Below are 484,307 nucleotides of genomic sequence, written 5' to 3' on the forward strand. Positions count from 1 at the left end.
TTGATTGCTCAAAATTATTTCTACTCTGATTTAAAATATTGCTACCCAAACTTCCAAGGTGGCTAACAAATTATGAATGAATTACCAGTAAGAAAAGAAAAAGAAAAACACAACCCTCTAAACCAACCAAAAACAACCTAGCATCGTGGATATAAGGATCAGAATGACCAGGGTCACACAGATGGCAGAATCCTTAATATGTTCACACAGAAATAAATTCTGAAGTATTTAATGGAACTTGCTTCCTAGGCTCCCTGCTAACTGAGCAAAGAGACACCTTTTAAAGTGGTGATTCTCTTATATTTAGCAGGGGGAGAGCAGCTGGTCTTATCCAAACCCAGCACAGCATCCCTCCATTGGCGGCTGCTGCTATCTGCCTCATGTTTCTTTTTATATTGTGAGTCCCCTTTGGGGACAGGGAGTCATCTTAGTTATGTATTATTTATTTTTCTGTGTAAACCGCTTTGTGAACTTTGGTTGAAGAGCGGTATATAAATATACATAGTAGTCAGTGAAGCAGTCCTCATGATAGCATGAGGAGGCTACCCTCTTTTGCAAGGAGGATGCCCAAAAGTGCTCACCTCCCTGCCATGTGGCGCTCCACCCCCCCTGGAGCCTCAGTAATGCACCACACAAGTGCATTCTGGGATCCCCCTCCAAGCAGCTGTGGCAGACATGCAATCCGTTAACCTGTTCTGGGGGGGCGCGCTCATGCCCCAAACCTGGGTTAAGCAGCGGGCTCTGTAAGTGGGCTTGCTGCCAAGCCACCACCGGGAGCCATGCGGCTCGCGTTGGTGCACATGAGCAGCAGGAACTGGGCTGGGCTCCCTTAGCCCGGTTTCTGCTGCTCGTGAGAATAGCTTCAGTGTGTATAGAACTGCAGCCCTGAATGTTTAAAGTACTGGGTTAGGGTAAATAAAGAGGGCTTTGCATGGCACCTGAAGTTACATGAAGTCCATTAAATCTGGCACAGAGTGAGCCTTCCTGAGGACCCGCTGCTAAAAACTGGGTGGCACTGCTGAAAATGCCTTTTCTGTGGTTGCCACCTGCCTGATTTCTGCTGGTGGAGACACCTAGGCGTTTTCTGGATTACGAAATTTGCAATGGTTAAAGTGTTGCAAAGTGCAGTGGAATTAGGCAGCGGTTTGAAACCTCAAGCGTAGTGGCTTTGATGCAGTTTTCTGTGTAACATGACAGGGTTTTGCCATCACCGCCACTGCAGTGAATTTTCTAGGCAGGTGACTGTATTCCACCTGGATCACATTCACTGCCCCCTCCTCCTCCTCCTGCATTTCCAGCCAATAGGGTTGCGGAGGGGGTGGGGAACCGCTGACACGACAACCTCTTTAAAAAAAAATATTTCTCAATGCTTTTCTGCAAAGGTGCAACAAGTTTCTCCTTTGCACAAGCAGAAGCACCAAACACATGGGGCATAAGACCAATGGGATCAAAAACCAAGGACGAAAGCAGAAATAAAACGGAGCAGAAATAGATTAGATATATTTTGAAAAAGAAAAAGAAAAAAACTGCTTTACATATCAAATTCCAGAGACAAATGCGACTGCAACCTAGGGCCGAAGGCAGAAATGAAAAACAGAAAGGTGACAATATATTAAGAAAAAAATATTGTGTGGCTTTACATATCAACATATCGTTGATCTGCCGAATGTGCCAGCAAATTCACCATGTTTATGTGTCCCCCCAAAATAAATCTTAATGAAAAACATGAGCAATGTAAATCAAAAGCCAAAAGCATATGAGAAACGAGTTGCACCCTTGCACCATTGTGGGTTGCACCCTTGCACAAGAACCCGTGTTGGGGATTTTTTTTTTTTTTTTAACATGAGCAGCAACATTATTTCTGGAATGGGCAGAAAAGGGATGTAAAAATTGGCAAATCCAAGTGAACCATCCAGACCACACTGTGCTGCAACACATCAAACATGGGTTTGTACAATGGAAAAACACAGCGCTTTCCTGCAATAGTTTTACAACATTATAGGGCCAAAACGCATCAATAAAACCCGAATCAAGGCACTAGAAATATGTACGGCACCCTGGTGACAGCACAGCGACTGAGATGTCACAACATAAGAAATGCGGAGGAGCACTTAATGAACACATTGCAAAACTGTTGCAGTGTGTAATCTGGAAAACGCCCTAGAGAAGTGCCTCAGCTGCTCATCTCAAATTATCAGATAGGCTGGCATGGGTGAGTGATCCTTTAGAAAGCTGGATCCCAAGCCATACAGTTTTTCCTTGCTATATCCATCGATTTTTAGCAGAAAAATGGCCAACGGGAAAGGGGGGGGGCTCTCATCCCTTGCCATCAGGGGAGCCAAAATGGCACCCCAAGGTTGCTTTTCATTACAAAGCCAAAACAAACAAACAACCCCTCCTCCCCCCACAGTCAGGGCTTTGTTACATGCAAATACTTAGAACATCTTTGTTCCTCACTGTACAGTACTTTTTAGTGTGCAAGTGTGTGTTCCTTTTCTAACCTGCCCTATTATTCTCATTATACAGATAGCATCAAGCAGATAGGATTTGGGCAGCCTGCATGTTTTTATTCATGTGTCTGCCCCATTCACAAACAAAAGCAGAGGATGGCTATCACTTTTTACATGAAAATGAGTGTGTGGGTGTGAGAAGCCAAACCTTTCCTCCTCCCTGCCTTACCTTGTATTACGCCATTGCTTCAAGCACTTTTCTCCCTTAGCTTGATTCACTTCTGGTATCAGAGCTTGGCTGGGATAAAAGTGCTTCAACTTCAAGCAATGGAGTGTAGTGAGGTGGGGAAGGGGAAGTGTTTAGCTGCCCTCACCCATGCATTCCCCCTCCACAACCAGAGGTGTACTTAGCCATAGACCTTGGGGATTTATTCCATGGCCTCCTGTCTCGGGGAGGGGGGAGCTCCCCAGTGCCCCGCGCCCACCCCACTGCCATCCCACTGTGCAAGTTAAATCTTTAAAAAAAACTTTTTTCCAAACGCCGCTGTGCAGTGGAGATGGTAGCAGAGGCAGGGAGGGAGAGGGGGATGCGGGCACTTGAGGAGAGACCAAGGTGGGGGAGGTGGAGGCGGCGGCAAGAACTCCTTCCCTGAGCCTGCCTGCCGCCCAAATGACAGGTTGCCCCAGTTTTGGCCCATTTCGGGCCTCTGCGCACACATGAAGTGAACATCTGGGAATCTCTCTTAGAGGGAACACTGGTACAGACAGATGCATGAATGTACACAGCGGCTTTGTCTTGTCTAGTTTAGCCCTGAGACCAAAACAGAAAGGCTTGTCCACTCCCACAAGGATATGGATATGGCAGGATTTGAACCTGGGTCAAATGGAACATATGGAGCTGCCTTGGATTGTGCCAAGTCATTGGTCCATCAGACTTAGTTTTGCCTACACTGGCCGGCAGCAGCTCTCCAGGATTTCAGAAAGGCATTTTTCCTGGCCCTTGTTGGAAATTCCAGGGACTGAATGGGAATCGGGGCTTCTTCTGCATGCAAAACATGTGCTCCTCTACCACTGGACTACGAACCCACCCCTGATTCTTGACTTGCTTCTCCATTCTGGGTTCAGTCTTTATCACAGCCATAGTTGCTCACCAAATCATGCTTAGCCTCTTATTTGTTCACTGAATCACAACGAAAATGCATAACTTCAACAGTTTCATCTGTGCAATGGGAGTCACCGTGGCACTCCTCACAAGGCTGTTATTGAGATGAACAAGCTAAGGATTTTCGTTTTTTTAAAAACTGCACAAATTCTATATCAACAGCAAATCTATGATGGGCAGTGGTAGTGTTGGGAAGGAAGATTTTCAGAGAGAAATGGGATGCTGAGGCTTTGAAACTGGCTTTAAAAATACCTCAGAAGTGAAAAGGAACACACAGTCTTGTGTTGCATGTCTGCATGTGCAGATTTTCACAACTCTCTATTCTATCAGCACCTCACCTGGAAGTTTTTCACATGGGGCTTTTAACTCACTCTGGAATGGAGGGTGTGTGTTCACATATTGGCTAGATTTACCCCAAAGTCCCTGTGAGTTATAAGGGAGTTATTCCAACAGGGGCCTAACTACCATTAGGCAAGGGGAGGCAGTCATCTTGGGGCCCCACTGCACCAAGGCCCCCCCCCAGAGGCACATCACATGACTCCCCACTCCCCCATGTTGCAACCCCTATGAATTATGTTGAGTCTCTTGGAGATCGGCAGGAGCAGAGAGTAAAAAAACTAGATTCAATGTGAACTAGATTTTCACCGTATTCTTAATGGGGATGTGAGTGTGAGTGCACGATATATTGTGAAGTGTGTTTGTGTGTGTGTATCAGCGAGGGGCCCATTTTAAAATCTTGTCTCTGGGCCCCCTCCAACCTTGCTACACCCCTGTATTCCAACATGGCTTCATGCCATGGGGTATCTGAAGAGTGAATCTGCTTCAGAGGAGATTCACAGATGTCTAATTTGGGGGATTAAATGGACAGTTCACATAGGGTCGGCTCTTCTCTTCAGTCCTTGCGGATCTTTTTCCTTGTGCGTTCCTACTGCTTGCTCTGGGGTTTTTCTCCAACCAATCACATTCAGCAGAGGAGGAGGCGAGAGAGCTTTTTTGTTGTTGTTAGTTTGACAGCTGGTTACGGAAGAACGGCATGACAAGTTGCAAAGCAGCTGGATCAAACAGCAGAATGCTTAACCCGAACCTGCTGGATCTGACCCAAATCTCTGCTGGTTTTTTATAATGAACTTGCCTTTGTGAGTGAATGCCTTCATCACCTCATGTACCCCCTCACCCCCACCCCCAGACCATTTAAGAGGCAGGGAAGTTTGAAGTAGAAATTGATTTCTCTGTGTCATGAAGAAAAATGCAGGCTCCTGGAATAAGCTCAGACAAAAAGGGCTCATGTTGCATAGAAGCTGTAGTCTCCATTCTGCATATCTAAAGACTATGTAAAGCATAGGAAGACCCACATTTTGCAGTTTGTGCTTGCATTTAACTCAGGAATTTCTCCCTCCCCCTCCCCTTCTGGACTCCCTCCACATAATTTCACCAATTTGCCACAACCTCTCCCCCCGCCCCCGCCCCCCACCACAGTGCTTGCAATTGCAAATCACTCAGAGCAGACCATACCCAACACAGCTGTCAAACTCCCTTTCACTGAGTTTTGAAACACGCCGAATTACTGACAATGGCCACTCCACACATCACGGAGAAACTTTGGGGCATAACATAAGCCTCGGAGTTTGTTTGTTTTTTTAAGCCGTTGAAAATAGAGGATTTTTTAAAACCTGGACATAATTCCAGCTTTAAGTCTGGGTTAAGCTAGATTGTGCAGCCTTGAATCGGGGGGAAACAGAGTCCTGTCTGTACTGGTCCCTGATAGCCTGCAGAGACATTGGGGTAAATGCAGCTAATATGTGGACTGGCACACTCCATTTCAGAGGAGATTCAAAGTAAAAGCCATGTGTGTAAAGCAGTTCACACACAATTCAGGTTTTTCACTGTGCATTAAGAGTGTAGCCCAATTTATATCCAGAGTTTAAAAATCTACTATTTGCGCCGGTTTTTGGGGACAACTTCGAGTTTGCAGTGAAGCTTCCCAGTTTTTGTTTTTATTTTATTTTATTTATTCAATTTCTATACCGCCCTTCCAAAAATGGCTCAGGGCAGTTTACACAGAGAAATAACAAATAAATAAGATGGATCCCTGTCCCCAAAAGGCTCACAATCTAAAACGAAACATAAGATAGGCACCAGCAGCCACAGTCACTGGAGGTGCTGTGCCGGGGGTGGAGAGGGCCAGTTACTCTCCCCCTGCTAAATCAAGAGAATCACCACGTTAAAAAGGTGCCTCTTTGCCAAGTTAGTAGTAAACCTGTGGGAAAGCCTGTTGTGGGTAAGAGTCCCTGGTTGCCTTAAGCCACTCCTCCTCAGTCTTCTCAGTCCCTATCTGCAAAATATAAGAGGGAGAATGCTTTACAGCGGCATTTCCCAACCTGTGTGCTGACACTGGCTGGTGTGTCCCGCTTGGCCCAACTCCAGAACAAAAACACCCCACTTTTGGGAGCTGGCTTGTTCCCTTATCAGGAGCAGAGGCACCTGCCTTTCCCGACCCATGAGAGTGTGTGCCGGCTTCGAAAGCGGGGCAATTAAGTTCCCGGTTTTTGGAGCCAACTCACCTCCATAATGTGCCAGGAAGGGCAAGCCCCTCCCAGTAGTCAGCTAGCTCCTAAATAAATTTAAAAATTTGTGCCGTGGGGGATGGGGACTGTTGGGGGGGTCAGTGTGCCACAATTGTGTGTGTGTGGTGGTGTGTGAAGTGTGCTGCCAGATTTAAAAGGTTGGAAAGCACTGCTTTGCAGGGTTGCTGTGAGGGTTAGTACAAGATTACGCAGGCAAGGAGCTTCTAACCCCTGCAAGCACATTATTCAAATATTTAGGTTGTTGTCAATCCATCCATGCACTTGTTTGATCCTTCTTTAAACGCAGTTAAATCTTGTGGCCTTTGCCACATCTTGAGGCAAATGAATCCCACCCCCAGTACCTTATGCATATTAATCCCTTGTTGTGTGGGGAAAGGAGAAGGATATTTCCTTTGGCTTGCTCTTGAGCCGGTTATTCCTTTTCATCATAAGCTTCTCAGGGCTGACATTGATGTGAGGTGGGAACCAGCACGTTTCCTGCTAGTGAGGCCGGGTCTCTAGGAACTGCCTTTGAGGCCTACTACGTGGCCCAGCACCAGGCAACCACTCTCCCCTGACTGCTGCTGTCCCAAGGCACAGTCGTGCTTTAAATGTGCATTATCTATGAAACAGCTTGACACACACACCCTCCCCGGTGTGTGCACCATTCTTCCCAGCAGGGAAAAAAAAAGTCCCTGCTTCCTTAGGTCCTTCTCTTAGCACAGCTTTTGATACCTGGGTTGGTGGCAGTGGAGGGGGGGGTGTACCGAAAGAAGGATGACGGGCCTGACAGTGTTTGCAGCTGTTCGGAAATGCCACCAGATACAGCTGCACAAGTTCAGGACTCGGTGAGCCTGGGAGACGCTTTAATTAGCTCTAATAGCACTTCCCTGCTGTGCTGACATCGAAAACCTACATAATTACCAGCAGCTACTGGGAGACAGGTACAGTAGTATGGTCCTAATTGAGTGTTTACTGAAGGTACACAGGCAAAAGGGGGGGGGGTAGAGAAATAAAGACTCAAAACACAGGAGAACGCTCCGCCCCTCCCTTTCGCCACGCCACTCGGCAGCAGCACAAAGCACGGAGCGTGTAAACCAGCATAATTGCAGGTTTGACATTTTGCAGTGTTGGGGAGGGCGGAGGGTGTGTGGAAAGGAGGGAATCAGAAATGTGTGGAACCATTTGAGTCAGGCATGGGCTAGGCCTCTGGGGACAGAAGAGGGAGCGACTGGATGTGTCGGTCTTTTTAATGTGGTGGTATTTGAGGGATGGTTCTGTTAACAAGCAGCAAAAAAAGATCTCCAAAAGAGATATCTGGAAATTAGAGCTGTGTACCAAATATTTGCAAATTAAGCATCATCATGCTTGGCCAGGTGACCACACCACTTGGGACCGCTAAATGGGATTTTTTTGGGCGTGGGGCCCAGGGGCTGTGGAGGCCCTGGACTTGGACCCCGAAGTCCAGGGGTAAGAGAGCCTTTGGTGGGCAGGGAGGCAGGCTCCTACCTGCCTCCCCGCAAATGACCAAAGTTTGTTGGAAGGCACTGCTGCTTGCGCGGCACACGAACTTCACCACAGCGAGTGGCAGAGCAGGGAGCCAGAAGGAGGAAGTCCTCTGGCATTCCACAGTGCACTGTCCAGAAGCGCAGTCGCTTGAGGGATTGCCCCAGATGCTCTTTCGCTCAGCTCTGTGTGCGCTCAGGCTGCTGTGAGAATAGCCGCCACATGTTGAAAAGAAACTAAGCAGACTGAAAGTGAGGCAAGGCTTCCTAGATGGGTCACATAGGCAATTCAGCCAATGTGGTTGCTCAGGCATGGGCAAAAGTGTTTCAGTGCAGTTCCTGAAACATTGGCGAGGTGGAAGGACCCTTTTGATCAGTGCTGAAACTCCTGGAGAAAAGCACTGCTGCTTTTGGCTCAGCTCTTGCTGAAATACCCTGCTCTTGGGTTAGTCCAACTCATCCTGCTGGTCCTACCCTTTTCTGTCCCCCTCTTTGTGTGCTTATTTAGAATGAGAACCCCTGGTCTGTGTATTTATCTGCCTCTCCTTTTATCAATATGGTTGCAACTGATTGGCCCAGCCTTACATGTATCCCATCTTCTCATCCCATTGCATCTGCTCTTATTGGTCCAGTTATTTCCTCATTGCTTCCTTGTCCTTGTATGAAAAAACCTTGGTGTTGCCTACTCACTTGTTGACATAGGACCACACCACCAAGCCATTTGATCCATTGCTTATCCATATCTCCTGAACATGCAGGTTCAGAACATCCCTTGGTTCTCTCCTCCCTCACAGACCAGGACTGCATCCTTATAGGACTGTCTCCAGAAACTCAAGGTTAGTTAGCATGGATCTGTCTTCTCTGAACAGGCAGGATCAGGCGCGTAACAACAATCGGGCAAGGGGAGACAGTTGTCTGGGGGCCCCACTGCCTGGAGGGGCCCCCCAGAGGCACCTCACGTGACTCCCCATTGCCCCCTGCCCAGCCCCAAGGCCCCTCAGCCACTTGCCCTGTTCGTGTCTCTCCTGCTTGTTCTCCTGGCCGGCAATCGAAGCAGCAGACAAGCTGCAAAGAGCTCCTTTTCTCCCGCCTCTCAGCTGATTGGCGGGTGGGCGGGGCTTCCACGGAGGCCTCCTGTAGGCCTCTGTGAAGCCTGAACTCGAGTAGGGCCCAAGCCAGCCAGGAAGGAGGAGGCAGCCAGAGTGGCCACCACTGTTCTCTGCAGCAGAAGACCCCTTGCTGCCAGGTAGAGTGTGAACTCCTTTTTGTGGTTACCTTCCCCCGCCCTCCCCGCCCCCCGGATATATAGGCATCTGCTTGCCATAGGGCTTTGATATGGGGGGGGGAGGGACTGAGAAGTCTCTGAATATTTATTTTTAAACAGCTTGGAAAATTTGCTGGCTTAAAAAAAACTATCTAAAAAGTCCTATAAGTGGCTTGTTTCATGGCAGAAAATTACAAAAACTTCTGGAAGAAACAGTATTATATTTATTTTATTTATTCATTCATTCATTCATTTATAAATGCACTTATGTTCAAGTTGTTTTGCAACCCAGAAGGTCTGAGTGAGAACTGTGAAGCATGTCTTGTGCTTTTATTTTATTTTATTTTTCTTGTGTGTGAACTGCTCCCCAATAACTTGCAGGGACTTCAGGGTAAATCTGGCCAACATGTGAATGCAGCACCTCCATTCCAGAGGAGATGTGTCTTAAAGGGCTTTAAAAGCCTCCTGTGAAAAACCTCCTGGAATCGAACTTGACTGAATTTGTTCAGAATTCTGAGAAAACAAACATAGGTTCACCCTGCATGGTTGAAAGTCTCCTTTGCTAATCTGCAGCGAGGGGCCCATTTTAATCATTCATCTTTCTAGTGTGTTCTAGGCATTAAAAGTAAAACAAGGGGTGTGCGGAGGCCCTGGACTTTGAGTGGGGGGGCCCCATTTTAAAATCTCGTCTCTGGGCCCACTCCAACCTTGCTACGCCCCTGGGCAGGATGCACTGCTAAACGTCTAGAGGAAATCCAACTTATGTAGGAGTGCTGAAACAAAGGTTTACTATGGCAGTAGACAGAGGTGCACCTAGGTAGTTTTGGAGCCTGGACCCAAAGGCCTTTTGACCCCTCACAAGTGAAGGGCACCCCTCGCAAGTTACGGGCACAAACCACACCACCCAGGATAGACTAAAGAGGATTTGGGGGGCCCTAGGGGGGGCCCTGAAGTCGAGGGGTATGAGCGCCTCTGGCAGTAGATGTGGATTCCAGCTTCCTGATCATCTGTGTGCTTGCTCTCTCCTAGCAAAAACAAGTTTCTAGCCTTTGGGGTTGAGAAACAATACTTGAAAGTGGGTGGGCAATGCCTGCTGAAATCTTGGAAGCTAGAAAGATAGGGGACTGACTCCTGCGTCCTTGCCGCTCCCATGACTAGAATAAATAATCCAAAACAAAAATGTGAAGATAACATGATAAATTACGCCTCTTTGTCTGATTTGCACAATTTAGAAGGTTGCAGAATTCATCTTTTCTAGGCACAGAATTTGAATTGCCTGGACTTGGAACTTTTTAAAATAGCAGAATATATGCCAGCTTGCCAGTAAATTTGGTTGACATGTTAGCAGTAAAATGGATAAAATTAATATAAGCAAGGACTAGCAGAGACTACTTTTGTGGCAGGACAAGCATTTGGCAGGGTTGTATGCCTGTGTGGGATGTTTCCTCCCCCCCCCCTTTTCCTTGGATGTAGCCTGCCTCTCCCCAACTCCTGAGAGTTCCACATCTGCTGTTCTGTCTTCAAGACAGAAGCACCACCATCTCCGCTGCCCTCCTGTATCCGCCCGCCCTGCCTACTCAGTGTCTCTCGTTTGACTTGCTAATGCCGATCTCCACAGCTGTTGTATCAAAGGTCCGGGTGCCTGTCAGCCAGGCTGAAATCCCCCCGCAGGCTTTCCTGGGGGTGGCTGTCATTTAGCAGTCCACCTCGCTCACCTTTCTGGTGGCTGTTGCATGTCCTTTCTCCTCCTGACAGGCAGGTGCAGCCAGGTTTAACGGAGATGCTATCACTGTCAAGGGGAAGGAAGGTTGGAGGCTTGCTCATTCCCACCCCTACCCTGCTCCTGCTTCTAAGGAGCGTCCTGCATGGCCCATTGCTTAAATAGGCCCAGTGACTCTGAGTCCTCCTGTTCCTGCTTCAAGAGCCAGCTCCTTGCAGAATAAACTGTGCCAAAGGACATTTCATACCTTCTCTGCCTCTACGGATGAAATGAATCAGCACTGGCCAATGTTTGAGGCAAATGTATACCAAAAGCCACATACAACTTTAGTAATGGGCACAGGTAAGGTCAACAATGTTATCTTAGGCAGATACAGAAGGACCTCGTTACTCGTGGATCCAGCATCCACGATTTTGCATATCCGTGGTCCGATAATCTGCGGTCAGAAAATTGACACTTGACCTTAGTATACAGGGCAAGGGGGAATGTGTGTGTGTGTGTTAAATCCATGTATCCATGGATCGGGGGTAATTTCTGATCACCATCAGAGGTCATTTTCAGTTGCCATTGTGAGCTCAGGAGCCATCTTGTGGCTCGTTTTAAAATAACGTGATTTTTTTTTAACCAGAAATGGCAGAATGGAGACTCTTGGGGGATATTGCTGGGGACCTGCAAAGCATGGTAGTTGGTAGGCCACCTCCCCCAGTTTTCCTAGGGCCATTTTCTGTTTTTTCCTCTCTTTTTTGTGACCTTTGGGAACCTAACCCCCGTGATCCCATAGACATAATGATTCAGTATTTGCGGTTTCGTTATCTACAGCAATTGCGGAGAATGGAACCCCCACAAATACTGAGGTCCTCCTCTATTTTTTGGAAGTGGCAGAGATGGTTGGATCCAACGTTCAAACTATTATTAAAACAAATTCAAAACAGCTTATGAATTAACTTTCTTAACTTATTAATTGCTAGTTACTTCTGGCATGTTCATTTCAAGTCCACTTACAACACACCCATTCTCTCTCCCACTTCCCTTCAACTGATTTCAACTGCCACAATGGAAATTGCAAGTTAAGATGCTCATCTTAACATCCGCACCATATAAGCTATAAAGACTTTGTACAGTCTGGTATATGATGATGGCTTTAGAAATGAGACTCCATGCACCCACACTTTGCCTTGATCAGAGATGTATCAGGCAGAAATTCATCAGGGGCATATCTAGGAAGTAATTGGAGAAGCTGTACCTGTTAAATGTCTTCCTGGATACATCCTTGCCCAGCTCAATGTACAACTGAAAGACCAAGGCAAAGTGTGGGTGCATGGAGCCTCACTTCTAAAGCCATCATCATATACTAGACTGTACAAAGTCTTCAAAGCTTATATGGCATGGAAGTTAAGATGAGCACCATAACTTGCAATTTTCATTCTTTTTAGAGCACGAGTGAAAAAGTAAAGCATCTTCACTCTTATCTTAAACTGAAGGTTTTTGGATTACTGAATGTATTACATTTATAGCATGCCTCGCTTCCATGACAAAACTCAAGACACTGTATATGGGGTTCCTAGGCGATCTCCCATCCAGGCAGTGACCAGACCCAGACCTGCTTAGCTTCATCAAGGTGGCTGCTGCATCATATGTCCTCAGATCATAGCCCTAGGCATTATGGACAATTATGCCCCCAGCATTATGGACAATGCAGACCCACAGGCTCTCCTGCTCTTCCTGTCCCCAAATCTCTATTCATGATAGCACTGCACCAGATTTTGTGGTGATTGGTTTTTAGTGCACAACCTACCATGTCAAATGGCACAAAAGGCCCCATGGAACCCCCCCCCCAAATCTAAAAACCTAACCCCCTACATTGCATTACCCCCACCACTTTTTCCTGTATCTTTCTGCAGCCATTGTTTCTAGAATATGCTGCTGCCTCAGTTTTAACTTGAAAGGACATTGCTCCCCCCATGTTCCCAGCCCCATTGCGAGCTGATGCACATGTTAATACACATTAAGATATTTTAATATTAAAAACTTCAAACCCTTGATGTGCACTGATGCCTATTAGGGCAGGCTCAAAGAACACAGCAGAACTGCCGTGCACTGATATACATACATGCCTAGGTTCAACAACAATTACGATAAATCCTCACTCCCCCCCACCCCACAAATATTTTTGTGATTTACACCCATTGAAAAGCATAGCTGAAATGAAGACACGAAGACACGAGACATGAAGATGTTTGTGAAACTCCTCCTCACCCTACCAAGTTTGGCTCAGCACTAGGGCTGAGTAGGTACAAGATGACGGGGCTAGAGCTCAGTATAAGAGAAGTACTTTGCATGGAGAGGGTCCCAGGTTTAACTCCTGTCATCTCCCGGGAGGACTGGATCTCTCCTTTGTCTGGAGAGCCACTGCCAGTCCATGTAGCCAATACTGAACTCGATGGACTGTACAAAGCAGCTAGCTACCCATGTCCTTTGAGAAGAGAGCACCTGCATTTTTCTAAAATGTATAGAAGAGGGAATTTCAGCATGGTCTTCATGTCTTCAATGTCTTCATGACAAGCAGCAACTGCCAACATTTCCTCCTCTACGTACCTATGAAAGGTACTGGACACATGTCCTCCTTTGTGTCTTGCATTAACAACATTCAGAAGTGGTACACTGGCAACAACCAGGCTTTATAGACATCATTCCTGGAATCTCCCACATCTGAGAGTCCTGGGTTCAAATGCATCCTTTCAATGGGTGGGCCGTGGGCACATCTTGATTTCTTTCAGCCTTAGTTCTCTATGCATACAATGAGAATTACAATTCCCCAAGCATTGCACAAAATGTTTGGGAAAGCTAAAAGATGTTGCACAGTAAATAAGCATGATGTAAACAGATAATGTCCCCTGGAGCATTCCCAGATGGGTCTTTTAGCTCACTTCTCCACCAGAATAGTGTGTGCATTCGCACATTGACCAGATTCATGCAAAAATCCATGTGACATATTGGGGAGCACTTCACACACGATTTGGATTTTTCATTGCATGTTAGAGCCTAGCCCGATTTACATCTGGGGTAAAAAAATCCACTTTTTGCATATTTTTTTCCTTCAGATTTGAACTCACAGTTAAGCCTCACAGTAAACCTGCAGTAACACCTGCTGTCTGGGAAAGCTCTGGGTGATGGGTAATTATAGGCTAGTCTCCAATCTCCCATGGTTGAGTAAAATGATTGAGAGGGTGATGGCTGACCAGCTCCAAGTAGTCTTGGAGGAAACTGATTATCTAGACTCATTTGAAGATCTATGCTCAGGTGATAAATGCAGAAAAGAAGCAATTCTTTTCTGCATAAATTGCATCTGCAAGCTCATGTCCAGTGGAGTTGTCCAGGGTTGTGAGAGGGCTAGTATGTGCCCCTCCTCCCCTGAATCAGAATTTGGAACCATCAATTACCCTCTGTGACATTTTTAATGAGTTCTTTGTGGACAAAATCTCTCATATTCAGGCCAACTTAGACTCAGACCCCACAATTACTGCAGTATCTGATACGGAAGTGTCCAGTGACTCCGTTAAGCTGGATCAGTTCCAGTTTGTGATTCCCAAGGATGTGGATAAACTGCTTGGAATGGTGCAGCCTACCACCTGTTCTATTGACCTTTGCCCGACATGGTATCTACTATCTGGCAGGGGGTTGTTGTAGAAGGCCTGTTAAATATTATAAATGCTTCTCTGAGGGAGTGCAGGATGCCTCTTTGCTTTAAGGAGGCAATTATTAGACCTCTTCTGTGTTGGATATTTCAAAGTTAAGCAACTATAGGCCTGTCTCCAACCTTTGGTGGTTGGGCAAGGTAATTGAGAGGGTGGTGGTCTCCCAGCTCCAGGCAGTCTTGGAGGTAACTGATTATCTAGCTCCATTTCAGACTGGCTTTTGGAAGGGCTATGGGGTGGCCTTGGTTGGCCTGATGGATGATCTCCAAATGGGAATTGACAGATGGAGTGTGACTCTGTTGGTCTGTTTTGACCTCTCGGTGACTTTCAATACTATCAACCATAGTATCCTTCTGGAGCGTCTGAGGGGATTGGGTTGGGAGGCACTGCATTACAGTGGTTCCATTCCTATCTCTCGGGCAGGTTCCAGATGGTGTCAATTGGAGAGTGTGGTTCTTCAAAATCTGAGCTTTTGCATGGTGTCCCTCAGGGCTCCATATTGTCTCCAACATTATTATTTATTTTTTCATTTCATTTCATTTCTAAACCGCCCAGAGGCGTATCTAGGGAAAATAGCGCCTAGGGCAAACACTAAAATTGTGCCCCCTGTCCAAGCATCTGACACTCATCTTTCAGATAACTTTACCATAATATCAGCTGAAAAATACAAGTCAAGCTCGTTAATCTTTTAATATTTCAAAAACTATTTAGCAGTGGACTTGGCCAGACCAAAAAATGCTGGAAAACTACAAATTTCAGTATGTGGGGGCTCATGAAATACCCAAATACTATGTGGAGATGTACTTGGAAAACTAAACAGAAATGCCTGTCTAATTCTCTACTATACATTGTAGCATCACCATTACATAAGTTTTAAAAATCAATGGAGAATTTGACTTTTCCCAGATACTCTGTAAATAATTAAAGGATATGCAGAGTAAACTGTGTCACTGCTTGGAATATATTCTAGTCTTTCAGAAAGACAGTTAAAATGAGAGAAAGAGAGCAAGAAACTCCCAGTGGGCCTTAATATTAAGGGTTTCACACTGATTCAAAGACAAACTCACCATTAATAGCCATATTAGCAAGACATCACATTTAACTCACTTATCACAAGAAGCAAAGTAAGAGCAAATGAATACAATCCTAGCTCTTAAGCATCAGCTCAGTATTCACAGGCCCTGATTCTCTGTACATAGTGCCAATCTGAATATGTGTACAGTGTCTTATATTATATTTTTATTATTATTATTTTTACCTGTAGCCCCTTTGGGGGGCTTCCTAAAGGCTGGGTTTTTTTGCAAAGATTCCCCCTCACCCCGTTGGCCTCTAGGGCCTCACAGGGACCATTTGAGCATGTGCAGTGGCCGTTTTTAAAAATAATCTTTTTTTTTTTAAATGCCACTGAAAACAAAATCGCCACCGCGCATGCTCAAATGGCCTCTGCAAAGCCTGGCATGACCTAGAGCCTCACAGAGGCCATTTGAGCATGCACGGTGGCCATTTTGTTTTTGGCAGCCTTTTAAAAAAAAAATTAATTTTACAAAATGGCACCCCCCTTCAAGTGGCGCCCGGGGCACGTGTCCTGCCTGCCCTACCCCGAGATATGCCCCTGAAACCGCCCCATCCAAAGGGTCTGAGGATGTTGTTTAACCTCTACATGAAACCGCTGGGAGCGATAATCAGGAGATTTGGTGCAGGGTGTTATCAGTGGGCTGGATGAGGGATAACAAACTAAAACTGAATCCCTATAAGACCGAGGTACTTATTTTGCAGGGTCAGAACTCATGAAATGGGTTTGATCTGCCTGTTCTGAATGGGGTCACACTTCCCCAGAAGGAACAGGTATGCAGCCTGGGGGTGCTTCTAGATCCAAACCTCTCCCTGGTGTCTCAGGTTGAGGCAGTGGCCAGAGCTTCAGCTGATATGCCATTTCTTGAAATAAGTGGCCTCAGATCAGTGGTACATATGCTGGTAACCTCCAGACTTGACTACAGCAATGCGCTCTATGTGGGACTGCCTTTGTATGTAGTCTGGAAATTGCAATTTGTACAGAATGTAGCAGTCAGGTTAGTCTCAGGGTCATCTTGGAGAGACTATATTACTCCAGTATTGAAAGAACTACACAGGCTGCCGATATGTTTCCGGGCAAAATACAAAGTGCTGGTTATAACCTATAAAGCCCTAAACAGCTTAGGCCTTGGATATTTAAGAGAATGTCTTCTTTGCCATGAACTACACTTCACTGCCCATTGAGATCATCAGGAAAGGTTTGTCTGCAGTTGCCACTGGCTTTTCTGGTGACTACTCAGTGATGGGCCTACTCTGTTGCTGCCCGATGGCTTTGGAGTGGGGTACAGGGTTTTGTTGTTTCTGATGTGTTCTGAGTGTAGATTCTCTGGTAGTGGATTCATGGTTTGTCATTGAAAATCTCATTTGTTACCAGAGAATCTGCACTCAAAATACCTCAGAAACAACAAAACCCTGTACCCCATGGGTTAGCAGCCCATGGGGGTGGTTGGCACCCTCTGTGCACTACACCACTACTTGATCTGGGCCACCCCAGCACCAATCGAGTGCAGTTATGGGGCTTCTGAAACCTCCATTCTTCCCTATGTAGAAAAACCTTAAAGACACGTAAACTTCAAAAATCACTTAAAAATCAGCCCTTTGCCCAATTTCTTTCAAATAATTCTGGTAGCTTCCTTGCCCTCTATGGGCACTACCACCCACCACACTCTGCTCTAGGCCACCCCTCCCCCCCCCGATGTGAAGCAATACATTTGCTGAAACCTCCATTCTTCCCTATGGAGAAAAACCTTAAAGGCGCATAAATTTAAAAAATCACTTAAAAATCAGCCCATTGCTCAATTCCTTTGAAATAATTCTGGTAGCTTCCTTGCCCCACTTGGGAACTACCACCCACCACATTCCGCTTTAGGCCACGCCTTTCCCCCGGCCGTGAAGTGATACATTTGCGGGAATCCTCATTATTCCCTATGATGAATTCAAAAATAATTTAAAAATTCACCAATAATCGGAGAAGTGTCCAATTGCCTTGGGGTTTGGTGGGTGGTAGGCACCCCTGGGTGCCTACCATTCGTCCCAAATTTGTGCTCCTAGGTGCTCCACAATAGGGGATAATGGGCTGGTTTGTGTCTCATTATACTCTATGAGAAAAATAATTAAAAATATTCCAAATATTCATTAAAAAATGTAGGAGTGTCTGATTGCTTTGGGTTTTGGGTTGTAGTTGGCACCCATGGGTGCTCCACAATAGGGAATAATGGGCTGGTTTGAGTACCATTATACCCTATGAAAAAAATATTTCCCCCCCCCAAAATTCATAAAAAATCGTACGAGTGTCCGATTGCTTTGGGGGGTTGGGGGGTAGGAACCCCACCCACTTTTGGAGGTTTGAACTGGTTCAAACCAGTTTGACGCAGTTTGAATTGACCCCCAGTTCAGTTCAAATTTGAACCTGCAGCTCAAACCTAATGGCTGGTTCAGTTTGAATTTGAACCATCAAAGCAAACCTGTTCGAATTCAAACTGGTTCGAATTCAAACCGGTTTGCACATCACTATTGTATACCACCGAGAGATGTAAGTTTTGGGTGGTATACAAATATGTCAAATAAACAAACAAACAAACAAAGCCCTGAATGGCTTAGGTCTGGGTTACCTGAGAGAGCACCTTTCTTTACAAGATCCCAACCACTCATTGAGATCATCAGGAGGGCTCTGTCTTTAGGTGCCACTGTCACCCAAAGACAATTATTTTCCATGGAGGTCTTCAGGAGAGCCTTAAAGACCCATCTTTTCAGCCTGGCTTTTAATAATATCTAGTTTTAATTTTAATTTTAATCTGGTTTAAATGTGTTTATTTTAATTGTTCTATGATGTGTTTTTGATTTAAATGTAAATTGCCTTGATCCACTTTAGGAAGGGTGGTATATAAATAAATAGTAGTAGTAGTAGCAGTATATAATATAATCCTTCTAATATAGAATCTAGACACTCATGAGGAAGATGGGCTTACCTGTTTTTAGTTTTCTAGTCTTCATGTGTGCAAAGAAAATCATTTATATATATTTGGATAGATCCTGTAGAAATCTTAGAAAAATAACTGTGTGTACAAGGGCATGCATGCACATTCCTAGTAATAACTGAGTGGTATAGCTCTACTGTTGTATTCTACTGTTGTATTCTATCCAGTATCTTTTATGTTTTTTTGTTTAGAAGTTTGTCCCAGAGTGTGGATCCTGTAGAGAATGTGGGGAGTGGAGTCAGAAAGGAAAAGGGAGGGAAAGGAGAAGGAAAAAATGGAGTTGTTTCTGAATAAACTCTTCATTAAATCTCTCTCTATAAGAATGCTTTGTGTCTGTGAGGTGAGCAGCTATAAAACACAGACTTATCACAGGCCTTGGTCTGTCTCACTGGCCATCAGTTGAGTCCCTCCATTGTTCTTCAGTGCTCTGTAAGTCACAACATTCTTTCTCTGCCACAGGCGAAGAAGGGGACTGTCAATCACAAACAGAAAAAACCCAGCTGGGCTAAAAATTTAATCATGCAAATTCTGCATTTTCAACGTCTACACCGTTTGGATACAGACATATGTAGGCCTGGTTTGTGTTCTGAATTCTAGATCTTCTTGCAGTGCAAGTCCACTGGGTTTTGTTGTCCTTCCCCTCATGATTACAGTTAAAGCATGCCCAGTTCCCTCAACCTCTCCTCCTAGACATTGTTCCTTTAAACCCTTGATTATCTTTGACACTCTCATCAGAACCCTCTCGAGTTTGTTTACTGCCATTTGAAAGAGCAGGCCTCCAGCACTGTCCTCACTCTGAGGTCTGACTGATGCTAGCATGCAATGCTTCCATATCTTATGCACCAAAATAACATAGTCCTTGTTGTTGGTATGATTTATTTGCAACAGTATCTTCATATTCAGCATACTTATCTTTATTGCCATCTCTTTTCAGCAGAAACAACAAAACGTCTTGTGGCACCTTAAAGATTAACACATCTATTGTAGCAAAAGCTTTTGTGGACTACAGCATGCAGGAAGAGAGTGTGTGTGCACCCGCTCGTGCGCAGAGAGGACGAAAGAAAAATTGTACATTGTGAGGTCAAATGACCATAAAATGCAAGAGGTTTAGCAGGCACATGGACATCTTGGTGTGTGAATGTCCATAAATGTATTCATTTTAAAACTGATCCTGGATATGCCCCCCGCCCCGCCCCCCCAATGTAGTCATTTGGTCACCATCTCACCCACATCTTTCATATTTATTGTGCTTGTCTGAAGTGGAGAACACCATAAGCGTGATTGCACCCATTTCTGTGCCCATAAGTGTGATTCTGCCTCAGCCTGCTGATCCCGGAAATGGACACAATCATACTTATGGTGTTCACCTCTTCAGGCAACTGCAGTAAACATGAAGGTCGCGTGAGAGAGGCTGACTGGTAGGCTGGAATAGGACAGTGATTTTTCACAACAGCAATAACCAATTATTAAAAAATGCTCCTAGTCTTGCTACAGGGACTAATTTATAATTGAGCAAGAGGGAAAATGGCCACGGGACCTTGAGTGAGGGGGCCCTCTGGCTGGGCAACAAGTTGCTCTTTCCTCTCCCCATCCTGCCTCTCTGAAGAAGAAGGTGTGTGTGTGTGTGTGTGTGTGTGTGTGTGTGTGTGTGTGTGCACATGTGTGTAGCCACCCTTGCTATGCCCCTGTCTTGCCAAGTTCATTGACAGCTCTAGTGTGACAGAAAACAGTTATCAAGATGCAAGCCTGCATAAATAGTATCAAACTTCTTGATAAATTCTAATTCAGCAGTCTCAACACTGAAGTTTCTACAAGAGGCACCTTTTAACGTGGTGATTCTCTTTATTTAGCAGGGGGAGAGTAACTGGCCCTATCCACCCCCAGCACAATACCCCTCCAGTGACTGTGGCTGGTGTCTATCTTGTGTTTCTTTTAAGATTGTGAGCCCTCTGGGGACAGGGATCCATCTTATTTATTTATTACTTCTCTGTGGAAACCACCCTGAGCCATTTTTTGGAAGGGCGGTATAGAAATCGAATAAATAATAAGAATAATAAAATTTTAAAATGGCGATTCTCCACTCAGCAGCAGAGTATCTTGGGAAATAGAAATGTTCACCCACTGGCTTTGGAATGTTGATATTTTTGGTGTCAGATTAGTGTCAGTTTCAAGAGCGGCACCATCATGAGGCCATGTGAGTTGACAGCCTTAGGAGGTTAGTGTGCCACAGGATGGCAAATGCAGGCGCTCTGCTGCAGGTATCACCCACCCTGCCTGTGGCCACTGCCCCACCTCATCTGCACTGCCGCCGCTGCCTTTGTCACTCAACTTTCCCCTGCCCGCTACACTCATTGGCCCTGCCTCCCTTGTCAGCCTGTGCCCTACCTCTCTACCTTGAACTTCATCCCTCTTCCCTCTCACTGCCAGCCTCAGCTTCTGCTTGCTGTTTCCACATCAGTGCGAGGTAGCGCAGAGTGTGTCTCCAGCAGTGGGCGCTGGCCTTGCCTCATTGCTGCTTTGTCACTCATTGCTGCTTTGTGATTTGGTAATGGAAGGGAGAGGCAGCAAGAGAAAGAAACCTGACCCCAGGTTAAGGAGCTATTATTGCCCTTGTTTGCAGAGCAGATTGCATGCATGCGGCTGAATGCAAGGATCTCCCTGTGCTCCCTTGCAAAGCAAAAGGCTGAAACTGGTTTGAAGGCTGCATACAGCAGAGTCATTTTAGAAAGGGGCACAAAGTGGCCACTGCCTCAACCTGAAATATCAGGGAGAGGTTTGGGTCCAGAAGTACTCACAAGCTACAAACCTGATCTTTCAGGGGGAGTGTAACCCCATTCAGAACAGGCAGTTCTAAACTACTTTGTAAGTTCTGGCCTCCCACAATGAGTATCCCCATCTTGTTTGGATTCAACTTCAATTTGTTCTCCCTCATCCAGCCCATTACCAATTCCAGGCAAGCATTTAGAGATATTAAGCCATCTCCTGATGAAGTTGATATGAAGAAATAGATCTGGGTGTTATCAGCATATTGATAGTGCCCTGCACCAAATCTCCTGATGATCTCCCCCAGCAGTTTCATGTAGATGTTTAAAAGCCTTGGAGATAGAATGGATCCCTGTGGGACTCCATACAGTAGCTCTCGCTTTGAAGTGCAACAATCTCCAAGTGACACCATCTGGAATCTGTCTGAGAGATAGGAACAGAAGCGCTGAAAATCACTGACTCCTGCCCACAACCCCCTCAGGCAGTCCAGAAGGATACCATGGTCAATGGTATTGAAAGCTGCCAAGAGATCCAAAAGGGCATTTTTTAGCCTACTTTCCAGTAGGCTTAGGAGATCACCTGGCATTCCGTGTGTCTGTCTGTATGTTTCCCCACCCCACCCCCACCCCACCATCAACCTGGCAACGTCTGGACCAATATGAACTAAATCGGTTACAGATGTAGGGACACATAGGGACACCTCAATGGTATAGTTTATGATGATGTCATTCCCCCCCCCAATTAAAGATGGCGGACATGTAAATTTTTGAGGTGCAAATGGGCTAACTTGTGAACTGCCTAACTGATTTGAACCAAATTTGATACAGCTGTACGGATACATAGAGTCTTCTCAATGGCATAGTATGTGATGATGTCATCCATCCCAATCCGATATGGCAGACATGTGAATGTTTGAGGCGCAAGTGGGCTAACTTGTTGACTGTCTAACCGATTTGAACCAAATTAGGTACATTTGTAGTGACTGACACACAGGGACACCTCAATGGCATAATTTGTGATGATGTCCTCCACCCCAATTCAAGATGGCAGACATGTAAAGCTTTGAGGTGCAAGAGGGCTATCTTGAGATCTGCTTAACCAATTTGAACCAAATTTTCTGTAGGGCACATAGGGATGCCCCAATGACATAGTTTCTGATTATGTAATCTACCCCAATCCAAGATAGTGGACACATGAACGTTTGAGGTGCAAGTGGGCTTTATGGACTGTCTAGCTGATTTGAACCAAATTTAGTCCAGTTGTAGGGATAGTGAAAGGAAAGTAGGCAGATTAGTTCTTACTAAAATTTTTCATCTGAATTTCTTCTCTGATTTTGGAATTCTGCATTCCCAGTTTTTACTAGTTTCTGAAGCGGAACTGTCACTGGTGCTCTAGGAATCCTCCACTTTTCTGAGTTTTGTTGCCAAAAGCAGCAGAGGTTCCACCTGGATCTGGGAGCACTGAGGCTGTATGTGACAACAAGCTGCTAGTCAGTGTCACATCTCTGCACAGCACATGTTGTTTTTTGAAAAGATAAAATGAGATACAACAGTGAAGGGCTAGTTTGCTTTCTTAACAACCCTCTGGCATTAAAGAACAACATTATTTCTTTTTGGAAAGTTTCCCTTAGGAGTGAAATTGATGAGAACAGAAGGGGTTTGTGATTCGGTCTAGTCAATTTTACCACTCCATTGACTTCTATGGGATTAAGGCAGGGATTCCCTAATTGTGTGTTGCGAGAGGGGTGGAAGTCTGCCTTGAAAAATTAAGCTACCACATTGGATGCATCCACCACTAGGCAGGCAGCGTGAAGCATTAACAACATGGGGCAGCCCAGAGGCACTGGGGTTCTCTAGTGCAGCCTCTGCTAGAACTGATAAGCACAGAGGAATCCCAGGAGGATCACCATTACCCAGAAAGCCTAGAAAACATACTCCCAACTCTGATCCATGACTGACCAGCAAGGGGATGCAAGGTCACTAGAAGGCCGTATTATTAAGTCAGCTATATCTTGCCGTTCCAGGAAGAATGCCTGCCTATCATTTACACACACACACACACACACACACACACACACACACACACACCTATAACAGAGCAGGCAGGTTCAAAGAATCCGAGCTGCCCAGCTCCTGGGAGCCATGTGACACGCCCCTCTCCACGAGCTCCAGCTGGTCCTCGTTTCTCAGCTGTGTTTATTGCTGGGTGTGCAAGCAAAACATGCACCCAGCAATGAACATGGTTGAGAAATGAGCTCCGGAGTGCTTGCACAGCCCTTCCAGGGCTCTGGCCATGCCCCCTTGCATGTGATGTTATGTGCAAGGGGTGTTGTGTGTGTGTGTGTGTGTGTGTGTGTGCTGTACACACACTTCCCAAAACCCAACAGGGCTGCCAGTACAGGAGCAAACAGGCCTGGTTCCCCTAGCTATAGCATTGTGTGCTATACACACACACACACACACACACACACACACCTGCTTCCGATTTTAATACAGAAATGATTGAAATACAGATGCCAAAAGTTCAGGGAACACTGAATTAGTAGATGCCATTGTAAACAGGAAAACAGAGTAAAGACTCTTATCCTCTTACATCTGGGCAAACCTTCCCCCACATTATAATTATGTTTTAAAATGCCTTTTTGGCATGGATGGGCAATTGTCGGGTGGGAGGCCACACCCAGTAGCCAAAGCAACCTTTGTCCTGTTCAGACATTATGTTGTGCGTGCACTCAGGTGTCTGTACACATGTAGGAGTTTTGGTGGGTGATCCGCTGCCCTCATTCTTCCCAGATCTTTTCCTCTAGAATACAAAATGGATTAAAATTTTCAAGATGCATTTCTTCAAGGAGGCTCAAGGCACATACATTAATACACAAACCAAATATTTGGGCTCAAGATTTCAAAGACTTGGCAGTTGGTACACTGGTCCCCAGTCCTTTCCCCACAGGGGCCCGCAAACTATCTATTGGCACACTTTGCTCCATATTCTTTCTATGAAAGGATAGAACATGGCTTCCTTTAAGCTCTTTTCCAGTCACAAACAGACCAAACTGCATCCAAAAATGGAACCCATATGTCACTTCGGCTAGGTGAAGTGAACTCAGCTGTGGGCACATTCATCTTGCCCCTGACCACTGCTAGGTGGGCTGTGAGCTCCTCCTCATAGGACGCTCAAACAACCGATGCTGGATTAGGGCAATAATCCCTGCCCTGACATAGCAGCAGGACAGGGAATGGTCTCTGGAAATGATTGTGCAGAGCCTGAGCAAAATGGTCACTTAATCAATGTGCTAGCACTCCTAGAATGAAGGCCACATCCTATGCACATAAGATCTAGTGAGGCTGTCATTGCATGGTGTTTGGCAAGAACCTGCCATAGCTTTGCACATTTTATGGCATTGCAATATCTTTTGGTGCAATTTTTACAGTCCATAGGAGCTGGAGCTGCTATGGACTGCTATAATTTGTTATATTTCCCATTTCTTCTTCATCACCATCATCATTTTTAAAAATATCTTGCATATTCACAGTACCAACTTGAGCTTATTCTTCTCTCCCTCGCCCCTGGCACTGCTTGCCCTTTGCTGCACCAGGAAAGTCCCACTCCCACCTCTATTGAGAATGGATTGCTTGGGGTCCTCATGTGCTCCACGTCCCTCCCCATCATATCCAAGATCAAAGTCACATCCCTTCCCCAGGCAGCGTGGCGGACTCCAGCAATCTCCATCCCCCCCCGCCCCCACTGGTTAATTTTTCATGAAGCATTATGATAATAAACAGCACTCGGCGGCTGCGTGCCTGCGTCCCATACAAATGAAGTGCTTAAAAAACCCACCAGGCACAGGGAAGGAGTTAATCATGGGAGTGCATATATTTCTGGCTGCCAAAAGGTCTCTGAAGAGGGCGCAACCCAGCCCCTACCTCCAGAATGAGAATACTTGGCAGCTACTTGGCATGCAGGGGTTGGCGTTGCTCTGCCGCGCTTCCCCCCTCTCCCCCTGACCTCCTGTTTGGAATGTGTAAAGGGGCTCTGCCTTTGGAATCTAGGTAAATTCACTCCGAGTGCCTCTCCTGATCTAATTTTCTAACTGTTGGAGGAAGGAGGAATTGAAAAGGCAAATAACGTCAAGAGGGGCTTGGCCAGCCTCTATCTAGACCTTCCCTATCCTGCTACGAGCCAGAAGTGTGAGGCTCTCACACGCTTTGGGGAGGGGGCCACAACTCAGGGCTAGAGGACATGCATGGCATGCAAAAGGTGAGCCAGGCTCTCCTCAGGTAGCAGGCCCAGGACGGCAACATTCCAGTTCGGAGTCTTTGGACAGCGGCTGCCAGTCAGAGGAGACAGTACTGGGCTGGATGGACCAATGTATCGTACCGTGTAGTAGAAGGCAGCTTCCTGTGTTCCTAGGAGCATACCATTTTTACCCAAATAGAAGGTGACTCTGAATTTAAGATAATGCCTTAAAAAAACAGAGGTTAGAAAAAGGACTCTGGATTCCAGATGACTCCCCCCCCCCCCCCCGCCCCGCCATATTTAACAGGAAAGAACTGTAGGGAAACCTTATCTTGGATTTGAGTAAATACAATAGTACTATGAACAGATTCTCATGTTCAGTGTTTCTAGCGACTATGGAGTAGTACTATGGTGACTAAGTCCTGGCTAGGGATAACACTGTCTGCCTCTGAAGCTGGCTGGTGGTGGAGAGAGAAGCTCTCTGCTTCTCATTTTGAAACAGCAGTAGACAACCTTGGCACTCCAGCAGCTGTTGAACTACAACTCCCATCACCCCCAGCCACAAACTGTGGCTGGCAATGTTCAGGGTTGCATGTCAACCATAGCTGGAGTGCCCAGGTTGCCTATCCCTGTCCTAAAGGAGCAATGTTTCTAGGCAGCTAGTCAGCTGGAGGGGTGGTGGAGCCTTCTTGAGGGGCAGGGGACAATGCTGTGATTCTTTTTGCCTTGGTCTTGAGTGGCTGTGAAAACACATCTATGACTCCTCTTTCACCCAGAGGGCCCCACTCCTTCATACTGGGAATGGCTATCCCACAATCCTTTGCAGGAAATGCAGGTAGTTAATCTGAATTCTAGAGCTGTCCACAAAGCCCTTTTAATGCTGGCTGCCATGGAGAAGCCAACTTTATCTGGCTTTATCTTTCTGTTATGCATTGTATTGTCTTCATTTGCTGTGCTAACCACTCTGGGAGGACTCGGTCCTGAAAAGCATGGAATCAATATTTTAAATAAATCTATTATATTAATTCTCCTGGGTGTGCCTGGGAATGTGCTTCCCAGAGCCCAGCTGATTGGCTGGACAGTAGATGCGCCTGATTGGCTGAGGCGCACCCAGGAGGATTGGTTGCCGCGGCGGCAGGCCTGAGCACGGAGGCCAGAGGTGGCGGCAGGCCTGGCCTGGACACGGAGGCAAGGTCCAGGAGGGGGGGAAAGAAAGCCGGGGGGGGAGAAATGGCAGTGGGGAGGAGAGGCGGCTGGGCCCGGAAGTGCAGACTGGGGCAGAAGGGTGGGGAGAGGTAACCGCTGGCCCTAAAGAGCGCAAAGATGCTCTGTGCGTGGTCGGCTAGTATGTATTTATTTATTGAAAAGACATCTACTCCGCCTTTCAAACCATACAAGGCTTCACAAGATGGTTAACAAAGGATCATAAAAACAAATGCAAAAACACAACTCAATGAAATAAATAAAAGCCCCAAACAGTAGCAAAACACTCCCATCAAAGGGAGAATAAAAATATCAGAAGCCCTATTCACCCATTATGTTGAATGCACATACAGCATAGTTCATAGGAACATAGCAAGCTGCCATACACCAAGTCAGACCATTGGTCCATCTAGCTCGGTATTGTCTACACAGACTGGCAGCAGCTTCTAGAAAGTTGCAGGCAGGAGTCTCTCTCAGCCCTATCTTGGAGATGCTGCCAGGGAGGGAACTTGGGACCTTCTGCACACAAGCAAGCAAGTGCTCTTCCTAGAGCAGCCCCATCCCCTAAGGGGAATATCTTGCAGTGCTCACACATGTAGTCTCCCATTCAAATGCAACCACGGTGGACCCTGCTTATCAAAGGGGACAATCCATGCCTGCTACCACAAGACCAGCTCTTCTTATCAGTACCATGCATTCAAGGTTGGTTCACCTTTAAAATGAATGCAGGTACAGTCATTCACACAAAAAACACGTACATGTGTACAGACACCTGAGTGCATGCACAACATAATGTCTGAATAGGACAAAGGTTGCTTTGGCTACTGGGTGTGGCCTCCCACCTGACAATTGCCCATCCATGCCAAAAAGGATCTTCCAGTAGCAGCAGTTTACTAAGGACAGACCATTTGGGAAAGGCAAATTTGGGGGGCAATGCCAACTGCACGTTTAGTAGTAAACAATACCTAAATGGTTAGTGGCTGACAAACAGCACAGAAGTACATTTACCCAGTAACATTGCATTAGCACAATCCGTGTAAGTTGTGTAAATGCAAAACTGATGCAAACTGTGTTACAGAAGAATAAGCCAACTGGAAATAATAGGCTTACTCTTGTACAACACAATCTGCACAAATTTTGCATTTGTGCAACTTAACACAAATTGCACAAATGCAATGTTACTGGACTGATGTACTCTTGTGCTGTATGTCAATCAGTGTGAGCAAATCCTCCCTTGTGTGTGTGCTCCAGCCCCTGATGTGTATGCATGAGAGTGAGCGAAAAATAGATGGCCTGAGCAGACGGAAGCTGGCTGCAGTTTATGAGCGAGCTGAAAGGGGGTTGAAAAAGGCTTTGCTTCCTATGGTGCACACAGACACACCTTTCTTTTGTCTTGTTGTCACGTCCGTTTTGAACCTTTTTTTTAAAAAAAGGCAAAGCCTTTTCTGGGGAGAGGAAGCGGGATGAATGTACACACCATAAGCGCCCCTTCTTTCAAACTGCTGTCAGCTCTCTGGGAAAAAACATTGTCTATCTGTAACCAGAGTGCTGAACACATCCTTCCAAACCGCTTTGTCATTTTATAACGACAAAGGACAGTGTCCATGTCCAATTGTGCCAGAAGGGAGCTAAGAAGGTCAGATCCACTCCAGACTAGATCATTGGCACAAGCTTGTAGAAATCAATGCATCCAGCTTAACAGACAATCCTCATTGACACCCAGTGGAAGCCTCCCTACTTCCCTGGAGAGCAAACAGGTAGTTCAAGTCAGCTATCTGGCATTATTTTATTATTACAGTTTTATCCTGCACTTCCTCCAAGGAGCTCAAGGTAGCACGCACTCTCCTCTCCCCATGTGATTTTCACGACAACGATGTGAGGCGGGTTGCACTGACAGATGGTGCCTGGCCCAGAGTCACCTGGTGAGCTTCTTGCCTGAGAGGGGCATTCAGCCCTTTCCCAAGCCAGGGCCGGCCCTAGGGTTTTTGATGCCCTGGGCAAAGATTGACTTTGGCACTGCACCTGCTGAGAAGTACAGAGCCCTGGCTTGAATCTGAGCCACACAGGCTGACCAGCTCCTATGGATGACCAGAAAATGAGACTGTTCACATGAGTAGCCCTGACTAGGACTGCTCATGTGAAGCACCGGGATTGTAGTCGATCCCGGTGCTGCCTCTCCGGGTAGCCCAGGGTTTTTACCCTGGTGTTTACCTGGGCAAAAGGGCATGAGCGTGCCCTTCCCCCCGGGTCCCCAATCGTGTGTCTGCTTGGGCTGCCTGCAGCCCAAGTAGACACAGAGCTGGGCGCCAAGAGCGCCCAGCTGAGGGAGAATCCTTCAGTGCACCATGCTGCTTGAGCGATGCATTGAAGGATTTCTGGAGGCCTGGCTGCATTTTCCTGGCATCCAGATGGCTCCCAGGAGAGCCACTCGTGTGGGCGCAAGCCGTGAGGCTAGAAAAGGACCAGAGATCATCAGGGGGAAGGTAGGTGCTATCCTGCCTTCCTCCCTTGCCCTCCCCGCATGATTTGAAGGCCGTGTGAATGACTTCAGTGATTAGCAAGCCCATGTTGGTTTGGGGATACAGTGGGAGAGAGTTCCCACTCTGTTATGGGGTAGGTGTCTACACTGCGCAAGAACTGGTGTTCCAGGCGACTGCCTAGGTCTGCCCGATGGACAGGCCAGACCTGCTCCAATTTCTATCCACCACATTACACTGGGCAACATCCAGACTAGGTTAGTCATGACTAAGTCGCATGGAAATTAATGGGACTTAAGATAATCATGACTAATTTGCCTCTTTGATTTCAGTGGTGCTTAATCATGGCTAACTAGTCTGGATTTTGCTGACCGGCTTAAAAAGAACTGCGAAGGGATGCTGACTTTGGAGGAAGGGGGGAATAAATGTAAAATGCCACATACACTTCAGAGTGTGCAACATGATTGCATACAATTTGCTTGGCTAGATCTGGGTTACTTCCAGAATCTCTGCTTCACCTATTTTCTCTACCATCACCTCCAAGAAGCCACTGCCTCCTCTTGGGGCAGATCTGTTTTCTCCTTCAGCATCTGTGTATAACTTGCTTCAGCCTGTCTCAGCTGCTTTCTGATGAACTGCTCGCTAGGGAAATGAACAAGGATTGATTTCTGAGGGATGCTGGTGCATACCCTGGAAACAGGGTGCCCATCACCCTGCCATGAAAACGTCTTCCCCTGCCCCCTACAGACACTTTTTTAAAAAGGAAAATCATATTGCTTTTGGCATGCCTGAGCAGAATCACTAAATGCCCAGAACTTAGGGTAGATTAATTTTCATCTCCCCATGCAAATCAGCCGTAATTAGGATGGATTTAGTTCACATGGCATGGGCTGGAATGACAGAAGCAAGGGAGGCAAGCTCTGTCTATCAGCCTTTCATTTTTTTTTTTAATCCTGAGATAATGATTTTGTGCAAACCAGGGATCCCACAGCCCAGGTTTCTGGCATGCGGAATTGGCTGTTTGAAACTGACAGTCAATGGCCTACAGAAGTGAAAAGCTGGGGCGGAGGCATCGTCTCCTGCCTTTCATTGCTTACCTGCAGTGTTTTAATTCAGCTCTTGGGATTTCCCCCATGGAGCTTCATATCCCCAGGTCTGTAATGTTCTTCTCCTCTGAACTTTTGCATAGATCTGCAGGTGACCCTCATCCTGGCTCAGGACTCTCCTCTTGAAACACTCACCTTTTCTCTTTCAGCTTTGCCAAAGCCCTGATTTTCCACAGCCTTGAGCCAATAACCTGCTATCCTGAACTTAATTTTGAAAAAAGAGGGGTACAGATTTAGGACACCCCTAATCTCTGGGAATCTTTGCCCTGATCCCAGATGTGTGGGGTTGCGGTTACTCTTGCGGCTCTCTCTACCATGATAACATAAAACTCTACTTTGATTATGATTATTATGATATTAGCAGTTTTATGATATCATAGTAGAGAGTTTTATAATATAAGTTTTATTATAAACTGATATTATAAAACTCTCTACTATGATATCATAAAACTGCTAATATCATAATGCCCTTAAACAAATCTATGGTGCGGCCATATGCGGAGTCCTTTGTACAGTTGTGATCATCATACCTCAAAAAGGACATTATAGAACTGGAGAAGGTGCAGAAGAGGGCAACCAAGATGATCAGGGGCCTAGAACATGAGAACAGCCCTGCTGGATCAGGCCCATCAAGTCCAGCATCCTGTTTCACACAGTGGCCCACCAGATGCCTCTGAAAAGCTCACAGGCAAAAGGTGAGGGCATACTCTCTCCCCTGCTGTTGCTTCCCTGCAACCGGTACTCAGAGGCATCTTGCTTCTGAAGCTGGAGGTGGCCTATAGCCGCCAGACTAGTAGCCATTGCGAGACCTGTCCTCCATGAATTTGTCTAAGCCCCTTTTAAAGCCATCCAAGCTAGTGGCCATTACCACATCCCATGGCAAAGAATTCCATAGATTAATTATGTGCGGTGTGAAAAAGTACTTCCTTTTGTTGATCCTTGAATTCCCAGCCTTCACTTTCATGGGATGGCCCCTGGTTCTAGTGTTGTGAGAGAGGGAGAAAAATTTATCTCTGTCCATTATCTCTGCTCCATGCATAATTTTATACACCTCTATCATGTCTCCCTGTAGTTGGCTCTTTTCCAAACTAAAAAGTCCCAGATGCTGTAGCCTTGCCTCATAAGGAAGGTGCTCCAGGCCCCCTGATCATCTTGCTTGCCCTCTTCTCCCCTTTTTCCAGTTCTACTATGTCCTTCTTAAGTTATGGTGACCAGAACTGCACACAGAACTCCTTATGTGGCAGCACTATAGATTTCTATAAGGGCATTATATTAGCATTTTTATTTTCAATCCCCTTCCTAATGATCCCTAGCATGGAATTGGCCTTTTTCACAGCTGCCACACACTGAGTTGAGACTTCCACCACGACCCCAAGCGCTCTCTCCTGGTCAGTCACCAACAGCTCAGATCCCATCAGCGTATATGTGAAGTTGGGGTTTTTTTTGCCCCAGTATGCATCACTTTACACTTGCTTACATTGAACCACATTTGCCATTTTGTCACCAACTCACCCAGTTTAGAGAGATCCTTTTGGAGCTCCTCACAATCTCTTTTGGATTTCACTGACCTAAATAGTTTAGTGTCATTCGCAAATCTGGCCACTTCACTGCTTACCCCAACCTCTAGATCATTTATGAACAAGTTAAAGAGCACTGATCCCAGTACAGATCCTTGGAGGACCCCACTTCTTACTTCCCTCCATTGTGAAAACTGTCCATTTATTCCTACCCTCTGTTTCCTGTCCTTCAACCAGTTATCAATCCACACATGAACCTGTCCCCTTATCCCATGACTGTTAAGTTTACTCAAAAGCCTTTGGTGGGGAACTTTGTCAAAAGTCCAAGCAATCTTCCCTCTAACAGGGATTCCCATATGTTGTTGAATACGATTCCCAGAACCCCCAGCTGCAATGGCTTTTGCTTGGGGATTCTGGGAGTTGTAGTCAACAACGTCTAGGAAACCCTGTTAGAGGGAATACTGAGTCTAAGTATACTTATGTCTACTGGATCACCTTTATCCACATGGCTGTTGACACTCTCAAAGAACTTCAAAAGGTTAGAGAGGCAGAACTTGTCCTTGCAGAAGCCATGCTGTTTTTCCTTCAGCAAGGCTGTTCTTCTATATTTTTAACAATTTTGTCCTTAAGTATGCTTTCCATCAATTTACCTAGCACAGAAGCTAAGATAACTGGCCTGTAATTTCCTGGATCCCCTCTGGATCCCTTTTTGAAAATCGGAGTTACAACAGCTACTTCCCAGTCCTCTGGTACAGAGCCTGATTGTAGGGACAAGTTACATATTTTTGCTAGGAGATCAGCAATTTCACATCTGAGTTCCTTCAGAATTCTTGGGTGGATGCCATCTGGCCCTGGTGATTTATTAATTTTTAGTTTTCCAAACAATTGAAAATATCCTCTCTTGTCATCTCAAATTTGCCCAGTTCTTCAGTCTTTAAGCCTGAAGATGCACCTTCCTTATGAGGTAAGCCTAACACCTGGGGCTTTTGAGTTTAGAAAAAAGATAACTGAGGTCTATAAAATTATGAATTGTGTGGAGAGAGAGGAATTTTTCTCCCTCTCGCGTAACACTAGAACCAGGAGTCATCCCATGAAACTGATTGCCAAGAAATTTAGGACCAACCAAAGGAAGTACTTTTTCACACAGCACATAGTTAATCTATGGAATTCTCTGCCACAAAATGTGGTGACAGCCACCAGCTTGGATGGCTTTAAGAAGTGCTTAGACAAATTCATGGAGGACAATTCTATCAAAGCCTACTAGTCTGAGGGCTATAGGCCACCTCCAGCCTAGGAAGGAAGATGCCTCTAAATACCAGTTGCAGGGGAGCAACAGCAGGAGAGAGGGCATGCACATACCTCTTGCCTGTGGGCTTCCTAGAGGCATCTGGCGGGCCATAGGATGCTGGACTTGATAGGCCTTGGGCCTGATCCAGCAGAGCTGTTCTTATGCTGTAGAACTGACTTTCTCAAACCCAAAAGCAAGCATTAACTTCACTGGGGCTGCCTGGATCTGAGCCACAAGGGGGCAGTTCCATGTCGGATAAAACCTGGGGGTTCATGTCCCATGGAAGGAAAATCAGCAGACAGCAAGGCCCTGTAAGTGTAGCATGTGCTGCAGGTGTGCTTTCATTGGGATATGCCCCTCAGCTGGCAGCTGATCTCTCTCTGCAGCTCCTCTGTTGCCCTACTGGCCCCGAATTAAGACCAAGGCCGGGGGGAAAGTGTTAAAAGCCCTTCCCCCACACCATGGTCCAGAACCATGTCAGCACGCCCCCCCCCCCAAGTTGCTGCTATTGGAAGAAAAATCAAGCATGCCAAGGCCAATCAATTTATGAGCGTCACATATAGTTTGGCACTCAGACTGAGCAAGTCATCGCTGGGAGAAATTGCTGGACAAGCTCCTTGCACTTTGCTTTGCCCCTCCCCATGTTACTTGCTCTGGAGCCTGGCTGGCCACCAGCCTGTCTTCTACCACATCATCTGCCTTTGGCCCTTGGGCCCCATCTTTGTCTGTGCTGAATCCAAACTCTCAGCTGGCCCCGGGGCCCACAGCTTGTCTCTAAATGTGGCTGAGGCCTGGCATCTCTTCACTTCAGAGGATGAATCCTCTTCTCACACCTTCACACCAGTCTGGGCTCCCTTTGCCTGGGCTGTGGGGCTCAGCTGCGCATTAGACAAAAAACTCAGTCCAGCCTACCTCCCTGCTTACAAGATATACCCAAGTATTTACCTTTAAGGTGTTCCTCTGTAAATTGTCCCTTTAAAAGTTTCCTGTTCATCCCTTATTTCTGTAGGGAGGAACGACCCTTGGGTGTTCTAGTGACAACAATATCATGATGGAGTGTCGAGCAGCTAAAGGTACAAACCGTGCTATTTGATTTTAATTAACATCGGATCCCTGGACGCCATTAACAAAACCAAGAAATAAGCAAACAGCTGAAAGCCCCGCCCGTTCCCCAGCGGCACTCGCAATCCTGGCAGAGTCTGTTTTAAGATTCCAAGGCGTCTTATCAACCCATCTCCAAATATTTAGCTAATTAACACTGCCTTGTACTTGTGCTCCTGTTTACGTATCTTGTTGTGGAAGCAGAAAGCAGATTGCAACAGGAGGTAGGAGAACCCCCAACAGGCAGAGTGAGCCCTTTCCAAGCGAAGAGATCTACTAAAGCCTTTTTCAAGGCGCAGCTCACCACTTTCAAAAATGGGGCCTCTACTGGGGGAGCAATCAACCAGTGGCAAGGATGTTCACTCCTTCTGCAGTGTTATGTGCAGCTTGATCCCTCCCACCTCTGGGTCCCAAACATTGCCAGACCAGGTGCCCCTGGTACAGAATCTTGCTTGGTGATTCTCCACCACTGGGGAAACAAGGTCCAGACGCAGGCTGCCCAACCTGACTTACCAAATACATTAGTTCCCTGCAGCAGCCCCTTTCAGGAAGGCAATCCACAGCATAGTATGTGCAACCTCATCCAATCCTTCCCCTTTCTTGTCAAGTAGATCGTGTTCCATGTATCCGTGGGAATCCCTTCCCTAGAGGTGGCTACAACAGCTGCTTTAACGGAGGTAATTCACAATACTCAATGGAGCCCCAAAGAAACTCCCCACTTTTCTTGGTAAATACTCCCATGACAAAAGGCAATTTCCCATCTAGGAGGAGCACTACCCTTTTGGAGAAAACTTTGCACTCCCCCCAAATGACACATTTTGCTCTGAAAAGCAATCTAGCTCAGGCCTAATCTTAAGGTTCAAAATTATGAAGAAATGGATGTCTTTAGACATGCCCTTAGAAATGTGGGCATCCCCTGATCACTCTCACTGCCCTCGCCCCAAGTCTTTGTCCAGAATCGGACAAATTTATCTAGAGATTTGCTCGATGTCCACTTTGGGAACTGCAAAAATAGTTCCCAAAAACAAAGATAGCAAAGCAGCCGCATGAAGGGAGCCAATCAGGGCAAAACAGCATCACAGATTATTGCATATTCTATCTTAATGGGAGGAAGATAGGGGGTGAAATCAAGGCTCTCCTGCTGTGGGGAATCAGGCTGGGTAACTCTCTCTCATGGGGAAGGGGAGGGAGGCCTAGGCCCAAGCCTACTTGCCTTGCACAATAATTCTCCACTCCAACCCCCACCCTGACTCTGATTACTGATGGACTGAAAGAGCAGATGTTTCCTCACTTCTGCAGAGGTGTCAATGCAATGTCTGAGCAAGTAAGAGACAAAGTAGGCAGGGTGGCAGCCTCAACACTCACAGATACGCCTCAGCCCGAGAGACCTGAACTCCACTGCAAAAAATCACTCCCCTGTTTCCATCCAGATGATCCCCATTCTTTGCTGTCCAAGTTCTGCTGATTCTTTTCACAACCTTCCTCTTGCAGAATAAACTAACCCAGTTCTTTTCATAAGCCTCACCCCCCACCCAAACATAGGCACAGACAGATGATGAACAGTGCTCCCCAATCCCAGGGGTGTAGCTATAATTGAGCTGATGGGTTCAAAGAACCTGGGCCTTCCAGCTCCTGAGGGCACCGCAGCTCCACCCCTCCCCTATTTTCTTCATTATCTCTCTCACTCTGAGGGGCCGCCAGGGAGAGTGGCGAACATGGGCCCCCTCTCCCCTAGCTACGCCCCTGCCCCATCCCCAACCTAGCTCTCTCCAGCCTGCCACATAAATCTTCTACAGGACAAAGGGTGTGCTGCCCAGTTACTAGCAGTTTCTTCATTTTTACTGGAGCTGGAAACAGGACTCTTGCCCCCCACCCAGTTAGGAGAAGATAACCACTCAGGTCTGAGTTACAGGACAAGTTTAAGATAAGAACCCATGAATCATAGCTGGGGGGAAATGCCTCTCCACCAGTCACAGAGGATAACTTCATCAAAGATGACTTTTTTGCATGTTTGTGTAGTAAATTGTGCATATTCCAACTGTAATTCATCGCCTGCACTAAATGCACCCATCCACATTGGCAAAACATATTCAGGCTCGCTTCTTACGAATGAACTTAAGGTGGGATTCATCATGCACAACTTCCAGGTATGAAATGTTGTCAGTAATCCCTCAGGAGTGTTGTCCTGAACTTCTTGGAGAAAGGATGACAGCAGGGATGTAGCTATAATTGAGCAGATGGGTTCAAAGAACCCAGGCCCCCAGCTCCACCCTTCCCTATTTTCTTCATTATTTCCCTCACTCCGAGGGGCCGCCGGAGAGATGAGTGAACACAGGTCCCTTCTCCCCTAGCTATGCCCCTGGATGACAGATGTGGAAGGAAGGAAGGAAGTAAGGAAGGAAAGAAGGAAGGAAGGAAATACATACATACAGTGAGGGAAATAAGTATTTGATCCCCTGCTGATTTTGTCCGTTTGCCCTCTGACACAGAAATGACCAGGCTATAATTGGAATGGTAGGTTTATTGTAGCTGTGAGAGACAGAATAACAACAAACAAACCCTCAAAAGCCCAGTGCCCAAAAGTCAGCGATGGATTAGCATTGTAGTGAGGGAAATAAGTATTCGATCCCCTATCAACCAGCAAGCTTTCAGGCTCCCAGGTGTCTTTTCACTATATGCAGGTAACGAGCTGAGATGAGGAACACCCTCTGTAAGGGAGTGCTCCTAATCCCAGCTTGTTACAGTACCTGTATAAAAGACACCTGTCCATAGAAGCAAGCAATCACTCAGCTTCCAAACTCACCACCATGCCCAAGACCAAAGAATTGTCGAAGGATGTCAGGGACAAAGTTGTAGACCTGCACAAGGCTGGACTGGGCTACAAGCCTATCGCCAAGCAGCTTGGTGAGAAGGTGACTACAGTTGGCACGATAACTTGCAAATGGAAGAAACACAAAATAACTGTCAATCTCCCTCGATCTGGGGCTCCATGCAAGATCTCACCTCGTGGAGTTGCAATGATCATGAGAACGGTGACAAAGCAGCCCAGAACTACACGGGGGGAACTTGTCAATGATCTCAGGGCAGCTGGAACCATAGTCACCAAGAAAACAATTGGTAACACACTACGCCGTGAAGGACTGAAATCTTTCAGTGCCCGCAAGGTCCCCCTGCTCAAGGCAGCACATGTACAGGCCCGTCTGCAGTTTGCCAATGCACATCTGAATGATCCAGAGGAGAACTGGGCGAAAGTGCTGTGGTCAGATGAGACCAAAATCGAGCTCTTTGGCATCAACTCAACTCGCCGTGTGTGGAGGAGGAGGAATGCTGCCTATGAGCCCAAGAACACCATCCCCACCGTCAAACATGGAGGTGGACACATTATGCTTTGGGGGTGTTTTTCTGCTAAGGGGACAGGACACCTTCACCGCATCGAAGGGATGATGGACAGGACCATGTACTGTCAGATCTTGGGTGAGAACCTCCTTCTCTCAGCCAGGGCATTGAGAATGGGTCGTGAATGGGTATTCCAGCATGACAATGACCCAAAACACACAGCCAAGGCAACAAAGGAGTGGCTCAAGAAGAAGCACATGAAGGTCCTGGAATGGCCCAGCCAGTCTCCAGACGTTAATCCCATAGAAAATCTGTGGAGGGAGCTGAAGGTTCGGGTTGCCAAACATCAGCCTCGAAACCTTTCTGACTTGGAGAGGATCTGCAAAGAGGAGTGGGACAACATCCCTCCTGGGTTGTGTGCAAACCTGGTGGCCAACTACAAGAAACGTCTGACCTCTGTGATTGCCAACAAGGGTTTTGCCACCAAGTACTAAGACATCTTTTGTGAAGGGATCGAATACTTATTTCCCTCACTACAATGCAAATTCATCGCTGACTTTTGGGCACTGGGCTTTTGAGGGTCTGTTTGTTGTTATTCTCTCTCTCACAGCTACAATAAACCTACCATTCCAATTATAGCCTGGTCATTTCTGTGTCAGAGGGCAAATGGACAAAATCAGCAGGGGATCAAATACTTATTTCCCTCACTGTACATACATACATACATACATACATAATGATGTTGGGCACAATGACACCTACGGACAAGCCCTGTCCCATCTTCCATTCAGTTGATCCTTTCTAACACCAGAAATTTGAGCTGTCAATAAATTCTAGGGATGGACAGAATCAAGTGATTCTGCTCCAAAAACTGTTGGTGGTGAAAGCCAGAGTAGTGTGGTGGTTAGAGTGTTGGATTAGGACTAGGGGGACCCAAGTTCAAACTCTTGTTCAGCCATGAAACATCTCTGGGTCACTCTGGGCCACTCACGTATCTTTCAGCTTCACCTACCTTAGCAGGCTCCATGGAGTGGAATATAACTATAAAAATAAATAAAATAATGTTTCCATTCCACTTGCCTACACTGCACACTAGATTCCCAAATCCTCTGTGAGTAAACACAAATTCTCAAAGAATCTCTGCAGCTTTCAGTAGTTTTCATCAACATCTTGCCACATTAGGGAGTGTGCAAGGTGTTGGTGATGGTGATGGTGGTGGCGGCTGCAGTAGTAGTAGTAGGGGGCCTGTAATTTATCATCATCAGCATCACCATCATCATTACCATCATCATCATCATCATCATCATCATCATCATCATCATCATTTCTTGTTTGCACAAACAGGTGTTATTGACTGGTTTGTTTTATCCAGACATCGAGTTCTTCTCTAGGACCTGGGATACCAGAATTTTGTTATCAATATTGTTGTTGTAGGTATCGCCACAAAATGTAGGCTGTTCCCAGAAAAGTTGTTTTTTGTAGTTGGCTGATCGTGACTTTTGTGGCCCCTATGGTGTTGAGGTGCTCTTCAAGATGTTTTGGGATTGCACCTAGGGCGCCAATTACCACTGGGATTATTTGGGTCTTCTTCTGCCACAGCCTTTCAATTTCTATTTGTAGATCTTTGTATTATTATTATTATTATTATTATTATTATTATTATTATTATTATTATTACCCAGAACCCACCACCAGGCATTGAATGCTGATTTCATTCTGAAAATGCTTCTGTCCCAGCTGGCACCTGGGGTTGCAGCCCAGATTCAGCTGCCAGCTGAGGTGGCATTCAGCAGCATCCCTAGCTAGTCCCCCTAGGGCACGTGCTCATCTGCCTAAGGCTAGAGTTCAGGGATCTATCAAATTGTGCTCCCCTTGCAAAAGGAGGATTGTTTGAGCGGGGAAAAGATTGCTCTAAATTAACAAACAATCTGAAGTGTGCACATGGGCCCTTTCCTGATGCGGCTTCCTCACTGTTCATATTAGGTGTATAAATTCTATTGTGGGGATGATTCCCAGGGCACTGTGCTTGGCAGCCAGATGGGAATTGTAGCGGGGGGGGGGGGAGAGAGAAAGGGAGGAAATAGAGAGGTTAATATTTATCCCTGCCATCTGTGCTATGCGAAAATGCTTTAGTCAATTTCCCACATGTGCTCCGGGCCCAGTAAGCACACACACGGCGGGGCGGGGCGGGGGGGGGGGGAGAGGCGGGAGCGGCTCTTGGACTTTTTTGGCGTCATGTTTATTTTCATCGCCTTTTCCTTCACCGACCTCCCCCTCCTCTCTCTTTCTGAGCCCGTTCAAAAAAACAAAAGGTTCTTTTGACGTAATTGGACCCGACACCACGGTTTTTGCAATAATAGAGGGAGATTATTGAGGCAACGAATATGCTGCTCTTAATGCATTGAAAACGGTGAGGAAAAATAACAACCCAAATAAAGCACACACGGTCACCTCAGATTCTTATTTTCACACCGTTCCCCTCTGGACAAAAAACAATTACATTTGTATTGCGGGGTGTGGGGAGAGGGGAAGAAAGAAAGCATCAGCCAACCCCCACTAGACTGGGCGGGTGAAATGCAATCGCAGGCTGCAGGAGCTTCCGATTATTCTATGATCTGGATAAGATAAAAAGGGATTCAGCATCCAACTTCCCAGCTGCTGAAGGTTGATCCTTCTGGTTTTCATTTTATTCAAGCTCCCTTTCAAATGAGACCAAAGATTGGCCTGAAGACAAATCTGGTGCTGGCATCTCAGTTGCCAGAAGACTTGTTATTTAAGGGCTGGGAGGTTGCCTTATATTTCAGAGCCACACAGACTAAATATCCCAAAGATTCCTCAAAAAGGCCTGCTACACACACACACACACACACACACACACACACACACACACACACACACTCTGAAAAAATCTCATAGGTAGGACAAAACCCCAAAGGTTACAAGGACCCAGAGAAACCACTGTACTCCAAAGAGCAGTTTGTGGGGGGAGACCTCTGACAATGGAACCAGTGTGGCCAAATGGACAGAACTGCACTGGGAGCTGGGAGATCTACTTTCAACTCCCAGCTCCACCACAGACCGCTTGCACGGCTGGGGACAAGATATTACCCATTGGCCTTTACAGGGGTGCAGAACCTACCTAAATCTTTGGAGCCCACCACCACACACAGACATTTTCCTGAACCCCTCTGCCAAACCTAATAACCCATGCCTTCCATTTTTCTCCCCTTCAAAAGTATATCCCCCTTGCCCCAGTACAAAAAGTGTGAGTAAGGAGTTGCTCCTCACACTTCCCCTCTGCCTGCACCCTGGGCTTTGTAAAATGAGAACAACATTCTTGCAAGCAGAAAAAGACAAAGCACCAGGAACCACCAGGGCTAGCACTAGGGACTGATGGCTTTGTGCACCTGTGGTGAGCCACCTGGGTGACGACGGGTGGCAGAAGAGGATTCCCAGGAGTGGCACCACCACCCAGGCTGGCCATTAGCTTTTCCCATCAGGGAAGACCTGTAAGGGGTTCCGAGTCCAGGTGCAGACTTTGCTGCTTCCTGACTCTTGCTCAGTGGCTGCCTATGGCTCAGCTCTGACACAAGGATCTTCAGAACACTGCAACAAGGCCCAAGGCAATGGCGTTGGTCATCCTCAGGAATATTAGCACCTGGTGTAGAAAGTCAAAATGCTACCCACCCACCCTTTTATCACGATGGATTAACAACCAGTGAGGAATTCTCCTGCATACATCTCATTTAAACAAATGAGAGGCATGCAAGAGCACTGACTCCTGGTGCCCCTGAGTCAAATTGTTCTGTCTCTCACTCTGTCCCTTTTGACCGCATCTAAATCCTGTGCCTAAGATGGTTGTCTTGCCTTGTAGAACCACCTGTGGCCAACTGGGATCCCTGTATCAGTTTGCTAGGGACTTGGGGCTCGCAGAAGTGCGGCCAAGCAGAGCTCTGTGAACTCAATATGCCTGCCATGCTTCCTCCACTGACATGCTCTCTGGCCACACATGCTCTCAGTGTCTGCACATTCAGCACTTGTCTGCAGAGGGCAGGGCCAAACGGTTCCATATTGTGTGGTGGAACCCTCCCCACATTTGGCGCTGCCCTCTGAGACCAGGGCTGAGACCAGCGAGCACAAAGGCAGGAGGGACATGGTTAGCCAACGTGTTTCTGCTTGCCCCCTTCAGGTGTTGGCATAGATGACAGGCATAACATCAGCATAGGGATGATGGATTCTGGGCAAGTAGTGGCTGTGGGGATCATTCTTTGCATCTGCACATCACTGTGAGGAGATGCCAGCTCTGGGAATAGTATTATGCAGCCACCAGGCTCTGCCCAGATTCCAGCTGGAGCTCTACTAGGAACATTACTGCCCAATCAAATGCAACAGTGTAGGGTCTAACCCTCATTCATTCATTCAATACAAACTGTCATGAGAACTTTTATTGAAAAGCGGTATATAAATATTTGCTGCTGCTGCTGCTAGGGGTATGCACAAAACCGGCCAGCCCAGTTTGGTTCGAGTCCAAACCAGGCTAGTTCAGTTTTGACCCCCTCGAATGCCACCCCCCCATTCAGTTTGGCTTGGGAGATTCGCAAACTTCCAAAAAAAAACCATTTATTTATTTATTTATTGACTCACTGACGCCACGGGGGGGGGTGTCCACAGAGTTTTCCTCTCCCCCTGCCGGCCTTCCTTATGTCAAAAAGTGCTTGGTTCAGGTGATCTTGGGCTCCTTCCGGGCTTTTCCCCCATCGTGGTGGCCATTTTGGAGGGCCCATTGCACATGCATGGCAACCTCCAAAACGGCCACCATGCCGGGCGAAAGGCCCAGAATGGGCAGAAGATCGCCCAAACTGGATGCTCTTTGACATAAGGAAGGCCGGGGTGGGGGGTGGGGAGTAAATATATATATATATATATATATATATATATATATATATATATATATATATATATATAAAATGGGCGAGATTCGCAGAAACTCCCCCCACCCCGGTTTGGATTCAAACCTGTTCGCACATTCCTAGCTGCTGCTGCTGCTGCTGCTGCTGCTGCTGCTGCTGCTGGTGCAGTAGTAGTAGTAATATCCAGCTTTTGTCAGAGATGGTTGGGATTTTGTGAGCAGGGAGGGCTGAATTATATTTCTGTGGACATAACACTGCCTGCCTGTCTGCTGGCTGCTGCACTGCCTTCCCCAATAATGTCAGCGCAACCTAGACATTTATAAATAACTACTTTATTACAAAGACACTATAAGCCTTCAAGAACACCAAGAGCCAAGGGGGCGGGGGGGCGGGGAGGATTGGCATAGGGCCGTGACATCCAGAGAGTCCCATGGGATGATAAGAGGATCCACCATCAGGCTAAGTGCATGGCCCAGGCAACACCGTGGAGAGGTCAGGGACTTCACAAGAGTCACTGCTGGACTCAAACTACAGACTCCAGGATTGTGTAGGCAAGAGAAGACCAGAGTGAGGCAAGTCTGCCTCGATTCATGGGCAGGGACTGGCCTGTGAGTGTGGTACTTATCAAATGTTGGTGATAAAACAGTGGCCTACCCAATGATTGGGATGACCAGCAAAATAAAACATTTCAGCAAACACTATAGGGAAATTTCAGTCAGACGTTACTGGCTGAGTCAGTGTGTGGAGTCTCTGGTCTTCACAGAGGTTTGCCTTATTGGACTTGTTTTTTTCATTTGTTGCTTGTTGGATGTTTTCTTCCCTGGCTGGCGATTTCTGTTTTTTAAAGCAGTGTGCCTGGCTACTGCCTGCTGCTGCTTTTAATTTTCATTTTTAAGGCACAGGTGTGCCTAGCTCCTGCTGCCTGCTGCCGGTGCCCAGCCACCAGCCAGCTAGGCTCTCTGGGTCCTGCTGGGCCCAGACTTGGCCCTTGGCCCCGCTGCTGCAGTCTGTGTGCATGTATGTCTTTGGACTGCAGCTGGGGGGCCTGATAAAGAGAGGCTTTATTATTTCTCTCTCTCTGATTTAATTCTTCTTGCATTTTCCTTTCTTTTCTTTTTTCCCTTTGGCCCTCTGGCGTTTTACTTTAATTTACAGTGGTTATTTTCTGTTGTTTGCTGGCCCCCGGCATCTGCCCTCCCCCTGGCTGTGAGCCAGGGGCAGGTGCTGCACGGCTGGGCCTGTAGTCCTTGGCTGGCCTCCTATCCAGCTGAAGACTTCTGGACAATGAAGGGTAAGTAGCATTTTTTAAAAACTCAATTCCCACCTAGTGTGCTGTTATACTGTAGTGGTGGTGTATTAGGTTGGCAGTCAGTGTAGGTGTGGGTGGGTTTAAAGCCCCAGGGGGGAGTCCGGGCGATGTCTGACATTCGCTGTGTCCCAGTCAAGGCCCTGCTGCTTCCACCATGCCCAACACAAGCAACCTGCACCACCTACAAAGGGAGGGGACTACTGTCTGGCTGAAGGTGGGCCTTGAGGGTATCCTATAGTTTGGGGTAGTTCCCGGAGTAGGCTGGTAGAAGCTGGCATTCTCCACTCTCTGAAATGGTTGGTTGTCCACAGCCACCATCTCACCCATGGTCTTGGCCAACTGTTTGACAGGGAGCATCCCTTGCTTCAGAGAAAGCGGTGCACCCCGCTTGTCAGTGCTACCCCCACCAGCATCAGGGCCACCCCTCCCTCTGACTGCCACTGGGCTCCAAGTAGCGGTCAGAGGGAGGGGTGGCCCTGATGCTAGTGGAGTTAGGGGCCGGGAGGCGAGGCTTCACCCCCCAGCGAGCAGATCACCTCTGGTGAGCGGATTGCTCTTCTGTCGGGAGTAGCCTGCTGGCCCTGCTGCATCTGCACCACCACGGCTGCCGCTCCCTGTGGCACCTGCTGGCAGTGCTGTGGGGGGGAGGTGCTCCTCTGCCAGGGAAGCTGATGTTTCCATGGTGGGGGTGCAGGGAGAAGGCTCAGTGGCTGCTATTTCAGCCAGACAGCCCCTCTCAATAGTCACCCCTGCCACTCATCTCGCCACTCAGTGAGACTCCAGCATGCATTTCACAACTGACCTATGGAACAGTGTCAGCGGAATGCACACTGATTTCCTGTCCCTCACTGCTCACTGATGGGGGCTGGAGAGAAGAGGGAAATCTACTGCTGCCAGAGGTGCTCTTCCCCCTGGACTTCAGGGCCGAAGTCCAGGGCCTTCACAGCCCCTGGAGGCCCCCAAATCCTCTTTAGTCTGTCCCAAGTGCTGTGGTCACCTGGCGGAGCATGATGATACTTAATTTGCAGTGGGGGGGGCGCTTCCAAAGGCCTTTAGGTCCAGGCTCCAAAATTACCTAGGTGCACCTCTGGCTGCTGCCGCTGCCATGGCCAGCCCCTCCCATGCAGTAGCATGGCACAGGTGGGCCACACTGCATGTGGAGGCGATCGATGTGGTGCACAGAGCGGAGGAACTGGCGGATGTGATCAGTCATCAGATTGAGGAATGGCTAACCGCAAAGCCAAACCTCAGGCGGGGCTTCATTGTTACTGACAATGGAGCCAACATGCTCAAGGTGCTAGAGCAGATGGAGTGTGTATGGCTCACTGTATGGCCCACACACTGCACCTGGCTGTGTCAGATGCCCTTGGCCTCAAGGAGGCCAAGGCATCCAGAGAGCAGGGTGACCGGCCTGTAGATCCTGCTGCAGTCACAGCTGTGCTTGTGGAGAAGTGCCACAAGATCGCAGCCTATTTTCATTGGATTGAAAAGGGCAGGCACATGCTCTGCAAGTATGAGCATGATCACCTTCAACACCTCATTCCAGGGGATGTCGAGAACTGATGGAACTCTACCTTTCTCTTGCTCCAGCACCCTGCATGACCTGGCAAGGAATTGTGGCTTGAACGTGTGCGACCTCTTCAGCTCAGAGTAGAAGCTCATGTCTGAGACAGTCTCAGCACTCAAGCCCTTCCTGTTTGCCATGAAGAGCTTGTGTGGCAAGGCAGTGACTCTGAGCCAGGCCTTGCCTGCCGTGCTTCTCCTTGAGAAGCTGATGGGTGAGCTCCAGACCTCATTGATCACTAGGGACAACAGAGCCCTGGCAGATCGGCTGAGGACTGGAGTAGTGGAAAGGCTCTGCAAGACGTTGGGTGACTCAGAAGACAGTGTTTTGGCCTGCCTGTGTGAACCAATTGTGAAGGGCAATTCTGTCTGCATGGATGACCTGCCTGGGTGGAGGGATCTCCTGGTTAAGTGAGTTAGAAAGGAAGAGCATAAGAGGCTCAGGAACCAGGAGGAGGTTGCTGGCACACCTACTAGTTCATGTTCCATGCCCAGCAGCGGTGCAGGCCCATCCTCTCTCCCCACCTTCCCAGTCCAGCAGTTCGGCATCCCTGGCAGTGCCAATGCAGCTAGCAGTTCCACCTGTTCGATGCACCCAGTGGTTCAAACGGGGGTGCCTTGGTTCCTTGCCAGGGTTGCAGGAGGCTCCTCCAACCAGACCCTGTAGTGGTGCTGCCCAGAGTGTGCTGCAGTACCCACAAGACCTGCTGGAGGAAGACCCAGAGATGGAAGACCCGGAGATGGACCACATCCAGTTCTGGGCAGCACATCGCCAAGTCTGGCCAGACTTGAAGGCAGTTGCCAGATGCCGCCTCTCGTGCCCACCAACCAGTGTCCAGAGTGAGAGTATGTTCTCCATGGTTGGGGACGTGGTGACACCCCATTGCTCAAGCCTGGACTCTGCCTTGGTGGAGCAACTCATCTTCCTCAAGGTGAACCTCCCCTTGCTGGGCTACCCCGAGCTGAAAGTGGAGGCTGAGTGAGTGACTCATGTCACATGGTCACCCTCACCCGCTTGCAACACCACTTCAGAGCTGCTCACGGCACCCTCACCCTGCTCAAAGTACATGCGTCACAGACTGCCAGTAGTGCTGGTGACACATGCAAACACATGCCGACACTCATACATGCACCCCACTGGCACTGCCTGTGATGCTGACCAACTGGTGCCCCTGCCCAGCAGCACTCAGGGGCCATGGCGGAGCACACACACTAGGAGCCTGATAGTATATATCGTAAATAGTTGATAATGTTTTTTAAATGTTGTATATAGTTGCTTGCTTGCTTTTTCCTTTCTAGTTACCTAACTAGGAAGGAAACCCTGGCAAGGCACTCGTATGCCCACAAGCACCGCCAGTGATGGATCCGTGGTCTGGTGCCACCATGTGTCTGAGAGCCTTGCAAGCTCTCAGAAATGCTGTGGTGGCCCTGCTAGTCTGGATCCCCATTTCTCCCTATGGCCGAACCTTTAGAACCGGCTTGAGCACGGTTGAAGCTCAAGCTGAGCTCAACCAAACCAGTACTCGAGCCGGGGCACTTGGTTCTAACTTGAACCAAACCAGGAAAACCTTTAGTTACATCTCTAGTGCACATTTCTAGATCCCTGAGAAACAGGGCAGGTGGGAGCAGGGACAGAAACAAGAGACAACACTGACTTGCATCACAATATGAGCAGGGCAAGAGGAACCTCATGCTGGCTAGTGATGTGCCAAAATTCATTTTGGGAGACATTCCTTCATGGAAGCATGCTTGTAGCGACACCATTGATGCTGGAAGAATGGAAAGTATACTTTTCAAACTTTCGGGCACCAGTGGAAATTGCTCTGCGTGCTCACAGCAGTGTCTAGGCCTCAAGCCTGAGGCCTATGTTTACCACTGGCCCTCCTTCCTTGTTGCTCCCCTCAGAGTCAGCTCCAGGTTTCAGGGGACCTTTAAGAATGTGCTGTCTGGTGTGTCCACCCTTCCAAAAACTGGTGGGGCAGTCTTGATTGAGCATTGTCAGAGAGGAGGGGTTTTCCTAGTGGTGCAGGCGGCTGCAGTAAAACTCCTCCCCCACCCCCCGCAGCATCAACAGGGTACACAAAGCGTGGAAGAGTGACATCCCATCATCACCACCACCACCTCCTCCTATTCTCTGCTCTCCCTTCCCAGAATGGGAGCCCCAGAGACATGCTGGATTGCCCCTGCAACCTCTGCCTCCTCTCTCCTCCCCTCTTGAAATGGGCGTCTGCCCAGAGGCCCCTGCAGTGATGATCCCAGATGGCAGGCTCACTTGCCTGGATGCAGCAACAGAGTGACTCTTTCAGCCAAGGGGGCACGCCTTTCATCTGAAAATGGGGGGTCTGCCTCAGAGGCCTCCAAATAAACAGAGGAGCCGCTGGGCATGCTCCCATGCCAGGAAGTCATGGATGGGAAGAAAGAAGGCAGAGGCCACCGAGGCAATGGGGCACAATTCTGGGGCTTCTATTTTGGGACAGAAGAGGAGGGGAGGGAGGTGGCAGGGGCAACAGAGACTAGGGCAGACAGAAGCGCTCATGGAGCTGCCTGAGGATGCCATGTGTCCTCAGGCAGTGCCGGGACTGTGTAAGATGCTCCTTGTCAAAATAAGAGCATCTCAATCTCTGAGTGCTTTTAGGAAGACCCTCCAGATGCACCTGTTTGTCAGGCTTTTAACTGAAATTGATTTTAAACTGTTTAATTGCGTTTATCCCCATGACATTGTTTTAACGTTCTATTCTGTGAAATTGTTTTAATTGTTTTTACTCAGTTTTATTCTTGTGTTTTAAAAAGAAATACACATATCAGGCGGTATATAAATATGAGAAACAAACAAGTGAACATCGGGCTTGGCTGCCCTTGTCTTAGGGAAATTTGGGAAGAGGTATGGCAGGAGGGCTTGCAAGAGGATTAGTGATGGGGATGATTCCAGGCCCAAAATCACCACGGGCCAAACTCAAAGTAATTATTTTAGAATGTCCATCAAGCATTCTTCAAACCCAGGCCCATTCTGAATCAAGCCATGGGGATTTCCTCCATCATTGATGTTTGCTCCGGAGGTCTCTAGAGCTTTACACCATCTAAATTGCTTTTGCCCATCACTTAAACTCCCTGTGCCACCCACTAGGGAGGGAAGTCTTTCTAGATATTTGAGCAGTTGTTTGTGAGGATAGAGCCAACATGTTTGTAGCAGCCACTATGGCTACTTACAGTGCCTTTCATGGCAGATGTTATCAAATGCACCTTGCCTTATTTCACTCTGGCTTCACATACATCTCATCCCACTGCAGTTGCTACCAATTTCCTCTGGTGGCCATACCCCCCACCCGCCACACACACACACACACACACACACGGAATTGCAGGAGCGGTGGGGGGTTTCCCCTTCCAGCAATTTGGAAATGGTTGTATCTGGCTTCTCTGCAACTTTTGCTCTGTATCGTGTCTTTCATTTTTTATTATCTTCAGCAATTCCCTTATCAAGTGGAGCAGCCTGTTGGGATTGCACAAGGACCAGTGCCCTCTATTAGCATATGCAGAATCCCTATCAGGTCTGATAATGCATGTAAATGCACCTGGTCTCCCAGGGCAATTGGGTTGTTAGGAACTGCCTTTCAGGTTATGCAGAGCCCCGACCTCCTAGCAAGGGCGCTGTTGGATAAGATTTCCCCGCAAAATTATGGCTAAGATCTCAAAAGAAGGGACGTTCTGCAAATACTTTTGGCACTGTGAGCATGAAATAACAAATCAGAATTATATGTGGGACAAGGAGTTTCTGTAAATTTGATTTGTTAAAACAACAAAGAGTCTTGTGGCACCTTAAAGACTAACCCATTTATTGGTGTATAAGCTTTTTGTAGACTTGAGCCCACTACATGAAATGGGCTCTAGTACACGAAAACATATGCTTCCAAAAAGAAAACAGGCAGTCTTTAAGGTGTCACATGATATTTTGATGGGTTTGTTTGTTTGTTTGTTTGTTTGTTTGTTTGTTTGTTTTGAGCTAGGACTTCTAGGCCAATGCACAGTTTGGCTGCGTACACTTAGTTTTTCTAATGTAAATAATAGCTCTGTGTGTGTAATCAGGAGTGGGATTGTAGAGTAGTTGGTGAGTGTGAACCCTTTCCTTTACTATGGTCCCAATCCAGATCACACACCCTGCCATGGCTGCGCTTTCCTTCATGAAGGAAGCTCCCATTGGCACTTCCCATTTTTAAAGGCAGGCACGGAAGGAGAGGGATATCCAGATGGGGGACCACGGCATGCGGAAAAGGTTAAAGTCTCCTTCATCCATACTATTGTCCCAATCCTGATTGCTCCCACCCTCGTGACTTTCTTTATATTAGAAAAAGCAAGTATGCAGACTGGCACGTAGAAATCACTGAGTGGGGTGGGGACAAATTCTATCTATCTATCTATCTATCTATCTATCTATCTATCTATCTATCTATCTATCTATCTATCAATCAAATGTCCTCCGGCCACCAGCATCTAGGGGAGCCCGAGGCCCCCCACCCTTGTGTTGTGGGTTCTTGCACCCTGGGGTGTTGCTGCAGTGGGTGCCCGATGTTGCTGTACCACATCTGTTTTTGTTCCAATGTGGCCCTAGCCTGCCACCTACCCTGGGCACTCACTGCTTGCTCAAGTCCAGTGCTGGTCAGGTTGCCAAGACTGCATGGAGCTGCCACATCCCAGTGGTAACAGGCAGCCCCTTTTAAGGCAGGCCTGTTCTTCTGCTGGCAGGGTGGAGCATGGTCACGCCAGTGTAGTGACATCATCGGATCACGTTGGTGCATCTAGCACAGGGTTGGGGCTGATCCTGATTTGATCCTCAATTCTCACTTCAGCCTTATATGCAGGGCTAAATGAGCTATGGATTTAACATTGTTTTTGTAGTTTGGTCCTCACAGTGAAAGAGTCTATCCCCTCTTACCCACATTTCACCCATTCCCAGTGGCAACACTGAAGACTGGTGCACACATTGCATTCACCATGGCATTCATTGTGCTACCTTCCACTCTCTTAAAAAAACAAAACAACAAAACTGTGGTTGTTTTCCTGCCTTCGTCATCTTGCCAAGCACTACAGCCTGGATCAGAGTCACAAGAAGACCTGTGAAAGGTCTAGCCCTCTTAGAGATACACTAAATTAAATCAAAGGAATATATAGATATAGGTATCAATACAGATATAGATAGAGAGTGGGGGAGAGGGAGCGAGGAGAGAGGGAGGCGGGAGGGACCCCTCTTATCATAACATTTCTGGCTATGGGTGAATCCAGTGTTCTTCACTGTAAGACTTGGGGCAAGTGTCATCTCCCATCCATCCTAAGTGCAGCACCCTGACTAATTGTTTATTAGGCCTATGTGAAGCTTCAGCCAAAGCAGAATAATCTGCACAGTCCCTTGGCACCATGTAGAGATGTTCACTCTCACTGTGTAGTGCTGTGTCTAGTCCCTTCACCACCTTGGAAGGCATGGACATACAGTAATTCTTTCCTTCTAGAGCTCTGAAGAGAGGGCTCAATCTCTCTTAAAAGGCCCTCCCAGCACTGAGAAAAGCACAGTACTGCGTGGAGGTCAGCACAATGAGAAATGGCTCTCACATTGAAAGTCCCCCCCCAAGTGACACCCCCCCCATGAAAAATAATGAAGCTCACTAACCTAGTCAGTGCACACACTATGACTGGAAAGGTAGGCCCTTTGTAAAATACACGAACCCCACCCCAATTCCCCCCTGCTCAATTTTTGCCAAATCATGGTCTCCCCTGAAGCCTTTTCAAAACAGTAGCTACGGTGCTTCTCTCTGCCCCCTTGTAACTTGAAAACTGCATCAGTCAGATATGACCATAGGGCTCATTGAGTTGGGTTGAACAATATGTTCAATAAGCCTTTTTAGGGATGTGTGAATCGATTCGTGGCTGAATCAATTCAACTCAAATCTGTGCAATTTGAGTGATTCGACCTAGAATCAAATCACCCTTCAGGATGTTTACCAGCTTCAGTGTCAAATCAAGTCACCCTTGATTCTAGCTTGAATAGATTTGGTAATTTGAAGTTCGATTTTGTCCCCAGTGATTTCTATTTTGTCCCCTCTGAGCTTCTGCCATCATTGCCAGGGGTGAATTTTTAGGAATTTTTATATGTGGATTCTCAGTTGTGAAATGACTTCTTCATAGGGAAGTCACTTCATAACCCTATGAAGAAGTTATTTCACAACCGAAAATCCACAACACATAAAAATTCCTAATAATGCAACCCTTTGCCCAATTCCTTTGGGAGTTGGGTGGCAGTTGGCACCCACGGGGCCCAGCCCCCCAAACCAGTTTGGTGCTTCCCTAGCTCTTAAAATTTTGGCTGAATTGAATAAAATTCAAATCGAATTGACCCAGATTAGAGGGCAGCAGATTCGAGCTCATTAATCAGAGGAGAGCTGGTCTTGTGGTAGCAAGCATGACTTGTCCCCTTAGCTAAGCAGGGTCTGCCCTGGTTGCATTTGAATGGGAGACTAGATGTGTGAGCACTGTAAGATATTCCCCCGAGGGGATGGAGCCGCTCTGGGAACAGCAGAAGGTTTCAGGTTCCTTCCCTGGCATCTCCAAGATAGGGCTGAGAAAGATTCCTGCTTGCAACCTTGGAGAAGCTGCTGCCAGTCTGTGTCGACAATACTGAGCTAGATGGACTAATGGTCTGACTCGGTATATGGCAGCTTCCTATGTTCCTATGAGCTCGAATTGAATCAGGCTGATTCGATTTGAACTTTAATCAAATCACAAAAACCATTCCATGCACATCCCTATACCTTTTCTCCTCCTGTCACCTTCTCCTAATTTTGAGGAAGGGTTTCACTGAAACACCCCCTCACACATGCTTTGAATACTACATTAATGTCATATTTAACCTGCCTTACATTATTACACTAATGTGCTATTTAAATCACACGTGAGGGAATGGTTTGGACAACCCCTCCCACATGCTTAGGAGAGGGAGCGAAATGTATTTGCAGATATCTGCCATTGTGCGGTGGGTGGAGCTGGCTCAGACGTATTGGATCAGGCTTATTGTTGATTTCAGTTATGGAGCAGATCTGCCCGGGCAGCATGGTGAGGTCATCAGCTGGCCGTCTCTGAGTAGCTATTTTGCTGGGGGCATGCAAAACAAAGGGAGAGATGTGACATTTAAAGGGTGGGATTGTATCCATCACTCACCACTTCTGTAAGCAATTTTACATTACTGAGTGAAATGATGGGTTTTACTACATCTTGATTTAAATGTCACAATTTTTCCTGAAGCTATATCAAAATTGCTTCATCAGATGTCATTTGGCCATCCCTGGGTTAAGAACTGTAAACAAGACACAAAACCTGCCTGCTGGGGGCATATTTACAAGGCAAACCTATATTGATTTAATATCCATGGAATTTTCATGGCTTTTCCCCAACAATCCAGGGAACTGTGTTTGGCAAGGCTGCTGAAAATTCTCCACCAGAATGCTAAGGGTGTGCATGGACCGGTTGCTTCAGTTTGGTCCACATTTGAACCAAATTTGGACCGAACCGCAGACTGGCTGGTCTGGTCAGGTTGACGAACCAGCTCAAATTAGTTCATGATCGAACCGGCTGGCGGTGGACCGGTTCATGACTGAACCATTTCTGTAGATTCCTACAGAGAGCTGCCCCACCCTACATAGAAGCAGGGATGTCTTTACGGGGACAAGCAGGACAGTTGCCTTCCCTATTCATAGCTGGATTAATGTGGAACCATGGGTGTATATATTTGTATATATACATTGGCCCTTGCCCTGGAAAAATTCCTGCAGATGCTCATGCACAGAAGTACAGTTCCCTGGGAGAAACGAATGATTGTTCAACTGGTTTAAGTTGGTAGCATATTGCCCAGACACTCTCCAAGGGGACATAAATAGCACACAAGTTCTATTTATTATGGCATTCTGCTCTTCCTTTGGAAAGTTCAGAGTGGCATATGCTAATCCCAACTCTGCCCCAAAGGAAGTAGGGACACTTAGAGCTTGGGACAGGATGGAGGGGGAAGAACCTTCCTCACCTGATGGGCCTCCAGGTTGAAGGCACTTGCTATTGCTAGTTTTTTTAGCAGTGGATGATCGTTGATGCAATCTGGCCACTATACCCAGAGATCTTTTCTGGCTGCCGCATCCAGAAGGTTCACTGTATTGTTAAGAAATCAGAGCAGGGAAGGAGGCGACAGGAGGTGCCGGGGTTGCGGTGGGTGGGGGTGGAGAAGAGTTTGCACAGCTCTGAGACCCAGTAAACAGGCACGTGAAGTTTGAGCGCATTTGAGCAAATAGCCAGGGGCTTTGCCAGCTTCCATCCTTCATTAACTTCTCTAACGAGCTCAGAGCTGGGCCCAGGAGCCTCGGGCAGGACTCTGTGCTGGTCATTACCAGCTGTGAAGGAGCTCTCCGAGCACAGCCTCCCCCCTTCCTAGGATGCCCCCATCTTCTGTTATCGATCCAAGAAGAACCAGAGTCTTTCCTGAGCCATGTGGAGAACTGTGTCAGTGGTGAAGGAATGGAGGGAAACCTTTAATAGTGATCCAATTAGAGGTGCTGAGGTTCCAGCCTGCCTGATAATCGAAGCTTTTGCAAGAGAAGCCCTTATCATCAGGGCATATTATTAGCAACGTTTCTATCCATCTCTTCCCTCAAGGAGCTCAGAATGGCATACATGATCCTGAACACCCACTTTTTATCCTCACAACCACCCTGTGAGATATGTGTGGTAGGTTAGGTCAGACTGGCCCAAGGTCACCCAGTGAGTTTTGTGGTTGAGTGGGCATTTGAACCTGGGTCTCCCCCATCTTTGGCAGACAAGCTATCGACTACGCTACACTGGCTTTCTACGTAGGCAGGAGGGGCCTTCCCACCTCTGCTGCCAAAGACTCTTTCAACTGTAGATGTGAGGGACTGAACTGCCATTGGCATGTTGTCTGCAGTGAGCTCTTCAGTCTCCCAGTTTAGAAATACTTTCCGTGTGGAACTTTACATGGAAACTTTCCCATTGAGAGTCTCCAGAAAGGAGACTCCCCAGAGAGTGAGGACACAGACCCCATTGTGGTGGTGCCCCTCGCCAGGAACGTTCTGATTGTAACTGGGATTATGGAAGGGCAGATAACTCATCACAGGGATGCTGAGTTCCGCACCACCACTGTCTTGATTGCAATGTGTGCTCTGGCCCTTCATTGGCTGGCCAGAGCTCTGCTTGACCTCCTAGCAGCTCAGATTTCACAAAGCTTATTAAATAGAGAATAAAGGGGTGAAAATGGGCACTGTGGTTATGGACACTAGCTGGCATAGGAAGTGATGCACATTTGGATTCAGGGGGTGGTCGGAGTCAGCTGAGCGAAGTATTTTTGTAACCACATGTTTTCTTCCCGACGCACATTTCTTCCCCTTCCCTGAGTCTAATAAAGACATTGCAAGAAGCGACGGGGGGTGGGGGAGAAAGAAAGAGACCATAAAACCCACAAACATGGTTACAAAAGCATGAAACAGCTTGAAAATCCAAGTGCTGCGTGCGATGAGCCCCATCCCTGGTGGAGGCTCCATCGCTCCTGCTTTCCTTGAGCCTTGTAATGGAAATTAAATTTGGACACAAGTGCTCGGGCATATTTATTATCCTGCTGCTATTGATCTGTCAGGGAGAACAGAAAACTGCTATTTCAGCTGATATAAGGCAGGGAAGCACTGTGATTAGACTAATAGGCCTTTCATGGATTGAGATTTAAGTGCCGGGGTGGTGAAATTTGTATTACCCCCCGGAGCTGCTCCGTCTCTCCCTCTCCAATCCTGTTAGCATAATGTGCTCACAAACCTATTGCAGGAGCATCACCAGCTTTCATGCACTTTTGTCTGTGATGCAAGGAAGTTGGAGAGGGGGAACAGAACATAAAGCAAAACAGGTTGGGAAACGAACTGTGGAACAATGTCCTGGAAATGTCCTTGAACTGTTTGCTGGGGCTAGGGTTGCTGACCAAATAGTATTTGATTAGGTCTACTAGTAAAACTGGGTTTGGGAGATCTTTACTGGAATCTGAAAGCCAGTAAACTCTTGAATGTTCGAAGCACCTTCCATAACATGCTTCCTACCTCTGCCCTGACCCTTATTTCTCCAGGCTTCAGGCTCCATCAACAGGCTCTGCCCTAGCTTGGCCTGCCCTGGCTCCATTTAGGGATCTCATATTTCTGAAATCGAAAGTGCACAGCTTTAGTGGGATAGAATCAATTGTCACAGAGAGTCACCTACAGAAATGGAGCAGCGAATGCATGCGCTAAGCTAATATATTCAGATGGAAGGTATGAGGCAGAAATGGGCAGTGGTGAGGATGAGAGGGGAGGCCAGACTGGGATCTGTGGGTGTTCAGTTCTATAATCTAGAATTTATATGCAGTGGCAAGAGGTGTAGAGAGAGGGTTTCAGATTTTGGGTCATGTTGAATTATCTCCATGTTGAATTAACAGTGCTCTGTTCCCTTAAGAATAGCTTCCCTTAAGAATAGCCCTCTGCCCCTTCCTCCCTTCCCTTGAATTAGGAGAAGCCCTGCTGCAGGCCTGTGTTTAGAATCCTGCAAGGGCTCAGGTTGCTGTGGCTAATGCTGTTTACTAAGCCTGCTACATTACCAACTACTGTGTGGAACCTGAATCAAGTTCCAACAGACAATACTCTTTGTCTATTTCAGCCTTTCCCCTATCCTCGCCCTCCATGACAATATGAAATAATAATTTTGAATGCCTCTTGAATGTGACTTCAAGTTGCCATTAGGTTTAGTACCTCCATCCCAGCTGGTTCACCAGTTTTTCTGAAGTGAGGCTGTTCCACATGCTTCTTCTCTAGTATGATCTATGCTTTGCCTGACTGCTACTGTGATAACAGGCACTTTGTGGGTAGACGATCTGGCCACCTCAGGATCCTAGTCACTCTTCATTTTCTTGCCCTCCAAGTTACTCTGGGGTTGAGGGGGATTGAGTAGGGGGTGCATTTAAAGAGATTAGTGGGGCAGGTCCCACACCTGTGTTTCAAACTATGGCCGAGTTCAGACAACATAGGAAACCGGAGGCCCCTTCACCTCTGGTTTCCAAAGCTGGTCATCCGAACCCGGAAAACCAGAGTTAAGGGTGAAAAGGGACCTGCGGTTTCCCTCACCAAACTCCACTCTGAATCTTCACACAGAGTGGAGTTTCACCACCCTTGACTCCGATTTTGTGGTGCCAACATTATGTACAAACGCTGGCACTGCAGTTAGGGGCCCACACAGCCAGAGTTGAGGAAGGAAACACCTCCCTCACTCCAGCCTGACTGGCTGAGTGGGCTGTCCTTCTGTCAAGAAGGGAGCCCACATAGCCAGCTACCCCACCTCTCTGAAGTCTTGCTTACTGCAGAGAGGCAGCTCTTCCTGTTGTCCAAACTCAGACAGGAGAGCGGGGCGGGGGAGGGGGGCATGGGACTACAGGTCCATTGGATCCATGGTTCTGCACTACGTCTGAACTGGGTGTCGGTATTATTGTGCCTCAGAAGCACCTCTGTCTCTGGCCAACTCACAGGTATACATCTTGAATGACTAAGGTAATACATTAAATGGGCCTATTAAATGTAGGTCAAAGGTACAAACAGTTCTATTTTTTAAAAAAAGAATTAATGAACAGAAAGGGCACCTGTTTTCTTGTGCAGATAACACTGTTGTCGTTATTACAAAGTAATGAAAAGCCTTTTTGAAAATAATAACTGCTCTTAAAATACAGTGTTCTTTCCTTCCACAATTTAACCTTTGAAACACCCCAAAACAGACCTTTGGACCTTGCTAATTTTTTCCACCCACCCACCACCCACCCACTGGACATCAATTACACTCCTGTGCTTTCTGTTGAACCTTTACTATTAGACTCCACACAGGTTTATTAATATACAGCTCTCTTGCAGATCTCTTAACATAGGTCAGCACAGGGTTTCTCCTAGTCCAAGGAAAGAAAGGGAGAGGAGAATCTGGAGGCCACATTGTACTTAAGGGGACAGTGCATAGTCCCCTTAACAGTTAATACAACAACATACCTTCTGAAATCTGAAATGGTGCTTCTGAGTGGTGACACTCAAGGAGGTACTGGGTAATTTGGGAGAGGGGGTTTACTGATAAAATTGTGAGAGAAAGAGTAGAGGAGACAGGGTTGGTCTAATTTTAAGGATCTGTGTGAGAAATTTAAAAAAAAACCTGCCCCCTTCCAATTATCAAATAAAATGTGGGCATTTAATAAATGTACTTACATGTTTTTATTGCACCCAGAGTACTATATATTTTATATATGTCAGAAGAAGACATAAACATTCATAAATGAGATTAAAGTTAAGATAACATATCTAATCACAACCTAATCATGTACTAAAACAGTATGTTTAAAGCATCAAAGTAATAACTGAAAAGAGTGGCAAGAGAATTAAGATATAATGATGATATTCATCTAAAGTTAAAGTATTTTGTTCAAAATAATGCTTCAACACAATGAAAATCAGGTATCTGAGGTGCTTCCAAAGAGAGGCTTTTATCTGCTATGTTAGGCCAGATTGGACAATATTCTAAATATTCTAAATATTCTAAAACAACAATATTCTAAAACAACATTAAAAACAATCAAAGCAGTATCAGTTAAAAGACACACAAATGTCCCCAGGAATGGCTGGCAAACTGTCCTCTCTGGGCTGAGCCCTCCTGCTTTCCTGACTCAGTGGTAAACTTCTGGCTCCTGATCGGAGTGTGTGATATTTGCACAAGAGCAAGAGAAAGGGCATGCTGAGAATGTTTTGTTTTTCACCAAGTCTCTCCATATAGTTCTTCTGCAGCAAAGACACCACAGAGCGCGGCGGGAAGAAGGCAGGGGGTCCAGGGGCCCATCTTTATTTCTTGTCCCGGGACCCACTTCAACCTTGCTATGCCCCTACTATTCACTGATCGCACAACTGGGCTTGCGTAACTTGGAGCTAAACAGCCCTGTTCTGCAACACCATCGACTGAGTTTACACACACAGACAGCAACGCGGGCAGTGCTCCAATCATCCACTTTTCACTGTACAGTCTATCAGGGGACATATTTATTTTTTAATTTCAGAGTCCCAGTTCTTATTTTGGTTTTTATTACAGAAACATGTTTTCTTCAGCTTGACACAGGCAGCCAGGCAAAGTTGCTTGCTGCTTGCGAGGTCTTACCTGCTCTGAATTGTTGGCCCGCAAAGGTCATTCACTGTTATTGCTGAATGACGCATCTTCAAAGTTTCTTCCTGGGCCAGTCTCTTTTGTCACATATGACAGCAGCTGTCAAATAGGTGCTACAATGTCACATTTTGGAAAGGGGACATGAAAACCTGCAATTATACGAATTTGCACAGGATGAGGGGAGAGTATATTTTTCAGGAAAACAAGGTTCTAAAGTGGGGCTTCACAGCCCTTTTGTTCCCTTTTCAACCCCCTCTTCCGATGAAGGAAGCTTTCACCACTACGGTACCAAATATTAAATTACATTAATTAATTATTAGTAGAAACCCCTTGCTGTCATGGATTGAGTCTTGGTCAAGAAAAACTTGACCTGGATTCAAATCCTGATCAGCCGTGAACTTAATCTAGTGGGGAACCTTGGACATAGGGACATAGGAACATAGGAAACTGCCATATACTGAGTCAGACTATTGGTCTAGCTAGCTCAGTATTGTCTTCACAGACTGGCAGCGGCTTCTTCAGGGTTGCAGGCAGGAATCTCTCTCAGCCCTATCTTGGAGAAGCCAGGGAGGGAACTCGAAACCTTCTGCTCTTCCCAGAGCGGCTCCATCCCCCGAGGGGAAGATCTTGCAGTGCTCACACATCAAGTCTCCCAGCCACTCTCTCAGCCTAGCTCACCTCACAGGGTTGTTGTGAGGATAATGTTTTGTGGAGAACTTTTGGGAGCAAATTCACTTTTGCTCTGGGGGCAACCCTGCCCCAATGCAAGCCAGGCTCTCAAGAAGATGACCTTTTTTTCTCTTTTTTGGGAAACCTAAAGCACACAGTGCTGCTTCTCCCAGGCACCTCCCCTTCACTGGAAACCCCATCTCTGAAAGTAAGCAGATATAGCAAGCCCTCATTCCTCCCCAAGGGGCATTTAATCTGAGAAGAGAGGATAGCTTTTGGATAAATATCATGAATATGCAAATTGCATTTATGCTGATTTATCTGAAAATCAGCTCCTAGGCTTGTGGTTATTCTTCACACTCCTTCACTGTACAGGAAAAGAGAGGGTTGCTGTAAAATTCCTCTCTGTTGGATGGGTGCTTGTCTCTTTTTTCCAGATAACCCATTGTGGAAGCCTTGGCATTCATTTCCATAGAGAAGGACACACAGGGTTATTTCAACAGGAAGTCAAGGAGGGCTGAAATTCAGGAATGTTGTGTTTCTATGGTCTCAAAGTCAGTCTGCCAATGAAAAGCAAAGCTCTGTGAATTCTGTATATTAAAAAATCTGCAGAAATAGACTTAACTCAAATGTTAGGATTTCTGTACTTGCAGTTGTACAGCTGCCAACTTGTGAAAGCATTTTATTTATTTATTTATTACATTTGCAACTTGCTGTTCTACCACATAGCCCTCAGTGAGGCAAAAAGCACTACCCAGCAATGTAATTTAAAAATGAAAGACTCTTTTTGAGAAAGGCATTATCCCAAAATCCCTCTTCCCAGTCTAATTGATAACTGGCTTGATGGTTCACATAATTTCACAGCGATCAACGAAAGCATCACAAGGATGTTGTGTATAGTCAGGGGTTGACGTGAAAGAAAGAACTACTGCACAGGCACCTAAAAAGCAGCTGGCTCTGTAGTCCATGCCGTTTCACAACAATCAACATGAGTTTCCGACTGGTTTCATGCAGAGCTGGCTGGCACTGGGATAGCAGCTCATGGCCCCAGGCTGTAGCTGTCCAGCATTCCAAATCCCATTGCTGGCCACCTGGCATTCCAAATAAGGGGAAGGAATCCTCCCTGGGTTCAACATTTGCCCTGCAGACAAGTGTGGAACCCATGAAGAGCAGGAGGTGTGGATATGAAGCATGTCAGCACTGGCGGGGGGGGGGGGATGGCTATCTTTGCCCCCATACCTGGGGGCAACATATTCATACAACATACTCAGTTTTTGAGTGCCCGGAGAAGGCTATAGTTTCATAGCCAGTAATGAGACTCATTGAGATTAAGCAGGGCTGGCTACAACTTTGAGAGGCCCCTCCTATTTGAGTGGGGCCCCCTCCCCTTACTGTGTTGTGAACACAGGTTTCTTTCATTCTTGGTGGACCAGCCACAGCAACTTTCTAGCGGGGGGCAGCCAGTGTTCCCTCCAACGGAGATTCCCAGATGATGTTCACTACAACGCCCAGCATCCCCAGATACAACGGCCTTTGGCTGGGGATTATGGGAATTGTAGTCAACAACATCTGGGAATCCCTGTTAGAGGGAACACTGGTGGCAGCCCACCTGCCATGCTTCCCCCCTCACCCACAATGCAAAGCAACATGACACGACATGGTTCACTGCGGAGGGAAAAACATGGTGGGCAGCAACTGCCAGCTAGAACACTGTGGTTGCTGCTGTCAGCCTGCTGAGAATGAAAGAACCCTGCACCTGCCACCACCATAAGGAGCGGGAGGGTCTACTCTTCTGGAAGATGGCAATTGCTTGCTGGGCCCAACCCTTTCCAGGTAGCTAGGGCAGGCATCAGTGGCAGCTGGCAGGACCCCTTAGGGGCGTTGGGCCTTTGGCAATGGGCCCAAGGAGGCCTTGTTCTGATTTTTGGGCTGACCCTGAGAGTAAGCAGTCTGCCCTGCCTGAATTTTGACTCAGGGGTACGGATAGAGAGAAAGCTTAAGGAAAAAGCCATCACTTAAAAGTTTTTGAGGGGATAGGAAAGACACTTTGTGGGGGAGAATAAAATATGTTTGGGGGAGTGCAGATATGGGTGAATAGGTTTGGACAAATAGGTTCAGTAAAATGAGGTGGGGACTTCTCAAATGCTTAGTGGTGGGGGGAGCTGCACCACTGTGCTGACTTCCCATATGCCGAACCTCATTTTCCATTCCACACCAGAGATTAACTTCTTGGGCGGGGCAGTGGGTGGGGCCGCTTGATCCTAACAACCTAGGTCTTTTTGTGTTTCAGATCTTGCACAGCCCAACTCCCTTGCACAGGCACAAGCTTTTAAAAACAGGCTATTGTGATTAGCTATTTGGTGGCCATGTGCATAACATATGCATTCCTTTGTTCCCACCCACTTCAAAACAGGGTGACTATAACTGGATTAATTTCATTGCATCTACTGCAATGAATTTCATTGGATTTCATTGCATCGATTGTTATGAGGGCTTTAAAACAAACAAAAACCAATCATAACACATTGGGTGGGATCCAGACTAAGTTAATCATGACCAAGCATCAATAAAATAAATAGGACAAGTTAGTCAAGATTAATTTAAGTCCCATTCATTACATGCCGGACTTGTTCACAACTAACCTACTTTGGATTCTTCTCATTGTCTTTAAACAGAATGGCTAACAGTAACATACTGTGCAGGGGGACATCAATGGCTGCAGCACCACCAGCACGTACGTGTGTGTGTGTGTGTGTGTGTGTGCGCGCATAAACACTGTCAATGGTACTGCACTTCAGGGCAGAGCTGCTCCATCATAAAGCCTAGTTCAGCAATGCCCATTGTTTCCTATTGGCTTTGCACTGCACAACTGTGTTTGTGCAACCTTTATGATGGGACGGGCGGTGCTGCCTTGAAGCGCAGCGCTGCCCACTGTATTTCCACACACAAAGGAGCGCTGGCATTGCTGCAGCTATCAGTGCTCCCCTGTGCAGCATGTCAGTGGCTGCTTTTTGCCATTTAACCTTGAGTGTATCAAATATACAGGCCAGATGTTTGGAATCTGCTGAAGCGTGCTTCCCTGCACCTGAAGGGATACGTCTGAAGCAGAGAGCAAGAGCACTGCAAAGGGAGAACCTGCAGACAGATAACTCGGAGAACTGCAAAATGTATGTGTTTCTACCATGATGAGAGCTTGCTCCAGCCTACTTCCTATTCTTGCTTAAAACTTTCTCTGCTTTTCTGCCCACTCAGTCACACTGTGGAGATCTTGTTCAAATGTAACCTTGCTTGCTGCCCATCAATCGTCATCATCATCCTTATATATCACTTAATGTTTTTAAAGTTCTCAAAGTGATTTACATAGCAAAAGGAATGAAAAGATGGGAACATAAGACCATTGGTCCATCTAGCTCAGTATGGTCTTCACAGACTGGCAGCGCCTTCTCCAAGATTGCAGGCAGGAATCTCTCTCTCTCAGCCCTCTCTGGAGATGCCGCCAGGGAGGGAACTTGGAACCTTCTGAATGCAAGCAAGGGATGGAGACAGGGCAGACACTGATGGGTCAATGGGGGACCATAAACATAAACTAGCATTTGATGAGATTACGGCTAGTACATGCTGAAGTCTGCTGGCTTTTCAGACCACAGTGACTGAAGACAGTTTTTGTCAGATTGGTGAAATACCAACTGGCTGGCTATTTCAACCCAAATAATACACAGGGTGTCTAACATGGCTGGGGTGACTGGGATGGGATGCAGAAGCTACTCTGGGTGTAGGAGTTGTTGCAAAGCATCTGGGAATTGGGACACCTCCCCCCCTCTTCCCAAATCTTACAACATTTGGACCCAGATTACTCAATTACACATTCATTGCCCTCGGTAAATTCTGGATGGATTGTTCGTTTACCTACAGGCTAAGACAACTCTTCCCTCTCTCTGAGCTACACCAGGCAGCTTTTAAACAGCAAACCGTTACAATTTTCCACCTCATTTCCCATCTCGTCTACAGTTAATTTTTACTAGTCCTGTCTATTTATTTACTTGCGCTGCCCTGGATGGGAGGGGGAGGGGAGGGGGAAAGTGCCAGCAACCCATTTGCTGCAGCTGGAGAGGGTGTGTGCGTGTCTGGAGCAAGGAGGGGGAGGGAGGGGAGAAGCCAGCACCTCCCCTCTTTAATTTAACAAACCAAAAAGAACAACTTAATTAGAGTCATCTGGAAAATAACAGCTACGTCAGGCTGCTTCTGAGGGATAGGAACGGCAAGGCCGGGCCGGGCTGTGAAGACTGAATGAGCCACTGGGGCCTACCCAGCCTGCCTTCTCTCCCTTCACAGTCTGCAGGCTGTTTGCCTTTCCCCGGGAAGGAAGAGAGCAGATGTCCCTAATTATAGGCAGGGCCTAATTGGATTTATCAGCAGTTAATAGGAAATTAAGCGCTAAAGCTTCAGAGTATATCCCTGTTGGGGAGGTGGTTATTGCAGGTGCCTCGGGAAGCCATGCCCCAGGGTTGTGCATATTTCATATTGCCATGATAGGGTTGCCAACCTTTTTTGCTGGGCCCCCTCTCCGGTACCTGTAACAGACTGGCAGGGGATCATGCTGTGAAAAGCCTCACCTGCTAATAATTCCTAGGTGTCAAGCGACCACAGGAGTTCATACACCTCTGCTCCCTCTTTGCTTTCAAAGCAGGTTTCGAGCCCATAGGGCTAAGAAGACAAGCTTGGAATGGTTGGGGGGATTTCTGAAGCCAGAGTGGGGTTCAGCGGGGACGTGGCTAGGGGAGAGGGGGCCTGTGTTGGCTCCTCTCTCTGGCAGCCCCTCAGAGTGAGGAAGATAATGAAGAAAATAGGGAAGGGTGGATCTGGGGGGGGGACGGGACCTCAGGAGCTGGGGGGGGTGGTTTTTTGAACACATCCACTCAATTATAGCTACACCCCTGGGGTGAAACTGGGCTCCCGGGGTCAGATGATGAGTTTTTATTTCTAGTTGTTGTAAATTGGTTGTTTGAATAATATATTCCAGTGGTCTTTTTTCCAAGTATTTTTCCAGTGGAGGGGGCACTTGGGCAAAAAATCTTCCACATGAAAGCCATTTCCCCTCCCACTGACCTCTGTGTAGAGTGCTGTGCTTTGCCAGCCCCAGAGGCGGCAGCCTTTAAGCAAAACAGAGACCTGTGAATCCCAAGCACCATCTTGCCAGGTGCACATTGAGTACTGGGAAGTGTAGCCACTTCCCAACACTTGCCCCATAAAGCTCTATGGGGAAAGCACTGGAAGGAGCTACACATCCCAGCACTCGGTGCTGGATGGTGCTGAGGCTCAAGAGGCTCACTTTCCCTTATAGGAGCCCCACAAAGAGCACTGGGCAACATGCAGCCCTGTGGAAAGAGTCACCTCCACATGCTACTAGAGGGGCTGTATGGAGTATTCAACTTTGACGAAGGTTTCACACTAGAGTTGCCATCTCTAAGCTTCCCAAATCTGGGTGGCCTAATTTGCATATTATGCAAATTATATAAATTATTTGCATATTATGCAAATTATGCTGCAACTAATTTGCATTTTGTTTGTTTATTTGACAGATTCGTATACTTTCTCCACCTATTCTGTCCTCCCATGTGATCAGTTCCAGAGTAAAATCTGGGCAATCTGGGCAGCACATTTGAAATCTGTGTAAATCTGGGTGGAATTTAACAGCCAGGCGGAGGACCCAAAATCCAGGGGCTACACTAAATTCCGGGGGACATGGCAACCCTATTTCACATAAGACTATAAGTAAGGGAGCCACACTTCAAGTCAATGGGAGCTGCCACTGGCTCCTTACTAGAAGAACACTGGTATATTCAGATTGTAAAATACTCAGGCTGGAATGAGCTCAGGAGTTTCCTGCTATGGCTGTGCTTAAAGAGTTACCATGTGGAACTAAGAACTATAGCTCCGCCTGGGAAAGGGGTGGAAATGTCATAGGCCAGGAAGCAGCAGGGGAGACAAGATGGCTATGAAACAAGTGTATTTATTAATACACGAGATGCAGCAGTTACCTAGCTAATATTAACAAGAGGCCTTAGCCAGACTCTGGCTTTACTACTGCGTTCCCACTCAGGTCACAGCCATGTAACTCATGTCTCCAAGGCCTTAAAGCAACAGTAACATATATACTACAGAGAGCAGTGCCTGAAGTAGGGTATACAGTGGGCTACTTTCAGGTACACCTAAACTATTCCACTTGGTTTTAATGGATGTAAGTCCTAATTTGAAGCAAAACTCATCCTTTTTTCTCCTGCTTTGAGCACTGGATGGGGGCAAGGATAGCAGAGCCTGTGTATATTCATACATCTGATACAGGTCAGGTCCAAACCTGGAATGGGGTAGTCCCACAACTCCTGACTCATGTTGCTCTGGGGTCAACAAATCCTTTGAGCAGACCAACATGGAAAAGGCTGCACAACTACTGAAAGTCCATGTGAATTTTCCAGGAAAGGGCCATGAGCAGGATAAGGCAGGCCTTGCTCATGGAACAGCTGCCAGTCTGCCAAAAATGACCCTGTTTCTCCAGCATATTTCCTTTTTCCTCAGGCGGAAGGGTGGGGCAAAGATTAATCTTCTCAGATCATCTGAAAACTACCGTTGGACTCTACCCTTTTACCGCTGGGCTCTGCCCCAGTACCAGATCCTACCCCTACACACACTGCCCCAGTTTTTCAGGGCTTGACAGTATTGTGTCACAGCAGGCCCCATCTCAGAAATCTCAGAGTTTTGGAAGCATTTTACCTGGCAACCTTACTCACAGGCTGAAGGCCTTTTCTGTACAATCCCAATGGATTTAAGATTATCAAGATTTTCAGGATTCATCCCATAAGAATTTTCACAGAAGAAAATATTTTGGTCACAGCTGCTTCTTAACATATCACAAAACCAGCTAAACAAGGCCCTGGATCAGATGACTGGATCTGACTTCATGGTGTGTGAAAATAGCCCAACGACATATCATTTTCCCCACTCCCACATCCACAGGCCCAAGCTTTTAAAGGAAGGGAGGTGGCTTACAATGACCCTCCTAGCCCATCTCCAAACCCAAACCCACTTGATTAATCACCCCTGTTTCTTTTGACATCTCCGCAAAAGGTCAGGAGACATTGCAGGTAATTGAAAATACCACACTGGAGGCCGATCTATACATCATTAAGGGGCACAATTAGCATCTGCACTTTGGAAAGGGGGGGAGTGTGTGTGTGAGGGGAGAGAGAGAGAGAGATATCAGCACAATGCCATATTTTCCAACCTCCCTTTGTAAATTATGCACAAGTCAAACCTAAAGCTAATGGGGCATTTCATATTTGCACATGAAATGTGAGTGCTTCCTTCCTCCCAATGACAGATACTTGAATTCATATTCACAGAATATTAATTCCAGGGAGAATTAATTGATTAATTGATGCGATTAGCTGATTGGCATCCTGATGTAGCAGATTAAAAGCAAAACTCCTGTTTAATTAGGGCTGGCCATCTGGGCTTTCCCTTTGATACAGCTGGGGCCTGAAACAGAAAAAGCAAATGGAGAGGCCAGCAATAAGAATGAAGGGCTTAGCCACATGGCGCTTGCTCCCACTCTCGCTCACTCTCTCTCTCACTCACACACACACATACTGCAGCCATTATTCAGATGTTGCAAAGTTCTTTCCTCCAAGTAGTACAGTGTCTCAACTGCTGAGAGGAATTCAGCATGGCCAGGAACAGAGGTCAACAAATGCAGGGGCCCAGAGGCAAGTTGTGGGTTCAGCCTGTTGCCATTTTAAAAGTATCATCTGGGCAATTCAAAGGGTAATGGAATCTGGCACCTTACCATTGTTTCAGTGACTGAAGCTATAAGAAAATTTTCAAGGTAATATTATATACACCCACTGGCAAGAGAACGAGGCTAGTCTCACATTGTGGCAGGCAGCTGAGTTGGGGGGAAGGCAGGGTTTCACCCACCTTCCCTCCAGATCATCTGTCATTCCAGTGATCTGCACTGCTCCATGCGGCATGGATCGCTGGAGGCTGGGACTTGTTTTCCCAGCCTCCAAGAATCCCACAAGGCACTGCCCAATGAATGCAGTGCCTTGGGGGGATTCCTCCATGAGTTCGAGGGGGGACCCCACTGCTGGTTTAGAAGGCGCGCTTGCACCCTCCAACTCAGGTAAAAGCCCAGGTACAAAGGTCAGGCTTGCCGCAGAGGCAGCACCAGGATCAGCCTCAATCCCGGCGGTGCACATAAGGAGCCCTACCCAGATAGGGCTGCTTGTGTGCACAGCCTCAAGATCTCCTAATATAAGGCCTTTTTTTTTTTTATTAACAAAACCCTTAAATATTATAGATAGTGTCTGGAACATGCAAAATGGTGGAAGGGTAATGGAATCAACAACTTTTGCATGTTTCAGACACTACAGTATTTAAGGATTCTGTAGAACAATGGCCTTATATTAAGAGGTGTTCTCTTGCCAGTGGGTATGTATAATATCAACCTGAAAATTCGTGTATGGTTACAGTAATTTAAAAACAGGAAACATGATTGATTCCATTATCCTTTGAATTGCCCCTCAGAATGGTAGGAGATTGTGGTAGGAGAGCTGGTCTTGTGGTAGCAAGCATGACTTGTCCCCTTAGTTAAGCAGGTTCTGCCCTGGTTGCATATGAAAGGGAGACTTGATGTGTGAGCACTGTGAGATATTCCCCTCAGGGGATGGAGCCGCTCTGGGAAGAGCAGAAGGTTTCAAGTTCCCTCCCTGGCAGCTTCTCCAAGATAGGGCTGAGAGAGGTTCCTATCTGCAACCTTGGAGAAGCCGCTGCCAGTCTGTGAAGACAATACTGAGCTAGATAGATCAATGGTCTGACTCAGTATATGGCAGCTTCCTATGTTAATCCTTCTCCTGCCTCTGTTGCAGTGCAGAAGATTTGGGAGAGGGAGCGAGATCTCTGATGTCCTGCTGGGCACCTGAAATTAGGACCAACTAAACAATGGTGGGGCGGGGGGAGAATCTACCTTATAGAGTTGCCAACTTTGACTAAAGCAGTTTCTGGAGAATTCCCCCCACCCCCAAACAGTACTTTCCATGATATTAAGCCATTAAAATCTCCAGATTTGCTTTAAGAGTCACCTGGAGATTGATGCAACCCACCCTAGCAGTTTATACTGAGTCACGCCTTTTGTCTTTCTTGCTGAGTCACACCTTTGGTCTTTCTTGCCCAGTCTGTTCTGGCTAGCAGCCGCGCTCCAAGTCCCCTGCCGAGGTCTTTCCTTTCCCAGCTCAGCTAACCTGAGATCTTTAGTTACTGAAGATACCAGGGACTGAACCTGGGGCCTTCTGCATGCAAAGCACATGCTCTTCCTCTGAGCTATGCCCCCACCCCTGAAAAGCAACAGAGTGCTTTAATATGCCCACCCCTGCTCCTGTATTCACTCAGCCCTTTCCCACCACATGTATTGAGATGCTGTACTTCCTTTTTAAACTAGTAATTACTCGACCTCCTAGCAAGACAGGCTGACTGAGGGCCAAGCTACTTGTTATGTTGGCGTTTTGTGACTGGAACTCCAAAATTTGCTTCTTGTAGAAGCAGCCCCCTCCCACATACCCCATTTTGATCAGGGCTGGAGCACAGAAAGAAAAGGAATGAACCCTTTCCCCCTGTGGCACTATCCTGATCCAAATCCCCCCCACCCCCGGCTATCAAATGTGGAGAGGGAAACATATGGACACAAAATTTAGGGGCAAATTATGAGGATCCTAAGAGTTTTGCATATTCATATGCATCCGCACACCCCTTCACGTTCACTTATGTTCATCTTTGCTTGCATACACATTGCTGGGGCCCTAAGTGGGTATGAAAACAAGACATAAAACTCATGTCTGAAGAAGAGCTATGTGCATCTCAACGAACTTGCACCCTTGCCAATAGATGCAAGTGGCTCAATCCTATCTTATGCTCTTTAAAAGTCTAATTCAGTGGTTCCCAACCTGTGGTCTGCTGACCACTGGTGGTCCATGAGGATACTACAAGTGGCCCATGTTCACTTTCCCAGTCTTGCCCAATTCTGACAGCAAGCAAAGGTGCTGGGATCCAATGTAAGCAGCTACTCCCTTGTTGTTGTATGTGTGTGTCTGTATTCTGACAATTCTTGTCATTACCCTACCAGTAGCAATCTGAACACTGACACTGAGGGAAAGGGGGCAGCTGGGTCAGGAAAGACAGTAGCATAGACTCCAGAAGTGCTGGATTAGACCCCTCACACTGAGCCACAGCTCACACCCAGAGACCTCCTCTCTAAACTGTGACCATCAGAGATGCAACCTCGAACCCAGAAAGAAGCAGCATCCTTACCTCCCAAGGCAATCTGTTCTACAGCTCCTGCTCCCTAACACAGGGAATGTGTCTGGAGAGAGATAGGCCTTGGAGTGCTAGGCTCCAGGCTAGTGCTCTGCCCCTTTAAAGGTCTTCTTCACTCATCAGCAAGAGCCTGGAAGAGGTAGTAAGGTCAAGGAGTATATAGAAATACTCAGTCAAAATGTAGCACTTGTTAAAAATTGGAGCATGTATTGTAGTCTACTCCCAGTTATCTGTCCATGGTACTGAAAGGCTGGTATTTGATGACCTTATTCCCTGGGATGCTGATCTTGAATTGGCTCTAGCTTTCAGCCAAGAGGAGAGCTGGTCTTGTGGTAGCAAGCATGACTTGTCCCCTTAGCTAAGCAGGGTCTGCCCTGGTTGCATTTGAATGGGAGACTAGAACTGTGAGCACTATAAGATATTCCCCTTAGGGGATGGTGCTGCTCTGGGAAGATCAGAAGGTTTCAAGTTCCCTCCCTGGCTTCTCCAAGATAGGGCTGAGAGAGATTCCTGCCTGCAGCCTTGGAGAACCCACTGCCAGTCTGTGAAGAAAGTACTGAGCTAGATAGACCAATGGTCTGACTCAGTATATGGTAGCTTCCTATGTTCCTGTGTTCCTGTGTGTCTCCTGCCTTCTTCTTTTGCCTTCAACTTGCCAGAACTGTTTCTTTTTTATTATTGTTCCAATTTATGTAGTCCATCTTATGGGTTTGTAAGCCTAAGTAGGGGTCCTGGTTTCTTCTTTTTGTCATGGGGTGGGAGGGGACAATATTTTCCTAGGCCCTGTCCATATAGAAAGGTTTTATAATTTCCCTAGCACTACACTTTATTTAACTGCCTTTAGAATAAAACATGTGCTACAGGTGCCTGGCATATAACTCACTTGAGCAATTGGACACAAACAAAAAAATAAATACATTTATATGTAATGTTATGATATCAGGAAAATAAGAAATATAGAACAATAATAAGGGGGAAATTGGCTGCTCTAGGATTGCAAAGGGCATAGCCTGAGCCCTGAGAATTCCAAAGAATTTTCATTTGTCAGAATCCAATTTGTGCCACCTGTACTGACCTTCAAAACCCACATTCATTTCTCTTTCTTGAATATTTATTCAAACCATTTTTATCCTGCCTTTTAACTTTATAAGTTTATGAAGCTGCTAACAATACATGTTTTAAAACACTAATTAACAAAAACTAAACAAACACAGTTAAACTACAATGAAAAAAGAAGCAGAAGGGCTACAAACAGAAACATCATGCGCAGGATTTCCAGTGAAACAACAGTAGAACATCAGTAAAAATGACCACAGTAATGCAATACAAGTCCTCTAATTAGACAGTTAGGATATTAAACTTTTGTATCCCATAAGAATTCTCTGCCATGAGATGTGGTGACAGCCAACAACCTTGATGGCTTTAAGAGGGGTTTGGATAACTTCATGGAGGAGAGGTCTATCAAGGGCTACTAGCTGGAGGGCTATAGGCCACCTCCAGCCTCACAGGCAGGATGCCTCTGAGTACCAGTTGCAGGGGAGTAACAGCAGGAGACATCTGCCTGGACACATCTCTCCCTAGCCCCATGGTTTGCTGAAAGGTCTAGGCAAGTGTGGGTGCATGAGGCCTAATTTGTGAAGCCAGCATAGAAAACAAGACCGTACAAAGCCTTTACTACTTACATAGCGCTGAAGTTACAATGACCACCTTAACTTACAATTTCCATGCTTTTTGGAGCATGAATGAAAATGATTATTGCTTTAACTGAAGACTTTTTGACATTTTAATATAAATTAGGAGAGAAGAGGGAAGTCATGTGGAAATTGCCCTGGATGCAGACACCTACTGTGACATCCCTGGGTTCTTTCCTCAGTATCCCAAGAGGGGCACTAGTAAAATGGGTAAGATGGGACCTAGCTACTTGAGTTTTACTGCTGGGACCAAATCCTAAAACAGCTGCCACCATGTACTGAGTGAATAATATGAATTCTTAATAGCATTTGAAGACTAACTACTTCACTTCAGAAGTCTACCTGACTTGCTGAATATGACTCTGCCTGCTTCTAATCTCTAACCACCCAATTATTTAAAAGGTTTCTGTACTATTTCTTAGTAATTTAGCTAAAAGGGCAAAACCATTCACAAGAGGTGAGATAAGCCGCTTAGAGTCAAATGACACATTACTTTAAATACATTGGTCGACATGATGTGCCAAGCTAAGGGCGACAGGAGGGAATTGCAGTACCACTGCTGCGGAGACAGAAGCAGCAGTGCCGCTTGGGAGGACATGGGTGACTCAACCAGAGGTACTGTAGTTTCTCCCATTCGTTGCAATGGGAGAAATTATGGTCGTGCTGGTTGTGCAACCAGCATCCTCTCCAGAGGTGCAACATGTGCCCACAATGTAGCAAAATGCACCCATTGCTCTTAATGTTGCTCATTGCATAAGACACTGTTTGATGCTGCATTTTTTCTTTTTCTCAAATAGCATGCACAGGGCACACAAGCCAGATCAGAACTACCACAGGAGGGAGTGGAGCTTTAATATGTTGCCACAGGCAGCAGCGCTATAAGAAGATACTGAAAGGCATGATCTCATACTGTGCGGGAGGAGGGTAAACCCCTCCTGTATTCTACCAAAGACAACCACAGGGCTCTGTGGTCGCCAGGAGTTGACACTGACTCGACGGCACACTTTACCTTTACCTCTACAGTCTCGATCCAGAATGAATAAATGAATGGACTTGATTACAGACAAACCAGCAACAGTATAATCAACATAAACTATGAGCAGCTTTAAAAAGAGGTAAAAATACATTTTAGAGGTCTTGATCCAGATCGTCCATGCCTGTGCATGCTATTTCCTTGGGGGGAAGCTTCCACTGGTGCCAAGTAGCCAGTGGTTAAAGGGAACAGTAGCTATGTGCTGCCTGGCTACTGAGCAATGAAGACATGCTGACCAATAGACCAACTTAAGGTCTAGAGGGGTAGCTGTGCTACACCCAGCAAAGAAAAGTCTTGCTGCACCTTCAACAGATGTATTGTGCCATACGTTTATGCTATACACAAAAACCCTGTTAGACTTATTGATTGATTGATTGATTGATTGTCATCTATATACCGCCTTTCATTAAAAACAATCCCAAGGCGGTTTACAAAAGTTAAAACACATATAATAAAAATGACAAAAGTGTTAAGCTTTTAATACTTTTAAAAGCTAAAATATAAAAAGCTAAAAATATAAAAAGAAATCTGATTTAAAATATATAATATACAAACACAAAAAACTATACATGGACTTAAAAAGTTCCACAAGATTCCTCTCTGTGTTTTTAGAAATTTTACAGAGGATTATACTTAACCAACCCAATTTAATATACTATATGCCTAACACTACTTGACACCCTTCCTATTTGTGTCCCCTTCCCAATCTGGCCCAGTAAGGTTAATTTAATTATCTTTTCCTCTGTCCTCCGTAACAGCCATGGATTACAGAGGGTTAGTCCATTGCAGCAACAGTGACAAAAGGTCTTGTGGCATCTTAAAGACTAATTGGTTTACTGAGGCATTTACTGAGACCTTTTTGACAAAGTATCATATTTTTCAGCCCAGCTCTGCTGATGGAGAAAAGCAGAAACTGCTACCACTACCACTCTGTTTCAGACAGACCACATGTGATTATACTGTGTAGCAGCAATTGATACCTCAAAAGAAGTAATATATCTCACCTCATAAGTTCTATACTCTAAGAAGTCAGAATGGTGGTATATCGGAATCACTGCAGCTTGTTACCTTGTTTGTGTTTAGAAGCTTGTCCCATTAGCGTTTCTGTGGTGTGGCGCAGTGGGGAAATGCTTGACTAACAAGCAGAAGGTTGCCGGTTCGAATCCCCATTGCTACTATATCGGACAGCAGTGATATAGGAAGATGCTGAAAGGCAACATCTCATACTGCGCAGGAGGAGGCAATGGTAACCCCTCCTGTATTCTACCAAAGAAAACCACAGGGCTCTGTGGGCACCAAGAGTCGAAATCGACTTGATGGCACACTTTACCTTAGTGTGGGCCTCAGGACTCAACTTCCCAAGGTGCTTGGTGGAGGTGGAGGGGAGAGATGGAGGAGAGGAATGGCAGAAAGTGAGGTTGCAGAGGAAAAATAACAGAAAACAAAGATAGTGAGCAACCTAAGGAAAAACAACAGACAACAAAGACAGTGAGCAGTCATCAGTTTCAAAAGGGAAGATCAAAAGTAGGCAGGGGAAAAACAAATCATATATGCAGCAGGCTAAAATCCCTTGATTATGTCCCCTGTTAACTGAGCAAAGAGGCACCTTTTTAAAGTGGTGGTTTTCTTTACTGAGCAAGGGGGGAGCAACTGGTTCTATTCATCCCCAGCACAGCATCCCTCCAGTGGCTGCTGCTGGTGTCTATCTTATGTTTCTTTTTTCTATTGTGAGCCCTCTGGGGACAGGGAGCCAGTTTATTTTATTTTATTTTATTGATGTTTGTTTGTATTTATCTTTCTTTCTGTCTGTCTATCTATCTTGATAAACCGCTTTGGGAACCTTTGTTGAAAAGCGCTGTATAAATATTGGTTGTATTGTTGTATTGTATTGGAGCAAAAGGGTCTTCAAGCAGTGATGGAAAAGAGGCCAGGCAGATTCCTGGGCAGAGAGTTCCAGAGGCTAGATGTGGCCACAGAGATTCCGCACCTACATTCCCACCTGCTGCTCCACAGATAGCAGGGTATGTAGGAGGGCCTCCTCAGCTGATCCTAGTGGATACACACACACACATGGAAGGATGTATCCTACTGTAGTTCTAAGCAAATCTGGAGTTTTAAAAAGAGTAACCACCAGTGCTTTGAACTGGGCCCAGGAGCCAATGAAGCTTGTACAAAAAGAGGAGGCATCTACTGCCAGAAACCTCTATAAGGTTAAGAGCAACTATATGTATGCTTAGAAACTTTATATACCACCTTTTTGTTCTATAGGAGCTTCCAAAGAGATTCACATTCATACAGGGGTGGATTAAGCTTTTTGCTTTTGCTACCCTTTTACCTTAAACAAAAAAGGTTTGCCTTTTTAAAATAAGGTAAAAGGGGAGGGCTTTCTCTTCTCCCACTCCACCCTTGCTGCAGCTGCCGCTGCCCACAGAGAGGGGCAGCAAAATTTGAGTAGGGGCAAAATTTGCTGCTCCTCAAATTTTGCCGCCATAGGCAAATGCCTACTCTGCCTCTCCATTAATCCACTGCTGCATATATAGCTATAGAATTATTAAAACTATTAAAACCAACAACAGCAACAAAAACAGAATAGCAAAGTCAAAATAATACTATTAAGAACAACCAGATCAAGCCCCTAATCTTCCCCTGGCTGTCTCCAAATTGCTTTAAGCACAAGGATTGTCAAGACTCTTTGGGGACAACTATGTTCTCCAACTGATCCAGAGCCCCAGAAGTCTCAAACAAACTGACTCCGTGATGTGTGGCTATGCATCGGGAATGTAGCTGTAGCTCAGTGGCACTGGCAGAGCATTTGTTTTGCCTGCAGAAGGTCCCTAGTTCAACCTCTGGAATTTCCAAGTAGGGCTGGCAAAGATCCATCTGGAAACCCTGGAACATTGCTGCCAGTCAGTGTCTGCAGGCCTGCTCAACTGAGGCCCCCCCCCAGCTATTTTTGAACTACAGCTCCCAGAATCCCCAGCCACAGTGGCCAATAGCCAGAGATTATGGGAGTTGTAGGCCAACATCTGCAGGAGGGCTGAAGTTGAGCAGCCCTGGAGACAACTACTGAGCTAGATGGACCAAAGGTCTGATTCAATGTAAGGTGAGTTCCTGTGTTCATAATAAAGTTGGCCCCATCTAGCAGTAAGCACTTGTGCTCAGAGCTAGTTTACAAAATCCATACACAAAATTCAAGAGAGATGCAGAGTATGGAGTCTCTCTCTTTCTTACAGCACAGAAACATTCCTTCTTATGAATGAAACTGTGCACACACTTCTAAACCACACTTTGGTTCAAATTTGACACAGCCACGTCAAATTGCTCTGGGCCTGTATCTGGCCTGTGGGCTGCCACTTGACAATCCTCACTCCCAACAGAATAAAAATGTCTTTACCACATGCCACATAGAGTTTGGAATCTACAGTCTTAGACTGCCTGAGATAAATTTAATCCTCTGGTAAATTGGTGTGTGCATGGGCCAGAGTGCCTCCATTATTTTGTGGCCAGATGACACACAGTTTCTGTCAGCTCCTAACGTCTAGTTTCTGACATCCCCAGGCACTAACAGATAAGGCTGAATGTGCACTTTTAGGCTGCTAAGAACCAGCCTAAACCTGCTTTGTCTTACATTCTTTAAGGGGATGGGGGAGGGAACAGACACTGCTTTTAGGAAATGATCTACTTTAGGATGAGATGTTTCTTTCTGGCCTTTGTTATGGTAATCTCTATATTAGAAGTGCCATCTCAGTGATTCTCACCCATCAATCACCCCATTGGTCCTCCTTTCTGGATCAATTAGCTTCCTGATGCTGGTTCCCAGATTCACCTTTCTATAAGAATACAGTCAAAGTTGTTGTAAAATGACTTTCATCTGAAGCGGGGGTGAGCTGGTGGGGGGAAGTGATGTTCTCTGAATTCCTCACTGAACCTCCTGCCCAGGAGGCAGAGAGGATCCTTGCTATGGATCTCTTGTAGCCAAGTACATTAAACACAACTGCCTATGTCATCCAAGGTATAAGTTAAGTTAGACGCAGTGGCCAACTTCCAGACTTACTGCTTGCTGGTGTGCCAGGATTTTCCATTGTGCGAGGGGTATGTGTGTGTGTGTGTGCATGATTTTTGGTGATCTCTGCTTCTCTCTGCTGCTTTCTCCTTCCAGAAAATCCCCTCTCCTCTCCCTTCACATGATGGGAAACTCTGGTATGTCGGTGGAGGGATAGTCTGGATGTTGGCCACTGTTTTACTTTTTATTTATTTGACTGCACCTTCACTTTGATTCTAAAGGGGTAGCCTTCTTAGTCTGCTACAGCAAAAACAAATCTTGTGGTACTTTGAATAGGAATGGTTCAGGACTGGGCTACCTCCTCCCACACCCACCTGCTCTCTCATCTATTATGTTTCACCCTTTCTGGTCTTCTTCCATCCTCTCCCCATTAGTTTCACCTCCCCCTACAGTTCCTGATCTCTTCTCCTGCACTTTCAGGAGATCTCTGGGGCCCTTAGGGTTGCCATATTCAATCTTCCCAAATCCAGGTGATCTAATTTGCATACTATGCAAATTGTGCCACAACTAATTTGCAATTTATGCATTCATTTGACAGATTTGTATACTTTCCCCTCCTTCTCTGCCCTCCCATGTGACTGGATCCAGAGTAAAATCCGGGCAGCACATTTGAAATCCATGTAAATCCGGTGGAATTTAAAAGCCTAGTGGAGGAGCCAAAATCCAGGGGCTACCCTAAATTCCAGGTGACATGGCAACCCTATCTCGGGGTTCCCTTCCTTGCTCTGGAGCCTGTCTCCATCAGAGATGCAGTTGGCAGTGACCTCGGATGAAGCCTTGTTGGTGGTGGTGCCTAGTTGTAGAAGTCCCTCCACCTGGAGGCCTAGCATGGCCCCCCTCTGGCTGTCTTCCATCATGCAGTTAGGAGTCCTCACTGTAAACTGTCATTTGCCTGCTATGATCCAACTCAATTACTAATGAGTCTCTCCTGCTGAGCAAAGATACATCTTTTAATGTGGTTATTCTCTTTATTTAGCAGGGGGAGAGCAAGTGGCCCTATCCAGCCCTAGCACAGCATCCCTCCTGTGGCGTTGCTGGTGTCTGCTTTATTTTATTTTTTTATATTTAGATTTTGAGCCCTTTGGGGACAGGGGACATTTTATGTATTATGTATTATCTATTTTTCTATGTAAAACACTTTGTGAACTTTGGTTGAAGAGCAGTATATAAAAATATTCATAGTATATAAATATTTGTCATAGTAGTAGTAATTTTATCCTCAAATAATCTGGTATTTGCTGATGTTTTGTTTTCTACAACTATTTTAAATTGTATGTTTAACCTTTTATTTGTTTCATATCTTTGGTTGCTTAACTTCATGAAGAGGTAAGTATTTGAGGTAAAAAGTGGGGTGGTGGTGGTGGTGGTATCGAAGTCTACCAAAGCATAAATAATTTTGTCGCACAAGCTTTTATGGGCCAGAACCTGCTACACTGGATGCATGAAGTATTATCCACTTGTTACTTGTGTGTGTTCAGTACAGTAAACCTGATCTGGGGAGACTCTAATTGACTTGTCTTCTTCCACATTCATCAATGCTTTTGTTGTTTGGACCAAATTTGTAAGAAAGAGTACAGTAACCCAAGGGTGGTTGGAAACTGGTTAAACTGCGTGGCTAGAGATTGGAAGCTCGCTGTGATAATTCTGCTGCCCGAGTAAATTTCTAAACTGTTGTAGCTACTCCTCATGGCTGTTGAGATTTTGTTTTAAATAGGTAGTAGCATCTGCCCTGATTTAAAGTCTGCTTTAATGTAGATTTGGTCTCAGCAGTAAAGCTAGAGTGATAATTAGGCACCCATTTAGTCCCTGCAGTGCCAGGTTAAGGACAGAGATTAAAACACACTGAGGATTTCTTCCTTTCTTTTCCTTTCTTTTCCTTTCCTTTTTTGGTAGCCCTTCTAAATTCTGAAGGGATCCAGGCTGATGAGGGAAGAGTTCTGCAGAATGGGAACTGGGATCAAAGAGGCCTCGCTTCTGGTAACTGCCATGGCTCAGAAAGCCTAGCTACTCAATGCAGGGCCTCAGCAGATGAAGATGAGACAATGGTGGAATGAAGTGTGACAAGCGACAAGGATCTGCTGTTGCTTTTTGATCCCTTCCCCCACTTGCCTTCCTATTAAAAGACATAAGTGACATTGTGTCATCATTCCGTGCATTGCACCATCCCTGTTCCAGACAGCCAGTCATATCAGGCAGGAGTGAGAAACGCTCAGACCAGAAGTAATGAACATGGAGAGGAGACTGGCACATCTGGCTTTTGGACACCTGACATGGTAGCACGTCAGTGAGCCCATTGCCTGTGATTACTAGAGAAAATTGACCTCTGGAAGCTCTCCAGCGGTGCCAGCTTGTGTGGGTGATAGAATGCCAGGCAGTTGTGTTTTCCTAGGATATGATTTATTTATAATAATAATTATTATTTATGTATTCGATTTCTAGTGAACAACATCTGGGAATCCCTGTTAGAGGGAACACTGGTACAGTCTTGAAAGTCCCTGTTTCAAATTGCCACTCATCTCACTCAAACCCATAGATTTCTATAATGTGCTGCAAAACTGACATACATGTAGCATCGACACTTCAATGCGTGCTTCCTAGGAAGAAGTGGGAGTGTCTCTGTATTGAAATGGACATTTCCAAAACTCCTTGATGGACAGTGTGAGCTATTGGACTCAGTGGAGGAAAATGGCTCGTGGTTTCTTTGCTCACTTCCCCCGGCTAAAGTTCTTGGCCCCAGGAGACACGATTTTGAATCCTTGCTCAGACCTAAACCTTCACTTGTTGAACTTGCATCAGTACTACCTTTGCCTACCTCACTAGTTGATTGCAAGAATAAAATGGAGTGAGGAGCCATATATGCCATCCTGAGGTCTTTGGAGGAAGGACATGTGTAGTGGATTAAAGCCTTTGTTTCACAGCAACTCACGTGAGTGGGGGGATGCTGAATCATCCCTGATGAGCTGCATGGGTGGGCGTCTCCTAAAATCTTTCTGTCTTTCTGGTAGATTTAAAATGCTGCCACTGAGCACCCTAAAACTTGCAGAAAACCAGACCAGTGGATTGGGTGCTTTAATCCAAGGTCACTCTGTAACTGGGTATTGGGCAAATTAAAAAAAAAAAACACCTTCCACATGTATGCCTTCATGGAATAAGAAAAACTGATAGCTGCTGAGCGCTTTTGTGGATGCTTTTGCACCAGAGAAATCCCCTTTTCTCTCCCCACCCCCTGTCTTTTCCTGAGTTAAAAACCAACTCTGAGAGGCTTGTAAGAGGAGAAGAACAAAAAATGGTTTTATTCAATTACTACAAAAATAGGTTGTCTTAAGTCTCAGTTTTAGGTTGTATTTAAGAATGCTTAAATGGTTACAGAGTCCTTTTAAATTACTACAGACTGGTTCTGTCTGAGGCTTTTGGTTGGTTAGATGAACAATAATATTTAGTTGGTTACAAGAATATTGCAACAGCACCCTGAATCATACTGGGGTGGCATATAGTAAAATCTTAGTTTTTTAGTTGCAAACCCCTGCTAACTTAGAAAAGAGGCACTTTTTAACGTGATGATTCTCTTTATTTAGCAGGGGGAGAGGAACTGGCCCTATCCACCCCCAGCACAGTACCTCCAGTGACTGCTGCTGGTGTCTATCTTATCTTTATTTTTAGATTGTGAGCCCTTTGGGGACAGGGATCCATCTCATTTATTATTTCTCTGTGTAAACCACTCTGAGCCATTTTTGGAAGGGTGGTATAGAATAAATAAATAAATAAATAAATAAATAAAAAATTAAATAACAGATATTTAGTAAATGCAAAGCACATACCAAAGAAACAGAAATTCTAATGCAAATTGTTACTAAACTACTTGCTTCTGCCCTAAACTTCCAAAGCCACTAGCCTTGGTTTCCTTTTTCCTCAACTCACCAAACTCCTGTAGAGAATCAAGCCCCTGCAGTTCTGTCTTCCAAGAGCTGCAGTCATCCTGTTGCAGCAAACTCCATCACCACATGTACCCTTGCTCCTCCAGCACCGAACTCCCCTTCTTGTTCCCAGAATGCCCAGCAACAGATCTCTAGGTCCCACCCACCTGGTGTACTGATTGGCTGCCCTGGAGTTCACCAGCCTGTCAGTCGAGATAAGGGTTCATTCTCTGTTAATTCTTTTGAGAGAGGGGAGGCTGATCACTACAACATGATTATATATAAATTCCTTACTTTTTACATTATGCATGACATTAAGACAATGTAATGTACACATTACATTATATGTTCCATAAAATAAACGCTCTGTGCAACGATGCATTTAAAAGCTTCAGTGTATATTTGCTAGTGGGTTGTTTTCATTTTTATGATATGCATTTTATGTTTTTAATATGTAAGGTGCTTTGGGATGCTGTTTGGGGGAAAGGTGGAATAAATTTTTTTTTAAATCAATACATCAGCCAAATTAGAGACCAGATCATGCTCAGAGCACATGCTTTGCAAGCCTGAGGTCAATCCCTGGTTCCAAGGTTACTATAGGAGAACCTTTTATGCTGAACCCCAGACAGCAAGGGTCAGCAAAAGGGGGAAAGGTAGCACTCTTATGCATACTTACATGTGAGTAATCCCATTGAAAATAATATGACTTGCTCTTGTGTAAACATGCATAGGATCAGTATGTTTCTTGCACTGGGTGTGCATTTGTGATTAGAGGGGAGGAGAAACAACTGAGCAGGGCACAGAGAGGCACCTCGATGTTGCACACAAGTGGGAGACTCAGAGACAGTCCACTCATGTGCCTCTATAGCCCGTGTGATGATGCTTGGCCCAGGAGATAAAAGGCTATTAGGTAACAGGACCTGCAAAAGATGCCTGCCTGAGACCTTGGAGAGCGGCTGCCAGTCGGAGAAAACCAGGGTTGCACAACTTTGGCCTTCCACCAGTTTTGAGTCTACAACTCCTGTCATCCACAGCCACAACAGCCAATTGTCAGGGATGATGGGAATTGTAGTCCAGCATTTGCAAGAGGGCCAAAACTGTTCAGGTCTGGAATAGACAATACTGAGCGAGGTAGACCGGTGGTCTGACTCAGTACAAGGCAAGCTTCGTGTATTCATGTCATGTATTCTAATCACTTTGCTTCTCGAATAAATTGCATCAAGTCACAGGAAAGATTTATTCTGCATAAAATAATACCCAGCATTATGATTGCAATACCGTGTGCTATGTTCAACAAATATGGGCAGTCACAGGCTATCATACTTATCCAAAATGTAATCAAAGTGTACTTAAGGAACAAATGGTGGAGGGTGTGCAAGACAGTCTATATGAATAGGCAACACACACACACACACACACACACACCATGGTAGCAATAACATACCCAGTTAAGCCAATTCAGAACTAAGTTGTTCTAGAGGGGGCATTATGGAAGCATTCCAGTGCATAATGCTCATTAACATCAGAGGCCTTTGACTGCTGGTTTAGGATTACAGTAGCATTAGCTACTTTAGGGCTTTGCCAGCTGTTCATATACAAAAATACTGGGGTAAAAGGTATGCTTTTTAGGGGGGCAAAATGTTCAGCAAAAACACCCTACTTTAATCATGTACATTTGGAGGTGCCCTGTTCTATCCTTAACAGCCCTATGAGGTAGGTCATGCTCAGAAGGAATGACCGGTCTAACATCACCCAGTAAGTTTTATGGTTCACTGTGGTTTAGAGGATGGGGCCGGAGCTCATCAGAAGGCCCCAGGTTCAGTCCCTGGCATCTCCTGAAAAATTGAGGGGGGGGGGTTTCTGGAGAAAAAATCTGAGAAAAATCCCTGCTGAAGCCCTGGGGAGCCACTGCCAGTCAGTGTAGACCATACTAAGCTAGGTGGACCAATGGTCTGACTCAGGAGGTGGCAACTTCCTGTGTATGTTCCTAGGGTTGGTTCTGGATCTGAACTTCCACTCTACCCACTACACCACACCACACTGCAGGCTGCTTGGACTGGCCCACGGGGCAACAGGGCATATTCCCGGTGCACCCCACCTGCAGGGCGCCCCAGTGCCCCACTGCACTCGGCATCAATGAATACTCCCACCCTTAAGGACCCCTTGTGCTCAAAACCCGGCGCCCTCCCCACATACATCCCTCTGCCCTCTCAGTGTCCCCGGTTCGGCCCTGCCACACTGGCTCTCAGGCCTGGCTATGCTGAGACTGTAGGGGCGAGAAACAGGAGGGCCACTCAGCTTCCACGGTGCAAAACCTGGTGTGTGCATCTCTCCCTTCCACAGCAAAGTGCCGCTTCCTGGCAACAGGATCCATTCCCAAGGCCGACAGCCTCGGAAGGGGTGGGTGGCTCATGCATCACTGTCAGCTTGTTTTATTGCAGGGCCAGGCCGGGGCGCGGCGTGCGATGCCATGATAGTGGCGCCATGTTCCTCGATCGAGAGCAAGTTGTTTAATAACCCTTTGACCGTTTCATTACAGTAATCAAGAAGAATCAGTAGAGGTGGCAGGATGACTTAGGAGCCCGGGCCTGGCTCATTAACTCTGAACCGAAGCAGAGAGAGCTGCTGGACAGATTGCAATTGCTTTTTCCCAGGGACTGCGGCGGGCGCAGGGAGGCTACTTTATTAGTGGCATGTCCATGGAGTCAGGATTGCTGCGTTCCCACCACTCGCCCACCTCGGCATCCCGCGGTGGGGAGGGGCGGGTGGAGGAGATGAGGGAAGCAGCCCAGGGGGCTCCCTCCTCATTCCCAGTCAAACCAGGGATCAGTTAACCTTTGCCTCAGATGGAAATGGAGCTGGGGATTAGGGAGTAAAATACAGGGCAGCATAAGCGTTTCTGCACAACTGGAGCACACACACACACACACACAACCCTAGCCCTGCAAGTCCAGATCTGCCTGCAGATACAGTTATCCATACATTATGTTGAACCCCGGTCCAGTAGCACGCCTCCTAACTGTACCCTTCATTTCAGGAGGCCTGTCCCCAGATTCCCAACTGAACACAGGGCGATTTCCAGATTAGACTCTGCAACAGGGTCACGGCGTATCTCTGACGTGTGCTTCCACACTTCCTGTGTTGTGACACCGCAGTCTCTACGCTGACAGCAGGGTTCCGTTCACATTTCCAATGCCTTGTTTCGGATTTAATTGCTGTGGTTTATTGATAAAATGTTGTATGTCTGGGGTGAAAATGTTGCTGTTTTTGTGGGTTGTTAGTTTGTGCGAGACTGCTCCCCCTGCTGGGCACTTTGCTATTTACATTTTGAATACGATTTACCTGAATGGAAACATTTTGCCACAGCTGAGTGGCTAAGCAGTTACGGTCATTCACCCCAAAACATGACCATGTGTACAGACATCTGAACACAGGTACAGTATAAGAGGGCTATGCTCACAACCGTCAACTAGGTAAGCATCCTACCCAGATCCAGGAGCTGTGCACACTCCAGATTTTCAGTCAAGTGTGAGTTAAAAGCTAGGCTGGAGGAGGGAAAAGTGATTGTGTAGCACGGGCTCTGACAGCATTTCCTCTGTTCTTGGTACTACGCTGGGTAAAAGTGCTGGGTAGGACGATGTGGAGAGTGTTAGCTTGTTCTGTGACATTCGGTGCATCAACAAGTGTGGCATCATTCTCTTGCCTCACATGCATCTTTTGACCCCAGAAACAGTCAAAGGGGAATCAATAGAAAAACACGTTGGTGATACTTCACTATGAATAAGCACTTTCCAAAAACCTTGACATAAGTGATTTCCTTACCAAATGGCGTGTTAAAACATGCAAACTTTTTTTTTAAAAAATGATGTTTCCATTTTTGGAAGTGTGTGCAGTCCTTTTTTGAACTTGTGCTCACTGCTTCCATGCTAGCTGAGAGCTAGGGGTGTGCACAAAACCTGAAAACCTGGTTCAGTTAGAGTTGCAGGATTCACACCAAACCAGGTCTCGTCCGGTTTTGTGTACACTAGAGGCAGATCCAGTCCGGCTCGAGTCTGAACCGGTTTGGGTCCGGCTTTGGGGTGGGATGATTTTTTTTTAATGGTGGACTTACCGCCATTGTAGGAACTCTGGGGGTGCTGCCATGGGGGAGTCTCCTGTGGTTCCACCTCCCCCTCCCTGCCTCCCCCTGGAATTAAATGGCCCATTTGGGGCCTCTCTGCACTGGCAGTGGCCATTTTGGAGGCCGCCCCGCATGCCCACTGGCCCAGCCATGCAGATGACAAGTGGACATGCATGGTGGCCTCCAAAATGGCCACTGCCAGTGCAGAGGCACAAAATGAGATGGAAACAGCCATTTGAGATGGGGGGGAGGCCAGCAGGGGGAGGGGGGACCACAGGAGACCACCCCATGGCTGTGGCAGCATCCCTGAAGCCCCAAAATGACATTCAGTCCACAATTTTTTCTTTACCGGCCCCGGCCTGGGGGGTTCAGCTCGACCTTGATCTTGAGCCCAGTCTGGCTCATGTGTGAGCCGGCTAGACCTCGATCCGGCTTGCACATCCCTACTGAGAGCCTGTCTGTGGTGCTTCTGAAGATGGAGGGACAGAGGCTGATCCATGCCTCTGAAGCTGTGCATCATCACTGCTGTGCAGCCATTATTATGTGCCGTCATTATTCCCAGGGGAAATAGCATCACAGCAGCGATGACACACAACTCTGGAGGCAAACTCTGTGGATGAGCTCTTGACTGGTGCAGAAGCAGTGAACCCACATTCCTCTTAGATGGACAGCTCCCTGCACAGTATGTCAGTCATTGTGTGAGTAACAGGGGAAATGCATTGGGCACAGTTTCTGCAGTTTGATAGTGGGATGAGGCTTCCATTTCTCAAAAGCTCTCCTTGGGAATTTCCACCTCCTTTACAGCCTTCAGGACAAAGTACTAGTCCAATATTGCAGCTATCTTTTCTTTTTGACTGGGGAGATCACTTCTGTCTTCCTCCTTCTCTATCTGGATGCTAAAAATGTATGGTGTTTGTTTTCCAGTGTTCTCCCTCAGAATTCCAGTTTGGCTTGTGTATTATCCCATCACTGTCTCCCTCCTGTGTAAAGCAAATTATCAAATCATTTATATAAATCAGGATGCCATGTGTTATTTAATTTAACACCAACGTTGGCACGATTTACTTGTGAGGAATGCACTTTTTGGCTGCTTGTATATTATTTCACTTGAAACCAACCTTGGCAATGTTTATTTATGAGGCACTTCTTTGCTGCTTGTATGTTATTATTTTTGGCAAGATTTATGTGTGAGGAGTGTACATCCTTTTGCTACATTTTTATTATTTCATTTGACATTAATGTTGGCAAGAGTTAGTTTTCAGGGGCACACCTTTTGGCTCTGAGTAACATGGAAATCATGTTGGACACACCTCCTTTTTAAATTTCTCAAATCACAACTATGATTTGTGTATATTTCATAAGTATATTTTTGTATTTTGTAGATTTATGTATTTTTAATAAAAATGAAAAAGGAAGACTTGTTTCAGAGTGTGATGCTAGCACAGTACCCCGAATGTTGAAGTTGCCATTGTGCCGCAGCAATTATAGTCTCCTATGTATTTCTTTATTTGTCAGGCCAGTGGCTTATACAATCAAGCAGTAATTTGCATCAGCATAGGAGGAGATGAATTATAAAAATGAATTAGTTTTGTTTATTTTAAAAATCTGGTACGATCTTTCACAAGGAACAGCTAGCTTCTTCATAGATGATGATGATGATGATGATGATGATTTATATAGCTATATACCACTTTCCAACATTTACACACCACTTTTCTTTTCCCACCAGGACCTGGACTGGGACTACAACTTCCAACATCCCTAGCAGGAAATTGATGCTCTACATACAATTTCAGTGGAGAATAAAGTCCCCACAACGCATAATTCTCTCACTAGGGGAGATATGGGGCACTCCACTGGGACTTGGAGCAGTTGCCAATGGAGGGGAGGAGGAAAAGATGGGTCATGGGATATCTAGAGGCCATAGCCTGCTTCTTGTCTCATTTCCACACTCCATCAGGCTTATTTATTTTTCATTGCCCCTTCCTGCAAGCGTGTAGTTTATCCCACTCATTGTATCCTCACAACAACCCGGGGAAGTAGTCTGAGAAAGAACAACCAGTCCAAAGCCACGTAGGGAGGATCATGCCTGAGTAGGGATTTAGACCCAGGTTTCCCTGGTCCTGATGCAACATTCCAGCCACTACCACACACAGACTGTCGCATTAAGTCAGGTTCCCAACGTGAATATAAAACTAACCTAATATTGTCCAGAATGTTTGCTTGCAGTGCACCTCACATGTCTCTCCACTTTCTTCTCTCTTAAAAACAAGAAGATTGCTTGTGGGATTTCAACGCCCATGCTAGAGATGTGCAAACAGGTTCAACATCAAACATATTTGACATCAAACCAGTTCGGTTTGACTGTTTGGGGTCGAACCGAAAGACCCTCTGTTCTGTCTGACCCCGGACTGAAAACCCCTGGGGGATCACAAGTTTTTTGTTTTTGTTCAATTGTAATTTTTTTTTACAATTACAATTCAACTCCCTCACTGGGGGAGTTGAGTCAGGAGTTGGGTCAGGCCATGCAGAGGCCCATTGCGCAGGAGCGGCGGCCTCCAAAATGGCCACTGCACTGAGGGGGAGAGGCCGAAAAGCAGCTGAAGAGCGGCTGATTTCTTAAAGAAGGGAGGGAGAACCTCCACGAACCACACACACACATATCTGCTGCCACCTCAGGCAACTCCCCCAGAGGGGGTAAGTGTAAAAATAAAAATAAAAATAATAAAACTTGTGAACCCTCCCGGATCAAACCAAACTGGGGGGTGGGGGTGGATGTTCGAGAGGGTGCCAGACCGAACTGGCTCGGTCCAGTTCAGGTCCAGTTCGGACTCAAACTGAACTGAACCAGCTGGTTCCGTGCACACACCTAATCCAGGCTGAGGCTCCCCTTGTAGAAGTGGCTCAGTATCTCATGGCCTCCATGGCAACCATGGGCCTATCTCAATTGGTATTGGGCCCTCCCCACATGGCAGGACATACTCTGGATCTGGGTTTTTTTTTTGACCAGGGAATAAATGACCTGGAGGTAGGGGAGTTTAAGATAACACTCTTGTCATGGACAGATCATCATTTGGTAGGGTTTAGTTTGACTGCTCCGTCTACCCTCTGCAGGGGTGGCGGACCATTACAATGGTCCACTACAGAGGCTTATTTTTATTTATTTATTTATTTATTCATTCATTCATTCATTCATTCATTCATTCGATTTTTATACTGCCCTTCTGAAAAGGCTCAGGGCGGTTTACAATTTAAAATGGAAACCATTAAAACCAATAACAATTAGAACAGATATAAATATTAACACCAATTAAAAACATCTTTAAAAAAATTAAACTATTATAACAGTTAAAACCCTGAAAATCAGGTTAGCGTTAAAACAATTAAAACTAATTAAAACCCTAAAAGGCCAGGCCAAACAGATGGGTTTTTAGGGCTCTCTTGAAGGTCAGTAGAGAATTAAGATTACGGATTTCTGCTGGGAGTGCATTCCACAGCCTGGGAGCAGCTACAGAGAAGGCCCGCCTCTGCGTCACCACCAAACGAGCTGGTGGTAACTGGAGACGGAACTCCTCAAATGACCTTAATGTGCGATGGGGATCATGTAAAAGAAGGTGCCCTCTAAGATATCTTGGACCAAAGCCATTCAGCGCTTTAAAGGTAATAACCAGCACTTTGTATTTTGCCCAGAAACATATTGGCAGCCAGTATAATTGTTTCAAGATAGGCATAATATGGTCTCTCAGGGTTGCCCCAGAGACCAAGCTGGCTGCTGCATTCTGAACTAACTGAAGTTTCCAGACTATGTACAAAGGCAGCCCCACGTAGAGCACATTGCAATAGTCAAACCTGGAGGTTACCAGCTGATGCACCACTGTTTTGAGGTCATCCTCTTCAAGGAATGGGCGCAGCTGTCGAATCAGCCAAAGCTGATAGAAAGCACTCCTGGCCATGGCCTCCACCTGAGATACCAGGGTGAGGCCAAGGTCCAGGAGTACTCCCAAGCTGCGCACCTGCTCCTTCTGGGGGAGTGTAACTCCATCCAGCACAGGGAGATCTAACTCACCCCTCAGATTCTGAGCCCCAACAACGAACACCTCCGTCTTGCTTGGATTCAGCTTCAATTTGTTATCCCTCATCAAGCCCATTACTGCCTGTAGGCAGGTATTTAGGGAGTGAAGGCCATTTCCTGAAGAAGAAGAAGAAGAAGAAGAAGAAGAAGAAGAAGAAGAAGAAGAAGAAGAAGAAGAAGAAGAAGATTTGGGTGTCATCAGCATACTGATAACACCCAGCACCAAACCTCCTGATGACCTCACCCAGCGGTTTCATGTAGATGTTAAAAAGCATTGGTGACAAAATGGAGCCCTGAGGGATTCCATATATCAGCTCCTGTTTTGAGGACCAACTGTCACCAAGCTCCACCATCTGGAATCTACCTGAGAGATAGGAACGGAACCACTGCCCCGTATCCCCAACTCCCCCAGGCAATCCAGAAGGATACCATGGTCAATGGTATTGAACGCTGCTGAGTGATCCAGAAGCATGAGCAGAGTCACACTCCCTCTGTCGATTCCCTGGTAAAGGTCATCTATCAGGCCGACCAAGGCTGTCTCAGCCCCATAGCCAGCTCTAAAGCCAGTTTGAAATGGGTCTAGATAATCAGTTTCCTCCAAGACTGCCTGGAGCTGATCGGCCACCACCCTCTCAATCACCTTGCCCAACCAAGGGAGATTGGAGACTGGCCTATATATATCCATCGCTAAGGGGTCCAGGGAAGGCTTCTTTAAGAGTGGTCTAATCATTGCCTCCTTCAGACAGGAGGGCACCCTACCCTCCCTCAGCGATGCATTTATGATGTTAACTAGGCCACCTCCAACAGTCTCCCTGCTAGATAGAAGCAGCCAGGTCGGGCAAGGATCCAGAGAACAGGTGGTAGGCCGCACCGCCCCAAGCAGCTTGTCCACATCCTCAGGAGTCACAGATTGAAACGGATCCAATCTAATACTGCAAGGGGGATCGCTGGACACCTCCTCCATAGACCTTGCAGAAATAGTGGAGTCCAAGTCAGCCCGAATACAGGAGATCTTATTTGCAAAGTACCCATTAAAGGCATCACAGCAGAGCAACTCCGGGTACTGGTTGGAAGTAGCAGGAGCAGAAACCAAACTCCTCACAACCCGGGAGAGCTCCGCCGATTGTGAACCTGCAGCCGCAATGCGCGCAGACCAAAATCTCTTTTTCGCTGCACGCACTGCCACCACATAAGCCTTCAAATTTGTCACATGCTGAATCCTGTCAGATTTGAACCGAGTTCTCCTCCACTTGCGCTCTAGTCGCCTACCCAACCGCTTCAGCCCCCGCAGCTCCTCAATATGCCAAGGGACCATTTTTGCAGCAGGTTGGAAGAGACGCTTAGGAGCAATCATGTCTACTGCCCTGCTGAGTTCCCTGTTCTAGGTTCCCACCAGGGCATCGACAGAATCACTGGCCACACCAGCGTCAAAATCCTCCAAGGCCTTTTGAAATCCCACTGGGTCCAGCAGCCTTTTTGGACGGACCATCCTAATAGGTCCACCACCCCTGTGGGGGTGTATTGCAGCTGTGAGACCAACCTTAACCAGGTAGTGGTCCGTCCATGACAATGGGGAACCCACTGGATCCCCCACCCACTGAACACCCTCCTGATCTGAACAAAAGACCAAATCGAGTGCATGGCCAGCAACATGAGTTGGTTCAGAAACTAATTGGGATAGGCCCATAGTTGTCATGGCCGCTATGAACTCCTGAGCCGCACCAGACAAGCCAGCCCCAAAGTGGATATTGAAGTCCCCCAGCACCAAAAGTCTAGGAGACTCCAACACCAACTCCGCAACCAGCTCCGTCAGCTCAGTTAGGGAGTCAGTTGGGCAGCGGGGTGGACAGTACACCAACAGAATCCCCAATCTATCCCTAGTTCCCAGCCTCAGAAATATGCACTCAGTATAAGTCAACTGTCTCACAGGGGCCCTGGTAAGGGAAATGGTATTCTTATGGACCACAGCCACTCCACCCCCACCCCCACCCCCCGCCCACTTCCCCTGGCCTTCTCCATGACAGAGTAACCTGGTGGGAGAAGCTGAGCCCACACTGGACCACTCGCCTCTCCCAACCAGGTCTCAGTTATACATGCCAGGTGAGCTCCCTCATCCATGATCAAGTCATGGACAATTTCGATCTTATTCTGAACTGACCTGGCATTGCAAAGGAGCAAGGCCAGATTCTGTGGGTCGTTGGAGCTGCTCCCCAAGGCCGAAGAGTTGACAGAGCAGTTGGAAGTGGAAACAGTTACTAAATTACTGATTTCCCTTCCCCTGTAATGGCCAGCTGCTCTGCCAGCGCTGATTCTTCTATTCCCCACCACTACAGTAATCGCTGCCCCCGAACTGCCAGGCACACCCCCAGCACCATCCCACTCAAGAGAGCCCAAACACATGTCTGCAAAAGGCCTGGCCCAACCCAACCCCCCAGCCCTCAGTCTCACCCCCGAAGGCCCGGTCCCAAAGACTGGCCCCCTTTGGCGGCCAGCTTTGGCGGCCGCCTACAGGCGGCTCGACGGCTACGCCTTTGGCAAGTCTCCTTGCCTTTAAGCTTGCAAGCCCCAGAAGCCACTCCTCACACAAGCAGCTCGCAGGACAGGCAGCAGGTGGAACGACTCAGCAGCATGGGAGGCTGGCAACCAGCCAGCAGGAACTTGGCAGCCGACAAGCAGGCTGTGCTCCATCTGTGCTGGAATGTGCACAGGAGGCAGAGGGGCTAGATGGTGAGTCCTAGCAGGTAGATGGAATGGCCCTGCTCCCCCTGTTTCCTTCCTGCTTGGATCCGCTTGTTTCCAGACAGCCCTCATGGAGTCTCCAGTGTCGGCTGGCCTGGTTTGGTTCGAGTCCGAACTGGATCCAAACTGAACTAGGCCAGTTTGGTCCGGCACCCCCTCGAACACCCTCCCAGGTTCGGTTTGGGGGGTTCACGAGCTTTTTTGGTTTTTTTTAAAAAGAGCTTCTCCAAGGCTGTAGTGGGGTGTCTCCAGAGGTCCCCCCTCCCCCCCTCGGCCTCCATTATGACTCAGTCACCCTGTTTGGGTGATCTTTGTCCCATTCCGAGCCTCACCACCATCACAGCATCCATTTTGAAGGCCACCGTGCATGCCCAATGGTCCTCTACATGGCTTGAGTCGTGACCCGGCCATGCAGAGGCCCATTGGACATGCATGGTAGCCTCCAAAATGGCCACCGTGTTGGGGGTGAGCCTGGGTCATGACCTGGCCATGCAGAGGCCCATTAGGCATGTGCAGCAGTCTCCAAAATGGCCACCACAACAGGAGGGAGGCCTGGAATGGGCCAAAGAAAGCCCAAACAGGGTGATTTGTGCTATCATGGAAGCCTGTGGGGGAGGGGAGCCTCTGGAGATAAACCCCTGCAGTCTTGGATAAGCCCCCTGGAGGGGATAAGTTATAAATTTTAACCAAAAAAGCTCACAACCCCCCTCCCCCGAATGACCGGGGTGGGTGGGTTGGTCCGATGTCAAGCCAAACCAGGGCAGGGGGGGGAGGGGGGTTGGCTCGACATCAACCCTTCAAACCGATCCGTTTCAACATCAAACGTGTTTGACATTGAACCAGTTTGCACATCCCTACCTATCAAGGCCCTGGTAAATCTCTAGAATGTGGTCTCTCTGGCTTGGCAGAGTCCATTATGCTCCTTGCTTTTCCTTGGATTATAGGGCAATGAAACAACTCGGGCAACATCTGGACCGATGCTGGAGGATGAATCCAACTAAACACAGGCTAGAGCACATTTTAGGGACTACTCATGGCAGTGGGGGCAAGATACCACCATGCCTCAAGGAGGTAATGGTAAAACCAGTATTTAAAAAGCCCCCACTTGATCCTCCCAACCTGGACAACTATAGACTTGTTTCTAACCATCCCTTTTTGGGCAAGGTGATAGAGAATGTGGTGGCATCTCAACTGCAGCGGGTCTTGGATGATACAGATTATCTAGACCCCTTTCAATCTGACTTCAGTCCTGAATATGGGCCTGAAACTGCCTTGGTCACTCTAGTGGATGACCTTGACTGGGTGAGTGTGTCCCTGTTGGTTCTGCTGGACCTCTCAGAGGTGATCAATACCATCGACCATGGTATCCTTCTGGACCGCCACTTGAGTATAGGGTTTAGAGGTACTGCTTTAGAGTGGCTTCAGTCCTTTCTCAGCAGGAATGTCCAGAAGGTGGTGCTGGGGGACTACTGCTCAGCAACTTGGCCATTGGCCTGTGGGGTCCCGCAGGGTTCGGTTTTGTCCCCTATGCTGTTTAACATCTATATGAAACAGCTGGGAGAGGTCATCTGAGGACTTGGACTGAGTTGTCAGGAATATGCAGATGACACAGTAATATCTCTTCTTATCACTAGGGAGGCAGTAGATAGCCTGAGTCGGGCGCTGGAGGCAGTAATGGGTTGGATGTGGGCTAATAAACGAGATTGGATGGAAGTGTTGTTGGTCAGTAGGAGAGCGAATTGGGATGAGGGGATTCAACCGGTTCTGGATGGGTTTGCACTCCCCTTGAAAGAGCAGGAGCACAGCTTGGGGGTATTGCTGGACCCAGCTCTGCTTTTGAAAGCTCAGGTGGAGGTGGTGGCTAGGGGTGCCTTTGCACAGCTTCAGTTAGTATGCCAGCTGCATCCCTTTCTCAAGAAGACAGATTTGGACACAGTTACCCATGCCTCAGTCACATCATGGAGGGATAACTGTAATGCGCTCTACATGGGGCTGCCCTTGAAGATATTCGGAAACTGCAGCTAGTGCAAAATGAGGCAGCTAGGATTTTATCTGGAGCTGCCTGCAGGGATCATATTATTTTATATTGTTTGTTTGTTTGTTGGATTGATTTCTATACCACCCTTCCAGAAATGGCTCAGGGCAGTTGACATTGAAATAACAATTAAAGTCAATTAACAGTTAAAATCAAAAACTATAAAAATAATATAAAGCCAATTAACAATTAAAACAGTTTTTAAAACCCTTGAAAACCAGGCCAAACATTTACAGTTTAAAAACCCTGGGAGGTCAGGCCAAACAGATAGATTTTAAGGGCTCTCCTGAAGGCCAATAATGAATTCAGATTGTGGATTTCTGCCAGGAATGCATTCCATAACCCAGGAGCAGCTACAGAGAAGGCCTGCCTCTGAGTCACCACCAGACGAACTGGTGGTAATTGGAGAGAGACCGCCTCAGATGACCTTAACGTGTGGTGGGGATCATGCAGAAGAAGGCGCTCTCTAAGATAACTCAGACCTAAGCCATTCAGGGCTTTAAAAGTAATAACCAACACTTTGTATTTTGCCCAGAAACATATTGGCAGCCAGTGCAGCTGTTCAAAACAGGCATAATATGGTCTCGCCGGCCTGCCCCAGAGACCAAACTGGCTGCTTCATTTTGAAATAACTGAAGTTTCCAAACTACATACAAAGGCAGCCGCACATAGAGTGCATTGCAATAGTCAAGCCTGGAGGTTACCAGCTGATGCACCACCATTTTGAGGTCATCTTCTTCAAGGAATGGATGCAGCTGTCAAATCAGCCAAAGCTGATAGAAAGCGCTCCTTGCCATAGCCTCCACCTGAGATACCATGGTGAGGCCTGGATCCAAGAGCACTCCCAAGCTGCATACCTGTTCCTTCTGTGGGAGTGTAACCCCATCCAGCACAGAAAGATCTAACTCATTGCTTAAATTCCAATCCCCACAATGAGCACCTCCGTCTTGCTTGGATTCAGCTTCAATTTGTTATCCCTCATCCAGCCCATCACTACCTGTAGGCAGGCATTTAGGGAGTGAATGCCATTTCCTGATGAAGAAGAAGAAGAAGAAGAAGAAGAAGAAGAAGAAGAAGAAGAAGAAGAAGAAGAAGAGGAGAAGTAGATTTGGGTGTCATCAGCATACTGATAACACCCAGCACCAAACCTCCTGATGACCTCACCTAGCAGTTTCATGTAGATATTAAAAAGCATTGGTGACAGAATGGAGCCCTGAGGGACTCCATATAACAGCTCCTGTTTTGAGGACCAACTGTCACCAAGCTTCACCATCTGGAATCTACCTGAGAGATAGGAGCAGCAGAACCAATGCAAAGCAATGCCCCTTATCCCCAACTTCCCCAGGGAATAAAGAAGGATACCATGGTCAATTGTATCGAATGCTGCCGAGAGATCCAGAAGAACCAGAAGAGTCACATTCCCTCTGTTGATTCCCTGGTAGAGGACATTCATCAGGTCGATCAGGGCTGTTTCAACCCCATAGCCAGCTCTAAAGCCAGTTTGAAATGGGTCTAGATAATCAGTTTCCTCCAAGACTGCTTGGAGCCGGTTGGCCACCACCCTCTCAATCACCTTGCCCAACCAAGGGAGATTGGAGACTGGCCTATAACTATCTATCGCTAAGGGATCCAGGGGAGGCTTCTTAAGAAGGTCTAACCATTGCCTCCTTCAAACTGGGAGGCACCCTGCCCTCCCTCAGAGATGCATTTGCGATATTAACTAGGCCACCTCCAACAACTTCCCTTGCTAGATAGAAGCAGCCAAGTCAGGCAAGGCTCCAGAGAACAAGTGGTAGGTCGCACCTCCCCCAAGCAGCTTGTCCAGATATTACACCCATTTTGAAAGAGCTACATTGGCTGCCAAGTTGTTTCTGGGTCCAATTCGTGCTGGTTTTTACCTTTAAAGCCATTAATGGATTGGACCGTGGATACCTGAGGGGCCGCCTGCTCCCAAGGGTTTCTGCCTGCTTGGCAAGGTAACTGGAGGGGTCTTATCGTGTATGTTTTTTAAACTTTTAATTAGATTTGTATTTTTATCTTTCAATTTAATATTTTTACTGAGTAACTAGAAAACTATTTATATAACTAGTTTATATAGCTTTAAATCTTTTGTAAACTGCCTTGAGGTTGTTTTAATGAAAGGTGGTATAAAAATCTAACAATAAATAAATAAAAATAAAATCCCATCCACACTGGCTTAAAGAACAAATGGATGAGCAAAAACACGTTCGGAAAGAATTCTCCAGGTTAAGTGGTGTGGAGCTTGTTTCCTAAGCATTGGCAGAGCTCCTGTTCCTATGCAGCCAGCCCTCTTTCCATTTCTAACACACAAATTCATTTTCTCCTCTGTCATCGGGGAGGGGAGGGGAGGGAAACCCAGCTGATGTCGAGCTGCTTATTTTAGTTAGAAAAACAAGAGCGTTTGTGCTTTGTTTGGTCGGGGTATATGTGCGTGGGGGTGTGTGTGCGGGTATGTGTATGTTAGCATCAGGTGAAAGATTACCAGCTATCCCTGGTTTTAAAAGCTTTCTCTTATTCTAGAACAGCTCTCGCGCGCGGACGCGCGCGCACACACACACACACAGCTTCAGCATGCCCATTATTTTTGGAATGTTCAGCTGGGAACTTGACGCAAGCTTCTTGCCTGGACTAGGCTCTTTTGCTCTTGGCATACCCTTTGCAGATGCTAGAAAACCAGCAGGAGGGAAGAGAATGGTGCGAGTCGGGAAGTGGGGGGAGGAGAGGAAAATATACATTATTTCTATTCTGACCCCGCTGCCCTCTTTAAACATCTCTCACCTCAAGAGCAAGCCTGTGTTTTATAGCTGCTTCCTTCACAAACGCAATCTTCTGTAGATTCAACTAAGAGTTTATTCAGAAACAACTCTGGTTTTCCCCCTCCTCCTTTCCCTCCCTTTCCCTTTCTGACTCCACCCCCACACTCTCTACAGGATCCCCATTGGGACAAACTTCTAAACAACATAACGTAAAACATTAGTTTCCAGTCTGCTGTATACTGTCTGGTAAAGTCAAGCATCATCATCTGGTTCTCTTGCTCCAGTGCTGATGGCTGATGCATTTATATCTCCTGATTATTTCCGCAAGAAGTAGAGAGAAGCAGGGGAAGAGCAACTGTCCTTTTTAAAGCCAACATAGCATCCCTCCAGGATGCTGTATTGTGTATGTGTGTGTTGTGTATGTGTGTAGATTGTATTTTCCATTTTATCAAGTTCATTTTAAAGTTTTAGAGTTTTATTGATAGTTATTTTAAATTGCTTTAAATGATCGAATGTTTTAATTGTTATTTATGTTTTTAATCTGTAAACCTCCCATTGATGGGCAGTATATAAATTGGGAAAACAAAGAAACAAACACACACACAGAAGCGCTTCACATGATTTGTGTGAAGTGCCTTAACTGGGTATGCAGGGAGAGCGGGCTTAGCCCACTCTCCTCGCAGACGTTGATGCCTGCAGCCCTGGGTGGGCAGATCGGCTGCCCACACGGCTACCAGCTCCGTCACAGAGCCAGTGGGGGCTGTGGGGACCGGGGGCCTTGTGGCCATGTGCTGCGGCAGCACACGAGCAAAAAAATGAAGTTAATGGAGTGCTTGCTCTGTTAACCTCGTTTGGGGAGAGGGGGAATTAGGCGGGTTAGCCACCTTGATTCCCACGATGAGTAGAAAGAGGGCTAGGCTCCCTTAGCCCACTTTCTACTGATTGTGGGAATAGCTTCATAAATTTTGAATTTTATTCCTGTCTCCTAATGTGCTACTCTCATTTTAATGTCATTTGCATATTTGATGAGGGTTCTTTCCACCCCTTTATCTAAGTCAGGGCTGCATAACTCCAGCCTTCCAGCTGTTGTTGGACTATAACTCCCGTCATCCCCAGCCACAGTGGCCAATAGTCAGGGATGATGAGAGTTACTGTCCCATAACAGCAGGAGGGCCAACGTTGTGCAGCCCTGACCTAGGTCATGGATAAAAATGTTTAAGAGTATTGGGCCTGCTCTCCAGGATGTGTTAAATATGATATAGACAGAAGTTCTGGTAGTACATCAGTAAGTTCTTTTAGTACTCTCGGATAAAATTAATTGGACCAAAATGACTTTATCTCACTTAAGGTAGACAGTTGATTCGTGACCAGTTCCTTAGCAAATCTGAACAGTAATCCTGACCTTATCTGCACTGCCTTTGTGAAGTGGCACAGAGATCTTTTGGAAGAAGACAGAGACAAAATAGGAGCTGAGCCATTTTTTCTCTGTGTTGCACCTGAGGCACTGCGGTGGCCTGCCTGCTGTCCTCCAAGCACCTTTTTCTGACTCCCCACAGTCCAGATCGCCCTGCCCCAGACCCACTTCCCAGGCTTTGAGTCATGCTAAGTGTGCAAGGCATCTACTCCCATGCCCCCTTGCCCAGATTGTTCCACACCCTTCCTCTTCCATCCAGTCCCATCCCCTTCTGGGCAGAAACCCTACTTGGCCTTCTCTGGAGGCAGCAGCAATTTCTCCCTTCCTCTTCTTCCACTTCCACTCTGGCTTTGAAAAGGAGCTGGAGGAAGGGTATTAAGGCCAAAAGAGTGATGGCCTAGAGTGTCTGCATGGAAACGCTCTAAGCCAGCACTCCATTGGGCTCAGTGGAGTGCTTCCTTCCACCCCTTTCCCCAGCCAACCAAAGTAGCAGTGGCGGAAGAGTGCGGAGGTGGCAGCTAGCACACGGTGGCTGTGAAATATTTTGGGCCAGCACTGGATTAGTTGTGGTACCCAATCTTCTTCCTCTATTAATTCGCTATCTGGGGTGGTTGCCTCAGTGCACCTCATTAGTAGGCCACCTGTGACTCACCTGTTAACATTTCACCACCCTTGCTGAGATGCAGATCTACCATTTTCTTCCTCTTTCTTTGAACGTACCTAAAAAAAACCCCTTTTTGTTGTTCTTAGCATCCCTCACCAACCTCATCGTATTCTGAGTTTTAGCTTTCTTGACAGCATCCTTACAAATCTGGACAGTTTGTCTGTATTCATTCTTGGTGACCTGTCCTTCCTTCCATTTCCCCCGCCTCTGCACATTCTTTTTTTATTATTATTTTCAGCTCATCACTAAGCTTTTTATGCAGCCACATTGGCTTTTTGGAGTATTTTCTATTCTTCTTTATCCTTGGAATGCTTTATGAGTGTGCCTTTAATTATCATCATCATCATCATCATCTACATTTTATATCCCGCTCTTCCTCCAATGAGCCCAGAACGGTGTACTACATACTTAAGTTTCTCCTCACAACAACCCTGTGAAGTAGGTTAGGCTGAGAGAGAAGTGACTGGCCCAGAGTCACCCAGCAAGTCTCATGGCTGAATGGGGATTTGAACTCAGGTCTCCCCAGTCCTAGTCCAGCACTCTAACCACTACACCACTTTTTAAAGGAACTTCCATCCATCTTGAGCTTCTTTCTCCCTTAGCTTATCTAGCCATAGCATCCTACCCAGTGCTACTACAGGGTGTTTCCCAGATTACACGCTGCAACAGTTTTGCAATGTGTCCGCAATGTGCCCCTCCGTATTGCCCGTATTTCGACATCGTGGTCGCTGCGCTGTCAGCAAGGTTCTGTTCATATTTCCAATGCCTTTTCTTGGATTTTATTGATGCATTGTAGCCCTTTAACACTGTATATGCATTGCAGGAAAGTAGCTGTATTCCGTTGTAGGAGGCTTGCCCCATTGTTTACGCATTTCAGTGTGGTGTGATGTGGACAGTTCAAATCACGGTGCAACGATTTGTTGATTTTTACAGCCCCTTTCCATCTGGTTCATGAAATATTTTTTCTGTGCCATTCATGAAAGGATTTTTTTTTAATTTACATTTCCCCATTTGAGTTCTTGTGCAAAAGTGCAACCTGATTCTCAACTGCTTTTGGCTTTTGATTTCGATCGCATTTGCTTTTGTTTTTCATCAGACTTATTTTTCGGATGCATTCATGTTTCCTCCTTTTTTGTGTGCTGTGGATTGGCTGGCTCATTTGGCAAACCTCTGTAGCCTGGGGTTTGTTTGTTTCTTTGGCTGGATTGCTTGTGCAAGGGTGCAACACTACAACTAAATTCTCGCTTTGGAGTGGCACTTTCCCTGCTATCTTGTTTTGTTTTGTTTTGTTTTGTTTTGATTTGTTTTGTTTTGTTTTGATGGATCGCTTGTGCAAGGGTGCAACACTGCAACTAAATTCTCACTTTGGAGCGGCGTTTCCCCCGCCATCACTTTTTGTTTTTCATCAGACTTATTTTTCAGATATGTTCATGTTTCCTCAGGAAAACATGTTTCCTCTGACAGGAAGCAGCCTTATACAGAATCAAACCATTGGTCCATCTGTCATCATGCCCCGTGTTTCCAGTAATCATCTGTCATCATGCCCCGCGTGTTCCCAGTGATCTTGCTAGCACAAAGCAGAGCAGACGGAGCTGTGCCCCTGTTGGCGGCTTTGCGCAAAGGCACCAATAATTTTTTTTTTTAATGAGCCGGGTCTCACAATTGGTGAGACACGGTTTAGCAGAGTGTGCAGGGAGAGTGGGCTAAGCCCGCTCTCCCCACACACGAGTGGGGAGGGAGCCCTGGGCAGCCGGATCGGCCGCCCACACAATTGCCGGCTCTGTGATGAATCCAGCGGGGGCTGGGGAGCTCAGGGCCTGTGCGTCCCCCAGAAGCTCCAGTATGCCCTGCGCGAATGCGCAGGGCATACTGGGGAGACCCCTGGAGCAGGGAGGCAGCTTTTCTCCTCCCCTCTGGGTGTCTACTCATGAGTAGTTGTGGCACAGAGACACGCTGCGGCTACTCACGATCAGATAGCCCGGGTTTGCGGAGCGCTTGCTCTGCAAACCTGGGCTAAGGGGAGGGCTACACAAGCGGGTGACCTGCTTGTAAACCACGGGACTTGCCTGCGAGCCTGGTGGTTTACACAATCAGCAAAAATCGGGCTAGGCTCTCCTAGCCCAACTTTTGCCGATGGTGAGAATAGCCCCAAAAAGTTCGCCATGGCAGCAGTCCCCACCCCCTCCGCAACACTTTTGGCCTGAAATGGAGCAGGAGGAGCAGGCAGTGAATGTGATTCAGGTGGAATATGGACACCCCCTGCCTGGAAAACCCACTACAGTGGTGGGCAAGATGAATGGCCAAAACCCTGTCACAATGATGCATTGAAAAACATTGCATTGTACTCACGGTTTCAAGCCGCTGCCTCATAATGTCACACTTTGCAATATTTTATCCAGCGCAAATCTCGTAGTCTAGAAAATGCCCAGGCTTTTACAAACTAACTTTTCTAAAATCCAAAGCAGATGTTTGACCACATTCACTTTAGCTTTCCATAAGATCAATAATTCTAGCACTAGATGGTCATTTCCCCCCCAAGTTTCCACTACTTCTACCTCAATGACCAACTTTTCCTTATTGGGTAGCATCAAGTCAAGGAGCGCTGATTCCCCTTTTTCTTTCCGCTACCTTCTGAGAGAGGAAGTTGTAAAGCAAGGTATATCTTCAATGTACTGGTTATTCACTGTTTAGCAGGGACTGAGCCCTTTCACACCCTCAGAAGGGGCTGGGCAGGGGCAGGGAGACAGGATTCTACTTGCCTCCCCCCAGATGATTGGAGCCTTCTCTGAGCTCTGTGGCACACCGACGTGATCGCTGGGGCAGTGAGCAGCGCAGCAAGTGAGAGGTGGGGGAAGCAAAGCCCAGCTGCCAGATATCCCACATGAGCAGCATGGTGTGCATTGGGGGAATTTCTGCTGCCAGGCCGCTCCTCCCCCCCCCCCGGCTCTACAATAAGTATGGCTGCCAACCGTCTGAAAGGAGCTGCCAACAGCCTGCTTACGCACATGAGCTGGGAGTAGGGTAGGAAGTGTGTGCACATCCTCCTACCTCACTTTTAGCCTGGTTTTAAAACCCAGGCTGCCCAGTGAAAGAGCACCGGGCTCACGAGCGACCCCAGCAGTTCTCACAACCACTCCTACACAGGCTAGCACTGTCCTACCCAGGTAGGGCTGGTCGTAAGAACAACCTCGTTGTCTCCCAACAGATAAAGGTCGTTGAAGTCCGCCATTAGTACTGATTCTTGCTTCCTTGAAACATCTGCAATTTGCTTCAGGAAAACATCACCCTCATCCTCTCCTTGGTGTTGTGGCCTATAGTAGACCCCAGCTACAAATGTTGCTTTTACTTCCTTCTCAATTTATATTTACCCAGATGCTCACAGCTGGGCTGTCATTTTATCTTCCAAAAACTGTTTCTCCAGCCTTGTTTCTCCCTAGCTGTAATTAAAAAAAAGAAAATGCCTAGGAAGAAGTAGCAGATATGTTAAACCCCCAAACTGAAGCCACTAGCCTCAGGACAGAAACAGTTTGATTATTCCTTCTCGTACATAGGAAGTTGCCTTATACTGAGTCAGACCATTGGTCCATTTAGTCCAGCATTGTCTACACTGACTGGCAACAGCTCTCCAGGCTTTTAGACAGGGAGGAGCCAAGCCTACCAGGAGACTCCAGGGACTGAACCTCAGTGTTTCTTTCCGCATGCAAAGCAGATGCTCCATCACAAAGCTATAGCTCCTCTGCAGTTTCGCTACTTACTCCCAACCAGCCCAGCCCAGCCCATGATTCCATAGTTTGCAAACATATACCTCTCTTGCCAATAGTGCTTCATGATGCACCCTGGACCGTTTAAGAGGCGTGAAGAAGAAACCCATGTGCACAAAGGAAGTGTTTGAAAATACAGCCAGCCTCACCCGGGCTAGTTAGACATGAGTAAGCACCACTGAAATCAAGGGACAAGTTAGCTGTGACTAACTTGAGTCTCATTAATTTCAATGGGGCTTCCTAATGAATAATTTAGTCTGCATGATGCCCAGTGCTATAGTTAATTACTAGTTATGTACTCCACGAGAGAGAATCATGTTAGTCTATTGCAACAAAAGCAACAAAGACTCTTGGGAAATATATGGATATATGAACTATAGCCATATAGTTATAAACCATATGGATATAGTCAGGGAGTGGGAGGTTAAACATTGGGCTAAAAGGTCACAAAATGCAAGATGTGCTGTCTGTGATACTGCATTTCATGGCCTTTTAGACACACTGCCTGCATTCTTTTCTGCATACCCATGTAAGTGTGTACATGCCAACCGAGAATAACGTTTAACAAATGCAAAGTGGCCTTCTACCCCTGAAAGCTCATGGCACAAAAATCCTTCAGTCTTTGAAAAGTCAGAAGACTCTTATTCCTATAAGCATACTATCTGGTTTCGGTTACTTGCTACTGCTTCTAACTAGTGATGCTCTTTGCAAAGCTCCATATCCCAAACTAACAACAAGAGGAACACAGAAATCCAATTCAGAAGCAGATTAATCTAGTTTATCTCATCATTCACGTCTGTGTTTTATTTAGACACTAGTGGCTTTGTAGCCCGTTGGATAACGGGCGCTAGGGGAGCTCTGCGCTCCAGACCACCGCCGCCATTACCCCTCCCGCCCGCGGCTCTGGCCAGGCCCTCCACCCACCGCCGCCCGCGGCTCCGGCCTGGTCCACCGCTGCCCGGGCCCACCGCCGCATTCTTCTCCGCCGCCTCGTCCAGCGACCATCCTGGGCGGCCAGAAGCGGCCGCCCCGAAGAAGCCAGGTAAGCGGCAGCATGGCCAGGCCTCAGCCATGGCTCTGCCGCCTCCTTGGCCGCGCCGTCTCCTCTGGCCGAGGCGGCGGCTTTGCCGCCGCCTCGGCCAGTGTCCCCCGCCGCCGCTTACCCGGCTTCTTCGGGGCGGCCGCTTCTGGCCACCCAAGATGGCCGCCGGGTGCTGGCGGTCCTGGCTCCCTGGCTCTGTTCTGGCCATGTGCTTCGCGCATGCCCAGAAGAGGCCAGGGAGGCACGGACACACGCTTGGTGTCCGTCCACGGACGGACACCAAGCGTTTTATAGATAAGGATAGGAAAAGACGAGGAAAATTACTCAATGTAGGCATTACCTAACAACCCTTTAATTTCAGTTGGACTACTTTGAGTAAGTTTCCTCATGTCCATCAGTGTTTTAACTTCAGGTTTCAATTTTTAAAAACTTTGTTCCAAACTCTAATACTAGACTTACCAGTCCTTAATTCCCTTCCCCACAGTGATTTTTAAATCTGAACCTGAGGGTGAGCCACATTCCTCACTTCTGAGAAGAAAACGTGAAGCCTCGTCGGAAACAGGGACTCATGAGTGTCCATGCACTGCTTCTTAGCTCCCAGAGGCCTCTTGGAATCTGAATACTGGATCAAAGGGACCTTGGTCTCCTCCTGCAAAGTTCATTCTACATGTTCTTCCTCACTAGGATGACTGAGAAGGATATTGCTGGAGTGGAAAGGAGTGGCTGCCAGGAGTGTAGTGGTCCAAGCTAGGTGTGACAGCTCTTGATGTGTATTGCATGTAAAGAGCCGGGTGGGGGTGCTGGTTCACCTGGGACTGGCTCCTGCTTCAGCTGGCACTGCTTAAGATGCAGCCGGCACTGTCTGCGTGCCTGTCCTTGTCACAGCCAATTAGGATCAGGGCAGGCGGCACCACAAGGCCCTGGACTGCGCGGGAGCTGGTATCCCTCCCTGCCATATGAATATTAAAGACCCTGAAAACCTGGGTCCAACAAAAGACTGGGGAGTGTGAGAAATGCAGGAGCCCAAAGTAAAAGGAATGAGATGCCAGTAGTATAATCTCACCTAGCTTTGATTCCTCACAATCCTCCTCACCTGGTTGTCCTGTGCTAGTCTCCTTTGATGTCTCATAGCCTCTCGACCCCACCTTGGATCCCGGCTCCTCCAACATCCCTCCATAGCTGCTTTCATGTTCCAGCTCTAAATGCTTTCAGCATCCTGATCTGTTCTGGCTCTACAGGGAAATTATTATTTTGGAAAGGGCAAGGTGTTCACCCCAATTCCTGGAGCAGCAGGAAATTCCAGGGATGGTTTCTAGGGATGGCCTCCAGGGATGCAGTTCCTCCCACAAGCAGTTGAGGAACTCCCCTCTCATTTACTGAATAATAATAATAATTATTATAATAATTATAATAAATTTGATTTCTATACCGCCCTTCCAAAAATGGCTCAGGGCGGTTTACAAAGAGAAATAACAAATAAGATGGCTCCCTGTCCCCAAAGGGCTCACATTCTAAAAAGAAACATAAGACTCACACCAGCAACAGTCACTGGAGGGATGCTGTGTTGGGGGTGAATAGGGCCAGTTACTCTCCCCCTGCTAAATAAAGAGAATCACCACAGTAAAAGGTGCCTCTTTGCCCAGTTAGCAGGGGAACCCTCTGCCACATCCAATGACCCATATCTTCTATCCCCAAAACATGGTGTTCTCCCCTCTAAAAGTGCCTTTCCTCTCCCGCCCAAAAAATATGAAGTGAGGAGTTGCTCCTCAAGCTTTCCCTCTGCCTGCACTCCTGATGACCTCTTTACAGGGTCTGCTTTCATTGTGATGAGGGCATGGGAGACTTATGGGTCTCCCCATAATATCTGTCTCATGGGTCTCCCCATAATATTTGCTCTCTTAATATAATATTTGTTTATTTACCAGGCTACCAACCAGACCAGTGGCTGTAAGGCAACATCAGTTTACTATAGCAAACAGTATGATTTGGGGCCCTTCCAATATAGATCCTACCTTCAAACCAAATGCAAAAACCAGTCCTCTCTCTTTTCATGGCTGCATGCCAACTAGGACTGCATTGAAAGGTTTTTATAAAAATCAACAGCAGCAAAAAAGCACCCTTCCCTTTTGGCAATGTTTCAGGGTTTGCTCTGAAGAGAGGAGAAAGCGTTTGACCATTCACAGTGAGGGAAACTGTCCTCACTCTCCGTTGACTTTATGATGCCATGATGTAGTCAGATCTCTGTCTATGTAGTGCCATTACACCCAACTGACTGTGATTTTAATGGCCCTCCCTGATGGCACTGAAGTAGCAATACAATGAACGAAGTGAATATACACATTATTTGGAAGGGAGCGATAGCCTAGGGCAATATTTAATAAATGCTTATTAATTATTATTAGTTAATAAAAGGACTACATTCACCCCAAAGAAGAACATGGACAAACATCCAACACATACAACTGCCAAACCACTATTTCCCCTCTGTTCCCTCCCACCACTACACCACACACACACACACACACACACACACACAACTAGTTTCAGACACTGTGAGTACATTACTCACTGCACATTAAGGAAGCATTCCTGTCCCTAGCTATTAAATGAAAACACTACTGGAGAAAAGTATTTATTTAGGGGGTAGGGGTAGGGGTGTGTGTGTGTGTGTACACAAACATTATTTCACCCTGCATTTCCATTCTAAAAAGAATACTCAAGGTGGCTTCTGTAAAGGTGAAGTGTGCTGTCGAGTCGGTGTCAACTCCTGGCGACCACAGAGCCCTGTGGTTGTCTTTGGTAGAGGCTTCTGTAGTGAACAGTACAGGAAAACAATCTAAAAAGCAATCCATTAGAAGGTTGTTTTTAAAAAAACCAAAAAAACAGCAGCAGCATAACACCATCCTGATCCATTAATGGGTAAACACTCCAACCTGCTATCCCACATAGTCAATGTCCTGCCGCTTACCCCTTCCGTCTCTTAGAGAGGAACAGAATTGCTGTTGTGAATGCCCTTAGGAGGTGCCTGCAAGAGTGACAAAGCCTGGCTGTGACAGGCTGGGAAAGCTAAGGTCAGAGTGCATGTTGTCAGAATGGAGTTACGGGCTCAGGATCAAATTTTCAGGGAACTGAAGTGGAGGTGGGTGGGGAGGGAGCATCAGAGGAGGAGAGAGGTTTCTTTCCTTCCTATTGTAGGTGCTTCGTCGGCCAGCTCACTTCCTCTCTTCCCAAGCCTGAGGCTGGGAGGGGGAGAGATCCAGGCAGACTGAGCTTGTCTACAGCAGGCCCTCTTTGCTCTGCTATTTTAATGCCAAAAAAAAAGAGGACTGGATTGGATTAAGCCCAGCCTTTCCCTTATAGCATGTCCTTCCAAGGATCCTGCAAGCTCCTGAAGGGCACTCGGGGGAGTTATAGCAAGACTGGCAGGCGTCAACACTGCTTAGCCACTGCGCCACTCAGTGCCAATGAGGCATTTCCGAGTCGGGGCTGGGAGAGTGAAGAACCCAGCAGGCTTCATGTCCACTTGTCCATTACTATTCGTCAGAGAGGCAGGCCTGATTGATGCCCTAGGAGAACTGTCACCACCAGCATCCTCTCCGCAGACCCGTCTGAGGTTGAGTGGTGGCAAGAGATATAGAAATAGGGATAGACTGGGAGGCCCTGTTCTCTCGACCCCTTCTAGGACGACAGGAAAATGTGGGAAGGGAAGGAATCGGCACAAGGTGGTCTATGGGTAGTAGGTAACTGCCCCCAGTCGCTTGTCTTCTCTCCCTGCTACCAGTGATAGCTGTACACACATCAGTAGTGCTAGTTGTGCTCCAGTACTACCTGAAGTGCTGTAAAGGTAAAGTTGTGCCGTCGAGTCAGTGTTGATTCCTGGTGCCCACAGAGCTCTGTGGTTTTCTTTTGGAAGAATACAGGAGGGCTTTGCCATTGCCTCCTCCCACACAGTATGAGACGATGCCTTTCAGTATCTTCCTATATCGCTGCTGCCTGATAGAGGTGTTTCCCATGGTCTGGGAAACATACCAGCGGGGATTCGAACTGGCAACTTCTAGCTTGCTAGTCTGTAGAAATCTGGAAAGCCTGGCTAGTAGAATGGAGACCATGGTGGGACAGAAAAAAGTGAATAAGAATACCAACTCCAAACCCCTGAAAGATTTAGAATACAACCCACCACTACCAGCAAATCTAGACCTTCCAATATTTTCTGAAGAAGACCAGTACAATGCACTGTTTGATACTGGGATGAAATTCTTGGCTTGTTTACATTATTATTTATTACATTTTTAATCTCCCACTTTTTCTAAATAGCGCATAACAGCATACACAGCCAGCTAGCCACTATTTATTCACATATAACCTTATATATATAATTCTCCTGGGTGTGCCAGGGAAAAATGTGTCCCGGCAGCCCAGCTGATTGGCTGGGCTGTGGAGGCGCCTGATTGGCTGGCGCACCCAGGAGGAGGAGGATTGGCCGCTGCGAGCCATGGCCGCTGGTGGGCCCGGCCTGGCGGCAACGGGTAGTGCGAGGGGCAAGGAGGCAAGGCAAGGCGAGGAGGAGGACCGGCCGACAGGCAAGGAGTCAGCAGTGGGGGCGGGGTGGGGGGGAAGAGGTGGCCAGCCACAAAGACTGGCAAGCGGCTCTCGGCAGGCCCGACAGGCGGCGGCCACAGCGGCGGCACTCGGCACTCGGCCCCGCCGGAGACTGGGCGGAGTGGGGGGGGGAGAGTGGTAGCCGGCCCCAAAGAGAGCGAGCCCGGCATGGCGGAAGTAGTGGGCCAGGCGGCAGGTCCGGCCCGGCTGCTGAGGCGAGGAGGCGGCGGCAGGCCTGGCTGCGGCGGCGGCACTCAGCCGGGCCGGAGACTGGGGCAGGGGGAGAGAGGCGGTGGATCTGGCCCAGCACGGAGGCAAGGCGAGGAGGCGGCGGTGGCCGGGCCAGAGACTGGGGCGGTGGGGGAGACAGGTTGCTGGCCCCCAAAAACGCACAGATGCTCTGTGCGGGGGTCGGCTTGTAACTATATTATATCGCACAGTCACCAGGGCCAGCCCCACTCTGATTGCACATGCGTACACACTGCCTTGATACTGCTTCTCAGAACAAAACTCATTCTGCACACAGATGAAAAAGGTTAGAGAGAACACTGCATCCGCCCTTACCGTGTTTTAGCAGCGGCAGCCATGGTGGTGAGGAAGGCAGGTGGACAATGAAGAACTGCTTGCCCACCCTTCTCACCGCCACCTCCACCACGGCTTCCATGGCCTTTTTTCAAGCACTATGTGGAGGCATCAGCAAGGAGGAGCAGGCGTGTGCTCACCATCACCTGCACACCTTCCTGCCCACCGCTGTGGTGAAGGCTGAGGCCAGGAGGGTGGGCAGGCAGGTGGGGGGTGCCCCAGAGGGCTACACCTGGGACACCCCTGGGCTTTGGGATGGCCCTGACAAAGACCTCGAGAAGTAGGTCCAAGATCACCCAATAATCCTCATGAATGAAGGAGGATTTGAACCCAGATCGTCCCAGCCCTAGACCCATATTAGGCCTGCTACATCACACTGGCTCTCATTGGTGGTTCCAGGGTGCAATGTAAAGGAGGCTTTATGTGTTATGTTTTTAGGCGTACACTCAGTGGCAAACACAGGTTTGCAGCCACATTCAATGCATGTACTGTACTACACTTCCAGACAGTACCCTGAACTTGTGGGGGCCTGTACATAGACTCACTTTTAAAATGAATGCATGTACAGTCATTCACATGTGCACAGACACTTGTAGGCATGTACGATATAGTAAGGTTGTTTTCATGATCATTGCAGCTCAGTGGGGAGGGAGGAGAGGAAAGGCAAAATGGATCTTACCTCCCGCTCCCAGATGATCCGGATCCTTGTGTGAGATGCGCAGCTTGCTAACCCACACAGTCTGCACTGCTTTGGGCAATGTGGATTTCTGGGTGCCAGGAAAACTCAACCTAGCCTCCAGAGATCCCTAAATGCATCATGCAAGGAGCACAGTGCATTGAGGGATTTCCCCCTCAAGCCGGGCACTCTAGGCACATGGCTGGGGACCGGGGTAAAAGGGCACACCCACTAGGGATGTGCATGCAACCAGCCAGGCTGGTTTGGTTCAAACCGACTTGGCCCATTATGGTTCCAGTTCCGGTCTAAAAGCCCAGGGAAAATTCTGGTCGAACCGGTTTGACTCGGTCCGGTTCAACTGCCAGAGTGGTTTGACCTGGTTGGCAGACCAGTTCAGGGGTCTACTTGTAAAGGGGAATCTGGTGAGGATTCCCCTTAAGGAGTAAAGGGGCATTTGGGCTTCCTAGAGCTAGAGGGTACAGGAGGGAGTCAGAGCTACTTACTTTAATTGCTGGTGTTGGTGGTGGTGGGTCTTTTGAGTAGCCTGGACTGGCTGCATCCCAGTTTGGGCCTTGTTTGGTCCAGTTCGGGCTTCCGTGCATGCATGGAGACCATTTTAGTAACCTAATATGCACAGAGGTCCCTAAAGTGGTCTCCGTGCATGCACAGAGGCCCAAACCGGGCCACAACCAGCCCAGGCTACTCTGGAGGAGGCCAGTGGGGTTGTGGGGACCCATCACTACCCCTGATGCTGATTAAAGTAAGTAGCCCTGACTCTCCTCCCAGATCCTATAGGTCTAGGAAGCTCCCCAAACCTTTTACTTGTAAAGGGAATCCTCATTATTCCCCCTTACAAATAGACCCCCGAACCGGTGTGGACCAGTTAGGTTTGAACTGGGGCTAGTCAGTTAAAACTTGGACCAGCACACTCTTCGGTGGGGGGAGGTATGGTTTGAACCCGGACCACTCAAACCACCCCAATTCAAGTCAAACCAGGGTTCAAACCAGACCAGTTCACATACCCCTAGCACCCACACTCTTTTAACCCAGGGAAAAGCCCAGGGAAAATTCCTTGGCTGGGTAAAAGCTCAGGGGAAATTCCACTATCCCAGCACTTCACATGAGCAGCTGTACCCAGGTAGGGTGGTCTAAGCTTGGGTAGGGTTGCTCATGTGAACAGCCTCAGTGGCTCAATAAGCTTTACTGAGGAATGACACTGAGAGTTGAAGCCCAAGATCCCTTCTGAGATTATAAATATACTAGGTATGGGTTTATCTAGCAGAGGTACAAAAAGTAGAACCATAGGATCATTGGTGGACATAAGAGTCTGAATAGCATAATCAAAATCGAAGTTCAGGTTCTTCCTGGGAACCTTTGGGCCTAGTGTACTTTTGATACTAAAACATATCCCTCCATTTGGCAGAATGCTTCCATTTCAGACTATTTTCAAGAAAGCCGAGAATTGCCATCCTCATTTTATTACTCCTCACAGTCTTTTAGTGCATTCTTTAAATTAAACGAATTATACAAAGTTACATTGTTGAGGGAGAGCGCTTATAATTAGCTAATCCATTTCTGTGGATGTAGCATGTAATTATGCAAAGTCAATGCCAAATCTGGCATTCAGAACTTACAAGTCATTTTGCATTGACTTGGTATTGCTTACATGCTTTGTAATTTGAACGTATTCCACCCAAATAGTCATTAGAACTCCTGCCCAGCTACAGTGACTAATACGTTTTGGGTTTTCAGACAAGTGCCATAAAATCCACACCAATAGTCAAGACTCCCATAATCTGGAATGTGGTACACAATAAAGTCATTCTCACAACTTGCCAAAGCAGGGTAGGAGTGGGGAAACCAGGGTAGAGAGGCTTATGTGGACCACTGGGCCCTATCCTGCTGCTCCAGATCAGGGCTACCCTATATTTTCACCTTGGTGTTAATGAATGGGGCAGGCCAGTGGGCATATGTAGTCTGAAGAGGCCAGTGGCAACAGCATGGCTCCTCCTCTTTGGACTGGGTCCGGCATTCCAGCACGACCCGATTCTGGCCTCTGCACATGCATCGCCACACAAATACAAATGCAAATTTGCTTCACCACACAAATGGCCCCCGCACATGTGCGGAGGCAAGAACTGGGCCACGCTGAAGCACCAGTCCCAATCCAGAGAGGAGGAGTCGCACTGCTGCCACCCTCCTCAGACGACAGGGGCCTTCTGGCCCATCCCATTAGGATTTAAGGTAGGCAGGGTTCCCCCCCTTGCTTGTAAAGGGGAATCCTCACCAGATTCCTCTTTACAGGCATGCCCCTTCGAACCTCTGCATCATTTCACCCAAGTTCGACACTTGAACCCAAATGAGGACTGGTTCGACTTGAACCAGCTTGCAGTCCAGTTTGAATTCAGCTCAGACTCAAACACCAGTATCAGCTCGTGCACACCCCTAGTGTGGCCACACGACATGGGGGAGAACAGGTGAGCCCTTCCGCATGTGGGGGAAGGTAGGTATAATCCTGCCTTCCCTCCAGCTCTCCTTAGCCCCAGGGATTTTGGTTGTGTGAATGACCTTAATAAATGGCATTTAAGTCATTTGCATTTTCTAAAGGCATGCACACTCTACTATCTACTTAAATAAAATCCCATTCAAGTCAATGGAAGGTTTCTAATGATCAGCAGGCTGAGAATTAATTATGAATTGAGAATTCATGAATTATGAGTTGTGCCATCAGAAACAGCAAGGTCACAACCTTGAAGTACAAATCTTGCAAACAGCAAATTAGTCAAATGATTTTAGTCAGAAAGGAGTCCTTGTAGGCATCTTTTTCATCCTCAGAGTAGGGTTTTCCAATCTCTTGATGTTGCAGGACAGCTGACAGCCATGATTCCTTTTTCCTGTTCCCCCACCCTCCGGTCTTGCTGTCCACTTCCCTCACCTAACAGAAGGTGAGAGAGGGCAGACTGCAGATTGACAGTGGGGATAATGTTAAGGACAAGCTATGGTACCATCTATGTGTCTAGTGGGCAGGGTGTGAAGGAATTCCCTACTTCTGAGGGACCAGAGCTGGTCCCATCCGGAGATGGAATGCTGGATGAAGCTGACTAGTACATTCATGCCTTTGGGGGCGGGGGGGTTGGAGCCAGAGGGTTGGAGACTTGGTTTCAAAGCCAATTGCCATGTTTTAGAATAGAAATGAATATTTATGTACAAAGTCCTAATATCTAAAATAGGTCAATCACAGTTGCACAATGCTGCATCCATTATTACCAATGAACTCAGTGTTGTGCAACTATGATTGCACAAGTTTAGGTATTTATTTGTTTATTATATTTGTACAGCACCCCAAATTTCCATCTCTGGGTGGTTTATTAGCCTCTGGCACAACACAGTGGGTGGTGCTTTACATGTCCCCAGTAGTGCAGGCAGTTGAGAAGCACCCACGTTACTCTGCATAGGATGCCAGCCAATACGATTATCAAGGGATTTGATGTATGGAAAATGCTGTCACCATACAAAGGCCAAAAAAGTAGATTTGGAAAGTGGAGGTTGTAGATTATTTCATCTCTGTCCAAGGCACATATGAATAATTTTATCCTGGGGTAGACAGAAGGTATGGGATCCTAAGTATGAACTTTTGCTCTGAAAATTCCACACACATTAAAAATCAGGGAGAGTCTAGTGAGTGGGGGAAAGTAGGCCATGCAAGACTGAAGTTCCCTCACTTCTGATAGAACTAATGTGCCTTAGGTACCCTTTGTCTCATTTTGTACCTTTGTAGTGCTTCTGCTCAGGGCAGCAAACAGGTTAGATTTGCCCATCCTTCCAATCCATTCTTATGTTTAAAGTATGATACTAAATAGATATTGTGCTTAGGAGTAAGGATCTCTCTATATATTTCTCTTAGGCATACCCATTGCTAATCCCATATGTGGCAGCTCTCGTGAGAGTTCGTGAGCAAGCTGCTGTCAGGGGAAGAGGAAAGCAGCAGTGGCGCCGGAGGCGAGGCGGGAAACAAAACGGGGGGAGGGACAAGACAGCGGGGGCAGCGGGGGCACAGGCAGGGGGAGAAAACTGCAAAGGCGGCAGCAGCGGGCGGGCGGGCGGTCTGGGAGAGAAATTGGCATTGGCAGCGGGCGGGTGGGGGAATCTAGAGGCGCAGATGCTCTGTGCCCAATCCAGCTAGTTATAATTATTCTTGTTTATTAAACCAGTTTTTAAAAAGTGCATTCACATATATGCATCAATAGAATTATTCGGAGAACCACACATGTATATGAACATAACATGCACATATGCTGCTTTCCGTCAAAAAGCAAATTTCAGTCCCAAACAAACCAGGGGAAGTGACTGGATGTAGAGCCTAATCCAGGGAGCTGTCATTGCAAGTCTCCCAGGAGCCCACAAGCTGGGTAGGTTAATGAGAACTGCACAAGCGAGGAGCCAGCCTTGAGTCAGCTACCAAATTGCCTCTGAGACCCAGGGAGGCCACGTACTACGTTCCATTATAGCCACACACACACACACACACACACACACCCCTGTCACCTCCAGAATCTAGTCTTGCTGCTGCTTGGCTGGAGAGGTATGGTTCCCAGAACATCACAGAGCTGGGCCTAGGCTACAGAAACAGCAAACGATTCCTAGTCTGTACCATTTCAGACTGCAGCAAGTGGTAGGGGTGGAAGGGTCACGTCTTGAATATCGGTACCTACACAAACACACATCACTATGTGTAGAGAAATAGCATCATGGGGAAAGGCTATATGGGACAGGTATGTGTGTGTTTTAATGGGGGGATATTTATTTACCACCTCATAGCGATGGACAAAAACGGAACTGAAATGAGATAAGATTAATGATTTGGAAACAGCCTTAAATTCAAAGTGTATTTTTCTCTTGTTAGCGGGAGAGCAGTTTGAGTGTGGGATTTTGAGCAAACAGCAAGCAAAAGGAAAGCATTCAGCAGACCCTCCTCTTCCTCTCCACACAAGCGCTTCTGCTAATATAGTGAGAGACTGGTTCACATGGGTCATCCTCACTCAGTGACTACAACATCCAGTGATGATTGGGATTTGTGAATGAGCTGTCACAAACTGAACCCCACAAAGAAGACTTTCATATCTCCTCACAATAACTTTCAATGGACCTCTTTGTTTACCTATTTTTTGTGAACAAAAAAATTGTTCACATATTTTTTGTGAACAAAAAAATTGTTCACATATTTTTTGTGAACAAAAAATTTGTTCACAAATTTTTGTGGCAAATGTCACAAACATTATGTACTCCACAAAAGCAGTACTTTTGCTCTGAGCCCCCAAATGGGTGAGCATCTGGTACAGCTGAGCCACTAAATGTTGAAAAATCCAGTGACATACATCCCTGCATGAACCAGCACTATGCTGAAGGGATGTTCCGTCATACTCAGAAATGGGCAGTGTCAGGCTACTCATCAGACAGTTATTTATTTATTTGAAATATTTATGCCCTGCCCCTCCAGTGCAATACTGCTCGGGGTGGTTCACAAAAGTAATAAAACAGATAAAACATTCAAATAATGTAAAATTAATACAAATAATAAAAATAATTTAAAAGGCAGGTCTTTTTTAAAAAACAAAACCTGAGAAGAAGCATGACAAAGCTCTTCCAGGAGGGCATTCCAAACCTGAGGGGCCACTACTAAAAAGGCCCAGTCTCTAGTAGCTTTCCTTTGCCCCTAATCCGCTCGCGGGGTGGCGGCGGAGGCGGCTGGGGCGGCTGGTTTCCAGCGCCCCAATTATACAATAGAATACGGGCGCTGGAGGGGGCAAAGAGGTGGGAGGGGTAAGCAAGCCCTCCCCGCCCTAAAAGGAAGGCCCCCCTTCGGTGCCGGTCCGGACTGCTCCGGACCATGCACATCCCTACTGGCTCGCACACCCCTAATACTCAGTCAAGATGTGGCTGAAAATGTTGTTGTAGTTGACTTGATATGCTTGCTGCTGCTAAGGGTGTGTGCAGCAGCTCCTGTCACCAGTGTGCACTTCACTATGGATCTGTGGACCAGCTGTAGTGGGATGCAAGCTGCTTTCTCTTCCCTCCTAGTGCACTGGTGGGGGCAGGAGCGCAAGGAGACATCTGCTTCTGCTGGCATGGCCAGCCCCTCCCATGCAGCAAAGCACCGGTGGGACTTGTTAAGATTTGGTCTGTGAGATGGTGTTGTGGTGAGAAATGGACAGTGGAGCTTGGCTCTCTCTAGTGTGTGTAATATTTTTATAGTGATTGGAGATGAGCTCCATGTCTGTCCTTGAGACTAACTAACTTGTGCTTCACTTACTGCTCTGGTGATCTGCTCTGTCTGCAATCTGCATTCAGCATTGCAAGGTGTACTCAGTCAAAACGTGTTTTTCTCGTTGAGCTCAGCTTATGGCTATGCTTGCAAAGGATGCTGCTGTCACAATCATAATTGTGAGTCAGTGTGAGGAGAACAACTTTTGCCAATGATGCAGCATGAGCACCTGGCACTGTGGCTGGCAGATCTGGGTCAGTGATAATTTTTTTTTTTACTGTATTTTGCACCATTTTTGCTGTGTTTTGGAAGGTTCCCCCCTTTTTATACTGTGTGTGTGTGTGTGTGTGTGTGTGTGTGTGTTTCACTTGTGTGGCAGACTTTATGCTGTTTTGCCCATAGGGAATAATGGGAACTTGATCCACTCCATTCTTCCCCATAGGTAGCACCTAGGGACACCAAAGCAGGTTGGGCAGTAGGGCATGATGGGTGTTACCTGCAACCCAGCCCGCAAAACAGTTGGGCAATCAGGCAATTTTTAATGAATTTTTAGGTTTTTTCTGGGTCAGTAGGTCAACCCCTAGGAAAGAGAAAACTTATGTCAGATGGATGTAGGAAGGAGAAGAAAACAATGGACAATGTCTTTGGGATCCTTCCAGACATCTTCCAAAGGGGGACAGCGAGTGCTGGAGAGAGCCTGGCACAAAGTTGCTGAGTAAAATTCTGTACAAGGAAATAGTTTTTTTGAGGAACCTGTCTAATGGCCCACTCTCTAGCACAAAAAGGTGACAGCATTTAAGAAAGGAAAAGTTCATGTTTGCTGCTGAGAAAGGAAAATAACATTTAATATTACAGCCACTAGACGTCTGTAATTAAGAAAGGAGTAACAGCAGGCCATTTGTTTCAGAGCCTGTAAATAGTTACATATGGATTTGGGGATTTACAAGAAACTCTTGTTCCTTAAAAGAAAATTAAACTCATAAATTTCACGGTTATTAAAATATCCTGCTTTGGTCTGTCCACTAATGGATGAAGCTATGGTCCTATCCTGCTTTGGTCCATCTTCTATGACATCTAACGCTACAAAATCTGACATGAATGCAATGTGATAAAGAACTGGTCAGTAGTCATAGCCGAACCCTAGAATGAAGGACTAAGAGACTGTGGGTAGATATAATTCCACACATTTTATCATACACCTGCAATTGATAAACAGGTTGCCATGGACAACAGAAATCAACCTAACGGAGTTTGGTCATTTGGGGATGTTCACCATTCCCCCTCATTACTAGCCAGTGTACAGTCCATTACCCAAGCTCCCAACCTGAGAGCACAGAAGCCAATAGAAATGGTCCCCACATTGCGACTTACCACCCCACTGTGCCAGGTTATGCCACCATGCAGGGCCAGATTGTGACATGCTGCTTAGGGTCTCAGCCACAATCTGGCCCTGATTTTTCTTCATCACAGAGAGAAAGCAAAGATTTCACAAAGGCAAGTTCATTATAAAAACCAGCAAAGATCTGGGTCAGATTGGGGTTAAGCGTGCTGTTGTTTTGACTTGTCATTTTTGTGGAAATCTGGCGGGCTGTCAAACTAAAAAAAAAGTAATAATGAAGGGAGGCATCTCGCAGCTCCTACTGGGATGTGATTGGTGGGAGGAAAAAACCGGAGCAAGCAGTGGGAATGCACACAGGAGAAAGATCGCAGGGAATGTGGGGAGGAGCCGACGGCTATGTGGATGGTCCATCTAATCCTCCGAATTAAATTGAAGCAGATTCGCTCTTTGGATATCCCATGGCATAAAGCCATATGTGAATAACTCCTAGGAGCCTCTAGGAAGGCAAACAAGCCTTCCCTGCTTGGCATTCGCAGCAACTGGTATTTACTGACAAAGTGCCTCTGCAGTTGGAGGTTCCATGTAACTCTCATGATGTTAGAGACCTATCTGCTGCTGAGAGATCTATCATCCAGGAATTTATCAAAGCCCTTTCCAGTGGCCATCACCACATCTTGTGGGAATGAATTCCATAAATAAAATGTGTTGTGCAAAGAAGTACTTTATCTTGTCAACTTACTCTGATTCTACTGCCATTCACTCTCATTGGATGACCCCAAGTATTATATGTGTGTGTGTGTGTGGGGGGGGAGAACATCTTCTTTGTATCCACTTCCTCCACATTATGCATAATTTTATAAGCCTCGATCATATCTTTCCTATCCCTTAGTCATCTTCTTTTTTCCTAAATTAAAAAGGTGCCTAAGGTGCACTCCAGCTCCAAGGGGTTCAGTATGAGAACTACACTCGATCATCCTAGTTCCATGACAAGCCACCGATCCTGAGGCAGAATATCCTAAATCTAATACACTCAACAGATATGTCCAAACTGTTGTGCTTTGGAAGTGGAGTACAAGAGTTTTGAATTAATAAACATTTTTTTAAACCTTCCAAGAATAAGCATTTCATTGTGTTAGTATATTAATGAGAGATTGTGAGGTGGAGAGGAGGTGAGCTAAAGCGTCCACTTTTTGAAACTAAGGGGGAAAAACCTCTCCTGGAGAAGCAATATAGCGTGTAAAACCCAATTAAGGTGGATCCGGCTTAATGAACTGACAGGCAAGCAATAACGTATCACCTCCCTTCTGTTCTGGACTCCAGTGGAAAAAGAGCCCCCACTTCACCCATTCCATTTTTGCCTGGCACTGTTTCTCCAGGTGCCTGTGATGAATTATTGAAGCTTCAAAGAAAAGGCGGTGACAGGGCAGCGCTAAGCACATGCCCGCGTGTCAACCTTTGATCAAGCCGAAGAGTGTACAGATCAATTCTTCAAGACGAAGCGCAGTTAAAAGGGAGGCAAGCCATGCCGAGAATAATGCAGCAGGGGGAAGAGACGCTTTCTGAAGTGCTTATCAGAATGAAGGTTAGAGGTGGGGGGAAACAGGCTAGGCTTCTACATGGCACCTGGGAATTGCTTAAGATTCACAGGCCTGCCTACTTCTACGGGCAGGTCTGCATGAGCATTTTTTAGGAATCCACCAAATATTTGCCCATTTTGGCCTCTGGGGCAAGAGTGGTGTTTTTGGGGAGTCTGGCAGTTCCTAAAAGACATCTTGCTATCAAGAATATTTGCAGCCACTGTTTCCTTAGTCTGCTGCTCTGGCATTATTTCCCACCCACCCCAGTTAACTTCTTTCTCCTTCACTACATAATCCCAGCCAATTAGGGATCACGTAGTAGAAACAATGATGTCACAATTAAGGATGTTTGAATCGATTTGGGTACAAAATGGTTTGTAACTGGATCTGGCTGATTTGGGCGATTTGTAGACACAACAAATCACCCTTGTGTTCAATTGTTCAGATTTGGGTACAAAACAAATCACTCAGATTCGGACCCAAAAAGATTCAGGGATTCAGACCTTCATTTTGTGGCCAAAGTGGATTGGGTGGTAGTGTCCAATGCGTGGAAGCTGCCACCCAGATTTCAAAGAAATTGGGCAAAGGGGTGATTTTTGATTTTTGATTTTGCACGTCTTTATGCTTTCCCCCATAGGGACTAATGGGGATATCAGCAGCCTTATAACTCCACGTGGGGGGCACCAGGGTGGCCCAGAATGGGTTGTTGTGGGTGGTAGTGCCCAATGGGTGCAAGGCAGGTACCACCCAGATTTCAAAGAAATTGGGCAAAGGGGTTATTTTTAACAATTTTTTGAAGTTGACATGTCTTTGTGGCACACTTGTGGCAGAAAAGGGGTTCTGGGGGCAGAAGAGTGGGTCAGGTGGTAGTGCCCCAATGGGTGCCTGCTACCACCCAGATGTCAAAGAAATTGGTGAGAGGGGTGATTTTAAAACAAAATTTTAAGTTGGAGCATCTTTAGGCTTTTCCCTGAATAGGGAATAATGGGGAATCCATCAGCCCCATAACACTACTTGAGGGGCAACAGGGTGGCCCAGAGCAGGTTGTGTGGGATAGTGCACACAGGGTTCCAACCACCCCCAAAACCACAACCCCATGGGCACTGGGTTTTGTTGTTTTCAATCACTGAGGTGTCAGAACACCTCAGTGATTGAAAACAACAAAACCCAGTGCCCATGGGGTTGTGGTTTCTGGGGGATGGTTGGAACCCTGTGTGCACTCATCCCACACAAACTGCTCTGAGGACACCCTAGTCTGCCCCTCCACTTAGTGTTATAGGGGCTGCTGGAATCCCCATTATTCCCTATGGGGGAAAACTATATATATATAAACCCCTTTGTCCAATTTTTTTGAAATTTTGGGTGATAGCTTCCACCCATTGGGCACTACCACCCACCCCACTCTTTTGCCCCCAGAACCCCCTTTTTTGCCATGAATCAATTCATATTTAGATTCAGAAAATTTGGGTACAAATAGAATCTGGGGTGATTGGAGGGGGCAGATTCAGACCCAAAACAAATCAGGGGTGATTTAGTTTGGGTACAAATCGAATAGAAAAAATCGATTCGTGCACATCCCTAGTCACAATACTATGTGATCTCCAAGGGCAAATGAAGCTAACTGAGAGCAAGGACATGCTTCCTCACCTGATTATGCAAGTCATTCTAGTTAACTGGGAATGTGAGGGCAAACTTATTGGAGACTACAGCTCCTGATGACATCAAATCTTAGCACCAGCAACCCTATTGAGCACCAGGGGCATAGAGTAGAAACAGCCAGTACAGGCATTCCCCCCTCTGACCATGCTTTCTCTACTCTGATTCCCCTTTGTCTGACTGATAGTCTCAAGGTTCCATTCTCTCACCTGAGAGAGAAATTTCCATCTTCTCCTCATCTCCTGCTTCCTCTGTGAAGCTAGCAACCAAGCATGTAGATCTTCTCTATCTTCCTGATAGATTTCCTAAATAAACTACTTTATTTGGAACTTTAACTCCGTGTCTCCAAACAGAATTAATTAGCAGTGCTCCCTTACCTGTGCACTTCTGCTGTAACTGGGGCCTGTAATCCTCCCCTCATGACCCCTCTAACAGCGTTATGGGTCCAGCAAACCCAGAGAAAGCAGACAAAAAGACACAGTAAGTAAGTGGAAAGCCTGCTTGATTGGAAAGGAGTTTCAGAGAAATGGCAGGGGACATTTTTGCCATGGAGATGGCAGCATGGGGACAGGCAGCGATCCTGAGGCTGGATGGATTTAATTTTGAAATGTAGTCATTCAGGATGGAGTCATGGCTCAGGGACTGGAAAGTGTCCTGGAAGAGGACAGTCCTGCAGCAGCTAGAGAACAGGCAGCATGAGATGCCAAAAACAGAAAAGTCTACACATTCATCTGCTTGCACATGAGCGGCTCAATTATTGTTCATTTGAGAAACACCAGGATAGCTAAAGATGATTGGGAGATTTTAAAATATCTGTATGCTAGAAAGAGACTGTGTAATATTAAACTCAGGGAGGGACAGAGTTTAACTGAGCATGTTAATCAAATTCTGGACATTTCAAGAAGGCGTGAAAGGGAAAATCTAAATATCCCAGATCAAGTAATTATTGGATTGATTTTGAACAGTCTGCCTGAAAAGTTTCATGTGATACGTTGGAGTTAAGAAAGGAGATTGATTTGGAATTTCTGATTTCAAGACTTTGAAATGAGAGATGCAGCCTCTGGTGAGCTCTCTGACCAAAGTGTCAGGCTACAGTGTTTCAAAGCAAATGAAAGAGCAAGGTGTGTTGGCTGTGTAGGAAGCCAGGGCATTTGCAAGGGAATTGTTATCAGAACAAAGGCCCTGACCACAGTAGACCTTCTGAAAGAAATTCTAAGAAGGATAACTCATCACCCAGAATCTCTTCAAACCAGAAACACAGCGCTAAAAGTAATTTTTTTTAATAAGCATAAAAAAGATATGATTAAAGATAAGGAACTGTTCAGTGAGATGGACTTCAATGATAAAACCTCAATAAGCCTAGCCAGAAAGAACACTGAAGAGGACGGAGGGAAGCAGGAAAGCAAAAATCAGACGCAAGCTGCCAAAGGGAAGGAGCATAAACTTGGGAATTGAGGAAGCTCTTTATGTCCCTGCACTTGAAAGCAGTTTAATTTCAGTCAGATATGACACGTGCAGAGGCTATTGAGTGGAGTTCAAAGGTGATTACTGTTACATCAAAGACAAACAGGAGTTGTTAATGAAAGGTTCTTTAAAGGAAGGTGGCTTGCATGAGATTGATTGCATTAATGAGAAAGTCAATGTTGCAAAGGGATCTGCATAAACAATGTACAAAATTATATCACTGAAGATTTGGATACAGAAGTAATTTCTCAACTTGAGAAGGGGGATTTAGCAAGAGCCTTGGAAATTCAGCCCTGCAAAGACAATGAAACACCATGTGTCTGTTTGAAAAGCAAGGGAACTAAATAGTTTTCACTAGAAAACAGAGAGAGAGAGAGAGAGAGAGAGAGAGTGTCACAGCGCCCCCTAGAGTTGACATCATATGTAGACATCATAGTGATGTCTGTGGACCAATGCAAATGGAATCATCAGAAGGAAGCAGATTTTTTCTAAAAACTTTAATTGATGATTACTCAAGATACACTTTTACTTTTGTACTAAAAGAGAAAAGTCAAGTTCTGGAGAAATTTATGGAGTATCTTCTAAGAGTGATATAGGAAGATCCCACTTTCAAAATGTCAATGCCCTTGCGACTCTGGGCATGCAGAAACAACACAGCATGCCCTCCTTCAGTGCTCGTATTACTGGATATCGCTCTATCTTCATTCTACCATTATTACATAAGTATCCAGATCATGCAGGCCAACTTTACACCTCTCTACTGCTTTCGAACAACAACCACTCCACTGTTGCCAGGTTCTGTGGCAGCAATTAAAATCCAGCGGATGATGACCTCTAGCTTGTGCTCAGCACCCAATTGTACGGCACAAGCCTCAGCGCGCCTTCAGGCTATTGCCACAGATTGCCTTATGGCAGCCCCACGCTCTTACAGTTTTGCAATTCTTCAGCTTCTCGGCTCCTCACTTTGCCTTAAATTGACAAAAGTCTTATTATGCTCATAGTTGCTCCAGCATGCTTTTATATGCCCTTTTACATATGGCTTTTATGCCCTTATGTCTTTTATGTCTTATATAAAACCCTTATAAACATTTGCAATCGCTTCTTACCATTATTAACTTTTGATACCTGCAGTTTTTAGATCTCGGCCACATAGTCTGAGATCTTGTCTTTTTTGTATTGGACAATTATAGTTTTAAATTCTACTATTACTACTGATCTTTATAGCCTCTTATAGGTTTTTTAAAAATAATTCCATGGCAATAGTTTCATTTTCTCTTACCATATGCTTAATCTTTTTATACCCATTTTATGCCCACATCTCTATTATGCCTTTTATGCACTTTTATGACTTTTATGCCCTCATGCTTCTTGTGTTCTTTCTATTATTTGTATTATTACTTATATTTTTAATATCATTGTGTACCTTATATAATATTATTAAGTACCATACCATATGTAATCACCCTGTGCACTTTTTGTTTTCTAATATGTAATCACCCCATATACTTTATGCTATATTATTTATGCTATATATTATCTATCTATCTATATATTTCTCCTGGGTGTGCCAGGGAAATTGGCTGGGCTGAGGAGGCACTTGATTGGCTGGCACACCCAGGAGGAGGAGAATTGGCTGGCTGCGAGCCATGGCCACTGGCAGGCCCGGCCTGGAGACGGGTGGTGGCTGCGGGCCCGGCCCAGCCACGGTGAAGCGGTGGTGGGCCCAGCCGAGGGCCGAGGCGGTGAGGCGGCCAGTGGGCCCCGATGCAGAAGGTGGGGGTGGGGGGAGAGGTAGCTGGCCTGCGGCCGGCCACAAAGACTGGCAAGCGGCAGCAGCGGGCATGACAGGCCATGGAGGTGGCACTTGGCGTAGTGGGCCCGCCGGCGGGACAGTTCAAGGAGGCAGCTATCAGCCAGGCAGTGCCAAGGAGCCCATGGGGGACTGGGGTGGGAGGGAACCGGGCAGCGGGACTTTCCTGTTCACCACCTGGGAGGAGGAGGAGCAGCAGCCCAGTAAGTAGAACTTTTTAAAATGCAAGGGGAGGGGGAAGGGAGGGCAAGAGGGAGGGGGAGGGGAGGGCAAGGGGAGGGGGGAGGGCAAGGGGAGGGGGAGGGGAGGGCAAGAGGGAGTGGGGCAGGGGAGGGGAGGGGGCAAGAGGGAGTGGGGCAGGGAAAGGGGGATGGCAAGAGGGAGTGAGGCAGGGGGAGGGCAAGAGGGAGTGGGGCAGGGGGAGGGGAGGGTAAGAGGGAGTGGGGCAGGGGGAGGGGAGGGCAAGAGGGAGTGGGGCAGTGGGGAGGGGGAGGGCAAGAGGGTGGGAGGAGGGGGAAGGCAGGAGAAAGGAGCAGGGGTGAGGGGGAGGACAGGAGAGAGGAGCAGGGGGAGGAGAAGGAGGGCAGGAGAGACTGGGCAGGAGGGTGAGAGGGAGGGGAGGGTGAGAGGGGGAGGGGGAGGGGGAGGGAGGGCAAGAGAGAGTGGGGTGGAAGGGAGGGGAAGAGAGGCAAGATTGTGGGGCAGAAGGGAGGAAGGGAGAGTGGGGCAGGAGGGAGAAGGGAACAGCCAGCCCCAAAGAGTGCACATTTGCTCTGTGCAGGTTGTCTAGTACTATATTATTTGCTATGAAAATAAACAAGACAGTCAAGAGATTGCGGAGCACCTGAACAAAGAAATGGAAGCAGAAGAACTAGGAGGCATTTCCTACTATTTTGACATTCAAATACGAAGAGAAGAGGGTGGAACTTACCTTAACCAGAAACAAAAAGATCTCCTAAAATGCCTGAGACTGAGAGAAGCCGAAGAGGTCAGTTCACCAATGGAGACAAATGTCCTGAAGCAAGATCAGGACAGTGAGCCATTGCCAGTCTATATACAGAAGAGCAATTGAGAAACTTCTGTACATAGCAACAGTCATGGGGCCAGACATAGCTCTGCAGCGGTGAGAATTCTGAGCAGAAGAGTAAGTGCGCCAACCAAGAATGACTGGACCGCAGTCAAAAGGCTGGGAAGGAAGGCTGCATGACTATCAGTCTGAGGGGCAGAAGTCCTGGGTGTGTGCTTGGTGCAAAGAGCTCCTGGCTCTCAGGGACAAAGTTTGTTCCCTTGAAGCCAAGGTGACTGACCTGGAGAAGCTCAGGGAGGCAGAGAGGTATGTGGATGAGACCCTCAGGGATGTGATAGAGGCATCCCACTCCCAGGCTGACAGCACTTCAGCTGTCAGAGAGACGGAAGATCTCAGGGAAGGAGGACATCAGTCTGAGGAAGAGGAAAACAGTCCATTAGCAGGGAACCCTTCCTTGGGTGATGCGCTCATGTCCTCTTGCACAGAGGATACTCATCCAGGGGGTGGGGGCCTCCTAGTAGTGGGTGAATTGATCATTCACCCACTAATTGGCATAGAGAGATGGCTCTGTGACCCATGTGTAGACTGCACGATGACTTACCTGCCTGGTGCAAAGGTTGCAGACATCACACAGTGTGTCTAGGGGTGTGCATGGAACCGGCTGGCCCGGTTTGGTTCGAGTTTGGTTCTACTGGGCCATTTCGTTCTGGCACCCCCTCGAACCCCACCCCAAGTTCAGTTTGGTCAGGGGGGGCGAGGAGGTTTTGCAAACATTTTTTAAAAAATAAAACAATTTTTTAAAACTTACTCCCTTCAGGGTAGTTGTTGGAGGCAGCAGGGGGGTCCACGAAAGTACCCCCTCCCCCTGCCAGCCTCCCTTGCAGCCCCAGCTGGCCTGTTTGGCCAGCTCTTTGGCACGTTCGGGCCTATCCCCTCTGGCGTGGTGGCCATTTTGGAGGCTGCCATGCCTACAATTGGCCTCTGCGTGACCCAGGCCACTCAGAGGCCAATTGCACAGGTGTGGCAGCCTCCAAAATGGCCACTGCACCAGAGGGGGAAGGCTCGAACGAGCCGAAGAGCCGGCCGAACAGGCCAGTTTGGGCTGCAAAGGAGGCCAGCGGGGGTGGGGGACCTCTGTGGACCCCCCTGCCGCCTCCAACAACTACCTCGAAGGGGGTAAGTTAATTTTTTTAAAAAAGTCCGCGAACCCCCCGAACAGTTGGGGGTGGGTTCGGTCCAGGGTCAGACCAAACAGGGTATGGTTTGGTTCAACCCCAAACCATCGAACCTGTTTGCACATCCCTAACTGCATCTAGGTAGGCTGTTAGGCAGTGCTGGGGAAGAGACAGCTGTCATGGTGCACATTGGTACCAATGAAGTTGGAAAATGCAGCCAGGAGGCCCTGGAAGCCAAATTTAGGCTGCTAGGTAGGATACTGAAGTCCAGGACCCCCAGGGTAGCATTCTCTGAAGTGCTACCTGTTCCATGTGCAAGGACAGTGAGACGGGGGGAGCTGAGGGGTCTCAATGTGTGGATGAGACAGTGGTGCCCAGAGGAGGGTTTGGATTTGTTAGGCACTGGGATATACTTCGGGGCAAGTGAAGCCTGTACAAAAAAAATGGGCTCCTCTTGAACCAAGATGGAATCAGACTGCTAGCACTTAAAATCAAAAAGGTCACAGAGCAGCTTTTAACATTGATGCCTGGGGGGTTGCTGGCAGGAACTGGGTGGTATCGGATTCAGCAAGCAAAATCCCCTAAGGTGTGAGGGTGCACATGTTTCAGATAAATCAGAAGGAGACAGGGTAGAGCCAGGAGTTGAGCAGAAAGAAATACATGACAGCTGGCCAAAAAGGTCAAATGATGGTAAGGGAGATTGCACACATCAACACCAGGTAAGAGACTCGGTGTATAGGTGTCTATATACCAATGCCAGAAGACTCCAAGCGAAGCTGGGTGAGCTGGAGTGCTTGGTTACTAATGAAAACAGATATTGTGGGCATAATGGAAATCTGGTGGAACAGTGAGAACCAGTGGGACACAGTTATTCCTGGATAAAACTCTACTGAAGGGACAGGGAGGGAGTAGAGGATTGGGGGAGGAGTAGCACTGCATATTAAAGAAGGGATAGATTCCAACAAGCTAGACAACCTAGGTGGACCGGAGTCCTCCACAGAATCATTATGGGTAAGAATATGAGGACTGAAAGGAAATGTGTTACTAGGGGCGCGCTGTTGCCCTCCGGATCAAAACACTGAGAGTGACCTGCAGTTGGAGAAGCAAATAAGAGGGGCATCAAAGAGAGACAGGGCGGTAACTTCAACTACCAATACACAGACTGAATAAATTCACATTCAGGTAATGAAAGAGAGGCCAAATTTCTAGACGTGCTAAATGACTGTGCCTTGGATCAATCAGTCTTGGAAGCAACCAGAGAGGTGGCAACCTTGGACAATCAGGCTCTGTACCAGAGGACTGGAAAGTAGCTAATGTAACTCCGATTTTCAAAAAGGGATGCAGGGGGGATCCGGGAAATTACAGGCCAGTTAGCTTAACTTCTGTGCCAGGTAATTTGATGAAAAGCATATATAAGGACAAAATTGTTAAACATATAGAAGAACAGGCCTTGCTGAAGGAGAAGCAGCATGGCTTCTGCAAGGGCAAATCTTGCCGCACTAACCTTTTGGAGTTCTTTGGGAGTGTCAACAGCCATATGAATAAACGTGATCCGGTTGACATAGTAGACTTGGCCTTCCAAAAAGCTTTTGACAAAGTTCCCCACCAAAGGCTTTTGAGTAAACTTAGCAGTCCTGGGACAAGGGGACAGTTCCATGTGTGGATTGGTAACTGGTTGAAGGACAGGAAACAGAGAGTAGGAATAAATGGATGGTTTTCACAATGGAGGTAGGTAGGAAGTAGCATTCCCCAGTACTGGGATCAGTGCTCTTTAACTTATTCATAAATGATCTTGAAGTTGGGGTAAGCAGCAAAGTGGCCAAATATGCAGATGACACTAAACGATTTAGAGTAGTTAAATCCACAAAACATTGTGAGGAGTAGCAAAAAGATCTCTATGAATTGGGAGAGTGGGTGACAAAATGGCAAATGCAGTTCAATGTAAGCAAGTGTAAAGTGATGCATATTGAGGCAACCCCCCACCCCCAACTTTACATATACACTGATGGGATCTGAGCTGTTGGGTGACTGACCAAGAAAGAGGTCTTGGGGTTGTGGTGGACAGCTCACTGAAAATGTCGACTCAGTGTGCGGCAGCTGTGAAAAAGGCCAATTCCGTGCTGGGGGTTATTAGGAAGGGGATTGAACATAAAAATGCTAATATTATAATGCCCTTATACAAATCTATGGTGGGGCCACATCTGGAGTACTGTGTACAGCTTTGGTCACCGTATCTTAAGAAGGATATTGTAGAACCAGAAAAGGTGCAGAATAGGGCAACCAAGATGATCAGGGGTCTGGAGCACCTTCCTTATGAGGCTAGGCTATAGCATCTGGTGCTCTTTTCTCTGCAAAAGAGGAGACTAAGGGTATGTGAAATTATGCATGGAGTGGAGAGAGTGGACAAATTTTTCTCCCTCTCTTACGACCCTAGAACCAGGGGTCATCCCATGAAACTGAAGGTCTGGAAACTTAGGACCAACAAAAGGGAGTACTTTTTCACAAAGGGTATAATTAATCTATGGAATTCTCTGCCATGGGATGTGGTGATGGCCACTAGCCTGGATGGCCTTAAAAGGGGTTTAGACAAATGCATGGAGGACAGGTCTATCAATGGCTACTAGTCTGAGGGCTACAGGCCACCTCCAGCCTCAGAGGCACAAAGCCTCTCAATACCAGTTGAAGGGGAGCAACAGCAGGAGAGAAGGCATTCCCTCACTTCATGCCTGTGGGCTCCCCAGAGGCATTTGGTGGGCCACTGTGTGAAAGAGGATGCTGAAGCAGATAGGCCTTGGGCCAGCAGGGCTGTTCTTATGTAAGATACGTACCGGGTACAAGACACTTCAAACTCTTGGAACCAGCAAGCAGCAACCCCCGACTAGTGGGATACATGGGCGCAGAATGGGCTGAGGACAGAATCAATCACAAGTCCACAAGTGGAAATCTGTTTTTCCATGGAGGCAAAGCCAACCCACCCCACCTCCCCACCCCCGAGCTCTCTAACAAAAATAAGTCTATTAAGGCAGTGCTCCCTGAACAGGTCGGTGAACACTTTTGTCTAAAACATTTTGTGAACACTTTTCACAGCGATACCTTAGTTGCCAAATCAGGGTGCTTTTCAATGCTGAAGAGAGCATTTGCAAAAATTGCCCTCCTTTCCACTGGTTCTATTCTAGAGTTTTTGGAGTTGATTCTCATTTGACACTTTCACAACAGACCCACATCTGATTAACATCCCAAATCATTTATAAAAATGCTGAACAGCACAGAACCCAGGATAGAACCCTGTGATACTCTATTCAATACCTCCCTCCAGGTTGATGAGGAGCCATTAATGAGCATTTACTGGGTATGATTGTGCAGTCATCTATTAATCCTTACAGTCATGTCATCTAGTCCACATTTTACCACCTTATCAACAAGGATATAATGGGACACTATGTCCATGACATTCCCTGATCTGCAAAACTAGAAACTACACACACACACACACACACACACAGAGTGGGGGGGGGAAGAGAAAATTAGTCTAGTATTATTTGTTGATGAGAGAAATCCATCCTATCTCTTACTAACCACTAAATTCTAAATAGCCACAGAAAAACTGCTAAATGATCTATTTGAGGATCTTGCCAGGTACCTACTTCAACTGACCAGTCTGTCTTTTCCTGATCCTTCTTCTTTCCCATTTGAAGATAGGGACAACAGTTGCTCATCTCTCATCTTCCAGCACCTCAGTCTTTCTCCAAGAGTTTTCAAAGACTACAGACAGCAACTTGAGATTATGTCTGCAAATTTATTTATTTATGTAACATATTTTTATACTGCCCAAAACTTACGTCTCTGGTTGGTTTACAACAAGATAAAAACAACATTAAAACATTAGTTAAAAACAAAAACAAGAAATTTAAAACACAACAATATAAAAATTTTTAAACAATATTCTAAAACAACATTAAAAACAATCAAAACAGTATCAGTTAAAAGCCTGGATGAACAGATGCATCTTTAAAGACTTTTTAAAAATTGTCAGAGATGGGGAGGCTCTTATTTCACTAGGAAGCGCATTCCAAAGTCTCGGGGCAGCAATGGAGAAGGCCAGCAGACGAGCCGGTGGCAAATGCAGACGGCCCTCTTCTGATGACCTCAGTGGGCGGTGGGGTTCGTCACAAAGAAGACGTTCTCTTAAATACCCAGGGCCCAAGCTGTTTAGGGCTTTATAGGTTATAACTAACACCTTGTATTTTGCCCAGAAACTTATCGGCAGCCAGTGTAGTTCCTTCAATACAGGAGTAATATGGTCTCTCCTAAATGATTCAGAGACCAGCTTGGCTGCTGCATTCTGAACCAACTGTAGTTTCCGGACTACGTACAAGGGCAGCCCCACATAGAGCGCATTACAGTAACCCAGTCTGGAGGTTATCAGGAGATGTACCACTGTTTTGAGGTCATCTATTTCAAGAAACAGACGCAGCTGGCGTATCAGCCGAAGCTGATAGAAGGCACCTCTGGCCACTGCCTCAACCTGGGACATCAGTGAGAGGTTTGGATCCAGAAGCACCCCCAGACTGCGAACCTGTTCCCTCAGAACCCTGGCATGTAATTTATCTGGCCCTGGAGACTTAATTTAAAATAGCAAGGAGATATAAACAGAGTACATAATCTGCAAGTATGCACACATACGACTCTAAATTTTGCATAAAGGTAACAAAAATTATGCACTAAGAACAGCTGAGTTCTGCTATCTGCATAAATTAAGCACGCTGACATAATTTCTACAACTTCTGCTAGTACTGGGGAAAGACTAAGCTATCTACAGCAAAGTTAGAGCCCATGGCCCCACCTCCCCTGCCCCATAATTCCTGGAATTCCTGCTCAGCTCCTTTAATTTAAAAAGAAAGCTGAGTCCATAATACTTAACACATTTTGGATAGAACAAAAGTATCACTTAGTGACAAATATTCCGATTGGAACTAGAAAGAGTGAGTTGGTAGTGCAATGTTAACACTGAATGAATTCAGGGCATCAGAGAGACTGAATGAACTTGGAAATAGTCTAGTCTCCCTCCACTTTATGGAATGGCAAAATCAGAGAGCAGATGCAAAGGGCATCATGCCAAAATTGCCAAAACAGCAAAACAAGATGATTCAAGCAAGTGAATCCTCCTATATCTGGGTGGTACAGCCTGCTTCACCAGCTGTTCTAGGCTAGGTGAGGAGAGAATTTATTTTTTACGTCAAATTATACAGAGATCTTCTCCACATTCCTGTAAGTGCCCCCTCCTCACATCTCAATGTTGTCCACATATTGCAGAATGTAAGCCCTCTGGGGTAGGAACCTTCTATCTTCTGCACAACACCTATCACACAATGGGTGCTAACAGATATTAACCAGTAATGGAAGCAGATGCTGCACATCAAAACAAGAGGAAATCTCTTTCACTGCTTAACACAGACCCCGCAATACTATATTCCATCACCAGCTGGTTCTGACATTTTAAAAAGGAAGAGGGGAGCGAAGGCCACAAAATCCTAGGAGGGAAATATGTCTTGATCTCCAACAGGCCTCTGCCAAGGCATCAGATTAAAAGTCTTCATACAAAACCCTCGTAAATTCAGCCAGATCACTTGTAAATCAAATAAGGTTCTTTGCTCCCACATCTGCTCTAGGGAGCAAATCTGCCCTCATACATCCAAATGCATGCCAACCTTTACTGCATTATTCAACCATCAGCAGGCAGGCCACATACCTTGTTCACTCAAAATCACTCCCTATAGGAAAACCTGCAAGTACTGATGTTATCCCAGGGGAATGGTCCGGGGCTCAAAGGATGATGCATGGAACTCTTCCCAGGCTCTGTCAATGAGTCTATGTAGCCACAGAGGAGTTGGGTAAAAGTGAGCTGGTTTTTACTATGTCTTCTGGATAAAAGGTTAATTTAGACACATCACCATGATGAATCTTTTCTGAATTCCCATGATTTCTTCATGAAATCGAATTCCCACGATTTCTTCATGTGTATCAAACATGCATTCTGATCACAACTCACACTCCTAACTCACACTTAGCTTGGGCCCAGGGTATTTAAGGAGGATGCCTTCTTCCTTATGAAGCCCGCTGCCTATTAAGATCTTCATGGGAGGTTCGTCTGAGGTTGCCGCCGGCTCGTCTGCTGGCAACTCAGAGGCAGGCCTTCTCTGTAGTTGCCCCAGGGCTGTGGAATGCACTTCCTGATGAGATTAGGGCTGCTCCATCCCTGATGGCTTTCAGGAAACAGCTAGAGAAATAACATCTCAACAACTAGAGAAACAACATCTCTTCAGCTAGGCTTTTTAGCTGCTTAGTAGTTTTAATAGGTTTTTTAATTTGATTTTTTAACATTGTAATTGTTAAAATTTCTTGGTTTTATTGCTCTAACCTGCCTAGAGACTTCAGTAGTGGGCAGCGCTGGACTAGGACTGGAGAGACCCGAGTTCAAATCCCCATTCAGCCATGAGACTTGCTGGGTGACTCTGGGCCAGTCACTTCTCTCTCAGCCTAACCTACTTCACAGGGTTGTTGTGAGGAGAAACTCAAGTATGTAGTACACCGCTCTGGGCTCCTTGGAGGAAGAGCGGGATATAAAATGTAACAACAGCAACAACAACAAGAACAACTAGCCAACCCACACAGAGCATCTGTGCTCTCTTTGGGGCCGGCTGCATCCCCCTCCCTCCCTTCTGCCCCACACTCTTGTCCCTCTTCCCCTCCCTCCCACCCCACTCTCTTGCCCCTCCCCTCCCTCATCGCTCTCTCTTGCTCCCTCTCCTCCCTCCCCACTCTCTCTTGCTCCTTCCCCTCCCTCCTTACTCTCTCTTGTCCCCTCCCCTCCCTCCCCACTCACCCTCTGTGATCCTCACCCTCCTGCCCCACCCTCTCTTGCCCTCCCTCCCCCTCTCTCCTGCCCTCCCCTACCCCCTCCTTCTTGCCCTCCCCTCCCCCACCCCCACCCCCACCCCACCCCACTCTTTCTTCCCCTCCCCCTCCCCCTGCTCTCTTGCCTTCCCCCTCCCCCTGCATTTTATTTTACAGTACTTACTGGGCGGAGGTGGTGGCAGTCGCTCCTCCTCCTGGGCAGTGAACACGGAAGTCCCACTGCCCGGTTCCCTCCCACCCCAGCCTCCCGTGGGCGTCTGGCCTCGGCAGCCAGTTCCGCCACAGCCTGGCCATGAGCCGCCTCTGCAGCCAGGCCAAGCACCTCCGTGGCCTGGCCCGCTGCCGGGCCGAGTGCCACCTTTGCGGCCGGGCCTGCCAGGCCCATTGCTGCCGCTTGCTAGCCTCTGCAGCTGGCCTTTTTGAGGCCGGTGACCTCTCCCCCACTCCCACCTTCTTGCCCAGGCTGCCGGGCTGAGTCCTGCTGCTGCGGCCAGGCCCGCCGCCGCCTCACCCGGGCCCGCCGCCTTGCCTCCGCAGCTGGGCCAGGCCTGCGGCCACTGATGCCACCCACAGCCTGGCCCGCCACTGGCCAAATTCTCCTGGGTGCACTGCGCCAGCCAATCAGGCGCCTCCGCAGCCCAGCCAATCAGCTGGGCTGCCGGGACGCATTTTCCCTGGTTACACCTAGGAGAAATATATAGAGAGATAATAATAAATAAATAAATAAATAACTTATGAAACATGGATCCAGCATTGGATGGTGCCACCACATATCTGAAGCACAAGTCCTCATGGATCTGGGGCATTTCTAAAGGAAGATTTCAAAATTTCACTGTCATCTCACAGTTTACCATCAATGTGCAATGATTTTACTGCAAAAAACCATGGATCCAGTACTATGTGGCATTACCGGGGCACAAACATATGGATAAGATTTTACTTGATTTCAAATTGTTTTTAACTGCTTGGTTTTAAATGTATGGATGTTTTAATTTGCTTGTGGATCACCTTGAGACACTCACTACCAGTGGCATATAAATATGTTAAATAAATAAAACGTGTGCAAATTCTAATGAAGTTTAAATACAGACTCTGAAATCCACTATATAATCACAGCCCAGCCCTTACACTCATGGCAGCATCATATACACACGGATGATATCCATATCCACATGCCCAGCTTGCTAATGCACTGCGGTGAGATGGCTGCCTCATGCAATGGATTGGTGGAGGTGACGGATTAGCTGCTTCTGTTGTCCTGGGCCCTTTCTAGATTACACCCTGCAACAAGGGTCACGGCAGATCTCGGAAGTGATCCCTACACCCTACACTGACAGCAGGGTGCTGTTCACATTCCCGATGCCTTGTTTCAAATTTAATCGCTGCAATATAGTGCTATGACATTGTGTATCTGGCATTAAAAAGTTGCTGTTTTTTCGGGTTGTTAGTTTCCGTGAGACTGCTTCCCCTGCTGTTTATGTTTTGAATGTGATTTGCCATAATGGAAGCATTTTGCTGCTGTTGAGCAGCCAATCTGGAAAGTGCCCTGGTCAGCTGCCTCACTGACTGTCCCATTAGTGGGTGGAAAGCTGTCCCACCTGCTGATGGTGATGGCAGTGTCCCTATTGCTGCTCTGCTTTTCCTCTTCCTGCTCATCTTCTGTCTGTGAAACAGACAGGGGCCCGGAATAGACAGAAGTATGGGCTCCTCCACACACATGGAGGAGAAGAGGGCAACCAAGAGGGAAACCAAGCTGATCAGGGGCCTAGAGCACCTTTCTTATGAGGCAAGGCTACAACACGACCTGGGGCTATTTAGTTTAGAAAAAAGATGACTGTGGGGAGACATGATAGAGGTCTATAAAATCATGCATGGTTTGGAGAAAGTAGATAGAGAGAAATTCTTCTCCCTCTCACATAACACTAGAACCAGGGGTCATCTCATGAAACTGACTGCCAGGAAATTTAGGACCAGCAAACGGAAGTACTTTTTCACACAACGCATAATCCACTTGTGGAATTCTCTGCCACAAGATGTGGTGACAGCCAACAACCTGGATGGCTTTAAGAGGGGCTTGGATAACTTCCTGGAGGAGAGGTCTATCAACGGCTATTAGTCGGAGGGCTATAGGCCACCTCCAGCCTCAAAGGCAGGATGCCTCTGAGTACCAGTTGCAGGAGAGTAACACCAGGAGAGAGAACAGGGTGCTGGACTAGATGGGCATCTTTGGGCCTGATCCAGTGGGGCTGTTCTTATGCTCTAAGGCAGGAGCTGGGATAAGCCAAAGAGGCATGGAAGGAGGATGAGTGGCAGTGGCGACCTTCACACTCACAGTGTGGCCATCACTGCCACTAGAGAGGGAAAGGAAAGGTAGAGGTGGGAGGAATGAGCTCATGGCACCAAGAGTGTGTTGTGCAGGTGGGGGTCAGCAGCTTGTCATGCTGCCTCAGGGGCCAGAGGAGCTTAAGACTCATGTGTCTATGGGCTGTATCTCAAAAATAATGAAGCCAGCCCTTCCTGGTACTGCTGCTCTGATGCAAACATGCTAGATCTGAGGCACAAATCCTCATGGCAGCCTCCTAGTTTTTACAGATGCCCTAAAGCCACTGCTGAATCATAGCTCACTTCTCTGCCCTTAGGCTTATACTCTAGGAAACACGGATCAAACACCTTGTGAGTTTGTATCATGGACAAGGACTCCTTACTGTTTGGGGGTGCGGGGAGATGTTGGAGGAGGATACAGAGGACAGCCGGATCAGGAATAAGCCCCAGAAAGGGCTTTAAAAAACAGTGACCCAGCAGAGACTTCCATGAGGAGAGAATCCCAGGAGCCAGTGATTCTTTCACTTGGAGGTGGTTGCCCTGCCCTCAGTGTGGTATTCCATTCAGTAATCTTTTGCAGTTTGCTTGTTTGGACATTTGTCCTAAGGGGGATCCTGTAGAGAGTATGGGGAAGGAGTCAATAGGAAAAGAGAGGGCAAAGAGAAGCAGAAAATGGAGTCGTGGCTGAATAAACTTTTAGTTAAGATTTCCTTATGTGAGGGAAGCAGATATAAAACATTTATAATGGGGCCTTTTGATAACCAACCCACAAAACAAAGATGTGTTATAGTGATGGTGGATTCAGGTAGCCAGAAGTTTCATTTGCTGACAACATTACTACCAACAAGGTGATCCAGTTCATGGTTGCAGTTTTTGTGAGGGAAAGTCTTCCTTAAAGAGCGAGTGACTGACAATGGGACGCAGGTTACCTCATTGAAATGGGGCAATATTTGCATTACCATGGGATAAAACACAAGGCCATTTCATTGTACTATCCTTGAGGGAATAGCTTAGTGGAAAGATTAGTGAAAGCAAGTTTACAACTAGCTACTAAGCAACAACAACCCTGGAAAGAAGCAATCCGTGACACTCTGCTTATCAAACTCCTCCTCATTCTACTACAGGAAAATCACTTTTTGAACTCCTGAAAGAACACAAAGCTTCCACCAAACTTACCAAGTGGCAATATCTGATAGCGTTTTCCATGCCATCTCACCTTGAAAATGCAGAGAATCGCAATCGGATAACAGAGAAGAAACAAAAATATAAATTGTACTTAGATCAGAAACGGAGTGCAAAAAAGCAAATATTTCAGGTGGGGGGATTTGTTTGAATACAGTATTCGAACAAATGTTTGCTGAAGGAAATGACTCGATTAGCAAGCCAGAGGTTGCCAGTTCAAATCCCCACTGGTATGTTTCCCAGACTTTGGGAAACACCTATATCAGGCAGCAGCGATATAGGAAGATGCTGAAAGGGATAATTTCATATTGCACGGGAGAAGGCAATGGTAAACCCTTCCTGTATTCTACCAAAGACAACCACAGGGCTCTGTGGTCACCAGGAGTCGACAGAGACTCAACGGCACACTTACAGCTGTCTTAGAAAGTGAGAAAGGGATGTTCCTAATATTCTGGCCCAAAACAAATAATCAAAATCCAAGGAGATTCTGTCATAATGGATGATGGAAATAAATGGAACAGTTAGAGACTTCCCAGTATGCATATTATGATACGAAAGAAGGAAGTCTAATCTCAAGAGAAGAACTGAGGAAGAATTTGATCTTGCCTTCAGTTTTGACCTCGCAGATGAGGCTGATGAAAGTGATGGACCATCTTTGGTACCAGAAGAAGAAATAGCTCCTGTGCCAGAGAACCAAAGACTTAGAAGTATGCTTGACAAGAGACCACCTAAAAGACTTCAAGACTTGGTCTCTAAATTTTAAATCAATTCAGTTTTTGGTTGTTATACTTTCTTTTGACTTAGAGGATTCCTCCTTGGAACCCTCAGCAATGCTGGAAAGCACCTCCTTGCAACCAGACCTCCTCCAGAAGCAGCAAGAGACTCTCTAAATCTGCCAGAGCCAATGACGTTGCAAAATAGAGCATAGTCCCTTTAAACTAGAGTTGTTGTGCCCCGCCCCCCAAATTCTGGGTTTCACCTGGATTTTAAGCATCTCACCCAGATTTGACCAGATTTCCGCTTTAATTTTTTTTAAGCTAAGCTAAGCTCTAGCCCTTGTAGAAGTGGAGTTGTGGAGCAAAACGTGCAGTCACTATTCTGCTCAAAAACTAGTTTCAAGCCAGTTTACATAATATGCAAATTAGGTACCCAGATTTGGAAAGCTGGAGTATGGCAACCCTAATTTAAGCACCTTATTTAAAGGGGGGAAATCAGCTAGAACCACCAAACTGACAGTAAGATGACTAAACATTCAGTTAGTTCTGGATCCCTGCTAGAGCAACATCTTAGCTTGCTCCACTTGGTGCCTATGTGACCCTAAACTGTGAGTTGTCACTGGTCCTGTTCCCCTGGCTGGATTTGCTAAAAAGCCAAAACATGAATTCACATGGATCCTAATGGTTTTTATACATGCCACAGCCCTCTTATTGTAGCTTGCAGAAATGTGGATTTGAATTTCTAACTCTGGATCATATATCCACATTAAAGACCTATACATAATCTCTTAACTTGGCTGGCCTACATTTGACCTAAGGCCAGAGGTGTTCAGTTTTGATTGCTGAAAGACTTACAGGATCGTCAACGTTTCTGCCAAACACACAAGATTTATGGTATATCATAATCAAAGTTTGCTTTAAGTTGTCAAAACTGTTAAAAAGGGATTGTCCTCTGGCTTCCAGGAACACTGTTATTCTAGCAATTGGTGATGGTTGAGAAACTGGGACATTTCCTGGGAAACCACTGAATTTAGACGTTAGACACGGGGCGTCACTAGCATTAGACAAGGGGAGACAGTTGTCTCGGAGCCCCACTGCCTCAAGGCCCCCCCCCGAGGCATGTCACATGACTCCCCACCCACCCCCTTTGCACCCCCTATTAATTAATATTGACTCTCTTGGAGATCAGCACTTCGGCAGTAGCAGAGAGTCAAGAAAGGGTTAACTTTTCTCCCAGCCCTATTGGTTCTGCTGGCGTCTGCTTGGAATTTGTATGGACCTGCAGAGCCCAGGAAGCTGGCTGTTGTCTTGTTGTTCTTCCTCCAGAACGAAAGTAAAAAGACATTTTGTAAAAATCAACCCTTTGCTGATTGTTTGTTTGGTTTGTGTGCGATTTGTTCCCCTTGGTAAAGCTACCATGCTGCTCGCTCTCCCCCCACCCCCATGAACTGTGTGTGTGTTGTACATGTGAGAGAAGTCCCATCGTGTGTGTGTGTGTGTGAGAGAGAGAGAATTCTTAAGCTTTTTAAAAAAAATGTTCAAAGTATGCCAAAACTATTTTAGTGCAAACTTGTAAGAAAAACCTTCCTCATCCTAACAGTATACCTTGTTGTGAGGAAATTAGTTAGTGCAAAAGTATTAAAAGCTTTGAGAAGAATGGCGTGGGGCGGGGGGGGAATGCTCTGACAAAATGGGTGTTTTTGTTCCGTTTTATTCCTGAAGTTACACTGCTTATTGCTCTAATCCGGTCTCTGTGTGTGTTGCTTTCTCTCCTCCCGCCCTTACTAAAAATATTTATATGTTGCTTTTTTAGCAACAGAGTTCCCACAATGGCTTAAATAGCAAAATATGAGAAAATGGTTTCCCCTTTTAAACATTACAGTTTTATTTTATTTTGCTTTGTGCTTGTAGCATGCTCCTTTACCAAAAGTCTTTTTTGTACTGTGTACACTTGCTTCAAAATAAGGCTTTGCAAATCAGTTCACAAGAAACTCATTTTTGAATTGCACATGAAATGATTGGTTGTCTTTAAATTCTGCAAAATTGGGGTAACTCCATATATGACATTCTGCTGTCCTATTTGAAATCAAAATGGTGGCTTTTCTTTCTGTAGCGTATAGACACGCTATACATTGTATATATACTGTAGTATATAGACATAAACTACAGTTGCATATGATTTTTTTGCATATGATTTTCTTGCTTAAATGAAATGTAATGCTTGCTTAAATGAAATGAAATGCTTCTTGCTTAAATGAAATGTACTACATAAAAGATCAAATTGAATTGCATGCTGCTGTAATTGGTGTAAAAACATTATTTGAATGTGCTTCTGAGTACATGCTTAGGATTGGAATGCATGTGGCTAAAAATCAGATAGATAGATAGATAGATAGATAGATAGATAGGAGCCACACAACCTGTTTTTTCTCCAAAGAGGTCAGGGTAATGTACATGTTCTTCCTCCCCACTTTTATCCTCACAACAATCCTGTGAGGCAGGTTTGGAGGGGGGAGAGAGAGTGTCTCAGCTAAAGTCCCACAATGAGTTTCATGACTGAACGGGGACACAAGTCCCCCAATCCTAGTCTTGACACTCTAATCACTACACCACACTGGTTCTCAGCTGTGTGCATGGGATACAGGAGGCGTAGGATGCAGGAGAAAAAGGAGATTCATTTTTAGCTGTGAAGCAAGCTAGTGGGGAGGAGAGTGTTGAACACCTTTAAAAGAGCATGAAAGGGTTTCATTATCAAAATGTGGGGAGGCTGTGGGCCCAAGCCCTGGATATATTCTTTTAAGTACCTAGCAACACCTTTGTAAGGGAGGGAGGATGAGTGATAGGATTTTTCATGCAAAAGCTAGTATTAGCAGGTATGTTACAAATGTCTTCTAACAATTAAAAAAATCAATCTTTTTCTGAGTGTATTTTAGTGTAAAAACTAGTGAATTCAGCTAATTGGCGGGGTGGAGAAAAGGAATGAGGAAAGAGCAGAGAGGAGGAGGAAGATAGGTGGTGTGAGGTGGGCGTAAGGCTATGTGTGGCTCACCAGAGGTGCGTCAGAATCTAATCTGGCCCACCACCAAATTTTAGTTTGACACCCCCTGGCATAGTGCATTTGCAAGAGAGAGAAAATCCTAGCCCCAATATTTATAGGGGGGGGGATCTTTTAGGGGGGGAATTCTTGTTGTACCCCCTGTAATTTCCTGCTGGATCCGCCCCTGTGAACTAGATTCAATGTGAACTAGATATTCACGGTATTCATAATGGAGATGTGAGTGTGAGCGCACTATATATTGTGAAGTGCGTTTGTGTGTGTATATCCGCGAGGGGCCCATTTTAAAATCTTGTCTGGGCCCATTCCAACCTTGCTACGTCCCTGGTTAGACAAACTCATGGAGGACAGGTCTGCCAGGGGCTACTAGTCACAATGGTTACAGGCCACCTCCCAGATTCAGAGACACTATGCCCCTGAGTAACAGCTGCTGGGGAACAAGGTGGGAGAGGGTTCTCTGCCTACATATTCCACTGCTGGACTTTCCAGAAACATCTGGTTGACTACAGTGGGAAGTGAGATGTTGGACTGGATAAGCCTTTGGCCTAGCAGGGCTCTTCTTATGTTCTACTGTTTGTGCCAAAAGGTTGCTGCTAATAGGACTAATTAGGACTGTGAGGAAAGATGCCTTTCACCTTTTGAACTGTGCTTTAATTTAAAGATTATTTGGTCAACATGGGATTTGTATGTTTCTGCCTCAGGAGTATGCTAATCAATCAAGAGTTTGTGATAATCATTGTTCTGAGTTGATTACTTCCTGCAGGCTCTGTATTTTGTTTTTAGTATGTAACCTGAAAGCTGACTCGAGTGATTATGTGATATCATGGGAAATAAATCTGTAAACTGTGGCTAATGCTTACCTCATCTTCATTCTCCAAGATGAAGCCCTCTGAATAAAGTAACATTTCAAGTGTATCTATACCCAAAGGCACTCTTATCTCTGGATTTCCCAGCCGAAGTCCAGGGCCTCCAGACCCCTGCCTCCCCACCCAAATCCTCTTTCGTCTGTCCTGGGTGGTGTCGTCACTGAGCTCCGCCACTGGCCAATGCTGCACTGGGCGGCCAAGTGTGGCCTCTGCTTTAGAGACAGAGGGGGAAGTGGGGGAAGATATATGTGGGATGGGAATATGTTGTTGTGTGTGTTGAAATGTTTCTGCTAACGCATATTTGTAAACATATACAGTACTTGTTTTATAGTCTTACATACTTGTGAGTTCAGTTGCTGTTTTTGCCCTCAAGAGCCCATGTGTTAAAAATACTCTGTGTGTGTGTGTGTGTGTGTGTGTGTGTGTAGGGGCATGATGCTTAACTTGCAGCTGGGGGGAGGGGTTCCAAAGGCCTTTAGGTCCAGGCTCCAAAATTACCTAGGTGCACCTCTGTTGGTACTCTATGAGCATTCGCAGCTGCCTTATCCTCATTCCAACCATTGGTCATTCTAGCCTAGTGTTGTCTGCACTGAATAGCATCTTCAAAGTATCAGGCAGAAGTTCTTCCTGTTTCCTGAGATGCTTTTACCTGGAGTTGTTGGGGATTGAACTTGGAACTTCCTGCATGCAAAATGTGTGCTCTGCCACCAAGCTACAGCCCCTCACCATACCTGTGTGTCCTTTCATACCTTTCTTAAGGCAGAAGCTCTGTAGATGAAAGTCAGGCAGCCTAAGGATATAAATCAAGCCGACTGAGGACCTTAGACAATAAGAATCTACCACTTAGCCTACATAGGTCACATTGATACACAAGGAATGCAACGAAAACCACAGGACCTTTCCCCCTAACACCTTGTTGTGCTGCCTTTCTTTCTTCTTCAAATAAATCATTATTTATGAATTATAAATAATCATTATTTATGCATTTTTAGGCAGATGCTCCAAATCTACCCTCTAACCTCAGTGCCTCACAGAGTGCACAGTAACATGTGGAGAATGTGAGGGCTTTAAGGTCCCATGGGGTTTTGGTGATGCAGACCTCCACATCTGAACGACAGATCCTCATGGATCTTCATGAGTTCCACATGCAGACACCCTAAATCTCCTGTCTTACATTCATACTCATGAACTCCTCTGCAAAATAATCAGACCCAGCTTCTAGTAGTGCTGCTGTGACACAAGAAGCTACATCTGTGGTGTGGGTAGTTTTGCATCTTCATGAGTTTTGATGCAGACCCATGTAAATTTAGAGTTTACATCTGGACATAGATCCAAGTGATGCATCCTCACAGATTCTGTGTTTTTACGCTGATTAGTAGCTTTTTAAATTTTGGTTTTCAAATTTGATTTCTAACTGATTTAAAAAGTTTTAAAATTGCTTTGTATTGTATTTTAGACCATCCCCCCTTTGGGTCTGTTATTATTTAATGTATTATGTATTTTTTTATTTCATGTTTTAATGCTGTGAGCCAGAGAACAATTTGTTATGGGGTGGCTAACAAATAAAGTTTATTATTATATTATTATTATTTACAGGGCAATCAGCATACATGGATGCAGGCTGTAATTGAATAGTGGATTGTTGAAGGCAACAGTAGAATCAATAAAAACTGGGATTTTTATCCATGGAGGTGCCACAAAGTACTGGCCTCTGGTGTTGAAGGGTAAAATTTGTTTTAAAACCGTGCATTGCATGCCCAAGGACATGAGTTGTGATTAGGCAATAGATTTTTGAAGTCTGAATTCATGAGGATCAACGTATCAGATTTATGTTTTTGCACTATGATGGTGCCCCAAAGTCCATGCATATGGTACAGACTGAGAGTTTGAATGTGAGCTGTAATTGACCCACAGATTTTAGTTATCTCTAAAGACCAGGAACTTTGCCTTACATCTACAGTGTTGTGCCATAATCGCACCTCAAGATGCTGAATCCATGTTTTTTTTGTTATGCTGAAGTCTGCAGGTATGGATGTGAGCTGTGGCTCTGTGGCTGGGTTCAAACACAACATCCAGAGTGTTAACCAATGTAACTATGCGGAGATCTATGCAACAATATCTTGTCCACACTTGGGTAGGAATGCAAGCTCCATTTCTTGGTGGAATTCATAGCACCCCCCGCTATCCTCAGTGAAGATTCATGTCTTGATTCTTAGTTTTTATTCTATAATGGCACCACAAAAAGCTGCTTTCTCGATTCTTCATCCACGGGTTGTTTTTTTTAACGTGAGTTCTAATTAGACAGTGAGTTTGGGCTGTCTCCATGTAAAAGTCAACAACAACAACAAATTCAACCAACAAAAAGTAAAATATGTGATTATGTGTGTTTCATGATCAGACACATTTTTAACATCCCATTTAACCGCCCTGAGCCATTTTGGAAGGGCGGTATATAAATCAAATAAATAAATAAAAGAAAATAACCTAAAAGCTGGTCTGTGACTTTGTGATATGATGGGGCATCACTCTGTAAGAAACAGCTAACAATACTTACCTTCTTTTTTTATATGTGTCAGGATGAGAATGATGTAACGAGTAAATAAGCAAGAGAAGAGTAAAATAGTAATGATTCTTTTTTGCTTAATATCATGCCTGATAGCTAGTTTTTGATGAGCTCAAAAGCTTCTTTGTGACCCCCCCCCCTTGATTTCAATAAATGCATTGTGCTCCTGTTGCATTGGATTCCAGCACAGTGGTCTGCAATTGCAGTGAGTAGATGGATGAAATGAGCAAGTGGACAAGTGTGTCCCTTCTTCTGTTGGCTCATCTTGTAGAGGTGAAAGCTTTTCTCTGTGCTCTTTGTTTTTATTTTTGGCCTCTCCTGCTGCCCTGGAAAGCCCTCAGCAGCCCCTTTGCCAACATGGTCAGAGGCTTCAGCCATGCTGGCTTCCTTGCTTTGTGCCTCTGGGCTTCTGGGGTAAAATCTTGTGGTCTGCCTGATAGGAAGCATGTAGTTGAATCTTAAAAAGAAAGGCAAACAACAACAAAGAGTCTAATGTCTAAAGCATAGAAGCTGGGTTTTTGAGGGAAAGATACGCTCCAGCTTTTTGCAAAAAGTATACCTGCTGATATCCAAACTAAGTTACGCCTGAGTATTCCTATAGAAATTAAGTAGGCCTTTCGATTAACTCTCGGATAACTCAGTCTGGGTGTCAGCCACCATGTTTTTTTGTTTGCCCCTACGCCAGATCTGAGAAGCCTTGAATGCCTCTGAAGATGCTGTTTGTAAACATTATACTCTGCGGAACTCCATGCTCAGCATAGTACAACTAATGATAACTCTCCAGCAGTGTTCTCGCTAAGGCGTGCGCATGCTCACAAGTTTTTTTAATGTCCACTCAGTTCATTTTAGATCCCACTCAGGTTGAATCAGGAAGGATCCATTCTGAATGCATGTGCACGCACACTGCCTTGATACTGCCACCCAGAACAAAACTCATTCCGCACACAGATGGAAAAAATTAGAGTGAACACTGCTCTCCAGTCAGTATATCCTCACACACACACACACACACACACACACACACACAATCACTTCCCCTCTATGGATACCTGTATTTTTTCCCTCATGGCAGGGAGCAACTGGGGGGCAACTTTGAACAGAAAAGGAGATGCTCTTGCCTTTCCCCTGCTTAAAACTTCCTGGCTATCTATCTATCGCTTCAGGGAAGATGCATGCAAATACTTTCAAAGCACAAAAATGGATGCATCAGTTTTCGTCCTCCTTTACAGAGGAGGAAAAACAGGCATGCGAGGATCAAATCATTGATGCTGGCATGCCTGTTTTTCCCTCCTCTGTAAAGAGCATGCACGGGGGATTCATACTAGGACCATGAAAAGGGGGATAGTGTAAAGTCTTACCTCTGCCCCCACTGTGGTCCCCTGATCCAGATCAGCCCCCACTCATGAATGATATTTACAGGGTGGGGGGAAGCAAGCACACTTTAAGCAGTGGCGTGATTAAAGTCACATCTAGTTTGACACACCTACTATCAACTGATAACCCAGTCTAACAGGGGGCTTACTCATATTGAAACATCTAATGGTATATTCCTGGCAGAATGGGAAATCTCCCTGTATAGTTAAGGTGAGGAGTAATACCACCATCCCACCATTATAAGCCCAGAATCTTTTAGTGTTCATTGCATCTATAGTATCCATCCAACCCCACTGAAAGTTTGCATACATCAACTAGGTGACAAGCATCACCAACCCTCCATATTTGGTATAAATCTGTTGAAAAATGACTGAGATACAGCAGTTTAATTATCAGCTCCAAATAAGAGGGGGTTTAAGAATTGGCAACCTTTTTCACCACAGCTAATGTACATTTTTGAAATGTTAGTGCCTCTTTAATTTTATCCAAACATTCAGGTTCACGCTGGACTTATGCCTTTTACTTGTCTGAAAAACATCCTGCTAGTATTTTTCAAGTAATTCGTCATCAAGGTCCACATAACAGCAGAGTAGAATCAGCTAAGGGCAATTGCATCTAGCAGCAGGGGTGTAGCTATAATTGAGTGAATGGGTTCAAAGAACCTGGGCCCTACAGTACCTGAGGGGCCCCCAGCTCCGCCTCTCCCTATTTTCTTCATTATCTCCCTCACTTGTAGAGGCCTCCAGGTAGAGGAGTGAAAATGGACCCCCTCTCCCCTAGCCATGCCCCTGTCTAGCAGTACTCTTCTGAACCCATCTTTTGATTTGCTAAACTGTTTTTGTTCTGGGGGAGGAATATATGAGGTAGGTTTTCGGTATGAATGAAGTAGAAGTGTGGGCTCTTTAGTGAGCAGCATTAGGCTTGTGCATTTCGATTCGGGTACAAAACGTTTTGTGCCTGAAAATGGCAATTCCGGAGGTTTTGTAACCAAAACAAAATCAAGAATTAAAAAACAGAGATTTTTGTTTCCAAATCGAAATGACTGTGTTTTGGACAGAATGCTTTGTTCTTTGGAAAAGCTTTGCAATTGAAATTGACTTCTCTGACTCTCTCCACTCCAGCTGAGGCACTGAGTGATTAGCAGAAGATAAGATATGCAAAAAGCTTTTGAGCTTGAATGGTTTAGTTAAGTATGTGTTGTATTCAGTGTGACTGAAATGCAAACTGACCTTGCAAAGGGATTTGGAAGACAGCATTTTGAGACAGAAATACCCAAATATCTTTGGGAGCTCAGTGCAATTCCAAAGCTCTTGCTAAAAGCCATGGTATAAATTGTGTGGAGAAGCTTTTCGAGAAGCTGGTTAGGAAAGTTATGAAATTACACAGGTTTTTCTTTCCAAAGGCTTAGAAAGAATCTCTTGACTTGTTCAGGGGTCTTTTGAAGAGCTATTTTTTCTTCTTCTGATTTTTATGAGTTATAGTGGTGTCTAGGTTTTGTTGCCCAAGTTGAGCAGTCTAATGTAATTTAGGCCACAATGTAATTTGGTGGGACATGATGTCTAAGCCAGTGGTTCACAACTTTTGCCATTGCAGGGACAGGTCATCCACATGGGACTACAGGAGACTAAAGGAGGGAGGTGGGGAATATCCCTGTCAATTTATTGACATCCCCAGGAATCTTTCTTATAATCATGATCCATGGTTTTGCGCTTTCTAAAATGCAATGATGATAAATCTCAACAATTCTGAACAGTAGGCTGATTTGTTTGGGCTACGGCTCACTCCACTTCAGTTAAATGAACATTTGAAGCTGTTCCATAGTACCAAGGCAGTTTTATTTTATTTTTATTTATTTATTTACATTTTATATCCCGCTCTTCTTCCAAGGAGCCCAGAGCGGTGTACTACATACTTAGGTTTCTCCTCACAACAACCCTGTAAAGTAGGTTAGGCTGAGAGAGAAGTGACTGGCCCAGAGTCACCCAGCTAGTTTCATGGCTGAATGGGGATTTGAACTCGGGTCTCCCCGGTCCTAGTCCAGCACTCTAACCAATACACCATGCTGGCTCATTGGTCTATCTTGCTATCTCAAATGACATGTGGTAACTGTTCAATGGGGAGGGAGTGTTTTTATTGAAAGATTGCTTGAATCCACAAATGGGTTGTGCTGCTGTGCTAGTGCCACAGGGGCAGGCTCACCCCGCTGCAAAATTCTCAAATAACTGTGCCAAAAAATTAAGTGTCGTTGTTGTTCATCATTCTCTTCACTCTTTCAACTTACTTATGTGAGGCTTCAGGGGCAAAACAGTGGGTTGGGTGGCAGTGCCCCTAGGGTGGTGCACCCAGATTCCAAATAGGGCAAAGGATTGATTTTCCAACTCACGTGGGTTGTTGGCCCCCTATGTGCACTACACCGCCACTTGCTCTGGGCCACCCCAGTGCCCCTCAAGTGGAGTTATGGGACTACAGAAACCTCCATTATACCCTACGAGGAAAATCTGAAAGATGCGTAACTTCATTAATTCTTTAAAAATCAGCCCTTTGCCAAATTCCTCTGGAAAAAAATTGTGGTAGCTTCCTTGTACCAACTGGGCACCACCAACAACCACACTCCACTCTGGGACACCCCTCCCCACACCATGTGAAACTATACTTTTCCTGAAACCTCCATCATACCCAATGGGGAAAATCTGAAAGATGCACAAACTTCAAAAATTCACCAAAAATCAGCAGTTTGCCCAATTCCTTTGAAATTTTTGTGGTAGCTTCCACTCATTGGGCACTATAACCCCCACCCACTCTTTTGACCATGTGACCCATTTTTAAATCTGAATTAATTCGGATTCAGATTTGGATTAATTCGGATACAAAACAAAACTGGGGTGATTTGGAAGGCTTAATTTTGGACAAAATACAAAATGGGGTTGATTCGGATTTGGTACAAATTGAAACAGAAAAAATACAAAACACGCAACCCTAAGCAGCATTGCAGGACTGTTGTAAAAGTTATTATACAAATCCCGGTAAAGTACTCTTCCCCTTCTGGCTGAGTCGGTATCATTTCTCACTTGATTTACAATGAACATTATTTTGGTGTACATTGCACAATTATTTTAATACTCTCTCCATTGTATGCTCTCAGCATCTAGTACAGAGAAGTATACTGCGTTTGCACATGGAGGTTCTATTTACTAACGTGACTAACAGCACTTGATGTTCCATGAATTGCAAAAGGGATTAGTCTCATTTTTTAAAAATAGATGATCAGAATTGGCTTACTTGGTTTAGTTATTGCTCAGTTCTGATAAACAAACGCCTGTTGAATTTGTATTAAACTGCAGAGCACAATACAGTGCATGTTTCACCCAATATAGGTTGAAGTGGTTTTCACATCCTAAAGTGCTTTAAATTAATTTAATTTAAATGCTTTGATTTAAATTAAAAGTAAATTTTAAGTAAAAGTATAGTAAATTTTTTACTATACCTACAGAGTGTTGTATATATAATTTAGCCCCTTTGAAAAAACACATGCGACATCAAGTTTTAAACCCGGCAATCTTTCTTCCGTCTTCCATTGAGGCTGAGGATCAAGAAAGTCACTGTCTTGCCTTTCATCTGAATGGAGATTTTTTTTCGGGGGGGAGGTTTATTAGAAACACTGTGCCTTGTATGGATGCAGACAGAACTCCATTGGGTGTATCTGTAGAATGATTGTGGATGGCTTGTGGGCCATCCACAATCATTTACTATATAGTAAATGTATACTATATACATTTACTAGAGTAGGTGGCATTTTAGGGAAGTACTATGCCTTGTAGGGGATATCATCAGGGCTATATGTAGGAAGTGACTGGCGAAGCTGCATCTGTTGAACTCCTGCCTAAAAACACCCCTCCCTACCCAAATGTAAAGCTAAAAGACCAAGGTAAAGTGTGGGTGCATTGAGCCCAATTTGTAAAGCCATCACAATATTCAGGACTGTATAAAGTATTTCGTGTTTACATGGTGGTACCTTAACTTGCAGTTTCCACACTTTGGGGAGCATGAATGAAAATTGTAAGCACCTTTACTCTAAACTTAAACCAAAGATGTTTTTAAAATATTTGTATAGTGATAATAGGTAGGTGCTGTTCTCTTTCTTGTTCATGTTCAGATGTAGGTGCTGTTGGTTTTCTGTTCATGTTCAGATGTAGGTGCTGTTGGTTTTCAGATCATGTTCAGCCTGTTCTGGGTGGGCTTGTTCTAAATGATTAGGTTCACAATCCAAGGGTGCTAATAGTGCTTTCTCTGTCACTGGATACTCAAATAGCCTTTCATGAGCTGAGATTGGTGTACCAGCTGGGGCCCCTTGTGAACAGAGAGAGCCTGGTCCAAGTTGTGCATGCATTGGTGACCTCCACATTAGCCTAATGCAACATGCTGTATGTGGGACTGCCTTTGAGGACTGTTTGGAAACTACCGTCAGTTCAGAATACAGCTACTGAGGCCAGCAATCTTGCTCATTTTGAAATATCTCCTTGGGCTCTCCTCCCAAGTCCAAGCTGTATTCAAAATGCTGGTGCTTGGGCGGTGAATCATTTGACTTTTGAGGTCAAGCATTATAAATGTCACACAACAGGCCATGTGTTTTTGTGACAAGTTATGGATATTTATGGCTATCAGCCACACAGGATGAACATTTAACACACAATCAAACTAAATTTAAGGAATTTTATGCCCCACTGACTTCAAAGGGAGAAAGTTACAACTGTACTGCATTCTTCCCTAAAATAGGGGTCCCCAACTCTGGGGGCCTGGAACTTGTTGGATGACAGTTCCCATAATCCCCCACATTCAGCTGAAGGCTAGCATGATGGGAGTTGTAGTATAACATAAGAAATATTCTGCTGGTTCAGCTTGCTTCCTGCCTCACACAATGAGCAACCAGCTGCAAGCAGGGGAAAGAGGGCAGCCACCCCGTTGGTGTGTCCCAGCATCTGGTGTTCAGGGGCATGCCACCTCCGAACCTGATGGAACAGGAAGCTGCCTTGTACTGAATCAGCCCATTGGCCCATCTAGTTCAGTATTGTCTACACCAGGGTTCCCAACCTGTGGTACTCCAGATGTTGTTGAACAATAACTCCCATTATCCCCAGCCACAACTTGGGATGTGGGAATTGTAGTTCAGCAAGCAGCTTGGGATGATGGGAATTGTAGCTCAGGAAGCAACATCTGGAGTGCCACGGGCTGGGAACCCTTGGTCTGCATTGACTAGCAGTGGCTCTCGAAGGGAGTGGTTCCCAACCTGGGTTCCTCCAGATGTTGATGAACTACAACTCCCACCCTCCCCAGCCACAATCAATTGTAGCAATGTCTGGAGGAACCCAGGTTGGAAACCACTGACTTAGAGAGCCTTGGGAACTACCAATTCCTCCTTCTGGGAAATTCTAGACATTTGGTCTCTGAATAAATGTTCTTGTTTCATGTCCTTGCATGTGTACAGAAAACGCTCAACAGAAATCCATTATTTTAATCATTGTCCACCTTGTCGCGAAGCAGATAATTCAGTAGTGCCAACAGGGCAGGTAAGCCAATCCACTCCAATCCTGATGCAGAGGAGAACATTAGATAGCAGCAAACCTAGCACATATTTCACTTTGTATCAGGAACTGCAGGTGTAAATCAGATGTGCATCCAAATTCAGATGTCATCTATCCACACGGGAGTATTTACATATAATATAATATAATAACCACGAGTAAATACCAATTATAGCTGGACTGGGGTGTATGTGTCCAATGGATTTGGATTATATTTCAAGGTTATGTAAAGGCTCTATTTAGTTGCAAGCCAGTATATTTTCAGGTTATAGCAACCAATTGGTATGTGTACTAATTAGACATAATGGGGAAATCAGCGATTTTAAGATCAATCCTTTTTTCTTCACAATTTAAATCTCTGCTTTTAAACTGCTTTGATTTAAATCAATCCACCTCAATGCAAAGGGCAACGGATATTTTTATCGGTTATGCAGAGCGCACCCCATCCTCCTTGGCATCTGGTCATCCTATTGGTGGCCAAGGGACCAGCAGGAGCTGAGGTGTGGGTGTGTCAGAGGTGTTGCTTATTCGATAAAGAGCTGATCAGTACTAAGGCTGCATTTTGTTTTCTCTCATTTCAAAATATAAAGGCAGGTTCATCAACCACCCACCCTTCTCCAGCCAGCTTGCCCCCCCTCTCCCCCCCGTCTCTTCCTCACAGAAGGCTGTTCAGGTGCTGCAAAATAGCCGTAATTACTTGAACTTCGAGAAGGTTTTATTGGCACTTCAGGATTTCTTACGTCCAGCCTTTTTCTTCTCATTAAAGAACGTTGATGGTGAAAAAGAGAAGAGAGAGAAAGCTGGAGCAGGGGGTGGGGAGCACAGGAGTTCAAAAGCACCCAGCACTAACGAGCTCCAGGGAATTGTTGGCAGGGCCCTTAACGGGCTTGGAAGCCAGACACAGAGAGAGCACACGTGTGCGCTGGATGGGGAAGGAACCCTTTGTTAAGGGACAATGAGACTCTGGGGGAGGTTTGTGTGGGAGTAAGAAGGACCCAGGCCCCAAAGCCCAGTGATGTCTCCATGCTACCTCCTGCTGGCCAAGGCCTGCTTAATTCTGGCTGCTGCTTCAGTACTAGGCGGCAGCAGAGACTCCTTCTACTCTGCACTTAGCTGAATCTAGAAGCAGAGACTTCGAGCAAGCAATGTTCAAGGCTTAACCACAGAAGCTATTTTTAACCCCCTTCACTCCACCCTAGAATATTCAAAGTAATAATAATAGCATCTCTGAGCATGTGGGAAGTGCCTTTCCCTCCACCCACTGAGCGGTTACTCCAGACGGCGACATGTTTGTTTCTCCTCTCAGTGTTGCACTACCAGTTTTACGGCAGTCCGTCCAGCAGACGGTGTCCAGAGTATTCTGCAAATCCCACTGAAACAGTCAGCAGGGCACATGGTATAGTCCCTCTCATGCAAGTGCTTCCGTTTCAAAACAGAGTATTTAGTTGGTCTGAAACTGAAAGCACTTCCAGATCAAGATCTCTGTGCCTGTGGGAAACACACACACTGGGGGGGAAAGGTTAATCCCTCCTTCAAACACTTGAAAGGTGCTGCTGAGAGTATGGTAAGGAGGAGGCCTGCAGATTTATCTTTAAGATAGTAAATAAGGATGTCCTTGAAATCTTGAGAAGCCTCTTAGAATACTGCTCCCACCCGGCAGGCAATACTCCAAGGTCATCACCAGGCACATTATCTGAAGCAAAAGCTCTGTGGGCTGTTGCGTGCAAGGGTAGCCATGTCAAGTGTGAGGCTGCCTGTGGCCCGGCCCATCCAGGATATTGTTTTAGTTTATCACATGAGTCCTAAAGAAGAAAGGAGGAATAACATCTTTAGTGGAAGTGGGCACAGAGGAGCGGTGTTGTCAAGGTCAAATGAACCCATACTCTTCCCCTTCTGTGCCTACTTCTTACCTGGCCGTCCCTTTCATGCGGACTTAGATTGCAATCGGTTTTTGTCATTGTTTGCAATGTGTGGTTTTGTTTTTTAAAAAGAAACTTGTTAAACAATAAGTGGGATTGGGGGGTGGTTTGGTGCAAGGGGGTTATAAAAATGGAGTGAAAAGACAGGATGCCCATTCCCATGGTGTTGAAACACTGGAGCAGGCCTGCTCAATTTAGGCCCCCTGCTCTTTTTGGACTACAACTCCCATAATCCCTAGCCCTAGTGGCAAATATCCAGGGATTATGGGAGTTGTAGGCCAACATCTACCTGAGAGCCGAATTTGAACAGCCCTGCACTAAAGTGATTCAGCTGTAATCCTAAACGGATTAGGTTAAGTAGAGAGAATAATGGCATTGGGAACTGGGAAACACAGATGCTATGGAATTGCTACCAGATACTGCTAAGGCAAAATTTGGGGTTGATTGGGTAAGGTTAAAAGGCCCATGAACAGAAGTTCAGATCTTGAGGGAGAGACTGATAGGCATCTGCTGTGGGTTCAGGCAGGTCTCCCCTCTGTGCCTGGGCAGACACCTCAGGAGCCAGCATTGACCATTGACTTGGTCAAGCCTTATGGCAGATACTGCCTCCGCCCAGGGCCCAGCATTGCTCTTGCCAGAAAGAAGGGGACTTGGCCATAGCAACAGTGATAGATGGCAGGCACAAGTATGCAGCTGTGTAATGCCATGGATGCCTTTGAACGGGTGCAATTCGCTCAGCAGAATGCACGCTGCTACCTTAGCCAACAGGTAGCAGAATGCATTCCACAACCGTAATAAAGCTACCCACTTCTTAGGTGTTCCATCGTCGGCCCTCCCGCCCAGTTGCACATTGGGTATTACTGTGTTTAAGCACACCCCTCTGGTTGCATGCAGATCTGTGGAAGTCCTCCACCACCTCACAAAATCCCACCCTTACCCGAGTGAATTGCACCTGTTCAAAGCTCAGGCCCTGGGACAGGTGAGCACCCCCTCCATTCTGAAAGTTACACATGGGATGAATGGGTTTCTGAAAAGGAACCATAGTTGTACCTTAGTTGGATCCTGATATTTCTTTTGTAATAAAGAATAATTGATCTGAATGGACCCTGTCCAGAACAGCCTTTCATTTATTACAAAATGAATGCATACGCCTACCTGTTAGCTTGCATAATAGATATGCAGTATGTTCACGATATGGCAGTTCCATGCTGCCTTTATTTGTGTCTGTTTCCAATATTCCATCATATGCTCTGTATGTCCTAGAATATACAAAGAACAGAATTCAGATTGTGGCCATGCAGAGGAAGTGGTGAGTTTAAAAAAACAGGAGTATGCTATTAAGAACCATTTTTTCCATAGGAACCATAGTGGTAGCTTATTTGGAACCAGATATTTCTTTTGTAATAAAGAATAATTGATCTGAATGGACCTTGTCAGATCAGCTTTTCATTTATTACAAAATGAATGCATACTCCTACCTGTTAGCTTGCATAATAGATATGCAGTATGTTCACGACATGGCAGTTCCATGCTGCCTTTATCTGTGTCTGTTTCCAAAATTCCATCATATGCTCTATATGTCCTACCATATACAAGGAACAGAATTCAGATTGTGGCCATGCAGAGGAAGGGGTGAGTTTAAAATAACAGGAGTATGCTATTAAGAACCATTTTTTCTTCCTTCTGTAAATGTGTTTTGGTTTTCTGTTTTATTGGAGTGGAAGGGGAGAGGATTAAAAAGCGTAACCCAATTAAAGCAAATTTGCAGATTCTTGATGTAAGGACCTAGTGTAAGCAATGTACCAGTAATAAGTGTGTTTCTCTACATGTAATGTTTTGTATTGTGTGATAATATGTAAGATATAGTTTTATCAATAAACTGAACCTGAAGTAGATCTGAGACAGAATCTGCACCAAACACTGTGGTCACTAGGGCAAAGAGAAGTCTTAGCATTTCCCCACAGTGCACTCCCTACCTTGAGAACATGTCCTTGGGGATAATTTGGCAGTGAATACACACCCATAAGGACAGCCCTGCTAGATTAGGCCCAAGGTCCATCCAGTCCAGCATCCTGTTTCACACAGTGGCCCACCAGGTACCACTGAGAAGCCCATGAGCAAGCGATGAAGGCAGGCCCCTTCTCCCACTGTTGCTCCCCTGCAACTATTATTATTTAGAAGCATCCTGCCTCTGAGCCGGGAGGCGGCCTATAGCCATCAAAACTAGTAGCCATTGATAAACCTGTTCTCCATGAATTTGTCTAAGCTCCTTTTTAAAGCTGTTGGCCATCAACACATCCCATGGCAGAAAATTCCATAGATTGATTATGGGCTGTGTACTTCCTTTTGTCGGTCCTAAATTTCCTGGCAATCAGTTTCATGGGAAGATACCTGGTCCTGGTGCTAAGCAAGAGGGAGAAAAGTTTCTCTCTCCACACCACACATAATTTGTATAGGCATCTATCATGTCTCCCCTTAGTCTTTTTTCTAAACTAGAGCCCCAGATGCTGTAGCCTTGCCTCATAAGGAAGGTGTTCCAGGGCACTTTCCAGATTAGCCACTCAACAGCGGCAAAATGCTTCTTCCATTCTGGCAAATCACTTTCAAAACATAAATAGCAAAGCACCCAGCAGGGGGAGCAGTCTCGTGAAGACTAACAACCTCTCAAAACAGCAACTTTCTTACGCCGGATATACGACATCATAGCACTATATCGCAGCGATTAAACTTGAAAAAAGGCATTGGAAATATGAATGGCATCCTGCTGTCCGCGTAGGGACTGTGGTGTCACAACACAGGAAGTGTGGAAGCACACTTCAGAGATACGTCCTGACCCCGTTGCAGGGTGTAATCTGGAAAACGCCCAGGCCCCTGATCATCCTGGTTGCTCTCTTCTGCACCTTTTCCAGTTCTACAATGTCTTTCCTAAGATACAGTGACCAGAACTATACACAGTACTCCAAATATGGCCACACCAGGGATTTGTATAAGGGCATTATGATATTAGCAGTTTTATTTTCAATCCCCTTCCGAATGACCCCGCACATGAAATTAGCCTCTTTCACAGCTGCTGCACATTGTGTGGATACTTTCAACGAGCTGTCCACCACAACCCCAAACTCCCTCTCCTGGTCAGTCACTGACAGGCTCTGACCCCCATTAGTGTATATGTGAAGTTGAGAGGTTTTGCCTCAATGTTCATCATCTTATACTTGCATTGAACCAAATTTACCATTTTGTCACCCACTTCCCCAGTTTGGAGAGATTCTTTTGGAGCTCCTCACAATCTGTTTTGGATTTCACTACCCTAAATAGTTTCGTGTCACCTGCAAATTTAGCCACTTTTCTCCTTACCCCAACTTCTAGACCATTTTTGAATAAGTTAAAAAGCACTGGTCCCAATACAGATCCCTGGGGGGGGGGCCCACTTCTTACTTTCCTCCATTGTGAAAACTGTCCATTTCTTCCTGCCCTCTGTTTCCTCTCCTTCACCTAGTCACCAATCCACACATGAACCTGTTGCCTTATCAGTGATGCTGTTGCAAATTCAGAAGTGCAGGTGCTCTCCATGACAGCCCCCATAGCCCCATGGCCATCCCAACAGCCAGAGAAGCCAAGAAGTACCAGCGCTCCATCCCTGCGTGTCCCCCACTCCACTACACCCCTGCCTTTATACTATGGCTGCTAGGTTTTCTGGAGAGCCTTTGATGAGGAACTTTGTCAAAAACATTTTGGAAGTCCAAGTATACTATGTCAACAGGATCATCTTTATCCACATGCCTGTTGATTCTCTCAAAGAACTCCAAAAGCTTAGTGAGGCAAGACTTGCCCTTGCAGAAGCCAGGCTGGATCTCCTTCAGCAAGGCCTGTTCTATATATTTAACCATTTTATCCTTCGGAATGCTTTCCATCATCACCTGGATCCAGGACCCCTCCAGCTGGGGAATGACACAGATAGTTTAAAGGAGGAGGCAGGATGGGAATATCCTACAGTCCCCCCGCCCCACTTCTGGAATCCCCAACCAAGGGATCCCCAACCAGCACCTCTGCCATAACCCTGACTCCTCCAACCCTGACTTGGAGGAGTTCCTTCAAGACCTTCCAGCCTCAGTAGAGCTCTCCCAGCACTAGAACATTGGGCAAGATCTCTGTAAGCAACAAGGCCTTCCTCATGGAAGGGGCAGACCAGTCACTCTGCTTGGGCAGCAGCCATGAAAAACCAGCAGTCTGCTCCTGTCTGGACAGTCACTGGAGCAACATCCTTCTTCTGTTGCCATACCCAGTTCTCCTAAATTCCTGCTTAGAGCAATCTGAGATCAGAGGCCCTCCCTGATTCCTCCCTCAGTGGTAGTCCTGCAACAGGATAGCACTCAACCTACCACACTGCCATCAACATCTAGTGGATGCATGGGTGCATGTCCTGGTGGCCACTGCAGCCCCATGAGGATGAGCATTTCAATGATCTATGGAGAGATGAATTTGTTTTTAGGGGATTAATAGGCAGCCTCCTCCTCCAGGTTAACCCGGCAACAGAGGCCACAGAAGCATCTTGGCTTCTCACCTCCCTGCAGACTGGCAGGCCACCCCACGAGGATGGCGGTCTGGCTCGGCAATGCAATCAGCGGTGGGCTGCAGCCAACAGGCCCCTCGGGGACCGCTCGGGGATTCTGTGAAGGCTGCAATTTGCCGGCAATAAGATTACAAGAAGGTATAACAAAGCTGGCTAATTTAATTAGGCTCCTGATCGCAGAAAGATTAAAGATGTGACAGACTGGCTGAGCGTGGAGAGAAGCGCTGGGATGGAGTGTATGCAAAGCCACTTTGGGTAGGAGGGAGGAATATATAATTCTGCTCACAGGCTGACAAGCAAGAGGCAAAGAGGGCTGTATGACTCAGGGCATAGCGGTGAAATGGGAGGGGGGGCCGTGCGGAGGGGGGAGAGCCTGGTTTGAATTTTAGATTCCAAACAACCTTGGAGCTTGCAGCTATAGGCCCACTTCCTCCATCAGAACAAGTCCCCAAACTGAGGGGGCGGGGAAGGGAAAGGCCACAATGTGGCTTCTCAAGCCTGAGGGTCCCAGATGTCAGTGGGAGGGGAGGTCTGCGGCTATTTTAATGGGAAGCTTTTAACTACTTCCCTCAAGCCAGGGCTTCTCAAACATGGGTCCCCAGATGTTGGACTACAACTCCCATCATCCCCCATTGTGGCTCAGGATGATAGGAGTTGTTCCAATGACATCTGGGGACCTATGTTTGAGAACCCCTGCCTTAGGCAAATAGGAAATCTGCCCTCCGTGCCAAACAATCCGCTGGGAAAGGCAAGGGGAAATATGATGGTTGCTAGGTCAGGGATGCTGGCAAGCCAAGAGCGCCACTTATCCAAGGATTTCAAAATACCTTGCCTGGAGGAAGTTGCCTTTCCTTCAGAGAACACACCAGTGGTCTTCATTGTAAGACTTGGGGTGCCAGCGGGAGCCCCCATCAACCCTAAGTGCGGCCCCCTGACGAACTGGTTATTGGGCCTGTGTGAAGCTTCAAGCATTGCTGAATGCTCTGCCCAGTCCCCCTGGTACCGTGCAGAGGCAACCATTCTCACCATGCTGTCCAGCACTGGGGTGGGGGCTCCTTGAAGGGAAATTGAGCCCTCTGGAGCCTCTGCACTCTCTTGGAAGGGGTGCACAGAGCCCCAGCACTGAACCTGAAGCACAGGACCACCAGCTGGAGGAGAGCGGGTCTTGTAGTAAGGTCAAGGTAATGTTGTGCCCTCAAGTCAGTGTCGACTCCTGGCACCCACAGAGCCCTGTCGTTGTCTTTGGAAGAATACAGGAGGGGTTGACCATTGCCTCCTCCCGCGCAGTATGAGATGATGCCTTACAGCATCTTTCCTGTATCGCTGCTGCCCGATATGGGTGTTTAGCAAGCATGAATTGTCCCCTTTGCTAAGCAGGGTCTGCCGTGCTTTGCATTTGAATGGGAGACAGCACTGCAAGATATCTCCCTTTAGGGAATGGAGCCGCTCTGGGAAGAGCAGAAGGTTCCAAGTTCCCTCCCTGGCATCTCCAAGATAGGGCTGAGAGAGAGACTCCTGCCTGCAACCTTGGAGAAGCTGCTGCCAGTCAGTGTAGACTAGACAATCCTGAGCTAGATGGACCAATGGTCTGAATCAGTGTATGGCAGCTTCCTATGTAAGAACTGTCCACAGGTCAGCACAGTGGAAAATGGCATAAAAACATTGAAGTTTTTATGTCAAAGTGGCCCCTGCTTGAAAAATAGTGAAGATCACTGACCCAAGCACTTCTGCCCAGGGGAAAAGCATGAGAAAGGACTATTGACGTTGCCTGTAGACGCTTCCATGCCAGGCATGAAAAGTCAGCATGACATGCATACCTCTCCGGACACTTTCAAATGACACACAACAATGAAGGTGTGTGTATTACTTACCATAGCTGCATCTCACATTTTCCTCCACGAAGCACAGGATGGCATGCCCAAGGGGCTCACCCAAGTTGTATCTTCTTCACAATGACCCTGCAAGGTAGGTTAGGCTAAGAGAGTGACTGGCTTGGGGTCTCCCAGTGAAAGGTTTATGGCTGAGCAGGGATTTGATATAAGAAAAAGGCTCTCCTCTGCCCCAAACAGGTGCATGGTGCTTAATTTTAAGTTGTGGGTTTTTTTTAAGGGCTGCTGAGGCTCAAGTCTGTCTAGAAATTGCCTACCAATCTAGACATCCTTTCCCCTACCGTGTGATGGCACGGTAATGACTCAGTGGTGAGAGTAATGAACTCTGTACCTGCTCAGGGGCACTTCTGGCTCTTTTTAATTCACATGTTTCATGACCGAAGCCCTGGCACTGGGTAGAGAAGCCAGGGCTGAGCCTCAGCACAAACTCACTTCTACCAAAGCAACTGAGCCGAATTCCTGGGATAAGATGCCGGGAGGAGCTGCAAAGTGATTCACCGGCCAGCTTCAGGCAAATCATTCTCCCTCAGCCTAAACCTACCTGAATAGGTTGTGGTGAGAATAAATGGCGATACGAATTGGAAGAGCACTTTCAACAGTGAAGCAGTGCTGTAGTCATTAAACCTAGCAGATGAAATGGATGGAACAGAGCAGTCTGCAGTTGGTGGACTGTGGCTAGCTTACCTTTGGACATGTCTCCATCATAGAGCTAGCGTGGTGTGGTGGTTAGAGTGCTGGACTACGACCGGGGAGACCCGGGTTCAAATCCCCATTCAGCCAGGATACTTGCTGGGTGACTCTGGGCCAGTCACGTCTCTCTCAGCCTAACCTACTTCACAGGGTTGTTGAGAAAGAGAAACTTAAGTATGTAGTACACCGCTCTGGGCTCCTTGGAGGAAGAGCGGAATATAAATATAAAATCATCATCATCATCGGCCAACTTTGTTGATAGTGGAGGGTCCTCCCCACCCCCTTGCACAGTGAGCCTCCCCCATGCTCAGAAATGCATCATTCAAGGGCCACCATTTCACACACTACACAGAGGCAAAGCTGGATTTGCTAAGAATACACTCAAGCAGCAGCTGCAGGCAGTGATGCCTCGTGATCTGCATATTTGCAAACACATGTCTGTCACATTCACACTTGGCGGGTTTAGGTGCTTGCTTAAAATGTCTCAGGCTTACACCTAAAAATACCTAGCATGTGAACTGTCCCTGAATGTGACTATGGGGTGGGGTGGGTGAAAAATGGGTAGATTGCAGTTGTGGCAGGACTAGAGCGAGGGAATTGGGCTTCGATGCAGCGGTGGTGGCTTCTCCTGTGCTATCAGCCACCTGCCTCTTCCACCTGGTGTTGCAAGCAGGATCCCAATTCTGCCCCACAGTGGGCTACAGAGGATGGTCAAGGGACTCAGAGAGGAAGGGGAGATAGGAGAAGCAGTGATTGTATGGCTCTCACTACCGTTATTACTTTTTATTTTTGTCTTACCATCATGGCTTGAAGGCAGCTTCAGAGAGAGGCAACGTATCCAGTTTGCAGTCTGCCGGTCTTACCCAGGACTAGGGTTAAGTCAGTCCTTGGAAACTCTATGGATTAAAAAGCCCTCAAGATCCAACCTCAGCTCTTCCAACAGCACTTGTGATATGGTGCCTCTGGAATCTACTCTGGACCAACCTAGAGTAAATGCTTAGGAGGATTTGGGGTGCCATCTTGTGGCCGGCAAGTGGAACACCTGACCGGTCCCTGATCCCAAACGGGCTGTTCAGGAGAACAGTCGCTCTGCTCTCTCTTCTCCATGATGTCGCTGCTCCCATGGCGGAATCTAGAGTTGCCAACTGTCCCTCATTATGCAGGGTGTCCCTCATTTCAGGGATGGAATGTTGGTCCTTATAGGGACAGCATTTGTCCCTCATTTATTCAATAACATATAATTCAGTTACATATACGTCAATGATACTCAGGCTCTTGACTACCACTGCTCCCAACCCCCCCCCGGGCAAACTGGTGCCCCTCATTCTGGAACTTGCACCCCTCATTCTGGCAATTAAATGGTGGCAACCCTCGCTGAGTCCCAAAAGACCCCTGCACTTGGTACGATATGATGTGGCAGTGCAACGTGTATAATCATAATCATAATGGCAAGCTCCAGAGGGCACCAAAAAGGTGGGGTAGATGCCAGGGCTCCCACAGGGAAGGTCCGTGGAAACCAGACAAAACCTCCAAGCCAAGCTATCAGACAGCCTTTACAGTCACCCCTTAGTCCTAACTAGCACAGTACAACTATAAGGCAGTTAGTCTGCTCTGGAGAGTCATGAAGCCAGCCTTAATTTATGCCACCAAAATTTTGAAAGGGATTCGTTAATTTTTTGAAAGGTATCTGTTATCTGGTTCCGCTTGCTGGCATGAGTTGCCTGGCAGACAACTCTGGGATGCACTCGGTTTTCACCCCCCAGTTCTGCCCACTAATGGTCTCTGAAATCCTTGAGTCACCATCGGGATGGTTAGAGATTCCGATACACATCCCCTGTACATCTGAATCCAAAAGAGCACGGACCATCTAGGTTTGTGGCACCCCATTCCCCCAGTCATTGGTGGCCTTTTTAACATAGGGCAAAATCCATCCTGCCACTGGTGTCTCCTTCTCTAGGTCAGAGAGCCCACTGGGCTTGGTATCCCAAGATATCCAAGGCAAAAAATGATAAGACATATTTAGCGTGCAATAGTATGATCATACTACCCTGGGCAATGTACACTGGATATGTTTGTTGATTTAGTGGTAAAGCGTTCCCCATCATGTAAGTGCAATGATGTGGGAAGCTTTACCATTTGAACTTCTGCCCAAACATGAAGCTGTTGAAAGTTCCAAGCGCCTTGTTCTGGAGCTCTGTGTGTTCATTCCTGGACCTCACAGGTCAAACAGGTTGCTGACCAATCGAAAGGATATGCATTGATGAATTATAAAAGTAATTGAGGATGGGAGATGAAGGACTAGAGCAGGTAATGTTTAACCCTAGAGAAAGAGAAGGGATATGATGATAGCACTGAAATATTGACAGAGGGATATCAGAGGGGAAAGAGGAAGCAGTTGTTTGCAGTATCTCCTGCAGATAGGGCAAAAAGTAGTCTGACTGACAAGATGAGAGACTTACAATCAATATTGGGGTGGGGGTGGGGAAATGTTAATGATAGACACAGCTCAGAAACGGGATACGGCTGCCTTGTGAGGACGTGGAAGCTCTTCCTCTAGAGATTTTTTTAGAAAAATCCAGGGATATAAAGTGTGGAGTGTAAGATATTATTCTGCCTAGGAGCAGAGGGGCTTGGGCAGGATGGGCCCTTGGTTCCCTTTCCATTCATTCTACACACACTTGCCTGCCCTCAGCTTGCAAAGCTCCCAATTGGGCAACAACTCCTCTGGCACCTAGAGAAACGGTAGGACAGCACTGCCTGTGGACAGTCGTGCAGGAAAGTAACTTCAGGGCACTAACCATGTTTGGGAGGAGTCCGCACCTCAGACCCTGCCCCACCACCTGCCCCAGGCAAGCTCTAGGGGGCGGGCGGCTTTCCCAGAGGCTGGGTTCTGTCCCGCCTCTCTCTTGGCTAGCTAGACCCCTCTGACTCGGTTGTCAACAGTAGCACAGGCCTTGTGACCCACCAAACATAACAGCTCACAACAGTTCACAACCATACACACCAGCGCTCCATCCAGCTCTTCCACTGTTGAATTTTGAACCCAGTGTTCCCCCTAACAGAGCCCCATGCACTGCTTCCTGTAAAGGGTGCCATATGAGGAGCGGGGGTGGGGGCAGTGAAAGGAGAGAGAGATAACAAAGCATGCTGGGAAAGTGGGGCTTTCCTCAGAAGAAGAAGAAAAGGTCCAAGACAGAAAATCAAGTCCAATGACGAAAGGATAAGCAGGACAATATTTGACTATGCCAGCGCCTCTGTGTGTGTGTGTGGTGGTGGTGGTGGGGGACTGCCCATTGGAAAGTGCTGGACCTTTGCCCCCAAGTCCTGCCATAATGGCACCTCTGCTCTTGAAAAGGGGCTCACAGATATTGTGACCTGGGAGGGATTGGCTAGCTACCAGCAGAAGATTTCATTGACTCCCGGGAACTCTCTGTGAGAATCTGAGAAGAAACCACAGGAAGCAGCTGAAGTGAAGCTGAAACTAGAGTAAGTTTAGAGGTGGGCTGAACTTCAAAGGTTTGAAAAACATTATTCTGGAAATCTGAATTGCCAAGTCTTAAAGGGTACTAGTGCCCCCTAGAGGAACAAGATCATATGATGTCTCTTCCTCCCCCCCGCCTTTTTTTTTTCTTTTTCTGCCAGCCGCTCTTCCTGTGTGACCCAAGCAGGATTCAGACACCACAGGCAAATGGGCTGCACCTGTCCACCGAGGTCAAGCAGCACAGCTCCTCCTCCTTTTGGACCGCGAATTTTCCAGTGACTTAAACTAGGAAAATCAACAAACTCAGCTGCACCTGTCTCTGTTATGCCCATACATGGCAGCTACCAGGCAATGCTCCAGTTCCCAGCAATGATCTCTGGTTTCATGTTCCAGTCAGCGACGTGGCTTCTGGCTTGTCTGTTTCCACTAGGCAAAAAGGAGCAGGAACAGGGATCTGCTAGAAATAGGTTAAGGGCGAAGTCCGGTCTAGATTTTGTACAGCCTGGCTACCAGCACCATTGCATGCTGGAAAATGGTTTTCCAGAATGCACCACATCATCCCCTGGAAAAAACAACAACTCTGCCCTGCAGACACTTGTTGTAACCCAAAACCTTCTATGTAGCAACTTTGTGATGCCTAGGTTTGCTGGAGGTTTCGGCCCAGGGGCTATGCATATTTCCATGCCAAGGTAGTGCAAACTTTGTGACTTGAATCAATCATAGAAATCTACTTCTGTTTTCTGCTTTTACATAGTTTATTCTGCTTTTAGGAATTAGCCTTATGCCATGACAAGTGGGATTCCTGCTCAGCCCCATGGCAGTTTAAGATTCTACCAGTCAATGACCAGACATTTGAAAGTTTTTCTCCAGAGGTTCAAGGTTAGGAGAACAAAAAATGAAAGCCGAAATTTCTAGTCACATGGCTTCCTACAATCATATTGCAATCATTCAGATCCAATGAAACAAGAGGCAGGAGTGTGGTGTAGACATTAAATTCTGCTTGTATTACAGACAAAATATGCTCGATTTACATCGTCTTAGTCAACCTAACTCCATTTCAGCTGTCAATTTCTGCCTCACCAACTCACAGGTGCACTGAAAGGTTCTAGACAGTGAGCTATAGATGTATATTCAAAGCCCACTGTACACGTTTTTCTCAAGGAGACAACCCTAGCAATGTTTCAGACAGCCATATGACCAAATCTGTAGAAAATGTTTTAGTTATGTCAGCATCTTCTATAAACCCATGGCAACATGGGCCAAGCACCACTGATATGTCTCTGGGATTAACAAAAACAAATTATAGTGGAGGTGTGTGTCTCAAAAGCATCAGCTGAGTGAAAATTGAAATACAAATGGACAAGGGACCCAACACGGACTGAAGTGGCTTATCCACAGCTTGGGGATCATCTGGGAACTGGGAAATCTATATGGGTCAAGGCACCAGGAACATGACAAACCATGATAATGGGATGACATCAGTGCACTAAAAGAGGGAGACAGAGGATTTCACATGTGTTCTTGTTTATCTCTGAGGGTTGAACAGGCAACACACACTGAGAAGGGGACAACAAGGTGTGAGCATGCATGCACACGGGAAATGGCTGATAGTCCGAGTACGTTTTGCATGCTCCAGCAAGTGACTATGAGCCAATGAGCCTGAGTGAGTAGGTCTGCAAACGTGCTTGGCCTGGCCTTCCTTGAAATGAATGTGAGTGCATCCAAGTGTGGACACAAACCCCAGCTCAACAACTGTACACAACATTGCATGTCAATAGCTTTGCAAGTATTCAAGGTGCTGAGTGGGCAAAGGACGTGTGTGAAATGATGGAGCTAAGAGCAGCCTCCGATCACATGCTCCAAATGTGGCAACCCCCAACCTCGTACGGCAAGCCTACTCACCAATACCATTTGTAAACTTTCTCAGCAACATGTCTAAAATCTGTCAATAGTGCAGAACACAGTTCAGCTTCTATACCTTTCCTCACCTCCATATGGGATTCACTTATGGGATTGGGTTTTCCAAGTCAAAATCAGGCAGCTCCAGACGTTACAAATAAGAACCATCAGACCCATGGACTTTCTTTCGGAATCTCTCTCCCACCGAGAAATTCATGAGTTCCAGATGGAACTCACACATCATGGCTCATACATCTTTCCATGGAGAAGAAGCACAAGTAACTAATTCAGCTGTTACACCAGGAGCATGGAAGGAGGATGCACAAGCCACGGGCATATCATTGTAACAGCCAAAGGACTTGACTCAACATGGACTCTAAGCCTTTCTACTCAAAAGTACACAAGAATTATGGGAGCAGACAATGCTTTTTTTCCATGGTAAGTAATCCCTCCCCCACCGCTCACTCTTTTCTGTGTTCAAGCTGTTAGTGACATGACATGATCTTCTGCTTGCTCATGTGAACAAAGAATGGCCAAGAATGCAGTCATCTCTTACATCAGGTCTCCTTCATAGCAGAGGCCAGAAGATCACCTCAAGGGGAAGAGCTAAAAAGAATCCAATGGCAAGAGGAAGAGGATAATAAACGAGGTATATATTCCTTCAAAGTAACAGGAGCTGAATTGCCCCTCACCCTCCCAAGCAATCAGGCTACGTCACTGAGATACCAATCCAAAATCCTGCAGCTTTATGTGAAGGTAGGTAGGTTGTCGAGGGTAGAGAGATAACATATATTGGCAAAACATAACATCTAATCCACCCAAGGGACACTGGGAGCCCTGACTCCCTTCCTGGGAGCCAGCAAAAAGACAGTTGTAGGTCACTGTGTAAGCACACGCACACAAGCTTGGTGCTATCTGCAGGAGGCAGAAGCAAAATGTCATTTGTCAAGTCTGGCAGTCAATGTGAAGAATTGTCTATCCATTTCCTGTGCAGACAGGAAGCAGAACATCTTTGGCTACATCCCAGCATCTCCATGGCTACATCATCAAGGGATAATGGCTAAACCCATTTTTGGATCTGCTGCCCTCCAAACCATAGAGTTCAAGAGCACAGAGGAGCATGGAGACCCCTGACGTGACAGAATTATGCACTCCTTGCCTTGAATCCTAGCTCAGTGACACAGGCCTTGGTGGGATTTCTTCACTCTGGGCCACAGGTACTTCGCAGAACTCCACTCCACTGCAGAGAGTCCTTGGCAGCTCGGAATCTCTCTCCAAGGAAACAACCTGGCTCTTTCTGGCCTTGGCTATGAAACCATTGTAAACGCCAGGGCCGGACTTCAGATCTCTTGCAGGAAGTCAACGGGAAAGAGCCCCACTTTGCGGCCAGTGTAGACTTTCACGTACCCATTCAGCTCCTCGCCTTTCTGCACCACGATCTATAACAGAGTGAAAAAGAAAACGAAAGCTGGTGAGGTTTGAAGCCAGATGGCAATGTTACATGGTGTTCCGCTTACCACCTCTCTTAAAGAGAAGGGAAACTGCCTTTGTTTATGTAAGCAGCTTAAATACATTACATGTGTAAAAGTGACTGCAGAGCAGCACATCATCAAGGTGAGCTTTAAACAAGTACAAGACATAAAGGCTGCTGCAGGACTTAAACCCTCAAGAACAAGAGCTTAAAGTACTATGAGAGGCAGCATGCCAGAGACACAGCATCAGCTACACACCACAGCATATATGGGGCTGCTGCTGAATGTCGCCTCGCCCACATGTTGTCTCCCCACTTTTCTGCAGTGTGTACTTTCACATAGCTGTGACATTGCTGTATCATGCATATCCTCACCACACTATCACCAGCTGATGATAATGGCATCATCAGGGGGATGGAAACACATAACATGGCAACATCCCATCACAGGTAAGTGAAATGTACAGTCCCTGCTAACTGGACAAAGAGGCACCTTTCAAAATGGTGATTCTTTTTATATTAAGCAGGGAGAGAGTAACTGGCCCAGTTCAAGCCCAGCACAGCATCCCTCCCATGGGCTCATGATAGGTGTGGGATGGATGGAATGGAGGCGAAGGAGAGATAAGCAACAAAAAAATATCATTGGCATTCCCCCGCCTCCCTGCCCCATCCCCCCCATTGGCTGCCAGGATGATGGGATTGCAAAAGTGGCTGTTCACATCTGCTGCAAACAATTTAAAAAATAAAAGCTATTCCTTTAGCACTCCAGGGAGTTTTTCACACCCGGCTTTTAGTTTGCATCTCCTCCAGAATGGAGGGTGTGCGTTCACATATCGCAAATTTATCAAGAAGTCCCTGCAAGCTCTCAGGAAGCACTTCACACACAAGTGTTATTTCATTGTGTGTTAGAGCACAGCCCAATTTATATCTGGGGTTAAAAAATCCACATTTGCCCTCATTTGGGGGGGGAAACTTCGCACTCTCAGTAAAGGCTTGCAGAAAACCCACGGTAAAACTTGCTGTCTGGGAAAGCTCCAGGGCTTTAATATATCTTAGTCTTCATAGCCTTATGGAAAACAATCCTTATGGAAGTTAGAGAGGCTCCTATATATAATTCCTTTAGACACTAAGCAAAGGCTCTGCTTTTTCCAGATTATTGGGGGGGTTGTATTTAACATTTTATTTGTTGTTTTTTGTGGGTGTTGTTTTTTTAAACTGACTTGAGATTCATTTCGAGATTATTCTGTGCACTTGTTTTTCCATTATGGTAGGAAGATAAACCATTTTTTAAAATTTCTGTTGTCTTGAAATGTTTGTTAGCTGCTTTGAATCAGATCTGAGAAAAATGGGATGTAAATTTAAAAAAATAAATATTGCGTGTGAAGTAAATATCCGGTGTGTGGGTGTGTTGGGTGGAAGTGGGGTGCAGAGGTGCACCTAGGTAATTTTGACGCCTGCACCTAAAGGCCTCTGGAGCCCCGCTATCCCATCCCTCCTGCTGCAAGTTAAGCATCTTCCCCCTACACACACACACACACACACACACACACACACACACACACACACACTCTCTCTCTCTCTCTCTCTCTCTCTCTCTCTCTCTCCATCTCTCTCTCTCTCTCACACACACACACTATTTTTAACACATGGGTTCTTGAGGGCACAAACAGCAAATGAACTCACAAGAATGTAAGTATATAAAACAGGCATAGTTATGCAAATATGCATTAGCAGAAACATTTCAACATGCTACTTAACATATTCCCATCCCGCATATTTATTTCTTCACTCCCCCCCCCCCCCACTGCCACCCATCTCTGAAGGCATGCGTGACTGCCTGGCACAGCACAGCCTTCTGGCATGGTGACCATACCCCCAGGACAGACTAAAGAGAAAGATGACTTGGGGAGGCCAAGGGGGGTGTGGGGGCCCTGGACATCCTCCCAGAAGTCCAGGGGAAAGAGCGCCTCTGGTGGAGCAACATTTCTGCTCAAGGAGAAAGGCTTTCTTCTACCAGTCAGAAAAGGAGCTGAACCAACGTTCCCTGTTCCCTCCCTTATATAACCACACCTCTGTTCAGAGAATGCTGTGGATGAGTTGGGGTGGTGTGGCAGGGGGAGAGCTAGTTGCAGCTGGACTTCAGGGTTTCCAGGTGACATACCTGATCCTTTTTTAATGTAATCTGCCCAATCTCTTTGTTGCCTACGAAGGACCGCATCACCTTGTGCACTCGTTCTCCTGCTCGCACTCGGATAATGAAGTTTGGTGGGAAGTATCCAATCTTCTCCCCAACTTCTCCAACCTTCTTGCCCTAAGAGATCCACACAAGGGGATAAGTCACAAGGAAGTCAACCCCACAAAAAAAACCTTCCCATCATCAACACCAAGCAAAACTAGGCTAGCACACTTGGGATTACAAACCTGCAATCCCAAGTAGCACACTGGCAAAACAGTAAGGGTGGGGGAAAAATCTTGACTATGTTCAGTTTAACCACATACACACACACTTTTCTCACCTTCAGACAAGTAGGTGAGATGCTGGAATATCTTATGAACACAAACTGATTTCTACTTCCTCCTCTCCTAAAACATACACTGACAACCATCCCTTAAATTCAGATGGATCATTAAGCAATTTGCAGGATTACTTTTTATGTTCTAATTGGGGAACATTTAAAAAGAATGGTAAAAGATAGGTTATTAAACCCTTACAAACGCATTGTCTTCCAGAGGAGAAAAAGTTGAAATTAAGTATAATAAATTTCTTTTTAACCCCTCCCCCCAAAAATATTCAGTTTAATGCCATACCTAATAGGATGGGGTTCATAATGGGTTATTGGTTGAAGGTGGAACTACTTTCCACCCCAAACATGGAATCTGCAGCCCTGTGATTGCCTCTTAAGGATCTTGAGGTAGTGAGGGGCATTTTTAGGGGAGAATAATCAAGCAGGAAGGAGTGCTTAACCCTCCCCCTCACAGCTGATGTGTTGGTGTCAGTGACAGACATTTGAGTAAAATATGTTTACCCCTAGCTCTCAATGAACCATGGGAACTCTAACAGAATCCAGCACTAGATTCAAAACTTTTTCACAGAATGACGAACTCAAAGGCCTTATTTCTCAATAAGCAATCCATAGGTCTCAAACAGCATGCAGAACCTCTCCACCAATGTTCTCGACAAGGTGTGTGTTTGTGTGTGTGCACACATGTTTTTTGATGTCTGCTCAGTTAATTCTAGATCACACTCAGGCTGAATCAAGAAGGTTCTGTGAATGTGCACTGCCTTGATACTGCCACCCAGAACAAAACTCATTCTGCACATAGAGGGAGGGGCAAGACAACGGGCAAGGGTATAAGCCCTTCTGTGGTTTGGGATTTCTAGCTGGGACAGGTACGCAGCGGGGGAGGCAGCGTATCTGAGCCTTTCCGAGGAGAGGAAGGATGGAACCCTGGTCAGCTTGGCGCTCTGTCCCTTATCCTCTGTTTGATGACTGTTTTTGCCGGGTCACGGTCCAAAGCGAGTAGGAGAGTCCCCAGGAGCAACAATTTAGTCCACACAACCATTTTCCAGGAAGATTGAAAATGGTCATGTAGGGTCAGAGGGGCCGAGCCCCAAGAGTTGAGGGATAATTTAAGCTAGAGATTAAGAATGGACAGCCACACTCTGGCCTCAACCTTTATCATGCCCAATTCCAGGCATAGTGTGGCATTTGAGATACAGCAAGGCACTTGGAGGGCCACTCTTAGAAATTTGGACTGCACCAGCTCCAAGGGGGCAAGATTGAAGGGGGTCCCAATTGGGCACCATAGAGGAGTTGCGCCAACATCTTGGCCTCAAATAATTTGAGCGCTGCAGGTACATAATGGCCCCCTCTAGTCCGTAAGAATTTTAGAATGGTGGCAGAGCGCCTCTGAGCAGTGAGGGCGACATGGTCACAGTGGGCCTTTCTTGAGCCAGAGGCATGTATGCAGATATTTGAAACAAGTGATCTGTTCGACCTTGTGGCCATTTATACTCCAGGGACGGGCTTTGGGTCTTCTGGTGAAAGCCATAACTTTAGATTTTTGATAGTTGATTTCTAGTTGATCATTCTTGCAGTACTGAGCTAGAGCCGTCAGCGCTCTTCTGAGATCTATAGCAGTCCTAGAGAGGATCGCAGCAGCAGCAGCATAAAGCAGAGAGGGAATGCTTCTATCTGCCAACTTGGGAGGGTGAAAGTCTGGGCTACTAAGATGTCTCATCATGTCATTGGTGTAAAAGTCGAAAAGGAGCAGGACCAGGATGCATCCTTGTTTGACTCCCTTCTGTGTTAGGACAGGGTTCATGAAGTGCCCTTGTGTGTTGCACCTTACCTTGAGGGTCGTGTCTGCATGAAGAATGTGGATCAGATAGAGAAGATGTTGGTTGATCAAGGAGGCTTCCAACTTTCCCCATAGCTTGATGGGGCCCCTAGTCATGAGTGGCCCCCATGACAGAGGCCCCGAATCATGACATCCACCCCATCCTGACAGGAGGCTGTAAAGCCCCCTCCCATCCACCACCATAACTGCGGGGCAGTGTTCCCCCTAAGGCATGCACGTCTGTGCACACAGACAAATTTTTTGATGTCTGCTCAGTTAATTTTTGATTCCGCTCAGGCTGAATCAGGAAGGCCCTACTCTGAATGCAGGTGTGGACAGACTGCCTCGATACTGCTGCCCAGGGGGAAAAAAACCCATTCTACACATTGATGGAAAAATGAATGAACGCTTCTCTTCACCACAAGCAAATTCACTGAGGCCAAAAACATACCCTGCACCCCACAATGATAAGGCTTGGGCCTGATGTAGTAACTCTGTTTTGTTATCCTTGCTGTACCCCCCCCCCCAACAACTCCCCAGCTCAGTGTGCCCCACTCCTTACCCGCCACCATTCTTCATTAGAGTCATCAACAATGGCAACTTTGTCTCCAGGGCTGAAAGAGAATGGGCTGAAGTTGAAAATATTACTGAAAACCATGGTGTGTGTACATTCAAAGATGCCAACAAAACTTTGAAGCCTTGGACAGCTGTTAAATCTCTGTGCATCTTAAGTACTTCACCAAGAATACCAGAAACAAAACTTTCCTCAGCCACCAGTCACCAAGACAAGGATATATTTGAGGAGCATTGGAGGTTGCACATCACAACAAACTCAGGTATGCCACCTCCTACTTGGAAAAGTCGGACCTGACCTCAGTCACTCCTGCTTTCGTAACATCCAGATTGGACTACTGCTATACACTCTACCCTTGGGGCTGCCCTTGAAGATGGTTCAGCAACTTCAGCTGGTCCTGCCAATAACAGAGATCTGGTTGGCAGGGACTAGAGACAGGGCCTTTTTGGTTGTGGCCCCTCAGCTTTGGAACACCCTCCCCAAAGAGCTTCACCATGCTTCCTCCCTCACTATTTTAAAAAACCAATTAAAATACACATCGTTTAAAAGAAGCTTATTAACATTTCATCTGCTGCATTTGTCTGGTAGGTTCTTTAGTTTTTATAGCTCCCAGTTTTTAGCTTTTAAAATAACTTTTAATTTGGAATTCTTTTAAAAATGTAATTTTAATTGTAGTTTTAGCCTGGTCTTTTAACTTGTTTAACTTAATTTGGTTAACTTTATTAGTCTTATTTTACACTGTATCTATTTTATTAATGAAAGCCACCCCGAGCAGTAGTGTACTAGAGGGTATAAATAAAATAAAATAAAATAAAATAAAATAAAATAAAATAAAATAAAATAAATAGAAGGTCTTGCTGGTGGACAAAGCAGGTGGAAATGTTTAGGTGGTCTCATTGCTTCTGCAGCCTAGTTTTACATTCACAGTGCACTATTCTCCTTTCTCACCTAATCTTTTCCTAGTCACAGGAAGCCTTGGGAACTGCCCTGAGACTAGCAGAATGGGGAGTGAAGTTCTAGCATCACTTAACGCCTTCCTGTGTGGGCTGCTGTTCTATAGCTACCGTACTTCCCTCATATTGACTGCTGTTCTATAGCTACTTCCCACAAGGAAATTTATCTAACAACAACACCATTTTCTCCTTTCTCTCCCTGTCCCTCTTGACTCCCCCACCCCTCTACTGGCTCCCCTTTAGGATCAATGTCCAAACAAACAAACTGCACAAGATTACTGAATGGAATACAACCACTCCGGACTCATTCCCTTATGGAGTTGCTTGACTAAAATTATGGACGTAAGGACAGGGCACTCATCCAGGCAAGCTTAATACATTCATACTAATTAATTTTAAAAGGGGCTCTAACTAAGGTAGGTAGCCATTGTATTCCACAGAATTTGGATATCCTTGAATAAAGGGCAATCCTTCAAAACCAGCAACACTTCTTAACTCATTTTTAAGCTTTGTGCATCAAATGTTTACCCTGCGCTTTCTCCAAAGTGATTATTGCAGCAATGTGAGCACTGAGCAGTTTACTCTTTTCCCTGGGATCTTTTAGAAGTTTACCAGACCAGCAATAGTTAAATTTTTTACTAAGAAAATAAAAGTGGGCTGATTTGGACAATACATAACATAGTATTTAAATTGCGTCTGAATACACATACCCCTGGGATTCTGAGAAGAAGAACATTGCACCAGAAGGGGAGGGAGAGGTGACTGACTAGGGTGGATAGTACTGGCTCCTCAAACCTCTAATCTGTATCAGCCCTTTGAGTTTACACTAGGGATCTGCAAACAGGTCCGAGGGTTTGAGATTCAAGGTTTTGGTTTGGGGGTTCAATGGTTTGACCCTTGAATAACCCCTCCCCCCCCCGTTCAGTCCGGACCCAGACCAAACCTCCCCCAAAGTTCGCGGTCCACAAATGTTGTTGTTGTTGTTTTAATTACCTTCTACTCCCCTCGGGGGAGTTCCTGGAGGTGGCAGGGCTGATGTCCACGGAGATTCCCCCTCCCCCCGCCAGCCTTCTAAATCACTCCCTCAGCCCGTTTCAGGCACTCTTCGGCCGGTTTTCGGCCTTCACCTGGCGGCCCAGTGGCCATGTTGGGGCTGGGTGCCTGCAGAGACCATGTGTGCAGGTGCCCAGCTCCCAACGTGGTTGCCGAGCCACTGGATGAAGGCCAAAAACCAGCTGAAGAGCGCCCGAAATGGGGTGAGGTGATTTATAAGGCCAGCGGGGAGGAGGGGGAACGTCTGTGGGACCCCCCCCACCTCCAGGAACTCCCCCATGGGCAGTAGAAAGTAATTTTTTTTAAAAAAAACTACTTGCGGTTCGCAAACCCCCCCCAAACCCGAACCAAACCAGTGAGGGGTTCAAGGGAGTGCCGGACCAAACTGGCCCAGTTTTGTGCACACCCCTAGTTTACACATTGCTTCCTTTCTATCACTCAGCCTCTAGCTACAAACTATTCCTCAGCCAAATAGGAACCATAAACTTAGCATGCATACCGCCTTCACATGTTGCTGTTTCTGACATGGATGTTAATCTCAACAACAGAAGCACATGAAATGGCCCTCAGATGACAACAGGAACTAGATTCAATTCTGTTACCATGCGGTTGGCAAAGTATAACAGAAATGCTTTCACACTGGGACTTGCCCCTGCTAGGCAGCAAGTTCAAGACCATTTGAGCATGGTACATTCTGACAAACAGCCCTGCTCCTCCACACTCACTGGAAATCCAGGTCATCCTTCTCCAAGGCTTTGAAGCGATAAAGTGCAATGAAGTAGTGAGACTGTGGGAACCCAGCCTGCTGCTTCTTATTCTGTCCAAAAGAAGAAAGGAATCCATCAAGACTGGGCAGTGTAGTTCCTGACAGAAAGCCCCAAGTCTATCCGAAGTTCAAAACAGAAAAAGCCCATTCAAGAGTTCCCAGCAAACACTGAGATCCCTCCCTGTCTTTGACCTTGTACAATTTGGGGACCGCGTGCGTACAAATCAATTGCCACAGAGAGGCCATTTTAAATCGCTCCCTCCGGTGGCCATTTCCATGCCAGTAGGCTGCTCCCACCCAGGGCCTTGCCATGAGGATTAGGGGGGGCATATTCTCCACCTCAGCCACTTTTGAAAGAAAATAGGAGAGCCTGAGAGAGCCAAGGAGAGCCTGAGCCGCTGCAGTTTAAGAGCTCTGGGACCCACTGAGCACCTTAACACCAAGGATGGGAGAGCATGTGCCACCTGGCTTCCACTTCCTCCACATAATGCCTTCCAGAAAGTTGAATTGTGTGGAAAACCCTCTACAGGAACCTGGCCGGACACCATTAGGGACAGCCTGCAGCCACTTCAGAGTAGCTGGTGAAAGGCACCCTTGAGCAACTCCACACACAACTGGGATTGGTGGCGTGTCGGGGGGGGAGGGGGCAGCTCCCCAGCAGGCTTGGGTGCTGGCACTTCTTTTCAGGAATGGCACACAACACTCTTCTCTTCCTATTCCCACTCCCACAAGGAGGAAAGGAGCAGGCAGGCACCTTGTCATCAGGGGCATTCTTCTCGGCCTTCTGTCCTTCTGGATTCCCTGGAAGCAGAAAGAAAGAAAGAGCTATCCAGGTTAGGGGAAGAGAAGGGGCTGCAGCTCAGATGCGTCTCTCCCAGGCCTTTTAACTGTATACTAGCCGACCCTGCACAGAGCATCGGTGCGCTCTTTGAGGCCGGTGGTTACCTCCTCCCCCCACCACCACCTTCTGCCCCAGTCTCCACTTCCGGGCCCAGCCACCTCTCCTCCCCACTGCCACTTCTGCGCCCCCCCTTTCTCCCCCACCCCCAGGCCTTGCCTCTGCGGCTGGGCTGGGCCCGCCGCCACTGCCTCTGGCCTTTGCGGCCAGGCCTGCTGCTGCTGCGGCAACCAATCCTCCTGGTTGCACCTCAGCCAATCAGCTGGGCTCTGGGACGCACATTCCAAGGCACACCCAGGATAATTAATATAATAGATTTTAATCCCAAGATGTCTGTTTTTATGTTGCCTCTTTAACTGCTGCTTTTGCATTTTCTTGTTTGTTTTTCTAATTGTGCTATTATTAATTTTAACACGTCGTAAGCCACCCTGGTTTTTTTAGATACACACACATATTAATTAATTAATTAATTAATTAATTAATTAAAATATAAGGTTTAAAGAGCCCACACATCATTTTTATATTAAAAATAGAATCACGTTAATTTTAAGTCATGAGGTTTTACACCACAGGAAGTAAAACCAAGATAGAGTTGCTTTGTTGTAATTGTGAGCCCTTTTGAATTAATGTGAACCATGCTCAAAAGTTATGTTTTTTGAGATTGCTTGCTCACATAAGCAAAAGGGGAGTTTCAGCTCTAGAATTCTGTGAGAACTTTGAGCTTTGATTGTTTAATGTGATTTTGCTCAGTGTTAGGCTTATCAGTAGTTTCTGACAAGCTGCTTCTAACAGATATGTGAGGAGAGTGTTGCAGGACATTAATACAATACAAACTGTTCTACTGTTTCAGGCCAGGAGAGCCTCTCGAAACCTGTGTGTGACCCCACACGTAAAGTCTGACAGAGGTTAACTCTGCAGAGTTAAAAATCGCACCACAGTAGAATTCTGCACAAGCAAAACAGGATTATGTCATGTTGCCTAAAGCATGCAAATCTATATATATAATTATCCTGGGTGTGCCTTGGAATGTGTGTCCCAGCACCAGCTGATTGGCTGGGTGGCCGAAGGGCCTGATTGGCTGAGGTGCCCCCAGGAGGATTGGTCGCTGTGGCAGCGGCAAGCCTGGCCACAGAGGCCAGAGGCAGTGGTGGGCCCAGCCTAGCCGAGGAGGCAAGGCCTAGGAGGGTGGGGGGAGAAAGGGGGGCAGAAGTGGCGGTGGGGAGGAGAGGCGACTGGGCCTGGAAGTGGAGACTAGGGCAGAAGGGAGGGAGGGAGAGGTAACCGCCGACCCCAAAGAGCGCACAGATGCTCTGTGTGGGGTCGGCTAGTTTCCATATAATTCTTTACTTCACACATAGTTAATCTTGCCTGCCATGGAAACAGACAAAGAGCTATGTACATAGGTCACTGATGCACTACAGGCCGGGCTGCTAGAAACCCTCCTCTGTTTCACCTCTCACCAGTTCAATTTCTGAGATTGGACCCTGCATTGTCTGTAGACTTTCAATTCTACTCTGCCCACTCCTAAATTCCATTTCTGCTCACAGAATATCCCTAGTTCCAGGCACAGGCCTTTAGTCCAGCATTTCTAGGAGGTATCATTTTAGCAGCATAGACATTGCTGGGCTAGCAGAGAAAGCTATTCCCGCAGCATATGGATTCCTGTTAACATTGCCCCAGGGAAGATACACTGACAGCAGTAACTCCCCAGCTCCCTCCCTGAAGAGCCAACTCTCCGTCGCCAACTCTTGAAAGTGGCAAAAACGCATTCTAGGAGCGAGCTGCAATTTATGTCATAACATGATATGAACATTTGTGCAATAGCACCCCCTTGGCAGGCCTTCTAAGAGGATTCAGGAGGTCATCCCAGCAGTTCAGGCTATGCCAGAAAGTTAAAGGAAACAATACATCTAGCACAAGTTCTGACACTTTTGGCAGAATGCTACCCCCTCAAATCATTAAACAGTATCATTCCGTAATTGTGTTCTCAGCACTCAGATTAGGGCTTTTTCACAGTACATTTTCCAGGAGAGATTTTATGAGTCGCCCTGTGAAGTAAACACACCTGCTATACATACTGGCTTACATACTGCACAGTAAACCGCCTGTCTAAAGTGAGGTCTCTGCTTCCGTGCCCCTTTAAACCCGGCCAGCACGGCTTGTGAAGGCGGGGAAGCTCCGTTGCTACTAAGGAGTGTGGAAGACACAGCAGAAGCACAAGGATCCACGCCTTAGTACGTAGCAACAGAGCCTCCTTGCCTTCACAAGCCATGCCAGTGGGCTTTAAATGGGCATGGAAGCAGCAATCTCAGTTGTCGCTTAGCTAGGCAGCTTTATGCACTTTCAGTAAGCCACTGTTTTCTACGCGTTCACCAATAGTTCACCCCCATGCACAGTCACATCGTATCATCTAAGCATGATCAACACCCATGTGTCTTCTGGGCCTTAACAACTGAAATTTTGTAGCACAAAAAGGCTTGTGCCACTGCCAAGCAACATTGCATAATGTATTATACTCCTAATGGGCAGGGGCACTGATAAGGGTACTGAAAAATCTGACCTCTTGACTTCCAAAAAACATACTGAACCCCCTTCTAGCTTTAAAATGTTGTCCGTACTCTTTCAAGTCTACCTTGATAGCTTCAAGGGCTGGAAAGTAGAAACTTGTTTAAAGATGTTCAGGATGCTAAATTATGCACCAGCACCACATTCTGCTTTCCTCTGCATATTTGCACTGAATTGTTGAACACACACAGCTCCAGCAATACCCAGAGGTGGCAGCACATATGCACACATACGACAGCTTCAAACCAGATGACATGAGAACTACCTCAGATTTGAACAAATGGTTGTCTTGTGTCCAACTATTGTATATAACACCCATTAACATTACTCATTTGACAGAGTACGTTTGGCGGAGAGGTTTGGTTTTTGGGGAAACCAGACCATACTTTTCTTACTACTGTTCATCTGCTTCTTCTGTAACTACATCTGATTGGCAACATAGGCTGCTAATCAGATGCAGAGCCTCAGGGAGCAGATTCTCCAAGACCTGACACTTACCTTCCTCAGGTTTGCCACCCTCTTGCTTAGGAGGCTCCGTTTCCTCTTCCATCATAGCAGCCAATGGCTAGAAAGCAGAAACAGAGATGTTTCAGAGGGAACAGCACACGATTTGGTGCACAATCAGACATGTGACTAGGGATATAAACAGATTCCTAGCACTGAAGGACTTCAGGAAATAGAGTAGAGCAAAGGGGCAAGCACAACAGGGCATTTGGGGTGATGTGTTGCTAGGCAGGGCCTCAGGGGGATAAGAGAAAATGTTTAGAAGCATATTTCATGGGAGTATGAAAATGGTTTAGCACAAGGGTATATATGGAGAGCGACATACACACCTTCCTTCCTGCAAAGAGGGAAAGGGGAGACTTCCAATTTGTGGGTGCTTTCTTTGTGTCTCCAAGAGAGGAATCTGAGAAAGGAGTATTAGAGTTGCTGGTTCCCAGCCAACCTCATTGCTAGAATCTTTACATCTCCCAAGGTTTGGAAGAAGTGCTTAATTAAGTATAATTTCCTGCAGTTGGAAGGCCGCAGTGGTCACACATTTGCCTGCCTGCCCACCGACTGCATGGGCAACTCTAGAACTAGTTTGCAGGGAGCAAAGGGGTGGCAAACAATGTTATTAGGGGAGTGGAGGTTTTGCTATACATTCAGTACTTACAGAGGTAAGATAATTAATACTTATTTAGAAAGTTGGCCAGATTTCTCTTAGAAAACACTCTCTTTTTGGATTAGGCCAAACCTCCTAGTGTGCTTTGCCAGCTAGTTTTCTCTTCCTGTCCAATACCATGTGGCAAGAAAGACTGGGGTTGGGAGAGAGGTCAGTCCTAGGCCAGCTGAAATCTGCAGGGGAGATCTGAGCAGGGGATGCTCCCCTGCCCCCACCTACACACTTGGTCTCACCAAACCCAGAAAAAAGCTAAGGGGTTGACCTGGCTGGCTCCTGGGAGCTTGGAGGAGTTTCCTACTGACTTGGCTATACTGGCTTCTGTTGTTTGTTCTGGAGTATAGGGGAGAGATTGAATGAGGCTTCTTTAAACAAAAGAAGCCTTTTAAGATGCCAGGAGGGGCTCTTGTGCTGTGGTTTCAATTATTTTGTGTTTTCATTTTTCTTAACTTATATTTACTGTATTCTCTTTTTATATATATTGTGATCCACTTCAGGGATTTGGCTGTTGAAAGTGGCATAGAAACTGAAAAATAAAATAGATGCATTACATCCATACTTTGGACCTGGGGCTCGCAAGCCTGGTTCCTCAGATTTGGTTGTACTACAGTGCCCATGATAGAAAATTGTAGTCCAACAATATCTGGGAACCCCCGCTTTAGAACTTGTTTGCTCCTGTCCCCTTTGCTGGAGGGTCCTGCCCTGGCTGTCAATGGGGGAGTTTGCTATGGTTACGGGAAGACAGATATACCACCATTCCATGCCACGTTTCCCCACACCAGCTCCCTTACATTCTTTTTGTCGTCCTGCCCTTTCTTGCGCTCTTTGTTTGCCATGACAACACCCGTCCGCAGCGTCTCAAACACGGGGTCGCTTCGGTTTGCTGCAGGAGTAAAACTGCAAGATTAGGATGCTGTTTGTGTTGAAGGAGGGACCATCATAGGAAGGATAGAGGCCTGCAGTTGCTTACTTACCACCAGCAAGCTGCTGGGCGCTGTACAATGGAGAGCTGTAAGCACGACGGAAACCAGGGGGCTGCGGGGCAAAGAGGAGTGTTACACACAGGTAAGAGCATAACAAAAGGGTGGTGGCTGCTCCCTCCTGAGCAGACTGTGGACTCAGCTTTTATCATTGAAAAGCATGTCAACCCTGGTTCAGAAGAGCACCTATAGGGCTGAGTAGAGAGTGGAGTGGGGTTGCTTTTTTGCAAATATTTCCATCAGATGCAGAAAGCACAGCTCCTTGGGGCAATTTTTCATGGCTCAAAATCGCTTGCCTTTTTACTCTGAGGGGCCGAGACCAAAGCACAGTCCCCATCCCTACTCTTCTTGAATACGACTATTTATGACGGCTCCATTGAGAAGGGTGCCAAGAGGACCTAGTAGTGAGGAAGGGGCCAGTTCTTCAGTATGATTTGTAAGGAGTGGCAATGAGCAAGAAGAGAGTTGCTCCCATAGCATGCCCAGCAGTACCTTCCTCCCTCTTGCCAGTTGCAAGTGCATCTTTGTTTGCCTGCTTAGAGGACAACCTGACTGGTTGGGCTCATCCATGTGACCAGAGGAGGAAGCACAGCCCTCACTCACATTACCACACTCACTATGTGATCCCTGATGGGCTAAGGCCACTCAAGGAAGGAGAGACCACAGGGGGGAATTGTGCCAGAGCAGCCCTCACCTATGAAAACAATGGCTGCAAACAAGCGCAAACAGTATTGAAGAAATGTAAACAAAAGAGGGTCTGTGGAGAATAATTTTAGCCCCCTAAAACAAAAATGTTTGTGAGTAATCCTAGCATGATTTTAAAATAAATCATAATCCGTACAAATGTTTTTGACTATTCGCCTACAGTGGTCCTCTGAGATGGGTTGCTATTATTCCTAATTGCAGATAGGGCATTCAAGGCCATCCACTGAATCCAAAGCCAAAGAAGGGATTTAAATTCAGGTCTTAAGATCTAAGGCCTGGTGTAGAGCCACTATATCTTATTTCTTTCCCCCACAACACACGGACTTTTCACTGGAAAAGTTTGAGGATTGCACTGGCCTGGTTTTTGTTGTACCTACTTGCTGGAAAGCTGTGGCAAACTGGATTCCCATCATATATAGGTGCAGTGAAATGCACCTGTGGCAGTTACACAAGACCACAACCAACGTTCAGAGTCTGCATTATCCCCCATGAGGAAAGACTTCCCATGTAGGGCAAGCCTAGCAAACAAAAGCAGATCTTATATCTGGAAAAACCGGGTACAACTCCCTACACTACAGTGGATTTTATTCATTTCACTTATATCCTCTCTTTCTTCTATAATAGAATTCAAGGTGGAATTCATGGAGTTCTCTCAGGCAGTCGTCACCCATCCAGGCACTGACCAGACCTAGAGCTGCTTAGCTTCAGCAAAGTGGCTGCATCATTTGTGTTCAGACTATGCCCTAGGATTCCATGAATGGGGCTTTCCAACAAGGAAGAAAACCTAAGTGGACCGGAGTCCCCCAAAGAATCATTATGGGTAACATTATGAGGACTGAAAGGAAATGTGTTACTAGGGACATGCCATTGCCCACCAGATCAAAGCGCTGAGAGTTACCTGGAGTTGGAGAAGCAAATAAGAGAGGCATCAAAGAGAGAAAGGGCAGTAATAATGGGTGACTTCAACTACCCACACACAGTCTGGGTAAATTCACATTCAGATAAGGAAAGAGAGGCCAAACTTCTAGACATGCTAAATGATGGTGCCTTAGAACAGTTACTTGCAGAACCAACCAGAGAGTTGGTGACCTTGGCCTTAATCCTGAGTGGTGCCCAGGACCTGGTGCGAGATGTCAGAGTTGCAGAACCATTGGGTAGCAGTGAAGATTGTATGATCCAATTCAGCATATATGCAAGTGGAGAATTGTCAAGGAAGACCAACAGAAATGTGTTGGGCTTCAGAAGAGGAAACTTCTCAAAAATGAGGGGACTGGTAAAAAGGAAATTGAAAGGGAAAGTCAGGAGGGTCAAATCATTCCAGAAAGCATGGAACTTATTTAAATCCACAATACTAGAACAGTTGAAATGTATACCAAGAATGAGGAAAAGTACCATCAAGTTTAAGAGGAACCCAGCATGGTTAGTAGAGTCATAAGTAGAGTCAGGGAAGCTATAAAAGGGAAGAGGACTTCCTTCAGAAATGCCCAAATGAAGAGAACAGAAAGGGTCATAAACTCTTGCAAAACAAATGCAAGGAGACAATGAGGGATGCAAAAAGAGAGTTTGAGGAGCATATAGCTAGGAGCATCAAGGGAAATAACAAAGACATCTTTAAATATATCAGAAGCAGAAAATCTGCCACGGAGGCTGTTGGCCCCTTAGATGATGAGGGTATGAAAGGGACTATTAAGGAGGATAAGGAAATTGCAGATAAGCTGTATTAGTTCTTTGCATCTGTCTGGTGGAGGATACTGACCATATACAGGTACACTCTCCGGAATTGAGCTTTTCAGGTTTAGCGGCTGAAGAACTGGGCCATTTTAAGGTGACAAGGGAAGATGTTCTAAACTGTCTTGAAAAACTAAAAAAATAACAAATCACCAGGGCCAGATGGCATCCACCCAAGAGTCCTGCATGAACTCAAAAGAGTCCTGCATGAACATCCACCCAAGAGTCCTGCATGAACATCTCTCCTAGCAAAATATGTCACCTGTCCCTACAATCAGGCTCTATACAAGAGGACTGGTAATTAGCCAACGTAACTCAGATTTTCAAAAAGAGGCCCAGGGGGGATCCGAGAAATTACAGGCCAGTTAGCTTAACTTCGGTGCCAGGTAAATTGATGGAAAGCATACTTAAGGACAAAATTATTAAACATATAATAAAGTTTAAAAATTTTAAGGGCCATTTTAAGGTGACAAGGAAAGATGTTCTACATGGTCTTGAAAAACTAAATAAATAAATAAATAAATAAATCACCAGGGCCAGATGGCATCCACCCAAGAGTCCTGCAGGAACTCAAATGTGAAAATGCTGGTCTCCTAGCAAAAATATGTCACCTGTCCCTACAATCAGGCTCTAGACCAGAGGACTGGAAAGTAGCTAATGTAACTCAAAGGATCCCCCTGGATCCTTCAAAAAAGGATCCAGGGGGATCCAGGAAATTACAGGCTGGTAAGCTTAACTTCGGTGCTGGGTAAATTGATGAAAAACATACTTAAAGACAAAATTGATAAACATATAGAAGAATAGGCCTTGCTGAAGGAGAACCAGCATGGCTTCTGCAAGGGCACCTTTTGGAGTTCTTTGAGAATGTCAACAAGCATAAAGGGGATCCAGTTGACATAGTATACTTGGTCTACCAAAAAGCTTTTGACACAGTTCCCCACCAAAAGCTCCTGAGTAAACTTAGCAGTCATGGGATGAGGGGACAGGTTCATGTGTTGATCAGTAACTGGTTGAAGGACAGGGAACAGAGTGTAGGTTTTCACAATGGAGGGAAGTAAGAACTTGGGTCCCCTAGGGATCGGTATTAGGATATTTAACTTATTCATAAACAATCTAAAAGTTGGGGTGAGCAGGGAAGTGGACAAATTTGCAGATGACACTAAACTATTTAGGGTAGTAAAATCCACAACAGATTATGAGGAGCTGCAAAAAGATCTCTCCAAACTGGGGGAGTGGGAGACAAAATGGCAAATGTAGTTCAATGTAAGCAAGAGAAAAGTAATGCAGATTGTGGGGTAAAGCCCAACTTCACATATACACTGATGGGATCTGAGCTGTCGGTGACTGACCAGGAGAGAGTTCTTGGAGTCTTAGTGGACAGCTCATTGAAAGTTTCGACTCAGTGTGTGGCAGCTGTGAAAAAGGTGAATTCCATCCTAGGAATCATTAGGAAGGGGATTGAAAATAAAAATGCTAATATTATAATGCCCTAAAACAAATCTATGGTGTGGCCACATCTGGAGTACTGCATACAGCTTTGGTCACCGTATCTTAAGAAGGATATTGTAGAACTGGAAAAGGTGCAGCCAAGATTATCAGGGGCCAGGACCACCTTCCTTGTGAGGCTAGGCTACAGCATCTGGGGCTCCTTACCTTGGAAAAGAGGCAACTAAGTGGAGACATGATCAAGGTGTACGTAATTATGCATGGAGTAGAGAGGGTGGACAGAGAGAAACCTTTCTCCCTCTCTCATAAGTCTAGAACCAGGGATCATCCCATGAAACTGAAGGTTGGGAAATATAGGACCGTCAAGAGGAAGTACTTTTTCAAACAGCGAATAATTAATCTATGGAATTATTTGCCATGAGACGTGGTGATGGCCACCAGCTTGGATGCCTTTAAAGGGGGCTTAGACAAATTCACGGAGGACAGGTCTATCAATGGCTACTAGTCTGGTGGCTGTGAGCCATCTCCAGCCTCAGAAGCATGATGCCTCTCAATACCAGTTGCAGGAGAGCAACAGCAAGAGAGAAGGCATGCACATACCTCTTAACTGGTCTTAAGGAGAGCTGGTCTTGTGGTAGCAAGCATGACTTGTCCCCATAGCTAAGCAGGTTCTGCCCTGGTTGCATCTGAATGGGAGACTTGATGTGTGAGCACTGCAAGATATTCCCCTCAGGGGATGAAGCTGCTCTGAGAAGAGCAGAAGGTTTCAAATTCCCTCCCTGGCTTCTTCAAGATAGGGCTGAGAGAGATTCCTGCCTGTAACCTTGGTGAAAGTGCTGCCAGTCTGTGAAGACAATACTGAGCTAGATAGACCAATGGTCTGACTCAGTATATGGCAGCTTCCTATGTTTCTCTTGCCTGTGGGCTCCCCAGAGGCATCTGGTAGGCCAGTGTGGGAAACAGGATGTTGGATTAGATAGGCCTCAGGCTTGATCCAGCAGGGCTGTTCCTATGTTATGTTCTTGAGCCAGACTAATTCTTCAGGAACCTACGGCTCAGATTAAATGCACATCAGTTTTAGATGCACATCACCTAAGGGATATACCCCCCCATACAGGGGTCATCCAGCTTATAGCAATGGGCAGGACCTGAGACTTCAATTTTCTTATCTTATTGGGGGTGGGGGTTCCTTAGTAGGGGGCAACTATTTCAGTGGTTGTGGGGAACAGAAGAAGAAAGAGCATTGAAATATCAGCAAGCCGTTACAGGGGAAGGCAAAACAGAAACTTAATAGCTGCCTCCCCTTCCAGCTGCCCTGTCTACTCTTTGACCTTGGGGAACAATGCCAACTATCCGCAGAACCTCACCTTCCTCCTTTGCAATGCCAGGTTAGTCCAAAATAAATAACAAATTATCTATTATTTTATTGTGGATGAGGGAGCCAGTCTGGCATGCATTACAGAGACCTGGTTGGGAAAGGCTAGTGGCCCAGTTTGGTCCCAGCTTCTCCCTGCATGATACTCTGTTGTAGAGTAGGTGAGAGGATGTGGGTGGGGAGGCTGAGTTTATAAGAACCATAATATCCCTTTCCAGGAATGCTTCCAGAGCACCCGCCTATGTTGAGTCTTGGGACCAGGGGTAGATTGGGACTTCTGTTGGTGTACTGATCACCCCGCTGCCCAACAGAATCCTTAACTGAGCTGTCAGATTTGGTTGTGGAGTTATTTTGGAGATGCCCAGGTTGATGGTGGTGGGTGACTTCAATGTTCACTTCATGACTGAATTGGCAGGAGCAACTTGGGAGTTCATAGTGGCCATGACAACTACGGGCCTTTCTCAAGTGGTCTCAGGTCCGACACATATTGCTGGTCACATACTTGATTTTGTTTTTTGCTCTTATTAGGGAGGTGTTCCATGGGTGGGCACTCTTATGCTTTCCTAAACTTACAGAAGTACATGGTTGCTGAAAGTACAGAAATGATCAACATATGCTGATGAAATGTTGACTGCTCCCAATTTCTGGCATTCAGTTTAACATGCAATGCACCTGTGTGAGCAGTTCTCCTAAGAACAGCTCAATTCAATCCAATTTACTTGCCCATAATCATATTACTGATATAACACAGAATTCTATACTATGGTTTAAAGTAGAGTACTGATGGGATGGCTCCAGAACAAAATTAATGGACTTCAATACTACTTCAGAAAGGCGACTCTTCATAAGATTTCCTGTCCAAGTGCATTTTTGTGTTATGTTAGGCAGCTCAATAAAGCATCAAATCCATGCATCCAGTGATGGGAGTACAGAATTTCTTTTGCACGTTATCGAAGTGTGTTTTAGTTGAAAGCACCAATCTACCCAGTAAAAATACATTGTATCTTGGTCATGCAAGTTCTGTAGTGTTCACCATAAAAAGCGGTGATCAAAAAGTACTTCTCTTCTCAACTTTATGTTGTTCTATGTATAGAACTTATCCGCAATCTTATCACTAAATGTTTTTGATCATTCACATTACATGGGTATTGTGGTCTGAGCTGGCAGTCCAGGCTTGCAGCCTACAGTCCTGCATATCAGTGGCAAGGAGTGACCGTTTTCAGTCTGAGAGCAAGCACTTACAATCTTGCCAAAGCAGCGCTGAAATTCCACATAGACCTGGCAGCTATGGTGGATGTGGGTTTTGCAGTTCTTGCATCTCAGGCCATACTTGTTGTTGACTACAAGAAAAAGAGAGGCAGTCAGTTGGTGGCAAGGTGGGCTATGTGCTTCCCCCTAACAACTCTCCCCACTTCCTAACAACTCTCCCCACTTTTCAGGCCCAACTCTAGACAACAGCAGCAGCCTCCCAGGTCTTCTAATGCCTGCTTGTTCTAATTACATGCAAGGCTGAGGGAGGGAGGTGCAATTTAAAAAGAGGGCACTGTAGTGAGCCCAGAGTATCAGAGCCTAGCTGAAGGGAAAATGACCTCAGGGATGAGATACGGCGGAGGCAGGGAGTTTGGCACTCCCTGCCTGCACACCCAGAGATCCACAAATTTAGGCTTACCTCACTAGCCAGCCATTATTCGTGCTCACCACCAATCCCCTCTCTTCTCTCAGATCCTTCCTGGCACACAGGGAGAGGGCTTAGGTGAAAAGCAGGTCTTCTGTCATTTGCACTGGGATATGGAGATGGTAAGGAACAGGGGGAGCCTTCTTCTACTGCTTAGGAAGGATTCCTGCTGTCTCTTATCCTCTCAGAAATGGCAATGGAAATGAGACCTCTGGGGAGGAGATTTATGTGGTGCTGCGTGTCCTGCTCATCAGAGGGCTGGGGGCGGGACTAGCCACTGGTGAGCTGGCAAGTGAATTTGCAGGTGCCTGTGCACACCTCTTTGCCTCTTTAAGTGTCACTGCCCACCTCCACTTTCCATATGATTGAGGCAGACAATGTATTTTAAAATACAGACTTGCCACTATCATGTGTGTTTTCGGTCCTATGATTGGCAGCTTTTGCTTTCAAGAATTCAGAAAGCTTTAGTTGATTACCCCAGGGAATGTGCTGATGAGTACCCTTCCTTTGTGAAGGAAGCTGGTTAGCTACCACTTATATAAAAAAAGCAAAAGCAAAAGATCATACACATCCTAAGCATGTGGAGGGTGCTTTCTCCCACTGAACAGAATCATTATTTTTGCTTTGGTTTTAGTGCATCTTTTAGAGAGAAGGAAAATATCCATGAAGACACCATACACGCACACTTTTGGTGGTAGTGGTGGAGTTGGCTTTTATCCTCCTTTCCCAACAACTAATCAGGAGAATGACTTTCTAGCAGGACCAGTGTAATGCTGGGCAGCTAACAAAGGCAACCACTTTCCACTGCCCATCTCAACCATTGGTGGAGAACAGGCAATAAGGCCAATCACACTGGATGCCAGCCTACGACAGGAAGGATAAGCATTAGTGAATGAACCCTTTCTCATCCTATCTGAATGAATACCACATGAATTCTATCTAAATGAATACCACAGACCTTCATCTCATCAAATAGCTGCATGACATGGTCCCCTTGAAGTTATAAGCACGCATGTAATTATGTGAGGGGAGAAGGGGAGAGATGAATCATTCTACGCAACCTACCACATAATTAGCAAAGTTGAGAGAGAGCTAGGATTATTGGACTTCATTTTCCTCCCCTCTCACAATATCATAGGTCTTTTGGGTATATCTTTGCTGCCACAAACTAATTACAAATTATTGGGTAAGATTGTGGTGGGCTGCCAACAGCTTTTTCAAATTTAAAATGGCTGCCAGGGATGGCCATCCATTGGTCTGATGCACCTATTATCTTTTTTTTAAAAAAAACAGTTTTTCTGGGATGGGGGTAGGGGAGGTGGTAGAGCCAGCACCCCCGTCAACATTTAGCCCGTAATTTCTCCCGTGGTTATGTGCCACCCTCTATACCAGGCCTGCTCAGCTATAGCCCCCAGCTGTTACTGGACAACTCCCATAATCCCCAGACAGAGTGGCAATAGCCAGGGATTATGGGAGTTGTAGGCCAACTTCTGTGGGGAAGGCTGAAGTTGAGCAGGCCTGCTCTATACAATCTGCCCACCTTCACCCCTCACTACATCGATGAATCTAACACCAGTCCCCCTCCCTCTGAAGAGAATTGGGGAGGGTTTTCCAAAATCTTATCACTGCCTTTTTATGGGGAGGACTCATGTGCCTTTAACAGCAGCATGACATAAGGAAATTCAGCCAATGTTGCTTCTCCCCACATACAGGTGCAGTGATAGGAGGAGACATATTCCTTGGACCTCTGCCTGCAATGCAGTAGCTCAGTGGTTCCCATCCAGGGTTCCTTCAGATGTTGCTGAGCTACATCTCTCATCATTCCCAGATACAATTTATTGTGGCTGGGGGGATGGGAGTTGTAGTTCAGCAACATCTGGAGGAACCCTCGTTGGGAGTGACTGCAGTAGCTAAAGGCCCAGGAAGAAAGCAACCCTGTGTGACCACAGCCACTCCACTACATCTCAGTCCCCTCAAGCAGGACTCACGGACAATCATGCGGGCACAGACATCACAGAACTTGGGTTTTTTGAAGTAATGATCCTTGAACTTGTGAGGTCGGTCATTGACTGGCTTTTCTGGCTCAGGCGGTGGCTCAGGCTCCTCTTCCTCTTCCTCCTCCTCCTCCTCATAGATGTAGTAGATGGGTCCTCCCGAGGGGCTGACCAGCTCCCCATTGGCTTGTGGTTCCTCTGGGACAGGCTCCTCCTCGGGCTTGCGTTGGAAAATCTGCTTTAGCCGCTGCAGCTGAGGATCCAGGGTAGGGTGGGGGGTGGGGCAGGATGGGATGGTGGGGGTGGACAATCAGCACCCAATTGATGCCAGCAAGGAACCTTGGCAACCAGCGCCATTGACATGCACACCCACACAACTTGTCCATAAGCAACTCAAAAAGGAGGCAAAGTAATGGAGGGGAATACACAAGATACCCATAGAATCTGTGACAAGACTAGGGAGGACGACCCCCAGATTCCTGCCTGTAATCTCTCTCTTCTCAAGATAATACAACACAAATGTCCCATGTACAGAGAGAAGCAGACTTGTGGCAGCCATACAATCACACAGGGGCTGTACCACAGAACATACTGTTGGTCTGAAGTGGCTTTTCTCTGTACCACTGCACGGCAGAAAACAGACACATCCACATGGGTATCCACAGCTTGCATTGTGGAGCAATTTCCATGCACTGGCATTTTGAAGCAGGGCTGGCAGCCAACAAAAGATTGTGCTAATTGATCATCTGCCTGCTAACTAAATTGATTGGCTAATCATGACTGTAATACTATAAAGCATTTAAATCGCCTGGGGAGAACATATCTGGGCCATCTTCCCCTATCCCTAAATGAGCCCACAAACTAACTGAGGTCTGGTCTACAGGCATTGCTTGCTTTCTGTTGGCAAAAGAGTTCCTCAGTTCTGGAATGTTCTGCCAGAGGAGGTGCGCAAAAAAAAAAAAAAAAAAAAAAAGTCTACATCTCTGCTGGCATTTAGATTTAAAAGGTTGCCAAACTTTTCTCTTTGGGCAATCATTTGATTGATTTTATTCTCTTGTGTGGCTAGTTTATAGATTTGCTTTTAAAGCCTTAGTATTATTTTATTTTATAGTGGTTTTATGGTCTGTCACCACTCTGAGCTCCAGAAAAGTCATTTATAAATCAATAAAATGGCTTCCAAGCATTTAACATATATATCTCAGCGATCTTTTTAACAGGACAGTATTTTCAGGCCTGGTGGTAGCATGTGGCACCTTTGGGCAGTTGTGAGACCCTACATTCTGGCAAGGCCCACCACAACCTTCTGTCTGTGCCTGTCCTCCCCAAAAGGATTGAGACCAACCTCTGGCTACCATTTTGCTAGGAGCTGCCAATTTTCCCTCTTATGGTACCCTGGAAGAATGCTACATCAGGGGCATTGAGGAGGGAGAAGCATGGTTGGCAGCTACCAAGAGAAGTACGACTACCATGGTGAGGCTCTCCCACCTTTCTCGCCCACCAACACAGGAGGGGGCCCCACCGGAGGCCTTTTTGCTGAGAGCACATTCAAACCTGGAGTATGTAGTAAGCCCCCTGAATTTAAGTGAGTGAGACTTCAGGGCAAATGAAGTGTTCCTTTAAAAGTACTTTTGAATCCTGTGCTTGAGATTCCTGCTAGCTATTTTTAAAAAATCTTTAATCAAAAGCAAGCTGTCAGGATCAAGATGGCATGGTAGTGGCATGGGGAGAAATAGGGATTTAAACCTTTCCCCTCATTTCCCCACTAAAAATCACCTCAGAAGTTTCTATTTGCAGTAAAGCAGCTTTTTTTTTTTTTGAGGGAAAGATTGAAGTGCTTACAAATTATTTAACAAGCAAAAGCTACCACTCATTGTTAGAAGAGCTGTTTTTCTTTTCATTCCCTATTATAAACACTGCATCAGAGCCAACACTGCCTCAAAAAACACAAAACACGCCTTTAACTCACAGCTCCACTGATTAAAATTGACCCACAGAGATCAATCAACTAAATGTTTAGTCGATTAGGGCTGCAAGCTTTAATCAGTAGATTAATTTTAAGCGGCCAACTCATCACAAAACACTTTGCGTGTCTTGGCCTATGGGTGCATCCAGACATATATTATTCCAGCAGTCAAGTGCCATGGAAGTGCTTTCTCTGCTTTTCCTACAGCTGTAAAAGCTTTTCTGCAAGAGCAAGTTCATGGAAAAAGCAGTTCTGCGTGGTTTATCTTTATTTATTTCAGACATCTTTTAATCTAGTGGGTTCACTGGATTCATACTGTTGGAATTCCCATTCATTCTAACAATGTTTTTTGTTAGCTGAAGCTGGTTGTACACAGCATTGAGTGCGTGGCTGGAACTGCGATGACAACACCAACCCATCTCCACCCACTTGGTTGGTTGCTTTTATTTTAAAAAGTGGACAAAATTTTACTCGGTATACATATGGTGCTCTAAACAAATCATTCGAAAGGGAGACAAGTTGGCTGAAGTGTGGGAGAAGGGGCAAGACAGAGTACTAAATTAACATTCAGTCCGTTGGCCAGTTCATCTGTCAACAGCACTGCGGAGGTAAGAGACGCCAGGCTGAGCCTCTCACTACGTGGGCTGGGGAACTGCATCAAGTCCTGACTGGTACGAACGTTTGTTTGCACCATACATTTGCCACCATCTAGGGGTGTCGTTATGAGGGGATGCCCACGGTGCACAGGCCCGCAGGCAGGGGCGTAGCTATAATTGAGTGAAAGGGTTCAAAGAACACAGGCCTCCAGCTCCACCCCTCCCTATTTTCTTCATTATCTCCCTCACTCGGGGGGGGGCCTCCAGAGAGAGGGATGAACACGGGCTTCCTCTCCCCAAGCTACACCCCTGCCCCCAGTGAATTATTCTGAGCCCTGGATCTCATTAGCCATCTACTTCTTCCATGACCTCTTCCAGTGCAGCCGTGGAGGCACCTTGCACAGAACATGGGAGAGGCCTCCTAGCCTCACCTAGCTCTCTGCTGCTACCACCTTCATAGGCACTGCACTATAATACTAGAGACAAAAATTCGTAATTATCCTTTGGAGGCTATGACTGAGTGCAGTCATCAAAAGCAGGGCTGTGGGCCTGGGGCCCAGATCTTTTAAGAACCTAGCCACACCCCTGCCACCACCTCTGAATTTCTAGACCTTAAAGACGCACCAGTAACTTAATCCCATAGGTGTGAAGAAGTTCATCTTGACCGTGTCGTCTGTGCAAGGCAAGAGGGCAGGAGGAAGCGTCGCTGACCCAGATGTTGCTTTTGCTGCTGGGGAGGGCAGCCAAGGCCGTGCACAGAAGACACTTGGGACAGTGACAAGCTGGAAAGCAAGGAGTCAGCACAGAGGAAGAGAGACAGTTGAAATGCAACCCCTCTCTCCTAAGGCGACTGTTGCTAATCTACATCTCAGGGGAGAAAACCAGCCAATACTCATTCTCATGCTTTCATTCACATACATTTGTTTGTGCGCACACAAGTTCTCCTGGGATTCTGAAATTTGGCAGTTTAATGAAATGTGGAAATTGTTGCAGAGCTTGGATTGTTGCAGCAGGCTTCTGCTGCTGTGGAAAGCAAAATGTAATAACTGGACAACTCTGGGCTGTGTCCAGCATCCAAACCAATGTACTGGAATATACATTTCCTATCTAGATCCTTGCCTATATGTGAATAAAATACCTCCCTGAAAAAGCTATGCCTATTTTAAAGCAACATTTCCAAGTGCACTCTTCTGCAGGTACCCCTCCATGGAGGAAGACCAATTTTATTCTGGGTCTTAGCCTTCTACCTCAAGCTCTCTCTCTGGTTAGGGTAGCTGAGGATAGCACAGTTTGCAAACCCTAGTGCTCCATCTCTCTCACAGAAACCCACCTACACATTCTGTTTCAGTAGTCTTTTACTCTTTTACTTACTCAATGGGCATATCCAATAATTTTTTTAAAAAATGGCTCAGCAGTCTCTCCCACTCCCAGATAACTCTAGGAACTCTATGGTCTAAGATGGATGTTCCTAACCCCAACAGGAAGTTTTCAGCAACCTCACCAGATCACAACTCCCAGGATTCTCTGAGGGGCAGCGTTATGGCAGTTACATTGGCATAAAACTAAATGTAACTGCTCCAAACTTCCACTAGAAAACTCATGGAACTCCTCCCTCCTCAGGGCTTAACTGTCTGTTATACTAATAGTTAGTTCTTCCTCAGCTTCATATCTCTGAAGCCTTGATGCTGTCTCTTCTAGCTTCCTAAGCACATCTGGGACCCAGGAGGACATAATGAGCATCAGATCAGCTTTGTGTAGGAGGATGGCATCACTGAATGCTTTACTCACCCTCTAGTTTTCCCTCACAGGCAGCTACCTCCTAGCTTCCCCCCCAGCCCGGGTTTAAGGTCAAAGTTTCCACTGCAAACAGAAGCCCACAACCTGGTGGTGAGGAATTGTGAGAGAAAACCATCAGTAAGAGCAGCGGTGTAGTGGAGGGGGGACACACAGGGACGGAGCCCTGGCGCTACTTGACTTCTCTGGCTGTTGGGGTGGGCATGGCCATGGGGGCTGTCATGGAGAGTCCCTGCACTTCTGAATTTGCAACTATGAAATTGAGTAAGAGGATGGGTTAAACACTCTCCTTCTCCCTCCAGCATCTCCATTGCAAATTGCACCCTCATGGGTTTTAAAGAGAAGACAAGACTGAAGTGGAACATGCAGAATGCCAAAGCTCCTGTAGAGACACACACGATCTTTGTGCTGGGCTTCTCAAAAATTCTCCAAACTTTATAACAAATGCAAGATAGACCATATGACTGGAGGGGGCAAATACAGGTAGAATGTAGGGCAGAAAAGTCATGGCGTGTGAAGGATTACCAGGAGAGAGCAAGGGTGACGGAGCCTTCCTCCTCTGCATATATCTATATGATCGAACAGGCTACTTTATGCATTATGCAGAAATGACTTTAATGCACAGTTTGCAGGCATGATTTATCCTTGTCACATAAAGCTGATGTACATCTGCACACATGGATCTGTAAATCTGTATTTATTCACGCCATATCTGAGCAAATTAAAAACACAGATTTATTTCCTCTACTCTTACAAAAACTTTTCATAACAACTGAAATGCCAGCTTGAAATCCACTTGCCCCTAAATCCAGCCTTAAGTGGCAACAGAGAACATGTGCGAGATTCATGTAGTGTCTTCCCACAATACTGGGCCGTGCGAAGGGGAAAGTTGCGTGTTTCCCTCATGGCTAAATTCATACACATGAGAAGCATATAATTCAGTGGTAGAGGAGACCCTTGACTTACCCCTTTCACGAGTCCCAAAACATGGGAAGAGAGTGAACAGCATGTTTGCACATTGCTCTTTCTGGATAATATCTAAACAGTCTTGAGTATTAGAGAGATAATTAACCCTCCATAGAGGTTCGTTACAGTGGTTAAGAGGCTGAATGTCAATAACTCACTAGGTGGGTTTAGAGAGGCTGTTCTCAGATGCAACCCTACATCTGCAACTTGTCTGTGATGAGACTGGTCTGCTACAGGAGAGCTGTCAGGATGATCAAGAGAATGTATGCAAAATACACCCAAACACAGCTGCATAAATGCTTAAGTAATCTGTGTGCATGTGCACAAAGATGCATGCTTTTCACTCCTGGGGACTAAATTCTCAGGGACATTTATAATTTGAATATTCCTCTTTTATGATCCCACTTACCCTTGCAAGGCCTCTGATTTTGCCACTTGTTCCTGCCTTTGTGAATGTGTCACCATTGATGACAACCTATATAACTATTTTGTTTGATTTCTATAAACATGTAACAGATCTGCAAAGTAGACTGCTCTTCTCCCCATTATACAGATGAGGAATGGAGGCTGAAAATTAATGATTTGTCAAAGACTTCGTGGTAAAATGAAAAAGTAGAAATTTGAAATTGGGGCCTACCATGTCCAAACTTGACACACTGTCAACTGATTTACAGTTTGAAGGCATATCTTGCTAGAAACTTGCTAGAAACTACTGTGCTAACACTAACACTTGAAGCTATGAGATTGTTATTGGATATAGAGATATCTAGTCATCAAAACATACAGTTCGTTTGTTAAGCCCTTGACCACTCCGTTGTCTTGTGAAAGGTCCATGCACAGCAACTGAGTATGCTGAACTCATACTGTGGATAGTCAGGAATGAGTGGACTGAGTGGTCAGGACTTAACATAACAAATGGACAGTAATGTCTTGGTGGCTAGTCATCTCTCCCCCCGCCCGCCCCCATGCTCATAATGCAACACCTATCAGAGAATTTGGGATTGGTGGGAACACAGAATGACACTGAGAAGCAATTTTGATTTTGTTCAGAGGTAGAGGGCCGAGAGTTTAGAACTGGACTGGACGCAGCCAGGCTACAGGGATCCCCACTGGTACTTGGGGACTCTGATGGCAATCAGTGGTTTTGCTGCCTGCTTTTGTTGGCTTCTTCTCTGCTCTGCATGTACGTTTATAAATGAAATATATCATAAAGACACCATAAGTCTCCAATGCGATCTCATTCAAAGAAACGAAAGCCTAGAGCAGTACCCTTGGATTTTTCAGGGAAGAGAATGCTTAACATGATAATTTGCAGGAAGTACATGATTTCTCGAACAGGAATTTATTGAATAATCAAGGCAATATCTGTAGCTCGTGAGTCCCATATAGAATGGATGCTCCTATTTTCCATGGCCTCACTATTCTTCCAAAGACTAATACCATCTCTCATAAAGTGATACAGATCTTCACAATTTCAAAACATTTTTAAACATTAATTAATTAATTTTAATGAGTTATTAATGTGCTTTTATCTATTATGATTTTATCTTTTTATGCATTTTAAATGTGTTATGTTTTAATTCTGTACACTGCCTAGAGATTTTTATACTAGGCGGTATATAAATTCAATAAATAAATAAATATTGCCCTTTCAAGCAGTGATGTCTCATACAAGTATTGTATCTTGAACCCATTGTCTCATGTATAGGGCTTCTGTCCCTCATTTTTCAAGGATAGAAGTGTCTATAAACTGGCCACTAGTTACAAGATATCAGAATATGATTCTGGTGGGGGTTTTTTTAGATTGCAAGTCCTTTGGAGACAGGAAGTTATCTTTATTTACTTATTATTTTTCTATGTAAACTGCTTTGAGAACTTTTGTTGAAAAGCCGTTTGTAAATACTGGGAGTAGGAGTAGGCTTTTTGTCCAGCCCTGTCCATGTGACTCAACACAACTTAATGGCAACTTCAGATATTACAAGCTTCACCAAAACGTGAGCCAGTGTTGCACATTTTCATTTCCACACCTCTGGAACTTGCACAAGGAAGATGCACAAACTGTATGTAACTTGACCATCTTCTTCCCATGAGCTTCCTTTTGGTAGCAACACATCAGCTTGTCAGCAGTTCTTAGAACTGCCCAAACGATCAAGTCGCTGCCATATTCTTCCAAATTCTAGCAACTTCTACAGGCTTCAGCACATTCATATTTGTCATTAGAACAATAAAGGCCCCCAAAGCAGAACTTTGACCTCCTTGTTGCAAAATTCCCAAGCTGCCTTGCAGATCTAGGCCAGGATCCAACCTCCAACTCCCCCAATACACAATTAGTTTTGCCCACCTAGGGAGATGCAGAACTTATATTTCTCGAACAGCAGCACTCACACAGCATGATAAACTATTTCTGAAGAAGGAGTTTCCAAAGCCATTTGCGATATACGAGGTTGCCAATGCTTGATTTCAAAAATTCTGCTACCCAAGCACAGCCAGGAGCGGGGTGGGTAGAGCACGGCAGACTCTGGCCCTCCAGGAGGCAGAACTAATAGCCAGCGTTTTCTGTTTATCCCCATGGATGGTGTTGGCAAGCCATGGTGGGATTAATCGGAGCTTGTGCTCTAACAAGTGTGCAGGGAAGCAAGGGTAAGAAATTCTCATATCAATTTGTTTGACAGCCATCTCTCTTCCTTAAAAAAGCTAACTTCCCATACTGATTTTTAGTTTCCATACACACAAAAGTATGATAACTGCAGAGATACAGAAAAATTTGGGTGGGGGGAGGAACAGGCAGATTTTTTCTTCTTCTTGGACAGTTGTCAACCCATGTCTTATGGCATTATGGTCTTCTGTTCAAAGGAAAAATGTTTTTAAACTCCCATTGGACATGCCTGGTGTAATTCTTTGGATTCTGGCCACGAAAGAGAATTTTGCTTAAACGGAAGGTTGGACAAGCTGGCCAAATGGCGATCCTAAATTTGGGAGAAACCATGCAAAGGAGGTGCTACAGTCTGTGCTCATGAAATAACGGGGATCTGGGAAAGTAGTGGTTTTGTTGGGATGAAGTGGGCAGGGCTTAAACTAGCCGCAAAGGAGGTGACATCTTATCTGATTGGTTGCAGTTACCACGGCCATAGTCACAAGGTTCCGGCATCACAGGGAGTTCTGAAGGACAATGTTCCTCCAGACAGCCCCCTTGGCTGATTGTGCAGGCATTTGGGCAGGAATTGGATGCTATTGGGAGTCACCACCTTTGCCCTCCCAGAGTAGCCCCAACAGAACTTACCCCTTCTTTCCCCCCTTCTGATGTGGGTGATGCAGGTGGTTCAACAATTTCTTTTTCCGTCATACTGCATAGAGAAGAGAGCAGATGCACAAGTAAAGATGCAAAGGCAAACCTCAGGCACCTCCACTGTCTGAGGGAGGGGCACAGCATCTAATTCAAGATACATACACCTCTGGCAATATCCCCGAGCCTCAAGCTACCCTTCCTCTGATGTTCTGCAATCCCCCAGAGTGGAAACACACAGACACCTAGATGCTTGCTAGCATCAGCTACCTAGTCGTTGGGATTCCAGGAATGGGAAAGGAATGGGAATTGTATCACCAGCTCTTTGGAGATGACCAGCTCATGGAGGTAATACAGATTTCTCAGGCAAGCAGGTTTAATTGGAAGGCTAATCAGGACTCCACCCCTTAACCTGATTTCAGTGTCAGAGCTTAGCCCTGACAGCTGCGGAGAGTGCCCTTGAGCATGTGCAGTGTGCCTCTAGGATTTTCCATTTTAACAGTTAAAATGCAGTACAGCATTCACTATATCAGTTGATGAAAACAAATGAAGTGCCTTGGGACTTTGGAACGTGCTTCCTAACAGAATTAGAACCTCCCCTTGTCTGGATGATTTTGAGAAGAACCTGAAAACATACATGTTTAAGTCAGGCTTTTAGTTTATATTTTAAAGCTGCAAGTTTTAGAGTGTTTACCTGTGTTTTAAACTGTTTTAATTGTGTTAATGTTTTAATTGTTCTTGTTTTTGGATTGTGAACCGCTCAGGGACTTAGGTATGGGATGGTATAAAAACTTGTTAAATAAATAAGGGACCTTTTTGAGACTATGGTATAGAATCACAGGTAGTCTATTTTAATTATTAAATGTGAGAGGGACAGGTTACTAATGCCAAATGGTTGATATAGACCCTTCTGCGATCACTAGCAATCTCCTCTTTAGTTTCCTGGGAGAAATAACTCGCAAGATTTGGTCCTTAATAAGGTTTCCCCATTTTATAAAGGAGAGGAGAGCTGGTCTTGTGGTAGCAAGCACGACTTGTCCCCTTAGCTAAGCAGGGTCCACCCTAGTTGCATATGAATGGGAGACCAGAAGTGTAAGCCCTGTACAATATTCTCCTCAGGGAATGGAGCTACTCTGGGAAGAGCATCAGAAGGTTCCAAGTTTCCCCCCTGGCTTCTCCAAGATAGGGCTGAGTGAGGCTCCTGCCTGCAGCCTTGGAGAAGCTGCTGCCAGCAGTCTACGTAGACAATACTGAGTTAGATGGACCTATTGTCTGACTCAGTATATGGCAGCTTCTTATGTTCTTATGAGAGTGCTACTCAAATGCAAGCAATCCAGAAAGCTTATGGATGTGTGTGCAACCCTGCTCACCTCCGAGTAATCACAACTGCTGCCCAAGGGCCTCCAACCAAGCTTCTGGCCTATTTTGCTTAAACATTAAAAATTAAGCAGTGCAGAAAGGGATACCAACAGAGGATGGTATCTACTATGGACTAGAATCTATTATTTATTACGAATATTTGTAGCTGTAATATTCATAACCACCTAGGCACCTTCCTATGCGTTGACAGCACTCTCCTATATTTGCTTGTGGTGGGGATTGCATAAAATTGAAAGGAGATCTCGCTTTGGAATCCAATCCACCAACTGGCATTTCTCTGCTAGAGACACAGAATTTTGGGAGTCACACCTAAATGGAAATATACCAGTTCAGGCTGCAGGTGGAGGGACTGTATGCTTGAATGTTACCCCATGGGAGGAGGCGGGTGACAAAATGGTACATAGACAATCTGCATATCTGGGAGAAAGCTAGCCTAGAACTCTTCTCCCTGACATGCTAGTTTTCTGTGTACAGGAAGTATGAATGTTCTCTCATGGAGAAAAAAGGCAACCCTGAAGTCAGTGGTATAGGCCAGGAAAAGCTTTACTATTTGATGTTGCGAATTATTTAAACTGGTCCCTAGTCTAATTTAGGAAAGGAGGTCTGTGGTCACTTCTGATCAAATTCGCAGAAAATCCGATTTTGGCTGTTCTTGAAACTGAAGAATAGTTAGGAGAGCTTTGGCCCAGCAGTGGGATGGCTCCCATCTGAATGCCATAGCCAATTAATCATAGATTAGACGTTGAGGTATCTGGCTCACAGATGGCAAACTGATGTTTGCTGGACCCTTTGTTTGTCCAGCTTTCTTGAAGAAGCCAATCAGGGCTTCATTCCTACTATACAGTCTAACACAGCCGCCCTTTGACTGGTTCTGGGCAGCATTTGATATGGCATAGTGAAAGACCACACACAGAGAGACACAAATCAGTATCTGCAGGCTAGCATAAGGGACCAGTCAGGTCTGCACTCACTAAGGGCCCCTAAAACACGGACATCTGCAGATTTTGACATGTGCAGTGGATCCCACAGAGAAGCAGTTTAGTAAATTGCAGGGTCAGCAGCAACTGGCAGCCTCCTGTTGAATCCTGAAGCCTACCAGTTGTCAGCCCTCTCCTCTCTCCCCTTCTTGGAACCATTTGGAAGGAGTCTGAGGGCCCTGCAAGGAGAAGAAAATTATCTCCTTGTGCTCTTCCGTTCCCCCTCTCATCTGTCTGAGCTGGGGTGGGAAGAGAGAGACTGAGAGAGAGTGCTTTTTGAAAACAGAAGAATGCATTCCCCCCTGCGGCTGTGCTCCTACTGGAGTGTGAAGCCAGAGGGGTGAGAGGAGTGAGAGGGGGAAGGTCCTTTGTGCACTCCTCTGCCCCTCCCCATTCCCACATGTAGGAGAGAGAGGGAGTTGCCAGCAGACCACTGGAGAAGGGGATGTTAGGTATCGATTTAAATGTTTTTTTTCACTAGTCATGGCAAGGGCGCCTTTTGGGTTGGAACACAGAGCAGAAAGCAGGAGAAAGGCAGCTGTAAAACTGAATGTGCATTCAGCCAAAACAAGTGTTACACTCAAATTAGAATGGAAAATGACCTGAGCTTTAAATTTTTCATTTTTACTATACTGCAGCCATCTCTGGGGTAAAGCAACAGTCATAGTTTCCTTTCACTGGAATCAGAACTAACATGATATACAAGTTGTGCTCTCATATATATATATTTGCCTGCGCATTCATTGTAATTTTGCCATTCCAAACTAGCAAGAGATAATTATCCATACTATCCCCACGAAGGATACATTTTCACCAAGACGCACATATTGCATTAGGATGTGTTTAGACCAAAAACTGCCACAACTCTTTGGGGCTCTGCTCAAGCTGAATACAAATTTGTTTTCCCTAATTAACCATCTTGTTTCATTCTCAAGTCATGATAGCGGCAGGGTAGACCATTTCACGGGTACAAACCCTGCCAGATCACATGGAATTCAAGAATGGCATCTTTCATATGTAGTATTGTAATTTTTAAAAATACCTATCCAGTTCTAAAAAGCATTCTGAAAGGGTTCACGAACTGGTTCTGGAACTCACAATGGTAAGGGCACTTCCGGACTGCAAACTTGTAGTGGTAGAACTGTCATGAGTTCTCCCAAAGAATCCTGGGGATTGTAGTTTGCTGAGAATGTTGAGAATTATTTAAAACTCCTATGGACCTAGAATTCCCAAGGTTCTCAGGGGAGATGGAATAATAAACCAGTAGTAGATATGTCAGATGTCCCCTGAGGATTTCTTCAGTATTGCAGACCGTTCCACAGGGGTTGCTTCAATGAAGTGAGCCAGGATAAAAATTCATGGATAGATCATGATCCCTCTCATTACTACCCAGTTTTCCCAAGAGGAGTATGTGAGGAAAGTAGCTTCCCAGAGTTCAATACGATTAGGGGAATGAAGGGAAGAAAATATGAGTGAATAGTTCTGAAAGGAACTTGCATACACAACAAAAATGAGTATGCACACTGTGAAGGGCTCGATGAGAAAGCCTATTCCAGCACTTAAGAGTTACAAGCACAATAAATTTTAATGAAGAGGGGCATTTGTTGGGACTCATTCTGTGGGATGCCATCAGCCTTAGCTCCTTAATCCTGAATATGTAGAGACATTCTGTGGTTAATTCAAAAATAAGGTGAAAGTACTCTGCACATGCTCAGAGGTGCTTTTATTTACTGCTATTTCAGATGTTCTAGGTCTGGTGTGGAATTCTCAAAAATGAAGCTATGGGAAAGAGTATACACACTCTCCTAAACACCTGACCAAGCTCTCTGATAATATAAACCTGCACCAGTAAAATGAAAATATAAACCTGCACTGGCTACTCCGCATCAACTGAGCAACCAAACCCCAACGGCAAGCTAGAAAAAAATCCTGGTGCCTGGCAAAGGTATCTCTCTGGACCTCCCTTCCCACGAACCATTCCATCACAGAACCAGGGAGTTGCCCATCGCAAACAAGACTCATGCCTGCCGTTAACAACGTCATTGGCAGGACCTCAGCAGAAAAACAGCTGGGCTTTCCAATGCGTAACTGCTCTGGAGTCTCTGTGCCCACAAATGGATTTACACTCCAGGGGCAGTCATAGCAGCCCTCCACCTCAGTTTCCTAGAAGTTCCATCATGGCTGCCTGGCCTTCCACTCATCCACTCTCGTGAGCTATATGGTTTCTAGGTTGGTGCAGAGAGGCAGGAACGGTCTCTGACCAAAAATTAAGGCTGTCACGAGCTCTGCTCTTGAGCAAACACTCTCTTTCTTACCCCCTGTATCGAGGACAGCCATTTCCCACCCCTCCACACTCTAGGACAAAATGTTCCCTACATTTCAGTGAGAAGGCCAGTCCCACATTTCATCTCCTCAGGGCTGCTTTAAGGACAACAAACAGTCCCAACGCTCTCTCTTTCAAAATGGCAAGAGTCTGAAAGAAGCAGCTGCCATAACCTTCCAACGGAAACCCGTAACCTGCAAATGCCAAGTCGAGGAAGTTTGCAAAAACAATCACATTTTAGGGACTCTTGAATCTTGGTTCCCAAAAAACACAGATTAAGAGCTTGCGGTGGATCCCAATACACTCCCTAGCCCACGGGCTCCTACAAAACCAACCGTCCCTGCAGCAACACACCCCTCACTTCCCTTCCCCCACCCTGTGCCAGAAGAGGAGTTGCAGCCATTTTAAACCTCCACAGAGAGAAACACACATATTCCTCTACCCCTGAAAGCAAATCATTTAGATGGAGAAAATAAACAGATAAATCAGTGCTGTGCGTTTTTTGGGCGGCGGGGTGGGGTGACATCTGCCATATTTCTCAGCTGTAGGACCCTAGGAGAGAGACTTTTGGAACACCCCTAGATCCTCATAGGGAAACAGTGGTCAACGGTGGTGAAGGCTGAACAGAAATCAAATTACTTACCTACAAGGGTGAAGGTTCACACTCTCAGCAGATTAAATCCTCCCAAAGTACCAGGCAGTCCCCAACACTCAGCTCTCTCCCTATCCTACCCAACATCTCACTTTAGAGATCCATAGGAGATAAAGAGTCTCCTCTTCCTGAGACTTAGCATATAAAGTTTGCCGTCCCAGCTCCACAAGGAACTAGAGTGACAGGGCAAGAGGGGAAAAGACAGCTGCCATCCAGTGGGAGGGCTGACACAGAGAAATTGGACACTGGATAGCAGCTTTAACATAACTTGTGGGCCAAAGTGCCTGAGACAGCAATGCCACAACTCAGCCCAACCATGAGGATTAGGGAAGGGTGGGAACTGCCCCAGAAATTGGCATAAAGATGGGGCAAAGGGCATTTGCCCATTAAATCTCAAAGAGAAATCACTGCCTGAGATACGGACTCCCACCAATTCACTGCTGCACATTTGCATTTCATTGGTTTGTCCCTGGCCATGGCTTATCGGTACAAGTAGCTAATCAAATGCATGGAGACTAGTGTAAGTTTCCACTAGGTTTCTCAATTTTTCCATCCAAGATTCTCTGCCTTGCTCAAGCAACAGTACAATCCATTAGCAAAGCATGGACAACACATCTGCTTTCCACATCTCCAGTTTCCCCTTGATCTGCACAGATCTAGATGCAAGGCAACTGAGGTCAGTGTTAATCATAGAAAAACTGACCCAGACTTAATTGCAGAACCCCACCCACACCTGCCACAAGCTATGCCCTGTGGGGCAAGTCTGGTTATGATAGGCACAACTTTCCAGTCAGCAACTTTCCACTCAAGGTGGCTCACATCACATATTAAAATCTCACAACCATAATAAAAGTTACAAGATAGGAATTAAACACAGGAGAATTAAAATAGCATTTTAAAATAAACGTACTTAAACATCAAGACCTGCGAATACTTGGCTGTGTTCTGCTTCACTGTTAAGGAAAACCAGGGGGTAGATACACTTCAAGGACCAACAACAGAGACAGTTGAGGCACCCCAAAGACTAACTCATGTGGACATTTCAATAAATTTATTCTTCTAAGACAGGGGTTCGTAAACATTACTCCCCAGATGTTGCACAACTCCCATCAATGCCATTGTTGCTGGGGGTGCCAGGGTTGTAATCCAATGACATGTGAGCCTCCAGGTTTCAGAGCCCTTGGTCTCATGCTGCACAACCTTCTGGGCTAGCCCTTGGGAAGATGTCCCTTCAAGAACCAATACAGATGAACCACTTCAGCACTAGACTAAACCTAATTGACTCTTGGTTCTTTGAGCCTCACTCATGATGAAACACAGATAGTTTATAGCTCTGACCCTTGATTGCTTTTGGCCTCTTGTGCCCAGGAATGAAACTGCTGTAGTAAATGATGCTCCTTTGTAAAGTGCCATGTTACCATCTACAGGGATGCTTCTTTAAAGTCACCAAGAGCAGCCACAACGCTATGAAATCTAACTTCGGAGGGAGGTTAATACAGCTGCCTTCCGGCTAGCCTTTCAAAAGGAAGATCAAAGCTTCCAGATGGCTTTTTGAACATTAAATGATAGGAGCTGACTATCATTCAGCAACAGCCTCAGAAGCGTGAGTGGGAGCAGTAGAGAAGGGAAGGTACTGAGCAGAAGTACCTATGAGCAGAGGCATGGTTTCAGTATCCAGTATAGGTCTATGCTCCTGCTGAAGGCAAGCAGAAGCAGAATTAATTATGCAAAATGAACAGATATACACCAGTTAATTACTTTGTATAATTCATGTAGAGTGCAGAACTGAACATTCCTTTTGATTGTTTTTTTTTAAGAGAACATAATATGGACCTAAAATTGAAAGATACCTTTAAGCCCAAGTACATTGCATTGAGGAGGACTGTCTTGAACCCATGGAGGATAATACTAGAACTGGAAATAATGGAGCAAATAGCACCAGAGCCTTTCTGATTAGGGAATGGATTCAACTCCCATTCTGGCATCTTCTGACCAACCAAGGCAGTATCAGCTCTGCCATGAAAAAGTATGAATCAGCCCAGGGCTGTACATTCTATACATCCACGTGATTATTAGCTTATTAGCTAATATTCGGAGCAGATCGTGAATCCCTAAAATCCCAACCTTTGGGGTGCAGATCCTCCCTTAAGCCCTTGAAGATTTCCCTCCTTCATTTTACTCAATTCCCCCTGCCAAACAAAGATTCAAATCTCCCCAACAAAAGTGTTTCCCCTCCCCCCACTACCCAAAATTTAAGCAAGAAGTTGTCCCACAAGCTTTCCCTCTGCCAATGTAATTTGTGTGTGTATAAGTTTTAGGTTTTATGCTAATGTATATAAGTTTTAGGTTTTATGCTGGAGTTCAAGCCTGGTTGGGTCCCTTGAGTTTCTTGCCCTCTAAATTCTAGAGTGGAGGCCCATTGTGGTGATCTGAATTTGTGTCTAGTTACATCACTTACACCAGGCCTTTGAGTCTTTGGCACTGAAAAAAGTACTGGGCTCATTCTAAGTCTCAATGCTTACCAACCTCACGAGCTTCAGGTCCACAAATGAATGTCTGTTGGGCAGTTTCCTTCCACACTCAACATTAGCATAATCAGTAACTTGCTTCTCCCTTTCTTTTCTAACTAGCTACCCAGTATAAAATTAGAACCACTAGGGCAGTTCACACAACTAAAAGCTGGGTAGGAGATGAGTCCTACCCAGTTTCAGGCACTGTGATCGTTCCTGGTTTGCACTTGTGTCTTTATAAAAAGCAAGGTCGGAGGTGGGGAGCTTAAGTAGGACAAATGTATACCCAGATTGCAGCCCCAGCTGGAATAAATATATTTATTTCTATCATTTATATACTGCTTTTCAACAAAAGTTCCCAAAGCGGTTTATATTATTTGTTGAATTCACATTCCACACAGAGCTGCTAGCAGAAAAATGGCAGTGCCCTGTTTAATTCTAGTTCTTCCATCTCTTCCCGTGATGTTTAGACACTTTTACCTGTGCTATTTCTGTGCTCCCACTAACAGCAGCCAATGATTGGGGAGTGAAGATAAGGAAAGGCACAATATGGGATAAATGGCCTTTATGTTACGGGGTGGGGGAACTTCTCAACATGGGGCTACTGTTTTCAGCAGCAGCCTCATGAACAGCACAGTATCTAGTCCCACCTTCCAAATGGGTTTATATATAAAAATAGACTACACAAAGCTTCTAAGTCTAGCATATGGCACATGTTATAAGACAGTCGTAAGCTATAGACACCAGAATACAAAATTAAGAATAAAGATATTGAGACAGCTGGAAAATGTGTTGAAATTTCCAGGTATAGTCAATATTGTGTGAACAATTACATTAAATTATATGAAATAGGGATGTGCACAAAACCAGTTTGCCCAGTTCAGTTCGAATTCGAACCAGGTTTGAACCAGGAGGGGGTGGTTCGGTTTTGGTTTTGCTTGAACCTCCTCCTGGTTCGGTTCAAATTTGAACCGTTTCGGACATCCAAAAATTGGTAGGGTGGTAGCTGGCACCCAGTGGTACCTGCCACCCAAACCCCAAAGCAATCAGATACTCATATGATTTTTTATGAATTTTTGAAAATTATTATTATTTTCTCATAGGGTATAATGGGACCTGAACCAGCCCATATCCCCTATTGTGAAGTACCTAGGGGCACAAAAGTGGGGTGAGTGGTAGACAACCAGGGGTTCATACTGTCAACAAAGTTCCAAGGCAATCGGACACTCCTCTGATTATTGGTGAATTTTAAAATTATTTTGGAATTCATCATAGGGAATAATGAGGATTCCCACAAATGTATAGCTTCACGTCGGGGAGAAAGGGGTGTCCTAGAGTGGAGTGTGGTGGGAGGTAGTTCCCAAGGTGGGCAAGGAAGCTATCAGAATTATTTGAAAGGAATTGGGCAAAAGGCTGATTTTTAAGTGATTTCTGAAGTTTACGCGACTTTAAGGTTTTTCTCCATAAAGAAGCATGGAGGTGTCAGCAAATGCATAGCTTCACGTCGGGGGCAAAGGGGTGGCCTAGAGCAGAGTGTGGTGGGTGGTAGTGCCCAAGGGAGGCCAGGAAGCTATCAGAATTATTTGAAAGGAATTGGGCAAAGGGCTGGTTTTTAAGTGATTTTTGAAGTGTATGTGTCCCCATGGGTTAGCAACCCAAGGATGTGGTTGGCACCCTCACTCTGGGCCACCCCAGCACCCCCCAAGTGCAGTTATGGGGCTGCTGGAACCTCCATTCTTCCCTATGGAAGAAAAACCTGGTGCTGGGGTGGCCCAGAGTGAGTGGTGGTCTAGTGCAAAGAGGGTGCCAACCACCCCCATGGGTTGCTAACCCATAGGGTACTGGGTTTTGTTGTTTCTGAAGTGTTCTGAGTGTAGATTCTTTGGTAGCATATAAGATTTTCAATGACAAACCATGAATCCACTCTCATCTGCTAACCTTAAAGACACATACACTTAAAAAATCACTTAAAAATCAGCCCTTTGCCCAATTCCTTTCAAATAATTCTGATAGCTTCCTGGCCCCCCTTGGGCACTACCACCCACCACACTCTGCTCTAGGCCACCCCTTCATCCCCGACGTGAAGCTATACATTTGCTACGATCCTAATTATTCCCTATGAGGAATTCAAAAATAATTTTAAAATTCACCAATAATCAGAGGAGTGTCCAATTGCCTTGGGGTTTTGTGGGTGGTAGGCACCCCTGTCTGTCTACCAGAGCTGTCTACCATGAGCCCCTGGTGGTGCAGTGGTAAAACTGCCGCCCTGTAACCAGAAGGTTACAAGTTCAATCCTGACCAGGGGCTCAAGGTTGACTCAGCCTTCCATCCTTCCGAGGTCGGTAAAATGAGTACCCAGAATGTTGGGGGCAATATGCTAAATCATTGTAAACCGCTTAGAGAGCTCCGGCTATAGAGCGGTATATAAATGTAAGTGCTATTGCTATTGCTACCACCCACCCCGCTTTTGTGCCCCTAGATGTTCCACAATAGGGGATATGGGCTGGTTCGGGTCCCATTAGACTCTATGAGAAAAATAATTAAAAATATTTCAAATATTCATAAAAAACCGTAGGACTGTCCAATTGCTTCAGGGTTTGGGTGGTTATTGGCACCTATGGGTGCTCCACAATAAGGGATAATGGGCTGGTTCGAGTCCCATTATACCCTATGAGGGAAAAAATTATTTTCAAAAATTCATAAAAAATCGTACGAGTGTCTGATTACTTTGGGGTTTGGGTGGCAAGTACCCCTGGGTGCCAGCTACCATCCTACCAATTTCTGAATGTCAGAACCAGTTCTAACCAGTTCGAATCGAACCACCCCCTGGTTCGGTTCAAATTCGAACCTGCAGCTCGAACCTGATGGCTGGTTCGGTTCGAATTCGAACCGGTTCGCACATCCCTAATATGAAATTACAAAGAAGGAGAGCTGGTCTTGTGGTAGCAAGCATGATTTGTCCCCTTTGCTAAGCAGGGTCCACACTGGTTGCATATGAATGAGAGACTACATGTGAGAGCACTGTAAGATATTCCCCTGAGGGGTGGAGGCGCTCTGGGAAGAGCAGAAGGTTCCAAGTTCCTGGCTTCTCCAAGATAGGGCTGAGAGAGATTTCTGCCTGCAACCTTGGAGAAGCCACTGCCAGTCTGTGTAGACAATATTGAGCTTGATGGACCATTGCTCTGTAAGTATATGGCAGCTTCCTATGTTCCTATGAAAGCTTCATGTATTACTGCAACCTTGATGGATGTTCTCCCTCTGTAACCAATGCTACTTCGTATGGTTTTTTGTTTTAAAAATAGAAGTACAGTAGTCATAACCAGAGGGATAAGAGCACAGATATTTATCATCCTGTTGCTAATGCACCACCAACTTAATTTTCCAGCCATCTGCCCCATACTAGGCAATATCCCAACATCTGCACTCCTAGCTGCATTCATGACTGTGTTAAAGGACAAAGGTGTCCATGCATGAGGGCCTCACCCTCCCTGACAAACACCACAAGAGAAAGAGAGGCAGAGAGAAATCAGCTTTAAAGTGACAGACGATTTTTTTTATATTTAAAAACCAAATAATAATAATAATAATAATAATAATAATAATAATAATAATAAACCCAGATTAAATAAAATGTACAGTGAACATACCCAGTCAACATCTGTATGTGCAATTAAATACGGCTCCCGTACCGCGGCACAACGCTGAACAAAAACAATATACACGTGTTCCGGAGAGGGGGCAAGGAGTGGGACATGTTCTTTCACGCAAAAATAAAAATAACCCCCGCAAAATGAAAAAAACAAAAGACCAAAAATCAATTTCTCTTCTCTTCATTCTGTCCATATAAATATCTCCAGAAAGATTTCCCTCCTCCCCGACCGAAAATTTAAAAAAGGAAGGGGAGGTGCATGTGGAAATAAAGGAGCAGAGGGAAGGCAGAAAGGGGCTGGTCAGGGGCTGAGAAGGGGCCAGAGAGGCCAGTCCAGTGTGCTTGTCGCCCCCGCCTCTCTGCCTGCCCCTATTGGGAGCTGGCACGCTCCAGCACACGCAGGTCATAGTTCTTTTTGGCCATACGCAACTTGAAGCGGCTAAGGGGGGAGTTGAGACGCTGGGAAGCATTCTGGGCTGCCAAGGGGCTGGGGAAGACGGCCACAATGGTGTATAAGGCAGCGAGGTCAGAATGCCTGCCATTCTCTGCAGTCCCGTGGTTGTTGTCACCGCCGCCCCCAGGACGCCCCTGAGTCTCTTTGAGCCACTGGATTTTGGCACCAGACATGGCAAGTTGGGTGAAGAGCTTGTCAGCCTCTGTACGTGTGATGCCCTCGGGTAGGTCCGTTACCTCCAGCACGCGGCCCAACCCTGTCAGTGGAGAAAAGGGGGGAAAGTAATGTTCTCAGTATCTTCGAGTACAACAAAAGAGATATAGTACAGAGAAGGTGAGTGACAGAATCTAGAACTCCTGGATTTTGTTCTCAGCAGGACTATATATAGGGAGGCTTCTGCAAGATGCCAAGAGTTCTAGGCTGGGGCAACATTTTATTTAGACAGTAATACTAGCTAGGTAGACAATGAGGGGCAGCCCCTCACTCTGGTTCCCTCTGGGGCTCTTAAGTCCCACCAGAGGGCCAGGTTTTTAGTTCTGAGGAAGTGAATCCAAGGGGAATGAGCGAATTGGATCCAGATTTCCTAATCGGCTGAAGTGAAAAGGCAATATAAAATACTACTACTACTATCCCCCAAGGTGAAGTCTCCTGAGGCAATGAGCAGCTTGCTCCCTAGCTCAAGTGAGGCAGATCATCTCTCTTGCACAGCCCGTCCCTTTCCTCCCTTCAAGGCCACTTCCCCAGCATGACAGGCAACACATCCCCACAGAGATCCTTGTTTGTCAGTGCCTCAGCCACTGAGCTGTTTCCACCAACTACCTCTCAAGGAAGCCAAGAGATCGTTTGCATCTTTGTGTTTTGGCATTTCTACTACAACACAACATGCTTGGGTTGCGTCTTTATTTTGCCTTATGGAATAGCAAGTGTAGGTACATGTTGACATGGAAAAAGCCACAGGGATCTCTCTGTGTAAGAATTTCCTCTAAAAACAATGTCAAGTCAGCCTAACTTCTTTTTTTAAAAACAAGTCCAAAACAAAATCCTGTCTTTTAACCAAGCCCTGCCTGTTGTCAAGAACAGCGAATTCCATCTTAAGCACACACACACTCACCCCAGGCCTGTGGGGTTCTGGAATGAAGGGGGTAGGTATGGCCTACCGAGAACTGGGCTCCAGCTTGGAATGGCCACCATGGCTCTACTGTTGCTTCGAGCCCACTCTCAGCTCTTTGAGAGAGGCACTAGCAAAGTGTGGTGGACAAATGTTGGGTCGAGATGTAGATGGCTCAAGTTCAAATCCCTGCTCAGCCATGAAGTTCAGGGGCTGGCCCAAGGCAAGTTACCTGACTCTCTCTCTGTGGAAGGGTTATGCTCTAAACACTGGTGTGGATACTACAAGCACTCTTGCTGCAAGAACCGTGAGCTGCTGATCAGGTGATGGATTCATTCTAAGGGCCGAGTATTCAACCTTGCACACCACAAAATTATTCCTGCCAAGATCCATGCTGAGTAGGCATGCGCAGAACTTTTCAATGTTGAAACAATACACCTTTAAATAAAGGGCCTGTTTCAAGCTTGGAACAGAACCACCCAGTTTGTATTGAAATGTTTCAAGTGCCATTTTGGAGGCCTGTATTTCCCTTGCCGATTGATTTACAATCTCCTTGCTTCTTGGTTGGATTGTTAGCCTACAAATCAAGTGTTGTCATGGGCAACTGTGCCCCCATTGGCTGGGGGGAGGAACACAAAAGGAGGACATTTCAAAATGTGTTCAAAGGGACTGGGAGGCAGAGAAAGCCCTTATAGAAAAGCGGAGAAGGGTAGGTTTGATTTTGTGGTTTTCTTTTCTGAGCACTGACTAGAATATGCTGTGCTACTGCTGCTATAACTATCTTGTTTTGCTGAATCTCAGATTGACAGAGGAATAACTTGGATGCCTTCCTTCCTTGAGTTGTGGTTTGCATTGTTTGTGAGATAGTATTGTGGAGAGAAACAGGCAGTGGCAGGTAGGGGTGTGTGTGTGTGTGTGTGTGTGTGTGTGTGTGTGTGTGTGTGTGTGTGTGAGAGAGAGAGAGAGAGAGAGAGAGAGAGAGAGAGAGAGAGAGAGAGAGAGAGAGAGAGAGAGAGAGAGATATGCTGTGATGAGCTCTGCAATCTGCATTGCAAGGTATATTCAATAAAAATGTGGCTGAAGTTGCTCTCTGAAGTTGAGCATATGGCTATGCTTGTTACCAGGTAAGGGTGCTGCTGTGGTAGCTGCTGCAATGCTAGGAAGTAATGTAAGGAGTCATAATTGTGTGCGAGAAAGCAATTTGTGCCAATGATGTTAGTGTAGCGCAGGAATCCACTGTGGCTGGCAGTGGGTTCTGAGTCAGTGATTCCTTATTGGACCTTTTTGGACTGTGTTAGAAATGTCTTTTCTGTGTTGGGAAGGACAGATTCCCTTTTACTATGATCTTCTGCAGTGCTTTTCAAGGCAGGGCTTCAAACGGCAGTGCAAATTGCAATGCAAAACTTGTGTGTGCACCCTGTCAGAACAGCTTGGTCCAGCCTTAGGCTACAGTGGGGAAACTTGAAACACTCCATTGTTCCCCATGTGTAGCTCCAAGGGGCACCTTTCCCCCAAACCCCCATAGGATCCTATGGGGATTTGGGGGAAAGGTTAAAGTTTTGTTTAAAATCACGTGCTTGTCCATCTCTTTTGTAGATTAGGCAGTAGGTAGCACCCATCGTGCCCTACCACCCAACACACTTTGGTGTCCTTGGGAGCTACCCATGGGGAGCTCCAAGTTTCCCCATTGTTCCCTATGGCCAAACCACACAAAACATTTCAAGTTTGTTTAATTGAAACAGCCGGTTCGACCGCTGTTTTGATGAACCATTTTGCTTTTATTTTCAAGCTCGAAAAAGAACGCAAAATCTGTTTCATGCATATCCCTAATGTTGGGAAAGAGACCCAGGATTGAGAAATTTCCACACACCTTTTACTTTCAGTGCACCAGGTTTTGATGATGGTTATTTGCAAGCTGACCTGGGAGTGGAATGCAAGGCAGACCCTTCCTCAAGGCCAGGTTCCACATGTACCTCACCACATCAGAAGCCAGTCAGCCAGAGAATCTGCCCAGAGAACAGTCTTGAGATCTCAAGCACTCTATCTCTAGCCTTAGATAAGTTGGCTGGCAGCTACTGGGGATTTGTGGTCCCGTGTCTCTTGCTCAGCAGCTCCAGTGTGGTTTGTGAACAAAACTTTCAAGAAGCCGGTAAGGTTTGACTATTATAAACCTTATTACCATCTGGACAATCTAGGCCTCCCCCCCCCGCCCCCCTGCCCCCAATCCTCTGTACACCGGTTTGGGAAACTTTACTCTAAGCTGAAAAGAATTTCCCCTTCCAATCCATTCCAGTTATTTTCACAGGTTCCTATGCCTGGGGAACTGGGCACTACAGTCAGGACTACATCTTGGCAGAAACTCTGAATTTATGCTCCAAGTAAAGAACCATGTGGCAGGTCTAGTTTCCAGTTAGCAGCAGTGCTGGGTCCTGGCAGGCGGGATTCTTTGCTAATATTAAACAGGCACGTAATAAATATAGTAGACCTGCCCCAGGCTATTTTCCACTGGAGGGCGGGGGAGCGGCTTTGTGCTTTAAAAAGAGGCTCTTAAAGGAACAGCAGGACGTCACTGCTTAGTTTGTTTACAGGGAGCATATTCAACACCCTTCCTCATTTGCTGGTGTGTGGAGTTTCCTTGCCAACTTAGCTTGCCCTGTCTAAATCTAATTAACAAGCTTCAGCTCAACTCATATTACTTGTGGAGAGAAAGGTACACAAATTGACCAGCTCAACTCAGCACCATCCACTGGTTGTCTGCATACGTTTTCAGGATGGGGCGGGAGGAGATATGCTCTTGCTTTTGTTGTAATTGTTTTGCAGGCCAAGCTTCACAAGGACATTTCTAGTGTGGCCATCACCTTCTCAAGAATGCACAAGACTCTTCACACCTTCATGCACTAAACCTCATAAATGCTTGATGGCAGGCAGTGGGCACACAAATCCAAAGATTGTTGTAGAGATGGGGAGCTACAGAAGGAAGAGGGTTGGGAGGAGAGGGCCTGTACAATAGGATCACACAACAGGGTGTTGGTGGGAAGGGATTCCACTGGAACACAACCAATTCTGCAGGAAAGCTGGTTCCCTGCTCCAGTTCACTGGGAACTGTTCTTCCGCTGAAAACACTCTGTGGTTCTAATAAAGCTTAAGGAAGAGTAGTAGTTGTAGCAGCAGCGGTGGCAAAGGAGTATGGAGTACTGGAATCCTGCATTTAAAAATTTATTAGATGGCAACTTACTCTCTATAGGGCCTATTCAAATGAAAAGCAGACTGGGAAACCAGAAGAGTGTCTGGTTCACTACTATGGCAACCAAGATGATATGTGCTATAGCTGGAAGAATCTGCCCTATACAGCCAAGTATGCCAGCTATAAATTGTGCACCACCTTTGGATGGGCTGGTATAGAAATGTAATTAATTAATAAGCAAGCAAGCAAGCAAGCAAGCAAGCAAGCAAGCTTTGACTTCTTCAAGACTAGGAAGGTAGCTGACCCAGTAAGCCATTCTAATGTAGGGAGGAAAGCAGGATTATTACAAAGAACTACCCAACAGTTTGCTGTGTGTTTCTGAGGAAGACTCAAAATAGGAAGGCTCCCCGGCCAAGCACTACTTAGGACTGGGGTGATTACTAACCACCCTGTATGGGAACGTCTGGCAAAGGGAAGGCTATGCTCCTTTCCAGACATCTGTCCTCCCTACAACTGAGAAGCAGCCCCAGTTATATTCCTAGCCTGGCCCTACCAAGGGGTCCACCAATCAAAGGTTACTGGCAGTGGATGCTTTCATCTTCACTAGCTAGGTGTGGGTTGGGCCACTGGACATAGCCCTGCCATGCCCTCCGATGCGCAGAAGCCCACGCATATCTAGGGTGTCCTCATCCACAAACACCCATCATATCCCACATTTGGCATTTGCCATTTACACTGGTATAAGGCAAAGGAAAAGGAGAATGGATTGAGGTACACTGCAGTGGTGGACTGGCTAGCAGCCTGCATGTGTGCATGTGCCACTTGCCTACATCACTTGTGCCGAGGTCCGTGGATGCTGACTTGAGAGCCTGCTTCTTGCCCCGATTGCCATGCTTCATCCCTGTTTGTCCCTGTGATGGAAGAGCAGAAGGTCAACTAAAGCGATTCACACAGGACCCTTCCACGACTGCCCATGCACAGTCTCTGGTGTTTCAACCTGGCCATTGCTTGCAGGAGCCAGTGAACTCAGCCATACCCTGCAGAAGAAGAAGGGCCAACATCAACAGCCTCTCTGACCCTTTTGACTAGAACAACAGAGTTGCAAAGAGAAAAATTTCAAGCCCAGTTGCCTCTTTTTAAAAATTTTAAGTTTAAAATTTTGGTCTGGTCAGTGCCTGGATAGGAGGCCGCTAGGGAACTCTGAGTGCTGACTTGAACTTCATGATGGAAGAAAGATAGGGCATACATAAAATATAAATAAATACAATTTGGAGTAGGTTACAAGATGAGGGAGGGTAGGGTACCTCCTTGCCTGAAGGAGGCAATGGTTAGACTGCTTCTTAAGAAGCCTTCCCTGGACTCCTTAGTGATGGATAGTTATAGGCCAGTCTCCAATCTCCCTTGGTTGGGCAACGTGATTGAAAGGGTGGTGGCTGATCAGCTTTGGGAGGAAACTGATTATATAGACCCACTTCAAACTGGCTTTAGAGCTGGCTAAGGAGTTGAGACAGCCTTGGTCGGCCTGATGGATGACCTTTACCGGGGAATCAACAGAGGGAGTGTGACTCTGCTGGTTCTTTTGGATCTCTCGGTGGCATTTGATACCATCAACCATGGTATCTTTCTGGATCACCTGGGGGAGTTGGGGACAGGAGGCACTGCTTTGCAGTGTTTCCACTCCTACCTCTCGGGTAGATTCCAGATGGTGGAGCTTGGTGACAATTGCTCCTCAAAATGGGAGCTGTTATATGGAGTCCTTCAGGGCTCCATTCTGTCACCAATGCTTTTTAATATCTAAATGAAACCTCTGGTGAGGTCATCAGGAGATTTGGTGCTGGGCAATGCTCTAATTTTTTTCATCTATGTGTGGAATGAGTTTTGTTCTGGGCGGCAGTATCAAAGCAGTGTGTGCGCACATGCATTCAGAGTGGGGCCTTCCAGATTCAACCTGAACGGGATCTAAAATTAACTGAGTGGATATCCAGAAACTTCTGAGTGTGCGCACATGTGCACGCCTTAGAGGGAACACTGGTACTGGGTGTTATCAGTATGCTGATGACACCCAAATCTACTTCTTATCATCATCATCATGAAATGACATTTATTCCCTAAATTCCTGTCTACAGGCAGTAATGGGCTGGATGAGGGATAACAAATTGAAGCTGAATCCAAGCAAGATGGAGGTGCTCATTGTAGGGACTCAGAATCTGAGGGATGAATTAGATCTTCCTGTGCTGGGTGGGGTTGCACTCCCCTGGAAGGAGCAGGTACGCAGCTTGGGAGTACTCCTGGACCCAGGCCTCATCCTGGTATCTCAGGTGTAGGCTATGGCCAGGAGTGCTTTCTATCAGCTTTGGCTGATTCAAAAGCTGCATCCATTCCATGAAGAGGATGACCTCAAAACAGTGATGCATCAGCTGGTAACCTCCAGGCTTGACTATTGCAATGTGCTCTACGTGGGGCTGCCTTTATACATAGTTTGGAAACTTCAGTTAGTTCAAAATGCGGCAGCCAGATTGGTCTCTGGCAACCCGAAGAGACCATATTATGCCTGTTTTGAAACAGCTGCACTGGCTGCCAATATGTTTCCGGGCAAAAGACAAAATGTTGGTTATTGCCCTTAAAGCCCTGAATGGCTCATGTCTGAGTTATCTTAGTGCCTTCTTCTGCACAATCCCCACCACACATTAAGGTCATCTGAGGAGGTCTGTCTTCAGTTGCCACCAAAACGTTTGGTGGCGACTCAGAGGCGGGCCTTCTCTGTAGCTGCTCCTGGACTGTGGAATGCACTCCTGGCAGAAATCCACGATCTGAGTTCATTATTGGCCTTCAGGAGAGCCCTTAAGACCTATCTGTTTGGCCTGGCCTTCCAGGGTTTTTAAATTGGTTTTAAGTTCAATCCTGTTAAAAGGATAGCAAATGATGGGTAAGAGCCCTCTACTTGGACACTGGAGAGTTGCTTCGAATTGGAGCAGACAGTACTGGGCTAGATGGCCCGCCAATGACCTGACTCACTACACAGCAGCTCCATACATTCATATACAAGTGGCGGCCTCAAGAATCTCTGTGGTGGAGATAGTACACTTCACAGGCCACTTGGGCAACAGCTTTCAGTTTGCATTTCAGAGTCTCAGTCACGGGGGTAACTTTTGGTTTAGGCTCCAAAACGAGTTATACATATTATTTTATATGGCTCATTTAAGGGCACAAAGCAGTTCATGAACATTTTCTCAGCAATCCTTACAACTCTGTACGAGAGGTCAGGCCAGTATTATTAGTCCCATAGCAAACGAGAGGAATTAAATCCTCTCACCAGCTTTCACCACCATTACTGTGTTTTTCTCTAGTTGACTGCAAGATCAGGATCAGGTTTAAAACCGTATGGTCCAATTCTTGCAAATGCCTTACCAGGAAGTGTAGCTAACTGCAGTTCTCAGGAGACGAATCTAGCTGTTTATTGCAGCTGCAAATCTAAGCAGAGGAAGGAGCTGGAACTGGAGTTCTGTCTTCAGTGGGGCCCTTTGGACTGGACTTCGGGGCAGAAGTCTGGTCCTCCACATGGGGGGGGGGGGCGGTGCACGCCAAAATGTCCCACTGGGTGCTGCCAGGGTGGCTGTGCCACCGGCCCATGCGCACAATGCTGGGGATGGCAGTGGCCCACAGCCTGCTCGCAGCCCACCCACCCACTGATCTCCGTGGGGGGGGGGGGGAAGGGAAGGAGGGGGCCAAGTGGGCCTGCCCTGAAACTAGGGTGACCGCTCCAGAAACGCCAGCCATAAAGCGTGGGCATCTCTTCCCACCCACTCCCCTCACATCTGTTGCATATACATAAGCCTGCAACCCTCTTCTAGGCAACGGTAGGGCCTTCCCACTTAGATATATTTGAGGGGTTGTCCTCGGAGGTACCTGATCAAAATACAACTTGGCATTTCCAGAAAGGTGAAGACAGGTGGAATCAGATGTGTGCTGGTCGTAAAGGAATGCTCTGTACTGTGAGAGGAAGGGGTTGCATCGGATGCACTGTGACAGCAGGCAAGGAATGGGGAAACCTGCCTCAGGTCCGACAACGCTGTATGAGCCCAAATGAATATCAAAGCCCCTACTCTCTCTTCCCTGCTCTCTCCTTTCAGCCTACGTCCATTGTTTTGCTGAGCCAGGCAAAAATACAGAGATGGAGGCAACCGTAGCAGAGAGGTGGGGAATTTGTAGAAGGTGGAGAGTGTCTCAACCAATAATGGCTTTACTTCCCTGCTTTTCAGGATCTGCCTTCTAACTGCAAGCAGCAGTGGCACACTTAGGTCCAAAATCAGCCTGGACCTAGAGGGCTTTGGAGGCCCCCCCACTGCAAGCCCCCCTTAACTTTTTTTCACCCCCGTGGCAATGGTGCATGGGCTTGCATGTGACTCCCCACTCCTCAGCCAGTGTGCGGGCTTCTCTCCGGCCAGCACACCTGCACAATTTGGGTATGGATAGTGTCACGTGCCATGCTGTGCTGCTCTCCATACTCAAACTGTGTGGGCACACCAGCCAGAGAGAAGCCTGCGTGCTGCCACCACCACAGGGGTGGCCTGCTCAACCTGGCTCACCCCTCACCCCCTGGTGGTGAAATATTGGCGTGGGAAATATTGGCGGGGTAGTGGTGGCGTGGCACAACAGCGGGGTTCTGGCATGGCCCCCCAGATCATTTGGAGGCCTCGGCAGGAGGCCACGGACCTTGTCCCCAAGGCCCGTGCCTAAGTACACCTCTAGCAAGCAGGCAGCCCATTGGCTGCCTAGCATTTATTGAATCATGTGCTCTACTCCTACCTCTCTAGTTTGAACAGTTTCCCACAGCTGCTCATCGGTGATCTGACTAAAGTTTAAAAATCCAAGGGGGAAAAAGACTGTCCATGTGAGCGCAATGAGGGAATGGAGAAACATAGCAAAAAAGAGAAGAACAGAGAGAGAGAGAGAGAGAGAGAGAGAGAGAAATACATACTTACGAAGACGCAACAGAGAAAAAGAGAAAAGGCAAAGAGAATGTTTTGGGGTGGGGGAGAAAGAGAGAGATAAAGGAAGTTTCTTTTAACCTTTTCATTCTACAATCCTCGCTGTTTCTGTCTTCTCCAAGGCTGGACTTTGCTGTTTTTGCACCTTTGTGCAATCCCACCCAAGTTTCCCATCAACCAAGTTTGCAGGGTGATTATCATTGTTTTTAGTGTGTGTTTATGTACAGTATGTGTTTGCAGCTTTGGCTCCCTCTTTCTTCTCCCCCCACCTCTTCTCCTCCCATTTAATGCTAAACTTTTTATTTAGCATTTTGATGCTGTTCCACCCCCATATAGAATAATTACTTCCTCTTGGCAGGCAAGCTGGCTGATCAGATTAAGTGTTTCTGCTCATTCCACAGGATAATAGAAATAGAGAAGTGATTTATTTGTGTTTTTGGTTCCAGTAAATTTGTCAGTAATTTTTTTTTGTTCCTCCCTGGGAGGAGGAGGTTTAGTCTTGTAGCAAGCATGAATTGTCCCCTTTGATCCACATTAGTTTGCATTTGGATGGGAGACTATATGTGAGCTCTGTAAGATATTCCCCCTAGAGCAGGGGTAGGGGTAGATATTCCCTAACCATGTTCTTGTGTAAAAAGTAGTGTATTCAGCTAATTTGAATAGCAGGATTGTCCATGCAAATGTTCAGTTGCTGTCTGTGCCCTCAAGAACCATGTGTTAAAAATACTGTGTGTGTCACAGTATGTGTCTAGGGGGTTGATGCTTATCTGGTAGCCGGGTGGAGGGGTGGGGGGAAGCGGCCTTTAGTTCCAGGCTCCATAATTATCTAGGTGCACCTCTGTCTGTCTGAAGCAGGTTTTTTACAACCCTCACAGGGTTTTAAAGAACCTTCCTGTGCTCCTATGTGTGCAGGTGGAAGACCATCAAAAGAAGGTGCCCTAATGTAGCGAGAACCACACCATATACCCCATGCACAAAGAACTATAAAGGGAAAGAAGACACTTTCAGACTCTGCCTTAATTTTATATCCCCAACCTGACGATCAGGCAGAGAAACGCTCTCCTTCCATCAATAATACCCTGTGTATACCCTCACCTGGTGTGCTGTATAGCTGGACTGGTTGTGCAACAGAGGTGGGGGGCAGATGGAAAGGTTGTACTGCAGGGGCTGGCCCAGTAAGGAATAGCGCCCATCACCTGGAGAGAAACCAAACCACAGAGGAAGACGTCAGTGGCATCTGTCCCTTTTTTTGGCCTTATGGTCAACATTTCACAAGAGGGAGAATATCTTAACTAATCCTTTCCTTGCTAGTGAGGAACTCTCATTTCCCACACATTCATGGATACATGGTTGAATGCCCATTAGTTTAATAGTTTAAACTGGAAAAGAATTCCCATAGCTCCAAGGTGTCCCTGGACTGGGTACAGAAGACGATGACATCCCTCTGGGCAAATTAGTGTGGAAGCACTGGAGCCTTAAGCCTTCAGATACGAGGTGGTTAGGGATATGAAAGGAAGGCACTAAAGGTAGGGATGAAAGAAGAGGAGATCTCAACAGGAAACTATTTTTTCCTCAACATATTTCAAATGTTAAAACTCTTTTCCAGGGGATGACTAATTCAGTTCTTGTCACCCTGAAAAAGTGTTTCAAATACTCAAAATGTTGAGATGGGGCCATCACTCAGTGGTGGAGCATCTGCTTTGCACACAGAAAGTCCCAGATTCAATCCCTGGCAGCATCTCTAGGTAGAGCAAGGAAAGAGTCCTGCCTGGAACCTTGAAGAGCCGCTGCCAGTCCGTGTAGACTAAACTGACTTCAATGCACCTTTGAGGTCTCCCTTTTCAATCATCATTCATGTAATAACGGGGAATAACGGCTCATTTTATAGCTCCATGGGCATGTTCTCTGAAGAGAATTTTTATAGCTTTATTTTCATTTATTTTCATTTTATAACTCCATAAAAAGAACTATGGAATTTGCACTTTGCAATGAATTTGACAGGAATGAAAAATGCAAAGGAACTGAGACTACCGACAATGCACCTTTCTGGCCATTATGACATCAGGTAAGAGGTTCCTTCCTTTGTGAGCCTTGAAGCCCATGCTGCTCATATTTCTTGGTACAGACACTATTCCAGCTTAATTAGATTGTTTCCCTTTGTTATAACAAATTCCTTGAGCTCTTAAGGTGCAATAAACCTCTCTAGAATCTTCTTTACCTTGTGCTGGGCCCACAGGTCGGGGGAACTGTGTGAGCACCGGAAGGGGACTGAGGCCTGTGCAGACACTATTGAGGCTGGTGACCGGTGATGGGGTTGGGGACTGTGTGGGGGAAGTGATGGGGCTGTTCAGCTGGGTGCTGCTGGCCTAGAGAAAGAGAGAGAAAGAGAAAGAGAGAAAGAAAGAGAGGTTAGGCTGAATGCAACAACCTGGATTCATCCCAGCCCCTTCTTCCATCAGAAACCTCTTCACCCCTTCCTACCTGAGCACTGGTGTCTGGGTTGTAGATGTCTCCAGGCTTCTGCCCTCGCTGGTCCAAACTGTAGTATTTGCAGTGGTTCCATTGCACCATAGAAGGGTTCTGGGGGGGTTGGGGGCCATTAGGTACATTGAGTTGCATCACCACAACACCAGGCCCTGTTGGAGACACTCCTAGATAGAGAAAGTTTTAAAAAAAGATCACCAGATGAACAGTCAAGTCTTCTTCTTCCTCAGCCTTGGGAGGTCGCAACAGAAGAGGCCCATGATTATTATTTATCTAATGCTATGAACATACTTGATGCTATGCAAAATCATGTACACAAGACAGGCCCCTGCCTCAAGGAATGTAAAATCTCAGTTTTCACAATGGAGAAAACCACAGAAGAATGGGAGCAAGGCAAGCACCAACAGAAATGGGAGGGATGGGAGAGGCAAGAGTAACGTGGGAGGGAAGGGAGCACAGTGATATACTCAGGCTTCAAAACAGAACCCGGAACTGCAGTGCAGTGCACACCATAAGGACACCATAAAATATTCTCTACTGAATTGTAGTGTGGAGTGTGTCTGGATGAGAGCAGGAATCACACACAGCGTGGGATGTTGAGGTAAGAAAGGGGAGGAGGAGGTTTGGAGGGTGGAATTTGGGGGGAAAGTTAAGATTTTGACAATTGTAGTCTGCTGGGCTGGAAACTTGGGATGAGTGGTGGTAGTGGACAGGATTCTTTGGTTAGGTACCTGCTAAGTGAGCAAAGAAATGGGTGACTCATATTTAGCATGGGCAGAGCAACTGTCCCTATTCAGCCCCAGCACAGCATCCTTCCAGTTGTTGCGGGCACCTTATGTTTCTTTTTTGAGCCCTTTTGAGACAGGGAATCATCTTATTTCTTTTTGCTATGTAAACCACTTTGAGAACATTTTTGTTGAAACATGTAATAAAATAATAATAATAATAATAATAATAATAATAATAATAATAATAATACCTCCTCCACCACCTAGTCATAGTCACCACCTATTTGGATGGGACTAGTTGCATCATATTACCAATTATCTTTTGATATGAGTGCTTGATTGTCATCTCTTTATAAATAAAAGAAGTTAAATATTAACTTTGATCTCTTTGAGAATCATGCATTATCAATTTAAATGCCACCTCAAAATAAAGTAACTGGCACAGTAAGAGTGTGACATTTTTAACTTATGACCAGGATTTATCAGCCCTTTCACTCACATAAGAAACAGAGTGCACGTCAGTCCAATTGTGATAAATATGTGGGATCAATTTTTAGGATACAACCAGAGGAAGGTTAAAAGATTAAGAAACCCACCTACCCTCACACTACTGTTACTGTCACAGACTAAGCAGCTGTATTGTATAATAGCAGCTGATGTACGAGTTGCTTAGTTCTGGTGTGGTATGGACACTTGCCAATAATTCAAGGACTCTTAGCTTATTGGAAAATCCCTTAGCAGAAGGACCTAGTCCCCTGAGAATAATTGCATTGCTCCGTATAAGCAAACGGAGCAAAGAATGTTCTTTCACTGATATAGAACCAGGGAAAGGAGCTCAAAATAGGCAACACCTCAAGGAGGAAAAAACCAATTGCCTACCCTCACAATGAGATGCAGGAAGAGGGAAGAAACAATTTTTTAAATAAAAGCTTATTTATTTTTATTTTTACATTTATATCCCACTCTTCCTCCAAGGAGCCCAGAGCGGTGTACATGGTTGTTTATCCTCACAACAACCCTGTAAGGTAGGTTAGGCTGAGAGACAAATGACTGGCCCAGTCACCCAGTGAGTTTCATAGCTGAATGGGGATTTGAACTGAGATCTCCCGGGTCCTAGTCCAATGCTCTTACCACTATACCACAATGGGCTTTTCATGAGCTTCTGAAATTGCCAACTCTATCAACCTATCACTCTCCCCAGGAATAAACTGCGGAATTCAACGTCCCAGCTATAAAAATCTAGTAATTAACTGCTGCTACAGTTTTTGGGCTCAGGAACCAGCTCGAGTCCTTGGTCTCAGTTCTCTTGTATTTGGAAAAATCACATCTTGTCCAGAAACTCTGAGTGCAATGTACTGGAACCATCACATCATGCCAGAAGTGGGGTGAGGAAAAGATGTAAAAACAAAACCACAGAGATAAAGCCAGATGGAGCAATTTAGCAGCTAAAATGCTGCTGCTTAATGGCTATGAAAGGAGCATTGATATCTCAAACCACACCCTCATCTGTTCTACAGCGAGGAAAATAAGTACGAGATTAAAGCCCCCCCTGCTGCTAAAAAGAGGGAAGATCAAACGGCTGAAAGGCCAAGACAATCCATAGTCCCAGAACTGGGTTCTGATGTGCTGTTAGCCAATATTTAAACATTAATGATGCCTAATGACTGTAACCATAAGACCACAACAGAAGAGCTTTGCTCTGAACGATGCAACTTTTTATATGGAACCCTAAAGGGCCATATTTAATCTTTTTATTTTATTTATTTGACATATTTATATACCAACCAAAACTTGCATCTCTAGGTCTGTCATGGGTATCTGCCATGATTAGTTTTTGTACATTTCAGTTGTTATAATTGGGAACTGTCTAAGCATTCAGATTGAGGAGATCTATAAATCCTCTTTTTATTCCTAGTGTTTCTCATATGGAACATGGGTGGAACAAAATACTACCCGAACTGTGGTTCAACACAGATGAACTACAGATGTTAGTGTGTTTCTTGCACTTTGATTGTTAAGAGCCAGCAATAAAATCCACTTCTGATGTTGCAGCAATACTGTAGGTGACCTTAGTTTTTCTACATGCATAAAGATAAGTTGAGAAGCCTTCACTAGCCTTCAGAAAAGCTGCAAGAAGAAATGGTCTAAGAAGTTTCATAGCCCATTGACAGAACACACTCATGTGGGAGTGTTGACGGATGAGTACTGAGGAACAATATGGCACAAAAGGAGGTTTCACGTCCAGGTTAAAAGTCAGAACTGGCAGCTGGATAACAAAGACATGATGCTGGTTCTAAGTATTCTAAGCCAATATAAAATACTTTAGACAAAAGAAAGAAAGAAAGAAAGAAAGAAAGAAAGAAAGAAAGAAAGAAAGAAATTAGCAGTGGCTGCCAACATATTCCTAGAGGAAAACAGACCATCCTTTCACAGAAGATAGCTTTCTGAACAGAAAACACAGCTACCACACAGATAGACTGATCTGTACTCTACCACTTCAGCCTTGGAATACAAAAGGTATCTTCAGGAACTGACAAGATTAATTACTAAGTTCAAAAGCCCAAACCACCACATTGTAGTGTGGGTTTTTTTTTGGTAAATGTTGCAATAAAACTGTAAGAAGCAACAGCCAGAAACATTTTTAAAAGTACATCAGGGCCACCAGGAGGTGGTGCCACAGATCCAGCTTCAAGGTTTCAAAAAACCTTTTCTGGAGATCTTAGGAGAAGTTTGCAAATGTTCAAAAGCTGAAAGAAGCCCAGGCTACATGAACAGCCAAGGGCTACAACCAGCACTAGGCCCTTTTTGCTCAGGCAAGGTAACAGAACAGGATCAATTTAGAATTTACATGTGCTCGGCCTTCTGTTCTATTCTACAGATCCTGAAGCATGAGACAAAATGCCACAAAGGAGGCACAGACCATTCTGAGGGAAGCATCAAAAGAGAGCAGGTGGGGAGACTTAAAAGGGTGCAGGATTCCTACCTAAACATAAACCTCTCTCCTCACCTCACCACCTCCACTGTTCTCCCAACGCCTTCCATTGCTCTCCATTCTCCCCCAGGCCCTGCTCTCTCTTGCCCTCAACCACGCAGCCAGTGAGGCAGGTTTGGAAGGGGCAGTGGAGGCTCAGCAGAGCCAGGCAGCAGCAGGGGTGAGAGGTGCAGGAGATGTTTCCAGGCCCTGCCGTCTCTCTCCCCCAATCACCCACCAGGCCAGCAGCCAGGGAGGCAGGCTGGGGTTGGGGTGGTGGCGGCGGCAGCAGTGCGTGATTTATTTTTAAAGCGTCCATTTCCACCCTTTCAGGCACCCAGCATCAGCCTCTGTGAAGCCTGCATGGAGGCTTGCTGAGCAGTGGAGGCAGGGCATCCTCTGCACAGAATGCCAGGTGAGCCTCTGCTGGGTCACAGAGGCTGATGCCCGGTGCCCAACAGGGTGAAGAGCGGCACCTTTGAAAGAAATGGAGCACTGGTTCACTTACTGTGAAGGCTTCTTCTTGCTGCTACATCCAAGGGCATCCCTTTGAGTGGGTTATGCTTGCCCAGTGACTCACTAAGGCAGGACTATGTAAATTAGTCAGTGTTTAATAGCTGGATGAGCATAGCCCCACCCAGTTCTTTTAGGCCAAGATAGCCGAGAGTACTTTGAAAAATAAAAAACAAGTAGTGAACAAAGTTTTATGTTCTTTGTTCTCCAGGCAGCTATTTTAGAAATGCTTCCCTTGGGTCCCTGTGGAGTAGGCATGGGTGCTAAAGGGCAGGTCGCGACACCCTTGGATCCAGCAGCAAGAAGAAGCCTTCATGGTAAGTGAACCAATGCTTCATTCTCTGCTGCTGCAATCCAAGGGTGTCTCTTTGAGTGGGGACATACCACAGCCCTTAGCCCAACTGCGCGGGGGGGGGAGTATCCCCGACTATACCAGAGGAAGGACTTGTTGGAGAACCCGCCTCCCAATCGATATTGATTTGAAAGCCACCGAGTTCAGTCTCTATTCTCCGGCGAGAATGTCTCTCCTGCTGAGCCAATCTGCCACCGTGTTAAGGTCGCCTTGTACATGGTGGGCTGTTATGAATGCCAGATGTTGTTCGGCCCACAGGAATAGGAGAACTGCTTCCGCCTGCAGAGACTTCAAACTGGTTCCCCCCATCCATATCATCCTGAGTTCCAGCCAGTTGATGTTGTGTTGTTTTTCAGTGGCTGACCAGTTCCCTTGAGCCAATTTGTGGAGGCAGTGGGTGCCCAACCAGTACATGCCATGGTGAGGAAGACCTGAGGAGGGTCCAGGAATTCTTTTCCCATGGAGAGGTGTGGAGGTGTAGTCCACCATCTCAGAGAGTGTAGTATTGGAGATGGAAGAGTCACCCGTCTGTTGGACTTCACCGCAATCTTTGGGTGATAGGGTAGCAGAAACCACTGCAGGGGCCTCAGATGGAAACATGCCCATGCGACAGATTCCAAGGTTGCCACCCATCAGTCCCAGCATTCTGGAAAGGGAGAGGAATGGCAGGGATTTCCTTACCAGGGCCTGATGGACTTCCGTCCCCAGGGTGGCCCTGTGCTCTGTTGGTAGAAAGAGTTTGTTCCGTTGCGTGTCTATCACAATGCCCCAAAGTCCTGGCCTTCGCCAGAAGGCCCAAGTCCTGCTCATGAAGTATCAATGGCCACAGGGCCGAACAGGTTGCTTGCTTCAAATATCTGGGGGTGGTCCTCCATGCCTCTGAAAGACTCTCTGTGGCCACGTTGCCATCTCTGCAAAGCGATGTCTACAAAGAGGAGCTCCACCGCCATTTTAAAGTTTTTACAGACTAGAGGTGGCCAATACCCACTTGCAGCGCTTAAGTTATTTGAAGCCAAGCCACTGGCACAACTCTTCTGTAGTGCCCACCCGGTGGGCCCCTCCAGTATTACCACATGAGAGCGGGTCCAGTCCAATTTTCTAAGAGCAGCTCTTCAAGTTCCACGCTGCGACTCTAATGCCACCCTACGCCTGGAAACAGGTACGCTAAAAGTTGAGGCCAGAATGTGGACAGCTGCTTTTTAACCACTGGCTTAAATTATCCCTTAGCCCACAGGGGCCTGGCCCCGCTGACCCTACAGGACAAATTTCAATCCTCATGGAAACGGGCCAATTGGACTAAAGTGGCATTATTGAGATTTCCCCCTCCTTTCCTACTTGCTATAGGCTGTGATCGGGCGAAAGCAGCCATCAAGCAGAGAATAAAGGACACAGAGAGACAAGCCAACCTAGGCAGGGCTCCAACTTCCTTGGAAAAGACTCAAATACATCATTTCTCCTGCTGAATACCTGATGCAACTGGAGATCCCAAGCCACAGAAGGGCCTTTACCCTTGCCCGCTGTCATGCCCTACCTTCTGCTGTTCTAGAGGACAAACATAGTAAGATTCAATTCATGGAGAGGCTTTGTCCCTGTGAAAATGGGGAGACTGAAACCACAGAGCATGTACTCTTCTCCTGCCCCTTTCATCGAGACATTCATGACAAGCTCATACTCCCGTTACTCCGCAAGTACCCTGGAAGATCAACCTAAGCCTATACCTGGATGCTCTTAGCGGACGAAGACTGGGCACTCACGTATAACACTGCCAAGTTCTGTGCGGCAGCGTGTAAGATATGTTGGACCTTGACTGCCAGTTTATAACCATGCTTTTGATTTTCTTAACTGTTAAACTACAGACTTTAGCTTGTCTGCTCAGTTAAGATGTTCTCTTATAGACATCCTGTTTTTAACCCACACTGGTTTTTACACTTATTTTATAAACTGTACATTCTTAATTCTTTATGACCTGTTTTTATCCCTGCAATTCAGCATATATATCCTGTTTCACTTTTATTTTGTTTGCCTTGTTCATAACCTTTTAATCTTTTATTGAGATTAAAATCTCAATCTTACTGCGCTTTTTTCATTGTATAAGACATAGTGGCTTTAAAAGCTCTGCAGTCTGTAGTTTTATAGTATCAGTATTTTGTCCCTCGTAGTTAAGTACATAACACAATTTTCATGTAGGGCAGTAATGGGCAAATAGTGATATTTAAGCCTGTGATATTTTTAGCTTATGATGTTTTTTCCTTGCCCATGCAGGCTTTTTGTTCTTGTGTTGGTCTAGGACTGTAATAAAGATTGATTGCTATCACAACACCTGGGTGCAGTAATTGGTGCGACAGGTGGAATTGACCAGGAAGCTGTGGTTCTGGAGGACCTGTAGTGTGGCACTGAGGTCCTTTTGGGAAGACTGTACGGAAGGACCAGCAAGTCATCCAGAAAAGCAATATCCTGACTCTTATGAGTTGGAGGTGTGCTATGACTGCTGCCAGGGTCCTTGTGAATATGCAAGGGAGGGGTAGTGCCCTGTATTGGTAGTGCCTTCTTGCATAGAAGACGCACAGCAGAGGGCAACTGTCCTGGTGAATCGGCATGTGTAGGTAAGCCTTTTTGAGGTCTATTGAGGATAGGAAGCCGAGATGATGTAGGGCTTCCACAACTGACATAAGTGATTCCATGCTGAACTTTCTCTTTTTCACCAAGTGGTTGTGGTATTTTATAGGGATGTGCACTAACCTGTTCGGAGGCCCTTTTAAGGGCCTCTGAACCAGTTCGAACAACCGGCTGTTCAGCCGGTTCGAAGGCAGGGGAGAATACATTTAAGGGCGGGGGGGTACCCTTACCCCTACCACTGCATTTTCCCCACCAGTGCGCATGCGCAGGCTGGACGCACATGAATACGACATGCATGCATCAGGGACTTCCTGTTACTTCAGGCCGAAGAGGGCACGGGGAGGCAGGGAGATATGCTACTGTCTCGATGGACACTTTTAAAATGGAGCGCCAGTGGGGAAAACGTGGTGGGAGGGGTAAGGGCGGCAAGGGCACCCTCCCCCGCCCTTAAAGGTATGCCCCTGCCTTTGAGTCACCCACTGCCAGTTCCGTGAACATCCCTAGTATTTTAGGTCCAGAACGGCCAACAGGGAGCCGTCCTTTTTGGGCACTGTGAAGATGATGGAGTATATCCCTGTTGATCCACTGGCACTAGTTCTATTGCCCCGATTGATAGGAGGTGCTGGATCACATCCTTGAGACGCTTGTGTTTGGAGGGGAGGCAGGAGGTTGGTGTGGGAAGGAAGTGGCGAGGAGGATTTTTGGTTAGTTCTATGTAGTAGCCGCTCTTGATGACGTCGAGAACCGAGCAATCTGAGGTGGTGCCCTCCCAGGTGCTTAGGTGAGAGGAGAGGTGACCACCCAGGGGTACTCCACGAGAGTCAGGATTGTTGTTTGGCTTGTTTATTCTGGGCTGCGAAGGCTGTCCTGCTCCCAAACCCTAGTCTGGAGGCCCTGGATCTGCTCCACAAGGGTCGTTGGGACCTGAAGCCTCCATCTCTGCCAGCAAAGGAGGATCGAAAGGAGCAAAAGGTTTGGGAAAAATGCCTACCCTGTGGGCGGTCTTGTTTACACACTGAGGAGCTCATTGCCTTTTTCTTATCTTTAGATTCCATGAGGAGATCCTTTAAGGCTCTATCCTCAAAAAGCTTTTCCCCATCAAAAGGCACGGCAGCAAGGTTGGCCTTAGAGGTTGTGTCCACCTGCCAATATTTTAACCACAGGTTCCAGTGGCCCAGTATTTAAGCCACTCCTGCCCTTGATGCAAATCGAATAGCATCTAGAGTCGAATCAGATATAAACACCTGTGCCTTGTGTAATTTTAGCAGGGTTTGTCTTAAATGTGTGGGGTCTGAGATGGGGCCCTGGATTGGGTTGTCCAGCCATATGAGAGATGCTCAGGGTACCATGGAGGCGCCTGCCAAAGCCCTTATCGCCAAAGTGGAGGAGTCATGTGACTTCTTCATGGCCCTTTCCATTTGCTTGTCTGCAGGATCTTTGAGGGCTGACTCCCCATCCCTGGATAGGACTGAGCCAGAAATCATTTGGACCACTGAGTCATCTGTAGTGGGTGTATTAAAGATCTCTTCCCTCTCCTGCTGGAAGGAATACCACTTGTTGGCTATTGCTCCTTGCCTTCCTACTAAGAGGTGGAAAAAGTCAATTCCCCTTTAGCAGAGTCTACTAAGTGTTTAGGGATTGGAAGCATCATATTATTTTATTTTGGCCCAGGAAACACCATAGCACTTTTATTCAGGGGCTGGGCTTCCTGAGGGGAAGGCTGGGTCAAGCCCAATGTATGTATAATCTTAGACATTAATGGGACAAAGTCCAATGACTGAAAAAGCCTCTGGGGGCCTTCTAAACTCTCAATTTCTTGCCCATCTGACCACTCCCCCTCCTCTTTATCTGAGTGGTCAGGGTCAGTACCCTCAAGGTGTCCCTGGGATATCTCCCCTTGGGATAGGGTCTTCATCCAAGGGAATAACAGGCACCAGAACAGATGTTTGTTTGGAAGGTTCTGAGGAGTCCCGCCGGGGGGTCCCACTGGCGTTCTGGGCATGGGCTGAGATTTCAGAGGAATCGGCACTCCTTTCCCTCTGTTGAGATTTAGACCTCCCCCTTTTTGACTTTTTAATGTGTTTCCGCCTCTCTTTTTTTGGCCTTCTTAGGGGCTGGAGCCTCAGAAACAGAAGATGAAGTGCTGAGGAGGCAGACGGTTCCCTCCTAGACCATTTTCTCTTTTTGATCTTAGTTGATCGTAATGCTCAAAAGAATGTGCCACGACATCTTCAAACCAGGCATGCCAGGTGGTGGCATATCAGAGGGCATTTGGTTTAGAGATTGCTGTCCTGGAGCGGGCTGGGAAAGGCTGAATCCCCATGAGGGCCCTGGGGTGGCGGCGGTGGGTAATTAAAACCGAAGATCCAGCACGGGCCAAGCTCACCACCTGGGCACCAGTTCCTGCAGAGGTGCTTCTGGTGACCACAGTCTGAATAGTGGCGGAGGTCTTTGCTGCCCCCTGGCCTGTTCCTGCTCTCCCTGTTGCCGCCGTGCGCTGGGAGGTGTTCCAGTGTTTTTCTGCTGGTGTACTCTGCTGGCCACTTGTGGAGGCTACAGGAGCTGGTGGCAGGTTGGGCACAGCAGCCCCGTGCTCTGCAATGCTTTAGGGAGTAGGCCAGTGGAAGCTCTTCACTTAGGGCAGGGAGGACAATGCCCACCCCCCAAAAAGGCCAAAATGTCCAAAGAAACTAATAAAAATGGTCCAAAAACAATAATCACTGTCAGCCATTCTGTCCTCTGCCCGCATTTCAGGTCTGACTGACTCAGCCACTGCAGCCCTGCACTTCCTTGCCTGTAGCTTGCAAGCCTGCAGTGTTGACATATAGTGGGCGCTGGTAGTAAAATTCCTTAAACACCCACAAGAGCCCACGAAACAGTTTCACATAACAGTGTTCATAAGGCAGGAGCCAATCCCATGGCTTGCCTTTGTTGTCAAAAGAGGGGCTGAATTCAAATAGCCCTATCAGGAAGACATACTGACTGACAGCGCCCTCTGCTCTGACTAGCAATCAGTGTGGCCGGAGGCAGTCCTTGTTCTAGTCTTTGGAAGGAAGAGAGTGGCAATCGCCATTTTGTTCACTCTTGGACAGTGTGCTGAGAGCAGAGCTGGCTGAGAGACCATTTATTTTGTTTATTGAGCCTCAGATTATGTGAGTTAAGTTTATGTAATTGTCAGATTGTGTGCGTTTGGCCACCTTTGAGGAACTAAACGACACAAAACAAAACGTGTAGGTAGGCCCCTGCCCCTCTCCTCAAGTCTGTACCTGAAGCGATCATTTTGCCCGGCCAAATGAAAGGGCCACCCCTGCTAAATGCATGCTTTATTTGCACTTTTATTATCATGAACTTGCAATAATTACTAATTTCCTGCCAGGTCTGCCATGATTTAAAAACCATCATTTCACAAATTGGGAATCTAATCTTCCCATAGTTGCAGTCTGCAGATATTTCCTATCATCATTTGGGCAGTTTTATTTATAAAACAGAAGGGGTAGTTTAGAAGCTTTTTACACTCGCCTCCCTAGTTACGCACTCTGGGGCCCTGCCAAGCCACATACCCCCCGTACACCCACCAATTTCTTTGTGCAGGACAGCAGAAGAGGCATGGCTCCTCCCGCCCCTGGAAAGAGCAAGCTGCAAATGTGAGAAATAATTATAAGCCCCCTCATGCTAGTACGATGTGGAAATAACAACGATTTGTGGAGGGTTTGGGGTGGGTTTTTTTTGTTTGTTTTTAGCATTTTTAAATACACCAAAGCTACAGAGCCAGACAGATGGTTTTCCAGGCATTCAGGGTTACAAGTAAAAAGAGAGAGAGGGAAATGATCGATATATATTTTAAAACTCTCTGTTAGGCATTTCTGAAATAGTAAGAAGTGGCAGGTGGGCCAGGCTTCCAGAGAGGCCTATGCATAGGCCTCGGTGAAGCCTGAAGCTCTCCAAGGCAGGCCTTGGAGATCAGCAGGAGCAGACAGTCAAGAAAGGGTTAACTTTCCTCCCAGCCCGATTGGTTCTCCTGGAGTCTCGTGCTCCTCCCCTGCTTGGAGTTTGTATGGAACTGCAGAGCCCAGGAAGCAAGCTGGCTCTGTTGGACTGAGGGTCTCCCTCCAACCAGGAAGGGAAGTAAAACATTTGCTGTTTGAAAGTAAACCCTTTGCTGCTTGGTGTGTGTGTGTGTGTGTGTGTGTGTGTGTGATTTGTTCCCCTTGGTCAAGCTACCATGTTGCTCTCTCTCCCCCCCCACCCCCATGAACCGTGTGTGTGTTGCACACGGGAGAGAAGTCCCATCGTGTGTGTGTGTGTGTGTGTGTGTGTGTGTGTGTGAGAGAGAGAGAGAGAGAGAGAGAGAGAGAGAGAGAGAATTCTTAACCTTTAAAAAACAACAAAACAAACATTTTCAAAGTATGCCAAAACATGTACTCATGGCATCCTCTATAATAAAAGCCTTGAGCGTGATCCCATGTCCTTTTCCGGCCCGTGTCTTTCTTGGCTGTTCCGGGCCTGCGCGGAGCGCATGCCCAGAACAGCCAAGAAAGATACGGCCGCAGGGACATGGGCGGCCAGTTGGAAGGAAGGCCGGAGGCGGTGGCCGTGGCGGGGCGACTGACTCCAATGGTGGCAGCGGCCGCCGCGGCAGTGCAAGCGAGGCGGCGGTGGCCGCGCTGGGGCGACTTGCCCTGATGGTGGCGGCCGCCGCGGCGGGAGTACAGAAGAGGCGGCGGTGGCCGTGGCGGGGCGACTGGCCCCGATGGTGGCGGCAGTGGCCGCAAGGAGACTGGGCCTGCTGGCGGCAGCTGCCACGGTGGGAGACTGGGCCCGCTGGCGGTGTTGGCCGCGGCGGGAAGCCCGAAGGCGGCGGCCGCGGAACCGGACTGGCCGTGGGAAGGGTAAGGGAGCCCTGAGGTGGCGGGGGGCCTGAGGTGGGAGGCCTGAGGTGGCGGGGGGCCTGGCCCGGCCAAGGAGGCCGGCGGCGGCCCCGGCCGAAGGAGGCGGTGGGCCCGGGTGGGAGGAGGCGGCGGTTGAGGGCGCAGACTAGCGCCCGTTAAATTAACGGGCTGAAAAATACTTGTGTTTTTATAACTGTCTGAAAATGGGTGTCTATGAGTGCAGAGGCTTTTACAGGTATGTTTCTTGGAATGACATAGCCACCTAATGGCACAGTGGGGAAGTAACTTGCCTAGGGAGCAAGAGGTTGCTGGTTAGAATCCCCACTGCTATGTTTCCCAGACTCCTATATCAGGCAGCAGTGATATAGGAAGATGCTGAAAGGGAGGAGGCACTGGTAATACTGCATGGGAAGAGGCAATGGTAATCCCCTCCTGTATTCTATCAAAGACAACCACATGGCTCTGTGGTTGCCAGGAGTCAACACCGACCCGATGGCACAACTTTACCTTTTACTTCCTATATGCCCACAGAAGTTACTGTTGTTGTGTTTTGTTTTTTTTGCTCCACCCCTGCGCCACCTACTTTGGCTCTGCCCACCTGCCTGGCGCCCACCCAGTCCCAGGAGTCACCAGCCGCCACTGGAGTAGGCGAGAGCAGCAGTGCTTTCTTTTTTCAAGGGTACTCAGCCTGGGGAGCAGGAGGTGGGAGTGAGTGAGTTCAGGGCTTGGCTCACCTCCCTGCCGGAAAAAACCCCGCTGACTGAGCGGGCAGAAACTCCGGAGCACCATCCGTCAGCTGTTGAGCGGGGTGCACACTCCACTCCAAGCTCTCACCCTTCTGCTCGGCAGGCTTGGCTCTGCGACTTCTGGGGCGGCTTTCTGGCTGCCTGAAGGACCTTCAGGAAGCCTTCCTGGAACTTCCCATTTCGAACTCTTACATGGGGCACGTGACGTGACTGCCATGGTCCATTAAGTGGAGATGAAAGGAGCCTCGTGAAAGTAGGAGGAGGATCGTGGGGTGGGTGGGGAGCAGAGACAGATGGAAAAGACAGAGAGAGAAATTTTTTTTAAAGAGAAAAAACCACACAAGAGATTTGGAGATAAGAGGAATCCATGAAAGGGGAAAGTGCAAAAGCAAAAAAAAAAAAAGGCTTGAAAGAAAAGGAAGGATTAGTCAGTGAGAAAAGTAGCTGAGAAGAACTGCCTTGGAGCCACGCAAGACTGAAAGAACTGGGTGGGGCTAGATTCACCCAGCTATTAAACTCTCACTAATTTACATAGTCCTGCCTTAGTGAGTCATGTGGACAAGCATAACCCACTCAAAGAAATGCCCTTGGATTGCAGCGGCAGAGAATCACACACCGCCACCGCAGCCACCACCCTCCAAGTCTGCCTCTCTGGCTGCTGGCCGTTTGGGGGAGAGAGACAACAGGGCCTGAACACAAGGAACAGCTTCTGTGCAGCCCAGCTCTGCTGAGGAGCCTTGCCCTGAGCAGGAGGCAGACGGGGCCCCATGGCAGCCAGCAGCATGGCCCCCTGCCACCCCTCAATCCCAGAGGAGAGCAGCTGGGTGCGGGCTGTGATATTTCCTTTTTGCAAGGATCCTTCTGAGGTGCAGGCTCCAGGCAGGTGAGGGAATTGCCGTGCGTGGGGACTATGTGCGAAAATACGGTACACCCCTAGACCTGGAGCTAGTCACAATATCAGGCTACAAGCATAGCTGTCTCCCTTCTAAAGAGCCTGACATGGTGACAGTAGGGCGACCTACACCACAACCTCCACTGGGCTACTTGATCTAAGAGAAGCACCAGTGGTAGCAGCAGGCAAAGTAGGAAGGTGTCAGGGAGAGGGGGAAACAGACAGCCGCCTCCCCGTTACTGTTTTCAAATCTGTTGAAACCACACAAAAAACCACAGGTACGAACAATGGAGAGAGCACCACAGGTTGTTGCTCAAGGTGGCAACTGTGCAATGGTAATGAAAGGGCTGTGTGTGCAAGCACATGTATATAGACAGGTAGTTTTATGATACAGGAGCAACAAGGGCATACTGTAGTAAACACCATGAGTGGGTCTTCTGAAATCTGATCATAACTTTGCACTCTGATTTCAAGATGGCCCAGTCTTTGGAAACTGAAGTATTTATCATTTTGATCCAGTGATGGGCATCTGATGACCTCAGAGCATCCTGCTTTCAGCACTATCTGAAGGCACGCATGCGTAGAAACTACACTGTAGTGCTCACATACTTTCAGTCTTGCTGCCCCCACTAAGCAGTAAAGTAACTTGTCTTACCTGAATACTGCTGCTGCATCTGTGGGGGGCTGCAGGGTGATGGGGATTGGGGGATCTGGTACTGCTCTGTCCCAGGTGGCTGCAAGAAGCCAACTGAAGGGCTGGAAAAGAAAGAGCAAGCCTGGTAAAATAGCAGAAGCAGCAGGATGGAGACCACAGCTGCGCTTCTTCTGAGAGACAGCCACTCAAGCCCAGTTATGCTGGGTAATTCCCAGCACCATTCATCAGTTTAATGCTAATTAGAGAGATTCCTACTCTGATCATCTTTCAATTAAAGGGGATGTTTATTCACTGCTGCAGATGGCAGGGGGCTGGGGCACTTCTCTTTGTAATACACAGGGAGTCACACACACCCTCTGTCTAAATGGCTACATAGGCTGGTGATGATGTCCTATCCCAGGAGATCTACGAGTTGTACTTAGACAGGCTCACTTATAATAAGCAAACACCTTTTGTGATGAAAAGGGCAGCCAAGGAGCCTGGCTCTGCCCTGTTTCTCTTCTGTGTGATGCCCTCCCTGCTCACTTTGTATACTACTGATACAAAAAGTCAAAGCCACTGTTCATTTCCTCTAATCATCTGACTGGTTCAAGTGGGCAGATGTCTGCTTGGGATTCACGGCAGCTTTCAGGAGCAACATAATGTTGCTTTTTCAGGTGGGATGTAAATGCCAATAGCTTTTAAAATTTAATGTATGTTTCTGCAGAGACCAGGCAAGACAGCGACAGGACTGGAGCACTACTACCACTGCACAGAAGAACTTCAGACCAAAGCTAGGAGAACCAAATGATGACACCTACAGATATTTCATTAGGGTTACCATAACTTTGGGGTGATGGCAGGGGAAACAGAAAAGCCTCCTAAGAGCACTCTCTGCCACATCCCTCTTGGAACGGGTTCTTTTTCCTACGGAATGCCCCGCTTATTTGGACTTTCTATACCACTTTTTGCCAATAAGGCAATAATGAGGTGGCTTAAAAACAACCACCAATATAAACAAGTTAATAAAATAGCCCCTAAAAATATAAAATTCATAAAATGAGTTCCAGAGAACAAGCTGCCAAACCAATTCGAGAGGTGTACAGAGGACTAAAACAATTTCTCCTCTTCATTATATAAAAAGCTTGGCACTATAAACATTTGCTTCTGAAAAATCAGCAAGGAAGAAGCATTGCAAGTATTCTGAGAAATGGCTGTGAAGGCCCCGGCTCCTAGTGGCTGCCAAAGAGGAGGAACGGAGGAGGGCCTTGGCTCATGGGCTTACCTGGTGCCATTCTGCTGTGCTGGTGGGATCACACTGTAATAGACGGGCATCCCTCCAGCTTGGAGTCCTCCTTGAACAGACTGGTTCGCTGGTACCAGCACAGGCTGCTGAAACGGCTGTTGGACCACGCCTTGAGACTCATTAGCTACCGGGACCTGCTCAAAACATTAAAAGGGAGTGGGGAGAGGAAAGACAACTTATTATATATATAGAAAAGATGAAAACCTTGGTGAAAGCGGGTATTGAGTGTAGACACTGACAATGGAGAAACATTAAGGCTCTCCACTTGCATGTTCATATCTGTGTAATCTTCACCGCATATAAAATCTCAAGATTTGGTTTTTAATGCAAAGTCTTTAAAAATCATAGAGAGCTCATTTTAGCTAGAAGAAAGTATCTAGACCTCGTGGTTGAGTAAAGAGATTTCCCACTTGACAGAAAAGTCTCCATTGCTTAAAAACCAGAGGATCTCTTATGGAGGGAGCACTTTTATATTTAGCACAACATCCTCTACGGTCTTTAATACTTCCTCTAGCATTGCTTCATCTCCTCCTACTCCCTTGTCCCAAAGCTCCAAGAATCCCAATCCTCTTGCATTCCATAATATTAAGACAAGTTTCAAAGCTTGCCAAACCAGAATGTATGAAAAACAAGCAAATCTATGTCTAGTTATCAATACTGAATATATCCCAATCACTGCATGAACTGTCAATGTATTCTATTTGCTGCATCTTGCTGCCATAGAAATGGTGGTGATAGTGAGATAATGGGCGGGATGATTTGGTGCTGGGTGCTATCAATATGCTGATGACACCCAGATCCACTTCTCCATGCTGACCTCATCAGGAAATGGCATGTCTTCCCTAAATGCCTGCCTGGAGGCAATAATGGGCTGTATGAGGGATAACAAACTGAAGTTGAATCCAAATAAGATGGAGGTACTGACTGAGGGGGGACAGGACCCAAGATATGGTTGGGTTCATCTACAGTTGGTACAGAATGTACAGAATACAGCCAGATTGGTCTCTGGGACAACACGAAGGGACCACATAACACCAGTTTTGAAAGAACTGCACTGGCTGCCAATATGTTTTGGGGTGAAATACAAAGTGCTGGTTCTTACCTATAAAGCCCTTAATGGTTTAGGTCCAGGCTATTTAAGAGAGCGCCTCTTTTGTCATAAACCCTGGCGCCTGTTATGATTCTCTGGAGAGGTCCGGTTACGGATGCCACCGGCTCATTTTGTGGTGACCCATGATCGGGCTTTCTCTGTGGCTGCCCCAGGGCTTTAGAATATGCCCCCTACTGAAATAAGAGCGTCTCCTTCTATGTTTGTTTTCAGGAAGAACCTCAAGACTCTCTTGTTCTTGCAGGCTTTTAATTAGAATTAAATTTAATAATTTTAAAACTTGTTTTAATGTTTATTTTATATTGTCTTTTTATGTATTTTAATTTGTACCTTTTTAATATTTTAAATTTTGTATACAGCTTAGAGATGTCCATATCAAGCGGTATAGAAATATGATAGATAGATAAATAATATAAAATAAATAAAATAAAATAAAACAATTTAGACTGCTAATATAACAACTGTTCCATCAGTGTGTAACTCAAATATCGGCATTCTCTATTTGTAAAAAACTTTTGTATTGTGGAGCCCTTTGTGTACAGTGTTTAAACAAATACATGAATTGAACCAAATTGTTAGATTTTCTGTAGTTAGTCAAATTAAGACAGGAGATTATTTCTAATAGAATAATTGTTTGATAGGTATACTTCATATATGTATATAAGGGTAATTACATAGATTTATTTGGTTGCTATTTGTTAAACAATTGTTAAATGTCTCTGGGCTTTGGCTGGTCTGAGACTGAAATAAAGAACTGTTGGTTGATTTTAGATTTTCTGGACACATAATCGGGAATTTTTAGAGTTCCTAATTCACTCTAGATCCCAATTTTCCTAGATAAGCTGTTTTCACTTTTGCTGATACCGAATACAGCTTCTAATACTATTAATGTAATTCATTAATATGACCTAATATATGTTTGCATAATCTGCAGGATTACCTTTTCGCAATAAATATGCAGATACTTTCTACATGTTTCTCATGCAGCAGATCTTCTCTCTCGCCCTAACGTTGCATGGGAAATTGCCAAGTGGCTTGTGATGTGGTATCTGTGTGTGTTTTATACTTGCTATTCAAAAGATGAAGGCCCACCAGGTGCACAAAGATGCCTGGGTGTGCATTTTGTAGAGCACATGGCCTGCCCCCACCCCCCGAAATAAATTCTGTACAGCACCTAGCACACTGTTACTGCTAATCACATGGTGACTTTGGAACAATCTTCCTAGAACAAGTATGCCACTGGGCTTCCCCAGGGGAAGCACCCATTTTACATCTACAGACATTTGGATAACTGAATTCAACACCATTGATTTTCAACGTCAGCGGCAACCTGTGGTTTATCATCTGCTGGATTTTGGTTTTTCACTCTAGAATGTTTTAAGGCTCTATTGCTAGTGTTGCTGTTTATCAGCTATACTGCCACATTGTTTGAATGAGTCATCTCATAGAATGTGGATGGATAGATAGAAATATAATCACTTTTTCCAGTAGTACAACAGTCACTTTTTTTAGTAGAGAATTGTCACTGTTTCAGTAGTACAGGTGGCCGTCATTATCTGTGGTTTTGTGGATCACAGTTTCATACATCCACAGAGATAACTTAGAGACCCAGTTTCTTTATTCGTGGCATAAAATATAGGCAATTTTCACCTATCTGTGGTTCCTGAGCGGCTGGAAATGACTTCTGATGTCGTTTCCGGCCGCCATTTGGAAGTGCGTAGCCATTTTGTGGCTCTTTTTTTGTTGTTGTTAAAAAAGAGAGAATAAAATGAAAAATAAGAGGATGCGAGAGATTTGGGGGGCATTCCTGGAGAACAAGGTACTATACTTTTCTCCCCTTCTTTCTGTCCCCCACCCCGCTTTATTCATGGCTTTTTAAGCTCAAGGTACCTGATCTCTATGTAAACCAATTTGAAAACCTTTGCTGAAAAGCAGTATATGAATATTTGTTGTTGTTGTTGATCCCCCAATCCCCAAGGAGTTAAGGTGTCTTTATTTGTGGTTTTGTTATCTGCAGAAATTGGCGGGAATGGAACCCCTGCGAATAACAAGGCCACTAGTTGTAGTCATAGTAGTAGTCGTCGTAGTAGTAAACAACTATATTTTAGGGTAAATACAGGGCTGCTGCTAGAAATGACAGCCGTTATGTTGAGCACCCACTCCATAATGTTAGTAAAACATACGTGTCTCCCAGTGTCACCATACTGTGTGTTTTCCTGCCCCCACTCCACACTACTGGCTTCTGCTGGTGGTGAAATGTACAACATGGCAACATCAGGACACAGATACGTGTTGCTTAGTCACAAAGAGGTAATGGGAGAACTCAACACAGACCCCTCATTTTATCGTAACAATTAGTTCTGCCCCAAATCACACATTCATTTTTTCACACAACTTCAGACGTAGGAGTACCTTTAAGAACTGTGCCTATATCTTTAAAGAGATGCATGAGAAGTGGCCCTTGAATTTCAAAACCATCCCAGGGACCAAAAGACTGAATGTGCGCAGGATCCACTCCTGTCTTGCCAGGTGTCCAGTGTCTGACTGTAGAACTGTCACTTCTACAAGCTCTTACCATCCTAACCCTCTTCTTTCTTCCTATTGCCACTCACTTGATATGAAGGCAGTGGCGTGTACTGGACCATCAGGCCTTGCATCTGACTGCCCATGCTTCCTCGCTGGTTGTTGAGGAGGTTCTGGCTCTGAGACTGCTGCACACTAATCATGCTTTGCATCTGGCCGCCCACATTGCTGCGTTGGTTGCTGAGGAGACTCTGGCCCTGGGATTGCTGCACTCCCATCATCCCTTGGTACGTCTGTTGCTGATTGGACATGATTGGCTGTAAACCTGCATTGTGACAAAAGGCTGGAGGTTAAAATGTTATTGGTGCCCTGGGGGTGTCCCTTTGTCACCCAAATGAGAGCTGGACTACATGTTCTTCAAAGCTGGGAGGGATCAATTTAGGGATCAAATCCACCCCTCCTAATTGGGCAAAGACTTTAAAAGTGGTGGCTCTCCTACATTTAGCAGAGGAAGGGCAACTGTCCCTATTCAGCATAGCATGACATCCCTCACAGGGCTGTTAGTGGTGTCTTGCTTCTGTTCTTTTTAGACTGAAAATTCCTTTGGGACAGGAAACAATCTTCTCAATCCTTTTGCTATGGAAACCACTTTGAGAATGTTTTTGTTGACAAAGTAATGACAATGACAATAACTATTATGATAAAAACTGGGCAGGCACTGGGCCAAACTACTAAATGCATGACTGCCACCAAACACTGCAACCACATAATTAGCTCCCTAATCCATTTCCATTCATGTCTAGTGGAAGCTTGCCTTGCATCCTGATGTCATAATATTCTGGGCTTCCCCAACCCAAACCAAGACCATTGGCTGCTGCTGGCAGAAATGGAGAAAGTGTTGTGGTATTACGACACATGAGGCAAACTCCAACTAGATGTTATGGAGGCAAAGAAATCACTAAACATGCAGCCACTATTTTTGGTGGCAGCTGCACATTTAGCCTATCGTTTCTTTTGGACCAAAGAGTATCCAGTTCCTCTGGGCTCTCCCAAAAACATATGTGTCATTCACTCCCTTGGACCCAATGGATCCAAGATTCAAGCCTCAGAGAAAGCAGTTTCTTTAAAGCTTGGAAATGCAGCTGAATAAGCTTGTTTTTCAATTTCAGCAGACATGTTTAAAAGGACCTCTGCCAACCAATCAGCTAAAGCTTTAGGTGACTAATTTAGCAAATAAAGCCTGCAACCCTTAAAGGTAAATATGTTTAAACTGTTACCAGACCTGAGCCAGACTGCTGGCGCTTAAGATCAAACAGCTTGCAAAGCAGCTTTTAAAATGATGCCGGAGGGATTGCTGACAGAAACTGGGTGGTATCTGATTCAACAACCAAAATCTCCTAAGGTGCGAGGGTGCAAACTTTGCAGTTAAACCAGAAGGGGACAGAGTAGAACCAGGACTAGAGCAGATGAAAATATACGACAGCTAGTCAAAAATATCAAATGATAATAGCATAAGGCCAACGCCAGGTAAGAGACTCAGCATGTAGGTGTTTAAATATCAGTGTCAGAAGCCTCTGGACCAAGATGGGTGAGCTGGAGTGCTTGGTTGTTAATGAAAACAGATATAGTTGACATAACAGAAATGTGGTGGAACAGTGTGACATTTATTCCTGGATACAAACTCTACAGAAAGGACAGGGAGGGGCACAGTATATTAAAGAAGGGAAACAATCCAACAAGCTAGAGAACTAAGGAGGACTGGTGTCCTCCACAGAATCATTATGGGTGACAATACGAGGGCTGAAAGGAAATGTGTTACTAGGGGCATGCTATCGCCCTACAGATCAAAATGCTGAGAGTGACCTGGGGTTAGAGAAGCCAACCAGAAAGGCATAAAAGAGAGACAGAGTTGTAATAATGGATGACTTCAATTACACACACAAAAATGGGGCAAATTCATGTGTGGGTATTGACAGAGAGGCCAAATTTCTAGACATGATAAATGACTCTGCCTTAGGACAATTGGTCATGGAACCAACCAGAGAGAAGGCGACCTTGGACTTAAGTGTTGTCCAGGACAGGGTGGAAGATGTCAAGAGTTGTAGAACCACTGGGGAACAGTGACCACAGTGAGATCCAGTTGAGCTTATATGTGAGTGGAGCACTGCCAAGCAAGCCCAATGCAGATGTGTTGGACTTCAGAAGAGGAAACTTCTCAAAAATGAGGGGACTGGTAAGAAGGAAGCTGAAAGGGAAAGTCTGAAGAGTCAAATCACTCCAGAAAGCATGCAAACTACATGCCACAATAACAGAAGCTCAGATGGAATGTATATCAAGCAGGAGGAAAGGTACCACCAAGTTAAGTTCAGAGCCAGTGTGGCTAACAAGTAGAGTCAGGGAAGCTATAAAAGGGAAGAAGACTTGCTTTAGAGAATGGAAGTCCTGCCCAAATGAAGAGAACAGGAAGGAACATAAGCTCTTGCAAAAAAAATGCAAGGAGACAATAGGGATGCAAAAAGAGAGAGGAACATATAGTTAGAAGTCTCAAGGGAAATAACAAAAACTTCTTTAAATATATCAGAAGCAGAAAATCTGCCAGGGAGGTGGTTGGACCCTTAGATGATGAGGATGTGAAAGCAATTATTAAGAACGATAATGAGACTGCAGAAAAGCTGAATGAGTTCTTTGCATCTGTCTTCATCGTGGAGGATACTGACCATATACCCACTCCAGAACTGAGCTTCTCAGGCTTGGAGGCTGAAGAATTGAGCCAATTTGAGGTGACGAAAGAGGATGTTCTAGACTATCTTGAAAAACTAAGAATTAACAAATCGCCAGGGCCAGATGGCATCCACCCAAGAGTCCTGAAGGAACTCAAATGTGAAATTGCTGATCTCCTAGAAAATATATGTCCCTACAATCAGGCTCTGTACCAGAGGACTGGAAAGTAGCCAACGTAACTCAGATTTTCAAAAAGGGGCCCAGGGGGAATCCAAGAAATTACAGGCCAGCTAGCTTAACTTCTGTGCCAGGTAAATTGATGGAAAGCATACTTAAGGACAAAATTATTAAACATATAGAAGAACAGGCCTTGCTGAAGGAGAACCAGCATGGCTTCTGCAAGGGCAAATCTTGCCGCACTAACCTTTTGGAGTTCTTTGAGAGTGTCAACAAGCATGTGGATAAAGGTGATCCCATTGACATAGTATACTTGGACTTCCAAAAAGCTTTTGACAAAGTTCTCCACCAAAGGCTCTTGGGTAAACTTAGCAGTCATGAGATAAGGGGGCAGGTTCATATGTGGATTGGTAACTGGTTGAAGGACAGGAAACAGAGAGCAGGAATAAATGGACAGTATTCACAAAGGAGGGAAGTAAGAAGCGGGGGTCCTCCAAGGATCTGTACTGCGACCAGTGCTCTTGAACTTGTTCATAAATGATCTAGAAGTTGGGGTAAACAATGAAGTGGCCAAATTTGTAGATGATTTGTAGATCTGTAGACTATTTAAGGTAGTAAAATCCACAACAGATTGTGAGGAGCTCCAAAAGGATCTCTCCAAACTGGGTGAGTGGGCAAAAAAAAGGCAAATGTGGTTCAATGTAAGCAAGTGTAAAGTGATGCATATTGGGGCAAAAAAACCCAACTTCACATATACACTGATGCTGCAAGTGACTGACCAGGAGAGAGATTTGGGGGTTGTGGTGGACAGCTTGGTGAAAGTGTTGATTCAGTGTGGGGCAGCTATGGAAAAGGCAAATTACTTGTTAGGGATCATTAGGAAGGGGACTGGGGAAAAATGCTAATATTATAATGCCCTTATACAAATCTATGGTGTGGCCACATTTTGAGTACTGGTCACTGTATCTTAAGAAGGATCAGGGGCCTGGAGCACCTTCTATATGAGGGAAGGCTACAGCATCTGGGGCCTTTTAGTTTAGAAAAGAGACGGCTATGGGGAGACATGATATTGGTGTATAAAATTATGCATGGAGTAGAGAGAATAGACAGAGATATTTTTCTCCCTCTCTCACAACACTAGAACCAGGGGTCATCCCATCAAACTGAAGGCCGGGAAATTTAGGACCGACAAAAGCAAGTACTTTTTCACATACACACAATTAATCCATAGATTAAAAGAGTTCTCTGCCACAGGATGTGGTGATGGCCACTATCTTGAATGGCTTTAAAAGGGGCTTAGACAAATTCATGGAGGTCATGTCTATCAATGGCTATTGGTCTGGTGGCTCCAGGCCACCTCCAGCCCCAGAGGCAAGATGCCTTGAAATACTAGTTGCAGGGGAGCAACAGCAAGAGAGGGGGTGTACCCTCACCTCTTGCTTCTGGGCTTCTCAGAAGCATCTAGTGGGCCAGTGGGGGAAACAGGATGTTGGACTAGATAGGCCTTGGGCCTGATCCAGCAGGGCTGTTCTTATGAGCCTACAAGAGCAGGATTATGTGAAAATGAGGAGTGGCAATCGTCATGACTCATTATGACCCAATGGGACACACACTACCCCCACTCATGCCTTCAAGCCAGCTAAATTAGTCCTCACAAAGATCTCCAGCATGCACATGATTTGAGCCCTATAAATAGGCTGACTCCCGCTGGCTCCAAGAAAGGGCAAGATGGCTTGGATCTCCCTGACAGCACTAAGCCACTCTCCCCTTGCTGCATGTGCTGCTCACTTACCAGGCTGCTGTGACTGCTGAGGCAGCTGTTGGCTGCGTTGTGGGCTGTAGGCCACCGGGTGAGAGAGAGGTCGGTATTGCTGGCTGGAGTTTGGGTACTGCCCGGGAGGGTAGTAAGAAACCTGAATCTGTCGGGGGGATGAAGGCAGTATTAAGTAAATAAGACAAGGAACAACATGCAGAGAAAGTAAAGAAGAGCACTGGGACTCCGTGCTGCTGAAGATGACACTGGTTGCAGCAATAAACAGACTGGAATTATTGTCGATGGTCTGCAGATTCAGACATAACAAACGACAGTTTCCATAACCTGAGCAAACCAGTTCCAAACCACTGTTTCAGATTCTGGTTTGCTGACCCCAATCAACTAGAGCATGCGGGCAGATTTGGGTTGGTAACACCAACCACTCCTTCAGCTCAACAAACCATGGTTGTGAGCAATGTCTGAACCGAGCCACAGGGAACCACAAGTCACTAAAAACCCCTGAAAAAGGGAAAACATACAAGAAATTGCAAAAAGCGTTTTCCCTCAGCACCTTCCCCACAAGCCTCTGAGTCTTTCTATCTCCACTGAGAACGTAGAAATGGAAGATAAGAGAAGAGATCAGCCCTCAGCACAAATAGCTTCTGGAAATTCAAGAGGCATATCTTTCTTAACTGGACACCACCTGTGCAGCTGTACACATGAGGGTGGAGAGTGGTGGGTCTTGCATCGGCACTGGAAGAGATATTTCCCAATCAGGCCTTTAAAAAAATAACACAAAAACCACCTGACTAAGCCTAAGCTAGTCAGTCCATTCAAATATTTCCATGACTAATGTTCTGTCTCACTCAGGTTCTACTGGAGATGGGATTTCTGTGCTCCTCCTCACAGTCTCAGCATCAGCCACTGCTTCTTAGGAGACACAGTTGCTTACTTGCTGGGGTGGCTGCATATAGCTCTGGGGCTGCAAGACCTGCTGGGCTGGTGCTGTGTGTCCCGAGGCAGAGTAGTTGGAGGCAGTGATTGGCTGCCCTGGGGAAGCCATGATGAACCCCGTCTGCTGAGGATGCTGGGACATGATTGGTGACTGGAACATGGCTGAAGATGGGTCTGGTGCTTCTGTAGAACCCTGGCGGCTGAGGCTGATCTGCCCAAAGGGACTGCTGAGTTCGTCAGCCTGTGACCCAGAGGATAAGAGAAGTGAGCACAGAGTAACTGTGTCCCCAAGTTGTTTCTATCAGCAAATGCATAACAGCTGCCCAACACCCAGAGCATGAGTACTTAGAGTGTATACAAAGAACGAACACAAACACAAAGAAAATGGTCATTTGACTTAAGGTAGACATGCTGAAGAGAGAGCACTGTAGATTTTAAGCAGAAATAGAGAAGGAAAGATCACCAAATGATCTTTCATACCAGTTGACTGTATCGATTCTTTGTTCCTCCAAAATGTAGGCCAATGTAAGTGTTGGAACTGCATTTAGGACATGGAACTTTCACTTATACCCAGATGCAACTGAGAATTGGAACCAACATTATCTAGCCCACTACATTTTTTTTAAAGAGCGAAAGGAACATAAAATGATATCCCAGGTATTTCACAATGATATCCTCATCTAAATTGGATGACCCTGCTAACTTGGCAAAGAGGCACCTTTTGGTGATTCATGGTGATTCTCTTTATTTAGCAGGGGGAGAGTAACTGGCCCTATCCACCCCCAGCACAGTTTCTCCAGTGACTGTTGCTGGTGTGTATCTTAAGAACATAAGAACAGCCCTGCTGGATCAGGCCCAAGGAGGCCCATCTAGTCCAGCATCCTGTTGCACACAGTGGCCCACCAGATGCTGCTGGAAGCCACAGGCAGGAGTTGAGGGCATGCCCTCTCTCCTGCTGTTACTCCCCTGCAACTGGTACTCAGAGGCATCCTGACTTTGAGGCTGGAGGTGGCCCACAGCCCTCCGACTAGTAGCCATTGATAGACCTCTCCTCCACGAAGTTATCCAAACCCTTCTTAAAGCCATCCAGGTTGTGGGCTGTCACCACATCTTGTGGCAGAGAATTATGTTTCTTTTTAGACTGTGAGCCCTTTGGGGACAGGGATCCATCTTATTTATTTATTTATTATTTCTCTGTGTAAACCGCCCTGAGCCATTTTTGGAAGGGCGGTATAGAAATTTTAATAATAATAATAATAATAATAATAATAATAATAATAATTCCTTGGAATTGGTCCTTGGAAAGGACTCAATGTCTGGATAAAATAAACCATCTGCCTGACTGTGTAAACAAGAAACAATAAAATTAGCTTTTTTAAAACTCAAGCTTCATCCACGTATGATAAAAAATGTATTAGATTAATAATATCACTATCAAAATCCAAAGCAATTAGGGCTGCTTCAGAGGGATTGGTACAACATGTAGCATTGTAATCAAGAGATTTAAATGTAGGAAAATATGGGAAAAGGACATCCAAATTGGCATTTGTATCAAAAACATGTCAAAATATTAATGCTAAAGTCAAATGAAGTCTATAGAAAAAGCCATAATTGACAGATTAGTTTCATGTGCGAATTTCAATTGTTGCTGTCCACATTACCACCATGCATTGCTTCATGGGCCATGTTGACCCTAATTAAGGTGGGTACATCTCAGTGCCGCCACAACTGGCAGAATTCCCTTTTCTGGATCTAGCCCAGGCCTGCTCAACTTAGGCCCCCCCAGCTGTTTTTGGACTACAACTCCCATAATTCTCAGCCACAGCAGCCAATAGCCAGGAATTATGGGAATTGTAGTCCAACATCTTCAGGAGGGCCGAAGTTGAGCAGGTCTGGTCTAGCCTTTAGACCAGGGCTGCACAACTTTGGCCCTCCAGGTGTTTTTGGACTACAACTCCCATCATCCCCAGACACAGGGCCGAGAGAGAGAGAGAGAGAGAGAGAGAGAGAGAAGCTGTAGTACAACTTCTTCAGGGGGGCCAAAGTTGTGTAGTCCTGTTTTAGACCAGTGTTCCCTGTAACAGAGATGCCCAGATGTTGACTGCAACTCCCAGCATCCCCAGCTGCAATGGCCTTTGGCTGGGAGTAATGAGTGTTGCAGACAACATCATCTGGGAATCTCTATTACAGGGAACACTGGTCTACTGCTTTAGACCGAGCAACTCTGTCCCCATTTGACTCCCTTCCTTCTCACTACTTATGCACAACATCAGAGTTTTACCTCAGACCCACTTTCTCTTTGGCTCATCCTTTAGCTCTATGGATTATATCCTAAGGAAGTTAGTTGTAACTAAGTCGCATTCAATCAGTCCTGACTAACAACACCTATTAATTTCAATGGGTCTTAGGAATATGACACCACTACCCATTGCTTCTACCCATTGCTCCCTACCTTTTAGGTCAGCACCTACTCTGCCTCACTTCCTTTAGTCAGTCTCCTAAGAACACCTCTCTCGTTCTCTCCCTGTTCCCTCACAGAAGCTGGTCTGTAAAATGCTTAGTTCCCTGAGCATGTGAACTTTCTGAACCATCACAGCCAGGGTCAGAGGCTTTATTGCCACCAGCACAGCACAGCACAATCTGGACAGGAAAAATAAATGCTGGTATGATTATGAAGAGACAAGGTTATTTTGGTATATATAGTGCAAATGTCCCAAAATACTTCTTGGAACAAAAGAGTCAACAGAATGCTTCAAACAAAATCCTGTTTCCTGTAAAGTTATTACTACTATTACTATCAAAAACAGATCTGTAATTTTAGACGCCACATCTCCTGCTAGCAGCAAGAAATGCTGTTCTAGACAGGATTCTCCAAATATTTAAGGCTTGGAGAGGCAAATTATGGCAAGTCATTACAATGGAACATCTTGTAAAAGAATCCCATGAATGTTATGTTTACAGAAACGGTGGAAGGAACTTGGGGGGGGGGGCAGGCGGGCGGGGAAGGTAACAGTGTCTGGTTTCTATTTTTAGAATTTGAAAGATAAGGTAACAAAGTTTTGTACACCTAGCCAAATGGCTTTTTAATATATATTTTTCAAGTAGAAGAGTTAATTTAATCATCCAAAAACCTCAGTAAGGAGTTGTGTCAGTTTTCACTTGTGCTCTAAAAAAACACAATGGGAATTGCAAATTAAGATGCCCTTCTTAACTTCCATGCCAGATAAGCTGTAAAGACTTTGTACGGCCTCCACATAGAGAGGCAGTATATCTCTGACGGAGAAAGTCCATGCTCAAAGACAGTCTGACACAGTGGTCCCTCTAATTTTTTTCATCTCTGTGCGGAATGAGTTTTGTTCTGGGCAGCAGTATCAAGGCACTGTGTGCGCACCTGCATTCAGAGTGGGGCATTCCAGATTCATCCTGAGCAGGATCTATAATTAACTGAGCAGACATCATATAACTTGTGAGTGCATGCACACCTTAGAGGAAACAGTGGTCTGACACTGCCTTGGGTGCCCTGGCAGGGCCTCCTGACATCTTGCGTTCCCTCCTAAGTCCATTGACCACCTCGTCCCACTTTACATGCCCTTGCAAGGCCCCTTGACACTTCACCACCATCTCAGGAGAGGAAGAAAATAAAAGCCCATCAAGGAAAAGGAGGGGGGAGGAAACATTTAAGTATAAAAGTGCTGGAGTGTTCCTTGAGTCTCCTTGTTGAGCAGCTACGTTCAGAACCAGGAAGTCACTCTTCAGAGCTTGCTGGGACTTGCCCTTCCCAACTCTGACTTCAGAACCCTCAGTGGGCAAAATCGATGATAAGCAGCCTTAGTTGATTTTACTCTGTTTTTATGGGGATTTCAGAGGCAAATAGCGGAGGGAATACTGGATCAAATCCTGACACCCCCACCCCCCAGGAATATGCATCAGCATAATTTTAAGCACATTTAAAGGGACATTAAGAATTATAAGTTATGTTATTTGATGGCAAAAAAGATCGCCAACACTTTAAACTCCCCCTTTTAGGAGCTGATATTTTAAAACTGCTGCATCTCAGCCATTTTTCAATGGGTATGCACCAGATTTGGAGGTGAGGTGTTACTTGGAACCTAGATGATGTCTGCAAATTTTCTGGCAGATTGGAGAGAGTTTGGATTTGATGACCAATAGAATGTTCATGCCTTATAAATGGTAGCATATTGAAACTCCTCCTTGTCTTAAGATAGTTTGGTGTTTTTCAAATGTTGTGGAGGGGGAAGGGGAAGCAATATAAGACATAACTCTCAGATAGAGCTCTTACATTGCTTACATCTGGCTGAAAGACTTAACTCATATTTGCAACTCAAATCCGATCAACTGCACTCAGGAATGTCATCAGAAAAGCACTCACATAAACTGAGGAATCATACAGCTGGGGTGGAAGCAAGATTATCAAATCATCATGTTAAAGCCACAGAGTAGAACTTCTGCAGTTGGACATGGATGACAGGAACACATCTAACGTAAATGCCATATAGTAGGGATGTGCGAAACATTTCGGGTACAGAACGATCTGTACCCGAAACAGCCAATTTCGGGTGATTCGGATCCGAACCGAATCACCCTTCTTGCCATCCGAAATTTTTCGGAGCCGAACTGAATCACCCCCATTTCGGCTCCGAAATATCTATTGTTTCGGCCCTCCATTTTGTGGCCCATAAATGCCTTCTTCTTCCCCCTCCATTTTGAGCAATGATGTCTATTTGAATTTCCCGCCTTTTTGCCTCCCATTGACTTCAATGCAAAAAGGGCTGAAGTGACGTCTACTCGAATTTCGGGTCCCAGGGGCAAAATAGTGGGGTGGGGTGGTAGTGCCTAATGGGTGGAGGCTACCACCCCAATTGCAGAGGGATTAGGCAAAGGGCTGTTTTTTGGTGAATTTTTGAAGTTTTAGTGTCTTTGGGGCAGATCGGGGGCATAACGTGGGATCTGGGCCAAAAGAGTGTGGTGGGGTAGTAGTGCCTAATGGGTGGAGGCTACCACCCCAATTGCAGAGTTATTGGGCAAAGGGCTGATTTTTGGTGAATTGTTGAAGTTTACGCGTCTTTAAGGTTTCCCCCATTAGGTATAATGGAGGGTGTATCGCTTCACGTCAGGGGGAAAGGGGTGGCCTAGAGCAGTGTGGGGTTGGTGGTAGTGCCAGGTAGGGGCAAGGAAGCTACCTGAATTTTTTCAAAGGATTTGGGCAGAGGGCTGATTTTTGGTGACTTGTTGAAGTTTATGCGTCTTTAAGGTTTTTCCTCATAAGGTATAATGGAGCTTTCAGCAGCCCCATAAGTGCACTTGGGGGGTGCTGGGGTGGCCCAGAGCGAGTGGTGGTGTAGTGCACATAGGGTGCCATGGCCCCTACCTGGCACTACCACCAACCCCACACTGCTCTAGGCCACCCCTTTCCCCCTGACGTGAAGCGATACACCCTCCATTATACCTAATGGGAGAAAACCTTAAAGACACGTAAACTTCAACAATTCACCAAAAATCAGCCCTTTGCCCAATCACTCTGCAATTGGGGTGGTAGCCTCCACCCTTTAGGCACTACTACCCCACCCCACACTTCTGGCCCAGATCCCACGTTATGCCCCCGATCTGCCCCAAAGACACTAAAACTTCAAAAATTCACCAAAAATCAGCCCTTTGGACAATCCCTCTGCAATTTGGGTGGTAGCTTCCACCCATTAGGTACTGCCACCCCACCCCACTCTTTTGGCCCCAGGACCCGTTTTTTAAATCTGAATTGATTCGGATTCGAATTAATCCGAATCGAATCAGGGGTGATTCGGAGGGGCCAGATTCGGTTACAAAATGAATCGGAGGTGTTTCGATTCAGATCCGAATCGAAACACCGAAAATCTGAATTGCACACCCCTACCATATAGTATGTGAGCTGAGTGTCACATATTTTAAAATGTCAATCACTTTGCACTGTCTCATCATGACACTGTTGAAGAGTGCCATCTGGTGGCTGCTGGGGCTACCTCACACAAAATCAAGAAATGCTACTTTGTTCAGTTAGGTTCCCTTTAGCAGGTCTCTCACTAAAGTAGTTTGGTGGTTTGTTCTAGGGAGTTACTGATAGGGAAGCTAATTCTGGCACACAAGTGGATGGCATCTTGTAGATGAACAATTCAAAGCATGCTTGTACTCCTTCTTAGGGCCTCTTCACCCACTACTTTTTAAGGTTCATATCTAATATTATTAAAGGCATCTAAAAATCTAAAGGGTGAATGGGAACAGCCCTTTGAAATTTGCATCCTACAGATACACATAGAGACCTGGGATTGGCTGCAGCTCCCAGCTGAGCATTCAGCTGTTGGCAACCCAGCTTTGTTTTTGTCTATGTACTGACCAACCTTTAGCCTTTGTAAAACTGATTCAAAGACCATCATGTAACACCTATTACATGCATAATGGATGGTACATATGCATAAGCGATAGGGATGGGCCCGGACTGGTCTGGAGGCCATTCAAAAAGCCTCCGGACCGGTCCGGACCGGACCTGGGCAGTCCGGTTCGGGTGGGGGGGTACCTTTAAGAGTGGTGGGAGGGTTTACTTACCCCTCCCGCCGCTTTCCCGCTTGGCGTCGTAATGTTCAGAGTATTTGGAGCGGCAGGACATCTCCCTGCTGCCCCTCCCCCGACGTTGCTTAAAAACGTGTGCGTGCATGCGCAAATGACTGCTGGGAGTTTTTTTAAGCAACGTCGGGGAAGGGACGGCAGGGAGGTGTCCTGCTGCCCCAATTACTCTTAGGATTACGGCGCCAAGCGGGGAAAGCGGCGGGAGGGGTAAATAAACCCTCCCGCCGCTCTTAAAGGTACCCCCCACCCCAGTGCCGGACTGCAGTTGGTGGTTCCATGCACACCTCTAATAAGGGAGAGTGGAAGGCTTATCCCAGGTGGGAGACAGCCATCCTGCTGTCCTCTTCTACCTGTTTTCTCCCCACACACAAAGGGTGGATAAGAGGGGGATTGCTCAGCTTCCAAAGCTGATATTCTCAGAGAAATGGACTAATCTCAAGGCAATGTTTGCAGACTAAATGGGGGACTTCTCTACACTCTGTTGACACAAGTTTTAGTTTCCAAGCTGGTCCTGTCTTTGCAGGCTGAGTGCTGATGTTAGGCTTACAAGCTGGTGAAAATGTCATGGGAGACAGGGCAGGATTTGTGATCTGCTTTTAGTCATGTAACTGGAACTATTCAATAGGTATCCATGGTGCACTCATGCACCCACATTCCAGAGATATCTCAAAATTATAGGAGACCTGCTAGCTGGGGAAATAATTGCATTTTCACAGTCGCAGAGGTACTGCAGTGTTGGGAAATTTCAATACGACTCAACCAGCCAGGCTGGGGCTGGTTGAAACACCTTGTGAATGGAGCCATGTGGCTCCATTTATGAGAAGCTTCAACCAACACTGGATGCCCAGCTGGGCTGGCAACACATTTCTTTGCTTTTTCAGGCAGAAAAAGATACTCCTCACCAGGCTGTAAATCTGGCGCTGGCTGAAGCGCCTTATGAACAGGGCTGCATGGCTCTGTTTCCGCCGATGGTCACGCACTAGGGGGGAGTGGTGGTCCAGGTATTTTGGACCTCGGCGCTCAACAGTGGCTCTGCCCCTGCTTCTGTTACTTCTTCGCTCGTTATCTTGCTGAAATTATTTGTATTATGAGAAAAAAGTAAATGGTGCTCTAAATTTTAAATCCTTTAAAAAATCCACATTTTAAAATGACTGCCAACAAATTCTTGTTCAGCAGTTTTTTTTTTAGGCGAAGAGCCCAGACATCTTCTTATGCATTAAATAATTTTGAATGCCCCTCTATAAATTCTCCAAGTCTTGACATTAAAACATTATGCAAAACCTTATTCCCTAAGTACCACAAAAGCTACCACCAGAAGTAGGTAACATGAATTTGCAACTGGAGAAAGACACTTTTCCTTTCTTCCCCCTCCTTCAAGCCTATATCTTCCTGTGTTGCACAGCAAAGCAGAACATACATACCAAGCATGTAAAAAGAGAGAGTGAGAGAGCAGTGAGCATGCAATGGGGAGGGAGGGAGGGAGGGAGGGAGAGAGAGAGAGAGAGAGAGAAGTGTGATGGTCTTAGAGAAGTGAGGGGCTTAATACCATGTTGTACTGCTGGGGTGGAGAGACTGGCAGGAGGACTTGGGGACAGGAACTTGGAGAGTACTGAATAGGCTGCGGAGAGGGCTGCAGAGCTGGGACCGGCTGAGAACGGAGCAGGAAACAAAGGGTAGGAATGGGTTAGAAACAGGTGTAAGGAAGGGTTGGAGAAAAGAAAGAGAAAAAGAGGGAGAAAAAGGAACAACAAAGTTAGTCATTGTACATACAGACAGAAGATTGAAATGACACCACCAGATAACTGAACTGGTGTTTCATTTCTTTTAGAAAACAAGAAATAGGAGTCTAGTAAGGGAGAGGCAGTAGAACAGCAAGAGGATCAACATCCATCTCTAAGGAATGAAGGCGCAACATGCCAACATACATTCCATCACAGTCAAGGGTTGCAAAAATCCAGGTGCCCAGTATTCCCAAGTGCCCCCCAAATTGGGCTTGGTAACTGGGTTGCTCTGGAGGTCAGGAAGCAAGTTTGCTGGCTGCTAGAAATTCTTGCTGGTTCCTAAGTTTTGCAAAAAAGAAAAGAAAAGAAAAAGCAAGTGCAGCCCTAATCACAAAAATGATGTAAACTATCCAAATTCTGACTAGCACATAACTCACATTCATTTAAACCAATCCTGAATACTTGGCCTATAGAAAAAGCTCACTTATCCATTTTCAGAGTCAGAATGCAAAGGAGGAGAAGCAAATGCCGTTCACTGGGGTTACACCCAGAAAAGAGGAAGAAAGTGTGTGTGGTGGTGGTGGTGGTGGTGGTGGTGGTGGAGATAGAGCAGACCAATGGCAGACACCCATGGGGAACTTTATGAAATGCTGACTAGGGATGTGCACAAACTGCGCTTGCAGCACATTTCAGGAGCAGGGCCTGGGAGCTTTAAGAAAGAGAGCAGGTCCTTACCTGTTCTCAGTCGTCCCATGCAGCCTCCTGCTGGGGCGGTGCACATGTGGGTCTAGATGCCACATGGGGCTTCTTGGGATGCGCACTGTCCCAGCAGGAAGCTGCATAAGACCTACTCTCCTCTTAAAGCTCCCGGGCCCTGCTCCCTAAATGTGCTTGAAATGTGTTCGTGTACTTCCCTAATTCTTACAAATCTCTCAGAGGGAGATTAAATGGCCCCTGCCCAAACAAGCAAGTAGTGTGACCATCTGAGATCAGATTATTATTCCTGTCACTGAGGAAAGCGTGAGTTGCTTTTTTGTTTTGAAAAGCACATTCTCTTGCTATAACCTCTTCTGCCTAGATATAGGAATCCCAGTGGGGATGTATGTGGAAACGTTTGATAAAAGACTAGTTCTCCATTTTCAGACACCATTCTGATTAGAGAAACGAACTTTGATTTGTGCTATTTTCCTCCCTGTAAATATATATTATTTACAGGAATTCAGCAAGATATAAATCTAACACAGAGAGATGGCTAATTTAATACTTGCTATGTAGGATGGTGAAATAACACTGAACTCTTCAATAATATAAAGTGCAATGGGAATATCCAATTTCATTATTACTCCAATTTTCTATTATAGAGATGTTTATTTTCTGAGCTTTTCCTTTAAAAATGAGAGTTTCTTCCATTTCTGCATAAAATGCTGGATTCTACTTATGTTTCTAAGCCTTGATAATAAAACCTCTTTGCTTGCTACTGTCAGTTCTTTCTATTTTCATCTCTTCCCTTGCCCCCCATATTAACCAAAGTCATGGATACAATATATATATATTATTTGGGGCCTTGGGCTCCTTCACCAAAACTGTATTTGAAATTGTTTTAATTATATGAAGGTACTCATCTTTCATTATCCACATGTTAACATAATATGGACAATTTTGAGCTTTAATGTTGCATATAGTGTGTTGTATTTAGAGAAAGTGAATGCTAACTAAGCACCACTGAAATTAATGTGACAAATTAAGGTAGTGCTAACATAATAGGATGTGCAGAATGTTTCGACTTGAAATGGGTCATTTTGAGCTTGAAACAGAACACTCTTTAAATAAAGGGCCTATTTCGAGCTCAGAGCAGAACAACCCCATTTTAACTGGACTGTTTTGAGCACCACTTTGGAGGACTGTTTTCCCCTTGCTGATTGGTTTTCTGGCACTGGCTTCTAATTGGCTTCCAATCTCCTTGTTTCTTGGCTGGCTTATGTAGCGAATTAAAGCCTTTGTCTAAGAGCAAGATCATGTGAGGGAAAGAAATGCTGAATTATCCCTGCTTGAGCTGCCTGGCTAGGCTTCTCCTAAAACTATTCTATATTTTTGGTAGGTTTAAAAGAATACCACCACCACCACCCCTCTTATCGACAGAGCTTGAACCTCCCTGGGCTTGGGGTGGAATTTCAGGGAAAACTCTCTTTATTTTGCTCTTGGGCAAGTACAAAAATCTTCCTTGTATAAGCTTACACAGGATGAGAAAACTGATAGTGCCTGAACATCTGAGGACGTGTTTGCACCAGAGAAAAATCCCCTTTTGCCCGCGTTAAAAACCAATTCAAAGAGACTTGTAAAAAGAAAAGACTTAAAAACCAGTTTTATTCAATTACTGCAGACTGCTTCCATCTGAGGCTTTCTTAGATACAATTAAGAATACTTAGTAATTACAAAAATAGGTTGTCTTAGGCACGTTTAAATGTTTATAGAGTCTTTTGCAATACCCTAGGTATAAGGCATAGGCTAGTGTTTCTTATTTTAATTACATTACAGGTAAATAATAGACCAGTATCAGGAATATGCAAAAGCACATACACCAAAGAAATATACATTTCCAACACAAAGTCTGACTAAACAAACTTTCCCCTAAATTAATCTTCCTGAAGCGAAAGCCCATGCTTCTTTTTCCTTAAACTCACCAAACTCCAGATGAGAATTCAAGCTTCCTGCCCTTCTATCTTTCAAGGATCTGCATAGTCATTCTCCTGCAGCCAGTCTTCATGGCCGCATGCCCTTCTCTAACAAAGAAGTGTCTTTCTTTTTCACAACAGTTCTCTAGGTCCCACCCATCTGGTGTGCTAATTGGCTGAGCCCTGGAGCTCACCAGTGTGTCAGTCAAGACAGGATTTACTTCCAGTTAACTATTTAGGGGGAGGGGAGTCTGATCACTACAGCTTATCATACAAATCAAGCGTTGTCATGGGCAACTGTGCCCCCATTGGCTGGGTGGAAGGAGGGAGGAAACAAAAAGGAGGTAATTTCAAATTCAAAATGTATTCAGAGGGACTGGGAGGCAAAGACGGCCCTTATAGCATGCCTCTCTTGAAGAGGTTACATCAGGAGCAGAGGAAAAAGGAATCAAGAAAGCTTTGATATTGTGGTTTTCTTTTCTCAGCACTAACTATAACATGCTATGCTATTCTTGCTATAACTATCTGGTTTTGCTGGATCTCAGATTGACAAAGGCAAAACCTGAGTGCCTTCCTTCCTTGAGTTGTAGTTTGTGAGATAGTGTTGTGATGAGGAATGGACAGTGGCAGTGCCCTCTCTCCCTCTCTCGTGCTGCTCACTCTCTCTGTGTGTAATATTTCTTGGGGATTTGCTGTGATGAGCTCCATGTCTGGCCTTGAGACTGGGTTATGTTTCACTCACTGCTCTGTAATCTGCATTGCAAGGTGTTTTATTCAGTCAAAATATGACTGAAGTTGCTCTGGGTGAGCTTATGGATATGCTTGCTGCTAAGGATTCTGCTGTGGAAGCTGATACTGTGGTTTTCTTTTCTCAGCACGGACTATAATATGCTGTGCTATTCTTGCTATAACTATCTGTTTTTGCTGGATCTCAGATTGACAAAGGCCTGAGTGCCTTCCTTCCCATCAAGGGCTTTTATTTAATTTTATTTTAAAATTTATTTATTTTTATTTATTTATGTTTAAAGCCCATCAAGGAGTTGTGGTTTGTTTTGTTTGTGAGATAGTGTTGTGATGAGAAATGGACAGTGACACTCTCTCTTTCTGTAATACTTCTTGGGCATTGCTGTGATGCGCTCCATGTCTGGCCTTGAGGCTAAGTTCTGCTTCACTCACTGCTCTGCAATCTGCATTGCAAGGAGTTGTGTGCAGTCAAAATGTGGCTGAAGTTGCTCTAGGTGAGCTTATAGCTCATCTGGTTTTTACATTGTGAGCCCTTTGGGGACAGGGATCAATTTTATTTATTTATTATTTCTCTGTGTAAACCTCCCTGAGCCAGTTTTGGAAGGGTGGTATAGAAATCAAAATAAATAAAATCTTTATAATTAATCTTTGAAAACATGCCTGTGGGGATGCATCCCGGCACCCGCCGGACTGGCTGGGCGGCGGGGGCACACACGAGGCAGGAGGCTGTTGAGCTACTGCTGGGGGAAATGGCAGTGGCCACCGCGAGGCAGCAGCCTACACGCCTGCCGGGGTCAGGAGGCGGCTGGGCCGCCAGAGAAGAGTGGGCAGCGACCGGAGGGGATGGAGAAACCGGCAGGAGAAACTGCGGGTGGGGGGGAGAGAAGCAGCCGGGCGGGCGTCAGAGAAGCCCGCCAGAAGACAAAGTCAGGGGAAAGGGGCTGAAGTGGGGGGGAAGAGCCGAACTAGGGGCACAGATGCTATGTGCCAGGTCAGCTAGTAAATAAATAAAATGCTTGTTACTAAGGCTGCTGCTGTGGAAGCTGTTGCAATGCTAGGAAGTAATGCAAGGAGTCATAACTGCATGTGAGAGTGCAACTTGTGCCAGTGATGATACTGCAGTGCAGGCACTGTGGCTGGCAGTGGATTCTGAGTCAGTGATTCTATTTTGGCCATTTTTGGACTGTGTTTGAAATTGTGTTCTGTGTTGGGAGGAACAGATTCCCATTTACTGTGTGCTTCTGCAGTGCAAATTGCAATGCAAATTTTGTTTGCACTCTGTGAGTGCAGCTTGTTCCAGCCATAGGGAACAATGGGGAAAATCCAAACACACCATTGTTTCCCAATGGGTAGCACCTAGGGACACCAAAGTGGGTTGTGCATGTTACCTAGGGCATGATGGGTGCTACATATCATCCACCCACAGAGATGGGCAAGCAAACGATTTTAAACAATTTGTAATCTTTCACCCAAACCTCCATAGTATCCTATGAGGGTTTGGAGGAAAGGTTTAAAAATTTGTTTAAAATTGCCTGTTTGCCCATCTCTTTTGTGGGATGGGTGGTAGGTAGCACTCATCATGTCCTAGGTAAAACACACAACCCACTTTGGTGTCCCTAGGAGTTACCCATAGGGGAACAATGGGGCGTTTTTAATTTCCCCATTGTTCCCTATGGCCTAAACACTCAAAACGTTTTGAGTTTGTTTTGTCGAAACGTTTCAGCCATTTCTGTTACATGTTAAGCTCAAAACAGAATGCAAAATCTGTTTCATGCACATTCCTATAATTAAGTCCAATTGATGTCAATGGTGCTTAATCAGGATATGTTTAAGAACATATTTCATGTTCTTAGAGTAGCCAAAGCTTGACAAAGGAAGTATTGCATATCTTTCAAGATGACCAGACATCACCCCTACATGACTTCAATTTTTTTTTTTAATATTTACATTTTTACATCTCCTGACATTTCTTCAGGAAAGTTTACTCACCAACTCTCTTCTATTGAATTATTACTGTTTATTCCCCCTAAGCTACAAACTATGATCAATGCTAAACTAAAAGAAAGTAAATCTGCATGGTCTTGTAAGATAGTAGGAGAAGGGGACCGTCGGGGCAAATGCTGATACGAGCAATTGAAGGAAACGGAAGAATGGGAATGAAGCTGAACAAACCCCTCTGACAGAGCACTCTATTACCTGATCCAAGACTAGCTTCCCACCCACCCCCACCCCCCAAGTGTTTTGATGTTAGAAGTGTGTGTGTTAAATTCACAGTCCTCTTTTTGGGGGGGTCAATACAGGTATAACCTGTATTTTTTTTTAAGAGAGTCATCTTAAATTCAGACTTGTCTTCTGTGCAGGTAAATGTGGTAATTGGGGACAAACATGCTGCTGGGAAGAAAGCCAGAGTTCTCTGTGTCTGTCTCAGATAGTCTCAATTGCTCTGCTCGGCGTAGACAGGTCCCGTATGTGGAGCTGCACAGAGCAAGCAAGCAAATTCTCTAGCTCCTCAGCTGCATGTTCAGCCAAGCTGCAAGTGTCCTTAACATGCACCTTCAAGCTTCTTTGCAACATGCATCATAAGAAGTGGGTTAGAAAACAACCTAGGAAGAGGACATCTGAAAACAGAAGAAGCTAGGTGCCCAAATATTGTTAAGATGAATCTGCCAAGCTGCTCTGAGCCTCTTTCACCATTCAAAGAGAGAACAGTATCGGAGACAGCAGCAGAGGTTCAGTATCACTGGGCACCTGCTGAGGCTCAGGGAGCCCCATTGCTGACCCCCAGAGTTTCTGGTGCTGTTGCTTCTCCTCTATGCTGCCACGTTATGTTCACCTGTTCTCTTCTAGCATTGTAGAAGTGGGAGTAGCAGCCTTCACTCACCTTGCCTTCTCCCACTGGGTGGTAGTGCAGATAGGGACCAGAAGGAGAGGGCAAGTGAATGAGGAGGAGTGACTGTGGCAAGGAGGGAGTGGGCCCACTCAGAAAGGGGCTCACTGAGGCTATCTTGTCCTCCAAGGGCCTCCATAACCGGCAGATGATGCTGACCAGACTCCTGGGATATCTGCTCACATGATTCTCCTTGTGGAGGGGAAGAAACTACTGAATACATCTAATCTCAACAAACACAAATGCCCTGAGCTGAGCCAGGCTGATCCCCTGGCCCCTCTACACAGTGAAATAGGGCCTTAGACTCATCAGCCCGCCCTTGCTACATTATGCTTCCTGGCACAAAATAAAGGGAAGGAATTTCTGCATTAATATGCCCTAATGCTATAGTTGTACATTGGTGATTAAGCTGGTCTTGCGGTAGTGAGCATGAATTGTCCCCTTTGCTAAGCAGGGTTCACCTTTGTTTGCATTTGGATGGAAAACTACATGTGAGCGCTGTCTGCTGTAAGATATTCCCCTTAAGGGATGGAGCCACAGCTTAGTGGTAGAGCATCTGCTTGCATGCAGAAGGTTCTAGATTCAATCGAAGACATCTTCAAGTAAGGCTGGGGAAAACGTCTGCCTGAAATTTTAGCGAGTTGCTGCCAGTCAGTGTAGACAATACTGAGTTAGATGGACCAATGGTCAGACTCTGTATAAGGCAGCTACATAGTTTTTTAATTATTTTCTTTTTACACAAAGACAGCACCCAGAAAATCTCAGCTTTTCTTTTAAAGGAGGAAAAGGGATAGCAAGTTTCCAGCCATTATGGCTACAAAGATAAACTTAAACCTATGGGTAATACCTGGCAACAATTCAGAAGCCAAAGGATATATCCATCAGTGTCACAGGAGCAGGATTCTCAATGCCCTTCATGCCTCCCCTTGCCCTTCCTGAGGGCTAGAGGAGCCAAATTTGAGTCCAGCGAGTCCCCAACTTACAAAATGGGTTGTGTTCTAAACGTCTGTTTATAAGTTGGATGTTCACAACTTGGAACGCATGTAGTTCCTATGAGGGACGACTTATTTGTATGTGTGGACTGGCATTTGTAAGTTGGGGACTTCATTAATTTAATACGTTATGGAGCTTTGTTTGTAAATACTGATCACTTTTAAGTCAGGTGTTTAAGTTGGGGAGTACCCGTAAAATAATCAGGTTGCGGAATTTAGGGTTATTTTTGTTTCACCTAGAGTATATGTACTCCTGCCTTTCAGTCACATGTGGGTGCCACTGCTTCCCTGTAAGACCCACATTTGAACTTATGCACAATCCTGACCACTAAGGCAGAGTCACCCCAAAACCTACATGCTGGTGGGGGGAGACTTGGCTAAGAAAAACCAATTCTTCATTACAATCTGATCAGATTGGGGGAGGGAGATTAGTTTGTGTGCACGGTCATAAAATGCTTCTCGTGCTGCATGGACACACTTGTGCGCCAAACACTATTCTGCTTTTGCTTCCCAGCTAAGGAACCATGAAGAAGAGCTCTCCAGAACCTGGTGACATTCAACAGTGACTCACCTGTGATATGATGTGATTACTCATCGCTGGCTGTTGCTGGGGCGTGGGCGGAAGTGGTTGCTGCTGCTGCTGAGTAGCACAGGGCAAGTGGCCTCGGCCAGGCTGAGCAGAAGAGACTTGGCTGCAGGCTTCTGGTGTACTTAGTGACAGACCTTCATAAAGAAACAGAATGCACCAGGGAGATGTGAGTAAAGATGGTGCTTCATTTCTGAACGGAGAGATGCCAGGGCTCAAGCCTACACAGAAGACACACTTTATGAACTGCGAGTCTTGGACCTTATTCCCAGATGTGTGGTGGACAAGACAGCAGCAGATATTCAGTGCCACAGAAATGCACTGCACATGTTCAGGAGCACCCTTTCCTTTATCACTAATTCACATATTCCAGAGCTAGTTTGGGGCTTCCTAAATTGATTCAAAGCTAAAACCTGGCACCATTTCTAAATCCATCTCAAGGACAAGATTTTTGAGTTAACACAATGAGATCATTTTGGGGCTTCTGCTAGAAGATATTCTGTTATTTGTGTAATCAATGACATTTTCTAAAATCTTGAATGAAAGGGCAAGGCCAAAACAGATGCATAAAATCAGCTAAAAGGGCTGCACATCACCAGGGGGAAAAAGATTGTGGGAGATTATAAACTTGAAATATCTATGTGGGAACTGCACCTTTAATAATACCTTCAAGTCAAATGATATCAAACGTACAGCTACAATCTTCATATCTATTTCCATTCTCCTTGCAACATTAGGGAGACAAAATCTTTTCCCCATTTTCTTCAAAAACTATGAGGTATCCATCATATTCAAGAGCAAATATAGCTTACCTATTAGCCCTTTCAAATATCCTTGCATTATTAAAGATTCAAAATGGGTCCTTTCAGATTCCATCTTTTCTAGCAAGTGCTGAACATATCTGAGCTGAAAATATTTAAACAGTATAGGTCTTATTCCCTTCAAAACATGCAAGGAATTGACCATTTCTTCAATGATGTTAAACCATGACATCACAATCATTCCACAATGACATCACCAAGGACAACATCAGCCAACATCAGACATTTATTATTATTATTATTATTATTATTATTATTATTATTATTATTATTATGGTATCTGTTCATTATTTTAAAAATTGAAGTTACAGGAGAAAGTGGGGCTTAAAACAGACTTAAAGTAATCACATTGATAAACAAGGGTAGATTGTAATTATTCTCTTTACCGTAGCAGTCCGCAATTTTTGCTGGTAGAACTTTGCTAGGCTCAGCTCTGCCCCAGCACTTACAAGGCAGACTTTCAAAAGATTTGCATGCCTCTGGAGTTGTAAGACTATCATCACAGCTGCATCTAAGCAATTTCAGCTGGCTTTTTACTCCCACAGACCCTTTGTGAGGTAAAGACTGGGTGTTATCACCATTTCTCTGGTGGGTACAAACTAGTTTAGGCAATATTTTACAGGCTTAACTGACTCAACTAACATATCATAAGGTCCCAATCCAGTGTGCTTTGGACCATCCCTTGGATAAAAACCATGGCCAAGGGGGAAAATGAAGGTTCAAAGAACACTGATAATGGCTCTGTTTTGCTGCAACTCCAGAAAGGTAGCCACATGAAGGATAGATCCGAGGCAGCTGTATCTCCCAGGATACGTCAAGGATAACTGATGCTGTCTGCACATGACCCTGGTCCTCACACAAACTCTCTATGTCTGAATTTTGCTTACTTAACAGAGACAGAGAGCAAAGAAGAACCTTTTAAAGTGGTGGTCTGACCACCCAGTTACGGACGCCTGCTCAACTGCGGGGAGAGCGAGAGAGGTGTGAAGTGCCTCTCTGAGTGGGTTTTTTTTTTTTTTTAAGACTCAGACCTTTTGGGACAGGGAATATTTATTTTTCTGTGTAAACCAGTTTGGGAACTTTTATTGAAAAGCAGTATATAAATATTTGTAGTAGTGGAGGCAGAGGTTGCCGGTTTGGATCCCTGCTGGTATGTTTCCCAGGCTATGGGAAACACCTGTATCGAGCAGCAGTGATATAGGGAGATGCTGAAAGGCATCATCTCATACGGTACGAGAGATTGCAATGGTCAACCCCTTCTGTATTCTACCAAAGACAACCACAGGGCTCTGTAGTCGCCAGGAGTCAACACCGACTTGACGGCACAACTTTATCTTTAGAGAGAGTCACTATATTCTATCATAGCATCAAAAAGACAAGGCCAACTGGGGATTCCTTGTGCCAAGTGACCTTATTACATGGAGCACAGCATGACATTAAAAAAATGTGATACAAAGACTCTAAAAACCATTTTTATGCAGCCTTAATCTTCCTACAACACTTTCCCCTTCACGTTTACTACAAGAGGTAAGCTGATGTGGCTACCTTAGGTCCATGAAACTGAATTGTTACTTATTGATCCATTCCTGCTCTTTGGAAGTACACACCACAGATACTGCCAAAAAAAGAGATACACAGGAACAAGTGAGAGCTAAGAGACAAAACAAATAAGATGAATGGCAATTGAGGGGTTCGGAGGCATATAAAACCTAAACACCTTGGTTCATGGTATTATAAAAGTGCATAGTTCACAAAGAACAATATGTTTGGCACTACTAAAGAGAAGGCTTCACATGTTTCATACAGCCTAATGTCAGAAGCAGCCAGAGGTTTCATACAATGATAAAAATTCACTAAGCCTTAAACTACAAGAGCTTTAAAAGATAGCACTCAAAATATATCCAGGCCTTAAACAACATGTTCTGCAGCAAGATCCTACATTGGGGGAAGAACCAAATACTTAGCCTTCCTTTGTTTGCAAATGACTGCCACCCATAAGCCAGTCTCTGGTTACTCTGGGTGGCCAAGGGGAAGAAGGAAGCAAACAGCGATGCAGAAATGACTAATGGAGCTGATGCACCAGCACTTAGACTAAAGTTGGCTCTGGTATGCCATGGGTTGTGGTATAATGCTGGCAAAATTACCTTCCAGTCAGCCAAGCAAGTCAGTGGGTGATCTTAAGTCAGTCATTAACTCTCAGTGTAACCAACTTCAAAGGGCTGTTACACCACCCTAAGCTCCTTGGAGAAAGGGTGGAATAAAATGTAATAGATCTCATACACTCCAGAGATGGAGCATGAAACGCTATACTAGGATTGGACTATTAAGTCACAGAATCAATGCCAGAAGTCTTCTTCAAATGACAAAGGTTAATTTGGGGGAAAGGACCCATGATTCAGATCACTCAAGGATGCTAATCATATCCCATGTATCCAAGGAAGAAACTCCTCCAAGTAACTAATTAGGCTGATTGAAAAAGAATGGACAGGGGATGATGGTGGTGGTAAAATTTCGTAAACTTTAAGGAAGGGGTGCCAAAAAGTTTTTGGCACCTGCTTTTGGCATCCGCTGCAAAGAGACACAAGAGCATTAATCTATTCTTGAGACATTGCACTGAACACACTTCATTGGTTAACAATGATATCACACTCCTGATTAGCTAAGATCACTCATGTGACCAGCAGAAAACATTACCCATATTCCAAACCAGCTTGCTTTATTCTCCATGATGTCAGCATTTAGCTAGATCTGACTGGCTATGTAGCATTAACACATCACTATGTTTACTTAAACAATATCTGATTGGCTAGGATCACTATAAAGGAGAAAGAAACCATAAGCGGGGGGCAGGGGAGATGGCATCAAAGTAGCAGCTGATAAGGGAAACGGCAGCAGTGAAAACAGCTGAAATAAAGCATGTGTGTGTGTGCGTGTGCGCGCGCACACACACAGCCTCCCTGCCCTCACTCAATTTTGGCCTGGGAATCAATTTGGACAAACATTCAAACCCACCTTATAGGATTTCCTTCATACCCCAATTATGCAATCACTCAAACCCCTAAGGCAAAGGAAGCAGATTCCACCAGCATTATTCTATAGTACTGCAGCCTCTGTGTATTGTGATGCTACCCCAAACTAAAGAAGCACACCAGCTGTTGGTGTACTCAAAATTTATATTACATATGTATACTACATTCAAAGCTCCACTCTTAATATGTTGTTCTAGTAAGAATTAAGGTGCCTACTTTCCTTTCATTATCCCTACAACTCGACTAAAAGTGGTCCAGATCGGTTTGGCAGTTCATAAATTAGCCCACTTGCACCTCAAAAATTCATGTGTCCACCATCTTGAATAAGGGTGGATGACATCATTACAAACTAAACCCTTGAGACATCCCTATGTATCCCTACAGCAGTAGCAAATTTGGGTCATATCAGTTAGGCAGTCCACAAGTTAGTCCACTTGCGCCTCAAACGATCACGTGTCTGCCATTTTGGATCGGGATAGATGCCATCAAAAACTATGCCATTGAGGCATCCCTATGTATCCCTTCAGCTGTAGCAAATTTAGGTCAAATCAGTTAGGCGATTCGCAAGTTAGCCCACTTGGGCCTCAAACATTTACGTGTCCACCATCTAGAACTGGGGTGGATGACATCATCACAAACTACACCACTGAGGTGTCCCTACAACTGTACCCAATTTGGTTCATATTGGTCCAGGCACTGCGAAGTTGATCGGGGGGGGGGGGGGGAGTGGACACAGACAGAATGCCAGGTGTTCTCATAAGCCTGCTGGAAAGTAGACTAAAAATAAGCCTGGAATAGTTTTTTAAACACACACTTTCTCACACTCACACACAATGTGAAAATGAGAGTGGAATGGAAGAAGGGAATGGCATTAAAAATTAGAATTAGGTATTTTTGTGATGAGAGTGGGTTATCAATGAAAATAAACACTGGGAAAAGGAAAAGCGAGCTAGCTAATGAAAAAGCACAGCATCCACCAGGGAGACAAGCCATTCAGCTTTGTAATATTTTTTAATGCAAGTGAAATAATGATTCCTGGAAAATGTGCTCCACCCAAATTACAATGTGGTCTATAAGCAGAGGAGCCACCCTTTCCAGTGCCCTGAGTGCTACAGGCACCATCTTGACTGCTGGGAGTTTAGTACTGCACCTCTCTAGCTTGAAAACTGGACATATAATTTTAAAAATATTTCAAATTCTTAGATGCCAGAGCCAAACTGTATGCATTATTTATTATCATTATTACTACTGCTAGTAGTAGTAGTAGTAGTAGCAGCAGTAGTAGTTATGGGCAACAGCTGTGTTCAGAAAAAGAAGAAATCATCTTGGATATCATCAACCTTTTAGACACCTGAGCAACCAGACGAAGATTTTTGTCCAATTCTGTCTATATTGAATTTATAGAAAAGAAATAATGTTCCTGAATAAGCACACAAAAGGAATGAGAGGCAGGAGAAATAAAGGCATTTCAGCATCTGCACTTGAAGTGCAGCTGGAGGATGATTGTAAACAGGCGGAGTATGTGGATGGTTGAATGAGTCATCCCCGCTGCTGCAGAAAACAGTAGTGAAAAGGAGATAACGATGTTGCTTGTCTCACCCCCTTTATTGATATCCCTGTTCCTGGGCTAAAGCAGAAACACTACATCTGGAAAATTATCATCCACCCCTGTCTGGAAAGGAAATGGGGCAATGATGCTGAGTGACTAAGGTAGATCTGAGAACTGCAACACATTCCATTCTAAAGTGACTGGGCAGAGATATACAGTAAATATAGACTTTTATCATCATAAGATGTATGAGCAGAGTTGTGTGCTTTTCTACCAATCTGTAAGGTTGTCACATGAGCACAGAATTTGGTACTGGGTGTTAAATGCACTATCCTGAGAACTTCTGCTTGCATGTCCTCTTTTAAAGAAGCACCTCTAGACCACAGGGCTGATTAAGAAGTATCAGCAATGCCTGATTAAACCGTAGATGTTAGAGGGGGTGGCGTTAGTCAAGGTGGTGGGCTGCAGGGAAAAGGTCTCATCCTCTCTATATTCTTCCCTCTTTCCATTCCCTTGGTCAGTCTCTCTAACTCTCTTTCTCTCTCACACACACATGCACACACTCCAAAATTATTTGAAATCCCAGATTTCTGAAATGTAAATTCACTAATTTTTAATCTGATCACTGAACTCCATTATTGTTAGCATAACCTACTTTTTTTTTTGAGGGACAAAATGGTGTTTACACTTAATATAAAGGCAGGAAGAAAAGCAGGATATGTTCTCAAGTAATTTAGAAAGGGGCTAGGGAGGGAATGCATTGCTTTCATCAAATCAGCACCTGGATCATATCAGAGGTGTGACACAGACAATGGCTTCAGACATAGACATTAATGTTATTTGGCAAGACACTAAGCTTTTGGTGTGAATGAGAATTCTACTGTACTGCATTGTGCTGCTCTTTTAAGCATTACAATATCTGAGTGTCATGAATGGGGGGGGGGTGCCCTCAAAAAAACAACCCTGGGGGAAAAATAAGTCAAAACACATTTGGACTATCAACCCTTGCCATTTTACAGAAGTTTTATAAGACGCAAAAGTTGTGGGACTCCATCAGCCCAAGATCCCAGTTATTAGCTACCATACTTCTTTCTCTTTTCTGTATTTTCCTAATCCTGATCTGGTCTTCACAACATTATAAAAACAATGAGTTCCACAGCCCAACTGCCTTCAATATAAACAGTAACCTTGATTTTTTTCTAAATTCAGGTTTCCAGAAAAGGGCACCCCACCCTCCTAGAACACTTTTTCCCATTATGGGGGGAAAATTCTCCAAGAAGTCAACAAGCAGTTACTTGGTAGAAGGTCCAGCCCTGGCATCTGCATTCATTCCACACTCCACTGGCGTCAAAAGGCTTTTTCTCCAATTGATTCTTATGTATTAAATTTGCACTTAGGATATAAATGGCATTGGTTTCACCCCCCCCCAAAAAAAACCAAAAGGGAAAAAAAAACAGTGGCTCATGCTGCTCCTAGACAATTCAAGAAAATGGGGATTGAGTGGGATGGAGGAAGCCATAGCAGTGGCAGATGTTGGAGAGAAAGGGTGAAAATTACCACTTTGGATGCCACATTGCTAGCTGTGAATTTTAAATCCATAAAAATCAACCAGCAGTGGGGACTATGAATAACTATTAATGGTAAAACATGAGACGGGATGAGGACTGATTGGTCAGGAAATGCAAAAAAGGCATTTCTCATGAATCCTGGCCTTTAAAAAAGGCTGTTCCATAGCAGGGGCATAGCATTGGGCCATGGGATGAGAAAATCTCCCCCGCTTCTTCTGCAGCAAAGACAGAAACATTTTTTAAACATATATACCTACTTCAATTACCTCATATATTCATACATCAAAGCTTCTATCTTTCTAATTTACTCATATGGACGTGAACATACACACACACCCCAAAATTATCCATGGGAAACTGATCCCCAGGATTAAGGGGCTATCTAATTGCTGGGAAATGTTTGGGGGAGGAAGCAGAAAAAAGAAGTAGATTATAGTTTCACCCTCTTTCTAATGAGGGCAGGTTTCAAAAAGGGTCCCTAAGCTCCTTTAACAAAAGGTTTTTTTCAGCTCTGTCACTGCTTCAAGAAGGAAGGGAGGAAGGGAGGGATGTCAGGGCTCTGCCTACACCGGAACGGCCATGGGTGGAGGATCCCCCACTCCCCCACCTCTTCCTCCTCTTTTTCCCGCTCCCCCGCCTCTTCCTCCTCTTTTCTTCAAGACTGGCTGGTTGATGCTCAGCGACATTTTCCTCACTGTTGAGCCTGTCAGTCAGGCTGATCGAAGGATGGGCTTAACCTTAGGACTCAGTCAGCCAGTTGGGATGAGAGGAAAAGGGAGGGATGCTGTCCAATACTCCCCCCCGCCCACTTTCCGGGGAGAGCATATCTCAATTAAATCCAAGACAAGTCCTCGGATCAGGAGCCAACAGCATGCCGAGACAGGGAGATTGGAAGAGCAAGCTGTTGTTCAGGCAGCGGGTCTGCTGCCTCCTTTAGGGGCCCAGAGATATTTGTCCCACCTTGTTCAATTACACCCCATTCCATAGTTCTCAGACTTAGGGCTTTTAGAAAGAAAAAGGGGACTGCTTGAACAGGAAAGATGCAGGACTGAACACATTTGGAGAAACAGCTCTGCCACATGTGGTATATAGTTAACCACTGAATAAATTCCTCTGACTGATAGCCAACACAGGTGGAAATTACTTATTATAGTTGCATCTTTCCTTTTAGGAACTTCTGGACTGGCAATAACTGCCATGTCGGGGTAGATCTCTGATAAGGGGAAGAGATACTCTGGCCTTCTCTGCCCCCTAAACAAAGTAAACCACTGACACAGTCAGTGCAGGGATTACAGCCACCAAAAAAGGTGTAATGAAGCCACCACATGAGCAAAGTTGTGTCAGTCCTGGTGAAATCCATAACAAAATCAATAGCAGATGCCCCTGATATGCAGAACGTATCCACCATGTAAGTGTAACATGTACCCATGACCTGGACCTTCTTCAGGACAGCTAAGATTATTTGGAAGGGGACAGGGTTTTCAGGCGTGCCCTATGAACAGGTTCTCTCCTGTTGCTTCCTCCAGGTCTTCACTCCTGGCATGTCTGTTGCACAAGGCTTGAGTTGTTCACTGGGCTTCACCCCCTTCTTTGGGTGGCTCCCCATCTTCTGCTCTTCAGGGCTTCTCATTTATATACTGTCAGGTTGCACAGATGTAGCAAGGCAGGGGCCCACATGGCATCTCCCCACCAGCATCAGAAGAAAGCAACCTCCTATTGGTTTAGGACCAGTTTCGGTCCTGGAGTGTCTCCCAGGACAGGCCCAGAGCTGCCCTGGAAATTCTTCTCACTCTACCTGAATGCGGGTGGGAAAGAGGGAAGCAATACCTGGCCTGGCAGTCCTGCTGGCACTGCTTCCCTTGCAGATGCCACCAATGCTGTCCCCTCGTGTCAAGATGGAAATGCCACTGAAGCTACTGGCTTTGGTGACAGGAGGCCGTAGATTGCGGGTGGAGCCATCCGAGTCTGTGCTGCTCCACGGCCGGGGCTCCAGTGACTTCATATCGCTCTCCGTGCTGCTCTGGCGGCTGCCTGAGGCTCGACTGAGCCCATCCCGGTTACCCCTGCAGCAGAGATCACAGTAGGTTATGCCCCCAGAGGCTAAGAAAGATACAACATGTTTGAAATATAAGGCTTCAATGTACCACTTGATGTTAGCTAAACAGACAAACAAGCATGAGTAGCTCCACTGAGAAGGGGCGGCCCACGGGAGTGAGACTGAGCGAACGAGCAAGGGCTGACCCTCAAACCAGTGCTCCCTGTAGCAGGGATTCCCAGATGTTGACTACAACTCCCCAAATCCCCAGTCAAAGGCCAATGCAGTTGGGGATGATGGGAGTTGTAGTCAACAACCCCCCCCCCCCCGGAGTCCCTGCTACAGGAACACTGCCGCCAGTCCACTAACATGGAGGCAGAGCAGTCTCATGGGCTGCTCTTGGCAACACAGGCTGCCACATGCAGAATGGCCTGTATCACAGTTCAATTACTACACAAAGACAGAGATCTAAGGGACAACGGATCTGCAAAGGCCAAGAACAGCCTGACAGGAAAAATATACTGGAAGCAACCATGTGCTGACATGACGGTTCTCACACTCCTTCCTGCTCAGAGAACAGATGAGTCACCTGTCTCAAATAGTAAGAGACACTAACCATCAGACAAGAAAGCTACAGCACAGGACCTCAGCAAAACTTGGGGGCTGCCTTTGTGTCGTAAATAAGTATTTGGAAAGCTTCCAACGTGAAGCAGGAGAGTCCTGCTCCTTCCATGCGACTTCTTCAAATTACTCAGAAACAGAAAAAATGTCCAACGATGGTAGTTTGGCTGTTTTGTTTTTTAAGTGTTTCTGAATTTTGGTAGGGCAGGATTGGATAACTGAACAGAGGAGGAAGGTGGCTGTGTCAGCTCAGAATTAACCCACAAAGGTATGTGTAAACAATGCAGAAAGGGAAGGTTTTGATTAGCAATGCTTATGCCTCCTAGAGTATGGTTCAGCAGAGGATCTCCCCCATGAAAAGCACTCCAAATGGAAGTGATGGAAGGACAGTCAATTTTTGTGGTTTCAAGGACTGCACCAGAAACATGTCATGAGTCAGAAGGCCACTGCTGGTAAGCATGTTTTATTTGAACACATCCCAATTCCTATCACGAGATGGATGCTAGAACACATGCACAGGCAATTTTCATCTCATCCACTGTTGTCCAGGTAGCTTGGTGTGACCATGAACTTTGGTATGGCTAATCTCATCAGGAGATGGTCTTAGAAATCTTAAAGTTTGGAAGCACAATAGTTGTGGGGGAAACTTGCTTTATTTTGTTAAGTCAGAGCCTTCTGAACTCACGCCTTCACTTTTTCAACCTTATCTTTGCAACCATAGAAACTAGAAGCTTACTGCTATTAAAAACCAAATGTTGAACAGACAAGATACTACTAAACAAGACTACATTAGTGGCCAACAGGATCTCAGGTGCACATGTGACCTAAGTGAGTTTGTTGCCAGCCCAGATGATAATCAGGAAGAATTCCAACTAGCTGCTGGCTTCTCAGATACCCAGATACCACTGACAGCCCCGGGAGCCCAACAAAGCTTCACATTACACTGGTAGACTGGTATAAAGAATGGGCTCCAGAGTCAATGAGGCCAACATGTGTCTGCAGTTGCTGCCAGGTGGCTTTGTTTCAGATATAGACAAGGGGCTCCAGCCAGAACCAGAGACAACAAGACTTCAGAGGTTGCGTTTCAGTTTTAAGAGGAGCCAAAGCAAATCCCTGCTTGCCAAGCTGGGAAGAGTCAGCAGTTCCCATCTGTGGTTAATATCTTGTTTTCCTCATTCTCTGTGGCAAGACAGAGCTGGAATTGTTAGGAGGGGGTTGTAGTCATGATGATGATGATGATGATGATGATGATGATGAGGAGGAGGAGGAGGAGGAGGAGGAGATAATAAAATAAAAGTAAAGTAAAGTAAAATAATAGTAATAGCAGGTTAGCCTTGAGATAGAAGAAATGGCCTTTACTGACGGGTTGTGGGGAGCAATGCCTAGCCCTTCTATGGCAGATTGAAGGGTCTCTGTGCTAACCTATATGCCAACAGCAGACTACTCTATTCTGTGGGGAGTGACAGATGTCTCTGCTCAACAGCAGCTGCTGGAACTCTTCCAAAATACAGCATAATGGGCATCCCTAGAACAAAAGGAATGAACATGGGTTTATTGGAATGATGAGAAAGCTGAAGGAATTATGTTTGTTTAAAATGCCAGCCATTACTAGTGACATGTCCAAAAGAAGAAGAAAGATGCTAGGGGAAATCAATGGCTGGACAAACTTTCAACGTACTTTGGATGTAATATACATGGAGCTTATTTTGGGCAAATCCCACTGACATCAAAGTTGGCTAGTGGTGCTTTCATGTAACTCCTATTCATTTCAAGGGGGCTTGTGGTGAAGTAGTGACTTGTGGATTGTGCCATTTAATTTAATCCCAATCACAAGGTCTCACTCCTGAGCAAGGGTCACAGTATCTTGCACTTTTCTTTTGCCTTCATCTCCTCTAATGATTTTGTTTCATGGGAATTTACTTTAGCTGCAATTAGTGAAAACTGGAAATCTTGGGAGGGAAAAGCTGTATCTTCCTTACCAAGCTGAATGCTGAACAATGTCCCCTAGTGCTTAAGCTCTTAATCATATCCTGCCGCCTAAAAGGGGAGCTGCCAAGCCCACTGGTGAATTCCTCTTTTGTGCTGTGCTCTTTAGACAGAGTTCTGCAAGCAGCACTTTAGCAGAGCCCTTGTTAATTAGGACAGTATTCCGAGAAACAGAAAAGGTATGAGAGGCAGCCGTATCACAAGGCAGGGTGAGGGGGACACATCAGGTGGCAGATGCTGGTTGCCATTAAGGGCAGCAACATGGGGGAAAGATCACAGACTTTTGAGTTGGAGGGGACCTTGGAGGTCTCCTAGTCCAATCCCCCACTCAGTGCAAGAAACCAAGACAGCAACCCTGACAGATGGCTGTCCAGCCTCTGTTTTAAAATCTCTGAGCCCACTATTGCACAAGGCAGACAGTTCCACTGTCAGTCAGCTCTTACATTTAGGAAAGTCCTCCTAATGCCTAGCCTAAATCCATGTAGCCCACTGATCCTGAGCCGATCCACGGGGCTCAGACCACCAGAAAATTCTCCCACTAAAGTTCCCACAGAACAAGAGCTGCGCAAGAGAATGTTAGGCCCTGGACTAGTCCCAATAGGTACAATTCATGTTGCTATGTGAACCATTTGTTGTTCACCACCTGCATGTATGCCATGTTCTAGGCCCTCAGTGGCAGAAGTGTCTCTCTAGTAACAATTATATTGTACAAGCTTCCTTCACAGAAATAATCCCGCACAGTCCATACAAACCTGGTGCTTGACTATCTTGCTGGCAACAGCACTGCCAACACTTGCATCAGGAACCAAAGGTCACAGGAAAGAAGTGCAGCAGGGAGGGACAATTCAACCACAACAGATCATGGCGCCTTTTTGAAATACTAGTGTAGAGCTGCATTCATTTTGTGAGTAGAGAAGCAATGTCACCTGCAAGTAGCTGGAAGAGCAGCAGCTCAATTCGAGCTCTTGCTAAACCAGCTCCTGATTATGTTGTTGGGAGTCAACCGAGTATAAGTACCTTGCATGCCTTGAAAAATATCTGCCCCACTGAAAAGCCAAAACCAGAATTACAACTGCAGGTTTAGCGGGGAGTTAAGATGCAGATCTTGACCTCCCTTCTCCCTCTTGAGCAACTCTTTGGAGAAGACTCAGCTGGCATTTCCCATATTACGGCGCTACTGATATACAACAGCTTTCAGCTTCTTTTCACCAACATGAAATTCATTTTTAAAGATGGGTGTGTAGGAAAAACTTCGCTCTAGTACATTTTTGCAGGTAACCAACCTCATCCCAAGAGATTTAAGAAAGCCAATGGTTTCATGAGATGTTAAAATATTCATGAGTTGTTAAACTATATTTCCCCAAAGCCTAGGAGAGCAACAGCAGGAGAGAGGATATGCCTTCATCTCTTGCCTGTGGGCTTCTCAGAGGCATCTGGTGGGCCACTGTGGAAAACAGGATGCTGAACTAGATTCAGCAGGACTGTTCTTATGTTCAGTCGATGGGGAGGAGGCTACACCCAAACTGAAGTATTATGGTACTTGCATCCAATCTCCACTCTTAGTCTCTGTAAGGCTACAATCCTATGCACACTTACTTGGAAGTAAGCGGCACTGAAATCAATGGGATTTACTTCCTAAATCAATGCTCTTGGACATCAGCAACAATAATGTAACCTCTCAAGTAGGTAGGTAGCTTTAGTTTCATCTGACTGTGAGGAAAAACACAAACTGATGTTGCAAAAGATATGACAACTCGAAGGACTCCACAAGCAGCCATGCATGGTGTGAAGTTGCTCTGCAAGACAAATATATGCAAGGAATCACACAGAGGTACCTAAAGATCTGCCGCCTTTTGTGAGAGCTAGAAGAAAAGCCTTCTTTGGCGAGTCTGTTGGTTAACATCAAAGAAAAGCATGGTTATGGAGTTACAGGATCCTTCCCCTTAAGAAAGCCTGAAGAATGGAAGGCATGCATGAGCTGTACTAACCTGCTGTCATTTAGGAATCCGTTCTGACCCGACTACCAGCAGACAGATCCATGCAATTTGAAATAGAAACAGAAATAAGAGCTTATAAGACAATGGTTCTAGAAGGTTGGAATTAAGAGGCACCCAACCACTTTAAAAATGGGGACCAGAATTCCATGTTAAGTTATTCCTATAATTACAACTACAGGGCACAAGTTCTGTGAATGAATCCTAGTCTTCAAGTGACCTAGAGATCTACCATTTAGCAACAGCAATAGCAATAGCACTTACATTTATATACCACTCTATAGCCGGAGCTCTCTAAGCGGTTTACAATGATTTAGCATATTGCCCCCAACATTCTGGGTACATTTGATACACACATAATTTGAGACAGTCCAATTGCTGGCAAAATCAGAAACAGGATGTTTTTAACTGACTGCTAACTGAGCAAAGAGGCGCCTTTTAAAGTGGTGGTTCTCTTATAGTTAGCAGGGGAAGGGCAACTGACCCTATCCTGCTCCAAGCACAGCATCCCTCCAGTGGCCGGTCCTGGAATCTACCTTACGTTTCTTTTTCGACTGTAAGCCCTTTTCGGACAGGGATCCATTTTATTATTTTTCTATGTAAACCACTCTGAGAACTTTGTTGGAAAGCAATATATATATATATATATATATATATATATATATATATATATGTATATGTATATGTATATGTATATGTATATGTATATGTATATGTATATGTATATGTATGTATGTAATTGTAATAGTAGATAAATCTCTCCCTCAGAACAGGGCACATTCAAATGGTTAAGCTCTAGGGATGTGCAAACAGGTTCAAAGTTGAACCAAACAGGGCACTGAATTGGCAATGCAGGTCCGAGTTCGAACCAAACACAGCCTAGTTCTATTCGAACCAATTTGAACTGGTTTGAAGGTTCGAGCCTCCAAAACTGGGTTGGGGTGGTAGGCACCCATGGGTGCCAACTACCACCCAACCCCCAAAACACACTCCTGCAATTTTTAATGATTTTTTGGAAAAGAAAATTACACTTTCCCCATAGGGTATAATGGGGATTCGAACTGGCTTATTATTTCCTATGCAGGGCACCTAGGGGCACAAACCCAGGGGTGCTTACCACCCACGGAATCCCAAAGCATTAAAGTGGGTTTAAAAGTGGGTACTAAAGTGGGTTTGGGTGCAAAGCAGGTATGGCCACAACTTCTCCCAGGAGCACCAAGCCAGTGGGGTTCATGGTTTATTTTTTATATACTTTGAAAGATTTTAGCCGGTTTCAATGCAATGAATAGGAGTCCTCCCCCCATTCAAAAGCAGAACAGTGTGTAAGGACACACACTGTTCATTGCATGGAATTACAAGAAAAGACTAAGGAAATGGGGTGCAAGAGGTTTATTCAGAACTATTCAAACTGCTTGGCCCTGTCAGTTCTGTCGCACCTCTCTTCATATTTGCTTTCCCCTTTGTCTCCTCCCTCTTTTCCTGGCTTGCCCTGATTTTCCCAATGCCACAGTGAGTCTATGTTGGCAGGAGACTGGAGGCCAGTTGCTGTTGCATTAGGGCCTGCCTTGACTTAGGCAGCTATACAGTGGGGGACCATTTTCAACCTAAGGGTCTAACTAGATACTATGCTGTGTTGTGAGAGTGGCAGAAATTTTCTCAGGGCTAAAACTGCACTGCAATACAGCCTACTTGACTGCACTTGTGTAGTTTCCTCAGGGTAAGGAAATGGTGGTCACTCAGCAGAATATGCCTCCAAACTCACCCCACCTCTCTCTCTCTCTCTCTCTCTCGTTATCCTGTTAGTTAATTCAGTTTGCAGAGCTCAGAACTTCACAACTGGTCTGGTAAGGAGGAGGAAGTATGCTTAATTGCTCAACATTTAAGGATGCTTAACTGAGTTTCTTGCAAATGTACACACATGTAGAAGTACAAATGGTAATTGAACACAAAATGGTTTGAGGATGAATAAATGGAGTAGACAAACATCTTCTGGAGGCCAGACTCTTATTTAAATAGCCCAGACAAGGAAGCAACACAAGAACCCAATTTAAGAGCAGACTATAACCTATAGTATATATATTTAAGTATTTATGCTCACCTCTCGTGCAAATATGCGTTCTCTGACTCTCTGGTATTCCTCCTCTCGCTCCTCTATGGATTTGCTTCTCCGCCCATCCTGCAGTGGGATTCTGATCTAGATTGACAAGCAGAACTCAGCTTAGTTAAGCCCTTGCCACACACTGAGCACAGCAGTGAAGCAAAAGCATACAGTGAGCAACTGATTTACAAATGCTGTAAGCAGGCCGGGGTGTCACTGTGGCACAACATGATGTACAGAGTTACAGCATAAATCATGCATGCTAGTGACACACCTCTTTGGGGAAGCTCAACTGGCACGCTTCATCTTTCTGGATTAAGAATGTCATTGTGAGCTAATTTAGGATACACCTTGCAAGATGTTACTATTGCTGAAGAGCACAAATGGGGATGGCTTTGCCTTCAGACATCACGGCTGGCAGACAATCGATTTCCACTGCTCTGAAATATGCAATCTGCCCAGTAGGCAGTCACACCATTGGCAAAACTGATAATGCCATTAGATTTACTTTAAATTTTTTAAATTGATTTTAACAATATCTTAAGAATCTCATTACATCAAACATTAAACAAAATTGACTTCCAGCTCACTAATCAGCGCGAATCACTAATTATACAATTAACCCTTGCTATAATAATTCAAAACATATATCCTATACCTTACCAAACTCGATTTTAGTCTACTCAACCTGCTAATATTGCTAAATTTCAAACCATGTTGAAAAATCAATATTAGGAAAATAGTTCTTTAAGTACAGTAAAAATGGTTTCCAATCTTCTGTAAAACCTTCCAAATTTTGATCTCTTATCAGTACTATAAGTTTTGCCATCTCTGCGTATTCCAAAATTTTTATCAGCCAAACTTCTTTTGAGGGCAGTTCATTGTCCTTCCATTTCTGTGCGTATACTATTCTGGCTGCCGTGGTTGCATACAAGAAGAATATTAAATTTCTTGTGGAGAACTCGTAATGCCATTAAAATGACAAGAGAAACACAAGGGCAGGAACCCTACGTATTTCTCTCATAACATTTAGTTCTGTCCTTAAATTATACACTGGGGCCATTCATCCAACCTACTGGGTGGGCAGGCGGAAGGTTTTGCAAAACTTGCCTTCCCCCCAGAGGAGCATTTGGAGCCTGGTGGGAGTGCACTCCCTGCTCCCACACGATGCCTGCTGCTCCATACAGCGTGGATCGCTCTGAGGCCAGGACTAGTTATCTCAGCCTCCGGGTATCCCGCAGTGCACTGGGGGATTCCCTCAGGGGATGGGCACTCTAGGTGCCCGTCTCTTTGTCAGTGCGGGCTCTCTGGCATATGATCCTGGGAGCCAGGTTAAGGGTGCATCTGTGCCCTTAACCTCTGCTAAGAGCCGGGCTGCAGGGCTGGGTCTGGCGCTGCAGCATCGCTGGGATCTGCACGGATCCCAGTGGTTCTCACAGGCAGCCAAGCGCAGGCTTGGCTGCTCGTGAGAACAGCCTCAGTATTTCTGTTAAAAGGAGGGCCACCTTTAATATTTTCTTCTTCACTCCCTATTACAGAAACACACCAGGACCAAAACAGCCGCCAATGCACCCTTTACTTTTCAGTCTCAATGATTAAAGTTCGCTCTCACCAGTGATTAAGCAACTAAACCGCCCTGAGTCATTTTGGAAGGGCGGTATACAAATCAAATCAAATCAAATCAATAAATAATAATAAAGCTTTGGTTGATCTGATTAGCCAACTAAAGCCCACAGCCATATTTGTTTGGGAATCATAACATTCTGTCAAGGTGAAGGCCTGCATAAGGCTACTTGCTAGTCCATGGCAGAAGCAACACCAGAATCTCCCAGCTCCAACTGCTTTGTGCTGTTCCTGCATCTCGCTGGCTTATGAAGCATAACCCTCTCCCCCTGGCCTGCTTTACCTCAGGAATGATAAAGTAAGTGGTAATACATCAAAGAAATCACATGTCTATGCATTCAAATGCACAGTGAATATTTATTTATTTTTGCATTTATATCCCACTTTTTCTCCAAAGAGCCCGGAGCAGTGTACATGGTTATGTTTATCCTCACAACAGCCTTCTGAAGTAGGTTAGGCTGAGAGATAAGTGACTGGCCCAGAGTCACCCAGTGAATTTCATGGATGAACAGAGATTTGAACTCAGCTCTACCTGGTCCTAGTCCAACATTTCAACCACTATACTATGCTGGCTCTGCAGGACAGATCCTCTTACTGCAACTCGCCACGTTTATATTAAAATTCATATCCTGGCTTTCTAGGCAAAATGCCTACTCAAGGTAGCTTACAACAAAGCAAAACAAATAACACAAAACTGTCTAATAGGGCATGAACCAATAAAAACAGAAGAAACAGAAAAGCCAACAACCAGGGGAAGATAAGTAAAACAAACCCACCAAAATAATACAGAGAGGGCCAGCTGAATCTCTCTGGGGATAGCATTGCATAATTTGGGCACCATGAATGCAAGAGACTCTTTACCTCACCCCAAACTTCTGACCGAGCGGGAATGGCAAGAAGGGCTTTAGAAACAAAACAGAGTTCTTGAGCAGGATCATAGGGCAGAAGGTGATACCTAAGGCAGCATTTAAATGGTCTGGGTCCAGGGTAATGCCAGCAGCTTGCACTGAGACTAAACACACACTGGCAGTCAATGAAGCTGATATAAAACTGGCATAAAATGGTCCATTCTATTCTACTAGCCTTAGATACAAATCTGGCAGCAGTATTTTGGACCAAGTGAAATTTTGGAACTGTCTTCAAGGACATCCCCACAAAGAGCCCAACCTGGAACAATTAGGGCATGAATTGCCTGTGACCAGGCCCAACTTGTCTAGGGAAGGATGTTGTTAACAAACCAGACAGAGTTGGTAAAATATATTCCTAGTTAACACCATCACCTGTGCATCTAAAAGTAACAAGATCTAGGAGTATCTGTACTCCTAGACTGTAAACTTGTTTGCTTTAAGTGGAGTGTAACCCATCCAAAAGAGGCTGGACACCACCTTCAAAATTACTAGTCACCAACAGTACTTCTGTCTTATTTGGATTGTTTCACTTTGTTCACCCTCATCCATACCAAAATGGCCCCCAAAACACTAGTTCAAGATTTCCACTACCTCTCCAGGACCTAATGATGGAAACAAGAGATAGACCTGGGTGCTAGCTACAGACCGATGACATCCCAACCAAAAAACAAACACTCTGGATTAGGTCACAGAGCAATTTCATGTAGGTCACATGACATGGGCATACACTGCGGTATTGGGTGCATCTCGCATCATTCTAAGGCAAGCTTACATTTGTCATGTATTATGGTCCATCAAGTTGACACCCACCCACCCAACAGGTTTTGCAGCTTCAGATAGAAGAGGAGGTTTAATCAACATTCGTGCACCACAATACATGGCAGGTACGCCACATATGGACATAGAGCTCTGCTCTAAGGGAGCCTACTGAATTGTGAATCCTTACAAGCAAGCAACCACGTGCCAAATACTCCCATTCTTGGCACAACAACTTTGGGGAAAGAAGACCTTTGTTACATTTTGTGAACTATCAATCATCTCAAAAGAGTCTCCTCAAGTACATCAAAATATTAAGTGCATTTTGAGTCACCAGAGTTCACTATCCATGCTCAAAGCTTTGGGTGCATCACTAGAGTCAAGAAGCACCTTAGCTGGTTCTGGAGCGAGCAGGCATTTACATGGCATCCTACACACAAATTCACAGCCCTGCAGAGTTTGAGAAAAGCAAAAGCAGAGGAACAGGGAAAACATTGCAGGAGGAGGGGTCTTGTGGCCCCTAAGACAGTCCATACAGGTCCAGGTAGGTGAAATAACCCAGCAAGAAAGCCTTGAGAGGTTCAACACTGTTGCACTTCCTCAGGACGGAGCATGCAAAAGCAGTTCTCTTCCAGCTCCTCCCACCTGATTATCATCTCGATCCATGCTGGTGTCATCTCGCTTCAGGATGAACCTCTGTGGAAACTCGGAGCTCTTCTCATCTCTGATGTGCTCAGAGAATCTCTGTTCTGGGCTGTGGAGAAGACCCAGACAAACCTGCATCAGGAGAGGTAGCAGAAACATGGAACTCACTGCTCTTCTAAGTGCGGTGTCAGAGAAAGGTGTTCCATCGGCCCCCTATGAAACCAGGACAGGAAGGGACCAAAGGAGTAGCTATTCACCAATGACACCCCAACAAATAAGAAATGGCCTCTGAGGTAACACCAGGACTAGAGCTAGCAACCTCCAGATCTGTGCTGCACTACCCCTTGTGTTCCCAGGATGACTTCATCCACCAGCCGTTCTTTTCCTGATCTGATGGAACTAAAAAGGCTTCTGGGTCAGGCTTGTGCTTTGCCTGGGCAACAGACAACAATTTGCTCTGCTGGAGTGACGTTGGCTTCCTGGCTGTTACAGCCAGCTTTTGTTGATGTGAGTGCTTGATCCCCTGCCTGTCTGATCTCCCTTGTCTGGGAAACTTGCACCTCATCTCCTTGCTGGATCCCTCCCTAGGTCTACATCCACCCTGAATGCAGTGGATTTTGGGAAGTTTGGACACTGAACAAAGCTAGTTAAAAAAACAAACAAACAAACAAAGCTTCATTGGCTTGTCTGCATCCCCTTTCCTTTCTGATTTAAGGCAGCATGGATATCAGCATAGACAGTAGTCGTCTGAAAGCCTCCAGCCGTACTGGGAGTTGATGCCTGTTTGGAGGTGGGTGCATAGACAACACATGCAATTCAGCAAGAAGCCAGCAAGGAACCATTGCTAGTCCCCCACCTTTCCTCACTAGCAGCAGCTGGGCGGGGGAGGGAAGAGTGAGAGCCCTGCAACGTTTGTGTCAGATGTAAGCCTCCTTCACCAGGAAGTCAGCTGCTCCTGGGTCCCTTCACCACCAGTCCCTACCCCAGTGGGGGCCAGAGAAGGTGAACATATCCAAGTATAGCAGGAGAGGATAGCTGGAAACAAAAGCTCTAGGGGTGGAGTGTTGAAATTCCACGAACACTAGGTCTTCGAGAGCATATATTTTCTCAAGGAGCTTGTCCGCCAGGAATATTGGACAGAAAGGAAAGGGACTGTCTGGGAGGCCCAGCTAATGGTTTTTTGTGGAGGTTCTTTTGTGGGGGTGGGGGGTGGAGTGGGGTTTAAGAGCAACTGGAGCAGCTAAGAGACGGAGTTGTGAACCAAGAAATCCTGGTTCAACTCTCGACACTGCCTTTAACTCTGTAGATTACCTTAGGCAAGTCTCAGCCTAAGCTCCACAAATAAATATGGGGACAATAATACAACTGACCCACCTTACCGAGTTGTTGTAAGGATTGCTGAATTAGTGTTGTGTAAAGAGCTCTGAACACTGTAAAGAGCTTTATAGATGCCACGCATGATCATCAACATTCCCTCCATCCCGCGCCTCCCCAACCCCTGCCTGGATGAAACCTGTTCTTGCCTTACATTCTTGTGTTACTGGTCTTGTTGATAATGACAGCTTTCCCAGTTTGGTCTACGTTGTGGTCCATGCCAAAATAGGCAGCAACCCGGTGTAAAAGCATTCTGTGGTATGAGGTCATTTGGGGAAACTTCTTGAACTGATTGCTGACAGCAGCAAAGACCAGGCAGCGGGGAGGGAGAGAAGAAGAGAAGAGAGAAAGAAAATCAAAGACATGATGTACCAGATCATTACAACTAAACACTTAAACCTGAAACTCAATTCATGCTCAAATTCCATGCAGAATAGGCAGGGGAGACAGGCAATATCTAATCCTGGGTTTAAATAAACTGGTGAAAGGGAATGAAGAGAGCGTACACCCATCTTTATTCTGCAAAGCTCTTAAATCCAAGCAAGCACTCTCTTAAACCAGAGCGTAAGAGCCAGGAGTCCGAGTTCTGCTGAAATGAAAGGAAGTCTTTGTCAGGGAGGGCATCTGAATGGAGAGCGCTCACCAGTGAGACACAATGGGCTCTCAGGATGTCTAAAACTTGGCATAACTGCAATATTATACAATACTCTGTTGGGCTGCACTAAAACGGGGCCTGTATGTAAAGGGGCACCCAAGTTCTTTATTGAAATGATAATTTTCGGCACCTCTTGAAATCCCTAAACAGACTTTTCTCTGGCAAACACGTTTTAGCTGGGACACTTGAATAATTGCAATTCAAAGCCCAAAGAATAAACTATTAGGAAAAACCAGAGCTTTACAAGTTCTCTGTAAGCAGAGCAGAATTTACAGAGTAAAACCCTGTAGCACTCTTGGGTTATGTGCAGGGCGGGGTAGATATGTTCCAGTGTTCCCAGTAACAGGGATTCCCAAATGCTGTTGACTGCATCTCCCATAATCCCCAGCCAATGGCCACTGCAGCTCAGGATGCTGGAAATGGTAGTCAACAACATCTGGAAATCCCTGTTACAGATAACACTGATGTGCTCCCCTAGCTGTAGATTTTTTTCTTGTGCCGTGTTAAAAACATTAGAACCTCACAGAGTGGAATCAGTAAGTGTCTCACAGATCACCTCCAGTGCTGGCTCCATGGTACTTCAGCCTGCGGTACTAGTGTCTTGTGAAGAAGCTGACTTGTCAATTTTAGCTGACCACAGGTCAAGCCAAACTAGCTGCATTTTTTGCCAAACATGCCTTTTTATGTCACCTGTAGAACAGAGTCAGCAAGTAGCACAATTTGCATCAAAATACAGATTCTCATCATAAATTTAGGGCAAAAATTATTCCTATATTAGGAACTAAATGAGAATTTGCTGTACATGTTTATATAAAAATTAATGTATTTTAATACTTTATTGAAAAGTGATGTTTTAAAAAACATAAGCCAAGATTTGCTCAAAATAATTTCTTTAGAAGTGGGTGGTACGTAATAAAACCTAACCTAATTATTGCAGAGAAAACTAGATACTGGAGGACCCAGTGTTGTTGTTATAAACGCAAAAACCAAGACAAACAAAAAACCCAAATCCTTTGCCTCCTCACTGCCTTGTTCTGGCTTTTCACACATCCACAAACAAATTCACCAAAGAACCTGCACCGCTGGCCTCAATAAGTGCACATTAAAAATTGCTAAGACTTTTGTAAGACAGGTACCCAGCATAGCCAGAGGGAAAGAGGTAGATGCAATAGCCTCAGATTTTAAGGGCAGAGTTTCCAGTCTGTGCTCTGGTGTAAGTAACAACTCTATGCTGTTTTAAACACCACACAATAGTTCAGTTTTGCACTGAAGCAACCTTGGGGAACTGAAGTCCAGCCTTTTTAGTGGTGGTGGTTGTTTTTGGCTAAGCAGCTGAGTCTAACACTTCTGGATTAGGTCAGCGACCAGTCCAGGACATTCTGTATGCTCCAGAACCCAGTGTTAGTTTCAAAGGTCAAACCATGTCTCTCTCTGGTTACTAGGGATACAATTCACTACTGATACGTCCTCCTAAGGAAGGAATAAGCCTTCTGATACAGGACCTAGGTATATTCCACCCCTGACAAGTGGGCTTCAGACATGTGTGCCATGGTTCAAGCAGCAAAGACCTCATGTCAACGAGTTATCCCACCTTAAAATTCATTTGATAGTTCTAATATCAGTTATTGGGTATCCATGAATTATAGATCATAAAGTCTCCAAGCATATAAAAACCTCTATAGCATTTGTTCAAACCTGATACATAATGGGGGACTGAGCTCTCCCAACCTGGCCCTGGCCCTCCCCTAAAGATCACACACTGAACATCACAAAATGAAAGTGTATGGATCATTCAGAAATTGTAAGGTGCACAATCCTCATCTTGTGTAGGACTCTATGCAAATGTGGAGCCCCAAATTCATATCTGCAAGTGTGGGATGGATGCTGGTGTGGATCATGCAATCCCCTGTTGCATGTAGAATTTGAATATCTATACAGGGCTAATATAGACTATTAGATAAGGAAGCCAGTGAGAAAAGAAAGCATGCAGTTCCCAACAGCAAACATGCATTCTTCCCCAACTAAAGCCTTACAGCAGGGTTTCTTAACCTTGGGCCCCCAGATGTTGTTGGGACTACAACTCCCAGAATCCCCAGACATGGCCTTTGTGGCTAGGGATTCTGGGAGTTGTAGTCCAACAACATCTGGGGGCCCAAGCTTAAGAAACCCTGCCTTACAGGGAAACACAGCACAGTGACTTGTTTATTTTTAATGGATACACATGTTCATCTGGAAAGAACCATAGCGCAGTCGTAATACTTATTTTGCTATATACAAAGACTCAGTTTCAATCCCTAGAATTCCCATTCAAAAAAATATTTCTACCTAAGCTCCAAAAGTAGCTATAGAAAAGGAACCACTTTTTCCTGTTGCAGCCAGAAGTAGCAGTCCTGCTTTTTCTCCCTCCCTCCCCTTCAGTAACACCTAGTAAATTTCAATGCAGGACATATCATCACACAGGATTTCCCTGCCGAGAACATGCCAGCCAATGAAATCAAGCAGGGCCAGAAATGGTATCACTTGTGCAAACTGGCTATTGTTTTCAGTGGCAGTCATACATTTGTCACATCATCGAGTTCTACCCTGGAGAATTCCTGTCAATCAAGGGAGAGAGCAGTGGGCTAGATAAGGCTCTGTAGAAGGCGGCTTGCATATATATTTATATATTATTCATTCCTAAGATTGACTCGAGATTAGTTTTATTGTGAAGACACTCTTGTGTTCATCTATCTCTCTTTTAAATCACTCTGACTTGCAGACCAACATTTTACTTACTTGTTATCACTAATAAATTCCAGAATCTCCTGTTCTAATTTTAGCAGCATCATCCTATCCCTGTTCAGGAAAAGCAGAGAGGAGAAAAAGGGAAAACACGCATTCAGAGCATAAAAGGCTACATGGCTTTCTTTGAAGATTTGTAGATTAATGGCCGCCTCCACTGCAATATTAAGCAAAAAACTCAGCGTAATTCAATAACAAAGGCATCACCATTCATACTGTACTGACAACTATAAAACAGATACAGTATACCAAGTTAAAAGCAAAGCTTTTCTGTTCAGGTATATTCATTTCTGCACAGTGATTATACTTCTTGGTGTATAAGACCCTATGGGCTCTCACAGTGCCATGTATTATTAGGAAGAAACACAATCACTCAGAACACAGCTAGTGCCTGGAACTCAGTTTTGACATAGTTTATTAGTGAAATAGCAGGAGGCACTTTATAGAAAAGTATTTGGAAGCTATTTATAGGTGGGTTTTAAGAGCTATTAAGGTTCCTCTCTGACTATTCCAATTATTTTTCCACCTTCCATTTTTATGTGCAGTACATTAATACATCTGTTTTTTTAGTTGGCAATGCTAATCCTCCCTGCTCTAAGTTCTTCAAGGATACTTCAGAAGAACCGGTGAATGTTGCAGAATTGATGAAGCTAAATGGATATGGACCTGTTCAGCAACCCAGCTGGGAAGACTACTGGAAGCTTCATGTAAAAACAGGGTAAGTGTGTGTTTTTTTTAAAAAAGAGATTACTTCAGCTGCCAGCTATATAAGTTAAATTAGACAGTCCAACATCTAAAACAAACTCTGAGCTTAAAGTTTCTTTAATTTTTTTAGTCTTGGTTATCATTAGTGGTCGATAAGGGAAGACAGTTGCCCCGAGACCAGTAAACTCACTAAGCAAAGAGCCTTACCATTGCCATTTTATGCCCACACAAAGCGAGACCCACACATGCACTCAGTGTGGGAGCACAACTGGACAAAATAAGAGTGCACCCTAAAGGACTCTCAGTTCATGCTCCTCAAAACTTCCCTCCTCATACTGGTTAAGGGACCTATTGATGGTGGCTTACTTTCTCTACTCCCCGCAAACTGGAACCAGCCCCATCACTACTCACAGATTCTAACAACTGCCACTTCCCTCTCATCCATCTGCCATCCTTATTTTGTTTTTAACAATGCTAGCTTGCAAGAATACCTCCTTTCTCCACTTGCAGTTCAGCCACATAACCAAGCTGGAACCTACCTTGGGTTTTTCTTCAGTGTATTTACTAAAAATTCATGCAAATCGATTCCAGTGGAGTCCGTGTATTCCTGGCTGGAATCTACAACAAAGACAACAACAGCACACTTGAGAAATGTCCTGCTTACAGAGAGAGAATCCAAAGAGTCACAATGAATAAGAAGAACAGGATTCTGTACACTGATGCTGTTGCTGCCGCCGCCGCCACCACACATTGGCTCCCTTAAAGAGTCAATAATGTGAACAGCCATTTGCAAGACATGGCTCTTGTATTTCCAAAGAGTGCCTGACTGCATTTGAGGTCAAGGTTGCCATTCTGGGACTCTATGTATTTATTTATTTACTAAATTTGTATATCGCCCAACTGGCAAATGCCCTCGAGGCAGTTTGTTTATTTTTGACGCTCTGGATCAATCTAAGTAGGCCTGGGTCTGGTCAGTGCCTGGGAATCCTATAGCTACATGGCAAGGAGGTTTATATAAGTTATATAATCACTTATATAATCACTTATATATTATATTAATTCTCCTGGGCGTGCCTTGGAATGTACGTCCCAGAGCCCAGCTGATTGGCTGGGTGGCGAACGCGCCTGATTGGCTGAGGCACACCCAGGAAGACTGGCTGCCGCAGCGGCGGCCCGGCTGTGGAGGCCAGAGGTGGCGGGCCCGGCCCGGCCGTGGAGGCAAGGCCCAGGAGGGGGGAAGAAAGTGGGGGGCAGAAGTGGCAGTGGGGAGGAGAGGTGGCTGGGCCCAGAAGCAGAGACTGGAGCAGAAGGTGGGGGAGAGGTAACTGCCGGACCCAAAGAATGCACAGATGCTCTGTGCGGGGTCAGCTAGTATAATATAAATACATACTTACTAAATAAATACTGCCAATAATTTTAGCTTCATTCCCTTGCTAACTGTTTTGGGTACATCCCAGTTTACTGTGTTTTCTGTATGCAGAGCTAACCTTACCATTGCTTATGGCAGGGGTCCCCAACATGTGATAATCCAGATGTTGCTGAACTTCTAGATCATTAACCTGAGCTGCAATTTATTATGGCTGGGGATTGATGGGAGTTGTAGTCCAGCAACATCTGGAATACCACAGGTTGGGAACTCCTGGCTTATGGGACTGCTTATCCTAGAGATAGGCAAATCCTGCTCCTCTGTAACATTTCCAAGTTACAGAATGGGCAGTTTGTGTGTGGGAGGAGCCATTCATATACAGGAGTCTTGTGGTGGTTTGAATACTAGGCCAAATAGGCTAATGGTCTGAACTCAGTTTAAAGCACCTTCACATGTTAAACCCATCTCCTGCTCCACTTCCCTATGCTGCAATGAATCTTCCTTGACACCTCCATGATACCGCACAATAGTTTGTCTTTATCTTGCCTTAATGGCTACTAGCCCTTTAGAGCTAAAAAAGGGAAACAGCCACATGTACAGCCAACTCCAGTGCTGATCTGTGTTAAAAACAGGGCAGCACTGATCAGGTTAGCTACACAATCCTCTTGTGCAGCTGTAGCAAACAGGCTTACTTGAACCACAAGCAATTTCCCACCTTGTGGAAAGTGTTGCTTGTCTCTGGCTTACAGGCAGCTGCCAAAATACATGGCTGCTGTAAGTTCCATTTCATTTTCTAAGAGTGCACACACATATACGCATAGTGCCAACTAGCTAAGATGATGCTGAGATGCTTTGGAAACAGCAACAAGGGAACATTATTGCCAGGAACATAGGAAGCTGCAATATTCTGAGTCAGTCCATTGGTCTATCTAGCTCAGTATTATCTTCACAGACAGGCAGCAGCTTCTCCAAGGTTGCAGGCAGGAATCTCTCTCAGCCCTGTCTTGGAGATGCTACCAGGGAGGGAACTTGGAATCTTCTGCTCTTCCCAGAGCGACTCCATCCCCTGAGGGGAATAATATCTTAGTGCTCACACCTCTAGTCTCCCACTTGTATGCAACCAGGGTGGACCCTGCTTAGCTAAGGGGACAAGTCATGCTTGCTACCACAAGACCAGCTCTCCTCCCAGGAGTAGTCAAGGTATACAGATTATCAAGAAGAGACTAACAAGAATGAAGGGAAAGAAGAGCAGGAAGAAGGTGAGGGGACATGGAAACCTGCCCAACTAAAATGGAAATGGGTGACAACAAAATGCCCAAAAGGCAATCCTGCACAGGGGAGGAGAGCAGATGAGCAGTACTGATGGGACGGTCTAAGAATTTAGGCAGGCAACTGTGCTCTAAGCAGGTACTTTTAAAAACAGCAACCCTTTTTCAGAGAAATAAAATAGTTTTTCACAAAAGGCATTTGCATTTGAAATTAATTTAATGCTACATTTTATTTTGTGTTCTCCAAGTGGTAAAAGTATTCCAAAAGTACCAAAGCTTAGCAGTACAAGTCAGAGAGGGGCCATCAACTTATACTATAATGCATGCACAGAATGCTCAACCATTTTTTTATCTTATATCCTGAGATTTTACACATACTTGTTGTACCACAGACAGTTCAAAGGCCATCTTATACATATCCCACCAGGCCTTCTGGATGCTCATACAGGCTTTTCCTGACTAATCGTAAGATGCATGCAAACGTCACACAGAAAGGATTGCATTCATGTCTTCCTTAAAACCAAGCTGAACGTTCTTTGGGGGATTTTATCAAAAGGGGAGAATCTTCAGATGAACATCTAACACTTCCCACAAACATTTCACATGTAACCTAATCATGGATATAGACTTCCAGATAATGTGAGAAGTGGTCCTGAAGAGCTGGAACCCTTCTTTATCCCTATAAATGGACTTCTGCTATTGAATTTTCATAAACTAGCCACATAGGTTTTGTGTGTTTCCTTTCTCCCTCTCCACATGTTAACCCCCTTTCTCTGTGCCCTTTCTTTCTTTGTGCATAGAGAAATCCTCTCCTCCTCCTCCACTAGCCTTCACCCCCCACCCCATTTTCCTTCTCCAGGTTCTCTCCCGGATGCTTCTCTCCAGCCCTATTTCTTCAAGCATTTTCTTACAATGCCTTTCTCCATCCTGTATTTCCTTTCACCGTCCTCTTTCCCAGCACGTCTTTCTTACCTGCATTCCCTTTGCCTAACCCTCCATCTCAGCACTCTACTTTTCCATCTCCCCTTCACTTCTCTTTCTGCAAATTGCTGTTTAGCCCACACCCATCCATCCCTTCTTTCCTCCAGGTGCTTTCCCCTACTTCTCAAACATAACATTTGCTCTGTTAAACATTGAGAGCTGCTGCTTCATTGAAAATAATGACACTTAATTTAAGGTAATTAAAGCCAATTAAACATCTTAAGTGCTCGTTTTGTGTATAGGGATGGAGTGCCCACCAGTTCTGAATTTTGAAAAACCCTCCAGTGTCCCAGAAGGTGAGGAGAATTGGGGGTTTTAGAGCATGAGCAACCAACCTCAAACTCAAACACATACACACTCTATATATAGACTCTTGGTTTTGCTGTTCCTCAGCTCAGATTTGTTTTAAGATGATGTCCAAATGTATTGTACAAGCCATAGCAGATGGAAGAACAAAATACTAATACCAACAATATATCATTTGTATAGCACTTTGAGTGTGTTAAGCACTCCATGTGTATTATCGTGATTTAACTTCTGCAACAACCCTGTAATACAGGCATTATTATCCCCATATTTGCAATTGGGGCGGGGGGGCTGAAGGGGAGTGGCTTGCCTAAGGTCATTCAGAGAGTTTAAGGCAGAGTTGAGATTTGAACCAGGATTTCCTGGTTCATAATTCCGTCTCTTAACTGCTATACTATATCAGCTCTTAAATATTCTAAAGAATACTAAAATAATATAATCTAGTCTAAAAAGAACATCAGAAGGGTAACTAACCCATGTTAAGAAGGTCTGAGCAGATGCCCTCGGATACTGTTGTAATAGAACTTTCTCCATATACATTAAAGATGACTATCACATGAACTCAACGGCTGGGTGTCAGGCTCCTTACAAATAGGACAGTAGTTGCTGCTTATCTTTGCTCACAAATACCAGGATAACTCCAGAGCCTTAGACTGTCTCACCTCTGGACAGCATTTTCTTGGGGGCTCTCTCCTTATTTTTCTCTTTTTCTTCTTTTTCAGGACCATCTTTTGCAGACTTGTCATCTTCCTTGTCAGAGGGGCAACTGATGTGCAACTGTATGATGTCCTAAAAACAGAACAAAAACCATAGTTTGAAGGTTTCAGAATAGGTACCTTGCAAACACAGGCAGGAAGTATAATATAATTGGATCTGGGAAGGAATTTTACTTCAGGTCAGACTGGCTAGTTGAATCTGGGAGATCTTTGCCTCCCTATGCACCACTGTGGCTAAGTATTTCCTTGAAAGAAGCCACCTAATGGCACAGAGGAAATAACTTGTCTATGCAGCAAGAGGTTGCTGGTTTGAATCCCCGCTGGTATGTTTCCCAGACTATGGGAAACACCTATATCAGGCTGCAGCGGCATAGGAAGATGCTGAAAAGTATCATCTCAAACTGTGCGGGAGATGGCAATGGCAAACCCCTCCTGTATTCTACCAAAGAAAACCACGGGGCTCTGTGGTTTCCAGGAGTCAACACCAACTCAACGGCACAACTTTACCTTACAGCTCTGTAAGCACCTTTAGGCTGTTCTCTGCTTCTAAGTAACTAGGCTGGTTTGCAGTGAACAGGTAGATGAATGATCCAGCTCAGGCCAAATGAATGGACTGGATGGTCTTTTAAGCCCTGCTACCATCTGTTCTGCAAACATATCTATGACATTTCCAAGCAAGAGAACTACCGGTTGCTTACCTGTAACTTTGGTTCTTCTAGTGGTCATCTGTCCTTTTACACCAATGAGCTATGTGCCTGCAGAGACCTCGTCGGAACCTAACAAGCTCAATTCTCCTGCTTTTGCAGGAACCCCACCCCCAGCTGCTATATGTGGCTGTGCCACTCCTCATCCCCTCAGTCACAGAGTCCAGCTTCAGTAGACCCTGCGGGGAGGACAGGAGGGAGTGTAAAAGGACAGATGACCACTAGAAGAAACAAAGTTACAGGTAAGCAACCGGTAGTTCTTCGACGTGGTCTCTGTCTTTTACACCAATGGGCGTATAACAAGCTAGCACCCAAGGAGGCAGGAAGAAACAGAGGCAATATGTAATCTGCCAGAAATATTTATTACAGAAATGAGTACATCAATGAAAATGGACTGCAGGACGCTCCTGCCAAATACAGCATCATTCCGTGCCCTGGCATCGACAGCATAATGATGGAAAAACCAAGTGGGGCGAAGCCCAAGTAGCTGCCTGACAGAAAGTGTCTAGGGGAACTGCGCGATCAAAGGCAATGGAGGCCGCCATGGACCTAACTGAATGAGCCTTAACACTTGCAGGTGACTGCTTATGAGCCAATTTATAGCAAAGCTCAATTGTCAAAACTATCCACCTAGACATGGATTGAGCAGAAACTTGGAGGCCTTTACGTAGCCCATCAAACAGAACTAACAGAGAAAGAGTTTTCCTCCACTCAGTAGATCTCTGGACATAGAAGGATAATGCCCTCCTAACGTCCAAACGATGTAATCTACGCTCTGCGTCAGAGGAAGGGTCCTGGAAAAACACAGGCAGAGTGAGTGGTAAAGAACGATGAAACATAGAGACCACCTTAGGAAGGAATTGGACATCCGGCCTGAGCACAACCTTGTCCCTGTGAAATTGAAGGCAGGGCGGATCAACCCTCAGGGCCCGCAATTCAATCACCTTCCTAGCGGAGGTGATGACCACCAGAAAGACAACCTTCCAGGTCAGGAAATGGGGGTCAACTGTGGCCAAAGGCTCAAAGGGAGGCCGTAGCAAGCCGGCCGAAACCACAGACAGGTCCCAGGCTGGTGATGTAACAGGTTTGTCTGGAAAACATGGGACAGACCCTTCAGGAAACTTTTAACCACCAGGTCCTTAAACCATGAAGCCTGGGTAGTCGGGGAGTGCACCACAATGGCAGCCAAATGGACCCTAAGGGAAGAAAACTTCAAACCAGATTCTTTAAGGGAAAGCAGATATGTACATACATTCTGCACAGAGGGGCTAAATGTGTCAAAGCCATGCAGGGAAACAAAGGAAGAGAAGGGAGTCCACTTATGGTCATACGATTTTCATGTGGACTGCTTTCTGGCCACAAGCAAAATGTCCTTAAGTCTCAATGGGAAGTCAGCAGGACCTTCCAGGCCATCAGGTGCTGAACATCCGTGTGGAGCACCCGTCCCCACTCCCACGACAGCAGGTTTGGTAGGGTTGGGAGGTGCATCCAAGTCACCACCAGCCGCCTCAGGACCGGAAACCAAGGCCTCCTGGGCCACCATGGGGCTACCAGGATGGCCCTGGCACGATCCACCCTCAGTTTGCTCAGCACCCTTGGAATGAGGGGGAACAGAGGAAACAGGTACAGTAGAGGGCCTGTCCAAGACAGGAGGAAGGCATTGCCCAAAGAGCCATTGCCTTCTCCTTCCCTGGAGCAATAGAGGGCACAAAGAGCATTGTCCCAGGAAGCAAATAGATCCAGAGCCGGAACACCCCACTTTGCAAATATATCCTTGAGGACCCCATGGTCCAAGGTCCATTCGTGGGAGACCATCGTCATCTGGCTCAACATGTCCACCTGGACATTTAGGGAACCCTGGATGTAAACTACATGAGGCAACACCGCATGTGCCACACACCAATGCCAAAGGTCCAGTGCCAGGAACAGGAGGCTCCTCGGAGACGTGCCGCCTTGCCGATTGACGTAAGCTTTTGCCATCGTATTGTCTGATTGGACCGTCACCGGGCAACCTGCAATCATGTGGCAAGAACTCTGACTGCATGGAATATTGCCAACAACTCCAAATAGTTGATGTGCGCGCTCTTTTCCCTGGGCGACCAATGACCACTCAGGCGAAACCTGTCTAAGTGAGCCCAACTGAGCTCCGATGCGTTGGTCGTAATCACACATCGCGCCCAGGGAACCTGGAAGGGGGCACCAAAGGTTAGATGGCAAGTCTTGGCGCACCATGCCACCACCGCCCGCACCCAAGGGGGTGTGCGCTCCAAATGGGCTGAATCCCGAAGGGGGTCAAATACATCCAAGAACCACCGCTGAATTACGCGCATCTGCAGGCGCACTTGAGGGAGCATGTACGTTGTGGAACCATATATCTCAAAAGGCACTGCACCAAGTGTATAGTCTGCAGGCCCTCAGCTAGAAAGACGGTGGCCAGCCTTGCGAGAGTACATATGCAGGCGTCTGGGAGAAAGACCTTCTCCAAGGTTGTATCACAGAGCAGCCCTATGAACTGCATCCTGAGGGTCGGTTCCATCTGATATTTCCCGAAATTGATCTAGAAACCCAGACCCTCCAGGGTATTCACGACCGTCCCGAGGGCATCCAGGACTGTTCGTCTGGTGCTCACCAGAATGAGCCAATCGTCTAAGGATGGCAGGATCTATAACCGTTGGTTCTGCAAGAAAGCCACCATTGGGGCCAGGCATTTTGTAAAAATCCTTGGCGCCATCGTGAGACCAAACGGCACAGCTTTGAATTGATAGGAGATCCCCCCCTATCTGGAAGCGCAGGAAGCATCGATGCTGAGGGCGCGTATTGAGACATGATAATATGCGTCCTTGAGGTCTAGGGAGACCATCCACATGTCCTTTTCCAGGATGGCCAGTATAGTGGGTACCGACAGCATCTAGAAATGCCTGTACACCAGGTGCCTGTTCAGGGCCCTGAGGTCCAGTATAGGGTGCCGACTTCCATCCAGTTTCGGCATGATAAAGTACCAGGAATAGAAACCAGGACTCTCCAGACTGGCAACCTGTTCTATCGCATCTTTCGACAGGAGAGCAGAGACCTCCTGGGCCAATTCCGGAGTATACGGAGTAATCACGACCCTGGACATGGATGGCGTCCCGCGGAACTCTTCGCGGAACAAGAATTCTGCTCAGCAAGTTTCACCACTTGTACCGCTTCTCAGAGGAATGCCTTAGCCTGATCATGCTTGTCCTGTAGCAGTAGATCCAAAAAGGGGGCCACCTTCCACAGAAAATGGTTATAACGGGCATTGTGGGCCTGATAGTTGGCCACCCTTAAGTGAAGAGCCGAGGCTGAGTAAAGCCTCCTCTTTCTGCCCTCCTTGTCACCCGGCATCGACTGGCTGTGACCCCCTGGCCTTCTGCAGAGACACCTCAGTGACAATAGAATTAGGGGTGGGATGATTCTTTAAGAAAGCTGTATCATCCTGTGGTTGCACAATATAGGAGTTCCCCGTGCCTACTGGGTTGTGAAAGAGTCTCAGGCTTTTTCCAATGATCCCGCATGATCCCCAACAAAGCAGAGTTAAGGGGTAAAGCAGCCAGTACCTTGGCCTCAGCATCAATGAGGCTGAACAAGGGATCCAATTCCCCTTTCTGTTGCGTACTGAGGCTCACTCCTAGGGCAGAAGCCATACGGGCCATATACGCGGAGTACTGCTTATAGTCCTCCAATGGTGAAACGGGCTTTGAATCCGATTGCATGTCCAAAGGGGACGACCACAGGGAGACAGCTTCTGATCCTGGAGAACTAGGATTGCTTTCACAATCCATTTTGGGAGGTGCCAAAGAATCTTGGGCCAAGGCTGTCGAAATCGTAGGGGACTCTGGCTTGCTTTCCACAACGTCCGATACCGAGGAAGGAGGTTCCGCTGACAGCATCCGAGCAGGCAGCAATTGCGCAGATGACGAAGACTGAGGGGATGAGGAGTGGCGCAGCCGCATATCGCGGCTGAAGGCAGGGTTCCCGCCCAAAGCAGGAGAATTGAGCTTGTTAGATTCCAACGAGGTCTCTGCGCTGTTGCCAGAACCTAAGGGGTATACTCGTGAGTCAAATGGGCCGTAACCCAAAATTTGGCTTTAAAAAGCCAAATCTGGCAATGGAGGATAGCCCATTGGTATAAAAGGACAGAGACCACCTCGAAGAACAGCAGGTTCTCTATAGACTGCACCCGGAACCAACCAATCACATTTGGAGATGGGGGGGGGTTTCTGTAGGGCACATAGGTGAGCATTCCTGCATACCAGGTGACTTGGCTCACTTGCTTGAGCCATTTATACTATCTGGACTGTGTCAGCTCCTCTGATGTCTGGCACCTTGTTTGCTCTTGCCCTCAGATTATAAAGCACTATACTGAAATCAGGACATTTATTTTATTATTTATTTATTTATTTGATTTGTATACCACCCTTCCAAAATGGCTCAGGGAGGTAAACATGAGCTTACTGTATGAACGGATGCCATGGATGTCATTTAGTGCATGTTCTTTAGGGAAGGGGGTTATAGCAGAAGCCTCTTCAGGTCCGTTCCAGCGCTCTGACTGTAGGCACAGTTTGGTATTACCGGGAAATTAAAAATCCGACTTGCATCATAACGGAAGTCTTGTCTCAGTTTTACTCTTAGTGGTTACAATCTATGGACTTGAACAGGCTACATTCAACCCATGTTACTCTGGCCGGGAGTTGTGTGCTTACAAATATGGCAGACAGTAATTAGAACACTGGGGCTTACTATTATCGTATCATCAATCATATTTCTTTATCATGATGCAGCTGAACCCGGGATACCATTTCCCCATTAGCTGCTAACAGTATTGGTAAGCTTTCTTGTCTAAATCAGGAAGAAGAATGCTTACTGGAAGTGATCTTTCCCTTGAATTGGACTCTTATCAAATCATCCAACTGCAATTTGGCTTACCTGGGTCTCTAAGGGTCCATCCACAAAGGGGCTAGAGGATTCTTCACACACAGCCAGGCTCCGAACTAGCTTCAGCTTTGAATTTGACTGGAAAGCAAAAAAGCCTCTATGGTGAGGATACAGCTGACTAGAATTCCCTATGATGTCTGACTGAACCGCTATTCCAACTAGTGCTAATTAAGTTGATGCTGTAATTAGAAATGCAAATTCTTTTTGTCCTGTGGTTAACACAAAGTGAAGTGGAGAGGACCAGTTGCATAAAGATTTGCAGACATGAAGCTAGCAGAAATTCTCCCTAACATCAAGGATTCAAATCTGCCACCCCTGGAGGTGAGAGGCTAGCATGCTAATCTACTGCGCCACTTAGCCTCTGCTATCACAGTGCCTTGTAGGTCAAATACATTGACTGGGCTTCCCTGCAGCAAAATAAGTCGATTAAGTAATCTGCTGACTGTTAAACTGCTTCTGATAAGTGGCAAACATGGAATGTGATAAACCTGTTTATACCTACTGGTAGCATTCAAAGAAAACACTTAAAGTAAAAGATCTGCCTCACACTGCTTGGTGAACTGACTCTTTTGGGTTGTGTGTCTGACTCAACACCTAAGTATTTCACCCAGTCAAACACAGTGATAGTAAAAGACAATTCTGGGAATCATGGCTATCTATCCATAGACTTTCTCTTTGGCGTAGGATCTTATGGGGGCATATGACAAGCACATAAATGAACCACCATACAGAGAAATTTCATCGCTATTTAACTGAAGATATATAACACATCACATCCCCAAGATTTGGGGCAGATAGCAACAGTTTAAAGAGCAAAGCAGTTTAGCTGGAACACTCAGTTCCATCAAAAGTGCTAGGGCCATTTCAAATGCTAAAAATGCAACCCCCTCTATTAAGGCTTAGTAAGTGGTAAATCTATGTCTGGCCCTGGGATCGGCATGGTGTCCGTACACAGTCACTGGTGGTGGCCACGGTGAGTATTTTGAGGTCTGTGGTGCTGACTCAGCAATCAGCACCATGGCCCTCAGAGAGCAACTGCTTGCCCCTTTGGCCCATTCTCTACATGCTGCTGCTGTGCCAGATGACATCTTGCAGTCTGTGTGCAAAACAGCCTGGCAAGTGATTTGATTTGGGAGTGGAGAGGAGGAATTTACACACATACATTTACCACCCATTTTCCAAAGGTATTTTCAGATAAGCCCATTCTGTTCTGGTAGATGCAATAGGCCCTCTCTACCTGCGCTTCAAACTCTGCTGACCCCTGTAGGAATTATTTCCTAACGCAATGAGAGTGAAGATGAACTGGAAGGGGAAGAGTGTAACTGTGTGTGGGGGACTCCTCACCAGAAGAGAGCAGATTATTGAAAGGACAAACCATTGGCCTCTCTAGAATTTTTCCTCCTCTTAACAATACACAAGTTCAGTTTGGACAATTTATAGCCCAGGTGATACAGTTCTCGGAGTCTTCAGATTCTTTATTTGGTTTAACCACAGTTGCTCAAAAACACAAGAACAGCCCTGCCAGATGAGACCAAAGGCCTATCTAGTCCAGCACCCAAATTTCCAGCATCTCCAAGCAGATGCAGAAAGTGGAAGGCATTCCCTTCACCACCACTGGTGCCCTGGCATTATAATACATTAGAACACCACTGGTGCCCTTTCCCACCACTAGTGCCAATGTTTTATTTGATTTATATACCGCCCTTCCAAAAATGCCTCAGGCTGGTTCTTGCTTCCCAACAACTGGTATTCAGAGATAGAACCATCCTGTTCATAGGCAGTCTATTTGGCTATAACTAAGAATGACCAAAGAGACATTCCAGATCAGACCAAGTTCCAGCATTCTGTTTCTCACCATGCTTGTTATTTTTGCATGAATAACGCAAGCGAAGATATGACTACCAGTCTGTCACTAGTTGTAGCCCAGTTGCTGATACATAATACACCAACGTAAACAATATAGGATTTTTATTGTTCAGATATTATTGTCCCATAATGAATGAGGCTGTCGGGAACATTCTCCACTTTCAATTTGCAGCTACATTTGAAAACAATACAGTGAGCGGATTCCTTCCCCCCGCCATCCACCCAAAGTATTATTGTTATTAGCTAGCTAGCTAGGATACTGGCAGTGTGTGTGTGTGTTGAAAATTGTGTGCTGTTTTACAGATTGAATGGCTGGATGCCATAGCCTCCCCCCACCCCCTGACAATGTCCATAATTGAGTCTGGCAATTGTATTCATCACACAGCATGATGGTGATGATGCAGCCCAGGGTCTGGGCTGCATCTCCATTTTATTAAAAAAAAAGGTTCTCTGCATGTAGAAATCTAGTTTGTCAGAGCTAGCCTAGCCTATTTTTTCTAATATTACCATTTCTGTATAAATGGATTTTGTTTCCTGAATGGAAGAACATTTAGTTAAGTGATCCCCTATGAAGTGGTGCAGTCCAGATACAGATCCTTCCCACCCACCCTGCAGTGAGAACTTGGCTCCAAGTCTGGCCAGCACAAATACTTAAGTTTTTCAATGGCTTCCAAATGATATTTAGGTGTCAGTGAATTTCCAAGGGGAGGCAGTTTCATAGTTGCCAGATAGCCATTGACAATGATGGCTCTGCATCGGTGCTTTTCTACCAGTGATACAATATATACAAATATTCATATTGTTCTACAAGTATAGTAAGAATTAAAAAAACCCTGCCATACACAACTCTCCCTTTGTTGCCTGAATGTGATGCATGGCTGATTTTCAGAGTGCACTCTCAGTCAATCATAAACATTAATAGTGGCACCTCAGATTAAAAAGCAATCTCTCTAGCTAGACCCAAGCTGTTTATGGGCAAGAGGGAAGAGCTAGAGCATGAAGATTGGGGATTAGGCAGCACACGAGACAAATCTGAGCACTGATGGGAAGGGAAGTGTCCAGGGCTCAGTGTCGAGGATGAGAGCCTTAAAACCAGAGTCAGACAAGCCCCTTCTTAAGTTCCAGCCCTGCAGCATCATATGGTACCATAAGAGGAAAAGCAATGGATGGGCTCTCACCTTAGCTCTTTTTCTAGCGTGTCCATGATTCGATGTCCGCCTCTGCAAAAACGAAAAGTGGGGAGAAGGAGATGGAAAAGCTACTCTGATTGTGCATTCTGTGCACTATAATATCCATGCTGGGGAAAGCCAAAACTTGTTATCCAAATACGCTCTAAAGAACAAACATCAGACATCCAGCTAACTACAGTGAGATGCTATTTTGATACACCCAGCTTTTGAGGGCCAAAACTGGCCTGCATGCTGGTGGGGAGAATACAAGCAGGTGAAAGATGGGGAGAAAGAAAGAAGAGGAAGGTACAAGCTGTGCCTCAATTATTTGTCCAAGGAAATTTGTTACTTATCCCTAGACAAGTACCAAATTGAAAAGTTGTTGTAATCCCATGCCTATTTCTGAATAGCAATGAAATAATTCCCTTGAAAAGCCAAAGGTCTTGTATCTGTCAATCAACTTCAACGTTTTTGCACCAAATCACGTTTCCATTGCTTCCAAGACATATTTTCTGTAAGAACCTACTAAGAACAAGCTGAAGTTTTACATAACCTTGGGGTAAGACCACATACCTATGGTGGGAAGCTATCATTTAAAAGGTCAAGGAAAGAAAGAAATACAACTTATCTAGATGAACATGGTGTAAGCAACTAAATTCAATTTAATCATCCTGCTTCAAGAATTTAACAAATCCTAAAGCTGAGTGGTGTTAATATCATGGTGCCACCTCTCTCCCTTCCTCAAATCCATCTTCAATCCCCATCTTTTCTATGAAACTTTGCTAACCCCACACTTGCCCTCCTCAACCAAAATGAAGTCTATGGAACGGCATTTGCTCACATACATCCTTTGCATACCCTTTACTTCTCCCATCCTTCTCTCCTCTCTGCAGGATCCCTGGGGCAGGGACTTGTCTGTTGATTCCTATGCCCCCAATGTTAAGTTACAATAAAACTTGTGCACAAGACACAAAATGGCTAAGGTACATTCCTAGGTTGTTGCTGTGCTTTGTTTTAGTTTTAAACCTAGGAAAGACTTAAAAATTGAAGCCACCACTGGCCACATTACAAGACCCAGAGGATATTATACGGGCCAGAAAAACCAATACACAAATGGCTTAGGGGAGATTTCCTACTACAGCCCAGCATGAGTCACCATTGGCAAATAGCAGCAAGACTATCTCAGAAGGGACTGTCATTTTGCTGTCTCTAACACTACCAAGTTTGAGCCTTAAAGGATGAACCAGTAACTCTGTGGTAGCAACATGGCACCATCATGAGTATGGTCCCATGTTTAGTAACAACAATTATTATTATTAGCGTAATTATTAGCGTGAGAGTAACCCAGAAAAACAGAAAAGCCACTGCCCCAGGTAATTTACAATCTAAGTTTCAACAGATGGAGGGAAGAATGGGAGTGGCAAAGATCAGAAACGTGAGCAAACACAATTTAGGCTTCACTTCACTTGGGGACAAGGACTATGGGACAAAGGTAAAGAGTTCATGAAAAAGGTGGGCTTTCAAGGAGGTGTATGAAGGAAAAGAAAAGGGAAGGGGCACTACACAGGAATTCTTAGGAGGCAGCCCAAGAAAGAGAAATGGCAAGGGAAAGTGAGTGGAGTTGTTTAAGAGACTAGTATACTCTTGGGCAGCTGAGGGTGGTAGAGCAGGGATATAATCCCTGGAATTTCTAGTTGTTGTCTCCATATCAGGGCTGGAAAGGACTCTCTCTGTCCAACACACTGAAAAACCAAGCTCAAGAGCGACTGCCAGTCTGCAATGGGCTTTGATGAGACTACTGAGATACTCTTTTGCTAATTACCTGAGATTCTTGCCGGGTGCTGCTCTCCTCCCCATCCTTTTCAACTTCCTCTTTGCTTGGCGACCTGGATACAAATTTGTTTTTGTTCACAGATTCCTCAACCAGTTTCTTTTCCGACTCTTTCATTATTTCCAGTGTCTCTTGTGTTGTGTTGCTGTTAGACATTTTCAGCACAATATAACGTTAGTGATGGACACCTGCAGACAGGGACAGAAAAGATGGATGTCAGCACATTCAGAAATACTATGTCTTTTTGACATAGTTCCCTGTTTCTTCATTCCCATGTTAAAGTCATGTTTGTTTAGTGAGGCTCGCTTAGAGCCCAATTACTGGGGACTTGATGTTGCATTTCCCACATTCCCTTCTCTCTTTGCTGGGGTCAGGGGAAGAATGCAACTTATTTCATTCAAAATCAAACAAGAACGTGTGTCACTCAAGTCTCAGGCCAGGATCTTTCTTCCTCGCCTTCTCTCTAAGCCACAGGTAATAGAACCCAGGCTAGGACTATAAAGTTAGGAGCAGGCAGGCTTCATTCTTAATGGCTGGGCTCACAGAAGACAGAAAGTAGTTTTAGCCTCCATCCAATATCCCACATCCTTTGCCCCCCGATAAGTGAATGGCTGCCATTCATTCTTAAAAGAAAAGGGAGACATGCATTTGGAGAAGCTGTTGTGGTGAAGACAAAATCTGCCTCCACCCCAAGATTAGGGGGCCTGGCCTCAAAATGAGACGCCAAACGGCCAAACATTCAACTGAACCGCTATTGAATGTTCCATTGAACATTCCATCGAACTCTTCCACTAAACCGCCTTGGGATTGTTTTTAATGAAAGGCGGTATATAAATTTAACACTCAATCAATCAATCAATCAATCAATCAAATTAAAACAGCTTCTGACCCTGGCTGTTTAGACTGAAAAACAATTCAAGTGTTTTGGCCATAGGGAGCAGTGGGGAAACTCACAATATCCCATTGTTCCCCATGGGTAGCTCCTAGGGGCACCAAAGTGGGTTGGGTGGCAGGGCATGATGGTTGCTACCTACCATCCAACCCACAAAAGAAATGGGCAAGCAGGAGATTTTTAACCAATTGTTATCCTTTCTCCGAAACCCACATAGGCCAGAACAAGCTGCACTCACAGTGTGCACAGCACAAATTTTGCATTGCAATTTGCAATGCATTATGCAACCAGGCCTTGAAAAATACACTGCAGAAGCACAGTAAAAGGAAATCTGTCCCTCCTAACACATTTCAAACACAGTCCAAAAAAGGCCAAAACAGAATCATTGACCCAGCATCCACTGCCAGCCATACTGCCTGCACTGCAGAAACATCACTGGCACAAGCTGCTCTCACACACACTCCTTATATTACTTCCTAGCGTTGCAACAGCTGCCACAGCAGCACCCTTACTTAGCAGCAAGCATAGCCATAAGCTCAACTAGAGCAACTTCAGCCACATTCTGACTGAGCGCACCTTGCAATGTAGTTTGAATCACCTTGATGCATCAAGGCCAGACATGGAACTCATGATCCGAGCAATCACCAAGAAATGTTATGTGCGCACACACAGAACTGCCACTGGGCATTTCTCGATACAACACTATCTCACAAACAAAACAAACCACAACTCAAGGAAGGTTTGAGGCAGGCACTCAAGTTCTGCCTTTATCAATCTGCGATCCAGCAAAACTGAACAGTTATAGCAGCAATACCATAGCTTTTTATAGTCAGTGGTAAGAAAAGGAAACCACAAAATCAACCCTACCTTCCTCCTCGCCTGATTTATCCCTCTTTAAGAGAGGCATAAGGGCTTTCTCTGCCTTCCAGTTCCTTTGAATACATTTTTGAAATTGCCTCCCCTCTAAAAGTGTTTCTCCCTCCCTCCTCCCTGCCAATGGAGGCACAGTTGCCCATGATAACATGTGATTTGTATGATAACGAGCCAACAAGAAGAAAGGAGATTGCAAACCAATTGGAAGCCAATGCCAGAAAACCAATAGGCAAGGGGAAAACATACCTCCAAATGGCGCTCAGAATGTTTCAGTCGAAACGAGATTGTTCTGCCCATTTATTCAGGCCCTTTATTCTGTTTCAATCTCAAAACACCCAAAATGGCCCATTTCAAGTCAGAGCATTTCACCAGCAAAACGTTCTGCACATTCCTAATGGAGATGTATTGTACCAGCCTCCTCCCAAATGTCCTTGCAATATGCAAGTCACCCCTCCCCCACATATGTGGGCACATGCACAACCCTATCATAACAAAGGGCATTTTCTTAGCTTTCCAAAACCAAAAGTCTAAAATGTCTGACCTGCTCTCCCTAAAGTGAGGGGGAGGTGACAGGGAAAACAAGTTTCCCCCAAGCTTTAACATAGGCATAGCAAAATTGGGCATTTCAGCAACCAGAGCCTGCTTTTCATTTCAGTTTAAGAAAGGCAAACAAAAAAGGAGACAGAGGACCAGGCAGATCAGCCAGGGGATGTAAGATTAGCCGCCCACAAACCTAAAGGTTTACAAGTTTGAGATGAACCAAGGTCTCCCAGATCTACGTTCAGCACTTGTGCATTTGACCAGACTGATTATCTGTCTTGCCTGAAGTGACTAATCTTTGTATTTAAATTATGAAAATCCTGCACTCCATAAGGCTGCCCTGCAACACCACTTATGCTTATTTAAGGATTTAGCAAGCCACTTTCCAGATAAAATTATATTATCTCAACTTCTGCTGTATTTGTGCCTTTCAGTCATAGGAATCTAAGTCCAATGTTTCTTTCCCTGGGTTTTTTTTTTAATCCCATTACATATATTTTTACACAATTAAAAATCATCAGTTTACAGTTTTAACATTGCATTCATTTTGCATTGAAAGTAAAACGGTTTATTATTCTGCATGAAATGCATGTATGCTGATTCAAGTATCTGAACAGGACATCAAATCACTTTTTAAAGGGAGTACAAGAACAACAGAGAACTGAAAAAACAAACCTATACACAGAACCAGATGGGAACCCAATACAGTAAATGACTGTAAGGCAATAAGTTTTCATAACGCATAAGAAGAAACAAGCAGGAGAAAAGCAGACAGCAATCAACTTGGGAATGTTAATGACAAAGTAATTCATAACTGTTAAAAATAAATACATAAAATAAATTATAATCCAACAAAATGGCAGCTTTATAAGCACTTTATTCCCAACTGAATGTATTGTGCAGAATGCAACTAGAGATGTGCAGAACCCTCTTGAAGAGTTTTCACTGATCTTACTGAAAACCCTTTTGTACCTATTAAGATTCCTTGGCTGTTTTGCCTAAGCAGCAACTTCTAAGTGCACCCCACAATTTCGCTTCAGGTAAAATTTACAGCCAACTTTAGGATGTGCAATAGCCTCCTGAGAGGTTTAGGAGCAGCTTACTGAAGTAATTTCTGCTTTCCTTGAAATTCCCTAGATGCACTCTTTTAGCAGGAACTTCCAAGTTTGTCTCAAAAACTCAGTAGCAAATCTATTTGCAACAAGAAAGGCCCCCATCTGTCTGTGCAACACCCTGCCATGGTGTACAATGCAGTCATAAGCAAGTGGACTGTCTTGGGCAAGACAGCAACGCCACAGGAGAGCCCAGCTAGAGTGCACAGAACAACTTGCCAGGGCCTGACTCAGTCTCTGCAAGGCCTACTCTGAAACCTCAGCTGAATGAAACCCAATTGGGAGGCAGAGAAAGCAAACGCCCAGACAATGTTTATTAACTTGTTTTATTAAACACTTGCCAGAACCCAGCTGAAAAGCAGTCAGATACTACAAAGATTTATTGAATGTTGGCTCTGCATGGGAATTGTTAATATTCACAGGCTAAATTCAAAGTAATTTATCTTTAATTTGTAGCACTTGTTGCTTGTTTTGTAGCTACGGGCCTAGGAATTACCAAATAATAACCAGAAGTCAGACTCCAGATAGGATTTCTATAGTGTGAGAATAAGTGTGTGTCTAGGTTAGTCACTGCGTTAGAGGCTACGACCCAATGAGAAAGTGGGGCCCCATGTTGTTGTACAATCAACAGGGGATGCACACACAATCATTTACTACATATTAGTTACCCTTTAACATCCATTAAGTACCTTGCAACTCTCACAATCAGGGTGCTTAAAGGGGAGATTAATGCATGGTAATGTGTGAAGTGGGGATTCTAATTCACATTACTGAATGAGTACAGAAGCAATTGATGTTAGTTGTTCAGGATTAATTAACAGACAAAATATAAGAGTGTGATCTTGTGTATGTGGTAGAAGTGCACCCAAGTATGGAGAAGAAACAGATTCTATTCACTGAGGGAATTCTGAAGGAGCTCGGCACACTTCACAACATTGTGGATGCTGCCTCTCATCCGGCAATAAAAGCTCCTAGCCTTGGAGAAAAAAAGAGATCTATCAACAGTGTAAACACTACAAGGAGGCCTTGCTTACATGCCAACATTTCTGGAATGCAGCCATCAGGACTCGGAACACTTCCTGTCTCTGGCAGAGTCTGTGAGTCGCATGGAGGAAAAGGTTTATTGGCCAGAATGTCCAACCACAAGGCCTTGTGACCTTTACAGCAGTGGGTCACCAGCAGCACACACATTATTGCTTGCACATCTGCACTGGCTTCCTGCAGCATGTCAACAAAGATTCAAGTTGCTTGGTCTTGGAAATGTTACTAGGCTTATGATCTTTCTGGTGCATGGAATCTGGCCTCTAGCACAGAATCTGATACCCAACTGATTCCCAATAATCCGTTTACATCTTTAAACAAAGAAAAATGTTTCTAGCCCTCATCACTGTGACAATATCTGAAGGCATTCAGGCAGCACTGCAAGAGGTTCCAGTATTCTGGAGACAAAACTATTATCTGCATGGCTATTCAGTCCACCATTCTGGCCTACAGTCATAGTTATTATTTATATAGTGTTATCTGTGTGCATGGTACTTTACCAAGAGTGAGAAGACAGGTTTGTACCCTGAAGGGCTCACAACCTAAAAATAGGCAAAATGGTTGGCATCCAGACCTTTGGCAGAGTGATGCACCATCGGCGGAAGCTCCGTCCACGAACTGAAGGAGAGCTGTGTGCATGCAAAGGCTTCTTGCAAGAGCAGAAGGGGCTCCTGTCACTTTCCTTTCACTTGCAGAAGGAACTTCCGCTCTGCTGCAGGTCTGGATGCCAACCAAGGGATGAACTGATAGATTATTTTGTCATTGCGATTCCTTTGTGCACAACTTGGGGCTCTTAGCCCAGAGTTTCAAAAATCCCAGTTACAAATTTAGTTCACTGGTGCACAATCCCCCTTCTTTGAAAAGCAACTGCTTCTAAAACGGGGGGGGGGGGGGTGTGTCAAAATGAGGTGGGGGCTTGTATTTGCTCTCAACATAGGTATCATTCCGCCCCCCGCCCCCCCCCACCGCCAGGTGACCTTTCTACCCCATTTTATTCCTATCGCTGCCATTGCCAAGTTTGCTTTGGAACAGAGAGAGACTGAAAGACAGGCATAAATCCCACAAGCCAGTCTCGAGGCAGCATGCCATGCAGCGTGGCAAACGGAGGACGTTGGGTTCAGCTGAGGTTCTCTTCTTATTGACAGGCAACAATGGACTAAAAATCACTAACTGAAAAAAAGAGACACAGTTCATTAATCTCTTACTGTGCCTTGCCAGCCAATATCGGCTTGCCAAAGCCCACAATCCCGCCTCTCTCCTCTGACTGGATCCGCAGGCTCTCTCTCGAGTCACCACCTGAAGCGGCTGGAGGGGAAGACCCAGTGCAGACCCTCACCCCTCCTCAAACCTCCTGCAGCCCATTCATGAACACAGCCCGAGAAGGGAGAGAACGGTTCACTCTAGCAGCTGCCCGGGAGAAAGAGGCACCCCTCCCCACCACCCGCAAGGCCAGGCCTCTAGGAGTTCTGCCAGTCTCCGTCAGACAGTGACTGGGGAGGGGGAGATCTGAAGGAAAGAAAATCATTGCTTTATATAAAGAGGAGACACTGGGTGGCATGGAGCTACACTCCCATAAAATATCCTTGCACAATAAATGGACACACTTAAGGTCATGCTGACTCTGAAGCTGGGGCTTCGGTGATCAGTGGATTCCTGTCAAATGCTGCTCGGCTCCTTTGCAAGAATCATCCAGCACCATTACTTGGGAAGCACCTTCCTGCAGAGTACTTGTTCTCCACTTGTGAAAGCAAGTACAGGACTGGATAAGGTCTTTTCCCCTTTACATTTATATTCCACTCTTCCTTTAAGGACCCCAGAGCAGTATACATGGTTGTGTTTATCTCCATAACAACCCTGTGAGATAGGCTAGGCTAAGAGAGAAGTAACTGGCTCAAAATCACCCAATGAGTTTCATGGCTGAGCAGAGATCTAAACTTTGTTTCCCCAGTTCTAGTCCAACGCTAACCACTATACCATGCCGGGTCTAGCTGGATCTGTGAGGGACTCAACAGATAAGATGGTCTGAGTCCTGGATTAGAACTGGGGAGAAAAGTTCAAATCCTCACACAGTCATGAAGCTCACTGGATGACCTTGGGTTCTCATCCTAACCGATCTGACTGTGTTGCTGTGGGGTGAGGGGAGAGGGAGAATCTTCCAGGTGTTAACAACAGTAGCAGCAGCAGCTAAATGAAACCTCCATGAAACCTCCATGTTCAGAGGCAGTATCTCTGGTGACAGGTAAAGGTTGCCACCACCTACTGGTGAGGTTCTCACAGGCATCTTAGTTGGACTCTAAGAAGCAGAGCGCTGGGCTTGAAATGACTTTGGCAGGATCAAGAAAGGCAATTTCTATGGTCACGATTACTTTAATCCAAAAAGAGATAACGCAAACAGCTTGGAGTATCTGCATCCCAAGGATGACAATTAATCAATCAATCAGTTTTTATTACAGCCGTTGGCCAGCCAAGAGATAAAAATCAGAACAACAAATATAACTAATATACACAAATAATGACTAATAATTACACACAATAAAACAGTATACAAGCATCCCAAGGATGACAACATGTGGGATAACTTAGCCAAACAACTGCTTGGTGCTGGATTCTGAAGAGCAAACCTGTCAGGAACAAAACTGTGCCACTAAGAACATCTAAATAACCCCAGGTGGTCTCAACAGAGAGCCAGTGTTGCAGAAAGGGCACAGGACACAGGCTGGGAAGACTCTGACAGTCATAAAGCTTATCAGGAGATCCTACGCCCAGTCATTATCTCTCAGCCTAGCATACCTCACAGTGCTGTTGCAAGGATAAAATGAGGAGAGCACATATGCTGCTCTAAACTCCTTGGAGGAAGAGCGACGCAAAGCCAAAATAAATGGGAGGGGCAAAAGGTGCTGCAGGATGTGCCTAAGAAATCATCATCCAAACACAGTCTGAGAAGGAACAGTTTATTGCTGTCACCTGAAACACAGTTCTGAGGAAGTATGGGACTCCTTGGGAACGGTACTGTGTGTGCTTCCTGCTTGAAGAAAAGGAGAGAATCCATGCTTTTCTTCCTCCACTTTTTTTAAAAGGACATTTAAAGGACATCAATTGCATTCATGACGGCACAAATGCCAAAAAAACCTGCCCACTCACACAGACTGATAACTAGCTTGTTCGGTAGGGGTGAATATGCCCACACAGGTGACACTTATGATGGAAGCACAGCCAGCTACCAAAAAGCTTCTTATAAAGCTTCCAGTAAACCAATAAAGCTTCTCAGCTATCCAGAACCACCTTAAAGCACTGCATATCCACCCGACATTACCACAGTTAACATTGTAACAATCTTGCTGGGTTATAGCCAAAGAAAGTTAGTAATGACTGTTGACAATCATGGGACTCCAGTTAGCTGTATCTAAGTTGCCTCATTGATTTCAATAGTGCTTAATCATGGCATGGAGGATATGCAAGGTTCTACTTCCTTTCAAACCACCAACAAGAACACCCACTTTCAGGAAGGTCTTGCTTACTGGCAGCCAATGGCCATGCCATCAGCAAAGTTCTATGCTTGAGCATCAACATCGTCCCCCACGGCAAACCTAGAGAACCACAGGGAGTGCTTGCATACTTAAATAATCAACCTGCACTCCAGACTGAAAAGTAAGAAACTTGAAGGCCTAAAATGCTTTTCAGAAGTAATTGCAATTTCTTCTGTTTTAGCCATGAGGATCAAGGAGGATATTTTATGCCCAAACATTTTGTCAGACAAAAATCTGAAAAAGGTTCTAGAACTAAAATCAAAGAACAATAAATTGTCCCATTATATAACTGAGGGAACAAAACCAACACACATACATACTTGTTGCCCAACCCTGCTAACTGAGCAAAGAGGCACTTTTTAAAAGTGGTGATTCTCTTTATTGAGGAGGAGGAAAGCAACTGGCCCTATCCATCCCCAGTGTAGTGGCTGTTGCTGGTGTCTATCTTGTGTTTGTTTGTTTGTTTAGATTGTGAGCCCTTTGGGGACAGGGAGTCATTTTACTTACTTGTTTCCATCTATGTAAACCGCTTTGGGAACTTTTGTTGAAAAGCAATATATAAATATTGGTTGAATATTCATCATATATATTTCTTGTGTGAATATTGCAAACTACTGTTGATGAATTTAATGTTTTGAAACTATCTTATTGAATGGAGCTCTTAGAATTATACCTTTATGTGAGTTTTTCATAATTACTTCATCAATAAATCACTGTGTTCGAGATGAGTGACCAAAGATCTAAAAATAATTAATAGAGGTTGGAATGAATATAGAGGATTTAAGTAACTGACTATTATTTATTAAATAGTAAAAGAATCTTATGATTTAACAGTGAATAGATTCAATAGTTGGGAGACATACATACTATAGTGAGCAATGGAAATATACTCTGCACAGAAGAATAAATCATGGCAAGTGAAGAAGAAAAATCATTCATGGATTCTGAGCACAAATCAATCACTGGAAGACAGACTGAATATTTAAGATTTCAGAGACTAAATTGTAACAGTGAATAGTGGTTTAGAGAGGAGAATATTGGCTTTTAAGAAGAAATTATTTTTGATAAATCAGAAACTGAAACTGGATATTAACTTAGATTAAATAAAAGGTTAATAACCCAACACCAGCAACACCATTCAAGAAGAATAGTGTGTGCATTCTAGAATTTGAAGGAACTATGGCTCTACACACACATCTAAACCGGTTCTGGCAGCCAGCACCACTGCCTGTCCCACGACTCAAGAGTTAGGAAACATAAGTAATAATGAACACATGGGGGGGAAACAGTATGAAAGCTTAGGCAATGATCAGCTTCACTGGACAACACAGCCTTTCTTCCTGGGAGATTCCACCTTTAGGATGCAGGTGGTAAGGGACACACATCTGAATGCTCCTCTGCAAATATTTCCTTCAAATGGAAAACTAGTGCATTATGTGGAAAGTCCCTGATGTACTAGCTTTCCACACGCAGGGAATATTTGACACTGGATCTTCTCCTAACATGCAATCTTCCCTATCCACCCACTTCGTTTTGAAGTGCTGCAATTCCAGCAGCAAGCACATCAAATGGCTCTTTTCTGAATGTTTGAAATGGTTTTGAAGATCCATTAAAGTTGGCCTAAGTGTACACTATTCTACATTTAGGAGGATGGAAGAAAACAAATTTATTCCAACTCTGTAATTGTAGTTGGTGATATTGTTCACCTTATCTTTCATTGGAAAATCCCCTCTAATTAAATCACAGTTCCACAGGTAGCACATTGTATTTCCTCTACTGAATTTACCTCTACAATCCTAGTCAACAACTCGTTGTATGGTATGGCTACTTTAAGGGGTGGGGGCAATATCCCCTGAACCTACAGTGTCAACAAGACCCATTGTAACAGCCACCAGTGCCCCCTACATCTCTGGTCTCTAGACCTTATCTTTGCTTTAAAAATCCTTTGCATTATGTGTGGGCCACTGGTGGGCCACTGTGCGAAACAGGATGCTGGACTAGATGGGTCTTGGGCCTGATCCAGCAGGGCTGTCCTTATGTTCTTTTGTGTGCCCACCCTTCCTCTGCCACCCAAAAAATCCTTGAAATGCAATCCCAACAAGACCCTAATTTTGCAAACAAGCCTTTTATGAACAAAGGCTCAGTTTTAATACTTCCCAGAGAATTACACCACCACGAATTCACAAAGAGCCTACAGTTCTGAAAGCACGCAGCTTTTTCGTAGCATGGTTATTTTACATAAGAGAGGGGGAAATGGCTGACATTTATGTTACCTTCAATGCCCCTAAATGAGACAAGCATCATCCCCCGCCACATACAAACCCACCTGCCCAAGCCCAATGTCCTTAGCTGAAGTCGTGGTGCAAGGGGTGGTACCTTTGGCTGTGTCCCCCCCCCCCCAGTGTTGCAAGAGATGGATACTTCCTCCGATCCTTGATGGCAGAGAGCTGAAGGAACAAGCTCGATACATCCCTCATTCACAAGAGGCTGGTCAGTGTGTTTATAGCTATTGAAGATACAATGGACTCCTGGATTATTTTCCCCAGAACACAAATTAAAAGCAGCAGCACTGTGTGTTCCGCTGGAGCATCTCATTTTCTCTCTCTCTTTCAAGGCTCCTGCTCAGAAAGAGGTTTTCCTTTCTGTATGAATGAATCAGCCTCGCTCCCTCAGGACAAGCGTGGGAGAGAGCGAGGAGGCGGCTGACATGATCCACTGTGGCAAGGAAGACTTGCGGAGAAAGTAGAAGTTCACGGGGCTCAAGGAGGAAGAGGGGGGCGGACAAGTGGGATGGAAAGGCAGTGCCAATCACTTTTCATGAGGCAAATAAAACAAGTTGCGTAGCTAGATCATCACGGAAGCCACAAATTAAAAATCTGGGTCAAGAAAGGAGGGGGGAGGAGACACACAACCCAAAACTCTGGGGGCAGCAGAGGAGAGATATTGATGTTCCTGTTTAGTTGGAAGAAGGTAGTCAAGGCAGCTTAAGCAGCAAACAGACGGCTTTCTCCCACTTGATCCACTGAAGTGAAAGCAAGGCAGGCACTGTTCCTTCAACCTTGCCCTCCCTCAAGGAAAGTGATTAAATTACAAAAATCAAGCTCTCTCCTTGGGGCTTATTGTAGCTACGGATTGCCTACCTTTCTCTCCTAATCAGACAGTCTGCAAAAAGTCTGCCAAGACCAACAAAGGTCATCTAGCCAATGCGAAGGACCATATTTCCTGAGTACGGCAACTTCTCTCTAAAGCTGACAGATCAAATACACACACATACACACACACTATGGAATTGAAATGGCCTCTTCCATGTGAGTTTTATTTGAACTTCTTTCTACTGTGTGGCTATTAAAGGCCTCCCTTTGAGGGCCAGAAACAAATACAAATCAAGAACAGCCTTGCTGGATCAGGGTCAAGGCCCATCCTGTTTCACATAGTGGCCCAGAAGATCCCTCTAAGAAGCCCACAGGCAAGAGATGAAGGCATGCCCTCTCTCTTGCTGTTGTTCCCCTGCATTTGGTATTTAGACTTGCCTCTGAGGCTGGAGATGGCCTATAGCCACCAGACTAGTAGCCATTGACAGACCTGTCCTCCATGAATATGTCTAAGCCCTTTTTAAAGTCATCCAAGCTAGTGGCCATCAACATGTCCCGTGGCAGAGAATTCCATAGACTGATTACGTGCTGTGTGAAAACATACTTCCTTTTCTTGGTCCTAAAATTCCCAGCCTTCAGATTCATGGGATGACCCCTGGTTCTAGTGTTGTGAGACAAGGTGAAAAAAATCATCTGTCCACTTTCTCTACACCATGCATAATTTTATACACCTCAATCATGTCCCCCATAGTCACCTCTTTTCCAAATTAAAAAGCCCCAGATGCTCTAGCCTTGCTTCATGTGCTCCAGCCCCCTGATCATCTTGGTTGCCCTCTTCTGCAACTTTTCCAGTTCTACAGTGTCCTCCTTTAGATATGACGACCAGAACTGCATGCAGTACTCCATATGTGGCCACACCGTAGATTTGTATAAGGGCATTATAATATTTGCATTTTTATGTTCAATCCCCTCCCTTTAAGTTGAACCTTAAAGCTATCTTTTATTTGGACACTCAAAGGAAATCTCTCAATTTCCACTGAATTCCATGAACCCAGGTTGTGGAAGTACATGAATAGCTCTCCATCGGATGGGCAACTCTCTAGCTCCTTCCAACACTCAGGAGCCACTGAACAACTGGTGGCTGCCCAGACACATGCCACAAACAAAGGTAGAGGGATACTTAGGCAACAACTGTGACAGCCAGATACTTCCTAAGTATCCAGGAAGCAGGAATCCCACTTTAATAGCTAAAATGCTGAAAGTTGCTCAGGAACCAAGAGTACCTTCTCTGATTCACTTTGCTAGGATATGGCTACAAAAACATGGCAAGGCAGATGTCTGGGGTGATAATCATCTTGCCTCATCAAAAATGCAAACTCATCACTGCAATTTCAGTGTGGGCTTTCTGAACCAGGAGACAAAGAGACATTTACTGCAGTAAACAGTGAAGAAAACAGGGCAAGCAGCAAATTTTCAGAAGAGCTTCTTACAGTGAGCGATGAAATAAGTGTCACAAAGATTGCTCCAGAATTGTGCACCTTCTTCCTGGCAACTCACCAGTCACTAAGCTACAAGAAGAGGAATGCAGAAAGCAGGAGATATTCTAACATTGCTTAACCATACCACACAACTCTCTATTCTCCATTCACCAACACACACTGGCCTACATGAAAACTACAAATTCCACACGGGGAATGCTTCCATGCATGCACAGATGGGATGGGCAATTCTTGGGCATCCTGCTTCTCTCTGCACCCACCTGTGCCTTCTAAAAATATGTTCCTGAGTGTCCTGCAACCCTCAGGGACATATTTTCAGGAGGCAGAGGCAGCTGCAGAAGCAAGGGGGGAATTGCCAAAAATGGTAACTGCCCTCCATGGCCATGAGGGAGCAGTCCCTGAATGCAACTCTTAGTTTGAATGTAGGCCACTGACATTTCCTGTCTGTGGGAAATTCAGTTTAGGAGGACATACAGACACAAACTCTCTCATCTTCTCTGTAGCTGGTTTATCAGTTGCCTCAGAATACACTAGATGCTACAATAAAAAGTACACCTAGTTCCTTCCCTCACCCTCAACATTACCTCATGAGGGAAACCAGATGCTGTGTTCTGGTTTCCCTCACCTCCAGTCACCCAACCAGGTGAAGCACAGGTGTGGGGAAACAGCATCATGACTTCACATAACTTGAAAAATTCTGTTCAACATTATGGAAGGAAAACTAAGTAGGTGGCACTGGCAACTGTTTTCAGCAACAGCTGTGCCTTCACCAGAACATCTGATTTGGTCCTACAATAGTCATATAAATCCAAGGTCATGCAGAGCGTGCCAAAACAATTGCATTCTATGAGCAAGCTGGCAGCAGCCTGAGCGGCGACTTTTCTTTGGAGATAAGAACTATTTTGCTGGGTCAATTTGAATCCCACGTGGTCCAATATTCTCTTTTCCAGAACAAACAACCAAATGTCTGAGGGGTACAAAGTAGGACCAGACAAGTAGGGTGGAACATTAGCCACCTTCCCCTGTTGGAGCTGAGGCAGCCCTCCTCTGCCTCTTCAATGCTACTTCTAGCTGCCAGAACCAAGAAACTTGTCACTAACTGTCAAAAGAAAAGCCCAACACATCTGTAACAGCAGCTGCTTAACCATCCAGCCTAAAAACAAATCACAAAGTTAAGGTTACATTGCTTCTTCCATCCCAGAAAAAAAGTAGTAAAGCCTAACAGAGCGCAAAATCCTTCAAACTGTCCATGGGAAAAAGCACACATTTTTATAGATCAGTTGATCTATTCACCATCCCTGCCCTCCTCCAACTAGGCAGATCGTAAAACATGCCAAGTCATAGGAGGCTGGCAATCAAAAAGTTGATTCTGATCATTAGCTGCTTAGAGCTGCACAATGCCTGTTCAGTGAAATAAGTGGAGGCAGAACACACACATTTTTTCTTTGTAAGAGGAAAAGCCCTACAGCAACTGTCTTAGTTGCCCAAGAATTTTAATTCTACAACTCTGTACAAGGTTTTGGTATTAACGTCACATCTCACTGAATTAGTACATCCTGCAAGGTTAAATGACGATGTTCTTGTTTTCTATTTGCTCATTGGCCTCTGGGTCAGCCAATCTGAATCATGCTTCCATGGCAACAGGCTCTATCACCATGAGCAACAAGACAAGTTATTTTTTTAATCTGTGTTCCCAAGATTCTTTTTTTAAACCAAAAACTGCTGTACATGTCTGTCATGCAACACAATTTCAAAGCAAGAAAGGTACTTCTCTTGCTCAATGTGGCCAGTCATAAAGCAGACAGAGCACCCAAAGCAAGGGCCTGAAACCTTTTCTGCAGCTAGAAATGCATAAAAAGCTGGCAAGATGTCAGATCTGGCTCCTAAGCAGCTGAGGGCAAAGAGAGACAAGAAGAGTCAAAGGCAGCTGTAGCTAGCAAGAGCAATCTCCTGATCGTATAGACCCATGAACAAGCCTGACCTGGAAGTTGCGATAGAGTTCAAGGAATGCCAACTGGTCCATTTTGTTCTACTGGCACAAGGGTCTCCTGCAATCTCCTCCTTTCGCCAGAGGTGGGCAGTAGTCTGCAGCCTAAATCCCTGCGCAACATCTCTCTGGGTCACCGGTTCAAGACCTGCCATAGGCTCGAATCCTGACAGTAGGGTATTTCACTAATGCAGTGAAAGACAGAGACTGTGCAGAAAAGCAGTCTGCCACTGGCCTGCAACAAGTGCTAATGCCCTTGAGTGAACCCCCAAGCCATACACTGTCCCTCCCTCTCCTCCATCCAAGTGCCTACCTGCTTACCCCAGCCGTCAGTGCTCTATCCTTGGCACTGCAGCTTGCCCTGGCTGTTTAAACTGACAGCCTTGAGCCATCTTAGCACACCACTCACAGCTTTGTCCTCAAATGCCTGTAGCACTTTATAAATGCAGACAATATTAGCAGCAGTGTTCAGGGTTTCTATATGCCAGCCGCCCATCCTGATTTGAAGGCCAGAAGGTCGGGAGGGAGCCTGCATTAGCACTCTGCTTTTGCAAACTGTTTCTTGGAATCCCTGCCTGTAGATGAACTGATGCAACTTACTTACTGAGCACTAGTCTTAACTCAGCACTTCTATACTGTGCATAGAAGTGAGGCACCCACAGTACAAAGGAACTTACAAGTTGAGGAAGTCTTTGCCCAAAGGATTTATAACTTATGTTCAACAGCCAAGACAGGATGGAGGGTAGTTCGGGATTGAGAAACTAGTCTTCAAAGGGAGGCGGACACTCCAGCAATGGAGAGGAAGATAAAAGGAGGCGAGGATACTTCAGGAAAGGGTTTGCCAAAGAAATAGTTACGATTCTGTGTAAGAGCTCTAAGCAGCTCAACAGCTTATTGTCTTTTATCCAAAGTTGATTCATTAAAAGGTATAATCATAAGAACTATTCTGGGACCCCCTGTTCTATCTCTGGAATTAAGACAGCCACTACGCTTGGAATTCCCACGGATAACACTGCTTTATTTGGCTGTAGCTGTACCTTCCAGAATTTTCACTTGAGAAAATTCAGAATTTTCACTGGAGGCACAACTGACCAGGCTCAAACTATCATACTTCGGACACATTATGCGAAGACCCAGCTCCCTTGAGAAGTCTATAATGCTGGGGAAAGTTGAAAGAAAGAGAAGATGAGGACAACCAGCAGCAAGGTGGATGGACTCGATTACGACAACGATGAATGCACCACTGAGAGTCCTTAAAGGCCAAGTTGAAGACAGATCAACCTGGAGAGAATCTATCTATGTGGTCGCTAAGAGTCGACAGCGACTTGACGGCACTTAATCAATCAACTGTACTTCAGACTGGTAATGAAGAAACCTCTAAGGAACTAAGTACACAGCCCCAGGTTATATTATTCACCAGATAACTGAAATTTGAACTTCATAATCTGAATTTGTAAAAAACCACCATCACAGGCCATTGCTGCTTATTACACTAGGCAACCTCCTTAACCAACAGGAGACTGTCACTTACTTAGACTGACTTGTCAACTCATAACCACTGCTGAATGTGCTTTTTCCTCCTTCAAGACAACAGCTAGCCAGATGCACTTGCAACTGCAAAAACACAACTTACGAGGAGAGTGGTATTCCATGATTGATGAATATATTAAAAAGCTGTTCTTTCAGACTGGGAGAGTGCGAGTTGGAGATTTTGCTTCTTGCATCAGTAACTTCTGGACTGGGTTACTGTAAAGTGCTCTGTGTGGGGCAGTCTGAAAAGTACCGAGAAATTGCTGCATCTGCTCTAGAACAGAGATCAGACTGGCTAACCGGAGTGGGTTGCAGAGAGCAAACCACTGAAACAATTGCACTGGCTCCCATCTAGTTTCCAGGCATAATCCAAAGCACTTGTTTTGACCCTTAAAGCCCTAAACGATCTGGAACCAAGATACCTTCTCAGGTTTGCTTTCCCTCCTATGCACCATCAGTGTCCCCTCTAAAGCATGCATGTGTGTGCACACTCACAAGTTTTTTTAATGTCCACTCAGTTCATTTTAGATCCTACTCAGGTTGAATCAGGAAGGCCCCGCTCTGAATGCACGTGCACACACTGCTCAGAACAAAACTCACTCCACACACAAATGAAAAAAAGTAGAGAGAACATTGTGCACCATGGTCCACTCCAAGATCTTCAGGGGAGAATTTTTAAATTGTCCTTTTACAAACATGGATGGAAAGGAAGCTTGTCCTTTCACTTCACACTAGACTGTAGAGCTGGCTGGAGGTCACCATTTCTGGCTGCCTCCTAATACCCAATGCAAAGTAAAAGAATGACCCCATCATCCCACCCAGTCTTCAGAAACTTGTAGGAGAAACAACAAGACAGTTGTTCACTCACCCTGCACCATGAATTAGATGCACTTGGAAGAAGCACAATGAGAGTCTACCAGCTTCCCAGTGCAGGATAAACTGAGTGATACCACAGAGCTGTACAGAATACATTCTGTAATTAAGGTTATTTAAACCTGAGAGCCACGATGGGAAGGTTTCTCAAGGGATATGCTTCACAGATACAAACATGCATTGATTTCAGTGGATGGAGAGTCTTACCAAGCCTCAAGAGTCAACAGTACACCGCCTCCTCAAGAAACCAACACTCCAGCTGAAGACAGCCTAAGCACTGTGGCTCTTGAGGCTTGCTAAGTTTCTTCAGCCATTGAAATTGGGGTGTGTGTTTGTGTGTGTAAGCAACTAACTTGAACGATATTTCATTAATTACTGACCAGGTTCCCTCCCTGGCATCTCCAGATAGGGCTGAGAGAGACTCCTGCCTTCAGCCTTGGAGAAGCCGCTGCCAGTCTGTGTAGACAACATTGAGCTAGATGGGCCAATAGTGTGACTTGACAGAAAGCAGCTTCCTATGTTTCTATGGCCTTTGGCTATCAGAAATTCTATGGTGGCCACCACGTTGTAACATTTGATTATCCATTTATGTGCATTTATTGTGATCTCTAGGAGTTTTCACTCCTAGGAAATTATTTCTACAAGTTCTATTCCTTTTGACTCTCGACTACCAAAGTCATTCCATTTTGCAGACCCTTGGTTGGATACACATTATATAACAAGTTATAAAATAAAAACACACAAAAGCGATTCTCCTAACAATTTCTTGCATCTTCTTATGGAAATCTGCCTCACAGTGTTAAGAACCATGGGCTTAGAATAGATTTTTTCCCCTCAGGGGTCCATTCTCTCCTCTCTCTCTCACCCCTCAATTCTTCCTAACAACAAAGTCTTTTAACATGCTTAGGATTCATCCTGCACTAGGAAAGCTGCAGGATCTCCTCAAGGCACAAGAAACTGATAATGGCTAACAAAAGGCACAAGAGCCCATTCATTCTAATTCCTACAAGAACATTACCTCTGCTGCACTGCTGTTAAGTGGAGCATGGTTTCTTTTTATATAGATATAGCGGGAACATCTTGCATCCATCTTTGCACTGACTACATGCTGATGCAAAAGAGATTCTCTCAGACAATATTATTTTGGTGGGATGCTCACTTTGGTCTCTGTTCTCAGCACAGCTGTTAGAATGCTAATCACTTGAAAATGCCAAAACAGACTCTTCTGACACCCAGGTGCAATCAACTCCTCTAATTAGCACAGCAGCCACCAACAGCACACATCAACCAGAGATACCAACATCATTGCCACCATGGATTTGCTTGGCTAGCTGGATTTTCGTGACATGGAATAATTCAAGTAACACCGGTGTTCACAGAAGTGAGCTGGGCTTGCAAGCTGTACAAAATCGGGACAGATGTCATCTCACTGCTCACAAAAAGCCAGCGTGGTGTAGTGGCTAGAGTGCTGGACTAGGACCGGGGAGACCCGAGTTCAAATCCCCATTCAGCCTGGGTGAATGGGTGACTCTGGGCCAGTCACTTCTCTCTCAACCTAACCTACTTCACAGGGTTGTTGTGAGGAAAAAACTTAAGTATGTAGTACACCGCTCTGGGCTCCTTGGAGGAAGAGCAGGATATAAAATGTAAAATAAATAAATAAATAAATAATTATTATTAATAATAATAATAATAATAATAATAATAATAAAAAATGCACACCATCACTGGAAATGGTTGCCTAAAAAAATCTCCTGGGACACAGCACCATCAGTGGCATCAAAGAGGCAGAGCATACATGGAGTAAGGGGACAAGGACTGGGACAGTATAAGCAACTGTCAGTTGTCAATCAGCCAAAGGTTTGCAGTTTTTCATTGCATGCATTCAGTATACACATCCTGCAATGGGGAATCTGGCCCAGGATTTTACCTTCCCACAGCATGTACATGTGACAAGACACATGTCTGCATTCATAGCACGCTATCTAGGCAACCTGTTCGCATACATTAAGTTATGTGACATATGAAAAAGCCCTCAACAACTTCTCTAGTTATACATATGGGTATAACTACAGAAGTTGCTGAACTGGTGCTTGAAATCAGTAGTGGACTGGATAAGGGCCAATAAATTGGAACTAATCCAGAAAAAAAATGCAAGTTTTGTAGACGGGTAAGGTCATCTAACCAGAGAGTGGATGTTCAGTCAATTCTGGATAGAATCACACTCCCCCTGAAGGACCAATATCATAGCTTGGGAATACTACTGGGTCCAGCATTGTCACTGGAGGCCCAGGGGGTACCTTTTCAGCAGCTTTGACTGGTGCACTGGCTGTGAACCCTCCTGAGCAGAGCCTGGTCATTGCTACCCATGATATGGTATGTTTGAAATTAGACTACTGCAATGCATTCTAGGTCATAACACCTTCCAACTGTGAAATGCCCTCCCCAGGTAAGCTTACCTAGTGGTAACAATTGATCTAACTGCATTTCCCACCCTGAACTTGCAGTACTTTTGCTGTTGCCATATTTCTTTCTGTTTTTAGTGTGTGCTTTTCTGCATATATTTTGACTGCATGCTGTTCTGATAGGTTTTCTGAGGAGTGGCCTAAAAATCTTTTAAATAAATCAAATAGATCAAAATGCTAAGTCAACCTAATCAACATCTTCAAATCCTACATCTGGAAGTATCTAGGGCAGGGGGATGGGGATTGAGCCAGAATCTAGCACAGTGAGGCTTATCCTGTCCTGCAAATTCCAGAGAAATGAGACCATTATGGCATGCCTTTAAGGCTAATGCCAGCCTGGCCATTTCCCAGACCCAAACCATATACTAGGGAATTAAAAATGGATTATTTATAAACAAACAAAACCCCAGAAAAACCAGACCATTCTACACCAGGCTGCATGTGTACCTTGTCATCTTACATGAACAATGCAGAGATAATATCAACCTTCATGTGCTTAAATTGGCTGGAACTATTAACATAGTGTCTACCTTCAGAAAATGAAGTTTACAAACCAAGACCTTGAAATCCACTCTACTCATAAAGGACTTGAGGTCAGACCAACTAGGGAAGCAACCAGTTCCTTCTATGCAGAAGTATAACCAAGAAAAATCTCGCTTTATTGAATCACGTTATTAGTATTAATCCAGAAACCTATAGAAGAACCCCAAATAAACCCAGGAAACAAACATGTCTCTTTCACAGCAGTGAGAGTCAGTCAATACACCAATGAAGAAGAGGAGGAATTAATGACAAAATTTAAAAGAACCAAAATAGCATGTTGCACGCCATAGTACCAATGACTTGGCATTACATTTCTATAGGTTCTCTCCAGGGTTTGGGGGGGTGTTGTGTGTGCGTGTGCTTTGGGGGTACTTGGGGGAGTGGCGGCAGCAGCAGCGGCAGGGCTAAGATTTGCTTTTATTGTATACCTCTGACCAACAGATCCCAGAGATAAATAGCAGAAGGTCCATGCCTTCCTGCCCTGCTTGCAAGCTTCCTAGAAGCACCTGGCTGGTCACGGAAACAAGGTACTCAAATTAGATGGTCCCTTCCCTTGCTTGGATCCAGCAAGAATTCTCTTATGTTCATCACCACTCAGTTTAACCAGTTATGCTGTCACAAAGCAGTTCCATTTAAGACAGATGTGTACCATTTATGATCTCATTCTGGCCTGCCAGGGGCTTGATAACACCCCTGCCTCCCCTGTTTTTGCAACCCTGGACAGGAAGCAAAATAAGAGATGTACTGAACCTCTGCTTGGCCACTATACATGCTCCATGGGCAGGGTTTTGCTTTGCGGGTCACATACTGCACTGTGCTTTGTTTAAGGCATAATTTCCTATTACACTGCAGGAGTGGCTGTCGCCATTGAATCCATCACAGGATTCAACCTGGCATCAAATGAAGATGATTGAACAAAGAGGAGGGAATACAGGTTGGAAAAAACTCACAGAATATTTAGAAAAGCAACCAAGTAGAACAATTGTCGTTCAGTCCGATTCAGCTGAACAACAGGTCCATGCTCCTGCCTGGACTAACCTCCTTGGATTAGGGGAAATACATGTGGTTATAGCACAAGTTACCACTGTGTCAGGAGGAGTCTCAGCTGGCAGAGAGCTTGCAAGCAAGAGGATGGGATCTGGCAGTTACGTACATCTGCCAAATGTATGGCAGATGTATGTGAAGAGAGGTGGGGTATCGCAATGCAATACAGAGGACTATGAAAAGTTTGAGCCAGTGGGTGCTTCATCCAAAAACCTTTCATCAGCATTGATCATTACACAGAACCTGATAATTCCTGATATCAGTTGTATAGGGTTACATATGCACCAGTTTCATACTACAGACATGCAGAACAATCCTGGATACTTGGAAGGTTAATGCCCATAGGACTCCCTTCCAAGCAAACCCACAGAATTATTTGGCAGAAAATGTTGTGAGGAGCAACATCCTACATACATTTTTAGCTAGAGATCATTTTTTTTAAAAAAATATATGGTTTCATTCATAGATGTTTACCTACAGCTAAAAAAACAAACCACCATATTCAGGGGCAATATACATATATGACTACAAATGGCTGGAGACATAAGGAAACTGCTCTTGCGCTCACTCGCTCTCTCTCGCTCTCTCTCTGCTATGCCCTGCTTGGAAAATTGTGTGGCATCCAGCTGGTGCCTAACAGGAAAAAATGAGGGAGGGAGAATTATTCTCCCTCGATACAAAATGTACCCATTTTGATATAACAATTGGTGCAGTAAACCTTAAGATCCAGATGTAAGAGACAAATCAGCTAGCAAAGCTCTCATTTCTTCTACCAAATACAAACCAGGGAGTCCAATGGAAAAATGAGTGTGCACAGGACCACATAGGCACACATCTTGCTTTAATTATTTCAAATCATAACGTTTTTGTTGCTGCTTTGTTTCTCACAGGCAAAAGAAAGAAAAAAGAGGGGCCTCAAAGACTTGCCTTATTCATACAAGACAGACTGACTTATTCTGCACCTTGCTATTAGAATTCTGTGTTTCTTCAGCTGTGCCCCCAACCCACTCCAACACCACAAGTTATATAAGAGAAAACTGGGATGTTTATTTGCATTGTTTTGCAAAGGATCATAAAAGGGCTGATTGCTTTTTCTTTCATTCCCCCCTTCCCCAGTTTCCATGCTCCTCCCATTTTGGGGGATGCACCAAAACAAAGCAAGGGCTTTCCCCTTCAATGACGTAAAATCCTGGGGAGAGAATCCTTTTCAATCTAGCAATTTGAAACCGACACACATAGACACTAAAAGGTCACGCAACAAGGACTGAGATATAGCTTTAAGCATGCATTCTGCAAATTTCACAGCTGCAAAGTCATTAAGGAAAAATGAGCAGGTCCCCCCCCCCCAGGCATATTTACCAGTTTCACGTCAGCTACCATTTGTTTCCCTGTTGAAGGCTGTTAACTGCACCCACATGCAGACGGGAACTGCCAGCAGTGACGTCAGAACAGTCTCCTGGCAACTATTAAGGGGGCCGTCCACCATGGGGATTTCCTGAAAATCTAGCATGAAAGTTACCCACCTCGTCTGCAATGTCAAGGCGTGCAACATTGATCAGACCTCCTTTTAAACCTTTGTTGCAGAGACACTGCTTCTCCTTGGCATAGTCCTCTATGCCCAAAACCCTTATGCCTTTAGATCATGGGGGTGGGAGGGAGAAAGAGTTGTGGGGGCTAACGGCTGCTTCGCAGATACAGGGCCAGCTGCTCATTTCCGGAACGGAAAAAAAATTATACCCAACCATAAAAATAGCTCTTAACTCTTTCCTGCTCATAGTCTGGTGGAGTCTGTGTGCTACACTGAACAAAGTGTGAATGAGGAAATTACACAGCGTCTTCTTCACAAACTAGTTGTCTTAAACCTCAAAAATGAATCCAGTCCAACTTCTCATTGACATTTGCTGTTCGCTGAACAGGCGGGATGCCAAGGAATAAGTTGAAAATAGACAGAAAGCAAAAATGTTAGCAGGGCAGAGGGGAACAGACAGAACAGTAAAGAAAGGCAGGTGGGTGCATGCTAGCTCTTGGGAAAGGTGGCTGAAAGTGCTACCTGCCAACATCCAACCCCTCAATCCCTGCCATATATTTTGGTATAAAATGTTTTAGCAGTTTCAGAAGTCAAGTAAAGGCACTGCAAGTGACTCATATTATGGTAATGTAGTTTCAATGACCTAGGCACAGTCATATACATAAACACCACATGCATCCATAAAGCAAACACAAAAGTCTTGCATTTGGGAGGCAAGAAGCAAAAAAAAAACCAAAACCAAAACCTGCCTCTAAGCTGAACTACCCACTGCATTCAAGATACCATCTACTGTGAGTGGGGCTTGAAGGCAACAGCAGTTCAGCTCTCTTCTCCTGCCCGCCCCCCCACCTTGCCAAATATTGGTTTCATAAGCACAAGGACAAAATTGAACACCCACTTGCTGAAGCAATTATCATTCAGCAGAGCCAAGAAAAACACTCATGACAAAGCCACCTAATAAAGGCAGCTCTGTTTTGTTCCATTCCAAACCGATAAATTAGCCCAGTTTTGAATCAGCAAGCGACTGGGGGAAATAGCTGCAGCATTTCTATCCCTTTGATAAAAACATACTTAATTCCGCCAAAGACTGTTCTGATATTTGCCCTGTAATATGAAAGGTGGAAAGAGGAGAGATATGCAGACCTAGATCCGGTTCAGGGAATTCCCTCCTAGACAGCCCAGCCCAACACAAAAACCATCTTGACCATTAGGACAAGAGGAAAGGAAACTAATCCAGCATCAATTTAACCAGATTGTGCTAAGTGGCACATAGTTAACTAGTTGGCTTGATCAAACAGGCAGCATCGTCTTTTCCTTTAATCTAAACAAGCCCTAACCAAAAAAAGAAAAGAAAAGAAAAAGACAATACCCTCCAGGGCTTTGTGAATGAGGATAGTGGAGAGATACTTGGCTTCCCATCTTCAAAACCAAGCAGGAGTTAAAATAAATTCAAAATCCTGTCAGCACAAGTCCAGCAGGGAGAGCTCCTTAATGACACGAACAAGCGAGTAATATGTTTATAGGGGATTCCCTTCTTCCCTCTAGGTGGATGCACCATCACAGGGAGTGGGGAGGGGAGACTGACGACACAAGAGCCACAGAGACCCTGCAAGACCGGAAAAGGAGGTGGTGCAGGGTGAAATGATGAAACAGAGACTCTCGTATCATTCAGAAGAAAAACCATTCTGAAAAACCTTAATGAAACGGCAGGCTCATTGATGTACTCTAACTCCCAAACAGCTACAAATTACAACAATAAATCCACAACAGTAGATTTCGCTCATTTTCTCCTTCCCTCTCTCCCCCTCCATTCCAAAATCACCAGAGACTTAATTCTAAAAATAAACTCACCCTGGTGGAGGCTGCACTCTGAGTAGGTCATCTATTTCCCCTTCTCAACAGGGACCTCATTGCCATGAGCAGTTACCAGAGGAATTCTGCCAGGAGACCTCGGTTCTTTGAATCCTCTTTTTCCCCCTACCCCCATGTCTGCCTGACCACCTCCTCCTGGTCCCCAGCCCCAAATTAAATGTGAATGCTCCTTGCCACTGCTACAGCAAGCTAATTGCTCTGACAAGCCACTCAGAAGGAAGCAGCACCCAGCTGTGTGAAGGGATGGCATAGAGAGCTCTGCCAATGGCCACTTCCACACCCCCTCTCTCGCTCATTCAAAAGACTTGAGCAGAACTGCCTCCGCAAGGCTCAGGGAAAGCATTTAAAGATACAGTGTTCTCTTTTCCACCACTTGGCAAGGCAATAAGGCAAAATCATTCAATTAAAACAAACCGGAGCATCTTTCTCTACAGCAGCTGCACTCATCGGGAAAGAGACGCAGTTATCAATGTTGCTTGATAACAATTCACATGCAGATGAGTCAGCTGTTTATACCTACCTGATGTACATATTCAATCAGTAGCATGCCAACACGCCACTTGATAATATCACCCTTCCCCTTTATCTCAAGGGTTCTTCTCAGACACCAAATACTTTGTGTCAACTCATCTGCTCAGCCTTGCAAGGAAATAATATGTTTAAAAGAATGATCAGCCCACAGGGAGGCTGACAACCTCCATATATCTATACATTCAGAACACAGGTTGCTGTGTTGATCCTGAAGAGATTATAACTGCAAAACCAATGAGTTTGTATAGGAGTATGCAGACTTTTGAAATTCATAAACAGCATATCAACATGTTCGATGAAGGGTTCTGTGAAAGTCAAAAGCTTGCAGGTACTTGCACAAACCTCCTCTTTGTGGCTCTTGGGAAAATGGGAGAACACAGAAGAAATTACTCTTCATGTTAATGGCATGGCCTAAAGGCTTAAACTGCTCTGGACCCAATCCAGAGCAGACTTTGGTCAATGTGTCCATTACTTCCATATTTACATAATACAGCTGTAGTGTTCCACTGTGCTTTCCAGGCCATGTTCTGATAGATGACATTCCGGAAAGGAGCCCCAGAGTTCTGTGCAGACAACAGGCATGCTGCCAGTGAACACCTCTGTGCAGTTCAAAAGAAGTGTGCATTATTCTGCTTAGGACATTGCGAAGCACTGCCCTACCTGCCACTCTAACAACTGCTACTCCCCGCCCGCCACAGGCAGGGGAGTGGCAATCTGCATTGATTATTTATTACTAGGACTGTTGTTCTTCCGCTATTTGGTGCACGCAACATTTCCCAACAATATCTAGCATAAAACCTTTGATCCCCAAAACTTAAGTAAAATCAAATTTTCTGGTGCTCATACATTCAAAAGCGTGTAAGTAGTGTCTGCAAAAGGCCCTTGTTTTCAGAAGGTAGACTTTCCCCATAAATATGCCATCCTCTTCCATTACCTCTTCAGATCCATCGACTCGGACAAACCAACTGCCCCCCATTTCATAAGTGACCCCCGCTTGGCACCACAGTTTGATTGATGCTCAAATTAAATTGTACAAAAATCTGAAATTATCAGGTTCAGAACTGCAAACTGGCCTCTTAATTTCTTACCTTTTCAAGTAGATCTTCATACATCTTGACTCCCATACTTCATTTTAAGCATAAATTTGGAGGTTTGTTTTCTTGGAAAAGAAATCTGGCATTCAACTTTGGGGGGGGGGGCAAGGTGGAAGAATATGAATCAAAGGGTACACTGTATTCACCTGGCCATCATCACGGCAGCAATCAGAGTATCTCACAACCCTGAGAATGCTTTTTGTCCCACTACCACTCTGCCATGGATAGAATAAAACTAATATACACATTTAACTACGATTCATCTGACATCTCACAGGAACTCTGTGCTGAAAGCCAAAGTTCTATTAAATTAGCTTCAACTCTGCTATAGTTACGAGTTAAGCATTCACAGAATTTTATGGACGGTTCTCACCTGAACAAAAGCAAACAGTGATGAGCACATCTATACAGATTAACTGAAGTGCCATTTCCTAGAGCAGCACTTTGCAAACAGTATTCCAAGGAACGCTGATGATTTCTCAGAAGCTTCTATGATTCCTCAACAAGAAGTTCAGAAACGGCAGAAAAACTTTTCTGAAAGAACTTGCCCACCACTGTTGATCTTTCTTTACAACGTGCAGCTGACCCAATACATCCTGTCCACATGATCTCAGCATGCACCCTAAAAATTTCACTTGTCCCCATTAAGCTCTGCCATGTGCAATTTCTCAGCTGACATATTCATGTGCAAGGGATTCCTTGAGAGCAGGAGGTTTGGAAAACCCTGTACTCCAGCACGTGTATATACAGGAGTACACATTCCCTGGGGGAGGGGAGATAAGAGTAGGCACAGCCAGGGGCGTAGCAAGGTTGGAGGGGGCCCATAGACAAGATTTTAAAATGGGCCCCTCGCTGATATACACACACTTCACAATATATAGTGCACTCACACTCACATCCCCATTATGAATACGGTGAATATCTAGTTCACATTGAATCTAGTTTTTTTACTCTCTGCTCCTGCCGATCTCCAAGAGACTCAACATAATTCATAGGGGGTGCAACATGGGCGGGTGGGGAGTCATGTGATGTGCCTCTGGGGGGGCCCTCGAGGCAGTGGGGCCCCAAGACGACTGCCTCCCCTTGCCTAATGGTAGTTAGGCCCCTGGGCACAGCCCTCCATCTCTAAGCTACCCATTTCTGAACACAAATTCAAACACATCTGTGCTTCATCACAAACTAAAACAGAAATACAAGACAAGCAGCAACAACATTCTGGAGACAGGTCTTTCTTATTGCGGGTTTATTGTTAAGTCTGTTTTATTTTTCAGAAGTGCAGCCAACAACATGAAATGGGGGGGGCAACAAAACATGCACACATGGGGCAACAATGACCCCCCCCACATTGTCAATAGATGCCTTTGATAAACACACCCACTTGTTTCTTTAATGGTCCTATTTGGAGCAATCTTTTAGGCTCCAGTTCATAGAACAGAGAGAACCAGAAGTGTTTCCCCCTTATAAGTTCATTCATTTCTGGGAGGAAAATTAGAACAACTGTAAGGACAAGTTTGATTTGTTCTACTACAGCCTGATTCAGGAGTTTTGAAAACATAGTGCTTGAAGCCCTCCTGCGGGCACCGAGTGGCTTCAGTTGCAAGCTCAGCACTTTTGAAAATCAAGTGTGTGTTGGCTGAAGATAAATGGTTGTAAGTCTAGACCCACCCCCAAGGCCCAAGTTCTCATAAAACTTCTGTATGTTTTGAAGTGCACATTATCGCTCAATGAAACGGGTCTGTCCAAGCACATGCACCAAGGCAGTTTGTGTTCACAGTAACTGGATTCAGTTGTCATGCGAAATCAAGATTAAATCTTTGTTCCATACAAGATCTCCTAGCTTCGGGAATGCACACTCTCCCTCCACATGAGCAAGTCAGAAGAATTCTACATCCAACTGTGGTTAGAAACAAACCAAATCAGCTATAACTTCCAAACCTACCAATCTTAGTTTATTCTCATTAAAGTAGAAATGTGCAGAACATTTGGCGGCTGGAACATTCCACCTCAAAATGAGACATTTCGAGTGCTAAGAGCTCAGAACAGAACACCCTTCAAATGAAGGACATGTTCCAAGCTCGGAACATTCTGTGCATTTCAAGCTCTATTTTGGAATCCAGAATGGTGCTATTCTGACTTCTGCACACGCGCAGCGGCCATTCGCGCACCACCACGCAAATGGCTATTGCACATGCGCAGGGGCCAGAAGAGCAGCATTTTGGATTCCAAAATGGTGCTTGGAACATTCTGGCATGGAACAGGGTTCTTCCATCCAAACAACTGGCTCAACCAGTTGTTCCAGCAGATTCTGCGGATTTAGCATTCCATTCCGAATTTGGAATGGAACGCTAAATCCGTTTCGTGCACATCCCTACATCAAAGTGCTTGAAATAAACAGATATAGAAACTGAAGGTTTGAAGTGGGTTTCCTATCTCTGTTTATTTCAAGCACTGTGTGTTAAAAAAACCAAATCAATCAGTTTGGATGTCACAACTGATCTTGGTTTGTTTCTAACCACAGACAGAAGTAGAATTCTTCCAGCTTGCAAACAGGGAAGGAAGAGGAGATTGCATGCTCCAGAGGCTAGGAGACATCACACTAAATCAAAGTTTACTCTTGCTTCTGCATCATCCAGTAGTTCAGACATAAGACAAAACCATAGTCTATGCTAACTATAGATAAGAAACTATATAATACTTTGAACTTTCTGACATGTGAACCATGGTTTAGAGCCACTTTCCTTTCAGGACTCCACAAGTTCATTTCCATCTTCATGGTGCAACAGCCTGCCCCAAACCTATTTCAGAAATGGCAGGCTTTGTTTTTCCCCAACACATCTATTTCCATGTACATTAGCAATACCATTTGACTACAGGGTGGACAGATTTAAATCAAGGTGATTTAAACAGGTTTCCCACTGATACTATCTCATGATTTCTTGAACAATAGTGCAAACCTGATCACTAAAATATGTTAATTAAAAACTCAGAGCATTTATCACATCTAGGAGGGTTTACTTTTGGGGACAATGTACAGAACATGTTGGAAAGACCCCTTAAAAACCAAACTGGATCCTAAAAATCAGCAGAGTGTGTTAAAAACACTTGAAAACATTTTAGAACTGAAATATTTTCCAATATACTTTTTTCAAGCCCTTCACAGTAAGGAATGACCCAGAATGGGCATTTCATAAATAATTTGTTTGCCAAACACAGTGGAATATGTTAAACACACATGCAAACAATAGCTTAGGAACAAAATCCAGGCATTAGTAAAATGTTATTAACCCATTCCCAGGCAAAAATGAAACAGGCCAGAACCCCTTAAAACCAAGCTGGATAACGCCCCCCCCCCAAAAAAACAACAACTACAAAACCTGCATTTCAGTGCCCATTTTGGGCAGCAACTGGTAATCTGGAGAAACAGCCTAGAATACCAACTTCAGGGCATTGCAAACCAACCAAAATCACAAGTCCCACTGGACTAGCTGAGAGAAGTGATGCAGGAAGTCACAAAATGTCCATAAAATCTACAATTTGGTACTCGTTCTTGGCAACACGTGGTATTCCTGGGGAAAGGCCTGGAAGAAAAACTTCAAATGAATCAAAACACTGACCAGAATTATGCATTTCATTAGAGGAGATGAGAGTGACTGAAAATGGCCACAAAATCCATGTCCCAACACCTTATCTAGATGATAAATTCAGCAAGTGAGTGAGATTGAGAGAGAGAGAAAGAAGTACAATTTATTCCCCAAAATTCCAAGTTATGCAGATCAACCAAAATCACATGTGCTGATCTTTGATTGTAATAAATTGAATTGAACATGTTCCATTGGCCGGATGGGAGTGATATATCAATCTGTTCATTCCAAGGAATAAGTCATAATGTAGAAAAACAGTATGGATTGCCAACTTCTGACTATACAGGCCAACCAAAATCACACACACAGTGTTGGAGTACTTCAGCATGATGCAGTGAGCCACAGACACTCCTCGCCTCCTTCCTTTGATGCCAAACTGTACCAGCTTCTTCATATCTGAGACTATCATGGAAGCCAACAGATGCTTGCTGTTGTTTACCTGAGACACGCTATAGAGTTTCACAGCTCAGAAGCTGGCATTCTAGGATGTTTTGTCCACAACAGAGTTTATTACGCAGAAAAAGCAGTGCTGGTGCCGGGTTCACGTAGGCCCTTGACCAAGTACTGTTGTAGCCCCCGCTAGTGGCACACATGGTGGGGATGAACACACTGCATTATAAGTAATCCAAGATGGTGGATACTAGCAGCCTACTCCTGGCCGCCGCCACTGCTAAGGGTTTGGGAGAGACTTGCTCTGCTGGCAGTGGTAGCAACAGCAGCTCAGAGCACTGCTTGGAGGCCATCATATCTTTTTCAGGAAGATCTCAAGGGCTGGTCGTGGTTACAGTTCTCTTGATGGCCCTGGGCTAAGGATGTGCAAAATGTTTTGAGCTCAAAATAAAACACCCTCTAAATAAAGGGCCTGTTTCAAGCTTGGAACAAAATGGCCCTATTTTGATCGCCATTTTGGAGGTCTGTTTCCCCTTCTTGATTGGTTTTCTGGCACTGACTTCTGATTTGCTTGCAATCTCCTTGCTTTTGGTTGACTTGTTAGCATATAAATCAAGTGTTGTCATGGGCAACTGTGCCCCCATTGGCTGGTGGGAGAGAGGGGGAAGGCCAAAGGAGGGAGTTTCAAAATGTTTTTACGGGGACCAGGACTGGAGGCAGAACCCTTACAGTGTGCCTCTCTTGAAGAGGATACATCAGGAGGGGGAAGGATCCAAGACTGCAGCAGCACAGAGAGCAGACTGGTAGTGGTGGCCTGGGGCCTGCCTGGTCAAGTGGAGAGAGAGTGCACCCTTGCTGGCTTATCTGTCTCTTTTTTTCTTCATTTTTGCATTGCAGTGCCAAGAAGTGCTTTTCTTTGTTTCTTCTTCTTCTTTTAATTGTACCAGCAGCCCCTGTGACTTTAACTGGGTGCTGCTTTGAATCTTTTCTTCTTCTGTGGATTTCTTCCTTCTTGCTTGTAGCCAGCCCCCAGTGGCTTTAATAACTGGGGTACTGTAATGTTTTTCCCCCCTTTTTGTTTGCAGCCCCAAGCTGCACTTTTGCTGCTACTGTGTGACTGAACTGCACTTTTCTTTTTCTTTCTTTCTTTCTTTCTTTCTTTCTTTCTTTCTTTCTTTCGTAAGATGGTGTGTTTTGGTGCCCAGGCTACCAGGCTCTCTCTGTTTGTTTACCTGGTGTTTTTAAAGATTTCCGCTCCCACAAGCTTTTTCTTTGGGGGGGCGGGTTGCCTGCCTGCTGATGTGCACCTACCCTACCCCCAGCTGGTGAGTCCCGGTGTCTGCTCGGCCCGTGTTCCTCAGAGAGCACCACTTGGCCAGACCCCAGCAGAAGACACTGGAAGGTAAGCCCCTCCCACCCACAACCCTGTATCAGGTTAGAGTGAATATTTAAATAGGGCCTAGTTTGGGGAAGAGATTTTAGGTACTAGTAGGCACTAGGACTGTACAACAGGAGATTGGGTTAGGAAACACCACAGTAATCCCCTTCCCCTTCCCCCACTGTTTTTCATCCCCCTCCAAAAAAAAGCTCTCCCCTCAATAAAGCCTGCTTCTTTATTTATGGGGGATTTAATTCTAGCTCACTGAGTCGTCCTCACTGATGTGGTTGTATGCAGGCTCTCCTTTCAGGAGAAGAGTGATTCTACAGCACAGACACTGGTGGCAGCTGAGATAGAATTGGGCGGGGGAGGTCCTCCCACCAGGGAAGAAGCTTTTCCTGTGGGAGTGCAAAGGGAGGTGTTGGCTGCTTGCCCAGCCAGATCAGACTCACCATCCTCCCCAATCCACCTTGGCAGTGTGATCCCCCTGCTCTGAGACTGAAAGTTCCAGTTCCTGGACTTTCTCAGCCTTGGACTGAGGGTGGTGGCAGCCCCCAGAAGGAATCAGCAGCCCCACCACCGAAATGGGGCAGGACTGGCTCTAAAGGCAGCATAGTGTGGGACCACTTTGAGCTCTGCCATGGCAACCCAACCAATGCTGTCTGCATCCATTGCAGGGCACAGGTCAGCAGGGGGGAAGAACCCTAAGTGTCTTTTGATGTCAGGGATGCTGCAGCCCCTGTGACAGCATCATCTCTCTCCCGCTGCTCCTGTTGGCAGCATTAGTTCTGATGTGCCCTCAACTAGCGGCAGCAAGGCAGCTGCTCCTGCTCCCAAGCAGGAGACGTTGCCTACACAATGGATGCAGTCAGTGGGCAAGTGGTCTGGTCACCCAGAGCCTCATTTGGGGACCCAGGCCATTGCCGAGATGATCGCTTTGGACCACCATTCATTCCAAGGGGTGGAGAATGCCGGCTTATACTGGCAGCTTACCCCTGACTATAAAATCCCCTCATGTACCACCTTCAGCAGGCAGGTGATACCCTCCCTGTACCAGGCATGCAGGGAGGCCATGTCAGGGCTGCTGTGCACAGCAGCACCTGACACCAATGTACACTTCACTGCTGATCTGTGGACCAGCAGGAGTGGGATGCATGCTGCTTTCCTGTCCCTCATGGTACACTGGAGGTGGTAGGAAAGCAAGGGATCATTTGCTAATGGAGACATGACCAGTCCCTACCATGCAACAAAGCACAGGTGTGCTGTGCTGCATGCGGACATGGTGGGCACTGAGCACACAGCAGATGAACCGTTGGTGGCCATAGACCGCTAGTTGGAGAGATGGCTGTCCGGGCATCCAAACCTTCACCGAGAGTTCATGGTGACCGGCAATGCTAGGAACATAGTGAAGGCAGCTGAGCAACTTCAGTTTGTGTCCATTCATTGTGTGGTGCAAACTCTGAACCTGGTCATGCAGGATGCACTTAGCCTTTCTGGGGCTAAGTCCAGGCCAGGCATCCCCACTGAAGGTGCATTTGTGGAGAGGTGCTGCAGGATAGCAGCTTACTTCAACTGGAGCAAAAGGGGTAGGCAGATGCTCAAGGAAAGGCAGATTTAGCTTGGCCTACCTGAACACCTGATCCCTCAGGATATTCTGACCTGGTGAAACTCCACCTTTCTCTCGCTCAAGAGCCTGTAGGAGCAAGAGCAGGCCATCCATGGCCTGGCGAGGAGGAATGGCTTGAAAGTGTGTGACCCATCCACCCAGGACTGGGCACTCATTTCCAAGGTTGTCTTGGAACTCAAGCCATTCTTTGTTGCCACTATCAATTTGTGTGCCGAGACAGCAACACTGAGCCAGGCTTTGCCGACCACTCTTCTCCTCGAGAAGACAATTGGTGAACTCCAGTCCATGCTGATCACAGAAGCAGCAATTGCCTTGGCAGGTTGGCTGAGGACGAGTGATGGATCAGCTCACAACTCCCTCGGGTGCATCGGTAGTGCATGTTTTGTCCTGTCTATATGACCCAAGGATGAAGGGCAAAGCTGTCACACCTGTCCAGCTGCCCAGGTGGAGGGACCTCCTGGTTCAAGAAGTTAGGCAAGTCGGAGAGAGGAGGCTGGTGTGCAACCAGGAGAAGTGTATTGGAGCGCCTACTGCTAGTGCACAGTCCACCCCTAGAAGCAGCATCACCACTGCTTCCTGGACCAGTAGTGTGGTGTCCCAGGCAGGGCCAAGAGAGCCAGGAGTTCCGCCTCAATGTTCCACCTGGTGATTCACAGAGGGCTTTCTTGGTGCCTTGCTAGGGGTATGGGTGGAGCCCTCAAAGCCCTGCAGCAATGCTGAGCACTGTGTTCTTCAGCACCTGCAGGAGCCAGTGGCAGGCTGGGAGATGGAGCCAATCTCGATTTGGGCAATGCATTGCCAGATCTGACCAGACTTGGAGACGGTTGCCAGACGGTTCTTCTCATGCCCACTGAGCAGGGTCCAGAGCAAGACAGTGTTCTCCATGGCCAGGGACATGGTGACACCCCATCTTTCATGCTTGGAGGGTGGCTCAGTGGAGCAGCTGGTCTTCCTGAAGGCCAAACGCCCCCTCTGCTGAGCTTTCCAGAGCTGGCCATGAAAGGTGAGTAACTCATTGTCACCCCCACCCACTCCAACACCACTGGCCATTCACCCCATCTGGCCAATCCCAAAACCATGTGTCACCATCTGCCCATTAGTGCTGCTGACACATGCAGACACACAAGCATGCCATCATTATGGCCAATGATGAGATGATGGACTGGTGCCCTGTCAGGCTGTCAGCTGGAGCCCGGCACCAAACTGAGGCCACAGGCAGGCAGCAGTGCCACAGCACAGGATATACATACACTGGAGAAGAAAAGAAGAAAGAAGAGTTCTTCTCATGGTAAGCCTAGAAGATTTTTTTATTGTCAGACCATTAGTCTATCTAGCTAAGTATTGTCTGTACCAGGCCATGACTGTTCTATGTTCTCTCTGAGGCAGGCAAGATGGAAGGAAGGTAGGTTTGATTTTGTGGTTTTCTTTTCTCAGCACAGAGTATAATATACTCTGCTACTGCTGCTATAATTATCTGGTTTTTCTGGATCTCAGATTGACAAAGGCAGAGCCAGTGTGGCTGCCTTCCTTGAGTTGAGGTTTGTTTTGTTTGTGAGATAGTGCTGTGGTGAGAAATGGACAGTGGTAAAGGTGTGTGTGAGAGAGAGAATTCTTGGTGATTGCTGTGACAAGCTTCATATCTGGCCTGGAGTTGAGACTAACCTCACTCACTACTCTGCAATCTGCATTGCAAGGTGTACTCAGTCAAAATATGGCTGAAGTCGCTCTAGTTGAACTTATGACTATGCTTGCTGCTAAGTAAGGGTGCTGCTGTGGCAGCTGTTGCAATGCTTTGAAGTAACTTGAATCACAATTGTGTGTGAGAGCAACTTGTGCCATATTACGGCAGTGCAGGCACTGTGGCTGGCAGTGGATTCTGGGTCAGTTATTCTTTTTTGGCAATTTTTGGACTCTGTTTGAAATGTGTGTTCTGTGTTGGGGGGGACAGATTCCCTTTTATTGTGTACTTCTGTTCTGCTCTGCAGTGTTTTGCAAGGCAGAGTTGCAAAATGTGTGCACTCTGGATCTGCTTGTTCCAGCCATAGGGAACAATGGGACAACTCAAAAAAAACCCTTGTTCCCCATGGATAGCTCCTGGACACCAAAGTGGGTTGTGTGGAAGGAATTGATGGGTACTACTTACCACCCAACCCAGAAAAGAAATGGGCAAGTGCGTGATTTTAAACAAGTTGTTAACCTTTTCTCCAAACCATCATAAGATCCTATGGGGGTTAGGGGGATTAAAAACTGCCTGCTTGCCCATTTCTTTTGTCGGTTGGGTGGTAGGTAGCACCCATTGTGCCCTACCACCAAGCCCACTTGGTGTCCCTAGGATCTACCCATGGGGAACAATGGAGTGGTTCTAGTTCCCCCTTGTTCCCTGTGGTCGAATCACTCAAATCAATTTGAGTTGATTCATCGAAACAGCCAACAACGGCCACAGTTTCAAACTGATTTCAGGATTTTGCAAAGCAATTTGAGCTTGAGCCGAATTGCAAAATCCGATTCATGCACATCTCTACCTTGTACCGAGTCAGATAGGCAATAGCTGTCAAAGGTCTTTGCTAGCTCTGCTACACAAGATCTTTTTAACTGGAAATGCCCAGGAATGTCTGTGCACAGAGCAACTGCTCTATCAATGAGCTGTAGCCCCTCCCCTGGATTCCTGTCCAGAAGACCGTTCAGTGCGTTATTCTCATCTGGTTTTTCATGGTGTATATTTGTTTTGATATTCTTTTTACACTGTTAAAAATGGGTTTTGGCTGGGCACGGGTCAATAATATTTTACTAATGCATGGATTACATTCCTAAGTTATTGTTTACATATGTATTTAACACATCCCACTGTTCTTGGCAAATAAATTATTTATGAAATGCCCATTCCAGCCCATTTCTGGCTGTGAAGGGATAAAAGAATAATTCTGAACAGATTTCAGTTCTAAAATGTTGTTCTGAAGTGTCTCTCAAAGATCCTGCTGTTTGGGGGATCCAGTCTGATTTTTAAGAGGTCATTCTGGCCTGTTTCATTCCAGCTTTTACCCCATCCCTATACTTCGTGTAAATTTTTTTTAATATAATTTGATTTTTACTAATTTAGACAATAGTCTGTAATACCTGGGTTGTTTTTATTTTTACTGTGACTGATACCCGTGTTAAGCTCCCTTGCATCTCTGTGTTGTGCTGTGTATACTTAACACATCTTTTTTACCCAGGGAATGAAGTTCTTCAAAATAAGTCTTATCTGGGATCTCTCTTACACCAAGAAGCCACAACAGGTTTTTGTGGCAATTAATATATGTCAGCAGACATACTGCATTTTCAGTTTGAAGTGTCTGGAAATGTTACAGGGAGAGAGAGAGGGAGAGAGAGAGAGAGAGAGAGAGAGAGAGAGAGAGAGAGAGAGAACGAGAACGAACAACTGGGTGCTTGAGGATCTCTTTAGTGGCAAACCTTCTCCTGGGAGCCACGGAAATGCAAGTCAGCTCCCTTGATATTGATAAATCTGGATGGCATTGAGGGATTGGGACAAACCATACCACCTGCCTGTTCCTTGCCTTTCACACCCGAGTGCCACTTATTTAAGCACAGCAGGTGCATGCAATGGAAACTAGGTCAGAGACACAGGCGACACTGCTGAAGCATTTGTGCTTTAGACTTGCAATGGGGAGGTCCGTGCCTGCCTTTAAAAAAGAACACCCAAACACAGCACAGTGGTTGCAAAAAAGGACTGACAAGCAACACCCTGACAGAGCTCCCACCTATTCACTTCATTATGACCTACTCCCATCTCATTAAGGTTGCCTGTTGTCAATCTGGAAAATTTGTTGGCCCTGCAAATACTCAAAAACAGTGAAAGACTAAGCTGCATCATACTGAATTAGACTATTCAGTCCATCTAGCATTGTCTACTCTATAAGCAGCAGTTCTCCAAGGTCTCAGACAGGAGTCTTTTTCCCCCCCAGGCCACCTACACAAGAGCCTTTTAACTGAACCTGGGACTTTTGGAATACAAAGCATGTGCTCTGGAACGCAACTATGGCAGCCCTTGAGAAATTTTCTTTGAATCCAGGAAACAGGCCAATCATTTAGGAGCGAGACAACGGACACTTGACAAAATGACTGGACACCGACAAGGCATTGTGGTGGGGGGAGAGGGTAAATGGGCTTCTCTTTATCCTCTTTCTGTACTTAGAACAGAAACAGGGCTACCTGGGACAAAAAATATTATATTAAATAACTCTACCTCTGAATAGCCAAGTCTAGACACCACAGTTGCATTTTTAGGTGCTGTGGCTCCCCGATACCTGGGATTTGACAAGCCCTGAAATATATAGTCCCTTCTGCCCCATTCCTCCACAGTCCCTTTGGTCAGCCCTCAGCTGTATCAAGTTCTGACTCACAGCTGGCTGGCAGGTGAATGCATGTGGAGGATCCAGCGCCACGGTGCCAACAGGCAGCCATGCTGAGCTGCAGCCACACTACCCAGGAGATGTGGTCAAGCAGTGTTGGTCAAAGTGTCAGGTGCAGCTGCCATGGGTGCAGCTTTAAGAGAAAGAAACATTGGTCTTACCATGAAGGGTTCTTTTTCATAGTTGAGGAGGTCATCCTTAACACTGGGTTGTGTACTGAGCATGCTCCAACAGACAGGACCTGACCTTTTGAACCGTAGGCATGGCCAACTTCCTTCTTGGAAGGTGGCAAATCCCCAGTTCCAGGACTGTTGCACCAAACAAGAGAACCAAAAAACCAACAACAAATGTTACATATATACTCAACAGAAAACCCCAAACGAAACAGGTAATGCTAGAAAACAAAGAGTCAAAAGAAAAGAGAAGGGTATAAGATACCTCAAAGCTGAAATCCCTGGAAGTTGCCACCTCCCAAAAACAAGCAACCCCACCCAGACGGTACAAGAACATAACAGCCGATTCCTAGGGTGGGTCAGGTGGCTGCCTCAACTATGAAAAAGAATTCTTCATGGCAACACCAATGTTTCTTTCGACCTAGTTGGAGGCCGTTAACACGGTGTTAACACGGTGTACATCCAAACAATGCCAGATTTTTTCCTTAGGATGGGCCGGTGACAGGCAAAAGAAAGAGATGACTATATCCTGAGAACAGTGGAAGTCGGAGTTGATTTTTGGCAGAAAGGTAGGATCTGTCTTCAGCACCACAGCATCTGCCTGGAAGCTGCAAAGCTCATTCTGCAGTGAGAGAGCCCCCAGTTCATTGACTCTGTGCTTAGATGTGATTGCTGTGAGAAAGAGAACTTTATAAGAGAGGACCTTCAAGGAGCTGTTTGCCAGGGGCTCGGAGGGAGGTTGAGTGAGTGCATTAGGCAGCTTGTTCAAGCTCCATGATGGGAATCTATGGATCAGAGGAGGAGCTAAATTGGAGGCACCCTTGAGGAACTGTCGTAAATGGGGTGTAAATAGGAGGAAACCTTAGCTGAAAGCTTGAGAATGGAAGAAAGAGCAGATGTCTGGCGTTTAAGCATGATGGGATGTAACCCCATAACTAATCCCAACTGTAAGAAGGCTACAACCTTAGAAACACCTACAGATAGTGGATAAACTGCCTTCCTGCAAGCCCAGTGAGAAAAAGCCACCAGGTTGCCTCATAAATACGGTTAACTGGATGCAAGAATAGTATTCTGTATAACTTTTGAGTACCCCTTATTTGCTAAGAAAGAGCGTTCAATTTCCAGGTGCAGAGCCAGAGTCACTGAGGATCTGGATGGAGGAGTGGCCTTTGTGATAATGATGTGCATGGAACCAGTGCCTGCTGGTTCAAAGGTTGGGGGGGGGAATCTCTTTAAGGATAAGGGGAGAGTGCTCTTACCCCTCCCGCCGCATTTCCCCCACCCGTGCTGCCTTTTAAAACAGTCTGGCAGGGCAGCAACATACATACCTGCTTGCCAACCCGGCGCCACCTTGGACCAGAAGTGGTCCGACGCAGAAGTTGCCACTGCATGTGTATACATCACAACATGCACACACACAGCAGCAACTTCTGGTCCAAGGATTTTTATTGATTGATTGATTGATTGATTTCTATTCTGCCCTTCCAAAAATGGCTCAGGGCGGTTGCCCCACTGGACCGTTTTAAAAGGCAGCGCCGGTGGGGGGAATTCGGCAGGAGGGATAAGAGCACCCCCCCCCATCCTTAAAGAAATCCCCACCTTCGAACCAGCCAAACCACCAGTCTTTTGAACCGGTTCAGAGACCAATAAAGGGCCTCCGAACCAGTTCCATGCACATCCTAACTTGTGACAGTAGATCTGTCTTCAGAGGGAGCTGCCATGGCTGATCGGCCGAGAGGTTCTGAAGATGCAGAAACCAAGGCCTTTGAGGTCAATGGGGTGTGATCAGAATGACCTCTTCCCATTCTCTGCGAAGCTTTTGAAGTACCTTGGCAGTAATCGCTGGGGCAAAAGCATACAGGAGGCCCAGGCACCACGGGGCTGTCAGGTTATCTGTCGCCTCCGCCTGGGGGGAATAAAAACCTGGTGAAGAATCTGGGAAGGAAGTGATTCTGGGGAGATGCAAACAGGTTCACATTGCGGGGGCTGAAGCGCCTCTCAATCTGTTGAAACACTGATGGGTGTAGTGACTATTCGGCTGGATCTATGCTTTGGCGACTTAGCCAATTGGCTTGCGAATTGGGTGTGCCCTGAAGATGTTTCGCAAGGTGAAGTTCCGCCCAATGAAGGAGCTTGTCCAACTCCATCCATCAGAGGATGTGATCTGGTGCTGCCCTGCCAATCGATGTGTGATTTGGCTGTCACATTGTTGGTGCACACCAGAATGTGAGCCTTCCGAACTAGAGGGAGGAATTGAATTAGGGCCAGTCGAACTGCACGAAGCTTGAGTCAGTTTATGGTGTGTATCACCTCCCTGGTTGACCAAATGGCCTGAGCATATTGGCTCAGGCAGTGTGCTCCCCAACCCGACCGGCTCGCATCGGTAGTGACAATGATCCATTCCAGAGGAGTCAGAGGGAGCCCTAGATAGCCACCAATGGAAGGAAAATTGCACAGTTGGGGTGAGAGGAATCTTCTTGTGTGCACAAGCCATGATGTCCTCTTGGAAGGGAAGCAGTTACCACTGAAGGGGGCAAGAGTGCCAGTGAACCCATGGTGTGCACTCCAGACAGGTGATCATGGAGCCTAGTAGTTAAGCCAACAACATCAGGTTTCCAGACTTGCTCTGGATAAGAGGGCAAATTAACAGTGAGATCTTCTCCTTCTGATCTTGTGGTAGGGAAACCAGCCCACGCCCTGTATCGAAGCATGCCTCAAGATGTTGTAACTGTTGAGAAAGCAAGATATGACTTTTCTGATAGTTTATCAGGATCCCGTGATCCCTGAGAGTCCTCAAAGTAAGCTGAAGGGCCTGATGGGCCTGCTGGAGGGAAGAAGCTTGAACCAAAAGATAGTCGAAATATGGGTGTATCTGGACTCCCAGTGTTCTCAGGTGCAATCATGCTTTTTGTGAACACCCTCGGTACGGAGAAGAGGCCGAAGGGAAGGGCCCGATACTGGTAGTGGGATCCATTGTAACAAAAACGAAGATACATGCGGTGAAGGGGAAGGATGGGAATGTGTAAGTATGCTTTGGGCAGGTCTACTGACACCAGGAAGTCCCCTTGAGCTATTGCCTCCTTGATAGTATGGAGAGACTCCATTCAAAACTTTCTTTTCTTGATGAAGTGGTTGAGATGCCTGTTTTATGTCCACCCTCCAAGAACCATCCTTTTTGGGGACTAAAAATAAAAGAGAATAAACGCAGAGCCATAACTCCGTTGACAGTACGGGTTCGACCACTCTGATCAGAAGGTGATGAATGGCCTGTTCCATTAGAAGATGTTTGGTTGGATTCCTGTGTAAGGGAGTTGGGATAATGTGATCATGAGGGGAAGAAAGTCCATGTTGGCTATGATAGCCAGCACCCAACGGTCTTGTGTAGTGGCTTTCCATTGAGAGTAGAAGTGGAGAAGCCTGCCCCCTACTGGTAGGTAGTCTGCTTAGGCTGCGGCTGGAAGTTCGCTGAGGAGAACTGGCAGTTCCCGCACCTCCTGGAAGTTCCATCTTACCATTGCTGCTACTGATTATACCAGGTGGGTCTATAGGTGGCAGAACAGTTATTTCTGCACTGATGGAAGGAAGATTTGAGAAAGTTCCAAAAGGAGCAAAAAGGCTGGTAGATAGGGCAGAAGGACGTACAAAAATCTCCCTGAGGCGTAGGTAAGGCCTTTTTCTTATCTTTAGTTTCCACTAAGATAGGATTAAGGACTTCTCCGAAAATGTGGGAACTGGAAAAGGGGGAAGCAGCTAGGTTGATTCTAGATTTAGAATCCACATTCCAATGTTTCAACCACAAAGATCTGTGGACAGCCTCCCCAGCAGCCATAGATTGCGATGCGTACTGAATAGAATCTAGGCTAGAATCAGCCATAAGTGTTGCTGCCTTCGCCAACTTGTTGAGGCCTTGATGGAGTTTAGTATTCTCAGGAGGAATGTACTGAGCGAATTCTTTGGTCCAAAGAACCAAGGCCTGGGCAAAAACAGAATTTGTGGTGGCCGCTTTAATGAAAGTGGCTGCCACTGTGTGATTCTTATGAAGTAACAAATCTGATTTATGTTCTTCCGGTGTTCTCAGCTGTTCCTCCCACTCCTTAACCACCACCACCACTCCAGACACCAGTTGGGCTACTGGAGGATCTACTGAAGGGGCTGCTATAAGAGAAGAAACATCCTGAGGCAGAATATATAGCTTCCTAGCAGAACTGTGTAAAGGTTTGGTGGATGCAGGAGCAGACCACTCAGCCAACTTAATTTCCTTAAACAATTTGGGGAAAGGCACTACTGACGCTTGGCCTGAGGAGAAGGAGAAAACATTTTGGTCCAGGGAAGACAGTTCCCAAGGAGCATCCACAGGTGCCATTTCATTAATTGTGGGTCTGGCTGTGGACAGAAGGACCTCTGGTTTTCATAATAGCACAACGCTGCCTAGCAATAAAATCTTGCTACCATTCAGAGACATTGGGAGGAAAGGGGTCCTTGTTGGGCAAGGGCACCCTGCTCACGATCTCTTGGGCCCACAGGCACCACTGGCTGTAAATTCTCGTCTGCTGGAGCAAAGTTTGTGAGCGGTTATGGAGGAGGCGGAGAGGCCAGCCGGACCAGCACCTGAGGGGCTGTCAGGACAGGGCTATTGGGCTGATCTTGTGGCGGTAGGAGCAGTGAGATCAGCTCCTGCTCAAGAGAGAATGGTTACTCAGTTGGTGGAGCCAGTGGTAAGGACTCCGTAACTGGAATTGGCTGACTCGAAGGTGGGGAAGAGGTAGGTGTGAAACTATTGTTGCCTCATGCGCCACAGGAACAGATGCCATAATGGGGCCCCTGGAGGAGGCGGGAGCTCAAATAACCTCCGATGCAGGCGGCAAACTACCTGAATTAAGAGGTGTTAACTGAGCCGGGGAACTGCTGGGGGCTTGTAGCACTGCCCTTCTTAGTCTCTTCTGCATGACAAGTCTTTTTAGCAGCTTTTTTGTGCACCTTTTTGTCTTTCTCCAAGCACAGAGCAAAGACAGCCGGGGGGTTAAGAGTGGAGCATTCCTAGTGCGGAGAGGGGGAACAAGAATGCTGAAATCCCAGTCGCGTGTGCGAGGAAGAGCCTCCCCAAGTATAAGGGCACAGTCTTGCCAGAGAGGGAGCCCTCCAGTAAAGCTCCTGCGTGGGAGCAGTTCATAAGTGTCAATAAGTGGCTGTAAACTCTCCTCCACAGAAAACATACAAACAAACCTTACAAACGCCAATGAGCCAAATTGAGAAAGGAAAAAAATGGTTTAGATTCAATTTATAAAAAACCAAAATGCAAACAGTCGACTTCCTTCCCCTTCTGGTACACTACTAAGGGTGTGGGCGAAAGGAAAGAAAGAAAATGCTAGCTACAGAAAAAAGCCAAGGAGCCAGGAGCTCAGATAGGACTGGAACTGGGGATTTGCCACCTTCCAGACAGAAAGCTAACCATGCCTACAGTTAAAAAGGTCAGGTCCTGTCTGATGGAGCATGCTCAGTACACAACCCAGTGTTAAGGATGGCTTCAACTATGGAAAAAGTACATGCCCCGGGACAGAAACAAGGGAGAGCAGGGAACAAGGTGTCTAGCATCAGCATCACAAGAGGAAATGTGTTTAAACCATATGTGGCAAGTATCAGAGTTGTCTCCCCAAAATTTCCCCACTGCTACTTGCAAGACCTCACACACATCACAACTATATTCTAGAAGCAATTGCCAATGTCAGTTGTTTCCTCGAGAAGAGTCATGTCACTTTATTTTGCACAGAAACACAGGAAATCCTGTAATAAGGAAACTGAAATCAAGAAAACTCCAACACTCAGAATTATGCATAGCCATACAAACCTGCGTGGCAACTACTTTCTTTAAATAGCTGATCTACTCTGAATGTGGAAGAGGTTGAGGATCAAATCTCCTCCTCCAACAATAGCCCTCTGGCATACCTAGCTGTCACCCCGCCTGTTCATGCCAGTTGAAGTAATGGACAAGAGCGCAGATGAGAGGGTAAAGAGATCTCTTGGCATTACCCAGTTTAGGACTTCCCTCCTCACCTAGGGTGGACCCATTTCATATCTATCTATCTAAATATTTATTTCTCCAAGGTGTACCAGTCACTAATCTCATGCATGGCAGCTCTCGCAAGAGTTCACAAGCAGCTGCCGGACTAGCGAAAGGTGCAGAGAAAGAAAATGGTGGCCCCAGGGGCCGGCCGGCCAGCGGGGAAGGAGAGTGCCTGCTGCTGGGCCGGCCGGCTGGCTGAGAAGGACAGGATGTACTAGGGGCGCAGATGCTCTGTGCCAGGTCAGCAAGTTCAATTTGTTGCAGCTGGGGATGATGCGAGTTGTAGTTCAACACCACCTGGAGTGCCAAGGTTGCCTAGCCCTGCTTTAAGGGCTTAATAGCAAGGCTGAGAATACCAAATTCTGCACCTGGTAAAATTAAAAAACAACAACCAGTCGTGAGTTCGGAGGAGCAATAGTTTTGTATTAATAAGAAAGGGGGAAAGCAGAGTTGGACGGATGAGCACACACACGGATTCATGAGGCCTTCTGCTATCAGTACCTGCATAAAAGGTATTGTCAAAATGGCTAAAGAGTGACCCACAGTCTTGAGTCCATAGTGGCAACTAAAACCATTCTGCTAAAATCCTAAACCTGAACCTTAGAGGCTTTCCTCCAGATAGAGACATGAAAAGAATATCAAAACAAACCCCATTCTATTTCTAGAGGATCATTGTTCTATTTTTATTTTTTTTTACATTTATATCCCGCTCTTCTTCTGAGGAGATCCAAAGAATGGTTATGTTTATCCTCACAACAACCCTGTGAGGTAGGTTAGGCTGAGAGATACAAGACTGGCCAAGAGTCACCCAGTGAGTTTCATGGTTGAATGGGGATTCGAACCCGGGTCTCCCAGTCCTAGTCCAACACTCTAACCACCACGCTATGCTGGCTCTCACAGCATGTCAAGACTCCCACAGATTGAAGCAAGTCAACCAGATGCTCTTGCATTCACAACAGATCCATGGTTGCCAACTGGTGTTCCAGATATGCCACGGCTAATTCTTACTTGCAGTTTTTAAGTCTAGTTTATTTTAGTGTGTGGTTTCTTGGGCTTTCACATGTGCCAAAAGGGGGGGGGGAAGAGTCACTAGAACTTTAATCCTCGGTCCCCCAAATTATAAACTGAAGTGCATTTTTAGCCCTTGTGGTTGCAAAGCCTCAGAGCTCACTGAGTGGCCTTGAGCAAGTGGCACTCACTCAGCCTAACCCAGGGGCGTATCTGGGGTAGGGGAGGCAGGGGCGTATCTGGGGTAGGGCAAGCAGGGCCCATGCCCCAGGCATCACTTGAAGGGGACGCCAATTTTTAAAATTAAAAATGTTTTTAAAATTGCCACTGAAAACAAAATGGCCACCAGGCATGCTCAAATGGCCTCTGTGAGGCCCTAGGCCATGCCAGGCCTCACAGAGGCCATTTGAGCATGCACTGTGGCCATTTTGTTTTCAGCGGCCATTTTAAAAACATTTTTAAAAATGGCTACAGAACATGCTCAAATTGTCCCTGCGAGGCCCTAGAGGCCAGTGGGGGGGGAGGGGGAACCTTTGCAGATGCGCCCCCCCCCGGGGCCTTCAGGAAGTCCCCTGATGGGGCTACAGGTAATTTTAAAAAAATAATAATATAATGTAAGTCACTGTACACATATTCAGTTTGGCACTATGTACAGAGAATCAGGGCTTGTGAATATTGAGCTGAAGCTTATGGGCTAGGATTGTATTCATTTGCTCTTACTTTGCTTCTTGTGATATATGACTATTAATGGTGAGTTTGTCTTTGAATCAGTGTGAAATCCTTATTCTTAAGGCCCACTAGGAGTTTCTTGCTCTCTTTCTCTCATTTTAACTGTGTTTCTGAAATACTAGAATACTAGCTGACCGTGCACATCTGTGCAGTAGTGCACTGAGCCTGTGGCATCCCCCTGCAGTGCTCTTGCTCGCTCGCCCCCCCACTCACCCTCCCCCCCCACAGCTCTCCCCCCCCCACACTCCCCATTGGGCGGACCAGGGCCAGGCCATCCCACTGCCACCTCCCACCTCCTCCTCCCGGCTGGTAGGGCTTTGCCCGCCGTCTGCCCACCTCCTCACCGCCACCATTATTTCTCTCCGCTATCGCCTCCTCTTCCTGGCCGACAGGGCTTTGCCCACTGTCCACCCACCTCTTCTGGACGGAGGGGCTTCGCCTGCCAGCCCTCCACCTCTGCCTCTTGGCAGCCGCCATTATTTCTCTCTGCTTCAATGCTGGAACTCTTGCACAATCTAGAGCATCTGCACGTTAGTACTTGATTGCTCCCCTCACCTCACAGATCTCCCCACCCTCACCTGAGCTGCACTCCTGCTCCTCCTCCATCCTGTTGCTTCCATCCCCCTTACTCTTCTTGGTTGTGGCTGCAGCACTGCTGCCTCCTATTGGCCAAGCTGCAGCCCCCTATCCCCAGAGACCTCCCCACCCTCACCCGAGCACCGCTCCTGCTCCTCCCCCCAGGAGCAGCAGCAGTGGTTGACCGAGCCGTTCCTCGCTACTGCCACCACCATGGCCACTCATTCCCCTCAGGCCGCTGACAGGCCCAGGCCCATCCCTTGCCTGCATGCCTGCCTCCCTCTGACAAGGGCCTTGGTAGCCCCAAACAGCAGCAGTGGTTGACTGGGCCCTTCCTTGCTGCTAGTGCTGCCATGGCCGTTCATTCCCCTCAGGCTGCTGACAGGCTCGGGCCCGTCCCTTGCCCTTCCTTCTGTCTCTCTTCCCCCTCCCTTCTTTTTTCTCTTTCTCTCTCCTCCACTCACTCTTCCCCACTCTTTCTTCACCCTCCCTTCATGATTTTTCTCTCTCCCTCCCTCCCTCCCTGAGTTAACAGATTTTGTTCATCTTGTTTCCTCATTTAATTCACACAACGGCAGCCTCCTTCCCCCTCTACAATCAAGAACATCTTCCAACCAGTAACAGTTGCATTCCAACTGACCTTAACCATCACAGGCTCCTCCTCCTTATCTGCATAGGGAATCCCCACTGCCCAATCACCACAGTGCCACAGGCTCCTCCTCCCTATCTGCATATGGAATCTCCATTCCCCAATCACCATGGTGCTTCTGCTCTCACAGGCTTTTCTCCCTATCTGCATATGGAATCCCCACTGCCCAATCAGGTGCTTCTGCTTGCAAACTCTGTCAGCCAATCGCCTCCTTTCTACCACGTCCCCACGCATGGCCTGTCTTGGAGAAATAATAATATAGATATTCCAAGCAGTGCCACAGTTTACTCTGCATATCCTTTAATTATTTCCAGAGTATCTGGGAAAAGCCAAATCCTCCATTTATTTTTAAAACTTATGTAATAGTGATGCTACAATGCATAGTAGAAAATTAGACAGGTACTTCTGTTTAGTTTCCCAAGTACACCTCAACCTAGTATTTGGGTATTTCATGAGCCCCAGCATACTGAAATTTGTTGTTTTCCAGCATTTTTTGGTCTGGCTATGTCCACTGCTAAATAGTTCTAGAAATATTAAAAGATTAAGGAGCCTGACTTGTATTTTTCAGCTGATATTATGGTAAAGTTATCTGACAGATGGGTGTCAGATGTTTGGACAGGGGGCGCAATTTCAGTGCTTGCCCTAGGCGTTATTTTCTCTAGATACGCCTCTGGCCTAACCTACCTCAGGACTGCTGGAAGGGTAAAATAAGATACTACGGTTAGCTACAGCAGTCTATGAGGAGTGGCACCCAGCAGTTCTTCCCTGGTTAAAATCCCTTTAAAGTCTTCCACGCATATCCCAAAGGACGCAAAACTATGTAAAAGCTTTACCACATTCTCCCTTTGTTTTTAAATCTGGGTCTTGCAGAGTTAACCGTCTATGAACAAAACCCCAGTGGACCTCCTGGACTGACAAGGAGGCAGCCACATTCTAAGCATTCCCCACCAGAGGCAAGGCCAGTGTTGCCCTCGGAGCACCCAACTGCAGTGAGAAATTAATGCCAGAGTCAGAAATGCATGGAGGTCACATGCAGCTGCGCCACTTGCTACCTCTGCAACACTTAAGGCAGACTACAGGAACCTGAAGGCAGCATTCTGAGCTGGTTGGGAACAGGATTTGGAGTTGGCTCTGAGGAGGTACAGCTGGCCTCGACAAATGTTTGAAACAAGAATTCTGAAATTAGGTCACAGGCAAAAATTAGCATTTTGCTAGTTAGGAGCTGACAAGAAACTGCTTCTGCCCTAGATTTGAGATATCTAGCGAAGGATGAATCACAGACGCATTGTACAGGAAAAGCACTGCAAGGCATCACGCCGGCCTGCTGCTTAGAGACTAAATATTAATGGCAGACCCTGCATTTTGGAAATTCAAAGTTGTGTGCTGCCAATCATGGTGCTCAATTGACTAAAGGGCAAGCCTGTTCCTTCGCTCCCCCACACATACACCAAAGCCTGCTAGGCTTTCTGATGCACAACAGTAACAATGAGTGATCCAGTGTGCTGGAAATCATGCACCTGCTCTGTGCCAATGAGGCATTGTTCCAGCCACAGGAGGGAACAGCCTGCTTTTGTCAGTTCTCAGGCTGGTACTGGTCCTGGAATAATCCTCTATGCTAGGATTGGGGGTGCAACCTAACTCTCTCCATTCATAAGTATTCAGGAGAGTACTGTCTTGGCCATTGCCAGTTATCTCCCTCCCAAACAGGGGCCTTGATGGGTTGCAAGTGAAAAACCTCAGAAGGGAATGCTCCAAATTCAGAGCAAACAGATCTGACTTGATTTGTTTTTTGTCAACTAAAACCGGCATTTGAGGCTGTGAGGAGAGAGAGGGAGAACCATGAAGAATCAGACAGCCACTCACTCTAGCCATTAGAAGTCCTTCCCAAACAGAGCCTCAGCTAAAAATAATTGCCAGAGCTCACGAAGTCGCAGGAAGTCTTACCTCATAGCATGTGTGTGTGTGGAGGGGGGCAGTCAGTGATGCTAGAAAATACTGTGCATAGACTCTTCTTTACTTATGTGTTCTGGAGCTCAGCCTTGGCACCAAAAGCCAAGGCCTGGCTCAGACCCTGTTCAGATGCTGCCTTTTACCTTTCTAAGGTTGGGGTCTCTGCAAGCGTGTGGTCTTGAAAGCATGCCTTTTGGAAAGGTAAAAAGGGACTCAGACAAAAATGCACTAGATACTACAGTAGAAAACAAACTCCACTTTACACAGGAGAAATGCTAAATATACACACAAATAACCAAGGAACCAATACTACTGAACTCTCGAGGAGATTTCACAATATTTTAACTGAGTGCAGTCCCAGTCCATCCCAAGTCATCAAGCAGATAATTTTATTTTTGGCACAGCCCTGCTTCAACAGTGTGCTTCAACACACTCAGTATGTGTCGGCTTATACTTCCATGCCTACCAATAAGGCTGAATCCAATTACGTTCAGACAGATAGTGGCTCACTATATTACCTACCACATCTCTTGATGTGGACAAAGCATACAATTGGCCTAATGGGATGACACACAGGATTGCCTTACACCATACCTGCTAGCCAGAATCATTTGGGGAGGCCCTGCTCTGAGTCCCTTTGCTGGCTGAGGTACAACTAGTAGGGAATTCTGGCCAGGGTCTTTCTGCAGTCACACCCAGGTTGTGGAACTGCATCCTCTGGGAGACACACCTGATCTCAATTGCTGCCTTTAGGAGAATAAAACCATTCTGATCCACTGGGCCTATATACATACATATATACATATACACATAAATGTGAAGGGGTGATTAATCTGTATAAAGCACAAGGTGGTTTGTTTGTTTACTTTGAGATTCAGTTTCAGTAGGAGGAGGAGGAGGAGGAGGGAGGAAGGGAATGGCAACTTGCCCATGTGAAATGGTAAGACAGGGATAAAAGCCTATACAAGCCACAGAAGTGTAGCTCTCCCAGACACGGGAGTCTACTGCACAAACACCACCTGAATGTTTTCAAATATTTCCTTTATATGAAACTGGCTCTAGAACGTAATGAAATAAAAATGGAGGAGTTTCAGAATCCATATTTAGCGATCATCTATTATTTGTAGCAGTTATTAGATTCTTCGGTTCCACATTCCAGTACATTCCGTACTAATAATATCCAACTAGGCCAGACTGTCTCAAAACTTTCTAGAAGTAAGCCACCCTGAGTAAACAAGGTGAATCTGACCCCACCCCATGCTCTCTTAGTAAATACAAACTAAACTGGCAGTTTAGGACTCAGCACTCATTCTCGTCCTAAATTTGGGCAAGGATAGTTTAAGGGAAAAGTAAGAGAACAGAGCAGGGTCACCTTAAGTGGTGCAGAGGGGGAATGCTGGACTAACAAGCAGAAGGCTGCCGGTTCGAATCCCCGTTGGTATGTTTCCCAGACACCTATATCAAGCAGCAGCAATATAGGAAGATGCTGAAAGGCATCATCTCAGACTGCGTGGGAGGAGGCAATGGTAAACCCCTCCTGTATTCTACCAAAGACAACCACAGGGCTCTGTGGGCACCAGGAAGGAGTCGAAATTGACCTGACGGCACACTTTACCTTTAGTTTAAGAGAGCAGGGCCATATGGCGAGCCTGCCCTGTGCTGGAACTAGGATTTAACAGGGAGAAATGCAAAGGCTACACTCAAGTGGGGACTTGTGGTGGGAGGGGAAATCATGGACAAAGCAGTTTCCAAAGAAGCCTGGCCTGCAAAAGGCAAATTCATTCACTACTCACATACCACCTCTATGCAATCCTTTAAACTGCAAAAGGACATTCACCTCTGCATTTTAAAGTATCTATAGCAGGGGGACAACTGGCTCCAGGAAAGCATTCTTCTGGATAAGTGCTCTGCAGGCTCAGTTGCCTTCCCCACCCCTCACTCCAGCTCCAATCTGAAGGGAAGTTTTTAGTAATCTTTTATTACTAAATAAAATGATATGACTGGGTAAATCATATTATCTGTGGGTCCAGGCCACTTCTTATGAACTGTGGTGAGTGAACAGGCATTCAGGACAGTGGGAAATATGGCACGGACTCTTTTCTGAACCAGCCTATTTTGATTCTAGTTTCTTCTTGTGGCCTCTTCATGGCAGGAGTATTGTGCCCATGACCTTCCATCAACCTGCATCCACTCAAACAGGGTCTGACCCTCTGTAGCAATCATTCAAGGGATAAGTGCTGTTCTTTCTACTTTCCTTCCAGCAACTCTTCACAACTAATTTCAGCTCCCTGCACTCGCTCCCACACCGCAGTTTGTACCAAGGTTTCATTCGAAGAATATATTTTCCGTATCAGGGCCTGCAACCTGGAATGTGTCAATTACAGGATTTTCAAACATGTGCAGAGTTCCTTAATAGTGTAACACCTGCAATCTTCGGGCCGACCTAGATGGAGACTCCACAATTAATTTGATGCCTGAACTGGAGGTGTCCAACAACTCCTCTTATACGATTCGACTGGATCAATTTCAGTTTGTGACTCCTGATGATGTGGACGAGCTGCTTGGAGCAGTGAGGCCTACCACTTGTCCTCTTGATCCTCGTCCAACATGGCTTGTTCTATCTAGCAGGGAGGCTGTTGTAAGCGGCCTGGTAGAAATCATAAATGCTTCTCTGAGGGAGGGCAGGATGCCTCCTTGTCTTAAGGAGGCAATTATTAGACCTCTTCTAAAGAAGCCTACGTTAGATCCCTCAGAGTTGAGCAATTATAGGCCAGTTTCCAACCTCCCATGGCTGGGCAAGGTAATTGAGAGGGTGGTGGCCTCTCAGCTCCAGGCAGTCTTGGAGGAAACTGATTATCTAGACCCATTTCAAACTGGTTTTCAGGCGGGCTATGGGGTGGAGACTGCCTTGGTCGGCCTGATGGTTGATCTCCAATTGGCAATGGACAGAGGAAGTGTGACTCTGTTGGTCCTCTTGGATCTCTCGGCGGCTTTCGAAACTATCGACCATAGTATCCTTCTGGAACTTCTGAGGGGGTTGGGGGTGGGAGGCACTGTTTTACAGTGGTTCCAGTCCTACCTCTCGGACAGATTCCAGATGGTGTCAATTGGAGATTGTTGCTCTTCAAAATCTGAGCTTAAGTATGGTGTCCCTCAAGGCTCCATACTCTCTCCAATGCTTTTTAACATCTACATGAAACCACTGGGAGAGATCATCAGGGGATTTGGAGCTGGGTGTTACCAGTATGCTGATGACACCCAGATCAACTTCTCCATGTCAACTTCTTCAGGAGCTGGCATATCCTCCCTAAATGCCTGCCTGGAAGCAGTAATGGGCTGGATGAGGGAGAATAAACTGAAGCTGAATCCAGATAAGACGGAGGTACTTATTGTGCGGGGTCGGAACTCTAGAGACAATGTTGATCTGCCTGTTCTAGACAGGGTCACACTTCCCCAAAAGGAACAGGTTCGCAGTCTGGGAGTACTTCTGGATCAACGTCTCTCCTTGGTTTCTCAGGTTGAGGCGGTGGCCAGGGGTGCTTTCTATCAGCTCCGGCTGATACGCCAGCTGCGCCCTTTTCTTGAGATCAATGACCTCAAAACAGTGGTACATTTGTTGGTAACCTCCAGACTGGACTTCTGTAATGCGCTCTACGTGGGGCTGCCTTTGTATGTAGTCTGGAAACTCCAGTTGGTTCAGAATGCGGCAGCCAGGTTGGTCTCTGGGTCATCTCGGAGAGACCACATTACTCCTTTGTTGATGGAGTTACACACTGGCTGCCAATAGGTTTCCGGGCAAAATACAAAGTGCTAGTTATAACTTATAAAGCCCTAAACGGCTTAGGCCCTGGGTATTTAAGAGAGCGTCTTCTTCGCTGTGAGCCCCACCGGCCGTTGAGGTCACTTGAGGAGGTCCGTCTCCAGTTGCCACCAACTCGTTTGATGGCTACACAGAGACGGGCCTTCTCGGCTGCTGCCCCGAGATTGTGGAATGCGCTCCCTGCTGAGATACGATCCTCCCCATCTCTCGCAATTTTCATAAAACACCTGAAAACACACCTCTTCAACCAGGCTTTTTCAGCTTTTTAAAACTTGTTTTTAAATAGTTCTGAATATTTAATTGTTGTTTTATGATGTTTTTAATTGTTAATTATTGTTTTATGTTTTATAATTTTTGTTTTAATGATTAATTAATTTTAATGGTGTTTTAATGTAAACCGCCCTGAGCCTTTTGGAAGGGCGGTATAAAAGTTTTAATAAATAATAATAAATAATAATAATAATAATCTCCCACTTCCCAAACACTGAGAATTCAGGAGATGACCTGGAAGTACATACTGTACTTCATCCAGGGTTTTTAGTATAAGAGCTGAGCCCACAATCCTTCCCTGCTACAAAAAAAATCCATGCAAGGCTTCCTTTCTCCACCCCCAGGTTCCCTGTTCTAGGAGTCAAATAAAGATCTACTATTAGTAGTAGTAGTTCGAAGAAGTAACAAACAGTAGTAATAGTAGAAGTAACAACAGAAGAAAGTAGTCTTACCAGCACTTTTTTTAAAAAAGTTCATCGTTGACAAATGTAGTTTATCAATAAATTAAAAGAGTCGGTGAAGGGCTGAACTACTGCTATATCTCTTTGTCCAAACCCCTGCCCTCCAGTTGGGATGTGTAGAACGTTTTGAATCTAGATGGGCTGTTTCCAGTGTTTTGAGCTTGAAACAGAAAACCCTTTATTTATTTATTTAAAGCTGCTTCAAGCTCAAAATACTCAAAATGACCCATGTTGAGCTCAGAGCAGAACCACCCCATTTTGATCAAAATGTTTCAACATTTTGAGCACCATTTGGGAGGCCTATTTTTCCCTTGTTGATTTCTGTCTTTCTTAGCACTGGCTTCTGACTGGCTAATGATCTCCTTGCTTCCTGGTTGGCTTGTTATGACACAAATCAAGTGTTGTCATGGGCAATTTTTTTTTAACCTTTCCTCAAAACCCCATAGGATCCTATGTGGGTTTGGGGGGAAAGGTAATTTTTCTTTTGTTTAAAATTGCCCGCTTGCCCATCTCTTTTGTGGGTTGGGTGGTAGGTAGCACCCATCCTACCCTACCACCCAACCCACTTTAGTGTCCCTAGGAGCTACCCATGGGGAATAATGGGGTGTTTCAAGTTTCCCCATTGCTCCCTATGACTGGAACACTCAAAACATTTTGATTTGTTTCAACAGCCAGTTCAACTACTGTTTCGCCAAAATGTTTCCACCATTTTGTCTTTCATACTCAAAACAGAATGCAAAATCTGTTTCATGAGCATCCCTACCCTTCACTACCCACTCCTGTAGCTCTGACTCTCACCAATGTCAGTGGACCCAGAGCAGCAGAACACACAAGCCAGTAATAAAAGCACCTAATTTAGATTTAGCACTGAAGCCATGGGGAGGAAGTTTCAGAGAGGAAAGATGTAATCAGCAACTGCATTTCAAAAATACATTTCATACCAAGTTTCGGGGGGGGGGGGTTGCTTGCTTTTGTAATTATGTGACAACGAACTATCATTTTTGCCTTCACCATAAGAATATAAACAACACATAGGTTTACTATATGCAATTTTGGTCAGCAGCTCTATTGTTGTCCTCTGGTATCTAAGCTGAAGCCTAGGAACATATCTAGTTTGTTTTTAATACACTCACATCTTTGTTTCTGTAAAATCAGGAAGACTGGGAGGGTAAGGTTGCCCCTGGAACAGAGCTCTAAAAATCATGCTCTCTCCAGCTGAAATGGGAACACTAGAAAGAAAAGCTCTGATAATATAATCTAGGCTTTAGCCTTTGCAAGAGGAAGGCCATTTTCCCTACTGGTAAGTGTTCATAACAATCTGGGGCAGAGATAATCATTTCTCTTGAAAGACAGACAGCCTTGTAATCTTCCTCCTTCACTATTTTCTCACTAAGAAAAGAGAAGGATTAAAATGCATTAAGGGCCTGTTAAATGGATGTGGAAGCATGGCCTAAGTTTGAACAGTCTTTCAAGAAGGGGCAATCTATGTTATTATTTGGATGGTGTCTAGCTCAGTAAGCCTACTTCAAAAAAAGAAAAAAAGGGGGGGGTTCATGCTGTTAAAAAGAAATAAGCAACAGCAGCAATCTGTGTTTCTTGAAAGCAATCCTAACCTACACAAGCAACCCCTCTCTCAAGGAGGCAGCAGTCTAATCTCTCTTCTCCTCCACCGGAAGCGAAAGCACGGTTAGATGGCCACCACTGTCAGAGGCATAGATTACATGCACCAACACAGTCCATCTGAAACCCAGCAAGTAGTGCATGGGGTGATGATGGAAGGAGAGAGCCAGGAAATAAGATCTCATCAGATAAGAGAGCAAGGAAGAAAATGGAAAGAAATGACTCCCATTGAAAGAAATTAAGTATGCAGTGGTAAGCAGCACTGAGACACACACAGAAGATAAGGAGGGAATGGACTGTGTGCTGGAAAGAGATATTCCTGTAAACTAGTGATCTTCAAATTGCATTCCAACATGGGCTCCCTTGGAAAACATATCAAGGACTCATCAATGAGAAGATCAGCAATAGTCAAAAAGCTTCCTCAAAAGAGAGCTTGTCCACCACTACCAATTTTCCCCTGCATATGCAGACATAGGAGAGTGCCAAGTGTGTTTTAAGGTGTGTTCTCAGTTCACACACTGGGATGTTTAGGCTTGGCAGACCAGACCAGACCAGGTCAGTGCTCCTTGTGAATTAAGGATGCATCACAGGACCATCATTCCCTCTAACAGTGGATTCCAGATGTTGTTGACTACAACTCCCAGTATCCCCAGCTGTGATGGCCTTTGGCTGGGAATTATGGGAGTTGTAGTCAACAACATCTGGAATTCCATTATAGGGAACACTGGACAGGACATCATCTTATAAACATTCCTACTAATAATTATGCATTTCCAAAAAGTTCTCAAAGTGGTTTATATAGAACAAGAAAAAGCCCTGTCCCAAAAGGGCTCACAATCTAAAAAGAAACACAAGGTAGACACCTGCAACAGTCCGTAGAAAAATGTTACTATGGGACTGGATAGAAGCAGTTTGCTCTCCCTCTGCTAAAATATAAGTGAGTCACCATTTTTAAAAGGTGCCTTTTTGCTCAGTAAGCAGGACATGCCCCACAATCCTCTGCAACACACAGGGATTCTGTGACAAGTGATCAGGCATTAATGGCAGAGAAGCTGATGTGGGAAGTGTTCTCCAAGAACCACTGCCATTAGTTGGGCACATTTTAGAGACCCTCCTCCATGCAAACAAAATACACCACACACATACATGTACAGCCGGGTTCTAGGAAGCCCCGCACATTTTGGAGGACTTCTAGCTATTAGTGTCTTCAGATTCATAATCCAATATGTTCTGGACTTCCCCACGTCTTCTGAACTCCATTCCAAAATGTACACACACATTTTAATGACCTTGCATTATCACAGGCTGTGACCATTCTCTTCTTATCCTTTCCCAAGCTGGAGCTGGCAGAATTTGACATGAACCAAATCTGTCAAGCACTCAAGACAGACACGTGGGCTCTAATGAGCAATTGGGGAGGGGGAGGGGGAGAAAACCATACCACTCCATTCAGCTCCAAACAATGATAAATAATTCAGGAAGAGAAATGCCGCAATACAGAGTGCACAGCAGGGTTTAAAAATAGCACACACACTGAAGTCAAAGGAGGAGACACAGAGAGAGCACAGGCACCATATAGAATGGGGATCTGTGTCAACAAATCAGAAACCACCAGATGCTGTGATCATGACAGGGCTGGCCTGCTGCCAGACTGCAGAGATCACGACATCCTGTTGTCACCCAACACACAATCCTTTTAGGGGAGGGCTTTTTTTGTTTTTGTTTTTTGCATTTTTGCTTTTAGGAATTAGAACTCTGCAATTAATTACAAAGCAAATACTTACACTACAAAAACAAACTAACAGCATGAATTACTATTTGTTTCATTAGGAATTATAATTCCTTTAGCATAAGTATGAATTCATACAATTAAAAAACAAGTTAAGCATTTAAGGGGAAAGGCAGGCCACTAATTTTCCAGTTTCTGAGCCCAGCTTCCATTTAGAGAGTCTCATGAATTGCTGCTGGCATCCATCTCTAGTTGAATGCTCAGAATTTGGACATCCATTACCCCTTGCAAACTGTATCACTATGAAGCCGGCACACAAATGTGTGGAACTATCTTGTTTCTGGATTTCCCTTACTTAGATGCCACTTATACTCATTGCACAATAATATTTTCTGAATGAGTGCACGCATCCCAGCTTCAGAAGACATTTTGAGTTCTTATGGACCAAAAGACAAGTGTTAAGCCCCAGCATGAAATGTGAGCATCCACAAGGCACAAACTATTCCAACCCTGGTATACTTTCTCTTCTCAGAGACCTTTCACCCATCCTCTGACTGCAAGCCATTCAGACACAGAAATATCCACTCATCACTTTTTTTGTAAAATTGTTCAGTGATCCTGGCTCCTTCTTGGACTTTGGCTAACTTTATTTTATTTTATTTTTTGATTTGATTTCTATACCACCCTTCCAAAAATGGCTTTCCTGATTTGCTATATATTTGCTATGCCACTCAGGAGACACGCTCATATTTGCTCTATTGGTGCTTACAGGCCAAGCAGCAACAACAGGGCATGGGAACACCCCAAGCCAAAACTGTTCCTATGGTTGCACACTTGGGGATGTTCTTCACAGATATGGAACATGTAGATAACACAGTGCAGATCATAGGGATCACTTGCACATCAGCACATCTCAAGCACAACTGGCCAGAATGAGTTACTCTATAGCAGATACAGCTTTACTTTGCCTGGGCTTACAAACAGGCAACAAGAAACTGGAAGCCTTTTGAAACTTCATAGAAGAATATATATGGGGAAATGCAAGATGCTCGTATTTGAAGAAAATATGAGACACGTGTTGCCAAAATCTCTTCCCATTCTTTTAGCGGGGCCAGGGGGTGAGTGCACAAAGCGATTACAGCAAGCCTCTCTTTTACGTCTGCAAATATGAATTCAGTATGTTTAACGGAACCATTAGTGAATGCCTCAGATTGAGTTAGGATCCTTGGGAGATTGAGGGGATGGTGGGGGGAGGGGGAGAACAGCACGCTGTGCCCTAGATTTGAGCTGGAAACGAACAAAACTGCATTTCTCAGTCTTAATCACAGAAGAATACATAAAGCACTGCAAGGCATTGCTGGTCCACTTCTCAGAAATTCAGTATTAATGGAAATCTCAGCTGTAACCAACTGTTCTGATTTTTAAATGGAGTGCTCTCTGTTATCTTGCCCGGCTATTAACACAATTTAATTAAAGCCATCACATTTTCACCCTAAAACATTAAACGCTAATAACCAAAATACAGTGTAACTAGCTTTAAATCAAGAGTGAGTGGAACAGTGCTGTATCTGAGTGGTGTAGAATTTCAGTAATTGTTTTGCTTTGCAACTAACAATTCTGCCATCCCCCAGACCTACCCAAGAGTCTGGTGAGGCTGACCCCAATGGCCCTTGTTAGGGTACAGGGAAGATTTTTTTTTTAAGCCTTTGCAGAAATCTTCCTCTTTCCAACAAGCAGCAAAATGCAAGAATTCTCAAGCTGTGCCTCAGCAACTTCCAATGAAGAAAAATTATGCAAGCCATTCCCACATTGGTCCCAACCACCTGTTGGTTTTTTGTTTCCATCTGAAAACAGGCTATTTAAATGAAAAGAGGGAATGTGTAAATCCACAATAGTCTCAGACCTCAGGAAAGGTACAGATGAGAGCACCCTGTGAAAATAGGGACAGCTCACTAGCCTCCAACATCGAGCCCTATAAATGGAAAGCGGGAGCATATAGACAATGGAATTGCCATCTACTGATTCATACATCATATTTTCTGAGGGTCTGTAAAAAGACCAAAACGAAAAAGAGCCTAGTTAATAGATCAGCAAGCGTTACTCAAATATGAAGCAAGCATTTTAAAGACAGAACTATCAGCCAATTCAAAAACTTGCAATTGATAACAACAACAGCTTTAATATTTTTAAATTCCCTAATAGAGGTCAAGAAATGTTGGTTCTGTTCACCAGCCCGACAAAAAATGTACTCATCCAGCTATATTGTACATTATTCTTTAGATTTTATTATTTATTTATTTATTTATTTACACAGTCAGACAGGTGTTATTGACTGGTTTGTTTTATCCAGACATCGAGTCCTTCCCAAGGACCTGGGATGGCTGGATTTTATTATCAATGTTGTTGCTGTTATTATTATAGATATCGTTGCAGAATATAGGCTGTTCTCAGTAAAGTTGTTTTTTGTAATTGGTTGGTGGTGATTTCTGTGGCCCCTATGGTGTTGAGGTGCTCTTCAAGGTCTTTTGGAACTGCACCTAGGGCGCCAATTACTACTGGGATTATTTTGGTCTTTTTCTGCCACAGCCTTTCAATTTCAATTTGTAGATCTTTGTATTTGGTGATTTTTTTCTATTTCTTTTTCTTCTATTCTGCTATCCCCTGGTATTGCTATGTCGATTATTTTAACTTGTTTTTCTTTCTTCTCGACTACAGTGATATCTGGTGTATTGTGTGGCAGATGTTTGTCTGTTTGTAGTCGGAAGTCCCATAATATTTTTGCATCTTCATTTTCTTCCAACTTTTTCAATTTTATGGTCCCACCAGTTTTTGGCTACAGGTAGCTTGTATTTTTTGCAGATGTTCCAGTGTATCATCCCTGCTACTTTGTCATGCCTTTGTTTGTAGTCGGTCTGTGCGATCTTTTTACAACAGCTGATTAAGTGGTCCACGGTTTCATCTGCTTCTTTACAAAGGCGGCACTTGCTGTTTGTGGTTGATTTTTTGACTTTTGCTCCTATTACATTTGTTCTTAGTGCCTGTTCTTGTGCAGCCAGTATTAAAACCCTCAGTTTCTTTCTTCAAATTGCCATTCTTAAGCCATTGCCAGGTCTTGGTGATGTCTGATTTTCCACTTATATTGTGCAAATATTGACCATGCAGTGGCTTATTTCTCCATTTTTCTGCTCGGTTCTTGACTTGTTCTTTCTTGTAGGCCTGCTTTGTTTCATTGGTGTTGAATAGTTTCTCGTTCTTGACCATTTTAAGTGCATCTTCTTCACTGTCCTTGATATATTCTTCAAGGCCTCTTTTCTCCTCCTCTACTGTTTGATGGACTTGCAGCATTCCTCTTCCACCTGAGCTACGAGGGAGGTATAGCCTATCTACATCATTGTGGGGGTGCAGAGCATGATTGATGGTCATTATTTTCCTGGTCTTACGATCCAGCATCTCTAGCTCTGCCTGGGTCCAGTCTATTATTCCTGCAGTGTATCTGATAACGGGTATAGCCCAGGTGTTGATGGCTTGTATGGTGTTCCCGCCATTGAGTTTGGACTTGAGGATTTTTCTAACTCTCCTGATGTATTCACTTCTAATTTTTCTTTTAACTTCAGTATGTGCGATGTTATCAGCCTGGAGAATGCCCAAGTATTTGTAAGGTTCTTTCTCTTCCAGGTTCTTGATGTTGCTTCCATTGGGCAGTTCTATTCCTTCTGTTTTTGTTATTTTTCCTCTGTTCATTATTAATGCAGCACACTTGTCTAGTCCAAACTCCATTGCTATATCACTACTGAATATACGGACAGTGTTTAGCAGTGATTCGATTTCTGACTGGGACTTTCCAACTTCAGATCGTCCGTGTACAGCAGATGGGTTATTTTACTAGATGTTTTAGATGTTTGGAATCCAAGGCCTGTTTTTTTTTTTTTAATTATTATTATTATTATTATTACTGTCATCAGGCATCATTTTTCAGTCGACACAGACTGCAGGACCTCCTTATCCAAGATTCAATTTCTCACAGTTTGGCAAATCCACTATTTAAAAACAAAGCCTCGCTAACCGCCAAGTGAGGAGTTCGCATATCCGCTGTTTCTGGTTGGGAGCGAGAGGGGAGAAAGAAGAAAAGGAGCACTGGCCTTTCCCTACCCCACCCCCATGAAGGCATCATCCAGCGCTGGCCTCTCCCCTCCTAAGCGCTGGTCTTTCTCCTTGCCAGGGTACACTAACACAATATCCCCTGTAGAGCAGGAGCTGCTGGACGGCTGATCACCAGCCACTGCCCCATGTGCTCTCTCATTGCACCACTGCCACCAGCCAGCCACACAGTCTTTGAGAGCTACCCTTTCTCCCCACAGCGGGGGTTCAATGTGACATCCCCACAGACTGGAGGACCACCCGAGACAGGGCTGGGCCGACCTGAGGAAGGTCTTCCTTACGTAACTGTCCCTCACCACTGACGGGCCAGGGGTTCCTCATCCCTCCCTCATGAGACCAGGGATTGGGAGTCCCAGGTCTTGCAAGACCTGAGAGGGATAAGGAAGTCCTGGCCTGTCAGTGGCAAGGGCCAGTTTCCTAAGGAAGACCTTCCTTATGCCAGCCTGGCCCTGTCTTGGGTGGTACCCCAGTCTGTGGGGATGTGGTGTTCAGCCCCTGCTGTGGAGAGAGAGGCCAGCACTCGAGGAACGTGCAGGTAGGCAGGGGGAAGCGGCACAAGCAGAGAGGCCAGTGCTTGAGGAGCGCATGGGGTGGCAGGTAGCGATCAGCCCTCCGGCAGCCAATGAGCCCTTTAATTTATTTCATCTCTGTGCAGAATGAGTTTTGTTCTGGGCGGCAGTATCAAGGCAGTGTGTGCACATGTGCGTTCAGAATGGGGCCTTCCCGATTCAACCTGAGTCGGATATAAAATGAACTGAGCGGACATCAAAAAATTTGTGAGTGCATGCATGTGTGCATGCCTTAGAGGGAACAGTGCCAGCAGTCCCCTCTCTAAATGGGATATTGCATTAGCACACCTTGGCAGGGAGAAAGGCCAGCATTTAGGAGAAATCCCTGTTACAGGGAAAGGTCAGTGCTGAATGTCACCTTCGGGTGGGACAGGGGAGAGACCAGTGCACCATTTCTTTTCTTGCCCTCCTCTTGCCCCCCTGGGGGAATCTAACCTCTAGATTTACATTGAGTTTACGTCCTGACATTTGTGGTTTCATTATCCACAGCGGTGGGCTGAGAACCTAACCCACACAGATGATGAGATGCGCCTGTAGTGGATTTCCTGAGCCCTAAAGACACAGTTCAGTTCAAAATTTATTTCAGTCATCAATCAGCAAACCCAAATACAACAGAACCATAATAGCTTCAATATATACAGGTGTGCATTTAACTTGCAGCCCCAGGCATTAAAACCTGACCTCACCAATCAACTAATGCTTAAGTTAATGAATCTAGCAATTAGAATGAAGCTTGCAGCCCTGTTTTTAAAAGCATTTGTTTATCGGAAACAAATGCTTTGAAAGCTGACTTGTTTGCTCTTGCTTGCCTGTTGACTGTAATACTTTCTCTCTGGCAATCACTGAACCCCTAGCACAAGAACAATCCAATCCATCCAGATATGCCCCATCAGCTTTCTTGGCAAAGTATGTCACCATTTGAGTACAGCCCTGGTTCCTGAGCCCTTCAGCTCCTGTCCAGAGAGCCATAAACCCCAGCTGCTGGAACACTTGTAGCACCCATGTGCTACATAACTAGAAGCTATCACCACCACCATGTATCTTTCTCTTTAAAAGCCTTTTGGCTTCAACTCTCAACATTTAGCAGAAGCTTTTGTCTTTAAATTCCATCCACAGCTTAACAGTCACTGTACAGGACACAATCTCCAAGAACTGAGCAGCCCCGACACTGTGAACAAAAGCAGCCTGTGCCCCTTGAACTGTGTGCTTGCTCATGGTCGCACATGAGCAGAGAAGCCTGCAGTTACAACAGATAGCCAGTAGGGGGAAAAAATTATGCTGCTGACTATAAAAGGCAATCCCTTCACTGAATACTCGAAGGTGCTTTTTCCTGTTTTCAAGTTGGCAGTGGTTGCATTATCGGGTTCTCTTGCCCACATTCTCAGTGATGGGAGGCTCTGGCCAGCAGCACTGCCTTCCTCAGACTTCAGTGACTGATAGTGAGGCGGTCAGGTTCAACATGTGGCTTAAATAAGTTATTTTAAGATTATACAACCTTAGACTTAGAAGCAGCCATGGGAGAAATATTACTAAAATAGCAGCAGGGTGAACTGTAGCTCACTGTCCACCATTCCCTTCTCCAAAGGAATTATATCTGGCCACATCCCTCTCAATTTACAGATTTTTGCTTCAGAATGCTTCTTCCAATGGCAGGCCATCTTTTCAGTTTCTGTCTGAAATTCTGAACCCCCATTTCTGAAGAGGCTGTCACTGCTTCCCCAGCTCTAAGCACCAAACTCCCATTAACATTGTATCTAAGACAGAAGTCTGACAATCCAACAGTGCAGTTCCAAAACATGTTATTAAAAGCCTGGTTTGTTATATTGTTGCCCAAACAAGGTAACTTTTTGTCACGGGTAACACTGAGGAATTCAGCGATGCTGGAAACATTTTGCTTTCACTAACAACTATGCTATGTATACTGTCATTCCTCAAATGGTAGGAAGAAGTGGGCAGAGTGCCCGCTACTGCATTCACACCAACTGTATACAATTTACTTTAGGAAAGGATGCTATTCTTCAGATATTTGCAGCTGGAAGAATTAAGTTTAAGAAACGTGCAAGTTCTAAAACCATTTTAATCTGCAATTAGAACTTTGTTGGTTAAGCCATCAGTTTAAACTTTGACACATATACTAAAGCACATGCCATCATGCAGGCTTCTCCCCTCTACGACAAATTTAATGGAAGAGAAGGACACAGGCAGACAACCAGACTAACTTGGTACGCGCTCGCAATGGACAAAAGGCTCCCCTTCTCTCTGCAGCCCTCTATGCCTCCTAAAAATATTCCCTAAAGGTCTCGCAATCCTCCAGGACATATTTAGCAAGAATTGTTCCTCCCTCTTTGCATGCACTGTATTTTTTGAATGAGCACATTAGCCTAGATATCAACGAAAGCTTTCTTCCAGTTGCTATCCAAAGCTAGTGGATATTTTAGACTTCTGGAAGGCTTTCCTTACTGCAGTAAAAACCACAGACAACTGAAATGGTCCATGTTCAACTGAAATCAATGTCAATATGCGTTTTCAATCTGAATCTTCAGCAATATTGAGGGGAAAATAAACTGAACTCTGGTGGTATTTTGGCTCTGCATGTTACTCTAATATATAGGGAATCTGCTATGTTCCATATCCCCAGAGTAAGGGATAAATACTGGTGACTTTTTTCCTGTTAGGTTAAAAGGATAGACTATGTCCTTTCTCCAATAATCTCAAAAAAGCACCTGTGTCAAGGTCTTGGCAACATACACATATATAACATAGCCGAATAGAAATCTGATCATCTGAGAGCCAGCGTGGTGTAGTGGTTAGAGTGCTGGACTAGGACTGGGGAGACCTAGTTGGAGAGGAGAGCTGGTCTTGTGGTAGCAAGCATGACTTGTCCCCATAGCTAAGCAGGGTCTGCCCTGGTTGCATATGAATGGGAGACTTGATGTGTGAGCACCACAAGATATTCCCCTCGGGGGATGAAGCCTCTCTGGGAAGAGCAGAAGGTTCCAAGTTCCCTCCCTGGCATCTCCAAGATAGGGCTGAGAGAGATTCCTGCCTGCAACCTTGGAGAAGCCGCTGCCAGTCTGTGAAGACAATACTGAGCTAGATAGACCAATGGTCTGACTCAGTATATGGCAGTTTCCTATGTTCCTATGACCTAAGTTCAAATCCCCATTCAGCCATGATACTAGGGGTGATGCATTGGGGTGACACATTTTTAAAGGCTTTCTACCAATTGATCAAAAGTTACAGTATTTAACATATCTGCCTTTAAATCAATTAAGAATTTCACTTTCATATTGCCAAAATCTCAATACAAGTGCCTTTCTAAGACAGAACTTCTTAATCATGTAGTGCAAATTGGGTTTTTTAAAACTACAACTTTAAGAAGGCAAGGAAATCCCCATTCAGCCATGAGACTTGCTGGGTGACTCTGGGCCAGTCACTTCTCTCTCAGCCTAACCTACTTCACAGGGTTGTTGTGAGGAGAAACCCAAGTATGTAGTACACCGCTCTGGGCTCCTTGGAGGAAGAGCGGGATATAAATGTAATTAATAAATCATCATCATCATCATCATCATCATCATCAATCTCTCTGGCAGTTTTACACATCTCTTATGCTTCTGGTAAAGGGCAGGATAGAAGCAATTCCTCCTTCACCTTATTGGCATCAATAGGAAAAATTGAATTATGTCCACAACCCTCCTGAGTTCTCCAGCATGGTTTGTTCCTGTCATCAAAACCATTGGTTCTGAAAGCATCAGCCCCAGGAAAGCTCATTCTCAAGTCTCCTCCCTTGTCCAGCATTCAAAATCCTTTCACTAAGATCTCTGTATCTCTCCTCCCACAGGAAAAGGCTTCCTGGTAGAGATAAGGTCTTGATTAACCTGCATCATATTAAATCTTTACTTGATAACCATCCAGTGCTGTATAAAAATTTATTTGCATTAGAACAATAGTCTCATTCTTTTAGAGAATGTAAATATAGTAAGTTTAGAGTTTTCACAGATAAAGGAGTTCTTTAAAAAGCTTGTGACCTCGATAGATACCAGACAACTGGGATAAGAAAGAAAACATTGTAGTCAGTTGCCTAAATTTCTATCCATTAATGCTGAAACTGTATATGGTTTTCAGAGAATATCTGTTGAAATTGCAATCTAAGAGCCACTGAGTTCTATTTTGAATAAATTAAAGTTAAACCTAAAGGTGTTCACTCCTGCAATTGAATTTTGGACAAGTAGAATTTCAGATTTAAAAATTGAAAACTTATTCAACCTTCTCTTGTACCTAAGTTCTAACTGGCTGCCTGACAAGCAGCTGATACAAGTGCTCTGGTAATTTGAAGGAGTTAAGCCTTCTGAAAGCAAAGGCAGCTAAAATGTGGTAGTTTACAACACTGAGGCAATATTACTGTTGAAACTAGGAGGAAAACAAAGGCTCTTCTTTAAATTAAGTCATTCTTTCTCCTGTTTTTATTTCACACTTAAATCTGCCCATGGTCATAAACTGACTAATTCCCACTATCCTCTCCAGCTTCATTGATTAAGTGCTGTCAAGTCAGTGTCGACAACTTACAGAACTTCAAAAAAGCTGGAAGGCATCTTGATTATGAAGGATTATGAAGGAGAACAATGTTTTATTGTATGATAAACCAGAACAGAGGAAAGAGAAAAAGTCATATTTGTTTTTGCAGCAAGATGCATATATAAGAGGCACCTTTTACCATGGTGATTCTCTTTATTTAGCAGGGGGAGAATAACTGGCCCTATCCACCCCCAGCACAGTACTTCCAGTGACTGTGGCTGGTGTCTAACTTGTGGGGTTTTTTTTAGAATGTGAGCCCTTTGGGGACAGGGAGCCATCTTTTTTATTTGTTATTTCTCTGTGTAAACCACCCTGAGCCATTTTTGGAAGGGCGGTATAGAAATCGTATTAACAACAACAACTGTTTATGCAAGTCACAAGGAGACCCCAGATTCCACCATAACTTTTGGGAAACCCGCTGAATACACACCTGCATCAAGTGATACACTCAACATCAACTTCAAAATAGCCACAAACTACTAATCCTACTAAAAATCATAAGACGGGCTTTAAGAGGCCAGTCAGTCAGTGCAGCCAGTTTTCTTCTACTCCACTCTCCTTGTTTCTCAGGCTTAGAGAACTAGCTGCATTCAGTGCCAAGAAAACCAACATTCTATAACAAGAAAGAAGTACACTAATAAGTTAGATTATGCAAACTAATTAGGCATTTTCTTGAGCTGTACACATTATGAACATTGTTTAATTAGTTCTTTAAAACTGCATAAATAAAAAAAATGATTTATAAATACTAATGAATTGATATTAAAATTCAAATGCAGGGTGTTTTCAAAGCCATTTAAGTGAGAATTATATAAAGTACTTACATTACAAGAGGGCTCATGGGGCTATATCTACAGCACAGGAAGAAAGAAAATTTTGAATCAAGTCTGGGGATCGGCATGAATGATGAAAATCAATACAATATATGCAAAACTGGATTAATTCCCATTTACATGCTTTATTCAGAATGCTATACTGTATCAAACATTTTGCAGAATGTGAAACAATTGCCTTGGCTATTCAGCTGTTGAGGTTGTAGGCCCTAGGATGGCATGAGTCCTGTCCTGGCAGCAGGATAATGGCAGCAGGTACTTTGCTGCAGTTAATTTTACAAAGCAGCCACAGACAACCAGAACACTAGCAGAATGTTTGAGAATAAGTCTTTTGTTCAGAGGCAAGTGTCTCCACAGAAAGATGAAAATAGATTTTAAATCTACAGCCTATTAACAGGGTGTGCAAGATCTGTTATTCTCTTAGAAGAAGAAATAACACTACAAAGCAAATATAGAGAGCATCTTGAGCTGTGGGGATCATATGTAGAAGCACTGAAGTGTTTAAATTACATTGAAAGTCCTGGCAATGTTTTAGGTTTCTTACAAATGGAGGCACAAGGCAGACAGGAGCCTCACCCCAATGACCCTGTGGAGAAGATAAGAGCAAACACGTTACCTCCTGGGATAAGATTAAAGATTTCTCTATTTCACTTAAAACCCTGTACTGAGAGAGCCAGCGTGGTGTAGTGGTTAGAGTGCTGGACTAGGACCGGGGAGACCCAAGTTCAAATCCCCATTCAGCCATGATACTAGCTGGGTGACTTTGGGCCAGTCACTTCTCTCTCAGCCTAACCTACTTCACAGGGTTGTTGTGAGGAGAAACCTACGTATGTAGTACACCGTTCTGGACTCCTTGGTGGAAGAGCGGGATATAAATGTAATAAATAATTAATTAAATAAATAATAAATAAATAAAATTAAGAGCATTTATATTCCAACACCACCACGAGCAGATCTGGGAACATTTGGTTGTGCTATGCAATACAAGTGACAGGGTAGCATTTACCTGCCAGGTATCCCAAGGATGAATTATATTCCCTACTTCATCAGAAGGGTTTATGCCTTTCAGCAATCTATAAGAACTTGCAAGAATCCTCACTGGCAAAGGTGAGAGAAGCCAGTAACCTGAGTTCTGTTTTGTTCCCTAACCAATCCATCAAGTTCTGTGGACTTGCAAAGGATACCTGTTTAGCTGGAAGAGTCAAAGACTGCCACCACTGACCCAGAGCACAAACATCCTAGGTAAGCAGGGTAAAACTATATATGTGTTACATGTATATTTCACCTTTCTTCCATGAAAGAAAACTGTAGGCCAAGGATTAGAATGGTGCCATACGTCCTGCTCTCCTGGCACTAACTTGTGCTTGCAATATTGGACAAGTCATTGCGTCCCACTGTACCCTCTTACACATCTTTGAAATGGAGAGACAGGAGAAGTGAATGACATACTTTGCACTTGGTGCTGCAAGGATAAATGCATTAAAAATAGTGACACACACTGTTCCTATGACAACAGGAGAATAATTCCAGGAGCAATGTAGGAACTGCTGGGTGCATTTGTGGGTTTTTCTATACAAGAGATAAAATTAATTGATGGAAGTGTTCTCTTTTTTTAAAAAAATGGGCAGATGCATTACAGAACATTGATCAGAACCAGATGTATGTGTGTGTGGTTCTATGTTTGTAATTACAAGGCAAACAGGGTACACGTTAGTTTGTTGTAGGGCAAGCAATGGTTTTTCAAATAAGGATGAAATATTCTCAGTGTTCAACAGGACTGTTATGAGCGATACAGTGGAGTGCAGGCAAGACAGAATCATTTATTTAAATGAAATAGATGTTTAGAACAGGGCTTGACAGATCCCAGGTGTCAGGGAACCATGGCACTTAGAAGTGTAAGCATGGTGCTTAGACTAGGATATTCAGAGGTAGAGTTATTTAATAACCCCATTTGTCCCAGGCAAGCCCTGTTTCTGTTTTAAGTATGTTAGTTTTAAAGCAAATAAAGAGAAGCCCATTTACTCTCCCTCCCTACAGTATCCATCACTAAGACCGGTAAATTTGTCAAGTGTCCATTGTCTGGCCCCTAAATCTTGGGGCTGGCTCCTAGATCGAAATAAAATTTGTCAAGGTCAAGGCTTAGAAAGGTAACATTAGGAGAAAAAAGGCTGCTCCTTTCCCACAAAAAACCTCCAAAGAGTCAAAGCTATATTAAAAAAGTAAAGCTTCGCTTCATTAAAGAAAAAAACCCGAACAGGGCTGGCAGAACAAGTGGCCTGCCTGTGCCCACACTCATAAACATTGGAGAGGAATTCAATGGGAGCCATGAATGACTCACAGCCTGTGCTGCGCACACAAAATATGCACTCACAATGCATTACAAGAACTAAGCTTTATATGGAATAATACATCAGCATGAGGCCTACTGACAAGACACATACAAGGGAATCCCAGCATTCTGACACAGCTATAACCTTGGAAATGGCAAACCTTTTTAGCTGCTTCTACCCACACCCCCAAGGAAAACACAAATCAAGGCTTGGCAGGGTTACTCCCCCTTTGCTTACAAACTCAAAAAGTCAGAAAAGTAGGTCAGGTTAAGTTCCTACCCCCCACAATCAGTTTTACTGGAGCTTCGAAAATGGGGGGGGGAATAGAGGGGGAGGAGGTGCACATGGATTGATTTCAAAGGGAGCCGCTTCTTCAAGAGCTCCCCCGCCCTTCACCTTTCTCAGGCTTTTGGAGCAGCCAGTTCAGTGTTCAAAGGAGATAGATGAGCAGCAAATGCAAAACAACTCCCCAAGCACCATTCTTAAAAGCCTTTGATGAAGAAATCTAGAGGGGGAAAACCCGTGGCTATACACTCACTCACAGAATTCCTGTCCAAAACATTGCCACAAAACGTTTATTTGGCCTCTATTTCCCCCCTAACAAAGACAGGAGGTGAGGGTGTGTGGGGGTGGGGGTGGCGGGGAGAGAACACATCTTGTTAGCCCATTTACAAAGCAAGTGATATTTAAAAGGAGTATCAAGTATTGTGGGACATTCCAGGGATCATACATTTTGCAGGAGATCCCATCTGACGCGGTTCCGTCTCCTTTCACTACAACAGGGATGGTAAACTGACAGCACAGGCTGCATATGGCCTCTAAAGCAATTCATATGGACTTAGGGGAGCTATTTACCAAATCTTAATTAAGCTGCAGCAAGAGGTCTGTCTACGGTTTCACCTGTAAGAGTTCCTTGAAGATGGGGCAGTCCACACTTTTCATACAAAATCTGAAGAGACACACAACATTAAGATCCCAGCTCTGCCTGAATGCACAGAATGTGCTGCTTGATTCAAAGCCCTTATCACTTGATGGCACCAAATGGACCACAGAGGCTGGAGGTCAGTTTGCACTACAACAGACACTTTCAGACCCCAAACCTGGTTATGGAACAAAAGGAGCTCCGAGTGAAATATAAGAAAAGTGGAGCCCTGTACTGAGAGGAAACAATGTAAAAGAAAACCAACTGTCATAAAATAGTCTTATGTATGTCCTGACAAACACAGAAGTACCCAGATAGTGTCCTGTCCTATTATACAAAGAGCCTTTTAATTGAATTTAGCAACACCGAATACCTATAGCCATAAGAGTAGTCGCATTAATCTACTGCGGCAAAATACAAGAGTTCTCAAGCAACTTAAAAACTAAGTAAAATCACACCTCAGTCATGAACTGTTTGGATCACCTTGGGCACGCCACAATATCTTGGACTCAGCTCTATATCTTTTACAATATCTATCTATCGATCTATCTAACATTTTAATACTGCCCAAAAATTTACATCTATGGGCAGTTTACAACAAAATAAATGACAGAAAAGTTAAAACATTACAATTTAAAACTATTAAAATGGTATTTAATTAAAAGCCTGGGTGAACAGATGCGTCTTTAAAGACTTTTTAAAAGTAGTCAGAGATGGGGAGGCTCTTATTTCACCAGAGAGCACATTCCAAAGCTTTGGGACAGCAGCGGAGAAGGCCCATCCCCGAGTAGCCACCCGACAAGCCAGTGGCAACCACAGATGAACCTCTCCTGGTGATCTAAATGGGCAGTGGGGTTCATGACAAAGAAGATGTTCTCTTAAATACCCAGGGCCTAAACTATTTAGGGCTTTATAGGTAATGACTAGCACCTTGTATTTTGCCCAGAAACTTATCGGCAGCCAGTGTAGCTCTTTGAATACAGGAGTAATATGGCCTCTCCAAAATGACCCAGAGACCAACCTGGTTGCCACATTCTGGACCAACTGTAGTTTCTGAACTACATACAAAGACAGTCCCACATAACTGCAGTAATCCAGTTTGGGGGTTACCAGCATATGCACTACTGTTCTGAGGTCATTTATCTCAAGAAACAGAAGCAGCTGGCGTATCATCCGAAGCCGATAAAAGGCACTTCTGGCCACTGCCTCAACCTGGGACACCGGGAAGAGGCTTAGATCCAGAAGCACCCCCAGACTGCATACCTGTTCCTTCAGGGGAAGTGTGACCCCATCCAGAACAGGCAGATCAAACTCACCTCCCAAGTTTCAACCCTGCACAATGAGTATCACCATCTTATCTAGATTCAGTCTCAGTTTGTTATCCCTCCAGGCAGGCATTTAGGGAGGTTATGCCCTCTCCTGATAATGCTGACGTGGAGAAATAGATTTGGATATCATCAGCATACTGATAGCACCCTGCACTAAATCTCCTGATGATCTCTCCCAGCAGTTTCATGTAGATGGTAAACAACATCAGAAACAATATGGAGCCCTGAGGGACATCATATAAAATTTCCAATTTTGAAGAACAACAGTCTCCAAGGGACAGCATCTGGAACCTGCCCTTGTATATACTACCTAGTATAATTAAGTTGCAGCATGAGTTTTTATAGTCTAATGCCCATTTCATCAGCTGCATGGAGTGATCAATAAGATCTTTCTACTTCACATCCACCAGGATCAACTTTCTTATTTCTGAAGTACAGCAGAATCCTGTACTGCAAGATGCTCAATAGAAAAGAACAAAGTTGTGAATGCTTCCCTACTTTTCATCATTAACCCCATTCAATTTCTGTCTCCCATGCTTATCTTAGTTTTACTGGAAGAAATCCTTGGACTTGTAGAATCAGAATCAGGTATGTAGCTTTTATGTAGCTTTTTGCCCAACTGAGTTACCATCATGCCAAACAAGCGAAAGAAACACAATTCTGTACTAGAAGCTTTTGACAATTATGAGCACATGTTCAAGTTCTTAAAGGAGGGCCATTATTTCTCACATGTGTATCCCATCTTTCCTCCAAAAAGGTTAGGGTGGATTAAAACAGGGCTATTGCAATTTATGCTCACAACCACCCTTTGAGGCAAAGTAAGAGCACACCAAAAGCAATCCACGGGCTTTATAATCAACCAAATATTTGAACTGAGGTCTCCCCGATCCAAGCCCAACACATAACTATTGCACTATATGCAGGCTTTATCTCACTCCTATCATGACAGTGATTATTGTTACGATTAGATGGTTATGGTTCAGAATAACCAAACAGCCTCAGCTGAAAGAATCTGGCTGCAGGCACCACTCACAAAAGGTAAAACAAACCTAGCCTTCAATCAATTATCTCATATTACAAAACGTTGGAATCATCATAAGAGCAGCAATTATGGCTGCATCATGGTATTCTAGTAGCTAAGAGGCTTATTTTAAACAAAGTGTCCTTCAAATATCCAATTATCAATTACCAAAATATCTGCTGTGACCTCACAGGAAGACACAGGGCAGCTAGGATAGTCATGACTGTCCCACTGAAATTAAGGGTACAGTACTTCAGTTAGTCATGACTAAATTGTCTCATTCATTTCAACCGTGCTAGTCTATAGTATTTTGTAGTGACAAATCAGGTCTTATATTAAAGATGTGGACAACTGTCTTAGATACTTTTATTATGACTACAGGTCTCTCCACCAGTGGTGGTTGGTCTCTTAACTATCAGATGGTATTCTCTTTATATACTGATGCAATTAAAGACTCTATATGGATTCTATATTTATTAAGTTTACTCTATACTGACTATTGTTTATTAAGTACAGAAATTCTAAATGGTGCCAAGAACATTTAGCTCAAGATACAAAATTTCTGAAGTGCTAATGCAAAAGACGTTAGATCCGTAAAGACTATTTCCTTCCATTATGTACATCACTGTTATTTATAGATCATTTTGAGAGAAAAGTTCTAAAAGCAGTTTACACAGGAAAAAATAGTAAGAAGAAAATGGTCATTTTCATCCCGGTCAGTTGAGAGCAAATCCTGAGTGGACCATTTATGGATCACATATAGTCCATAACGGCACAAAGAATGGCATTTTTGGCGGTTGCCCCACAGCTTTCTTAGCTCCTAGGAGAGTCCCAAAGCCCAAGGCTAAACTTTTTTCAGTGCAAAATATTTGCTTCAAGCAAAGGTCTGGTGGTCAAGAACAAAGTAGGCAGTTGTATCAATATATGAACATAGTTATATTTTATTAAATTATTATGAACTGACCTTAACCTATAGACTTGAGAGTGGAATAAATTTAAAATAAGCAAACTTATGGGGGGGGAAGGAAAACTATGGAATTTGGGGATAGAGATGAAGATACATGTGGTAAGAGACAGGAATTCAAAGAGGAGCTAGTTATTTGGTTAGTACCCCAAAGAACTCACAAATTAAGATTATTGTGAATTATGTGCATCAGCTTTGCGAAAGACACAGTCATATGCTTCTTGTGGCTTGTGGATGCAAATTTAACAGATTTATTTGGACGAGGTTATCTTTCTTCTCCAGTGTCTGGCAAAACTGGATACTATCTGACTTGACTGTTGTTAAAATCCCAAGAAATGTCAACTCCAAACTTCTCCTTGGTCTAAATTTAGCAAGGTAATGGAAATAGTTGGAAGGCATGCAATTCATTTTAATATCTGAACTCTTTACGTTGCCAGGCAGCTAATTTCTGAATGATCTTAAAAACGCTCAGCCAGAAAGAGCAAAAAAACAATTGGAACAGAAGTACATGGTAGATAATAAACTGATTTCATTATTAATTATTCTAATTATGATACTCTTCTTCGTGGGGCAGGGGTGGGTGGGTTATGGATGGAAAACTAGGGATTTGGGACTTAAAATTAAAGCTCAGTGCCAGAAATTAAAAACGAAAAAAGAAAACACACTGTACCCAGCATCCAATACAACATTTTGCATCCTGGGAATCGCAACTTTCCTTTCTCTTTCTCACGCAACAATTTTGCAGGTCTTATGGTTGTACAGCAAGATTGTAAAAGGGTAGTGAAGACTCAAGAATCCCCAACAGAATTTTTGGCAAATTTTTTGGTAGTTAGAAAGACAGCCTAGTCTGTTATAGCTTCCTGTACTTCAGTTATCACTACACCTCACTTACATTGATATCCTATATCGCCAATCTGTTCTCTTTCTGATCCTTTTGCCCCCACCCTCATTCTTGCCCTAAAATTCCCAATTCTTGGAGCTTAAAGTGGTAATTAGCCACTTTAGCCAAAATGTATGCAAATTTGTTTGATTTATTCTGGGCCAAAATCTGATTGTGGAAAGGAGTGAGGTTTGCAAACAGAACTCTACTCATAGAACTGGTTTATTTCAGAACCTCTCTGGTTATTAGTGTGATTAAACTATATTACTAGTACTCCAAATATATATATAGTTTTTTTTTAAACCAGGACTGATTTTTGCATAGGGGAAAAACACACACACAGAACCCAGACAGACAGTATTCAAAAGTGAAGAGACTTGCAAAAGTAATCCTTACTATTACCTAAAAAGAGGTGGGGAAAGAAGAGAAACAACCATTCCCTGTTTCTTGAACTTCAGAAATGCAGAGAATTCCACCACAAGCTTCAATAACCATCAAGGCTTTACGGAGATGGAAACTTGGCCACCAGCAAGGAAATTAATCCACAAGGGTTACTTGTCTTTCACTATCTGGTCACTTCACTGGAAACTGATATTCAAATATCTAAATACCTTCAGTTTAAAAGGAGATTAAAGGAAAGTCCCACTTTGACGTATAGTTGTTGTTTTTTTAATGGCAACTCCAATCTAGTGTACTCGCTTTCACCTATATAACTGTGACAAAACTCAGGTATCCATAGTAGCTCAAGATTGCCTGATACTTCCCGAGTGCTCTGAATGGGAGACTTCCCTCCCTTTTGTTACTGAGCAAGGACAATCCTTTCTTTGGTCATTGAAGGGACAGGGACATCAAGCTACAGGTCTAAGCCCTTTTTCACAATAGGTAACCAAATAGGTCATCTTAAGTGGTGCAGCAGGAAAATGCTTGACTAACAAGCAGAAGGTTACTGGTTTGAATCCCTGCTGGTACTATATCAGGCAGCAGCAATATAGGAAGATGCTGAAAGGCATCATCTGATACTGCACAGGAGGAGGCAATGTTACCCCCCTCCCTCATATTCTACCAAAAGAAAACCATGGGGCTCTGTGGGCATCAGGATTCGAAATCGACTTGATGGCACACGTTACCTTTAACCAGCTCAAACTGGACTCACTTTTAGACCCATTGAAGAGGAGGAACCTCCAGTCTGGAGGGTAAATCTCAAATCCCTCTGGCCCAAAACCAGTATGACATCAGAGATGCATCAGGCCTTCTCACTGGATCCAAGAGCTGTCTATCCTGGGAAGAGAAGTACAGCCTTCTCCCTCCATAATGGCTATAAAAATAGACGACAAGATGTTGGCCTGGGACTCCCATATTCCCTGACTACTGGCCACTGTGGTTTAGGATCATGGGAGATGTAGTCCATGTAGTCCAGAAAAAACAGCTGGAAGGCCTAAGTTGTGCAGCCCTGGCATAAAGTAACCCTGTCTCATCACAATAACCAATACATATTTTGTGCAGTTTCATCAGTAATTCATAACCACATCATGCAAAAAAAGTTTCTTTAAAGTGTACCTGTTTAATCTGTTGATCTTGAAATCACTCTCAACATAAACATGAAAGTGAAAGATCAAGAGAAAGTGTGGGTGGAGGAAGTGAAAGTTAGGACTGGAGAATAATAAAAGAAACAGAACAAAGTGTGTATTGGTTATACAGGAGGAGAGAAAGTGAACATATTAAATTGGAATTTCCATTCTTCTTAAACTATTAGTAAAGTGGGACTTACCTTAACTCTTATTTAAAACTATTTTATATTTTTAGATGTTCCTATGTTTTAAAACATGCATTTTAAATAAAATTGGTACGAAGTGGAACAATTTAGTTCTTAGTAGCAAAATTTTTGTTTTAATTGTGTTATGATGATGGGATTGAGAGTAAACAAAACATATTAAGGACTGCTAATGAAGTTATGAAAGTTGTAAACTGCCTTGCATCAGTAGGGATCAGTGGCTAACATATACATTTGTTTACACTGTCTTCCTATGGGGGTGCAGGGAACAGGGATGCCTTTAGGAATATTTGTACATGCCATGAACATTATCTTTAACTTGACTTCCATCATTGGAGATTGGCACCTAATCTTGTGGAATGTCTTGAATTGTCTTGTCTTGAATTGTTCCTTCCTGGCGTGAGAAAAATTATTCAAAATAGTCCCACTGAAATTAAAATGATGAATTCAGCAATGCCCAATTCATTTTAATTTCAATGGAACTACAATGAGTAATTTTCCTCATGTCAGTCCCCATTTATCTGGTAACAGATATGATCTGTGTGTCATCAGGGGCCCACATTGCCAGTTACAAATGTAATATTTGAATAGCAAAATACAGAGGCAGCCATGGTCCTCCTCATCAATACACGTCACAACTATGAGAATGCCCAGAAATGAAAGCACCATGTTTGTTGTGGACAAAAGAGTGAACTTTGGAACATCAAGTCCCCTAGTTAACCATGTGCAGTGATCTTTGACCACAGTGAAATAAGATCCTACAATTAGGCTTTCAAGGGATAATAAAAAATTGATCTTTTTTTAAAAAGACACAGAAGCAAATAATTGATCATATGCTTGGATTTTTAACTTCAGAGAGAAACCGAGAAAAAACCCATAATGGAACAGATTTTAGGTTGCTTACAGAGGAGAAATTTTAAACTGTTATATTTCCCCACTTCTGTACTAATCTCAGTCCTCCCTATTGTGATGGCAACAGGAGACTTAAGCAAGAAGGCAATAATAAGGAGGAACGTGCAATTTGTTACGTATCTTCTTGTCCGAGGACATTTCTTCCACACAAATGGAAACTTATATACTTCTCTAAAGTTACTTTATTGATGTTATAGGCCTAACAAGGTATACAATAAAATCAATGTTTATTAAACTAAATCAACAGAACTCAAAAAAGACAGGCTATGACTACACCTTTGAATAGCAACACATGGCTTCTTCATGACCCCAGTCATAAGAGCAGGAATTTCAGATGGGATCTAGAGAATCCCAGTCCTCTTGTACTATATATTTTCCTTCTATTTCTAGACCTCATGGTGGCAAAGAGAAGTTTAGAAATATGATGGCAAAAAGCTCAAATAAAGAACACTCAAATTAATTCAACTTTTAAAGGGGTGATTAACTGTTGTCCAAATGGCTATATTCTCAGAGAAAAGATAATGCAAGCCGAGTGCAGTATGCTTACCAGTTACAGTCTGTTATTGGCCATGTTCATGACAAGGGCATGCATATTAAGTTAAATTATGTGCCTTCAGGTTAGCTGCAGACCTTTGGCCCATGGCAGATTAGCAGAATTTGATACTAAACCAATTCCCCCACCTCTTATCCAAGCAATTATTGAAAGCACCCTACAATATCTCCACCTTCAAGCTGTGCTAATGCTACATCCTGTCCCATTTCATCAGCACCAAGTGCTCATGCACCAGTTCTAATTAATACCATTAATCTATTCCCAGCACATAGAGGACCCAGAAAATACTTGCTCCTTATGCACAGCAGCCCATTTTTATTTTTAAAATACCCAAGGTTTTAAAATATCTGACACCCGCCCCCCCACCTCCGGCCAGGTGAATTCATACAGCTTGGCGGTAAAGCTGGATTTCACAGAGGTAAAGATAGATTTCTCCAACTGCGAGAGCAAGCCAAGAGGTCTAAAAGCCATTTACCTTTTTATGAGGTTTTGGCTCTGAAGAACAGGTTATAGGGCACCTCTACACAGACACACTCCACAAAAGGCTGATCACTGATCAGCACACTAGAATAAATATGGAGAGAGAGAATAACCCCATTTCTAGAATTCAGGCTGCCCCTTACTGCCCATGTCAAAATAGTCCGAGTGCCCTGCTTGAGAACTTTAATGTCATGTGTGGCCTAAGAGCAGTGATCATTGACGTTAAAAAGAAAAAAGAAAAGGGGCTTATGAGAGAATGAATTCTCTGTTCCTGCCAATAGCTGTGGCAGGAGTACTGCTCCAAGAGAATTAGCAGCAAGAGCGGAGGAAAAATGAATGGAAATCCACAAGCAGCTCATACGAGACTGCCCTTACACTCAATGCTACTATTAGCATATTACAGTTAACAACAAGCAGTTGAAAATACATTGCTACTAGGCAGTATCCATCAAGATTTTCTTTCATTTATTTCTACTTCGTCAGTATAAAATTATTTAAACATACTGAATCCAGCCCGCAAGCCTGTCAATGCCAGCTTCCATTTCTAGCGTCTTTCAAATTCCCTTACTACAGATAGACACATTGTAGCTTGTATCATTCTCTAGCTTTTACTATATTGCAACAGAGTGAAGTTTTTTGTTTTTTGTTTTTAAAGAGCTAAGCATTGGGGTGACACATTTTTAAAGGCTTTCTACCAATTGATCAAAAGTTACCGTATTTAACATATCTGCCTTTAAATCAATTAAGAATTACACTTTCATATTGCCAAAATCTCAATACAAGTGCCTTTCTAAGATAGAACTTCTTAATCATGTAGTGCAAATTGGGTTTTTTAAAGCTACAACTTTAAGAAGGCAAGGAAATCCCCATTCAGCCATGAGACTTGCTGGGTGACTCTGGGCCAGTCACTTCTCTCTCAGCCTAACCTACTTCACAGGGTTGTTGTGAGGAGAAACTCAAGTATGTAGTACACCGCTCTGGGCTCCTTGGAGAAAGAGCGGGATATAAATGTAATTAATAAATAATAATAAATAATAAATAAACATCCATTTTCATTCACTGTTATGGACACACAATAGAACCAAAACAGCCTTTAAAAAAATAGAGGAGCCTTTAAATTCACAGCCTATTAGAATGTGCCCTCATCAATCAGCCAGTACAGTCTTAGTTGATCAAGTTACCCATTAAACACTTGCAGCTCTACTTTCCCCAAGCTATGGATCTTGCAAACTTTCTGGGGGAAATGCCTGAAGGGAAACATTCTCCTCACCCCCAAATCTTCTGAATATAATACAAAATTGTTAGTCATAGCATTCTTAATAAGTATTCCTTTTCATATTTACCAAGCTTATCAAATAATGATACTGTGGCACACTAATTACACTGAACCAGTTTGGAAGTTGAGACTAGCGTTGCCCTCCTCCCCATAATTCTAGATAGTGCTTGGATTTGGGTCCCTCTACCCAGCACCTTGATTTCACCCGGAATTGCCTCGATTTCACCCACGCCGGACAGTTTGCCCAGATTTTCCCTGTGGCGCCTGAGCTCCTCTGCAGCTAGCTGGGAGAGCAGCCTCCTCCTGTCTGCCCAGCTGCTTCTGCATGCCATGCACCTGTGCACATGATGTGTACAACATCATCAGTCACAGAAGCTCGAGCTGGAGGCAGAGCACAGCTGGTAGCGGCCATGGCTAGGTCTCCATCACCACTTTAACTTCCCTGCAGGCAGAGGCAGCAGCCGCACACTTCCCCCACCCACCAGCTGCCTCCGCCATCGTCCCCAAGTGAATGGACAATACACAGGGTTAAGAGTGAGTCGCACAATGCCTCTGAAAGTGATGGCTCTTTCCCTGCTTGCTCGCTCTTTTGGAGGCTAAAGTACTGCTGCTGAGCTGTGTCCTTCCTTCCCTTTCTCTGTCCCTTCCTTTGCCAGCAGCAACAGCGGCAGCTTCTCAAGCCCAAAAGTGAAGAAAGGTGAGGGGTGAGGTGGAAGAGGTAGATCAATGAGGAGCTCCAGACCCATCAATTGACCCAGGGAACGTTATTCTCCCAACCAGCATTGATTTTCCTTTTCCCACCCTGGGCACAAGGAGAGGCATACGCCTCCCCTGCCTCCCCTCCATCTTTCCACTCCACCTGGAGAACAGGAGCATATCTAGGGTAAGGCAAGCAGGGCACCTGCCCCGGACGCCACTTGAAGGGGGTGCCATTTTTTAAAATGAATTGGTTTTTTTTTAAATGGCCACCAAAAACAAAACGGCCACTGTGCATGCTCAAATGGCCTCTGAGAGGCCCTAGGCCATGCCAGGCCTCGCAGAGGCCAACTGAGCATGAGCGGTGGCCATTTTGTTTCCAGCAACCATTTTTTAAAAAAATAATTAAAAAATGGCCACCGCACATGCTCAAATGGTCCCTACAAGGCCCTCAGTCCAGGACAGGCTGCAGCAGTGAATTAGGAGGCCAGCGAGGGGAGGGGGAACCTTTCCAGACCCCCCCCCCATGGCCTTTAGGAAGCCTCCCGAAAGGGCTACAGGTTAAAAAAAATATTTTAAATTTAATATAAGTAACTGTACACATATTCAGTTTGGCACTATGTACAGAGAATCAGGGCTTGTGAATACTGAGCTGAAGCTTATGAGCTAGGATTGTATTCATTTGTTCTTACTTTGCTTCTTGTGATAAATGAGTTAAATGTGATGTCTCAATAATATGACTATTAATCGTGAGTTTGTCTTTGAATCAGTGTGAAATCCTTAGTATTCTGACCCACTGGGAGTTTCTTGCTCTCTTTCTCTCATTTCAACTGTCTTTCTGAAATACTAGAATATATTCCAAGCAATGATAGAGTTTACTCTGCATAGCCTTTAATTATTTTCGGAGTATCTGGGAAAAGTCAAATTCTCCATTTATTTTTAAAACTTATGTAATAGTGATACTACAATGCATAGTAGGGAATTAGACAGGCACTTCTGTTTAGTTTTCCAAGTACACCTCTACATATATTTGGGTATTTCATGAGCCCCAGCATACTGAAATTCGTAGTTTTCCAGCATTTTTGGTCTGGCTACGTCCACTGCTAAATAGTTTTTGAAATATTAAAAGATTAAGGAGCTTGACTTGTATTTTTGAGCTGATATTATGGTAAAGTTATCTGAAAGATGGATGTCAGATTTTAGACAGAGGGCGCAATTTCAGTGCTTGCCCTAGGCACTATTTGCCCTAGATACGCCTCTGCTGGAGAAGGAAGAGGGTCTCTTTCCCTGGAGCACACGTGCGCACTCTCCACCGCCCCCCGCATGGTAGTCTAGATCTTCTTCCCCTTTTGGATGGAAAAAGACGGACTGTGGGGCTAAATCCATACAGTCTTTTTGATCTCCCCAAAACACCCCCTCCCCCACTTGATTATTTCCTCTGTGAACCCAATTTGAACAGGAAGCAAATGTAAGAGGCATTCTTAGTTGCTGTCTTGCATCTGTGGGATTCTCTTCCTCTGGAAGTTTGACAAAGCCCCAGCTTCTTTGGGGTGTGCTGTGTGATCTCTCTCTTTCATGCTCAACTATAGTATGTGTATATTTCAAGTGAGCAGAACGCTTTTGAACTGACCTTTGGGGCTAGGGCTGTTCCTCAGTGCTAGAGCATCTGCCCTGCATGTCAAAGGTCCCAGGTTAAATCTCTGGCATCTCTAGGCAGCAATGGAAATGTCTTCTGCCCAAAACCTTTGAGAGCTGCTGAGCTAGATGGATCAATGGTCTGACTCTGTAAAAGGCTATGGGAAACTCTGGGGTGGTTGTTTTTTGTTTTACAAATGGTGAGGGAAGCTATGTCAGCACTGCACACAGCTTATTAGACAAGGTTAAAAATTGTTTATATATATTAGAAAGTGTTAGGATATTTAAAATTACCCATGTATTAAATGCTGCCTGAAATGGTAAGTTGAAAGATAACCAGCCGACTCCACACAGAGCATCTGTGCAATGCTTTGAGGCCGGCTGTTTCCCCCTCCCTCTTCCTCCTGCCCTGGTCTCTCCTCTCTTCCCCTTCCCTCCAGCCCTGTGCTCTCTAGCCCTCCTCCCTTCCCGTTCCTCCCACACACACAGAGCCTCACTGGGCGGCGGGCGGCCCAAAAAGGACCCGCTACCCACCCGACGCAGCTGTTTTTTCCTCCCTCCTGCCCGCCGCGGATTTTCTCTCCCCTCCATCCGCTCGCTGTCGCTTTTCTCTCCCCCCACTGCCCGCCCAACGCCACCGCTGCTTCTCTCCCCCCCTCCACCCGCCCGCCGCTGTGGTTTTTCTCTCCCCCAACTCCGCTCGCCCGCCGCCGCTTTTCTCTCCCCAGCCTGCCCACCGCTGCTGCTTTTCTCTCCTCTCTACCCACCACCACTTTCTTCCCCCTCTCCTCCTCACTCCGCCGGGCCTCTTGCTGGAACTCTCACAGCATGTTGCAAGAGTTCCGCTGCCAAATCCTGGACACGCATTCTGGCTAAGAGAATTAATTATATAGATTCCCCAGCTGTTGGTGGTTGATGTCCAGAGGGGAGACACTTCACAGTGCATCAGGCAACTTGCATACTTTCCCTAATATGCAAATTAGTTTCAGCACAACTTGCATAATATGGAAATTAGGCTGCCCAGATTTGGGAAGCTTGAATATAGCAACCCCATGAAGGACAATTTTATAGCCAATGTGATTACACTTAGGTGATCCAGGCCACTCATGCTGTTGCAATACCTTTGGTTTAGGGACCAGCTGTCAGCTTCGGACCAAGTCAGTGATGTTTATCTAGCATCTTCATGGGGGAAGCTGTTACTGTGGTTCAGTAAGCATTATACAAGGGCACAGATTAAGGGAAGACAGGAATCAAAGGAGCAGCAATATCAAGGAAGCCTGGGTTGAAGGCAGAGTGGGATATATATTAATAATCTGATTAACACGGAGTGTGTATGTGTGTGTGTGTAGCCAAGTTTTCTAAAAGTCTGAGCAGTCATGCACTTTAGGCAGTCATCTTGAACCATGCGGGCAGACTGAACATAAATGTGCAGGCAGGGAAACTGTGGCAAGCAGGAAAGCCAAATATCCAGAAGCCCACTCAGTAGAGTGCCAGTCTAGTGAGAAGGATGCCTAGCCACCTCCTATAGGCTCTCATTTGCACTGTGATTTGGAGAAGATATGAAACAGCTCGAGCCTCCTGTACCATTTCTTATGTTCTCCACATCCCGGGGGGTGGGAGGGGAATCCATACCTCTCCTGGAGCCTCTGCACATGCCAAAAGCCTTGAGGGGGAGGAGAGGAGGGAGTTGGCAGAAAGGGCAAATAAACCAAGCCAAAACCTTTGGACCCCTGAGAGAAGTACAACTGGTAATTGCCTTTATCTGTTTTGTGTTCAACTTTAAAATTTGTGTGGACAATCCATGACCCTCCGAAACAGATATATTACTTTGTTTGATAGGGCCCATGCAGTATGGCCTATAGTCCATTTCTGAACAAATAGAGGATGCCCTGTGCAACAAACAGCATCTAATTGGTATAACTCCTGGGAACAAACAGACTTTTAGGAGTGCTGCCCTAATGCTGCCCACAATGCCCAAGTACTGGCTGTCCCAGAATGTACACTTTTTGAATTAGAGCAGAGGGCCTATAGTGACTGATTGACATAGACTCAACAGTTAACAACATCTGGACTGCCAATTAGCTACTCCATCTGTCCAGAAAGGATTCCAACAGACTTTGAATATATGCTGCCATTCAGGACATTAGGTACACTATAAGTCCCTGAAAAACCTAATACTGGAACATGGGATTTTTTCCTTATTTCTCTTTCAACAAAAAACAACACATTATACTGGAACAGTAATGCTTGTATGTTTAACATGAGTTGTTTCAAGTTTTGTTTTGTTTTTTTAAATAGATGTATATTTTGAAGCATAAGCCTGTGTTTTGAAAAATCCCATCTAGTATTTCCTGAGTTAGCCGTTAATAACCAGGTTAACAGCTCAAGTCCACATAACAACATGGAAAAGTTAACTAAGGGCAGAGATCAGCAGTATTGGCCACTAAGGGTTCTGAAGTCAGGATTAGGAGGGGCAAGAACTGGTAAAGTTCTGGAGACCAACTTCCTGGTTCTGAACTTAGCTGTTTGATCAGGAGAGTCTAGAAGAGTCAACTTTGAAAATGCTGTTAAAATGTTTCCTTTCCGTGTCCTTTGCTTTTTATAGGCTTTTGTTTTCTCCGTCCAGCAAGAGGACAGTGAGGTGGCAGGGATGGGGAAGAAAGACTGCCAGATTGGAACTCTTCTTGAGTCTGTGCGCTATGTTTAACTACATTTCACTGTATGCCAGTTCAGAACAAGGAAGTGGGAAGCATTGCCCCATTGCCTCAGAACATGCTGACACGTCTCCTGGGAGTTCTTCACACTCAGCTTTTAGTTTGTCTCTCCTCCAGAATGGAAATGTGCTTTCACATATTGGCCAAATTTACCCCAAAGTCCCTGTGAGCTATCAAGGAGCACTTCACACACAATTTGGGTTTTTCATTACGCGTTAGAATGTAGCCCAATTTATATCCAGGGTTTAAAAAAAAAATCCACTTGCGTTGGTTTTTTGAGACAACTTCAAACTCGTAGTAAAGCCTCACAGAAAACCTGCAGTAAAGCCTGATGTCTGGGAAAGCTTCTGCTCCAAGAGAGAGGAAAACATCTGCTTGGGGGGGGGGGGGGAGATGTACACATTTATGGGTTATGCTCCCTCCTTTATTAGTTCTGAATGGATTAGCTGCTGCCCTTGTTACTTGATGTTTTCTTCTCTCCTTCCATTTTGAGTCAGAGATACCACCTTAATTTGCTTTGTTCTTGCACATAATCAAAATACATGGCATTACTGTATTGAGTTCTGCAGATCAGATAGCAAAATAAATGTTAATAGCTATGAAGTACTTTCTGTTTGCAGACATGCAATAAATACATCACATTTCAGGTTTAAACAAAGCTCCTCTTAAATGCTTAGGAAGAATCAAAGACTTGATCCAGCTGTCTGCAATTCCTCCTGCTGCTGTCACCAATTTTGGCTGAGGTGTGAGGAATTGATGTCAGCTTGGGTAACTTACCAGCACTAATGCTGCCTATTGAATCCAGTGCAGAGGACTGGGTGCTTCAAGAGTGGAGATCTAGTGTAAAACGTATTGATGGCATATTCACTTAGCAGCCCATTTGTGGGCTGCTGGGGATACATCAGCAATTGGATGCATCCAAGTGTATCAAGGATCATGAATTTCTGGCTGGGCATTCAATATATAGGCAGCATTTCAGAGAAGCACTGCGACTAGTAGAGATACATCAGAAAGAAATTAATCAAGGGCATCTCTAGCAAGTGACAGGAAAGCTACACAATGAATTTCTGCCTGAATGCATCCCTCCTCAGCCCAATGTCCAGCTGAAAGACCAAGGCAAAGCATGGGTACATAGAGCCTGATCTAGGAAGTCAAAATAATATACAAGACTATACAAATTCTTTACCATTTATGCAGTGTGTAAATTAAGCTGGGCATCTTAATTTGCAATTTCCATACTTTTTAGAGCATGAGTGAGAATTTAAAGCATTTCGCTGTCCTCTTAAACTGAAGGTTTTGGGATTGGAATAGAATGTGCTCCCTCATCTCTCAATCTCCAAGTACACAAAATTCAATTCAAACATGTCAAACCATGGTTAAGTAATCTTAGATATGGTTTGGTGAGATGTCTGTATTAGAAGACCATAGTTCACATTAAGTCAGAAAACCTGAACCAATCATAGTTTAGTATGATGTCTAAGTTGACAGACCATATTGACAGGGATCAGTCTGGCAACATAGGTTGCTGCACCACAGATCTGAATGCTGAAAAGGCAGAAAATAAAAGCAGACAAGCAGCTTATGACCAGTGTTCCCTCTAAGGCATGCGCATGTGCATGTGCTAAGTTTTTGGATGTCCGCTCAATTAATTTTAGATCCCGCTCAGGTTGAATCAGGAAAGCCCCATTCTGAATGTACATGTGCACACTCTGTGCCTTGATACTTCCGCCCAGAACAAAACTCATTCCACACAGAGATAGAAAAAAATTAGAGAGAACACTGCTTGTGATCATGACATGCCTGGAAGCAAAAACCATGGCTGAGGCTCTAAGCAATGGTGAGGTGCAAGGTCTGAACCAGTTACACATTTTCCAGTTTTAGAGACGCAGAACAGGTCAAACATGAGTGGGTAATGCTTAGCAGACTCTGTGATCCAGTGAATAGACTAAGCAGGCTTAGGAAAGTTGTTCCTTTTCCCCATGTGTAAAATGTGAATAGAGCCTACCTCACAAAGTGGTTATGAAGGACAAATATAAAGCATTATGTACATTAAGTGCAATTCAAGTAATAAGCTGCTGTCATGAGAACAGGACTATTTTGGAACACTGAATGGACAAGTTGCCCCTAGGAAAGAGAGAGATTTACATTACCTAACCTGTTCACAACAGTTGTGTGGCTTGAGGTACATGCGGTGGGGGTGGGGGAATAACTTTGCGAATTTTTCTTATATGGAGGACATCCCAGACTGCCTTCTCTACTACAAACCTTGGAGAGAAGATCTTCAAAATAGAGTATTTGGTTCCCAAAACCCACAGCTGGTCCAAGATATATATAAAAACATAGCCACATAGGAAAATAAGATAATTCTCTGAACTATACACTGTGTGATCATGAATGTGTGTAACCCATAAGGATTAGATAAGCATGCACAAAATGATACATCATCAGTAAAATTAATACATCAGCCAGGAGTCAAAACAACATACAACACTGCCCAAGGGAGTTCCATCCAGTACTTGTCATTCCCAAACACCAGTCCCCCATGCTGCATGACATGTCACATCAGAAACTGAGAAGCTTCCAACACAACTGGGTGCAACACATTTTGACTGCGAAATGTTCTGCACATCCCTACTGAGGACTCTTAATGCAATTCTTGTTATTGAGGTTGGAGATGATTTAACCTCACTGTCTCTCACTCCAAGTACTCTTTTTAGGAATGGGAAAGCTTAATCCCCAAAGAAGTGTTGGGGGATGTATGAGCATTGAAAAATTTGCAGGGTGAAGATAGATTTAATAGTCTATGACTTTGGACAGAGTGCAGTTGGTGTTTAAGATGAAAGCAGGAATCAAAATTGGGTTAGTGCTTCTGCCACCAAATGTTATAATTTTAAATCCTATGGCACATACCTCTTCATATATATTCAGCTGATGCTTAGAACCTGAAGAAATTTTGGATGAGCCCTGGGTTTGTGTATACACAGGAGGATTTTTTACTTTTCCTTTGAAAAGCAGATCCCAGTGTTGGTTTATTTGTTTAATTTTATTTATATACCCAACTCCAAAGGCTCTAGGCAGTTCAACTTGATTTGTATGATAACAAGACAACCAAGAAACGAGGAGTTCGCAAGCCAATCAGAAGGCAGTGCCAAAACCAGTCAGCAAGGGAAAAACAGGCCTCCAAATTGGCGCTCAGAATGCTTGGAACACTCGAAAACATTCCAAGCCCATTCCACTGGAACAACTGGCTCAACCAGTTGGTCCGACGGAACGTTCTGGGAATTTTCTGGAATCTGAGCTCAGAACAGAACGCAAATCCCATTCCATGCACATCCCTAGTCCTTAGCTTGTTTTACCACCACCATATCAACAGAAAGCTTCACAGGGCTGTCCCATTCACCCATGTGCTGAGACTAATTCTGTCTAGCTGTTCGAAATACTGCACTGAATTCTGTATGTGAGTTGGAAAATTAGCCAGTCCACCCCTGTGCATGCCAACTACAGAATCATTATTTGAGTGCTCAACAATACAACTGATTCTATCATTTGGTCGTTCTTCTGCAGTTACCAGTTTTATCTGTGAACTGTCCTCAGAGCTTTAACAAGAAGTTGGCATAATATTTATTTAGAAAATGTATGTCAGGGCTTTAAAAAACCCAAATGCCAGGAAACCATGGTGACTAGAAATTTATCCATGGTGCCTTGATTAGGATATTCAGAGGTAGTTTAATACAATCTTTAATTGTCCCAGGCAGCCCCAGTTCTGTTCTAAACATGCTACCTGTAAAAAGGGATAAAGAGAAACCCATTTATCATCCCCCTCCATAATGTCTGTCAACAAGTCCAGTAATTTTCTCAAATGTCCAGTCTGGCTCCTAAATTTTTGGGTGGGCTCCTAGATCCAAATAAAATCTGTCAAGGCCTGGTATAAGTGACTGTGTCCATCATCGTTTCCATCTGAGGAATGCTGGTATGAAACTCAAATCATTTACTGGAGCCATCACCATTCTGTATTTTTTATGCTATTTGATGTGAAAATCTCACTCCATGTGGATTTGTTCTTGTATCCCACTTGGCATATGTGATATGCTGATGTTTGCAGATATTGCTGCCTATTATAAGTTTTAAAAGTCACTGACAACCTAAGGGCAGCTGTCATAGAGTTAGGAATATAACATGTTAAATTACAGACATTTCATATAATCTTTTGTTAGACTGCATCCATGTCTAAGGGGAAAGGTTACATGTAGCTATCATTAGTTGATCTTTGTTTCTCTCCAGACAACATGCTTTGGTTAGGACAAGCTCAGACTTGCTCTACCCTATATTCAAACAAGGAAATGATCCCTACAGGAGATTAAGCCCTTATATCGGTTTCACAGCCAAGTCTCCAAATTGGAAGCAGCAAAAGCTATGCTATCTGGCTTGTCTATGCTTTACAAGACAACAGAGAGGGACTTTTGATTTCTGACTCAAAACTTCTGTAGCCACATAATATTACTACTACTACTACTACTACTACTACTACTTATATAGTACCATCTATGTGAATGGTGCTTTAAATGGAGATTTAACCTACCTGCCTATTATATCAGCTTGGGCAAGTACATGAAACAACATTTTCCCTCTTATTTCCTTTGTTGCAATACTGTGTTTTAGTTAAGAAAACCTGTATATTCCAAACTGAAGGGATTCTACCCAGTGTTCTCTCTAATTTTCTTCATCTCTCTGTGGAATGAGTTTTGTTCTGGGCGGCAGTATCAAGGCAGTGTGTACGTACGCATGTGCATTCAGAGTGGAGCCTTCCTGATTCAACCTGAGCAGGATCTAAAATTAATTGAGCGGACATCCAAAAACTTGTTAGCACACACACGTGCGCATGCCTTAGAGGGAACATTGATTCTACCTAAACTTATCACCAGGTGTGAATGTATTTGTCTTGCCAACTTAGTTACTCAGAAAGCGTATGCTAACCTCTAGAGGAGTTGGGTGCTCAAGAGACTGGAGGCCAGCAGAGTCGTAACTCAATACCTCAGCTAGAGCTTTCTCCCATTGTACAGAATAATCCAGCTTAACAAAGTAGGTAGTGCTAGCTACTGATTTTTGTGTATTTTAGGGTAGATTTAGTCACAGTGGCAAAGTTGGAGCAACTACTAATCCAATTTATTAAGTTACCCCCTGAGAGGTACTCTCCAAAAGAGAGAGGTACTCTCCAAAACAGCCCAGGGACATCACAGCAGCCACAACATTAAGGAAACCCACCTGCCTACTCCTTTTCTCCATCCACCTCCTACTTATTGCCAAAGAGAGCACCATGGCACTGTCACAACTGCTACTGCCAGCACTTTATGTAACTGCAATGCTTTCCCAACTCTGGGCTTCATCATTCCCAACATTGGGCACCAGAGATGACAGCACCCTAGCTGTCTTCATGTAGTGAAAAAACCCAGAGAAGGTTTTTTCGCTACATGAGGAGTAGCCACAATAGTGCAACACTCTTTCTGGCCCAGCAGGGCAAAGGAAGTGAGGAAACAGGTGCTGTTACTTTCCCAGAATAATTGCTGCTCATTCCAGAGAAGTAGGGAAGAACCTTTTGTACCCGGAATCTAAGGGGGGTCTCTCTAAAGCATGGGGCAGAAATCTGTGGCATGCAAAATGCTTATGAGTGGCACTCATACTGCTAGGAAGACCAGCTGTTATGATGCTTGCTGACTGCCATTTCACTGCTTGCTGTAGCAGGCAGTGACCACCCAGAATTGGTGGTGGAGGTCTCTCTGGATATGCTGACTGGCACTCTCTCGCACTCTCTCTCGCTCTCTCTCAAACCCAGACACTCTGAAAAAGTGGGCATACATGTGCGAGAGAGCGCCAACCATCTGGCACAGCCAGAGAGACCGCCGCCGCTGATCCTTGATGTCTGCTGTCTGCTACAGCAAGCAGTGACACACCAACTGGAGGCAGGCAGCAGGGATCATAGCGGTCAGTCTTCCTCACGCATATGCTCTCTCCCCCCTTCAGCAACTAAATTCTGTGCTTTGTCTGCTCTCAAAAATAGAGGAGGCAAAGCCCAAAAGTGTATTAAAGGATAGAGACACAGACCAACCGGCGATGCTCGCTGCCAGTTGAACGGCAGCGCTGAACAACTTTGGAAAGAAGAGCGGTGGCAATCCGCGCAGGGCTTCCAGCATGGTGATGAGTCTAGTAGCTGGGGGTGTGGCCAGTGACATGGAGGGTGGAGCAGCATCACAGTCCAGCTGATGCTGGGGGTGGGGCTAGTAAGGCAGGGATGCCAACTTGCTTTGAGCAGCATCCATCCCCGAGCTTCCCTGAAGACTTGGCACACTGCTTCTGAAAGGTTGCTGATGCCTGCCCTAAAGAAATGAGAGATTTAAGACTTTGTAACCACACACAGTTTGCTCCCAAGCAAGAGTTCTACTTCAGAGATAAAACTGGGTTTGAAATGGAATTGTAGACCTCTCCTTGAAAAATAACGTCTTATAATGGAAATGCTGACTCAGCCCTAAATACAGCAGCACAGTTGGTTGTGCTGTTATGACACAAGCTAAAAGCATCTGTATGAGGGGGTGGAAAGCACTCCGAGACCATAGGCAACTGAAAAGATTAGTGAGCTCTCTTGTCTAGAAGCAATGGCCTATCCTGAAGTCATCATCAGAAGCTGGTCTCTCATCCATTATCCCCACCCGCTTCTCTTTCTCCAGCATACAAGTTCGGACCTTCACTTCATCCACTCGCACAATTATGTCTTGACTATTGTTCTACAATGGTAGTATTGCTCTCTCAGAATACATCTCCTGAAATTGTCCCAAAGCATGCAAGCACCTGTATATGTCCATGAAGAGTAATAGGAAAGACTAAATTCCAGTTAAGTAATACAAGGAAACAGGACAATTAAGAGACAGACCAAAAAAGTATTTCAAAAGATCCCCAAGCCAACAATACATTTTAAGCTATCAGCTCTGCACAACTGAATAAATATTTCTCATTCATTAAATTACTTGGTAAGTAGGTGTCCAAGCACTGTGGCCTGCAACAGCAGTCCCAACTGCTTAACCACTGTATATAAACCAGGACTAGTTTCTAATCTTGGTTAAGTGGGGACCCTGGTTAACCATAGCTAGTGCAATGGTGTGGGGATGTGCTTTCTCCCAAGCAACCAGAAGAATTCATCTCTGAATGTAGTCAAGAATTTTCCCCCCCAGTGTAGGGGGTAGGAAGGCATTTGATTCCAAGAATCATCCCATTTCTAAAAACCATGAACTAGTTGTTAACAAAAAATAGATTTTTAGTACCTCTTCTCCTCTCCAGGAGGCATGGGGAAGGTTTTCCTGAACTTTAATTTGATGTTTTCTACTTGTCAATTATAACTTGTCTCAAGCCCTAGAGAAGGGGGAGGCTAAAAATCGAAATAAACCAAATGGTAAATAAATTTCAATATATTTATTCTGGACAGTATCCTGCATTTTTTAGATAGACCAACATTTGTAATTACTTGGCTCACTATATGAGTTTTATCCAGCTCATAATGCTCAACTGTATTATGACGAGAGTGCTCTTTCCCCCAGAAGTTCTTCTCCGCACCAAGGTGCAGAATGAGATTCTGTGCATGAGAAGTCAGCGCTCAACAGACCAGGTGCACTAATGGAGCTGCTTTGTAGGCAATCTTGGCAATTGCTGCAATTTAAATTACCAAACCCAGCTAACCCAACCTGGCTAGTTCTCCCCCTATTTGGGACAATCAATTCAACTGTTTCTTGCTCATCTTCTACATGGCAACCCTCTTTGATCTAAAACCATCTTTTATTCACATGGGTGAGTTGTGGGGAAAGAGCATGATACAGTTCCAAATAGCTCTCCTCCATGGCTGGTGCTGAGGTATTTGGTTTCACAGAGCAGGTGAAATCAAACTACAATTCCCAGAAGGCAATGATAACATGTACATGTGCCAGCATTAGGACCTGGGAGAAAATTCTCAGAGAAGACAAGCTTTTTCTTAATGCTTACCAAGAACAAGCTTGTGAACACTGAGCTAATCCAGAATCAAGGCAAGGAGAGTCCAGCTATCACTAGTATTTACAGTCCGCCCCACCCCACCCCCGCCAACTTAGTCTTGGGAGGGCAATGCAGAAGGGAGTTGGTACAAATGTTTTGTCCCAATTCCCCTGGGACCAAACATTCAGTCTCAGGGGAGACCAAATGGAGAGGAGAGCTGGTCTTGTGGTAGCAAGCATGATTTGTCCCCTTAGCTAAGCAGGGTCCACCATGTTTGCATATGAATGGGAGGATGTGTGAGCACTGTAAGCTATTCCGCTCAGGGGATGGAGCCACTCTGGGAAGAGCAGAAGGTTCCAAGTTCCCTCCCTGGCATCTCCAAGATAGGGCTGAGAGAGCTTCCTGCCTGCAACCCTGGAGAAGCCGCCGCCAGTCTGTGTAGACAATTCTGAGCTAGAAAGATCAATGGTCTAACTCAGTATATGGCAACTTCCAATGCTCCCTGCTTTCTGGGATGGGAAATGGTGGTTAAGAAAGTAACACTGGTACTTACTGTGAAGGGTCCTTTTTCAAGGTATAGGGAGGTCATCCTCGACTAGGACCGGGGAGACCCGAGTTCAAATCCCCATTCAGCCATAAAACTAGCTGGGTGACTCTGGGCCAGTCACTTCTCTCTCAGCCTAACCTACGTCACAGGGTTGTTGTGAAAGAGAAACTGTGTAAAATAATAAATAATAATAATATATCAGCCACCACATGCTCCAAGACGTGGCCACTCAAAATTACGCAGGCTAGTTCCTCTAGCTAGGTTAGCTGTCAGTCAAGCCCCAGTTCTGGGACTCTCATCCTCTCTAATAAAACGCTTGGTGTCTGTCCGTGGACGGACACCAAGCGTGCGTTCGTGCCTGGCCTGTTCTGGGCATGCGCACAGCGCATGCCCAGAACAGAGCAAGGGAGGCACGAACCGCAGGACCCGGAGGCCATCTTGGGCGGCCAGAAGCGGCCGCCCCGAAGAAGCCGGGTAAGCAGCGGCGGGGGACACTGGCCGAGGCGGCGGCGCGGCCGAGGCGGCGGCGGAGCCATGGCCGTGGCCTGGCGCCGCCGCTGAAGCCGGGCGGCTGGGAGCCCTTGGGGCCCTTGCCCAGCCGGGGAGACCGGCCGGCAATGTGAGGCGGAGGCGGAGGCGGGGGCGGCCCAGACCGGACCGGCAGCAGCGCCCCCAGAGTCCACCCGGCCGCTGATTGAGGGGGGAAGAGGAGGCGGCAGAGCCACCGCCGAGGCCTGGCGGCGACACCGCCAGAGCCGGGCGGAAGGGCGAATTTGGGCCCCTTCCCTTCCTAGCGCCCGTTATTCAATGGGCTAAAATTTATTTGTGAGAGAATAAAATACATGGAAAAGAAAGAGCCAAAAAACAGTTGTAAGCAGTAAACAGTTTAACAGGAAAACCAGAGGATAAAGAAACTCCAACCCTGGGTGTCGACCCCACATCCCAAAACTGGCACCCCCATCCGCGAGCGGGCTGGATGACCTCCCTATACCTTGAAAAAGAACCCGTCATGGTAAACACCAATGGTTTGGGGGGTTCTTTTCCATGGTATAGGTAAACTCATCCTTTAATCGCTGGGACATACCCAAGCTGAGACATAATAGGGAAGGGAGTGGATGGCCCAAACCACCTGCTGAAGAACGGTGAGGCCCATGGCCACCTGAGCCACATAAAAAGAAGGGATTTTATCATGCTTAATGAATGGCATAACAGATTCCTATGTAGCTGCTTTGCACATCTCCGACAAAGGTGCACAGGTCAAGAAGGCTGCCAAAGTGGATGCACTTCTGGTGGAGTGGGCTGTAATACCAGCTGGAACAGGAAGATGTAAAGACTCATAGATGAGGACAATAGTAACCCTAATCCATTGAGCCAGTGTTATTTTGGAGGCTCTAGAGCAGGGCTGCACAACAAATGCCCTGGAGGGCCGGAACCATCCACAACTTGCTTTACAGGGGCCAAGGTCAATTTTTAGAACAGTATTGCATCAAAATTAAAAATATTATTATTAGTTACTTGTGCATCTATTCCCTCTGTCAGCGGACCCCTAGTTTCAACCAAGGATAGTTGCCAGAGAAAAGGTCCTGTCACTGCTCAATCAGTGGGGCCCCTGGAGTGCATGCCAGCCCCAAACAAATGCCAAGTCCGGTCCTCTCCCTATGTTGTTGCTTTCAGGCTGCAATGCTAGGCATGCTTACATGGGAGTAAGCCTCACTGGGCACACCAATGGAGCATATTTCTGAGAAAGCATGCACAGGATGGTGCTATAAGGCAGTTTACAGCTCCTGTATTGCTGCAGGATACCTGGGGGCCAGTAAAATAGTCCCTGCGGGCCGAATCTGGCCCCTGGGCCTTATGTTGTGCAGGCCTGCTCTAGAGCCTAGGGGCAAAATTGAAATGATACAAATAACGAATCAGTTTGACGAAACTGCTTGGTGCACTTGATATATATCCTAATTGCCCTGTACACAGCTAGTGTGTGCTAAAGCTTCTCCTTGGGATGAGTAGGAGATGGGCAGAAAGATGGCAGAACCATCTCCTGCACCCTGTGAATAGGTGGGTTGATTTTTGGAACTAAAGTAGGATCTACTCTGAGAACTACAGAATCACTTTGGAAAATACAGAACTCCTTTTGGACAGAAAGAGCTGCCAGTTCTGACACCCTACTGGCCAAGGTGATAGCCACCAGGAACAAAACCTTGAAGGATAACCACCTTAGAGGAGTAGAACAAAGTGGTTCAAAGGGGGACTGAGTCAGTGCATTAAGGACTTTGTTTAGATCCCATAAGGGAGATCTGTGGACTAGGGGAGGAGCTTTGTTAGCAGCCTCATCTTAGAAAATGACGTATATGAGGATGAAGGCCAGGGGAGCCCTGCAAGGCCAAATCCAGAACAGATGCCAGAGCAGACACCTGATGTCTCAACATACTGAGATGTAGGTCCATACTGAGGCTATATTGAAAAAAGGACAGAACATCCTGAAAGCCTGCAGAAGATGGCTGGATCTGGTGAGCACATCCCCAACAGGAGAAGGCTGACCACATTGCTTGATAAATTCTGGTAGTGGAATCTCTCCTGGATGCAAGGATAGTGTTCTGGACCTCGACAGAGTAACCCTTGTCAGCTAGGGTTTTGCGCTCAAGGTCCATGTGTACAAGTGTAACCAATCAGAGTTCGGATGGAACAGCGAGCCCTGAGACAGCAAGTCGTGGCAGAGGGGCAGCTGCCAAGGAGGTTGAATTGACAATGCTAGAAGGTCTGAAAACCAAGGCCGAAGAGGCCAGTATGGCGCCATCAAAATGACCTCTGCCCTTTCCAGTAAGATCTTATTGACAACCAACAGCAAGATTGTCATTGGGGAAAGGTATAAAGAAGACCAGATGGCCAAGGAGAGATTAGGGCATCCGTTTGCTCCACCTGGTGACAATGGTACTGTGAGTGTAAAACCGAAGGTACTGAGCACTGTGAGGTGAAGCATAAATGTAACAATAGCCTCCGAGGACAGTAGAGATCTGTGCGAACACCTCCAGATGGAGAGTTCATTCCACTGGGTCAATGGTCTGCCGGCTCAGCCAACTGGCCTGAAGGTTTGCGGATATGCTGAGATAGATCCTAGATGCCTCTCTGCCCAGACAAATAGAAGATCTAACTCTCTCATGAGGGACCTTGATTTCATTCCACCCTGGTTGTTGATGTGGGCTTTTAGGGTCATGTTGTCAGTGCAAACCAAGACATGGGTGCCCCAAATCAACTTTTGGAAGTGCAGAAGGCCCAGACGTGCAACTCTCGGCTCCAACCAATTGGAGTTGTGCTTGGATTCGGTCCAATTCCAGGTTCCCTGTGCAAACCGATCTAGTCAGTGAGCCCCCCAACTGCTGAGACTCGTGTTAGAAGTGACCACTCTTCTGACTGGAATTTTGAGGGGAAGACGCTCCTCCATGGTTGGAGACATTCACCACTGAAAAGACGCCTAGACCTTTCATGGTAGAGGGATCTGTAATTGTTTGCGATCCATAATGGCCTCATGATGAGGAATAATGTGCTACTGGAGAGTTCTGGAGTGCCAAAGCAACCACACTCTGTGCGGTTGAGTGCACTCTGTGAAGGAGATCATAGAGCCCATCACCTGTGCCAAAACCATGAGGTTTGTCCGATTGGCAGTCATGAGCAGTAACAACTGGACCAACTTCTGTCTGCATTCCAGTGGAAGTGACACGGTGGCCTCCAGTGTATTGAAGAGAGCCCCCAGATGTTGTAAAATATGAGAAGGCTCCAGGTGACCTTTCTGCATATTGACAAAAAATCCATGTTTCTGGAGCAGCTGAACTGTCCTTCTGACATCCCTGATGGTCTGAGATAACGATAGAGAGCAAATCTAAAGATTGTCCAGGTACGGATGGGCATGAATGCCCTGCAACCATAGGTGTGTGATCAAAGCCACAATGATCTTAAATCATGATGAAGACATGGGGTGCCAATGAAAGGCCAAAAGGCAGGGCCTGGTACTGATAATGATTCTAGTTGTAGGCAAATCTCAGGGATGACAGGTAGACAGGCACATGCAGATAAACCCAACAGATTGATAGAAGCTAGAAACTCCCCAACTTGCACTGAGGTCTTGATGGATTTTACGGACTCTATATGAAAGGTTCTTTTCCTCACCAGCCAGTTGAGACGCTTCAAGTCCAAGATCGCCCTCCATGATCTGTCCTTCTTGGGCACCAAGAATAATAGAGAGTAAACACCCTAGCATAATGTTGTCGGTGGAATAGGCTCTATTGCCTGAATTTCTAGAAGATGTATTGCCAGAGTCATACAGAGTTGTTTTGTCTGATTCCTGGACTTGGAAGTGGAGAGGGGAAAATCTGGGGGCCGAGTTGTGAAGTCTATTGACATCTACTGTTCCACCTACTGCACTCAGCAATAGGTGGTACTGGCATTCCAGGCTTCCAAAAAATGGAGCCTGGCCCCCACCGCAAGGTTGTCATCGCTTAGAATTCTGTTGTCCTGTGGAGGGGAAGCTTTGGCCTTGTTGCTGTCTAGGATTGCCTCTACCACCTGAACTCCATTGTTGCTGCCAGTGAGGCTTGAAGGATCCCTGACGGTTGTCTCTGAACTGGTTGTCTTTGTATTGGAATCCTGCGGAACAACTGAATCCCCTATAGGAACGAAAGGAAGATTAATTAGATGGTGTTCCCCTGAAAGGCCTGTGATACTCCCTCTTACCTGAAGGCATAGCCTTCTCCTTGTCCTTAGTTTCTACCAGGATAGGGTCTATGGAGTCCTCGAAGAGCTTAGAGCCCTTGAAAAGGGTGACAGTCAGAGTCAGCTTGGACTTAGAATCCACGTGCCAATTCTTTAACCACAACCCCAAATTCCATAGACCGGGAGGCAAACTGAATGCAGTCCAAGCTCAAATCTGCCATTAATCCGCCTTGGCAATCTTGTTCATCCCCTGATGCAGCTTAGTGTTTTCAGGGGAGTTATGCTTGACCAAATACTTGGTCCAGAGGATGGTGGCCCTTGCAAAGATTTTTTTTAAAAAAATTGTGGTGGCCCTGATCACAGTGGCCAATACCTCGTGGCCCTTTCTGAGAAGGTGGTCAGCTTTCTTATCCTCTGGCAACTAGAGTTGTTCATCTCTGTCCTTGTTCATCAGACCACTCGACACCTGCTGGGCCACAGGAGCATCTACGGGTAGAAACAGCTAACAAGAACATAATTTCAGACAGCAAATTGTACAATTTCTTTGGAAACGACAGTGCTGGCTACTGGGGTCCCCCATTCTGACATCATTACATCCCTGAACAGAGATGGAAAAGGCACAGTTGCTGGAGCAGTTGCAGCTGAAGGAAAAACTTCTTGGTCCAGCCCGGAGAGGGGTTGAGCACTTCTCTCCTTGTTGACACCCTTAATAGCCCTGTGGAGGAACAAGGCCTAGACCTCTTGGGTTTCTGCAAATAAGCCCCCATACTGTGTAGTGTATTAATATCCCTAAAACTCTTCTTGTAAAAAAGAGAGGGAATTTTTTGTTTGTTCTGATTGGTAGGCTGAAGAACCGACAAGAAACTGCATATATTGGAGTGTTTAGAGAGGGAAGGCAGAGTCCAGTCCTCAGAGAGAGTCCTCAGAGTCAGAGGCCTGGAAGATGGAGAAGTCAAGCGTCTGCTTGAGAGAAAACTAAGGCATCTAAGAGAGAGTCTTGGAAGGCAGAGAAGTCAGTCTGCTGGAGAGAATCAGAGCTGAAGTCAGGAGGGTCCTAGGGAGGGAAGTCGACAGAGTCCAGAGAGTGGGGGGGAGTGGGGCCTGGAACATAGCAAGGCCAAGAGTCTGCTGGAGAGAGGATCAAGGAGTCCAAGAGACAGAGTCCTCCTGGGAGAGAGTCCTGGAGGAGAGTGCAGTGAGCGCCTTGGGAGCAGTGGAAGCAGAAAGGAGAGTTGAAGAAAGGCAGTCAAGAGAGCTGAAGTCTCCAAGTGTCTGCTGGTGTCTGTCTGCTTGAGTCTGCTAGAGTTTGCCCCGCCAGCAAGAAGTCAAAAGGACTGTGAGCTGAAATCACTGGAAGAGAAAGAGCACCAGGCTGGATTGAGCCCTGTGCTATCTTCTGAACAAAGAAGTCTGCCCAGCCAGCAGCTGAAAAGAAAAGGCTCTGAATAAGGACTTGTATAAAGCCAGGCAGTGATTACGTTGCTACAGATTTTTAGTTATCCTGATCTACTCTATAAGTACTTGCTTTGTGTTGTATTTTTCTAAAAAGAAATGTTTTAATTGAGAAATTTTGTTTTTTCTTAAAAGTAAAACTTTCTTGTTAAACATAGTAGAAGCTTGTTGATTGTCTCCACCCCATGCCTATAGGACTTTCCACTCTACTGAGGTTTGGTTTGGGTTTTTTGAAATTTTGGAAGGGCTGTTGCAGTGGACTCAGACATACCAAAAGCCCACGGTGGCAGTGGTGAAGGAGTTAGGAGGATTAGAAGGCTGTTCCCCACACTTGGTAGCCTGGTGGGATAACTGGTCCTCCACAAGCCCCCTTGGATTTGGCCAGCAAAACCTCAAGTTCAGAGGTGGGAAATAGCCTGTTAGAATTTGGTAACTCAGGTGGAGCTTGCTCACCAGAAAGCTCCCCTTCTTCTCTTTCAGACTGAGAAGGTTGAGACTCAGGTGAATGGGAGTCAGGGCGTGTGTGAGGACCTTTGGCAAGCGCTGGAATGGAGGGTGTTATAAGAACCGCTGGTCAGGACCAAGCAGCGCTGGAGGATTTACAGGTGCTACTGGCACAGAGCGCTTATGTGCTTTGGCCAGCCATTTGGGGACTAGGGCCTCATCTGAGGAGGGAGAAGACAGAATAAACACTCTCTATTTGAGAGTATAGCTCCCGTGTCTAGCAATAAATCTACCCCTCTCTGCTATGGAAATGGCTTTGCTGGCAGGGCTAGAACTGGGAGAGGAAGAAAAGGACAGCTTTGCGGGACGTCTGAAGGGGGGTAGGGAACTGGGAGGGCAGGAGTCAGAGAAGGGGCAGAAGACCAAGGAGCACAGGGGCATTTCACGCAGGAAAAACAATAGCCAAACACAGTCTGGTAATAAAATCCTGGAACCAGCTATACATATCTCCAGGTACGATGGGCTTAACTCACTGGTACTGGCACCCCAGGTCCCCCTGGTGTCGCGGGAAGACTTGGATCAGACTTGGCTAGCAAGCTAGACCCCTGATCCAAACAGTTTGCTGCTGCCACAATTGGAGGTCCATTGGGTTCAGAGAGAATCCAATACTCTGTGGACCGAGCAGGCAAAATGGTGGGCATGCCAGAGCCAATCGGCAAAATAAGGGTGGATCACATGGGAAATGGCAGGGTTTGCGCTGTTTGCAAACTGCCTGAATGAGGATCCGCTGGCTTAGCCTGATCACCAAAGAGGAGAGCTTGGTCTGCTTCCTTCGGATGTTTTGTCTTTTTTGCCGCTTTTTGTACGATTTGAGAGACATGGCAGGAACGGCCACCTGGTCAGCAGCAACAGCCTGTTCACGCTGAGGAGAAAGTGTGAGCATTGCGGAGAAGTGGGGGTCGTCGAATAGGATCCCTGCCCCTAGAATCAGGTATGGGCCCCTCAGAGAGGGAACCCACCAACATGTCGCCCACGTGAGCAACTTCCATAACCAGAGAATATAATAGGTGCCCCAAATCAAGATAAATAACTAAGAAGAACGAAACCAATTTAAAAATAAAATAAAATAAACTTAGACTAGACAACAGATGATTCCCTCTCACCCTTGCACACCTTTCCCCTCCCACCCTTGAACGCAGAAGGAGAAAAGAAGCGAACTAGCCTGAATAAAAAGAGAAAAATAGCAATTTGAACAGGAGCTCTTTCCAAGTGCGGCCAATCAGAGCAAGACAGGAACTGGGGCTTGACCGACAGCTAACCTAGCTACAGGAACTAGCCTGCTCAATTCTGAGCCCTGTCTCAAAGCATGTGGTGGCTGATATACCCAGCAATTAAGAGGATGAACTCCCTATACCATGGGAGAAGGGGCCAGCTATGAGCAAACTATGGTACAGAAGGCTCTTGCCAGGAGGAAAATGGAGCTGGGAAGAGGCTGGAGGAGGACTTTGCTAAGGTGGAGACACAGGGGAGAGCAGTAGCAATAGACAAAATGGCAAACAGAGCAAGAACTAAAGCAGACTTGGGGGAGCAAAAAGGACATTTTAAAATGCCGCCACCAGTTCCCACTCAGTCAGAGGACTGCTAGAAGCATGACAGGAGCAGCAGAGGCTGATCTGATAGTCTAGTTAAGCTACAACAGAAGGACTCTATTTATTGGCCATCCCATAACAGCTGTTCTCTGGGCAACTCACAAACAAAAAACACAATGGAATAAAGCATACAATTAAAAACATTTAAAAAGAAACAGAAATCCAAATGGGGGGAAGCTCCAAAGGCAAAGTACTGCTACCACACACAACACACCAATTCTGACTGCCAGAATTAAGTTCTTGGTCACCATGACAATCATAGTTGTGAACTGCTAAAAACTAATATTTCCTAGAAAAAGCTAATCCAAAAGCAAATGTTACTGTACAAAGCAGTTGACAGAGTTGGCTAACACAAGTGTATTTTTAAAGAGAGAGAAAAAGGCTACCCAGGATGTAAGGGTGACTGGCATTCTAAGACGGGACCAGTTAGAGCAGGAGTAGGCACCCTTGACATTCTAGTTGTTGTTGAACTACAGCTCACATCATCTCTAGACACAATTGTGGCTGGGTATGATGGGAGTTATAGTTCAACACCACCTGGCTATCCAAGGTTGCCTAGCCCTGGGTTAGAGAGAAATGCAAGCCTTTTCTCAAAAGTAGATTCTGATTATTTATTTATCATATGTTTATACCACCTGATATGTAAATCTCTAGGTGGTGTACAAATTTTAATATTAAAAATCACAGGTTAACACACAATAAAAACAATATAAACAAATTATTATTAAAATCATTAAAATTCTAATTAAAAGCTTGTGAGATCAGGCAAGTCTTGAGGGTCTTCCTGAAAACAAACAGAGAAGGAGATGCTCTTATTTCAGCAGGCAGGGATCATATTCCAGAGCCCTGGGGCAGCCACAGAGAAAGCCCGGTCCTGAGTTGCCACCAGAAGAGCTGGTGGCAACCATAACCAGATGTCTCCAGAAGATCTTAAAAGGCAGGAGGGTTCATGACAAAGGAGGTGCTCCTGGACCCAAGCCGTTAAGGGCTTTATAGGTAATAACCAGCACTTTGTACTTCACCCGGAAACATATCGGCAACCAATGTAGTTCTTTCAAAACCGGTGTTATACGGTCCCTTTGTGTCATCCCATAGACCAATCTGGCTGCTGCATTCCTTACCAATCATAGTTTCCGGACTATGTACAAAGGCAGCCCCACATAGAGCTCATTACAGTAGTCAAGCCTAGAGGTTACCAGCATATGTACCACTCTTTTAAGGTAATTCACCTCTAGAAATGGACATAGCTGATGTATTAGCCAGAGCTGATAAGAAGTGCTCCTGGCCACCACCTCTACCTGAGAAACCAATGAGAGCTTTGGGTCCAAGAGCACTCCCAAGCTATGTACCTGATCTTTCAGGGAGAGTGCAACACCATCCAGAACAGGCAGATCTAACCCATCTCTCGGGTCAACCCCTCAGACTCAGTACTTCTGTCTTATTTGGATTCAACCTCAGTTTGTTATCCCTCATCCAGCCCATTACCGCCTCCAAGCAGGCATTTAGGAACGATATGCCATTTCCTGATGAGGTCGGCATGGAGAAGTAAACCTGGGTGTCATCAGCATATTGATAACACCCAGCATTTTATCCTTCATGTGAACCAGTACTTGATCATATGAATGTACTTTAGGCAATAGAGGGCTGATGCAGAATTTCCTGTTCTCTTAAACATGGTTACGTGATTGGGAGTTGACTGCAGACTCCCATGTCCCGTCACAAAAAACAATTCCTCCTTTCCTTTTCAGCACTGAGCCAGTGGGCCCTCTAATTTTTTTCATCTCTGTGCAGAATGAGTTTTGTTCTGGACAGCAGTATCAAGGCAGTGTGTGCACACTTGCATTCAGACATTCAGAATGGGGCCTTCCTGATTCAACCTGAGCAGGATCTAAAATGAACTTAGCGGACATCCAAAAACTTGTGAACATGTGCACTCGCGCACACCTTAGAGGGAACAGTGGCACTGATCATGGTGCAGCATTAAGACTAATCCAACAGTAATAGTAATCATGGTCAACGTTAAACCCATATTTTAACCAGGGTTTGCAAACCAGCTTCAAACTCTATTTTCAACGAAACCATGGCTAGATAGCCATTAAAAAACGTGGAAAAGAGAAGGAATGGGGTAGTTCACATGAGAGGAAGAAAAGGAATATAAGTGTCATACTGGCTTCCAATCTATTAGCTATGATTAAGGTATGAGTAAGTGTTGCATCTCATGCCTGGCCAAAGCATAGAAGCAAACTTGCTCAGAATCCTGACTTTCTTCTAGTGCTCAGGTGCAATAGTGCCCAAGTTCCAGGAGCAGCAGCCCATTCTGCCCTCCTTCCCTGTTCCAGGTCCTCTTTCACATTAATACTTCCTCCCCGAGTCAACTCAATTTGCTGCTTCCCTGACGTCAACAAACTACTGGCTTTTATTAAAGTGCTGCAATTCACCACCCACCCTACGGAAAGGGCAAAATAAAAATCCAAATAAATAGAAAAGAAAATATCTTGATATTCCTCTGTTTAAAATCCCAAGTATGTTCACATCTTTAATACTGCTCACAGTTCCAGCAGACACCTTTAAAAGGACGTTAAGAGTTACACAGATGAACAGCAACACAAATGACCAGAGCTATCAAACAGCTCTTGGAAGGCACTCCGGTAAAGCAGAATGTTTAAAACGGAGGTTATTAAAATCAACATGTTACAGTTTAAAAACCACTCTTATTCACATATGGGAGTAACAGGGCCAAAGAACTTATGGGAGGGTAGCTCAGTAAGTCGGCATTGCCTAGAAGACTCAGAAGAAACAGTATCATGAGTGACAGTAAAGTAATTACCCTCTTTCATATAATATTCTGGCATCAGCCATAGGTGGAAGTAAAGTACTGGACTAAACTAGGTGAACCAATGCTCTAACCCAGTGCAGCAGCTTGTGTCTTTAGATCAAGTTTTATAGTGCAGTACTTTTAATTCCTAAGCCAATCAGACACACCCTGGGAGCTCCAATCCATTCTCATCCATTTTAATACAACTTTTTAAACTGGCATCAATAGGCCTTTCCTCTTACAAAAGAACAGCCTTACCGACTCTTCTACAGTTGCAGGGACTGACAGCAATCCCTAAACCTGCAACTGTGGTTTGCCTCAAGGCGCTCTAGCTTAGCCTCAGGTCACAATCAAAAATAGCCTGCCTCTGGGAAGTTTTATCAGGTCATTTACTAGCAAGGTGCAAAGTTAAAATCTGGACACATTTTTCAAACTCCATACCATTTTCCTACTGGATGTAGACAGGCATAGTCTGGGAGGACTTCCTCTTTCTAGTCTTCTCCAGTATGACTGCCAGCAGTGTAAGTCCTTCGCATAACAGTACAGTTGCATTTGGAATACTGTGTGCTGTGCTGCTTGCGCTGTCTCAAAAAGTATATCACAAAGGTGGGAAAGGTGCAGACCAAGACACAATACCACTATCCTTTTCAAAGTAAGTCAATACATCTGTTAAACACAAACATTGAAATTTCTTAAGGTTAAAGAAGTTAGTGGAAGCAATCCAGCTGTGCACCTCTATGAGCATCAAAAGACACATCCAAATGACAAAATGGGCCTAGAGGAACATCATGATGATGATGATGATGCCCAGATGCATTCGCATCACCCACGAGCTGGATCAGAGTGATTATTATGTAACTGCATCTTGGTAAAAACAAAGAAGCTGCAAAGGCTCCTTAGTGTCTTGAAAAACTTTTCAAAACAGCCATGAACAGAGACCTTGTTAAAACAGCCTTTCATATATGCACACACTGGAATGTTTGGAGTATAACTGAGCAAACAACATGCCCAAAGCTGGACCTTATTACACTGACATTCACAGAACTCCGGGGCGGGGGGGGGGGATACTCCCGGCAGTGGAGTAATGAAGTCAGCAAGAGCCTATATTCAAGTAGTCATCACTCAATTAAGGACGCTGTGGAAAAGAATTACATTCTTTTTTTGGATGGCAGTGCAAGCAGTGGCCACCATCGCCACCACAGAGATGCTGCCACCCACTAGCCACCACCAGTGTTCCCTCTAACAGGAATTCCCAGATGTTGTGGACTACAACTCCCAGAATCCCCAGCTGTAATGGCTTTTGCTTGGGGATGATGGGAGTTGTAGTCTAGAGGGAACACTGGTCACCACCTTCATATCATCCTCTTCTACCTCCTGCAGCAACTCCTCCATCGCCTACAGTGCTGGCGGCACACAAACCTAGTATGCAAAAAGGCAAACGGGAAATGGCACGTGTGCCCCTGCTGCCATTTCCTGGCTGGCTTTTCATATGCTCAGTGCAAAGGCCAATAGCAGCAGCCAAAGGTAGTGGGGCGGCAAGGGGGGAGGAAGAGGAGGCCAATCCTGGCTCTGCCTCTGTTCCTTGGTGTTATGCGCCATTGAATTCAACGGAAACTGGCTGGATCCGGGGAGGCAACTTCCCCCTCCCATGCTGTATTGACTCTCAATATTCCCTTGTCTGAATGCCAGACAATGTTCACTCAAGAAGGAGAATTCCCAGGTTAAAGTGTTTCCATTCTGAGGTTGCTGTTACCTTGCAGTTCTCGTATTCTGCTTGTAAACTTTATAATATAAAGCAAATTATATTATAACTTGAAATTATGGTGAAAATAAATTACTAATAACTTATACCATGACACTAATTAACATCAAAGAAACAAGTTGGAGCCCTATTCCAAACTGACATATCTATTCCAAACTGCAAAGATCACATTAATTCATATTGCAGTACACTCCCAGATCAGCTACTGACACAAAGGGTACTGAGGAAACCAAGAACATAGCCAAAATCAAACACTCTCTGCAACCTTTGTCAGCAGCAGCATACAATCTCTCTGACCTTTGACCATTTGTGCCAACAGTTTATTCCTGGAGCAGGTAGAATGTCTGTGAGTATCCCACAACTACATGATCGGAATTGCACACGGAGACTTCATTTGAATAAAATGAACCCCACTGTTATGATAACACAGTAACTGTGATGTCAGCCAGCACTCAACATGCCTTGCAGACCAATTGACAACTTGTGTTTACATCAATTTTTTCCCCCTTCCCCTAGAGAAACATTTTTCAGCCAACCCAAATGTGTTGTTCTTTAATTTAATACCTCAGTGCTGTCTGATGGTAGCTCCCTAAATGGCCTTCACACAGATTCCCTGAGTTTGGAAAGAGAAATGCAGACAAGCACAGGGCTGCAAGGAATTCACAGGTGGGAAAGGAGGACACTCCTCCTCCCCACAGCACTCATGCACACCCCTTGTCAAAGGCAGATCTGGAGAAGGGTAGGAGAAGACTAAAGAGATCATTCCAACCCCCACCATTTTTCTAAAAGTATAAGGATTAGTTTCCATGGGTAGAGACGCTCTCCTATTCTGCCCCAACAGTTGGGCCCTTGGATGTCTGCACATAAACATTCCACTTTACAATTAGTTTAGTAAAATACCTATGCTCTGCACTAAAGTAGTTCTTCCCAGGAATTATCAATCCTGGCTTTCACACCACTTGAATTACCAGAACCAGGTCAATGTAAGACAAACACTCTCTTCTCAAGGGACAGATGTCAAAGACATGCTTTAGCATAACCAGCAGTATCAAACTAATCCAATTATTAACTGAAGCAACTAAGCTAAGTTCCTCCTCACTTTTGCAGGCCCTTAGGCATAATGGTAGGAGCAGCTTCTGCTTCCACATGAATATCCCATGTTAATTGAGGGCTAGGAGGTTTTAACCCCCAGGCCTTTTAAACTTTCATTCCTCCTTGCTGTCAATTTCAGAGTCACTAAAGGGGACACAACAAAATCAATCTTTGAATCCAAAGAAAGCAGTAAAATGAAAGTATGCAACACCTTTTACAGTACAGAACACACATATGGGACAACAACAATACTAACTAACTAACTATATATATATATATTTCAAAATATATTGGAGACAATGAATACAGTAGCTGATAAACTACTAATTCACAGAAGGGCATCTACGAAAGCGTTCAGCTGATTAGTGGACTACCAGAAGTGAGCTCCAAAAGAAAGAAATATTGGCTTACCGTGAAGGGTTCTTTTCCCGTGTTGGGAGTTAATCAGGTAGGGTTGTATACTGAGCATGCTCAAGACAGAACTGGATCATGTAGCTTGATTTCCTGCTGAGGCACCTCCCAACCCCAGTTCCAGCACTGTTGCAAAGAGTGAGAGATGTCAAGTGGAGAAAGCTGCTGAGATTTGGAGGCATCTGTATGAAGGAGAGAGCAAGAAAACTTGGTAAGGAGCAGGTAACATAGGATTGAGAAAAAATGAAAAATTTAATAAAGTATGTGGAGAGAGAAAAATGAGAGGAGAGATAGCCTGGCAGCTGTACACCTGAGAGCAATCTCCCCCGTCAGATAAGGTGGTCCTCGGAAGGACTGCATTATAATTCCTTCCCTAGGAAAGTCAAGAGAGATCATACATCTGGGTGGGACTGATGAGCTCCTAACAAAGGGGAAAAGAACGCATCTCAGTAAGCCAATGTTCCTTTTTCCCCTGTGTAGGAGCTCATCAAGTAGGAACATACCCAAGCTAGTGAGAAAAGTAACATGGGAGGGAAGGATGTATCTGTCCACTTGTTGAAGGACCATGCAGCTGAAGGCAGCCTGGGGAGTGGAGAAGGATGACACCTTGTAATGGTGAAAGAATGGCGTAATGGAAGACCAGGTAGCTGCCAAGCAAATCTCTGAGAGTGGTGTATGTGCCTTTGTGGGGGTCTTTGTGGTTGGCGCGTGCCCAGCAAAGGAAGGCTGCCCAAGTAGCTTGGTAGACCCTGTTGGGGAACTGTCTTTGAGAGGCTAAAATAGTATTTTTGGACCAGTTTGGAGTAACCCTGGGCCACTAGCCTTCAACGCTCAACTTCCAGGCGGAGAGCTGTAGCCACAGGGTCGGGGTGAATCAGAGGGCCCTGATGGAGCAGGCCTGGGCGATTGGGTAGGTGCCATGTGGGGCTTACCGACAGGTCAAGTAGGTTGGAAAACCACAGTCTGCGAGGCCAATGAGGTGCGACGAGAATCATCTCCGCTCTTTCCTGGACAAGGTGCCTGAGCATCTTGGTGATTATGGCTGTCAGGGAGGAAACAGAGGAGAGTGTTCGGCCATGGGGAGTTCAGGGTATCCATTGCCTCCGCTTGATGGGAATGGAACCTCATGAAAAAGCAAGGGAGGAGATGGTTGGAGGCAGAGGCAAACAGACTGACCTGTGGGTGACCGAAGATTTGAGTGATTTGAAGGAACACGTCGGGATGAAGAGACCATTCTGCTGGGTCGAAGTATCTTCAACTGAGCCAATCTGCTTGTGTTTTTTCCTCCTGCTCTAGATGTTCTGCAATTATGGATCTGAGATCGGTCTCTGCCCACTGGAATAAGAGGTCGGACTCCTTCATCAGTGACTTGGACCGTGTGCCATCCTGTCGACTGAGGTGCGCCTTGGCACACATTGTCCATCCTGATCAAGACATGCTGTCCTCGAAGGAGATGTTGAAATTGGATGAGCGTGAGGAGGGCTGCGTGGAATTCCAACCAATTTATGGATCTTCTTGATTCCTTGAGTGACCATCGGGCTTGCACCAGTTGGCCCCGGCAATGGGCTCCCCAGCTGGAGAGGATGACATCTGCGGTCACCTCAAAGCAGTGGGATTTGAAGAGTGGGAGGCCTCTGAGGAGAGTCGGTGACAGCCACCACTGCAGAGACTGCTTTAGTGCCGGAGGCAAAGAAATGAGGTGATGAGTCAAGGCCATGATTATGTCCTGAAAGGGTAGGAGCAGCCGTTGAAGGGGACGGGATCGCTATCTGGAACATGGAGTGCATTCCAGTCACACGACTGTGGAACCCAGGGACTGGGAGAGCTCCATGACATCCACCGAGCTCCTGTGGAGAAGAGGATGCAATTGGTTGGAGATCTTTTCCCTCCTTTCCAGTGGGAGAAGGATGGAGTCCTGAGCAGTGTTGAATAGGGCCCCCAGGTGAACAAGGGAATGAGAGGGGACTCTTTTCTGTGTTCACCACGAAGCCGTGGTCCTGCAGACAGAGAGGTGTCGCGCAGACATCCACCTGGGCTTGATGCAGTGACAGAGATCTGTTGAGGATATCGTCCAGATACGGATGGATGTGTATTTCCTGGAGACGGAGGTGCGCAATAAGCGATATCACGATTTTCATGAATACCTGGGGTGAAGAAGAGAGCCCGAATGGAAGGGCGCGATATTGGAAATGTTGGCCGTTGTATGAAAACTGGAGGAGTACTCGATGCTCTGGCCTGATGGGAATGTGCAGGTACGCTTCCGAAAGGTCTAATGAGGTGAGGTAGTACCCCAGGAGTATTGTGTCCTTTATTGTGTGAAGGAATTCCATCTTGAACTTTTTCTTTTGGATGAAGTGGTTGAGGAACTTCAAGTTGAGAACCACCCTCTAAGACCCGTCCTCCTTGGGAATGAGGAAGAGGGTGGAGTACATGCCGTGAAATTTTTGAATAGATGGAACGTGTTCTATTGCATGAATCTGGAGAAGATGGTGAACTGCTTAAAGCATCCAAAGATGTTTGGCCGGATTGTTGGAGCGTGGTGAAGACAGGAAGGGCTGGGGAGGGTAGGAGAAAAGTTCGAGGGTGTAGGGATACGGTGTCGATGACCCAGTTGTCGGTGGACTTGGACATCCAGGTCGTCGCGAAGTCTGACAACCTGCCACCCACTGGGACTGAGTCATTGCCTACATGGACCTGACGTAGGGAGTGAAGGGTCTGTTGCCGCCCCCCCCGGAATTGCCTCTGGAGCATTGATGCCACTGTGGCCTGCCAACACCTCTGGAGTTTTTGGTATGGAAGTCCCGGAACTGCGTGTGGTACTGGTTGTAGAAGTGCCTGTTGGGATGAAAGGAGAGAGTCAGGGCTCAAAAGAACCTGCACGAGTCCTTGCAATTAGAGGACATGGCCTTCTTTTTGTCCTTAGTTTCCACTAAGGTAGGATCTAATGCCGGACCAAATAGGTTAGTACCAGAGAAGGGTGTTGATGTCAAGGCAAGCTTGGACTTAAGAGTACACGTTCCAACTTTTGAGCCACAAGGACCTGTGTACCGCCACTCCTGCAACCATAGCCCTAGAGGACTGTTGAATACAGTCCAAGCTGGAATCTGCCATAAGGGCCAAGGCTTTGGCCATTTTGTTAATGCCCTGGTGGAGCTTGGTGTTTTCGGGAGGAACCAGGGCCACAAGCTCCTAAGCCCAGAGCATGGAGGCCCATGCAAAAATGGAGTTGGTGGCAGCTGCTTTGATGGTCATGGCTGTGGAGTCATGAACTTTTCTTAAGAGGGTGTCACACCTCCTGTCCTCTTGGGACTTTAGCTGCTCTTGGCCTTCCGTACGCAGGATAGAGCCTGACACTAGTTGAGCTACTGGTGGATCTATTTTGGGGGTGGCCAGTAGGGGCATCACCTCTTGTAAGAGATGGTAGTGCTTTTTTGGAAGATTGCCAATTGGCTTGGAAGACACTGGGTGTTGCCACTCAGTGCACATAACCTTGCGAAAAAGAGATGGGAAAGGCACCACCATGGAAACAAAGGTACTCGAGGGGGGAAATTCTGATCTAAAGTGGTCAATGGTTCAGTGGATTCGGAAGGTGCCACATATTTAATACTTCTCTTTGCCTTGGACAAAAGAATGTCAAATTCTGCCAAAGAAAAAAGCCTAGATGAGTTAGGTATAGGGAGCACTACCTCCTCATCCAAGGGTTCTCCATCCTCCCTTTTGGAGCCAGTAGGTTACGCAGGTTCTGCTGGTTCTGAGTGCGAGAAATCAGAGGCATAGGCGGGAGTGGCTGGTCTGACTGGATCAGGAGGGGAGCGGTGGGAGGGAGCGGGGGAGGGGGTTGTGGAGCCGGGGGAGGGGAGGGGCAAGGAGGCAGGGAAGGAGCCATAGGGACTAGTACAGGGAGAGGTGTGGTGGAGGATGCTTTGGTCATTTAGACCTCCTATCTTCCTGAGAAGAAGAGGAGGAGGATCGTCTACTCTAGGCCTCCTTTTGCACCTGGGAGATAATGGTCTGGGCATGAATAACCCCCACTCTGAAAATTGTATGGCTTGCCTGCATGGGCTAGAGTCCAGGGAGGAGGACAGCAGCCGGTCACTGCCTCTTCTAAAAGGGAGATGGCATTGGCTAGGGCCAGGTGCCGGAGGAGCCGGAGCTGCCACAGCACAAAAATCGGAGCCACAGGTAGCTCATGAAGGGGGCCTGCTAGTGGGAGGCTAATCGGAGCTGCAGGTGGCTGGAAAATCGGAGCCGCAGGTGGCTCAATGGCAGGGCAATCGGGCAAAAGTTCCTTCAGAAAAAACTCTCTCAACCAGTGGGTAATCCTCAGGGAGAAGGGAGTGGCTGGAGTACTCACAGGTGCTGGAGAAGTAGGAGACACGTTGGAAGGAGTCACAGGCGGAGGGGATTGCCTGGGAAATGGGGAGGGAATGCGCGGGCCAACCGGTTCCCCCTCAGCCACTGGGCCCGTACCGGGCAAGGCCAAGGATGCTCATCCCCCTCAGGAGGCAGCGGTTTGTGATGACATGCTTTCGCTTTAGACCCCTTGCAGATCACTTTAATTAAGAGCCTCTCACTCAGACGTAGGCTTTCCGCTCTGGAGATCGGCTCCCTGCACCGCTTCTTTTTCTTTGAGGAGGGCTGGCCCCCGCAATGTTTGGACTTCTTGGGAGCCTTAGTGAAGATCTGCTCTGAAGCCTTTGCCTCCTGAATATCGACCATGGCCATGGTAGGAGCGGAGGAAGCCGCTGCTGCTTGCAGCATGCAAGCAGGGGCCATGTGCACTGAGCTGCCCAGGTCCTGCGGCAGCTGGGACCCCTCTGAAAGGGAACCCTGCAGGAGCTCTTCGGCGAGAACCAACTCCATCAGGATAGTGCCCAAGCAAAAAACGCTGAAAGAAAAATAATCCTTTTGTTTTTTCCAATTATCCAAATTAGAATGGAAAAAATATAGAATAATTTCAAAGTTTTTAGATTAGCCAAATTGAGAACAGCTCTCCTCCCACCCTTGCACAATCTAAGAAAGGAGGAGAAATAAAGCACCAAAGTGCAGGAGAGCAAAGTAGGGAGCCAGAAATAGCCAAAAAACGCCAAAGGTAGAAAGAGCTCTCTCCACTAACATCCTATTTTGAGCAAGACAGAACAGGGGCTGGGAGGCGCCTTCGGCAGGAAATCAAGTCACATGATCCAGTTCTGTCTTGAGCATGCTCAGTATACAACCCTACCTGATAAGCTTCTACACAGGAGGAAAAGAGGAGGCAGCCAACAGTTATTAGTGTTATTCAGAGCATCGGGGGCGGGAGGAGAAAAAAAATCTTAATTGCTTTAAATAGTGCCTGAATTTTCAAAGAGGAATTTCACAATGGTTACTTCTTTGCAAGAACATCCAAGTGACCGAAGGTCAAGAGACTCCATAGAAATTTGTCACTAGTGGAATTCCTTTCCACAAAGAACAGCTAATGTAGACCAAGCAGAGTCTAAAATTAGCTCTGCTGCCAGCTGTGTTTTGTTTTGTAGGCCTGCACGTGCGTTCATTTGGTCCATTTTAGCAAGCAGGGCAGACACCGAACTATGACGCTGATCAGTGAAGGGATGGAGCAGGAAATACTCAGAATTAGAGAAGGCAAGCAACAGCATAGGTTCTTAGGAATACCAAGGTTCTTTGAAAACCAGAAAGAACTGAATACTGTGTAGTGCTGTACATTAGCAGAGTAGAGGTTAGCAGGCATAGGAACCCTCAAACAAAATGTTTCCAATCTATTTAATCTAGTTGTTGGGCAGTTTCCATCACTTTCAGTTTGACATTTTTGTCTCATCAGAGAAAAATTGGGCACTGTGGGAATGTTGGACAGAACTACCATGCCCTCAAAAGTTCAGAATCATGGCCAGAACCAAGGTATGGCATTTGAGAGAATTGGAACACAGCCCTCTAGACCGGTGGAGGCAAGGACTTCGCCAACCCCCGTGGCCAGTGGAACGGTCATTTTCTATTTATCTAAAGAAGCTGTCCATGTCATCTGAAGGGCTACACGGTAGATGGATGCTGGGAAGCCAAGATGGAATGTTGCACAGCATGCGAGTAGCCCTCAACCACCAGATGTACCGTTGGAGCCATATTGGGACAGATGGGCAAGAAGCCCTTAAGGGAGAGGATCCCCATAGCGGGGGAGACGCCAGGGGTGGTGGACCAAGAGGTACACCAGTTGGGGCACTCACAATCCACCCCTCTCACAACCCACCTCTCCGGAGCCTATGGGATGCCAGTAGGATCAACTTTGGCTGCTGTAAGAACACTTCTCCGAGGATCTTATGAGGATCGGGCACCGCTGTTCGGGTTCGTGATCTGGACCTGGCATGTCTGTGAGTGACTTTTGGGGTATGTTGCCTGAATGTATTAACACATGATGGCCCTAAAGAAGAGGTGGAATTGGATGAGGGCCAGGAGGAATGCCTCTAGTTCTAGCCAACTGATGTTACTTCTTGGTGGTAGAGATCAAAGACCTCATGCATACTGGGTTTCGTAGTGAGTGTCCCACCCTTTCGGGCTGGCATCCGTGGTAACTGAATATTGGTGGGTCAGAGGAGAGCCTCTGCTGAAGTTCGGGAGAGCCCCCATAACAGGGAGTGGGAACAGTGGGAGGGAACCAAATCTGATTGTGATTTTCTCTTTCTCGGCAGCTTCACACATCACAGTCACAAGTACGTAGGGGGAAGCACCAATTCTCAATGCGCGCACACACTCCTGGCACAAGCCAGAAGTTACATGTGTTTTGTGCTGTCCAAACCAATCAGTGTTGGGTGGAGAATGCTGGTCCCCTCCACCTCCTGATATTGTCAAGCAAATTTCAAATGTTGGTTATGAACGTCAGCTTGGTGGGTTCAGATGTCACAAAATGTGCAGCTTCTGGCTCATACCAAGAGTGGGCACTTGCTGGGAACTGGCACTTTGTTCCTACTTATTTGTGGATGTCATGCATGAAGATGTCCTCTCTCTAAACACTAGAATTTAGGATCTACAAATAAAACTGATCAGCAGAACAGGACAAAAGGAAGCATTTCTTCAACAATGCATAACTCTCTTATGGAACGCACTGCCATAAGATGTGGCCCCATCAGCAGAGATGGCTTTGAAAATGAATTGATTAATTCATGCAGGATGGACAGAATGGGGGACTAGCTGGGCATTTGGAATGGAACAGGAGAGCTATTCTTAGATTCATAAAGATAGGGAAATGACCAGCACTCACAGGAATGGATCGGACAGGAGGAGAGATAGTGTGCGTGCGCTGCAGTGCACATCTGCCAACTTTCAAAACCTCTGTGCACATAGGCACTTTATTTGTGGCAGTCAGCAAGACTTGATGAATGCACAAAATCACCACATTTTACAGGTCCATGACCGTAATAAAGGACTGACTGACCACATTTTACAATGCATTAGGCAAGTTTTCCCATTCTGGTGTACAACAGCTGAAATTTGAGTTTTGCCCCTTTAGTATGACTTTACATAAAAATGGGTCATTGGACAGAGGGGGTTGGAAGGGAGGAGGGACTACAGGAGGAGGATTTTTTATTATCATTATCATTATCATTTTACATTTATATCCCGCTCTTCCTCCAAGGAGTCCAGAACGGTGTACTATATGCTTGAGTTTCTCTTTCACAACAACCTTGTGAAGTAGGTTAGGCTGAGAGAGAAGTGACTGGCCCAGAGTCACCCAGCTAGTTTCATGGCTGAATGGGGATGTGAACTCAGGTCGCTCCAGTCCTAGTCCAGCACTCTAACAACTACACCATGCAGCAGGAGGCCTGAGATCAGGTTTGGTAGGAGAGTTGCCCTTAGGAATGGGTTTCTTTGGAGGTATGTCCTCAGAAGAGGAAGAAGAGGAGTTGTTGAGGCAATCCTGGAGAAAAACGTTCCCTTTCCTCCACTGGAATGGCCTTGTGGATGGGGCTAGAATTTGGAGAGGAGAAAAGGAATGGTTTAGAGAGTGCCCTTGGTTGCCGAGGGAGTTGTGGGCATAGAAGGAAGGAGAGAATGAAATTCGTTAGCAATAAACTCTCTAAACCACTGAGCAGTGTCCTCAAAATGGGGGGGGGGTTAAAGCTGGACCTCTAGGCCCCATGTCACTGTTACTCACATTTACCAGGAACAATGGGTGTCCTCCAGATTGCTACCCCTCCTTGGGTGCTTCTGATATTGCTGGCTGGGCTGTGAGAGTTAGGTGGGATACCCGATTCCCCCTCCCCCAAGTTGTAGCCAGGTAATGCATTCACAGGAGGTGGAATGGTGGCCACCCTCACCACTTTCATTTTCGCACCTTCGTGTGCTGGGAGGCTTGGAGATGGACTCCTTCGCTGCTGCCTTTGTTGGCAGACTGCTTGTAGGAGAAGCCGCTCACTCAGCAGAGTGAATGTAAGTTTGTTCTTTTTCTTGCAGGGCTTTGTAAGCAACAGCAGGGGAGACTGGTAGTGTGTGCTTGTTTTTCTTTTTAGCCTTTTTAGGTGCTGTTGCAGAGTCTGCGGTAGCTACTGTAGCAGCCAAAGGCTGAGCAGAAGCACTCTTAACACCCGGGGAAGCGGACAGAGACCACTTTCACTTGGTCTGGGATTGCATTTTAAAATTTTTATTAGTTTTACAATATCTTAACAATCCAATTACATTTAATTAAGTAAATATTGACTTCCTGCTTACCAGTCTGCACGGTTCATATTAGCTATACAAATCTACCATTGCTATAATAATAAAAAACATATATACTGCACATTGCAAACTCAATTTTAGCCTGCCCAACCTGCTGTTGTTACTGCTTGGTCTGGGATTGGGGCAGGGGAGCAACTGGGACTTCCATGTGAGGCCTCTCAGACATCGAGCCGATAGGGCTTTTGCTGCTTGACTGATCAATATAGGAAGCTTTAGGAGCCAAAATGGAAAGAAAAAACCAAGTCGTGCCAATAGGTCAAATTGGAAATGAAAAATATTGTTTGGAATTTGAATAGTTAATGCAGACTCCCTTTCCACCCTTGCACACAGGAAAGATAGGCGGAGTAGTCTACCCACAAGAAATTGAAGAGCTCTCTCTCGATGCTGTTGCCTGAAGCAAGACAGAAAAGCAACTGGGGTCTTGGGGCTCCACCTATTCCCGGCCAGAAATTATGCTGTGGTAACTTCCTGTCTGTGCCTGAGGCATGCTGGGTATACAGCCCTATATCCGAGGATGGGCTCCAATTAAGGTGGAAAAGGACAAAATTATTACTATAATTCCCTATAAAACAGGGAAACGTTTTAGGAGAGTCAATATCCCAAGAAGAATGGCTTTGGTTATGGGATAACATGACTAAAAACTTAAACTAACATTACATTTAAAATGACAGTACAACTGGTATTCAACTCTTGTGTGTCCAACATATATTTATAAATCAGCTTGAGATCATTACCAGAAGTGAAAGGGTGTTAAAAGTAAATATTTACCACCTATTCTGTCCCCTGATAAAAGACGGTTAGTTAAAAGTATTGGATAAATCAAGATCACAGGTTAGGCTCTTACAAATAACTTAATAGTTCTGTTCAGATACTTAAAAGAGGAAGTTATAAAGAATGATATGGAGATAGCATCGTCTTTACTATCTGTATTGCCGCCTATCAGAAGTCTTCTCATGCTTCATTACTTCTAGACTCTAGGGATGTGCACGAAATGGATTTTGTGTTTAGATCACGGAATGCAAAGTGGACAAAATGTTTTGTCAAACAATACTCGAAACGGCTGTTTCGATGAAACACTTGAAACGAGTTGGATTCTATGGGGGTTTGGGGAAAGGTTAAATATTTGTTAAAAATTACCTGCTTACCCATTTCTTTTGTGGGCTGGGTAGTAGCTAGCACCCATCATGCCTTACCACTCAACCCACTATAGTGTCCCTAGGAGTTGCCCATGGGGAAGAATGGGATGTTTTGGATTTCCCCATTGCTCCTTGTGGCCGGAACAAGCTGCACTCAAAGTGCAAACACAAGTTTTGCACTGCAATTTGCAATCCTGCCTTTAAAAACACTACAGTAGCACACAAAAAAGGGTATCTGCCCCTCCCAACACAGAACACACATCTCAAACAGTCCAAAAATGGCCAAAACAGAATCAATGACCCAGAATCCATTGTCAGCCACAGTGCCGGCACTGCAGTAAGATCAATGGCACAAGTTGCTCTCTCACACACAATTATGACTCCTTGCATTACTTCCTAGCATTGCAAAAGCTGTCACAGCAGCACCCTTAGCAGCAAGCATAGCCATGAGCTCAACTAGAGCAACTTCAGCAACATTTTGACTGAGTTCAATACCTTGCAATGCAGAATGCAGAACAGACCAGAGCAGTGAGTGAAGCACAATTTAGTCTCAAGGCCAGCCATGGAGCTCATCACAGCAATCACCAAGAACTATTTTATACACATACACACAGCTGCCACTGACCATTTCTCATCACATCACTATCTCATAACAAAAACAAAATTAAAAACTCAAGGAAGGCAAGCACCCAAGTTCTGCCTTAGTCAATCTGAGATCCAGCAAAACTTGATAGTTATAGCAGCAATAGCACAGCATATTATACTCAGTGCTGAGAAGAGAAAACCACAAAATCAAACCTTCCTTGATTCCTTCTTCCTCTCCTCCTGATGTATCCTCGTCAAGAGAGGCACACTATAAGGGCTCTCTGCATCTTCCAGACCTTTAAATACATTTTGAAATTCCCTCCTTTTGTGTTCCCCCCTCCCTCCAACCAGACAATGGGGGCACAGTTGCCCATGACAACATTTGATTTCTATGACAATAAGCCAAGCAAGGAGATTTCAAGCCAATCAGAAGCCAGTGCAAGAAGCCAATCAGCAAGCAAGGGAAAAACAGGCCTCCAAAATGGCGCTCGAAACATTCCGATCAAAACGGGGTTATTTTGTTCTGAGCTCAAAACAGGCCCTTTATTTAGAGGATGTTTTGTTTCAAGCTTGAAACATATGAAACAGCCCATTTTGAGCTGAAACATTTTGCACATCCCTACTAGACTCCCACAGACATATTTGGGATATAGCATTACTAATGAAACTGAAACTGTCAAATTAGAGGTGGACAAAAGAGAATCAAGTCTCAAATAAATTTATTAGAAGACAGATTTTATTTACTGCTCACTTGCATTTGAAGTTTAGTGATAATTTTCACAAAGAAACTTTGTTTTCACATACATACATTCTTTAAGTAGACATTTCTGTTTGCTTCTCTATAATTTTTTTAAGACTATGTGCATATTTGATGAAATAAAAATACTTGATCATTTGCCAATTATTTGACCAGCCAAATGATCAAGATTGGTCAAATACCAATCAATTTAATGGGTAATGAGCATTCTGAATCTACAAAGAACTCACTTGCACACAGATTGCTGAATGCCTGAAGCCAGTTTGATCTGTATTCCCGACTAGCATCATGAAGTTGAAATGAATTTTTCCTGACATACATTCAATGTAATGGCCAAGAATACTGCTAGAATTCTTCCTTGGTGTATATACAGTTAGCCCCAGATAACTGGGCAAAGAGGCACCTTTTATCGTGGTGATTCTCTTTATTTAGCAGGGGGAGAGTAACCGGCCCTATCCAACCCCAGCACAGTACCTCCAGTGACTGTTGTTGGTGTCTATCTTGTTTTTTTTTGTTTTTAGAATGTGAGCCCTTTAGGGACAGGGAGCCATCTTATTTATTTATTATTTCTCTGTGTAAACCGCCCTGAGCCATTTTTAGAAGGGCGGTATAGAAATTGAATTAATAATTATAATCCCTCGCAGCTCAGGTGGAAGAGGAATGCTGCAAGTCCATCAAACAGTAGAGGAGGAGAAAAGAGGCCTTGAAGAATATATCAAGGACAGTGAAGAAGATGCACTTCAAATGGTCAATAATGCGAAACTATTCAACACCAATGAAAGAAAGCAGGCCTACAAGAAAGAACAAGTCAAGAACCAAGCAGAAAAATGGAGAAATAAGCCCCTGCATGGTCAATATTTGCACAATATAAGTGGAAAATCAGACATCACCAAGACCTGGCAATGGCTTAAGAATGGCAACTTGAAGAAAGAAACTGAGGGTTTAATACTGGCTGCACAAGAACAGGCGCTAAGAACAAATGCAATAAGAGCAAAAGTAGAAAAGTCAACAACAAACAGCAAGTGCCGCCTTTGTAAAGAAGCAGATGAAACCGTGGACCACCTAATCAGCTGTTGTAAAAAGATCGCACAGACTGACTACAAACAAAGGCATGACAAAGTAGCAGGGATGATACACTGGAACATCTGCAAAAAATACAAGCTACCTGTAGCCAAACATTGGTGGGACCATAACATTGAAAAAGTTGAAGAAAATGAAGATGTAAAAATATTATGGGACTTCCGACCACAAACAGACAAACATCTGCCACACAATACACCAGATATAACTGTAGTCGAGAAGAAAGAAAAACAAGTCAAAATAACTGACATAGCAATACCAGGGGATAGAAGAATAGAAGAAAAAGAAATAGAAAAAATCACCAAATACAAAGATCTACAAATTGAAATTGAAAGGCTGTGGCAGAAAAAGACCAAAATAATCCCAGTGGTAGTTGGCGCCCTGGGTACAGTTCCAAAAGACCTTGAAGAGCACCTCAACGCCATAGGGGCCCCAGAAATCACCATCAGCCAATTACAAAAAGCAGCTTTACTGGGAACAGCCTATATTCTGCAACTATATCTATAACAATAGCAACAACATTGACAATAAAATTCTGGCATCCCAGGTCCTTGGGAAGGACTTGATGTCTGGATAAAACAAACCAGTCAATAACACCTGTCTGACTGTGTAAAATAAAAATAATACATCTTCAGAGAAGTACACAGACTTCCATCAGGAAGTCCATGAGGACTGCACAACAGCGGTGTCTCAGCTAACATCCCACTCAAGGAGCTAATCTCTGATGTTTTCTCTGCTCCAAGACTTAAGTTCCTCTATCAAGGGCAGGGAATACAATTGCCTACAAAATATAGGGCAGCAAATTTGTCCACTGATTCCCACCCATATAATACAAGTAGCAGGATTTAACTAAATGATGTTCCAGGAGGATGTCTTAGAATACTTTAGCAATGCCAGATGTATTTAGATACTGAGGGCAGCCCTACCTCCATTCTTAGATAAGCAGCAGGAGTGCCCTGGGGGAGGACCAGAATTTTCCTTAGGAAATTGTTTTAAACTATTTCCAGCTGAGCAGTAACTTTCTCATCCCAACCCCAGATCCAGGGTGGATTTGATTTAAACCAAACTGATTTAAATCACGATTTAAATCACGATTTAAATCACTAGCAGGGTGGATAAAAATAAAAAAAATCCGATTTAAATCAAAAAAATCCGATTTTTTTGATTTTTTTTTTTTAAAAAATCATTGATTTTTATCCACCCTGCTAGTGATTTAAATCAGTTTGATTTAAATCAAATCCACCCTGCCCAGATCTCAACACCATACAGCATCTGTGATATCACCTTGTCCTGGAATATTTTAAGTGAGATTGATTGATTAAGTGCCGTCAAATTGGTGTCGACATCGTTGTCGTAATCAAGTCCATCCACCTTGCTGCTGGTCGTCCTCTTCTTCTCTTTCTTTCAACTTTCCCCAACATTATAGACTTCTCAAGGGAGCTGGGTCTTCGCATAATGTGTCCGAAGTATGAGCCTGGTCATTTGTGCCTCGAGTGGAAATTCTGGATTGATCTGTTTTATGATCCATTTGTTTAAGTGTAGGAGCTATTAATTCCCCTCCTTTGGAATAAAAAAAGAATTAAAATAGCCCCCACAGTGCATTGGGCAGTTGTTAGAACAACATTAAGATGGCCATACTAGAAACCTATGGAAGGAAACACGCAAATACCTAAAAGAAGAGCAAATATTTGTTAGCATTAATTACTGACCTGTGCTTAATGTTTCTGCTGCCAAAGACTACCACTTTCGTTTTGTCATAATTAATCCTCAGTTTCTTCTTTTCACAATAATTGGCCAGTCTAACCAACACTCTTCTAAGTCCAATCTCAGCTAGTGATGTGCAGAAAACAAGTTTGCCCAGTTTGGTTCAAATTAGAACTGGTTCAGGCCCGGCTCAAGGTCGGGGTTCAATTTTCAGGTTTGTTTTTGTTTTTAATGAGTTACCATCCAGCAAAGGGAGCAGTGGCCTTTGGGGAGTGCTGCAGCAGCAGTGTGTGTGTGTGTGGGGGGGTGTCTCTGGCATTTCCCCCTACCCCGCCAACCTCCCCCTGGTCTTTTGGGGCCATTTCGGCCCTCTGAGAGTGTGCGGTAGCCATTTTTTAGGCCAGTGCGCATGCGTGCGGCCTATTTGCGTGACCTCAAAAAATGGCCACCGCTCACTCACAGAGGGCCAAAACGGGAGCCGGCAGGGAGCGGGCAAAGACACTGGAGACACACACACATACCCGCGGCTGCCACAGCACACACACCCCCCAAAGGCCACCGGTGCCTTCATTGGGTGGTAAGCCTTTTTATTTATATATATATATATATATATATATATATATATATATATATATATATATATATATATGAAAACTGAACACACATATTGGGAGAAAAATTGTATTAACAATACATTTGATCTTAGCCAAAAGGCCGAGAAGCCCTTCCTTATATGATCCCTCTGAATATGGCCTACAGTCATCAGTTGAGAATTTAGTACAAAAATAATTTTAGAAAAAATGACATAAATATCCAAGTTATGCTGTACTGCAAGATGTCATTGATTCAGCATCTGCTGGGAATTTATTAAAAATGTAGTTTTCTCATTAAGATCAGAACTCCATCTAAGACATTGTTTATCCTGAATAAGGCTTTCCAGTTTATAGTGAAGCACGGGTGGAGACACTGTGTGCAAAAAGGATCATAACCAGAGTCAGATGGTCACTCAAAGGTCTAAAATAAATAAAATAAAATAAAATAAATATAAATCTCAAAAGTGCAAACCCGAGGAAGAAATGTCATCAATACCAAGAGGTAATCAATAACACTGGCTTCATTGGAGTTTTAAAGGTGTAAATACCGACTTGAACTATCATGGTCAGTGCCATGGAGACTAAAACCCAAATCTAAAGGCCAAATTCAAAAGGGAGACCCCTTGTTTAACACTTTATCCAGAGGACCAGGGCAAACAGGCTATGAGTCAACAAGTCCAGTGCCATTGTAGAGCATGGAAATAGGCCTCCATGACAAGATTTCCTTTCTGTGCCGTCTTCCTTGGTAAGATGGCAAGGTCAGAAATAGAACTCTGTGTCATCAAAAATTCTGAGAGAGGTCACTGTCTGTATTTTCACTCCTACAGATTTTGCTCAGTTCCCTCCCTGAAGAGCTCACAGTTTCTATCTTTAGAAGCTTACATGGCCCCAATACCTCTGTATCCTAGCATATCAAGTCTTTAACATAGCCATCCACAAAAATATCCTGCCAAGCAAGGAGACAATTTGTACAGATGGAAAACTAAGATTTCCCAAGCCTCACAGCCCAAGTTCTGATACACAACACAATTCCAAGCATGTTCATTCAGAAGTCAGTCCAAGCATGTTCAGTCAGAAGTACCAAGTTCAATAGTACTTACTCTCCAGTACGTGTGTTCAGGATTGCAATTTGGATTGCATTCCAATTTACTTGGAATCATCATTTATTTCAGTCAAAATTATTGCCAAATAGGTCCTTTTAGGGTCCTAGTGAGAGTGACCTTCCCTAGGAAGTGTAGAAGCAATTTAACAAACTCAGGTCTTCTACATAGAAAAGATTAAATAATGAACAGCTTTCCTTTTTCACTGAGAAAATAATTTATTCCAAACAGACAGCAAATGGGACCGCTACAAATAATGAAGCTGCAAACTTCAACACCTCCAGCACAAGTACTTGGCCTACTTAGAGGACTGGCTGCTATCCATCTTTACTATAAAAGGGAGCCTCAGAGAGCACATGGCCCTCATTCAGTTCCTACTTCCTTTCTGAATCTCTTGTTACTCTGACCTTAAGACCAGAACTTGTTCCCTTTGGTTACAGACAAATAAGTTTGAATGTCTCCCAATATTTGATGTCAACATTGATGATTATGTTATTATTCTGAATATGTATATGAACAAAAATTTCCAAAGCAGTTTGTACAGAAAAAGAAATAAGATGGTTCCCTGTCGCAGAGGGACTCACAATCTAAAAAGAAACTTAAGGTAAACACCAGCAACAACTACTGGAGGAATGCTCTGCTGCGGCTGGATAGGGGCAACTGCTCTCTCCCTGCTAAGTACCATAGCACTACTATCATCATTTATATACTGCTTTTGAACAAAAGGTTCTCAAAGAAAAAGATTAATAAGAAAGAAATTATTCCATCTTCAAAGGGCGAGTCGAAAAAGAAATGCAAGATAGACACCAACAAGAGACACTGGAGGGATGGGGTTGAATACAAGAGTCCCAAAAAGTGCCTCTTTGCTCAGTTAGCAGCATTAACATTGGCATGTTGATTAATACCAACATTAAACCAAAAGTACACACCTCCAATTTACCTTTCATTCCAGCAAGGAGGTTACCAACAGTCCACTGAGTACGCCAAAGATGGTATTTGCTGATTCATAAAAGCTCCCTCCCTGAGCCACCACGTTTGCCCCTTCCTCAAGAAGAAATGGTCCTCCACAAACACTGCAGCATTACTCAGAACTCTATGCAAACCCCTCTCTTTTCCAAAATACCATAGGCTGCCCCTCATACCTGCAACATGTGATTAATTGTTTCCAATATCTTCTGTTTGCAGAAAAGGAGTTAGAAAAAAATAAGACGAGAGATCCCCTAACTAGAAGACAAATCAGAACAAAACCTTTGGTGGGACATGATATGAAAATACCCCTGCTAACTGGGCAAAGAGGCACCTTTTACCGTGGTGATTCTCTTTATTTAGCAGGGGGAGAGTAACTGGCCCTATCCACCCCCAGCACAGCACTTCCAGTGACTGTTGCTGGTGTGTGTCTTATGTTTCTTTTTAGAATGTGAGCCCTTTGGGGACAGGGAGCCATCTTATTTATTTGTTTGTTATTTCTCTTTGTAAACCACCCTGAGCCATTTTTGGAAGGGCGGTATAGAAATCGATTATTATTATTAATAATAATAATAATAATAATAATATGGAACATATCAAACAAAGAGCACAAGTACAAGGATGAATATGCACACAAACAGAAAGCATACTAGGATGCTTACTTCTAAATCAGACCAGAATAACATAAGGCCCAGGGGCTGGATCCGGCACACGGGGACTTTTTTGCTGGCCCCCAGGCAGGAATATAACCCCTGCTAATTTGGCAAAGGGGCACCTTTTTAACATGGTGATTCTCTTTATTCAGCCGGGGGAGAGTAACTGGCCCTCTCCACCCCCAGCACAGTACCTCCAGTGACTGTTGCTGGTGTCTATCTTATGTTTGTTTTTAGAATGTGAGCCCTTTGGAGACAGGGATCCATCTTATTTATTTATTATTTCTCTGTGTAAACTGCTCTCATTTCTGGAAGGGCGGTATAGAAACAAACAAACAAACAAATATGCTGCCTGTGAAGAACTCTTGGCCTGTCCTGATAAGTAGCAGCAGCTCAATGCAGTTGGCTACTTGAGATCAAATACCCCCCACCCCTGGGTCACAGCTCACTGACATCATCCCTGTTTCCACTCACTCCCCACCACCACTCCAACCTTCTGCCTTTCACTTTCATTAATATTTGTAATAATCAATTTTTAATGTAATAATTGACCTTGACCCCCACACACCAAGTCATGGTTGGTTCTGGACCACCAGAGCATTTGAATTGTGGACCCCAGCTGTTCCGTAAGCCAATGCACAGTAAGGCATAATAATGTAGCAAGGAAAGACAGAACTTGTCCCAATATGGGATAAAACTGCAAACTTGATAATAAGCTGTCAAGCTTGTAAGCATGAAAGCCTGACCAATTGTTCCAAGCACTAAAATGCCCTTCAGGTCCAATGGTTCAATACACAGTAATCAGATTACAACGGTGCTTTGGGAAAATCAGAGCATCCCTACATGCTAAAAAGGCTTGGCAAAGTTGGGAAGCATCAAACATTACACACACACACACAGCTGCCCTAGTTACTAGGTTAAATAATATATTTTAAAAACTAATATATTTTTTAAATATAAATATTATATTTTAAAAACTGTTTCAAAACTACTAAAATTGCTACAATTAGTAGCAAAGTAGAGCTCTGGAGCAAAAGCAAGCAGGCACATCTTTTGCTTTCTAGCACAATTAGCTCTAAGCAACTCTTTGCTGGCAATGTGCTCCCAAGAATACTGCTGCTGGAATCCCAGCAAATGATAAATAGGACAGGCTGCAGCTGTATGCGCATGTTGTAATGGCTCTAGGCCACAGGCTCTCTTCCTTAAAGCAAGAGAAGGCAGCCCTTGGAGTGACTTCACAAGCACAGAAAAAGATGATGAGTAAAAGATGACACAGAAGAGATTTATAAAACACTACACCACCAAAGGCTTTTATGACACAACACAGGAATAAAAGCATAAACCTGAAAAGCGAAAAGCAGTGGATAAAAGGATGCACAAAGGATTCCACAGGATGCAACTTAAGAATATAAGAACAGCCCTAAGATCAGGCCCAAGAGTCCTATCTAGTCCAGCATCCTGTTTCACACAGTGGCCCACCAGATGCCTCTGAGAAGCCCACAGCAAGAGGTAAGGGTATGCCCTCTCTCCTGCTGTTGCTCCCCCCTGCAACTGGTATTTAGAGACATCTTGCCTCTGAGGCTGGAAGTGGCCAGAGGGGACTCAACCAGGAGAGCATGCTGCATGAACACACCAAAGAGCTTAGCTGGATTTAAAACAGACAGACACGCAGAGAGCATCCCATTCCAACATGGAACTGTTAAAGTTGTGTTAGTGATATGAGTCCACTAATACATACCATTTGGTATTTTCTATGGGAAATCTCAGCCACATGCTCTCTTTCTAGGATGCTTCCTATATCCCTCTCAGATAGTTTCAGCGCTGTCTTTGACAAAGTCAGAACAATGGGTTGCATACAAGCTGACATAACTTATGCTCATAGTTAAGAATGTGGTGGGGAAAGAATCCTGGACAGACTTTGGCCATTTTTTCCATGATGTTATCTCAACAATCGAAATATCTGTACACGTATGAAATACCATATTACACTTTCCAGAAGAAGTCAAACATTTTGCACATATCACTGCCAGATTCACCAGTCAGCTGGCTTCAGCAAGTTCTTGAAATATGAGGTGTGCTATAATAAATTGAACAAGGCAAGTCTATTAATAATGGCATTGAGGTTTGCTTTTGACTTCTTTACCTGCAAATATTGAAACTTCTTTATTTACTTATTTGGACTGGTAGTCCATCCCATCTCACAGGCTTAAGACAAGCAGCAAACAAAAAAACAGCAATCAATAAAACAGATTAAGACTAATCCAATTCAATAAAATTTCTCCACTCTTTTCCAGCTTATCCCTGAACCCAGCCCAAACAGGAAGGTCTGCTTCCAGAAGATGCTCAGATATGCATTTTGGGAAGTCCATAGCGAGAAGTTCCATTAAGAGGCAGCCACTAAGAACATCTCTCTTCTTACCCATGTCGATCCAACTAGACAGGAATATATCATCCACATCCTCACTGGACCATAGTTAGCAACTTCAGGACATTCCACTACTAATTATCTGACAAAACAGCAGATACTTTTCACTTCCACTGCTGTATACCAGTAACACATAGAACTAGACTCTACATACTAGACTTGCACAGAGTTACGAGATCTTGAGATAAAAGAGGTCCTTCATGCCCTCACCCTATACAAGCCAACAGCAGAACCTCTGCAAAATTACCAACTACCAGTGCCTGGTTAAGTAGGAAAGAGGGCATTTCTGCCCTTTCCCCCATTCAAACTGTTCATTCTTGGTTTTAGACCTGTTGCACAAGCAGAACAAAAAAAACCTGCAAAAGGCTCTCGGGTATCTAGAGAATAATGTCTCCTCCGAGCATAGTACATTAACACGACCGTGCCCTGAAAACATCGACACAGTAGCACGTCCCCATTTCACCCCAAGCCTATTTGCAAACCCCTAAATAAGCTCTACCTCCAGTAGCAAAAAGGGAGGCGATAGGAATTCCCAATCCTGTCCCAATTAGTCGAAACCTCTCTTACCTTGGCGGGAGGGGGGAGAGGAGGGGGGAGAGGAGTGGAACCTGTCCCCCCCTCCTCCCTCGCTGGCGTGTGGTGGTGGTGGTGGTGGTGCTGCTGCTGCTCCTCCTCCTGCAGCCTTCCTCCTCCTCCTCCTCCTCCGGGAGGAGAAGTGGTGCTGAGCAAGGGACCTGCTGTGCCCCCTCTTCCTCTGACGTGGGCGATAGAGCGCAGGTAGAGGCGGCAAAGAGAAAATCGGGGAAGGCTGGAGGCGAGGGAGGGGGGAGCAGAAAACGAGGAGGAGGAAGAAGCGACAGCTCTGGGGAGCAACAAGTGTGGGGAATTAGAGGGGAAATGCAAGAGTGGAGGAGGGTGGAAGAAAACAGGGAGAGAGTCGTGCTTGGGGAGGGCCCTTGCCTGGGGGGTAGAGGAGGGATCCTAGCGGTGGCAGGACCTGAGGATCTAGGCGGGGAGGAGGCTTGAGATGCCTCGAGAGGGCCCCCTATGGGAGGCGGGGGAGCCCTGGGGTCTCCGGCTGGACGCTGCTGGCCAAGGAAGTGGGGTGGCACTGGCCTCCAGGGAGGGAAGCAAGACTAAGGGGGCTGGCTGGGGCCTAGAGGGATGATTGGGGGTGGGGGCTTGTAAGGGGCAGGCAGGGCCGCCGGCCTGGGGAAAGAAGAGGGATTAAAGAAAGGGGAAGAGGGGAAGGGGGGGGACAAAAAAAAGGAGGGAGGAGGAGGAGGAAGAAGGGGGGAAAGAAAAAAAAGAAACAGAAAAAAAGGGGAAAGGAGCTGCCGGCCCCTCCTCCTGCCTGTGCGCGCGTGTTGCGTCACTCCCCCCGTGCGCGCGGCGCGGTGCCGTCAATCCGCGCGCGTCACGCCGCCGCCCCGCCCACGCTCTTGTTGCTTCTAGCAACCCCGAGACGCATCTCCGCCCTTCGAGAGGCTAAACGGAGGCGGAGGAGGCAGCGGCGGAAGCCGCACTGTGGGTGCAGCAGAGGAGGGGAAGAAAGTGCTCTCTCCGGGCGGGTAGGGAACGGTTTTTAGAAGTCGGGATTACCTTTTATTTTCACATTCTTCTTGGAAGGAGGGAAATGTCCTGCCAAATGGATCGGGAGCTGCCGAGTTCTTTGGATCGGTTTCCGAAATAGCTGTAAGAGGAGGATGACGACGACGACGACCTCCTGCATCCACAGGAGTAGCTCCGCAATGTTCTCTGAGGAAAGGCTGCACCCCGCCAAGCACTTGCTTTCCTCTCCTTGACTATACACGTTGCACATCCTCCCTGGGATGCTTCAGACCTTGAGTGCAACGCCTGATGCCAGTCAGCCGCCCTTGAACGCGGGGTGGGGCGGCCGACTGACTTGCGAGTAAGGCGAATGATGATACCCTGCAAGGCAGGCGAGCGGGTGCGTTTGAATGGCCGGCCTCCCTTCGGTGAGAGGCAGGGGTGTAGCCAGGGGAGAGGGGGCCGTGTCCATCCCTCTCTCTGGCAGCCTCCCAGAGTGAGGGACATAATGAAGAAAATAGGGAGAGGTGGACCTGGAGGGCCCTCAGGAGCTGGGGGCCCCAGGTTCTTTGAATTCACCCTATAATTCATTCTCTCAGTTATAGCTGTGCCCCTGGTGAGAGGTGTACTGGGTCATATATATATATTTTTTTAAATGCCTCTTTTGCATTTTTAGTACATAAACTCTGTAATCTTGATTTTCTGCGGCGGGGGGGCAGCTTTTAAGAAAATGTGTCCTCTGGTTCTTGAGCACTGGTTGCCCCATTGGGGGGTGGGGACTCCAGGGACAAACAAGTATGCCTGAACGCCACGTGCAGCTTGACCCTTGGATGACCACTAGATAAATATACCTCCTCAACTGGCAGGAAAGTCAGTATCCTGGAAGCTTCGCTCTTCCTCATCTATTTTCTTTGGAAGCTGCCTCTAACTGCATTTGGAACTTGGACTGTTTGTTTTTGTTTGTTATCTTTTTAAATCATTACAGTATGCTCACACCTGAGAAGAATATTGCTTAGAAATGTATCAGACATAACAGAAATAAAACATATTTTTGTAGATTTATCTTTTCTCTCAAATTATTCCAAACATACAGTATTCTTGCTGATAATTCCTTTTGCTTGATGCATATGGAGATATATAGATATCTCCACTCCAATTGACCACAAGTATTTTTTTTTGTTCTTCCAACCCACTTCTGGCACTATAACTATGAACAGCTCCTTTATTCAACACGTTTGAATAGGGCTATGATGTATGAGTGTACAGATGTCTGTACACTCCTACATGTTTTTCTGTGAATGTACATTTTAAAAGTGAACCTGGGTACAGACCCCTCAAGTGCATGGTACCGATAAGTTTACTGCTGCAGCTGTGTATATTTGTATGTTGATCATAAAGTGTGAATAGGGCTTCACTCCATATAGAAGTAATTTTTATTTATTCTTCCAGATGACTAAAGAAATTCCTCAGTAGAACAAAAAGGCCCTCGTATGGAAGCAACCCATGTAAATGTAATGGTGATCTGACCATTAAAGACAACTCCAGAAGGGGCATCTAATTAATCTAGTGAGCACCAGGTGTGTGGCTGTAGTGATCAGCCTCCCCCTCCCTCTAAAGAGTTAACAGGGAGTGAACCCTTGTCTTGACTGACCAGCTGGTGAACTCCAGGACAGCCAATCAGTACACCAGTTGGGTGGGACCTAGAGAGCGGTTGCTGGGAATTCTGGGAACAAGAAGGGCAATCTGTGCTGAAGAAACGCATGCGGAAAGGCTTAATGAGGGTCATGCAGTTTTTGCTCACTCAGGGTCGAAGCCAGCATGGAGGTTTTTCTCATGGCATAGAAAAATAGGAAGCTGCCATATACTGTGTCAGCCCACTGGTCTATCTAGCTCAGTATTGTCTTCACAGACTGGCAGCAGCTTCTCCAAGGTTGTAGGCAGAGATCTCTCTCAAGTCTATCTTGGAGAAGCCAGGGAGGGAACTTGAAACCTTCTGCTCTTCCCAGAGCAGCTCCATCCCCTGAGGGGAATGTCTTGCAGTGCTCACACTTCTAATCTCTGAATAACTTCAGACCCTTGAGAGACAAGATTGCAGGAAGCTTGATTCTCATCAGGTCTTGTGTGAGTTTTAAAGAAAAAGGGGATTCAGCATAGGGAACAGTTTGTTAGTCAGATTTTGTGTTAGAAACTTATATTTATTTGTGTGTGTGCTTTACATATTCCTGATACTGCTCTATTATTGTTTACCTGCAATGTAATTAAAATAAGATACACTAGCCTACACCCAACCCACCTAAGGCATTGCAAAAGACTGCAAACTTTTAAACGTGCCTAAATGCAAACTGAAACTGAAGTCTAGGAACCTATTTTTGTAACCTACTAAGTATTTTTGAGTGTATTTAAAACCTAAACACCTCAGATGAAGCAATCTGTAGTAATTGAATAAAACTGTTTTTTGTTTTCACAAGCCTCTGAGTTGGTTTTTAATTCAAGAAAAAGGGAGGGTGGAAGGGATTTATCTGGTGCAAAAGCATCCTCAAGCACTCAGCAGCTATCAATTTCCTCATCATGAATAGGCCTACACATGGAAGGTTTTTGTACTTATCCAATAGCAAATAGAATTTCTCCTGGGATTCCATCCCAAGCCCAGGGAGGTTCAAGCTCTGTCAGTAAGAGGGGTGGTGGCGGCAGCATTTTAATTCTACCAGAAGTATAGATTAGTTTTATGAGAAGCCCAGCCAGGTATCTTGTCAAGGATGATTCAGCATTTTCCCCCTTCACATGAGTTGCTCTGAGACAAAGGCTTTAATCCGTTACAGTGGCGAGCAGGAGACTTTCCTGAATTTCCTTCTTAGAGTTGTGCAACCTTTAATGAAGAACTCTTCATTGTGCAAAGCAGACTGTTCCACCATCAAAAACAGCTCTCAGGAAATTCCTCCTAATGTCTAGCCAGAATCTGCTTCCTAGTAATTTCAACCTACTAGTCCTGCCCTCAGGAGCAACAGAAAACAAGTCTGCTCTTCTTCCTATGTGACAGCCCTCCAGATATTTGAAGACGGCTATCATATCTCTGATGAACATTCTCTTCTCCCACCTAAATATACCCAACTTAAACCATTCCTCAAAGAACTTGGTTTCCAACCCTTCATTATCTTGTCGTCGTCCTCTGCACTGTATTCCAAGTGAGGTCTGACCAGAACAGAGTGGAACTATCTTTAATCAAATGAACAACAATTCTGTTTGTTTTTAGAGCAATGTGTGGCAGTCTACTGAAGAACAAATGAATACAGCAAACAGCAGATGGGGCAGAGGTTTCATCAATGTAAAACGGAGGGTGGCCCTCATGCAGCAATCCTTGCTGTGCTAACATGGATATTGCAGTGTTTCTCTGTTTCCATTAGTGAAATGTTGGAGGATACACAAGATGCATAGAAACCACAGTGGGTAACACCCAGGCGCTCATTCACCTCACATCACCTCTCTGTAGGGCAGACCTGCCTACCAGGCAGGTCTAGGTGATTGCCTAGGTCACCAATTGGGGGGGGGGGTTGCTACTCTTGCTGTGAATAGTTGCCCTCTGTGTAGCAGATGGGGCAGGGAGAGCAGTGAGGAATGAGAGAATGACACAAACTGGGTAGAAGAGAATTTAGCCAAGCAGCCCGTGAAGCTCTTCTCACGATCCATGAGAAGAGCTGCTTCTGGGTCTGCGGGGAGAGCGAGCTTAACCTGCTCTACCCACAGACAAGCAGCCACTTGGTAGGTGGGCAGCCGGAGTCCTAAAGGAACCTATACATTACAGAATATAAATTTAACTGAACTTTGGGGGACAGGGGGCCCCAAAGTCATATTTTACCTTGAGTGCCAAAAACTAGGGCCAACCCTTCTTCTATGTCTGCCCCACACACTCTTTCCATATACTTCTTCATCTCCAACAGGTATTTATTTACAAGCTGCCTTTTAAAAAAAAAGCTCTCAAAGTGATTTCCATAGGGAAAATGGACAACAATTAAAACATCTTAATTCTACAGTTTTCAGTACAGTCTTATCTTTACTCTTCATTGTACAGTCTTGTAGACCTCACCAAGGTTTCTTCTTTCATATGCAAGAAGAAATTTTAATTTACACACATAGGAAGATAGGAAGCTGCCATATACTGAGTCAGACCTTTGGTCTATCTAGCTCAGTATTGTCTTCACAGACTGGCAGCAGCTTCTCCAAGGTTGCAGGCAGGAATCTCTCTCAGCCCTATCTTGGAGAACCCAGAGAGGGAACTTGGAACTTTTTGCTCTTCCCAGAGCAGCTCCATCCCGAGGGGAATATCTTGCAGTGGTTATGTATCATCTCCCATTCATATGCAACCAGGGCGGACCCTGCTTAGCTAAGGGGACAAGTCATGCTTGCTACCACAAGACCAGCTCTCCTGTCCTGAACATGAATATTCAATCTTTACCAAAAGGTACTGTAGGTAGGTAGGTATTTATTTATTTATTTATTTATATGGGGGTGTGTGTGTGTGTGTGTGTGTGTGTGTGTGTGTGTTTAGGTGGCTGCTTTATATTGCTTTTAGTTTATTATATTTTTAAAGTATATTATATACAGTATTTCATATTGTGTTTTACTGGCTGACATCCAGAGCAACATACCAAGGTTTGGAGAAAGGCTGTCTCTTTGCAGCCAGAGGCTTCCCGAGCAGCAGAATGCACAGGCGGAAAGGAAGGGAGTGATTTCGCTAATCTCCCTGGCCTCCAGGAGTGCTCCTTGAGGGCCTCGCAACCTTCAGGAGCAGAGTGAATCTACAGTTGAGTGACTGGGTGCTCCGCACATAGGTCACGGTGGGGCTAGGGGGGAGCCACCACGCTCACCCACCATGAGTGGCTCACCATTGCCATCGCCACCAGTGGCCCCCCCACCCACCTGCCACTGGCCTCTGCAGCCCCCACTCACCCCACTCATTGGCCTCCCATTACACCATCATGGTGCAGTATAATGACATCACCACCCTAGCACCTTGGGTGGGCTTGCACTAGGGTGTTGATGTCATTATACCATTTCACAGCAGTTGAATGGGAGGCAACCAGGGGCAACGGCAGCAGTGAGTAGGGGCCATAGAGGATAGCTCTGGGTGGGTGGGGGCAGTTGATGGTAGGCTGCTGGAGGCCAGTGGCGAGTGGGCAGGGGCTGCAACAGGTAAGTGGCAGAGGGCTGCAAAAAAACCCAAAACCTGGACTGCCACCAATGTCACTTATTCTAGTGCCCAGGGACATATTTCTAGAAGGCACCAAGCAATTCTGGAGGCTGGAGAGATCAGAGAAAATCGCTCCTCTCTCCCCACACCTGAGCTTTCAGTGTGCAGAAAGATTCTGGCTGCATTAAGAGCAGCAGCCTCTGGTTGCAAGGATACAGCTCCTGCTGCCGCCTCAGAATGCTGCTCTGGGGTCAGCCAGCTACTTTTTCAGCTGTTGTAAACTGCCTTGTGTCTGTTTGTAACAGAGAAAAATGAAGTTGGAGTGGTAGTAGTTTTGTATGTAGAGACGCTGAAATCTTACATTGTTACTTAAGATATCCCTTAATTTGATAGTTTACTTCCAGCAGGTTGAAGATGGAACGGGCATCTTATAATAAACTTTTAAAATCTTATATACCAGCTTGATGCAGCTGTTTTAGGTAGTCTGAGCAAGAAAACAAGGAATGTCAGGTAAGGGAATGTTGCTCTGTTGAAGGCTGTTAGGGTGAAACCTTGTCAGAAACCTTGTTCCAAAGATTGTCATATGGTAATGACTTTAGAGACATTAGGCTCATTCAGACACTATGATTAACTATCACTGCTGGTGCCTCCTACCTTGTTTTTAATTCCCACACGAGCAGAAAATGGGAGCACGCACAGCTCCCGAAACTGGGCAGGACTCTTGTCAACTGCTGAATGAGGTAGGAGGGAATGCCCTCCTACCCAGTGGGAAGCTAGCTGATGATCACTGCTGCCACCTCCTACCTTATTTTTCACTTGCACACGAACAGAAAAAACATGGCTTGTGTCCCACCCAATTAATCATTGTGTGACAAAGCCTATTTTTAGAGCAATTGAAAAGTTTGCAAACGATCACGTCAAAAGGAACAGGAAGATTTGATTGTTTATAAAAGATAATGTGTACCAGGAAGAGAATGTTTTGGGTTTGTTCTTTGCCATGCATAATGTCTCTGAAGCAGGCATTTGTGGGGCAGAGTTTTCACTACATGACAACTTTGCCTCTGACAACGGGCTTATGCTTATAACCCAGCATGATTGGGTTATACGCATCAAACAAGAACAGCAACCAAGCTTCCATCAGCAAGAGCTACATGACCAGCTATGCAGCAAGACAGGTGGCAACATACCAAGATCCAGGAGACAGATTTTGCGACTATCTTCTTGGATTGGCTGCACTAGGAATTGCTAAGAGAAGGGATCCATGTTTGTGTACACTGCAGCTCTCCAGGGCCAAGGTCATGCTTCAGCCTTGCCACTCTACTTTATCTGTTATGTAATGTTAATAGGACCAGTTCCTTGTTATCTTGCACCTCAGGAGTCCTGGCACTTCTCCTATTTAAACATCTATAGAGCCTGCCAATCATATGCTCAGAGCTTTACAGAGCATTTACATTATGTACTTTTGGCCCAGAAGGCTTATAAACTACATTAAATACAGGCCAAATGAAGTTGGAGAGATGGGTCCGAGTCAGTGTTCTCTCTAGCTTTGTTCATCTGTGTGAGGGATGAGTTTTGTTCTGGGCGGCAGTATCAAGGCAGTGTGTGTGCATATGCATTCAGAGTGGGACCTTCCTGATTCAGCCTGAGCAGGATCTAAAATGAACTGAGCGGGCAAAAAAGATCTTATAAGCCTGTGCACACCTTAGAGAGAACACTGGTCAGAGGAGCATCACATAGTGGCAATCAGGGAGATGCATGTCAGATGAAGGTTCCTGCACAGCTCCTACCAGAAGAGAATGCAAGCTCTCTTTAGGTTGCCTCCCCTTGTCTCTGTACGGTTCTGTTCACTTCTATGAACATTTGCTGGTCACACAAAGAGCAGCACGGGAGGTTGGCTGCCTCAAAGGCAACCTGTCCTCTTTCCTTAGAAATATATAGGGGCTGGCTGGAGAGGGAAGAGAGAGGCAGCTTCTCGCAGACCTTCCTTTCCTGAAAATTGATTTGTGAGAAAGAAGAACAGGTTGCCTTTGATTCTGCCACCCTCCTCAAAAGACCCACCCATGGGAAAGTGGCAGGGAATGAGTCCATTTTCAGTCATTCATCTTCAGTTATTAACATCACCTAGTATTTATTTTAAACATTTCTTTCACACCTTTCCACCCATATGGGTTGTGAGCCCTGCACTATGGTAGAACACTGGCCTGCTCCCATCCAGTGGCCATAATCGGGCATTAGGATCCAACAAGACTTTAGATGGCCCTGGGAGGGCCGCACCGCACCTGCAGCTTGGTGGAGGGGACTGAACTGAACAAGGGCAGGCTCAGATTTCTGTATAGGTCCTGAACTGGGGAGTTCCTGACACCAGCTGATTCCACACAGTGGGTTGTCACGAGCTCACTCAACGGAAGATGATGGCCAGAAATATATGACACAATAGCCAATAGTAGGGATGTGCAAACAGGTTCAAAGTTCGATGGTTCAGGGTCGAACCGACCCATCTCCTGTTTGGTCTGACCCTGGACCAAACATGCCCCCTGAACACACACCCCAACTGTTTGGGGGGTTTGCAGAGTTGTTGGAGGCAGTGGGGGGGCATGGAGGTCCCCCCTCCGCCTGCCGGCCTACTTTTTTGCCACCATTGGCTGTTTGGCCAGCTCTTCGGCCTGTTCGAGCCTTCCCCCTCGGCGCGGCAGCCATTTTGGAGGCCGCCGAACTTACGCAATTGGCCTCTGCGTGGCCTGGGTCATGCAGAGGCCAATTGTGAAGGCGCGGGCATGACACAGGTCCAGTGAGGGATAGCTAGGTTTCTAAAGGTCAACTCTCACTGGGACTATGCCCAAAATATGGCTCAGCAGACCTCTGCGTGAGGACTGGGGCAGGCCAGGCTCTCTGGAGAAATCCAAGGTTGGGATCTAGCTGTGAAGTCAATGAGCCAGGCCTAGGCTAGGTGGTCAATCCATGTTGGGTTGATGGAAACCTGTTACAAGGTGCCAATAAAGATATTTTGAGCACAATGCCCATCATCTTGTTTCTGCTACATCCACATGGGCTACGATAAGCACCAACCTCTTCAAGATGAATTGCCCTCCTGGGGTGGTGACCCTGACATGGGTCTTCAAGACAGCTCACATGAAATAACAAAAACAGTAATTTAGTCAATTAGTTGCTGCTGTCGCCTCCTCCTCCTCCTCCTCCTCCTCCTCCTCCTCCTCCTCACTGAAGTCTCTACAAATACAACTACTGGCTCTTGTCTGGTATTCACCTCCAACACCAAGAGCTCATTCCCCAAAACAGCTACCAGGAAAATGGATGACTATTTTACAGAGTCCTTTCTCATACTCTATTTTGGGATTTTCATATTAACAGTTAATAAATGATTGTCATTTATAATGTTCATCAACCCTTACTGTTGTATTCTGTCTAGCAGTCTTTTATGTTTAGTTAATCAGAAGTTTTTCACTCCGGAGATCCTGTAGGGAGTGTGGAGGTTGAAATCAGAAAGGAAAGGGGAGGGAAAAGAGAAAGAGAAAAATTGACTTGTTTCTGAATAAAGCTTAGTTAAACAAACACAAGATTTCTTCGTGTTTACAAGGGAAGCAGCTATAAAACACATATTATGATTCCTATAACTCAAACCTAAAGATCTGAAACTGCCATTAAGACAATCTTCAGTACCTCCATAATCCACAGTCCCATGGTTTCTTAGAAAAAGCATTTATGGGGCTTTAAAAGCCCTATTTACACATTATGTTCAATACTCGTACAATCCATGTACAGTTAAGATAGGTACAGATCTGTATGCAGGTATGGTTATTCACATGTTATCTTGAACACAAGTACAGCAGTACATTTCTATCTGTATCTTACATTTCAGGGGGCACATACTCAGGCTCACTTTTTAAATGAACTCGGGTAGTCATTCACACAAAAACATTTGCAGACAGCTGAATGTAGGTAGGACTATATGAATGTCTGTATAGGACTATAGTTGGCTAGATTTCTAGGAAGGAAAATACTATTTAAATTAGTATCCTTTTGACTGAAATATTATACACAAAGAAAATTTGAAGAGATGAGAAGGAAAAGAGAAGGTAGGGAGTAAGGTGGTGTGGAATCTGGAGCTATAATTTGCCATTCATAAAGATATTGCTTCACTTTTCTTGTGATGTCTGTTAGGCAACTTGAGGAACATCGAGTGGGGAAGATTTGCTCCTCTTTCATGAAGAACACATGTTGCAGCCAGTCAGAAATAGAGCTCTAAATGGAGATTCTAATGAGGATTTAGACTCTTCGTATCTTTTGGTAAGCTCCATACCTCTTGCTCCTACTGATTTTCTCCTGCTGACCTGTGAATACTTCCAACCATGCTATAGTAACAGATTAACTCTACCTTTGTGGCAGTCATGCCAATTTCTGTTATTTCTCCCTGTAGTTACCTGTTTTATAGCTGTTTCTCTTATCCATATAACACATCCTTCCCCTTTAAAAGAATCAAAAATTGAATTGATTTAAAATCTAGTGACAAAGTCTTGAAGTCTTTTAGGTGGTCTCCTGTCACGCACACTTCTACTGAATCCTGGGTTCTCAGGCACAGGAGCTGTTTGGTCTTCTGGTCCATCACTTTCATCAGCCTCGTCTGTGAGTTCAAAATTGGACACAAAATCAAATTACTCTATAGTTTCTCTCTGAGATTAGTCTCCCTTTCCTCTTGTTTCATAGTATGCATGCTGGAAAGAGTTGAACTGTTCCATTTCTTTCCATCTTCCAATAGGACAGAATCTCCTCAGATTTCAGTTATTTGTTTTGGTCCAGAATATCAGGAGCATCCCTTTCTCACTTTATAAGGCAGCCATACTCAAAGTCCCCCACCTGATATGTTCACTGTTTTGCATCCTGTTTCTGATTACAAAAATATACAATTTATATTTTCATTGTCTCTCCTATACCCAATCACGAACCTCTGCATCCTCATGGTGAGGTAGTACGGAAAGCCCTATCAATTGTTTCCATTGGATAAGTTTGGTGGTAGCTTTGCATCCTCTCAGCAGTTCAAAAGGTGATCTCCCTATAGTGGAATGAGGACTAGTTCAATAAGCAAATAGAGTTTCATGGACTGATTCTTTCCAGGGTTGTTGATGCGTAGTAGCCAGTTGTAAACTTCCTTTCACTAATCTCTTCATTCTTTCTACTAAGCCATTCCCTCAACAATGGCTCAAGGAAAGAGTCTTGTGTTTTATCCCATGGTTGTGCAAGTATTGCTCCATTTCAAATGAGGTAAGCTGTGTCCTCATTTGAAATGGAAGGAAGTTGATGAGTTTTATGCTCAAGTCCAATCTGAAATTGCCAGAACATGCAAGCAAGATGTGATGCTGGTGAATGGAGACTGGAATGCCAAAGTTGGAAAAGTTAAGGAGGAAAACACAGTCGGCCTATATGGCCTAGGAAACAGAAACAAAGCAGGAGAACAACTTATTAGTTTCTGCCAAGCCAACGATCTCTTCATTGCTAACACATTCTTCAAACAACCAAAGCGGTGCCTATACACATGGACATCACCAGATGGAGTACATAGAAATCATTTTGATAACATTATTGGTGCAAGGAGGTGGAAGAGCTCAGTTATAACAGCAAAGACATGGCCAACGGCCGACTGTGGAACAGATCACACTCATGTGCAACTTCCAAGTCAAGCTAAAGTGGAAAAACAAATCTATACAGCTTCCACAATATGATCTTGAGAATGTACCCACCATTTTTAAGGAGAACATCAGGAACCACATTGAAGTTTGGAACCTCATTGATAGGGAACCAGAGGAACTGTGGAATGAAAGAAGAAGTTGTTAAGGACGAATGTGAAAAGAGACTGCCAAAGACCAAGAAACAGAAGAGAGCAAAACGGATGTCAGAACAGACAGTGGAAATTGCTAAGAAGAGGAGAGAAGCCAAAGTCAAGAAAGATAAAGGTCTCAGGAAGGAACTTAATAGGGAATTTCAGAAAGCTGTTAGAAGAGACAAGGAGCAGTACTACAACGACAGCTGTAAAGACCATGAGGATGGAAACAGACACAGAAAAACAAGGAACGTTTTCCAAAAGATCTCTGAACTCAGAGGGAGGTTCCAACCTCGAATTAGTATGTTAAGGGATGCCAAAGGACAGATAGTAACTGATTCTGAGAAGATCAAACAGAGATGGAAGGAGTCAACATCCAAGATACTCTAGAAGATATTCCCTACTTGCAAGAACCTCTAGTACGGGAAGATGAAGTTAGATCAGCATTCCGGTCATTATTATTTATATTTTATATCCCACTCTTCCTCCAAGGAGCCCAGAGTGGTGTACTACATAAGTTTTGCCTCACAACAACCCTGTGAAGTAGGTTAGGCTGAGAGGGAAGTGACTGGCCCAGAGTCACCCAGCAAGTATTATGGCTGGCTACAGGAATTGATGGAATAGCTACAGAAAGATGGCAGGCAACAGAAGAAGAAATAGTCAAGGCTCTAACCAAACTATGCCAGCAAATTTTGCAAACGACACAGTGGCCAACAGATTGGAAGAGGTCAGTCTACATACCCATACCAAAGAAAGGAGACTTAAAAGATTGCGCAAACCATAGCACAATATCCTTCATTTCACATGCTAGCAAAATAATGCTCAGGATTATTCAATGCAGATTAGAGCCCCATGTGGAAAGGAAAATGCCAGATGTTCAAGCTGGTTTCAGAAAAGACCGAGGAACAAGAGAAATCATTGCTGATGCACGCTGGATAATTGAGAAAGCCAAAGAATACCAGCAAGAAGTCAATATGTGCTTTATTGACTAGGGAAAAGCCTTCAACTGCATTGACCATGTTAAGTTGTGGAATATCCTTAGGAAATGGGCATCCCAGAACATCTCATTGTTCTCCTGAGAAACTTATACACAGGACAGGAAGCCACAGTCCAGACGGAACATGGTGAAACAGACTGGTTCCAGATTGGCAAAGGAGTAAGACAAGGCTGTATACTTTCTCCCTCTTTATTCAATTTATATGCTGAACATATACTGAGAGAATCTGGATTGGAAGAAGATGAGCATGGTTTTAAAGTTGGAGGAAGAAACATCAATAACCTGCACTACGCTGATGACACCACTCTGATAGTTGAGAATGCAGATGATCTGCAAGCTCTAGTAATGAAGGTCAAGGAGCACAGTGAAAAAATGGGAAAACTAAATGTCAAGAAAACTAAACTAATGACAACGGGTACAGCAACCAGTCTCAGGATTGTCAATGAAGACACTGAAGTGGTGGATAGCTTCTGCCTTTTAGGATCGACCAACAACAGTAAAGGATCCAATAGCCAAGAAATACGCCACAGACTAGCACTTGGTAGGGTTGCAATGAAGGCCTTGGAAAGGATATTTAGATGCCGTGATGTGTCTACACCTACAAAGATTAGAATCGTTCAGCTAATGGTTTTTCCCGTGACACTCTATGGATGTGAAAGCTGGACTTTGAAGAAGCAAGATAGAAAAAGCATTGATGCTTTTGAACTTTGGTGCTGGAGAAGACTTTTGAGGATACCATGGACAGCCAGGAAAACAAACAAATAGACCACAGAACAAATCAATCCAGAATTTTCACTCGAGGCACAAATAAACGGGCTCAAACTATCATACTTCGGACACATTATGCGAAGATCCAGCTCCTTTCAGAAGTCCATAATGCTGGGGAAAGTTGAAGGAAAGAGAAGAAGACGATGACCAGCAGCAAGGTGGAATGACTCGATTGTGACAGCAATGAATGCACCACTGAGAGACCTTAAAGGCCAACTTGAAGACCGATCATCCTGGAGAGAATCTATCTATGTGGAAGCTAAAAGTCAACACCAACTTGATGGCACTTAATCAGTCAATCAAGGTATGTCCCATTGTCAGTCACCTGTTCTTCCCTCACCAAAACTGGTGAGACCTTTCCTCACCAAAACTGCAGCCATGTACTGGATCACCTTGTTTGTAGTAATGTTGCCAGTAAATGAAATTTCTGGCCAGTGGCACACCCAGGTCATTTGGGAGCCCGGACCTGAAGGTCTTTGGAGGCCCACTGCCATCGTGATGGGGGGCGGGTGAGAAGAAAGTCCTTCCCTTTTGCACAGTTTCCCCCCTAAATGCAGCTGCACTGCCACAGCACTAGCTGTGGGAAGGGTGAAGGTGATCCAGGTGGGGAGGGGAGAGTTCCCCTTTAAGGAGGATATGTTTAATTACCAAGGGAGGGGGGATGGGGCCCGGTGGCAGTTGCAGGGAGGGTGGGGCAGCAAGAAGGGGAAAAAGGAGAGTTCCCTGTTACCCTCCATCATGGTCTGCATCCGGGAAGGGAGGCAGGTAGCGAGCTCCATCCAGCCCCAATCCCTCCTCCCAAGTGATGGTCTCTCACCCATCTGCTTCCCACGAGGAAGCCTCTCTCCCTTCCCGGACCCAGACCGTGATGGAGGGTAACGGGGAAACTCTCCCTGTCCCCTCCTTGCCACCCCACCCTCCCTGCAACCACCACCACGCCTCATCCCACCCTCCCCCGCAATTAAACATATCCTCCTTAAAGGGGAACTCTCCCCTCCTCACCCAGGTCACCCTCCCTGCAGCTAGTGCCACCACCGCACAGTGGTGGCCTGGTTTTTATTGGTTTTTGTTTGTTTGTTTTAAAGGCACATGGGTGGGCATGGGGACAGCAGCAGGGCAGCGTGGGAGCAGCTTGTTCTTTGGAGGGCCCCCCCCAGACCTTGGAGGCCCCAAGTCAGATCCCCAAGGTCCGGAGGAAAGAGTGTCTCTGCTTCTGGCCACTATCACCGTAACAAATCTTTGCTTTGTGGGTTGGTTATCAAAAAGCCCCATTATATCCAGAGCAAGTTTCTCCCAGGGACCATTGAGATACTCTACTGGAGTCAAGGGGGTGGTAAAAGTCTTCTCATACAGCACTAGATTACATTTTCAATGTGTTTGTCCATACCTGGCCACCAAAAACAGTTATCTGATTTGTCTTATAGTCAAGCTCATGCCCAGATGACCTCCATGGGCAATTTTGATCACTTCTGCTTATATGGAGGTTGGTACCACCAAACGATCAGTCCTCAGCACCAGCTCATTGAGAAGAGGAAGCTCACTCGCTACGTGCCTGTATGGGTGAAGATGTTCAGGTACCTTGTTTTTGTGTGGCCATCCATTCCTTATGTAAGGTTTAAGTTCAGTAAGCACTTGGTCAGCACTGAGGGCCACTTTCCATTCAGAAGACATGATCACTCCATGAGTTGATGAAGCTATTGAGTTGATGAAGCTATTTGCACAATTACTATTCCTTCATCTTAGTATTCTGGGATTTCCTCTTGGCCTGGAAGTCGAGATAAACAATCTGCAGTTGTGTTCCAAAAATCTGGAAGATATTCCTGGAAATCAAAGTCCATAAGTCTGATGATCCATTTGTCTATTCTTGGAGTTGCTCGACTTGATCCCCAGGTAGTAAATACAGCAGACAGGGGTTTATGATCTGACCATAAAGTGAATTTTCTACCCTACAAGTAAGTCCTGAAGTGCCTCACTGCCCAGAAACATGCTAGATCTTCTTTTTCAATGACAGAACACAATTTATCTGATGCAGTAAGCACTCTGGAAGCAAAGGCAACTGTAACTCCCCTGTCCCCTTTTTGCTGGGTCAAGACATCACCCAAACCATAGTCAGAAGCATCAGTGGTTGCAATAGTGTGCCTGTTGGTGTCAAAAGAAGTGAGAGCAGGGCTTTCAGCAATGGCCGATTTGATCGTCTGAAAACTAGCTTTGCAGGATGCATCCCAGTTAAATGCTACATTCTCTTTTTAAAGAAGATGCCATTTGCCTTTTGAAGCAAATTGTCTAACAAATTTAGAGTAACACTCACAGAGTCCTAAAAATGAACGAAGTACATCCTTGTTGTGGGCTCTGGTGCATTCCAAATAGCTTTCACCATCAATGGTTTTGCCATACACTTAAATGTCATCCTGAAACTAAGTGATTCTATCCATAGTCCCAAAATTGAAGGCATAATTGTTAAAACACTGAACAGAGGCTAATCCAAAGGGCAGACTTTTGTACTGAAAAAGACCCTCTGGGGTAATGAAGGCTGTGTATCTGTGAGAACTCTCAAATAGAGCAGCGGAATTTGATGATAGGCCGAAGACAATTCCAGAATTGTGAACACTGAAGCCTATATCAGAGCAATCAGCATTTCACTGATATTGGGTAATGGATGGCAAACCTTTACCATGTTGGAGTTCATATCTCTTAAATCTACACACACTCAAAGTGATTTCCGCACAAGAACAATGGGAGAGACCCATTCTGATGCATCAACAGGTCCTATGATGTCAGCACACTGTAGTCTTAAGAGCTCCTCTCTGTGGTTGGTGCAATGCAATGGGTACATTTCTCACTTTGTGTTGTACAGGTATTGCATTTGCCTTAATCTTAATTTCATGTTTGAAATGTATGGCAGTGCCAGGAGTATCAGCAAAAACATCTGAGAAATCAGCAAGCATATCAGCATATGGATGCTCCATCATCTGTAATATGGGTTCCGTGCTATTTGGGTCTGACAATATCAATAGATCTTTCTGATATTTCCAGCCCAATATTGAGACCCCTTTTTGTGATATATATACTTTCCCTTCTGCAGTACATCCATTGTATTCCAGGGCAGCAGTGAAGTATCCATTTATGGCAATAGGGAACCTCCATATCACAATAGGTGGTGAGGAGTTTCTTGTAAAGTAGATGGGAAATGACAGTGTATGGAGAACCAGAATCAGCCATCAGCTGCACTTCATGGCCATCGGTTTTATTTGACAGTATGGACAAGCTGGCTCTGACTCTGTCACACTTAAAACTTAAAACACTGTCAGGAAGTGGTTCAGCTGCCTCAGCTTTATCATATGGTGAATCAGAAGTGGAGTGCAGACTTGCAAACCTTAGCAAAGTGCCCCATTTTGTTGCACCTGTTGCAAGTGATCTTCCATGCAGGACAGTGAGCAAAACTGGCTTTGTGGGCAGAGAATCCACATCAGAAGCATTGGTAGCTCCTCCTTTCTTGTGCTGCCACTTTCTGGGGCAGTGCCATATGAGAAGATTAGGACTGGAAGGATGTAGACGCAACAGCCTGGATTTCAGGAGACAGGTTTGGGGGTACCAAAGAGAGCAAATTGGAACAGTGAAGAGCATTTTCCACCCTTCTAGCCATCTCTATAATTTTATCCAAGGTAAGATTCTGCTCCAATAGCAGTTTTTCATGCAGTTTAAAGCAAGTCATTTTCATAACAATCTGATCCCTAATCATTTCATCAGTAAAGTTGGCAAGGTTACACTGAAGGTACGCATGCTGTGATATATTGATTGACAGAGTCATCAGGCAGTTGGGATCTAGAACAGAACCGGTAACATTCAGCAATCACATTCAAAGTAGGGTTGAAATGATCATCTAAGGCTTGAAGAGCAGCTTCATAAGAATTGGCATGCCCTTCCAAGTGGTCAGGAAAAGGCAAATGATTATGTATTCTCTGGCCTTCAAGGCCCAGGCAGTGAAGCAATATCGCCTTCTGCTTTGCTGTAGTAAAATCAAGGGTCTGTATAGTAAGGAGGTAATTGCAGAAATAGGACCTCCATTATTTCTAGGGAAGAACAGGTTCCCCTGTGGTGGACAAGAAAAAGGGTGGTAGTGGGATCTAGGCCATGCTGCAGGGGGCATCCAGTGAAGAACAGAGTCCAGGATTGCGAAGGAAAAAGTACTTTCAGGGGTTGGGCAGGTCAGGAAGCTGGAGAAACAATCAGCAGCAGCGATAGTAGAAAGCAGTGCGGGAATGTAGGCCCTGTGATGCAATGCAATGAGGTGGCAGGAGCATTTAAAAGCTTTGCAGGCTCACACGCTTAGCTGGTTCAAAAATCTCATTGCCAAATGTTTTATAGCTGCTTCCCTCATACATACAAGGAAATCTTATGTAGATTAACTAAAGGTTTATTCAGCAACAACTAAATTTTCTCCTCTTCCTTTTCCTCCGTGACTCCACCCCCGTACAAGATCCCTACCAGGGGCACAGCTAGGAGAGAGGGGGACATATTTGCCCCTCTCCCCAGTGGCCCCTCGGAGTGAGTGAGATAATGAAGAAAATAGGGAGGGGTGGAGCTGAGGGGCCCTCAGGAGCTGGGGGCCCCAGGTTCTTTGAACCCATCTACTCAATTATAGCTACACCCCTGATCCCCACTGAGACAAACTTCTCAACAACACAGCATAAAATATTACTAGATCGAATACAACATTACCTTGTTGTAGAATCCAAGAGAAAGAGTTCTAGTATGCAAGGACAAGGCAGTGGAGTGGAATCAGGAATATTAATCATTTAATGAAATATATATTATGTACAGAGAGGCAAGTACAGACTGCTTCTGCGTGCTCTTGCTGCTGGCTGTTTGTTAGCTCTGCCTCTACTTCAGTACTGGAATACAAGTAACTAACATCCCATTCAAAAGCTGGCCTAGATCAAGGAATGGGTTAACCAAAAACACCACACTTGTGTGCTTACCTCACCTGGTCTCTCTTATTAGTTTCCGCACTCCAGTCCTCCAGTACCCAATGTAACAATTGCCATACCCAGGCTGGAGCCCAATTTTACCATCACTTCCAGCCCCCCTTCCCAGATCCTAATTCTTCCATTATCCATGTGCAATGATTGCAGCTTCTCCATGGTTAGGTCCCATACTATACAAGTAATACTTGAAACCGGGACCCACAATGGATGGATTCTGTGGTTACATCCCACATCAGCACTGCACCATCCCTAAGGCCAACAACAATGGCATGAGAAACAAATGCATCATTGAAGGCAGGGGTCCTAGTACATAGGAACACATAGGAACATAGGAAGCTGCCATATACTGAGTCAGACCTTTGGTCTATCTAGCTCAGTATTGTCTACACAGACTGGCAGCGACTTCTCCAGGTTGCAGGCAGGAATCTCTCTCAGCCCTATCTTGGAGATGCCAGGGAGAGAACTTGGAACCTAGATGCTCTTCCCAGTGTGGCTCCATCCCCCAAAGGGGAATATCTTACAGTGCTAGTCTCCCATTCATATGCAACCAGGGCAGACCCTGCTTAGCTAAGGAGACAAGTCATGCTACCACAAGACCTCTCCTTCTAGGGGTGCTTGAAGGGGTACCCCTTCTAGGGGGTACCTTCTAGGGGTACCTTCTAGGGTTACTTGAAGAGCTCCCAGGGGTTACTGAGAGCCCTCCAGCATTCCTCTAAGGTGGGCACAAGTGCGTGCACTCACATGTTTTTTGATGTCTGCTCAATTAATTTCAGATCCCACTCAGGTTGAATCAGGAAGGCCCCTTTCTGAATGGAGGTGCTCACAGACTGCCTTGATACTGCCACCCAGAACAAAACTCATTCCGCACAGAGATGGAAAGACATTAGAGAGAACACGGGAACCCTCCCACCTTCTCATACTGCAGCCATGCTATTTGTTCCGCATCTGAGGATCACTGGCTTGAAGCCAATGTTTCTGCTGGAAGAAGGGTGAAAACCCTCCTCTGCTCCTGATTGGTTGGTTTAGCCTATGTGCTGAAGCTCAGTGTACCCCTCCCCTCAGCCTGATTGGCAGGCTTCAGAAAATTAATACCGAGTACTTCCATCGAAACCACACAAGTAAATTTGTTCCATTAATTGCAATGGGAGTACTCAAGAATAACTTAATTTGGATGTAAGCCAATGACTGGAGTAGCCTATCTCATAACTGTAGCATTTTAATTTGTGTGTACATATATTTATAATCTCTGTAGGGTATCTGAACTGAAGGTTTGCAACAGAAAGGGTACACTTACTAAGAATGGTGGGAACCCCTTATCTAAGGCCTTCCCATTTCAAATGTTACCACTGCAGTATGAAATGAAAGTGTCAGATATTACTACTGCCACATGGAGGCAGCAATCAAGCTGCACAGGAAATTTAATAATCTATTTTAGGGCATATGTCATCCAACACTGTCTGGGGTTTGTATGTATGTTATATCTTGCATACAGTCCATCACAGGGATACCAATCCAGATTGCAGTGTGAGATAACAAGATTCTCAGCAAGGTTTAAATACTATATCAATCAACCTTTATTACGGTCAGAGACCAGCATAAAATGCTATATATTCCAGATTATTTTGCAATTGTAGGATAAATTCCAGATTAATTTGCAAAAATAGCACCCCGCTGTATTTTAAGAGCATTTCTTGTGGCTGTTTTTAAAAATAGATATTGTAAAATCAAACATCCACTCTCCTTTAATTTTTTTAAAAAAAGGATTTGTGCGTCATTTATAACAATCATCATTCTGCACATAACCAGTCAGCTGGGCAGAAATGTAGGCGCTCCCAAGGAATAGCTGCATATAGTCAGAAAGATTGGGGCGGGGGGACTGCCTTCCCTACCTTTCCTAAATTATGCCCTTGGCATTCCATATATTAAATACAGAAATATCTGGAGAGGGGAAAGTGATGTGCTTTTCTTCACAAAGACAATTCCCATGCACCTGACTGAGCACTAGAGGGTGTGTGGGAAGTGAATGTATGCATGTGTTCCCAGAGTCTGCCTGGAAACAACACTGGAACCCCAGAGACACCTGGAACAAGAAAGAAGATCAATACCATCCAACAAATGGGAATCAATGCTGTCTGGGAAACCAAGGCTGTGCTTGCGCAAAGCTGGAGAAAGTGTTTTCTGTTTCCCCACTCACCCCCACCCTTATTTCCCCCTCTCTGCCAGGCTTCACTATCTGTGTTTGCTCAGCAAGCATGCAGAAAGGGAGAATCTTCCATACAGCTTGCCAGATCATTATCCACCTAGTAATAAACGTGGTAATTTGTTAGCTTTATGGTTGTGGCCTGACCTATAAGAACCTAGGTCATGGGCCAGGGTTCTCTTGCCTCAGGTGTTGGACAAGCTCAGAGCCAATGGCAGCTGCTATAAACCTCAAGAGATTCTACCCACCTCTGGTTGTGTAAGCCAATTCACACAGCCTTTTCTATGGTGGTGATGCCAAGATGAATTTTTTAAAAAATAGTTTTGGCAGGGCTTGCTTTAGAATGCAACAGTTCAAAGGGCAGCTCCTGCACAAGACCAAGAAACATACACAAAAAGGCAGTGCACAAATGCATGCAACAAAGGCATCTTTATTTCTCAACAGTTGTGAAATCCCTCTCAGAATTTTCACTCATTTTATTAAAACGTTTCTGGCTTCCCTCAAAACTCCTTAGACATTCCATCGGAGGTGGAATCTCCAAATTCACTTTAAATGTTGCTTTAGGCAAAATCCAGTGACAAGCTGGGGGTATGCAGAGCTATTATACTTGCTGTATTGGTTGCCAGTTCATTCTGGGAGCAATTCAAGGTGCTGCTTATTACTTTTAAAGCCCTAAAGGGCTTAGGATCAAAGTACCTACAGAATCACCTCCCTCCATATGAATTTGCCTGGCCCATGAGATCATCTAGTGCAGCGATCTTCACTGTTTTTCAAGCAGGGGTCATTCTGGAAAACAAACTTTCAATGTAAGAGCCATTTTCCACTGTGTGTTGAGCATTTGCCCAGCACTGCACTTTTCTTAGCACTGGGAGAGCCATTAAGAGAGATGGATCATGGAGCCCTCTTTAAAGAGCTCTATGAGGAAAGCACGGGGAAGGGCTACACTTCCCAGCACTCCGTGCATGACTTTCAAAATAATGCAGGGACTCAAGAGGGCTCCATTTCCCTTAAAGGAAGGCTCCCCCCAGGCACTGGGCTAAACACGGCATTGCACAGTGAGAATAGCTGCCTCCATATGGTGCCAGGGGGACTGGGCAGAGTATTTCGCTTTGTCTGAAACTTCACAGGCTCAATAAACAATTAGGGGGCCTCACATAGGGCTGATGGGATCCACCCCTGGTCCCTGGACCTTGCAATGAAGAACACTGGTCTAGGGAGGCCACTGGGCATGTCTCTTCTGAAGCATGGTTGGCAGTGACATGAACAAAAAGGCTTTTCAGTGGTGTTGCACATGCTGTGAAAATCCCTGCCACAGGAAGTGAGGTTGGCCCCATCCCTGCTGGTGTTTTGTTGGCAGTTTAAAACGTGCATTTTCCAGCAAACGTTTGAATTGTTCTCTGACTAATTTCTGTCTGTGATCCTGGTGATTAGTGATTTGTTTTATCGTTGGCTATTTTAGTGTTGTTCCTTGGATCTCTTACAACTATCATTGTTATGTGTGTTCATACTATTTTGTAAACTCGTTTGGGTGTCTCCATAGGAGTAGAAAAATGGAGTACAGTAATCCTAAATAAAACATACAAAAACTAGATGTTACAAGAGACGTAGAATTGCCACTGCTCTGTGAGCCCTTTCTCATGAGCAGTGAGAAAGGGTACCTGGTTTGCGGGGAGGAAACCCAAAACCATTTACCTCCCCACAGACTATTGTTCCACCATCCCTGGGTGGACAGATTACGTGCCCCGATGAGCACTGGCTGCTGCTGGCAGTTCTGAGGGTTGGGAACTGTGTGAGTGTGCAGTGCACTATGGGGACCCCCCTCCCTTCCCCTTCTATACCAGCTACAGCTGCTTGCAGCTGCGGCTGACACACAATCAAGGAAACGGGGTTAGGAGAGCACTTTCAAGAGTGGCTCCGTAGGTGGGTTTGCTGCCGTGGTGCCACCAGAAGCAGGCCCAATCCCGGTGGTTCAAACATGCATGCAAAACCGGGCTGGGCTCCCTTAGTTTGTTTTTGCATGCACGTGTGATTAGCCTCTCTATTTCTTTGCCCCTTCTTCCTGCTAACATGCAGTATAAAACTATGCATGATCTGATACCATCACACAGTGCATTTCCTCACCCATACTTTGTCATCGGCAGTAGGACAGTGTAGCGGATAGGGGAAAGCACCAGGAAGGAGGAGGAAAGAGGTACACAGTAGTTCTAGTTTTAACATCTAGCTTGCTTTGATTGATTGATTGATTGATTGATTGATTGATTGATTGATTGATTAAGTGCCGTCAAGTTGGTGTCATCTCTTAGCAACCACATAGATAGATTCTCTCTAGGATGATCGGTCTTCAGCTTGGCCTTTAAGGTCTCTCAGTGGTGCATTCATTGCTGTCATAATTGAGTCATTCCACCTTGCTGCTGATCATTGTCTTCTTCTTTTTCCTTCAACTTTCCCCAGCATTATGGACTTCTCAAGGGAGCTGGATCTTCACATAATGTGTCCGAAGTAGGATAGTTTCAGCCTGGTCATTTGAGCCTTGAGTGAAAATTCTGGATTGATTTGTTCTATGATCCATTTGTTTGTTTTCCTGGCTGTCCATGGTATCCTCAAAAGTCTTCTCCAGCACCAAAGTTCAAAAGCATCAATACTTTTTCTATCTTGCTTCTTCAAAGTCCAGCTTTTGCATCCATAGGGTGTCACGGGAAAAACCATTGTCCAAATGATTCTAATCTTTGTAAGTGTAGACATGTCACGGCATCTAAATATCCTTTCCTAGGCCTTCATTGCAACCCTACCAAGTGCTAGTCTGTGCTAGAAACATCTAGTGCTATTAAAAGTGCTATAAACATCTAGCTTTTCTGTAGTGGATTTAACCCAGCCTTTGTCTCAAAACAAACCCTTGTGAGAGGAAGAAAAATGCTGAATCATCCCCTCTCTTGCTTTCACCCACAAAGGCTGTTCCTTTACAAATTTCCTGTTTTACTAGTAGCTTAGTCGCTGCCGCCACACCCCCCCCCCAATTAATTACAGAGATTTAAAAAACCCTCTTAATTAGGGTGGAATTCTAGGGAAACCCTCCTTCTCTTTACTATTGGAAAAGTACAAAAACCCTCCACGTGCAGCTTACACATGTTGAGAAAACTTGGTAAAGTTACTGAGCAATCAAACATGAGATATGTTTGCACCAGAGTAAACCCCTTTCCAGCCCCCCCTTTCCTGAGTTAAGAATCCACTCAAAGAGGCTGGTTAAAAATGGCAAAGAACAAAAATAAAAACAAAAATAAACTTTATTCAAAATGCTACAGACTGTTTCCATCTGAGGCTTTCCCAGCTTTTAGTTACAGGTAGTCACCTTAAGTGGCAGAGTGGGGAAATGTTTGACTAACAAGCAGAAAGTTGCCAGTTCGAATCCCCGCTGGTATGTTTCCCAGACTATGGGAAACACCTATATCACACAACAGCAATATAGGAAGATGCTGAAAGGTATCATCTCATATTGCATGGGCAGAGGCAATGGTCAACCCCTCCTGTATTTTACCAAAAGAAAACCACAGGGCTCTGTGGGTGTCAGGAGTCAAAATCAACTTGACAGCACACTTTACCTTTAAAAGTAACACTCAGCAGCTGCAAGAATAGCTCAAAAAGCACCCTCAGGTGATATTGGGGCAGCACACTTTAAAAATCATGGAGGTTACCCAGTTGCAAAGTACATAGATGTAAGAAAATATAAAAACACCCACAAGAGAAAACACCCATTAGGGCATCGCCCTAGCTGGATAGATGGGCACAGGCTATTATTTCTTAGCTTCTTAAGTTACAGGTAAAACACAATAAAACAGTTGCAAGGACATGCAAGGCACACAAAAAGGAAAATCAGAATCTAATGCAAACTGACTAGCAAACTGTTCCCTAGACTAAATCCCCTTTTCCTTGAAAACTCACCCCTCACCTGATGAGCTTCAAGTATCCTGCAATCCTGTCTCTCAAGGATCTGCAGTCCTTTTTAGTAGCCAACTCCATGGCTACCCATCCTGTTGCAAGCTCAGCTTGGCTTCAACTCAACAAAGGGAAGTTCTCTTCCTGCCACATGGACCTCAAGGTCCCACCCACCGTGTGCTGAGTGGCTGATCCTTAGAGGTCACCGCCTGTCAATCAGGACAGGTTCACTCTTTAGGGGAAAGGAAGGGCTGTTCACTACATTTACTTATTAAAAACTACCCAACATTTCCACTTCTGTGGAGACAATACGAATATGAATATGACAAATATTTATATACCGCTTTTCAACAAAAGTTCCCAAAGCAGTTTACATAGATATAAATAAATAAGTCAATACATCAATAACAAGGCTCCCTGTCCCCAAAGGGCTCACAATCTAAAAAGTCACCCGAAATGGTTTACGTAATAATATGAACCACCTACTGTATAATAACAAATGATTATTATGTGACAACAACCTTAAAACTGCCAATAATAAAACTAATCATTAATCACAGCAAGAGTAGACAGAAGTTAATCAAAGAACAATGAAAAAGCTTGCCAGATTGGAAAAGTGTGTAACACCTCAAAAAACACACAAAAAAACAGGTTTTAACCGACAAAATACTATCAGGGACATGGCCAACATCAACTTCTGTGATGGGGAGTTCCACAGGGTGGGTACCAGCATGGAAAAGACTGCCATGCATGTCACTGCCAGCCATATGTCACATCGAGGTGACCAGGATATGGGGGGGGGAGGCTGTTTCCCCAATTCTCGTAATATTTAGTTTCACCTTCAGTTTATCCCTGTTCATGTGTTCTAAATGTATAGAATAAAGGTGCACAGGTGTGTGTGGGGAGGGAGGTGACATCAGGGTAGCAGGCTCCGCTGTGCCCACCCCACACATTCTCACTTCAAAATCTAAAGCAACTCTCCAGGTGTAGAGACCATCCATGCAGTCAGGAACATTCATAGGGGCACTTCAGACATTGAAGCAGGAATGTACTGTATATGTCAGAGGCAGAGTCTGCCACCTTGATGCTACACCCCCACATATGCATGTTCATTCTTATGCATAGAACATATGAAAAGGGCTCTTAAGTTGAAACACCCTGAAAAATCTTCCTAGTCTTATCAACACTTTCTTGGCCTTTGTCAAAATCCCCACCCCTAGCCCCGCTGGGAGACCCTCAAATTCACACTGAATTTCTCATTAAGGTCAAATTTTAGTGGCTCCTCTGTTGTTGTTTTTAAGTGAACACTGGGTCAGAAGCCCATGAAATTTCCTGCACCAGAGTGGAGGTGAGAGATTGATGCCTTTCGCTTTCCATACTGAGCAGGCAACTCACAGAAGCAGGCCACACACAGGCCAACAGGCTGGCAAGACATATGGCTGAGGTATTTATAACCGTAATGAGGCCTCACATGAAAAGTGACTAAGAATCAAAGGACTGTATTTTTAAACAAGCTTTGACGTAAGTGTGAACAAAGAACTATAAATTAAGCTCCCACACCCCCACCCTCTGCGCCTTTCAGGCGAACAGGATGTAGGGCCATTGGAAAACTAGGGCTGCCTCGTTAGCACCAAAATAAAACAATATTCACCTACTTTTCTGTAGAGCTGAGGAACCTGGAATGCTCTAAACATGGGGCTCTCCCTTGGGATCAAGCTATCTCAATGAGGCAACACAGCTGTTACTTGTGCAAGATTCAATTTAAGCCAGCCTGGGATTCTGTCATCAAGGCTCAGCTCTGCAATATGTGAAATAATACCATGTAAAAGAATATGCATCTGGACATGTGCAGGGTTCATTTCCCCTCCCCAGTGAAATAATTATATCGTTCATAGCTGCACATCTGGTTTCAGAAGCAGGACTCCCAGGACAGAGGATGTGGTCTCTAGGCAGTCTTTAGTCCCAGAACTTCTCAACGTCTTTCTGCATATTAGGTTTAAAAACGTATATCAGTAAAGGGTTTGTGGTTACCCATTTATGCTTTGCATCCAGTCTGAACAGCTTCTCTTGAGGCTGTGCTTCTGTTGCAGCAAATAAAAATATGATAAAATAGATATCTTTTTTCCTTTCACTGGTAGATTTGTTTGGTACCTGGGGAAAATGTTATTCTCCTCTGAATAATGCAAACATTGACATAATGACTCCTGACCACATATTGGTCATTGTCTGCAATGTCATTAGTGGTGAGTGACCGAGCTTCCCTCCCCACAATGCCCAGAGGCAACATCCGGCAGCCATATTGGTCACCCAAAAAAGGCAGCAAATTGTCAATTATGCATTGGCGCTGTTGTTGTTGCTGCTGATACTATTATTATTTACCACAAGGGGCAACATTTGGATTTTTTCCTCCTTGGGTGCCAGCATGTCTGACCTTAGCAAGAGCTCACAATTTTGGGAACTTACGGTAATATATTGTATCCAAAGTGGCTGCATACTCACTGTACTTTTGAAGATGGGAGCCCCTCCATTTCCAGATCTTTTGCACAAAAGGACTCCATGCTAAGTAAAGTAAAAGGAGTCAATTGCTGACACAGGGCTGAGTGAGGAGAGTTGGTTTTGCTGGTTTCTGTGACCACTGGCAAACCAAGTCACTTTAGAAACCCTTGCAGGAGATCTTTGATGGGCAGGGGAGAGAAGCAGGTGCCGCGAGTATTGCAATATTAAGATTCAGGATTAATATGAACATGAGAACCTGCAAAAACCATGGCAAAGACCAGGGGTGGCTAATCCAAGGTTTTCCAACTGTTTTGGGACTAGAACAGGGGTGTAGCTAGGGGAGAGGGGGCTTGTGTTCACCCCTCTCCACGATGGCCCCTTGGAGTGAGGGAGATAATGAAGAAAATAGGGAGGGGTGGCGTTGGGGGGCCTTTAGGAGCTGTGGAGCCAGGGTTCTTTGAACCCACCTGCTCAATTATAGCTACAACCCTGGACTAGAACTTCCAGTTGTAGATGTACAAAAATGGCTGGCGAGCCTCAGGTTGGCCACCCCTGATAGGCATGGGGATTTAGAAACAGAATCCCCATATTGGCTAAATATGCCGGGGATTTTCTTCTTCTTTTTATCTTTTACTTTCCAGCAGCTGTTGCTGGTGTCTACTTTGTTTCTTTTTGCACTGTGAGACGTTGGGGACAGTAAACCATCTTCTTATTCTTTTTCTATGCAAACCACTTTGAGAACCTTTCTGCTGAAAAGCTGTATATAAATGCTGTGCTGTTTTGAGGGTCATTGAACTGAAGGGAACGAGTTAAGTCTGGACTCTAGAGTAATCAAATCCTAGCTATTAGGGACCCCCATGGCAAGGGCTTTAGAGTATCCTCACCTGTCAAGGGATCTGCAGTCTAAAATAGGAACCTTGCCAAGAGTGCTAGCCAAGTGTGCTTTTCAGAAAAAGGCCTAGTCCACACATTCATTCCCGCCACCATGGTTAACTAGGATCAAATTGCAGCTGCTAATTGTAGCTTAATCGTAGTTCATCCTGGTGGAAGGATTACAACTGGTGCAGTGTGGGCTCTCGCATTCCACTCCATGGGAGCGTGCCTGACTCAGCGATGTTAGTATTACTTTAAGAATTTACGTTACATTCTGGAGGGAAACATCCTGGTGTGTGAAGGAGTGGGAGTAACTGTGGCGGCAGCAGGACTCCAAGAGAGCTGTGTGACTTACCTTCCTATCTGTAAATAAAATACAAATAAATTTACATCCTAGCCTGGTTCTTCATAATCAGAAACACCACGAGCCAGGTCTCACGATCAGTGAGACCCGGTTTCTGCAGCAGAGTGGGGAGAACGGGCTAAGCCCGCTCTCCCCGCTCATGATCAGAGCGGGAGCCCTGGGTGGCCAGATCAGCCGCCCATACAATTGCCAGCTCCGTGACAGAGCCGGAGGGGGCTGGGGAGCTCGGGGGCTGAGCGGCCCCCAGAAGCTCCAGTGTAGCGAGCACACAGGGCATACTGGGGAGACCCCCGGAGCTGGGAGGCGGCTTTTTGTCTCCCCTCCGGGGGTCTCCTCGTGAGTAGCCATGACACGGAGCCATGCCACAGCTACTCACAGTCGACAAGCCTGGGCTTAGGGGAGGGCTACAAAAGCAGGCTAGTAAGCCACCAGGCTCGCCTGTGAGCCCGGTGGTTTACACGAGCAGCAAAAATCGGGCTAGGCTCTCCTAGCCCGATTTTTGCTGCTCGTGAGAACAGCCCCCACATCTTTAGCTATATTCGTGTACGTCATAAGAACAGGCCTTAAACCTAGATCTGAACAATTGTGTGAACCAGGCCATCAAAGGCAGCAGGAATGTTGCATTAATATTCTTTTTTTTTTTTCAAATTCATTTTTAAATTAATTTTAACAATAGCAATATTGTCATTCATTACATATACACACATAAAAGATGGACTTCCCGCTCACATTTCTTCGTGGATCATCAACTATAAAATTTACCCTTGCTGTAATAATAATTCAAAACATAAGTTCAAGCCCTTACGAACATAATCAAACTAACCAACCTGCGATTTATACTAAATTTCAAACCCTGCTGTCAAGTCCATAGTAGGGAAGTAATTTTTAAAATACAACAAAAATGGTTTCCAATCTTCTTTAAAACATTCCAAGTTTTGATCTCTTAATAGTGCTGTAAGTTTTGCCATCTCCGCATATTCCAAAATTTTTATCAGCCAGTCTTCTTTTGAAGGCAGTTCACTAGACTTCCATTTCTGTGCATATATAATTCTAGCTGCCGTAGAGGCATACATAAAAAATGTTAAATTGGTTGTAGAGATAGCTCCTTGTGTTATTCCCAGCAGGAAGGATTCTGGCTTCTTAGGAAATGTCATTTTAAATATTTTCTTTAGTTCATTATATATCATATCCCAATAGGCTTTAGCCTTCCCACAGGTCCACCACATATGAAAAAATGTGCCTTCAGAATATCCACATTTCCAACATTTGTTTGAAACATTTTTATACATTAAAGCCAGTCTTTTTGGTGTCAGATACCATCTATACATCATTTTATAATAATTTTCTTTGATAGCATAACATGCAGTAAATTTTAAATCCTTTTTCCATAACTTTTCCCAGGCTGCCATTTCTATATTACACCCCGCATCTTGAGCCCATTTTGTCATAGTCGTTTTAACCACTTCTTCTCTTGTCTCCTCCAAAAGCAACAGTTTATACATTTTAGAAACTAATTTTTCATCATTTTGACATAATTCCTTCTCAAAATTTGAAGTCTGGTCCTCAAATCCGACTTTAAGGTCCTTCTTATACATCTCATTTAACTGATGATACTGAAACCAATCTCTAACTATATCTTGTATTTCAATTAAACTTTTAACTTACAATCCTTTTCGTGAAAATGTACCAAATCCCTATAGGTACCCCAACCCGTTTGCATATTTACTTCTTTACGTGATAAAGCTTCAATCGGAAATACCCATAACGGAGTTTTAGGTTCAAACCAATTTTTATATTTTAACCACACCCTCATTAAACTCCTTCTCACATAATGGTTCAAAAAATCTTTATGTATTTTACTTTTTTCATACCATAAATACGCATGCCAACCAAACCTTCTGTCAAATCCTTCTAAATCAAGAATTCTTGGGTTTCTTAGCGTTATCCATTCTTTTATCCATGTCAAACAAACAGCATCAAAGTACAACCTTAAGTCTGGCAAGGTAAGACCGCCCCTTTCCTTTGCATCTGTTAGAGTCTTAAAATTAATTCTTGGTCTTTTCCCCTGCCAAACAAACTTAGTTATATCCTTCTGCCATTGCTTGAAACAAGTTAAAGTGTTAATTATGGGAATAGTCTGAAAGAGAAACAACATTTTAGGCAAGACATTCATTTTCACCACTGAAATTCTTCCCATTAAAGAGAGATTCATTTTGGACCATCTTTCTAGATCAGTTTTCACTGAATTCCATATTTTGACATAGTTATTTATAAACAACAGGGAGTTGTTATTTGATAACCAAACCCCCAGATATTTAACTTTCTTCTCCACTTTCAGCTCACTTATTTGAGAGAATCTGTCTTTAGTTTTCTGGTCCATATTTTTAGTTAAAACCTTAGTCTTGGTCTTATTTATATAAAATCCAGCCAGATGGCCAAATTGTTGTATTTTATCCAAGAGTCTTTCGAGCTTATCCATTGGATTTTATAGAAACAGCACAACATCATCTGCAAAAGCTCTCAGTTTATAATCCTGTTTCCCAATTTTGGGACCATGTAATTTGTCATCTTCTCTGATAGTTCTGCAGAGCACTTCTAGAACCAGTATAAAAAGCAATGGGGAAAGTGGATATCCTTGTCTTGTCCCTTTTTGTATTACACAATTGTCTGATAGTTCCCCATTTATAATAATTTTAGCATATTGCTCTGAATAAATTGTCTTAATTGCCCTAATAAAATTATTGCCAGCAATCATTACCTCTAGTAATCTCCACAAAAATTGCCACGAAATATTGTCAAAGGCTTTCTCTGCATCCAAAAAGATCATCACCATTTGTTTATCATTATGTTTTTCATAATACTCCAGAACATTCAAGACTGTTCTGACATTATCTCTCAATTGTCTCTTTGGTAAAAAAAACCCAGCTTGATCTTCATGGATAAAATGCCTCAGTATAACCCTCATTCTTCTTGCCAAAATAGCAGAAAATAGAAAATATTCTCTTACATATTCCAACTTCTCTCCCGTTGCTGGAAGAACCATGAGAGTGCTTTGTTGTTGTTGTTGTTGCTGCTGCTGCTGCGCACCCCACCCCCACTCTGTGGTGATTAGAATTCACTCCCCTCTGTGACTAGAGGAAAAGGTGTTATTGTTTGAGACGAATACAGCGGATATTTATATACCACTTTTCAACAAAAGCTCCCAAAGCCGTTTACATATAAATAAATAAATAAATAAATAAATAAATAAATAAATAAATAAAGTGTCTTAAATTTTTTTAATTTAAAATATTTTATTTTTAAATTTTAAAATATTTCTATACCGCCCACAACTTGCATCTCTGGACAATTTACAATTAAAATCATTTAAAACATTAAATCAATTAACAATTAAAATCATTTAAAAGATTAAAAACATTTAAAACCCAGTATTAAAATTATTTAAAACTATAAATCTAATTCAAAGCCTGGGTGAATAACTGTGTCTTCAGTGACTTTTAAAAAGTTGCCAGACATGGGGAGGCTCTTATTTCAACAGGGAGCGCATTCCAACGTCCAGGGGCTGCAACAGCGAAGGCCCGTTCCCGAGGAGCCACCAGATGAGTTGGCGGCAGCCACAGGCGAACCTCTCCAGATGATCTTAGCAGGTGGTGGGGCTCATGGTGAAGAAGACGTTCTCTTAAATACCCAGGGTCTAAGCTGTTTGGGCTTTATAGGTAATGACCAGCACCTTGTATTTTGCCCAGAAACATACTGGTAGCCAGTGCAATTCCTTCAATGCAGGAGTAATATGGTGTCTTCTAGATGACCCAGAGACCACCCTGGCTGCCTCGTTCTGAACCAACTGCAGTTTCTGGACTATGTACAAAGGCAGTCCCACATAGAGGAATGTGAGCCCTTTGGGATGAATGTGAGCCCTTTGGGGACAGGGAGCCGTCTTATTTATTTATTATTTCTCTGTGTAAACCGCCCTGAGCCATTTTTGGAAGGGCGGTATACAGAGGCGTAACTAGGGAAAACGGCGCCCGGGGCAAGCACTGAAATGGCGCCCCCCGCCCCCCCCCCACATACTACATTATACTTAGGTTTTTTCCTCACAAGCGCCCGCCGCCGCCAATTCTCGGGCGGCGCGGAAGGGACCTCTCGTGGGGGAGGGGGCGCCGACGCGCTCCCTTGACTGCTGCAGCACTGCTGCACTGAGCAGGAAACATTCGTATTAACAAAAAATTAAAAAAAAATTAAAAAAAATTTTTGTCATGGCGGCGCCCCCCACGTGACCAGAAAAGATGGCGCCCGGGGCACGTGCCCCCCCTGCCCCCCCTATAGTTACGCCTCTGGCGGTATAGACTACAAGAAAGCCTTCGATTCATTGCCTCAAACATGGATACTAAAATGTTTAGAAACAACTGGTGTCAGCAAAAACATTCAGATATTTATTTAAAAAGCAATGAGCATGTGGAGTACACAGTTAACAATCAATGGCGAGACACTTGGACAGGTTAGCATTAGAAGAGGCATTTTCCAAGGGGACTCACTATCCCCTCTGTCGTTTGTAATCACCATGACCCCACTTTCACAAATACTAAACAAAACAGGCCCCGGATACCAAGCATCTAAACATCAAGTAAAATCAACCATCTGCTGTACATGGACGATCTGAAGTTGTATGGAAAGTCCCAGTCAGAAATCGAATCACTGCTAAGCACTGTCCGTATATTCAGTAGCGATATAGCAATGGAGTTTGGACTAGACAAGTGTGCTGCATTAATAATGAACAGAGGAAAAATAACAAAAACTGAAGGAATAGAACTGCCCAATGGAAGCAACATCAAGAACCTGGAAGAGAAAGAACATTACAAATACCTGGGCATTCTCCAGGCTAAAAACATCGCACACACTGAAGTTAAAAGAAATATTGGAAGTGAATACATCAAGAGAGTTAGAAAAATCCTCAAGTCCAAACTCAATGGCGGGAACACCATGCAAGCCATAAACACCTGGGCTATACCCGTTATCAGATACACTGCAGGAATAATAGACTGGACCCAGGCAGAGCTAGAGACGCTGGATCTTAAGACCAGGAAAATAATGACCATCAATCATGCTCTGCACCCCCGCAGTGTTGTTTACTGTTTACTGTTTATTTGTTTATTTCGGCCCAAGGCCAGCATACCCGCAGTGTTGTCGATAGGCTATACCTCCCTTGTAGCTCAGGTGGAAGAGGAATGCTGCAAGTCCATCAAACAGTAGAGGAGGAGAAAAGAGGCCTTGAAGAATATATCAAGGACAGTGAAGAAGATGCACTTAAGATCGTCAATAACGAGAAACTATTCAACACCAATGAAAGAAAGCAGGCCTACAAGAAAGAACAAGTCATGAACTGAGCAGAAAAATGGAAAAATAAGCCCCTGCATGGTCAATATTTGCACAATATAAGTGGAAAATCAGACATTACCAAGACCTGGCAATGGCTTAAGAATGGTTACTTGAAGAAACAGAGGGTTTAATACTGGCTGCGCAAGAACAGGCACTAAGAACAAATGCAATAAGAGCAAAAGTCTAAAGATCCACAACAAACAGCAAGTGCCGCCTTTGTAGAGAAGCAGATGAAACCGTGGACCACCTAATCAGCTGTTGTAAAAAGATCGCACAGACTGACTACAAACAAAGGCATGACAAAGTAGCAGGGATGATACACTGGAACATCTGCAAAAAATACAAGCTACCTGTAGCCAAAAATTGGTGGGACCATAAAATTGAAAAAGTTGAAGAAAGTGAAGATGTAAAAATATTATGGGACTTCCGACTACAAACAGACAAACATCTGCCACGCAATACACCAGATATAATTGTAGTCGAGAAGAAAGAAGAACAAGTGAAAATAATCGACACAGCAATACCAGGGGATAGCAGAATAGAAGAAAAAGAAATAGAAAAAATCACCAAATACAAAGATCTACAAATTGAAATTGAAAGGCTGTGGCAGAAAAAGACCAAAATAATCCCAGTGCTAATTGGCGCCCTGGATGCAGTTCCAAAAGACCTTGAAGAGCACCTCAACACCATAGGGGCCACAGAAATCACCATCAGCCAATTACAAAAAGCAGCTTTACTGGGAACGGCCTATATTCTGCGACGATATCTATAACAATTGACAATAAAATTCAGCCATCCCAGGTCCTTGGGAAGGACTCGATGTCCTTCTAGATTTTTCTAACTCTCCTGATGTATTCGCTTCCCATCTTTCTTTTAACTTCAGTGTGTGCAATGTTGTCCGTCTGGAGAATGCCCAAGTATTTGTAATGTTTTTTCTCTTCCATGTTCTTGATGTTGCTTCCATTGGGCAGTTCTATTCCTTCTGTTTTTCTTATTTCTCCTCTGTTCATTATTAATGCAGCACACTTGTCTAGTCCATACTCCATTGCTATATCACTACTGAATATACAGACAGTGTTTAGCAGTGATTCAATTTCTGACTGGGACTTTCCATACAACTTCAGATCGTCCATGTAGAGCACGTGGTTTATTTTACTTGATGTTTTAGATGTTCGGTGTCCGAGGCCTGTTTTGTTTAGTTCAAAACACATTAAACACACTTCCAAAATGAGCGACATATCTACCTTTAATCATGCTTCTCATCCTAACCAGAAGGATGCTCCATGAAATTAAAAAATAAAATAAAATAAAATATTTATTATTATTAAGAAGAAATAGAAAAAAGAAACATAAAATAAAATTAAACATAAAAGAAACACAACATAAAAAGAAATAGAAAAAAAATAACAAATTACAAAGATCTACAAATTGAAATTGAAAGGCTGTGGCAGAAGAAGACCAAAATAATCCCTGTAGTAACTGGCGCCCTAGGTGCAATTCCAAAACAACTTGAAGAGCACCTCAACACCATAGGGGCCACAGAAGTCACCATCAGCCAATTACAAAAAGCACCTTTACTGGGAACATTCTATATTCTGCAACAATATCTATAAAAATAACAACAACATTGACAATAAAATCCAGCCATTCCAGGTCCTTGGGAAGGACTCGATGTCTGGATAAAACAAACCAGTCAATAACACCTGTCTGACTGTGTAAACAAAAAATATTAATATTAATAATAATAATAATAATAATAATATATAACTGTAGTCGAGAAGAAAGAATAACAAGTCAAAATAATCGACATAGCAATACCAGGTGATAGCAGAATAGAAGAAAAAGAAATAGAAAAAATAACAAAATACAAAGATCTACAAATTGAAATTGAAAGGCTGTGGCAGAAGATGACCAAAATAATCCCAGTAGTAATTGGTTGCCCTAGGTGCAATTTCAAAAAACCTTGAAGAACACCTCAACACCATAGGGGCCACAGAAATCACCATCAGCCAATTACAAAAAGCAACTTTACTGGGAACAGCCTATATTCTACAATGATATCTACAATAATAACAACGATACTGATAATAAAATTCAGCCATCCCAGGTACTTTGGAAGGACTCGATGTCTGGATAAAACAAACCAGTCAATAACACCTGTCTGACTGTGTAAACAAGAAATAATAATAAAAAAATGATGATGATGATTGATGGTGATGATGGCTGACATGATGAGGAAAATAACTCAATGTAGTCTGACTGAAATTAAAAGGACAACTTGAGAAATTATTGTCCCTTTAATTTTAATGGGACTACTCTGGGTAATTCTCTCCAGTTGGGTTTGAAAAAGAATGCTAATTGAAACATTTCCTGAAAATTAAGCATTTTTTCCCTTTTGTGATATGCAAAATTTACTCCCCAGTTTCTACTAGGCAAGATGGGCACAGGGGAGAGCGGTGGCAATGGCCATGGAATCTGCCACCAGCCTTCTACTTTGAGGAGTGTGCTGAGGGTCTGGCCCTTCATGCTGTACTCTGTCCAGGGGTGGCCCAAGGTACCGTAGTGCCTGAGGCAAGGCGCCGAATGCTGCCTTGTCCTGTGACCCTGATGGGGACCAGCCCACTTTCAAAACCAACTCTTGCAAGCGCTGAAGAATGGCATGAGGGAGGGGGAGGAGGGGAGGTTGCCCTTAGCCTCACCTTCCTTCCTTGTGCCTCTTATCAGCTTTGCAAGTATGTGGGGAGAGGAACTCCTTGCAAGTCTTGTGAGGGTCAGATTGGTTCCAAAGAGCTGCTCCAATGACAGCGGTGGTGGTGGTGTGAGGAGCATCTTGCTGCCCTGTTGCCCCAATAAATCCACCTCCCAGCGCAACTGCCTCATCTTGCCTCAATGAAAGGACTGCCCCAACCCCATCCCCAATATGGCCTTGCAATAAACTAGATTTGGCAGGGGGTGGGAACGCATGGAGAAATGAGTCAAATAGTTCATGTTTGATGTAAAGATTGCAGCAGCCAGCCCTTATCTGTACCAGGACTGATGTCTGTTTCCAAAGGGTAGATGAGGAGACTAGAAATGAAGCCCAAACTGATAATGAACCAATTCTGCTCTAAAGCAATAATTAATAAAGGTTGCCTGCCCCATCGTCCTTCTTCATTCTTTCTGCTCAAACTGAGAGAAAAACAAACAAAACCGCAAAGCAGAATGAAGACTCCTTTTCCTGGATGGTTCAAGTCAAGTTAGGGGTTCAGCAGTGAAGGTTCATCAAGTTGGCATCTGGAGTAATCTCTGTGATGGAAAAAAAGAACGAAGGACAGCACTGGCGTCTTTGTCATCCCACATCAAGAGCCTGACTGATAAGTTGAAACCCCAGCTGGTTGTGGTCCTGCAACTTACAGCAAAGTTAGGTCAATCAGATACATTCCTTACCACCCGTTCTAGAGGCAAGACAATGGGAGGGTGGGTGGGCAGCGGGGAAGGCAGGGCACTTGCCTGCCTTCCCCGGCAGATGAGTAGCTTCCGCCCTCCCCTCCGCGGCGTTGCATGCCCAGAAGAGTGGTGGCATGGCAAAGGCGAATGCTGGGAGCAGGAGGACTTCCCCTTCACACATCTCCAGGGCATGAGCATGACAGCTGCTCTCATTAGAGCAGCAACCATGCTCAGCATGGCCGCTCCCCTCGCCTGGCTCACTGCCGGAAATGGTGGTGGCCCCGAGGGGGGGGGGGAGCCGTTTAACCCAGCAATGATCACCCAGACAATCGCCAGCCGAGATTAAACAAAGATTCGTTTAACCTTGGCTAAATGCCAGGTTAAGAAGTCGGGCTTGACCAGTGGGTAGTGTCGGAAGCACCTCACTCCTGGGACTTCCTACACGCAGCCTAACCCAGGTTGGGCTGCCCTAGCCTGGGTGAACATAGGAACATAGGAAGCTGCCATATCCTGAGTCAGACCATTGGTCCATCTCACTCAGTATTGTCTACACCAGGGCTGCTCAACTTCGGCCCTCCTGCAGATGTTGGCCTACAATTCCCATAATCCCAGGCTATTGGCCACTGTAGCTGGGGATTATGGGAGTTGTAGTTCAAAAACAGCTGGGGGCCTAAGTTGAGCAGGCCTGGTCTACACCGACTGGCAGCGGCTTCTCCAAGATTTCAGGCAGGAATATCTCTCAGTCCTATCTTGGAGATGACAGAGAAGGAACTTGGAACCTAGATGCTCTTCCCAGAGCGGCTCCATCCCCTGAGGCTGCACATGTGAATACCCTCAATGTCTGTAGTAATATAAGAGAAAACTGAACTGATATCTCAGAGGGAGGGATGCAAATGATAAACCATGCAAGAGTTAGGATGTTAGTGTAAACAAGACTCTTTGTGCTATGTGGCAGGATACAAATTACCAAAATAAATGAACTAAAACAGACAGCTTGACAAAGTAGGTTGGCTTCATCATTGTGGAGATGCCCTAGACCTTACAACACAACACAACCCATTATCATGGATAAAATCAGATCACTGCGGAAAAAGCCAGAGCACACAGAGTAATTGACATAGGTACTGTAGGGCCTGGTAGTACACGTGGATTACCAATCTCAACCTTTTAGTTACTATACCCTACCGATGCTGGTAGCTGCACTGGAACCCCCTGCTCTTGCCTTCTGTTTGCTTATTAAGTGCTGGCTGCAAAAACCACACGTGGAGTCGGACATTTTGTTTTTCTTTCTTTCAGTCTATCACAGGGGTCAGCAACCTGTGACCTGTATGCCAGGAGTAGCACGCAAAATGATTTTGAGTGGCACTCGGGTTGATGCAGGATCCCTCCTGCGACAGCAGCTCCCTATCTACAATGCCAGGAAGGTGAACTGCCAGGCTGTGAACTGCTAGGCTGGCATGGCATGCATCCTTCCTGAAGCTATGCCCCGCTCAGCAGCAGCCTTAATTGCATCCAAAAGTGGAGGAGTGGGGCTGTTGTCCCAAACACAGACAGAGGGGGAGCCCATGCGGAGCGTAGGTGTGGAATGGACAGGGAAGGAGGGGGTGGCAGAAGATTGAGGAATGGAAGGGCACCAAAGCAGGAAGTGGGAGGTGCTTGAAGGGACGTGGAGATGTCTCCACTGTATTTAACCCATCAGGGACCAGGGATGAGAGGACAGGCAGAATGGGAGGTTTGGGTCTTCTGGAGGGAGGCCAGGCCTGCTGAAGAGACAACTGGCAGGAGGAGGAATGGAGTGAAACAGCTCCCTCCCCTGCAGCTTTGAGCCCCTTAGCAGTGCGAACCAAACCTTTCCCATGGAGCAGCCCCGATGTGTTTGACATTAAAATGCATTACTGGCACACAAAACTGTAAATAAATGAAGACTTGGCACACCACTTCTGAAAGGTTGCTGACCCTGGTCTAACAGCTTTAGTTTGCCAGTGGCAATACATTTTGACCTTTCCTTCAGCCGTATTCTTTGGGAATGCAAGCAAGGACGTAGCCACCAGGGTTCACACAAGTGTTGTGAACGCGGCGGGCCGCCACACACCCCGGAGCTGCTGCTGCCTCCCTGCCTGGCTTCCGCTGGCCCTCTTTGCCGCTCTCTCTTTCCTCTTCTTGCCTCCACTCCTGTGGCCAAGAATCTTCTGCCCACTGTTGCAGGGGCAGGAGAGGTTCCCTCGCTGGTGTGAGAGAGGAAACCTCATGTCCCCTTGCCTCACTTGCTGCTCTAGGGTTCCCGGCAGAGTGGCCACTGGGGGGGAGATGACACGAGGCTTCCTCTCTCACACCGAAGGTAACCTTGCCTGCCCCCACAACAGTGGGCAAATTAATGGCTGCTGGAAGCAAGAGGAGAAAGGAGCCTGGATTGTGAAGGGGAAACAGGGAAGCTTCTTTGCTAGTGAAAGCCTTGCTTCTTCTCTCACTCACTGGCCGCTTTAGGAGCCTCTCCTCCCAGCAAGCTCCTAGGGAGCAGCGAGTGAGGACATGAGGGTTCTTCTCTTGAGCCAGCAAGGGAACCTCACCTGTCCCCGCAACATTGGGCAGATTAAGGCAGGAGCAGCGAGAAGAGGGAGGAGGTGGTGGTGGTGGTAAGAGGAAGAGGTGGGAAAGGGGCACTCCAGTGCACTCCACATACGAGCGTTGGGGGATGGCAATGGTTGGAACCATGGGACTCACTATGCCCCTGGATGCAAGCAGGACACCCAGAGTTCCTAGGGCCTTGTCCAGCAATTAAGCCAGCAATGAGGTTGATTCCCTCCTATACTCCAACTGTGTTTCTAGCTCTGTGAACCTGAGGGATGTTGTCATCTATTGGTGCATGGATAACTTTGGTCACGTCTGCTTCAACGTGGTTGGTGAAGTCATCTCTCTCTCTCTCTCTCTCTCTCTCTCTCTCTCTCTCTCTCTCTCTCTCATTGTTCCCTCTGCCTGAACTGCATTCAGATGTGTTTGTTTCTTCCTGGTTAAGCTGGCCTACACAGACTGTAACCTGTACGGTTAAATTCACATGTAATGCCAAACAGGAGGTAAACGTGGCTGAGGTTTCAAATCGTAACCCCAAATCGCGCCACAGATGTTTGCCAAACTGTGGCCCGCCAAACTCTAGTTGCAGGAGAGGGGAGCCCCTCCCTTCTGCTTGGCCTCCGAGGCAGAACCAGCAAGCGACATGGCCAGACGGTGGGCAAAGCAGGGCAGCCGCGATCATGTATTTTCGGAGCGCTCTCTTTTGTGTGTTTCAGATAGCCATTTTGAAAACTGGTCTCAAACATGATAAAACACACTTTATGTGTGTTTTTAATCTAGGGCCTACATAGATGAAGAATAGTCTCATATCAGGGAAAGATGACAAAGAAATTGATTCAAAAGGGAAATGGGGCTGCAGCTCTGTGGTAGAGCATCTGCTTTGCATGCAGAAGGCCCCAGGTTCAAATGTGGGCATCTCCAGGTACAGCTGAGAAAGACTCCTGCCTGAAACCTTGAAGAAGCCAGTGCCAGCCAGTGTAGACAATACCAATGGTTCTGACTCATATGAGGCAGCTTCCCATGTTCCTATGCAAAGCAGCAAATCTTAGATTTCCTACCTAGGTAAGGAACAAAGTCAGGGAGAGACCATGAAGAAATGGCTTCCAAAAAAGCAGCAAAGTAGATGTCTTTTAGTGATAAGAGAATGAAAACAAGTTCTCATCATGAGAATGATGCGTCATCAGACCATCAACATTCTCAGTCTGAAGAACAGGAATTGCAGTACCAAGCATGTGGAGCACTTCAAAATTGGTTTTGAGACATGGTAGGAGATTTTCTGGTGCGCCATCAACTTAAGCTGTCACCATATGCCCTTGCACAAAGAAGCTAATACATGGCAGGGTTCTAGGATGTAGAGTCTGAGGGCATCTGATACAGCAACTGTGCTCAAGCCAAGCAGGACTGGGCTTAGTCAGCACTTGGATGGAAGACTGCTTGAAAACCTCCATAAATGCCACCTTGAGTTCCACCATGTGGGGTTGGGGAGCAGAATAGAAACACATCTATTCAAAAACTCTTTAAGCACCCTTCTGGACCCCCTGGGTGTCATCAGTCGGGAGAACTCAGGAAGGGCTTTCTCTTGGCATGCTAGCTTTCATTGCCAGCAGCTTTTAAACAGAAGGGCACCATCTCTGGATTGAGACCTGTCAACCTGTCTCTGAGCACCCCAGCCAGTGTAAGCAATCCCCACGCCAACATTTAGAGTGCACTGGTTGTTTTTGAAGGATCTTCTGCCAAAATCAACAGCCAAGGTCCATGGAACTATTTTGTCAGAGATCAGACTTACATCTTCTGAAACCCCACACCTTCGTCATATAAAGGGCTAATTTTTAATTCCTCCGTCAAAAATGTTATTCAGCTGCCTTATCAAGGTTATCCTCATCCCCCTCCCTAGATGATTGCTTGTTCACTGAGGAGCAAAAGCTCTGTGGAGGGGCCATAGGTCATCGGTAGAACACGCAGAATTTTTGCATGCAGAAGATCTCTAGTTCAATTTCTTCAGTAAAAAGGAACCTTGGGAACAGGACTGGGAAGGCACTTTGTCTGAGATCATGGAGAGCTGTTGCCCAAGCAGACAGGAATGGACTCAGTGGACCAGCGATCTGATGCAATATGAGGCAGTTTTCTATAAAAGCCTCAGGCCTGTCCACTAGTGTGATTTTTGATGGCCGGCTCCCAACTGTGATGAGGAAAGGATTGCTCACCACCAATGGAGACAGAAGTGGAAGACTCTGACATAGAACTGTTTTCAAATTAAACAGTAAATCAAATCAAATTATATTATGAAACCAGTGTCAAATAGAGCTCCACAAAGTCAATCCAAAAATCATACAAACCATATAAGCAATATTGTCAATCGATAAAATACAGCAGGACAATGCAATTCAAAAACAGCAGTATGATTATTCAGCTGTGAAGTATTACTTGACTCAATGGGAGACGGGTCAGCTAGCCCACTGAATAACAACTTAAATCATTAGCATAAGGCTCAGGGACTGAACACATCCTGGATTCTAGAAAATGACCAGAACTGATAACAACTTCCTCGCCTTCCTCAATCTTCCTAGGTTAACATTTATTTTTTTATTTATTTTTACATTTATATACCGCCTTTCGTTAAAAGAAAACCCCAAGGCGGTTTTCATATGGAACACAGGAAGCTGGAACATATGGAACATATGGAACACAGGAAGCTGCCTTCTACTGAGTCAAGGCACTGGTCCATCTAGCTCAGTATTGCCCTCACTTATTGGCAGCGGTTTCTGATAGGGGTCTTTCCCAGCCCTACCTTAGAATCCCCAGGATTGTACCTGGGACCTTGTGCAGGAAAACCATGTTCTCTCTCACTGATCTATGGTCCCATTACATATCAGAATGGTAAAAGTGCATCTATCTCTGCAGGGGTGTAGGGATAATTGAGACAGGGGGTGAGGCTGCAGTGGGGGTCCTGACAGGGACTGGCAGCCACCTCCCTAACACCCTCACCACACTGGGCACTTAGCCACCTGCAATTGTAGAGCCGCCCTGATTCGAACAAGGACTGGTGGCCCCTTTAAGTCAGGCCTGTTCTCACTGGCATCTGTGCAACCCCATCCCACTGAGCTGGCACAGCCCTGCCAGCTCAGTGACATGATCACATCATGTCTGCACAAAACAAGTAGGCATGGTGAAGGCATTTGGGCAGGGGGCGGGCAGGAGTGTGTGTGCACATCCTTAAATCTTGTCCCAGGGGGGCCACTATCAACTTCACTATGCTCCTGGGCCGATGTATATCATACACTAGTGTTTGTGAATCAATATGCCAGTGGTTTTCCTAACGTCTCTTGACAAATAAGCAAATTCCAGACAAAACAACACCAGTAGGAACTATCCTGCTACAATCTCTCAATAATGATTTTCTGTCTTTTGAATTAACTCTGTTCAAGGCTTGCCTTAAAAACGTAGTCAGGATATTCCCAGGACAGCATATGAATAACATTCTGAGCTTGTATGTTAATGTAGGGTATAGTTCCTTTTCAAATTTCAGAGCTGAGCAACAGTAATATTCCTTCATGTATAAGATTATGAGTAATATAATGTAAAATTGCTTTTCTGTTTGGAAAAAGTATCGCTAGCTAGTTCACCATTAGCAACGTATATCCCAAAAGGATATTGATTGAGAATCCAACCTTCATGTTACTATTTTTGAGGAATTAGTCTTGTAGGCCTTTTCCCGTACTACGAGATTTGCAACGGGTAAAGCACTGCAAAGTGTGACGGAATAGTGCAATGGTTTAAAACCAAGAGTAAAGCGTGATTCAATGCTTCATTGTAGGCTGGTGGCCATTCATATTTTCTGTCTATTGCAATGTGTTTTCAAGGCAGGACTGTCCATATTCTCCTTGATTTATCTGCCCCTCCTCCCATTCCATTTGGGCCAATGGAGTTGCGGTGCGGGGGTGACGTGAAAATTTTTTTTGGTAACTTCTTGGCTGCCTTGCGCAAATCCACCAGCAGAGGGAAGTGCCATTCCAAAACAAAAATCTAACTTTGTCTTGCATCATTCCAGTTTTGTGCAAGAAACCCCGGGGGGGGATTAAAAAAAGAAAAGAGGGGGAGTGGGTTGCGTGAGGAGACCCTTTGGAGTGACAAAACAAGAGAACTGCTTACTGCGAGCAGGGAGCGAAAGGGAATCCTGTGGCAAGCCAGGAAGGGGGAAAGACAGGAACAGGTGCGCCACGAGAGAAATAAATAAATAGGAGGGAGGAGGTGGAGGGGAGGGCACTCCAGTGAGGGCTGTGAGATTGCACAGAAGTAAATGAATCATTATTCAGTTCAATGGGCTTCCTTTTAGTAAGTGACTGTTCTTTCTCCCTGCCCTTTGCCTTGTAGTAAGCAAGTGGGATTGCACAGAAGTAAATTATTTAGTTCAATGGCCTTCCTTTTCAGTATAAAGTGCATGAAAAAGGGTTGGATTCAGAAATCTGTTCAGCTGCACTCCCCTCCTCTTCTGTGTTGACAAGCTCAAGTTATATTGGAAGCAAACGGAGGAGGAGGGAGGTGTGGGGTTTGAGATCTGTGGGGAGGAAAGGAGGGGAAAGACAAGATTTCTCACTGCCTGTTTCCCTCCCCATGGTGAGGAGGACAGAGGAAGCAAGCACAGGAGGCAGGGGGGAGAACTGTCCATATTGCAACACGCTGCAATGCATAAACTCCGTTGCAAGTCTCCCTACCACAGAAAAATATGGCTACTTTCCTGCAACACGATTAGCACGTTATAGGGCCATAACGCGTCATTAAAATTCAAAACAAGGCATCGGAAATATGGATGGCACCCTGCTGACTGCGCAGCAAGCGCAATGTCAAAACACTGGCAATACGGAGAGGCACTTATGGGACATGTGGCAGCGTGTAACCTGGAAAACACCCAAGAATTGTACTCTTTAGAACATAAACTTATTTGGCATAATTTGTCTGATCATGCATAATTTTTTCATGGAGTTGGGAAGTGAAGAATTTGGGCGGGGGGGGGGAGTGTTTCATAGATGGGCAAGCTGCATGGGTTATCTCAGAAGTGAAGCTGTTTAAGGGGGCCCAAGATCGTCTCTTTCCAGAAATGAAGATTCCAAAATCTTGAAGTTGGCTTGATTTTTACCGAAATTGCCATTGCTGTAACAAGGACTTTCATATGTTCCAAACATCTTTATTTACTAGAGGAAGTCTCTGTCCTGATAAAGAACTTTATCTCTTTTGGCTTTCAGGGATGCCTTATTAAAATCTTTTCATACTTTCAAGACAAACATATTTATTTAAGTTTTTTGTAGACTGCAGTTTATGCTGAAATACACATTACTGTTTAAGGTGTTACAAGACTGTGGTTGTTGCTGTATCTTTGGCAATCTTGTTAATGTGTGTTGCTAGGATTGTCATTCTTCAGGAATCAGCGCCAGCCCTGGTTTCTAGCAGGTAAATCTTTGAGTGTGTCTGTGTTGTCCCCAGAGTACATGTGTGCAAAAGCATACACATGAACAGTAAGGCTCCATGCATGTGCAGTTTACCATTTTACGGTAATACCACTGCTGACATATTATATTTTGAACTGTTGATAACATATCAGAGGACAATTATGTTTTTCTAATTATATCTTTAGCAAAAGAAAAAGTGCAGCGGAGTGTGTTGGTGGTCATGCCAGTATGAGAACAGACAACAGTACCAGTGTCTCCCTATGAAACACAGGGGAGGAGTAGGCATTTTGGAGGGAAAGATCTGGCCACTCCAAGATCTAGATCACTACTCATGCCTCTCCTCCTTCCATTCCCTTTAAACCACTTGAGAACAGTGAGGAGGATTAAATGGAGTGCAATTTAGAAAGATTATCAGAGTAGGTTCCTCTCCCCCATTTTTCAACCACATGTGATCATGCCTGAGGAGCACTGATATGTCCAGCCAACTCACAGGTTATTCACACTGAATGACTAACAGGCCAAACAGATAGGTTTTGAGAGCTCTCCTGAAGGCCAATAAAGAATTCAGATTATGGTTTTTTTTGCAGGGAGAGCATTCCACAGCCCAGGAGCAGCTACAGTGAAGGCCCGCCTCTGAGTCGCCACCAGGCGCACCGGTGGTAACTGGAGACGGACCTCCTCAGATGACCTTAATGTGCGGTAGGGATCATGCGGAAGAAGGCACTCTCTAAGATAACCTGGACCGAAGCCGTTCAGGGCTTTAAAGGTAATAACTAGCACTTTGTATTTTGCCCAGAAACATATCGGCAGCCAGTGCAGCTGTTTCAAAACAGGCATGATATGGTCTCTCCGGGTTGCCCCAGAGACCAATCTGGCTGCCGCATTCTGAACTAACAGAAGTTTCCGGACTACGTACAAAGGCAGCCCCACATAGAGTGCATTGCAGTAGTCGAGCCAGGAGGTTACCAGCTGATGCACCACTGTTTTGAGGTCATCCTCTTCGAGGAATGGGCGCAGCTGTCGAATCAGCCGAAGCTTATAGAAAGCACTCCTGGCCATGGCCTCTACATGAGAAACCAGGGTGAGGCCTGGGTCCAGGAGTACTCCCAAGCTGTGTACCTGCTCCTTCCGGGGAAGTGTAACCCCATCCAGCGCAGGAAGATCTACCTCATCCTTCAGATTCTGAGCCCCTACAATGAGCACCTCCATCTTGCTTGGATTCAGTTTCAATTTGTTCTCCCTCATCCAGCCCATTACTGCTTAAAAAACTACTTAGTAGTCCCTTTGATGTATTACTAGAAATTATAGACTCATATGATGTGTGAAGTCTAAGAGATGACCATGCTACTGAAGCAATGTGTTGGCTACATGTCATATATGAAAATATTAGATTACCCCTGAAATGAGAATACTCATTTCATATACTTGAGGTGTTATACTTGACAGCTCTGTGAACTGTCTCATTTATCCCTCTCTGATTTCCTGACCTATTGTATCTCATGTTGAGATCTTTTTCACACAGGCTACTGGTGACCCAGGTACTCCCCATCTGATCCCCGTGCATTGATTCTGTTAAGGCCATTTTGAACTTTATCCATCTCTTCTGAGGTGTTATCTATCCCTCCTAGTTTTGTGTCATCTGAAAATCTGCTGATGACTCCCTCCACCCCTACACCAAAGTCACTGATAAAAATGTTGACTAGTATCAGGCCCAGGACAAAGCCCTGCAGCAACCCACTCGAAACCTCCCTCTAGTTTGACAAGGAGCCATAGATGACCATGCTTTGAATACTGTTTTCCATCCAGTTGTGGATCCACCAGTTGGTATTATCATCTAGATTCTATTTGACCAGTTTGCCGACCAAAATATCATGTGGAACTTTATCAAATACTTTAGATTAAGTCAAGATAAATAACATCCACAGTATTCCCACGATCAACTGAGCTAGTTACTCAATCAAAAAAAGAGATAAATTTAGTTGGGCAGGATTTTTTTCCTGGCCAAATCAATGCTGGCTTCTACTAACCACTATATGTTATCAAGATGCTTACAGACTGAGCACTTAATGATCTAGCTTCCCTGGTATCAAAGCAGACTCATCTGCCTGCAGTTTCCCAGATCTTCCCTTTCCCCCTTTTAAAGACTAGAAAAACATTATCCCATCTCCAGTCCTGTGGCACCTCACCCACTCGCCAGGATTTCGCAAAGATGAAAGACACAGGTTGTGCAAGTTGTTTTGTTTTGTTTATTATCATGGGATACAATTCATCCTGCCCTGAAGACTTGTACTCAGGTAGGTAGGTGTTTTCTGACCAACTCCTTCTTTCTGACCACTCACTGCCTCCCCTTTGTCATCTGTTAACATTTCACCATCGTTACTAAGCAGTGGTGGGTGTTTTCTGACCAACTCCTTCTTTCTGACCACTCACTGTTCATGCTACCTTTGTGAGGTTGTAGTTTCCCTTTGTGGGGGTGGGGGAATGGAGGCAAAATAGGAGTCAAGCAGTTCTGCCTTCCCTTTGTCATCTGTTAACATTTCACCATCCTTACTAAGCAGTGGTGGGTCTCAATTTCCTTCCTCTTCCTTTAAACATACTGTAAAAAGCCTCTTTTTTCCCTCTTACCAGCCTCACTTGTCCTGAACTTTAGCTGTTGTTGCATTGTCTAAACAAGTCTGGACTACTCATCTGTATTCATCCTTGGTATTTATACTATTTCATTAACCAACCCTTGCTAACTTGGCAAAGACGAGGCACCTTTTAATGAGGTGATTCTCTTTATTTAGCAGGGGGAGAGTAACTGGCCCTATCCACCCCCAGCACAGTACCTCCAGTGACTGTGGCTGCTGGTGCCTATCTTATGTTTCTTTTTAGATTGTGAACCCTTTGGGGACAGGGAGCCATCTTATTTATTTATTATTTCTCTATGTAAACCACTCTGAGCCATTTTTGGAAGGGCGGTATAGAAATTGAATGAATAATAATAAATTAAAAACAGCTGCTGAGTGGGACTGTGGCACGGATAGAAACTCTCTCCTTTGCATTGTTTTCTTGCCAAAAATTGCTTCTTTGGAACAATTATTTCCCATAAAAGCAGTGAAATGGTTGCTTTGTGGGATGGTTTTTGGCAGGAAATCAGTGTGTGCACATCTAGTTTTACCCTGACATGCTATGGAATTCTTCAGGGTCTTTAGAAGCTAGATCTCAGAGTGGAGAATGGATGTATTTTGTCCTCAGTGGACCTGCATGCAAATCGAACATTAAGGCACTGCATATTGCACAGCCGCATATTGCACAGCCTGATATTTCACAACCTGATATTTCACAAATTGCAACTGGTGAGGTATATTTTGAATGGCTGATAACACATTGTAGGACAACGACATTTTTCAAGCATATCTTTAGAGAAAAGAACAAACACCTTCCTAGCATTTAAATCAGTGTGGGACAAGTGCTATTGCAAACCAACAAAAACTGCAGACTGAAAGGAGCTATCAGCAATACAGAACAAAAAGTAAGTTTGGGCAGTGATCCTTGGTATTAGAATTGGAATGTTACAATTATGTCCTTATTTTCCTCTGTGAAACGCTGGAGGGTATGCATTAATTACCAGTAGCTAGGTTTTCCCATCTCAGTGCTACTCTCAGAATTAGCACATGAGCAGTTAAAGTGAGACAAGGGCAAATGCAAGTCTGCAGCCAGGGCCGGATTAACATAGTAGCAAATGTAGCATTTGCTACGGGCCCCGCGTTTTCTAGGGCCCCGCACGCCTGGCTTAAACGTCTGCCCCTTCTTTTGCTCTCTATTTGGTGCTCTCTGCTGATTCTCCTCATTGCCTGCTGCTGCCCATTCTCTCGCCTCGCTTGCTCGAGGGCATTTAAGCAAGGTCTTCCTGGCACCATGGTGTTGATTGGGTTATCTATTATGTTAAGCAGCACGGGAGGGAGTAGTAAGAACAACAATAGGAACAGATAGCTTGCAAAGGGGTCTCAAAGATAACTTAATCGCCAGTGAGTTGGTCCTTATTTGTTTAAACTGTAAAAGTTTTAAAAAACATACACAGAGAGAGTAAAAGAAATAAAAGCAGTTTAGATTAAAAAATAACTAACTATTAATGCCGGGCGGAAGAAAGAAAGCTAAAGAAGATGCTAGTTGAATGTTGTCAGCGTTTTCCGACTGACTGGGAGAGCGTAAAGATAAACAATGAGAACGTGTACCTTTAAGAGGAAAAAGAAAGCCGGAAGTAACTCAGATGCACGGCAAGAGGAGTCTCAAAGTTTAGTGGATCAATTGAGGGGAGCTTATATCACGGTCTTGTTGGGTAAGGTCACTTATACAGTGGTCCCTCGACGTACGTAATTAATCCGTTACAAACGCACGTTTGGAGGTCAAAATTTTCGTAAGTCGAAGAGCACACCACGGAGGTCTGGAAACATTCGTAAGTCGAGGAAACCGCATCTAAAAATTCATAGGTCGAGTAAGCTGAATCTAAACCGGCAACTACTTCCGGTCTTTTTTGTCGCTCGTAACTCGAAAACATCGGATGTCGAGTAGTTCGTAGGTCGAGGGACCACTGTATCCTCCTTTAGTATCAAGTGCTGTTGGGAGGGAATTTGTGATCATTGCTTTTCAAGGAACTGCCAAATTTAAGGTGAGCTCCTTTCCTCTCCTCTAGAACTGAAATAACTACTGCTGCGTTGCCAACTTCATTAGCTTTACATTGGGATGCCCGTTGAAATTGTCCAAAGATAAACGGAGGCTGCAAACCTAAACACACTTACTAGAGAGTAAGGCTCATTGAGTTCAGTGGGACTTACTTCTGAGTAAACATGCTTAGGGTTGCACTGACTGAATGATTTGTGCATTTCCTCCTTTTCATATTAAGCATGTTAGTGTAATTTAGATTGAAAGAGGCTGTGCCTCCTGCCAAAAGATTGTCTTTTGGATACTTCTGTTTTCATGGAAGTTGCTAATGCACCTCATCATAATCACATTCATTTGCAATGCATCAACTATTTTAAATATACATCTGCTTTCCTGTCAGGCTTGCACAAGAGGTTAAACATATATTCTTAATATTGTCAAATGGCCCTTTTAATGTGATGGCTGCTGGGATCCGATATGTTCTGCACACATTGGAATCAAACATCTACTGTTGTGTGCCAAAATTGCTAATAGGTTCAGATTTCTCAAAGTACAGAATTCCTGAGAACCTTTTAATTTAAACATTCAGCGTTTTGTTCCCCACCCCCTTTCTCTTTGTGAAAATAACTCCAAAGGAGAACCCATGGTCAGGAGTCACAAACGTGTGTGTGTGTTTTGCAAAGTTTGTTGACTGGCTGGCTCAGCTGAGTGGAGGCATGGGGTGGTTGGGGGGGTACTAGGCAAATTAAAAAATTGAATTACTTTACTATGCAAGTAAATAATTTATGTTTCAATATTTATGTGCATTTTTTTTTAATTTGGGGCCCCTTCATAACATATGCTACAGGCCCCACACTAGCTTAATCCGGCCCTGTCTGCAGCCTGCAAGAAGAGGTCTCTTAATTGCTCAGACCAGAAAGGAAACCTGAACAGAAATCATAATAGGTAGTGTAATAATTTGACTTTAAAGGATTACATTTAGAAGCTATTTTTAGAATATTTTTAATTATGCCCCCCCACCCCCCTAAATCCCAACCCAACCACACAAACACAGGTAGAACCGATTATTTTAGGCTGGAGCAAAACTTCATCCTTAGACTCCTCGCCCCCACCCCAGTTCCTTTCAGTTTCTGCTTTGTGTTATTCTAGCATTAAGCCACATGTTTGTTTGCCTGCACATAAACTGAGTAAGTAATATTTTTTGTTCTACAGAACAAGTATTCTTATTAAAAAGAGAGAGAGAGAGTGTGTGTGTATAAGTCAGCTGACCTGCTTTAGTCTGCTGAAGCCTATTACTTCCTTGGCTGAAATGCCTACTTTCTTTTCATTTTCTCTGTTTGGACAAAGCACGCAAGCTAAATCCCTTCCTGACAGCTCACAGGTCACTGGTTCAAGATATGCTGCAGGTTTGACTCTGGACTCTTGCAGGAAGAAGCTGGAACTGGTGGAGGAATTTTTCACTTGCATGCTCACTTCTTAAACATCCGAAATGGCTGTAGCAATGCTGATGCAAAAGGATAGTGAGAAAAACAGGTCTAACAAGACACTTTGAAAGTGCAAAGGGAGGGGGGAACACCTGTTTCCTACCTACCTGACCACTTATTCCTATCGTAACCCTTACATCTCAGTTCCCATTTTTTTCCTGTAATAAAATTATGCAGGAACACATTTAAATTCTACATTCTTAGCCTTTTGCTCCAAGACTCCTTGTATTCCTGTTTGCTGCAGCAGGTACAAAAAGACTAGAGAAGAAACAACTAGGAGAAACCACAATGTTGTATTTCTCACCTAGATATTAGTTTTACATGGGCAAAGCAAAGATCTGGTGACCCCTGTTCGATGCAGCTGTGGAAGCTATAACAGGAGGGCACAGCCAGGCTGATCTATTCCTTCCTCCCAGCTGTTGGGCCTTTGCAGTTAGGATGAAAGTTCTGTCCACGGGAAGTTGAAGAGAGTTAGAGAGGCAGAATGATGCAGTGTTGATCAACAAACCACCCCTGTTCAAATAGCTCACCAGATGGTCTTGGGCCATGCATTATCTCTTAGCCTAATCTACCTCACAGGGGTGTTGTGAGGATAAAATGGTGGGGGCAAGAATCCTTGAAGGAAAGTTGGAATCAAAATGTCACAATTAAGGAGCAGTTGTTGAAGCTCTGGCAGGTTGATAGAATCCAGCTGATTTCCGTTCCTCCAAACCTTGGAACCTAAGATGGAAGATCCTGTACAGCGAAGTAGTTTGTTGTTCCTTTGGCCAGGCAGTAGGGATCTCTTTGCTAGTGAACAATAAACCAAGGTAAAAATGGCTGGGTGTGTCCATGAGGTGGATCCAAGACAGAAAGGACTAGATCAGTAGTAGCCACAATCAGCCTCAACACAACTGGAAGACATAACTTGGCACATATTGTAGCATCCTCAAGATATCCAATGACAGGAGAGGAATAGGATGAACAGATTGATATCTGAACAGTTTATTTAATGACTGCTTGTTAGATAGGAGATGCAAGTACTGCCTTGTGAATATGTGGCAGTTGTCCAGAGAGGAATTTATGAAGAATGCTAAGCACTCATCTGTGATTAGCCCACATGGCTGGTGACAGAGGCACTCTTACCTCTGGACTTTGGGGCCAAAGTCCAGGGCCTCTAGACCCCATTGGGCCCCCAAATCCTATTTAGTCTGTCCTGGGTGGTGTGGTTTGTGCCCTAAAGAACCTACATGTTAAAAAATGATGCTGAACGCAGCGGGGGGGGGGGGGGGGCCTCCAAGGGCCTTTAGGTCCAGGCTCCAAAATTACCTAGGTGCACCTCTGACTGGAGTTCTGTGGGTTAGTCTAAAAGCACAGACAGAATGCCCAAGTACCAGGAAAAGATGTCGTTGTGATGTCTAGGTGATGGGCAAAACCATCTGTCAAATGAAATTTAGCCATCCAGTAAATTCAAAATACCACCCATGGCTGGCAATACATTAAGTCTTGATAGCCAAGAAGATTGATGGTTATTCCGAACACTGCCACTTGGTGGCAATAGTGTTGCAATATGTTACATTGCTGGAGTATGTGCTTGTGTATTCACAGGTGTCTACACCTTCTGTTGCCACATATCAAGGCAGCAAAAACCAAAAGTGAGGCTCCCAGTTTGAAGACCAAAAACAGCACAAACGCTCCCACTGGCATAACTGCTGTGGATGTCACATAGACACCAGGACACCCTCACTCCAGTGATTATGCAGATCTGTCAGCTATGTGGACCCTGCTAGTGAAGTTGGACATCAGCTGACACAGAACTGAACTATGACATGGCGCAGGTTATCCAGATTGTATGCGCTCCAATGGGTTAACTCTTTGTTAAACCCATTAGCAGATTTTAATGAGTGCATATGCAGTCTAAGGGGATCATTGTGCAGCTGAAAAGAACCACAAGCCACTGACCACAACCCTTTTGAGAGCAGAGTTATTCTCACTAGCTCTTTCCCATGGCTTCTGAACTAACTGTGGCTGGAGCCAAGTTGCCAAAGGATCAGGAATATACACTGGTCTTAGGCAGCAGTCCTGTGCAAATTGACTTCAGAGGAATTTCCACTGAACTCAATAAGACTTTTCTGAGCAAATATGAATGGAATTGGATTTTGGAGGAACACCAGATTTTTAAGTTCTTAAAATGGCACTTGATTCATAATCCAGATATTCATTCACTTGGATCAATTTTTAAAAATATGATTTCCCATATTCCCAACAATGTGCTAGTGTAATGTAGCTGGCACAACAATCCCTTAAAGCATGATTGTAATACACAGGTATGCAACAAAGAACCCAATGTTAGTGTTGGGCCCAAAGTAGCCATTTATCAGAGGAACCTATAAACAAATAGATAGGCAAAACTTCAAACACATTCCCATCACTGTTTATATTTAAAAAGGAGCCCCTGGTGGCGCAGTGGTAAATCTGCTGCCCTGTAACCAGAAGGTTGCAAGTTCAATCCTGACCAAGGGCTCAAGGTTGACTCAGCCTTCCATCTTTCCGAGGTTGGTAAAATGAGTACCCAGAATGTTGGGGGGCAATATGCTAAATCACTGTAAACCGCTTAGAGAGCTTCCAGGTATAGAGAGTATATAAATGTAAGTGCTATTGCTGCTATTGCTATATTCTATTAATTACAAACATATCCTGATTAATTATGAGCACAAAATACAAAACATTTCTATTTTATGCATAGTAAAACAAAGTTGCACAAAAATGTAAAACTTTTTTAAAATCTGCAAAACAAGTGTAGCACTCAACATGTTATTTTTCAGTCTCCCCCTGAAAAATGGATTGCACTCTAAGGCTGCAGTCCTCAGCACACACTAAGGACTGAGTACCACTAGATGTATCACAGCAATATGATTCTGATAGGAACATGGCTTGTGGAAAAAACGATGAAGCACTCTCTTCCCCTCAATGCTGCTCTGATCAAATCTGCAGCTGTATTTCATTTTGTAAAAAATGTTGGGAGACTGCTAACATCTCCTGCACATTATCTACTTTTGCCCTCAGCTTTAATGTTTTAAAAACAAAAGAAGTTCATAGTCTTCAAAGTTATAATGATGGGGTTGAGAGTACACGGGCACTTTCTGCAAGACCTCTGTAGCCTCCTTGGCTTATCCAGGGTCTGTATCTCTGCAGTCACAAGCAGTATGGTCAATCTAGCCTAGGTAAAGTCAGTCATACCATTTTGCTTCTTGTTAGCATGTGAGCTGGGTGTGACATTTACTTTCTGGGAAATCTTCCATTGATTGGTGGCTTATGCAATATGTACAGTGAATCTCAAAATACTGTACTGACCTCTGGCCTAAATTCCCTTAGATGATCTTTGGATTAAGAGAAGGGGGTTTGGGAAGCTGGAAAGAGACTGGGGCACTCTGGCACAAGTATAATGTAGTCTGAGGACAACACAAGCTATTTGTCTGGGATTTGGTGTTCCACCCCGCTCCCCCCAAACCAGAGGCATGTATTTACTATGTGGTTGCTATTACACCATAAACCCAGGCTATCAGTTTCCAGCATGCTAGCAAATGCATTCTGCTGATTTATCAGAACCCCAAACTTCATTTTAAAAGCTCAAGTTCCTAGCTCTCATTGTTGATAAACTTCCTAACCCTCAGGCTTATAGTGATAAACTTTAAAAGATGGTTACTTTAAAACACACACACACACACACACACACACACAGTTGCCAAGGCTCATGTTTGCCTGGATGTTGTGCCCTCTAACCTAGAAGCAATGCCTTCTAGTTGTGTGGAGGTTGATTGTGGCTACTGGCTCAGGACAAACTAGGCCTGAAGTTTCTGGAACTGATGGTACCCAAAGGCAGGAAGCTTATAACATCCCCAGAATCCAGTCAGGAGACCAGACTGGGAGCCGATCTCTAAATATCCCAGTACTGAGAAGTTTCTATCATATTTCCAAGGCTCTTGTGATAACAGGAGCTTCTTATCCCATTGGTGTCAACCTATCTTTTCCCTGTTGGAATTATACAGAGTTGAGCAGCACTACCTTGTTA

At 45.3% G+C, this 484,307-nt stretch overlaps 2 protein-coding genes and 5 long non-coding RNA genes across 17 annotated transcripts; 3 read left to right on the plus strand and 4 right to left on the minus strand.

The window, feature by feature from the left end:
- Positions 1 to 23,643: 23,643 nt before the first annotated feature.
- LOC128346298 (uncharacterized) lies at positions 23,644 to 96,057 on the minus strand. Its single transcript, XR_008316884.1, has 4 exons — positions 95,946 to 96,057; positions 86,501 to 86,561; positions 58,443 to 58,597; positions 23,644 to 23,974 (listed from the first exon to the last, which is right to left on the minus strand). It is a non-coding gene; the product is annotated as an uncharacterized LOC128346298 (long non-coding RNA).
- On the plus strand, positions 62,161 to 80,549 carry LOC128346299 (uncharacterized). Of its 2 annotated transcripts, XR_008316885.1 has the most exons (3): positions 62,161 to 62,284; positions 71,968 to 72,285; positions 78,160 to 80,549. It is a non-coding gene; the product is annotated as an uncharacterized LOC128346299 (long non-coding RNA). The 2 variants fall into 2 exon arrangements; XR_008316886.1 differs by lacking the exon at positions 78,160 to 80,549 and having other exon boundaries at positions 71,968 to 77,774.
- A 9,366-nt stretch (positions 96,058 to 105,423) lies between the features above and the next one.
- Positions 105,424 to 106,886, minus strand: LOC128348225 (uncharacterized). The gene is made up of 2 exons (XR_008318010.1): positions 106,633 to 106,886; positions 105,424 to 105,640 (listed from the first exon to the last, which is right to left on the minus strand). It is a non-coding gene; the product is annotated as an uncharacterized LOC128348225 (long non-coding RNA).
- Positions 106,887 to 163,068: 56,182 nt separating this feature from the next.
- STAC3 (SH3 and cysteine rich domain 3) lies at positions 163,069 to 201,782 on the minus strand. 3 transcript variants are annotated; one of them, XM_053300347.1, is made up of 12 exons: positions 201,603 to 201,782; positions 196,277 to 196,340; positions 187,672 to 187,930; positions 185,251 to 185,348; positions 178,749 to 178,809; positions 178,566 to 178,657; positions 177,111 to 177,177; positions 173,904 to 173,950; positions 173,109 to 173,200; positions 170,366 to 170,417; positions 167,624 to 167,773; positions 163,069 to 165,430 (listed from the first exon to the last, which is right to left on the minus strand). In XM_053300347.1, the coding sequence occupies exons 2-12, from the start codon at positions 196,337 to 196,339 to the stop codon at positions 165,332 to 165,334; spliced, it is 1,080 nt and encodes a 359-aa protein (XP_053156322.1). In that variant the 5' UTR covers position 196,340; positions 201,603 to 201,782; the 3' UTR covers positions 163,069 to 165,331. The 3 variants fall into 3 exon arrangements, with proteins under 3 accessions (XP_053156322.1, XP_053156324.1, XP_053156323.1); XM_053300349.1 differs by lacking the exons at positions 185,251 to 185,348; positions 187,672 to 187,930; XM_053300348.1 differs by lacking the exons at positions 196,277 to 196,340; positions 201,603 to 201,782 and having other exon boundaries at positions 187,704 to 187,831.
- Positions 201,783 to 207,647: 5,865 nt separating this feature from the next.
- On the minus strand, positions 207,648 to 429,495 carry R3HDM2 (R3H domain containing 2). 8 transcript variants are annotated; one of them, XM_053292391.1, is made up of 25 exons: positions 428,703 to 429,495; positions 301,391 to 301,587; positions 299,578 to 299,619; positions 296,525 to 296,611; positions 290,820 to 290,946; positions 286,776 to 286,854; positions 285,526 to 285,585; positions 282,250 to 282,390; positions 280,722 to 280,830; positions 276,790 to 276,885; positions 274,686 to 274,717; positions 274,533 to 274,586; positions 269,883 to 270,118; positions 261,074 to 261,225; positions 253,033 to 253,134; positions 244,870 to 245,112; positions 243,957 to 244,083; positions 239,356 to 239,591; positions 235,615 to 235,769; positions 234,351 to 234,451; positions 219,986 to 220,155; positions 219,723 to 219,870; positions 218,600 to 218,700; positions 213,343 to 213,427; positions 207,648 to 208,480 (listed from the first exon to the last, which is right to left on the minus strand). In XM_053292391.1, exons 2-25 carry the CDS (start codon positions 301,553 to 301,555, stop codon positions 208,140 to 208,142), a joined length of 3,189 nt encoding a protein of 1,062 aa, XP_053148366.1. In that variant the 5' UTR covers positions 301,556 to 301,587; positions 428,703 to 429,495; the 3' UTR covers positions 207,648 to 208,139. The 8 variants fall into 8 exon arrangements, with proteins under 8 accessions (XP_053148366.1, XP_053148365.1, XP_053148367.1 ...); XM_053292390.1 differs by lacking the exon at positions 428,703 to 429,495 and adding an exon at positions 325,797 to 326,074; XM_053292392.1 differs by lacking the exons at positions 274,533 to 274,586; positions 428,703 to 429,495 and adding an exon at positions 325,797 to 326,073.
- LOC128343404 (uncharacterized) lies at positions 230,189 to 237,513 on the plus strand. The gene is made up of 2 exons (XR_008315509.1): positions 230,189 to 230,320; positions 235,057 to 237,513. It is a non-coding gene; the product is annotated as an uncharacterized LOC128343404 (long non-coding RNA).
- LOC128343403 (uncharacterized) lies at positions 428,776 to 432,148 on the plus strand. The gene is made up of 2 exons (XR_008315508.1): positions 428,776 to 428,912; positions 429,765 to 432,148. It is a non-coding gene; the product is annotated as an uncharacterized LOC128343403 (long non-coding RNA).
- Positions 432,149 to 484,307: the final 52,159 nt, after the last annotated feature.

The sequence above is a fragment of the Hemicordylus capensis genome, chromosome 2 (genome assembly GCF_027244095.1).
Source record: "Hemicordylus capensis ecotype Gifberg chromosome 2, rHemCap1.1.pri, whole genome shotgun sequence".
NCBI lineage: Eukaryota > Metazoa > Chordata > Lepidosauria > Squamata > Cordylidae > Hemicordylus > Hemicordylus capensis.

Coding starts and splice junctions, on each gene's coding strand:
- R3HDM2 (XM_053292391.1), bottom strand. CDS start 301,555: ATGTCTAACAGCAACACAACACAAGAGACACTGGAAATAATGAAAGAG. Junction 253,135..261,073: donor GTAATCACATCATATCACAG/GTGAGTCACTGT, acceptor CTCCGTTCTCAG/CCGGTCCCAGCTCTGCAGCC. Junction 218,701..219,722: donor ACCTGTGGGCCCAGCACAAG/GTAAAGAAGATT, acceptor GTTTCTCTCCAG/GTGATGGGCGCTATTCCTTA.
- STAC3 (XM_053300347.1), bottom strand. CDS start 196,339: ATGACGGAAAAAGAAATTGTTGAACCACCTGCATCACCCACATCAGAA. Junction 187,931..196,276: donor CAGAAGGGGGGAAAGAAGGG/GTAAGTTCTGTT, acceptor CTGGATCCTCAG/CTGCAGCGGCTAAAGCAGAT. Junction 178,658..178,748: donor CGCCCAGCAGCTTGCTGGTG/GTAAGTAAGCAA, acceptor TTACTCCTGCAG/CAAACCGAAGCGACCCCGTG.